A 576,716-nucleotide genomic window follows, 5' to 3' on the forward strand; every position below is an offset into this window, starting at 1 on the left:
AAAGACACACACCGCAAAAAGTTTTTATTTTCCCATAAGGATCAAATTTCATTAAAACAACACTTTACCAGCAGGTCATACTTGCGTCCAATATCTCGTTTGTCATGGGGGACATGAATAAAATGTTCCTGAATGAAAAGTGAAAGTGCCAAACTGCTGTTAAAGTTGACAAATTAAAAGTGAAACACTTAAAATTACATAAAACTCCAGATTCGAACACAAATGTGGATAGTGTGGTGACGCAATGATATTAATCAAACTATGTGCTATAACATGTAAAACGGGATCATGTAAGGAACATTCAAAAAGTAACTCATGTAAACACCTTAATCATATTATTGTCTTATTCAGATTAAGGCAAATCATTCCATTACTGACGTCCATGTAAACATAGTCATTGTTAATTAGCAATGTGCCAATTTATGCAATAATTGAATAATATTAATGATATTCTCAAGACAAAACAAAAGTATTGTGCCATGTAAGCTTGGTTGCAGATGTTTATGACATCTTTACACTAGCCTATGTTAGTTTGCCTGTCTGCTGGTTTAGAGGAATTTGAGCCCTTTTCAACTGATCAATCTGGGAGACTAGTAAGTTATCCAGCTGGATCAACTGAAGATCATCTTAAAGCCCTGTTTGCACAAACAAAATGATTTAACTCTAAAATTTGATCTAATTTCAATGTTTTTTTTTAAACAGATAAATATAAAAATGCAACTTTAACTTCTTCATTGCAGACAGGCCATCTCTGAGCCCCTGTCAAGCTGGTTAGGCTCATATCAGCACCAATTTGAGATTGAGAGAGATCATTCTGAATGGCTGTTCAGTTTAGTGAATTGAGTCGATGCGTAGAATTCAAAAAAAGTGATGAAAGCTTACTATACTGTCAGGACAGCTGTTCAAACGTTACTTCATTTTACTTGAGCATTGCAATAAGCGAATAAATTCATAACAACATGAGCTATATAGAATGAAGAAAGCGATAGATAGGAGATAGTGTATGTGTGTGAATAAGTGTGTATGCATGTTTCCCAGTGATGGTTGCAGCTGGAAGGGCATCCACTTTGTAAAACATATGCTGGCTGATTAATGAAAAGAAAATGAATGAATGAATTTAAATTTACCTATATAGAAAGTTATCCATACATGTAGTTTCAGACTGAACAGGCTAGTTTGCTCAGCTGTTTTCTTTACATTGCAGATTTTTGCTTAAAATCTGGCATAAAGAGACAACACAGACGACTTGTCGTCTTTTTACCACTCGTTTTGTTTGCTTGCAAAACTGCATTAACTTCAAGGTGCACTGTATCAAAATGTGCTCATGTCTTTGATTAAGTTTTGTTCCTGACATTATTCTAAGCAATTGGAAAATTGTGATAACCAATGGACAAAAGATCAACCTGGTGGTTACAACGCCTGTTGTGTGTAAAAGTTGTGTGTAAACGCAGCTGCAACAGAACGGGAGCCAGAATGGCCAGTTTTTCAAATGATTATCACACTAAATTTTCTCACTAAACATTCAGCTTGTTGTGAACAGGCTTTAATCAAGCTAAGATCAGCAAACCAAGGCTGTTTAAAGAAAGATTTTATCTGGTTTAAATTTTATCTGTTTTTTTGAAGTATTAATTAAATTATTAACAAATTTAGAGATAATGATAAAAGTCTATGGCAATTATTGATTTGTTAACATTAAAATGTATCAAGATGATCAATTTGGAAAATATATATAGATATATACACCATTTATTAATGTATGTTTATGTAATTTATAAACTTAACTACATGATTTAAGCCAATACCATTGTTTCAATACCATTGTTTACTGTTTGTTTATGTGTATTCGAAATATTTTATAATTTATAATGTCCAATTATACATTCCAAAGTCTGTAAATATATGTAGACTTTAACATGATTGACCTGGATTAATAAATGCTGTAAAACGTCGTTAATTTATGAATGCAAATGCATTGACTAATGTCAACAAACTGTACTTGAATAATCGTGCCACATATTTCTGAGAAAACGGAAAGTCTTTCCTCTGTAGCTTTACAGCATCTCCATTCAGAGACAGGCTGAACTTGATCCAGCACTGGCATTAACACTGAATCCTCTGGTCCTCAACTGTCACAACAAGCTACTGCAGTGGGGTTTGATTTACTGCTGCATGGACAGAGCCTAAATTTAACGTCCTATTTCAGGGAGTGAAACACTATTCCTAATTGCAGCATGAAAACATCAGCTCGCAATTTCAGGTCGACGGTCAAACTGGTGTGAATGCGGCACAGATGAATGCATAGAACGGGAGGCCCTTCGTTTTTCTAGCCCTTCTGAGAGGACTCATGAAGAATATTTAACTTAAAGATGCCCACCATGTATCAGTATTTGTATAATCCAAGAGCCTTGTGTGCATATATATATGAATGTGTTTAAAGGTGTAACTTAATATAGTATCAGAGATTAGAAGTGATACCTAATGGATCACATGATTGACTGTAGCCATCAGGCAGATGTGCCTGATATAGATCAACATGCAGTGATCATCAGATGCTTTCTCAGTGTGCAAAGGTCTGTGTTGGAACTGTATATAATTTCACCAATGCAGAATGTTTTAAAGTTCAGGTTTGGGCTTTAGAAACCGAGCTCTTAACGGGGTCGGCAGGTTAATGTTCCCTTTAAAGAACCGCAGAAGCTACGCCAGTGTCCTGAAGAAAAAAATAATGCTAATCTCTCCACATGACCACAGAACAAACGTTCACCTCCAGTCGCTCCGTTTATCATAGAAGTTACTGGTGGATTTGGCTAATAGAGCCCCATTGTTTCTGTGGTCGTTGGACAGATGGTTTATCCTGCGTGACGGTCTGGCGGTTTGGTTACGAGTGCATGTTTACAAATCTACTTTTCATTTTACAGTTTAGAATGATTTTAAACAGTCATGTATATATAGATATTGTTTATATTTTCTCTAAAGTTTAACCACCGCATGCCTGTTGAAACAAAGAAGACAAAGACGCCTGCCTGAAGAGAGAGAGACCACGCTGATTGTTGCAACCTCATTAGTTTCACATGATTATATTTTTGGGACTCTTTCCAAGCCCCTCGTATCTATATCTATCCACTGTACTTTTCCTTGACCATTTAGTAGCATGTTCATTGTGGATGTTCTGTTTTGTATTTTGTAGACGGAGGTTTTGATGCTGATCAAACTGAGGAATGTCACCTACGGGGAAATGTCATTTCTAAATGGTCCTTCTGTGTCATTTCTGTGAATAACTGATAGCCTTAACTTACCAATACAAAATAGCGTTTTGCCTGGAGCAAAGACTTTTGCAATACATGTCACTGAAAATAATCCACCGAACAAAATGAGAGGTTAACATCTGTTTTGCTGTGTTGCAATAACTCATTTTTGTTGTGTCATCACACTGGCCTACTTGCTCTCAGCTTTCAGAGTGAGGAGAGGTGGCAGAGCAAAGACCTGCACCTCACAAATGAGCTCCATAATGTCTCTGACACCACATATGTCTTCGTTTTTGGACTGGCTGACTTTTATCTGTTATTTTTAGCTGTTCGAAAACTGTGATTGCTCAATCTGCCCATCAATGTCTCTTTTCTCACTATAATGATCGGATTTTATCTGTCAAAACCGTGCTGCCTCTTGCAGGGTTGTGCTCTATTCAGAATTGAACTGACAATGCCCTTACATTTATTTGTATTAGTAGAAATTAATTTAAGGTAGCAAACTAGATTCTGAATTGCACTTAGTATTTGTGCTGAGCTGTCATTATTCGGTGCATTCCTTTTGCTGTCATTCTGTTTGACGTGATCAGAAGTCAAGTTAAATGGAGAAACATTCTGTTCAGTGCCAGCTCATGGGTTGAACACGAGTGAATGGATGGAGACCTTCTCTATTCGTTCATTTTCCTTCGCTTTAGTCCCTTTATTCATAAGGGGTCAAAATGCAGCGGAACGAACCGCCAAAGTATCCAGCATATGTTTTACACAGTGGATGCCCTTCCAGCTGCAACCCAGTACTGGGAAACAACCACACACTTTCACATTCACACACACACACTACTGACAATTTAGCTTACCCAATTCACCTACTGTGTAGCACATGTCTTAGGACTGAGCGCCCAGTGGAAACCTGCAGGAACATGGGGAGAACATGCAAACTCCACAGAGAAATGCCAACTGACCCAGTCTGGGCTCGAAAGACTGACGTTCTTGCTGTGAGGCGACAGTGCTAACCACTGAGCCACTGTGTGTCTATTGTATGATATTATATTCTGACTTATGAGTTGGAAAGTATTTGATGGACTGATTATATTCTATTCTATTAATCATAACTTAAAATGGAGTAGGTTGGTCAATTATATTCTGCTCTACTAAGTCAATACTTAAAAGATAACAGATGGACGGAAGGATGAATTCTATCCTGTTCTATTAACTCATGACTTTAAAAGGAGCAAATGATTGGATGGATGAATTCTGTTCTGTTTCAGCTCATAAACTGAATGAAAGCAGGATGAACTGAAACTATTCTATTCTCTATTCTATTCTATTATGTCAGGGGTCACCAATCTCGGTCCTGGAGGGCCGGTGTCCCTGCAGGGTTTAGCTCCAACTTGCCTCAACACACCTGCCTGGATGTTTCAAGTATACCTAGTAAGACCTTGATTAGCTTGTTCAGGTGTGTTTGATTAGGGTTGGAGCTAAAATCTGCAGGACACCGGCCCTCCAGGAACAAGTTTGGTGACCACTGTATTATGGGCTTGATATTAACTTTTTTGATAACCAACCATTGTGGCTAGTATTTTTCCAATGTTACTAGCCACTCACCATTTTTACAAGCAACAATTTTATCATTAGGAAAATATATTTTGTATGCATAAATTTAACTTTGGCTCGCTAAAATTACTTGATTTAAATTTTGTGTTATGTCCACATGCCTCCTCATTAATCTACTTTTTTTGTGTGTGTCGTGACCTTGCTCAATGAGCATGTGCAAATGGGTTGTGGGGTCACATTGCGATTAGTTTTATTTCACATGAATTTTCAAGGCTCAACCCTAAGGATTAACCATTTTTTTTCTCTGGCCACATCAAACTAATTATTTCCATGCCACAAATTTTAAATAATGTGTCAAACAGGCAAAATATAACGACACTGCCTCAGTGAGCGAGGATTGCCTGTGTCTCACCGTTCGCCTAATCATCTTCTCATTCGGTATTCACCTGTCTTTTTTTGCTCATGTGAACACTTATCAGTCGGGCTGCTTCTTAAATCTAAGATCACATTTGCACTCATACTGACAAATGGTCTTAAACTAAAATTCTAATCTTTAGTGACAAAGCAGCACTGGCAATTTAAACATTATTTTCCATCAGCCAAAGTAGCTACTGGGGGTGTCTATAACACACCACAGGTGAAATCTTCCTGCATTTGGCAATTCGGCGGGTGTAATATCAAGCCCAGATTCTGTTACTCATAATAACTTAAAAAATAAGTAGGGGGATAAATTATATTCTGTTCGTTAGTCAGGACTTTAACAAGAACGAATGAATGGATGAATTCTGTTTTGTTCTTTTTCAGCTCATAAATTGAATGAAAGCAGGTGTATGGATGGATTCATTCTATTTTGCTCTATTCTGTTTAAAGGTGTAAAGGTCAAAAATAAATAGATTTTTCCTCTTGTTGATATTTATATCGATATCGTTATATTTATAATACTGCATTCATTACAATACAAATCCATGAAGAAGATTCTAACTTAATATAGTCAAGTCTTCAGTTCTGAATTTTGCTCAACCCTGGAATCTTGAGACCAAATCAAAAAAGGTTTTGAAGAACAGTAAACCAGAATCCAGGACTCAAATTTGATGTAAACTTATGGTGTTGGCATCACTATGCCCTTTAACTTTGAGACACAAACAGATGCTTTCTCTCTCTGCTCATCCTACGTGTCTCTTAGAGACCGTATGGCTTATCTCAGTGTAGCTCTATTCTTAGCTGGGACAGATGAACAGTATTGAGTGGCACTGATGCAGTAGAGCCCATATCAACCCTGAATGTGATGTTCTACATGTGCGTTAACTCACTGTCTTATTCCTGCCTTAGGGTTAGTGTGGTTTGTAGCAGTCCATATGTGTGGTAGGCAACAAGGTTCAAGGACAGGAGTCCTGCTGACTGAGATGGGGTTAAAGGGTGATTTCTTTTGCCCTTGAAAGACCCACTTAGACTCTGTTACTCTGTTTCTTGTAAGCTGTTGGCTGCCATGTTAATGGACACAAGAGTTTTATTGAATAAACTGAGAGACTGAAGCTCTGTGTCTGGTGTTGTTCTTTGGGTGACTCGACTGGGTTGCCTTTTTACATCCGCAAAGGTGCCCGACACAATCCTCTACTTAACTTGATTGAATTTTAGTTCACACAATAAATCACAGATTTCAGTGTCCTTGCACTGATGATATGAGGTACTCAGGAGAAAATACTGTAAGCTTTTAGTGCTGTATTTAAGTTTTACACAGTTCAGTCCTCATGTCAACGTACACTCTCGGGAAAAATGGTACAATGTTGTACCAAAGAAGGTACAAACCTTTGTCAATGAGCAGTACCTTTTTATGGAAGAGAATTGTACCTTAAGACAAAGAAATAAACCTGCACCATGCATTTTGTACTTTTATAGACATGATTTGTACCATGGGAAACCAAAATGTACCTTTGGTTTTTAAAACCAAAAGAACATCTCAAAAGTGAGAAGACACTTAGTACCTTAACAGTATCAAATGTGTTCCTTCAAAAACTATTTAAAGGCATTTTGCTTTATCTAAAATGGGGGGAAAAATTCTGTAGATTTAAAACATCAAATACATTTTAAGTAATGTTTTTAAAAAATTTTTTTTTTGTTTAAATGCAAATTTTCCCTTGACAATAAAGAATAAAAAATACTTTAACATAAAACAAAAGACCTATTTTTTGCTAAACATTTTGTTAAATACATTATTCCATTTGAATTTACTTAATTTTAAATAAAAAATATAAAAATATAAATAGAATTATGCAAAAGTATTGTAAATAGATATGCACAATGTTTGATTAGTTTTACAATGGTAAATGTCAATAGTACAATAGTAAATTGTCTGCATGAATACTTTGTATTTGCATTTTTTTTGCTCATGTGCGTAGTGGAAAGCAAATGCCAAAAGGTGCGGATATCAATAATGAAAATGTATTTATCAGAAAATGCGTCCCAAACATTTATTAATGTATTAAATGTTTAGTTTAAAATAACTATAGTATATGTTTTACCAGTTGTTCTGTATTATAGAACTTAATAATTAATGTTTATGAGTTTCTTTAAACATATATGCTTTTAAATTATGATTCATGTTTTAATATGGAAATTATTCATAAAATCCCTTTGCCTTTCCAGTAATGTTTATTTTCATAGATATTGTAATAAAGGAGTTGTCCAACACTTATGTACCTTTTTCATGAGAATAATTGTAACCTTCATTTCAACCATAAAAGGTACAGAGCAGTATCATAAGAGGTTTTGTCTAAAAGGTACAACTTTTACAAAGGTACAAAACTGTTTCTTAAGGAACATTATTTGTACCAACTTGTACAACTTGTATTTTTTTTTTTTTTTTTTGAGAGTGTGTGCCACAGCATTTCAGACCCTACATGCTGAAGAAACAATCTGTACTCGTGCTGTACTGTGCTTTTGAGGACTTAAGACCTTTATTTGTACAACAGCTTGATATTATGGCAACACCGCCCACAAAAGTTATAGCCAAGTTATTCCCATTTAAGTGCTTATAGGTGCTTTGGTTCAAGGAATATCATTGATCATGCATTCATCTTTTACATTTCAGGAAAAATTCATATTGTCATGTTCTTCATTTTATTGAATGCTGTGTTTTTGGCACTTATCACTCAATTTCCTTCAGCTTATTTCCTGTTTATCAGGGGTCGCCTTTCTAGCGTTTGTTTTACACAGCAGAAGCCCTTCTATTAGTTCTCTATCACTAAGAGTACAACCCTCAGTCACTGCTGGGAAACACCCACATGCTCTCCCATTCACACACATAGATCCTGTTTCAATTCACATATATGTATTTGGACTGTGGGGGAAACCAGAGTACCCAGAGGAAATCCATGCGAATATGGAGAGAACATGCAAACTCCACATGGAAAGGCCTCCTGGCCCAGTCGGGTCTCGAACCAGGGTCCTTCTTGCTGTGAAGCCAAGATATTTAGAAGAAAGCTGGAAACGGTACCAATCGATGTGGACAAATGTACATCAATGGTTACCAATGTTTTGTTTTTTTAAAATATTTTATCTTGTGCTCAAAAGGAAGGAAACGCCTAAAGAGTTAGAACAACTTGATGGAGAGTAAATATTGAATCTTCATTTTGGGGGGATCTATCCCTTTAAATGACACCACTGTCTGTGTCGCATCAAAGTTCCTACTTTTATTGCAAATGAAATCAAGTAAATGGACTTAGTAAACAACTGAAGACATTTTTGGCTTTCCCAAAGAGTCTATTAGTCAATAAACCTTTTAATTGTCGTTTTATTTAATTAAAAATCCAAATTTGTATTACCAAATAAATAAATAATAAATAAAATGTACATAGTTTTAGTTTAGATCCCAATTCATGGTTATAAAAAACAAATAATGAACACTGCTAGCTTAATAAACTACTAATTAACTATCTATTAATAGTTAGTAGAAGTTGGATTTAGCTTTTGGTTAGGATTATGGATGCATAGTAAGATCATACTTTAATAACTATAACTATTTAGCCTGTAGTTAATAGCATGAATTGATTGTGACTTAAACTAAAATGTGCAATTAACATTAGTGATTCGAATACACTCTTCACATTCTAGACCAGTCGCCACTTTTACAATGTAAACAGAATGTCTTGTACGTGACCAAACATATACACACTTTCGGTGTATTTACAGTATCAAACACTGTATTTACTGTATCGTTGTATTTACTGTATGCCCTGTGAGGCTGCATGATGGTTTGTTTTCATCAAGCAGCCCAGTGGCCTCTGTGCTTGTAAATACAGCCCTGGTAGATGAAAAATGCAGATGACACAACAAGAAGCTGTGAGCTGGGGCAAAGCCTACGCGTCTTGGGTGTGCAGAGATAATGAGGCAGGAATTATCTCTCCATGAACTATTAATAGTCATCAAGTCCCATCATGTCTCTCTTTGGGAGAGCTCCAGTGGCCTGAAGCTGCGTTATCCTTCATTCCACTTTATTAACAGTCTGTGTTGAGCAGAGTTTTCAGAGCACGTTCATTTACTCAACACAAATGCCAGTCCAGGTTTAAAAGTTTCGATATTTTCATTGTGCTCTTGCGGATACAGGTGTCGGGATCAGATTTGCTGCTGTGTTCGTCACTCCTCATTTATCTCTATTGTCATGTGCAGAACATCTCCTTCCATGGATTAGCCCACATTGCAGCGAGAGGCAGGCTGCCAGGACTGTCACACTGACCCAGTCATGGGCACAAATAAGCCCTGCTGATGAGCGTATCACAGTGAGTGATCACTGCAATATCTGTCCCTAAAAAACACAGCATATCAAACACTGAGGTGTTCTTCTGGGCCACTGAAGCCCGTGTCACCACCACCACTCTTGATTTAGGAATCAGAACGGAAATACAATATGCTCTTGGCCGCCCCCAAATCACCTCCCACCACATTAGTGGAAGGTGCTATAAAAAGGAGACCCTGACATCTTGGCGGAGCTGAAAAGCCCAGCTTCGGTAGCGTCAAGCAGGAGAAACAATGACACCAGTTACTGCATACTGCACATCTCTTTCCTGCTATCATTGTCCTCCTGTGCAAGTGGGCTCTGCTCGAAAGCCACAAGGATTTTGAAGATTATCCCTCCTCACACTTGACGCAGGATTTCTCTCCCTCTCTTTTTCACAGAAACCGCTTTGTTAAATATAGTTTCTAGGACATTTGGCCTTGACCAAAATAATGCATAGTAAATCCCTTGCGCATCACAAGATTGCACAGTTCATTGTGATGCCGCTGTTGCAGATCATGAAGATCACAGTAATATACTGTACTCCATAGTGTGTAAGAAGAATGTGGTTAAAATGATTTCAAAAGATTTCTGTATTTTTTTTAAATAGCATAAATAATAATAATAATTATTATTATTATTATTATTTTTTTATTATTATTATTGTTATTATTAATAACAACAAAACCACAAATTCAATATTATATATTCTGCAGCAGTTGGGGTTGTAGTAACAATAGTAATGTAGAAATAATTATAGTTTTATTTTTCATTTGGCTTTTTATTCAAACGTAAATCTTAAAATTATTATTATTATTATTATTATTATTATTGTTATTATTATTATATTCTTCAATACACCAGCTTTTTCTTTCAAAATTATGTTTATTTAATATCCATTCATTCATCAAACTCCACACAGAAATGCCAACTGACCCAGTCGAGGCTCGAACTAGTGACCTTCTTGCTGTGAAGCGACAGCACTTTTATTATTATTATTATTATTATTATTATTATTATTATTATTATTGTTATTGGTATTATTATTATTATTATTATTATTATTATTATTATTATTATTAATTGTATTATTATTATTATTATATTCTATAATATAACATATGTTGCTTTCATTATTTAATTATTTATTTATTAATATTAAAATTTTATATTATACCATATTTTGCTTTCATCGTTATTTTTATTTGTTTATTTTTATGATTATGATTATTGTTCTTCTTATTATTATATTTTATAATACACCATATTTTGCATTAATTATTATTATTATTATTATTATTATTATTATTATATTCTACAAAATATTCTTCCATATTTTGTTTTCATTATTATTATTATTATTATTATTATCATTATTATTATTATTACTATTATTTTAAAAGTATTGTATATTTAACTCTTACTATCAACATACATTTCTTGTTCTTTTTAATGTGCTATCTTTAGAACTTGTCGTATTAGTTTACATCATTTTGTTTGAACATAGTTCACCGTTGTTTAAGTCAAGTTTAAACATAAAGCACCTAAAATGCATTTTACTGAATTGTCTTTCTTGAGTTTTGTTGACGACTGCACTTTCCTTGTCTCTGGCCCTTTAAGAGCCTTTTGAAACGTGAGGGGAAAAAATCTCGAAACTGAATGAAACTCAGCCATTCATAAAAATAGGACAGGCTGGGCTTCGATTGGTCGCTGGGCCCCTCATTTATATTCCAAGTCATTCTCGCACCCTATTGGTTTAGAAATATAAAAGACGTGCGCTGGGAGCCAATGGACGTCCAGAGAGAAAAGCTTTTCGAGCCCAAGGGAAAACCGAGCAGTCCATTTACTAAACCTCATTCAAGTTTTGAGTGTCGGAGAGAGCGCATCTATTGATCGCTGCAAGCGGACTGCATCCTTTTGGGATTACGATCTGAAACCGGGATTTTTAGTTCATTGCGAGAGTCACGTCATCTTTAAGGTACGTGAAGTGAATTCCTCACATAATTACACGGCGTTTGCTGAAATCTCTGCGTGAAAGCGGTTGTTTTTTCTCGCACACGCGCAAGTTTATCGTGGGCTTGTAACTGCAAATAGAGCTGTCTCGCCTTGGGGGAAAAGCGAACGCCATTTTCTCCGAGACAGTGAGAGGGCTTACACTCTTTGGCAACCATTTTATTCCGTGAAGTTTATTCTGTCGTGTTTTGCTATCGTTGCATTCGCGCACTAACCTGACATTTATAGGTGAGGTCGGTGCAGCCCGAACACTGTGTGGTTTTGTGAATGGAGGTCTCGCTTTTCCCCCTCACGGATCGAGTTTCACTTCATTGAGAAAAACAAGAGGCCGTTAGGGGGCTCTGAGAGGGAGGAGGTCCTCACTCCTGCTCAATTTTATATTTACATTAAGTATTTAGTTTAATGGGAGATTTATTCCAATATTTTTTCCAGGGATGGTCGATGTAGAGAAGTCTGTTTCGAAAGCAAATGACAAGAAGAGGGTTTAAAATAACCGTTTTAATGTGATTTACGTTGTTGGTCTTATAACTAGCCTTACATTTTCCAAGCTTTTTTCCATTTTTGTTTTGGACAAAAAAACTGGAGAAAGAAAAAAGTACGAACTAGTAAAATTACATTATTTATCAGAACGTGCGAATGTCTGAATATAAAACCAAAGACTATAGAAAACTGAAAGCCTTAAAAAGACTTTGATAAAACCTTACCTCGGTCGCTCTGTGTGCCTGTCTGTTTGCAAACTGCTTATAAATGAGCGACAAGCTAATGAAGTTTTCCGTGTTTATCTCATGCTGGCAGATTTGTTTTTTATTGTTTTATAGCCTACTTTATAAAATAAGTATTACATTTGTATGTTCAGTTTTCTTTCTCAACTGTGGTGCAATTTGTGATGAAAGATGCAATTTCCATTATAGGTATTCGACCTCACGCGTTATGTGTACGTTATGGTTTGGCATATGGTTGGCATAATATAAACTTACAAATAAGACTACATGCAATAATTGTGTATATATATATTCTAAAATAGTTGTTATTCTGGTGAAGTTGTGTCTTCTCCGTCGCCAAGTTTGCAGTTGATCCTGTAAGTTAGTACCCACACTGCAAAAAAAACAAAAAAACAAAACAAAAATTAAATAAAAAAAAAAAATCTAAAATTTCTTAAATCAAGAAGAGTTTCTATAAGCAAACATATTGTCTTGTTTTAGGAAATAATATGCCAAAATTCAGTGAGTTGTTCCTTAAATCAAGCAAAAAATTATGCCAATCTGCCAATGGGGTAAGCAAAAAAAATCTTATGTCAAAAGGAAAAACAAGATTATTAAGCTTACCCCATTGGCAGATCATTTTGCTTGTTTTAAGGAAAAACTCACTTAATATTGACGTTATTTCTGAAAATAAGAAATTAAGTTTTGTTTACCTGGAAAATGCTTCTTGATATAAAATTGTTTTGATATTTGGACTAGAAAGAAGACAAAAAAATATAACTAAGAAAAGCATTTTTGGCAGAGCAGTCTTCCTCAGAGCTTAATCTTTGGCCAGCAATTACATTTTCTGTGTTTGTTAGTTGTATTACTGTAATATTTATTAGTATAACATGAAATGTATTCTTCCATAGGCACTCGTTTATCTTAATATGCTCATTTTTAGTTAATCACAGGCACAGATGGCTGACTTTGCTTATGTAAATTTTACATTCATCTCTACTGTGAATAACATTACGCGGCGCTCTTGCTCTCTTTATCTCTCTCTCTCTCTCTCTCTCTCTCTCTCTCTCTCTCTCTCTCTCTCTCTCTCTTTCTGTGTGTGTCTGTTTTTACACATACGGTCTGTCAGGCGGGATGTTGTGATGGGTAACAGAGAGAGAAGAGGGAGGATGAATAGACAGGATCAGATGGATCTGAGGGTTTTGTCAGACTGTACGCAGGGTTTGGTTTTTTGATGTGGGACACACTTGACTGTCCAGTAGATGCTTTGCCTGATTCATCTCTCTTTTCTTTTTAGAGAGAACAGAAGACCCAAAGAGGACGTTACAGCTATCGCTTTTAAGCGAAGATCCTATTCTGGGAGCCTCTTTGAAGACCCAGGTGACATGGACGGATTTTATGACCAGCAAGTTCCATTTATGGTCCCACCTAATGTAAGTATATTTCTTCATTTGCATGAATCTAGCATTTCTAAAGGAGGTTTATTTGTCAGCTTTAAAACTGGGTGACACTAACCAACGTGTTTTTCCATAGCAGAAGTCATTGCAAGTGGAGGAACCATATAACAGACCAGTTAATGACAGAAAGAGAAAGTTAGTGGAGACTGAACTTGCTCAGGATACAGAGGGTAAATTCAGCCTAATGAATGTGACTAATGGATGTTTAACAGATGGATCTGATTATTGTGATGCATTAACAGTGAGAGAGTGTGCTCAAATTAGCTTGATTTATGCTGTGATTGTTGAAGGTTGCCTTTCATTGATCAAATTCTTGGATCACAGTGGCTTTTCTTGCACTCAAACAGTCTTGTCTTTGCCTGTCATCTGCAGAACTTTTCCAGGACCTCAGCCAGCTGCAGGAGATCTGGATTGCAGAAGGTTTGTGGCATACTTTGGTTCCATGCATGTAATTTTTGCTTTGTCATGCAGCTGGCATTAATATTCCAAGCTCATGTATGCATGTGAAACATATAATTCCTAAGTGATGCACTTCATCCCAGCTGCTGTTTATTTTTCATGACCGGAGCCATTTCATTTAGTTTGTTGCACCAGCCTTGCGGCAGAGTCCAAAAAGTTGGCACTAAGATGGCTGTTCTTTTTTAGACGAAGGAAAAATACAGAAATAAATGTTCTCTGACAAATTGACATTGATCTGCAGATTGTTTATCAGCGGGGAGCATTGTTTGCAACCCTTTCATGCTCTCCAATCTCTCTCCACAGCTCAGGTGCCCGATGACGAACAGTTTGTCCCAGATTTCCAGTCGGAGAGCTGTGAGTACCTCAAGATGTATTATTTATTCTCCTTGGCAGTGTACTTTGGATGCAGTCCAGAGAAGGCAAGGGAAAACGGCAGAGGCTGAGCTCTTGGAGCTATTTATTATTCATCTCTTGCTCAAATTTAAAGCCAAAGTTTCGTGGGAAACAAAAGAGATCTTAGACTATGGGTGGTGTCAAGTGTTATTTGTTGACTTGATTGGCTGAAGATGCCAATGAGTTAGCTTAATTGCCTTGATAAAATAAAGCCTATTAGACATTTAAGTAACTCCTTTTTAAGCATAACACCCTTCACGTGACCCAATAGTGCTTTTATATATTAAGACTTTTAGTATATGTTCTTTTCACTCTTTCCTCTCAGCGAGACCCCTGCAACTACCCATTTTTTTTTTCACTGAAATCAGCGGATTGGTATCAGCATCACATGATCCAAGCTCATAATCAGATTTCACACATTCGTGCACTCTGTTCAGCCTCTGGAATTGACCGGATTCCAGCAGGAAGAGTCAGAGGAAAAGGCTTCCCCTCATGGCCTACCTAAACCCACTGAATCCACAGCTACTGAAATGCATTTCATTGAGGGTTTCTCAGTTCAAATGCACCTAATTTGTTCGAGCCTGGCCGCAGAAGTTAAAGCCAAGGGAAATACTTGAGGAACCCTCTGCAGAGCATTTTATGTTATTTCCCCCCCATTTTTGTCTCTGAAGTTTGTTTTTGTTTTCGTCTGATGCTGAGGCTGAAAGACAGGGTGTGTACCAGGGCATGCATTTTTTTGTCCAGTTTTGCATGTCAGCATGGCAATACTGAAAAGCAGAAGAATGTTATAAAGCTTTGCGACATGCTGTTTATAAAACAAGCCATGAGCCATGAGTTTCCTCATGTGCAAGCATTTTTTTAACATAGTCTATTCAGCATTGACTGGTCATCTGGATGGCACATTGCACCGCATGCCCTTCTATATTTTCTTAGTACTGGATTGACTGTTCCCTCCTCTCCAGCAAGAACCACAAAGGACACAAAGCTGTAAATATGCTTATTTTTATTCACGTATAAATGGAGCACAGCACATATGGTCTTCTTTGGGTGACTTAACCCTGTAACTGTGGCGTTTGATTGTTGACCCGCCTACCAAGTGTCTTTTAAAGCCCAATAGGGTCTGGGTGATTTATCTAGCTCGACTCGTGTGGATTCGGTTGCGTTGGCCATTATGTGGCGCCGGATATGAGAGCTTGATGCAGAGATCCAGGGGCTAATGGTTACAGTGCGGGGAGGAAAATCATTCCCAATCATTGAATTACGACCACACTGATTCATGAGTATTGACTCGGCTATGATGGAAATCTGAGGGGAGCGCTTTGATTGCATGTGTTGTTCAGCTCCATGATACTGATGGGCAGAACGAAAGGCTTTTATGCTTCGCAGTCGATTGTCATTACCCATGAAATATGGCAGTTTAATGGTGGAGAAAAATCTCCTTCTGAAGCATTTCACTGCACTTCTGTTGATGTGTTCGATTGGATGCTCTGCTTTTCCAAAGATGGGTTGCGGCTGTAAGGGCATCCGCTGCGTAAAAACTTGCTGGATAAGTTGGTGGTTCATTCCGCTGTGGCCACCCCGGATTAATAAAGGGACTAAGCCGACAAGAAAATGAATGAATGAATGGATGCTCTGCTTCATTAGAAACATCTTTTGCATTGTTTTTCTTTTTCTTTCACAGTGATGTTTCATGGCCCACCCCTGGCCAAGATCAAACGGGAACTGAGTCCCTCCAAAGAGCTCTCCCCCTGTAGCCAGGATAGAAGTCCCATGCCGTATGGAGAGAAGTGCCTTTACAGCTACAGGTACTCCCTAATGTATATTCATCCATCTCAGAAGTTAATCAAGATCTCGTTGTACAGCAAGATGACAATTTGTTCTCATTTACTTTCAATGCAGTGCCTATGAACGGAAGCCCAGCACTGGGTTCAAGCCATTGACTCCTCCCTCGACGCCCGTCTCCCCATGTGTCCCCAGCAATGCCCTGGCGACGCGTCCCCTGCACGAACAGACTCCACCACCTGTGTCCAACACAGCACTGGGGCAGCGTCTCCTTCATGGACAGCCTACAATGACCAAGAGCACACCCAACCAGACGTGTGTCCCTCACCACAGCCAGAGCCCACCCTTTGTAGTGCCCTGTCCACCCCTGAACCGTGAAACTCACTTCAGTAACGAACCTAGGTTAGTCTATACATATTTTACCTTAGTGTGAACTTAAGTGTTTGAATGTATTTATACCTCATTGAAATATCTTACAGTATAAAACCAAAGTATTTCTTTTTTTATATATATACATAGCATATGTGTACTGTTGAATGCACTACCTTTTAAGTAGGCTCCGTTTGATGGCCTGCATGCACATGCACCAAAGACGAATTTCTGTTTGTTCTTCTTCTCTTCAAAAGTTATGAGTTAGTAACTTGCAAAATAGAGTTGTAGTGGGTTTTATTACTGAAGTTGAACAGGGCTGCTCACAGTCAGTAACTGGATGGGAGACCACATGGAAAAACTAGATTGCTAGGTCAACCTGTGCTCTGTGTCCTAACACCCCAGTACGTTGATGGGGACTTTATACTGCTTAGTGAGCGCCATCTTTCGGATGAGACGTTAAACCAAAGTCCCGGTCTGTGGCCGTTTAAAATCCCAGGATGTCCAAATTCGCCCACCGGCCTCTGTCCAATATGACCACCTAACCATCCCCATATCATAATTAGCTTTTCACTCTGTCTCCTCTCCACCAATCAGCTGGTCTATAGTGTGCGGTCTGGCACAATATTTCTGCCTTCGCGTCATCCAGATGGATACTGCAAACTGGTGGTGGATGAGGAGATTCACCCGAAAAATGAGTAAATTTGAGTGTAAATTTGAGTGTCCAGAAAATCGCTATATAAATGTAAGGTAGTAGTGGTGGTGTAGGTGTAGGTCCCTCACATGTTAATGTGGTTGTCTCTTGTTTTTTTGCTGTCTTCAGTAGTTGTTGGTTTTCTTTTCACCTGTTAATCAACAGCCTAATTCAAATTTGACACATGGTGAACAAACGAAGGAGTCCAAATTCAAAGCACATACACATACTATTATAAATGCAGTAACAAAACTAATGCAAAACTAAAAACATTGTGTCAAAGTATACTTTATATTATGAAGAATAAAACTGTCTAAAATATGTGAATACCTTTTTTTATATGAATTGTATTTTAAGATTATTATGTGTTCAATATTTATTTTAATTGATTATAGTATGTTTGGGATTTGTACATTGATTTTTTTGAACGAATGAATATAATTTGAAATATGTAGACACAAATAAATTGACTTGAGGGACTATATTATTATAATTATTATTATTAATAGACTCTATTAAAACAGATTAGCTAGTGTCCAGAGGAATGATCTAGAGAATGTATGGCACAAAAACATTTTAACAAATACAATTTCATCATTTACAACCAGCAAAGTTGTTTAGAAGTGTTATTGCTATGCTACCACTTTATTTCTTCTGCTTCACATGATTAAAACATCGATATATTTCCATCCACTTTGCTTATGAGGTCTCTGATTAATAAGCAACTGGATTGAATTCAATTTCACAATGTGATACTCCAAATAAGTAGCTAATTTTACAATACTCTTATTATTAATATCTTACAGGTTTCAGCGGCAACTTTCAGAGCCTTGCCTTCCATTCCCACCTTCTGATGCCCAGGGAAGACCCAGCTTTATGCCACAGGTCGCCTGCACTTCACCAAGAGATGGAAGACCACCGTACCATCGCCAAATGTCTGAGCCCCTGGTTCCTGTACCTCCTCAGGGCTTCAAACAGGAGCTCCTCGACCCCCGCTATGTTGAGCAGGGTGTTCCCAACATGGGCCCATCCCAGGCTGCCTTCCACCCGATGGCCATCAAGCAAGAGCCACGGGACTTCTGCTTCGACTCTGGTAAGTACTGTCTCGTTTCTTACAAATGGTTGTTGGCTGACAACGATCCAGCTGGGCTTTTTGAGAGCCGTCTGGATGAGGGTATGGAATGTGTTTTGTGTGCTTGCATGGGCCTGTGACTTTTAGCGTTATTTGGTGAGGTGTATTTGAACAGAAGAATGAACACATACACACCTTTGCGTGCAAAGCAAAGACCTTCTGAAAAAGATGTGCTTCTCATACCTAGACATTCCATGAGTGCAGCAGCAATATTAATAAACAGAGCTGTCAGTTAAACTTGGTCATTTAGTGTGATTAGCTCTTCTTGATTTGTCCATAAGTGATTTATATAATACAAGATATGTCATATTTTTGAATTCTATCGATTGTAGTATTATTTCGGTAAATAAAGATGTGAAATTAATTAAATATTTTTAACAATAATACATTTTTAATAATATTGATTGACAATGTTTACATTTTTTAAAGTATAAAAAGAAATAAAATGTAAATGCATATTGTATCAATTTTGTATCTTTTTCTTTTTTTATACTTGGTTTTTATTATTTATTAAAAATTTGTAATTTTTTTTAGGAACATATAATCAGTGTGACCAAAAACAAACAAAACATAATGCATATATACATGCATATAGACTTCTACACAAAAACCTCCATTCTGCCCATGTATATCCATATACATGCATCTGAAAATACTAAATTAACCTCATCAAAAAAATAAATAAATAAAATAACTACAAAATATAAAAAAGGTTGCATATTCTTGCAATGATGCATATTCTCTAGAATTATGTCAATATTCATTTATAGACAATTATATTGTCGTTGTGGAGAAAGCCAGCCATTTACTTCATTTCTTGTCAAAGATCTCTAATTGTAATCGAAGTGCATTTAATTTTTTTTTTTTATTTCCTCAACTTCTAATTTTGAACTGGATAGCATTTCTTAACTTCTAATGTCGCTAGTTGACACACTGAAAGCATTTTTTTTCCAACACATGCCATAATTCCTAAACTATCAACCTCAACCAAGTGGATGATATGTCGGTTTATGGTAAGAGTACCGGAATTAATACATATACTATGAAAAATCTAAAAATATGAAGTGTTAGACCAATTTATTTAATAACATAGCCAAAATAAAGCATTTTTTATTACTAAATCATCTTTATTTATTTTTTTTCGTACAATACAATGTAGTAATGCAACAGGATTGTTGTTGTTGTTGTTGTTGTTGTTTTTTATTATTTTTTGAATATTTATTTATTTATTTTGTGTGTTTGCAAACCATTTTTTTAAACGGTCATTCTTTAAATTACTTTAACAGTGATCATTCAAAATAGCCAAAATATGGTCAACCATTTGGTAGAGCAGTCAGTTAAAGGGTTAATATAAATTATATAGCATCTCGGATTAAACGAATTTTATTTAAACTAATTTGTAAGTAAACTCTAAATATGGATTTTTTTTTTGGATGTTCCCATACCACTTGTCCAAAAATCTTTAAAGAAATCATTTGTTTAATGAGAAGTCTTTAAATTTCATTTATTATGGTGACATGATCATTACCATAGTTGGTACTAAGAGTATTGCATCAAATATATTATATTTATTCTGCTTCACTTTATTATTGAATTAACATGTCAAAAATCTAGATACAAGTAAATAAACATATTTTATTAACTGACAGACATATTAATACAAAGACATAATAAAAGTGAGAGTGCATCATTTGAAGTAGTTAGTTCTCAATACTGAAGTGCATTTTAAGAGATTCCATAGGCACAAGATAAGCATGTTCATCTTCAATCCAAAACCCCTCTACCTAGCCAGTGGTCAATACATCCAGTCTTGTACACTCCTCCCGTATCATCCTGTGTTTGCAGGTTATGATGTAATAACAAATCCTCTTACCATCCGTCTTCTAAACGTATACGTCACGCATTACATTAGCATGTGGGTGGCTGATCTTTTCATCCGTACTGCAGCCCGACAGATGATGCGTCTGATGCAATCAATGAGGATCAAAAAACTCAAAGTAAGAGAGGAAAGAGACGCCGGAGCACCAGGACGAGCACAAGGACAGATAAAACTTGATTGTTATGGTCCAATATCTCGACACGCAGGCTAATCCTATTTGGTGACTCAGTGGGCTCAATGCTAATGCTGCATGTTCCTTCGGAGGGCTGATATGAGCTTAGCCAGTGCTGCCAGATGTGTGCGGCTGGACATTCGTGATCCAGCTGTTCAGTCAGAGTCACTGTTGTAGAGCTTCCTCAAAACCTCCTGTTCTACAAGCACACGGCCATCATTGCATCTCTTTATACATTAGAAACATAATTCACCCATAAAATTGTCATTTACTCAGCCTCCACTTATTCTAAACCTGTTTGAGTGAACACATGAGGAGAAAGTTTGTTAGTTTTGGTAACCAAATAATTGATTTTAACCATTGACCTCCATGTTATTTTTTTCTTACTGCGGAAGTCATTAATTAACGAAAGAAAGTCAGCACACTGCCACTATTGCGCACAATAAACAGTTTGAGATTAAAATAGTGAGTGTTTTACATGGACATCAATAATACGATTTTAATACGAATAAGACAATACTCTGATTAAGAGTCTACCATGTAAACAATAATTTTTATTTATTTATTTTAATTAATTTAATCCAATTAGGGTCATATTTGAACTAAACAGAAATGTAATTAAGACATGGAGTATGCCAATTTTAGTCGCATTATTTAAGTGCAGTACAGACATGCAAACACCACAATCAAACTACCATCATGTAGGATTTTCACTGCATTTTGCGACAGGATAGTCCATACACACAGCTATTTGACACTATTCTCTGCACCTACCAATTCAGTGATGACAACAGATGCCTACACTGTGACTTTAGATTTTTTTTCCCAGACATCGTGCGGTATCAAATTCCATTAATACAACGCTTTTCCAGCAGTTTATACTCTCATCAAAAATTTTGTTTGTCTCCGGGACCATGAATGAACTGTTCCTGAATGAAAGTGAAAGTGGAGGAAATGTGGATAGCGTGGTGGTGTTAATGGAATTATGTGCTAGAACATGTGAAACGGGATCATGATAGGAACATATGTAAACACCTTAATCATAATATTGTGATTCAGATAAGGCAAATAATTCGATTACTGACATCCATGTAAATGTAGTCATTGATTCAACATACACGCTCCTCATCAAGTCAGACAAGAAATCAGCAACATTTTCAATCAACACACCTGAAACCAATAGCTACTTTAATTAGTCAGTTAACCAATAGATTCAGAAATCTATATATACAGGAAAAATGACAGTAGCTACTATCAATATGTGGACATTAATGTTTTCTGACAACACTTCAACTTTCAAATATCTGAAATGTTACTGTTTTCGTTAGTCAACCTTAATTTTATTTCATTATGTTGATTTTATTTATGTAAATGAACATCTACTGTTTATAATATTCTATTAATATACAATGATTTTAAGATGAGCCAAGATTAATAAATGCTTTACACTTGGGTTGTTAATGGGCTATATGCACAGCTAGGGATATTCAGCCAATGATGAACTTTTGGTGAAAGGTTTGCGACTATCTTCAGTTTCATAGGGTTCCTTTTACAGCATGGATGTTGTAAAGTCATTCAAATATAATCAGTTTAATAGACTTCAGCGTGGATTTGGCTGTTAAAGCATAAAAAGAGAGGAAAGAGCGTCAATAGCAGCAGGCTAGCTCAACTCTGTTGAAAATACTGCAGTAAAATTAATATCTATATTTTAGAAAGATGGCATATAGAAATATATGCAAATATAGAATTGAATGCAGTACTTCTTGTTTGATCTGATACCCACTTTATATACCCACAGCCAGGCAGTAAAGATTGCTGTTTTTTTTGTAAAAAGAAATTACATCTTAAATGCACCTATTTTGACTGATAATTCACTGGAAGCCCTGGGAATGGCTAACTAAATTTAAAAGTCTGTGTGCATATACCTCTTTGATATTAACTAAAGTGGTTAATGAGAACTACCAGACCTTTAGTGTAATGGGCTTCCCTTATAATTCTGCTCAGGATTTTCTGTTTTCATTCAAATTTGTCATTTTATACATGAACGTTTTTAGCTTTTATATTATTTTATTTGTCTTTTCAGTTAACATTTATTTTATGCAAAGAAAGATTGTAGTACTTTTAGTTAATAATAAAGACAACATGTGGTCTTAAAAATACCATTAACAGCCTTCTAAAGGTTAACCTAATTTTATCCTGCTGAAAAATCCAGCTTAAACCAGCCTGTTGACCTGTTGATGTCCAGCTAAAGCCAGCTTGAACAGCCTGGTTTAAGCTGGACATAGCTGGTTTTGGCTGGGCTCCCAGCCTGGCTAGGCTGGTCAAGCTGGTTTTAGCTGGGCATCTCCCAGTCTGACCAGCTAAGACCAGGCTGGAAATGGCTTGAAACCAGCCTGGAAATGACCAAAACTAATGTAGTAGTAAGTAATGACCAGCCTGGTCGACCAGCTAAAACCAGCCAACCAGCCTTGGCTGGTTTAAGCAGTTTTTTCAGTAGGGTATTATTGTCATTTATCATAGGTAGTTTCTCCTTTTAACGCATCTGTTTGTCTTCTTGTTTTGCAGAAGTGCCTAAATGTCAGTCTTCATTTGGGAGAGCAGCAAGCTTCTACCAAAACCATGAGAGTAAGTGACATCTCCACTGAAGCACACACAGATCCAGCTTGCCGAAATCATCTAATAACCGGTGTGTTTGTTTCCTCCTTCTGCCTATAGACTTCTCATTTGACAGAGAACAGCAGTTGTATTTTGATGACACCTGTGTGGTTCCAGAGAGACTTGAAGGTAAGATCTCACACCGTGTCATGTATAGATTTAAATCAACGTCCAGTCTTTGAAGCGAGGGCTAGTATGGTGGTGTGGAATGAACATGGCGTCCACATCGGCCACATTTGTGTTTGGTTTTCTCCTCTGCTTGCTCGCACCACTCTGGCAAACTCTAATCCTCATAATTCTTGGTTTTGACAGGGAAGGTAAAGCAAGAACCCTCTGTGTATCGTGAAGGTCCACCATATCAGCGGCGCGGATCTCTCCAGCTGTGGCAGTTTCTGGTGACGCTATTGGATGATCCTTCCAACGGCCATTTCATTGCCTGGACTGGACGTGGAATGGAGTTCAAACTTATTGAGCCAGAGGAGGTCAGTTATTTCTACTCGACTTGTTAATTTTATTGAGTTGCTAGGTTTCTGTTGATGTTGCATTAATTGCGATAGAGTGCACAACAAGTGGTAAAGTAAATGTATTTAAATTAAAAACTTCTAAAATGCACAGAAAAAAATAAACATCTTTGCCACAAGTATGAATCCTAGCTAAGAAATTAAAGCACAAGTTTTGATATTGTTTCTGTGTTGACATTTTCTCTCTCTGTTATACACCCAGATCTTCTGGTTTATTTACCCACTTATTGACAAAGCTATAAATACCACACACACAAATTTCTTTTAGAATTACTTTTGGCTAGGAAATTATGCATGCATTGAAAAGATAATCACTAATGACAAATAACAAAAATGATCCAATATCCAAGGGGATATAAGGAGACAAACAAAGGCTCTTGGCAAAAAAAAGTGTAGACTGTTTTTGGTTATTATTATTATTATTATTATTATTATTATTATACTTATTATATACTATATTATTATACTTAATAAATCTGGTCACATCATCAACCATACCTGGAAGAGTGCAATGATTTTTATTTGATTGACAGTGCTTCCCACAGATTGGAAATATACCATTTACCCACATCACATAAATAGTTAACTATATGGGGCAAACAAAACATAATTTCATTTTTAACAATAATTTAATTTATTATGACACAATTTTACAGTGTTTCGTTTTAATGGGTTAGAATAGAAAAGAAATCCACTGTTTCTCTTACTTGTATGCAATTCAGGAGCCATGTGCACCCACTCTAAAATCTGCTTCTCTCTTTCAAGTTCAAAGCATACTTGAATGCCAAAGCATTTTAGAAATGTATAAAATATGTAATATATTAACATAAAACTAATGGAATATACAGCAAACGAGAAATAAATGACAGAGAAGAGAATAAAAATGTATCTCTAAAAATTATAACAATTACAAGATTAAGACGTGTATATTATTTAAGTAAGGCAAAAGCTTTGATTAACTATTACTAATGGTGTACATATATTTTGCAGCCAGTTTAGACCATTTTGTCATTTCATTCTCTGAGTTTATTTTTCCCCAAATTTCTGTTAAACAAAGAGAAGATATTTTTAACATACTTCTAAACATAATAGTTTTAATAAGTAATTTCTAATACCTGTTTTATTTTATCTTTGCCATGATTACAGTAAATTAATATTTTACTAGATTATTTTCAAGACACTTCTTTACAGCTTTACAGTAAAGTGACATTTAAAGGCTTAAAGTAATTAGGGTAACTTGGCAGGTTAGGGTAATTAGGCAAGATATCGATAATAATGGTTTGTTCTGTAGACTATCAAAAAAAAAAGTGTATATATATATATATCTTAAAAGGGCAAATAATTTAGTCCTTTAAAATGGTGTTTAAAAAATTAAGAACTGCTTTTATTCTAGCCGAAGTAAAACAAATAAGACTTTCGCCAGAAGAAAAAATATTATCAGACATACTGTGCACATTTCCTTGCTCTGTTAAACATCATTTGGGAAATATTATAAAAAAATAAAAAAAATCTAAGTAATTTTTAAAAAATGCATAACGACAGCTTTAGAAAACGAAAGCAAAAAGCGAATCCCGGACATTTTAGGAGCTTTAAAAACCCCGGCCGGGCAAATTTAAGTCCCAAAAAATGCGCATCTCTGTGGGTCTCTGCAGAGCACCTGAGATTACCTGAATGGACAGTTTACCTGCACCCAGAACGAAACGAGTAAACAAGAGAAGATTTTCCACTACTTGATCGATAGCAGATGAGTGGTTCTATTGGGCAGATAAAAAAAAACTAAAAGGGTAAAAGGATGGCGATAATAATAGTAAAAAAAAGTGTCACTAAATATACTTGGGTGCCTGTTAATATATCTTTAAAGTAAAGTCTATGTGTGAGAAGCATCACACAAAAACAGCAAGTAATGCTTTAAATGAAACACTTTTTTTAAAGGTTGAAATAGTATTTTCTTATAAAAACATGTTTTGTTTTATTTATTTATTTATTACTTTTTTTCAATTGTGGTGGAATTTATACATTTGAGAAAAAAAATAAGAAAAAACAGATTTTTATGTATTCCTGTCCAATCTATTTTAATGGTCAAACTGTAATTTACAAAAATAAAACAGTACAGTACTGACTTAATATGTACTGAAAACCCCAATAATAGTGCAAACTGTAAAATTAAAAAAACACAGGCATAATAAAAATGTTATTTATACGATAACTTTATTGTATAAGAATTTAAAAATAACAATACAATACAATTACCACCTAGAATTGTCTGATTTGCTGTCATCTTCAGACATAAGACATCTGCCACAGTCCCCTTGTTTAATCTGACATCATTCGTCAATGTTTCCAGATCTAAACATACTATCAGATGCAAAAAAACAAACAACAATCAGTGCCAGTGCCGACAATGTGATGTAATACTATCTTTTGTAACCTTTACCATAATCCCAGATGGTCAAATTCATCCTTTATAAATGTTGCTTTGCCATAATATGTTGAGAGCGTAACAGAAAAGTAGAGGCTTGACTTGGCAAGCGGATATGTCAGCAAACACTTTGTCATCGTATTATTAGCAGCTTCTTTAAAAAGCCCTTTATTACATTAACCATGTATAGAGCATTCATTAAAATACTCCTCAGAAAAACCCTGGAGTGTTTCTGAGAGACTTTTAAACTCATGCGACTTGAAATAAAATTAATCTGTTAATAAAGAATTAAAAACAGCCACGGTGGCTCCCTACACATGTAATTCTTTATTCCGAAATATTTTTGGGTATACTAAGCAATGTCAATTATCTTGTGTGTTATCAGGTGGCTCGACGCTGGGGCATCCAGAAGAACAGACCCGCCATGAACTACGACAAGCTGAGTCGCTCACTGCGCTACTACTATGAGAAGGGAATCATGCAGAAGGTAAAGGCAGGTTCACCTTTTCCTGTACTTCGCACTCCACTCACAACGACCGTAGTTGCTCAAACTTTCCTTCAATCCTCTAAAAATCTCTCTCGTTCCTTTTCAGGTTGCCGGCGAGAGGTACGTCTACAAATTTGTGTGCGATCCTGAAGCGCTCTTCTCCATGGCCTTCCCAGACAACCAGAGGCCCAATCTCAAAGCAGACCCTGACGGCCTGCCCACTGTGGATGATGACACACTTCCATTGGCACATTATGACGACGGGTCCTCGTATTTAGTTGACGGTGGCGAGCAGTGTGTTTCTGGGATGCCTTTCCCTGATGGTTACGTGTACTGAACTCGAACACATCTGTCCCATTGCCTCGACTCCTTTTGAACTGTTGCCCACTTCCAGATTAACCCTCCCAATCATGAAAGAAGAACGAGGAGAAATCTGCGCCACCTTTTCTATGACGAGAAAGGTGTCAAGGAGGTGAGGAAAGCAGGTTTTCCATGCTTTAAACTTCCTTGTGGCAAACAGTCGCTGCCGCAGAGAAGAAGAGGTTGAGCTGGAGCCCACTGCTGCCGAAAGACTGACAGATCTCACTGCGAGAATTGTAGCAATTCTGTTTTTGACAATCTGCTTTTTTTAAAAAAAACAAAAAATGAAAGAAATTGGGAACAAATTATTAAGAGACATACTTAGAGGAAAACGAAAAACCCTTACATGCAGCACTATTTAATAGTTGCCTTTTTTTGGTCCGAATTAATTTTGTTTTTACCTCCAAACCATGTAGACAAGAAGTCAAAAAGGGCTTTATTTTGCAAGGAGAAAAACAAAATGACCCATTTATTTCTTAAGAAAGCTGGCTTTTATACGACACTTTTTGTTGAACTAAACATGGACGGCTTTAATTATGCTGAGGAATACAAACGTTCTTTTTGTATTGTTGGTTTTTGTTTGGAATCCTTTGTCAAGTGTTAGGTTTATATTATTATTATTATAAATATTATTATTATTTGTTTGTTTTCATGCTGGTTAACCCAGGGTTTGCTGACCACGTGAAATGAAAGGCACTCTTAAGTATATTTAGTCAACTTCACGGGACTGTTAACCCATTCGAAATGTCTTTCTGTATGCCTGTTGCTATTTAACTTCACTCCCCGAAGCCAAATTTATTTCATATTAGATTTTTTTTTTTTCACTTGACAACATTCAAAAGGGATGCACTAGTCAGAATTCCTCCATGCTACAGTGGAAGGTCAAACAACATTAGCATTTCACTTTCTTATTTTTCTTCTCCATCATTCTATATTTGAATGCACCAGGAAAGCAGGAGAATCAGGGCCTTGCATGCAATAAGGTACAAGAAAACAAGAATTTTCCTGGTCAGCTAATCATTGCCAATCTCCAGCTGACGAGCGACCACTGCTTCCTTTTGCATGACGTGTTCAATGATCAGCTGTCCACTTACATATCGCTTTATGCTGGACAAAGAAGAAATTGTGGAGTTCTCTGCATTTGTATTCTCTCTTTTTCTCTGTATTTTTGTTTTGAAAGATGAACATATATTTTTGCAAAGTCTGCATTTCTTTGGTTTTCTTGTATAAGCTGTATAGTTCTGCCTGTAACAGATACTCTGTTTATGTTTTCAATGGATCCCTGTGTTGCAGTGGCTGCACATCAGCGGTGACCCGGACACCCTTTTTCTGGTGGGTTCGAGAGCAGTGCCTTTTAAATGAGAGGTGCAGCTTCTAAAATAACCGTTTTCTCATGGAGAGAGGGCTCGTCTCAGCATCCACCACTGAAGGGTTGTCTGCACTTGTACAGGCTTAACCTTGTCCCCCTCACAATGTGTACCTTACACTGCTGAGTTTATAATCTGTACTGGGTACAATAAACTGTCCATTCTGCTTCACTTTCACTCCTGTCTTCTGAATTTTCTTCTCACATTTCACAGTTTCAAAGTCGCATGTTTGGTTTGGTTCAGTTAAGATTACTGAGACATTACAGCAACAGTTTTCCAGTACCATGAGTTTAAGCATGCAAAAATGAAAGGGTTTGCATATGGGCCATAGAAGAAAATGTAAGTGTCCTTAATGTTTCTAATAAGTGGTATTGTAGTAGTTGTTGTTTTTTCACCATTTTGAAGCGAAGGACATTTCTATAAAAATGAAACGCTTGTTTTAATCTGTACATATTAAAAGTAATGCTACTAAACTTTATTATATTTTAAAACAATCCAAATATATTGATAAAACCTTTTAAAGTATAATATATGAAGTATAATGGTTTAACATAAAAAAATGAATTTCAAGAGTTCACACTTAGATATGCTTAGCATTATAGCAGGTTTGGCATGCTGTCCCGGGAGAGAACCCTGAGCTCGGAGATATTTGAGCCCAGGGCTCCCGCCCGGTCAATAAGCATATCAGAGGGTCTGAGATCAGGAAGGTCTCGATATTTCCCCCTTTTAGAAGAGGGAAAGAAAGGAGGAGATGGGGTGGAAGGGGGGATTCTTCCAAAATGAAGATAGGGGAAAAAGTTAGGGAGTGATCCATTTATAGTAGGCTAGGATCACTCTGATTGGATTATTACTGATTACAAATGAGTGGCCAGCTGTGCTCAATCATATCACGTGCTCCTCTCGAAATTAGTTTATGAAACTTCACTAGTATTTTGGGGCTGCACTGAGATGTTTAAATAATAATAATTTAATATATCACTAAATTAGTGTCAGAGTAACACATATGTGTATATGTATGTAAGTAAGTGTAAATATGAGAGCAATATCCCATGAGTAGCAGTGCCATATGGTTGCGATATGAGGTGTGCGTTGAGTCGAGGCTGAAGGCTGAGTGCCTTGGTGCCCCTACCAGTGCTGATATACAGCCATATTGCACTGCTACTCATGTGATACTGTGTTTAAACAACAGATCGACGGCATAATTGGGTGTATAAAAATATCAAACATGAAGAGTCTCAAAACCTTTTTGTATTGGGAACCACTTTCTTCCGCCACTCATTCACTTCTGCTGCTGACATCAGAACAGCAGAAACGATTGCCAGTTCACATCACTTTAGAGCTAGTGTTTGAATGATTCTCTAGATTAATGTCTAAAGTGAAGACAAAACAGCTAATTATTTTATCATATTTTATAATTATAGGGCTAAATGGCGTGAAATGCCATCAACCTATTGAGATTTCCAGTCTTTCTCTGTTGCAATCAGGATATCACAATAATTAACCCTGAAAAAATAAATAAATAAATAATTCAATAGCAGTTTGTGGTATAAATACAGCACTACAAATTACAAAAAAAAAGAGAGAGATCAACTTAGAATGACACTCACCTGCTTTATAATGATTTGATCAGCTGAAGTTTGAAACTGACATTGAGAAATCGCTCAGTTTTTCTTCCTCTGAGGACTTATGCGGTCTCTGTCGTCATCTTGTGGTGGAACGTCAACCGTCACTTTCTTTGGTCTGCTCAGGCTGATGGCGGCACAATCCTTATAAATAAGCTGCATAATTGCAGCATCTACTGCATAATCTAAACAACTACATTCTTGACTAAAAAAAAAGTCTCAAAAGTTGTTGTTCAACAGCTGCAATATTTGTCAAACTGTAGAGTGTTCTCTGCTTGTCGCTGTATGAGCGTGTAATCAAAGTCTCTTTAAGGCAAGTCATTTCCCTCGGCAGCCATCTTTAAAACGCCTCTTGTGCAGTATGCTCAGGCATTCTGTTTGAATGGAGAAACATAAAATTCTCCAAAACTACATGCCAAGCTGGCGGTTTCATTTCATATTACAAATAACCAATAAAATTAAACAACAGTTGTGTCTTTAGTTTCATTTCTAAATGTTGTATCACAAAATCTGTAGAATCTCACGTTAGGTCCGATCCCCTCACCTGGAGAATTGTCGGAGAATTGTCATTCTATGGCTTCATTTGCCATATTGACAGTTCCGCTTTTCCCCATTCAAAAGTATACGAGTGATATGTCTTGTGTATTTTATAGTCTTTGGCGTAATACACAAGGGTGAAGAGGCTGTACTAGTGCTGTTATATTTATTGCGCGGCATCAGCCAATCAGATTTAAGAACTAGACGGAACTGTTGTTTAAATATTCCTGCTAATAAAAAATCCAGCTTAAACCAGCCTAGGATGGTTGGCTGGTCAACCTGGTTTTAGAAAGGTTTTTGCTATTTACAGGCTGGTTTCCAGCCATTTTCTGGTAGTTGGTCAGGCTGGCAGATGACCAACTAAATCCAGCTTGACCAGCCTAGCCAGACTGGGACCCCAGCCAAACCCAGCTGTGTCCAGCTAAAACCAGGCTGGTCAAATTGGTTTTAGCTGGTCATTTTCCATAACAGAGCAAGAAAATGTTCACAGTACGTCTGATAATATTTTTTCTTCTGAAGAAAGTCTTATTTGTTTTATTTCGGCTAGGTCAATATTATTAGCCCCTTTAAGCTATTTTTTTCGATAGTCTACAGAACAAACCAATAATTTGGCTAATTACCCTTACCTGCCTAGTTAAGCCTTTAAGCTGTATTGAAGGGTCTTGAAAATATCTAGTCAAATATTATTAACTGTCATCATGGCAAAAATAAAATAAACAAGTTATTAGAAATCAGTTATAAAATGTTTAAAAATGTGTTGGAAAAATCTCTGTTAAACAGAAATTGGGAAAAAAATAAACAGGGGGACTAATAATTCTGACTTCAACTGTATGTGTGTGTAGACTCAATCCTTCTATTTTATATTAATATATTATACTGTTCATATGTGAGAAATACAAAGCCTGTTTTAGATAATGACTGGCAATCGCTTTCTAGCACTGGAACTGAAACTGTATTCCGTATCGATCGGCCTCTATTCAGTTAAAGGCCTTCTGCTGTCCCAGGGGCTGAGCTGCCCTTTCACCAGGCCTTTAGATGCTGTGCTAATGTGTGTCTGCTCATACGCTCATGCTGTAAGCCTCCCATCTATGATTATTTAATAACTCGGCAAGGATGGCAGAGCAGCATGTGTGATATTATATTGTGCACTTATTATTCGACTAAACCATTTATGAACCGCATACTGTTTGAACAACTCATATCAACCATTTTCCATTATGCTTGGTGTGAATTGTAAGAGCAATTTCTCATAATTAAAGTGAGCCAAAAATGAAAATTCTGTCATCATTTACACACCTTTGACTTGTTTCAAAGGTGTGTGTGTATATATATATATATATATATATATATATATATATATATATATATATATATATATATATATATATATATATATATATATATACAAATATATATATTTATATATATAATATATGTTACAAATAATAGTATTAGTATAGTACAAATCATATTTAATAATAAGTTCAAGTAAAATTAACAATTTATAATGCTTTAGTTTATACTGAAAATTGTAGTCATAACTTTCTGTGAAGTAGATTAGTATGACTAAACACAACTGATTAGTATGACTAAACACAACTATAACCTCTATTAGGATTTTTTTAACATGAAAAAAATACATGTAAAAGGAAAGTTGAAGGCAATGTATCACGTCAATATGTTTTTATTAATATTTTATTTAGTACTTTAATTATAATTAATAAAGAAGGCACTAATAACCATCACGTAAAAATTTGTACAACAATTTACAAAACAGATGAACAACACAGCAAAAAGAAAAGGCTCATTTTTGCACTAATTTATGTTTTGTTTTTGCACACTACATTTTTGCACTTTTATTGCACAACACACACTTGTTTTGTACATAGTGATACTTTTTGGCCCAACACAACTTTTTTACATTTTTGGACCCTTAAAATTGTGTTGTGCATGCACCTTTTTTCGGCTGCATTTTATAGATGCACTTTATTGCACAATATTTTTTGTGTCCCATTTTTTGTACGACACTGCTGTTGTTGTTATTTATTTATTTTTTTTGCTTGTTTTTTGTTTTTGCAAAACTTTTTTTTGGCCAAAACACTTTTTCATTTTTGTATCATTAAATTTTTTGGTGGCAAAAAAATGTGGTGCATGCGCTTTTTTGCACATTTCTTCCACAGCAGGTGGAGACCTGGGGCCTCATGTACGAAGACTTGCGTGGAAATCTTACTAAAACATTGCGTACGCACAAAGCTGTAAATGTGCGTACGCAGGAAAAAATTCAGATGTATGAAACACTGCGTATGCCGAATCTCACGCATATTCTTTTGTACATCCGAATGAACGTAAAACTGAGCGCAACATGCACGAGCACAAAACCCCTCCCTGCCTCCTCCCCCGTATGAATATGCTAATGACTATGCTAATGGCAAAACCTAACGAAAAAGCAAAGGCAAAAGCAAGCAAAAAGAGAAACTTTGAACAGAATGTGAAATGGAGGTGCTGCTTTCGGAGGTAGACCGGAGAAAAGCGGTGTTATTTGCAAGTTTGTTCTCCGGAATTAACAACAAAAGAAAAAAAATAGAGTGGGAGAGTTTAGCTGATGCGGTTAACACAGTTGGGTCTGAACATCGCACTGAGTGCATTTAAAAATAGAAATAGTGTGGTTTATATCTGTATAATGTTGCAGTACCCTTAGCAGTCTCAGTGGCGCACCTCGTAAAACGCACGTGATCATGTATTGGCACGTTCGAGCATAAACTATTTGCACATTTATTGAATGGGAATGCTTCTGATTCACGCATGCAAATTCATCTTCAGATAGTGTCTTTATAGCAATGTGCGTGCAGTAGATCGCTCAGATTACACTGGGAAAACAGGCGACTGCTGCACATTGTGCTTTAATGTTTAGCTGGTCAACTGTATGGTATGGAAACCTTACATACCTACTAGATGAACCCGTCTCATACAGCTGCCATTGCAAGGCTCAGACATTTTGTAGAGAGGAATTTAACACAACTGCCTCTAGGAGTCGCCAATGGAAATAAAACAGACACGCACAAAAAATGTGCGTACGCCAGCCAGAAAGCTGCCGTGAAGCTGCGCACATTCCCACGTTCAGTTCATTGTTAGTAAATCCAAACGTGATCGATTCTGAGCGTGAAACCTGGCGTACACAAAGTTTTTGTGCGTACGCAGCGTTGATACACGAGGCCCCAGAAATGGTGGTTTTAGGTCCCCACATAGGCTTCTCTGTCTTTTTCTTTTCAACACTTTTATTGACCTTCTGTCTTCTTTTATTCTGTTATTTTATTCTTTTATAAAGGTATTGAGTTTTAAATATTTAGCATTTAAAAACATTTATTCATTTTCTTGTCAGCTTAGTCCCTTTATAAATCCGGGGTCGCCACAGCAGAATGAACCGCCAACTTATCCAGCAAGTTCTTACGCAGCGAATGCCCTTCCAGCCACAACCCATCTCTGAGAAACATTCACACACACACTACAGACAATTTAGCATACCTAATTCACCTGTACCGCATGTCTTTGGACTGTGGGGGAAACCGGAGAACCCGGAGGAAACCCACGCGAAGACAGGGAGAACATGCAAACTCCACACAGAAACGCCAACTGAGCCGAGGTTCGAACCAGCGACCCAACGACCTTCTTGCTGTGAGGCGACAGCACTACCTACAGCGCCACTGCCTCGCCCCTAAAAACATTTACTTCTGTAAAATAGCATTTTTGACCTCAGATTTACAGTTTTAGCCTACTGTAATCAACAAAAATGTAAAAGGTGAACTACATCAACGCTTTACAGTGGGTTTTCTGATTGTATGCCATTCTTCTATAAAGCTATTGAGGTTAAAAAAATAATATATAACATTTGAGGACAGTCGGTAATATGTAAAACAACATTTTTGATCTTGGATTTATAGTTTACTGTAATAAGCATCAAAAATGTAAAAGGTGTTCATTATATTTGAGAACTACTTGGAACACTTACAGTTGTTTTGTGACTGTAAGTCATTGACCTATAAAGCTATTGAGCTTTAAAACACGATATTTAGCATTTGGTTAAAAAAAATATTCTTATTTAAATTCATTCATTCATTCATTTTCTTTTCGGCTTAATCCCTTTATTAATCTGGGATTGCCACAGCGGAATAAATCGCCAACTTATCCAGCACATGTTTTACACAACGGATGTGCTTCCAGCTGCAACCCATCTCTGGAAAACATTCATACACACTCATTCACACACATGCAATACGGACAATTTAGCCTCCCCAATTCACCTGTACCGCATGTCTTTGAACTGTTGGGGAAGCCTGAGCACCTGGAGGAAACCCACGCGAACGCAGGGAGAACATGCAAACTCCACACAGAAACACCAACTGACCCAGCCGAGGCTCGAACCAGCGACCTTCTTGCTGTGAGGTGACAGCACTACCTACTACGCCACTATGTCGCCTTTCTTATTTACAGTTTATTGTAATAGTATAAAAAATGTAAAAGGTGTGCATTATAGTTAAGGCTTATATTTGTTACTGTAAGTTATTATCCTCAATAGCTATTAAAATGAGAAAAGTGTTTACATCCTGTGTAACTTTAGAGACGGTCCCTAAATATGCCAATATCAAATGTCAAACCATAAACATGCAGTCGACACAACCGCTTTGTTTCTATAGCCAACTTCAAACTATAGGCTATCTGACTGATGCCATAGAGCAGAACACTGTAAGCAATTAATGCATTCATGTGAAGAAGTTAATGGTTCCATCAACATATATTTTGCACTGTGGTCTGCTAATGACTGTTTTAGTGAAGTATTGATTTCACTTAGCAAACCAACAGCTAATGCCTACCATTTGCTATAGGCTACGTCTTTTAAGGAGCAAGACAGAGCTAAATGTGATGTGATCTAACTCACTGTTTATTTTGCCTGGTAAGCAGCTGAGACACAGGCACAAATGAAATTAAGTGTGATTACAACACATGCTTCAATTTTCGAACTTCACCTCTGAGACGGGCACTTCCTGTCAGGACTTCATTTAGAGATTGAGCTTTTCAACCAAACATTGATCTTTTATTTATTTTATTTCACCAATTAATTTTACCTTAAAATTATTTAATTAACTTGAATGTACTGTAAGCATCAAAACATACACACAAAGGTGTTTTTCTTCAACTATGACAGTTTTACTTACACAAAATGGTTATAATATAATGTATTTTTACTTGTCTGTAAAATCAGTGCAACATCATTCATCATCATGGTTTGTGTTCTCTCTAGTGGCCAGATGAGAAACTGCATTCATAAGATTACAGGTCATGTATTGTATTAGTTATATCACATATTATAGTGATACTCGATTAAAAAACTGAAGAGCTGCAAGATAAATCAATTACTGAAAGTAAATGAATTTAGGTTTCAACAAAGGTGGTTTTATTGTTTTAACATTTTCAATCCTTTAAATGCCATGAACCCCTAATGATCAATGACAGTTGAAGACAAAATTATTAAATTGCATCTTTATATATATATATATATATATATATATATATATATATATATATATATATATATATGAAGATTTTTTTAAACATAATATTTTTAATGTCTCTTTTTTAATATTTAATATATTTTTAATTATTTTATCTTTGCTATGATGACAGTAAATAATATTTGACTAGTTATTTTTCAAGACTCTTCTATACAGCTTAAAGTGTCATTTACAGGCTTAATCAAGTTAATTAGGTTAACTAGGCAGGTTAGGGTAATTAAGCAAGGTATTGTATAATGATGGTTTGTTCTGTAAACTCGAAAAAGTTTAATAATTCTTATTTCAACTATATATATATATATATATATATATATATATATATATATATATATATATATATATATATATATATATATATATATATATATATATATATATATATATATCAGCTCTTTTTAGTACTGTATTTATTTATTTACACAATTGTTCTTAAAGAACCGTTTGATAACGCAATACATCATTACGTAAAAAGAATCATTGAATCGCTTTGACCGGTTCTTTCAAACTATTCGAGGAAAAAACGAATCGTGTTATCGCGGAGACGAGTCATCATCACTAAACAGGTCTGAACTAATTAAAAAAAACTTTTTTGACTTCTCACAGAAGCTTAAAATTACCTAATCATAATTATTCGGCTAATAATGACACAAATAACTGTTTATTTATTACTCTCCTGGCGTCCGGTGTCTAATCGATAAGTGAGTGGTGAGAAAATCCAGCAGCTGCAGCTGCGCTCTGATCATTAGAGAGTGCTTCACCTGAGGCGGAAAAACATGTGCCCGACGAACCTCTGTCGGTGCTTTGTTGTTGATAATAACCGGTGACCTTTTCTTAATTTTGATCATTTAGTGTTTCAGAAAATGTGGTACCCTCCAGCTGCCGTTGTTCCTTTCTTCGAGTCACATTCAGTCACATATGAGGATCGCAGTGCCATCGCCAAATGGCACTTCCTTCCCTTTGACCAGCGTGCAGTGAACGAGATGACCGGTGAGTTACACATCGATCCCAAAGCAAAACAGTTCACTGATTCAACAGGTTCGAGTTGTCCATGTGCATTGTAGCCTTTAAAGACATTTCTTGATTTTCTTTTTCTTTTTTTGGCAGACTAGGCGATATCTGTATATCTTTAATGTTTTAATTTAGTTTACATAATGCAAAATGCAAAAATCCTAGAAGGCCAAGCAGATTTTTTACAATTTTCTATTTAAGAATGAATCATCAGATATTATATTTTGAAGAAAAGTGCTCGCGCTACTCAAATTTCTCAGTAATGTTACACACAAACTAATATCCATTCAGCAATGCTCACATGTAAAGTAACGTTATAACGTGTATACAAGTGTTTATTTGCCTCAAAGCCTCGCCGAAAAATGGAAGTCAGACAACGCATATGAGTCATCATGACCAGCAAGGGTTATTAAAGGCGGGCACGCGCATAAATTCCGTAAGACAAAAACGGTCAATTACGCTTAATACTGCATACAAATATTTGGTATTAGACTGTAGTGTTTGTTGTAACCATAAATGCGCACATTTCAGTTAGAAAGTTTGATCAAGATTTTATTATTTTTCTAGTTCTTTACTCTCAGTAGGTGTAATGGATCAGATGTCTCGCACATAAACGTAAAACAGCTTACATTCGCGCTAATATATTTAGTAAGTATTTTTGTAGTCTTTGATATTAGTTTGGGCAAAGTCTTTGGGGGCGTAGAGAGCACGCGGCCTTATGTGCGCATGCGCGCCGCGGTTACGTGCACAACGGACAACACGATAGAAAAGAATCTGTGAAAAAAAACTCGAAGATGATCTAGAAAATTCACGTATTATTTTTTACACTCGTAAGTGTAATTTAACAGAAATTAATCGAGGGTTTGTCTTCATTGTTGTCACACGTGTGGTTAGTTGTCAATATATGATCTTTTTCACTCAGTGTTGCTGAATTTCTTGCACATCTCTCAAGGCTTTCACAATGAAACCCTGTATACCGATGTTAGGAGGAGGTGTATGTTGATGAGGTAAGCATTAAGCACCCGCTACACCGAGTGTTCTCACATTTTATCCGATTATGCTACCAACACTGTATTTGAATAGTTCTGAGGTTGGGATTGGGGTAGGTTAGGTAGATATTGCATATTTTAAATCACATCACTTCACAATAATATATACGCTGTTAAGTTACATTTTGAATGGGAGGTATGAAAATCTGGCAGACAAGATCATTCAATTAGATTAGAATAAATAATTCAGTTGAATGCTGTTTTAACTTTGAACCACTACATTTTGAGTACCATGTTGTTCTGAGGGAGGCAATTGTACATATTACAGGTCACTGTTTGAACTTGTCTTCGCCAATAATTATCTGGAGCTCACAAACCCAAAGTTGCTTGGATGGTTCTTATACTTAACAGCAGAGGACAGGACCTTAATACAAAGTAGGGGCATATAAATTATACATTTCTAATTATTTAAAATATGTGGGTAAAATGAGAGCAATAAAGAAAAATGTTTTCACCTGCACAGACGAAGGAGGGCTTCTGTCTTTTTTAAAGAAACATCCAGAACTTGGAGTAACCAGACAGTATGTTTATGTAAAAGGTGAGTTCAGTTGGTAAAATATTATAAAGACTAAGATATTCAATTTATCTGGTTAACTGTTTGCTTAAATATTATTATTATTATTATTTTTTTAATTTAGCAAAACCCAAAGGAAACTACGTTCCCCCTCCTACAACTATGGCATCAAACGAGTAAGTCGACTCCAGAACTACTATAGTTTTGGTTCAGTTTGTTTTATATGCATTTTAATACACTTTTGTATCCTTCTATTGTCACTCATAGTTGTTTATCAAGCTCGCATTCAGATCTGCTTAGTAGAAAAGATCTGGTTAATATTTATTACTTGTAACACTTTACAATGCATGTAATTAGCAATGTTAATTACATTAGTTAACATAAACTACTTCTAAGTAAATGCTTCTAAACGATTTATTAACCTTTATTAGTGATCGTTTTAACATTTACTAATACTTTAATAACAAAAAGCTGTATCATGTATTTATCGTTGTTTATGGTTGTTAATCTAGGTATTAATATAGTAAAACTTTTAGGGCGTAACCAATCAATTCCATATATATAAGCAATTCCCTGCAAATGTCTACCTTGCCATAAAAATTTGTTTCTGCATATTTGTGTAGGCTTGTATTTTACAGTACTTCAGAAATACTCAAAAATCTCCCTGTCCAATGTTTCTAAACAATAATATTTTATTTACCAAAGTCAAACAAGGTGCAATTTCACATCCATAATAGAGAGGTGTCACATCCATAACAAAGCTTTCTCCTTATAAATGTAAAGTAAAATAAAATCAATAATTTTTGCTCTATAATGAGCCGACTCCTATCCTTTTGATTAACATTGTTTCTTTTGGGTTGTGCAGTTTAATTCACAGAATTTCTACAAAGTATGTTGTATACTGTAAACTCGCTGACTTTTTTTCGTCACATCCATAACGCATGTTTATTTTCCTCATATAAAATCTTAAAAATGTTTATGGATTGAATTTATTTATTTTTTTTCTGATCCCATAACTCTGTGATTGGTAGTTTTGGAAATTGTAAACAAATGTTTCAATACAACGTTAACATACTTTTTGCGTGAATTTTATGTTTTGAGATTTTACTGCAAATAACACATCCATAACAGCAGAGTTTCTCAAATATAATATTAGGGATGTCCCGATCCGATATTGATATCGGAAATTCATCCGATATCAGTCCAAAAAATTATATCGGACTGCGTTAAAAATCTCCGATATAAGCAGTCTGATACTCTTTAAACTCCGTTACAGCTATTCTATCCAGCAGCGTCCAGAGCCAGCGTGCAAAGCCCACGTGATCACAACACTGCTTGCTAGCAAACAAAGTCTCTAAGATTTAACATGCTCTTCACACTAAGTTATGGTGTATTACGATAGAAATCTATTGTGACGGTAGCACACGCTGACGCTACAACAACGGCACATCTCTAACGTTACTGGTTTATTTACTTCACGTCAAGCAATCTTTACATTGTTTTGCATAAGGCCGCTAAGCAACATAAGGCACCGAATGGCGACGTAGCACACATCGTGCGAGCCTCAATTCAGTCCTGGCATATCGTGGTTCATCCAGTGTGATACCTAATTCATCACCAGCGCTGCCCACACATAAGACTTTACCTCAGCGGCCCGGTTCTGTGTGCATGAGAAAAGTCTCCGGCACAGACTCGCGGGCTCTGCTGCTGCAGCAGACCCACAGAGACGCGTTGGACACCTGCTCTGACTTTAGCTTTGAGAAGAGCGCGAGGACACGCGGGAAAAAAGCCTACAATACATTATCTTTTTCCCGGACATGTCCTCTATTTGGGACTTAAAAATGGCATTCAGCCAAGATTTCTAAATCGCCGAACATGTCCCGGATTCTGCTTTCTTTAGCTGTGTTTCTACATTATTTTATACGCAAACTTTCAATCTCAATCTCTCAGCAGCACCAAGATTAGAGAGGGAGCAGATTTGACCTGTCAGTGGTGCACATGGATAGTAGGAGTGAAATAGTGGATTTATTATTCTTTATTTCATTTTTTTTTACTTGAACACTCTGAAAGGAACAGTGTCATGTAAAATGCTAAACATTTTTGTTGTTTTCATTGTCTGTTAAATTAGAATAAGAAATCATTCTGTTGCTGATGGCCATTACAGTTTAAAAGAAAGAATGGTATTACTTTTGGGGCAGAAGGAAAATTTTATTAGAGACATTTCCATGTTTAACTCTTCTTTAAAAAGCCCAGAAAGATAAAGTGCTCTGATAAACAGTGTCAGCTTTGCACATCAGTTTGCTGTTATTTACATTGTCTAATTTTCCCATGTGGGCAGTAGGGTGGAATCTGTGCAAATATGCAAATATAATGAATTTTGATAAATAAAATTATTCTTAAAAGTCACATTATTTCAAGTGCTGTGGAGAAAAGGTGTGTTTCAATCCAGCCTCTGCAAGTATTTTTATGTTAAATATAATATGTGCAATATATAGCCTATTATTATAAAGTTAATGTTTGGGAACATTGATACAGCCATAATCTTCTTATGATACAAACACAGATGAAATAGCTCTGATCATGTAAATGTTTGTACTAACCATACTGCAAATTTTTATCAACTTAACAATAAATTATTTCTGCTGCCCAGTGTGAAACATATTTTTCAGCTCAACTGGATCAAAAATTCATCAAAAAGCTGTGTGTGAAATTGAAATTTTGGACACTGAACCTTTAGCAGTTGTTCAATTAACAGTATTTTTTCTAATGTTCCTGCTCTCAGCTGTTTCTACTCTTTGATGATGGTAAAAAATTAACAACTGAAGTGACCTTTAATTAGCATTTTGCACTTTAAAATTTTATTTTTGTTTATTCAATTAAGATATTTTTCAGGGTCTTAATATTTATTCTTTAATTCTTTTTATATATTCTTATGTAAAAGTTCACATTTATGCAACCAATAGTTAATAAACTGGTTGTTTTTTCCATACTTACTACTGTTGCTGACTTGTTCTCAGTTTGATCTAGCCGTTCATACATTAGACTCAACAAAATAGGTAAAAATAAAGTATTCATAATTTGTGCTGATATCGGATTTATATCGGTATCGTATCGGACTGATGGCTGCAATATCGGTATCGTATCGGAAGTTATAATGTTGTATTGTGACATCCCTATATAATATATGTCGACTAACATTTGACAGAGCGGGTTGCCACCTTATAGTTTTTATAGAGGCTTAGTCAATTTTATTAGTCGCTTGGACACATTTATTTATTTATTTTATTTTATTAAATGCAGAGGATATAATGAAATAAATTAAGCTGTATTGACGGACAGGTCATTAACGAATGTGGAAACACTACATTGTTTTTTTTACGCTGGCCTATCATTCCTTTTTGAACTATTGTCAGATGTAATTTTTATTTATAAAAGGTTATAATACAACTGAATATTTAAAGATTATTGCACCATGGGGACAGCGTGGCCTGGTCCTCATTACAAAACTTGTTAACACTCCATAGAAAATTGGTTAAATTGTTGTTTTTTTTTATTTTATTTTTTATGATTCTTAAAGACATTCACACAGAGAGAGAGATGTTTATATCTATTTAAGTTCCAGGTACCCAACATTTTATGGTTCATCTGGGTGTCAAAACTGTGGGACTAGTTGTCCATTTGGTACCAAGAAGTGCACCCGTTGTGGTGTTCACATTGTGATTTCACAGGACAAAATCAGTGTGTCAGGTAAGACGACATGACTTTAATTAATTCTCAAGCTGCTGCAGTACTGATTATTACTTTCTTGTTCAGAGAATGAAAAACAACTTCAGCTGCTCCCAAACAGCCTAAAAGAAGAGCTAAATGTTTTCCAAACTTCCCAAAGTAATGTTGAAATGCAAAATATCCATTTAGGTTGCACGCAAAGCACCCTAAACACTAGGAGCAAACAGAGAAGCCCTGAAGCGCATCCTCATTTCTACAGTAAAGGAATGTGTTCTCATGCCCAGTGCCTCTCTCAGCTGTGGCAGGAAGTAGAAAGCAGGGAAGATGCCAAACATTTTAAGGACACATCAGCCCAAGCGAGCTTCTGCCTCGATATGGAGCTTGATGTGCAGAGTCAGGTTCAGAGAAATGACAACACCCAAAATAACCAAAATCAATCATATAATCCCACTGAAGAAAATGACCACAATGTGGACCAGGAAACCATGCCAGAATACTACAGTTTTAGTAGCATCAGCTTAGACCACACTGCATGGAGCAATGGCAGCCAGAGTGCAGAGACAGGGTTCAATGATTCAATCACTGCTACCAAAGGCAGTACAGAACTCTCAGATGAACTATCAGAGGCTGCCAACAGCACTGCTGCAAACTCTACCGATTGTTTCTCTTGTGTCAGCAATTCATTTGAGCTGGCTGAAGAGTCAGGAGACTGTCTTGACTCAAGATATGAGCAACAGATAAACAAGAGCAATGTGGGTTCCTCACCAAAATCCAAATCTAGCGCTTCTGTCTATGTGGACCAAATGATAGATGCCTGTGGTGATTTCAGAGCTTTTTTTACATCTACTTGTGCAACAAAGACTGATCAGACCTTCCAGGTGAAAAATGTCGCTACTGACACAGACTTGCCTGCTGTCAGCCATGAAAAAGATACTCAGACCATGCGAATGACCACATCTGATAAGAACACCATTACTGAAGTTTATATGTCAGACTTGGATGTCCTCACTGAGGTAACATATTTTATGTATTACCTTGATTAGATAGTTGGACGTGTGGCCGTTTCAAATGAGCCATGTATAATGTCCTGGTCTTTTACTTATAGGAATTTATAAAGCTAAAAGAGACTGAGAAGGGGTTGAAACAGATGAAGAGCATGAATGCAAGGTAGGTGAAAGTTTTAGCTCAAATAGAGTTGAAAAATTGAGTTCAGAACCTAAAGTCAGGCTGACGTCAATGTCCAACCCAAATATCAAAATCTAATCATGTTACATCTTGACGTTGCATGGACCTTACCACTATGACATGTATCAGACATTGTATTTTGGTCGCTTTCCTACACAACCTAAAACCAACCAGCATCCTAGACATTGCATTTTGGTCACCTGACATCATGACCTAAATCTAACCTAATATTAACATCTTTTAATGTTGTGTGTCTGCTGGGCTTGCTCGGGTAATAACTCCAAATATATGGGTTCCCTGCATTAATAAACATTTTATTCAGTGTTGTATATATGCAAGGAATCAAAATTAACCATATGATTTTGTTAGCTGACATTGCTAGTTTTGTGATGAGCAATTCATTTGTGCACGCCGCTAAGAAAAAAATAGTTTGCCCTTCAAATCTTTATTTAGAATCTGAAAATGCACTTCCTGTTTGTTTTCAGTCGAATTATTAGATTATGTATATCTTTGGTATTGGGCATGGCTAACCTATTTAATCAAATGATAAGGAGGTGGTGTCCGTAAGGTTGTAATAACTCTCTCCAAACACTTTCCCCAATCTTTCTGAATGAACTGACTACATTACTACATACATTTAGCTCGCAGTAGAACAGGTGTGGCTAACCCTGTTCCTGGAGAGCCACCTTCCTGTAGATTTCAGTTGCTACCCATGTCAAGCATGCCTGAACCAATTAATTAGGACCTGAACACCACATGATAATTACAGGCAGGTGTGTTTGATATGGGTTGCAACTGAAATCTGCAGGAAGGTAGATCTCCAGGAACAGGGTTAGCCACCCCTGCAGTAGAAAGAAAAAGTCACGCCCACTACTTTGTCATTTGATATTTAGTTTTTCTAGGAACTGCGTCACAATACAAAAAAATAATAGTCACAGCTTCCGGTTCATCTGGACTTAAACTTTAATCTTGAATTTTGTTATTGTCAGTGTTAAGAACACTGTTAATACAGAATCATTCTTACATACAGCTAACTTACATTGACTTTTTATTCTGTGTTCTGTTTTTCAGTGTGATTTGTATTTTTCTAAACTAATGTAGCAATCTATAGTGTTACTATTATAACTTAAAATTATATATCAATTTACATAGAGATATTGCTGCATAGATATTCTACTTGTATCCAAGGTTCAGAGATAATTTAAAAAGTAAAAATGTTTTCTAGGAGACAACCCTAATTCAACTACTTGTTGGTTTTTATTCCTGTTGGTGACCACTGCAGGAGATTGTGTGGCTGTGACTGTGCCCAGCGAGTAAGAAAAGCAGAGCTAAATCTTCTTGCTCTTCAGTTTGTCATGTGCCAACAGCACTGCTGGAGACGCTACTTCACCTCCCCACTTGGTGAAAGTGCTTATCAGGGGTGAGAAAGTAGCATTTGGTTTAAGGAAAGATTTGTATTATGACAATCTTATCTTTTGAGGTTTTGTTCATTCCTTAGTACCGAGGCACTGCCAGACAGCATAGCAGAAACTCTTAAAACACTACAGAAGGATTACCATGAGATGAGACAACAGATTCTGGCTGGTACTCCTCTGGATGATCTTGCGCCCCTATCAGTAAACTCTGAGAAGATATCTACAGGGACAAATTACAGCCCATCATCGGTATTACAGAATTCACATTGTTGTAAATTTTGAGATTTTGTTATATTTGTGATATAAACAATAATAACAAACTAAACAAATTGGTAATAAGGTCTCATTTCAGGTTCTTGCGGCCCATTTAGACTGTGCAGGAAGGTAGGTGGCCATTATAAGTCTAGAATATCCTGAAAAGTAACGCCATTTACAGAAGTTGTACTTTTTTGATTGATTTTCCTGTAATGAGTTGGGAGAACACTGTTGCCACATTGCACTTTACAGCCAGGACACTGATAGGCCAGAGTAATAATACATATTTAGTTAATTTCTTGCTTTTCAATAAAAAAACATCTAGAAATATCAGCAAAAAGGCGAAAGGTACTGCTTAAAAGGTCTATGTGTGCTGTGTGTCTTTCATGCATGCATGGTGGGTAGAAGGTATACTCTATTCCGCACTGTATTTCAGCCAATATTTTAGAAATAAAAATTGATTGAATGTGTTCTAATAATATTTCTTATAATAATAAATGCTTTTTCATTAAATAATCCTGATGTTCACTATCAGCAAAAATGTTAATTGTTAATTGTTAAATGTTTTTAACCATTTTATTATACTTGTATAACTGATCCATAACTTTAAAAATGATTTTCCCGTTACTCTTTCACCATGCCTCCATTCACATATAAGCATGTAAGAGGCTTTATGTTCCATGTATTAATTTTACGTGCATCAAACAGCTAAATTCATTGTACATTGCAGTTTGCTTTCCCAAATGTATTTATTAAAATAATTAAGAATTCTGTCATTCTTCATAGTACCATTGCGAGTGACCACAAAGTGGATGAAGAACATACAGCGATGAAGGTGCCTCCCAGTGAAGTTTGTCAGGACATTGAAACTGCTCCGGTAGTTTATTCACATACTAATATGAATTGTATTATTGTCATTAAGGGTTGTACCCGAGTCTGTTACATTTAGAATAGTCAGAATTTGTTCTCCATGAATAGGATGAAGCAAAAAATGAATGCAGCAAAAGAGATAAAGCCCTATTCATCCTGCCAAAGCAGACAAGAATTTCTACTGAACCAAAGACTGGTATGAATCTCAGATTGAAGAAAAGGAAATAAACCAAATGTGTTTTGCAGTGCTTTACTTCCATACTATGGTATAGTAGGTGCCAACAAGGATTTGAATGGCAGCGAAGCTTGGTTTGATGCAGAGGAGGAACTTGGGTTTCCAAATCAAGATGGAAACATGGAGAAACCGAATAAAATGAGAGAAACTATGAGGCACAAAATGGAGACAAAAGGTGTAGTAGGTTAACTGAAACTTAAGATCGCCAGTGAATTGCTGATATTTCACAGTCTGTACTTCTGTAATGAGAAAAAGTATCATTGCTGTTGGCTGATTGGTTTAATTGACTAACAAATATTTATTTATTTTTTACAGGGACGGATGAGGATGTGTCAAAGCAAAGCTCCCTCTTGTGCATCACTTGCTTGCCAGGCAATATCACCGAGGTAGGGTCTCAACTTGTGTAAACTTTTCAAATAAGTGAAAGCCTCTAGGAGGCAGCAGACACCACTAAATGAAATGTTTTCTGCAGCATGAAGTACTACTTTGGTTTGAGAAGTACAATCCAACAAATGTCTGCATCTCGGCTTTCAGCAACAATACAAGGTAAGCATTTTCATACAAAAAAACTGCTTATCTCAAACAAGCTCAAAACCTGATTTCAAAGTTTTAATATATTAATCAACACCCCCAGGTTAGGTTGTCTGATATGGGTTTTCAGTGAACATTCTAATCTCACTAAATCTTAACTATAATGGGAAGCCTTTTGAGCAGACAGAACGGTTTTCTTTTTTTTTCAGCTAAAAGATTTTTGCATTTCTTGCCAGACTAGTCTGATTACCCATCTTGTCTAATCCCACTGAACCTGTACAACAACAATCAAGAGTTTAAAGCTCCACACCTACTGAAATAGTTCAAGTTATATTAAAGAGTATCATAAACCATGTTTCTGATCAGTGTTTACTTAGTTTTCAATTATTAATATATATCATAGTAATGTTGAATGTTGTTATACAAGCATTATTATTATCATTAACGAACTGAACTTGTCTGTGCACATGTAGGGCAGCTATTGTTTATCTCAAGAGCTATATTGATGCCAAAGCAGCAGTTGAAGATCTAAATGGACGTTCCCTTCAAGGTCATGCTGTCCAGGTGGTGCATCTCTCTGGGACTGTTTCAGCTGATCTTAAACCAAGTGATCTGTCCCACAGCGCCTCAGAAAGCCATAAAGAAGACACTGCAGGGGATGAACTGAGAACAAAAAATTTAACCTACGGTTCATCACATGGAGTAAGTATGAAGTGGAAGGCAGATGTATTTACATTTACTTTAAATATTATTTAACAATCTGATTCAAATATCCATTTATGTGTGTTTAATATACGTTCCATTTAAAACGTTTGTGTTGAAGAAGGATTAGAGTCAATGTAGATAAAACAAAGTTGCCTTTTTGAATAGCTTTTTGTTAAATTAAGTCGAGTGAATGCAATACTGCTTTGTGCATCTGTTATCGTACACTTCATAAAATAAACACACACACACATATAGGGGAAAAGGGTAAATAGTGCAGGTGCCTTGTTCTTATGGCATGTGGATAAATGTTCTCCATGGTTGGTGGCTGTGCAGTCTTGGTATGGTGGTTCTGGTGCAACACCCTTCTAGTTGCTCAAGTCTAATCGGAAGAGAGTATATTCTCCTTATAGAATATTCTCTCCCTCAGACAAGGCAGTAATGACTACTGACGACATTGATTTGGCTCTATAGAGATGACTTTGGAGTGTAGGTCGCCACATTCTACATCAATAGCATCAACCTAGAAATATCCTTTTATAAGAGAGATGTTAAGGTTGAGAGGAGGCAAGGGGGTAGAGTTTTTGACAGACCTACCTGTCCATACAACATCCTTAAAAAGGCTGTGTGTATTACCATGGGCGAAAAATTGTAACTACATGTCGCAATAATGCATATTGCAAGCTCTGTGATTGGTCGGCTTGGTACCCATGACGAGCGTGGGTGGTGCTGAGAGCCTTGAGACTGATGAAGCAAGTGTTTAATAGTAACGAGTCCTGTGAAATTTTGACATGGAAACTTTTGTTTTGTGCTGGTGGTGGGCCAGGGTGGCCTTCTTTTGGGTGTCGACTTTAGACTGCTGTGGCCTGATCAGCCCATGCCCCCTGGCTGATATCCCAGGTACTTTGCATGTGTTAGCCCTAGGTGACACTGCCTGGGGTTAGCTGTGACTACAGCTTGATGTAACTACAGGAACACCCTCCGCAGGCAGTTAAGATGTTCCTCCCAACACCCCGTGTGGATCATCATGTCATCAAGGTAAGCAGCAGTGTAAGTTTAAGTTATGGGAAGTACGTCCATCATTTGTTGGAAGGTTGCTGGAGCTCCATGCAGAACGAAAGGAAGGACTTAGTAGTGCCAGTTGCTGCCCAGTGTGGTGAATACAGTTTTTTTAGCACCAGGAATGATGGGAACTTGCCAGTATCCTTTTGGTTAAGTCTTGTGTGGAAATTAAACGGCACTATTAGGTTGATCCAGGAGCTCATCCCGCATTGGGTACCCCTCAAAGCTGGATGTTTCATTTAGCTTTCTGAAGTGTAACGAGGGGCCAAAAAGCATGCATGGCTGGTGATGTGAGTTTTAATGACTGTCACCTGTGTGCGCCACCTGTCTCAAGTAGTAGTGGAAGATGGCAGAGAACCAGTCCTGGACCGTTTTGGTTTGCTTTCAGTTTGGCTGTAGTCTCTGTGAGGAGCTCCGTCTTCTGTCTGGGTGTCAGCTGCGCAACCAAGTTAACAATGAGGCAAAAAAAAGGATAAGTAGAGCAGGTGCTCTGTTCTTCTGGCAAGTGAATAAACATTCTCCCTGGGTAAGTGGATGTGCAGTCTTGGGGGTGTCATGGTTCTGGTGCAACACCAATCTATCAGATCAAGTGGATAAGAGAGAGTGTTAGCATGCATAGTAAAGGGAAGCTTGAAGCTCACTTTAGTTTTTATGTCCTCTGCTTTATTCTGTCTCTCTCTGACAAGCCACAGCTGGCGGTGGTCTGCATTGATGAGTTATTTGCAGCTAACGGACTAATGGTTAGAGATTAGAACTTGTGATTGGAAGGTTGCAGGTTTGAGTCCTTGCACAGACCGGGGTTGTTAGTAGGAATGAATAACAAGCACTCCTAACACCTTTAATACTTCTGATTAGGTGATTCCCTTAAGCAAGGCATCACTGCTGCAGCAATGGCACAAATTCTGAGTGTATATATAAAATCTAATTAATTGAGGTGTTTACATAAACTTTTTGAATCTGATTGAGCCAGCAATCCAATTGCACACATATTAGGCACATCTAAAAATAACCACTGGGTGCATTGGAGAAAGGAAACCTCCAGTGAGTAATGTTAATCAGTGATGGGTCGTTCTCGAACGATTTGTTCATTCACACATGTGCACATTTGTGCAGGTGTGGTAGAAATTAGTTTTTCAAGTCTTCTATCGGTTTGAGTCATTGGTTCATCACGTGAAAGACACGTCAATCGTGATCAATTCTAGCCTGAACCAGATTTCATCTGTTTTGAGTAATCACTTTATATGCTGTCACGTGATGAACAAACTACTCAAAAGATGAACTATTCATGGGTCCTTTCTTTAGTTAAGAATATATGAGACTGTCAATGTGATGTGATCTAACAACTTAAATTTGAAGACATGTCACGAAGGTGAGCTGAGCTAATTATAGACAAAAGACCAGGGGCCTCGTGTATCAACGCTGCGTACGCACAAAAACTTTGTGTACGCCAGGTTTCACGCTCAGAATCGCTCACGTTTGGATTTACTAACAATGAACTGAATGTGGGAATGTGCGCAGCTTCACGGCAGCTTTATGGCTGGCGTACGCACATTTTTTGTGCGTGTCTGTTTTATTTCCATTGGCGACTCCTAGAGGCAGTTGTGTTAAATTGCTCTCTACAAAGTGTCTGAGCCTTGCAATGGCAGCTGTATGAGACGGGTTCATCTAGCAGGTATATAAGGTTTCCATACCATACAGTTGACCAGCCAAACATTAAAGCACAATTTGCAGCGGTCGCCTGTTTTCCCAATGTAATCTGAGCGATCTACCGCACGCACATTGCTATAAAGACACTATCTGAAGATGAATTTGCATGCGTGAAACAGAACCATTTCCATTCAATAAATGTGCAAATAAAATATGATGCACAAACTTATTAATGATTCCTACTTGTCTTTCTCGTGATAAATAGTTGGCAATCTGATATGTAGCGGCGGAAAAAAGAAAGAGTTCATCTGATGCTGGATTCGAACCGAGTTCATGCTCGAACGTGTCAAAACATGTTGACATGCATTTTACGTGCTACGCCACTGACACTGTTAAGGGTACTGCAACATTTTACAGCTATAAATCACACTATTTCTTTCTTTAATTCACTCAGTGCGATGTTCAGACCCAACTGTGTTAACCGCATCAGCTAAACTCTCCCACTCTATTTTTTTCTTTTGTTGTTAATTCCGGAGAACAAACTTGCAAATAACACCGTGTTTCTCCGGTCTACCTCCGATAGCAGCACCTCCAATTCACATTCTGTTCAAAGTTTCTCTTTTTGCTTGCTTTTGCCATTGCTTTTTCGTTGGGTTTTGCCAAAGTAGAGTCATTGGCATATTCATACGGGGGAGGAGGCAGGGAGAGGTTTTGTACTCGTGCATGTTGCGCTCAGTTGCACGTTCATTCAGATGTACAAAAGAATATTTACATATCATACATCTGATTTTTTTTCTGCGTACGCACATTTACATCTTTGTGTGTACGCAATGTTTTAGTATGATTTCCACGCAAGTCTTCGTACATGAGGCCCCTGGTTAGCAATTATTGATTGTGTTTTCTCTTTCTTACAGCATTCTTGTTATGTTATGTTATGTGCTTGTTTGTAGTGTGATCAATGTTTAGGCTTGTTGTAGATGTTTTTAGAAGCTACTCTTAACATTTTATTGAACAAAATGACTCAAAGATTTGTTCTGTAAAATGATCTGAACTCTCCATCACTAATGTTAATAGCAGTTTATTTTCTAATACACTATGTATTTGACAAGTCAAACCCTGTCTGAGCCAAATGACTAATCCAAGCAGAGCAGGTTCATGTAAAGAAAAGTCTCTTTAAATTGCTCATTTGAGACTGAGATAATGGACATGATTTTTGACTTCGGGTTTATGTAGATTTGTTGTGCAATATCCTGCCTAAAATTCATGTTTATACGGTTATAAACACTTTGTTTTGTTTGGTGCCACAGCCAGTAACTTGTCAAATGTGACATTTGTGCTTGTTCAATTTTAACACTGATAAATAAATTTTCTCTTTTTTATTTTATTTTATTTATTTTTTTATTTTACATTTTTAATTTTTATATTCCAAAGCCTTAATGTCATGTGTATGTTTTAAATCAGGGGCCGCGCTGCAGTCTGGAAAGGTTGACCAACGTGTGCAACTCGCCCACAGCCTCTGGAACATGTGTGCCACAGCACTACGCCACCATGGGAAGCTTCGACACAATCATGGCCCGGCTGTCAGAGCGCCACCCAAACGTTGCCCGGCAGAGGATCGTAGATGCCCTGCTGGAATTGCGGGCCAAGCATCAGGGCTTCCTCAGTGGTCTTCCGTTGAGATCTATTGTAGATATGACCTCTGAGCTTCTCACACAGACCTCCAGTTCCGCTCGTGTTTGAGTTTGTGGTATTTTAAGCAAGTTAAAGGGATAGTTCACCCAAAAATTTACATTTTGTTTTTAATTGTTTCTAAATTGAGGTATTTTGAAGAATTCTGGAAACCAGTAGCCAATGATTGGGTAGGAAAAATATTATGGAAGTTGATGGCTACTGGTTTCCAACATTCTTCCTTTGTTTGTTCCTTTGGCCTTGTAAATAGTTCCCTCGCCAGTTATATTTTTGCAGGTAACTTTAGTGCTACGTTCAACCATTTCGTTGTAGTTCTTGTTCATGACACTTCCTTCACAGAGTGAACTCTGACCTTAGGCAATGTTGGAATTAATGAGAAAGTTGTTACATTTATTTCAGATTTCCAACTTTGATATAACAGCATTTTTGAGTTACCCTTGTGTTTCCTAAATAAAACTGTTTTCTTGTGCTTTCTGTAGAGGAGGGAACTGCTTTTTTTATCATTGTAGTCCGCTCAGGTAAAACCAGAATGGGCTTCTTGATAACGGCACAGCTCTGTAAAACAGGTGGTGATGTAATCAGTGAAGGTCACATGACTGATGAATCCATCCCCACGAACATCAAGTCAGATCTTAAAGTACTAAAGTTTTAATATTCTACTGACTTGTCGAAAATATTTATACAATACTTGAAATTAAATTACAAAACATTAAAATTAACTATTTTTTTAATATGATATTCAGTTTGTGTGTATATATGTGCTTAATATTAAACTACTCTGACCCAAACTGAACTTTAACACTGAAAACTGAACTAACACTTTAAATTTACTGTAATCTTCCATGTGAAGCTGCTTTGACACAAACTACATTGTAAAAGCGCCATAGAAATAAAGGTAAGTAAATATGAAATTAAAGCTGAATTGGTTTTTCTGCTACAGAACTGTGTTGGTTAGTAGGGCCAACTATAAAAAGTGTAAAAGTTCACTCTAATCTTTCCTCATTTGAGGTTCATATAGAGGACAATTTAAATAAACTTTGAATTCACAGAATTTTAATTTCTCTGTATTTTAACACAGCATAATGCTAGTTTCTTTTTTGTGTTTGATATGTCAGGGAACAGAAACATTAACGTTCATGGTTTTCTTTGTGGAGTGAAATATATCTATCCATATATATATATATATATATATATATATATATATATATATATATATATATATATATATATATATATATATATATATATGTGTGTGTGTATATAAAAAATGAAATTTTCACAGAATGTCTGATATTTTTTTTTCAGGAGAAAGTCTTGTTCGTTTCATTTCGTCTAGAATAAAAGCAGTTTTTAATTATAAAACACATTTTAAGGTCAATAAAATTAGCCCCTTTAAGCTATGTTTTTTTTTTTCGATAGTCTACAGAATAAACCATCATTATACAATAACTTGCCTAATTACCTTAATCTGCTTAAGTAACCTAATGAGGTTATTTAAGGCTTTAAATGTCTCTTTAAGCTGTATAGAAAGGTCTTGAAAAATATTAAGTCAAATATTATTTACGGTCATGGCAAATTTAAATAGAACGGTTATTAGAAATGAGTTATTAAAACTATGGTTAAAAGTGTTGAAAAATCTCTCCGTTACTATAAATTGGCGGGAAAAACAAGGGGGCTAATTCTGACTTTAAATGTATGTGTGTGTATATATAGATATATAGAGAGAGCAAGCAGAACATTCAGAGATGACTTTAGGAAAATTGTGAATTACATTTAAAGTAATAAAACAAAAATAGAAAGCAAGATAAAACTACAGGGCCCACGAAAAAGAAATAGACTTATTTGTGGACTATTATTTCCCACCTTGCAAAGAGAAGCCCCGCCCTTCGTCTTATTGTTCTTTTGGATTGGTGAAGATATTTAAATGACCTGTTAACTGTTCAATCGGAGCATGTTTGAAAATCGAGAAGCCCCTGTCTGCAGCTCGCAGATCTGGGCGGGGATGAATGTGGGGCGGGGCTGCACATTCAGCCACGCCCATCTGTAATTTCATTGGTTAGTGGAAACGTAATAGCGTGAATGCCCACTACGTAGTGTCAGTAAACAGGAAATGCATGTACAATTTCTTAAATATTATTTTTATTGTTAATAAACACAGAAATGCACAAAAGTGGACATTCTTGCTGAGCGTTTTATATGTTAATTATGTTAACAGTTATGTGAATTTCATAATGGTATTTTTCCTGCTAAAAAATATTACAAAAGACTCAAAAGACTCTTTTCACAATGGTGTCACTTCAGAAACGCAGTGATTTTAGTTCTGATATTTTAATGGTTTATTATTTTGCTTCAAAATGCAAATGCATATTGCATATTTACAACAAATAAAGATGGAGAGAGAAAAAATAAATAAATAAATAAAAATGCAGTGTTTTTAGTTCAGTTTAATTTTTTCCCTTTGAATGGAAGAGTTCTCTGGAAAATTTACAATTGAAAATATTAAAATTATACTTTGATTTAAGTCTATTAAAAATATTGGGCATGTGTCCAATTGTTTTTCTTTCAATACTGCACTGCTTTGAGTTTTATTAAGAGCAGGAATAAGCTATTATTTATTAAGGGAAGTATACGTTTGTAACCTTTTTACTTATTAAATCAGATTATTTCATCATATAATGGATTTATTTTTACTTTGATGCTGCTATGAATATACATGTATATGATCTGTTATATGTAAATGTTCCAGCATGAGTAAAATTTTATATTAATTTTTTTCATATTACATGGTGTGTCATCTATGAATGCAATCAATTTCATTATTTATTATTTACTAATCCATTAAAGTTTTGTTCAGTTACTCCATTTGAATGAAGATAGTGCTCTGCTGCCACCTACTGGGTGGTTTTGATATCTGTTCTACAATTTAATTAATAAGTTACAAATAATTTCATAATCTAATATTACTGATTTAAAATGCAGTCTTCTTGGTTTTATTTTTGTATTATTTGTAAATGCAGGGTAAATACTTTAATACCACTTTCTAACAACCCTTCTGTGTCCATTTCTGCACTGTAGATCTTTAAAAATATTTTTTATAATGATTTTGTTTGGTTATTAAGAGTCACATACAACATTGTTATTCTATTTCATTTAATTAGAATATTAAATACACTTAATATTATATTAATAGTGTGGCACAAACGGCCAGTTTTATTTATTACTTATCTATCAGGACACAAATTAATGAAAATAAATTTGACATTAATAAGTGCAGCACTCGTGTAAACTTCAGATTTTTTTTATTTGACCAATCCTGAGAAATAAATACCAACTTTATCTTCAGTAAAACACCAACACAAAGCAATACAGTCAGTTGAAAGTCCCTCTTTCTCGGTTCGAGTAAAAATCTGGCAGATCTGTGTTTTTTAGATGTCAGATGTCTCACCTACAGAACATCTGTGTATGCACATGCACACGTACAAAAGGAAGACTGACAATTTATAGAAAAAAATAATAATAATTTAAGATACAGCAGTTTGTGATTAATATCTTTAATAAACATAAAAACAATTATATATTTTTTACAGGGAAATTCCACTACAGCATTAGTAACAATCTGCAGTAAAAAGTGCTTGGCATATTCTGTACTCTTTATCATGTGTACACACACACACACACACAGCCTGCTTCTTGAATTTTGGATTACTGACAATGGCTCGGCGAGGCAGTGGCGCAGTAGGTAGTGCTGCCACCTCACAGCAAGAAAGTTGCTGGGTCGCTGATTCGAACCTCGGCTCAGTTGGCGTTTCTGTGTGGAGTTTGCATGTTCTCCCTGCCTTCGCCTGGGTTTGCTCCGGGTGCTCCGGTTTCCCCCACAGTCCAAAGACATGCGGTAAAGGTGAATTGGGTAGGCTAAATTGTCTGTAGTGTATGAGTGTGTGTGTGTGTGGATGTTCCCCAAAGATGGGTTGCGGCTGGAAGGGCATCCGCTGCGTAAAAACCTGCTGGATAAGTTGGCAGTCCATTCCGCTGTTGTGACTCTGGATTAATAAAGGGACAAAACCGACAAGAAAATGAATGAATGAATGAATGACAATTGCTCAGAAGGTCCTGGATGTCAGTGAGAGTTGCAGAAATGTCCCATCACCATCCTGTGTGACAACTCTCAGTAGGATACACTACAGGATCTCAGGCGGCATCTGTACAAAATAACCAACAATCATCAACATGTCGCTTAACATACAGTATATTAAAGTTAAACTCAAAGAATTAAATTTGTTTATACTAGGCATGCCCCTCCTCACATTCCCCTTTGCATAAGTTTCATGCATGGGTTATAAAGTAAAAAAAAAAAAAAAAGAGAGAACATGAAGTGTAAATAAATATATAAAAAATTATTAAATGCACAAATCTATTAAAACAAAAGAGAGAAAGAACTGAGGTAAAATAAAATAAAACAGAGAATATGCTCCACAGGAATCATAGTGATGACTATATATATCAATGCCAATGATCTGCAAACAGAATGTAGTATAGATCAGTAAGTTAAGAATCAAGTTTTATATTGTACATATTTAGCATTAACATTACCAGAGTATATCAATTAGAGAACATGCCACAAAGAAAAATATATTTTGTTATCTTTGATATTAATAAACTTCATGTGATGAACTGTTTTGCTCAAAACTCTTTAAAGTTTACATTATTCTTCTAAGTGAATAAAACCACCAACTGTACGATCAACCTGGAAAACGCCAACCCTAACACAGAAAACATTTTTTTTTAGGCTTTAAAACTTCATATCTCCTTAAAGGCCTTTAATTAAATAAATGACACATAATACGTGAGGTGTACTGCACTATAATTTGACCATTTACATGACAGAAGATGTGTACTTACCATGCAGAGATGAAAACCGGAATCGAAAGCATACATTACATCAACGTCTGTTTCCATGAACCAATGAAAGACTTGTGGGCGGAGTGACATGTTCAGTCTCGCCCCATATTCAGCCCCGCCCCGATCTGCGGGCTGCAGACGGGTGTACTTGTGAAAATCCCCATGCTAGCCAATCCCGATGCAACGGGCGGGGTTTGTTGGAAATCTGATTGGGGAAAAAAATAAACGTCCTGTCTTGTCTCCAATGGGCGGAGTTTAAAGTAATGTGAGGGACGCTGGCAGGACACTCGACTATTGAACTTCCAAGCTGAAAACAACCGGAGGAACGAGGAAAACAGCCTGTTCAATAAGTTTGAAATGTTCGTGCAACTGAAGATTTAAAACCCAGTATGAATGCTGGGCAAGTTGCATTACAGCAGTGGACCTCGGACAGAGAGCGACAGTAACTTCGAGTGTGTGGATTATTGTTACAGGATCACTCGGATTTCACTCATGTGTTTACAGTGCAGATTCGCGCACTGGACACTCACTTCAGTCATGTATGTGCCGCTGTGATTTGGGAAGGATGGACAAAGAGAAGATCTCGGTTACCCGCTGTGTAAAAATCATATATCTATAATAACTTAGTTTTATACTATTGTACAAAAGGAAAACTACGTTTGGCGCTGAACTGTGTTTGGACTTCGCAGGGAAGGATGTGGAAACTTTGCTCATCTACACGCCACCCGGCTCTTCTAGTTTGTATAGTGTTAGAAATATTTATTCACAGCGTCAAAGGTAAGCGCTGTGTTTGGTGAAAGAGTAATGTCTGACTTTTTACTTCTGCAAGACCTGCCTGATATTGTTTAATATAGGTAACAATGTATGTTATGTTTTATGTTATGTGTATCGTTACTATAAAATGCAAGAAGTGGGCATTAATGATACTATGGTGAAGTTTGAAGTTAGGTCAGTGTTGTGGTGTGTAATAGTAAATGCTTTCCCTTCTTATTTCTCCATTATTAGTGGAATGATTGGTCACTTTTAGTTTAAGTAATGTCGCCCTTGTATTTTTGTCCTGCTTCTTTCGTCTATAGATAAACTCTGTCATATGAATACATGTGCAAACTGAATACACGTACTTTCTGTTTTCTAGGTCTTAATGTTTGTATGAGCGGCAGCGCCACGTCTTGTGAAGAGTGTCTCCTCATTCACCCGAGCTGCGCCTGGTGCGCGCAAGAGGTACGCGCGTGCCACATTCCTGACAGACACTGTGATTGACAGTTGATGGGCCTTACTGCCTGCCTTTGCACTACACAACTTGACTTGTGCACTTTTCGTTTTTCCACACAAGTGTTTAAGTGTGTGTGAAGACTGCAAGTCTGTGTAGAACTTTGACTGAAGTGGCACAATTAAAATATCAGATTTGTAAATAAATAAATGTTCTCCTCTAGAGACACATTTGTGGAGTTTACACATAGTTATAGTCTATTTTTCTGTTCAGCAGACACACTGAATGAGACAATTGTAGTTAAGCTATAAAAAGCAGTTGTAGTAATTTAACCGGTTTTCTTGACATCTCATGGTTTCAGGGTTTGTGAGTTCTTCAGCTTTGAAGCTTAATAGTTTTGTGTGTCCTCAAATAGCCACTCTGAGGTGTTATTTGGGTTCATGTGAAATTTGTGTTAATATTAAAGGCACTGAGATTTGCCACTTTTTGTACTTGGCATAGTCTTGAACATTTACATCCTGTGTCAAACATTTATACGCTATTAAGTACCTGAAGGCTACAAGTGTTGGCATTGGGAAAGCATGGCTTTGTCTCAAAACTCACTGAGACTCCAATATAGTGCTGCAGGGATGATTTCAAAACCTGATATACTGATTCACAGCTGGTTACTGCGAGATGGATTGATGTCAGTCCTGCAGCACTACTTACAGGCACACTGCTATGTTTTTTGACGGATATAAAATGTGAAGGTGAAAAAAAATAAATACTGTTTCAGCCCTTTTTCTTGTCAGGGCCTTTGAAATAAGTCTTACTTTCATCTTGTACCAATATAGAGCTTGTAATCTAGTTGTAGTCATCAAGTTTAACAGGCAGAAATGCTATTGTTTTATTTATTAATTTAATACACCCGAATAATCTGATGCTTCAGACAAGGGTGCATAATTTCTGTGCATTTGTAGCTTTGCTCATTCATTAAATGCTTTCTTGCATTGTTTAACCTGGTCATATTTTTTCTTGTCCTGATTCAGGACTTTGGACAGGCCAGAACACTTACCTCAAGATGTGACTTTAGCCAGAACTTGCAGAAGAGGGGATGCGATGCACCATTTATAGAGAACCCGAGGAGTGGCAGCTCTGTGCTCCAGAGCAAACCCTTGAGCTACAAAGGGTCAGGAGTGACCCAGTATGATGTCATCCAGATATACCCACAGAAGATCTCTCTCAGCTTAAGGCCTGGTATGCATTTACAGATTGATTTGGAGAAGAAAAACTCAATTTAGTCTGTTTGTAAATACATTAAACTTGCTTATAAAGACCACACTTCCTGCCCTCAGGTGACCAGGCGTCTTTTGAAGTCCAAGTGCGCCCTGTGGAAGACTATCCTGTTGATTTGTACTACCTCATGGACCTCTCGCTATCCATGAAGGACGATCTGGACACGATCCGCAACCTGGGCACCAAGCTGGCTGAAGAAATGAGGAAGCTCACGAGTAACTTTCGTCTTGGGTTTGGTTCCTTTGTGGACAAGAACATCTCACCCTTCTCCTACACTGCATCCAAGTACCAGGACAACCCATGCAATGGGTAAGAGTCCCATTTATACTATATATTAAGAAACGCTTTCATCATTCTCAACTATCACAAGTGGATGATACTAAATAAATACAGCTGTAAACCTGGTCTAAAGGTTTTTGCGACCACGTCCAGAGGTTTCATAGTATACAGACTCGTGGTCAAACAAACTTTCAAATACAAACATGGGAAGCCTCAAGATACTAATTAGAAATGTTAATTGTTTAGACTCTCTACTGTTGATCAGATCACCGGCATTAACATGTGCTTGTTAATGCCAGGTGGAAACATGCTCTGACAGACCTGCGACGTCCTGTAAAGTCTTTGGAATGACTTGACACTTCAATACAAATGCTAAATATCTCTTACATCTTTTGGCTTTTAATACCCTTTGTTATGCAATGGCAGGAACACAGCTAGTGAGAACAGACTTGCTACTTTCTCATCTAGGGGAAGTGAATGTGTCTTAATTTCTTCCCCTTGAGTTACTAAAATAGCCCTGCTTGAGTGTATCTTTTTCTTGAGGGAAACTGCATCACTGGAAATATATAAGCACTTGGCATGTCCCAATTATGGACTTGTTGTCTAATGTGTCAAAATAAATAGGCAAACGTAACCTTAAAAATGTAGTCCTGCTAATCACTGCTGGATGACATTCTGCTCAATGCACTATATTGTTTCTGTCTGTTTTGGAAAGTGTGGCAGTGCAGATTGAGGTTGAAACGTCAGCTCATGCCCAACAGATGCTATTACTGCATGTAGCCCAAAGCCCATCATGCATCAGTGACCATGTAGGTTATGCTCTTAGTCCTCTCAAATGCTCACTGTAACGCAACAGAAATCAGAAGGACAAATCACAGATAATTTCCCATGTTCTGCCATCACTAATCTTTCTTGCACTCAAAATATAAATTTGCTATGAGCAATATTTCATTTAATTTGAACATAATGCTTCAAATGTTGTTTATATAATCAGAGGTCACCACAGCGGAGTAAACCACTAACTTATGCAGCAAATGTTTTATGCAGCAGATGCCCTTCCAGCTGCAACCCAGCACTGGGAATATACTATTTATTTATTTATTTATTTATTTATTTATTTATTTATTTTTACTTTTTTGTATATGTGTATATATATATATATATATATATATATATATATATATATATATATATATATATATATATATATATATATATATATATATATATAATTATTATTATGTTTTTTTTTGTAGGAATTGTAAAATAATTGAATAATTTTATTTGGGTATATTTTCAATTATAAAAAAATAATCAAGTGTAATGAAGCTTTAAATATTTTTTTACCCCATACCTTAGATTATGTTCTGTTTTGTACTCTTTTTTTTTTTTTTTTTTTTTTCCACTGAGCAAAAAAATTACTACCGTTATACATTTTTTTATAGAAGAGAGCTACTATAATGTTATTCAGTGTAATAAGTGTATACACCAAAAAATCTTGTCAGAACAAGAGTCGTGATTATGTATTAGAAGTAGTTTTTAAAATCACAGTGCAGTTTCAAAAGTCTGATTAACTCTCATTTGAAGAATTCATACTTTGCATTATTTTTCATTTAGTAAACATTTAGTATGATAACTTTTTTATTTGATACATATTTTGGTGTGTGCTTACTAAAATATTTTGACTTAATTTTTTCATAATAATGGCTTTTTATTGGTGTATTGCCATATTAGTTTACCATTTTTACATTGTATTAACACAACAGCTATTTGAGACATCAGGCATTTTACTTGAACCTAATATGCTTTCTTTTTACTGTAAAAAGAATTAATTAATTAAATTTAAATTGATGTGGATGTCAAAACAGGATGCCCATGTTAATAATTTGACCTATGTATATAATATAAACTGACTTATCAATGACTACGTTTACATGGACCCCAATAATCAAATGATTTGCCTAAATCTGAATAAGACAATAATAGGATTTAGGTGTTTACATGAGTTGCTTTTTGATGTTCCTTTTAGGATCCCGTTTTACATGTTACAGCTCATAATTAGATTAACATTGCGTCACCACGATATCCACATTTCCATGTTTCATGTAATTTCAGGTGTTTCACTTTTAATTTGTCTACTTTAACTGCGGTTTGGGAGTCTTACTTTTATTCAGGAACATTTCATGCATGCCCCAATTACAAACAAGATATTGGATGCAAGTATGAACTGCTGGCAGAGTGTTGTTTTAATGGAATTTGATACTGCATGCTGAATGGGAAAAACCTCTGCATTTTGCGATACAGATGTCTGTAGTTCTTCACTGACTCGGTAGGTGCAGAGAATAGTGTCAAACAGCCGTGTGTATAGACCAGTGTTTCTCAACCACGTTTCTGGAGGCCCACCAACACTGCATGTTTTGGATGTCTCCTTAGTCTGTCACACCTATTACAGGTCTTTCAGTCTCTGCTAATAAGCTGATAATCTGAATCAAGTGTGTTTGGTTAAGGACACACAGAAAATGTGCAGAGCTGGTGGGCCTCCATGAATGTGGTTGAGAAACACTGGTATAGGCTATCCTGTCACAAAATGCGGAGAAAATCTTACACAATTGTAATAGTTTAAGATGTTTGCATGTCTGTACTGCACTTCAATAATGTGATTAAATTCGGCATACTCCATGTCTTAATTAGATTTCTTTTTAGTTTGATTATGACCTTAGTCGGAATAAATTATTTAAAAACGCTGTTTACATGGTAGACTTTTAATCAGAATTGTCTTAATCATATTAAAATTGGATTAAGGGTGTCCATGTAAATGTTCTAAATGAGATATTAAATTGATTATTTAATGCATTTCATTAAGTCCATTTCAACCTGCTTTTATCTGTATACAGTATATACATGCTAACAGTGTAGTATTGATCTGTTATACATCAGTGTTGTGATATGAGGGAACATTTTCATTATTGCTTTATTTAAGCTTCTGGTGTTTATGATTCCTCTTTTCCTGCAGATATAAATTGTTCCCAAACTGCGTCCCAACATTTGGCTTTCGTCACCTCTTGTCTCTTACGGACAAGGTTGATCGTTTCAATGAAGAAGTGCAGAAGCAGATGGTTTCGAGAAACAGGGACGCGCCAGAGGGAGGGTTTGATGCCATTCTTCAGGCTGCAGTTTGCAGGGTAAGCAATCAGTCAAAACTGGTCATTTTGCTGCTTCATCACTAAACATCTTTCACTCCTTCAGCTCCCTACAGTGAAGTGCAAAAAGAGAGTGTCTTGTGGAACATCAGATATCCTTTTATGTGCTGCGCTGTGTGATTTTTCTCTGAAGGGATACAGGTGTCTGAGTCTTAAAAGAGACATGCATTGAATGACATTGGCTGTTAAAATATTTGCTTTAGCTTGAAAGGCACAATCACAGCATGCATGAGAAGAGGAGATTGTGTGGTTTATACTCAATGAGAGAGGAGAGTCTTGCCTGTTTATTCACTATGCAGTACATGTTTGCAAGATGTGTTAATATGTGTTTTATCCCTTTGACTGCCTGCTTTACCAAATGGTTGTTGGTATTTTGACTGTTTAAAGAATGACTGTTTTAAATAATGGTTTAAACACAGCATTGTTTGTTAACAAAAAATCCAACAAACATAATCCTGTTGCACTTGATTTTGGTTTTATATATATATATATATATATATATATATATATATATATATATATATATGTATGTATGTATGTATGTATGTATGTATGTATGTATGTATGTATGTATGTATGTATGTATGTATGTATGTATGTATGTATGTATGTATGTATGTATGTATGTATGTATGTATGTATGTATGTATGTATGTATGTATGTATGTATGTATGTATGTGTGTATGTATGTATGTGTGTGTATATATATATATATATATATATATATATATATATATATATATATATATATATATATATATAAATAAATAAATAAATAAAACTAGGCATGTTAAATAAGAATCTAAAATATATTTATGACATACTTCAAAAAACATAATTTGGTGTTCAAAAAAGTTTTATTTTGATTGTGTTTTTAGATAAATTGGTCTAACACTTCATATTTGTGTTGCGTGTGTTATCTAGCGACATTAGAAGTTAAATGCGATCCAAAAATGGTGGGGCAGTTGAAGGGTTATTATACAAAGGTCTGGTAAGATCTTTCAAATTTCAAATAAATGTATTTTAAGGATTATTATTTTCCAGAATATGGCAATCGGTCAAAATAGCAAATGTTTTAATGTGTTGAAATTGAACATTAAAAACACATGTGACAAAATATTGTTTTTACCTCATCTAAATGAATATAAGCAAGTCTGAAACATGGCACCTTTTTTGCTATTTTGACAAATTGGCAGTTTATTCTCTGGATGAGTATAAAAAATAAACTTCCATTCATACACGTGCAAATGCTGCAGACAAGGGGCCTCATGTACAAAGACTTGCATTGAATTAATACTAAAATATTGCATAAGGACAAAGCTGTAAATGTGCGTACACAGTAAAAAAATCTGATTTATGAAACGCACATATTCTCCCTGCCTCATTCCCTGTATAAATATGGTAATGACTCCACTTTGGCAAAACCAAACGAAAAGCAATGGCAAAAGTAAGCAAAAAGAGAAACTTCACAGAAAGAATTGGAGGTGCTCCTATCGGAGGTAGACCGGAGAAAAATTGTGTTATTTGCAAGTTTGTCCTCCGGAATTAACAACAAAAGAGTTTAACTGACGCAGTTAACGCAGTGTGGTCTGAACATCGCACTGTGAGTGAATAAAAAAAAAAGATCCAATGTAAAGCTGCAGGTTAAGAGGAGAACAGCGGCACACCGTCAAAGTGTGGACCGAATAGGCGGGTTAACAGAGGTTGCTGAACTAACACCTTTTGAGGAGAGAGTTGCCTCAATTGTGGGCGACACTTTACTGTCAGGAGTCATATCCGTGTCTATGGGAGACGCAGATGTGTTAGAGGAACACTTTGTTAGGGCGGTATAGCAGCACCCTTCTGCTCTTATCAAGGCAGCGCCACTGATCAGCTGCCCAATCGCCCTCTCTACAACTGACTGAGTGCCTGCCACCTTGGAGCCTCATGCCAACCATGGGGTTTGTGAGGATGAATTAATCATGAGTTGACCAAGGCCACCTTGCTACAATATTTGTTAAGCGCATTTGAGCATCATGTATTATTTGCACATTTATTGAATGGCAATGTTTCTAATTCATTTATGCAAATTCATCCTCAGATGGCGCCTTTATAGCAATGTGCGTGCAGTCAATTGCTCCGATTACATTGGGAAAACTGGCGATCGCTGCAAATTGCGCTTAAATGTTTGGCTGGTCAACAGTATGGTATGGAAACCTTATATACCTGCTAGACATTCGGATGATCCCGTCCCATACAGCTGCCATTGCACTGCTCAAAGATACTTTGTAGTGTGCAATTTAACATCATTGCCTCTAGGAGTCCCCAATGGAAATAAAACAAACACACACAAGCAATGTATGTATGCCAGACATGAAGTTGGCGTGGACCAGCGCACATTCTCACTTTAATTTCATCGTTAGTAACTCCAAACGTAAGTGTGAAATCTGGCATACGCAAAGATTTTGTGCGTACGCAGCGTTAATACATGAGGCCCCAGAAAAGCAAGCTTGTGCGACACGTTTCGCAGCTCGCTGCATTGCAACTGCTGCACAAGTTCAAGCTTGGTGAACTCTGACCTGCAAAATCGCATTACATGACTGTGTGAGAACAATCAAAGATCAAAACATGACCTCTCAGTACAGAGCTTAAAAAAATATGGACCAATCGCTCGCTTTTTTTAAATTGTCTAATCATTAGTTTAATCCCGCACCTTTTTGCAGCGCCATTTATACAAAATTTCGCAAACTCAAAATCTAGTGTCACTGAAGCATAACATTTTGTGACTTGAGGAAGAATTTAAGGCCTTTGAAATGGATTTATATCTACATAACTTATTTAATCCATCGACTATAATAAAGCCTTGTTAGATGCCAATATTTAACAAAACAAACAGCAACAACAACTACAAATTTAAGAATCAGACATTATAATTGTGATGTTTTATTTTTTCAGCTATATGTACAGTTTCACCAGTTGCCCTGAAAGCTCTTTTTGGAATTCATTTAGATTGATTGGGATTATTTAGCACACTCAATAAAATGACATTTGCTGCTTATTCAAACTACTTATTTAAAATGAGCTGAAAAAACACAATTCTTGAGAGATTTTATATATTTTTTTGACAACTTAATTGCTTAAATCCAGTTAAGTTTCTGAAAAAAAAAATCATTTTAATAAGTTGAAGGAACTCAATTCCTTCATCTTGTCCCAACTCAAATTCATTGTGTGGAACCAAGCATTTTTTAGTGTAATAGAGTGAATCATTCATGAAATATAATAAACAAATTACAAGCATTATTAAACTTTCACAGTATGTCTGATAACATTTTTTCTTCTGGAGAAAGTCTTATTTTTTTTTGTTTCGGCTAGAATAAAAGCAGTTTTTAATTTTTAAACACTATTTTAAGGTCAATTAATAGCCCCTTTAAGCTATATATTTTGAAGATAGTCTACAGAGCAAAACATTGTTATACAATAACTTGCCTAAATACCCTAACCTGCCTATTTAACCTAATTAACCCAGTTAAGCCTTTAAATGTCTCTTTAAGCAGTATAAAAGTGTCTTGAAAAATATCTGGTCAAATATTATCCACTGTAATCATAGCAAAGATGAAATAAGTTATTAGAAATGAGTATTATGTTTAGAAATGTGTAAAAAAATCTTCTCTAATAATTAATTAGAGGCTTATAATTTAGGTGGTTTAATAATTCTGACTCAGCTGTAGGTTAATACATTAGAGCAAAGACCAACATGCAGTGAACAGTATTTTAAGGGGAGTCGAATTGAAAGTGAATTTTCAAATGTAAAACAAACTGTATAGTCTTCATTGTATATATAATTTGATCAAATTAATCTTTAAAAGGAAAGTTACAAACAGTGCAATCTTCGTCCTTCAATACTAAAACTCTTACAAACACATGGAGATGATGAACTTTCACTCCATTATGGTTAAACACTGCAGTGACTCCACAACTCTCATTTTGTTCTGAATTGTGGTTCCTGTTCAACTGTAAATCCAACTCAGCATTGCACACCCCACCAGTTGACTATTGTTGATGCACAAATTGCAATAACAGTGCTGAAAAGATATATTGTGCAGCCCTAACAAACCAAAAATGAAAAACGCTAGGTGTGACATGATGTAGACTGCATGATGTAGGATGTAGACTATGAATCATAGTTTATCTCACTGTGGCAGGAGAAGATTGGCTGGAGGAAGGAGGCCTATCATCTGCTGGTGTTTGCCACTGATGACGTCCCTCACTTGGCTTTGGATGGTAAACTCGGTGGACTGGTGCATCCTCATGACGGCCAGTGTCACCTGAATGACAAGAATGAGTACAGTGCTTCAACCAAGATGGTAAGTCTTTTATACCATAAAACTTTAACATCTTATTAGAACTGACTGTAAACTGAACCATGTTGACGTGAAGAATACATGTTTTTATTTTAAACTTTGCTTTGTCAAATAACTGCAGATTTTTTATTGCAGACATGCTGCCTAATTTCTTGTTCTTTAGCTATAATTGCTTGAGGTTAACCATAGATATTTACATTAGATGTTGCCTATGCTATTGTTGTCTATTGGAAAGAACGCGTCAATATAGCTGCCATTTTAGTACAGGGTATTCGTTATTAATACAGGAGCAACTCGTTTTTGAATAAATCCCCGTTATGACCGACTCATACACTTAGTCGACAATAATACAAGTGTCTGGCACCGCAACATCTTGTCATATTTCATTCACATTCTTTGCTGTTTTTATTCAACAAAACTAGTATACACCTAGTATTCAGTGCGAGTTGGTGATGTAGTGACTATTTTCATCAATAACGTTACTTTTTGAGTACAAAAGTTCGAAACATACAAAAACTTAAAGGGCCACGAAACCCCCTCGTTTCAGCAGGGTGTTTTCACACCTCTACTTTGGAAAAAGTCAGAGAAGTGGGCGTGTCCAGCTCTGTTTAGGGGGGAGTGTCAGAGGAACTAAAGTGGGAGGGTGTGGGAGTGTCTATTTGGGCACGCGCGAGTTTCAGAGTCAAAATCAGGGGTGATAGCGTTCCGGCACCACGCCGGATTTCCGGCGTACTGTGGCTGCGGGGGGAAAAAAAATCAGGTTCACGGATATTGATCTGTCATTTCTCTAGATTCACAGAATTCACTCACTGCTGAAAGCGCGGGATTGGTTTTTATTAAGTGCCATTTTGTGTGCTCGTGAATCATCTTTTGAGTGTAGACGCCATGTAAATAAAAGATTAATTGTGTAATTTAGAGAGCTTTATAAATTATAACGGATCTTTGTGAGATCTCTATGACCTAAGATTAGTGACGCTTTTTAGTGATAATAAGAGGAGCGTGCTTTGCACTTTCCAGGCTATAATCCATTCAGAATTTGTATGAAACTTTCGTTTTCGGCACATATACGCTGATATGTTTTGGGAATGACATCTGCATATTTACGCTGGGTTTATTCTCGAAATAACGGTGAAGCAATAGACGGGACAAAAATATATTTCCTCCTTCTCCTTAAACAACTTATGTTTCAGCTGTGAAATAGTTCAGTTTTGTATGTAGCCTAATGGCAAAGTGTTTATATTTAGTTTCGTTTTTATTCAGCTTATTTAGAAAAACGTTTGGAGCATTTTTTATTCGTTAAAAATAAGTTTATTATTATTTTTTTTAACGAACATCGCCCAGCGGAAGACCATCATTGTCTGTTTGATCAGTTTGCCTTCTCAGATCATCACGACTTGCCTAAAATAAAAGATAAAACAGTTCAAGTATAAAACAATGGTAGCTTAAACGTTAAAGAATGTGTGCTATTAGGCGCATAGTTTGCTTATAAAAAGCTTGCAGGACATCGAGGCGCCAGAGCAATCACTTGCATTTTTTCAGTGGGAGCAATTTAAAGTTATCCGTCATTTTTGCTCACAAAGTACGAGTAATAGGCTACATCAAAAAAACGTTACAGCGTTTTTATAAAATAAAGAAAACCAAAGTTATGCGCTTTCTGTCGTCTGGTTTTTGAACAGGAGCGCTCAACAAAATGAAGCAAAATGTATATGCCTCACAGACATAATAAATATATTTATAGAAAGCTTTAAATTTGTTACTTAACGAAATAAAACAAATCGAAAACAAGAAAACTCCTTCATGTAATCCGTAAAGATGAATTTCTCTCTAAAGGCGAGTCCAACAGGAGATTGCCAGTCAGGATCTTTGCGACACTGACTCAGAATAAGTTTATTAATAAATAATTAAGATATGTCCTTGCTCTTTCCTCGACACATTCATTGTTATTTGTTTTTGCCGGTGCTTGGGGCGAGTTTTAGCTTATTGTGTGCGCTTAAACGCGGATTCACAGTAGCAGTTTTAACATGGAGAGACACTAGTTTTAACATGTACAGATGACACTGTCGTACGTACAGATAACCCTATCGCGCCTAAAGCGAGCAAGCCAAGGCCAGTGGCGTTTCCACTGTCACTTCCGGGGCCTAATCGGGCCAAAGCGGGGCTTTCTTGGGGCCAGCGGCCGGCTTTTTTCGGCCCGCCGAATACCTTGGGCCAAAGAGGGCCAGCCGAGGCGGGCACAGTTTTCCGATCGCACACGAGTACATGCGCCAAACACATAAACAAACAAATAAATAAGAGAAAGAAAACATCTGGAACAAATTATAGGCTGGGGTCTTTTTTGCATATGATCGCCCTTATGTTTCTCTTTTAAATGTAAGGTTGTTGCATAAAATGATAGTTTTAATAAGTCACTTTTCTTTGCTGCATCTCTTTGATGTTTCAATAACTAATCTTTACACCATATTAAAGACACAGCAGACAGTAAAGGATTTCAAGAGGTTTTGTCAAGTTTAATAAGTGTTTTTGCGCGTTTAGATGCCTGTGTATGTGTGTGAGACCGAGGAAAAAAGCGCTCCATTCATAGCTCTGTTGATGCCGCGAGCGGCTTTTTACTTTTCTTTTTATTGTTTTAATTTATTTTGGAGATAATACACTATATGAATACAACAGAAAGACATTAAACTTTACAATTTTCATGTCCGCTTTTGTAGGCTCAAAACAATAGTGTCATATCTAGATAAAATAGCCTAAGCTATATTTAAATAATTTAAACAATTATCAGATAGGCTTATAATAAAATCACATTAAATAAATAAACCAATATAAAACTAACAAAAGCTATAGCTATAACAATTAGGTACTATATCAAACTGTTTCAAATTTATATTAAACTTTCATTTTTCAAAAGCCTATTTGAAAAAAGGATTTTCTAAATAAATAAATAAACACCGGAAAATGTTTTAAATATTATTTATAAAGTATTTGGATACGATGATATTAATCAAATCATGCAAACAGAGCATTTTCGGGGTGAGTGAACGCAGAAAATAGGCGACCTTTTTTTCTGTCTTCAGCTGCGCAGCACTTTTTTGACGGGGAAAACTGCAAGTTCAAACTGTGTTCTGTGTCCTTAAACAAGTGTGTATGTTTTTATATAATGTGGTAAAATTAAAAAAGAAAATTTAAAATACATAAAGAGCTTTATTAGTGCATTGCTGCTGAGCGCAACGAAATATAGGCAATATTTTATTACGTGCTGCTCTTATGTGCTGAAACACTGAACACTTTCCTTTACTTAAGATATAATAAGCAACATCTTTAAATAAAGGGAATCACCTATTAAGTGTCGTGTCGTAAAGCCTATAGGGAAAAATAATCATGTTTCAGTTCTCTCTGGAGCATTTGGGATGAATGTTGGACAGCGTCTGTCTAGAGGATGTTATAAAATACATTTTATATCGAGTTATTAACGGAGAATTTTATATATGTGGTGTTATATTATGGATGTGTGCGCTCCCTGCGCTCCGGGTCCCTCCGTTGGTGGCAAGCACTGGATTTCGATGCCAGTGGGTCGGCGAGTAAATGAATATGATGAATGAAAACACACAGGCATGTGCGTATAGACATGCGTTGTACTGCTGTACAGTAATGTGTCATTTGTTTGTTTTGGTTGTCCTAATTTTAATAGTTTCGTGATGATGTGATGGTGTGCTTTATCTGCATGATTCTCGCTGAAGTGGGCGGTTTGAGTGACGTTCGATTCGGGGGATGTTCTGGGGGCGGGGTTTGCTGACGCGCTGCCAGCTACTAGCCCCACAGTGGAAACGCGACATGATTTCGGCCTCACTGCTCAACCTCCCAGGCGATTGGCCCGGCCTGGCCCGATATAAGCCCTGGCTCGCACTGGCCTGATAGTGGAAATGCGGCTAGTAGTGACACTTCCGGTGGCACGTCCGGTTTTCCACTGTCATGTGTCACTCGCTAGTGGCATGTGTAGTGACCTGTGTCACTCAGAGTGTCGCGCTGCATGTCACTGCAGTGACATCGACACCCGGCGAAGCTTATGACATTAATTAACACGAGCAAAACCATATTTAGTCATTACGCGACTTTTAACCTAATTTATCGCGTCGCAAGTTAGTTTATTTGCTGAACTACTCCACGATGTTTTAATTTAAACGCATTTATTTTATGTATTCTTAGTCATACTTCCGTACGCAATATAGTCATTTGACAGTACATGTCAGTCAAATTTATTGTGGCATGCTTATGTATGGGAGGGGTTACACTTATCTGTTGTACTGTATATTATTGCATCCTGGCAGTTCCTTTGTTCCCTACAATATGGACTTCTCTATGTTTTTAATTAATTCATTTATTTTATTATTTAACTTATTTTCATTTTAAGGTATTTTAAATAATATCCTTTAAAAAGTTATAATAAGATGCATGTTGAAAACTCATAACATATATGCATGTAAGATAACAGGTGTCATTTGCCTAATGATTTTTAAATATTAAAGCAAAGAGACTTATAAGATTAATGTGCTTATAACGTGCTTATACTGACACCTACTGGCACATGTCACAAGATCACTGACACTGGCATGTGTCACTGACATTACTGGCATGTAGCTGCAGTGACAGCAACACAGCATAATGATACTTATAAACAAATCATTAGTTTATAATTAATTTATCACCACAACAAATTTGACTGACATGTACTGTCAAATGACTATATTAAGTACGGAAGTATGACTACGAATACATAAAATAAATGCGTTTAAATTAAAACATCAGCAAGGAAAAAAAGTTCAGGCTCAGGAATTTTTTCCACTATCAGCCCTGCAAAATACTCACACACAGGAGAAAGTGATAGTGTTTAACCTACATGGACATCTGTAGTCGAATTATTTGCCAAATTATTAAATGTTGAACTTTAACTGCAGTTTGGCTCTTTCATTCAGGGAATTCATTCATGCCCCTCGCGACAAATGAGATATTTGATTCGAGGAACTGCTGTAAGCGTGTATTTTTCATGCAATGTTTGATTCCGCACGGCGAATGAGAGAAAAAACTCCCGAAAACCCCGAAAACTTAGATGCACACGGCAGGTAGTGTCAGAAAGCCGGTCTTAAAATTATTATTCCGGTCACAAAATGCGGTAAAAACCCTACACGAGGTTAAAGTTTGGTTGTAGTGCTAACATGTTTACACTCGGTGCTATAGTTAACTTAGTTCGATTCGAACAAACTGAATAAACAAAGAGCACTGGTCGCTCACTTACCAAATCTGTAAAGACAGGACAATCACCAGCAACTAGAGCCGCATCTTTATTAAGAGAAGACTACAAGCGTATCCGGATCTCAGCGTTTGCAGATGAGAACAGCTCTCAGGTAAACAATAATCTTCCTTAAACACCTAAGTTATTGTTGTCGAGCGTCGCGTACACTGTAATCCACACGTGATCCAGATGAGCTCTCACAGAGAGAAAATGAAAACAAAACTTAACGGCAGCAAACTATAAAAGCAACACTTCACGCTTGTTTTGCCAATAAAATGTGGCGTCTCTGCCGTCTACACTCTGACAGTAATGAATATTAATGAAGTTGCACAATAGAGCGTGCTGATTGGTTTGAACCAAGCCTTACTCATGCATTAATGCATCACACTGTAAAACGTAATAAGACACACTCTGGCACAGACGTCCGGTCTGCACGCTGGAATACAACGCTATTATGTCATGACCGTGACGCAGCTTCAAAAATTCGTTTCAAACCGGAAGTACGCAAAAACAACCAATTTACACTTTTTAGTGAAATATAGGTGTCCTAATAGTGTTTTTAGCAGTGTGGGACACATATGCAACTGTCAACAGCTCAAAAAATGTGTTTTGGTGTTTCGTGACCCTTTAAAAAACGAAATCTTACCTATGAAATGTTCTCCCTTTGTGCTTTGTTTTCTTGTTTGCTTGTTACTACACCTGTACACAGCTCAAAAGTCCAGCATCTTCAGGTTGGCTTTAGTCTTGACTAGTGCGGTTGAATGACATTTGTCCTGGAAGGACTGTACAAATGTGACGGTTCTATTGACGCATGCTCTGGGTCCGTATGCGATATCTAGTGTATATATCTATGGAGGTTAACATAGAATGATTGCCTGAACCCAAGCAAGTTTGTGTTTGCTGTGCAGTTAAGAAACATTCAAAGACATTTGCAGATAATTCTGTTTTAATGGGAAGCTTTTGCGCACTTATTGTTTCCTCCTTTTACCATATGATACCTCTCGGATATTTCATAACTCTTTTGGCTTTGAACTGGATAAAATGTTTTTTTATTTTTGTCAAAGTGCAAGAACAGATGTGGGCCTCGTCTCAGTAAGTTTGGGTTTCCTCCAGAACAGCTGAGCGTTTCGAGACAGAAATCACTCAGCCAGAAGGAAAACAAAACAAAAACAGTGTGCTCCTTCTACTGCTAACTGTGGTTTAGAATTTACGTATCCTTCATGTTTTTTAAGAAAAAGATCCTCAAATGTTCTTAAAGGGATGATTCACCCAAAAATGAAAATTTACCTACAATTTACTCTCTTTTTTTATTATTTCTGTTGAACACAAAAGACATTTTGAAACATTTTAGAAACCTGTAACCATTGACTTCTATAATAGGAAAAACAAATAATATGAAAGTCAATGATTACAGGTTTCTAACAACTTTCAAAATATCTTATTTTGTCTTCAACAGAGAGAAAAAAAATCTAAATGGTTTGGGAAAAGTAAAGGATGACTAAATGATGACATAAATTTTGAGTTTTGGCTGAACTGTGCCTTTAATGCATCAATGATCGTTTATTAAAGACAGAGTTTCTCATTCATGTTAGTAGCAGAGGATGCTTGTAGCTGTTTACACAGGAAATGGGTGGAAAGGATAACGGAAACAGTGGATGGGAATCAGAAGAGCGATGACTTCCTTTTGCAAACTTGTGCTACAGGGACTGAATAATTACATGAATGTATCTTACTAATATATGAGCATGTTGTGTTTTTATTTCTCCACAGGACTATCCTTCTCTGGCACTGCTTGGAGAAAAACTGGCTGAAAACAATATTTTCCTGATCTTCGCTGTTATAAAAAGACACTACGTTCTTTACAAGGTACCTATCAATCATCATCACCTATTCTGATTGATGTTGAGCTGTTTTGCCATTTAGCAGACGATTTTGTCAAAAGCAACTTAAGGCTGATTTATACTTGTGTGTCAAGTGGTCTACGTGATTGATAGCACCTGCCCTGTGTGTAGTCCTGCATTTATACATCTGCGTGCTGTTTGTGTTGTTCTGCAATAATTCTTCTGAAACACTAGCTGGCTGGTTTTTACATTCCTCTGTGTCGTGTTTCTTTGCGGGTGTTTTGTTTTTTCTGAACGCTACCTTAAAGGTTCAGGACACCCTGGAGAACTTTTTTTTTTATATTACCAGATTTGTGTGTGTTGAGCATAAGTTAAGACAATTTTAGCACCTGTCAGCTTTAATTGTGGGGGAAACTGGATAATTTTGAGCTTTTGTCAGCTAATTTCAGCTTCCGGGTTTAAAAGGATTTTTGGGGCGGGATCAAAATCGGCGACGTAGCGCAGTACTGCAAGTGAAATGATGATGCATCGGTTTCTCATTATTATTCATTATTAAAAAGCTTGCGCTATTTGTTGTTGCGATGTGTAGTTACACTTTTTTGAGAGGTGTGCAGCCACAACAAGTGCTATGCAACCGCGCAAAGGCTGTGCTGGAGCACACTTGTTCACTTGACGCAGAAGTACAAATCAGTTGAGTTTCAGTGATTCTACAACAAAAGGCAACACACACAAGAAGTAGTATTTTTACAAGTGAACGGTTAGTACCGAGAATTAAATGCTAGGGGAAGGGGGGGGGGGGGGGGTTATTTATTTATTTTAATAAAGAAAACACTTTCTACAGGTGGTTTGTCAAACCCACTCACCTGTGTAAAGCACACTTAATTGCAAAATGTTTTGTTATTATTATTATTATTATTATTATTGTATTTAGTGTTCTCAAAGTCTTTTTAATCCTAGAACCTCACTGCGTTGATCCCTGGGACTACAGTGGAAATTTTGGACCAGGACTCCAAAAACATCATTCAACTAATTGTGAATGCCTACAATGTAAGTTTTTTTTTTTTTTTTTTTTCATGACATTTTGTTCGGTTGTTGCATTTTTATAGCACGCTGTTCGAAACACAGGTGCACATAAAAGAAAACAGGCCTTTGCTGACCCCCAAAGTGACCTCTTCATGCTTATGTGCCTTGTAAAGTGTGCACCTTGAAGTTCAAGGTTTAAGCTGTGATGTATAGTGACAGGGCATTATAAACGCACTGTTCATTTTCAGGCTATGTGGTCAACACACCTTATGGTCATGCAATCGTTTGATCAACACATTACAGCTCAGTATTACGTAACTATAACTGCTTGTGTTTTCCATAGAGATTGACTTTAGTTTAATTGGCAACCAAATGGTTTGCCACTATTTCTGTAGCTAATAAATGACTGATTAATTGAATTCAGAACAGATAAGTTTGAATATGGAAAGTTTTCACTCTGGGATCATATGATTACATAAGATAAGGTATTTCCTGTTTTTGTTATTGCAGAACATTTGATGGGCTTGTCCAAGTGTTTGCTTATGCTCAGTAGGCTTTGTAGTCTGGTATTTCTGGCTTTTGTAGCTGTATTGGAGAAGCACTGCTGTGGTCCGGCAAACGGCCTCCAATGGAAAGATGTTCTTTAGCTTGAAACGGCATAAAAATAATAATTCCTTAAGCACTGTATTGTACATAATCTACGGTTAAGTAAATAAAGCATAATTATAAAATCAAGCTTAAGTTATTTACCACTGTTCTTTCAGAAGTTTAGCGTGATTTTTAAAATTGATTTATTATTTAATGTAATTTTTATTTTATTCATTGTTTTATTTGTTCATTTATTGTTTGTTTATTTATTTATTTTTTTTGTTTTATTTTGTATTTGTTTATTAAATTTTAACTTATATATATATATATATATATATATATATATATATATATATATATATATATATATATATATATATATTTTTTTTTTTTTTTATTGTTTTAATTATTTTTTAATTTGTTTTATTTATTTATTAATTTACTTGCTTTTTTTTTTTTTTTTTAAATGTGATAACATTGACCAACAGTTCCAGTAAATGAATTTGAACTTTTAGCAATTGCTAATACCATATCATAGTTTCTGCAAAATATATTAGTAATATATTAATATATAGTAATATTAATGTTTAATATTAATATATATTAGAAAAGTTTCTTTAAAAATCATACTAATATGCTCTTTAAGGATCAATTGACTCTAAAAGACTGGAGTAATTGTGCTGGAAATTCAACTTTGCGAACACGAGCAAATAGAATGTGAAATAATTGTAATTTTAAAATTTTAATTATATTTCACAATTTTACTGTGTTTATCAAGTAAATACAGTCTTGGGAAGACTTGAATACTTTTTTAAAAGTGTAAAATAATCTTACTGACCCTAAACTCTTGAACTGTGGAATTATTCCTTACTGGACATCTGCCTTGAGGTCTTGCAAACACAATTAACTGTCACGGGAAATGGCATCATAAGACGTCTCTGTTAAAAAAAGAATCAGGATTTCCAGAAAGATTTTGAAGAATAATTAAATAATCAGTTTAAAACATAACTAGAGACAAGCATAACAAAATATCAAGCTAGTTTTTTTTTAATGTCCTAGTTACTCACTTGACTCAGTTTACACCAGTATATGCCAAAATGCTGAAGGCTATGATTACTGTCAGGGAAATATTCTATTTTGGTGTTATTTTCAGTACAGTCCGAGAATATGTTTGAATGTTTGTGGTTTTACTTGGAACACCTCCATTAACTTTTAAAACTGTTTTAGTGAATGTTAGATGCTTTGTGTTTGATTTTGGTTTTATTTTGCTTTTGTGTAGAACATAAGGTCAAAAGTTGAGCTGAGCGTGTGGGATCATCCTGAAGATCTCAGTCTGGCCTTCTCCGCTACCTGTCAAGATGGACAGCCCCTGACCGGTCTCCGCAAGTGCGCCGACCTCAAAATTGGTGACACTGTTAGTACTTTACACTTTACTACACAATGTGTCTTTTCAAATGGGTTAAAAGGGAGCAAAGCTGATCCTGTCTCTCAGTCTGCAACCTGAGTGTTTGATGTGTTGTCTGGCAAGAAGCTGGACTCTTATTTATACTTCTTGGATTGAACACAGTGAGCTGTAGCTAGATGCTTTATACTGCTAAAAGGAACTGGTAAATCTATAAGAAAGCAAGTCAGCGCCTCTATCTCCTCCGCAAATTGAGAAGTTTTAATGTTAGTACACAGACTTTAAACTTGGCATATAGATCACTTATAGAGAGTGTTCTCACATATAATATTGTTTCATGGTTTGGTAACACAACACTTAAACAGAAAAAGAAATTAGCGCAAATTATCAATCAGGCAAATAAGATAACTGGTCACAAACAGCATTCATTGCAGATTTTATTTGACTCTTTTATGGAAAAATAGAGCAGTTGTGATTTTTAAAGATAATAAACATCCCCTTCACTCAGCATTTGAATTGCTACCATCAGGACGCAGGTTTAGAATTCCTAAAGCACGAAGAAATGCCTATAAAAAGTCATTAATCCCAATGGCAGTTGTTGTCCTAAACAAAAGTTGTTGCCCCAGATCAATGTTTGTAGTGAATGAGGTGGTTACCAAGTATGATTTGCAGTATTGTGCATGGGGCTAATTTGGTTTTTAAACTTTTTACTTATGTTGTTGTGTTGATAAGTGTTATTGTGTCGTTGTTGTATGTTTGTAATTGTTGTCCTAAATCCAGTGTTGAAGAAAAATTTCCTTTCTGTGTCAAGCAGAGCGGACAATAAAGTTTAAACAAACATAAATGCCATAGACTTAAAGGGATAGTTCACCCAAAAAATAAAGGGTCAGTAAATTGAGGGTTAGTAAATGTTGAGTAAATCTTTTGGTGAACGATCTAGAAAAGTGCCATATAGGTTTAAAAACACATATTACTGTTTACAGATCACATTTTTACAAATTATAGAAAAACAATGAAACTTTCTACCACTCATTTGTCCTTGTTGACCTGTATGTACTGCCCTGGAAGTGAAAGCAACCTATTTTCTTTCAACTTCTCTTAGGAAGTGAAAGAGAGTGACAGGGAAATGCTGCAAAACACTGTAATTGGAAAGAATATGAGATGTTTATTTCAGAGCGTGACTTTGTTTATTTATTTTTTTGGTTTGTTTGTTTTTTCATTGTAACTCAGTGCATTTGGTAATTGCTGCAATCATAAATTTGGTTTTATTATTACCAGAGGATCTAGAGCTCTATCATACAGTGCAATAAAGCGCAAGTCGTGCATGGTGTTTCAGAATAGCGTAAGAGTAATTTTCACATTTTGCGCAATGTTGTGGACTCATTGGTGTTCCGGTCTAAAAAGGAGGTGTGTTAAGGTGCATTGTTTTCTCATTGCTATTTTGAAGAACTGAAATAGACTGTGCCATTGACCAACCAATAGCTGGACTAAACTGCTTTGGGTCAAAACCTGTCAAATTTTTTAGACGTTTGCGTCACTAAATGGGGCATAAGAATAGGACGTGAGTTTTGGACATTTCTCTGATCACGCTTATTATTGTTAATTTATTCGTTTATTGGAAACATTGTGACTAGATCGTCAAAAATAGAGCCCCTAATGTTAAAGACAGAAATACCTTTTTAGAACCAAAGTCATCACTGACATTATTATTATATACATTTCTAATATTCTCATCACACACATTCTGAGTCAGGCCATTCATAATTGACATTAGTAATGTAGTCATTTATGTGTTTGCAAACGTTGCTGCAATACTGACGCACATTTTTAGGTATATAGTTTGGCCTGTGTGTTTAGATAATGTACCATTTGCTCTGATAACATTCAGGATTTGAATAAAATGTTTTTTTTTCAACTCTCAGGCTATTATGCTTTGCAGCCACTCACTCCCTGTTTAGAGTGAAATAGATGAAATGGCCCTCTCGAATGGATTTGGGAGCTAAAAATATTGCAGTAACATAAGCCGCATTTACACTGCACTGTTCAAGTGACTCAATTCCAAAAATTATTATTATTATTATTTTCTCCCATGAGGCACAGATCGGATATGGTCCATGTACGTGTAAGCAGGAACAAATCACATGAAATCCGATTTACTCAAATAAGATTCAGGCCTTGTTCATATGTGGAAATCTATCCGATATGAATTGGATCTGTGTTTTCGTGTCTGCAGTGTAAGCGGATAGATCGGATTTTCACCTGTTAATGCAAGTCGCGCTTCATTAAAAACCATAGCGAATGACGCCAAGTCTGACACTTTCATTTCAGTACAGACTTCAGCAGAGTCCCAAACTTTAAATATCACACACGAGGACTTAAATAGCTTTTATATTGTCAAATAGCACAGGTGTTTAAGTATGACGAGAGCGCAATGTCCGCCACATAACCAATATAAACTAATATAAAACTAGTCACGTGCGTAAATCACGCCATGGACATTAAGTTAACATGCATAACGCCCCATACACACTGGGTTTCAGCGTCAACGCTTGACTGAAGGCATGTCTGAAGTTGGAGCTGATACCATCGACAGATCAGTCAATGAAATTCAGTCAGCAACAGGCCACTGTCTGGCTGGTGTATTTGCATACAGCGATCTAATTGGCTGACGCTTACGTCGGCGCTTGAAAAGTTGAGCTAGTCCCAACTTCTGCAGCGAGCAACGCCTCTGAAGCGGCGCCGTTGGATCCACAATGCAATTCGGCAATGCCTGACGTCAACCATCAAAGTGAATGAGAAGTGTTGACACTGACACCCTGTGTGAACGGGGCGTAAAGGTTTAAAAAGGCCTAAATATCAAAAGAAGATGGACAAATGATAACCTTTTTGTCAAAAACTATAGTAAAACTGCTTGTCAAAAGCTGTGAACAGATTACATACAGGAATAGAGAAAAGAGCACTCTTTAATTATCAGCTGGTAGTCAGCGCTCTTTTTTTTTTTGTGTTTATTTATTTATTTCCCTGGTCATTGTGGCTTTGCCGTTTGCTGTGTAAATGCAGACAATCGGATACGAGTCACTTTTAAAAGATGATGTAAGCAGGTCATCAAAAAATCAGATACAATCACAAAATTGGAATTGACCATCAAAATCTGCAGTGTAAATGCAGCCATAAAGTGCAGATCACAGATTTTTAGCAGCAAGCACTCAATTTGCATCCAAGAGCGCTTGTATCACTAATGGTTACTTTTTAAAAAAAAGCTTTTGGTTTTTGGATTTTGTGGATTGTTGGAACTCTTTTACATTCTTAATTAGGCGAACATTGTAAAGCGTCTATAGGATTACTTGGTACATGTCACCATGCAGTGATCTGACCCCTGAGGATTCAACCAGAGCTCTTCAGTCTCTTTATTCTGCCTAACTGAATGTAGAGAAGGATCGTGACTGAGAGTGGAGGGGTGCAACTGAATACCCACAATGAATGGAGCAACCCAATTTTCTTTGGGCCAATCCAATAGGCCCAGGGTCTTTTTGTGTCCCAGCCATGAGGGAAATTTGCCACTGTGCCCAACTGCCAATCATTCCTTTAGAATGGAGGGCACAACCCAAACAGAATCCCATGCGTCACTCACGGTCCTCTGCCGAACCCTCGGAGGAGTTGGCGTTGCATTTCAATGTGCTCACACAATAGCAGAGGGTTCTTTCTGGGTGAGGAGCTGTGGAAAAACACAGGCCTTGGATAGAGAGGTACTAGCCCAGATTCTAAAGTTAAGCTAAGATTCCTTTCACAGACGCAGATTGAAGCCCCTAGAGACTACTAAAATGTCCCATACATAACACATTGATCTAATCCTATATTACGCTGGCTGGTCTCCCAGGAAACTGAGGACACTTTTAGATAGGACGTTTACTTTTGGATAGACTTTGTTTGCCAATAGATTTTTAAAGCTTTGCTCACTGCTGTTCAAATGTAATGCTTTTTTGAATAGCCAGGATCAGTGATGGTAAAATGATTGACATGCTAATATATTTCATGTTTTTAAATAATAATAATCAAATTAATTGTTATTATTATTAGCAATTAATATTTATTATTAATATTTATAATTTAATAGTGTATTCTGTTTATATTTTTATTGTAATTGGTATGGATATTTTAGTTTGTTTGTTTTATATTTTTTATATTTTTTTGTTAGTAGTAATACTAATTTAGTATAGTAGTGCAGCAGTAGTTACTGTAGTAGTAGCAGTAACAATAGTAGTAGTAGTAGTAACAATAGTAGTAGTAGTAGTAACAACAGTAGTAGCAGTAACAGTAGTAGTAACAGCAGTATAAGTAGTTATAGTAGTAGTAACAACAGCAGCAGTAGTAACAATAACAGTAGTAGTAGTAGTAACACCAGTTGTAGCAGTACCAGTAACGGTAGCAGTAACAGTAGTAGTAACAACAGTATAAGAAGTAATAGTTGTAACAACACTAGTAGTAGTAACCGTGCCCAGTCAGTACCTAGATGGGAGACCACATGGGAAAGCTAGGTTGCTGCTGGAAGTGGTGTTAGTTAAGCCAGCAGGGGGCGCCCAACCTGCGGTCTGTGTCGGTCCTTATACCCCAGTATAGTGACGTGGACTCTATACTGCTCAGTGAGCGCCATCTTTTGGATGAGACGTTAAAGCGAGGTCCTGACTCTTTGTGGTCGTTAAAAATCCCAGGATGTCCTACGAAAAAGAGTAGGGGTTTAACCCCGGCATCCTGGCCAAATCTCCCCACTGGCCTTTGTCCAACATGACCTTCTAACCATCCCCATATCATAATTGGCTGCATCACTCTGTCTCCTCTCTACCAATCCACTGGTGTGTGGTGTGCAGTCTGGCACAAAATGGCTCCCGTCGCTTCATCCAGGTGGATGCTGCACACTGGTGGTGGATAAGGATATTCCCCCCTATGTGTAAAGAGCTTTGAGTGCCCGGAAAAGCGCTATATAAATGTAACGAATTATTATTATTATTATCATTATTATTATCATTATTATTATTAGTAGTAGTAGTAGTAGTAACAAGAGTAATAGTAGTAGTAGTAGTAATAACAGTATAAGTGGCAGTAGTAATAGTAGTAGTAGTAACAATAGTAGTAGTAGTAGTAACAACAGTAGTAGTAGTAGTAGTAGTAGTAGTAGTAGTAGTAGTAGTAGTAGTAATAGTAACATTAGTAGTAGTAACAACAGTAGTAGTAGTAGTAACCGTAGTAGTGGTAGTAGTAGTAACAGTAGTAGCAGTAACAATGTAAGTAATAATAGTAGTAGTAACAACAGTAATAGTAGTAACAAAAGTAGTAGTAGTTTTAGTAGTAACAACAGTGGTAACAGTAGAAGTAGTAGTAGTAACAGTAATATTAACTGTGAAAACAAGCTACTTTTTTTCTGACTGATGCTTTAGCTTGTCACTATTTATTTAGGAACTCTGCTGCTCTCAAAGACAACTTCTTGCCAGTGAATGCCCATCTTTATGTAATGTTCACTCAACCTTTTCTTCTGACCAAATACACAGACTTCATCCAACTATTGCAGTACCCTCGTGATCCACATATCTCCGTAATCTAATTCTGCCACTCGTTGCTTCATTCAGGACATACTACTTTCTTTACTCAATTTTGACCCCTTACTTTCCTGCTTTTTTTGATGTCTATTTCAGCATGAACTTTATAGCAGCATGTTAACACGTAGGTAATCAAAAGTTGATATGTTTACACAAATAATTGTATACATTCGAAAGATAAAGTTGGTAAGATTTTCTTTCTGCTATTTTTGTAAGGAATGAACGTTTTTGCTTGTATTTCAATTGACCAAACATAACATTTAAGAATCTTATAATCTATTTTTATCTCCAATATATGATTAGAACAAAGTTCATCATGGATACAGAAAAAAAAATCATGATTTCACGATAAGTTACTAAATAAATAAAAAATAAATGAAAATCCTTCAAATCTATTTAAAAACGCGTGTGTATAATTCTTACAGTTACAGACCTCCAACTTGTTTTTTTTTTTATAACTTGTACACTTGCTTTGAATGAATCCAGCTAATAAATAATAGTAAATCTTGTAAAAATAACAACAACAGCAAAGCTGTATTCTGTTCATAAGTTAATCAAAATTATATCAGCATTTCACCTTCCAGTACTTCATAAGAACATTTTTCCATATAAATTATTTAATCCAAAAATGTAGACTGGTACAGAAATAGACATTTTGAATATTTGATGAATGATCTTGCTTGCCTTCCCTTTGCATCAAATCTGCCCTCCGTTCCTATTTTAACCTGGACATGTTTCCTCTTTAAGCTGTTACTTTGCTTTAAAGACAGACCAGCACTATCAAAGCACCAACTTCTTCATTAAAACAACTTTACTGACAGCTTTAGCCCTTTATTCTGACATGTGAGCCTCTGCTTTTCCTCCATCAGTATGACCCTCGGTGGCCCAGCGTTCGGCTCTCAGCTTTGAGCTCTCAGGTCTGGATAGGGCTCACTGATCTGAAACACTACATCAAAGTGTTCGGACTCGGCGTGTTGAGCATGTCTTCTCCCCTGGGCCGTTCCAAATCAAAGGCCAGCCAGACTACATGCTTTAGATGGTGTCAGGTTTTCTGCCCCTGAGGATCCACACATGAAGTTTGCTCACTTTTGGGAAAGATTCGATAAAGAAGTCTTAAAGGCATTTTTTTGCACTGCGTGTTGCATAACTCAAGTGCTATTTGATAAAACTCAAAGAACGGCCCAACTGCATCTACATTTGAAAAAAAATATTTTCATCTTACTAGAAATCGATTGATGTAGATCAAACATAGGCTGGTAAGGCCTAGATGACGACTGTAATGTTTAGATTTCCTTCCTCTGGGTGGAGTCTGTTTTTCTTCTGTCTGCTCTGATGGTGGGTGATTAATCTGTCAAGAATGATCTACATCAGTAAAGCCTCTGTTTGTCATCAGCAGTAAGGTCATACATGGCACTGGGGGAACTGTTTTGGCATTTTTTAAAAGTCCTGCTACACTGTAAAAAAAATTTAAGACAAATTAAGTACAAAAAACATTTAGTTGGGTTAGCATAACATTATTAGTTTTAGAGGTGAACTACTCTAACATTTTTTCTTAAGTTGTGCCAACTGAATATTTTTGCCTGTAGAACTGAAAAGCCTAAAGTTGAGTAAACAAACAAAAAAAAAATCTGTTTCCTTTCATTTTTTCTCATGAACTCAACTTTTGAAAACATCCGTTACACTGACCTAAAATAGCTGAAGTTACGTTAACAAAAAAAGTCAAAATCCTTTTGTTTTTTTTTTACTTAATTTTTGAAAACATCGATTAAACTGATGTAAAATGTCTGAAGTTGAGTGAACAAAAAAACTGTTTTGGAAATTGGTACTAAGAAATAATACATTATCAGAACAACAAACAGTTCACTTGAAAAATAAAAACGGAAACAAATGTTAAAACATTTATTAGACACACTTAGAAACAGGACAGGGGCAAAGCAACATTAACGGTAAACAAGATAAGAAACAAACATTGCAGGACAAACAGGAAAAAATGCTTTGTAATGCTTCACAGAAAAAAAACAAGACTCAGCAATGAGTGTGTGTAAATAAGGGGTCTTTATATTCCTAGTAATCAGTCCGTCATGTGCTTCCAGCTCTGTGTGTAATCAGCAAATGGTTTCTCTATTTGAAGTATAGTTTGATATCATATTATATTATTTGAGCATTTGATTTGTCATTTGGGTAGTTGTTTTGAAAGTTACATTTATTATTTGAACTTTTTAGGCAAATTATTTTAATATTTAAAACAGATGAATACAAATTGTCAGTGTTTGTTTTTGTAGATGGAAGTAGTTGAATATGAGATGAAAATGTTTGTTTTTGTAGAGCGAAATAGGTAAATATCAGATGAAAATTCACATTAAAACTATTTCTGCAGCAGTGACCCCCTCCCAACAAAAACAAAAAAAAAAGATATATTACAAATTAATAATAATTTCAAATTAAGTTAGCATTATTGCAGTACTATATTGTTGTTGCTAATAATAATGACATTAATGTTATTATTGGTGTTACTTTTATTTTTGTAGTTGTTGCTTGGGTTAGAAATACTGCAACCTTTATTTGAGATTAACTCTACTTAAAGTAACAAGTTGGCAGAAGAAAAGTTTTGCTCTCAAAACTAATATTTTTAGGTTAAGGTTTAGGATTTAGGTCAAGTAAACATGTTAAATGTAGTTGCACAGACATTTTTACTGATTTTTGTCAAACCAACAAAAAAAAACAAGTAATTTCAACTTTTTTCAAGTTGGATTTTTTACAGCGTAGTTTTAAACCATTTTTTTATTTAAGTGCATGTGGTTCACACAAGCTTAGGACATTTTCATGTTTCATTCCAAACACTTGAGTAATGCCACATGAAGGTTTTTAAATGGGACTACAGTGGATGTCAGAAACATTAATATCTTCATGACTAGCTCAATGCACAGGACATTACTAATGTCTCATTTTGCTCTGGTGTGATCTTGATCTGCTATTCTTCCGGTCTTTTCCACAGGTCACTGACTCTACTGGTGTTTTGTTTAGTCATAACTGTGTTACCAAGGATTTTTCTACAGATTTTTAGTCCAGTTTAGATCAGGATTCTTGGCTGGCCATTTCATTTTTTTCAGCTTCAAGTTAATGCTTTTACGATTTTGCTGTCCACACAACATTCTTCTCAGCAAAAATTAGTCTAGCCTTTTGGTTCCTATTTCTGTTGAGAAGTTTGGTCCTTGCAAGCCTTTCAGTGCAAATACTCTTGCGTGTCAAGACACTGTATGCTGCGACAAACTTTTACATTTTTTCATCTACTGTTGAACCAAGTGGCCATTTAGATTCTCTGCATTTTCTTGTTTTTTTCTGCATATGCCTTTTGTGGATGACTAGCCTTTTTGGGTGGCAATGTTTTACATTTGGAACAACTGACCTTTCTTGCTGTGGCTGAAAGAATTATCCTTCTGGCTATCATCTAGACAACATGCAGTCTGAAAAATTCAGTCACTTTCGAATGGCTTACTCTAATGCAAAGGCTATCAGTTAAAAAGGGTATGCTAGTTAAGGAATTTACCGCAATGTGCAAGACAACTAGAATGTATTTGAAAGTGCTCTTTAATATTAATCAGCCTTTTCAATTATTATTTTAAAAAAATCTCATTTAAGTCTTGTGCACTTGCTATAAACTGCTTTCTTACTCCTATTTCGATATCTTTAAATCTGACTTGGCAATGACTTTGAAAATTAGGAATATGTATGCTGTTCTCCAATATTGATCTTCCCTCCATAGTCTTTAAAGAAAATGAGTAGTCTCATGTCCTTCTTGCAGGTCTCCTTCAATGTAACTGTAGACGCTCGAGGATGTCCTCCGAAAGGCACCAGGAAGAGTTTCACCATCAGGCCTGTTGGTTTTAAAGACCGTCTAGAGGTTTCTGTGGATTACCGCTGTGATTGCCGCTGCACGTATCACACAAAGCCGAACAGCAGCCGCTGCAACTCTGCTGGCACTTACAACTGTGGGTTGTGCCGGTGTGAGCCTGGGTATCTGGGAGCCCGCTGCGAGTGCCAGGAGGGTGAGGTGGACCACCAGCACCTCAGTGCCTGTCGAGAAGCAGAGGGCAAGCAGGTGTGCAGTGGTCGTGGAGAATGCAGCTGTAACCAGTGCCTGTGCTATGAGTCAGAGTTTGGCAAGATCTACGGCACCTTCTGCGAATGTGACGACTTCTCCTGTGCCCGACACAAGGGCATACTCTGCTCAGGTAAGATAAAATAATTCACTGGATGTCAAAAGGAATTTCAAAGGGTAAACTTTTGCATTCCAGTTCCACCCTGCTTTTTATTGTAAACAGACTGTGGATGTTAACGGTCCGTCTCCTAGTTCTAGTCTATGTCTCAAGGTATTCAGCTTATTTTGTATGCCCATGGGCCTCTTTAGGATGCAAGACTTGTGCCTGGTGCATTTTTGATCAGCTCTTGCCAGCGACCAGTTGGCTGGCACCCCATCTCTCCCTCTCCACTGGATGCATCTCTTCCATGTCACAGTGAAAGCTTTGTAGCAAACTGCATTTGTTTATCCATGCAAACAATGGCTGGTCTATGAGTAATAAAGCCCTGTGTTTCCTTTAGTCAGCAGGACCTGTGGGCCCAGCACAAAATGGACATTTGTTGAACCTCAATGACAATATGATTGGTAGAATCGAGAATTTGTCCCGTTCCTGTTATCTCAACCATGGGCAGCTCTTCCTGTCCTCAGTAATGAGTCCTTAATGAATCTGAGCGATTGTGCTTCTTCACACCACTTTGCCATGGTGAGTTAACTGGGACAATTCTTGTAAACTCACCAATAATGGCTGTGGGAAAAGGCAACTGTTGATGAGATTTCTCTGTAGGTCTTGCTCACTTGTTAAATGCCTCATAAACCTGTTTTATGGCGTTTTGATACACTGGTTAGAGCAGCTTGTTTTACAGATTTGGAGTAGCGAAACATTTGAGATGGAAAATAAATGAGGTACTCCTGGATTCCCATAGCTATCGTCTGTCAGGAGAACTCTGAAGCCTCTCTAATGGCCTGTTTCCACTAAGTGATACAGTAGGTACAGTTCACTTTTATGGCCGTTTTCACTGTCAAAAGGTACCTAAAAGCGAAGACCTTGTCGTACCACTTTTTGGGTACCCTTTCGAAAGAGTACCTAGCACAACAAAAGGGTACCAACAGGCGGAGACAGACACACAGCTGAATGCTATTGGTTTACAGGGATGCATAACTAGTATGTGTACAAGCCAGGAGAATGAAAACTTTCGTTCTGCCCAATCAGAATTGTGCAACCGAACTACTCCGACAATAAGAAATAAAGAATAAAAAAACAAACAGGAAAGCGCTGACAAGTGGGATTATGGTGTCTGCCGTTTCAGAAGTATTAATATACAAATTAATGTCAAAGAAAAACAGCATTTGTAATATGGGAATATTTTGGTTTCAGAGACACTGAACAAAACCAGGTAATTTTTAAGAGCTGTCACACAATTATTGCCACAGCTTGCAGATTATTGAGCTGGAGCTTGACAACAAAATTAAATTGCAATCGCAATATCTGTCAAAAAAAATCACGATTACATATTTTTCCGAAATCGCATGGCCCTATTTGAAATATATGTGCAATTTTTATCACATACAAAAAATGGATGCTTGCTGAGGTGTGGAAACTTTTTGTTTCATTTAACAGTAAAATCTCTCTCTTTCTATGAGCATATTTACTTTGTGTTGTGAATATCTGTGATAAAAGGAGGTGTGTATTGTAAGCATCAACCGGTTAAAAGGTCAAAAGGAAGCTGTGCTGAATAAGGTAAACATTTCCCTCTGTGCCAGAGTTTCCTTCTGTGTCACTTTATTACTGGGTCACTGGGTTTGGTGAGCGTGTCATGACTCCTGATGTCTGATTGGCTGTCGGCTCAGTCCTTTACAGCAGACAAGAATAAGCTTTTTTTTTCTGAAGATGAAGCTTTGTACCCCCCTTTGTAGACACATTCCATATATAGCTGTATGTAATAGTGGTTGCTTCAGACTGTATTTAAAGAAACCATTAAAGCCATTTAAGTGTAAACATGGCTTTAAAATGACCATATGCACTCTTATTATCAGGCTAAGCAGTACTCCCTTGTTCATACACCTGGAGTCAACAAAGTGCTGTTGATAAGATTGCAGCTGCTCATTTATTTGCACATCATACTCTACTCCTTGTTGATACAAAAACAGCGTTAGTAGCTAAATAAAGCTCAAATAATTCTCTAAAGTCCCCTCACAGCATTTTCCCCTATTTATGAGAAATTTGAAGTCCTTCCAAGCGTAATGTAATGTCAGCTAGTCATCATGGCAAGAATAATATTTCAGTGGGTGCTCAGAACCTACTTTTTAGGAACATTTGTTAAAGGAATTTGTTTTTCAGCAAAATATTCTCATTGATCAGTCAACATTCTCAGTCAGGTTTCCTAGAAACTTTTTAAAACTATTTTCAAATCAGTTTTCGAATAGACAGCACATAGTTTCTGTACGCATGTAAATAGTTTAATGTGTCAGGAGTAATGATCAAATTTTATATATGCCAATTCCATAATGGGATCTCTTTCTGTGTTTGCTGAATTGCTATTATTTTGTGACTACTATTATTGACTATAGTAATATAACAGTCTTCACAGATTGATTATGTTCTGCAGTTTTAGCTTAACCGCTGTTGACAGATCTGAAATCTTTTGCTCCTGTTTTGAAGTGGTTGTCCACTATGATATCATATTTTAAACTTTAGTTGATGTGTAAAGTAGCTGTGTGAACACAACATCTCTGAATGTAATGCTCTTAAAGTTCAATGCAAAGAGAGGCATTGGCTTTTTCAGAGTTAGCTTAGCAAAGCCTACAGCGAACAAAGCTTGGGGACTAGAAAAAAATGCATCCTAGTCAGTTAGATCACAAATGCTTTTAGATTATGTGTATTCACCCCGCGCATCGAAGGAGTGTGGCCAGAGGCACTGACTGTAATGTTATAGCAGACAAAGCTAAAATGCCGTCCAAATGCTGCTATTTCCACAGAAATAGTTCAGTTTTTGTATTTGGGCTTCCGAATGGCATGACACAAGGAGTGAAGTGCTTATAATTTAATTTTAATTACGTTCCAGAAAATTATAAAAATATATATAGCTCTAGCATTTGACAAAGGACAGCTTCCAGATTCTTTTCCAGTTCAGTGCTGGATTCGGCTAAAAATTCCTCAAAGAAGGAGCAGCTCCAACCATAATAAAAGAAGCTGTAGATTGTATTTTTATTTGTAAAATTGATCTATTACATGCGTAGTGTTTACCGTTAATGGTACATAGTAGTAAGGACATAAACAAGTATGTAAAAGGAAAATGCTGTTTGGCTCGTTAACAATTTAGCTACAAATTCATATTTATCCATCAAACCACTGTAAACACTCACAGTCTTCACCAGCACTGCAGTGTCTCTCTATGTGGCCGCTTTCCCTGCATTCTACATCTCAAATAACAAACTATGTCTAATTCAGCCTCACACTGAAAAGACTGCTATACTGACTGACAGTATTTACACAGCGGAGGCACAGTGCGTGCTAGTGACTGAATATGACACTTCCTTGTGACATGGAGCCGATCCGAGATACACAGCACATTATGTTAGCTTACCAATCAGAGGCTCTTAAGGGTGGGCTTTTCAGAGGAACTTGGAAATAGTTATGCTGATACTGTAAACACTAATTCTCATGCACAACATTGTGTTCGCTAAGAAAAAATAAAAAGTTGAACGTTCTAAAATATATGATCATTTAAATGATGTGCGTGCTGTTTCAGTTTTACTGCGCGCTTGCATTCATGTTATGGCTGCCGTAACTCTGAGAGAAAAAAAAACATACATGCAAATCAAACTTCCCACCCGGCTCCCAAACGATCACTCTGTGCAACAAACTGAACGTTATTTACAACTTCATTACCTGTTATCCAAAGCCTATGCAGGTTCTGTTCACAAAGATAGACATGGTAGGCACGCGCATGTGTCCTCTCTGAGGCAAGCAAACAGATCAGATCATGTGTGATTTTGCGGCTACGAATACATCATTACATTAGGACAGAAATTATATTTTTGGGTGAATTAGACCTTCTAAATACAATATGTAACACTCTTGACACCATTTGGCGGTGTTCACGTTGCTGAGCAAGGTATATAAAACAATGTGAAGACTTGTGTGCCCACCTCTCTTGATTTTGAAAATATAATTGGCTGAATCATAGAAAAGCTGAATTAAGATCGCGATCTTTTTTCGAATAATCCTGCAGTCCTACTCTGGACCACCCCTATAAGGCTGTTTCACACAGCGGTGTCTTGTTGCCATGTCCAATTATTTTAACCAGTTTCGACTTGCCTTTGAACAGTTTGGTCTATAAATCAGTCAGTTTTGTGAAGTGATAAAAGTGGACAGGTGTGGATACCAATATGGTGGTCTTAATTTCCATATTCCGCTTTTGAAAATTTACTTTAGCAAATTAATTATTTTATTTGCCCCCTTTTTTTTTAACTTGAAGTCAAGACTGTGGTTCTTGCACTGCTAAAAAACTGCATACACAATGCTTTTAAATTAGTAGATAAATCTGATGTTGAATGCGGTTGTCACTTGAGTGAATTCCTGAACAATGTGTGTACAGGACAGCATGTATCGCTAAAAGATAAACTAACAGCAATATTTAACTGCAGTCAACAAAATAGTAGTCTATTTAGTCTTGTGTTTTGCTTGATCTGTTCATTGTTTTTGTAAATCATGTCAGATGTGATCAGCTCGGCCTTGCTGTCGTCCTGATATCAGCAGAAGAGCACCTACGCACCAGCAGCGCTGCACAGATAAAACTGCTGTGTGTTCTGTCACATTTGACCGAATCTGTCGTAATGAAAGACTTTTGAATCTGCTGAACTTAAGTGTGACTGTTATTTTTATTTTTGAGTTCATGTCTGTCAAAAGTTTACCATTTTAAGACCTATTAACATACATGTGTTTTGAATCTCTGAACAATAGTTTTCTGGGTGTTTAGAAGTGTCAGCATGACCATATGTTAAAACTATTGAGCTGTTTTTGATAGTGCCTCTAGAAAATGTGTTTTGTAGTGTTGCTCTATACATCTGCTGCTGATTTAAATTGCTTAATAACATAGCCAGAAATAGTGACTGAGGCCTATGTGTACCCTTCTTTTCTTTTCTTTAAATCCTCAACCTTGCTGCAGACTGGCAATTAACATTATAAAGGCTATTATGTTTGTGTTTGTTTGTGGCTTTAGAAAGACAATTGCAAGTAATCGGAATGGAAGGAATTTAGATGTTTGAGTTTTGAATCAAATCCAAGAATCCTGTTTGTGTTTCGACAAATGTATTAGGCATCACAACTGCCTTCAACTTTGAGAAATGTTTGAAATGTTTTTTGAGCATATTAGAGTTATTTCTATGTGGTGGAATGACACTGAGTACTGCAGTGAATTAAACTCTGCAATCAAAGCAATAAATAAATCACAAAATGTGTATGTGAAGTTTTAGCTCAAAATTTACAAATTAGATCATTTGTTATACCCTGCTGAATATGTCAATTTTAAGGTGAGAAAAAGTTGTAGCTGTCAGCGACAGACACAGACAGTGACCCAGACATGAATGAAGCAGAGATCTAGGCTGTTTCTCGATTCCAAGAATGCTGTGAATGGACTTGTGTTCTAGCAGAGAGCGGTTTTGACAAGTTACCTTGGAAGAATGAACTTGGGAGACTGCGAGAAGAAAGAACGCGTCCTGTGAGAAATGAGATCCTGTTTTCTTCCTGATGGTCACATGACCTTCACGCATTTTTAAATGGCTATTATTTAAACATTACAGCATTCATACAACAATTAATTGTTTGTCCCCTTTTCGCAATATATACTATGCATAAACATTACAAATATATGTTGCACAATACAAATACGACTAATTTGAATACGAATTTCAGCAAACAAACACCCTTAAGGCTCCTACACACCGGGAGGCTTTTCGTTTGCGTTTGTCATCAGCGTTTTACGAGACGATTTTCCGCATTCAAACCAAAGTGGTTTTCATTGGCTTCAAGCAGAGGAGTATGCAAAATCACTCCTTGACGTTAGATGGCGCTACACAACTTTAAGCGTCTGACACCAGCTTGTAACACAGAAGAAGAGGAAGAGAGGAAGTTCTCACGCTTGTTGTTAAAGTTACCGGCATAGCATACATAAAGTATAGCATAAAGTTACAAGCATAGATGGTTCAAGTAGCAGCTCCAGCTCTAGCGATGAAGAAATGATTATTGTTCACAGAGCAATAAGCAGCTCCACGTTCATATCTGGGGATCTTCAATGTGCACTCGCATTGACAGTTTTGCGCTTGAGGGCCTCCAAGTGCTGTTTACTGTAACTTCAGCAGCTCCGTGCACGTGAACAAAAGTGCCAACCTGATTGAGGGAGAAGGTTTTAACGTGGCACGTCAAATAAAAAAAAACAAGCATGAGGCGATTATTATTATTTTTTTATTATTTTTATTTATTTATTTTTTATGACGCTTTTACGCCTGGCGTTTTGTGCGTTGGTGTGCACAATCACATTGACACCCTTTATATAGTCACGAGGTGTTAAATGTTGACTGGAAACGCGAGCTAAAAACGTCTCTGTGTGCATGGGCCTTTAATGCATTTAGGTCTTTTTAAAGATGGTGATGTTTGCTTTTAATGTGTTATTTAGGGAAACTCCTGAGATAAATAAGTTATATCTCTGAACTTTAATAATAAATCTATATAAAATGCTGTGCTTCCCACCTCCTTTATTGATTTGCAATGACTTCTGGGACCGCTCAAGCAAGTTTTGCACTGAAGTCTCCATCAACACATCCTCAATATCAAGAACACATCTGGGAACTTTCATGCGTCCTCCGTTCTTGCAGTCTTGTGTTTTGGAACTGAACTTTGGTGGTTGACGAGGACGCAAAATAGCAGAAGAATGCATATTGAGAACCAGCAAGTTTCTACGTAGGGTTGGGCGACATTGCAAAAACAATTATCACAATATAATTTTCATATCATTTGATATTTATAAATATTGAATATTTTTTTAACAATCTATTTAGGAATATTAGGGTTTTTTTTATTTAACAACAAAATAATTTATATATAATTAAAATAATTAATAATTTACCAACATTACTAAGGCAAATAGTTTTAATAGTCAAAAACAAAAATATTATAGTTTAAAACAAAAATATATTTGCTAGAAAAAAATGGTTTAAATAGTCAAAAACAAAAATATTACAGTCAGAAATATATATAATTACTAGGGCAAATAGTTTTAATAAACAAAAACATATTTACTAGGGTAAATAGTTTTAAAAGACAAAAACAAAAATATTGATATTTTGTCAATATCGATAAATTTTGTTATTGATATTGACGATGGTGTTCGGTCAATAAATATCGATACTGATTTTATTGCCCAATCCTATTTCTACTTCAAAAATACCAAAGTAAAACTGAACCTGTAAGTTTCAGAATGGTTATTTGATGTTACTGTGAAGTTTAATCAACCTTCCTGCAACTATGAATGAGCCGCACAAAAATACTGTTACAATGTTTGCTGTGTGCACACACATACACATGTGCAGTTGCACTGACACTATGTAATTCATAATCGCTCCAATCACTGCTTAGTGTTTTTACTATATTTTCTTTATAACAAACATGCACTGTTTTAAAATCCTTCTGGAGGTGCAGCTGATCACAGATAGTTAAAACAGATTTTTCAATACCATCTTGCAAATGCTGTCTTGTTTGCATGATAACATGCTCCTGGCAATCAATATGGTGGGTGGGAAAGACTGAACTGCCATTTCACCGTATGGTTGGCCTCAAAATGTTTGGGATTTGGGTTCTTATTTAACGTTTAGAATGTTTTTTTTTTTTTAAGGGTTTGAGGTATTTATGCCTCTCTAATATGGCTGTGTGTCCACATCATACTACATACATTTGTCAAAACAGCTTCCAAAAGTTGATTTTGCGTGAAGGGGGCTCCTTAACTAAAGAATGTATAGACAAGAAGTGAAATGTAAACAAACTTGCTAGTGCTCGTCTTTAGCAAAGAAAAACATCTGCATATGTTTGCCTACACGCATTTGACATCAATCTGTATACACTTGAGCTCATAATAACATCTCAGGATGGATATTTGTTATTGTTTTTTTTAACGTACACATTTACAGCCCATCTAATAAATATATAGGACATCTAGCTTTTTTTTTTTTTTTTTTTTTTTTTGATCATTTCAGATGTAAGCTTGAATCTGTTAGCATTAACATGAGTTAGATCTTGAAGTGGTGTTTCATTGGTTTCCATTTTAGCTGTGATATTGTATGTTAAATACCAAATATATGCTGTAATTCGGACATAATATGGTTCCATTTAACGTTTGGCTAGCAGGACGACTTCCACCAACACATCTTTTTAACTGTACAGACCATTGACGTGTGTTTGAGCTTCTTTTTCCACACCCATGCATCCTCTCTTAGCCCAGTAAATGACATCAGCACCTGGCAACACACTGACCTCAGATGCAAACAAACAGAAAAGGCCTTCACCATCATACTGTCTACATAAATGCAGGACAGTCTAACATTTGTTGGCTACCATGAGGTGATTAGATCTGTTTTTGCTTGTGGTTTAGGAAGGTTTATTTGGTCAATTTGAGTTTTGTTACAATTTATAAGAGTGATGTAGTCATTTGTTGTGGTCTATTGATTTGTAAAGAGAGCACACTTGCATGCAGAAGCACTCTTTAAAATTCATGTCTGAATGGATAAGCGCTCGAGTAGTTTGAGTATCTCTCATGGGTAATTTAGTTCAAGTGTTCCTACTGTGACATTCAAAAGTTAAAGGCATCACCTACAACTGGAAATTCTGTCATTTGCTCAACCTTCAATTTTCACAAACTTGTTGGAGTTTCTTTCTTGTGTTGAACACAAAATAAAATATTTTGAAAAATGTTGGAAACCTGCAAACATTTACTGTAGTATTTGTCTTTGCTACTATGGAAGTCAGTGCTTTCAGGTTTCTACATTTGTTTTTATTTTGTGTTTAACAGAAAAAGGAAACCAGTATTGTGCCGAAATCTGTGACCTGTCAAAAACTGTGACCAGGGGGCGCTGTTCAGTAAAATTGAAATCAAGCAAATAGTGTCGAGCGGTGCTGTATGATGCTTTAAATCCTGGGATTTAGAAAACAGGGGTCCGTTCTTCGTACGTGGATTACTCAGCTGGATTTAGATATTGACGATTTGACACAATCCAGGATCGTTTCGTTCTTCAAAGCTGGTCCGAGAGTTGTTGTCAAAGCAACAGATCTGCTAGCTCAAACCTGATCGGGAGCAGGTTCAATTCATATAAACGGGATTAGATCGGCTCAGTTCAAGCAAAGATAATACAGAAAGTATGTATCGAATTCTGATATTTTCTTACAGTAGTAGTTATATACACTTGGGAAAAGAGTAAATATTTTTAAACTATATATATAAATTTATAGTTATTAATAAAATAAATAAAGTTATACATATTAATTAAACTTATGCAATCTGCAACCTCAAAATGAAAGTACAAAGACTGATATAAAGACTGATAAACTTACTGATATTAACTTTTTAGATCGCTTTAGTACAAATTGTGTAAAATAAACATGCACAATATGTGACTTTTTTTAAAGCAATAATATTATGCAGTCATAAACATGTTTTGATAGTTAATATGCCAGTGATTTGATGCTTCACAAAAGTTGCAGACACCTTTACCAATATCAAAATGCTTTTGTAAACAACCAGTTATTCTTTACACTGATAAAAAAATCGGCTACTATAATAAAGAAAATCTTTTCTAAATGTAGAACTAAATACATTGATATGCATTGAAATACATGATGAATACTCTTGACACATGAAAGTGTACAGCCTGCTGCTTACAACAAATGTTGAAGGTTCAGTTTCACGTGTTTTCCAAATGCAATCCCAAAGTCAGCCAGAAGTTGATGTTAAGCGATGTCAGCCATAGCTGAGCCTTCCTAGGCTCTTATGTGTTTTTTGTTATCTGGCCTACATACTACAAAAGGAGCTGTGAACCAGAAGGAAATTCCCGCCTATTCTGAACGTATGGCAATACATATATGGTAATAATCTGGTCCATATCTGTTCAGCCATGCCATACCTCAGCCACATGTGCCAGCTATCACCCACATTTGGCCCAAATGTTCTTGCTATCTGGGTATTGCGTGTCATATTTAACAAACGGTTTACTTCGAATTTGATGTAATTTTGCTCGCATGGATAATTGAATATTAATCAGACGATGTCATTACGCAGCTGTGCCATCAGCCAATCGTTGCATTGCTGATCATGATTTCGAGCATCGATAGATCTTTCCTTCTCAACACACGCAGCGATCTCAGATCAGTTTATCCAGACATTCTAATCTGATTCGCGAACTTGTTTGAAGAACCAAATTAGCGAGAGATCAGTTATCAAGATTAAAAGATCCAGGATCTGCCAAATCATCTTAGATCATTTAGGCGAGGTACGAAGAACGGACCCCAGGTTCAATTCAGAACTTTACTGTAGTAGTGATATTTTGTTGTTGTTGACTAGTAAAACTAAGCATTAGTTATGAAATTGATTCGAAAAAAAACTATATAATTTGTTCATTACAAATGTTAATTACTGAGTTCAAATTACATGTCATACAAGAAAAATTTCTAGCCATAGAAGTGTGTTATCTCTGTATTAACATAATTATAATGTTTAATAAATTGACTCATTTTGTGTCAGACCTATTTCTGTTTTATAAAACATTGATGACAATATATTTTTTTACACAAGGATGTCAATAAATTAGAATGTCATTGAAAAAGTGATTCATTTTACTAATTAAATTCAAAAGGTGAAACTCGTACATTATATAGATTTATTACACACATTTATATATTTCAAGTGTCTATTTTAATATATGAATTATATTGAAATAGTGAAATTAGTCAAATTTAACATTGTAATTTGGCATATACAGTAGAATATTTAGGTGGCTATGAATGTTACCTCAGATTCTGTGAAGCCGATCTGCAGTGTCATATGTCAGTAGTTTGAATCTGGAATGCATAAACTTTCATAAGGAATCCTAGGAGTCAAGGAGACAACAACAGCGGCATAATAATTTTTTTATTTCTTCTCTACAAGAATTTGGATTACCAAAATGTCACGACTACATTAAAATCTTCCATTAACCCGTTTTCTTAATCCCAGGATTAAAAACATCCTTTACAGTGTCTGCGCATTCATGGTCGCGTGCATGAGCGACAAGCACGTTCCCGAGTGCTAAATTTACTGAACATCATCTCCTCGTCATTCGTTTTCAACAAGTCACAGATTTCGGCACAACACGGATAAAGGTGTGGAACAACTTGTGGGAGAGAGAGTTTTTTTGGGTGAACTGTTTTTTTTTTGTTTTGTTTTTTCATTTTATTAATGACCAAAAGTTATTCATTTTGTTTTGTCTAAGGTTGTTGTTTTAGATTCATAATAATAGATTAGGGTCTAATCATTGCAGGGTTTGCATCAAATCAAGGTCAAAAAACCTTGTGATATCGCATCTTATCAGGTTTATTTATGAATGTAGTCTTTCTAAACGCCTCCTTTAGATTGACTCCGAAGCTAAATCGCCATCACCATGAGTTTCAGCTCTAGTGGCTTCATCGGCACTTTGTAAATACATTGAAATGTAAATGCATTGAAATGAACAGTGAGGGTGCTCAGTTTTACCATATCTGTTCACCATTCTTTGGACATTCTTTCAGAATTCACCATTCTTTGGACAGATTTGTTTGTGTAGTAGGGCTGCAACATCAATCAAAGGCGATTTTTCACATGCATTTTAGTTGTAAAGTTGTCTCTGCATTCAGCAGTAAATCACCATCTGGTTACAGATTGAACAGCATTCTCTATACAGAAAGTTCACTGACATGCTATATGCAAGTGATTTTAATCTACGCAATTCTGAAATTGATAATCATTCTGTTATTACTGCTATGACTATGTTGCTACTACATTTGCTACTTGCCTCATATCTTCGGTTTAGTGTCTAAAATAATTAATTCTGTCAGATGATTTTGCAGCTGCATGTTTTCTAGTCAAACAGAATCAATAGAAGCAAGTAAGTCCTCTGCTTTCTTTGATTGCCCGTGTCTCTTCTTTGTAGCATGTTTGCAGTTTCTACGGAAAAGCTCCTTCTGGCCTTCTTCAGAGATTTACTAGTGAATATAGAGCCATGCTTCCCTGATAAGATGTGCATGAGAAGCACAGCTTTTGCTAAATCACAATTTCTCAATTTCATCTTAATTAATCATGCAGCTTTATTGTTCAGAGCAGAAAAGAGCATCTTTACAGTATGCTGACTACACAAGCTGGTTCTGTTCTCCGCTAATAAAAGGGTTTTGGATTTCATTTTTGGACAGCCAGTAAAGACCATAGGCTAATTATTCAAATGTGTCATTTTTATTTTAGTTTCCATATGTTGAAGTTAATTTACTTCTCTTCATGCAGTTTATCAAACACTGGAGTTAGTTGGACTTTGACTCAATCCCCCAGATGTACTTTACTCTTTAAAAAGCATCCCTTAATGCACCAGCAAAATGAAAAGCTCAGCTGAGCAAACCAAGGCCGGATGGAAAGTGGATCCTCTTGGAGCCTCAGGACCTGAATTAGCATGCTAAATAAATACAGCGTGTCTCATGGTACATAGCTCACTATTGACACTTAACTATAACGCTTTAATTGCCAAACCTTTACACAAACCATTTCTAAAGTATAGAATGTCAAAAGCTGCTCATGACTATGCATTTAATTATAAAGAGTATTAGATATTTTAAAGTGTTTTTTTAGATATATAAAACAATGTCTTCTGGGGCATATCAGACGTTTAGACTTTAGACCTGTAAATCAGTCAAACAGGTTTTATGAATTGATGCAGTCTTTATGAATTCTTTCACAGCATGTTATAGCATGACCTGTACAGCAGTTCAGATTTGAGTGGCACTTACATGACGCTTTTGATGAAAGTATTAAAATACATTCCCTGAGGATGTGCTTTTAACCTGCTGCAAACCTCTTTTTACAGTCAGTTATGCGTTTAGTGGAGTCCAGAAGTCTGAGACTGTTACTATTAAATGGGAAAATCTTACTATATTCATATAAAGTAAAATTATGTAATGTTGTGTGCAATGTATGTAATATAAATTAGAGCTGAGATTCTCAACTGAAGGGCTGCAGCTCACTAGAGACCTCGATTAATAGTATGCAATATTATGAAATATTAAAGCTTAAAGCTGTAAAGCTGAGCTTTTATTTCAATTTTTATTTGAGTTTTTTATAATGAGCTGTAGGAAAATAAAGGAATAATAACAGTAGATGAAGTCTAAGAAAACAGTTTTAAATTGAGCCATTTCCTATGGAATTCCAGTATAACAGGAAATATGAGGCTTAATATCAGAGATGGGAAGTCTACTTAAGTAGATTTTTCTGGTATCTGTACTTTACTCCACAACCTTTTACTTTTACCCCTTACATTTTTACACAAATGTTTGTACCTTCTACTCCATACATTTTTAAATTAAGCTTGTTACTTTTGTTTTTATGTGTTTGGTGGTGGTGCAATCTATATTTTTTCTTGTCTTTTCGCAATTTAAGTGCCTTTTTGATTCAGTCAGTCCATTTTTGTCATTCTGCGCCTTCGTGCTGCAGTTCGTGGATTTTTTGATCAAAGTTATTATTCACCATATGTAGGCTAGTTTATAAAGATCACTATGAGAAAGTCAAGGATGACATTGCAGATGAGACAGAGGGAGACTGCTAATTTTAAATGACTGATGCTGCCATGTTTACAAGGTAATAAGACACATTTTGCTCGATTAGATCACAGGTTAACAAGAGTGACATGTTCCAGTTCAAAAATCTGCAATTCAATATATTCAATACAAAAATATTCAAATCTAAAATTAAAAAAAATTCTGTATATTTTAGTCATAATTTTGTGTAAAATGTAGGACATTACTTATAAAGATATGCAGGACTAATTATTTTTGCAGTGTATGATTGTTGTTGTTTTTGATCTAACAGCCGCAGGTTGAACACTGTGGGTGTTCGACTCGGCCGACTTTTTAAGCAAAGCTGGTGCCTTATTGCAGGGTGTGATGCAGCTTGCCTACTTTCATAAAATAGGATGCGAGGTCTAGTTATCTACCTATTCTCACTCACTATCCTTCAGCTTAGTCCCTGATTTATCAGTGGACGCCACAGTGGAATGAATAACCAATTATTTCAGCATGCTTTACGCAGCGGATGCCCTTCCACACACAACCCAGTAGTGGAAAACACCATACACTCTCGCATTCACAAATGGCCAGTTTACTTTATCTATTCACCTTACTGCATGTCTTTGGACTGTTGGGGAAACTGGATAGTTACCTTCCTAGTAAAACTAAAACATGTAGTAGTAATGGGTACTTTTTACTTAAGTACACTTTTGAGGCTGTACTTCTGTACTTTTACTTGAGTACAAAGGTGTAGTCAGTACTTTTGTCATTTTAAACATGAGTTTCTGTACTTCTACTTGATCAAAGGATTTGTGTACTTTTGCCATCTCTGTTTACCATGAGAATTGATCTGAGATAGAGTGGAGCCCCAAAATAATAAAAATGTTGAGGACTGCTGAGTAATATAGAAAATATATTCAAAATGTATGTTATGCAATATTTCTATCTTTATTATATACCGCTTTATTAATTTTAAGATTAGTGACTCGTCAGTCTTTTTTCCAGATTTAGGAGTGTCATGTTTATGTTCTGAATTTCATCAGTTTGCTTAAAAAACCAAACACCCTACATTTTTGTATTGCTAGTTTTTTTCAGATGTTTAGACCTCTGTTCCTGGGATGATGGTGGTGGTGGTGGTGTTCTTGATTTATTTTCTTTTCAGCTTAGTCCCTTTATATTATTATTATTATTATTATTATTATTATTATTATTATCATCATCTTGTACACTTAAATGATATAGTGCTGAAGTTTCTCCTCTAGGACTGGCAAAACACCCAAACTTGTTCATCTTTGTCTTGTTTAGATGATTTAAAACGTTGCCACATTTTGGACTGAGTCTGGACATCGTATTGTAAAAGAATTAATGATTTTTCCATGTGAGTTGCTATTTGTGGAAAGTGGACTAGTCTATCGTTGTAGTGCAACACACAGTAGCGAGACATACTTATGTTTTAACATTAGTCCATGAAATTGTGAGACATTTTACAGCATTGTAATATTTATTAAATGTTGGTATGAAAGGGTAAGATTAGTGATGAGTCAAAGTCTTTCTTTAATGTAGACACAAACAGTGCTTCAGCGAATTGTCGCTTTAGGCTGACTTTAGAACTTTTTGTTTTTGCTTGTTTCTTTGGTTTAAGGAACTTTAAGATTGAGATATGCTGTTGTTTGGCTCTTTGCCCATGTGCTTCCCACACATATGCTGTAGAGCAGCAGAAACATGCTGTAGTTCATTAAATGGTAATTAGTGCAAAACCTTACAACACACCAAACCAGCTGTGAAGCTTGCACAGAAACACATACTCTTGTTCCTAAGCAGAAACTATTTAAGCCTTGTTCACAGCTGTATCAGAATGCGTCAATCTGATCACAGAATAATGGAGATAATGAGAATAAGCATTAATAAGCAGGGGCGGACACAACCATTAAGCGAGGAAAGCAGCCACTTAGGGCCCCAAAGAAACAGAGGGCTCCAACCAATGCCAAGAAGCCTATATTAATAATCATGTAGCTCTAATAATTTTTCTATCATATGTTGTAAAATCTGAAAAATAAATAAAATAAGATTTTAACATTATTACTTCTTTTCTAAACTGGGTACTTTCATGAATAGTGCAACATTCCTTCCCTTACTGCACATGTAAATAATAAAATCTGATCACAAATCACAGTTATGGCTAATTAACTGTTCATGGTTTGTGAGCTTGTTTTTTTTTTTTTCATTTGTAAATTTATTGTAATTATTTTTCATTGGTGGAAAGAGTACTGAAAAATCATACTTAAGTACCATTACTTGCTTAAAAATGTTGTGCAAACAGAGTGAAAGTATCTGTTGTCAATATTACTCAAAGTAAAAAGTGCAAAAAGTAGACCTTTCAAAAGTACTTGAGTAGGGAGTAGTGAGTGTTATGCTGTAAAAAGCTGATGCATTCACATGTAATTTGTGGTTGTGTGTAAATGTAACATTCTGTAGTGAAGTTAGGTATTGCCCAGCAGGACAACAAGATGTTAAAATAAGGTTAGATTTAGGTTGTGATGTCAAGTGACCAAAATTCAATGTTTAGCCAGCGTCTAAGGCAGTGGTGCTCAACCCTGTTCCTGGAGATCGACCTTCCTAAATAGTTCAGCTCCAACCCTAATCAAACACACCTGAATCAATTAATTAGGATCTGAACAGCACTTGATAATTACAGGCAGGTGTGTTTGATATGGGTTGCAACTGAAATCTTCAGGAAGATCTCCAGGAACAGGGTTGGTCACCCCTGGTCTAAGGACAATGTTATTTTGATCACCAATAACAACATCAAATGACATTAATATTTGGTTGATTTTAGGTTGTGTATAAAAGTGACCACAATCCAACGTCAAGCCAACATCTTAAACTATAGTCATATTGACATCAAATATTAACATTTATTCATCAGGTATGGCAATCAAAATCCAACGTCAATCCAACATCTTTAACCGACATTATATTGACATCAAATACTAACATTTATCCATTAGATAAGGCAACCAATATCCAACATCTGATAGACGTCATAGTGGTAAGGTCCACACAATGTCAAGCTGTAACATCATTAGACGTTGATATTTGGTTGATTTTAGGTTGGATGTTGGGCATTGACATCGGCCTGACATTGAGTTCTGACATCAACCCGATTTCCAAGCCTCAAATCACTAAGTTAGCCCCTGTTGATAAGAAAGTGTGTGTGGTGCATATATACAATGTTGAGCACACATGCTGTAGGATAATTTCTTCCACTTGTGATCTGATCAACCAAAATGCATCTTACAGAGATGGTTCGCCCAAAAGGGAAAATTTACTTCCCATTTACTCTCAATCATTTGGATTCAAACCTTTTACAAGTGTCTTTCTCCTATTGAAAACAAAAGAAGAGGTCCCACTTTTTATTAAGTGGCCATAGCTAATATGTACTTGCACTGAAATTACTCATTTGTTACAATGTACTGATTGTGTAAATGCTTGTTTTTGACATGGTAGCTCTGCTTGACAAATATCTGTACGTAGTTGCATTGTAATTAATGTAATTACTTTACATTTATAATTACACTGTTGACCCATCCCTTAAATCTTAACCATCCGTAAACCTAACCATACCACCAAACCTGTCCCTAACCCTACCCTCAGTAACACTAGATGCGTTCTGCAATACATTATGAGCACAGCAAGTGCATTGTATGTATTTTGTAAACGTAAGTACATGCAGTTAGGTCACTAATATAAAATGAGACTGAAGAGAATATTCTGGAGACAGCTTAAATCTGATAATCATTGTCTTCCATTGTCAAATACTATGGACGTTAATGATTACCAGTTCCCCAATTTAAGCAGAACACCTACATTTGTGTTTAACAGTCGAACTGTCCCTTTAAAATCCGGTGAAAAGAGGGCAGTAGTTTTACCACAGGCCTAAACTATAGTAATCTGGGCATGCTTTTAAAAACAATACTCATTACTTTGTGCATTGTTGTCCCAGTCGTACCTGTTTATTTAAAAGGCGTCAGAAGGCTGCGTAGCACATGAAAAACTGTATTTATCTTGTATGCCTGCTCTGTAATTGTTATTGTCTTTGGAGCATGAGATGTTACCCTCCAGTCACATGACACGGAACGTCTGACAACACTAATTACATTAAATAAAATTCCAGAGTTGTGATGTGCTCCTTCATTAAGTGGAGAAGCATGTGAGAGTCATTTCACCGTTATTTTCAACTTATAACTTTATTCTCTTTGGAATACAATAAGGCTTTCTGGTTACTACGGAATCTTGTAAAGGGAACAGACACCACATGTCAGGCATCTATAGACTTTGTTTTTGCTGCCAAAACTTTGTCACCACTCAAGAGGCATGACTGCATGAGGCAGCTTGCCGTGTCTTGGCATACATAATTTTCACTGCACATGTTTCTGTATTGACGAGTGAACTGTGCTTCTCGAGCACAGAGGCAAACAGAGGTCACATTATTCTTGTAAAGCAAAGGCAGACTACACATTGCTTTTGCGTGCTGTTAATAAAAAGAATGGCACACATAAGGATGGACATAAATTTTAGAAACGATTAGATTCAAAGAGCAGTTTACTTGTTTTTTGCCATAATGCTGTTATTCACACACACAAAAGAATATTGAGACAAAAGTTTTTCACACAGAGAGAATCTATAGCTTTGTTCACACTTAAATCAGCTAGGACTGACTGCTGTACTGTCACTTAATGTAAATATAACTCCCTCCCCTTTTTTACAACGGCCAATAATGTTTTGTTTTATCACAGCTCTGCCAGTGGTTGAACTCAAGTGCATCAGTTAAAAAGTAAATGAGAAGCATCTTGAAGGGGATGGAGCATGTCAGTTACTAGAGAGCATTTGATTGGATGGGATTTAATGAGAAATCAAAGTATGAGGTGACATGGATAAAAGAAGTGTTGATCCTATAAGACAGATGTGACAAACTACAAGCTTTACATCAAATCAAATCACTTTTATTGTCACATCATCAGCAGCACGTGTGCCATGATGAGCAAAAAGCTTAGGTGCTGGCTCCAGACAGTACAAAATACAGAGTGCGAATACAACGACAGTGCAAAATACGGACAGTGCAACATACAACAGCATAACCCCCCCCCCCCCCCCCCACCCACCCAAAAAAATTGACAGGGATATGTACAATCAATAGGTGTCCACATAGTTGTAGGCAATATTGTTCCTAGTATGGACTAAGTAAAGTGCAGTGCATGCTACATACTGATGGTGTGGTGTGCAGTGAGGGGTATGGAAGAGTCTGTGTGGGTTGTGTTAAGTGTTCATCAGCCTGATAGTCTGAGGGAAGAAGCTTTCCTTCAGCCGGCTAGTGTCTGACCGAATGCTGCGGAACCGTCTGCCTGAGAGTAACAGAGAGAAAAGTCTATGGCTTGGATGGCTGGAGTCGGTGATAATTCTTTTTGCTTTCCTCATGCACCGCCTGGTGTAAATTTCCTGGAGGGAGGGAAGCTCACCTCCTACTAAGTGCCAGCAGTTCACACAATCCTATGTAGGCCTTTGCGATTGCTGCTGGTGCTATTTCCATACCAGGTGGTGATACAGCCAGACAGGATGCTCTCCACAGTGCAGGTGTAGAATGAGCGGAGGATGTGGGGGCTCATTCCAAACCACCTGAGACGCCTGAGAAAGAAGAGGCGTTGCTGTGGCTTCCTCAGCACTGCGTCTGTGTGAGCAGTCCATGTCAAGTCCTCAGCGGTTGTGTACTCCAAGAAACTTGAAAGTGCTGACTCTCTCCACTGGTGTCCCGATAGGGGTGTGTTCTCTCCTCTCTCTCCTGGAATCCACCAACAGCTCCTTGATTTTGCTGATGTTGAGTGAGAGATGGTTTTACTCACACCACTGCGTCAGAGTGTGCACCTCCTCTCTGTAGGCCGTCTCATCATTATCTGTGATTAGGCCCACCACCGTTGTGTCATCAGCAAATTTAACGATGATGTTGGAGCTGTGCTTGGCTGTACAGTCATGTGTGTACAGGAGTGGGCTGAGAACACAGCCCTGTGGAACACCAGATTAGAGGATCAGTTTGGATGATGTAATGTTGTTCATTCTGACCACCTCGCAACTGCCTGACCGGAAGTCCAGGATCCAGTTGCACAGAGAGCTGTGTAGACCCAGATCCTGGAGCTTCACCACCAGCTTGGCAGGCACTATGGTGTTGAATGCTGAGCTGTAGTCCACAAACAGCATTCTCACATATGTGGTTTTGTTTTCCAGGTGAGTCAGACAAGTGTGCAAGGGGAAAGCAATTGCATCATCAGTGGAGCGGTTATTCCTGTATGCAAAGGGTCAGTGTGAAGGGGCTTTACAGAGCTTTTTAATCAGCTTCTCAAAGCACTTGCTGAAGATAAGTGTCAAAGCAACTGGACGCCAGTTGTTCAAGCATGTGGTTTTAGCTGATATCAGTGTTTGTATTAGTTTTGATCAGTTGTAATATCAGCTGTATCATGTTTATATCAGTTTTATACCCTTTAAGCACAGATTTTGTCACTGTTTTGGAGCACACTAGCTTATAGATATTTTAAAAACTGACAATACTGATACTATCATGTTATAAAAAGTATTTTAGTTTCATGGGACTTTTAAGATTTTATTTTTTTGATTTGTCTCAGAAACAAACCACTGTTGTCCAATGACTTGTCTAGTTAACCTAATTAAGCCTTTATTATGCACTTTTAGCTGATTACAAGTATATTTTTAAATAACTAGTTTAATATTATGTACTGTTATCATGGCAAAGACAAAATAATATAGTTACTAAAACCATTATGTTTTAAAATATTTTGAGTATCTACTCTCTGTGAAACGACGCTGGAGAAATATTTTGAAAAGAATGACATTTTCCCAGGAATTATATTTTAAACTTATTTATAAAATCGTAATGTTTAGCAGCACAACTGTTCACTCTTTATATATATAAAGTATATTCCTATATACTTATAGGAATTTTTGATAAATTTGCACAAAATAGAAAAACAAACAGTTGAAAAAAAAGCAATCAACAAAAAACAATTGTACAAACATCTTCCACAATAGTTTCCTTTTTGTGGCTTTAACAGCCCTAAAAGGAAAGATAAAGGAGTGCAAAATCCCACCTTCGTATTTAAAGCCACTAATAAAAGGCTATGTTTTTAACAAATGGAAGCAGAATGGGATCAGTGCTCACAAAATAAACTTTTTAAAATCCAGTCTTTTTTTTTTAACTCAAGACATAATGAGATTGTTTACAGAAGATGCCGTATTGGACACACAATACTCACACATGAACATTTGCTCAAAGGAGAAGAACCCCCAAAATGTCAATATTGCAGCAGAAACTAAACTGTTAAGCATATTCTTGTTTAGATTGTTTTAAAACTTTTACAAATCTTGTTTAAAACTTTAAATGAAATATTTTTAAATGTGAATCCTAAAATTTTGCAATTTTTACCAAAAGTATATTATCTTATATTATCAATATTATATTTATGTATTTTGATATTCTATATTTATTGCTGTTGATGACTTTTTTAAATTGTTAAAATATTTGTATAATTATAGAAAAGTGTTATTCATAAAATGTGGTAAACTTGATCTGTGACCTGGCAAAAAAATAAAAATTGCTGATATGGCGTTAAATTCAAAATTCTCTCTCTGTGGCTTTAACAGAAGAGACTCGTGGCTAACAGCCAGCAACCATCAAAGTCCTCAAGCGTCACACAAATACACAGCAAGTGTACATATAGGGTGCACCGACAACACAAATACACTAATCACAAATAAATGAATAAAAATGTACAAAGGAAAATGCCACAATAGTTCAGTGTTAGACCTTATTTAGCATAAGCGATACTTTTTTTTTTTAGAGAAACGTTAAAATGTGCTTGCAAACCACAAACTTTTGAAACAGTTGTGTGCATTTGGCATAGTAATGACCTAGATGAGGGAACTGAAAACTTGCAATTTGGCACACGAGTGGTGGAATGATTTCTGTTTTGTTTGGTTAAACACACTTTATCAGATCAGTGCTTGATCTCAGGTCTGTGAAACCTGAATGACTCCTGTTAAAGAGCTCTGCTTGCATTGGCCGGTTTCCCAGCAATAGGATCAACTATGGCTGTGTTTGACCTTGGTACCCTTGTGTTGTGGCCAGATGTGTAATGTTTTGTCTTTGTGCTTCAAGTCACATATTCTAGATCTGCTGTTATCAGAAAACATGGGTCACTATGAATCTTTTGGCTTCTAAATTTTCGTTTTTCATTTGCAAAAGCTCATATCAGCTTCATGAATGCATTTTCAACTACCTCCTGGAGGATCCCGGTAAGCTTAAAAAGCTTGCTAATACATTTACACATTTTTTTATTTATTTTTTACATTTGTTTACAAAACTTTATTTTATTTATTTTTTTTTTTTGTCCAAACTTTTTTTGGATTTTATTTTAAACAAACTTTATTTTATTTTTGAAATTTACACAACATTATTATTTTTTTAATTAGGAATTTTTCTCCAAACACTTTATTCATAAAATTTCAGCCAAACATTTTGTTTTATTTTATTTTTATGTTTTTTTTTCTTTTTTTTTATAAAAAAAAAATAGTTTTAGTTTTTTTTTTATTTATTTTTTTTATTAATATTTGATCTATTGTTTATTTATTTTGTGTTTTATTTTGTTATTTTAGTATTTTTTTTATTTTAATTTAAAAATTTTCACCAAACAATTTTATTTATTTATTTATTTATTATTGTTGTTGTTATTATTATTATTATTTGTACTATTTTTCTGCAAACATTTTATTTTATTTATTTATTTATTTTGGAATTCTTCACCAAACAATATTTTTATTATTTTACTATATTTTATATGTTTTATTTTATTTATTTATTTTATTTTTTTCACCAAACCTATAGATTTTAAATAACTAAAACTGATTTGTTCAGTTTATGGCTTGTTTCACAGGGAAGAATGCATGACCTCTCTTGTTGTTGTGTGGCATGTTTTTGTGAGTGGTTGAATGCAGACTGCTGATGATGTGTGTTATGGTGGCCAGTTTGTTGTTGGATAAGCATTTCTGCAAACGTCCTGCTCTCACATACAGTTCCAGACAGGGAAGTGAGATACTGCTGGAGCAGAAGTGTGTCCTCCCAATGTTCTGCACTGGGTGGGTCCTGAACGTGGCAGAGGTTGAACATCTGAGCTCTCCAGCACTCCAGTGATTACAGGCCTTTCTGACTGTTTTTTTTATATATTTTTTTTAATCTATTTTAAACTCCTACCACAAGAAGGACCAACAAACCATGGCCATATATATACGGTCTAGCCCAAAATTATTTATATCCCTGACAAATTCTGACTTAAAATTACTTTTATTGAACATGCAAGTTTTTATCAACATGTATTGACATATTAAGCATTATTAGATTGATATTTTGGTTTATGTGAGTTTGTTGAGGTCTATTCTTGTGGTAGTTTTTTTTATAATATCAGTGTAGTATTATAGATTATTTGACTTAAAGGTGCAGTAGGTGTAAATTTTGTTTGGCTGAACACAAAGGAAGATATTTGGAAGATTGTATGTACCAAACAGATCTCAGGACTCTTGAGGGAAATCTATACAGAACTGGAATGTTTTCTTGGATTTTTTTGGGTGAACTATCCTCTATTTAAGTACAACTGAACGTCTTGAGAGTCAGCTTCATACTGACCCCATAAGCTAACTGTATCTCCCTCTGGTGTTGGCATTGCAGATGCATCAGGGTTCAGAAAGTTCAGTGACTCTCCATTATAGTCTTAATGACACATGAGAAAAGCTCAAGCATGTCATTACGAAAGGATTACTGAAAGGACTGTAATAAGACTCATCTGTAGTGTGATAAAAAGGATTCCTCAATATGAAGAAGAATGTTTCTTCAGCAGTAGAATCTGCACTTCCTGAGGGACTCCCGAGGCTAAAAGGGTCTTTAAAACAGGAAGGCCAGACTGGGGTCAGTAAATCAGTCAGTTCAGTACAGTGATGGTCAAATCTGGTTTTAGCAGGTTAAAAGCATTTAGTGGTGAAATAAATTAGCAATTTAGGAAATAAAAAAATTATTACAGTTGAACAATTTTACATTTTCCTATATTTAAAACTTAAAATAAGTCTAAGCTATAATAAAATCCTCTCTTTTACCTGTTTTGGAAAATTAGTTTTTTTATTGTTTGATTGTTGTGTGTTAATTTACAATAATGAATAACTTTTAAATTATTCTTTAATGCCTGTTTAGTTTTTGGTATTGTTTTTATTTCGAGTTTCAGAACATTTGTTGGGCTTTATTTTAGTGGTTATTTACTGATGGCATTTCACATTTAGATGTTTTGATACTTCATCTTACTTCCGTAACTAATCAACTTACTTATTTCTGTAAATTGCTTTAAAGTTTGTTCTTCATCTTTAATTTTTTTTATTTCAACTTTAAAATTTTTACAAGCAACTAATATTTGAGATTCAAATTTGATTGAGAACCACAGTGATAAAATGTTTATTAAAAAACTAAAACAAACAGACATTCAAGTATGCAGACAGGAAATATTTACACTGGTCATTTCCTGCCTTTAAAAAAAACTCTGCTTTTTTGCAGTTGTTAACTTCAGTCTGGAGAATCTATAATCAACACTGTTTTATAATTCATTCATTAAAAATGATGAACAATGACAACCCTACATATTCCCTTTAACGTCTAAATAAATTAAACCAAATTCATATTTTAGAATATTATGACAGAAAAAAAAAACATTTTCATCAGCAGAAAAAGGCAATGGCCTTCACTAAGACTTCACAGCAGTGGAGCTCAAGTTTACACCATTCAAACACTGTAATTTACAAGCACAACCTCTGTGTTGACTGTGAAACTTTGCACCCTTAAATAAAGCTGATACTTGAGGTCGACAGTAATTGACATATTTTAGTGCTTGCGTGGCTTTGGACTCACTCATGTGTGAATTTGTCGAGTCTGAATGTGGCTGTGGTTGAAATGGGCCGAGGCTCATTCCCAGAGGCTTTCAAACACGGATCTGCCTTTCTGGCATGGCAACAGCACGTTGATTCGGTGACCTAAATAAAAGATTGAAGCAGGATTGCATTGTTTCTCTAGAATTTGTGTGGTTGGATGATGGTTTGATGGTCTAGAAGGTGAGCCATTGCCGGCAAAACAACAGTTTTTATTCATGTGCACATTTTTTATTTTGGGCTCTTCATGAAGGTTGTAAAGAAGAAGCACATGTAAAGACAATATCCAAAATGCACTTTTTTTCTCCCAAGTTATCTCCACTTACCCAGCTTTTACATACAGTACAGCAGATTTTACAACTGTATAAGTTTTAATTAAGGGATGTGTTCATGCATAATATGAGCTGATTATATACAACATTTTATTCTATACAATTGTTTGTTTGTTTGTTTGTTTGTTTGTTTGTTTGTTTGTTTGTTTGTTTGTTTGTTTGTTTGTTTGTTTTTCTGGCTGCAGTATTTTTTATAAATTATGAAGTAATGAGGAACCCTAAAATCCACCCAGTAAAAACTAGTGATTAGAATAACAGTGCTATTAGTAAACGGCGTTACTATCTGCGATATTTTTTTCAGTAGCGAGTAATGAAATAAATGACTGTTTTCCCCATTACAATGCCGTTGCCATTACTGACAATAAAAAATGTGTCACTATAATATAACTGAGATTGTGACAATTGGCTTAGATAGAGCACATTTTCATCATTCGCTAATCGTACTCACACTCAAAACAATGGCAAATGCAACAGGTTCAAAGGTAGCTTTTGCAAACTGTAAATATAAGCACTACTTTTTCCTAGTTGAGGTGAAAGGCAAGAATGTTTATGTATCATGCCCAGGAAGAAAGAGTTTCTTTGCATCGATGAAGAGTAATTCTAATCTAGTGAAGCCCCTCACGTCGTAACACCCTGCCACAAAGTTAGTAAGAACACATGTGAGAACATAAGCTCTCTTACCAAAGGAGGAGACAAAGCCAAAAATCAACTAAAACTTGATTTTTCTCCACTGCAAACACTTATTACTCAGACAGAATTAAACAAAATTATATCTAAGTATATAGTTGAAGACATGCTGCCTTTTTATATTTATTTTATAGTCATTTGACAAATTAGATTTTTTTAAGTAAGGCAATAGTTACTTTCCCTGGTAACTTTTCCCTGGTTACTTAACCTGGCAACTCTTTACTATTTGTGAGAGGAAATACTCTTTTAAAGAAATGTGCCAAGCACTGGTGAAATCCATTTAATCTCATTTGTCAAAGTTAAATAAATAAATAATTTAGCTAAGAATTTTGAACCATCTAGATTTTTATGCTTGAAATGTATGCAAATTAGCAACACGAAATATGGTTGTTGTTTTTTTTATTTAAATATATAACACCCAACGGTGTTATATAATTTGCTTATAATGTTTTTATTATTATTATTATTATTATTATTGTGTTTTGAAAACTTTAGCTCATCCATGAGAATGATTTCTACAGTAGTCTCATAGGATATAATGAAAATTACAACTTTGATTTCACACTCATAACATCATCATCAAAATATGCCCTTTGTTGACGATGGGTGTGTTCTCTAGTAGAGAAAATGACATGCATGCCTTTATCAGGGTGTCTGCGGGGTCTAAAAATGTCTTAAATTTGAAAAACTACATTTTAGGCCTTAAAGTCTTAAATTTACTGAAATATTGTCTTGTAGGTCTTATCGTTTTAAACGGGCCTTAATTTTCCTTTTCACATATTGCTATCCAATCTGACCAACACCTATTCAATAAATAAATAATAAAACTTTTTTGTTTAAGAATGTAGTTTTTAACTAATTAGAATTAACAAAATTTTTATTTATTTGTTTGTTTATTGTTGTATTATTAAATGTATTAAATTATTAAAAAAAAAAAAAAGTTTGATAGGGCAAATAAACATCTTTTCCAACTGGGCCTTTTAAAAAACTCTTCACCATTTAGTCCTGTACGAGTCTAAAATTTCATTAAATGAAATGAAATTTTATTTCATTATAAATTTTATTTCATTTTAAAATTTCATTAAATGAAATTTTATTTCATTTCAGCCGTTAATGGTCTTAATGTCCTGAGTCTTAAATTTAACTTTAGACAGTAATTATGCCTCGTGCATATTTAAACAGCATTTTTTAAACGTCTAAAACAGAAAGTGTTTGCAACTGCTAATGTAAACTGGGCAATATGATGCTAACTACTGGTTAATTTTTTCACTAGTAGTGTCTTGCCTTAAATCTGAAGACGCCGAGTGAGGGTTGAGTGTCTGTGGATGCTGTTGTTTTAGAGGAGCAGTACAGTAACACACACTTTTTAAAAGAGGATTAAGAAAACAGGTGTGGAGAGCAGGACTCGACTTGTCTTTGTTCATACCAGATCCGTTCAGAGGATCATTCATTCACTGAAGGTGTTCAACGCTTACTATTTCAAACAATAAACCCTTAGGCGTGGTGCGTAAAACTGAACTCTCTGGACATTTCTGTTTCCTTATTGTGCACTTATAAAACTAACAGAGTAATTGGGTGTATTAAATAAAAATAACAGATTTATTAAAGGTCTTTATTAGTGAAAAAAAATAATACTAAACGTCTTCATTTTTTTTTTTGGAAGTTTCTTGTATTTTTCAGCTGTTTGTGGTGTCTGTCAGTGGTTACTCATTCCTGGATTGTATTAGTTCTGCACCACAATGAAAACTTGATAGTGTGGGAGCTGACCAACATGTCTTCAATAGACAGTTTTAGTGGCTGTTTCTCTGTTTGTGTGTAGAAAGCGTCCCTCATTATGCATGTGCTTATCACAACATCAAATCTGATCATCCTTGAAAGTGTCAGGTAACTGTTTCTATTCCTATGAGATTGGGTTTCATAAAATGGCACCTGCCTCTGCAGTTCATGCTTCTTGTAGGTAGCAGGTAAGAATAAAGATTTCTTTATAGAGATACTAATAACAGTGTTGAAAACAGCTGCACTGCTTTACATTTAATGAAATCATTGAGGTTTTTGTTTTTCAATAGGTTTATGTTATAGTTTGGTTAAAAACCAGTTTGTTGTTGCTGTTGCTGTTGTTATGGAAAAATAATTCACTTAACTTTTTAAATCAAAATATATTTACCCCAATATTAATATTCCAAAGTCTAAATTGTTATTTTTTCATGGTAAAAAATAAATAAGTACAAATTTTGAAGAAAGGGCGAAATGGTGGCTCAGTGGTTAGAACTGTTCCCTCACAGCAAGGAGTTAGCTGGTTCAAGCCTCGGCTGGGTCAGTGGGCGTTTCTGTGTAGAGTTTGCATGTCCTCCCCGCATTGGCATGAGTTTTCTCCGGGTGCTTTGGTTTCCCCCACAGTCCAAAGACATGGGGTACAGGTGAATTGGGAATTGTCTCCCAAATTAAGTAAAAGAATTTCCCAGAATTCATCTTTTGCATATGAATAGAACATATGAATATGAATATAACAGTATGTGAAGTGTATGCATTTTATGTTTATATGTACTGTATATTGTGTAGGTTTATTTATGCATGAACAACGTGTTCATGTAAATGCATATGTAAGGGCTATTGTGTGTGTGATTTTGTATGCATATATGCTTGTACATGTATGCTTTTTTCGGAGTATATATTTGTTGTTTATTTTGCTTTGTTTGTCTGTACATTCTTTTTTTTATTAGGTTTATTTTAAAATGCTTATTTGTTGTTCAAGCGCTTTGAGTTGCATGTATGCAGGAAAAGTGCTATACAAAAAAAAATTATTACAAAATTTAATGTAGAAATGTCTCTTGACTGTCAATTTTCTCACAGCTGTTTTGTCATGAAACCGTGTCTTGTTAAACAGCATTTTTACATATTCACTAGTGCATCCTAATATCTGCTTTCAGTGGTTTCATTCATGCAGTGAGTGTTAGTTTGTTACATTTGCTTTAGCACAGACAGAGTTGGAGTGATGGAGGCACACGCCAAGAATCCTCAGTGCTGGAATGAGGAGATCTGCATGTAATCAGTGCACTGGAATGTGGACAGAGAGACTTCAGAGAATGTGGGAGATGCAGACAGCGGCCATCTTTGTGCTGCGACAGAGAAATGCTTTTGTTTCCATCATTGTCAGCAAACTCTCTCCCTCACTGTTTGTGTGTACAGTGTTGAAGTCTTTGTGTTTATAACTTCATGTCCACGTCAGCGAGTTAACCACATTTGTCGGTCCAAAATATTTGCACACACCAGTCATTTGACGAATAAGAGTTTACAGTGTCCTGATTAAAGAGTGTGTTCTGTTGCTGTTTTCCAGGTCATGGAGAATGCCACTGTGGTGAGTGTAAATGCCATGCCGGTTATATTGGAGACAACTGTAATTGCTCGACGGAAACGGCTTCCTGTGTGTCGGATGATGGCAAGATCTGTAGCGGCCGGGGCAGCTGTGTGTGCGGACGCTGCCAGTGCACTGAACCAGGGGCATTTGGGGACACATGTGAAAAATGTCCCACCTGTCCAGATGCATGTGGAACAAAGAGGTATGAGGCTAGGGATTCTCAATCTAACTTTGTTACAGTGAACTTCTATATAATGTTGTCAAAAGTTGATTATTATTGACATTATTGCAAAAAAAGAACTCTCATTCTTGAACTAGTTTGCCCTTGTGTTCCTGGAACTATGGCACCTATTTTACCCATTTTACAAGAGTGTATCTGTAAAGTTTCAGCTCAAAATACCATCAGATAATTTATAATATAGTGTAGAATCTTCTAATTTTGTTGCCCTAGTACATTTAAGCTGTTTTTGTAGCCTGTGCCTTTAAATCCAAATGAGCTGCTTTTCCCCGCCCATCATTCCCACGTGCATGTCTGCTTCTCCTGCGTTACGTCAGATAAACAGCAGTCAGTGATAGAGACATACTCAGATGAAGCTGAAATACGGCTCATTAGTCACAAATAGCAAGTAAGTTTAATTGATGTATTTGTGGTGGAGTTTATTCAAGCCTTTCTGAAATGATGAGTCCCACACAAATGCCATTTGCAGTAACACGCATATAAATGAACGTTTACTGACTTTATTAAAAACGTTATCCTCTATATCACAAACATGCTTTTAAAAAATGTTTTAAACTTGTAAAATTAATTATTGAGATGCAGACCTCAGAGAGATGTAACATGTTCTGTGGACATTAGTGACGTGCGGTAAGGTTTGTGGCTGGTGAAGCACGACTCTTTTAGGGTTATATTTACAAATATATATTATGCACTCAATATATTTGCCAACTACCGATTGTGTTTCATAAATCATTTCAGCATTCTTTCTATACACATGACGGGTACATATTGGTCCAAGGAATTAAATACGCCTCCCAAAAACACCAAGGTGGACACAACAGACAGCCTATAACAAGCGACACAGCATCAAAGCGGTTGCACTCTCTCGCTCACAAACATACATGCACACAAGTGCACACACACATACACACACAGGATCTGCACACTTGTCTTACCTTTACTTGTAAATGAAGTCTTTAAATGACTTGAATTACTTTAAAATGATCGAGTTATCTTCTGTCCTGTCCATTGAAGCAAGCCCTTTAGCTCCGGCACTGGTCATCCATTATTTATTTACGTTTTCATTAAAAGTCCAAAAAATTTTTGAGCTGAGATATTAACGTTACATCCACAATATTTGCAGTCAGTTAGAGCAAAACATAATATAACAGACTCCCATTGACCTTTACTTTACTAAATAGAAGAAGAGCAACCACTGAACAAGAATAGCCATGAGAGCTCACTTGCACCCCCTTCAGTGCAGCAGAACAACTGCCTGCCTCACCCATGTCTTTTCAGTCCAGCTTTATGTCAGATCCAAACAATAAATAAGTGCTCGGCATACAAGTGCCTTTCCTAACCACACTTCCCTGGTGGACATGAGTTTACATGTTATTATAGAAACATGGTGTGTGTCAATTAAGTCAGTGGGTGGGGAAAATCGCACTCCTACATCACGTTGCGGTGGGCTTCTGAATCCTCCACCCCACCCCCCTCCTCAGTCGTTAGTTCGCGCATCCTCTACAGTGATTTGTTCTGTAGCAAATAGAAAAAAATATTAAGGGGGCTAATAATATTGACCTTTAGTGTTTGTGTGTGTTTGTGTGCGTGTGTGTTTGTGTGCGTGTGCGTGTGTGTTTGTGTGCGTGTGTGTTTGTGTGTGTGCGTGTGCGTGTGCGTGTGCGTGTGCGTGTGTGTGTGTGTGTCTGTGTCTGTGTGTGTGTGTCTGTGTGTAAATAATTAAATATATCTTTCTCCATAAGAAAAATATAACATGAAATACTGTACAAACATCATTGCTCCATTAAACATCACTTGGGAAATATTTGAAAAAGAATCAAATTTCACAGGAGGGTTAATTCCTTCAACTGTAAATAGATGGCTAGAATGTATATAATAAAATGAATCTGTACCAGTAATATAAGTTAAATTGAAAAGTGCTCCTAACTCTCTCTGCGCTTCATAAATAATCAATGCTTACTCCATTTATGAGGTGCTGAGCATAATCTTTAAACACACTAGATACTAGAATCTAACTTGACAGATTTTGGCCCAAGGCCCATATTAACATGCATAGTGTTTAAATAGTTATACTTGTAGTTTACAATGTTTGATAGCTGCATGATTTTGATATTTTCAATATTTTTATATGTTTTTTTTTCTGAATCTTTCTTCACAGGGAATGCATCGAGTGTCGTCTTTTTAACACAGGAAGACTGGCTGATAATCAGACCTGTCAGCGCATGTGCAAGGACGAAATCACCACAGTGGAAACCCTCAGTTAGTACACACTCGCAAACATTTCACACACTCGCAAACACTTTACTCACTCAGTGATGGCTTAAGAAAATATGGTAACACTTTATTTTGATGGTCCATTTGAGTATTAGTAGAGTGTCTGCCTAATATCTGTTGATGCTGCTCCTTCAACAGACATTTAACTAACTATAAGAAACTTTGCAAACACTTGACAACTTACACTAACCCCAACCTAAATGTCTACTTATAATCTATTGAGAATTAGTTAGCATGTAGATGCAACATAACCTAAAGTCAACAAACGGACCATCAAAATAAAGTGTGACCGAAAATATAAATGTTCATATGTCAAAATAATGCAAACTATTAAAATTAGTATTTAATTCATTGGGTCCTTTTCCACTTTTAATTGACAATTCAATAAATACTGCACTTCAAACAGATAAACCATAAGACAGGGTTCCACACAATTCACTCATGTTGTCCTAACACAGATTGATTAAGTTAACCTAATTTATGTGGAATTAACATTTTTAAAAAAATTAATTCGTCAAAAATGTACCTAGTTTGAACAAGCAGCAAAAATATTTTTGATTATAGTTCAACCAAAATCAAAAATGTCCTGTTTATTTACTCGCCCTGATGTAGCTGACTTTTTTTTTTATTCATTAAAACATAAAGGAAGATTTTGAGCTTAAATCTTGGTCTTTGCATATTGATAACAGGGATTATACGGGTGCTGGAAAATCGCTGATAATGCTTGAATTTGAATGTAGAATTTTCAATGTTTGAAAAGTGACCAGCTTTTATTTGAAGTGATTTATTGCACTGAAGATTAAATGAGTGGAGTTTGCTGTATTTTGAGTGCTGGCTTAAAAGCAAAAGATACAGTATAGGCTAAATAAATATGCTAGGTTTAAACACCCAAGTGGATGAATGAAGGAAAGATTCAATGACAAAGACAGAGACCTGGTGCCCCCTGCAGGCGGTTTTTGTTTCAATTTAATGTATAAGTGAAAAAAGTAGTATGATGTAATATTTCGATATTCTACATTCTATATTCATTTATTGTAAATCTCTGTTCATAGCTAATACAACCTGTATATAAATGTTCATATACATCCATCTGTAAATATCACCATAGATTTTCTATAAAGCAAAACAAAAAGAATACTCTTAGTTCTTGACTGTACATAGGGGTTAAACCCTTGGTACACACAAGAAATGTAACATTTAGCAGCTTTATTAACTTCCACAGTCTTAAATTAACCATCACAAGCCGTGCGCAGTGGGTAGCACGTTCGCCTCACAGCAAGTAGGTCGCTGGTTCGAGCTCTGACTGGGTTAGTTGGCATTTCTTTGTGGAGTTTGCATGTTCTCCCCGTTTTCCTGTGGGTTTTCTCTGAGTGCTCTGGTTTCCCCCACAAGTCCAATGACATGCGGTATAGGTGAATTGGGTAGGCTAAATTGGCCATAGTGTATGAGTGTGAATGAGTGTGTAAAGATGTGTCCCCGTGGTGGGTTGCAGCTGGACGGGCATCCGCTGCGTAAAACATGTGCTGGATAAGATGGTGGTTCATTCCAAGTGTCTGTATTGACTTTGATTACAATTTAAACTAAACATCTTCTTTCTTTATTGTACAATTTTTACGTTTGAGATTTTGATGTGAAACTCCAAAAATGTAAAATAAAGTAGCTAAGGTTATCTTGTCACTTCACATTGTAAAAGGTGATTAGTTACTTTACCCTAAAGTGCGTTAGCCCATTGTCTTAAAAGCGACGAGTTAATTTTATTAAATGTTGTTGTTTTTTAAATAAATATGCACAGTTTATTTACTTATTGGGTCTACTCACTTTTTTAAGTCAGCTAATCACTTTTGAAATTGTAAGTTAGAAAAAAAAAAAGTCAACTAATCTTTTTTTAGCGCATGGGGTGCATCTTTTTCAGCTTTGAAGAATGGTTTTTAAAGGTGTAATCCATTTGAAAAAAAAAACAAATAAACTTTTAGAATATATACTAAAACTGAAAACATATGTTTTAGATTCTAATAATGTTTTACTCTTTTTACTAGCAAGATGAACAAGATTCTTTCAGACATAAGTATAAGCATATGATCCGATATATAGTGTAATAGCGGGTAATGAGTTTGGAAAATGACACAACTACCATAACTTTTTACTAACATAAATCTTCTTTGACATCAATCAGAGCAAAAACTTGAAAAGCAGCAGTAATCATGAAGTAGCAGGGTTTCTGTTTTCCCTCTCATCAGGACACGCTGCTGCTGCTGGAGCCACAGTTTGTGCTTCCAGGTCATGAATGTGTTGCACACAGCAGGGTGAAGCACAGTTTGTGGTGAATCGTAGCCAGCTCTGTTTATGTTATTATCTGGAGAATGTGGCTCTGGACGTCCCAGCAGCACTGGCTGTACACTGTCCCACTGTGAAAGACCGTGTTTACTGCTCTCTCTCTCTTTTTCTCTCTCTCTCACAGCAGTGCTTTTAATACAAACCACTAATATGAAAAATGGATATCGAAAAAAAATAGCACATAAATGAATAAAATGTTGATTTTTGGAATTTAATTTATATTTAGTTGTATTATATTTATAATTCAGAAGTTTTTTAAGAGCTTGGAAGCTATTAATAATGTTGATGAAAGCTTTTTGAGAGTTTTATTGCAGGAGACATTTTTTACATGCGTCTAGGAATGCATGAATGAATGTTTACTGTTGTGCAGTATGATGCTGGACTCCATCTCCGAGACTCTGCAGTGAAACATTCAGGATGCTTGTGAACTCTTTAAGGCCTTTCCATGTCACCGTTAATTGTAAAAGAAGGCTTCACAACATTTCTCTGCTTTTTCAGTCAGCTGACGTCCTTAATGGAGTCCACATGTGCATACCGGAAACGTCCAGCTCTTTTAGAGAAAGAGGCTCCAGAGTTAAATGACTGTGAGGAAGGGAGAGACATCCTAGTCTGTAGGGGATTTTAATTATGATAACATTTAAACGTTCTTCATTAATCTGGGTCCTTGTTAAAGAATGCAAGCTCTGGTCCAAAAATAATTCCAGCGTTATAAGATTATGCTCTTGGCTCTCGACCCTGTGTTTCTTTCTCACTTTGTGGCCTCAGTTTGAACATCTGTTTTATTGAACTCTTTTTATTCTTCCTCTTCTATCTGTTTCAGAAACTGACGATCCCAACGCTGTTCAGTGTGTGTATAAGACTGAGAATGACTGCGTGATGAAGTTTACATACTCTGAACATGCCAATGGACAATCAGTCCTCACCGCTCTTAAAGAGCCAGGTCAGTGTTTAGCACTTCATAGCACTACTTCTGAAATAACTGCATTTACAATCACTGTTGAAAAGACTCTTCACCCAAAAAATGAAAAAGCTGTCATTTATTTGCTCATCCCTCATTGCTCCGAACCTGTCTGAGTTTCTGTCTTCCGTTGAACACAGAAATAAAAGAAAAAGATTTTTTTAAAGAATGTTAAAATCCTTTAGTTTAGTTGACTTGCATGCTATTTGTTTACCTACCGTAGATGGCACTGGGGTCCGTTCTTCGTACCTTGCTTTAATGATCTAAGAGGATTTGGCAGATTCTGGAACTTTTAATCTTGATAACTGATCTCTGGTTAATTTGGTTTTTCAAAGAAGTTTGCGAATCAGATTAAAATGTTTGGATGAACTGATCTGAGATCTCTGTCTAAAAGACAGATCTATCACTCCCCAAAATCACGATCAGCAATGCAACGTAATGACATAATCTGATTAAAATTAAAATGTTATGCAATAACTTTCCATATTTATTGTGAGCTGCAGGCTTTACTCTTTCATATGTCAAGAGTTTTTAGCAATTCATTTATTTTATTTATTTATTTAGTTTTACATTCTAGATCCAATTTTCTTTAGTAACCTAGGACTATTTTAGATTCTTAATCAGCCTAAGGAATTTAAAATAAATTTTGCATCAAAAAAGCATTTTGAAATTGGTAAAGGCGTCACTTTTGTGAAGCATCAAATCACTGGCATTAGTCAAAACGTGCATGACTGCATTACTTATTATTCCTTAAAAAAAAAAAAAAAAAAAAAGTTAAATATTGTTTATGTCTATAATCTTCCAGAAATTGTACTAAGGCTGGACTGGTACTTTAAATAGTATGCATTTGTATAAAAAAAATCCATATTAATAAATGTTCTTTTTTATCCCCTTTATATAAAGTTTTATTTTTATATACTTTAAACTTATATGTATATAACCATCAATAAATAAATAAATAAATATATATATATATATATATATATATATATATATATATATATATATATAATTTATTTTTTTTTACTTTTCCCCAAGTGTATATAATCTATAGATTACTACTGTAAGAAAATATCAGCATTTAGTACATACTTTCAGTGTTACCTTTGCTTGAAATGTCCTGATCTAATCATCTTTATATGAAGCTCCCGAGCAGGTTTGAGCTACCAGAACTGTTGCTATGACAAGAACTCTCAGATGACGTTTGAAGAGCGAAACAATCCTGGATCATGTCAAATCGTCTATAACCAAATCCAGCTAATTAAGTAGTCCACGTACGAAGAATGGACCCTTTTTTGTGTTCAACAGCAAAATGAAATTTGTAAATATTTGGAATTACTTGAGGAGGAATGCATATTTTGGTGAACTGTATTTTTGAGAATATACCATATTTGAGAAGTGATTGTGGTGCACCATTGTGTTGAATAATTTCCACTCAAGTATCATGTCAAATAATGGGGTTATGCATTTATGTAATGTGTGTGTGTGTTTACAGAATGTGCCGTCGCACCAAATGCTATGACCGTGCTGCTGGCTGTGGTTGGCAGTATCTTGTTGATGGGCATCGTGCTACTGGCTCTCTGGAAACTGGTCATCACTGTTCATGACCGCAGGGAGTTTGCACGCTTTCAAAGTGCACGTTCACGAGCGCGATATGAGATGGTGAGAGCACTGAGATTGATTGAGGTCATAGAAGTCTGATATTTGTGACACTGTAAAATATATTTAGATTACTTGCTTACTGTTCACAATGTGCATGTTTTGTCATAAATCAAAGCTCTAGTATCACTAAGAATATTCGTTGTGCATCCAAAGAGTTTAGATGCACAAACCTCAAATTCCATCTGGAGTTTTTTTTTTTTTTTTTTTTTTTTTTTTATCAGCATCCTACTTTTATATTGAGGTATTTCCTGTTATATGCAATGAAAATAGTGTATTATTTACCATAAAATTAATATTCTTGAACCTAGATTTGAGAGAATAAAAGAAAGGCTCATTTTAGAAGACAATTTCAGGTGACACTTAGAGGTTTTTGCATCTGAACTCTACATTTATTTGGTTATATTTAAGTTGTAGTTAGAGCTTGGTGATTTATCGAAATGAAATCACAAACATGGTTGAGCAAAGCTGCTATTGTCATCCACATCTTGTCAGTGAAGCACAGTTCTGTGATTAGTAGTAAATCTCCTCCGAAGACCAGAGGGGGACTCTTGTGCAGAAACACTTACCAAGAGGAAACCTAGGAAATCCCCATAGTGTTGCATTATAAACAGAAGATTGAACTGCTTTGATTGATTCTACGTGACTAATATTCACATGACTATTGAACATTATAATTATTAAAAATGTTATTATACATACAAGAATAGCACAACTTTAAATATCTGTATTTAATCAAACAAATATGATGGAGCCTTGGGTAATTAATTATTGTGAAGAGTACTTCAAGTTTTTTTTTTCAATAGAAAACAAGTTTATAGTTGTTCAACATGACCCCCTCCAGACACTCGAGTAACATCAACCCGATACTTGAACTCGTTACACACTCTCTGTAGCATCTCGGGCCTAACAGTTTGGAAAGCAGAAGTTATTTCTTCATTTAGTTGAGCAACCAAATGAAACGTCAGAGCTTCCAAAAATCGACACTCACATTCGCACACATACACTACAACCAGTTTTGTTTACCCAATTCACTTATAGCACATGTCTTTGGACTGTGGAGGAAAGCCACGCAAACGTGGGGAGAACATGCAAACTCCACACAGAAATGCTAACTTGAACCAGCAACCTTCTTGCTGTGAGGCACCAGTGCTAACCATGGGTGTTGCTAGGCCTAAAATTTTTGTGATTGGCTTATAAACTGTACACTAAATTATCCCCTCAGTCCTCTTTAAATCTGATATGAAAACAGCGGCAGAATTTGGCTCCTCCCCATATTTAGTTTTCCATTTATTCAGCAAACCACAGCTGTGCAGAGCGAGAGAAGGTGTGTGTTCATCGATAACTTGTTATAATATCTGCTTATTTGCTTTAGATATACTTGTATCATTTATACCAATCACAGAGGAGCAATCGGGTTTCCAATCTACTGTCTCCTCAGTGCTCACCTTCTCCAGCGAAAATGTAACTCTTAACAAACATTTTGCTATTTTTATTTCAAAATGAACTATGAATATAAAACACATCACAGTGTATGTGGCATTAACTAGTCTATACAATACAGTCATGCACAGACAAGATTGAACACAGTGACAGAACCACTTAGTGAATGTACTCATTTTAACTGTCAGGGTCACTGACAGAGATACAATAGACACATCATGTGTTGTCTTATATTAAAAAATATGTTTATTATTTATTATTATGATTCAGATTGTTAAATGTGTTAATTAGCCTCTAGGCCTGAAACAATATTTATATTTATGCCATTTAATTAGAAAAGGGCAGTTTTGTTTATTTAATACATGGAAACATTTAATTAAATAATTATTTAATACACTGTACTACAGTAAACAGTCGTGTTGAGCCTATTTGGCTCATTCAGAACTCAAATTGCTATGACTGTCTATACAATCGAGTTCTAGTTTAGCATGCAACCTTACCATATTAGTCAAATATTTTTAAATGCTTTACTGTTAAAGTATTACTTATATGTGTAATATTAGGCCACTATGCTGCCTAGAACAGACTTTACTGACAAAATCTTCATGAAATGTTCCTTTGATTAATCACACGGCTCTAGTTTTAGCTTAGCTTATTAATAGAAAGATGTTTTAAAGGGGCTTTGCAAAAAGTGATTTGTACTCGCCAAGCACAAAATTGATCACACATGTAGTAAAATGTGTAATTATGCAGTTTTATTACAAGTTTATAGTATCTGTTTCCATTTTGTTGTATTGTAAAACACAATTTTTTACAGAATTTTCGTATTACTCCTGTGTTAAGTGTTACTTGATCCTTCAGATATCAGTTTAAAAATGTGTATTTGGTTCTCAAGAAACATCTTGTTGTTATTATTAATGTTAAACAGTTGAACTGCTTACTGTATATTTGAAACTAATACAAAGTTAAAAAGAACAGCAATTATTTGAAATGGGAATGTCACAATTGTCTTGATTTGTTCCATTTAAAGGGCACCTATGATGAAAATCATCTTTTGTAAGCTGTTTGGACAGAACTGTATAGTGTATAGGTATAGTGTGTCCACTGTCGTATTGGAGTGATAGAAACACAATAAGTCTTTTTTTTTTATTTCCCGAGGTTAAAATAATATAAAAATCTCTTTGATTTTAGGGGATTACAGTAGTATTTCTCTTAAACGTTATGTGAGATCTGCTTACTTCATGTCTGTCACTGTGCTGTTTATCTAACACAGCCAAAGCAGAGATTAAGGCACACTCTTACAGGCACGTGGGAACGCTGGGCGGAAAGAACTAGCATTAAAGGCACAGGCAACAAAACCAGCTACATTGTGTTCAGAGCTGTTAATTCTAATATTCTGAAAGGTATAATAAATAATCTGATGAGTGTTTTGAGCTGAGACTTTACAGACACGTTCTGGATACATAAAAGACTTATCTTAAATCTTGAAAAGGGTTGATCATCCTGCCTGAATAAAAGTATTAGTTTCTTTTAGGTAGTGAATCTGTGATCTAATTTAATAAATTTAAACTGTTGGCAAGTTATTAAAAATGTAAATAGCTTAAACTGGCGGCTTTATGCAGTCACAAGGACAAAAAAACAACTAGGCTTTAATTAAATCCATGAGGCCTTTTGGAAAGCGTCAGTCAGCTGGGAGTGTGGATCATTCATGATGATCATTCCAATCCTGTGGTTCAAAGACTGTTTGCCTTTCCCTTCTAACCATGTGCATTTCAATGAACCCCACTGACCTATTTACTCCCCACACTCTCTCTTTCTCTCCTCCTGTCTTCCTCCCAGGCATCTAATCCAGTTTATAAGCGGTCCGTACCAATGGAGACGGATTTCGATATGCATGGTATCAAGTCACTGAACGGAGGAGTCCACTGATTAAACACCATTTGGACTGAGGGACATGGCAGGACCTGTCCGGTGCACATCTGCACTACAGTGGAGCACAGAGATGGGATGGATTTTATGGTCTGATGCAATGAAAACTTTTTGGTGGATTAGTGGTTCATGAGGATTGGAGATAACAGTAATGAAAGTCAATTTATGAGCGGCATTTGGACACATGCTGAATTTGAGAAAAGGATTTTAAGGGCTTGCCCGCTTGACTTCGTGAGCGATGGACATTGACCCACTATGGACCGCTTGCTTGAATATAATTCGTCATTGTCTTCATTTCTAACCGTACCTCCCACACATTATGATGGATTTTGCAGTGCATTCTTTTATAGGCAAAAAGACAAGTGTATATTTTTTAACATTGTGCCTTTCCAAGCCGTGACACTTTTTATGGGAATTAAATATATTTACATGTGACATTGTACAGTAGACATAATAGAAAACAAACAAATGCAAACTTTACATCAGCTCTTTAATGAAGAGAAGGGTACTAACATGACCAGAGCAATAACGGTCTTAACTCTTTTTTGCACGTTGTTTATTAGGTTGAGGTTTATAAAGTAAAAAAGTCACTCTACAATGAAAGATTTTGTGTGTGTGTGTGTTTGTGTGTGTGTGTGTTTGTGTGTGTGTTTGTGTGTGTGTGTGTGTGTGTGTGTGTGTGTGTGTGTGTGTGTGTGTTTGTGTTTGTGTTTGTGTTTGTGTTTGTGTTTGTGTGTGTGTGTGTGTGTGTGTGTGTGTGTGTGTGTGTGTGTGTGTGTGTGTGTGTGTGTGTGTGTGTGTGTGTGTGTGTGTGACAACAGTACATTGTGATGCAATAACTCTGCCTGCTGATAATTCAAGCATGTCTTATTTGTGTTTGGAACAATAACATCCAGACCCATCCCATCAAGAGCTAGATGTCAGACTGACCCTGTTTTTAAAGGTTAAGTAAAGTAAGTCCAGTTTGCATCTACTTTAAACATTTACATTTTTTTTAATGTTTAAATTCATTGGAATGAAAGTAAATGCCAAGTCTATAGACATGTTTTTTTTAAAGGTGCTGTATGTAAGTTTTTGACTCTTCTAAAACATAAAAACAACATAATATGTTTGCAGATATTTAAGAAACATGCCAAGTGAACATACTTGTTTATCTGAAAAACAATGATGGAGTCAGATATTTTGCTTTGAAAATGTGTTTTCCGTGCCAGAACGCTGTCTTTGTTTTGGTTATTTTCACCCACCCGATGCCAGTTTAACTAATTATATTTCAGCACCCTGGGTCGTCTGGGCAGAAAACCGCGTATTTCATTCTTTCATTCAGAAAGGCTCTGAAAGCATTCGTCCGTGACCGAAATGTGACCTCCGGTGGACAGTAGCAGACTGAAATGAGATGCAGATTCAGAGTTCCACATAAGGTTATTGATTAGCAAATAATATAAATAATTTGGACATAACTATTAGATGAGCAGGTTACTTTGTAATCATGTGTCCTAACAACACGCTTCTTGACGAGATATGCAGTGATGAGCAATTTGGCTGTTTGGGTTTGTTTTAGGGTTAGGTTAGCTGTTTGCACCAGAAGAAACACGACAGAAGTTTAAATACAGCAATTCAGAAGCACAGGATATGCACTCACTCACGAAATGGTAAGGTTTATAATCTATTTAATACATATTAAACCTCTTTAAAATTATTAAATGTAGATGCTGAATCACTCGTGTGTTTAGGTCTAAAGTTCAGTTTCAAACGGTTTATTTTACTTATAAGATTTGAAGTGAACTATCTGCTGCTGCTTTCAGTAGTATGACAATCAATATCATGTAAAATGGCATTCAAACTTGCATCACAAGCATTTAACACTAAATAAAGCACATGAGGTTTACCAGAGGGGATCATTGTCAGTTTTCTTTTGTTCACCTGTGACAAATAGAGGCTGTTTCTAATATATCAATTCAAGGTGTTGGTTAGGACAAAAACTCCTTTCAATATGGAAAATTTTGCAGATGCTGTTGCTTTTATTTAGAACAATGTTTAAATCACTTTCTCCTGTCCTCAATCTAGCAACCTGTCCTTGTGTTAGTTTTGATCCAAGAGTGCAATGCCTAGTTTAACCACTGGGTGTCAAACTTACATACTGCACCTTTAAGTGAAGTTTCACAAACTAATTTCGAGAGGAACACGGGATATGATTGATCGCCGCTGGTCTCCCATACATAATCATTAGTAAGCCAATCGGATTAATCCAAACTCACTATAAATAGCCTGTCTAGTATTACTCCCTTATCTTCACTTTATGAAGAATTCCCCATCCATTACATGCTCATCAACCAGGTGGGAGCCCTGGGTTCAATTATCTCTGGGTTTTCTGCCGGGATAGCATGCTGAACCTGTCAATGTTATCAAGCAATATCTAAGTGCGAACTTTTAAAATGTTATTAATGGGAAACTAAAAAAGCTGCATGTGTATTTCTGGAGAACAATTTGAGAAGTTGTGCTTTGGCACTTTTTTGTTGTGCTGCATGAGTGTGGTTTGTGACATCAGTGTACATATTAGTTGTGTCCAGAATTGCATTCATACTCTTGGGCACTATTTAAAAGGGCAGCCAGTTGTAGTTGTGTCTGTAACCATACTGGACGTTATTTTATCTAAAATTAGCTCCCCCAAAAATTCCATTCCAATCCCCTGAAACCCTCGATCCTCTTCAGAACACAAATTAAGATCATTTTTATGAAATCCGAGAGCTCCCTCATTCTTCATATACACTTCCTGACAAAGTCTTGTTGTCAATCCCAGAGCACCAAATAATAACTTGACTTTTTGTTGATCATTTGGAAAAGTGGCAAAAGGTCGATTTTTCTGATGAATCATCTGTTGAACTGCATCCCAATCATCACAAATACAGCAGAAGACCCAAGATTCTCATAGAAATCAGTCAAGTTTGGTAAAGGAAAAGCCATGGTTTGGGGTTACAGTCAGTATAGTGGCGTGTGAGAGATCTGCAGAGTGGATGGCAACATCAACGTTCTGAGGTATCAAAGCGTTTGTGCTGCCAATTACCATTACAAACCACAGGAGAGGGCAAATTCTTAAACAGGATAGTGCTCCTTCTCACACTTCAGCCTCCACATCAAAGTTCCTGAAATCAAAGAAGGTCAAGGTGCTCCAGGATTGGCCAGCCCAGTCACCAGACATGCACATCATTGAGCATGTCTGGGGTAAGATGGAGGAGGCGTTGAAAATGAATCCAAAAAATCTTGATGAACTCTGGGAGTCCTGCAAGAACACTTTCTTTGTCATTCCAGATGACTTTATTAATAAGTTATTTGAGTCGTAGAGATGTATGGATGCAGTCGTCCAAGTTTATTGATGTCATACACAATAATAATTCATTTCCACTGCACCATTACTTAATATTCTATACTGTCCATCATTTATTTTAAGTGACAAGACTTTTATCTAACCAAAGTCAGACCTTACTGTCTCGCCTTGGTTCCTTTTATGGACTTTGAACGTCTCTGGACTGCTGCTGTCTATAGAGGATGAGGGGGCTCTCTGATTTCATCTAAAACATTTTCATTTGTGTTCCAGAGAAGATTGGAGGTCTTGGGGTATTGGAATGACGTAAGAGTGAGAAATCAATAACATAACTTAAATTTTTGATGGAACTAACCCTTTAATGTATACACAATCACAGAATGCATCTTAATAGACATATATATTCAATGGCTCCATCCATTCAGAGGGTTGTTCTAAATGAACTCTCATATCTGACCAGATAATGTCTCCTACAGCTGAATCAGCCATCTCTTTTCAAGACCATTAGTCCAACTGCAGAGTAAGACCAGAGGTATGATTTCCTTGTTATTTATCTGTTTGATTAACATGGATACATGTTATTTCTATGACAGATTTGATGCTGAAAAGCCACAAGAAACAAATGTAGCAGTGATGTCTGTCTTTTGTGTTTACATGGTAAAAAACTGGAAAATCAGCACAATGGGAGGAGAAAATGTGTTCTGTGTTTAAACTAGAGTCACACAGTATGTTTACAAAATATGTGGGGATTTATTCTCTTTTCTTCCAAGTCAAGATTGTCCTTTTTAGACCTTTAGACGGTTGTGGAGAAAAAGGAAGTAGCATTCATTCAGAAAGCAATAGTCAAAACTACCATAAGTTGCAATAAGTAATACAACTGACAGTTTCAAAGTCAGATTTTGCAGAACTAGTTGACATGCAACGTGTTTAATCCCCAAATATTCAATTACACCTTGCATCATGTGTATTTGGACAGATAGATAAAGACTGGCCCAGTTATGCCAACTTTCACACATGCTTACAGTATTATGGACTTTTAGTCTGATGCTAACAAAACATGTCAGCACAGCAGGGAGTGACACAACCAGCTTTCTATAAGCTGACAGGAAAATCTGACTTAATGCTGAAACGATGTGACAGCCTTGATCTGAGCGCCTAGAGAGAGCCAGGGGTTTCATAGGCTAAAGTTTGCTTAGTTTATTTCTTAGACTTGTTTTTTTTTCTGTGACTATGGATAAAAAATGGGCAGCTTGTTCTGAGTTTCAGAGGGGTCTATGGGGTGTTTATTTTCAGCAGTTGGAGAGACTGGGAGTGTAAATCAGCCAGTGTGTGTGTGTTTTTGTGACATGTTAAAGGCCTCAGGTCTAGTTGCAGAGAACAGCTGTGTTTGCTATGAGGAGACTGAACATGCCTTTTGAACTTGGAAACCTGTTTTAGTGCCGCTTTACTGTGAAAACCACATGAAACTGTGCCCACAAAACACCTTAAGCTTAAAAATGCATAAAGTTAATTAAGAAATAAAAATTTTGGATCAAATGGAGGTTGTAGCTGATCAGTACAAACAATCTGTCTTTTATTTCCTCACTTTTATTTAATTCTGTTAAATTAATTTGAAGACAAAAATCACTTATTTTACATCTTAGATATCCAGTATAGATACAGGCCCGTAGCCAGCCTATTAAAAGGGACCTGTTTGCAGTTATTCAAGGTTCAAATACTGCGTTTTAGTGACATTTTAAACACTAATTTTTGCTAGATTGGCTTTAGTTGGATGGTAATCATTTTAACACTTTTTGATGCAACAAAACTATTTCCTACATTTTTGTCAAAGTGCTTATCATACTATTTTTAGTTAACAAAAAATATATTTACAAAAGTGTATTTAAATTTTAAATAAAAAAGTTATTACAGTTATATATAATGTAATAAGATTAGTATTTTAGAAATATAAAAAAAATACTTATTTTTAAATGCTAATGTATCATCCTCCATCATAAAAACATAAAAACATACAACTAAAAAAATGGGAATCTGTTAAAACTCATTTTATATAGGCAAAAAACAAACTGGCCAGCTCATTTCCTTAGTCAGGATTTCTCCATTTAAATACTAAAAGCCTTCTTTTATTGGTTATATTATTGGTTATTCTTCTTAAAACCTTCTTCAATTTGGATATTTTAACAATTTATGATTGCATACTGTCAAAAATAGGACAAATGAGCTCATATGGGGTCAAATTCTGGACTCTGTCAGAAGAGGGGTGGGTCTAAGATATCTATTTTCTATCTTAGATATAGATATGGTAACCTGTTGCCACTGACTTTCTCAATGATAGCATGACATGGTAACTATTACCACATTTTAACATTCTTTAAAATATCTTCTTTTGAAACTAAACCAGTAAAGGTTTGCAACTGCTTTTAACTTTTATGTCTTAACCAGTTTTATCAATGTTCTAACTGCTTTTAGTCCTCTTATATTATTAAAATAAATCGGATAATGGGAAATTACAGTACTATACTTCATATAAATTATTTTTTTCTTTCTAATTTTCTTTCACTTTTAGATGAACAGAATTCCATCTCCAAAGTGTGTTAGATATGGAGAATAGAGACTATAAATTTATATTAGCGTAAAATAATATATTTGTGGCAACATGGTGGCTCATGGTCGCCTCACAGGAAAAAAAGTTGCTGGTTCAAATGAAATAGGCGAATAATTAAGTTTCCTCGTGAGTCTTTCATAAATATGACTTAAATTTTATGCATGTCATTAAGTGTCATTCACTCAGTTGTCATTTTAAATGCAAAGGTGATTATTTTAAATGTCTTTATGACAACTTGACATCATAACCTGTCTTTGTCATGACAACATAGCTTGTTATAAATCTGTCATAAACATGATTAACTGTGTCATTAATCTCTGTCTTGACCTCAACTACAGTGGTACAAATTAAATTTGTCATTAAATATTAATGATGCTGTTATAAAATTATTTGACAGTATTGACATGTTTAATGAGAAATCATAATGACAAATTCAATTTGTTACACTGAAAATAAGTGATACGAAAAGTATTCATGACAATAATAATGCCTCATGACAAAATGTTTATGACAGACTTATGACAAGTTATGTTATCCTAATGTCAAGTTGTCACAACAAAGACGGGGAACAATTTATTTGTTTATGTCTAGACTGAGTGAATAACACTCCATGGCAGATGTCATAAGCATGCATAAAATCTTATTCATAATCATGATGTGCATTGTTTATAAAGACATCACGACAATCTTATGAACTTTTTCAAGAAAAGTGTTTTCCAAATTTGATGCATCTTAATGTTCTTTCTGATGTTGACAGTAGTCCTGTTTGGAGTGGACTTGTTGTGTTCTTTGCAGATCCTTTTTTAATACTCAACACTTAAAAAGCAACATTTTACAGTAAAGGAAGCTGAAAGTGTACATAAAAAAATAACAAGAGCTCTTTTACAATTTGCAAATTCCCAAGTCCATCTGTTTATTTGAGGAACATGAAGAAGAAATAAAGAGAGAGGCATTGCATGACTGGGCAGCAGATCAGCAGACCTCCAGACACATCTGTTGCTGTTGGGCTCATAAAGGCTGTGAATTTACATCTAACACACAGACCTACTTCTCCCTCCTGTGATCAGATGTGTGTCCACTGCTCGCATGACTTCATTTCTGTCTGAACACTCTGGCTGTTGATACTGGCTCAAAGCTCTGGAGAAAAGCAGCATTTTGCTCAGCAAACTATGGAGATGTGTGATTTATGAGCAAACCACAGGCTGACATCCCAACAGGGAGGAACTGCTGGAGCTCCTGACACATTTTTGCATCTCTACATGTACCCAAAGTCTCAGCTGTAAATGTCAGCTATTGCTGTGTTGTGTGGCAAGATAGCATGGAAATGGTGGCAGTGTGACCACATGGCGGTCACAGTTTAATTGGAGAAAGATTTTAGTTTAAAATGGTCCTTCTGCAGGATTTTGACTGGACTGATACAGTAAACCTGGTAAATCTACTCTCACCTTGGATTCATTTCGACACAGGATTGAAAAAATTTTTCTTCCTTAGTAAAACAAAGACCCTAATTATTTTTCAATTATATTAATGTCAGAAAATATACAAAAATATTATGCATTCAGTAATTTTCCTTTGACTTAGTGCCTTTATTCATCAGAGGTCGCCACAGCGAAATGAACAGCCAACTTATCCAGCACCTGGAAGAAACCCACGTCAACACAAAGCGAACATGCAAACTCCACACAGAAATGCCAACTGACCCAGCTGGGACTCGAACCAGTAACCTTCTTGCTGTGAGGTAGCACTGTTAACCACTGAGCCACCGTGTCAACCATTTCTATTTCAAAACATCTTAAAATATTCATTTAAAATTCTGAGTTGTTTTTAACCAGTCTGATCTCACGAGGAAACGTAAGTATTTTACGTTTTGTGGCTAATTTGTACGAATTAGATTATACGAATTAGCCACTAAATCAAAAATTTACAAATTGGCGTGAGATTGAGTTGTTTTAACCCAAATTTGATAATGGGTTGTATTAAAATTAATTTTCATAAGTCCATAATTTTACCCAAAATTAGCATTTGTATAGTCTAATTTATTCATGTAATGGCAAAGCTTTTCAGTATCTTTACTACAATCTCTGTTTGTACATGGCCTTTCATAAATAATTTCTGATGAAACCTTAATTATAAATTATGAAAACAGTTGTCCTGATTAATATTCTTGTAAAACTATTCTTTTTAATATCATTCTTAAATCAATAAAAAGTTACAAAATATATTTACATTTCTATATTAAATAATGTACGTTACCATTTATTAATAGTGTATATAAACGTGACTCTGTATTCAACATCTTTACAGTATCAAACACTCTTTTGGCAAAGATGTGGTAAAGCATTTCAATATTCGGTGTACTCTTTCTTTAATATCTCCTATTCCATGTGCCTGATGTACCCCCTGCTATTCAAAACATTGGTTTTCGATTATAGAGACTAAAGGGGATTTTGGATATTTGACAACAGGAACCTGAAATCATTTCAGTTATTAAAACAGGGATTTGACTGACCAAAAATGACTTTTTCTAGTTTTTGCAACTACAACATTTTCTGGAATCGTCCCTTAATAAGGATGACAAAATACGTCTTGATCATTCTGACATGGAAAAACAATTGTATTCTTCATTTTCTCTCAAAAGGAAGATATTTCTTTTTTTACTCAGTGTTATCTAATGTGGGGTGTTCTTCTCTTACTTCCTTGAAAGTTGGGAGAAAGACTGTGGAACAAATTTTAGTAAAGAAGAACGGCATTCGGTCTGTTCTTGCATAATGTCACAATATCAAACCATAAGCAAAAGTTTTTTTTTTTTTTTTACAGAACTTATTTAACACCAATTTGTCTCAATAAGATAATTACTAATGTTTTTGAATGTTGTTTTAAGTCCAAATCCAATGTTGGTACTGTGAGATGCATGTATTCTGGGACTGTGACATGATTGAGACATACTGGAAAGAAATTCACAAATTAGTTCGGAAGATTATTAGTACACCTTTTGCCTTATCTCCAGTTATTTATCTTCTGACTTGTAAAACTACTCTACATCTTAGTCATGGATGAACTGGAATCTGTTGTACGTATCCAGCAGGAAAGTCTATTCTTCTGTTGTAGTCCTCTCCTAACATTCCTTCGGTCAATGTGTGAATAAATCAGATTGCCATTTTCTTACCCTTGGACAAACTGACTCATGACTTGCGTCAAAGATCTGACGATTTCTGGCATATCTGGAATTCTGTATGGGAGTTTTTGGAGAATGTATCTTGAAAGACTATTTTAATTAAATTGAATTACAATTTATTTAAATGTATTTATTTGTTGTTATTTTTTGAAATACTAGCCGATGGACAATTGTATAATAGATGGCTATATTATTTAATAGGATGAGATGAGGCACCTATACCACCGTTCTGTCATTGTAAATCTTTAAATAAATGTTAAAAAATATATAATAAAAATAACATTATGTTGTAACTACTCTATTACTTTATGTAATACATATATCTGAATAAAATGACTATACCTTACTGACCCTGAAATTCTGAACTGTTATCTAGCTGATGTAGACGTATCAAATGTGTCTTCTTTGTCCTTCATTTTCAGGGAGACTTGATAACTGCCGGTGCTGATCCTTACTGGAATGTAAGGTATGTCCTGCAGCACAGTTAGCCAGACTTCATTATTCTGCTCTTACTCACATAATGAGTCTGTGTCTCTCACTGACTGAACATCTGTGGTCATTCACTGGTACATGCAGCTCTGTTTGACTCAGTCTAATAAAACGCCACAGCCAGTGTCCTTATGTTTCCACTATATGCCTGTTGACACTAATAGTGAAGTCGAGCCCATGCTGACCCTCACATATGCCTTTCTGTGGCCTTCTGAGACAAAATAGCTGCAGTGAAGGCTCACCACTGAGTAAGGATTCATATTTGTAATGCAAATGTTTTTGTTAACTACACTGAAATAAATGGGTCATTGCTATGTTTGCAAACAATTTATATAAGCTGAGTTTAAACTAATTAAGTTGCACATTACTAAATTGAATTTGTTTGTTTAAAACCTTAAAGCAAATTTAGTAAATCCACTCAATCATTTTTCAGTGTACTCACTTTAACCACATTCTGGAACATTAGAGTATATGGATGGTTTACATTGGTAGCACATGTGTTCATCCTGTGGACATGCAGAAGTTTTTGTCTTTGTTAAAGTGTCTGATTTTAAGACCAATTGTCCCTTCAAATCATAATTTTTATTTCTAAAAGCTTCTGTAAACATGTATATTCAATTCAGATTAAGTTTATTTCTATAGCGCTTTTACAATGTAGATTGTGTCAAAGACGCTTAGAATAGAAATTCTAGTAAAATTCAGATTTCAGAGTTCAGTTCATTTCAGTGTGGTTTAAATTTCATTGCTGAATGTTCAAATATTGAAGAGCAAATCCATCGATGTGCAGCTTTATATAATACAGGTTAAAATATTTAACTATCTAAATTTGATGAAATAAAGCAGATACATGCAGGTTTAAATCACCAACTTAACAAAAAACGTTATAATTTAAATGTGTGTTTGCTTGTTAACTTTTATTATATTGTATACAGAATTTATTATAATTAAAATCTAGAATTGTATTTGTTAACCTTAATTAATACACAGACCAGTGACCCGATTTATTCATTTATGAAATCAAATTAAACATGTTGATCTGGTGTTATTTTTTAAGTAAATGAAGAAATGTGCGCTAAAATGTTCTGTCTTATAGCTCCATCTATTGGAGGAAGAATCACAGTGCACGTGCACAGACATCCACTGTAATTCTGTTGATTTTAGTGTCAAGCTATACGGTTCATTTTAAACAAGCCAATTAGAAACATAGATTAAATTAGTAGTAATCTAAATAACATTTAAAGTCCCCTGAAGACATGTTAGCAATTGGATTAAAATGTTATTGGTACTTGATGTTGTTTTAAGCTTATTTAAATCAGTAGAGTTGATGAATGGGTGAGTCATGAATCAGTAGTGTGTGTGTGTATGAGCGAGAGAATGTGGGTACGTGTGTCGATGTGGTTTTGCTGTCGACTTGTGCAGGATGTTACTCATGGAATTATCTTGAATGAGCTCTATTCCAGACATTAAGTCAGGTTTTTTTTTTCTCCAAGTCATGGAATATTAGGGTTTTCCGTCTGTCCAGAGTATCCAGAGAAAACCCACACCAACACGGAAAGAACATGCAAACTCCACACAGAAATGCCAACTGACCCAGCAGAGGCTCTAACCAGCAACCTTCTTGCTGTGCTGTGAGGCGATTGTGTTTCCCACTGCGCTACTGCCCCTGTATATATATTTATTTATTCATTTTCAGCCGCTTTTTCAGAGAGAACCTCAGACTTCCCTCTCCCCTCCAGCTCTTCCGGGGGAATCCCGAGGCGTTACCCGGCCAGCTGAGAGACATGGTCCCTCCAGCGTGTCCTGTGTCTTCCCTGAGCTCTCCTCTGAGTGGGACATACCTGGATTATCTTCCTAGGCATCCAGGAGGCATCTGAAACAGGTGCCCGTTTCACCTCAGCTGACTTCTCTCGATGTGGAGGAGCAGAGGATCTACTCCAAACTCCTCCAAGGTGACAGAGCTCCTCACCCTGTCTATAAGGGGGTGTCCTGCTGCCACCCTGCGAAGGAAACTCATTTTGTCCGCTTGTATCCAAGATCTTGTCCTTTCAGTCATGACCAAGTTTATGACCATAGGTGAGAGAAGGAATGATTGACTGGCAAATCAAGAGCTTTGCCTTTCGGCTCAGCTCCTTTACCACAACAGACTGGTACATTTCGCATGACTGCTGCTGCTGCACCAATCCGCCTGTCAATCTCACGTTCCATCCTTCCCTCACTCGTGAACAAAACCCCAAGATACTTGAATTCCTCCACCTGGGGAAAGGACTTTCCTCCAACCTGGAGATATATATAATGTGAGCAATATCACATGAGTAGCAGTGCGATATGGCTGTATATTGGCCCTGATGGGAGGGGTGCGTTAGCTTCGTATTAAAATACACTGGGTTTTTCTCCACATGAAATGCTTTCAATCTACTGCAATCAGCATATGACAATAATTAACCCCGAAAAAGTCAAAGCAAAGCAAACACTATCAGATTAATGTTGTGTTTGCGAATTAGGAAAATCACTAAACACATGCAGGCATTTCTTCTTTCTTTCATTTTACTGAGCTTGGCTGCAATAACGAAAACAGATGCATTAGAAACAGATGGTCAACCAAAAAGTAATTTAGATACAAAGAGTGGCCAACACAAAATACACTCTTGATATGCGAGTCCCTTCTCACATTAAATACACTACAATTACTATAAATACAGCACTACAACATACAAAAGAGAGAAAGAGAGAGAGAGAGAGATCGACTTCGAAGATCACTCACCAATTTTATAATGTTTTGATCAGCTGTAGTTTGAAAATATGCCGACCTTTTCTCTTCTAAGGGCTTTTTATGCAGTCTCTGTTGCCATCTTGACATACACACACACACACACACACACACGTTTATGTATATAAAATGGGGCCAATCTTTAAGATAAACCATCAACTCTTTCTTGATTCTAAGATTTTTCTGAGGTCAGAAATGTAACACAAGCTGTTTAAATTTGACACGTCAAAACAAAAGTTCAGGGTTGCATGCATTTGTAAACAATTCCCCCTGTAGGCAGCAGCAGTGAAGATAATCACTTCTGTTTGCTTTTTAGACACAACACAATACTTGCATCCAGTCTACAAGTTACCAAGAGTGAGTCAATGCTAGTGGGTGGATCCTATGCTCTGGAGGTGTTGTATATGCAAATGAAGCACCCTTGTGATGTCACATTACAAGGAAGGTGTTTTAAGCCCTGAAACTTTGAGGATTATTTAATGGAATAAAGACCTCTCATATGCAGGGTTGCCAAGTTTGCAGTTTTCACACAGTTTTGGGGCTTCTTAACCTCATACCACAAGTTTATTTTTTATTTGTTTCATGAAAGTTTAACATATTGCATCAGTTCTATTTAAATGGTTACATTAAAGTGTTTTACTCTAACAAGTTAGTTTAAAAAATGTTCTAGGATGGTGTTTTTCTTTGTTAACAAATGCATCATATGCATGGAAATACTTTTCAACCTCTGGTAAACCTCTGGTAAAATGTAAATGTGACTAATTTTACAAGCTTCTTTTTACAGCATCGATATTAATTGAATCAAAATATAGTTCGTTATATAGACCCAAGCATTCATTTAGTTGTTGAAGAACTGGAGCATTAGATAAAAGTCTGTTTAAAATCTGCCTGAACTGGAAGTTGTTGAGACTTTTATTTCAGCATGTTGATGTATTTACAAAATTAAAATAAATATTGAGTAGGGTCATGGCTTTGCACATCCTCACCTCTTAGCAGTCTAATAGTAGGAGGGTTATGGTTGTCAAATCTGGCCCTAAAGTTTCATTAGATTCTTTTATTTTTGACGACACAAACCTTTTTGTTGACCAAACTCTTCTCAGTTCTATGTCAAACAAAGATATTTGCTTAGTAATTAATAGTTCTCAGATGTCTTTATATGCTTGCATAGGTTTTTGGAATAGTATATTTGGGGACATAGATTGGCAACAGTTTTTACTTTTTCAGAAATATTATTTTTATCTAATAATTTATCCCGGGTTTCCTCCGGGTGCTCCGGTTTCCCCCACAGTCCAAAGACGTGCGGTACAGGTGAATTGGGTTGGCTAAATTGTCTGTAGTGTATATGTGTGAATGAGTGTGTGGATGTTTCCTAGAGATGGGTTGCGGCTTGAAGGGCATCCGCTGCGTAAAAAGGTGCTGGATAAATTGGCGGTTCATTCCGCTGTGGCGACCCCAGATTAATAAAGGGACTAAGCCGAAGAGAAAATGAATGAATGAATGATTGACGAAACACTAGATCATTTATTTTGGCAGTGCACTTACTGTAAAGTGTTTTGGGTTGACTTTTCTAATAAAGAATTCTTCTTTCCAAACTTTTGTATTTCCCCAAAAATGATATTCTCTGAATGTCCTTGTCATTGTCAATTTATTATTAATTTATTGCTTTTTCTGGCTACATTTTACATCTATAAATGTACTTTTTAAAAAAAACACTCTTACTTTTTTATTTTCAGAAAAGATTTTGATTTATGTGTAAGCTCCTTAAAGGACTCTAAAAATTATATTGCACTCTTTCTTGGTGTAAATCATTTAAACTTTTTTAATTTGCTGGAATTTTATTTATGCAACTTTTTTGTCTCTTTGTTCATATTGTATCTTTGTAAATATTCTTTCTTGCATAATAACACAAAAATGATTGTGGTTAAGATTATTGCAGCAGAAACAACTTTTATTTTTTCAGTGGATTAACTTAAACAGATTCATTATTCAACTAATGTGCGCTAGCAAAATAAAATGATATTTTGTTTTCATGCAGACTTCAAACAAGCACTGTGAGGAACACAAGCTGAATCCATAGACAATACTATGGTAAAATAATTCTTCATATTTTAAATACATGGCGTAGAACAAATGAAATTTAATGCAGTACTGCTTGTCTAATGTGTGACACCTTATATTGTGGCTCAATCAGGATTGTAAATCGTTGATTTTGAACAACCCAGATCTGAAATGCAGCTTGTTTATAAAGGCATTTGAGTTCACCAGAAGTGCCCAGGTCGGCTTACTTAATATTAAAGGTCCCCATGCAGAAGCAGGACTCTAAATGATTGCTGCTAAATAAAAGGCAATTTAATTATATACTGAAGAAATTAAGTCGACTACAACTTAATTAAGAAAATATGGAAGGTTTTATTTTATATCTTAAAAATATCTGTCATTTTAAATTCATTTGACAATATGGAGTTTATTCTGCATTTGCCTTCCCACATTACATTTTTAACTGGACAGCACTTGTTACTTACATCATGACAGCTGGGTGCTCAATCTTAAAACAGAATATTTATATTAACTATCAAACTGTGTATAGTCGTGTTAAATATGTAATTTATGAACTGGCATGGCATATTTTGAGTCTTGGTATTATTGTGATAATGAGGCCATTGGACTAGTTTCATTGTGAAATCCTGGCAACCATGCTAATATGTGAAAAGATGATAGTAATATTTTAAAGACATCCAGCTCATCCTCTATTCTGTGATACAGTTAATGTTTTTTTTTTTTTTTACTTCCTGTACACTTTTAGGAGAGAGTTATGAGTGGCTATACTAAAACCCAGCCCTGTAAACTGTTATTCTGGAAGTAATTAATTTGGGCACAATGTATTATAATTAAAATAGTAAATGATCTAATTAAGTAATCCATTATTACGTCACAAAGCATAGCGTGTAAGCCAATATTAATATAATAAATACATTACCTCATCAATGAAACAGATAAATGTGAGGAGTTCCTATTTAAACTTTTCTTTGGCAGTTTTCATGAAGTGTGCTCAGTCTTGAGGGTGTGTTGTAGGTTCATACCGGTCTAAAGTGCCTGCATTAAAGCACACAGTGAGCTGGGCAGTGTTAGAGAATGGCACAAAATTATGAGAGGGAGGAATGGAAATAACGGTTTTAAATTTATGCAGCAGACCGCTCTGTGAAAGAGAACGCGTGACTCAACAGCTCTTAAATCTAAGTCAGACACAATCCACAAGTGTTATTTTGATGAAGCCTGGTAGCAATTAGTCTTGACAGTCTTTATATGTTGCCAAAAATAAATTCTATTAAAAAAGGAACAGTTGCGTAATGATTTTAATGAGAGCTCAGATTATTGAGTTTCTGTCCAGTTTTGTGTTTAGGGTGCAATTTCAAAAAATATGTAAATCTAGAAAAAAATATATATTAAGAGACTGCTTACAAATTCTCATATTTGAATTATTTTAGTTATAGGTTTCTGTAAAATGTGAATTTTTGTTTAATTATAAAGCATTACTTCAGATTTCAATTTTGAGACTTTTTCCATTAAATGTGCCAGAAAAACAAAACAGGCAATAATAATAATAATAATAATAATAATTAATGACAACAACATTAATAATAATTTGCTGTGATTGAAAACAAGAGTTATTCCACCAAACAATGATTTCTCCATTCCTCTGAAGTTAAAACATTGATGTGTTGTAATAAATGTCTGAAAATATATTACTTCATCTTTATCAATTAAAATAGTTTTATACTTGTTTTATGCTACATTTTTAAATAAGTATTTAAATGCAACTTTAATCCTAATCATTTAATCCTTCTTTAGATTTTTTAAAATGTTCTTTAAACTATAGTTTTACCTGCTCTTTTATTAGGGATTAAACATGTTTTTTTCTATGGCTTCTAGGGGGGAAAAAGTATTGGAACATTTTCTTAAAGTGTTCTGTAAACTGTGAAGAGACTTTTAAGGTGCATATAGGAATCAAACAATTCACCCTAACATTCTATAACTTATGGCCTTATTTCTTCTCTGAAACATAAAAGAACTTGTCTTTTCCACAGTGTTTTTCCCCTCAATAAAAGGCAATTGACCCCAAAACAACAACCCCATTACCAACCACTAATCTTCAAGAATATCTTGTTTTCTGTTCGACTGAAGAAAGTCATTCAGATTTAGAATGACTGGGAGGTAAGTAAATCAGAGCAGAACTTACATTTTAAGTGAACTGCCCCTTTCAAGAAAATCCCAATGACTTAAAGCAATATTCCTCTACATTAATTCATTTATATAGTAAATTGTACTGCTTTTTGCTGTATAATACATCACCGCGGTCTTTCCCGATCCAGCCCGTACTATCGTCATCATTTACTGAAATCCCACGTCAGACCCCACATAACGCAGCCTAGGAAGGGGGGAACCATTTAAACTTGTGTTTCGCCTGATGTTCACAGTTGAGTGCGTGACAGCTGCGCAAACATCTGTATGAGCCACTGCGGACTGAGAGCCATGCGCGCGCTAACAGCCGTGTTTGGCGTTTTAATCGTTCTAAAGGAGACTGAAGCTTGGGGTTACAAGAATGGGATACTGCACAACTCCATCTGGCTGGGTATTTCCTTCAGTTCTTTTCGTTTTTACTTGTGATTTCAAGTAGGCTACTGTGTTTAGTAGAACAGTAGTCTACTATTTTTTATTTGGATTTCGGGATTTGTCTAGTTTAGGTATTTTGTTTGTTTTGTACCGCAAACTACCGTTCAATTGGCTACTATTTTGCCGCGTGTGTGTGTTTCGTACATGTCGCGTTGGCCCCAGGGGCATGTTAAAAGTTCTGTGAAGGCTGTCAGTGCAGGCAGTCTGAAGATACCTTGTAAACAGAGGGAAATTACTTCATTTTGTCACGGTGTATTACAACTTAACGTCAAGGCACCTCACAACACTTTAAGGATTGTCCCAGAAACTCATGGTCATTTCAGGATAAACTCATGGTGATATCAGGAACGGTATAAACACACGATGGACTATTTATTGTTGGTTAGCTGTAACGTTAGCATTTGGTTTATACCATGTTAAATAAATAGTGTGCGAAATAAAGGTTTATAATTCCCTCAAGCTGAAATTAACTTTTTCAAACTGAACTTAGGTTAGCTAGTGTGGGTTCTAAATCAGGCCTTTTGTAAATGCTTTATTAAAATCATAAACTGAAACCTTCAGATTAGCTAACAAATATTTGGACAACCAATGTCCTTCAGATACTTCTTAAAATAGAATGAACCAGTGATGCCATGAAAGTGCGATATTGGTCTATTGTTGTTTTAGTGAAAAATATAGGGGAGAGCGGGGCACAAAGTAACACTTTTTGGTTTTGGTCAAATAATGAACTAAGTAATGGGGTTAGACAAACCATATTTTTTACCAACAACACACAAGCCTTTCCTACAAATGAGCACTGAAATTATGGTTTCTGTGCAGTATTGCCAAAAGTGCCAGGAGTAAAATTGTTTCTATCTACCCCACCTGCGGGGCAAGTTGTAACATACAGGGGGTTAGTTGTAACATGCATTTAAAGGCTGATTTCACACAATTAATTTAAATTCAGTTTACTTTAAATAATAGCTATATTTCCTCAGTACTTGGCTCATTTCCTTTTTATTCTACAAAGCACAGTATTTTTATTTATTTATTGGAAAAAACATTTGAATTTATTTGCATTATTGTCCATTTATCTATTATTATGGATAAATGCATACAACACATTTGTTTGCATTATTAACAATTAAAAAAATTCTATTATAACAATATTTTCTATTAAAAAATATTTTTATTTAAGAAGTTCTCAACATTACACTCAAAAATCAAAAAATGTTTTGTGGGTTTAATTGGTGTCCAACTAAATTTGTGGCTTAATTGTAACACCCTGTTACTAACCCCCGCTGTGTGGTGTTTTCACTGTGTGTACATCTTTCAAAATGGTTTCACTTTTTAGCCTAGAAGAAGGTGATCACAACAATATAAGATTTTATGTTCATACGTTCACAGATTTCTTTTAAATAAAAAAAATATTGAGTATAATAAAAAATACTTTTATGCTGCAAAAATGGTTTCTCCTGTGTTTCTCATCCAAATTTCGCCGACAATTTTCATTAATTGGCAGGAAGACATCTGCTGACACTGGTGAAAACTTGGAAGCATGCCATGGTTAACCCTGAGCAAATACCTTAAAACTCTGTTACATTTAACCCTGCGTTACGTTGTGCCCTGCGCTGCCCTACTTCAAACAACCATTTTGTCATTGTGAAGAACAGTTTAATAATCTAAAGAACATTTTCTAATATAAGAACCTTTTGTGGGATGAAAAGTTTCCATGAAGATTGACGATTCTTCATGGAAATATTTTAAGAGTGTATAAGTTGTTTATTTTTCTTCCACTTGAATACAAATTGATAATACAAAAAAAAAAAACTACTATAGTTATTAACAGTTTCTTTAGGTCTGGAAAAACTAAAATACTGTTGTCAATATGGTTTGTGTGGCAAAAGTGTGGTTAATGTGTGGTTTCTATTTTTTTCACACCAATTTGTGCAAGTTGCATACACTGGTTTATAATAATAAATAAATAAAATACTGTGCTATTTCAATACAATTTGTGGTAAAATGTAAAAAATCCAATGACTGGGTTAATATTTTTTATTAAATTAATTAGTCCAAATTGAATCCAAGATTGGGTTTGTCTATATTTTACCCAATTTGAGTTGAATTAACCCAGAAAAAGTTACATTTTTTTCTTTCAAGAGTAGCCATAACTTTTGAATCAGTAACAAAAAGGTTGACTACTCTAATTTGAATCTAAAAAGCAAGACAGACCATTACCCATTGGCTAACTACTAATTAGTTAAACATGTAGGCAATGTTTATTTAACTGGCCCCGGTTTTCCTATTTGTCCATATCATGTTCTTTTTATATCTGACTTTTAGATTGTATATTTAATTTAGCTTCACTTACTAATACATTTACACATTACAAATATATCCTGTACACTTATAAAGTAATTGTTCTTTTCTGGCCACTCAATGGTTCCTAAAAGTTTTTTGTTTTTTGTAAAAAACAAGGTTCTTCTATGGCTTTGTTGAAAATTCCTTTAATGGTATAAAATAACTTTTCTATAGATTATTAACTTTACATAGATTATTTGTATATTTAGATGTACATATACTAAATTAGAAGACAATAAAATTACTGTAACAGATTTATTTTCCCTGAAAGTCACTATATATTTCCCACATTGTGTACAGTTTTATTTGTTTACTTTTAGTGGAACAGTGACTTGACCACTGCACATATGAAAGCACTTACAGTACATAAGCTACAGTATTAACTTCAAATGACTCTCCGACTTACTTCCCCCCCAAAAAAGATGTTTAGAGCTCACTAATGATTGCAGTGTTCTGAGAACATTGATGTTTAAAGCCAGCAGAGTAAAAGTATTGGCTCATAAGTAATTTGGTATGGAATCCAACTTCTTCAAGGTTATGCATGCATGTATGCCTAAAAACAACTGCAAAACAGCATGATGTTCTGTGAGCAGCAGACAGAGCCCAAAACGAAGTCTGCATCTGGTTTACTAATCTTACAACAGCAACTGGATGTACATAATGTTTGTCCCTCATGTATTCAGGATGTCTTGCACATTAAAGGAACACTCCGCATTTTTTATGTCACTTAGAGTAAAACATTGAAGCCAGCTTAGTTTTAGCTAAGCATATCAGACTAATTAGACCATTAACATTTGGCTAAAATAATCAATAAAGAGTTGTGATAATTTTCCTATTTCAAGCTTGAGTTGGTTGTAGTTACAAGACCAACAGATAATTAAAATAACTATTTTTTGGGTTATAATATGGCTATGAACTATACTCTCTTTCTGGTGAAGTAATCAAGGGACTTTGCTGCTGTACCATGGCTGGAGCAGGCACAATTATATTACTTCGGTCTTAGTAGATAGTGTAAGTACAGAAGTTTAATACTTTAAATAGGAAAAAATCAAAAGACTTATTTAAAACTATTAAATGAGATGCTAATGGTCTAATCCGATTCAATTGTTTATGCTAAGCTAAGCTTAAAGTGCCCCGCCAAACTCAGAAATCAGCTGAATGGATTTAAAAATATGTAATTTTAACGATTTAACTTTAGGTGATTTATAAAATAAGCCTAATTCCCAAAAAAAGTGAGTGTTCCTTTAAAACACTGGGCAGTTTCTAAAACATGCATTCTGTTTTTAGTCTGACGCAATTTAAGTAGACAAGTAGAATCACTGATCTGAGACACTGAACAGAGCCAGATAACTCCACTTGGGTCCTTGAAGCTGATAATGTTGCCAAATGAGAAGTATGTTCTCTCTCCTTACAGAGCAAGCAGCTGGAGTTTACCACCGCGAATCTCGCAAGGGAAGATATCAGCTGACATACAAGGAAGCCAAGGCCGTGTGCAATTTTGAGGGGGGCACTCTTGCTACGTTTGATCAACTGGAAGCTGCTCGCCAAATTGGTTTGTATCGCACTTACAAATCACACTTAGATCAGATGCCAAAAGAAACAGCAATGCAGGGTCTGGCCTACAGCAATGGCGTTGATGTCCTGTTACTGGGATTGCAGTGAATAGGCTTTATTGTCTAACAGTAACCAATCAGAAACTCTTTTAGGCCACATCTGAATCCGTCAGCAAGTAGAGTGATAACATTCTCATAGATAGGCTAGATTAAATATTTGCACACATCATATAAACATGGATTTAAACTCTTCGCATGCCACCCAGTGTTATGTTTGAACTGTAAAAGTCATTGTCATGTGCTGACTGAGAAGCAACACCTGTTTTCTAGTAAAATGACTCCATTTTTTTGCTGCAAGAGTAAATTTGATCCAGACGTGAGCTCGGATCTGTAATGACAACATTTAGTGGTTTGTACTGGCCTATGGCACTCTATGCAGGAGGTCTGCTTTGCTTTTTATCTCTCATTTGCTGTCTGTAAATAGTACTCATGGTTCCTCAGAGCACAAGAGCCTTTTATTCTTCATACCCCTAAAACAACCGATATCCGTCGTCAGTTATTAGTTTTGTCACGGAGAACATTTGTATTCAGTCTAAACAGAAACCAAAATGTGCAGATGCTGTTATAAGAGCTTTGAACTTTTTTTCTGAAAGGAATTAATTAACCAAATGAAATTAACCAAATGGTGGAGTAGCACAAAAGAGTGTCCTGAGTTTGAATCCCTGCCCGAGGACATTTCCCTACCCCCTTTTCTCACTAATACTTTGCCAACTAGCGAAGTAATGTTTAAATAGTTTTATGTTACATTGTAGAAAATGCAGTGTTCTACACAATTCCTTCATGTTGTCCCAACACGAGTTAGGTTAACTTACTCATTTTTATTTTCCAAATTTAAGTGAATTGAAAATTAAACAATTAATTTGTCCTCTAAAAATTGTAAGAATTGTGTTGTTTCAACTAGTTTTAACTAGGTAGTTTGAACTACCAGCCATATTTTGAGTGTATCTTTAATTTTTTTTTTTAAGATTAAGATTAAAGGGCACCTATTTTACCACTTTTATTAGATGTAAGATAAGCCTATTGTGTCTCCAGAATGTGTCTGTAAAGTTTCAGCTCAAAATACCCATCAGAATATTTATTATAACCTCCAGAATCTGCCCATTTTAGTGTCTAAGTGCAGTTTAGCTGTTTTTGTATAGCCTGTGTCTTTAAATACAAATGAGCTGCTGCTCCCCACCCACCATTCCCACGTGTGTGTCTGCTTCTCATGCTACGCTAGATAAACAGCAGTCAGTAGGGATGTAACGGTATCAGAATTTCACGGTTCGGTAATACCTCGGTATGAATGTCACGGTACGGTATTTATTGAATCATTTACAGGAAAAAACAAAACTTATGAAAATACTCCAAAAAAGTGCCAAAAGTGTCAATGAAATACAAATTAGTCATCTCTCTGTAAGCTTTGAAACAGGAACTTCAATTTAAATAACAAAAACATATTAAACCATGTAAAAAAATTAAGTTTCAATTTAGTATTGTTGAAAACTCATCACATTCAACATTTAATCACTCACTCACTTAGATAGAGATGGGTTTAAAGGAAATTATCATATAAATATAATCTGGTAAAAGCTGGTATCTCTGGGTATTTACAATGTCCCCTGCAACAGAAAAAAACCCTCTCATTTGGGACTGAGGTTTCTGGGACAAGAGAGATATGACTTGGCCCAGGTTGACAGCAGTGGGTAACGTTGTGCATTGTCTTTCCCCCACTTGAGAGGACAAACCATGAGTGAGATAGAGGTCTCATGTCTGCATCAATCTGAACAGTGTGCTGACAACACCGCTATTCAGTACGCGCGCGACAACACAGCTGATAAGAACTCGCGCGACAACATCGCTATTCAGTACGCGCGCGACAACACAGCTGATAAGAACTCGCGCGACAACACCGCTATTCAGTACGCGCGCGACAACACAGCTGATAAGAACTCGCGCGACAACACCGCTATTCAGTACGCGCGCGGCGACAACACAGCTGATAAGAACTCGCGCGACAACACTGCTATTCAGTATGCGCGCGGCGACAACACCCGCTTTAGAGTTTTCCAGCTCTTTTTCATCCCCGCTTCTAGCAGCACACTCCATTTCCGCATTACTGGATCTGTAGCGACAACAGACCGCAAGGGATGATGGTCAAGCATTGGCTGATGGGAATTGTAGTTTTCGCTACCTCCCGTTCGCTTCATTCGCCTGAGCAAATTTTCTCAGAAGACCTATAGTTTTACCGAGTCATGCCACTACGGTAATATCGAAAAAAATTAATATTGCGGTATGACGGTATTTACAATACCGTTACATCCCTAGCAGTCAGTGATAGAAACAGACACGAATGAAGCTGAAATACAGCTCATTAGTCAAAAATTCCAAGCAAGTTTATTTCATGCATTTGTGGTAGCGTTTATTCAATCCCTTCTGAAATGATGAGTCTCACACAAATGACTCAGTCAGGAAATAAAAAAAAAGACTTGTTGGCTTTCTATCACTCCAATATGACAGTGGACACACTATACCTACACACAGTTATGTCCAAACAGCTAACAGATGATTTGAATTGTAGGTGCCCTTTAAGATGGGTTAAAGATTGCTATATATTACTTTTAAAAGTAACTTTACTCAACACTGTTTTGTACTGTTCATCTCTAAAATCTCTTAAATAGATGCATTTAGATAAACTGGTGTTCATTTAGAAGATAAAGTAGACTTTTTTTGCACAATGTGAAAGCAACTGTCATTCTCCCAAAGGGTTCCATGTGTGTGCAGCCGGATGGCTTGATAAAGGACGTGTGGGCTATCCTATTGTTAAAGCTGGCTCCAACTGTGGTTTCGGGAAGGTTGGGATCATTGATTACGGATACCGGCTAAACAAAAGTGAGCGATGGGATGTCTACTGCTACAACCCTGTGGGTGAGTTTGAGAAATGGCTGACTGGCAAATCTGTGGGGAGATCTATAGTGACCAGATAGTTGTTTTGACATAGAAAAGTTAGACAAATTAGGTTTGTAGGCATTAGCTTGAAAGTAAGATATAAATCTCCACGAGGTAAAGATGATTAATTGATATCATAATTCAGGCTTTCATTGGTCTCCAAACTAAGGGTGGGATAGGATGTGCTCTGGAAAAATACTACCATGACTAAATGTTTTTGGGAAAGTGTGATGGCTGTTTCATGACATGCCAGATGGACAGAAATACAATGAGCCTTAGCAGCAAATGACAGTATACTCCTTTGAACATTTCAATAGACATAGTGTTGTCAAAAAATATATAGTTTCTTGTAATATTCTTGCTTGTTTTCTCTGGCTGTTATTTCCTTGTGTGAATTTGGAAGAGTCTAATGCAAAATGGTTCACTGTGAATAATTTAAACAAAGCCTGTGAAGGTTTTACAAGGTGTGGTAATACTTTACCAGAGACCCAGCTGAGTTTGTGACTGGCACTGTTCCCCTGATTTGTAATGAGCCAGTGAAAGAGATTCTCTCCATGGAGAACTTGAGTCAGCAGTGATCTCAAAGAGCATCAAAGAGTAAATCCTGACCAAAGAGACGCACAAATCCCTTTGATAGATGTTGGATGTTTAAATAACAGACATGTTTTACAAAGTAAACTCTTAATCTAGATTAATCTAAACATGATTATCATCTAATCTGATGAAACTGTTTATAAATCAACACGCACAACTAAGAGAAATGTTTGGTTTGAGTTTTTCTGATAGTTCATTGCAACATAATGCAACCAGGAAAAATAATTTATTCTCTGGGTACGTTATCACCCAGTCACTACCTCATTCAGGGCAGGGTTCAGTGTGTGTTTGTCACTAAACACCCACTTAAACCACAGTCAGTGTTTGGATTTGTCATGGTCTGCTTTAGCATAACACATGATGCATTGCATGCATTTATACTTATTCATGCATATTAGTTTTTCTGGTCTAGTTGTGACTCAAACTAATGAAAATAAATGACCCCTTCATTCATTACATGGGAAAAAAATGCTACAAAAATGATCTAGGTTTTAATTTTCACATAAAATGATTTTGCTTACCCCATTGGCAGATTATTTAGCTTGTTTTAGGGGAAAACTTACTTAATTTTGGAATATTGTTTCTTAAAATAATTTTATTAATTTATTATATTATTTTACTTGTTTGTCTAGTAAAGTTTTTTTGACTAAAGAATTTTTAGATATTTAGATATTTGGAGTGTATGTTGAACAGTTTCTATACATTATGTTTCTAAATGTTTATGTTAATTTACAGCTAAAGAGTGTGGAGGAGTGCACACAGATCCGGAGAAGGTGTTAGTTTCTCCTGGTTATCCAGACGAGTACCAGGATGAGCAGATTTGCTACTGGCACATTCGTGTTCGCTTCGGCCATCGAATCCGCCTGCACTTTCTAGACTTTGACATTGAGGAGGACACCGATTGTCTCAGCGATCACCTGGAGATCTACGACAGCTATGATGATGTTTCAGGCTTTGTTGGAAGGTAAACAACAGCTCTTACTGTTTTTATAAGCATTGGTAAAAACATTAGTAAACAATCTTAGGATTTAAGTGCTGACAGTTTACAGTTCAGAAATGATTTTAAAACATCTGAAAAATAATGATAATTATGTGTCAATTCTGTTTAGATACTGTGGTGATCAACTTCCAGATGACTTCATAAGTACAGGTATGCATTTATAGTCATTGTTTTTTTAAATATTTTTTTATTTTAAAACACTTGAGTTTAAAATTATTTAATAAAAGTGCCTTAGAATCAAAATCTGGTTATACCTAGACATAGCTGAATGACAAGAGTTCAGTACATGGAAATGACATAACGTGAGCACCTCCTGAAGTGGTCTGAGTGATCGGCTTTATATCCATTTTGCATGCATTTTGGAGGGAATTTTAGGGTGTACCAGACTATGTGCCTGAGTGCATTTGGATCACGCCTGGGTGCAGTTCATTTGGCCAGCCCTTGCTTGGTTGAAAGAGGTGTGCCAGAGTGTGGTTTGCTTGAGCTTTGGCGCGATATGCTTGTAGTGTTTCGCATGGATTTATTAATCATTCTTACTTTTCAATGAACGCAAACTACTTATAGTTGATTAAATATGCCAACTACCTGCTGCACCTTTAGAAAACCTTCTAATACAGAGGTGGGCAAACTACAGCCCGCGGGCCAAATGCAGTCTGCTGAACACTTTCGTTTGGCCTGCAAGGAAGTTTTTAAAATGCTGTAATGGTTTGGGTTCAGAATTAGTAAAATTAATGACGCAAAACAAGTGAGCACCATGTGATGGCAGTAATGCACATGGTACAGTTAGTGCAACCAGTAGAATTAGAACACTTTCGGATATTAAAATGCACTCGACCGTTAATGACTGAAAATGAGTCAGGCAAAAAAATAAAAAACTCACTCTGAATTTCATGTTTAAGGAAGAATGGACAACAAATTACTTCTTCACCAATATCGGACAGAAAGCGGTAGGTCTAATATGCCAAGAAAGTATTGCTGTTTTTTTTTTGTTTACAAGAAAAAAAGGACCACGGTGTGTTTTTTTTTATTTATTTTTTTATGTTGTTAGGCAACGACTAAATCAGCTTGGTATTTTGCGAGAGTGTTGCTGTTGATATTAATATAACTTTATTTTCAGGCTCATTGTTCACATTAACATATTCATAATAAACATGACTTGGAATAACAAAGATTAAGTTTCTTCTTCTGTTTTATCTCATAGTTTTATAATAATTGATATGAGCATATAAATACAAGCTCAAATGAGATTGTTGTGAATTTGACTATAATAATTGCTGGTTAAATGTGTTAATTTTCGTCATTTAATATATTTTAATCAAAGATTTATCAAAGATTTGTGGTTTCATCAAGTTTTATGATGATTGATCTGTATATTCTAAAAGCTGTGCAAATTAGATTATTGTAAATTTGACTGAATAATAAACTTTTATTTTTAAATGTGTTAATATGAGATTTTTTTTTCTATCAGACAATATCTTTTCTATTCTCCCCTGTAAAAATTATTACATTCCTATTATTATTTATAAGGGATTATTTTATTGATTTATGATGATTGATAAGTAAATATAAGTATAGACAACCGTGCCTAGTGTGAATACACTCTAACCTGCCCTTTTCAGAAAAAAAAATAAAATGATGTGACTAGGTGTAAACGGCCCCTATATGTTCAAAACCACTTCTGAGAAATAGTTTAACTTATAAGACACATACCAACTATGTAGATATCAGAGAACAATTTAACATTGAATCATTGCACTCTATTGCACCTTTAAATGTGCCATATACTGCATTGATTCAATATGTTAAATTGTTCTCTGATATCTACATAGTTAGTATGTCTTAGGTTAGTTAAAGCAAAACTTAAGAAAGGATTTAATATGCTCATTTATTACTTCATAAAAATGTCCCTTGACTCAGAAGTCCCATATTGACCATATATGGAATGGTCATGAAGAGAGCTCAGGGCACTCTCTGTCTCCCTCTCTCTCACTAACACACACAGTCTCTTACAACGCACACCCATCATGACTTACTCTCAAATAAACACGTGAAAATAAAAATACTATATTTGTCTATAAGATATTTTTACACACAAGTAGATGCCTTGTTAAAACTTTTTAACTTAAGTGGTGGAGGTTTATTTTACTTGGATTGAGTGAGTGAGCTATCTAATATAAACCCTTCAGAGAAACCTATTTTGCTCCTGAGTTGTATTGTGGGAAATTATGGACTAAATTATAATTAAACTCAACAAAAGAGACTGACAGAGATGTATTGTGCTATATTTTGATGCTGTAATGTAAATGAAACCACAAACAGGAAGTACCATCAACATCAGCATAAACAGATGATGTTAAAAAGTGTCCTGATGTTCTTTTACTTCTGAAAAATGACAGAAACGGCTGAGTCAGATGACATTATTATTAAACATGCATTTTATACTAAGTGAACACTTATACTCAGTAGTCTTTGTTTGTGTATTCATTAAAAACATATTTGGCAAATTACACAATAAACACAATAAATTAACAAAAAATACAGGTAAACATATCTTATGCTTCTTGGGGTGGAGCTGAATAAATTGATATTCCGTATATGCCACATAGCAATGCAAAGAAAACCTTCATTCTGGTGCAGCTGTATTTTTGCTGCCTCTACCATTTTACAAAGTCCCAAGTAAGTTAATGCTACGGTGGCAGAGAGATCTTTAAAGGTTCAGGACACCCTGGAGAACTTTTTTTGTATATTAACAGATTTGTGTGTGTTGAGCATCAGTTAAGACAATGTTAGCACCTGTCAGCTTTAATTGTGGGGAAAACTGGATAATTTTGAGCTTTAGTCAGCTAATTTCAGCTTCCGGGTTTAAAATGATTTTTGGGGGGGGATCAAAATCGGCGACATAGCGCAGTACTGCAAGTGCAATGATGACGCGTTGGTTTCTCATTATTATAATATTATTATAATATTCGTTTCTTTGCATTTTAACTTTGTAAACTATAAACTCATGCGTCTCCTCACGGTTTGTCTCATTTTGTGAGCTAGCTTCGTTCGCTCACGTTCTCCCCTGTTGGCTACGCCCACTCCTGCCCGATGCTTGCGTAGCTCCACGCCCATTAATCATGCATATTTTTTAAAAAATTCTGAAGTAGACTTTAACCGAAAGAGGGGGGTGTCATGGCCCTTTAATGCACTGCAATTTAAGAAAGCACATGCAATTACACAAAACACCAGCAAATAAAGAAACTATATTCATCAATTTGACAGCACATGTGTTGCAAATTGGTCACAAAACAAGCAACTGAAGAAACGAGTTGCAAATCGGTCACAACACAAACAACTGAAGAAACGCTTAGCAAATTGGTCACAACACTTGCAAAGTAACACAACGCAAATGTTTCGAAGGGACCCAAAACCATGACGGACCCTGCTGAGATATGGATGTGTTGTTTATTTATGTCGTGTAATCAGGATATTAAAATAACCAAAAAACAACTCACCTTTCAAAGACCACCAATCACTTCACTGAGCAACAGTCATAGCATAATAATAATACATCCATTGTTTTGGGTCCCCTAGAAACATTTCTGTTGTGTTATGTGCATATTTGCAAGTGTTGTGAGCAATTTGCTGAGCGTTTCTTCAGTTGTTTGTGTTGTGACCAATTTGCTGCTCGTTTCCTTAGTTGTTTGTGTCAAAATTTGCAACACATGTGCTGTCAAATTGATGGAGATAGTTTCTTTATTTGCTGGTGTTTTTTGTAATTGCATGTGCTTTCTTAAATTGCAGCGTGTTAGGCTCTCTCGGCCAGTGTATAATGCAGCCTGGGGAAAAATACTAATGATCCTGTGTGCAACAGTTGTGGCTACTGAACTGATGATGACTTGGCTGTTTGTCAAGTCCTGATGACATAGAATGTGACCTAAAATAGCTACATGAAAATGCTAAGGGCAAGCCTTGTGAGCAACGCAACAGTCTGTATTGTGTTCTGATAGGCTTGGTTTTACACTTGTGGAATTTACATGAGATTTACATCACGATATGAACATTTCCATATACTAATCTATTGTTATTCGACTATGCCTAGGTACATATAGATTTTCTTTATAGGGCACTTTTAAGCCATCCTTTAGAGTGTCTTTCTTGTTGGCAAGTGCTATTTTTTCACTAGCGCCACCCAGACACTATAGTGTGAGTAAAGACACTGACCTGAGTTTGGATCCTATTCTACTTTTTCCCATTATTTATCAGCTTTAAAATGTATTTATTTCATTCATTAATTTGTCTTTTTAGCTTAGTCCCTTTATTAATCTGGGGTCACCACAGCGGAATGAACCGCCTTATTTATTTCAAATAAAAAAACTTAAAAAAATAAATATAAATGTTATGTAAATTCCTTTGGGATCCATGCTTCAGATTTTTAAAAAGTCTGGTCAAAATTAATTTGAAGGTAATCCAAAAATAGTCAGAATGTTATTATTATTATTATTATTGAATAAGTACAATTCATAAGTAATTTACCCAGCTCTGTCTGATGGGTGGGCGAGGCAGTGGCGCAGTAGGTAGTGCTGTCGTCTCACAGCAAGAAGGTCGCTGGGTTGCTGGTTCGAACCTCGGCTCAGTTGGTGTTTCTGTGTGGAGTTTTCATGTTCTCCCTGCCTTCGCCCACAGTCCAAGGTTTCCCCCACAGTCCAAAGACATGCGGTACAGGTGAATTGGGTAGGCTAAATTATCCATCGTGTATGAGTGTGTGAATGTGTGTGTTTCCCAGAGATGGGTTGCGGCTGGAAGGGCATAAGTTGGCGGTTCATTCCGCTGTGGCGACCTCAGATTTATAAAGGGACTAAGCCGACAAGAAAATGAATGAATGAATGAATGTCTGATGGGTGTTTGTGGCCTATAGCTGAAATTTGCTGTTGTGTCAACACATTAACATGTTTGCTTGCAGGCTTTTATGAACCCTGAAGTATAATAAAATACAATTGTAAGCATAAAGTTGAATGCATATAATCAGTGGTGTAAAGTAACAATTGCAAATACTCAAATTAATGTAATTGAGTAAGTTTTCTTAGGAATTGTAATTAACAAAGTGTACTTTTACATTCCTTTGAGTACATTTTTAGTGCTGTATCGGTAGTTTTACTCCACTATTTTCCTTCAATCTGCAGTCACTATTTAAAAAACCTGTCTATGGAGATTGGCTAAAGTAGAAAAATCAGTCATGTGATTCCTGTCCAATCAAATCGCACAAAATTGAATCATACTAAACAACCTCAAGACATGGATGTTTCATAAATGCTGCTAACCATTTAGAAGCATCAAAAGTTTCCAAGAAGATGTCCAAAATCTTTAATGACAAAATGACCCAGAGACTATTTTAATGGCATGTCACTGATGAGAAGATGGCAGATGTTTACTGTATGGCGACTGAAATGGCCTTAAACAATAACTAAATGCACTACAGAACGTTAAGTTTTTACACACATGCACACATTGAACGCATCACACTCTCCCAGCATAATACTCACTACCCTTGAGTACTTTTAAAAGGTCTACTTTTTACGCCTACTTTAAGTAATATATACAACAAATACTTTTACTCTTTGTGTTCTACATTTTTGGGTAAGTAATCAAACTTTTACTTGAGTATGATTTTTCAGTACTCTTTCCACCACTGCATGTAATTTATATGTTTAAAACCATATAATCGTGGCTCCCTTCCTGAACCTTCATGGACACCTTCGCTGATCTGCATGTTCAGGGTGGATAAGTGCAGACTGTTTTACAATATATTACAAAACACTGAGGTCCAAATAGTATCTACCATTATTTTCAATAGCATACTATTTACATTACCTTGATTTTACTAGTGTAAATAGTGAATAAGTTGTTTTATGTGACAAACAGAGGCGACATTATGGCACAGTGGGTAGCGCTGTCGCCTCACAGCAAGAAGGTCGCTGGTTTGAACCCCGGCTGGGTCATTTGGCATTTCTGTTTGGAATTTGGATGATCTCCCCATGTTGGCGTGGGTGCTCAAGTTTCCCCCACAGTCCAAAGACATGCTATAGATGAATTGAATAAGCTAAATTGGCCATAATGTATTTGTGGGTGTGAATGCAAGAGTGTATGGGTGTTTCCCCAGTGCTGGGTTGTGGCTGGAAAGGCATCCATCGCGTAAAACACATGCTGAATAAGTTAGCGGTTCATTCCGGTGAGGCAACCCCTGATTAATTATAGGACTAAGCCGAAAAGAAAATAAATGAATGTGACAAGCACTCTATAAGTATTTAAATTGTGCTAGGGCATTAAGGATCCACAAATAATCAATTCTATTTTAGTACAACTGGTTATAGTATTACCTTGTGTGTTTGTGTATTTTGTCTTAGGAAACGTCATGACTCTGAAGTTTCTCTCTGATTCTTCGGTGACAGCTGGAGGCTTTAAGCTGCAGTACATCTCTGTGAACTCCTCACAGCTCTTTGACCTTCTTGCTGACTCCTTCTCTTGACCACTGCATTTTTAATACAACAAACCCTCAGCTTTTTTTAACAACTGTCTATTTTATATTTTTACTTAAATCACTGGTGCAATATTGAAGCAATAAATAATCACAGATTTAACATGGGCCTGTGAACATTTCTCAAACACACTTACAATATTTTATTTAATTTGTCCAATAATAGTGTTTGACAGTGTGTTTAAAACAGTATGTTGCAGTGTTTTAATGTGAACACCATTTAATAAAAATCTATAAGTTACAATCTTTTAGTTATATATATTATTCTCTTGGAAATATAACTTGCTTATAATGCTTAGAATTACAGTTATATACATCTGTTTAAATTAAGACAAAACTGATTGTTTTAAAAACATTGTATTAAAGCGAAAGTTTGCGTAAAAGTGAAGTCTGTGATCATTTACTGTCATGTTGTTTCAAACCTGTATGGTGCATTTTTTTTCCATGTAAAATGCATATTTTCAGAAACGCCTCATTGTATTTAAGTATATATAATAAAAAAGGAAAATCCAAAAGGGAATTTCACAGCAATGCTAAAAACCACTTTGAGTTTCCCACAGAAGCTTTCAGAAAGCATTTCTGAAAAGACTTTCACCCAAAAATTAAATAACAATTTTCACAATTTACTCACTCTCAATTGGTTTTAAACCTTTATTAGATCATAAAATAAATATTTTGACGAGAGCTAACTATCGGTAACATTTGACATGTTGAAGTAAGAAAAACAAATACTATGCAAGTCAATGGTTACAGGTTTCCATCTTTCTTCAGAATATGCTTTTTAATGTCCAATGGAAGAACAGAAGAAAGAAAGTCAAACAGGTTTGTAACAAGTAACGGGTGAGTAAACAATGACAGAATGTTCTGTTTTATCCTTATAACAACCCCTTTATAAGTGTGAAAGACATTTGAATTATTCAAAAGATGTTATTATACCATAAATAAACTTTTTTTCATTGGAAAGGTTCTATGAATTAGAAGCATCAGTGGCAATGGAGAACATTATAAAGAGTGGTTTACACCTAATGCTTACAAACATCTGTTGTAATTGATGTATCTAATGTCTAAGGTTTATCTAAGGTTTTTTAATTGTTTACCAAAAAGCAAATGCTATGCATTAAAACAAAAACTACTCAGATTTTTATGAATGGTTCATATTTTGAAGAAATGAAAAATAAATAAACAAACAAAGCTGATGATGCAACATTACTGTGGACATTCTTATTCGTAGTTACTCAGCAATGCATAAGAAAATGTTTTCTTGAAATATACAAATTAGCTAAATTAAATGTAATCAATCAAATAGCCTGTTTTTACATAAAAAAATCAATTTTAAAGTATCTGTAGCACTCTTGTGGGTCTCTTGATGACACGACGTGAGGCAAATATTTGCAAATGCTAGGTCCGAATTTTACTTATGATAAACAACTGACCAATATTCCCTAGTTTGATGGAATTTTCATTCAACTAGTGGCAAAGTATAAATAATTTATAAAAGGGAGGAGCTGACGTGGGGTTGAAGGTGACGTTTTTAACGCGTCATGTTTGGCGCCAGCATTTTCGCGGGGAGTGAGGAGTGGACAGACGCAGCGTAGTCGAGAACATTTAGCAGCACTTTACGCTATAAACTCCTCCGATTCCTCTGATATAGTTTGAGTTTTGATGAAATCGCCTTCAGAGCCTGTCAGCGAGTCCTCAGTCGCGAGGTGAGACGTGTTGAGCAGTGGCGTGCTCAGGGGGTTGGGTGGGTAACATGATGAGGGTAACTAGCTCGCTAACTCTGCAGTCTTTGTAGGCGAAGTTCCTGTTGGATTAGACTGATTACGGCAAAAATATACTCGATGTTTATACGTTTTTTAGTAAACTTCACATTTTGATCTCCCTGTTCGCTGCAGGCGAGGAGCACGACGCACAACGCACATGATAACGCAATAGCTTTTAAGTACAGACGATAATCTGCCATTAAATTTGCATATAAGGCTTTAAAGACGGACCGAGGTACGTCCTTTTGTTAAAAACTGTATATCAAAAAGTGAATACGTGATGATGTTTTTGTCACGGAGGTTTAATAATAACGGATCGCATGTTGTTGTTAGCATATCGTGCACCTGGCTAGCTAAACATCCCATGCATGATGTGTGTGTGTGTGGTTTTGTTTGCCCAGATGTTTTATAAACTAATGAATAAACAAATTAACATCATGGTTTTGTTTTGTATACATTATTGATGTTTGTGTATCGACAGAAAACGATGCACTGAATGTTTTACAAACTTACTGCCATTTTACTATGAATTGTAGTTTTTTTTTCTTCTTGCACATGCTGGTTATTCATTAAATGTCATTTTGTTCTGCTGGTCCAGAATTGGAATACTTGATGCACAACTTAAGTATGGTGGAATTCATTTAAATGTCCCACATGTCCTAGGGGTCTTTTTGTTCTAAATATATTGTTTAAAGGTCAGAGGTCAAGAATTTCAAGTTTTGCTCTGCTCCAACTGCACAACTCAAATAAAACCGTTATATTTTATTGCATTGTTGTGTCTTGTAGTTGATTTTGTGTTTATTACTTTGGTATGTTTTCAGGTTGTGAGGATGATGGCGGCAGTGCCTTTATCCAGTACCAGCCTCCTTCCTCTTCTGGAGTGTTTGGAAGATGAATCAGCTGGGCTTTCAGCGCAGACGGATGCCTACATCACCATTGCAAAGTAAGTGTCCGCCTTCGAGTCCATGTATTTATCCAGTAGGGGTTTAGTGAAATGTGTGAATGTCATCTTCATGTTGTTAGTTCTTTTAGATGTGTAGGTGATGGTTTTTTTTGTCCACACCAAATGTGAAATTGAGAATAAGAAGCTGATTAAAGTGTTAGTTCACCCCCAAAAAAGGTTTTAGCTTGAAGCAAAGTAAGATTTCAACCTGAAAGATGTCTTGCTTTCAAATGAAAATTGATTACATATGAATGTCATCCACATGATTTAATCTTCGTTTCTATAGCGCTTTTACAATGTAGAAGCAATTCTACATTGTAAAATGAAACAATTTTCATAGTTGAAGTTCAGTTTAGTGTGGTTAAGTCCAAACACTGAAGAGCGAATCCAACTATGAGCAGTTCCACAAGTCCCAACATTGAGCAGGGCAAATGTATTGAACCAGCAGTGGTTTTCCCTCTTGTTACTGTACTAAAGCACATTTATCCACCTATATTATGTTTTTTTATTTGGTATCTTTTATCTCGCTACATTCCAAAGAATAATGTCTGTAATAACTGTACTCCACTACTATTCACACAAAGAACACGTCATTCCTTATTTTGAAGGCAAAATCATAACCTGTGTCTCACTCATGGACAGATTCTTTTCAGTTACCCTATTAATTTAGAACTTTGCTAATTGCACAAACCATTTTAGCGAAAAATTTGAATTTTTTTATACTATTTTGCCTGTTTGTTTACATGAAAACATAATTTTTGGCATTGGAAATGAAACCATTGATGTGCTGTTTCAACCGCATAAAAACGAAAGTCTCTCTAAACAATGACCTTATCCACATGCATAGTATTTGTTTAGGGGAGTGTAGATTTAAAGGAAGTGCAAATAAACATGCACCACCCAATTGTTGCGTTGTGACAGTACTCTGGTGTTGTTACTCAAATAATTCTTAATGCTTACTTGCAAAGTGAGATTTTACTTCAAATTAAAACCTAAAGCAAACACACATCTTCTGCACGTTGTAAATTATACTTGGGCATGACTGCTGAGCCACAGACAATGTGTCGTCACTTCCCTCCAGGCACTGTTTACTAACAACGTGGCAGAGCTAAATACTTGTTTGTGGATGTGTAAATGCTGATCATTTGGAGAATGTTGCTTTTTTTCAAGATTCAAGGGTTTTTGACTGATCACATGTCTGTTTAAGATATCTGTGCTTTTAACTAAGGTATTTAATTTATGTAATTGTCTGCAGCTGTATAGAACCCTGTTTAATAGGGTTAAAATAGATGCTCAACTAGGCATGAGACGCTAACCGTTTCAATGTATACCGCAGTTTGAAAATGGTTTTAAAACATCCAAAATTTTCTGCTGCTATACCGTTACTATGGTATATGTAAGGTTTTATTTTTCCATTTTTCTTAAACTTTTTTTGGACAACTCGGCAGAAAACATCTCCAAAGATGCTGATTTAGGGTGCTTTCACACCTACACTTTTGTTTCGGAACGTATCTCGTTTGCCCAGTTAGCGCGGTTTGATTGGCATATGTGAACAGGGTAATCGCGCTCTGTTCCGCGCCAAAGTAATCGCTCCGAGATTGCTTGAATGAGGTGGTCTCGGCTCGATTGAAACGAACCCTGGAGCGGTTCGATTGCAGTGAGAAAGCGATCCGATCCGAGCGCGGTTATATCACAGTGTTTTATGGATATGTGTAATAGGCTTACGGCTATATAAAGAGAGAATTATGAGAAGGGCGGGAAGTTTCGCGAGTCTCCGGATGCCTGCAAACGAGTGATGATCTCCCGGTAATCTCGCGTCTCCCTACCGGTCCTCAAGTAGGCATTGTCGCGCACCCTTCTCACCCCTCCCCACCGCGTCTCTCCTCAGACACGTTGCGTGCGCGCACCCTGTCAATCACCACCAAACCACCACCTCTCCTGACAGCTTACAGCGGGACGCTGCAAAATAAACCCTGACACTAGGCTTGGGCGGTATCCAAATTTTGATACCGTCAAACCGCCTCCATATTTTACCCCGGTATCCGGTATTACCGGCGTAACAAAAAAAATTATGACGTAAGGGTCAGACAGCATCACCTAACTGTTGGCTTAAGCCTAAACCATTCAGAAACTGAATACATTCTATGCGACCTTAGGCTCGCGGTCAGAGAGAGAGAGAGAGAGAGAGAGAGAGAGAGAGAGAGAGAGAGAGAGAGAGAGAGAGAGAGAGAGAGAGAGACGCATAGCACCTCTCTCTCTCTCTCTCTCTCTTTTACACATGCACACACACACACATCTCTCCCGCGATTTATTCAGAAATTTACTCCCACACCATAAGAAATCTGGCCGGCTCCCGCGGGAATGCAGAGCTGTAATCGGGCAATAAAAATTATACCCGATAGGTCCCGAGTCCGACAGGTACATTTTGATTGACAGCTTTATACAGCGCGAACCCGTTCACAGCCCAACATTAAAATGTGCTCATGCACACAGCTCTAATGCATTTTTTTCAAGAATGAGTCATTTATATGTTTTAACATCATTTATTCGTAACAAGCGTAGACTATAGGCCACTTGAAAGTTGGAACAAAGAAATAAAATAAGTCCTACAGCTGCAACATCGTAACATCTCAGCACTCTATAGGTCTAGGTACATGCACTTAGCCTTTAAATTAGCCTACACACCAATGAAAAGAAATCTTGCTTAACAAATCAAATTAAAATAAACTCTAAATGATGACGGGTATTTTGGCAATAACGAAATTAAGATAAAGGCTGTGCAAGTTGTTTCTCCACTTCTCTTCACAATCTGGCATTAAGGCGGCGGTGAAGCTGAATAATAAAAGAATAATGCCACCATTAGCCTGTATACTCTGTCTACATTATGATTATATGGTTTAATTAATATTTATTTATAATTTAAAAAACCCTTTACGCACCAAGATTAGGCTACGTGTGTTTGTGGAGGAACATTATGAAATCCACTGCCTTTAGCGCAGTCTCTCACTCATGGTGCGTCCAGCAGCTGAACACCCTTTCCTGCGGCTACAGGTCGAGATGCAGAGTTCTGATCCGGCTGAAGTTTTTGGTAGGATTGTTTGTTCATCTTCTACCAGTCAGGAACATGCATATAATATTCCATGACAGCAGTTTCACTTTAGCGAATGGCCTCTTCTTTTTACCTGTCAGCTTGCGGTTTAGGGCTCTACCGTAATACGCAGTGTATGAGCGACCGCGAAATACCTGCGGCTGGAATAACCGCTCCCTCTGAGCTAGTGACTGGCTTGACCGCCGTCAAAATTCGCTTTTTTACTACTTCATCATCATTTGTTTCACCTTTGCAGGTATGGATTTTAATGCAGGGATTTGGATTTTTTCGGGTCTCGCCGGGTTCGGGCAAAGATCTTTAGCTCTAATGCAGACCTCTCGTTCATATTAACCACATCTCCCTTCTGTTCAGTCGAAACTCCCAAACTGCAGGACACTTTGAAGCGCGACTCGTCACGTCTCCTCTCCCCCTCCCTCTCCCCCTCTCTCCCTCTCCCTCCCTCTCCCTCTTCCTCTCCCTCTCTCCTCCACACTGTCCCGTGATGACAATCACACATACGTTTTTGTAGGCATTAAATAAAGGATATTTAATATTGACGGTATAACGGTATTGAAACTGACACCGTTGCTATTTTTAGATCCCGCGGTATACCATAATACCGTAATATCGCCCAAGCCTACCTGACACTCTGACCAATTTGAGGAGAGTTTACTTGCACTTTACTTGTTTTAGCTCTTTTGGTCCAATTAGAAACTTTGCAGTGTGAAAGCGAACCGCTCCAAGAGCAAAGAGCAACAATGTAACATTTGTAATCTCTGTTTCGGAACAACTGAATCAATTCACAGGTGTGAAAGCACCCTAAAATTGCAATAAAATCTGTGTTTTTGAAACTAATGAAGACAGTAGAAGTCAATGATTGTAGTTATTTTTTTACTCAGACATTTAAAAAATATATATTTTAGAGCAGTAATCGCAATACTGTAAAACTGAAACCTTGATATTTTTATCCAGGCTTATCATACAGTCAGAATCTTATACTGGCTCATGCCTATGCTCAACCCGATGATGTACTTTAAACTACATTTTTTCAGTGTCATGCAAAAATACTGTTAAGTTTCAGCTTTTACATTTATTGTGTAACTTTGCTTTTTTTCCAGCCGACTTAATGGAGAAGAAGGACGCCAGTTTCTGCCTGTGGTTGTTAAGCATTTTGCACGTCTTAGTAAAGTGCTTTTGGTAAGTTTGTCATATCTATAAGTAAAAAAAAAACTTCACTGAAGTCAATTGTATACGAATAAATGACTTTTCGTCTAAGACCAATCAATTATTTCAGATAACTTGGTCTATCCCTGCAGTTGAATATATTTATTGTCTTTTAGGTTCACATCTCCAGTGAGAATGAGGAGCTGTGTCAGGCTGCACTGCAGGCTTTGGGATTCTGTGTCTTCCACTCACACATAGTTTCAGTCATACCAGGTATAGTAATATATCATCATTTTTAATATAATATGCTTTTTGGTAATGTCCTTAATTAACATCTCCCTTCAAATATATTCTTTCTTTGCTGCAGCAAATATTTCAGAGAATATATTGTCTACGCTCTGCAATGTTGTGGTAAAGTCCAAAGAGAAGTTTACGTGCACTCGGGCATTGTGGGTCATTTCAAAACAGAATTTCCCTCCAGAGGTGGCATCCAAAATGGTTTGTTTGCTTAGTCTGCCGGGCATTCATTTAATCATTTTTCTTTGCTTCAATTATTTTGTTAGTGATTTTTTTTATTTAATATGCATGTTTGTATTACAGGCCCCAGAGATTCTCAAGAGCCTAGAAGCGATGCAGACCAGAGAGGTGCAGTCCATCCTCATTGACCACGAGTCACTCAATGTCATCATAAGGTTTGCTACAGTTTAAAAAGTTTCCGCCATAATGCATTGATCATCATACTAGATGTACTTGGTAATAAGGTGTTGATCCTCAGGTTACTGGAGCAGGCCCCTGTTCCGATGGCTGTTGGTGCTGTTTGCTGGGCTAAACTTGTTATTCCTCTGGTGGTTCATTCGGCCAATAAAGTGCGTCTGCGAGCGGCAGCTGCCCTGGAGCTCGGCATGCCTCTTCTTCTGGAGAAACAGCAGGAAGTGGCAGCCATTGTTGAGCCAATGATGTCTTCTGTAAGTGATTATAATTGACGATAAGTTCTATGTTGTGCAATGTAAAGTATAAATAACCATCTTACTGCATTACTGCTATGAATCCTGTAGGTGCTCATCCCTGAAATGCAGAAGCTCTTTGCGTCTAAGAACGAGACAAACATGTTGAAACTCTGGCCTTTGTTTGTAAGACTTCTGGGCAAGGTAAGATGCTCAGTCAACATATGCTGCTTTTGAAGGCCCTGTTTTCACCTGGTATTAACATGTTTTTAGTAATCTAATTACAAGCAGTCAGTGTAGATTCATTTCTGTTTTTATTTTTGTAATTTGTAGGGGTCATCGAATTACAGTTGAAAAACTAAGCCCGTTTTATGCAGCTTAAGAGTTGTAAATCAACCAAATTAAACCTAATTGTAACCTGTGTGTTTTGGTACAGTGCAAGTATGAAAACCTTGTGAGCTTTATCATAAGACATCTAGTAACAATCATGTTAGGCGAGTAGGTGGTCTTTCAAGGTGTACATTGAACACAATTGACCACATGAGTTGTTGACACTATGAAAGCAAACTGATCTAATGAATTTACAACTACCCCTGGAAGTGGTTGAAAGGGAACTTTTTGCCTACATTGTGTTATCCACTTGTGATTGGATTGAAAACATCAAATTCCTGGTGTGAATTTTAGAAGTGTTTCTTATTTCCTCAGGTGTGTATCTTATGATTGTCAGTGTGAAGTAGTAAAAATTTGTCTTTTGTTTTAGTTACTCCACAAAGGCGGTGCTTTCATTAACTCCTTGCTGTATCTAGAGGAGCTGGGTTTCCGCAACTCTTCTCCTAATATTAAGAAGATTGCTTTCATAGCTTGGAAGAGCCTCATTGACAATTTTGCCCTTAATCCAGGCAAGTTTATATTTATATATTGTTTTCTTTTTCTGAGTAAATACCTGTGGAATATTTGGAAATTATAAAAGATTATTTTGAAAACTCCTGTGCTCAAGTTTAAGTTGTGTCGTTTTTTTTTTAAGCAGATATCCTGTGCAGTAGCAAGCGTCTGAAGCTCCTCATGCAGCCGCTCAGCTCCATCCAAGTCAGGACTGAAGCTCTTCTGCTTACCAAGCTGGAGGTCTGGTGGTATCTTGCTGTCAAGCTCGGACCCAACCTGTCTGCTAACTTTGAACAGGTAACATTTACTGAATTTGGACATTAAATTCTGAAAATTTATTATTTAGTTTTTTGCAGACAGTTGTAAGCATTTCATGGCTTTAGTTCTGCTGGTTACTAAGAGCAGTGCACATCTGTCCTTATTCTTTTATCCCATCACTTTTCTTTGAAGGTTGGCGTGCCTCTATTGCACAGCACACTTCCTTCTGATTCTCCACTTCAGAGCCCGACTACACCTGCTCGAACCTCTAACCCAAGCAACGGCACACCTAACACCCCTAAGTCAGGTATAGTTCATTTCCACTACCCATCTAAGTGATAAAAATGGAATAGAAATTAATTTCATCATATATTTGTAGTAGTTAACGCTGTTGCCATGGAAATAAAAGCACATCATCGTTTAAACTTGATGTTGAAATTTTTTTTTTCTGTCTAAACACATGTACGCATCTTTTTGTTCACAATCTTGGCATGTATTTTTTGCCCTCTCTGTTTCCTTCAGCTAATATGCATTTTATGTGCTCCGTTCACAAATGATCAGCTGAGATGCATTATTCCAGCTGGTGTTGACATGCTCTTAAATGTATATCTTGTGGCTCGTCTTTTTGCCACATAATTTTTTGGAAGTGGTTACTACTGGGTATCCACGGGGTCTTAAAATCTTAATGTCTTAAATTTCAAAAACTATTTTAGATCCTTAAAGTCTCTAATTCACAGAAATATATGGTTGTAGGTCTCAAATAATTTTAAATGGGTCTTCATTCTCGTATGTCCAGTTAAACCTACCTTATCGATCTGACACCCAATCATGAATTATACATCTAAAGAGTTTTATTGCAAAGAGACACTTAGAGATTACTATTAGACATTTTTACTGCACATTCTGCTAATAAAATTCCCTAATCAGGGAAAGGAAACTAAAGCAACATACTTCTATGACTTCTGCATAACCTGGACTGATGTGGTCTACTAGCTGTACTGTATGTGATCATGCTTCATCTTGCTATTCTCCAGGCATTCCCTCCTGCAGCACGCCGAGCACGACTCCTCGCATGAATCTGAACAGCAGCATGCAGGCGCCTCAGTCCTATCGTTCCATTCAGCTCCTGGGACTAGAGATGCTCCTGCACTGGCTTGTGGGTCCAGAGGTCACAGTCACAGCTGCTCGAGAAAACCTTCAGCTCAGCCTGGGTAAGCATACACTGCAGTATATGAGCTTTGAGAATTAATGGTGTTTATGAACTTTGAGAAGTGGATCCAATGTCAATATACATAATATGAATTTAATTATTAGATTAATGAACCTGTAAATGCTTCACAACTTTCAGTTATTTTTTTTTAATTTCCATTTTGTTTTTTTAGAGCCCCTGACGCACCCGCTTTTTACCAGCCCTTCCACCTTCAGCAGACATGCTTCTACCCTCATATCTGCCAGCAAAGAAGGCATCATTACTGTAGGGAAGCATGCTCCAGGTATTTGGTGTAATTTCATCAGCATGATGTCAGATTGAATTTATCTTCTCATCAATAATGTATGCAAAAGTCTCTTAGTATTTAGACCATCAGCATGCTAATTTTGCCCTTGTTCACATCACCTGATGTTTTTTTCTACAGAAGCACTTCTTAATCTTATTTGGAGCAACCTGATCATTTCTGTCAGTGCAGCAATTGAAGCTGGTAGGTGATTGTTTAGTATTATACGTTATTTGCATAGATGTGTTGTGAAACACTGGCGTGTAGTAATAGTTTTCCTTTCAATCATTTCAATAGGAAATAAAAAGGAGCGACAGGGTTCAGAGGTCCTCACACTTTTCCTGCAGGCATTGCAGTCCATTTTGTCATCAGACGCTCTGCCTCCTGAACGTGCACTGGTAAGATAACATCAAGTGGTCCAACCGTTTTCTCAGAGATTAAAAAGCTGACAAAACATTGCTGTCACTCTGATACAAGTTTTATTTATGTAGAATTGCAGTGTTTGGGTGTTCTGTGTTGGTCTGAGATAATTAGTCTAACAAAATGTGTATATTCCATACAAGGTATGAAGCTGATCGGTCACTTCACGTGACTTGCAGCATTCATTTGACTGGGTGCGTCTGGAAGGCACAAGCCGTGCACCTCCATTTGAAATAACAAACTTGCGCAAATTCTAGAAAAGATTGGATATGTAAAAGGCCCCTAAAAGGCTGCTGTCAATTGTGATCTCCAGCAGTTTATCTTCTTGCACAGACATGGTCAAATCACCTGATTTGTTGACACATGGGTTGTGGATCTGTTCCTTGGCAGATTAAGGGTCCTTTTCCCCTTAGCAAAAAAAGTTTTCCAAAGATGTCTGTTTCTTACCCATTTCGTTGCTTGTAGGATAAATATGGGCGCTCAAGTGACCGAGATGCAAGCAAGAGAATATGGTCATTTTTCAAAAAACAAAAAACAAAAAAAAAGATCGTTAAGACTAAGATAATAAATAAAACAGAAATAATTATTTCTTGTGCAGCCTGGTACCAATTGATCAGCGAACCGATACCAGTCCACAGCCTGGTGGTTGAGGACTACTGGTCTAAATGTTCTAGAATGAATTCTTCAGGATCATGTGACACTGCTGATAAAGCATTGAGGAAAATATATATTTTAAAAAGGAAAATATACATTAGAAAACTACATACAAACTAGATTTTATTCTGTCACATTATTCTTTAGAATACGTTTCAGACCATTTAGACCAGGGATCACCAAACTTGTTCTTGAAGGCCTATTCTCTATTCATCTATCTGTAATGATGATATGATTTTGTTGTAATATGTTTTTGCAGTACATTATTACCACTGTCTGCATTCTTTAGTGATTAAGTCGGTCACACCACATTAAAAGCACAGTGCTACGCCCATGACAATTCATGCCATCTCTTTGTACAGGGATTTAAATGGCACCCTCAAGCCAATTGCACTGTCACCTCTTTAAAATACTAAAGTATAATTCAGCAGATTATTATATTATTCTGCTTAAAGAGAATTGTTAGATTTGTTGAGATTTTTAATTGTTAGAGTTTATTAATCAAACTATTTTTCTCTCTAATTTAAATACTAGTTTTTTGGTTTAGCTCTGCTGTCTGTGCACATTGTCATTGCTCAAACACTGTTCATTGCAGCTTCTGTTGGAAGCCACTGTAAAGGGAATACCTCAGAAGGTGCTTGGTTCTGCAGCTTATCAAGTGGCAAACATGGACGTGTTAAACGTAAGTATCTTTTGTCATTTTATCTCCATTTAAATTCATGCTCGTATTTTGAATGTACAAATAAATCCCACATCCTTTCCAGGGTACTCCTGCACTTTTCCTAATACTGCTGTTCTATAAAAGTAACCAGCTCTCATCATTTCTTGAAGACGAAAGGTGAGTATAAACAGTAAATGTACAGTGTTCAGCATACATAAGTACACCTCTCACAAATCTATCTTTTAAATTTATATTTTTAATAGGAAGCTGTACAATATTATATTTGTGCATGTACATTATATTAGTCAGTACTGAAGCCAAATCTGGAGCTTATCTAACAAAATAACTTACCAGTACACCCAAATTTATGTTAGAGAAAAATATTAAGTACAGAAAAAAAAAAGTTTTAATTATTTTTTTTGCAATATTTTTGCTTGAATTTAATTGTATTATCTTTTAATTTTTTAAATATGTTTAGTGACATTATTTTAATACATCTATTTTGTTTAAATGCACCAAAATACATTGCCTCACTATTTGGTAAATATGAATAATTTTGACTGCTTAAATGTGCCATTTGTTTCTGTTATCTGTCAGATTTTTTTCAAGCTTGGAGACCCTTGTAAGCTGTGGGTTTTGTGGACCCACATCGCCCTTGGCATTTGGAGAGGCGGTTTTAGGAGCAGTTAATGGGAGTGTGGAGACTGTTAAAAACAAGAAGCAGCTCTGGAGAATGTGGAGTATGGTTGTAAGTCCTCTGACGGACACAATTACTCAGGTACTGACCTCCAATCATCTGTGCTGTAGAATGAATGTATTTAACCTTGTACTTGACATACTCAGTGATGAGTCATTGTCCAAAACAGACCAATGAAGTCAACCAAGGCGATGCTCTGGAGCATAACTTCAGTGCCATTTACAGTGCGTTGATGTTCCCCGTCATCCACCTGCTGCCTTATTCAGCCTTACCACAGGTCAGAGAGTGTCCTTATTTTCTCATAATTGGTTCTTTCTTCACTTATTTAAATTAATGCTTCTCTTTTTAGACCACTCAGAAGGCCATGATCAGCACATGGTCCAGGCTTTACAAGGCTTTTGCCCGTTGCTCAGCTTTGGTTGCCACAGCAGAGGAGAATACATGCTGTGAAGAGTTGTGTGTCAAGATCTCTGCCTCTCTTGACCGTGAAGCTCTAAAAGTACTTATGATTATTATTTATTATTTAGAATGTTACTTCAGTTATACACCTATTAGGACTGTTGAGTGTTATGTAATTTCTGCTCCTCTTGGTTTTGTTGTAGAGTCTGTCTATGCTAGATGCAATAGCACACATCTTGCTCATCATCGTTGAGAGTATGGACTTTTCTCCATATACCCCTCAGTTCCAGCAGAAGATGAAATGTAAGGCTTTGGCTTCAGATTTCAGTTTTATAACACTATCTTGTGACTTTTTTTATTATTATTATTATTCTTTTTTTAATTAATTGTCTCAAATTTCCTCTGAAGCTCCTCGTACACCCATGAGTTGGGTACGCAAGAGAAGCAGAGCCCTCGGGAATCTCTCAACCTTCCACACTCTTCTGATACAGACTCTAGAGGCTTTTCTCACTGCAGACCATTCAGAAGAATCTGCAGAGCCTTTAAATGGAATTGGCTCTGCCTTGGTGTCAATCTTGACCTCTCTTTTCACTAATATTACCCTTCCCTCATTCTTACAAGAGGTGCTCTCCAGCCTCACCAAACCACTTGCACGTCTTTATGAGCAGTTCTCCTGGTGAGTGCACTTTTCTCATTTCATTCACAGAAAATAATGTTTCTTTTGTAACAATGTTTCTTAATTCATTTTTAAGTTGTGATGACCCATCAAAGCTCAGTCCAGAACTAGGGCACAAGGTAAATTTTGTCTAAGGTGTAGTCTTTTATTTCGAGGGAAAATTAGATTTTTATAATAATATATTTTTTATTTTCTAGCTGGAGAAACTGGCCGCAGACTTGCTAGGCTGCCTTCAGACACATTTGACTCTCCATGATGATGAATTCCTCACTGTGTTGTCGCCCTTGCTTTGTGTACTTTTTTTGCACAAGAGCAAACAGGTTTGCTCTGTGGTCACTCAATTCTGGAATGCCACTTTTGGAAATGCGCTCACCTTGAGTTACCCAGAACCTCTGAAGTAAGCTTTCATTTTATTGTTAAGCCACCTTTTCACTGCACACGATAAGTGAATGACTGGAAGTCATTTATTTTTAATAGAGTGTAGTGCGGGAGCTGCGTGGAGTTCCAGTCATGTCCGTATGCGGCTTCGTTAAAATATTTGAACTCCTGCAACTAGACTATATGCGACCAGACGACCAGATGTGACGTATTCCAGTGTTGTCCAATCGGGTCTGTGTACGTAAGATGAGAAATAGTAGTTTATTTCTTAAATCAGAAATAAGTCTATATTAAAAAACATTTTTATTCTTAAAGGAGTTATAAAATGTTTTTTGTATGTCTTCACATTCCCTCCAAAAACTTTTGCGGTCGGAGTTTCTAGTATTCCAGACCCCCTAATTTTTCACAAGCTTTTTTTTTTTTTTTTTTTTTTTTGTGTTTTAAAAAATAAGACCGTGATAATTCCCAAAAGTTTGTAGACAATTTTGCGTATTTTAAATTTTTTTTTATTTTTATTTACCATATTAGGTAGCCTTCTATGTTAGGTGTGCAATCTGAAAAAATGACACAAATCATAAAAATGAAGTCAAATGACGCAGTCAAATGAAGGTTGTGTAACTCTTAGACCGCATTTACACTGCACGGTTCAAGTGAGTCCATTCCGATTTGTTTCTCCCATGAGGCAAAGATCGGCTATAGCCCATGTACGTGTAAAGCCTGATTTATACTTCTGCGTCAGGTGACCGGCGTAACCCACGGCGCATGCAATGCGCGTGGCTGTGCATTTATACTTCTGCGCGCTGTCTCTGTCGGTCTGCATTAACACTTCCGAAACGCTAGTTTCATATGCCGTTTCATACTTCCGTAGCATACGCCGGCGTTTGACGCAGAAGTATAAATCAGCCTTAAGCAGGAACAAATTACATGCATTCCGATTTACTCAAATCAGATTCAGACCTTGTTCGTATGTGGTAATTTATCCAATATGAATCGGATCTGTGCCGTCGTGTCTGAAGTTTAAGCAGGTAGATCAGATTTTCACCTGTTATTGCGAGTCGCGCGTCATTTAAAAAACAATAGCAAATGACGCCAGGTCTGACACTTTCTTTTCAGAACAGACTTCAACAGAGTTATACAAGTAAACTTGTATAAAACTAGTACATGCATCACGTGCATAAATCACGCCATGGACATTACATTAAGATGCCTAAAGGTTTTAAAAAAGCCTAAATATCAAAAGAAGATAGGAAAAATAAGAATCTTTCTGTCAACTATATATCTTATCTGTCAACTTCCGAGCATCTGTCATCAAGGAGCTATCACACTCAGGACATGCATTAGGGCTTCCCCTTCCGTAATGCACCTAAAATACGGATTGCTGTAAACATTTTCTCTCGTTAACTGCAGGGAAAGATTTAAACGAAAACATTTAACGATTTTTAGCAGATCATAATACCAGCCATAAATGTAAAGCACAAATAATGTCCTTCAATTCGGTCACATCCAAGCGGCCGTCATCCTTGAACCAACCTCCATCATTATAAGCTCCTGGCTGTTCTGTCTGTTCCACTGCTCCGTTTAATGTTTGCTCAGTTTATTTTGTAGTCTGAAGCCCGTCAAGTGCACAAAATTTGAGCCACAAGATGTCTAATCGCATCTTTGTATTGACTTCACATGTAAGTCACTCGTGCTTCATCTGCATTTGCTTACTGCACAGGCTGCAAAACAATTCCCCCGCTCTCATGTAATGTAAGGATTGTGAGAGCGCCGGTGGGATGTCATTTTTCGAGAGACTCAAATGCATCATGTGCACTGCGTATGCAACGTCTAGAAGTTATGCAAGACAATTAATTGCAAGCTGAAATAAATGAACATGATTATGATTTGGAATTAGATTTTTTTTATTTTTTGCGTTAGATTTGGTGATCACGAAATTGCAAAAAAAAAACAAACTAGGGGGTTTGGTATTCATTCATTCTACCATGGTGCACAACAAAATTGAAAATTGTGCGACTGCCACAAGGAGGCATATTCCAACAGTCGTGTCCGAATGTCGGGTGCAGTGGAAAAGCATCTTTAGACAAACATGTATAACTTGAAGCCTATGCACATTTTCTGATGTTTTTTTTTTCTCCACAGGTGTGTTTTAAATCAGGCTAAGCAGAAGACTCCACTGATTTTACCTGGTTTTGAAGTTGTTGATGTACCAGATGATTACAGTGGAACATATATGGTATGCCAATAGTGCAAATGTTTGCCCCTAAAATGATACAACCTTCACTATTTACTTTAAATATGCTAAAGTAATGTTATGTTCTTTCATTAGAGTGAGAGTTCTCAGCTGGAGCCTCAGATTAGCGGGGTAAAAGTGACCTCTGTGGGAAAGAGGGACTCTCTTTTGGCAAGAGCAGAAGAGCTAACAGGAAAAAGTTCTGTAACCACATCAAAACCAGTGTCTGTAAGTAAGACTGTATGGTCGACATGGATCCAAACTTAAGTTTTTACTTGATTAGTAGCTATGCCCCTCAATACAACAAATCACACCTGTTGCTTCTCTTAGGTAAAGCTGGACTTTGGCTCCCCCAAGCCCTTAAGACGAGAAGCTCTTGAGGAGGAAGCATCTGAAGATTTTGTTTTTATTCCACCTGAGATGAAAGAGAGAGTCCTGACTGAGCATCAGAAGGAAGTGAAAAGGACTAAACGGTAAGTTTGCTTTAGTCAAATTGCAATTATTTTCATGACACAGCAGCCATTTACAAAGTCAGAATTTTGTTTGCATTTCTGGATTTTATTTTTGGTTTCCTTAAGGGTTGACATTCCTGCCCTGTACAATAATCTTGATGCCTCCATGGACACCACAGTCTTTTCACAGTATACTCAGAGTCAGGAGGAGTCAATGTATGTATTATTATATAATTGCTCAGCTTTCTTATAGTAATGCAGTGTGTAAAACTAAATCTAAATATATTAACAATCTGTTTGTTTAGGGACACATTGCCTAAAGGTGAGAAGGATCATCCTGTGGAAGCGGCTAGTGTTCAACTGAGGGTAAATTTAAACTTTTTGCATTGATATTTTAGTTATGTGGTGAATATATGCATGCATCTTTTCAATTGTGTGTATAAATATGCTTGTATGTCATTCTCCCCAAAAAAGGAGGTTGCCTCAAATGAAGTACCAACCACAGATGTTAAAGTCCAAAAAGTCACCAGTTCTGATATAGAAACTCCAGATAAAGCTACGCCGAATAAAGATCAAACTTTGGAGATGGATCAATCACCATCTACTGGTGTCTCAGTTGATGTGAGTGGGCTTGAGAAAAGCGCATTGGAGGGGACAAGTCCTAATATTTCAAGTTCATCTGATGTGGTATCTGGCACACCTCCTAAACCTAACAGCAGGCGTCAGTCATTTATAACCTTAGAAAAATATGCTGAAGGGAAATCGACAAGTCCTGCAAGTCCTGCATTTACAGGTACGCTCACCCGGAGATCAAGAAGACTGGAGGCTTCACAGGCATCAACATCAAATCAAAATGATTCTCAACCTCAGATTAAAAAAGTGGATTCTCAGGAATCTCAAAAGATGAGCAGCATTGACATGTCCATTCAAAATGAGCATGCTAGCATGGAAGTAAAAGATGAGAAGTCAGTGGGAGCTAATCCATGTGAAGGTACAGATGAGGAAGATGTTGTTCCAGATACCCAAACCCAAGTATCTGGTGACACATTGGGTATTAAAAGCAGTCCTGTGTCTAAAGCCCATGCGGAGGCACAGGGGACTCCTGAAAAAAATTCACAGAGTCCTAATGATTCTCTAGCTAGTCAAGAACCAAGAAGGTCTGGCAGAAGGCGAAGTAAACCTGTTCGTCCAGGGCAAGATGCAGAGGAAATAAAAAGTAAATCTCAAGAACAAGCCAGTCAACCTGCAGACTCTGCGATAATAAACTCACAAAAGCCCCTTCTTGCTTCACCTAGTAGTACTTTGACTGGAAGAAGGAAAAAAAAGGTTGAGACCAATAAAATGGAAGACCAGCTGAACAATGAAGAAATGAAAGGAGATCTCAGCCAAAGCGATTCACAGATTTCCGCTGCTGACCCTCCACAGACAGTAGGTGTGCATGCCAATAAAGACTTAAGCCAGACTGAGTTATCTCCGAAGAGTTCTCCTGTAACCCAGTCAAATAGCCAAAGCAAAGAGAGACTGCCAGCTCTCTGCGAGTCTGAGAGTATGTCGTTAGGTAGACAGGAGACAAAAACACAACTTGAAGAATCCACAGAAAAGGAGACAAATAATGACTCTCAAAACGCTTCATCTGCAGCGAGACCGAAGCATATACAGTCTACCACGTCTGACTCCGAGTCGGATAGCCAGCAAATTGTCCGTAAACGAAGATCGAGGAGATCTGAAACTAAGTTACTGGAGATATCTGGTGTGCCGATCAAAGAAGACTTGAATCAGACAGACTCCCAAACTCCAACAGGAGTGAAGGGAAGAGCTATGAGGAGGAGAACCGTAGAAGGTGCAGAGTCTAGTAAAGATTCCACATCAGCGGTAAATACAGAGGAGTTAAGTGCAGGCAAGGAGTCATCACAAGAGCTTGGTAGATACAGAACTCGACGTTCTAGGGGTTTGTTGTCTCCTGAGAGTATGGAGTCTGAAAACTCTGATAGCCGAGAAGATGGGGCAAGGCCTAAAAAGAGGCTGCGAAAACCACCATCAACAGAGGTGTTACCTGTTGCTTCAGAACCCAAAGTTATTGAGATGGTACCAGAAAAGGACGATGTTCAGTCAGAGGTTTTAATGGAGACGTCAAAGGATGAGGCAGATCCTGAAAATATCTCGAATACTTCAGTCAGTGAAACCAAAGAACTTGAGCAAAAGAATAAAGAGGAAGTCCCTGCCCCTTGTGATGCACCACATGAACAGATTATCACGGAAAAAGCAGCATCAAACAACAAAATTGACACTGACTTAACTGATACAGACGAAAAAGAAACCGTCAAGGCAGAGGGTGAAGAAGCTAATGAATCTTCGCAAACTGGATCAGAAGATTTTAAAAAGACAGATGTTTTGCATAAATGCCCACATACAAAGGGACGGGGCCGTGCACGTAGACGATCTAAAAACTGCAACTGCTTTTCCAACAACCGTGATGTGTTTTCACAGGACAGTGACTTCCAAGAATCACAAGATCTAAAAAATGAACAGGTTCCACTTGCTGCCAACATCTTGAACTCTCAACCTGATCAGTCAAGCCCATCAACTGCATCAGAAGAAAACAAAAGCTCAGCAATTGAAGAAGTCCCTGTTGCGGATGTTCCATCACTTTCAGCCTTATCAGCTGATCTCCCATCTGAGGTTTCACCTTCTGAAAGTCCCATTACAAAACTTGGGGTAATTGTTTCTCAGCTACCAGAAGTGGAGAAAGAAGCACAGCCTGGATCATCCAAACCAATGAAGGATTCGAGCAAGGAGCTTGTAGAAGAAGTGAATCGATTAAGTTCTGGATCCACAGGTGGTCAAAAGCACAAAGGAGAAAATAGATTAGAAAACACTTCAGTAAGCCAAGAACCTGTCCAGAGTTCAACACCTCAAGACACGTCTCCAAGTCAAGGTCGTCCAGTGGACGATGCACCAATATGCCAGGAGCAGTTAGAGTCTTCTCATGTCCAGCAGGAAGATGCAGTTAACCCAGCAGTGATGGAAAGAGAAGACCTTGCTGTGTCAGAGCAGAGACAAGAGAAGGCTGTGTTGTCTGAAGAGTTAGATGGAAAAGGTTTGCTTGACAAGGAAACTACTCTTGTTGAAAAGGAAGAAGAGATGCAGGTTAATAACCAGGATCTTCCTGTGGATGTCCAAGAAGAGTTACCTGTAGTGTCCCAGAGTAGCACATCTGAAGCCTGCTTGGATTCTCCACCCAAGCCAAAACTGTTAAGCGCACTCAGTGGTGAACTAGAGCCTGGCCAGAGTCCAACTAGAAGTCGGTCTCGAGTCTGGTCACCATCTGCTTCTCCGTCTACCAGTATTCTGAAGAAGGGTCAGAAGAGAGCATGTGAAGAGGAGACTCCATCCCCCATTCCCAAGGTAATGACAGCATAAGTTACCATGCATCCATTAATGCATATGTTATTTTACAGCTTAATTTACTTTTGCATAAGTATTTTGACTATATATTTTACATTTTTGTTGTGTGCAGTCACGTCGAGTGTCTTTTGCAACTCCAATTTACCAGCAAGAACTGGCTGATGACATTGATCGTCGTAGTCCGGTTATTCGCACAAGTTCACCTAGGTCAAAAGTCTTGAGTGGACAGTCAAAGGTAAATTGAGCTTTGAAATTGTTACGTCCGGATCTAAGTGTTTTCTGTTATTAAATATCTTCTTTTGTTGCAGTATATCACTACACCAACAAAAGGTGGCTATACAAGTCTGAGTCCACGTAACCTCCGTAGCCCTGGATCCAAAAGCTCTAAAAAATGTCTGGTGAGTACTTTTTTTTTTAGTCATAGATTTGAGACATGAAGACAATGCAGAAAATGTTAAAGTGAATAGTTAAATATTATCCAGTTGCTTTATTTAATCTGTATCTCCAAATGGAAATGGCATTCAGATGTTCCTCTGTATTGCAGATTTCAGAGATGAGCCAGGAGCCACGTCCTATTCCTAAAGATTGTGTTTATCCAGCACTTGTTGGCTGCTCTACTCCAGTAGAAGCTGTTCTGCCACAGATTTCCTCCAACATGTGGTGAGCCAGTTTCACTCCTGTTTCCCCTTTAGTACAGCTAGCTTCAGTCTAGAGGTCTCCATTGGAGCCACGGTACCTGACCAGATTTCTTGTGCGCAGGAATGAATTTCAGAATAAAACGCAATAGAGGGTGGTAACTCTAGTGTAATTTAAACGGCAGTCTAACAATATAGTGCTCTCTCTCTCTCGAGAGGGAGCATCTGCTGAAGTAGTAGTAGTAGTAGAAGTAGTAGTTGTGTGTGTGAATTAGAGAGTGCGCACATCCACCTTGGTGCTGTGACGCTTGTTATAGATTGTCTGGACTTTTTTTGGGAGGCATATTCAATATCTGTACATTTTCCATTCTTCCTTGGCCCAATATGTACCTGCTACGTGTATAGAAACGCTGCTGATATGATATTTGAAACGCAATTCAGTAGTTGGCAAATATATTGAGTGGATTAAGTCCCGCGCTGAGCTCTGCTTCAGTCTGTAATGGTTTTCTGTTCTCATTATTAGATTTCATAGTTGAGCAGGGATTTTTTAAATTATTATTGTTTCACATTTGTGATTAAGAGTGCTACTAATCGCCATATGGTTATTCCTTTGTTCAGGCCGCGTGGCTTCGGCCAGCTTGTTCGAGCCAGGAACATTAAGACAGTAGGAGATCTGAGTGCTCTTACCCCTAATGAAATCAAGTCTCTTCCTATTCGCTCACCTAAGCTGTCCAATGTGAGGAAAGCACTTAAAACATATCATGAACAACAGGTAATGTGCCAGTCTTCTTAACATTGACTTATATTGTGGAAGATCGTTCTCACACCTCACATTTGGTCATGCAGAGAAAAGGACGTTCGGATGACCTGAAGAGTTTTGACGAAATGGAGAAAATGACGTCTGAACCTGAAGAGATGGAGCTTCCTCAAAACCAAGATGAGGAGCAAACATCAGGACCAGAGGCTCAAACAGCAGAATCAGAGACTCAAGGTATTTCTTCCTTTTCTGTCATGTTCATTGTTGGCGATGGGTTCAGATGTGAGTGACTTGCTGAGTAATTTCTTCTTTTTATTAAAATTAAAACTTTTTTCAGAAGACAAAGCCTCAGAAGTGGAAGTAAATTCAGAAGTGGTGACTGAAGAGAACCAATCTCATGATTTGCTCTCAGATATTGTAGCTCTTGGTGAACGCTTTACGCCTGAGGAACTCAGTCAGCATTCAGCCAGTCAGTTGGGTCTGATGCATGAACATCTGAGTGGAATGATGAGGAGCATTGTGACCAATCTGCAGTCCCGCTTGCTCAGTAATCTGGACGATAGCTTGCCATGAAGACAAGAGACTGTTTTCCTGACAAGAATTACCTTTTAACTTGAAGATTAACTGTGGACTGCTCATTCCTCAAGTTTTAGCTTGAATTTTAGGATAGGTTAATTTCTAATTATGGTCTCTGAGAATAGACTTGAATGGCCAAAAGCCATTTCCATTACTACGTAAGTGTCTGTATTTTATGGAGTGATTTTTAAGGTTGTAAAATTGTGCTGAGATGCCAAGGAAGCATTTTTTTGTTTTTTTAAATAAAGTTATAGTATTAATACAACCTCTCTTTGCTCTACTTTTACCATTGTAGTGCTTTTGTTTTAATTGCTTGGAATAGAAAAACTGCATATCATTTGTGATTTAACTGCATGTACACACATATAAATAACAAAGGATACTTTTAACAATCATTTTAATAATTTATTTTTCTGGATCAAATCTATCCAATGCACTTTTTGGAAAAACAAACAAACACAAACTGCTGTTGTGAAAACGTTGTGGCAATTTATAAAAACCTCCAAAAACAGTGCTGTAGCAAATATTTTGTGTATTTGCATAGTATCTTGTAATTACAAGGTTCTTTGTTTAAAATTGAAAAACATTATGATTTACTCTTAGGTCTAGAAATAATAGTAAATTATTCAGTGGCCGAGAAAGCTTAACATGCTACACTTTAAGAAAACATACATTTACAAAAAACACCAGCAAATGAAGAAAATATCTTCATTCGTTTGACAGCGCATGTGCTGCAAATCCTCAACGCATACACATTAAAAATGCACTGCATTTCTCCACAATGCAAACTAATTATGAAAGTGACTGCATTTAACTACATGACACAACGGAAGTGTTTCAAAGGAATCCGTAAAACGGACGCTGCTGCAAAAAGTTTATTATGCTGTGATTTTTATTTTAACCTCTTGATTGCCTTGTCTTATGCATTTCATTAGCCTAAATAGCTGGGTTGTCCTATTTTAACGTCCCCTTGAAACGTTTCTGTTGTGTTTCATTCTATTTGCAAGTGTTGTGAGAAAATGCTTGTTTTCTTAGTTTGTTTGTGTTTAAATGCAGTGGGTTTTATTTTTTCCATGTTGAGGATTTGCAGCATGTGTGCATTCATTGATGGATCTTTTCCTAATTTGCTGGTGTTTTTTGTAGTTGCATGTGTTTTCTTAAACTGCATGTTAAGCTCTTTCGGTCATCGTAATAAGAATTTCCTAATTTAAGACTAAAGCTTTATAGATGCAGGCATCTGTTTTCATTCTGTTCCTGGTTTAGATAAAATAAATTTGCTTAAACCCAAAAACTAAGAATGGAGATCCAAGAAATCAATACAAATCGTTTTCGTTATGGTGTTTTTATTTGGCTTTGTACAGCCTAGCAAATATTTTGTGAAAACTTGAGCAACAAAAAAAAAAAAAAAAAAAGCAGTTTTGCTAAAAAAAAAAAAAAAAAAGTTGAGAAATTTCCCGTTTTAATTCTATACTTTTATATTTTTTTGATTTGAGGAAAAAAAAACTAAATTTAGCAGGTTTTGTTTAAAAGTTGAGAAACGAACACGTTAAGAATATTTGTTTGATATATATTTGAAAACTTTGTTTAGAGAAGTTGAGAACATTTAGTTAAAAAAAAAATAGAGAACTGAGTTGAGAAAGGAAACCTTTAAAAAAAAAAAAAAAAAAGCCTCAAGTAAAGTTTTGAAATTTTTTAAATTCTCGTTTTTAATATTAAGTTGAGAAAAAAGTTATTTTTAAAATACAAATGTTTTACATCTTATATAAATAGGAAAAAGATAGGAGTCTAAGTTTTAAATTAAAAACTGTAGCCCATTGTCATTTATTAGGCAAATAACAAACAATAAAAAAATGTGAATAAAAAAATAAATATAATAATAATAATGTAGAGCTTCACAATGTTTCTAGCCTCTCTTGTAAAAAAAAATTAAAAAATGAACATTTGAAAATTCATGGATTATAACAATAGCCAAAATTGTTTTCAAATCAGTTTCAATATGGTCCACCTTTAGTGCGTCACACCTTTTTATTGCTCACTTTTTGTTTTGGGTTTAAGGTTCAAGATTTAGAATAAAAGCTACTTGTAAAAAAAAAAAAAATATATATATATATATATATATATATATATATATATATATATATATATATATATATATATATATATATATATATATATATATATATTTATTTTATATATATATATATATATATATATATATATATATATATATATATATATATATATATATATATATATATATATATTTATTTATTTAAAAACAATACAGTAGCAAAAGATGAACCCCTCAGAATGTAAAATGCAAATATTTGTTAGCATTGGCCAAAAAAAAAATTGTTCTGGATCATTATGAGTTTTAAAGATTAGAAACTCACAATTTTCCATCACAATGGAAAAAGCCATTACAATTATTTAAAGTCATTTTTTTATGCATCTGCAGTCTTCATAAACAAGCTAATTAAATAAACTCAAAATAATCTTCCTTGTTAATTTATTTGACATGAAAGTTAGAAATGTATATTTCAATACAAAATTACGAGTACATCAAGGCACATTTTTGCTCCTGTAAACTTTTACAGATGCAGTTGAAGTCAATTCTTTTTTCCTCACATTCATTTAAAATAATGTTTCCCAAGTGATCTTTAACAAACCAAGGAAATCTTCACAGTATTTCTGACAAAACAAAAAAGTTGTATTATAATAAGTCTCATTTCTTATAGTGTATTTCTTGAATAAAAACTTTTTAATAAAAAAAAGAAAATTTTTAAGGTCAGAATTATTTGCTTCCCTAAAATATTTTACTGTGTGTTTTTTGATAGTCTACACAACAAATCAGTTCTACAATAACTTGACTAATTATTCCAACTTTCCTAGTTAACATTGCCTAGATGTCTTTGAATGACACTATTCTCAATACGACTCTTAAAAATAAGACTAGAAGAAATACGACATTATATTCATTTATTCATTTTCTTGTCGCCTTAGTCCCTTTATTAATCCGGGGTCGCCACAGCGGAATGAACCGCCAACTTATCCAGCAAGTTTTTTTACGCAGCGGATGCCCTTCCAGCCACAACCCATCTGGGAAACACACACACACACACACACACACACACACACACACACACACACACACACACACACACACACACACACACACACACACACACACACACACACACACACACACATCCTCTGTTGGCTGACGCTTTGCTGTGACCAGAAAATTGGAAAAAGGCTGACAGAATTTTCATTTGTGGGTGAACTTACCCTTTTAAGATACTAAAGAAACTTCTATCCTCTTGTTGCTGAGCAATCATTGAAGATAACATGCTCCGAATCCATGACAAGACACAGGTCTACTGCAGAAGCGTGGTGTGCTTTATTAGCTAGTGATTCAAGGTACACATCTTCCCTTAACCCAACACCTACAGAATCCAAGAAACAAAACACACATGCAAATAATGGCCAGCCTTCAGCAAGGGAGGGAGGAGGCTTGTTTTTCAATGAATACGTTTTTCTCTTTAGAGGAACTGATGGCCTGTCCTCAATGTTTTCCTCAGGATGTTTTTTTTCTTCATTTTCACACGGCAACTTTAGTGCCTCAGTTCGGTTTTTATAAAACGCTGAGTTTCAGGTTTTCCTTTCACATATAAAGTGAACCATGAGCCCATCTGTCATTGTGCAGAAGTTTCAAAGCTAAAACTTTCAGAATGGCCTTTGTTGAATGTAGTGTGATTGCAATATACAAAAATAATGGGCTCAAGTCACTTAACGGTTAGAATAGAACAAAAAAAGATAAATACAATTGTCTGTGACTTAAATAGGTGTGTATATATATATAGTTAATCAGTTTCTCGTGCCACAACCACAATAGAGCTTGTGACACGGGCACAAACGCAATTCCATAACAGTAACAAGGACAAACAATAGAGTGACTACGTCTAACATTATAAGGCTTTGCTTCCTGTCAGTGGATATGACACAGGAAGTGTCAGGAGATGTATTTAGATGGCTTCCACATAGTTGGCAGGCAGCATGCCGGTCTTCCCGGTACGTTGCACAGTGCCGTACATCCAACCCTCGTCGATGGACTGAACGTTCACGATGACATCACCGTCCTTGAAGGACACCTCGTCACTGTCTGCAGCGGCGTAGTCATACATGGCACGCACAGTTTTCTGTTCAGGACAAAGAGAGGAGTGTTAAACCAAATCCATCATAGAGTTTAGTATCTGCCACTGAAAAAGTCAACCGTCTCTCGCTCTTACTCCAGTGGTTGATGGATGTGAGGGGACAGAAGAAACTGTGGTCTGTTGTGTTGCCACTGAGGAAGATCTCTGCTGAACCTCAATGGTCTTGGTCTGTGTGTATCCTGTATGAGAGAACAACAGGGGTTTCACTGCATTAGTGTACTTTCAATCAAATCAGAACTAGCGTTTTCAAAATGAAGCCTTTTCCCTACAAATATTTTCCATCTGTCATTAGAATTAGGGTCATCAGCCTCTTAAATCCTTAAAAGTTTTTAATATTTGGATGTATATACATTTAGAAAGCTATAGTTTGTATTATATCATCTTTGCATCAAATTAAACACACACACACACACACAAACTAGTCACAGCTTATGCAAGGTGTTTCTAATGCTGGCTCTATGAGCGGAACATATTTATATGTTGTTCTCTCCTGGCTGCTATCAATTTTGTTTTCTTTTTCTAAAAGTTTCTCTCTCTCTCTTTTTTTTTTTTTGGTATTTGAGCAAATTGGAATGCAATGTGTACAGTATGTGGTTCTAATTGTACCCAATTATGGTGACTTCCACTGCTGAGAGTCCATATAGTGATGGCAGACAAGATTAAGGGCTCTGTTTTAACGGCCTAGGCGCAAAGTCCAAAGCGCAGGGTGCAAAAGCATTAAGGGCGCGTCCGAATCCGAATCTACTTTTGCTATTTTAAGGATGGAAAAATTCGATCTGCGCCACAGCGCACGGTCTAACAGGGTTGAGCTTATTTTCTCAATGAGTTATGGGTAGGGACAGACGGAATCTGCAAACATTTTTTGCTATTTCTGTGCAGAATTGTGTTAAAAATCTGCTGATTTATGCAGAATTATTTTGGGATTATCATAAATAAAAACTTGTATTTATATGAAATTGGAAGCAATACCTTTTTAACTTTTATTTAATGTTTACAATGCAAATTCAATTAGATCCACTTTATTTGGTAAACAAATCAAATCTCTCATATAATATATTTACTAAAAGACAGAAAATATTACTGTACAAACTATATTGTAAATAAATCATATGAATATCTTCATATGTCAAAAATCTGCGGAATTCTGCGTGCAGATTCCATGAGGGCCTATGGGTATGTTTCGAGAATAAACCACTCAAGAGTCTCATCTCCCATTCCTCTTAAAAGTCAGTTGCATCATGCCATAGCGGATTTGCTATTCACATGGCGGACTTTGTAAGTGGAAAAACTGAACGCTTCACTAGCAAGAAAACAGTTAAACAGAGCATCTACAGCACAAGAATGAGCCTCCTCGTTCTTAACTTCCACTTTCACTCTTGTTAATAGGGAAAGGTGTTGTATGCACAGACATCCATTATCCTACATAATTAATTTTGTTTGTTAAGCACAAAGATTGGTTAAAAACTATTTCTAATGCTCATAATGGTGGAAAACTGGAAAATTAGAGTTGCGCTGGTCTGAAAATAGCAACACATCATAGAAACACGTCTTGCGGCTTATTGCGCTGGGTGTATGATAGGGGCCTAACAGTGTTAAATTTCAAACTGAAGCCTCAGTATTGACTACAGAACAAAATGTTACAGTACTACACAGTCAGAGATTTGAGACATTGAAGAGAGGCTTTTATAAGCTTTCTTCAGAGTTCAGTACATTGACATTCGTAAGGAAATAGTTGATCAATTTATGAATTGACTACATGTACAAACATTTGGAGTGAGCTACAGTACAAGCAGGATCAACAACAAAATAAACGGTTAATTATATAAAATAAATCACAGAGCAAACTTGGTTGGCTGTTGTCTAACCCAAAGGCAATCCAATAATTCAAGATCAGATTTAACAATAATACATATTTTAATCCAAGCTTTTATAGTCATTTTCTTCAGTTTTAAGTTTCTTCAAATTATTTTTATCTAATTATAGGTCCAGTATGTAATTTTTTACCACTGGAAAGGGCAAATTCCCAAAAACAAGCCAAGCTGTGTTTTATTGAAATCTCTGAGTGCTGTCATCTTCATTACATCCTATGGGATTTCAGCAGAAATCATGTTAATGGATGAGCTAAACTATTGAAAAAGTATTATCCTGGTTATATGAAGCAGAAAGCTGTTGAAGTGAAATAAAGTAAGGCCACGCAAAAGCAGCAGATATTTTATTATGCCACAGTCTACAGCTTCTGATTCTGAGCTTGTTTATCATACTAAATGCATTTTCGGGTTCTATTAAAATGCTACTCGGAGCAGTCCAGTTAAAATGATAACATATTCAAGCCACTCTGGTGTTTCCCTAGTTTCTATAAAACCAAACTGGAAATCAAAGATGTATGATGTCATTATCAGGACCACTCATTACACCCTTCATCTCACTATAAAATAGCTAATTTCTCTGGATTTTAATATTCTTTGCAACTTTTGAGAATAATGTAAGTACACAAGTCAGCAAAATATAGAACGGTTCTAGTGGTTTTTGAAGATTCTAATGATTTTTATTTAGTCATTTTTACATATAGTACCTTTCCTTTATAATTAGACGAATGGCCAGAAAAAAAACAGCCAAATTGGCAGGTTAGTAAAAACGAAATTTAAATGAGTAAATAGATATCTGTCATTCCAGTGGAAGATCAGTATAGGATCAAAAGTATAAATTCAGATATTTTTTAATGGAACATGGAAGAATGGTTAAAATATACACACAATAACATGGGTGACTTGTATTTTTACTTCCTAAACCTCCAAATCTCATAAAAATCAAGCCGTTAACACATGTACCGTGTAAAGCGGAGATGGCAAAGCCATTGCTGTAGCGGTCCACGTTCTCAGACACCTCTGACTTCTCATCACCCACACCACTCATTGCACTGGTGGAGCGCGAGTGCTCCTTGCTGCGGCGCTGGGCTTGAACTGAACAACGGGACAAACATGTTAAAATGATCTCCTTATTGAGAGATGCCTTCTGCTGAGGAAGTGTTTGTAGTGTATCAATCTAGCAGACGTTAAACAGATATCTGAATGCAGAATGTTGCAGTAACCCAATTAAACTCAAGCAGTGCAGACAGATGATTACCAAGACCTTACACAGCTGTTGTGTGAGTTGTGAGCCTACCTGACATCATGTGAAGACTTCTGGACTGGATGTTGTCCTCGGCAGGGTCATAGTCAAAGACAGAGCCAGGGTTTGTGCGCCACACACGCAAGTCTTTGAGAAAAAACGAAACAGTTTTAGTGAATGTTATCGTTCATAACTCATTATCATTTGTGTATGATTCTTAACACATCTTATAGGTAAAGGCATCATTTTTGTGCATACAGAACAGGGGTGTCCAAACCTGCAGATTTTAGCTCTAAACCTAATTACATACATCTCCAGACTCACGAGAGACTAGAGTGCTGGAGCTCTTTGAAGCTAAAGTCTGTTGGACATACTGTAAGAGCAGGATTGGAAAGCCCTGGTTTAGAGTGTATAATTTGTGTGAGCTGACCAGTGATGGTCTCCTGATCGTGCTCCTCGGCACGTTTCCTCTCCATCTCCACCACACGTCTCTGGATGCCACGGTAGTTGATATCACTGAAGTCCTGGGTGTTCCTCTTCACACGCTCAGTTACTGGGTCAGAGATGGTGGGGGTGAAGCTGCCCTTACTCTTCTCAAAGTCCTGGTGGTATTTGACCTGACAGAAGCAACAATGCAAAGCATGAAACAAAAAAACCTACTGTTGCAAAAGATTTTTTTTGGAAGATGCTACCGACTTCAGTACTGAGACATATTTCCAACTCAAAAGGAAATTGTATTGAGGGCAGGATTTTAATGTTGCATGTTTCATTGTTTTTTCTTACTCTCAGCAAAATAATAGATAGAAGAGAGGGATGTTCATTCATTCATTTCTTTCCTTTCGGTTTAGTCCCTTTATTCAGAACCGCCAACTTACCCAGCATATGTTTTACAAAGCGGATGCCCTTCCAGCTGCAACCGACTACAGGAAAACACCCATTCACACTCATTCACACACATCCACTACGGCCAATTTAGTTTATTCAATTCACCTAAAGCGCATGTCTTTAGACTGTGGGGGAAGCCAAGCCAACACGGGGAGAACATGCAAACTCCACACAGAAATGCCAACTGACCCAGCTGAGACTCGAACCAGCGACCTTCTTGCTTTGAGGTGACAGTGCTAACCACAGAGCCACCATGTCGAGCATGTTCTTTTATTTCCCTGTTAATTAATATGTCTAAATTAAGGAATGTAAAGCAAAATAATTTAACTTAGCCCTTTAATAAAGTCTTGGGTTTTCCATTAATAGTTAGTCTGCAATGACGTTCATCCATGTTTAACTCATAAATGCCACTTTAACATGCCTTGAATGCCAATGATCTTTTGTTGTTTAGTGCATTTTGATCAGTTTTACAGCAAATTGTGCACTGCTTTCCAGTTTTTCCAATCGTGCACAGCATACATTCTTAAAGAAGCTGTCACTGAACTCAAATAGGTTTTTTACTTCATTTAGATATGGCATATCTGTAAACTTTTTTCGAATTAAAGAGCCCCTATAATGGGTTTTTAAAAAATGACCTTCCATGCAGTGTGTAACACACACAGCTCTAATTGAAGTGAAATATCCAGCTTAAATCTGAATCATGTTAACTGTTGATACCAACTATTATTCATCTATAAAAGAGTCGACTCAGTGGTTCGAATAAATCGCCACTATACAAAATCTTTAGCTGTGACGGCATAACATTGATACTGAACTCAAGCTCTGCCCATTTGTTGTGCATGCAGACCCGAGAAAAATAAAACCCCCGGCCCTGCCCACAAACCCTGTAGAAAGAAAAAGAAAGAAGACAAACACTGTAGCTGATCCCGGTTGAATCATGTCACGAAGACAATGTGCTCTGAAGTGTGAGGGAAAGTTAGTGTTACTTTCCCTACCTAAAGATGAGGCTGGGAAGAGTCAGTGGTTGAGGTTTATTTTTGCAAAAATACCTCAGCATTATAGCCCCAGCCTTGAGCCGTGTTCCAATCATTTTTCTGATGAGTGCTTCAGCAATCTACATGCTTACAACGAGGGATTCGTCGGCCGTTTGTTAAAGGAAGGACCAGAAAAGGCTATTGATTTACGGGACTTTGTCAGAGCTTGACCGAAATTTTACAGTACACAGTTCATGAATCAGTTCCTTCCTCCATTTCACAAGTGTAATTAACTTAAGTGCGATCAAAATAGTTGCCTCCAAGTTTTCTATGGATAACAAATTATGTATTTAATTGTGTTTTGTTACTAGTTATCGCTCCATGTGGCATGTTTAACTGCATCACTTTAATGGGCTCACACATACACTCTGTAGATATGCCGTGGTCGGCATTTCTCTGTCTTACGCTGAATGCAGTCCAACCAAATAACAGCAGCATGAGCAGCACAGATTAGCATCATGCTAAGAATGGGTTTGGGAACAAATTAATCGCTGAACAAATCATATGGATGTCGTTGGGATAATTAGGTAAAAATAAATGCATATTATCAGACAATGAAAGTGTTTTTGACCTTGCATGTATATCAGCCTGTTGTTGTAGACCCCCAAAACCTTTCATAATGCATAATAGGGGCTTTTTTATATTTTATAAGCTCTGTACTTTGTATAAAACACTGGATTGCTGACTCCTGACAATACTGCTATATTTGCGATCTCAACATTCATCTCCCAAACATTGTTTTAAAGTAACAGAGTTGAAAAGTCAATTAACTGAAACATTCTCAGAAATTTCTTCTTACTCCAGAAATGATACGCTGGGTTTCTTTGACGCGTCTCATCTCGGGGGTGTCCAGCACAAAGGCGGCCTTTCCTTGCACCTGCTTACGGAAGCTGTCAGAGTACAAAACCTGGACAAACACAACACAGCACATACAAAAATTAGAAACCATTTCACCCTGGATTATGATTATGACCCTGTGGAAGACACACCAAGAGATCAGGACACACACAAAGAAGATGAATATGACATCAGCATAGTCCTGGGTGTTATTATGATTTCAGACAGATGAATTAGACGCATCTTCAGAGGACTGGATTAAGAGTAGGTGGATCCTGTGATGAAGGTTTAAAGTAATGATGATCAGTTAAAGCATTATATTCAGCATATAGAAGAATACAGTTAATATTATTAGCCTCCTAAATGAAATGAAGGTATTAGCACGGTTATGTGCACATACGGCTCAAACAAAGACACACAAATGTCCTATAACTGAGTATACCGAGCTAATGTGCAATTGGTTCCGTTTGACCCGCTCCATCTCTGGAGTGAACACCACAGGCGTTCCCTTGGCCGACAGATCCTTATACAACACCTAGAGTAGAGAAGAACAGTGCCCCCAGAGGACAGTCAGACACAAGACACCAAGACAGACGCAAGAGTCTTTAAAGAGCACAATTACAACAAACGGCACACGCAAGACACACTGATCCTACATTTCCCACATTTAACAAGAGGATCCTGACTGGGAAGGGGGAAACAACCAATATGGGATATTCTGGTGTCATGTTGGATTAGGAACAATGTTTAGCATATTGAATAATTCCATTTGTCTGAGTTCACAGCAGAAAGGGCAACTGACTAGGGTGGATATGATGTGGTCAATTACATTAGATGAAAATGAGGTTTAGGCTTCATTTGTTTTGCATCAATGATGGGATTGTAAGACTGGAAGTGTAACTGGAAGCGTTAATGGGGAACAGAGCCACTCTCAAGTAAACCCTGCATGTAGAGCTTCCACTACCGAGCTGATGTGCTTCTGATTCTCTTTGACCCGCTTCATCTCAGGGAGGTCCGGCATAGCTGTGCCTTGACCCAGCGAATCCCTGTATTTTATCTATACCCAAGGATTGATTTCGACAAATTCAGTGAACAACACATACATGAACCATGGAGTGACAAAACAAACATTTACAAAGATTACATACACTACAATACTAGCTTCGTTCCAAACCCTAGTGGCCTACATAGACAACTGTCTTTTAAGACTGCAATCCCACCTAAAAAAAAATACTATAGTACTTTATAACAAATACTGTAGTGTTTTTGAGCCAAGCTATAGTACTTTCAAAAAATCTGCTGTGGTAATACTATTGTTGCTACAGTATGGTAACAAAACAATTAAAGTGATATATATAAACGACCCAATACTGTAGTTTTCAAAAACTATAGTGTATATTTTACCAAAATACTATACTACAATATTGGAATGTACTTTAATACAATATTACAGTATTTATTATAGTTCATCAACTCATTACATTTTATAATACAGCATCCTAAATCATTACCAAGGAGTTGTAAATAATATAATATATACAGCATAATACACTTTACTCTAGCGTGGTTCAAAAGCTTTGTAGTATTTATTATAAATTACTATAGTATCTTTTCATGCAGATTAGTTGTGTATTTTCTAAGTGGCAAAGTGCTAGGTAAGTTGTGTATTTCTTAATATGTCTATAGGCAAAAGTGCACATATATATGTACTATATATGTTTGTAAAAGTATACAATTATATATTTACAATCTGCAAATAGTTACGATTCAGTAGCAGGGCTATGCTGTTGTTAAATGGTGCCTTCGTAGGCAGGTTACTAGGGTTTGGAGTAAAGCATATTTATTGAAAAAACCAAGCAACCAACCAAACAAACAAACAAATAAACAGTAAAGTTGTTGATGAACAGTACAAATTAAGACTAGAGAACTAGTTATGGTTTGGCACTTAATTATTACATGGAAAACCTATTTGCCTACAGCTAAATGTTAAGTATTAAAAAAGGGAAGACAAGATTTTGTCACATGAGCTACTCGAGAGTTACTCTCTATTGTTATAAATGATGGATTTGTTCTTGGGATCACTAGAGGGACTAGTAAACATATGGCTCAAGGTTTTTTTTAGATGATGGGGAGATGAAGAACAGGGGATATTTTATGGGTGGGATAAAGACTGACGCCCCAGTGTACCGTGCTAATATTTTGCTGATTTCGTTTAACTCTCTCCATCTCTGGGGTTTCTGAAATAGCCGTTCCTCCTCCCAAATCTTCTTTGTAATGAATCTTCAAACACACAGAGGCAATAGGGCAAAAAAGAAAGGTAAAAACTAATTTAGATTTTAATTAATGTGAATGATCTTTTAATATTAGTATGCAAAAACAAAATAGTTTTATATACAATTATGAAATCATAATTTACATGAACACAAAAGTGTTGAAAACATAAAATGTCAAAAAAAATAACATGGATTTCTACAAAAAAAGTGTGGTAATTTGGTTATTCATATGAAGTGGTATAAAGAGTAGCATTCAAATGTCTGAGATAAGATGAATTATTCTATCTTTGTTCCATTCAATGGGGTATATGCACACAGACATTTAATTTCCGTCAGCCAGTCCTTGCACTTCCGGTGAATTGTCATCCTATACAAAATCGATGTGTTTAAGATCTGATTTCTTTAGAAAAAGCAGCAATCTTCACTGCCTGACAAAAACAACAAAAAGCACTGCATTAAATTATATTTTTCCACGCCATCTCTTTAAAATATGGAAATTAATTTTACCCCAGTATTTTCAATAGTTTTTGTGCTAGCCTGCGGCTAATGACGGCGCCTCTGTTTAAACAATCTTTCATCTCTTTTTATGATTTAACAACCAAATGGATGAGTAAGTCTATTTAATCTATTATATTTAAATTACATCAATGCTGTAAAAGGACCCTTATGAAATTCAAAATAGTCACATTAAGCTTTCATCTGGAGTTTATCATTGGCTAATGGCTCACTAGCTGTGCAAATAGCCCATAGCTAGGAAAGGATTAAATTGATCCAATACTGCAAAAAAGATAGTATGATAAAAACAAAATTATATTTCAAATAAAAGCCCTCTTTTTAAAATTCTCAAGGATTTAATTATTTATTTATATAAATTCCAGAAGGATTACGTGACACTGGAATTTAAGTACTGTAATGGCTGCTGAAACTGTATTTATTACCACAGGAATAAATTACATTCAGATAAAAATATTTAAAATGACTGAAAACTTAAAAACTAAACTAAAACCTAATTTAAAAAAAAAACTTTTGAACAGTAGTGTAGGGGAAAAAAACAATAATAAAATTAGAGGAGGGGAACATTTTGGTTTTTAAGGGTTGTTTATCCTAACAACAACAACAAAAAAAAGATGAAAAAGAAAAATGAGATTCGAAAGAATGATGAGGATTGGGAGTATAATTTGATTAAAGCAAAAAAATTTCCTCAAAAGAGAAAAACAAAAACACTACCAAGCTGATGTTCTTCTGGGTTTCCCGAACCCGCTTCACCTCAGGAAGGTCAGGTATAGAAATGCCTTGACTTAATGAATCCTTGTATTTAATCTAATACACATTTCAGGTCCATGATGAGCATGAAATAGTTGACAAGATCAAGTCAGTGATAAAGTCAGAACATCAACACATTTATGCAAAAAATGGGAAGAAAAGGGAAAAAAGAGAAAAAGATAGACAACAAACGCAACACTAGTCTTTAGTCAGTGTTTGAAAAAGATTAAGTACATATATGGACCATGGTATTATATGTTATTAAAAAATGATGAGTGTTGGTGACTATTTATTTCAAATTATTTATATTAGATGGTCTAAATTAAAATGAATGTTGGCATTTGACATAAATTTCCAAGGATGCTGAGGTCATTTGGATTAAATCAGTAATTAAGAGGCGTTATGTCATTTTTGGGGGGCAATTCAACAGGGTGGATGATGGGGTCACAGAAGTGTACCGTGCTAATAGCCTCCTGATTGCGTTTAACCCTCTCCATCTCTGGGGTTTCAGATATGGCTGTCCCTTGCCCCAGCTCCTCTTTGTACTGGATCTTCAGGATTGTACAAGCATAAGGAGGCATTAACATTTGTTTTGTATCTCTCAGGGTAGGTTTTAAATTGGTTTTGTCTGGGGAGGTTTTAAAATGTGCCCTCACAACATTTGACAAAAGATGGACGAACACAGAAAACAAAAAAACGTTCAAACACACATCAACGAAGACAGAAACAAACCTGCAACATGAGTAAAGCCAGGCTTACACTACAGGAATTTTTGGCTTATTTTTCTTTGATTTACCTCTTATAATCTGAGAAATATCTTGTCCAGGATCTCCATCAGATTGGCATGTTTAGTATGAATTATCTGGTGCTGCTTCCCAATTCACCTATGACAGAGGTGTCCAAACTCAATCCTGGAGGGCCGGTGTCCTGGAGAGTTTAGCTCCAACCCTAATAAAACACACCTGGAGCAACTAATCAAGCATGTTGAAGCAAGTTGGAGCTAAACTCTGCAAGACACCGGCCCTCCAGGAAAGAGTTTGGACTACGTTCTATATAGTAAGTACTTTTTGAGAAGAAAAATTAAATACTTTTGAGTGTCTAACAAGACTATCCAAGCTTTGGGAAATACTTCCTTATTAACAGACTATTATGTTGCTTATTTACAAGCCCTGTCAAACATCATCCACATTTCTTTTTTAATTACCTAGCTTATTGGATATTTAAGCAGCAGGTTCATCTAAAATTTGTATATCTTTCATGCTGAAAAAATCTCCTCAGGCCTAACTTGATAAAGGTTCACATAGATATTGCAGATAAAACATGGAAATTCTGATTAAAATATTTTGCATATTAGATATTAATAATCATTCAACCATCTTTACCAAAGCCTCTCTACTTTATGGTTTCTCTCACACATCCGCCATGTTTGTAGTTGTTTACTCTTTTTACCCGTTTGCAATTCTAATTCAATTCACATCCATCCAAAATGCATGTGTCGTGGTTAATATTAGTCATTAGAGTACAGACAGTTCTACACTTCGAATTTCTATCGGAAATAGTAGACCATCCAAGAGCCTGTGGCATACACTTTTCAACATAAAGTAATATGGTTAATTTTATTTTTAATACTATCAAGTACAAATAATTATACAGTTGAAGTCAGAATTATTACCCCCCCCCCCCCCTATTTATTTTTCCCCAATTTCTGTTTAACAGAGAAGATTTTTTTAACACATCACTAAACATAATAGTTTTAATAACTCGTTTCTAATAACTGATTTATTTTATCTTTGCCATGATGACAGTAAATCATATTTGACTAGATATTTTTCAAGACACTTCTATACAGCTTAAAGTGACATTTAAAGGCTTAACTAGGTTAATTAGGTTAACTAGGCAGATTAGGGTAATTAGGCAAGTTATTGCATAATGATGGTTTGTTCTGTAGACTATTGAAAAAATTATATAGCTTAAAGGGGCTAATAATACTGATTCAAAACTGCTTTTATTCCAGCCAAAATAAAACAAATAAGACTTTCTCCAGAAGAAAAAATATTATCAGATATATGTGAAAATTTCCTTGCTCTGCTAAACATCATTTGGAAAACATTTAAAATAGAAACAAAATTCAAAGGGGGGCTAATAATTCTGACTTCAACTGTATATTGTATATTCAAATTAGTATACAGCATGAATGTTTACAAATCAAATTTTTAACCTCATATTAAGCATGTTTGATGTTTAGCATTTTAAATAGAAGAAGGCTCTTAGTGTTAGAGCATTTGAAGTACTCCCTCTGGTCCGACGATCATAATATCTTGTAATGTTTGATGCACCAGAAATTTCAGGTTTTCTCGCTTGGGAAGGAAAAGTGATTTAATATCAAGTTGGAATTTAAAAACTCCTGTAACATGAACCCAGCTTAGAATATAACGTAAATATTAATCTTTTCAAATGGTTAGAGCTACTGTTTAGGATGGAGAAAGATCAAGAAGAGCATCAAATTGAATGATTACCGTTAGTGGCTTTGCTAGTTTATGACTACAAGTTAATGACTACATTAGATTCAGGTCTTCTAGAAGATCTAAATTAATATTATATAAAAAGAGCTGAAAGTCAAGAAATGTTAACTTAAAATGTTAACTTGTGGTTGCAGCTGAGAAAAAAGAAAAAGGTTTTGTAAAGCAAGAAGTGTGAACAGAAAAAGGACTTGTTGTTAGAAGGCAGAAAAAAAAAAAAAAACTCATTAGGCAGTAGGTACCGAGCTGAAATTCTTTGTATTTTCTTTAACACGAAGCATTTCAGGGGTGTTCTGTACTGCTGAAACTTTGCCCTTACTCTTTTTAAGGTCAATCTGGTACTGAAGCTAAAAAGAAAAGAGCACAATAGCAGTCAAAAAATGACACAAAAATTCAACAAGAGAAAACAGTGCAACCAAAAATGTAAAAAAATATATTCAAGAGACTTTCAAACATACATCTAACTAGCATATAACAAAAACATAAGAACTGTGGAATCCGCCAACTCTTTTATATCTGTCTTTTTTATTTCCTATATAACATGAACACATGAAAGACAAGGACAACAAAGGCTACGGATACCACATTTAGGCTAAGATGAATAAAACAGGAACATAATATGGATGGAACACATATTATGGCCTTCCTCAAAAGCTGTGGAGAAACACTTACAGTGCTGAAGTTCTTCTGGTTCTCACGCACTCTTTGCATTTCTGGGGTGTCCAGGACAGGCACATAGTGAGACATGGTCTTCTCAGCCTCCTCCTTGTATTTTTTCTGTTAGGTTAAATGCAAAGTCGACAATACTTTAAGCTCGATAATCAGCCCAAACCATGTGAAAAACAAGTGAAATTAATGTGCACTTTTCATATAGAGTGTTCAGCGTATGAAGACTTCAGATGCAAAAGTGCCATCTGCAATTTCCATCATAAATTTCCATTTTTTTCAGCCTCCTTTGTTTTTGCTGAGATATTTCACTTTAAAGACCAGGAAAAGAACTTATTTTTTGCCATAAAAGTGATATTATAGAACATTCACACAGGAGCCTGATAAAAATGCTTATTTTAGAAGAGAATTTCAGACGGCAATTAGAGGTTTTTGCATCTGAACTCTCCATATATAAGTACACCTCTCACAAATCTATCTTTTAAAATTCATATTTTTAATAGGAAGCTATACAATATGATATTTGTGCATATACATTAGATTAGTCAGTACAGAAGCCAAATCTGGAGCATGTCTAACAAAATAACATGATAACAGTACAAAAACTAGTACAGCCAAATTTATATTTTATAGAAAAATATTAAATACAGATTAAAAAAAAGCAATTTTTTTTTTTTACATTTTAGTTGAAATTTTGTAGGTTGTAATTTGTTTGATTGTATTCTCTTTCAATATCTAAATATGTTTGGTGACTAAAATATTATTTTAATAAATATATCTGTTTAATAAATATGTTTAATAAATCATTTCTCACTGAGAAATGGATAAAAATATTAATTTTCAAAATGGGGTGTATGCAATTATGCTGAATACTGTACCTCAATTAAATATTTAAAACAAATTAAATATAATAAAGTATATTTAAATACATTTAAGACTTAAATTGTCCTTAAAGAGAGTTCACTTTCATGACAATATCTTAACACCCTTAAGTACTGTTTTTAGGTGTATTTTGTAATAATGTCAAACTAAATATTTCCCTTAGAGCAAGGATTCTCAACTGGTGGGCTGCAGACCACCAGTGGGCCTCAGCAAAACTGCAGGTGGGCAGCGAGACAGCTTAAAATGAACTCTCATTATTATACTATATTTTTTTGATCTCATCATTTATATCAAAATGATTGAAGTAATGCACATTCTCCTGTTCTCTGATTAATTACTTCAAGCTCGGTGCAAAAATAGCCTCATGATCGTGTCTGCAACTAGAACACTGTAAGTTACATTCATTTAAATGGCCATTTCAAACAAACATTTTACAGAAAATGTCAGACAGGTGGGTCTTCAAAAATTCATCGGAGAAATAAGTTGGCCCCAAAGTGAAAAAGGTTGAGAACTCCTGTCTTAGAGGATAGTTAACCCACCATTCACTCTCCCTTATGTGGTTCCAGCACCTTATTTTTCCACTGAACACTAAATAAGACATTTTGAAAAATGGTAGCTATTGGCATATATAGTAAGAAAAATACCTTGGAACTTGGTAGTCAATGACTACCAGTTTCTAGCTTTTTTTTAAAAACATTTTCTGTTCATCAGAGGAAAATAACTCAAATATTTTTATAACAAGTCGAAAATCTGTATATGAAGACAGATTTTAATATTTGGGCAAACTATCCATTGAATAATACATTTAACATCATGTTTTAAAGGGGTGGTCAAGAGTATAATTTTAAGGCTTGGTTATCTTTATAAGATGCAAATCAATGTGTGTTCATGCTTTATTTGTAGAAAATCACAATTTTCTTATATATATCTTACTTTAATTATATACAGCTACTCTGCTAATATGAAAACGACTGTCATATTTCCTAGTTCATTCAAAAGGCCTGCCCTCAATATGCTCTGATTGGTCAGCTAACATAATGTGCTGTGATTAGCGGATCGTCTCCACGTCATCAGTAAAGCGTTATGTCCAGTCACTAGCACGCGCTTTGATTCTGCTGTGTAAATAGTGGTAATCAGAGTAGCTGTTAGCAGTATCTTGTTTGAGCCTTAATCAGACAGAAAATGAAAAGGATGAACCTCATGCCTGCTCTCTAAAATATAATCTGACAAATGTCAGTAACGAGTGAAAATAGGGTGTGGCTCCTTCAAGAGAGAATCGCCATTTTATGTATGTGTGTGTGAACAGTCTGTAGACGCATGTAACATGAGAACCGCGTGTGTGCAGGACCGATGTTTATTTTTCGAATTAAGTTATTTTTCTGTAATATACTGTGACGCTGTTGACAGGAGAATAAAGAGCAAGATGTGGGATGCGACCTATGTAAGCTTTGATTGATTTTTCTGCTGCAACACGAGTTAGGTGAGCTATCCTGTATTTATCATTATCTGAGATGTAGAATGCATGAAAAGTGGACGTATAGAGAGACACTGCAGTGCTGGTGAAGATTGTGGGTTTACAGCGGTTTGACTGATAAATATGAATTTGTAGCTAAATTTTTAGCGGTGCCAAACAGCATTCCCCAACAAATAGAAATACTTACAGCTTGTGGCTCATAATCCACAGCTTCTGCTTTTTGGAACTGCTCTTTTGAGGAGTTTTTAGCCAATTTCAGCACGAAACTGAGAGAGATTCTAGAAGCTCTCCTTTGTCAAATGCTAGCTATATATTTTTTATAATTCTCTGGAAAATAACTAAAATTAAATTGTAAGCACTACTCTCTTCATGTTGTGTCTTTTGGCAGCCAAAATACAGAAACAGAACAAGCTCTGTGGAAATAGCATTGTTTGGACGGCATTTTAGCTTTATCTGCTATAACATTACAGCACCTCTGGCCACGCCCCTTCGCTGCACAGGGTACATGGGCATAGTAAATGCATGTAACCTAAAGCCCTTGTGATCTCAATAGCCCGGAAATATTTTTTTGTAGTACCCAAAGGTCCTTTGCATTGAAATATGAGCATATTACATCCAGAGATGTTGTTTATGTTCACACAGCTACATTACACACCAATTAAAGTTTAAAATATTATATCGGAGTGGACCCCCCTTTAATAAAGTTCATAAACCTTAGTTTAGTAGTTGCGGAAAATGGTGCTAGCTGACCTTTGGAAATGAACCATTGTGTGTTTTTGTTTTATATTCTTTAATTAGATTTGAAACTTTTATGTCTACATTACATAGCGTAGCAAGTAAACAAGTAAAAATAGCCTTTTTCAAAAAAGCGACTGTCATACCTGGCTCACGATATTCCTGATCTGCTGAGCGTGGAGGATGTCAGGGGTGTCAATGACTGTGGTGTATGTGGCTCTGTCATGTTCAGCATTCTGCTTGTATTTAGCCTAAAAAGAAATGAAACAGTAATCAATGTATTATTGATGTATCGCCTTTGAAACACTGCCAGTTTGAAGAGAATCTTTGTGTACCTGACTGAGGATTTCTGTGGCGTTCCTTGCCCTCAAGAAGTCTGGAGTGTCAGTAGCCAAAGCCAACATGCCTTTTCCCTTGATCTCTTGCTCCAAAGCTTTCTTGTACTCTCTCTGCAGAAAGTGGTCAGACATTGTCATACAGATGTGATAATTTCCATATGCTGTTTGTCCGTGAACTATACATAAAAACCAAGAAAACCTTGGTAAAAATGTACTTGAACGGGGAGTTCATAAATCAGTAATGACAGCTTTATACATGACAGGTCATGAATACGAAGGAGATATTATGTATGCATATGAACAACTGCCATTAAGTGTCATTTGCTTAATTTTGTTATTTTGAATGCAAAGATGATAGTAGATGTTAACATCCAAAGATGCGAATTGGAGTTTTCATTTCTTATTAAATTGGCACCAAATATCAAAAAGAAAAATGGAATTTGCAGCAATAGAAGAATGTCCAATGTGGGCCCTTTTTCATACTAATTTACTTGCACCTCAAAACACAATGAAAATGCAGTGTCTTTTGGAGGGCCGCTCTATTTGGAGTGGAGTGGCTAAGGATTTTGCCTAAAGGATTTTTAAAAATGTTTCAGTTATTTTACAATATGGTAGATCTGCTGGTTTGTCCATTAATGGCATCCTATCCTGCCCATTTTTGTTATCAAATCTGTTAAATCAAATTCACATGACTTTTTGATGCACATGCAGGAATTAATTTGGTTGTTTTCTTTTACACATTATCTAGACATGTATACATATTACCAAGACAAAACATGTCAGTTTCTTTGTCATGCCAACTTGACATTACCAAGACAACATAACTTGTCATAAATACGTCATAAACATGATTGACATATTTGTGTCATAAATAATTTCTGACTACTTTTTTTTCAATGGAACAAACTAAAAATGTCATAAAAATTTCTCATGTGCTAGTAATCTGTCATATAATTTAATAACAGTGTCATTAATATTTTTCTTGACCTCAACTACAGTGGCCCAAAATTAATTTTTCATGTTTTTTTTTTTATTTCCTCCTACATACGGCCAGATAACAGACCATTTCCAATGTCGTAAAAAAAGAATTGAATGATACAAAAAGTGGTCAGAAAATATTCATGACAAAATTATGACAATAATGTTTATGACAGATTTATGACAAGCTAATTTAGTAATGTCAAGTTGTCATGACAAAGACACTGACATCTTATGATGTATTTCTTTGTTAAGTTGTCATCTCAAAAAATAGACCCTTTTCACATTTCCGGGTTTCTCAGTAGCGGAAGGCATCATAGTTGGGTAAACTTAGAGCGCAGTGAATAGGAGAGTACAAAAATATTTTTTTACAATCCTATTTGCTAAAATAATAAAAGAAAAACTCTACAATGGTGTTATTAAGACTTTTAGAAAAATAAAAGAAATAGTATGAGACTGATGACAATAATAACATAAAAATTTACTCTCAGCCCCATAGACACTGCATTAGAAACATTTCGCATAAGCAGCAATTTGTTTTTTTGTAATTTGACATAAAGATGATAAAATACATTCATAAATGCATATAAATGTTGGTACATTTAAAAAAACTAAATATTAAAAACTGTCAAGGATTTAAGATTATGATGACCGTTAAACTCGTCATTACAGTCTTGTCAAAAGGGTCCATGTCATCTTCATATGTGTCATTCAGTTCAATTCTTGTTTATTTTTATAGCACTTTTACAATTTAGATTGTGTCATAGCAACTTAACATAGGCGTTCTTGTACAATCATGTAAATATAATCATGTCATGACTATAAAGGTGTCATGACAGTCTTATAAACACTCCTTGAAGTAAAGTGTTACCCAGAGCTCCTGATGGCTACAAACTCAATAAAAGCAGTAGATTAGAAGATATTAGCTGTGAAGAAAAGAATAAGGGAGACCACTTACAACTTAAAGGAAAAATGACATTTAGTGGGAGTCTCAGTGGGTTGAGCTGATTTGCTTTACCAAACCTGGTTAGATGGCGCATCATAGGGAGGTCCATTAGCTTGATTAGTTTTCTCATTAGCAGGAGGAAAACTGACTACTTTCTGCTTGATTAGTGTGTTGAGGAAGTGGCGTTAGAAAAATCAGATGAGCTTAAGCCGTCCTACCTCACATAGGATCTGAGTAGCATTCTTTGCTCTCAGTAATTCAGGAGTTTCCTCCAGCACTGTAAGCCCTTTACCCTTCACCCCTTCCTCTAGATCCCTTCTGTACTCTTTCTACAGGGCGGAGAAGAACAGAAAAACTGCAGACACAAAGCGCACACAGACACAGACGCAGTACTGGAGGAGTACTGTCTGCAATCAGTATCAGTTCAACATCAACATGCATTTGCTCTGGGTTTACGAAACAGAATCATTGCATTGTTGTTAATAGTAGTAAGTAACTAAATATGATTTACTTAGAGCAAATGTACTGCTGAGTTTGAAAAGCAACCTGATAAAGACGTATACATAATTATCAAAAAACACAGGCAAGAATTTTGACAAAAATATTGTCTGAGACACTTTTACAAGTACATTCTTTATGTAGCAGCAATCATGTGACATTAAAGCCAAACCAAGATCTTAAGAGGTTAGATAAAATGACATAATAATAAATCAAATAAAATAAATAAATGTAAAATTGAAAATGTAAAAAAAAAAAGCTAAATGAAAATGGTAATGGTAATAGTAAATAAATGGTAAAGAAAGAAAAGAATGGTAATGCCTTAATATTAAATAAAGAAAATCAAATCAAATAAAAATAATGATCATGCTAATGGGTAAAGAAAAAATTAAATGTACTCAAGAGCAAAGAGGAAAACAACAAAATAATAAAATAATAAAGTGTTATTTTAGATACATGCTCAGTACATTTAAGTACAATGGAAAAACAGAAAAAAAAACATGAGAATTCACCAAAGAAGACCTTAACAACAAGGTTCCCACACCTTTTGATCAGTGAATTATGATCGAATATCTGGTCATTCATTACAATTTTTGAAATCATTACTAATTATTTTGAAGAGAGGGCCCAATGTTTTATGTATATGGTTGTCAAGTGTGACCAAAGCAGCTTCCAGGTCCAAGCCAAGCCCGTAGCCAGCCTGGTGAAAGGGGTGGTTCTTTTTTTTTAAAAAGTGTAGCAGTTGCGGTAATATGCCTCATTTAGAATCATATTTAATTATGAGATCAAAATACAGCATTTTACTGACATAGTATGCACTATTTTAGCTTAAATGAATTGTCAGATGGTCATCATAACCAAAAAAGCACAAAGTGGATAACAACAATAGCCAAAATGGTATTCAAATTCATTTTAATATGGGCCGTTTTGGCGCTTCACACCTTTTTATGGGTGATTTTTTGTTTCAGGAATAAGGTCCAAGGTTTGGAATAAAAGTTACTTGTTACATATTTTCTTTTTGTATGTTTTGTTGCACAGCTAGATGTTGTAGCTTTGTAGCTTGAAGTCACACCAAAACGACATCCAACAGAGGATTTCACTTGGTCTTAAAACTTTTTTTGACGGGATATTTTCACTATGATGGCATGGCAGACAAAATAGGACAAATGAGCTCATGTTGGCCTATGGGACAAATTCTGGACTTTTGCCAGTGAGGGGTGGATCTTTCGAACCACCTAAACCCCCCCTGGCTACAGGCCTGTAAGCACTATATCAAATTAAATGGGGGCATTCAACAAACTAGTAATAATAATGGTTTACAAAGCGATGTAATACTTTCGATAATCACAATCGCAATATATATAACCATGCTTAATATCCGATGGCCGATAAAATATGTGTCTCTGAGGCAGCAAGTCTAGATTTATGTAGAGTTATGTACATCATGATTTTATACAAAATTCACTTTATTGTGTGTTGTGACTAAAAAGTGGTCAAAAACAAATATTTTCTCAATTCAAATTAGTAGCGGTTTGGACCCGGAAACAGTATTTCAAACATCACGACTTAACAAGCGACTTAACTTATTCACTATATTAAAAAAATCATATTTTTTTAACTTTTCATTTTATTTGGCTCAAAATTCGAGCTTCTGGAAGCCTGGAAATGGCGGACTAAAATTAAATTCCCTAATATTTCCAGGCAGTGCCAGTGACTGTGGGAACCTTGTTAAAACCAGCACCAACATAAAACACGCGCACACACACACAGAGATGTTGGAAGGGGAAGGGAATTACTGAGAGAGTATTACAACGAGAGGATGGTTCATGCATACTAACCATAACCTACTCAGGTGTAACCGGAAACTTCACTCATGTAAGAATTATCATGTGTATGTGGTCTTAGTATTATTACCAGGATGAAAGAAAGAATATAAAGAGCTTCATGTTACCTCGCTAACAATTTTGGTGGCGTGTCTGACATGCATCATGGCAGGGGTGACCTCCAACCCAGAGAGGTTCTTTCCTTTCATTGTCATCTCAAAGTCCTTCTTATACTCTTTCTATCCACCGCAAAGATAGAAGAGTGAGACATGGATGAAGCTTCAGGACCGCAGGTTTTGTAAACCATCACACTGGTTCCCCACTCGAAGAGTGTGACATTTTCACATCTTTCATAATGTACTGAGTATCTTGATGTTCACATAAACTGCTTTCAACCATCAGTAAAACAATCAAAGCAGGCTTTAAGCACCTGAGACAAATACACTACATGCCTACCATATTTCCATGGGTCCTGGTTGGAACTTGATGAAGTCCAGTTACTTACCAGTATTACAATATTTATGTCCATATAAAAGCAGACTGTCTCTGACTGGGTTACAAAGACTAACTGAGCAATATAAATTTGCATTTGCTTTGCACTGAGCTGTGGTAACATGTATTTACCTGACTCTGCAGATGCTGAGCCTCTTTAGCAGTCACATATGTTGGAGTCTCAAAGTCCAGCATGGCTTTGCCTCTTTCTTTCTCATATTTCTCCTTATACTTCACCTGCGGTCAGACAAAGCCCAGTGGTAAAGCACATACCAATAAAACAAATGCTGAGAAAAAGAAATTGAATCTGAGTTTGTTCTGTGCTTTATACAGTATGTAGAATAATAACACAAACACTGACAGTCCATGAAGACAGCTTGCTATAAACTACAATGTGTGGGAAGTTTATTAAAAACACAATGGATGTTTATGGTGTTTTTTTACAATATAATATGTCTTTGGTTTTAATGATGAAGTGACGCATTTTTACAGCTTTGCTTTAACGGAATGTACAAATGAGTCCCTATAAAGCAGTTTTACAAGACAAACTAACCCAAACTAATAAAATGTAAATGATAAATCTATTTTAGCTGTGTAAGACTGACAAGGCTGAAAATAAAACAAACAGGTCCAGACTTCTTTTGACATCCCTGCTGAAAAATCCAGCTTAAACCAGCCTAGGATGGTTGGCTGGTTTTAGCTGGTCAACCAGCCTGGCTTTAGAGGGGTTTTGGCCACTTCCAGGCTGGTTTCCAGCCATTTCAGCCTGGTCTTAGCTGGTCAGGCTGGAAAGTGACCAGCTAAAACCATATAAAACCAGCTTGACCATCCATGGTTTTGGCTGGCTAGACTGGTCAAGCTGGTCATCTCCCAGCCTGACCAGCTAAAACCAGGCTGGAAATGGCTGAAAGTGGCCAAAGCCCCTCTAAAACCAGCCTTGTCAACCAGCCAAAACCAGCCAGCCATCCTAGGCTAGTTTAAGCGGGATTTTTCAGCAGGGATCAGCTGCAGAAAGCACCAGAACTGTTTGTGACTTACGTGACTCTGCAGCTCTGAGGCTTCTTTGTGGTGAAGCTGCTCAGGTGTGTCGGGTATCATATGGTAGTGACCCCTACTCGCCTCAAACTTCTTCTTGTACTGGTACTAAAGAGGAATGGCCAATAAAGTAGCTCAATAAAATCAAACTGAAATCAAGTGCTTCTTGTCTCCCACAGAAAAAAAGGTCAAAATGACCAAAAAAAAAAAAAAAATGAGCGAAGAAAATAGGAACCCCGCTCAAAAAAGACAAAAAAGAAAAAATTTGAAAAAACATAACACTGCTGGACATAAACACTGGAATCAGAGGGCTTTAGCTTCATATAACCATGACATCATATTATAGTAAACATTCTAATAAAAAAACTACAAGCTTTCAAACTTCCTCCACTAAATCTGGCACAGACCTGTCTTACTTTTATTTTACTCCTCTCTGCCTTTAAATTTGCCTAAAATCTTCCCCAAATTGCCCACAGAGTTAAACTAGCAGCTACCCCTTTAACCTGTTCCGACTTTGCATGTGTTCACACTTTAGGTTCAGTTAAAGCAAATCAAGTATTATTTCAAACTATGTCTAAACTCGACTTTCGACAACAGATTTATCATCACGATCGTCAATCTGTTTGTACTGACTGGCAAGTGCACGCCTCCGCTAACGGTTTTCAAACAGAAAACAACCGGAAGCAAGCTTCTAGAACCTAGAGAAAAATGACCGAGATGGAGAAATGGGGAAAAGAGGAAAGCCAAGAAACAGCGAAATGAAACATAATGAACTGACCTGTTCAATAGGTACTTTAAGTCAGTTTCTGGAGTCTTGTGTTCATTAGCTTAACTACAATGCTAGCAAGTGTTAGCATATTCACAGCAAACAAAAATTCATAAAAGGCTATCGCAACAGGTGTTAAAACGATTTTGACGTTTTTATTGTGCTCACATTCTAAAATCGGTATTTTAGAACTTCAAAAATAAAGCTTGCAGCTCATTTGTGAGGTTTACTTTTTTTCTTCCGTTTACATTAGGATGGTCAGCTGGCGCCAAATTTGGAGAGTTGGTTACAGATTCAGCTGAAGCTGAGTTAACAGGTAGGTGAAGTTAATTAAATATGTTTCGTTATATTGTAGATATACTTTTATTATTAGTTTTATTATTATTATTAATTATTGGGTATTTAAGTCATTTTACAACAAAAATTTGTTTATTCTGCTAAAAAAACAGTATATGCTGGTAAAGTACAGTATGTTTTAATGCTGGTTTCAATGCTGCCAGCATTGAGACCAGCAAAACCAGCAACGAAACCAGCATTATAACCAGCAAGACTAGTATACCAGCATCAACACATCCCTAACCACCATGTGCTGTTTTTTTTCAGCAGGGTAACCTTGTCACTGCATTTATAAACAATTATGGGAGTTGGGAGAAGTAAATGACACATTTGGACTTCTTATAAATTAGGACTGCTTTCCTTTTAAGAGGTTTGTATTGGTCTTTATGTCATGAATAATCTACATGTAATAATAGAAATTCAGGAAAGAATAAAAAGCATTGTTTATAATTGCAAGATTTGTTTTGGGTGTTTGGAATGGCTTGGACGAGTATGAGATTAGCTGGCCTAAAACTGTGTGCCAGTCATTTGTGCCCTACTGCTACCTACATGATTGCATGCTACTTATAAATGAGTGCATTTAGGCCAGCACACAGGATTATTTTGGATGCTGTTTAAGTTCTGCCACAAAATATACATTCCATCACAACATAAATCTTGGACCAAATAAAGAACAAGAAATAAACCAAAGTGTGAACACAGCTTTAACAGCATTTACCTCTCTGACACGAACCCTTTTAACCTCCCCAATAAGCCAGACAGGCATAGCAACTGTAAAACTACCCCACCTACCAACCACTCTTAACCGTTCAGAAAAAATGATATTAACAGTAAGTTTTCTACATACTACATATCATAACATTTTTTTCAAATATGCCCCTTGCCTCTTTAAAATGACAAAGAACCCTACCATACAAAACTTTCTTCTAGGTTACCTATAACCTTTTTAAACACACTTCAAAAGGATTAGATAAAGGTGTGTCAATCCAGCATTCAAGGTTTGCACACATTACAATGGAAATGAAAAATGTAAAGCATATGAGAAAAATGAATAAAAATGCATTCGGGGAAAAGGGTTTAAAAAGATTCATCAGGAAATGCTTAAAAAAACATGGAAAAAATGAGAAGTTAGAGTGCATTTGGAGCAGCACTAGGAGTGTTATTAAAGAAGAAGAAGAATAGTACCAGGGTCAAACAAGAGCAAAAATGATGGTAGTTAAAATCTAATGCTAGTAGTAGTACTTTTAGAATCGGAAGATGAGGGTCACTACCACATGATAGCCTAGAATGAGTAAATAGTTTAAAGATGGTAGCTTTCTTTAAAGGATGATGGATAGATCTTGTTATGTGAAAATGTGATGTTACACTGTTATAGTGTGTAAGATGTTGATGTGAAAGGAAGTGATTAAAGGAAATGTTGTGTTGATGAAAGAAAATAAAGCTGCTTAAAATAATCTTACATCACTGGCCAGCTTGCTAGTGCTCAGGTTGTGTTGCATGGACAGAGATTCTGCCATGTCTGTAACAGGCTTGTGAATCTTCTTCAGGTCACCTTTGTATTTCACCTACATAATATATATAAAAAAAAACACAACATTTGTCATTATTTGTGATGGGTAATATTTATAAATAGACAAAAAATGTTTTAGTCTTAAAAGCACCTCGCTTGCAAGTGTATTAGCATCCTTCAGAGTCTGATATATCTTGCTGTTCTTCAAGTCATACTGTGGTCTCTTTCCTTTCATTTCCTTGTCAAACTTCTCCTTGTACTTTACCTTTTGAGAGAGGATATTGACATTGTTAGCTGCTGTTAGTGATATATTATCAAAGTCGTATGAGCCAAAATACTTGCAAAAAGCACAGAAACATCTATCATTTTCCTTCATGCAATAACCAGAGAATAGAAAAGTACACTGGAAAGAGTCTTACAACAGGGCCTAATACAGTATGAATCAGATGATATTCAGATTGTACTAGTCCCAAAAAGGAGGATCAAAACAAAGTTCAGAGCATTCAAACACACCACAACAACATACAGTTTACAATTTGTTGAATTAAAGCTGAAGTGTGTGAAAACATCACCAAACCACTGGACTCCAAATATATGGAACAAAATAAAGATGAAATTATATTAACTAATGATAAAACTGTCATTTAGGTGAACTGTCCATTTAAAATGTGTTATGTAAAGAAAAACAACACACTTCAGTTTTAATTGGAAGGAAGGTGGTAAAAAGGATGAATCCTTTCCCAGAGATTCTGAAAAAAAAGCTCCAGATCTGTGAAGGAATCACATTTACGATATCAAGCAAAGAAAGCTTCTGAGGAGTGTGTTGATGAAATCATTGCTTTAAATTTTGTATGGACTAAAATTGTGTACTAAATTATATTACTAAAAATACTGCAGTCATGTCAAGTGGGTTTTTGGTAAAAAATTATAGCAGAGACTTGAATAATTTAGTAACTAGTGTTTGCAAGTGAATCTACACACTCCTCAATACAACAAGCAGCAGACTGGACACCAGCTTTTTAAACCAGAGATACAGGTCATTCATATGCCTGAAACACCTTGTTGCATGCTGGAAAAAACATTCTGAAATTGATTGATTGAAAAATTCTGCTAATATTTTTTTTAACAGTGATGGCCTATGAGCTTATGCTTGGCAACAAGGCAAAAGCTTTGATGACAAACACAAAAATAGACAAAATCAGCAACAAAAGGACACAAAAGACCAATTGGGTGGTAATAGAAAAACTGAGAGGGCAACAACATTGAAAAGCAACAAAAATATTTCAATGTCTGCAGAACCCAAAAAGTCTTTAAATCTCATCAAACTAAGTGCCACTGGAGTACAACAACTAGATCAGTCATAGATCAAAAGAGAACAGAGACACTAGACAGACAGAAAAGTTGCAAATGTCCACCCCAGGGGCCAGGGACCCTTCTTACATCACTAGTCAGGGCACTCATTTTCTTAATATGCCGCATCTGAGGAGTGTCAAAGGAGGCAGCACCATGGAGGGATGGTTTTTCCTCCACCTAAAAAGCGCAGTGAAATGGCAGGGTAACATCAATGAGATGGGACAGAACAGAGAAAAATGAATTCATGAATTAACAGATGGAAAGATTAAATGGAAAGGAGAAAGAAGGAAGATGAGAAACAGGAATAAATACAGGGTGGAAAAGGGAGCAGAGAGCAGATGGGGGTGATACAGATTATAAAAGACACTCAGGGCTCACAAAGACAATGACAATGGTATTAATGCTGATGGGCATGAGAAGCACTGCTGAGGCGTGTCAATCTACAACAGTTATCAATGAGTACTAATGCATAATGATCACATGCAGCTGTCGCAATGAAGGTATAAGGAAATACAAATCCAGTGTCTTCAAACTAAACCCTTGTTGCTCGTTGTGGATAAATAGAATGAAAGTCTATGAACCGCATCTGAAGTTGCTAATGGTATTACCTGACTGGTCAGTTTGGACACCTCAGTGGCCAGGGCGATGTCAGGACGGCCGAGCAGTGTTCCACCACGGCTGGCCTCCTGACGAGCCTTATCACGGTATCCAATCTACAAGACAAGTTTTTACAGCAATTATTAATTGCAGTTACAGACATACACTTTTTAGCAGACTCATTCAAATACATTTTAGATTTAGATTCAGCAATGCATGAATACTACTGAATAATCAAATCAACATTATGTGCAGGATGCCAACTTATGTAATGTCTGAAACATCTAGTTTTTAAACCTCTATTTCAGACATTAAAAGGGATTTTTTGGTTTTAGTAAAAAAAATTAGGGAATTTGGTTTGCCACTTTAAATTGTTCTTTCCATATAATAAAATGTGAATTTTCTATACCACATATTATCATGCTGTTTTGACAACTTTTTATGATTAGTATTTTTAATTTTCTAAATCTGAGGTAAATTGCCTTTTGATGTTCTCATAGTGGCCAATAAAGTCATGTAAAATGGTATTTAAGCTAAAATTATTTTAATATTGTTATTATTTTTAAGGGCAACGCAGTGGCGCAGTGGGTAGCATGTTTGCCTCACAGCAAGAAGGTCACTAATTCGAGCCTCGACTGGGTCAGTTGGCATTTCTGTGTGGAGTTTGCATGTTCTCCCCGTGTTCGTTTGGGTTTTCTCCTGGTGCTCCGGTTTTCCCCACAAGTCAAAAGATGTGGTATAGGTGAATTGGGTATGCTAAAATTGACTGTAATGTGTGTGTGTGTGTGAATGAGTGTGTATGGATGTTTCCTAGAGATGGGTTGCAGCTGGAAGGGCTTATAAGATATATGCTGGATAAGTCGGTGGTTCATTCTGCTGTGGCGACCGAAAAGAAAATGAATGAATGAATTTTATTTTTACCTTATCACTTGTAATAATATGTTTAATAGGCCAAGGGCTGTGCTTCTCAACCTGTATTGTAGAATTATTGAAGCATAAACAACTTGTTTTGGTGGGGTTTTTCTCACAACATCTTTTACATTTTCTGTTAGATAGAGTAGATCAGTGGTTCCCAACCTTTTTTTGCCTGAGACCTTCTTTTCCCCCGGAAAGTATTGTAAGGCCCCCCTCAACATTTAATGATATTAGCGCTCATGTAAGTTTGCAGTAATGGTGACCAAAAATTTTGACTTTAAACAAATGGTATGTTTATTACTAAATCTAGATATGTTTATGCACAAATAATAGCCTAATGTAAAATATAAAAGCAAAACATCAGAAAGCCATTTGTAACTAAACAATGTAAGCCTTTGGCCTTTAAGTTGGCCATATATTAGTTGCCTATAAATTGCCAATTATATAAAGTTTTTTTGTCAGTAGCTGTGACATCTCTCATCTCATTTTTTTTGTGTCAATTTATTTGCCTTGTGCTAAAAAAAAATACCCTGGGCTTGTTATGGTATTAGGGATGAGTCATCTCCAAATGTCTTAGTAATTTGGCCTCATGCATTCGTTTGTAAGAACTTTGGCACAAATAATGCACTGTGGCTGGGTCAGGGACTCTTTGCTTTCAAAAAATAGAATAAAACCATATTTCAGTTAACTATCTTGATATTTCCAGCATTTTGTGTTTTTAGCGTTGTGACCCGAAATGTTTAGAGCTTGCTTACCTGCATCCAGTAGGCTTTGGTCATTAGTTATTAGCTGCTGAAGGTGGAGGACGAATTACACATACACATTGACTTTTTAGTCAGCCAGGGAATAAAAAGAACTAAGGTAACATGATTGTTCTTCAAATTGTCCACTGCTAAGTAAATTTAAAAAATTACGTGACCCCCCCACAGAGCTCGCTGTTGGGAACCGCAGGAGTAGATGATCTATTGTGGCTGTTTAAATGTATTTACCTCTAGAAGCTCAACACATTGGATTAACACTCAACTTAATAATAGAAGCCTTTGAGCGTTCAATATATGTCAATGATAGTCTTCAGTAGTTAAGATTGGGTGAGTAAATGATCGCAGAATTGTCATAGTTGGTGATAAGCTCTCTCTTTATTGTGGCCCTCACCTCACTGACAAGCTTAGCAGCTTGGGTGGCTTTCCTGATGTCTGGACGGTCAGCAACTGAGGTGTATGTCAGCTTGGCTTTAGCTTCTTGCTTATAGGCAATCTACACAAGGAGAGATGTGGGATATAAAATGATCTCTTTCTGTGAATATTTTTTGAGGCTGATACTTGTTAGTTCCTTACGTTGCTTTGGTTCTTGGCCACTTCCATGGCATGTTGCACTTCAGGAGGTGCAATCATTTGGTTGTAATTAGACTTGCCTTTCTCCTTCTCAAACTTCTCTTTGTACAGTTTCTGTGGAAGGATTATGTGTGTATATAATTGCCAATTACAAGAAATTAGTTTTTTTAACAGGGGGGTAAAAATCGAATATTGCGACTTACTGCGCTTGTGATTTTGGCAACCTCTTTGCTGTGAGCAGTTTCACGAGTTTCAGCAAGTGTGGTGAAGCCACCTGACTGGAGATCCTTTTTGCTGGCCTCTTTATATTTGGACTGTGGAAAAAGCAAAATGTTACTTTTAATATGTCCAAAATGATCAAATATTGAATTACAGAATTAAAATGTGCCATACCTCAGACACAAGATTGGCCACTGATTTAGCGTGAAGGATTTGGGGAGTGTCATGGACAACCATGTACTGACCCTTAGCCTTCTCATACTTCTCTTTGTATTTCACCTGAAAAAAAATGTGACTTTGTTAGTTTATCTATCCATATATGTCGATTCTTAAGTGTCTCATATGAAAAATAGCACTCACATCACTGGCTAGCTCAGCATTCTTCTTAGCCAGAAGGGTATATTTATCATCAGTGACAGACATCACGCAACCCTTCAGCATTTCCTTATCATACTTGTACTCAACCTGTGGATTACACACACAGACAATTCAGTTAATTAATCTGGAATTATTCTCTCTGTGAAAAAAGATGAACCTTTGGTTGAATATGGAGGTGTACGAACATCACTCTGCTGGAAGCTGTTCTTTGCGGCATGGACAAAATCAGGTCTGTCCACTGTCCAGATCCACTTGTTCTTTGTAGCCTCATACTTCTTCTTGTAATCAAGCTGCAGGGAGACGAAACAGAAATAATAAGAATACAGCTTGTGATTCAGTTTCACAGATGTTCAATGCAGATGCAGACTCACATTGCTAATGTTCTTGTAGGCCTCTTTAGCGGCACGGATTTCATGAGCATCAGGTGCCATGTTGATCTGAGCTTTGTTTCTTTCATACACTTCCTTGTATTTCAGCTGTAAATAAAGAAGATTAAAATGAAACATACTGAGATGTAAAGAATTAGATTTTGGTTCCAGTTTGCGAACATAAATCTAGAAGGACTTACATTGCTGGTGATCTCCTTGACCTTCTTCATGTGCTGGCTCATGGGAGTGTCATGTCCAAGTGTATAACCTCTTGCTTTGGTCTTGTTGTATTCCATCTTATAGATGATCTAAAGAAGGTAACACATCGTTAACACATTCACATTTGGTGAGTGGAGGATTTCTTAATGATACAGCCATATGCTGATGGTACTTACATCGCTGATCTGCTTGCTGCGCTTGGCGACTTGATATTCAGGGGTGTCCAGAACTGCAGTGTATTTTGACTTGGCACGTTCATACTGCTCTTTGTACTTCCACTATAGGAGGTCATGGACAAGAAATGATTGTCAGAGACTCATTTTAGAGACCACATTTCAAATTCAATGAAGCTTATCTTTTAAATTTGCTCATTGGGAAGTTATGGCTGATCTTATATTAAAGGAAACTATAGTCTATAATAAGAAGCATATTGGTTTACTTAGTAGTAGGCCCACATAGAATCTAGGCATGCAGAAATCTGCAGAGTTTTAGCCCATTACTGAGTCTATTTGTTTACTTGTGTAAATGTGTGTAAATTTATGTTTATTCAGTTTTTAAATTAATTTCAGTAATAATATTGACTAATATAAAAGTGTTCAATTGATTTATTTACAACAAATAAAGTAATAATTTCTGTAATTTAATAGATATATTATTTGATAGACTTGCTTTGTTTACCATATAAGTGAATCTAGATGGATATGCATTGTAACTATTACATAAAAGTTAAAACGCTACTACTTTTTATTTAATATATTAAACTTTTAGTTACAACACTCCTAAAATAATTCAACATAATCTGAGGATTTTTTGCAAAAATCTCAGCAGACATAACAAAAAATGTCTGCAGATTCTGTCTGGGCCTACTTATTTGTTTTTATAAATTACATACCTATACATAGAAATATACTCTATTACATCTTCCTTACTATCAATAAGCATACTTAGCAGTTAAGAGTTTAAGTGAAAGCTCTTATTTTTCATTTACAGTAATATATTTACATTTATAAGGAAAACCAAGCTAGAAACTTTGACATTAAAGTTGAATAATAACTGTCAGTTATTAAAGAAAGTTTTATTAGTAACAGATATAAAGTAAACTTTGAGCATGCAAATAATGGCTTACAAAAAGCATATCTAAAATCTACAAAACTTCATTCACACACATGCAACAGAAAACATGCAATATGCAATCGCTAAAAATAAAGATGTAGGTGGAAATCAGGTTCAGGCAAAAGTATGGAGAAAGACAGACAAGTTAAAACTTTTTATTCTTACCAGATGACATCTTTGTCTCTTCAGGTAACTTTTCAATATGCCATTTAATCTCCAAATACATTTTATTTTATTAGTTCTTTTGTTTTTAAAATATATACTAAACATTGGGGTATTTATTGAACCAAACTAGTTTTTTAATGAAATTATTTAAACCTGTTTGATGTATAACTGTTTCTGTATAAAGTAAAAAGTGATTAACTTAAAGAGAGGGGGCCGAGATAATTGTCTCTTGTGTGTGTGTGTGGAAACCTGGCATTGGGGATTGAGCGTTGGGCTAATGACCCACCTCGTAAAAATGAGATATTACGAAACACCAACAAGGTGCGGCTAAATATCAACTACAATATAAATCTGGCATTTATAAAAACACCCTTATCTTCAGTTAAATGAGTAAAATTTGTCTAGCATCTTCTGTATGCTATCATGATAATCAGGATAGATCCAGCCTTCTGTATATATGGGCAATGAAGCGCTGCTTTAGCTGAATTTCCCATGTTTCTTTTAGCAAATCCATTGGATTTATGAATGAACGGTGATCAGTGGATCAGTGGCTCAGTAGGGGATGGTGAAAAAAATCCAAATTGGTTATAGTTTATTAATGGCTGCATTTGATCAGTACAGGTGGAGTTAGAGGTGCATTGATGAAGAAATGGGATTTCTAGAGGGTTTCGTGGACTACCAGTGGGCAGATGGTTACCTTACTCCACATGCCAGAGTTGTACATGGCAACGAGAATGTCGGGACGGAGCAGCTCATTGCAGCCACCCTTGAGTAACTCCTTGGCCTTGCATTTATATTTTCCCTGTCCATTGAGGAAACACACAGATGCACAAATCATGCCACAAATAAAAGACAGAGACAGAAAGTGGATACTGAAGTCCAAGAAGAGTTGTTCTGTTCCAAACTGTGTACTCCAGATATCTGATTTCCCAAGAGTAACCCTATTTTAAGCTCATACAGTAGTCGCTTGAAAACCAATCATGTTTCTGTTTGTCAATATGGTGAAAATAATAAAAAAATCTGTGGGAGAATGTTTGACTTTCATTACCAAAATTTAACTGAGCAACTGTGAATATCACTCAAACTACCGCACTTTCAGACAAAGCATTATCTGGAGCACAGAGATTTGGAAGTAGCGGTGCACACTCAAAAAATTATTTTTTTGAATGTCACTTAAAGGGAAACCTAAATCAGTGGAGAGAAAGTGACACAATCAAGTGACGTTGTAGCCATGCGACATAGTCATCCAGTGGACTGAAGATGACCTCATGCTCAGGCCCCTGTGGCAGGCGACGGACCCGTAGAGGCAGCTGCAGCTGGTAGCTTTACCTGACTCATCTTGCTGTTCTCCTTAGCCAAGACGTTTCTAGGGTCATCTACAACTATGGTGTACTTATCCTTAGACTTCTCATAGCTGGCACGGTAGGACCTCTGCTCAGAATTTCAAAATTGGAGTTAAAGACAACTGCCTCGAGAGCAGTGAAAACAAACACTTATTTAGGAGGAGAAAATAAGGCATGGTGGGTAAATACATTGAAATCTTAGACATGGTAAAGACATGGATAAAACAATTCCTAAAATATAAATGAGACCGTCATCAGAAAGAGATTAGATAATGGTTTACCTTTCAATTTGTATCCATTATTAAAGCAGTGGAAGAAATTCAGGTTATGCAAGGACAGTTTTCATATTTTATTGCATATCTGTAATGATTTACTTGCTTCTGGATTTCTCTAATTTTATTTATGTATTATACCAGAGTATTAAGATATAAAGTTATACTACTATTGACTTACGTCATTGATCAGAAGTGAAGCGTTCTTGGCAGCCTCAAAGAATGGTGTGTCACATGTGTACTTGAAGTTGGCTCTGTTTTTCTCAAATGATGCTTTGTAGAGTCTCTGTCAAAAACACAATTAAACAGCAGCAAATAAGTATGATAAAGCTTTGTTATTTGCATCATACTGCATCATTGATGATACGTTGACTCAACCATAATTACTATTGTTTATGTTCATTATACATTGCAAGTAAAAAAAGCAATGTTTAAAATCTAATGTGTGTCTGTAATAGTCAAATGGTTGTTGCGTTTTACTTCGCTGTAGAGGTTCTTGTTTTGTTCAGCCCGGACCAACTCAGGTGTGTCCCACACATAGCAACCAATACCCTTGATCCAGTCCAGGTCCTCTTTGTACTTGATCTAAATTGAATAAGAACATGAGAGAGGGTTTAAAAACCACATACGCTTCTGTCAATAATGCTGAAAGCAGATGACGTAAAAAATAAAAAAATAGGAAGGTTTAGATACTCACGTCACTGATGCAGTCCCTCACAATCCTGCTGTGGAAGAACTCAGGGCGGTCAGGAATGGACTTCCAGGTGCCCAGTGTGCTGATGTACTTCTCCCTGTATTTGACCTGTATTTGAAAGAAGAGAGTGAGTGGTAGGATTCCTCAATATATTGAATGAATGTTCAATACAAATAAAAAGTATTATAGTTAACTAACCTCACTGATGTCATCTCTGACCCTCTTGGCACAGAGAATATCAAGGGCATCCTTATCAGCGTGAGAGTGTCCCTTAGCCAGCTCGAATGTTTCCTTGTAGCGCAGCTAAATAGAATGGATGTATACTTGTTAGGAATGAAGACTGACATTGGCCAATAATGGAATAAATGAACCATCAGACTTACATCACTGGCATTGAGGTAGGCTTTCTTGGAACGAATCAGGATCGGTGTGTCATGGATGGGAGTATACTTGTGCTTCATCTTCTCATACTGTTCCTTGTACTTTTTCTAGAGACAGTAGAAAAGATAAATAGGTTTGTTAGCATGCATAAATACATGTTACAGAGTGATTATAAAGTGTCTTTGTGTTGTGAAAAACAAAACGTACCTCACTATACACAACTTTCATGGAACGGGCATGATCCAAGATGGGAGTGTGAGATTCTGGGGTGAAGAAGGCCCTCTCCTTGGATGCCAGATCAACGTATTGGTACTGTGAAAAGATAGTGAAGTGAGTAGTTAAATAATTGTGAAAAATCCACTGTGACATGCTATTTTGCTTATTTTGTGACTATAACATTAACGTACATTACATCATTGGCAGTAAGATATATGAGCAATATCCCACTTGTAGCAGTGCGTTATGGCTGTATATCGGCACTGGTGGAAGGTGTGCGTTGGCACGAGGCTGCAGGCCGATTGCCTTAGTGCCCCCACCAGTGCTGATATACAGCCATATTGCACTGCTACGAGTGTGACATTGCGTTTATACAACAGTTTGACGGCATAATTGTGTATATAAAAGCAAAATCAAACATAGAGAGTCTCAAAAACCCTTTTGTATGAGGAACTACTTTCTTCCGGATCTTTGGAATTGATTAGTCAATTAGAAATTACTGCAACCCAAATCATTTAATTTTGAATTATTACACATTATAACAAAGCAATAATTTGATTTTGAACTAAAAGGGTTTTACCTTGTTGGTCAGACTCTGTGCCCACTTGGCTCTCTTGATTTCCAGACCATCCACGGTGGTGGTGCATTTTTGCTTTTCCTTGTTGCCCTCAGCTCTGTACACCACCTGTGCATAAAAACAGATAAAGAGACATTAAAAAATAACCACTAGCTTCCAGACAAGATATATTAAGCCTGATGCTGATGTAAAAATTACTTACATTACTCATGTGAGTCTTGAGTTCAGTCACTCGCTTGTACTCTGGTGTGTCCAGGACTACGCTGTAGTTGGAAAAGTTCTTCTTGGCGTCAGTCTCATATGATTTCTTTGAAATAGATAAAACAATTATTAGTACCAAAAAATCCTCAAAATGAACCGGTGTAAATAAAATGTAGCATGTATGATTAATAAAATTGTAATTACTTTGAACTTGGTGATCTCACGGATGCGAACCATCTCAGGAGAGTCAACCATGAAGCAGCCAATGCCCCTCAGCCAATGCAGATCCTCTTTATATTTCAGCTGCAAACGATAATAACATGGTTAATATACCTACAAACACTAACGTAATAAATGCTACATGTGCATAGTTTATATTGTGTTATGTATTTAAGTAAATTGGGTGCATTTTAAGGTTGGGTCGATCAACGATGCTATCGTCCATCGCCAATGGCGGAAAGACATCACAATTCTGAGCCAGCATCGAGATCCTCCCTCACGTTCCCGTTGCAGTAGCAACCCACTACTTTAGAATGAAAACGAGCCACTCCCACATTGGCGTTTTATCTACTATTTCTGAACATCTCTCCATCCATACTATACTGCTAAAAATGCACATCATGTGACCACACACAAACACACTCACATACACACTCTGGCATGTGCACGTCTGAGCTCCAGGCAGTCAGTATGGGGTGCTTTAAGCACAAAACCCCAGAGAGCAGAGCACGTCGGACAGTTTATAAAGGATGCACCGCTGGATTGCATCTCACTATATTCGATTAATCGTGTGATATTTAATTAATCTTGTGATATTTAATAAATCTTGTCTCTAACAACTCTTCGGTCTTTTAAATCTATCAGGTAATGTGTCACAGCGTCAGTACACTGCTTCAATCTTTTGCTTTCACGCTTGTATTTTGTAATATTAGTGAAAACCTCAGATACTGTTGGTTAATTCCTGTTGGTAGTGCACCTTTTTTTACCAAGTTTGTTGACGCCATTATAACGACACAGATCACTCTGCCTATTTGTGCCAGAGTTTCGTGGAAAAAGTGATTGACTGCTGGTTATTTGTGTGTAATGGTAGGCTACAAATAATTAATTAGTTATGAATTAATTATTCATAAATAATTAACGGTTGCCTACAATGATGATGCCATCGTCCAGCGCAATGTTTCACATTAAACATCATACAATGCCAAATTGGTCGAAATCGTCCAACCCTAGTACATTGACCTACATCACTGTTGATCTCATTGACGTGGAAGCAGTGCATCAGCTCTGGGGTGATGGGCATGGGCAGAAGAGTTCCTCTGGTGTTGTAGTACTTCTCCTTATAGCACAGCTGAAGAGGAAAATGAACAAATATTAGAGCAAATGTAACTACTTCTAGTGGTATGACATGCAAGGCAGAAGCCGTAGTTTACAATAAGGACATACTTACATCACTGATTGCATGTTGAGTGGCCTTAACCTGTCTGATTTCAGGTGTGTCATACTCAGAGTGGATCTTGTCCTTTTCTTTCTCATACTTTTCACGATAAAGTCGCTATGAGAAAATGCAACCTTGTTAACATCCATGTATGTGGTAAAGTTGAAATTATTAAGGCTCTCTTAAGATATGGCACTTACTTCATTGGTGACCTTATTTGCCTTCCTGATGGTGACAAAGTTAACACCTTCTGGATCAAGTTTGTAGCTTCTCGCTTTCATCAGATCATAGGCTTCTCTGTACTTCATCTGCAGAGATTGTAACATTATATGCGATGCATTCATTACATTTAAAGTCTCTTTTTAAAACTGAGAAAATATGTGTTGTCATACATTGCTGGTGACGATGCTGTTGGCCTTGGCTTGTTTGTTGAGTGGAGTGTCGTAAGGCAGAGAGTATCCAGTGGGCATAAATGACTTATTGGCCTCTTTGTAGAAGTTCTGAATGGAATAAAGAAAAGATGTGATATGATGTACAAATCAATGGAGACTTCTGTACACATTCAAAAGTTTTGGTAAGAGGTATCATACGTCGCTTTGGATGTAGTTGGCTTGACGGGCCCTTTCAGTTTCGATGGTCACAGCAGGAGCTGTGTTTTTACCCAAAACGTTTGTGGCATAGTCATGACGGTAGTTGAGCTGCAGATAAAACGTATAGGAGTCAGAAAATCCAGCTTCAACCAAAATTAAGTAAAGGAATTATAGTGTTAGCTGATGGATGTTTTTGAGGTGTTACCTCACTCAAGTTCTTAGCGCTCTGTTTGCATGTTTCATAGACTGGCGTGTCCATCACAACAGTGTACTGCTTAAAGTGCTCGATTCCTTTAGCTCTGTACAAGTTCTGAAAAAGAAAATCACCAGGGTGAAGACAGCATGTGAGAAGATAGAGGAAGAATAAACTTACAGAAAATGACATGAAACTACACCTACGTCACTCTGCAGTTTCATCGCTTGCTTGACACGAAGAATCTCAGGAGTGTCCCAAGCATAGCAGCCAGCTCCCTTCAGCCAGTTGAGGTCATCTTTGTAGAAAATCTGAAATTAGATGCAATGTGAGGGTTACAGCAACAAAGAGACCACATTCCAGTTAGCACTCTGACTTGACTTTGCTATAACTTTCATGTCACTTACGTCGCTCAGTTGCTCATTGACTTTGCGGGCATGTACGTACACCTGCATGTCAGGCAGGCAGATCCATTGGTGTAGGTATTTTCGGTAGTCAACACCACTGACAGTCTTCTGAGTATTGCGTGCAGATACGATGTCAAGCATGTCGGGAGGTACATTGATTTTTGCTTTGGTCTTCTCATAGTTTTCTTTGTACAGGCGCTAAGAGACAAAAGATTACGACAAGGTTTAAAAGTTTGACATTCAGTAAGTAATAAACTCACAGCTTAGCTGATACTTTACTCACATCCAGGACAAGCTTTCCAGACTTCACACATCTTGCAGTTTGGGGGTCGTCCTCAAGACACTTAGGCAGGCTATACAGGGTCTTGAACTTCTCATAATCTTCCTTGTATTTAACCTACAGAAGCCAAAGGAGAACTCTAGTATGTCAAGAACAATCAGATTCCACTCAGATTCAGTATTTTTTTTCTTTGGAAGGACTGGAGTAGGTATTAGAAAAGTGACTCACGTTGCTCAGGATGACCTTCTGTTGTTTAGCATGGGCTAAGGCATGGGAATCGTGAGGGATTGAGTAGCTCTTGGCCTTGATCTTGTTCCAGGCAGCAGAGTATGCTTTCTGAATGTTCATAAAAAATATCTTAAAAACTGTGACGGCAAAATAAACCAGGAACTTTAAGCATTTTTAGCTTTTGTAGCAGGCTTACAGTGCTGTAGACCTCCTTCAGGTTGTAGCATCTTGCATAGTCATACGTGTCCAGGATTGTGGTGTACATGTGCTTCTCCTTGTGATACGCCTCTCTGTAGTTCAACTGAGCATCAATGGAATACAAAATTGTCAAAGGGTTTAAACTTTAAAGTAATGTGCTCTCGATAATACTCAAGGATTTTGTATTCAAGCACAAACCTCGCTGGCCCATGTGTGGCCCAGGATGGCAGTCACATACACAGGAGTGTCTGTCACAATGGAGTAGTTGTTCCATTCCTTCTTGCCTTCTGCTTTGTATTTAATCTGTGAAAAAGCAAAAAATTAACCTTCAAACAGATGGAAACTTATTGAATTTTCAGTGTAAACTACTAGATGGCTTGAAAGATACTACTCACGTCACTCTGTAGCTCATATGACTTCTTGGCACGTACAATCTCAGGAGTATCCCAGGCGTAACAACCAACACCCTTCATCCAGTTCAGGTCCTCTTTGTAAAATATCTGTAATGGAGAAATTCGTTAAATATAGGCATTCTACAGGCCTGGCAATCAGAATAACTGTAATAGTAACCTACATCACTCAAGATCTCATTGGCCTTGCGTGCTCGGATGGCATCATTCTGTTCAGGGTGGCATGTCCACTGGTGCAGGTGTGTACGGTAAAGCACATCACTCAGGATTTCCTGGCACTTCTTGGCAACCACGTGGCTGATCATATCAGCAGGAATGTGGAGCTTAGTTTTGGTTTCATTGTAGGCTTTGCGGTATTCTCTCTGTTAGATAAATTAAAAGAAGTCTTGTTGATAGGGTTTTAAAATATATTGAGTGGTTATCAGTGTAAAGCACCTACAAAAACAACTCACCAGATTCTTCAGCTTCTCAACATGGTTAGAGTGAACCAACAGAGGGAAGTCAACCAGAGTTGAAGCCAAGTAGTGGCCTTTGGCTTTCTCATGAGCATCATGGTACTTATGCTGCAGTGTTTCAAAACAAGACGCAATCAAAAATCATTTACATAAAAAAGGATGTATGAAATATATGTGGCAATGCGCTGATCCCAGTCATGTGACAATACATGTCTATTTTATAAAATATGAATTGTTTTATCATTCATACTCACATCACTGACTATGTCTCTGTTCCTTTTGGCTATTTGCACAGGCATGTATTCATGGTTTAGCTGGTAACCAGTGGCTTTGCTCTCATCCCAGCTGACTTTGTATAATTTCTAGAAAAACAAAACATCCTGCTTGTAATCCACCATATATTTTAAATGGCAACATATACAAGTAAATCAGGAATGGATATTTTTACCTCACTGATCATCTTTGCGAATTCTCTAGAATGAGCCAGTTGTGGGGTATCTTCTGATCCAATGTAGTGGCCTTTTTCCAGGTTAAAGGATTCTTTGTACTTCAGCTAAATGACAGCAGAAACAAGCTTAATCCTCAGTACTTGACATTACCAGTACCTAATCATCAGTACAAATCAGTACCCCCATGAAGATCATAAACTCAAAATGTGAGCCACTTACATCGCTGAGGTTGAAGGCATTAACCTTTGCAAGGACAATCTCTGGGCGATCCACAATATGAGTATATTTGCTAAAGTTGTCCTTTGCATCTTTTTTGTAATGTCTCTGTGCAGGGACAAAAGAAACATAAACTGTTGTAAGACATTGTTCATGCTATAAGTGCAAATTTGACAAAAAAAAAAAAAAAAACCACTGTTGAAACTTACATCATTGATAATCTCTTGGGCTTTTCGGACTTTGACATGCTCCACAGAATCAGCAGCAACCCATCCACAACCACGCAACCATTCCATATCTGCTTTGTAGATGTTCTGGAGGTAGAACGTTATATTATATTATATTATATTATATTATATTATATTATATTATATTATATTATATTATATTATATTATATTATATTATATATTTTTTATAAAATCAAATGTATTATGAAGCAAATAAAACTTACATCACTGCACAAGTCATACACTTTACGGGCCTGAATGACATCATTCTGATCAGGCAAGCATGTCCACTGGTGCAGTCGAGTTCTGTATTTATCGTCATTGACTTGGATCTGGCACTTCTTTGCATGTTCAAAGGCCACCATGTCTACTGGGAGATTAAACTTGGTCTTGGACTTGTTGAAGTCTTTCTTGTAGAGAGCATCGCTAGCAATCTTAGCTGAATTCAAGGCCAGCATGAGCAGAGGATCATCCTGGACGCTGAGGGCTCCAATGTGATGACCAACTTGCTTACGATAACCAGTCTTGTACTTGTACTGAAAAAAAGTCCATTTTATTTGTGTTGATAACATTAAGGTGAGCTGGAATTAGGTTTACTTTTATTTATTTACTTACATCACTCTGTACTTTACTGTTATGGATGCATTGTTTAATCGGGACTGCATCTCCGGGCATGAAGTATGATGTGGCTTTGGATTTGTTCCAGTTTTTGGTGTAAAAATGCTATAGGTAATGATAAAATAACATTTTAGTTAGTTCTTAAATTTGAGCCGTTATTACAGATAGGGTTTTGGATTTTCTAAATGAACAAATCCTTTACCGGGTGATACATTTTGGCCACTTCCCTTGCTGTAGCCATTACTGGGGAATCTGTCAGGGTGTATTTAGTCTTGTCATTGTGCCAGGCCTCACGGTACTTAGCCTGAGAAGACAAAACAAAAAAACAATATGATTTTTTGAACTAATCATACTGCAGTATTTTCTTTTTTTGTAACTAGAAGGAAAAATCTTTATTGCTTTCATATTTTTCTATACATTTTCAAAAAACACTTTCATTTTTTTATTTATTTATTTATTTTCATATTATTTTTTCTTTTTCTTTTTATATTTATTTTTTTAATAGTTTTCATTCTTTTAAATGTGACCTTTGTATTTTTTCCTGCACTTATTACTTTAGATGATACTTAAAAATCTTAGAAGTGCTATCCAAAAAATAACCTTCATTCATTCATTCATTCATTCATTCACAAAAGGCATGACTTAAAAAATTGCTTAGGAAGTGCAGTTATATAATTTATGGAAACTAGAAAAGCAAATAACATATACTGTAATATTATTAATTGAAAGCTATTTTTACTTGGTAATTACATAAAAAATGTGTGTTTCTATCTATTATTTTTTATTTTCCTTCCACGTTTGGATGGCTGGATATGGCTTACCTCATTGAGTACATCAGCTGCATTTTTGGAGCGCACAAAGTCAATTCTTTCAATGGGTGTTGTATATTTCTGCTCATCCAGCTTAACACGGTAGCCTCTCTGAAAAAAAAATCAGTAATTGTTTTTAGACATCTGTAGGGGATAAAATCTGAAGAAAACCAAGAGGAACTGATTGGTTGAAATGGCCTAAGCACATAGTGTCAAGGACTTACCTCAGCCAAAACCTTTTGTGCATTCCTCACTTTGACAACTTCAACAGACTCATGGGGAATCCATCCGCATCCTCTGAGCCACTCCAGGTCAGCCTTGTACACAGCCTAAACATCAAAACAATCAAATGAAATATTGTACAAACCTTATTTTATCGATTTTCTTCAAACACTATTAAAGCTTAACTTACATCGCTACGCAGATCATAGACTTTTCTGGCCTGGACGACGTCATTGGAGTCAGGCAAGCAGGTCCAGTTGTGCAGGTAGGTCCTGTAGTTGGCATCATTGACCTGGATTTGACATTTCTTGGCCAGTTCAAGAGACAGAAGGTCCACTGGGAGGTTGAACTTGGTCTTGGACTTGTTGAAGTCTTTCTTGTAGAGAGCATCACTAGCAATCTTAGCTGAGTTCAAGGCCAGCATGATCAGAGGATCGTCCCTGACACTAAGGGCTCCAATATGATGACCAACTTGCTTACGGTAACCAGTCTTGTACTTGTACTGCATAAGAAAAATGATCAGTTCTAAGTATCCACATTGATATTACTCAAAAAATATATATAAATAAATAAAACAAAGTGAAACATTCAAAATAAAAAAAAAAATAAAAAAGAGAGAAAACCTTACATCACTGGCTATATCTCTGGAGGCTTTAGCTTTGATCACAGAGATGGCATCCTCTTTGATGTGGTAGGCCTTTGCCTTCGTAGAATCCCAGTTTTTGGTATACATTTTCTATAAAGGGATAGATAAGGCAAAAACTCGATACACAATATTTTAATAGCATGCTAAGCTCATAAAACAAACATTAATTTTAGTCTACTTACATTGCTGACAGCAATGGCATTAGCTCTGGACAACTCGATGGCAGGGGTATTTGGCATGATGTGCACAGATGTCTTATCTTTGTCCCATGCTTCTCTGTATTTCCTCTGTGAACAAGATAATAATTCAAAAGATAAAATATAAACAAGGTTTGTTTATCACATTGGAATGCAAAAACAAAAACTGTAAAGCATAGATTTAGCACAATTTATAACTACATGTATTGACTATAGCTTTCAATTATATTACTTTCAAATGGGATAATTCACCATTTCAATTAAACTTGTGTGTGTGTGTGTGTGTGTGTGTGTGTGTGTGTGTGTGTGTATCTCACTCACTTGCAATTGACTTTTAGCTGTAAAAACAGCTCATTATGATGCATTATTCAAACTTCTATTTTCTTATTTATGTTTATTACTCCTACTCATTTCCGCCTATAGGCAAATTATTCAGAAGTTTAATTCCAAATTGCAAATAATTTTAATAAGAGCAGCATTCTTAAAACAAAGTGTAACTATAGTTAAACATGAACATTTGAGCAAGGTACTGATGAAAAGAAAAGCCAATAATCTTACATCACTGAGGATATCAGCATTTTGCTTTGCTAGGACGATGACAGGCAGGTCCACAGCACTGGTGAACTTGACGGTGCTTGGATGCTGACGGTAGAGTTTCTCATTGAGAATATTCTGAGCATTCTTGGCTTTCACTACATCAATAGATCCATGTGGCATCCAGCCACATCCACGGATCCACTCAAGGTCAGCTTTGTAAACAGCCTAGGTTGAAAGTTTACAACAAAGGGATTAATGCAACAATATGACTTATAACCAAATAGCACAGAAGGGTCTTTCATAATGTGCCTAAAAAACACTTTTATAGTCATAACCAAGCACTGTGGTTTAACAGGATTAACAATTTCAGGCCCAAGTGTGAAATAGCATATACGTACATCACTGCGCAGGTCATAGACTTTTCTGGCCTGGACGACGTCATTGGAATCGGGCAAGCAGGTCCAGTTGTGCAGGTAGGTCCTGTAGTTGGCATCATTGACTTGGATCTGGCATTTCTTGGCCAACTCAAGAGACAGCAGGTCTGCTGGGAGGTTATACTTGGTCTTGGATTTGTTGAAGTCTTTCTTGTACAGAAGATCACTTGCAATTTTGCCTGAGTTTAAGGCCAGCATGATCAAGGGATCATCCTTGATGCTGAGGGCTCCAATGTGGTGTCCTTGCTGCTTCCTGTATCCGGCTTTGTACTTGTACTGCAAAGTAATAATACATGTAAGAAATTGAGCACAATAATTGAATGCTGTGTGTTTAATGTATTAGAAAAAGTTCCACATCTGCACTTACATCACTAATGATGTCTCTGGAGGCCTTGGCAGATTTCACAGAGACTGCATCTTTGGGCAGGAAGTAGCCCTTCTTAAGACTTTCCTCGTAGTCTTGACGGTAATATTTCTGCAGTAACATGAAAAAAACATACAGTTTTATCAGGATTTGAAACATAAAATTGTGTACATTTATTCAAGATTTATTGGTTACTACAAAGCAGTGCTGCTGCACTTACAATGCTTGTGTTGAGTTTATTCTGTTTTCCAAGGATGATCTCAGGGGTGTCTGGCATGACATGAATATTGATTTTTTCCTTGTTCCAGGCTTCAACATATGCATTCTGTAATGACATAAAAAGGAATACAAAACTTTAGACACATTCATCTGTGGTCTACGAAATTCCAGCCATCAACAGTGATTTCAAATAGCAGGCTTTTACACAGTTTATAAAAAATATCTACCTTATCCATAGTCTTGGCATTGGCTTGGGCAAGAGCATAAGGAATGCCATCTGTCTTGCATGTAAACTTAAACTTGCTTGGATGCTGTCTGTACTTTCTTTCATTTAGAATCTCACCAGCCTTTTTAGCTTTTTCTACGTCCACTGAGCCTATTGGTACCCATCCAGTACCTCTGATCCATTCCATATCAGCCTTGTACACAGCCTTATTGCAAGAAACACGAAAGAAAATTAGAAAACTAAAAGTTCTAGTGGTATTGATTATTATTAACAAACAATTCTAGAAACTCACATCACTCTGGAGATCATAGACTTTTCTGGCCTGAACGACGTCATTGGAATCAGGTAGGCAAGTCCAGTTGTGCAGGTAGGTCCTGTAATTGGCATCATTAACCTGGATCTGACACTTCTTTGCCAACTCAAGAGACAGAAGGTCCACTGGGAGGTGGAACTTGGTCTTGGACTTGTTGAAGTCTTTCTTGTAGAGAGCATCACTAGCAATCTTAGCTGAGTTCATGGCCAGCACTATCAGAGGATCATCTTTGACACTGAGGGCTCCAATATGATGACCAACTTGCTTACGATAACCAGTCTTGTATTTGTACTAGAAAGGAAGGATAACAGCAGTATTAAAGAAAGCTAAAATTTACATTAACATGACAGTACAATACAATAGTAAATGCATGATTCAGCTTTTAATAAAAGCAACATTCAAGTCAGAATAAACTCACATCACTAATAATGTCTCTGGATGCTTTAGCAGCTCTGATGGCGACAGCATCAGTTTTTATGTCATAGCCTTTCCTGAAGATTTCTTCAACTCCTTGTCTGTATAGTTTCTGTAAGCAGAATTTTATTTGGTATTTTGTTTTCTGAAGTTAAAGGACTAATTTGGAAATCAAACAGAATGCATGATTGTGAGACTAAACCAAATGAAGAAAGTGTAGAAAGAGACATTATTTCAATGTAATACTTACCCTACTATTGGTGATTGCATTAGCACTTGAGAGCACAATTTCTGGCGTATCAGGAGGGATATGAATCTTGATCTTGTCAGCCTCCCATGCTGAATGGTACTGACGCTAAAATGAAATCATATGTTGTCAGTGAAAAATTCAATACTGTGTCAGACAGCTGCTACAGGGGAAATTTAGAATACTTCTCATAAGAAATCAAAAACAACATAAAGAGAATCCTATATAAATATCAATGTTATCAATCAATGTTGTCAAATTTCAAATATGTATTTATTTCACTGACCTGATTCATAATTTGAGCATTTGCCTTTGCAAGGACCATAGGCATGGACTGCATATCTTGTTTAAATGAAAATGTTGATGGTTTCTGTTTATAGAGTCGATCGCTAAGGATTTCAGCTGCTTTCTTTGCTTTCAGGACATCAAGAGAACCTATGGGGACCCATCCTACACCGGTCATAAACTCCATATCTGCTTTGTACACAGCCTGGTGAAGATAAAACATAGCTTTGCAAAATGATTCAGTTCATATTTAATTTAAAGTAACACAGTAATTGACTGATCATTTAGTTTGACAAACGTACATCGCTACGCAGATCATAGACTTTTCTGGCCTGGACGACGTCATTGGAGTCGGGAAGGCAGGTCCAGTTGTGCAGGTAGGTCCTGTAGTTGGCATCATTGACCTGGATTTGACACTTCTTTGCCAGCTCAAGAGACAGCAGGTCCACTGGGAGGTGGTACTTGGTCTTAGACTTGTTGAAGTCTTTCTTGTAGAGAGCATCACTAGCAATCTTAGCTGAGTTCAAGGCCAGCATGATCAGAGGGTCATCCTTGACACTGAGGGCTCCAATGTGATGACCAACTTGCTTACGATAACCAGTCTTGTACTTGTACTACAATTGTAAAATATAAAATAAATGAATAAAATAAAACAAGTTTTAATGAGTAATTGTGCACAGTAAAGTGTGTTTGGGATGAGTACTCACATCACTTATGATATCTCTGGATGCCTTAGCTGCTTTGATAGCAATGGCATCACCACGCAAATCGTAGCCCTTCTTCTTAGATTCTTCATTGGCAAGTTTATATCTTTTCTAAAATTGGAAAATATTTCATAACAGATTTAAAATGTTTTCTGCCACAAATAAACATGCGACTACTTCAGACATTCACTGTTCTTACCTCACTGTAATTTGCGTTGTTCTGTTTTGCTAGTAGAACTTCCATACAGTCAGGCATAACGTGGATTTTGGTTTTGTCCTTGTCCCAGGCTTCAGTGTAAAGTTTCTATAAGCGTTAAATGAAATTAGATTTCGGACAAATAACCCCTGGTAGGAGTGCTTGTGTTGGAAAACTCACTAAGGATAATTACCTTATTAACAGTAGTAGCATTATTTTTAGCTAAAACCAGTGGCATGTCTTCAGTCGTAAGGGTAAACTTGAAGTTGCTCGGGTGCTGACGGTACTTTCTTTCATTCAGTGCTTCTCCAGCCTTTTTCGCTTTTTCAACATCAACTGAACCAATGGGAACCCATCCGATTCCTTGAAGCCATTTCAGATCAGCCTTGTACACCGCCTAAGTCACATGTGAAAATATTGTGCATTGACATGACTGTAAAAAGAAAAAAAATAGTCAAGAGGATTTTTATTTAGACATACATCACTCTGGAGTTCGTAGACGTGTCTGGCATGGACGACATCATTTGAGTCGGGCAGGCAAGTCCAGTTGTGCAGGTAGGTCCTGTAGTTGGCATCATTGACCTGGATCTGACACTTCTTTGCCAGCTCAAGAGACAGCAGGTCCGCTGGGAGGTTGAACTTGGTCTTAGACTTGTTGAAGTCTTTCTTGTAGAGGGCATCACTAGCAATCTTAGCTGAGTTCAAGGCCAGCATGAGCAGAGGATCATCCTGGATGCTGCGAGCTCCAATGTGATGACCAACTTGCTTACGATAACCAGTCTTGTACTTGTACTACATTTAAATTATTAAAAGACAATAAAAATAAATTAATCTTTAAGAGAATGTTCTGAACCATGAAATACGTCTATGGATAAAGAACAAACAAAGAAAGCACTCACATCACTGACGATATCTCTAGAGGCTTTAGCTGCTTTTATAGAAATAGCATCCCCACGCATATCATAGCCTTTCTTTTTGGACTCTTCATTGGCAAGCTTATATTGTTTCTGGAAATCAAAATTCAAAGAAGTTATAGAAGTACTGCTTAAAAGTTGACAATATTATTTAAGAAAGTCAAAAACAAATATACATAAATCTAAAAAAGATACAAAAATACAAATGCTTACAAATAGATATAAAATAAACTTGTCATTTTCAATGTAAATCTTAAATCAAATGACTCACCACACTGTAGTTAGTTTTGTTCTGTTTAGCAAGCAATATCTCCATTGTATCTGGCATGACATGGATCTTTGTCTTATCCTTTTCCCAAGCTTCCACATAGCTTTTCTATGGTGCAAAGTAAAATAAAAAGAATACATTTTCAAAGTATCTATACACATTGCAATGAAAAGAAAGAAACATTTAGTGTTCAAAGCAGGCTACCTTGTTCATGATGCTTGCATTGGCTTTTGCCAAGACCATTGGCATATCCGCAGTTGTGCAAGTAAACTTGAAGTTGCTCGGGTGCTGACGGTACTTCCTTTCACTCTGTGCTTCTCCTGCCTTTTTCACTTTCTCAACGTCAATTGAACCAATGGGTACCCATCCCAGACCTTGAAGCCATTTCAGATCAGCCTTGTACACCGCCTGAGACAAACAAAGCACAAGCATGTCCATTACATAGTGTAATGATGTGCGTGTATCAATTGAAATATCAAGAAATCACTTTTCAAATTTTGAATGTAACATACTTACATCACTCTGGAGGTCATAGACTTTTCTGGCCTGAACCACATCATTGGAGTCAGGTAGGCAGGTCCAGTTATGCAGGTAGGTCCTGTAGTGGGCATCGTTGACCTGGACCTGGCATTTCTTAGCCAACTCAAATGCCAGCATGTCTACTGGAAGTTTGAACTTGGTCTTGGACTTGTTGAAGTCTTTCTTGTAAAGGGCATCGCTAGCAATCTTAGCTGAGTTCAAGGCCAGCATGAGCAGAGGATCATCCTGGATGCTAAGAGCTCCAATGTGGTGACCAACTTGCTTACGATAACCAGTCTTGTACTTGTACTGTTCAAAAGAAATAGTGATCAAAAAACAAAGTTATTTTTTCAATGTGTAAATTTTGTGTTAATTTTCATACTGTATAACTTAAAAGACTCACATCACTGGCGATGTCCCTGGAGGCCTTGGCAGCTTTGATGGAGATGGCATCATTTCGCATGTCATAGCCCTTCTTTTTAGCTTCCTCATTTGCAAGCTTGTATGATTTCTTAGAAAACATTTGAAAAAGGTTAATTTATTGAAACAACAATTCATTATTTATTAATCATTAACATAAATGATGCATCATCAAGAGTGCAATGTTAAGTTAGGGTGCTTTCACATCTGTAGTTCACTTCATTTGGTCTGGACCGGCAATAAATTATACATTGTTGCATTTTCAGCCATCTTTGGGTCGTTTTCACACCGCGCTGCTGGCTTTGGTCCGAACCATTTGAAAATATCCAAAATGTACTCATCTGACAAAATCCACATCTCTCATTGGCCAGATGTTGTTGAACACAGTTCCTAAATTGCTTTTCGATTGGTCAGAAAACACATGCAGGGAAATGCCAATGAATTCCCGCAAGTAAACAAACCAGCAGACACAAAATGTCACTTTTTACTATAAAGGTATGACTGCGCTTACTGATTGTATCCCTGCTTTAGACAAACTATACATTTTGAGAATGAAGCGCGGCTGCAGCTGGAAAACAATGTTTTAATGCATCGCACGTCACTTCAGGAGGAGGTGTGACTTAATTTAGCTAAACTGCGACATGGTCATCTTGCGGAAATATTACCAACGATACATCAGGTAATGTTTCTCTCTCTCTGCGGCTCTCTCTCTCTCCCTGTTTATAAAGTGCTGTAAACAAATATTTTTCCTCCATATCCCATAATGCACAGCGCATCAGCCTACAGCTGCTGGATTAGTCCAAAAGGCACAGTACTTTTTATGGTTGGGTCTGTTTTAGTTCAGATCATATTCTCACCACAAACAAACCACTCCAGGATTCGTTGGAAAGCGTACTGAGACCACCTCTTCAAGTAGGTCTTAGTACACCGTTTGGTGCACACTAGAGTACGATTGCTGCATTTACACCTGCCCATACTAACCACAACAAGAGGGAAAACGAACTCTAGTATGATTCAACCAAACTAAATAAGGCAGGTGCGAAAGCACCCTTATACTTACCAAACTGTAGTTGACCCTGTTTTGTTTTGCTAGTACAATGTCCATTGCATCTGGCATAACATGGATCTTTGTCTTGTCTTTGTTCCAGGCACTAGCATATTGTTGCTGTCAAAGAAACAAAGAAAATTGCTAAAATAATTTTACTTCCACAAATTAACTCTCTCACATACCAAATAAATTAACTGAATTCGAAAAGTGCATATCATGTGTTATATCAGTCCTGCATTTACCTTGTTCATAACATCATTGTTGGCTTTAGCTAAGACCATTGGCATGTCTTGAGTTGTCAAAGTGAACTTGAAGTTGCTTGGGTGCTGACGGTACTTCGCTTCACTTAGGATTTCGCCAGCCTTTTTCACTTTCTCAACATCAATTGAACCAATAGGAACCCATCCAAGACCTTGAAGCCATTTTAGATCAGCTTTGTACACCGCCTAAAAGCAGACATTATGTTTAAAGAAAACATTCATGCAGCTCTTTATCTTTTTATCAACATGAAGGAGACAATCGGATCCATGCAGTTCCTCTTTTTCTTGAATTGTCAACTTTACATACTGGCAACCAACTAAAATAAAAATGGAAAGTCAATTTGATGTATGTATTAATATTGCTCAACCGAAGCTGGATATTACATACATCACTCTGGAGGTCATAGATTTGTCTGGCCTGGACGACGTCATTGGAATCAGGCAAGCAGGTCCAGTTGTGGAGGTAAGTCCTGTAATTAGCATCATTGACCTGGATCTGACATTTCTTTGCCAGTTCAAGAGACAGAAGGTCCACCGGGAGGTGGAACTTGGTCTTAGACTTGTTGAAGTCTTTCTTGTACAGAGCATCACTAGCAATCTTAGCTGAGTTCAAGGCCAGCATGAGGAGAGGATCATCCTGGATGCTGCGAGCTCCAATGTGGTGACCAACTTGCTTACGATAACCAGTCTTGTACTTGTACTTTAAGGAAAGAAAATATGATCAGCGTAACAACTTATAGTGTGTCATATAAAGTATAGCCATATCTTTTTGTTGTACTTACATCACTTGCAATGTCTCTGGAGGCTTTGGCAGCAAGGATTGAAATGGCATCATTGCGCATATCATAACCCTTCTTCTTGGCCAGTTCATAGGCGAGTTTATATTGTTTCTGATGTACAAATGATACAAAATATATAAACAAACTGGAATATCAAAACACAATGTATTATTTGTTTTTATCCTCATATAAAATCTAAATTTTCAGCTAATTATATATAAACAGTCAATTTTTAAAAAAATATAAATTAATATAATAAAATAAAATAATAAAAATATTCAGATAATCAAGTGAGTACTTAAATATGAAATACTGACCTCACTATAGTTGACTTTGTTTTGCTTTGCAAGAATCACATCCATTGCATCTGGCATAATGTGAACCTTTGTTTTATCGCTGTTCCAAGCTTCAACATATTTTGACTATAAATAGAGAGAGAATTATACATGAAAATGTATGTCACAGATAACATTTTAGATATATTTCATATGTCTGGATATGAAATATGCACCTGACCTTATTCATGATATCATTATTGGCTTTGGCCAAGACCATTGGCATGTCTTCAGTTGTGCATTTGAATTTGAATTTGCTTGGGTGTTGGCGATACTTTGCTTCACTCAGGATTTCTCCAGCTTTTTTTACTTTCTCAACATCAACAGAACCAATGGGAACCCATCCGAGGCCTTGAAGCCATTTCAGATCAGCCTTGTATACCGCCTAAGGGCACACATGTGAAAACATGCTTAGAAATATTGTTATGATGACGCTTCAATATATTTATTCATGTATAAAACTGCAGTAATTTTGACCTACATTACTCTGGATGTCGTAGACTTGTCTAGCCTGGACAACATCATTGGAGTCAGGCAGGCAGGTCCAGTTGTGCAGGTAGGTTCTGTAGTGGGCATCGTTGACCTGGACCTGGCATTTCTTAGCCAACTCAAATGACAACATGTCAACTGGGAGGTGGAACTTGGTCTTGGACTTGTTGAAGTCTTTCTTGTAGAGAGCATCACTAGCAATTTTAGCTGAGTTCAAAGCCAGCATGAGCAGAGGATCATCCTGGACACTGCGAGCTCCAATGTGGTGACCGACTTGCTTACGATACCCAGCTTTGTACTTGTACTGCGATAAGTTCATTAAAACATTAATCACTTTCACAGTACCCAGTAATTATTTGCAGGATTATAATAAGGTTAAAAAACTTACATTACTGGCAATGGCACATGAAGCTTTAGCAGCTTGAATTGAGATAGCGTCAGCACGTAGATCGTATCCCTTCTTCTTTGCTTGTTCATTGGCAAGTTTGTATAGTTTCTAAAGAAGATAGTGAGAGGATTATTTACATAGTGTGAAAACAGTCATGCAATCGGTCAACAGTTGTGTATCTGATGGCATCACCAACCTCACTGTAAATAACTTTATTTTGACGAGCAAGAGCCACGTCCATTGCATCTGGCATAATGTGGATTGTGGTTTTGTCCTTTTCCCATGCAGAAATGTACTTTTGCTGAAGGAAAAACAAAGCCAGTTTTAAAATCTTCAAAAACATACTGAGACAAACAAAAAAGACCAAGAAAATAAAAACCAAAACACAGTGTAAAGTCAAATGATTTAGATTTTCACCTTGTTATTAATATCATTGTTGGCTGCAGCAAGAACCAGGTCCATAGACCCCATGTCTTTGGTGAACTTGAAGTTACTGGGGTGTGTGCGGTACTGTTTTTCGCTGCCTATCCGGCTAGCAATCTTTGCTTTCTCCACATCCAGAGATCCAATGGGAATCCATCCAATTCCTTTGATGTAATTGTTGTATTCGGATTTGTAGAGATTCTGCAAAAAGAGGCAGAATGTCATCACATTCACCATAAAATGAAACAACGGCTTTCAATCAAAGACATTAAAACATGGAAAATGTTTAAAATACAACGACACAATCCTTCCTTACATCACTTGCAATTGCTTGCATGTTGCGGGCTAGCTGCAGGTTCATGGCATCAGGCAGAACTTTAGAACGATTGATGATATTCCTATATCCAGCAAAAGTCTGAGCAGCTGTAGCCTGCTTAGCATGGACAACGCTCAGCATGTCCACAGGAGAGTGGTATTTCAGCTTGGACTTGTGGTAGTCCTTTGTGTAGTTCCTATCACTCTGTATCTTTGCCACATGCATGTAGTGCACCAGCAAGGGGTCATCCTGGATGCTACGGAAGCCAATATGGTGTCCTCTTGATTTAACATACTCCTTTTTGTACTTGTACTGTAATTAGAAGTATTTGTAAAAGTCAGAAAGGTTAATATCAGGTTGTTGTTAGTGGCAGTAACCTATATTTTATAAAGAAGCAACTCACATCACTGGCAATGTTTGTGGAGGCCCTAGCTGCAATGATCGATACAGCATCTGCCTTGAGGTCATAACCTTTCTTCTTCAGAGCTTCCATTCCTGCTTTGTAGGCTTTCTGTAGTCAAACATGATAACAGCACAGGTTATACAAGTTCTGAACAAACATAATAAAAGAGAAGACGATGATAAAGTCAATAATTGTCAATAAAGAGTTACGTTGATAATAGTAATTGATATTATCTGAGCTGTTAGTTTGTTTATGATTGGCAAAGATGGCACATTTGAAATGCCAAACATCACTGGTTTGAATTGTGTTTTAGTGATTCTCCGTGGTTAAAATCATAGAGTTTTTCCTCAGTTGAACCCAGGGACTAAAACACCTGTGGCAACAGTGCAAAAGTAGCCCAGTTCTGTGAGGTAACTACAAAGATGGTTAAATACTAGGGATGCTCCGATCAGGAATTTTGCAACCAACACCAAGTGCCAATTCTATGTCATGGTGATCGGCCAATACTGAGTATTGATTCTAATGCTTCAAGCTTTATAATGCATTAAGCACATTTTCCTCTAAGTATGAACCTTAAGAGAAGATCTTGCCCTACCTAAGAGAATAAATATAAGATGATGCACATAATATCTTAATACATGCAAAGCCTTTCAAATATATTACTCCTCTATTGACAGCAGATCACTCAATGAGTGAAAAGGGGATTTGTACTAGTGATATCTTTACTGCTCTATTAATGTAACCTAAGAGTCATAAAATGTAATTATCAGCCAATATCAATCCTAGCATCCATATAAAATACCCAAGAAGTGTATTGTTTTGTGTACTCTAATATTCTTAATATGATATGCAATTTATCGGTACACCTGTAAGTGATAAAAAAAAAACTATGATACTTTTCTGTTCAAAAAATGAAACACTGCTGTTACGTCTTGTTTTGAGAAACAATGACTATGTTTATAAGTAGACAAATAATGGGACTTTTTTCCCAATACCCAGAGTTTATTAAGAGGCAGAGAACCTGGGAATATTCTGCATAAAGTTATTCAACAAGTGTTTTGGATGTACACACTTACCTCACTTATGTTGTATGCATTAGCCTTTGCAAGAAGGATTTCAGGGTTATCAGGCATGATATGGACCTTTATCTTGTCCTTGTTCCAAGCATCTGTGTATGCTTGCTGTAATCGGATATAATGAAAATATGAGTAACTAATTAGATCAAACAATCAATAAAAAAGTCACCAATTAGCTTAGCGAAATTATGGATCATTATCAAATTAAGCAATTACAAAAGGGTAAACTACCTTGTCCATGATCTTATTGTTGGCAGTAGCCAATGCGAGGTCCATGGAGTCCATGAGTTTCTGGAACTTAAAGTTGGAGGGGTGAGTGCGGTAGTTGTGCTCACTCTGGATCTTTCCTCCAATCTTTGCGGTCTCTACAGCCAGTGAGCCAATGGGCACCCATCCCATACCCTTCATGGTGCTGTTGTACTCACTCTTGTACTCAACCTAAAAATAAATTTCAGTTAGAAAACGTAGAGTGACTGCTAAAAAATTGCTAAATAAAATTTTGACTCACATCACTGGAGGTGAGGTTCATGGAGCGAGCTAACACCAGGTTCATGGCATCAGGCAGCAGGTTGTAATGATGGAACTGCTGCTTGTATCCTGCATTTGTCTGAACCTTTGAGGCCATTTTGGCCTGTACAACACTCAGCATGTCCACAGGGGTGTGGTATTTCAGCTTGGACTTGTGGTAATCTTTCTTGTAGTTCCTCTCGCTCTGCATCTTTGCCACCTGCATGTAGTGCACCAGCAAGGGATCGTCCTGGATGCTACGGAAGCCGACGTGGTGGCCTTTGGCTTTCTCATATGCCAACTTATACTTGTACTATAATGGCAGAAAAATTAATTTATCAGTAAAGATCAGCATATCACAACAACACATCAAGGATTTTGCAAACATGTAGTATAGACTTCTAAGGGGTCAATAGCTGATAGGATACTTACATTACTAGCAATATTTCTGCCAGCTTTGGCAGCCAAAATTGAAATAGCATCTGGTTTGAGATCATAGCCTTTTTTATTCATTTCCTCGAGACCAGCTTTGTAGAGTTTCTGAAAATGATCAGAAAGGCAAATGAAATATATTGCACTAGCCTTTTATTAGAAACATGGATTATTAATTAATATTTTTTAGAAATAAATACAAGTGTCAGTATAGGAATCATACCTGGCTCATGTTTAATGCGTTGGCCTTGGCCAGGATAATTTCAGGGTTGTCAGGCATCACATGAATCTTGAGCTTGTCTTTTTCCCATGCAGCATGATAGGATTTCTTCAAACAAAAGCATATGGACATTTCATAATTAAATGACCATTTATTTCCACATGTGAAACCAGTGAAAATACAACGAATCCAGACTTGCCTTGTCCATGATCTTATTGTTGGCAGTAGCCAATGCGAGATCCATAGAGTCCATGAGTTTGTGGAACTTGAAGTTGGAAGGGTGAGTGCGGTAGTTGTGCTCACTCTGGATCTTTCCTCCAATCTTTGCAGTCTCTACAGCCAGGGAGCCAATGGGCACCCATCCCATACCCTTCATGGTGCTGTTGTACTCACTCTTGTACTCATACTGGGAGAAAATAAACATAAGTTTTGTTGATTCTTTGAAAAATTAATTTAACACTAATGAGGAATCAACAAATCATAATCTACTCATTGAATTTTGAATGCATGAATCTTAGAAATGATGGACTCACATCACTGGAGGTGATGTTCATAGAGCGAGCTAACGTCAGGTTCATGGCATCAGGCAGCAGGTTGTAATGATGGAACTGCTGCTTGTATCCTGCATTTGTCTGGACCTTTGAGGCGATTTTGGCCTGTACAACACTCAGCATGTCCACAGGGGTGTGGTATTTGAGCTTGGACTTGTGGTAATCTTTCTTGTAGTTCCTCTCGCTCTGCATCTTTGCCACCTGCATGTAGTGCACCAGCAAGGGATCGTCCTGGATGCTACGGAAGCCAACGTGGTGGCCTCTGGTTTTCTCATATGCTTTTTTGTATTGATACTGTGATTAAAGAACAATAAATTGTAATCAAATAAATTCATTACATTTCATTTGGATCTTATTAACAGTTCTTTCAGTATTTGAATGCTATATACATTATGCACTTACATTGCTGGCAATGTGCCTTCCTTGTTTAGCAGCAAGAATGGGAATAGCATCAGCTTTCATGTCATAACCCTTGGCAATGTCCGCAATCCACTGAGCCTTGTAGTGTGACTGTAAAAAAAGAAGCCTTTCTCTTAATATCTACATAATTTTAGTAATTAATTTGTAATAATAAATAGCAAAGAAATCAAATGTAAAAGCATTTAACTAAATAAAATTCAATAAATGAATCTTGACATGAAAAAATAACTATAAAAATATAAAATTGGTAAATTATCACTATAATTAGACCGTATATTTCGAAAAGGTGTTTCTGCAATAACAAACCTGTTTAATGCTTTTTATAAAGATATAATCTTACCATTAACATGAACTGGCAGTGAACTATAATGTTCATAAATTAATTTAGATATTGGTGAAAAAATACTGCATAAATAAAAAAGACAGTCTCTGATATCTCAAGATGCCAAATGTGAACATCACTAGAACCAAACTGAAAAGTGTTTCTCTTTTATTTCATTAGGAATTTATTTGCTAGATATAGATTCATTCAGTTAGAGTAATTGCACTCACCTCACTCATAGTCTGGGCATTATATTTGGCCTGCAGGAACTGTGGGGCGTCAGGTGGCAAATTATAGGTGTGCATAAATTTTTCTCCTGAGGCTTTATAAGCAGCCTAAAATGAAACAAAAACAAACAAGAACTCGTAAGTCAGCTGAACATTATTTCCTTGTTCTGGGGTGCATTTCCGAAAACCAGGGTTAGCCAACTAAGGTCGCAAGTTCTGTCGTTAAAAACATAGTTCGTTGATTTGGTGTTTGCCAAATCCATCGTTCCTATGAACATTCGCAAACTGCATCGCAAACTTGTATGCTTGCAACTACACCTCTGGAGCTGTAGTTAGAAACATAGTTTGTGGCTGTATTCTATTCCCAGTTATCCCCCCTATGCCCTATTCCATATAGCATCAAAGTCATCTCTCTTAGATGTAATTTGCTTTCAAATTATTGTTTACATTTCAGTTTTAGCGATCTTCATGTTTACAATTGTGCTCCCTTCGCAGTGCACTTTGAAAACATTGATGTCATTTTGAACACAGCCGTGGCTCATGGCGAAAGCTATAGGTGACCTATTATTTAAAAGCGGAATTTAAGTTAAGTCTCCAAAGCTTGTGAAAACAAAAAACATAGCATACATTAATGCTTTTAATTTATAGTAGGTTATTTATTAAGTATCTGTACTGTATATAACATGAGCCTGTTGGTTAGAAGATTTCTGCAGTATTTTACATGTGTCAAATTGTAAAAGCACTCTTTTAAAAAAAATAAAAAATAAAAAAACAATGTCCTAAATAATAGTAATCATCATCATTATTATTATTATTATTAAAGTAGGATTTTTTATTTCCTAATAATTAATAAATATTAAATGTCATTTCTTAATAAATGGCCTCATTATTTATTTATTTATTTATTTATACGATTTATATATGATATTAGAATACATGTTATATTTTACAATAGAATGTGTAGTGTTCTCAATAATATTTGTAAAGGAAACACATAGGTCCTATATGTGCCATTTACATATATTTCGAATAATATGGAAAGCTAGTGCATGTTTTTACCAAAACTAATATTGGATTATTTTTAAATGCTTGTTTGTGTAAAAAATATAATTTGCAAAAAGAAATTATGGGGTTATTCTCTAAAGAAGTTGTTACCACCCCATTTAGAGCATCTTTATGGGCGTTTTACATTATAACTAACGAGGTTCAAACGGCAGATCTGCAACAGAGACACTACGGGTTTTCAGGAAACACTCTTCACTACATTGTTCTTTTCCCAAACGATGCTTCGTACTATGACAGTTCATCCGCCAGTTACGTCGTTGGAAATGCACCCCTGGCTGTCATTTGTAAATGTTTACTAAACGTTTCTTACTTTTTTCTACTTACTTACTAAAATGTTTACTTACTTTATTTTGCAGTTTTGTGTTGCTCATGGCCAAAACCATATTCATCTGGTCTGTTAGACTGGTAAATTTCAGTGTACTAGGGTGAACTCTGTATGACTTCTCGTCCAGGGCTTTTGCAGCAGTCTTGGCCTTCTCAACGTCGATAGACCCAATGGGAACCCAGCCAGCTCCTTTGAAGATGTTGTTGAAATCTGATTTGTACAAATTCTGAGGGTATAAAAAGAGACCTGTTAATCTTTTTGTAATTATTCCAGGCTCATAATTAAAGCATCAGTTGCACTTACATCACTCTGGATCTCCATCATGTTGCGAGACAGCTGAATGTGCATGGCATCTGGAAGGAGGACATAGTTGTGATGGTGCTGCTTGTATCCTGTATTTGTCTGGACCTTTGAGGCGTTTTTGGCCTGTAAAACGCTCAGCATGTCCACAGGGGTGTGGTATTTAAGCTTGGCCTTGTGGTAATCTTTTGTGTAGTTCCTCTCGCTCTGCATCTTTGCCACATTCATGTAGTGCACCAGTAAGGGGTCATCCTGAAGGCTACGGAAGCCAACGTGGTGGCCTCTGGCCTTCTGATATGCAAGCTTATACTTGTACTTTAAAAAACACAATTCAATACATAAGTCAACAATGTAATAAGATCAATAATTAATATTATTAAATATACTTTAAAATAATATATGGTCACTTACATCACTGGCAATATCCCTAGAGGATTTAGCAGCAAGGATAGGAATGGCATCATGCTTCATTTGATGTCCTTTCAAAAGATTCTGCTTGTGTGCATAGGTATAATATGTCTGTGGAAACAAAACATAATGGTTTTAGTTGAACTAGATGCTAATTAGCGACTCTGTGCATATATTATACTTTATGCGACACTGTGTTGGAGAGTAGCTAGCAAAAAGAAGTTCAGCTACTAACTTAGCTACATTTTCAGTAGCTTAAAAGTAACTCCACTCCATTTATGGAACAATTTAGCTTTTCCAGTAGCTAGCTACTTTTTCCAACTAGTAGGATAGCTTGATACATTGGTTTAAAGCGGCACATTGTTGTCTTAAAAAAATAACATACTACAATAGTGTACATTATTACAGTAATCTAATAAATAAAATGGTTTTGCATATATTTAATTTGTAAATAATCATTTCTACAACAAGTTACAACAGAAATTCAATCCATAAAATATTCTAACAGTTGCCAGTTAGAATGTTGTGCGAGGGCTTCAGAAATTTTTAAACTATGTGTAATAAAACTTTAAGCCATGGCATTATAATTGTTTTCCATTGTTGTCACTAACAAATATTTTACTTAAAATTAATGTTTATTCGTGATTTTGTAATAGTATAACTACCTACTTTTGGAAGTAACTTAGTGTAGCTATCTACTTTTTAAAAGAAGCTTAGCTTGACAGTAGCTTAGCCTGATGAGTAGTTTGTAGCTCATCAAGATTCAAGATGGAGTTTCAGACTAGCTTCCCCAAGACTGCATTTTTACCTTGCTGACATTGACAGCATTATACTTGGCTTGCAGGAGCTCTGGTGCATCAGCAGGGAGATGGTAAGTGTGCATGAACTTCTCACCACTGGCTTTGTACAGTCTCTGCAAAACAAAATAGGCATGATTCAGTAAGAATCTGATCATGTGTTTAACATTCTTTACATCTACTAATTATTGATTGAAATAATAAAATGGTAGCATGCATTTGTCCCTTACATCACTCAGCTGCTGTGCATTCAGTTTTGCTTGTTCCATGACCGGGGTGTCAAAAACACTGGTGAACTTGATAGTGTCTGGGTGCTGCCTGTATTTCTTCTCATTAAGAGCTGCAGCAGCGACCTTCGCTCTTTCCACATCCAGAGAACCAATCGGGATCCAGCCTGTGCCCTTTACATAATTGTCATAATCCTGTTTATACTGGACCTGTTGGAATTAGACAATAGATTTCAGTTTCAAACAACTGCAGAAAAATAAACTCTCACATATTGTACATATTGCTTAAAAAAAAAAAATGAAAGCATGATGTTTCCTTTCAAAACATTCAATATATTAGCAGGGTTCAACGCCAAGGCTTTTTTCTCACTGGGCCAACCAAAAAAAAAAAGTTAATAGCTATTCCTTAGCCACACATTTTAAATAATGTGTTAAAAAATAACGTTAGGAAAAGTAGAATTTAAATATATGAAAAAATGTACAGTATAATGAACACAATTCAAAGTGTTATTTTATTATTGTTAAATTATTTTTTTTTTTAAAAGGTGGCTGATTTTGCCAAACCGACGCTGAACTGTGCAAAACATCACTTAATTTTTCTGCCATGTTGTACCTACGTAAATGTCTCCTTCTAAGACTTTAGAAACATGTATGCTTTTAGCCTCATAATTAGATGTTGCTGCCATGTTGCCGTGTCTTTGCTGTACTGGTTGTTACCAGGTTTTGGAAGAAAATAACTATGTGCTCACAACATCCAATCAGGAGTGCGTTTCTGAAAACTATGGTTAGCCAACTAAGGTTGCAAGTTCGTTACAAACATAGTTTGTTGATTTGGTATTTCCAAAATCCATCATTCCAACAAACATTTGCAAACTGCGTCGCAAACTTGTACGTTTCCAACAACACCTCTAGAGCTGTAGTTGGAAGCATAGTTCCTGGCTGTGTTCTATTCCTAGTTATTCCCCCTATGCCCTATTCCTTTCGATGTCCAACATTTAAACTTTAAATGATTAAAGAAAAATCATAAAAGTAATCTCTCTTACACGTAATTTGCTTTCAAAGTATTTTTACAGTTGAGTTTTAGCAATCTTTATATTCTTCAGACGATTGTGCTCCCTTCAAAATGCACTTTGAAAAAATGTAAGCCATTTTAAATGCAGCTCTGGCTAAGGTGACCTATTATTTAAAAGCAGAATTTACATTACATTTCGAAAGCTTGTGAAAACAAAAATATATAGTAAAGATTAATGCTTTTAATTTACAGTTTTAATAAATGAAAAATAATTACTATTATTATTAAATTGGATTTACCTACTGTAAATTACATAATAACAAAGTAATTACATAACATTACATAAGTAATTACATAAAGTAATTTACCTACTGTAAATTACAACCATTAGCCTAACAATTTAAATGGTTTATTTATGAGATAATAATAATATTCTCCATTCACAATAATATTTGTAAAGGAAACATAGGCCCTATATGTGACGTTTACATGTGTTTCAATTAATCTGGAAAGCGAGTGCATGTTTTTACCAAAACTAATATTGAATTTTTTTTAAATGCGTGTGTGTGTGTAAAACAATATAAATTGAACAAAGAAATTATGGATTTCTTCTCTGAAGAAGTTGTTACTCAACCCAGTTTAGATCATCATGAACGTTTTACGTTATAACTGACGTGGTTCAAACGATAGATCTGCGACAAAGCAGCTACGGATTTGGGAAACACTTGTCACTACATCTTTCTTTTCCCAAACGATGCATCGAACTATGGTAGTTTAGCCGCGAGTTATGTCGTTGTTTGGGAAACACACCCCTTATAAGAGAAACTGAAAAAAGAAATATGGTGCTTACAACCATATTATCACAGAGAAGGTTGCATTTAAAGACTTAACAGCACAAATTGTTACTCAATTCTAAGACTGTAGTATTTGCACGCAATTGACAAATAGTCGCAGACAAACACAACTTTAGTGACAAGGCAGCACAGGCCCGATCAGGACAGTAACAATTCTGTCTACTGTCCCAAACCTTTCGCACACTGGCCCTGGGCCATCAGGCAGTCCTTATTGTTGAACTTGAGCCCTGTAATAATTGTTAAAAATATACATTCTGACACTTCTGATCCATTTATGAATATATATTCTTTCAAAAACTCTTACTAATCCCAAAGAAAATGGTGCTATTGATTGTTGTAAACCTGGATCAGAGAGTTACATAAACAGCTGAGCCTACATGCTTATGAAATCTGAATTCATGTTTCTTACATCACTGGAGGTGACGTTCATGGAGCGAGCTAACGCCAGGTTCATGGCATCAGGCAGCAGGCTGTAATGATGGATTTGCTGCTTGTATCCTGTAAATGTCTGGACCTTAGATGCATTTTTGGCATGTATAACACTCAGCATGTCCACAGGGGTGTGGTATTTCAGCTTGGCCTTGTGGTAGTCCTTCTTGTATAGTTTATCACTCTGTATCTTTGCCACCTGCATGTAGTGCACCAGCAAGGGATCATCCTGGATGCTACGGAAGCCAACATGGTGGCCTCTGTCCTTCATATATTGTTTCTTATACTGAACCTGAAAGACACAAAGTACATTTAATATCATTCTAATCTGCACTCATTTTACAATTATCAGTCATCTCTTTGGACTTTGAAGGGTCTCTTACATCACTAACGGCATGTCTGGCTGCCTTTGCAGCTTTTACAGCGATGGCATCGGGCTTCAGGTCGTACCCCTTTGCAATAGTCTTCAACCATTCCAGCTTATAGTATTTCTAAAAACCAGAGGTACAACAGATATGCAGAGTCATCAACTTTGAAAAAGTAATAAAAAAAAACAACAACACTTCAGAGCACTTCCACTCACATCACTTATGTTGTAGGCATTACATCTGGCCTGAAGGAGATGTGGAGCATCAGGAGGCATGGAGTATTTCTGAAGTACTGCATCAAGACCTTTCTTATAATGCAGCTGTAATGGGGGGAGTTGTCAAACATCAGATGAATGCACTTATTAATAGCAACATTGAACATTTAGAGTTTTTGCTTACATCACTTCTTATGATCTGGTTGTGTTTAGCCTGCAGCTGGAGAGGGTGGTCATCTATAGCAGTAAAAGGTACGGTGTCTGGGTGCTGCCTGTATTTTTTCTAGGAGAACAAATGCAGTTGGTTGATAACTGTAAAATATTTTCTAAAGTTTGAGCGTTATTTGTTTGTTTTTTGGTTAAAACTGAACTGAAATGTCATACCTCACTTAGGATCTGTCCAGCTTTCTTGCATTTCTCAACTTCCAAGGAGCCGTAAGGCACCCAAGGTGATCCTTTGACATAGTTATTGTAGTCTAACTTGTATTCATTCTGTAGTTACAAACAAACACCACATAATATCATAAAAAAGTTATGTAAGAAATGTAGTCAACTTTTGCTATATTAACTATAGTTTTATGCAACAAAATGTGTTATTATATAGATATATTAAACACAGTGTCAAATTAAAATAAGTATTTGTGTTTTTTTACTCTGTCTTTTAGAATAGAGTGCAACAGTTAGTGGTGGAAAAAGTACTGATTAATTTTAGTCTAGTGCAGTCGTTCCCAAACTTTTCAGCCCGAGATTCCCAAAATAACAATGCCAGTGACTCATGACCCCAAATATCCTCTGAGGTGGTTATAAATATAGAAACCTTGCATGCACAGCATCCACACACCTATAGGCCCAGGTCTATTCTTTTTTTAATGTATGTAAGTGCTGTAAATCCACTAGAAAGTTAAACCTGGTGCCACAAAATCAATCTGCTGCATCTGGCACTATTGGGATCACAATCCAATCGATAAAAACTCTAACTATAAACTACTATTTTTATCTTCAGGAGGTTATAGATAAAATATTGTAATTCTAATGGTTTAATAAAATTAATTAGATTTAATTAATTAATTAATTAGATAACCCCCACTTTGGTAACCACTGGTCTAATAAAAGAAATACAACTTGCCCCAAAAATGTAGTGCAAGCACAATAAATGTATCTGTCGTAAATACTACTCAAAGTATGAGTAAAAAGTAGCCTCTTTAATAGGACTTGAGTAGTGAGTATTGTACTCTGAAAATTACTCCACTTTATACCCTGCAAATTAAAAATGTAGCTTACAGCAGTGCCATTTTTAAGGGTGTTTCGAAGTATAAATTGAATAACTTTTCATTCATTGACTACAAATTTAAAATGTGAGATTAATGTAACGTATGAAAGCGTAACATTAATATATACACCTAAAAGACGACAGCAAAAGCCCACATGCAGAGCGAAATCATTGTAACTAAAAAAGTGGGGGGGGGGATTTGATTTGAAAGAAAAATCAGGTTATGGACTTATAACATATAAAACAGTGACTGCAAGTTGACGGAAAATAAAAGTACTTTAAAATATTTGTAATTTGTTACTTTACACCACTGGCAACAGTCAGATTCCAGAAGTAAAATGAATGAAAAGAAAAGAAATATGTCAGTATGTGAGAAAAGAATGCACTTGTCAGCACTACATTCACGAATTTGTGCCCAAGTTAGTGTATCTGTGTGACCTGCAGTCATGCTTACATCACTCTGGATCATATTGGACTTCTTCGCTTGATCCAGAGCTACGCTGTCGTAAGGCAGGAGGTAACGGTTTATAATTTTCTTATAGCCAGTCATGCTGGCAATGGCCTGAGATTTTTTAGCAAGAGTCACTAGCATCATGTCCAGCGGAGCGTGGTACTTGGTCTTCATCTTCTCATAGTCTTTCTTGTACTCACGCTGTTAAAATATTCAAGAATAAAACAAGGGATTGATATTACATGAAAAGCATCAGGATTACGAAAGCGTTTTAACAGTGGCTAGCTGAACCGTACCTCGCTTTGGATCTTAGCAACATGAACTGAGTGCATAATTTTGGGGTCATCTTTGATACTGAGGGCCCCGACCATCTGTCCTCTGTTCTTCTCATATTCCTTCTTGTATTTCACCTAAAATTAAAGATGAGTGTCACAATCTCTTGAAATATTTCATATAATGTATTATTATTGTTGTGTTGTATGCTGTCAGGGAAACAACCCAAGCATACTTACATCACTAGCGATGTTAGTGTGAGCGCGGGCTGCACGGATCGAAATTGCATCTCCTTTCACCTCAAACTTCTTGGCTTTTGTTTTTTCCCAGTCATACTTGTAACACGTCTGTGGACATACAACAAAGGACCGTTATGCTGGATTGAACAAGGCAAGTGTATTACGGACAGATTCACTACTTTTCTTGCTATGGATTCAGTATGTTTGATCAATTAAAAGGCAGCCTGAACTTACATCACTAAGGTTATACGCATTAACTCTTGATTGAATGAAAAAAGGGTAATCAGGAGGGAGGTAACACTTAAACTTCTCCTTCTCATACTTTTCCTTGTAGTTGAGCTGTAAAAGAAGAGAAAACAGGGTCAGTGTTAATACATTCTATCATAATTGTAAAATTCTAATGACCTTAATACTTAATCTAACATTACATATCGTATATAAATATTGGTCAAAGACAAGACATCTCATTTTAAGTTCACGTTAAATTACAAAGGTCAAGTTAAATGTCTGCTTGAATGTTTCAAATAGCCTTAATGAAACCAAAGTTATATGGGTGAAGTTATGTCCCATTATCATTTATTATTAAATACATCTATGATTAAATAAAGAAACACACAGACTAAATGTTTTTAAAACACGTTTTTAAACATAATAATTGTAATAACTAATTCCTATAAGCTAATTTCATTTGTCTTTGCCATGCTAACAGTAAATAATATTATAGTTTTATGACTTTATACTAAAGTGCGATTTAAAGGCTTAATTATGTTAACTGGGTTGATTAGGCAAGTTAGTTGGACAATAGCATTTTGTTTTGTTGCCGATGGAGAATTTTTTGAAGCGATTTAATAATATTGACCTTAGCCATTTTAAAAATAAAAATAATAATAATAATAGTAATTCTAAACCAACTAATAGAAATAGGATTTTCTCTAGAGGAACAAAAAATTGGACATACTGTATAAAAATTGCTCCATTTCACAATACTTTTAAATTTTAGAAAAATAATTCAAATTTAATAGGAGGGTTAATAAATATGTCTTTTACTGTATATATTCTGACCTCTACTGATTAAGTTATCTAAAAGAATTAGCGGCGATAGTAAATTTATTATATTTTTTAAAAAATCGTTGTAGCAGACAGTAAAAACTGGAAATATTTCAAACGACAGTTAATTCGTATTTTTTTGCAGTATAGGGTGATCATTAAGTACTTTAATATGTCATCAAATGATTTCTGTTATAAATATTCTAAATATTAATATAGTACAAACATTGTTATACTAAATGACACTTTTGCGATTGTCTTTTCTAAACCAGTATAAACATTTATGACATACATTATTATTTTGATTATAGACATGTTCAGCACAATCTCACAGCAAATTGTTGCTTTTTGATTTAGTGGCTATTTAGAATGAATTCATACAATCTGATTTGTACAATTTAGTATGATTTGCTTATCCCCAATGACGTTTATGTTTAGGAGCAGGGTTGGGTGCCATGCCTCCTTTTTAAAATCATACATTTTCGTACAACTGAACTCATATGAATTCATACAAATTAGCTTCAGAACTGACAAAACGTAAAATACTTACACTAAAATAAGCTTCTCCTGTTCACCAAGGCTGCATTTATTTAATCAAAATTACAGTAAAAATTGTGAAATGTTATTGAACTATTAAATAACTTTTCAAAAGAAGTTTATAATTTTATTTAATCATATATTCCAGTAATTTTAAAGATTAATTTTCAGCTTACTCTAGTCTTCAGAGTTACTTTATCTTTCAGAAATCACTCTGATATTATTAGAATAATAATAATTATTGTTATTAATGGTAATAGTAATAAAAGCAATAATGTCTGGAGTAATAATTTCATTTGAAACTACATACAATAAGAAAGCAGTTATTTAAATTACAAAAAAAATATTTAACAGTTCAACTATTTTTTATTTATTTTATTATTATTATTATTTTTTTTACATTTAATAAAAAAAACCTTTATGAACAGAATCATTTTCTTAAAAAAAAAAAAAAAAACAGTAGTGTATGCTTCCTTATGAGACCAGGCTGGACATGTTAAGTATTAAGTAAAGGGACAGTTCACCAAAAGAATGTCATTTACTCATCTCCAATTGTTCCAAACCTGTCTGAATGTCTTTCTTCTTTTAAACACAAGGTCAGATACTTTAAAGAAGGATTGAAAAAAACTGCCATTGATTTTCATAGTACATATATATTTATTTATTTTATTTTCTTACTGTGGATGTCAATGGCTGCTTTTTCATAACATTGCTAAGAATATCTTGTTTTGCGTTCAACAGAAGTAAGAAATTCATGCATATTTAGAACCACTGGAGTATGAGTAAATGGTGATGTAATGTCCATTTTTCTTTATTAGCAGTGTAAGTGCAAGTTAAGTAATTCTAAACATGTATTACGTAAAGTAAGTTCTTATTATTATTTTGGTACATATTACTGGCCACATATCCCTAGTGCTTTATGGTTGCTGTGTTCAGTTAAGCAGGACGAGTTTGATGAACACCACTAGATGGCTCTTGGGTCTCAAAGGGTCTGATTTTATTTGTTCATTAGGCTTTGAATGCCTGTGACATTCTCTCGAAATAGCACAAACAAACAACTCTAATAATATGTCTGGGGATTCACACTATTGTCAGCTGCATCAGCATGACAACTGTGCTCTAAAAATGAATGAGGAGATTTTTCTAGGGCAGCTTTGTGCCGTGATAGTATCCAAAAAACACACTTTTCATACAGTCACAATAAAGAAGTTATTGTACGTACATCGCTTAGCTGTTTGGCGTTGATGGCAGCTTGCACTTGAACAGGTGAGTCTGTCACCTGTGTGAACTTCACTTTGTCTGGATGCTGACGATAAACTTTCTACAAGAAAAATACACAAATAGAAACATCACCTGGAGTCAGATTCTGTAACCGCCGTTATAATGTGTGCGTATGTACTTACATCTTGACATTTCTGAAGTTTCTTATTGGCTTCATACTCAGGCGTAACAGTTTGAGGGAAGTAACATCTCGCCTTTATGTCCTCATAATCAGCTTTGTAGTTTTGCTGTTGCAGGAGAAAGCAAACATGTTTGAATACACAAATACATTCTTTGGGATCAAGAAGATAAAGTTATGCGCAAGTAAATACTGGAAACCTACTTCATTCTTCATTTCTTCCATCCTGTGGCAGTGAACGGTGAATATGTCTTCATAGCTACCGATATAATGACCCTTCACCTCATTTTCATACTTTTGTTTGTAACGTGTCTGTGGGAAAACCATGGCATAAACTTGTTAAGTGAGGAAATATATAATGTTTATGTTTATGAAAAGGTGTAATATTTACTCACGTCACTGAACTTCTTCAATACACTATCCATCCTGAACTTGGGAGTGTCGCAGTAGTTGATGCTGAATCCCCTTGATTTCTCATAATTGGCTTTATATACTTTCTATAAAAGCAAAAGAGAAGCATGTTAGAAATGAGTCAAACTGTATGCTTATTTCCAGACAAATGTGGTTTAAATAATATAATATAATATAATATAATATAATATAATATAATATAATATAATATAATATAATATAATATAATATAATATAATATAATATAATATAATATAATATAATAATTTAAATGCTTCATAATTTAAATTCTGACATCTCAAAGGGAAAAAATGTAATTGTTCCTCACTGTTCACCCTCAAGTGGTTCCAGATTGTTGAGTTTTTTTTCTGTGAAACCAGTAGTACTGTGTTGGAAACCAGTAGTAACAAATGACAAATACTTCAATTGCTGTAATTGAGTAGTTTTTCTGAGGAATTGTAACTTGCTACATAGTTTTAAAAATGTGTACTTTCACCTTCCCTTGAGTACATTTTTAGTAATGTATCTGTACTTATACTCCATTATTTTTCCTTAAACAATCATTAAATGGAAGGAAGGGTCGAATGAAGGAAGGACCATACAAGGAAAGGAAAGAAGAACTGATCGAAGGAAGGACCGAACTAATGAAGGAAGGAAGTAAGGACCAAATGAATGAAGGAAGGATTCAAGGAAGGACTGAACAAATTAAGGAAGGAAAGAATGAACGAATGAATAAATGAATGAATGAACAAAATACCTAATGAAGGAAGAAACAAAATATAAAAGAATGAATGGGCGAAAGAATGAAGGACCAAATGAATAAAGGAGGGATTTAAGGAATGACTGAACTAAAGAAGGAAGGAAGAAATGAATGAAAGGAGAAATGAAGGAAGGACCAAATGAATGAAGGAAGGATTCAAAGAAAGACTGAACTAAGGAAGAAAGGAAGGAACGAATGAAAGGAGGAATGAAGAAAGCCAAATGAATAAAGGATGGATTAAAGGATGGACTGATCTAAGGAAGAAAGGAACGAACGAATGGAAGGAGGAATGAAGAAAGGACCAAATGAATGAAGGAAAGATTCAAAGAAGGACAGAACTAAGGAAGAAAGGAACAAACAAATCAACAAACAAAAATATGTATGAATGAATGAAAGATTGAATGAATGAAGGGAGGTACCGAAGGAAGGAAGTACCAAATGAATAAAGGAAGGATTCAAAAAAGGACTGAACTATGGAAGGAAGTAACAAACTAACTAACTAAAATATGAATAAACTAACTATTAACGAACGAATATAGGAAGATCACTAAATGCACTACAGAATGTTACGTTTACACATCCCTGCACAAACCGCATGTAAACGCATCAACTTTTTACAGTGTAATACCCACTACTCTTGAGTACTTTTAAAAAGTCTTTTTACTTAAACTTTGAGTAATATTTACAACAGGTAGTTTTACTTTACTTGCACTACATTTGGGGGCAAGTAATGGTACTTTTACTTGAGTATGATTTTTTGAGTACTCTTTCCACTACTGGTAGCCACTGATTTTCATTGAATGAAAAAAGAAAACCCAAGGAAGGCTATGGATACCCTTTTCCGTGATTTTCTAAATATTTTCTTTGGGGTTTAACAGAAAAAAACTCAAAGGTTTGAAGGTTTGACTACTTGAGTAAATAGTGAGTACATTTTCAATTTCCCATTTAAAGATCATTTAATCATGGTTGTATAAATCTGTGGCAATAGTAATCCTAAAGGTCAATGTTGCTAATAGCTAATGTTAACACAAATATTTTATAAAGCTGTTCTCTGTTTTTATTTACTAATTTACACAATAACACAAATCAATAAAAACCAACTTTAGTTTTGAAGTAGAGGGGTTGAATATGTGCAACTCTTTAAATAAGCAGTTTCTGGATCTGGATTAACATACATCACTCAAGATGGTGCCTGCGTATCTCAGCTGTCTGAGAAGGGGGTTCTCTGTCGCAGGAAGAACGTTGTAATCACACACTGCTTTTGTCTTCTCATAGTTCTTCTTATACTGGACCTGAGGAAGTAGAAAAATGCATATATTGAGTGACTTAAGATCTTTAGATGGACCCATTGGCTTGGAGATTTTGAAGGACTTTTTAAAGGTGTTGTCACTCTTTATTCACAGGTGTAGTTTTGACCAAAAAAATGTAGACCAAATATTGAGAAAACAAAACAAATTCTGGTGCATATTTTGTGACAGCGCGTCATAAATGTCAAAAACGATGTGTGCTTGGCTCACTGTATGCATGTGATCCATTTTCCTTAAAAAGGGAATCATATACAACAAATGTACACTGAAAAAAATGATTAGAAAATGATTCGAAAAGTTAAGTTGTTGTAAACTTTATTTGGGCTGAATTTAAACCAACAAATTAAGTTGAATATTACTAAATTTAATTTGTTTGTTTAAATTCAACACATAAATAGTTTGAATTGTTTAGTGTATTTTTTTTTACAGTAAACTGAATCCATTAGTAATTTAAAACAATGCAAAGCACTCACATGTCTCAAAACTGCTAACTGAGTAGACGTTTTCCGCCATCTTTTGCTTTAGCTTTAACTTCAAACCAGATACATTCGACATGTCTACAACTGATCTGTATGTATTTTCATCATATTATTGATTTTAAAAAGTGAATGAGAACTTCAGTGAAATATCGCAAAAACAGAATTGACAAGAAATATGAACATTTCTGAGTGTATATCTTGTTGCCTGTTCCTGACTGGTTTATGTGTTTGCTGGTTTGTTTGTTTTGGACTCTCTTATTGAAACATGATTGTTTGCCTGCTATCGGATCACCCCTGACATTGATGTTTACTCCTGTTATGAATTTTGCTTGCCTGACCATTCTGAATAAACACTGCATTTGGATCATCATCTCTGTTGTCACGCTCTAGTCTGTAACCGTATACAAAATTTTGCACCAATCATTGAGAATGTTTACATTGACACCAATAATCCATTTTATTATGATTAAGACAATTCTCTGATTAAGAGTCTACCATGTAAACAGCCATTTTTGATTAATTTAATCCAAATAAGGTCATAATCGAACTAAACAGAAATGGAATTAAGACTTGGAGTATGCCGATTTTAGTCACATTATTGAAGTGCAGTACAGACATGTAAAAACCCCATTTAAACGATTTTTGTCATGTAGGATTTTCATCACATTTGATCAGATAAAGGCAAATAATTTGATTACTGACGTCCATGTAAACGAAGTCAGTGAAAGAAGATTACTGACAGACCCATTTTTCGAAATTCGGGTTACATGTTTGGTTTTCGACGAAGTTTAAATGTAGCATTCACTCTGTCACACACAAGTGCAGTATCTAAAAAGGTGTCTCTATTTGATCATCATCCCTGGACTATGTTATATCTACTGGGCATAAATACACTTGTGATCTAATGTTGTTTGTTTTTCCATGTCCTCTATGATGATGTAGCCAATGAGAAATTAGTAAGCAGGGATCAGCGGAGAGCACCACATCGGTCAGGTCAATCTCTGAATTGACTCATGATCTGTTTAAAGTATCTTCACAGGAAGGTTGTTTCCATACAGTGACAAGATCTGAAAAAGTTTGTCTATCAGTATGTAATATCTTATTTTAGTTCGTGGTCACTGAACGAATAAGAAAATCTAAATCTGAAAATAAATAATCATTGAAATTAGCGAAAAAGTGAACTTTCATCTTGATAACTTTAAATAAACATGTAAAAAAACACACATTTACACACTTTAAATAATAAATCTGTAACAAAAAAAGAAAGAAAAAGCAAAAAGAAACTGGTGAAAAAGCAAAAACATAGAAATTTGCATGGTATAAATAAATGTTAATTAACAGGTTCCGTATTTTGTGATTAACTGGTCTTTTTCATTTATTTACTATTATGAGTCACATTATGGGACCTTGATATCTGCTCTGTTAACTTTTGATGTTAAAAAATTCAACTGTCAAGTTTAACATTAAATATTGACATTTTAGTACATTCTTTAGTACTAGCAGTTTATTACCAACACCATTTTACAACACCATTTACAACAACAACCCATACAATATATCACTTCAAACTTTTAAAAATGTGGATAAAAGTCCCTTTTTCAACTTCAAACACAGCCGGATAAAAGATCTAGATCCCATTATTCAACTTTTAATTTATTTATCACATACTGTTAAAATCTGAATTATTCTCCCCCCCTGTTTATTTCCCCCCAATTCTGTTTAACAGGGAGAAAATTCTCTCAACATATTTCTAATCATAATAGTTTTAATAACTCATTTCTAATAACTGATTTATTTAGTCTTTGCCATAATGACAGTGAATAATATTTGACTAGATATTTTTTCAAGACACTTCTATACAGCTTAAAGTGACATTTAAAGGCTTAACTAGGTTAACTAGGCAGGTTAGGGTAATTAGGCAAGTTATTGTATAATGATAGTTTATTCTGTAGACTCTTGCAAAAATATAGAGCTTAAAGGGGCCAATAATTTTGTCCTTAAAATGTTTTTAAAAAAATTAAAAACTGCTTTTATTCTAGTCAGAATAAAACAAATAAGACTTTCTCCAGAAGAAAAAAAATGGTCAGATATATTGTGAAAATTTCCTTGCTCTGTTAAACATCTTTTGGGAAATATTTAAAAAAGAAAAAAAATCAAAGGGGGCTAATAATTCAGATTTCAACTACTTCCTATTAATTTTAAATCACAATATTTCTTTGTGCTGAGATGTGAATAAAAATAGTAACACATCAGTTCATTTCCAGGTTTAAATGAAAGAAATTAGTAACTTTGTAAAAGTAAATTAGAAAGAATTAAGTAAGTTATTGTAAATAAACTCTGAAAACTCACCGAACTTGCAGCTTCACGAGCCTTTTTGTTGGAAGCGTATGTTGGTGTGTCTGTTTGCATGAAATAAATTTGGTCTTTTATATCTTCAAACTCAGCCGTATATTTTTTCTGGAGGGAAAAAAAAAGTGTGATAAAGAATTTTGTACAATTTCTATCAGAAGATTTGTTTAAATATTTGACTTACATCACTGATGTTGTCCATAACCATTCGAGCAACAGCAACATCAAAGTAAGGGGTTTCACACCATTTGCCCTTCACGTTCTTATTGTAATCCTCATGATATTTAAGCTGTGAAGAATTGAAGAGTTTTTCATTATCTTTTCACATATTTAATTCTTTATTTACAACTGCAGGAACAGAAGAAATTTACATCACATTAAAGTCCTAATGTTTACGTTATAAAATAGAAAACATAATAAGTGTATAAACCAAAATATTACTTGTTTGATGGATCAGATATTATGATAATAATACATTATTAAATAAATCTTACATTACTACGATTGGCAAAGTTTTTCTTGGCCAGCTCCACCTCCGGAGGATCAGCCAGTGAAGTGTACTTTGCCTTGCGCTCATCGTGACCTTTCTTGTAGACAATCTATGAAGTTGAAGCGTGACAGTTTTTGAGACAATGTGAGAATAAGTAAAACTTGCTAAAAGTTTAAAACTGAGAAAAAAATTTATAAAAAAAAATATATTTAATATTTAATTATTTTGATATTTAATTTAATAATATTTTAAAACAAAACAAATTAAAATACATAAATAATACAATAAAAAAACGAATAAAACTTTAAACATTTATTTAAAAAATTACATTAAATAAATAAATAAATATTTTAAAATATAAATAAACAAATGAATTTAAATAAAGGACATAAGCTGTGTTTTGTTTCACCATTTAATTTAATATCTTATTTTACAACTTCGCTTACATCACTGAGGTCTTTTTGGGCTTTGGCAACCCTGCGCAGCTCTGGGCTGTCACTGTACGGATAGTACATGGTCTTCTCCTCATCCCACACCTCTGTATACAGTTTCTGATAGGAATATTCAATCATCATAAAGGTTGAATCAGTAAATAACAGTAAATAATCAGTGTTAATATCACTTTATTGATTATCTACTACTAAGAAAGGAATTGGAGATCTACCTTGCTGTAATTTGCTGCATTCTTCACAGCAAGAACAAGCTCAGGGGCGTCAGGAGGGAGCAGGTACTTATCCTTAGTCTCATCCCATTTCTGCCTGTACAGAACCTGGAGAAGATATACACTGTTAGCATTGAAAAACACAACAGACAAAAGACAAGAATCCACAGACAATCGGCAGGGTCTTTTCTTTTTAGCTCGCAATATTGAGAACAGACCATTTTAAATAAAAATAATGTAATTCTATATTAAGCAGTACCATAAATTAAATTCAATAAATTCTGCATACATTGCATAATGAATTCGTTGTACATTGAATCACTCACTTGATTCTTTTTTTCATAGAGCAATTTATCTGGCAAAGCATCATAAAAATGTCTCCTGAGCAGTATGCCATCACGGCAGTTTAAACTATGCTTTGATGCTTCAATGCTATTATTAATTTTGACTATTATTATTCTGTTTCCAAAACAGCATGCCAACACTTACTTTGCTGATGAGGTCCGAGACGCGCTTGACATGGGCAACTTCACGAGCCTCACCATCATACAGACTGGTGGTTTTGGCCTTCAGTCCCTCCATACGGTATTTCACCTGGGTTACCAATACGTTTATTAAGCGTATAATAATGTGTTCAAAATTTACACCATCAACTAGAAATATCTAAATATCTGATTTTTTGGACTTCTTTAAAACTAGTTTTTCATTAAAAATGCATAAGTTAAAATTGGACATAAGAACATGAAGATCGTGCATCTGACAGTTTGAAAAGCTTTTCTCCCCCAATAGTACAGTTCATACCTCACTTAGCTGCTCCTGGGCCTTTTTGATGCGAATCATCTCAGGTGTGTCAGCCGAAATGAGGTAGGGCTGCCCCTTTGATTTTTCATATTCCTCCCTGTATTTGTTCTAGAAAAAACAAACATGCATATTTAACTTGCAAGTCAAGAAAACATTAAGCGTTCAGTAAATATTTCCTATTGTTATTAATGTTAAATACCATTCTGCTTTTAGCAGAAATAGTAAAGTCAAACGAACTGTATTTGTTTATTTTACAATGTTTCAGTTTTTACTTTTGCTTTGAATTAATTTGATGTAAGCTTTGCCTTCTGTATTCAACTATTTGTTAAAGGTTAAAAAAAAGTCAAACTATGGTGGAATGAAATTTGTGTGGCTAGACTCCACAAAAATTGCTAAGATCATCACATCTTTACCAAAATTTACCATACACAACATTACCCCTTGTGCTTTTTTATCTCACAAAAAAACCAAAAAACTTCATTGGTATGATTCATAAGCCTTTTGAAAAAGTAGTGACATCCCTTCTCTTTATCATACTCATGCCATTATACACTGTAAAACCCAAAAAGTTAAGGAAACTCAAACTGTTTGAGGAAACGATGGCTACAAACCACTTGAGTAAAAAAAAAAAAAACAATCAATATGAGTACTGTGAACTTACTCCATTTAAGTTGAAGTAATGAGTTATTTAATTATCTCATTAATTATCTCATTAACACTGATTTCAAAACTCATTTTAAATGAGTAGAACTAACTTTCAGTACATTTTGAGTTAACTACCCTTTTTTCATTTGGTAAAGTTCACTGTTGAGTTTTACAGTGTACAAATCTATCCTTATGTCACACAAAAAAAGCAAGTGTGCTCACACACACAAGTGCGATGACTTTCCATGTAGTGACTTTCATGGTCTAAATGATTTTTAAACTGTACAAACTGTATTTTATCCCTCAACCCTAACCCCCGCCCAAAAACAACTTTCATAAAAAACCTGTACATGAAATAATCATTACTAGTATCACTATACTTCCAATTTGGATTTGGCACTTGGTTCCAATAATATAGGGTACACCAGGAACACACATAAGCACAAAATTTTAGCATTTCTTCTTTTTTTTTTTTACTAGTTCCCTATCTAGATGTCTTATAAGTCTGCCATTGTGTATTGCTTTGATTGTTAGTTCTTTGATGAATCACTTTCTTCCTCTTTTGAAAAGCAGGATACATCGTACAAGGAAGAAATGGTAGCTAGTAATGGTAGCCACAAACAATCTGTGGCATGGAAAGTAGTTGTTGTGGAGCACACACTACTTGTATCATCAAGTTCTGTATCTCTATCGAGTATTGACTGACTTGTTGTAGGAGAAGAAATCTTCTCACACCACAGTGGCCATCAGTCAGTATGTGAACATTTCAACCTGACGATCAAAGACTTTCAGCCTAGGATTATATAAACCTTACACTAATTGCTAATTGAAAAAAAAATCACAGGTTTTTCAAGATTCATCTCAGAAGAGCAGATCGTGGCCTGAAATATTTGCTGTTGGCTTTGAAGATTCTCACCTAAAAGCAGAGTCTAGAATTAGGATCAAAGCATCTGCATAAATGTAACCCCCCACTAACTGTCTACTAACTCCCCTACCTACTAATGAACTAACTAACATGGAAAACTATCTGTGGTACAGTGCATCCGGAAAGTATTCATAGCGTTTCGCTTTTTCCAGATTTGTTATGTTAAAGCCTTATGCCAAAATGGATTAAATTCATTAATTACCTCAACATTCTACACACAATACCCCATGTAAAAATCACATCTACATCAGGATTCACAGCCTTTGCTCAGTACATTGTTGATGCACATTTGGCAGCAATTACAGCCTCAAGTCTTCTATATATGATGCCAAAAGCTTGGCACACCTGTCCTTGGGAATTTTTGCCCATTCCTCTTTGCAGTACCTCTCAAGCTCTATCAGGTTGGATGGGAAGCGACGGTGTACAGACATTTTCAGATCTCTCCAAAGATGTTTAATAGGATTTAGGTCTGGGCTCTGGCTGGGCCACTAAGAGCACTCACCAAGTTGTTGTGAATCCACTCCATTGATATTTTCAACCCAAGCTCATTCTGAAAACGTAGTCCCGCTGACGTTTCTGGAGACAGCGGAATACGTCCCGGGGGGTACGTACGGCTGCGTTTATTTTTTTCAAGCGAACGCTGCGGGGCGGTGTGACACTGTTCCCTTTCGCGCTTGCCTTACCTCCTTGTGGAGGGCTTCCCCACTGCAACCCGTTTGTCCACTCAGCTCACCGTGTACGTCGGCAGGCTCGAGATGCAGAGAGGAGTTGACCACGGCGACTGGTTTCGAGTCCAGGGAAGGGCGGTTCCAGCAATCAGGTAAGACAAAAACAGAATCCCAAAAATTAAGTGAACGAGTTTCGTAACAGGGTGAGAACGCGCTGAAATCCGAAAACGCCGTAGAAAAAAAAAAAGAAATCAGGGCTTTTATTTTTTTGGACGGCTTTTGTAAACTGTTGCTCTTGTTTAAGGAAGCGAGCGGGTGGGCGGGTCGATCGGTAAAATTGGTTGGGTTCAGGGAAGGAGGAGGGCGGGTCAGCCGATTGGCCGGTCGTGCAGTCAATCATCCGGTCAGTCGGACAGTGGCCTCTGTTGGGTTCACGCGAGAACAGCACGGGCGCGAACCGCACTCGCGAGAGGTGTCTGAGGTGCGAAAAAGCGCACAACAGCGGCCTCTCCCGTATTCGCGAAAACAAAAACTGCAACCGTACGTACCCGCTGGGACATATTCCGCGGTCTCCAGAAGCATCCGCGGGACTACGTTTCCACAATGAGCCTGGGTTGGATATTTTGGCGGTGTACTGTGGGTCATTGTCCTGCTGGAAGATGAACAGTCACCCCAGTCTGAGGTTGAGAGCACTCTGAAGCAGGTTTTCATTCAGGATGTCTCTGTGCATTGCTGCATTTATCTTTCCCTCTATCCTGACTAGTCTTCCAGTTCCTTCTGCTGAATAACATCCCCACAGCATCATGCAGCCATCACCATGCTTTACTGTAGGGATGGTATTAGCCTGGTGATGAGCGGTGCCTGGTTTTTTCCAAACATAACGCCTGGAATTATCTCTAAAATTTTATTTTAGTCTCATCAGAGCAGAGAATTTAGTTTCTTATGGTCTGAGAGTCCTTCAGATGCCTTTTGGCAAATTCCAGGTGGGGGATGGCTTCCGTCTGGGCACTCTACCACACAGGCCTGATTGGTGAATTGCTGCACAGATGGTTGTCCATCTGTAAGGTTCTCCTCTCTCCAAAGCAGAACGCTGAAGCTCAGACTCTGTGACCATCAAGTTATTGATCACCTCCCTGACTAAGGTCCTTTTCTCATGATCAATTGGCTTAGATGGCCAGCCAGCTCTGGGAAGAGTCCTGGTGGTTACAAACATCTTCCACTTTTCAAATCATGTCCAATCAACAGAATTTACCACAGGTGAACTCCAATTAATCTGCTGAAACATCTCAAGAATGATCAGTGGAAACACAATGCACCTGAGCTCAATTTAGAGCTTCACAGCAAACGCTGTCAATATTTATATACATGTGATTTTTCAGGTTTTTTATTTGCAATACATTTGCAACAATTAAAAAAAACTATTTATTTCACTTTGTCATTTTAGGGCATTGTGTGTAGAATTTGGAAGAAATAAATGAATTTAATCAATTTTGGAATAAGGCTGTAACATAAAAAAGATGGAAAAAGTGAAGCGCTTTGAATTCCTTTCAGATGCACTGTATATATTTCACATTATGTTTTAAATAATTTCTGTTGTTTTATTTACTTTTACTCTGTTAAATCATTAACAGTGGTGGTCGAGTTACATTCCATAAAATAAGAACAAAAACGTAAGTCTAGAAATTAAAAATATATATAAACCATAGTTATTTGCTTACATGGCTGTACTGGTCCAGCATCTTCTGGCTGTGTGCCAGGTAAGGAGTCATGAACTTGGAGGTGTCCACCTTCACTTTCTTCCTGACTGAGCACCTAGGAAGACCACCAGGTCCAGGCTTAGGAAAATAACAATTAACAATTAACACAAATGCACATAGTGTCATTAATGAGAAACGTCTCTAACAGCATATTCAAAGAAATATTGTTGCAGTTTAGGAAACCTTATATCATATTTTATATAACGGTACCAAAAAAAAATCTTAAATATTACTATACAAGCAAGCATGCAACACGATTTGTTCTAATCTAATTTTCTCCAACAATGCTACACTATAAGTTGTTTTAACTCAATTTTGGGTCAAATATGTACAAACACAGCAGTTTATTTAATAAATAATTGAAGAATTTACTTTACAGTTGGGGTTGCCCATATTTGACCAAAACAGACAACAGACTGCTCTTAAGCATTTTAAGAGCAGTATTTCTCAACCATGTTCCTGGAGGCCCACCAGCTCTGCACATTTTCTATGTCTCCTTAAGCAAACACACCTGATTCGGATCATGAGCTCATTAGCAGGGACTGAAAGACCTGTAATGGGTGTGATAGACAAAGGAGACATCCAAAACATGCAGTGTTGGTGCTCCTCCAGGAACGTGGCTGGGAAACACTGTTTTAGAGTGTACATTGATTTAAACAAACAAAAAAAGAAACTGGATAATAAATATGAAGATAAATATTGTGTTTATTTGCATATTTGCTTTAAATATTACAGCACTTACCTTGCATGTCTTCTGCCAACAAAATGTGTTTGCCATGCAAATTAGAATTTCTCTTTTTATGACAACAACAGATCAGCATATTAGTATTGGCTTGATCAAGTTGTAAAACTATTAGTCAAACAAAATGCATTAAGCGTTAGTTAAAACTACATACTACTACACATTTAGACAGACATACAATGATGTAAACATTAAATGAACTCGCATCTAGAAAGCTTTTTACCACACCCTCACTCTCATTACTAACGCTGTGGCATTTGCATGGCTAGATTTCATGGGGGCTATTTTTCATGATTGTGTTGCTCTTAGAACTTGACAGAACTTAATTTGGACATATCAATCCATCTTCACCTACTCATGAATTGTTAAACAAGGACGTTTGTTTAATAATCCACACTTTAAGCGATCCCATAAGGCTCGATCTAACTAATCAAATCTAAACTGGTATGAAGGAATGGAATAGCCCCCATGGCATGTGGAATGACTCAGATCCGCTTCACCGGAGGAGATCATTTACCTCAACACCATGAGACACTGAGGTGGTCGTGGTGGTGATTGTTGGACCCTCCTCATAGTAGTACTATAGATATAGGGGGGAAAAACTCTGGGCTTTCAAAAAGACGATTACAGACTTTAGGAAAACAATTGAGGGAACAGGGAAGGGTTTTATTTTTCCAGCTCTGGTTGTAGTAAGTGCAAAAAATAATCACATTATGACCAAAATAACATTTGCTTGTAGATGGCTCCTCTTTAAGTCACTGTTCTATCAGTTATTAGGTTTACATAATTGTGAAATTATCTAATAGCCAGTCTTGAATTAGTGCTGGGTTCTTGACAATTTCTTCACAAACACAAATTAAGTTAACTTATTTATTTATTTATTTTTTTACAAATTTAAGTGAATTGATCAAAAAACAATTAAGTTATTCCAAACAACATAGGAATTGTGTTGCTTCAACTTATTTTGAATAAGTAACTTGAACAAGCAGCAAAACACGTTTTTCACTCCATTAGAAGAGCTAATTCTTTATTGCATTCACTTTTTAGGTTATTAAGGTTATTTTTAATGTCATGATATATTGGTCATTGGATATATAACGGGTCTCTAAAGAATACCAACCACACAGTAAAAAGTGACTTTACCTTAAAAAGGGTAATTTAAAGTGACAAGTTGTCTTTACTTAAAAGAAGTGAGTAAAAAGTTGACTATTTTTTGGGATTATGACCTTAGTTAATTCACTTCATAATTTTAAAGCAATGGCTTTAGTCACTTTAAAAAAAAAAGTCAATCAAACACTTTTAAAATACTTTACTTAACTTTTAAAAGTAAACTAAACTGTAATAAAAGTGTAATAACTAATAACTACCATACAATTTTAAAATGATCTACCAAAGGCATGGTGACATATGCATGCTGACATATGGTGCAGTAGCACTTCAGGACATCCTGAGTTCAAATCTCGGCTTGAGGACATTTCCTGTTTCTACCCCTTCTCTCTCTCCCACTTTGCTTCCTGTCTGAAATACTGTCCTATCCACTTAATAAAGGACAAAAATAAATCTTTAAAAGAGAAAAATCATTAAAATACCAAAACAATCTTACTGGACATATAATCACTATTTAATGATATAAAGTGACATATAGAAGGATATTTAAGGGCAGCAGCCATCGAATGCTAATTAATTATCATTTGAATTGTGCAATAATCCTTCAAAACAGGTTGATCAACAAGTTTTCAATCATTTCAAATACAAAAAATATAGTACGATCACTTACTATTATATATATTTTAATAACTACTTGTCACAGCCATATCACCCTGCAACCCAAGACCGGTTACTCATTGAAGCTAAGCAAGGCTGAGCCTGGTCAGTACCTGGATAAGAGACCATATGGGAAAATTTAGTTGTTGGAAATGGTGTTAGTGAGGCCAGCAGGGGGCGCTTAGCCTGCAGTCTGTGTGAGTCCTGATGCCCCAGTATAGTGAAGGAGACACCATACTGTCAGTGAGCACTGTCTTTTAAATGAGAGGTTAAACAGAGAATCTCCCTCCTTGTGGTCTTTAAAAATCCCATAGCACTTCTCGTAAAGAGTAGGGGTGTAACCCCAGTGTCCTGGCCAAATTTCCTCCATCAGCCCCTACCATCCTGACGTCCCTATCATCCCCATCTACCAAGTTGGCTCTATCACTGTCTATGCCCTTTACCTATAGCTGGTGTTTAGTGAGCGCACTGGCGCCGTTGTCCTGTGGCTGCCGTCGCATCATCTAAGAAGTGGATGCTGCACACTGGTGGTGGTATGGAGAGACCCCCTCATGATTGTGAAGCGCTTTGAGTGTATGGCCATACACAATAAATGCACTATATAAATACACACATTACATTACATGTGAAATTAAGTGTGCTGTCAGTTTTACATACATCAGTTATGCTAAATCAAATTTCCATCAACATTTTGACATTTTATTAAAGTTATTTGAAACTTTAGAGTAAACACTTTTCTTTCATCTAATGTTATCTTTATGTATATAAAATCACTTTAATTTGACATAGAAACCACAAACATGTTGTTGGTCATTAAATCTTACTTACTACATTGTGCTTCAGTATTAAAATTTCTTATTTTCATCTGCCATTACACTGGTGAATATCTCAGTAGTTTATGGAATACAAATATCATCATAGGCTGTTTTCCCAGCCGGGCTCAGACTGACAGAGGCTTATGACAGGCTGTGCTAAGAACATTTTAGTGCCCCAATGACCTCACCACTATTATTATTTGCAGCTTATGTTATTGTCATGGTAGTAAATAGAAACAGCGGGTCAGGGAACAAATTCCAACACAAACACTCAAATATAAAATATCTGAATGCAGTGTAGCACATTAAGCCACACATGTGACTACCAAACTTTTTGGAGAATGCACTGGACCATACCAAATATCAAGGCAAAACGCTCTCAAACAGAACCATCTTGAGGGCCTAAGATTTCGAATATAAGGACCAACTAAGAAACCAGAGCAGGAAAAATACTTAACAGCTAGATTCTTTAATTGGATCAGGAGAAAGCAGAATACACTGAGTTTTATTACCATGGGCTTTAGATACATTTAACTTATCAATCAAGATGTGGGACATGGAAAGTGGTGAACATCTAACGTAATATAATGTACAGTAAAATCTCTTTCCCTCTTCTACACTTACAGGTGTTTTTTTTCCATAGTTCCTGCCCCCCCAAAGCATTTTAACAGCATGACGTTAACAGCACAAGTAGTGTAATTTACAGCACAGCTCGTCTCATTTGCCTCTCTGCGAGTCAGCCATAGATGTCCACTGCTATATTTGTAGCTCATGAAAGAACAACTCAGCCAAAGCTGAAGGCCACTTTTCCATTAATGGGGAGTATATATATTAATAAAATCTCAGAAATGTAGATCATTTTGAGATTTATTTTCTATAATTGCTACATTTAACACTTAAAAAATTATTCAAATATATAATAATTTAGTCACCAATATGTTTGGTGACTAAAATATTATTGTAATAATTATATCTGTTTAATAAATCTGTTTCGTTTTAAATGCACCAAAAAACATTGCCCATATATTTACTGAGAAATGTATACAAATATTTTCTAATTAGGGTGTGCTCAATTATGCTGAGCACTTTATATTGTGACCCTGGACCACAAAATTAGTCATAAGGTATGAAATTAAATGAAATCACCTGAAAGCTGAATAAAACTGATATATGGTTTGTTAGGGTATGACAATATTTAGCAAACGTACGATTATTAAAAAATCTGGAATATGTTTTTTTTATTTATTTATCGACATATTGAGAAAATTACCTTTAAAGCTTTCTAAATGTTTTGCAATGCACATAACTAATACAAAATTTAGTTTATATATATATATATATATATATATATACATAGTAGGAAATCTTTTGACCTATAAAATGGCAAACCTATACTTCTGTAACTTGAAAACAGATTTGTGCTTCAGGGTCATCTGAAAAACCAACAATAAATTACAGAACAAAATGTAACTCTCTGCTTTTTCCAGATCCAATGAAGGAGGCCCTCTTAATAATGCTGATGCCTGTCACATATCCTATTCTAAGTGTGGATGAAAGTAGTAGTGAAATCAGAGCGTATCAAGTATACACTACCGCTCAAATGTTTGGGGTCAGTTTTTTTTTTTTTTTTGCAAATTGTTCAATGTACTCATTTATTAAATGTAAAAAATGGTTAAATTGTTAAATATTTAAATAATAAAGAGAGAATAAATAATAATAAATATTTAAATAACTGCTTTCTTATTGTATGTAGTTTCAAATGAAATTATTACTACAGTCATTATTGCTTTTATTACTATTACCAATAATATTAATAATTAATATTAGAGTGATTTCTGAAGGATCATGTGACTCTGAAGACTGGAATAGCGAAGCTGAAAATTCATAATTAAAACCACTGGAATAAATGATAAAAATAAAATGATAAACTACTTTTAAACAGTTATTTTATAGTGCAATTATTATTACATTTCACAATTTTACAATTTGTACTGTATTTTTGATTAAATAAATGCAGCCTTGGTAAGCAGGAGAAGCTCATTTTAAAACATTTAAAAATCTTACTGACCCCAAACTTTTGACCGGTAGTGTTTATTCCAGAATATTGCATTGAGATTTCCGTCTTCTCAAAGTACATTATATCAAATCTCCATTTCCTGGATATGTTACAGGGGAACCCAAATAATTCACATAATTTGTTTGCTTAAAATGAACATAAGTATATGGAATAGTTTGGGGAGACCCCTATAAGATATCTGCAACAGAAATGAACATGAAAGTATACAAAGTCTACTTTAACTCTATTTCTCTAGGAAATACTGAATTAAAGTTGGACCTTCTGCTTTCACTCTTCCATTGAACACTCAGACAGACACAATTATCATTCACACAGATAGCATTTCAGTCAATAACATGACAAAAACACAATGATGTAAACAAAACATGCTGGAAGCTTCAAAAGGAGCTTGAAAACTCCCTCTAAAAATGGTATATTTGATTTAAAATAACATTTTCCCACTCATAATGAAGCTTGCAGCCAAATTAGCAGCTCTGAACAGAACATAATCCCACTGTTAGTATAAAAATTAGAGTATTATATCTAACAATGGTTATTTCCATTCAGGTTTGATCAGGAAAACATCACATTAGCATGTTCGTAATACAATCTTATCATCAGGTTATGACAAACTGCTGCAGGGGTCATTAAAAAGCGGTCAAGATGACTTGCCGCATAGGCTAAATGAGATTTCATTAAAGTATTAAATGAGTTGTGTGCACTGAAAAGACCACACTGATGCATTCATTACTGGGAATGTAACACATATTAAATGGAATTTACTGCACTGGAGCCTCCAAGGAAGAGGTCATTTGAAATGGGATCCAATGCTAATCATATATACGACATGGCAGCTCATACTGAACTGCTGACGCTGGAAGTATACCAGATCACTATTCATAGGGTTCACCAGTATACCTATAGGGCTGAGATCTATGGGGCGTTAATGTGAAAAGCCTATATAAGCTACTGAAGGGGCAGAGCAAATAATGTAGCGCAGTGTTCCTCGATGAACGAGGGGATAAACTAAAAAACCAATACAAGTTGGATCGATCTTACCTCCTCCACAACATCATCATCATACTCTTCTTCCGATGCCATCTTCAAACAGATTCAGTCACTCTACACAGGCAAATTAAAGACTGTCAGATATCCGCAGAGCTACTAACAGCGTTAAGCTAATTAATGCCAATGAGACATAAACAAATGATTGAATAGACTGATAAAGTAAGCTTAAAGGGATAGTTCACCCAAATATGAGCATTCTGTCATACATTACTCACCTATTTGAGTTTATGCTGAACACAAAATCGGTTATTTTGAAAAATGTTGGTTACTTTTTTTAAACATCTTCTTTTGTGTTTAACAGAATAAAGAAACTCATAAAAGTATGGAACCACTTGAGCATGTGTAAATAATGAGAAATTTTTGGGTGGGCTACTTTTTGACTGACTCTCAATGACAGACTTCAATTTCAGCAGGACTTGAAGGACACGCTACATTCGAAACTGACAGAAATGATCTGAAGACGCAACAGACATGCAAACGTACCTTTACTGTAGAACGTTACAGTTGAATTTCAGCAACCCTACAGTAAAGAAGGTGCTCGCTTTCCATCCACTCGTGTCCCAATCTGCTATTCCACTGTTTAATGTATTCCTGCAAACCTAAACAAAGACAAAAGCGTGTCAGTTTTCTTCTGAATGAGCTGACACTTCAGTGTGGTCGGATCACTGAAAGCTAAATCTATATTTTAAGCTGAAATCTCTTTCTGCAGGCCTTGATAGGTGAGAGGGTTTGACACCTAAGACCCCCCGAAACGCTGCGCCTCCTGGCTGAAGGCTCGCGACAGCTGCTCTGAACCGCTCCAGCTATTTGTCATGTAAGCCAATGCTGCAGGCTGATTGGCTGGCTTTGTTTAGCTAGAGGAGCTCCAATGCCTTCTGAGGCTGCAGGTTAAATTTAGGTCTGACCACTAACTCCCCTTTTTTAGGGCCGACTCCCAGGAAAATGACATCAAATAATGCTTTTCTACTCATTTTCATTAAAGAGGTTGAGGGGGATCTGAATGGGGTGTTAAGAAATTCCTGCGCATGTGGTGAATTGCTTCAATCTTCAACAGTTCTTTTTTTTTAAGTCCATGAATAAGGTCCAGCATCGAGTAAATGGTTTGTTCCTGCAACGGTGGCCATTAAAGTCAGATGATTCGTTTCAGGCTGTGGACCAGCATCGCCCTCAGCATCACTTCCTCTACCAACAGGCTGTAGAAGATGGTCAATCCAACAAAGCAGGCCATGCAAAGAGTGCTGGAGAGTAAATCTGCTGTGAAGTTTGAAGTTTGTTTTTCCCTTTGCTTACCGGTGATTTTAAAGATAAAACGTTTTCCAAGCTGCCAGAGCCTCCCCAACTCTTCCCTCCTGAGAAACGCTGGGCAAAAGCTCACAGCTGCAACGGCACTCTGGTTATCATGTGCTCCTATCGACCAATCGGAGGGCAGCTTTCTCCGGTTTCAAAAGCTAAATATACATTAGCGACACTTCAGAAAAGTGCACCTGTTCAGCACATCATCAGCAATACAACTATGAGGAAGAAGAAAGAAAACACTGGAAAATACCTGCTTTCTGGCAATCGGGATGCTGCATTCAGCAAGATGTTCTGTGGAGGTCTACAGGGAGGCGTAAAGCCTCTGGTGCAAAATTGGGCCTTCTTTGTGGAGAAGCTTCTTCTTGAGGTCACTGGTTTACGTCCAAGTGTATACATGGAACCCCGAGGCTAAAATCAGGTCAAGGCAAGAGGGAAGCACTCTTGAAAATAAAGGTGCCAGCATAAACCCCAAAAGTGTTTTCAACCATCTAAAGAAATTTGTTCTACTACGAGGAACTAAAGGATGATGATGGTTCTTCATGAAACCATTGATTCCAGTTCATTCATTCATTTTCTTTTCGGCTTAGTCCCTTTAATAATCTGGGGTCGCCACAGCGGAATTAACCACTAACTTATTCAGCATACTTTTTATCCAGCGAAAGCCCTTCCAGCTGCAGCCCAACACTGGGAAACACCCATACACATTCATTCACACTCAAACACATTGGACAATTTAGCCTACCTAATTCACCTGTACCGCATGTCTTTGGAATGTGGGGGAAACTTTTTTTAATTTTTTGGAGTATTAAAAAATGGACAACTGACACTTAAAATCAATCACTCTTTCTGATATCTTTCCCTGTGCTTTTAAATATTAGTCTTCTTGTTTGGAACTCAAACCCCTTAGTAGGGTGTACTGGAATATTTCAGGACTGGGAGAACATTTATTTGTCAAAATGAGGGCAAGAACTCTGAAATAAACACTAGTGTTGAAGTTAATGACTGTGGTTATTTACTACCATCTGATGTTCAGTGGTTGAGATAATGAGAACAGTATATCATTCAATTCACTTTTACAGTTTCTTGAAAAATATTCTGTTTAGTGTCTATTTTACATATAACATAGCTCTATCCAACATAAACACTTACATACTGTACATCCGTTTTTTTTTTCCTGTTTTTTTTTACACATGTATTTTCTTGGTTTTGACTTCTTTTCTAGCACAATTCGGTAATTACTTTGTTTTAATTTGTAAAGCACAGTGGCTCAGTGGTTAGCACTGTCACTTCACAGCAAGAAGTTTGCTTGTTCTAGTCCCACCTGGGTCAGTTGGCATTTCTGTGTTGAGTTTGCATATTTTCTCCGTGTTTGGCTTGTGTTTCCTCTGAGTGCTCTAGTTTCCCCCACAGTCCAATGACATGCGCTAAAGGTGAATTGTATAAAACTACTGACTGGTTTCTTGAACATGACAATGTGCTCACTGTAGTCAAATGACCTCCACAGTCACCCGATCTCAATCCAATAAAGCACCTCTGAGATGTGGTGGAACAGGAGATTTGCATCATGGATGTGCAGCCGACAAATCTGCAGCAACTGTGTGATGCTATCATGTCAATATGGCCCAACATTTTTTAGGGATATATTTCCAGTACCTTGTTGAATCTATGCTACAAAGGCTTAAGGCAGTTTTGAAGGCAAAGGGATTGCAATCCGGTACTAGTAAGGTGTACCTAATCAAGTGACTGGTGAGTATGTGTGTATATATATATATATATATATATATATATATATATATATATATATATATATATATATACACACACACACACACACACACATATACATAAACACACAACGGTTTTTTTTGCACTGCACAATTCCCTGGTTACTCACAGCAATGTTGGTTGGGCTTTTTGGAGTGTTTTATTTTCTGAACATGCTACAAAACAGTGACATATCTTCTAGTCAGGGATAGGACAACCAAAACCCACAACCATGGAACATCTACATTAGATCAAAGATGTTTCCATAAGGCGATATAACCATAATATCAAATAGCAACATACAATTTGTTAATGTAGCTAGGACAGCTAGAGAAGTGCTGTGCAGGTGAACCTCCCTCCTCTGACCTCTAAAGGTGCTCTATAGCGACAGACACTAGAGGCCATGGCCTTTAGTCTTCTTGTTAGAGGAACCAACTCCCATGCGGACAGTCGCCGGTTTGATCCCAGCTCGGAGCGTGCTGGCTGCTGTAGTACTGGCCGGTTTACATTGGTGCCGTGACCTGGATGGGAGTGAGGTTTAGGGTGTGACGCCCCATTCACACTGGGCTTCAGCGTCAACACTTGACTGAAGGTGTATCTGAAGTTGGGGTTGATGCGATCGTTATATCAGCATCAGCCAATGAAATTCAGTCAGCAATAGGACACTGTCTAGCTGATGTATTTGCATACAGTGATCTGAAAAGTTGAGCTAGTCCCAACTTCTGCAGCAAACAACGCCTCTGAAGCGACGCCGATGGTTCCACAATGCAGTTCGGCAATGCCTGACGTCACCCGTTCAAAGTGAATGGAAAACGTTGACGCTGACACCCCGTGTGAATGGGGTTTAAGTGTAATGGAGGCCAGCTAGTAAGTGCTGTGCAGGTATACCTCACTCCTCTGACCTCTAAAAGTGCACTAGCGACAGACACAAGAGGCCTTGATCTTTAGCCTCCTTGTTAGAGCAACCAACTCCCATGCGGAAGATCGCCGGTTCAATTCCAGCTCGGAGCGGGTTGCGTGCTGTAGGACCGGTGGGGTTACATTAACTCCTATGTCAATATATCACTTTATAGACTGTATAAGCACAGTGATTACATTAGTCAAAGATAGATCACAAATACATTGAAAATGTTATTTGTGTCAGATGATTAACCTTTAGCTAACATGACACACTACTTCCAAGAAATAGATTTATTTTAAAAGCCATGTTTTAATCCTCCAAATAATCATTCTAGCATTTTAGAAAGTTCCACAATATTATGCTCAGAGTGGACAGACAGCTGCTCACCCTTCTGTGCTAGCCGGTGTCTAATCTAGTCTAATTCTGAGTCTGTTACAGTATTAAAACTATTTGGGGACACTCAGAAATACTGCAGACACTATTTTTAAAGCATCCTGAATGGCGGTGAGGGGGTATAATGAGGTTCAGGCACAGTGGCCATTTTTCATGCTGCCCATTAAATCCCTGTGTCTCAGAGTCAGGAACGGTTTGAACAATGCACTGCTCTGATGCACCTCCAGACACACTAAATGCAGTAGTACAACAATGCTGTCTTTAATGTACTTTACATCAGTTATAAATAAAAGCCCTGCAGTACTCCATGTCTCCATGGCGGGGCAGCATGACTGACATGAGTGACAGAGACAGCTGCGACTCTTTCCCACCATCTTCTCTAGTTAATTAATCTTTGCAAGAGCAAACTAACACTGAGGAGATCTGTGAACTTCTTTAAATACATTGAACTATAAAAATCACACATTTGAACTGTCTTACTTATTAATAAAATAAATATAATATAATGTAATGTAATATATATCAGCATGTGCATTATGGGGTTGGCAGCTAAGACAAGGTTCACTATGTATGAAGTTAACTTACAAAAAAAAAAACTGACAAAAAATAACTAAAATATAACTAATGAAAATAGACTGCCATTAAAAAAACTATATAGAAATCACAAGAACAAAAAACCCTACAATATAAAATATAGAAAAAATATTAATATGAAGTAATTATATGTTTCCTTTACATAAGTCATTCAATAAAGATGACATAAGGAGATAGCAATAACATCTAGATTTATTTCCATGCATTTGCTGTAATAATGCTTCTGTATGTATAGTCTTAACTTGCAAATGAGTAACAGATTTAAACAATCTAGCTAGATGGATATAGAAGTCGATGGCTGTCCTTCTGTATGTCACAAGTTTTAAGATGTATGAATCTAATTAATTTCCAGCTTGCTAGAGAGTTAATAGGTTAGTTCACCCAAAATGATTTACTCAACTTTATGTCATTCAAAACTCCTCAGACCTTTATTCGTTGTCAGGACAAATTAAATTTTGGAGAGCTCCGTCATCCTCCATATTTACCAATGGTCCCGTCTCATTCGAAGTCCATAAAAATCATTTTAAAAATTCAAAGCAGATTATTCGCCTTCAGTGGTTCAGAAATTTTTTAAGCAATAAAAATACTTTTGTTTGCGCATAAAACTCACTATCCTTCTGCTTAATCCCTGATCCACAGCAGAATGAACCGCCAATTACTCTGGCATGTTTTATGAGGCGGATGCCCTTCCAACTGCGGTTGAACCCAGCACTGAGGAACACCCATACACTCTCTCATTCACACACACATTCATTCTGCACATGTAACAAAAATGTATTCAGCTGCTTCCCCTCAGCATCAGTATAGGGTGCATTCACAAGCACTGTGTGCTTGGTCGCGCTGCTGACATATTACCTCAGGCTCAGATGCCCCTGTGCTTTGTTAACAGAAAATCCCACCAGGGGCATCCGTGGTGTACAACAATGCACAGACCTCTCGTAAATGTTCACCCTATACTGACTTTGAGGAGAAAAAACGACTGTTCTCATAGCTTCATAATTTTCCAATTGAACCACTGAGGTCAATTGGTCTGTTTTGAGGATGTTTTGGTACCTTTTTGGACTGAATAAGTCAGGAACATTGCTGTCTCTGGACGATGAGAAGACTTTCAGATTAAATCTAAAATATCTTCATTTGTGTTCTGGAGATGAAAAAAAAAAGTTCATTGCATGAACATATAATGGTGGAAAAAGCAGGCATTATTATTTATCAACAATATACAGTTGAAGTCAGAATTATTAGCCCCCCTGTTTATTTTTCCCTAGTTTTTGTTTAAATGAGTTTTTTTCAACACATTTCTAAACATAAGTTTTAATACCTCATTTTTAATATTTTTTTCTTTGCCATGATGACAAATAATATTTGACTAGATACTTTTCAAGACACTTCTATGCAGCTTAAAGTGACATCTATATATTTATGAATTCCAATAAAGAGTCCTAATTATTTTCTATGTGTATTTTAGAGTGTTCAGGAGTCCTGAAATTGTTGAAGATTCTTCAGGAGACATCGCACTAGAAGGTCATATTAGAATCTGAAAAAACAATACTGTGCTCATGCTCTCTTCTTCAATAGTGACATAAGACTAAGCGTCATAAAGTTTAGTCACTGGTGAAAGTTTGGTGGTCTGAACAGCTGAGAATGGGTATTAAAACACCTTGGATGACTCCTAGTTTATATAAAACATCACCTTTCACTCTGGATAACGCCAGTTCTAAACACTGCAGTAAGCAGACACTGAAGCTGCGCAACAGAAAACCTGTTTACCCTGACTCATGAAATTGAACTTAAAACATAAACTCTCTAGCCACTTTGACCATTGAAGACGAGAATTATTAGTCATCATGGGATTTTTCTTTTTTCAACTATTTCCCAAGTGCTGTTTAACAGAGAAGATAATTATTCCTTTCTTTTGTTTTTGGCAAAATGACAGCACATACTAACTAATAATTTTGCAAGATAATTAAATATTCAGTTTAAGGAGCAATTTAAAAGCTAGACTAGGGTAATTAGGCAAGTCACTGGACAACAGTGGTTTGTTCTGTAGCCAATAAAAAATAAACAATTTCTAAAGGGGGCTAGTAATATTGACCTTAGCAGGCTTTATTTGTAATTTCAACCCAGCTAAAAGAAGTAAGGCTCTCTCAGAGCCTAAATAAAAACACAGTCAAGTCTGAAATCCTTTATACCATTGGCAAATTCTGACTTGAAGATTTTCTTCAAATGTAAATAAGAGCTAAGAAACATTTTTCCATTGCAATGCCTCTTGTACATTGGACTATTAACTTTTGGGAGAATCCTATGTCATTTCCAGTCAAAAAAAAGTAAATTTAAGTCAGAATTTTCCAGGGGTATGAATAATTTTGAGCTTGACTGTATGTAACAGAAAAAGCATGGGAGAAAAAACATTACATAGCGAATAGTTGCAGAAGAATTACAATTTGACATGAGGGCTCATCATTTTGCCTTCAGTTGTAGGTATACTGTAGATGAGTTTGGTGCTGATCTCCTGGGATATTTGTGCACAACCAAGTCTATGATTTAAGAGAGAATGGCCTGTAAAAATAAATAATTCATCAATTCTGCAGAATTTTAATGGCAGAAGTTAGATGAGAATGGCTGTAAGCTGATGGGAAAGCAGCAGTATCACAAATAATCACTTGTTAATACAGAGGTCAGGTTAATACAGAAGAGCGTCATGTCCAACCTTAAAGCAGGTGAGCTGCAGCAGAAGAAGTAGAGCAGGCCGATGACACTCCTGTCAGCTGAAAACAGGACCTCTTCACACTAGATTTTCACATTGACATTAAAATCTCTAGTTCAAACACATTATGAACAGCAGCTACGCCAATTCTTTTCTTTGATCTCAATTTCCACCTAAAAATGTCCATCCCGGGGCTTCTAGAGATTATGCAGCAACACTTGATCAGATCCAAGACCAGTAAAGAGTTGATGCTAACCATCGAGGACTTTGAGGAAAAAACAGACTTAATACACAAATACACTTCATTGAGCATCTACACATAGACATCTCCTATATGCTGTTTTACTGCAAGTTATGTTCATTTTAACAGATAAAGTTATTAGTAATTCGTCACCAAAGTGATTAGTAATTAATTGTAATGCAATAATGTAGACCTTGTGTAAAGCTGCCCTGAACAATAATTATTGTGAAAAGAGCTATACAAATAATCTTGAATTGAACAAAAGGGCATCAAAGGTGAAGTGCGCATAAATGAAGTGGTCGTTGAGTATTAGCAGCTAGACAGTCTGCAAAAACATTGTGCTGCTGCATTTTAGAAGTTCTTTTGTTTTACAATCGACAGCAACACCAGGTAAATTCAACATAGCTTTCTAGATTATTAAGCACTGAAGTTCTACATGAGATCAGTAGAAAAGATGAGTGTCTAAGACTGTTTCACTGTGGTGAAATCCAGCACAACTCCATGTTAACAATTTATAGCTAAAACAAAAAGAAAAGAAAAAACACTGTAGTAATGCGTTAAAAAAAAGATTTATCCTGAATCCAAAAAAAGCATGTTCTGTGTGTACTTGCTATATATATTTTATCAATTGGAAGAGCTTATAAATGTGCAAAAGAATTGAAACAGCTCATAAAGAAAGGAAGATCTGCAAGCAGACGTCTCGGACAGCTAAAGTAATTGAGAACATCACAGAGAATTAAGTAAGCAAGCATGCTTGGGAATGCTTATGGTTATACCTGGTGACATCATGTCCTGTTGGTCATGTGAACATTTTCTTTCGTGAGTCAGGTCATAAACACTCTTTTCTGCTTGTTTGTTTTGTATCTTTAGGTTTAGTCTTAAAATGACAATGTGACTGAAATGCAAAACACAAACAAATGTTTTATTTTCTGGTCTGATCCCCTGAATACAGGATTTTTCCACCAGGGATCGATCCATCTATCCATCCATCTATCCATCCATCCATCCACACACGCCGCACGCACACACACACAACGCCAACTGACCCAGCCGAGACTTAAACCTTCTTGCTAAGAGCATGCTACCCGCTGTGCCACCATGCAGCTTGCTGAAGTCCATATCATATCATAATACTGCATAGCGTTTATATACCCTGAAGCAGTTATTCCAGTAAAAATATATTTATTTTGTTTGTTTTTCTTCTTTCAGTTTAATAAAGCATAGTAATAAAAATGCTTTTAACAATTAAAAAAAAAAAGCGGCCCCTTAAAACCATGTGCCACCCCATATAGCAGAAATGCTGTTGAGCACTGCTAAATGCTTTAACATTGACTATTCCAACACCGGTTCATTGGAAATACTTTTGTCAGTCGACATTTTTGTGAAACTGCAAAAACAACAACAACAAAAAAACCAAACTTGTTTGAAGATAGGTTTAGGAAAAATAAATGCTACGAGTCAGTATGAACTTTTGTTCCTTTTGACACTAATAATATTAACAGGGACATATTATAGATGAATAAAAGAGTATTTTTCGTGCATAACACTAAATAAATACCATAAAACTATTTTAAAATATGTATGATTTGTAATGGAGTATGTTTGCCTCACCTATCTGTTTCCACGAGGACAATCTTTCTGCACCGGGCAGTTTGCTCACTCTTTTTACAGTGTTGTACTTTTGACACAGAGTACTCTGGTTCATGAAGCAAGGTTCCACAAGAGATAAAAGCATGTAAAATTTGTGGTCGCAGTGCAATTTTCTTTTTTGAAACCACTATTGTTGGGTTTAGGGAAAAGGTTTAGGTCAGTGTTTTGCTCATCTAGATGATCTGTATGACAAGACCCGCCTTCTCGAGACCTGTACAAAAATGACATGTATCGAAAACATACCACAAAACATACCCTCAGTAAAGTATTTAAAAATTTCAGTTAACATAAACAGCACCCTCTAGAGGATATGTCATCTGAAACGTGCAACGAAATGCACCCTTAGGAATGTATTTTACATTTCTCAAAAATGTAGGCTGAGGTACGCATTTCTAATCAGCCTGGGATGAAAAATTCAGACAGTGACTAGCAATGGTGGATTTAGGCATGGAAGATTTAGGCAATTGCCCAGGGCAGCATCTAGCTGGGGGTGACACAGGAAGACAATACAAAAAAAAAAAGTGCCCCAGTAAAAACTTCAAGATACGATTTACTTTATGCAAGTGTATTAATTTAGAGTGGTAATCCCAGAATAAAAACGTTAGGGACATGTTTTGGCATGTGTTTGCGCATATTTGTTATTCTTTATGAGCAACCAAACAATGCTGGTGAAAGCAAGACGCATCTGGGCAAAAAAACATTCCTGCGCCTCACACACACACACACTCTCGGTGTGGATCCCAGTTGTTTACATGCACGCTGATAAAATACTCGGCACTCATGCTCTGTTCAACTGGAGTACCAGCCTTTTAAACAGAGGTGTCGGCAGCGAGTTTTGTACAGACAAAACTAAACTTCATATAATATGATGATTATCTTATTTTGACTAGGACTAAGCATGGCTATGAAGCAGAAAAGATGGATAAAGAGTGAGGGAGGTAGGACTTAAAGGCTGATTTATACTTCTGCGTCAAGCGCACGTGTATGCTATGGCGTGGCCTATGTGTAGCCTTCGCTGTGGTTGTCGGTGACGCGCACACCGACGCGCAAAAAATGTAACTACACGTCACAACAACGCATAGCACAAGCTCTGTGATTGGCTGGCTTGGTAGTGCTGATGAGTGTGGGCGGGACTGAGAGCTGCGCGAGCTTGATGGAGTGATTGTTTCCAAGTGCAGAGTTCAGTGAAGGAGCTCTGGATGGAAAGTTTTGTTTTGTGTTAACCTCATGGTTATAGTTATTGCACGTCTGCCAATTCCTGCCTCAAAATGAGCGAGTTTGAACCACTTGTTCATTAAGGAAGCGTTCAGAAAAAACAAAACACCAGTGAAGAAACTAGACACAGAGGAGCATTAACACCTCACTGCCAACTAGCGCTGAAGTATGCACAATAGATGCACAGCTATGTGCGTTGCATGTACTGTGGGTCATGCGGATCACTTGACGCAGAAGTATAAACCAGGCCTAATAATTAATAAGTTCTCAGCCCTGAGCTGGGTCTAAGACAACAGATAACTTTATAAAACATGTTTTTGTATTCTATAAAATTGTCATAATTAATATTCATGCAAATGATTTCTTAGGTGATCTTAGCACATCACTCCAGTTGTGTCTTTCCATTGTCTTCCAGTTACATCTAGGTCTAATTACTGTAGTTATTTTAGAATAATTACATGTCTTCCAATAGGAGTAATAAAAAAACGCAGGGTCACCCTTATTTCTCGGGGGATGAGGGTGTAAACGGGGTGGTTCGCCCAGGGTCCCATTTAAACTAGAACTGCCACTGGTGACAAGTCAAGTCAACCCGCGAAGGCTAATGAGAAAATCTGTAGAGAAGTAAAGTGTGAAGCGTCTGTCATGACAGATAAAAACACTTTATTTTGTTGTATATTACATGAGTGCAGTCTCCGCTTGCATGGTACCGTGCCACCTCAGTCAGAGTCTGCTGCAGGCACAGGGTTAATGAAAATACTGGACTGTTCACACTGGACAACAGCGCCATTTCAGGGAGCCGGAAAGCTGCGAGGCCAGTCAAGGCAGAGTCAAGCACAGAGAAAGAAAGTCCTCTTAGTCCAATGTCTGTGCGCCCCCTGCTATGGCCACTCGTGCAGAAAAACACTGGATTGATGCTGTCTGCGAGTCCCAACTTACTTTAGCGAGTTAGTTGCAGATTGTTTGTTCACAGTTCTCAATAATCGGAAATAAATTAAACGCTGTGGTGAGTCCCCTTCACAGTGAGCGTCCGCCGGCCTCCGCAGAGAGAGCACACTGAGGTCAGAGGTCATCTGACCCGCAGCCGTGACATCATCCATTCTAGACCCTGGCAGAGCCTGCAGGCAGAAAAGACACATTTAACAATGCTCCTTTTTTTCCTTTCTGTAAATCAAACAAAGGAAGCTTTCTGTCGGTCATTCAGGATAAGGCCTCTGAACCTAATGACCTTGGACATGAATTGTGGTGCATTCCTATCGTCTTTCAGTAAATGTTAATGACCTCTCACACTTTTTATTGTGAAATACACAGAAAATATTGAATGTTCCTGTATTTCTGTGCTGAATGGGGTTGGAGAAAAGTTGCTTCTGTAAACTACACAGAGAGCAGTAATGCCAGCCAAAAAGCGGTCCAAAACTTGCCCAAACGCACAAAAAAAGACCAAATATTAGATTAATATTTTATTTATTTTCATCTATTTAAATAGAAATTAACCTAGTTACTTTAACTGTCATAAGTTTAACCATACAGCAACCAACACCAGCCGTCACAGAACCATAACATTAATGGATCACATCAAAACACTACCTTCCCGCACGCACAAAGATAGATAAAAGTGTCATGATAAATCACTGTGTGTTTAAAGCCTCATTGACACCACAAGCGACTGTTTGTTTCAACTTGAGAGTGAGTGACCTCCATTTACGTGAGTGACAGCGACCGTTGGTGACCAGGTAGGTATGTCTCAGCTTGCTCAGAGGCCGGTTGTATTGTCTGTGCTGTAGACCTACACACCCCTTTGTTTGAAGCAGGTCACCACCCAGTGTCAGGCAGCTACAAAGTCACTGTTAGTGTGAATGAGGAATAACTGCAGGGGCTACATGATGCGCATGCACTGAGGGGAGTCAGATTTGTCCAGGGAGTTAGATTCTGATGCAACTTTCCTTCACCCATGCACTGATCAATACTAAATGAATGGAGTAGGAGCACACAGTTATGTTTTGTTAAATAAAATGGATATCAAATTCAAAACCACCCAATCTGGCAACACTGATAGAGAGACGTATTACTCGTACATTACTATAGTACTACACTAAACTAATAATACAATTAACAACATGCAGTGCCCAAAACATTTAGTTAAACAATGTATTTTAGATACAATAATCAAAAATCAAAATCATTTAAAAATAAATAAATATTAATGTTCACTATTTAACTAATTGAATTATTAAATATTAAATGTACATTTTCCACATAAGCAGGCACTCTGCTGCTGTTTGATCTGAGGCATCTATACATACGGATGTAATGATTGACCTGACTCACGATTTGATACAATTCATGACACTAATCTCACGATTCATGATATAACAAAAATTTTTGAAACAAATTTAAGGTTTTTTTTATTTGATTTTTTTTCTTAAATGCAGCACACATTAATATAAAGAAACTAAAACTGTGATTGTGCTGGAACTGGAAATATCAGCATTTCTGTATTTTTAGGCATAAGCTGAGGTCTTTGCACATTTACAATGTCCCCTACTGATGAACAAAGTCTTTCACTGGAGACCGAGATGGCTGGTGTGGGGAGGTAAGCCTTTCCTAAAGCAGAGAGCAGTGTGTACAGAGGTGGTCAATAGGCCCTCTGATCCAGGCGACTGGCCACTGGCATGAAACACTGATTATGAAATGACTAATTATATAGTAGGATTGAGACAGGAGTTGAACGTAATTATGAAGGTAAATAATTAATATTACTTGTGTAATTAACTAGTATAAATATCAGTGTGATACACTTACAAAGAGATAATCTTGAACATTTTTATATATTCAATAATAATAAGCAAATTATTTAAATATGCATGAACTAATTTAAAAAGGAGAGGCTAAAAATAATCTAATACCTGCTTCTGTAAAAACAGATTCCTCTTTCAGTCTGAAAAACATCTTCACACTTTCGCTATGAAAACACGGATGCACCATGTGATCTCTGTAGCATTCGTCGGAGCAAGCAAGCGGTTTGGCTTATTAATACTTTTTTTTCATATAGACTTCAGTGACTAGTTTTTCCACTGTGCTGATGGTTTTGATTGTTGTTTGGTTTCTGATGTGCTGATTATTCTGTTAGTGTAAATAGTGTAAGTTTTGTTAGTTTTAAGTATTTGCACACAGTTTGTGTTTTGTCTGGCGCACCTCACCGCTGTCATTCTAGTCTGCCGCTCCACCTCTTGCTTGCAGCTGATGTGCAGGTAAAGCGAGTTATAAACACAGCGCCCCCTTGGTTTAAACATGCATGACGATTCGTTCTACCAGTTTGAACAGTCACATATTTGAATAAATTTTCAACTGGCTCATGGTGAATTATAACATCCCTATCTATACAGTAATATGCCATGTCTCATCACAATTAAAACTGTCATTTTAATATCACTTCATTTGAACTTTATTCATTTAAAATTGTACCTTTTCTCCTCCCTTTCTACTCCTTGTGCCCTAATCATGTAAAAAACTAAATCTAAAGCAAAAACAATGTCATATTTTTGACATTTATTACAAGTTATTTTGAGACATTAACGAATGAGGGACAGGAGTCGCTGCGCTCCTCATGGAACACTTACTACACCAACACAGAGGTAGATGTCCTGAGATATGATTTATTTTCTTATTGCTACTTATAATTGTCTACTTAAAACTAATAAAGATGTGAGAATTCAGCTTAGTCATGTAACTGGAAACACAAGATCTTGTCTATATTTGTCAGCAACATTCAGATATATGATGACTCATCATTTCTATCAAGCAACATGACTAGAACTGCAGACATGTACACAATCTGTGAAGCATTATATCATGTCGATTGTCATAAAATATAATTGGACCTTTACATGCATGTGTTTATTTCATAAGCTTACCCTTCTCCGGTGAGGGCACAGCATGCCTGAATGTGCCACTGATGGTCTTTGACAGAAGTCAGCTGAAGACTCTGAGAAATCTCAGCTACAGTCAAACAGCCCTTCACGTCTTGCTTGTTAGCGAATATCAACAAACCAGCTTTTTTCAGATCCTAATAATAAGAAATAAGGAAGTGAAATCAAATGTTGTCTGAGCAGACAAGAAAAAAAAAACATACTAATGCCTTTGACATATACTGGCCTCGTGAGCTAACATCCTGTAGAGCTCCTCTCTGGTCACGGAGATCCTCTCTCGGTCAGTGCTGTCCACCACCACGATCACAAACTGCACACAAGAGACACATGTTAAGGAGACATTCCCTTCACCCTTTCAGAGAGATCTCAGGACATCTACCTCTGTGTTGGTGTAGTAAGTGTTCCATGAGGAGCGCAGCGACTCCTGTCCTCCAATGTCCCACATGAGGAAGTGTGTATTGTTCACCACAATCTCTTCCACATTGCTGCCTATGGTGGGTGAAGTGTGGACCACCTCATTCATAGAGCTGGAGATATGAGAGAGAGAGAGATTGTTGAATTTATTGCCATCAGCTTCTCTGGCTAGTTCAATTTCAAAACCAAATCAAATTTACAACATTTCATCACTTTTCTCTAATAATTTATATACATATATAACAATAAAAAAACATCAACAGCAATGATTATTACACAAGATAAAAATCTAAAACAGTTAATAAAGGTTTGGAGATGACAAACAGTGACTTGTCAGAGCCAGCTACTATGGCTGTTTTAATGGCAAGAAATGTATAGTGAAGTTGAATTATATATATATATTTTTTTTTTCATTTATTAGGGATTCTCCGATCAGGATTTTTTATGAGCTAATACAGAGTACAGATTACTTATCATGGTGATCAGCCAATACAGAGTACCAATTGAGATGCTTCAAGCTTTATATAACTTTAACACTGCATAAAGCACATTTTTCCTTTAACTATGATACTTGAGTGGAGATCTCTACTTTCCTAAGAGAATAAATGAAGGATGTGGCATACAATCCCTTAAACACATCTCTTATAACCATTTAGCGTGGACACGTCATGGTTAGAAGCTGCTTTACAGAAAATAATAGATTAAACAGATAAAATTTTGGTAAGGGAAATGACTGACAATAGAATTTGGAAAGATTGCAAATGACGGAAGAATAATTCAATATATCTCAATGTAAAAAAAGTTTGGAGCGCACATTTAATGCGCAAGAAGTTAAAATGGATCTTCCTTTGCTTGTAAACCTGAAAACAGACACTTTCAATCGGTTCATGTGATCGGCCAGATTACCGATCAATTCATAAAATGTGATTGTTGGCCGATACCGATCTCCAGCCAATCAATTGGAGCATGCCTACTATTTATTTTTGCTAAAAACTCTAAAACTGTATTTGGTTTAACAGTGTGAAAAGTGAATAGAAGAAATGCTCACAGCACAATCTAATAGAACACGCTTCATAGACAAAGTACTTTTGCAAAAAGAACATGAGGGACTGGGCGATTTGGCCTAATGAAAACCACGATTAACTAATCATTGTTATTCAATTATTACGATTATTTAATTTAATTTTTTGCCTTCATAGTTCACTGACAGGTTTTTTACGGTAAATACGCTCACATAGTACAATTGAGGGATTTTTTGAATGAAGGACGAGTTACTTGATTTTAAAATAATTGATTGAAACGCACACTATCTACTGTTAATGATTATTTATTGAACATCAATATTGAACAACTGAAATTAAACTAAAATAAAAATTTGCCTAAAACCAAGTCACTTTTTTTATAAAAAAAAGTGAAAATAAATAAGCAGTGTATTTGTGAGCTCGCAAAAATTGTGTGTACTAACAGAGGAAATCAGAGTTTAAGCAAAGACATTTGCACGCTCGTATTACATGCATCGTTTTTAACTTGTAATACTTCACTCACGACATTTTTCAATCAAATAACACCATAGAGATCAGATGTGGCTACAAAGTGCTGAACATTGTTCAGTTCAACGGGGTCACGTGACTCAGTAGGGAAAGTAAGCAACAAAAAAAAAAATTTGACCTGGAAAAATTTGATCGATTATAGGTTCTGAATGTCAATTTCGATTACTTTTCGATTGATCGCCCAGCCCTACCTAGTACTAAAAACTTGTGTGTCATCATGGAGTGACCAACTCTACAGTGGGTATAAACGGTCTGGTTCCACAAGTTGAAAAATTTATGGAGGTGTCTTTTTCTGGCATTGGCATTATTTTCATTGCGTTTTCTCCTTTTGTGCATATCCCATTCTCTTTGCTGTTTGCTATTAACATATAGACAATTAACTGATATTAAGTGCAAAGGAGGTACATGACATATTTTCAGGTTTGTCAACAGCTATGTTTCCATCCAACAAATGCTAATTAACTTTATGCACAAAAATGCAATATCACATAAAAGACGTCTGAATAAAGCAACGTTTCCATCCGAGTCAAAAAGCACAAAACTGGCACCAACTTCCTGTTTTACACTTTGAATTTTCATTGTTTTTTGATGTCCAAAAGGTTTCAAATATTAAGAAAAAATATTATGATAGCTGGTATAACATCAAGCTGTGATTAAATCACTTCTTGTTACAAATATAAAATAATTTTAAAAATAAGCAGGAAATGTTCATGGGCCAATGACATCACCACATTGAAATGGTCAATACAGTATACTATATGTATTACATGTACTCATTTGCTATATTTTATTATACTGAGATTAAGAATGGACTAGCTGCAATACTTACAACTGATAAAGTATGGTGGTCTTTCCTGCATTGTCCAGCCCAACAATAATGACCTTGTGTTCTGGGGGAAAACAGGAAAACAATTCAATGTTTCAGTAAACACTTCACATCATATCAAACAATGCAGTCAACCACCTTTCATTTTGACAGTGGTTAAATAAATAGAACACATACGCGTGTATATACCAGTATTTAAATGCATCATCATACCAATGCGTAATTTTATACAGTAACTCAAGCATAAAGGGGACTGTCAAGCCCTTCTTACAAAAGGAAGAACTGAAATCTGCCAATCCCACGCAGTAAAAAGCAATAAGTTTCAAACTTGCCTTAAGCTGGAGGTAGAAGAAACTAATCCAGTTCCTGTCCTTAAAACAACTTTTTTTTTTTTACTTCCCACATTAATCACAAACAATGCTGTAAGAGATTATGCACCAAAGGTTACCAAAAGAGCATGTCTGACAAAGAACTGACATTAAGAAGACTCATTTTGGTCAAATGCACCCATTTACATGAACAATTTTGTTAATGTAGGCCAGGTGAAATGATCCACAGCTGACTTGGAATGGACTAAATAAAAGAAACAGAAATGGACTATATAGACTTTAACATCATGATAATTAAGTCATGCAACACATTCAAAAACCACTCTTACATTGAAAGCAACTGCATGAGAAGAATGACTCTGGATAGGGCTGTTTGCATCTGCAAAAACTTCAAAGGAATCAGAGAGTAGATGACGTGGTGACACCTATGGGTGTGTAAAGGTGGCCAAATAGTTCCCACAAAAGAACACAATGCTTAGTTGCAAGAGGATTTTGCATAGGCTACTATAATTTATCATGCATGACAATGAACAACAAGCATATTGTAGAGCTAATGCAAATATCTCAATGGAATTGAACTGACTGCTACATGCAAAAATAGTCAGCATTTCTTTTTTTTCTTTTTTTTTTGCATCCCAGATGCCAAAATGGACCCAATAAAGACAGGTTTTATACAAATCACATTATGGGCTCTTTTGGACGGTACTTTTTAAAAACACTTTACTTTGTTGTAATAAACGAAATTCTAATTTGTCTATAACCAGCATTCACAAATAATAATATGAAACATTTAAAATCTGGCTAAGACTCATATTTGCTAAAAATGACAAGACAAAAACATTAGTTAATCATTCACTTGTTTAACATGATAACTCAGTAATATAAATAGTAGGATATAAGTAGTAATATTTATTCTAAGGTCATAAATGAAAAGACGTCCTTAAAATGATTAATGTGCGAAACGAATCAGAGAATGCAGAATAAATGAGAGAAAAGACTACTTCTTTTCTCTTGAACAGAATGAAGAAAAAGCTGTAACTAGAACACACTGCAGTGAGTCAGTACCTGCATGAGGTATTCAAGTACATTCAGACACACCCATTCATGTGTTGGAGAATGACTCACAAGTATGCACACTAGCTAGACCACTGTCCTTGCTTAGCTTGAGGTAGAGACAGATCACTAAACATCAATATGTACAATGTCTTGTCCAATATTTAGCTATTTCATTAGAGAATTATATATATATATATATATATATATATATATATATATATATATATATATATATATATATATATATATATATATATATAATCTTCCCAGCAAAACAAAACTTTGGCCCCATTCAAATGCATGTCAGGAACACTTGTTCACACTTATGTCAACATGCTATTGTGTTCGAATTTGTCAAGATGTACAATGTGACAACACAAAAACGTAATGTCTGTAGACATCACTTTTTCATGAGAACTCAATGCAACACAAGTACTTGAAGGTATTGTGGGCAGGGTGATTTAGGCAAAATATGGTATTGCAGTATCTTAATTAGTCTTTTAAACATTCCTTCATTCATTTTCTTGTCGGCTTAGTCCCTTTATTAATCTGGGGTCACCACAGCGGAATGAACCGCCAACTTATACAGCAGGTTTTTACGCAGTGGATGCCCTTCCAGCCGCAACCCATCTCTGGGAAACAACCACACACACATTCACACACACTACGGACAATTTAGCCAACCCAATTCACCTGTACCGCATGTCTTTGGACTGTGGGGGAAACCGCAGGCAGGGAGAACATGCAAACTTCACACAGAAACACCAACTGAGCCGAGGTTCGAACCAGCGACCCTCTTGCTGTGAGGCTACAGCACTACCTACTGTGCCACTGCCTCGCCCCGTCTTTTTAACAGATAATGCAATTTTTTTTGCCATATTATATGCATACTCATACCAAATTCAATTACATTTCTGAGATTTCAATTCTTATAAAAAGGTTAAAAAAAGTTTTTAAAAAGGGTATAAAAAAAGGTAAAACATTTTTATGAAACCTTTATTATATGATATTAGTTGCCATAAACAGACAGAAAAATGTGAATGCTTTAACATGCAACACTTGTCGGATGTTTAATGAGCACAATGTTAAGAACACAGTATAGCCAAATATCTAACCTTTAGAGCAGTAATTTATTATTCTATTTTTCTGAACGCTAACAAAGACAATCACATAATAAACTGTATGCTTTGATGAACTCATTTGAGCACCTACAGCAAGTATTTAATTCGTAACATTAAATAACTGATTCAAAAATGCAGAAATTTACATTTAAATTTAGCAGGCTTGCAATTGAAGAGGTATTCAGTGACTCAACAAAAAGATGCAATAAACACAAGTTATACATATATATACAGGCCACACACGATAAATGCGCTATATATACACAACAAATGACATTACAATTATACAAAGTAACTTGTCTGTGCTAATAGAATTTAGAAATGGATTTGCTATTGAATTTGCATACGCTTTACAAAAGAGCAAAAAAAGTAAGTTAATGGAAACCATGTGGATGGTGTAATAATCAACATGTTTTCACGTGCACGTTGTTTTGGTGCTTTTTCACACACTTCCCATACACATTAGTTCAGTAGGCAGAGAGCAGGGGTCCGTTCTTCGTACCTCGCTTAAATGATCTAAGATGATTTGGCAGATGCTGGATCTTTTAATCTTGATAACTGACCTCTCTCTAATTTGGTTCTTCAAACAAGTTCGCGAATCAGATTAGAATGTCTGGATGAACTGATCTGAGATCGCTGCGTGTGTTGTGAAGGACAGATCTGTCGATCCTCGAAATCATGATCAGCAATGCCATGATTGGCTGACGGCACAGCAGCGTAATGACATCATCTGATTAATATTCAATTATCCATGCAAGCAAAATTACATCAAATTAGCAGTAAACCGTTTGTTAAATATGACATGCAAAAACTTTCCACATTTGTTGTGAACTGCAGGCTTTACACTTGTGTCAAGAGTATTCATCATGTATTTCAATGCATATCAATGTATTTAGTTCTACATTTAGAAAAGATTTTCTTTATTATAGTAGCCGGTTTATTAATCACTTTATGGAATAACTGGATGTTTACAAAAGCATTTTGATTTTGTGAAAGGCGTCTGCAACTTTTGTAAAGCATCAAATCACTGGCATATTAACTGCCAAAACATGTTTACAACTGTATTAATGTATTATTTATTGTTTCAAAAGTCACATATTCTGCATTTCTATTATCATACACAATTTGTACTAAAGCGATCTAAAAAGTTCATATCAATAAGTTTTCTCTTTGCACCACCAGGTGGCAGTCTTTGTACTTTTATTTCGGGGGTGCAGATTGCATAAGTTTTATTAATATATATAACTTTATTTATTTTATTAATAACTATAACTTTATATATATATATATATATATAGTTAAAATATATTTACTATTTTCCCAAGTGTATACAACTACTGTAAGAAAATATCAGAATTCGGTACATACTTTCTCTATTATCTTTGCATGCACTGAGCCGATCTAATCCTGTTTATATGATTTGAACCTGCTTCCGATCAGGTTTGAGCTAGCAGAACTGTTGCTATGAAAACAACTCTCGGATCAGCTTTGAAAAACGAAACGATCCTGGATCATGTCAAATCGTCAATATCCAAATCCAGCTAACTGAGTAATCCACGTACGAAGAACGGACCCCAGGTGGTGTTTTGTAGCTGTAGAGTGTTTATACTATAAAAGCCACCCAATATTATGAGTTTATGAAAGTTGACAAGAGTGGAACATTTTAAACCCAGTTTAAAACTGTATTTAGCAAAATGCACTCATGATTGGATTGGCAAAAAAAATCATCTTGATGTGGCAGGTGTAAACACGACCTTTAAAGCTGATGACACTCAAGAGTCTGAGGTTGATGTAATCATGTCAGCCAGCATTTAAAAAGCGTCCAAAGGTTAAGTATTGTAAAGATGTGTTTTAGTAGAACTTCAAAACATTTTTTTTCAATTCCCTGTCTTCACAAGAAAAATATATATGCTAAGTACTCTCATGTATTAAAAAATGTGGCAAAATGGGACACACATGGGGTGTATCAAATTCATATGCAGCAGTGTTAACTTGCAGATATAAAGAGGCGGTTGAAGTCACATGATTCCTGATCTCTCTTTGAGCTCATAAAGACATCGGGAGGTCTCAACAATACACTTATATCCAAGCACTTTCTAAATGTCTTACATTTAATAAAGAAAAGTTGCTAGGCATAAAACATAAACATATTTTTGTTGAGTTTTCTTCACTTGTTGAATGTACAATTATATACATTCACATACAGTAGAGTAAAATAAGCTTTTACTGTTTTGCAAAAACAATGCAATACCATAGGTATGTGTATTGTCTGACCATTCTGGTTATGCTGAAAAAATAAATCGGCATTTAAAACCAGCCTGGCAACTTCAGCTTGACATTAGGAAGATTTGTAGAAGTTACAGCATCAGTTTTTTCATACCTCTGAATTTTATTTTTATTTTTTTTGCAAAGAACAAACAAATACATGACTAATTAATGTGATAATGCACCACAAAGTTGACAATTAAAACAGACAAAGCTAGCTGATTTGGATGACATCTTCAGTTTCAACTTTAAAGAAATCTTATTTTCAAAGTTTGGATGTTTCATACATGGCGAGAGTTTCATAACCTGCACAACAAAGAACATTAAACTCAGGAATAAAAAAGCAAGAAAATCAAAGGCATACAAAGCATGCACGGAGCAAGGATTTCAGTTCTAATCATTCAGCCTGTGTGTGATTATATCTTATCATGTCTACCTTTTCCACAAATCGTTTTGAAAGAATGTATTCACTTTTTGTGTGCCAGTAATGCAGTGTGATGAAATCAACAACAAAAATGTGGATTTAGGCTGAAAGACTAACATTGATTTTTCTTTGAATGCTTGGAGTGAATTTTCTTCAGCAAGGCTGCATCAAGAAAGTGGCAGTAAATATGTTTGTAATGTTTCAAAAGATATTATTTTTATATCATGGATCAAATAAATTCTTCTTGATTTGCGGATGCACACATGTTTATGTTGGAAAACAAAAATAAAATGAAGATACAAGAGTGTGTCAGGGAACCCCAAAAGGTTTATAGATTGTTTATTAGATTTTTTGAAGATACACTTCCACTGCAGAATCATCTCAATCGACCTAACATTATAAATTCTTTACAAATAGAAATATTTAAGTCATCTGGTGAAACTGTATTCAAATCGTAAAATAAAATAAAAAATTTATATATATCGCAATGCTAGATTTTTTAGCGCCAACATCCAAGCATGTTACAGACCTGAACAGTGCATTGGCTTTACTTTAAATCCAAAGAAAAGAAAGATCTCCAAAGATGCCTTTTCGAGTTGTAACGAAATCTGGGTTTTTGAAACTAATGAAGACAGAAGTAGTCAATGATTTGTTTTAATTATTTATACTGACATCTTTACTGTTCCACAGTACTTTATATGTTTCTCAAAATAAAATAGATTGTGTTCAGTTGTGTTACCCCAACCTTTAAAAAGAACTTATTTTAGAGCTGTCACCACAATAGCGTGAAACTAGGGATGCTTGTTAATTTTCCTAACCGATAACCGCTGCTGGTTAACCTATTATTAACGGTTAACCGGCCAGATTAATAATAAAAAAAAATTAACTGCCATTCTATTTTTGACATCTTAACTTTTACTACTAGAGCATTTAATAGTTTTATTTTTTACATATTAGTAATGCATTAATTTGCAAATTATGTTTTATCATTAATCTAGCTAAAAAAAGAAAGCCTCAATTTAGTGCGGAGTTATTATTATGAAAAAAAAAAAAAAAACGAGTAAATCTATGGTTTTGTTTAATTCATTGAGTATGCTATTTTAAAAATGAACCTTTTATAAGAACTATTAATAACTGTAATTTTCCAAATGGAAAAAATCATGCCTTGTTGGTTGTACACTATATCATCAAAACTTTGCATTTATGAGTACCGCAGAGAACGCTGATGGAGAGAAAACCTCGACACTCCTGCTTGTGAACGGCTTGTTTGCAAAGCATTGATTGGACATTTCAGAAAGTTTGCGGATTCTATCTCCACTTGTGTGAAGAGACCAGGGTGTTTATGATGCAGATTCAGGACAGAGGCAATCACCATCAGCGCTTGGCATCATCTTGTCTGTGTCAAACTGTGACCAAAAAAATACTTTTCGGTCCTTTCATTCTGCTTCTCTGCCAAATACATCTGTAGTTGCACGTGTTACCGCCCGGCAAGCTAACAAATATACAGTATGTTGCACATTTATGCAGCAAAACTTAAAAAATAAAAAATAAACAATTATATTTCTAACCATTTAACTGATTACATTAATCAAAACGTTAAACCATGATATTTTTATCCATGGCTATCATACCGTCAGAATCTTACCGGCCCATGCCTAGTCTATTCATTGGGAATCCTGAAAAAATAACACAATTTTTACCAAAATACTACACACAGATAATACTAAAGAATGATTCTTGAGCAACAAATTAACATAAGAAACATTTCCGAAATGTAACACAGAATACTGGAGTAATGGCTGCTGACAATTCAGCTCTGCCTGTACTGGAATATATTTAAAATATATTAAACTAGACAAAAACTATTTTAATTAGTAAATATTTCACTATAACAGTTTTAATCAAATAAATTGAGTTGTTAAGTATTCGAGTCTTTTAAAGAAAGAAAAAAAACTGCTGACCCCAAACCTTTAAACAACATTGTAATCAGCTATTTTTAAGAATTGAACTAGTACTAAAGACTATTACTATAAACCAAAAATAGATAAAAGAGATGTGTCTGACTGCACACAACACTCTCCAACGCTCACATTACCAAGCTCAAGCCCAGCACAATGATCTGTTCAGATAATGAGTAAGGTGAGAACGGAGAGAAATGTTCCACTGGGTTATGTTGCAGATTGCACACGCTCAGTACGTCACACGCTGATGTGCAAGTCCTTCAAACAAGAATATGCTTTATGGACATCCCGCAGCATTTATAATAAATGAGAGACCACTGGCTATCACATGGATGTGTGTAACGAGTAATGCTGACACAAATTCCACCGCTTTGAGGATTACACCAGAGTCAGAGATGCACAGTGCTGTAAAATGCCCAGCCTGCACAACCACAGGGCAAAGAGGCACAAATGATCTGCCTTAAAAAAGCAAAGAGTGCTGCAATGGCTGTTTCGCTTTTCAATTCAGACCTACTGAAGCTAAAGCAGGTTAATCTATTCTCAATGCTGATAACTGGCTATCCCTGTTTAGATGAGCTGTGGTTTATCAATGACAAAGTATATAATATCAAAGATAGTATAGGAGAATAAAATAAATATATTAAAAGAAAGAAAAAATCTTCCACTGAAATCCAAATGAAAACAATAAGTTGTTTTCTAGGCAAGGGCCGGTATAAGATTCATGAGGTATTATAAACTGAACCTTCACAAACAAAATCTGGGGACACAGATTTATTTTTCATCTTATGAAAAGGGGCATAATATAGCAGGCAAAATAAGTATTGAACACATCACCGTTTTTTCTCAGAAAACATGTTTCTAAAAGTGCAGCTGACTTGGAATTTTCACCAGATGTCAGTAGCTTACCAAAGTAATCCGTATATACAAATAAAACAAAACTAGATTGTTTAGAAAATAAGTTGTGTGCAATTCAATGAAAAGATACAGGGGGAAACATTGAACACATGAAGAAAAGTAGATGTAAAGGTGCATGGAAAGCCCAGACAAAACCTTAACTTTTCCAAACCGTAATATACCTTGAAAAGGACTATCATCCCATGAGGCTATGGTAAATTATAATTATATGCAGTAATGGTGAATTATAAATAGATTTTCACTTTTAATTAAATGCTATTTCTGCACTGTGCTTTAAAAGATATCTGTTCTCACTTCTTTGTTCTGATCAATTAATGTATTTTCGCTTTTAAAGCAAATATATGTTTAGGGTTCTTGTATTGATAAATGACAAAAACACTCAGAAGAAGTACATTTTAAGTTGTTTTGTGGAACAGTAAAGTGAAAACTACACAATTGATAGTGCCAAGAACCAAAACTTCATGATGCCACAGACGAACATCTTCATTCTCAAAAACCTTTCTTTAAATAAACTTTTTTAAATACAAGAATTCTTTAATAAAAAATCTTTTTTACACTGTTAAAAACCCTTGTGAGGAATAAAAAGCTTCCATGATGGATGTCAAGTGTTGTTTATGGGAAACATTAAATAACCTTTATTTTTAGGAGTGTATAGTTACTAAATTTTACATCGGAACTATACAAGCGTCCCACAGGACTCGACATGTAACTTACTGTAAGCTAAATGAGGGAAAAATAACGACATCAGAGCTCCATCCTCCATAAACAGAGACCGAGTCTCACAGCAGCAGACGAATGCTGTCAGTCGCAGTTTAACTAATACATTTTCGAAATCTTTGAAATATAATGCCAGGCAATATTTCCCTCTGACACATGTATATATGAAACATGTTTGTAATCACTAAAGTCGTGCATAATACGCGCGAGCATCGCTGTTTTAAAGCGAAACTACAGTAGCAGGTTAGCAGACACTTGTTAGCTAACTAATATATCCACATATAGGACATAACCAAATTGTGTTTTAAAATATTCTATCTCACGTACCTTGGTGGTTGAAAAGCCTCCATAACTTAGTGAAAATGATTCCCATCGCTGATGTCCGGCCTCGGGCAACACCACCCAGCAGCAGGGACTGAAAATCTATCTGCTAGCCAGCTAAGCTAACGATCCGCTTCAGTGCGAAACAGTGCTCTCCGTAACAGTTATTCACTCCTTTAACATCCTCCTGCGGATGGTGTCCATGTCTCGTGAGGATGGGGTTTGTGAATACTGCATCATTTCAGCGCTGTCATGTCTGCAGGAGACTGAAATGAGGGCGTTCATTGGGCTCTGCGGCAGAGTCGAGTCGAGCTTCTGTCTGCGTGCCACTGTGGCCTCTGCCGCAAACACTCACTGAGCTCAATCAAAGCGGCGAAGACACAACAGCCACGCAACACACACCGGAAGTCTCTCTGGTCGTGTCTCAAACACAGGTCTCAAATCCTACCTAGACTGCGTGGTAGTTCTGCGCCTGAACAGCGTTTAAATTGTTCGCCAGTTGTTGAGATGTTTAAAAATGTCGTCTAGCTAGGGAGCTAGGTGTGTGTCTTGAGTAACAGCCACGCACTCTCACTGACAGCGTCGTCGACTGATACTAGAGATAGTATTTCTGACCAAACATGTCTAGTAGGGGTTTTCAAGCCGGACTCTTTGGAAATGTTTTGGAGAAAATAATTAAATTGTAAATCACACACACACAAAATAATAATACAAAATAAATAAATAAATGACTAAAAGCAACCAAGAAGCAAGCACATAAAACAGAATTAAACTATTAAATTTTTCATCCATTAATTTTTCCTTCAGCTTAGTCCTTTTATTCGCCACAGCAGAATGAACCACCTACTTAAATTAACAATAAATAAATTCTTTTTTTTTTTGTAAATAGCGCCTTTCTAGACACATATAACGAAATTAAGCTATTAAATTATTCATCCATTCATTTTCCTTCAGCTTAGTCCTTTTATTCACCACAGCAGAATGAACCACATACTTAAATAAACAATAAATAAATTCTTTTTTTTTTTTTTTGTAAATAGCGCCTTTCTAGACACCCAAGTTCGCCTGTTTTCAACATTCTTCAAAATATCTCCTTTTGTGTTCAACAGAAAAACTCAAACTGCTCTGGAACAAGTCAAGAGTGATTAAATATGGCAGGATAGTATTTTTTGGTGGGTGTACATTAACAATTCCATTAACTCCACTTTCTTTAAAGGATAGTTCGCCCAAACATTTACTCACCGTTTACTCTCCCTCAAGAGTTTCCAAACCTTTATAAGCTTCTTTTTTTCTGTTGAGCACACAAGAACATAATTTAAAGAAAAATAAAAACAGGTAACAATTGACATTCTTTGTAGGAATAACAAAAAACATGGAAGTCAATGGTTACCATTTCCCAGCATTCTTCAAAATATCTTCTTTTTGGCTTAACAGGAAAAAAAAAGAAGCTTATAACGGTTTGGAAAATCTTGAAGGAAAGTAGTGCGTAATTGATAGGGTGAATATCCCTTTAGGAAAGCGGTGTTAATGGAATTGTTCATTTTGAGCAGTTTAAGTTTTTCTGTTGAACATAAAAAGGGATATTTTGAAGACTGTTGAAAACCGGTAAATATTGACATCCATAGTGGGAAATTCAAACATGATGGAAGTCTATGGTTCCTGGTTTCCAACATTCTTCAGCATATAAAAAGATCTGAATCAAGTCAAGTTAAAGTAAATGTGATTAAATAATGACAGAATTTTCATCTTGGGGTAAACTATGCCAAAATGAATCAAAGTAGTATAGAAAAGGTGAAGTGTTAGTAAATGACTTTTCAAAGTCTTCAGTTTTGAATGAACTATCAGTGTAACTGTTTGATAGGTCTAACAAATGTTGTTACGTGATATAGCTTAATTTCAAATACTATAATAATTATTTAGTAAAAGTGGCAAGTTTTTAATTTCATACATCTTACATGCAATTGTATATGCCAACGGACAGTTGAAGTCAGAATTATTAACCCTCTAAATTATTTGGCCCGTTTATTTTTTTCCACAATTTCTGTTTAACAGAGAAATTTTTTTTTTCAATACATTTCTAAACATAATAGTTTTAATAACTCATCTATAATATTTGAAAAAAAATTGGCATTTTTCTTCCAGCAACTGTGATAGATTATGAAATTTTAAAAGTTTCTTCACAGTAGCTGTGACATCCCTCATCTAATTTTGGGTGTATGTCAGTTCTTTCACCTTGCACTCAAAAAATGCTCTGGGCTTGTCACTGTATTGAGAATGAGTCGTCTGCAAATGTCTCATTAATTTTGATGGCCTCATGCATTGCTTAGCAAAAACTTTGGCACAGATAATGTACTGTGGCTGGGTCACGCACTCTTTGCTTTAAGAAAATGAAATAAAACCATAGTTCTGGTAACTATCTTGGTGTTTCATGTTTCCACTGCAACTCGAAATGTTTGGGGCTTCCTCACCTGGGTCCACTATGCTTCGATCATTACTTCTTCACTTGTGTCCAGTGTGCTTGGTACGTCAGCGTTTAGCTCTCTGCAACTCTCACATGGTTGCCCACTGAAGCTAGCTTAGCAGGGCTGCACCCAGTCAGTACCTGGATGGTAGACCACATGGGAAAGCTAGGCTGTTGACGGAAGTGGTGTTAGTGATACCAGCAGGGGGCGCTCAACCTGTGGTCTGTGGGCGTTCTTATGCCGCAGTATAGAGAGGGGGACTACCTTATTCTCCGCCGACGAGTGGGCGCTGCCATTTGAATCTTTTTGGCTCGAGACTTCCGGTCTCATTCACTTCCATTCATTTTTTGACGTTAAAAACTGCTCGTTACGCTGCTTGATGTTGCAATTTGATATTTTTTATATTATATAATCTACTTGGTCTGTATAGTCATGCAAACATTTGTTTGTAGAGCAAGCAGTTTGACCATTTTCTGCCGTTTATTATTCCTAGTCATTTCTCCCATAGGCGACTGAATCGAAGTTCTAAGACAATCGCGATAACAGGCGCACTTTCGCACTTTAGAATAAGGTCAATAGACGAATTACCAACCTACGTCACATGGGTCCCCGGTTGCAAAAAAAATACTGGCTGCAAAAGCAAACATGTCATGTTGTGCGGTAGGATGACAAATTTCCAAAAATAGAAAACTTAACTTTTATCATACACCACACTGCTTTAATGCCAACTGCAAACGTCTTTGGCTAAAAGGGAGCTGAATGAAGTGACAAACTAATTAGAAATGCTCGATGTTGCAGTTCTCACGTTATATCAGGTAAGTTCATGCTATGCTGAATCATACACATTACTGGTTTTTAATTGCAGCTTTTGGTACAAATGGTGAATTAAACTGCCAACACTGAAATGCTAAGAATGAAATGTGAAAGTGTAACTTATTAAGGTAAACTTGGTTTTGTATTCACACATTCATTCAGTGACAACTTGTGACACACTCCCTATATTGTTTACCACGGCACTTTGAATATTCGGTCTAAAATAACCTGCAAGTGTGACTTGACAACAACATTATCACTGTTTATTTAACTGTGAACAATGTTGTACTTTGATAGTCATTGGCTGCTAATATGATTTTGCTGTTTAGAGTTTGCAAATAATTCTTTTATAAAATTATATTATTAAGAAATCCTTGGTTAGCACTTAAAGTTTTGTAATCGTGGAGTATCATTTCTTGCACATGACCACACAGAACAACATTGTTGGCATCCAAAGACTTGTAGGCCTTTAACTTCTCTCTCTGGAGCTTCAATGAGATTGTATATTTCAGGCTGGATGCTTGTTAATTTCGTCTTATCCAATACTGGGAGAGTGCTATTGCAATTGGACCTGTCAGATGAACGCCACTCACTTTAACGTTAATTTTGCCGAATCACTGTGCTTATCACTGGGTGACGAGCTGTTATAATACTCTGAAAGCATTATGTAAATAATATATGTATATAACATGTAATCAATCTTATTTCTAAAACAACAACAAACTGTACCAAATCGTATGTCATTGCAACTGGATTATGGATTTCTGACTAACAGACCTCAGAATGTTAGATCAGGTCACATCTGCTCCACCACCGTCACACTCAACACTGGTGTACCACAGGGCTGTGTGCTGAGCCCCTTCCTCTACTCCCTTTTTACCGTTGACTGTAGGCCTGTTAATAGATCTAACACCATCATCAAATTTGCAGATGACACCACAGTGATTGGTCTAATCAGCAACAATGATGAGACGGCCTACAGGGAGGAGATACAGCATCTGGCCACTTGGTGCACCGACAATAGTCTGCTCCTTAACACCAACAAGACCAAGGAGCTCATTGTGGACTTCAGAAAGGGACGAACAGGCTCACATGATCCCATCCACATCAATGGGATGGCCGTTGAGCCTGTCTCATCCTTTAAGTTCCTGGGGACCCACATCTCAAAGGACCTTTCCTGGACCACCAACACCTCCAGCCTGATCAAGAAGGCTCACCAGCGCCTATTCTTCTTAAGGCAACTGAAGAAGAACCAGCTTTCATCAGCCGTCTTGGTGAACTTCTACCGCTGCACAATAGAGAGCATCCTGACAAACTGTGTCACAGTCTGGTATGGAAGCTGCTCTGTTGCTGAGCGTAAGGCACTTCAGCGGGTGGTGAAAACTGCCCAACGCATCACAGGGACCACACTGCCAGCCATAGAGGACATCCAGAAGAAACACTGTTTGCGCCGAGCACGCAGTATTCTGAAGGACACCTTTCACCTTTCACAGACAGTTTTCTCTCCTGCCCTCCGGCAGGCGCTTCAGGCTCCCCCTGACAAAAACCAGCAGACTGAGGAACAGCTTTTTCCCCAGAGCTGTCTCCCTCCTGAACTCTGCCCCCCACTGACTCTTTTGCCCCCCACTGACTCTTTTGCCCCCCAAATACACCCCCCACTCTCCTCTAACTTAAACTCCTCGCAATAACTGCACTGTTTAACATTTGCACATTTAAAATTTGCACATTCACTGCACCACATTGAACTGTTTACTTATTGAACTGTACATACCCACTGCATATGGGCATTTGTAATTATGTACACACCCACCATACATATACACTTGTAATCATGCTTATTTATCTGCATACTACTGATTATTAATAGCAACCTGTACATATATTCATATATTGTTACATATACACTTGTAATCATGTTTATCTATCCCTGTACATATATTCATATATTGTAACATATACACTTGTAATCATGTTTATCTATCCCTGTACATATATTCATATATTGTAACATATACACTTGTAATCATGTTTATCTATCCCTGTACATATATTCATATATTGTAACATATACACTTGTAATCATGTTTATTTATCTGCACACTACTGATTATTGATAGCAACCTGCACATATATTCATATATTGTAAATCTGTTCATAGCTTATCCAACCTGTATATAATTTTGATAGTACATCCATCTGTAAATATCACCATAGTTTTTCTATAACTGCACTTTATAACTTATTCTTGTATCCTGCACTTGCTGCTATTGCACTGCTGGTTAGACCTAAACTGCATTTCGTTGCATTGTACTTGTACATGTGTAATGACAATAAAGTTGAATCTAATCTAATCTAATTCCCTTGCTGTAAATGCTAGAGGTCCTGGATTTTTTTCTGCCACCTCCCTGCGCGCGCATCCTGAATGTTTACAAACATGGTGATTTATCTATACTGCTCAGTAAGTGCCGTCTTTTGGATGAGATGTTGAACCAAGATCATAACTCTCTGTGGTTGTTAAAAAAACCAGGATGTCCTTCAAAAAAATAAAAAAGTGGGGGTTTAACCACGGCATCCTGACCCACAGGCCTCTGTCTATCATGGCCTCCTAACCATCCCCATATCATAATTGGCTTCATCACTCTGTCTCTTCTCCACCAATCAGCTGGTGTGTGGTGTTCAGTCTGGCACAATACGGCTGCCCTCGCATCATATAATTATAATTATTATTACTATTAGCTGCTGAAGGCGAATCAGTGAGACTCTGTCTTTTTTAGTCCATTATTTGGTCAATCAGGGGATCAAATTAACTAAGGCAACATGATCGTTCTCCTAATTGTCCACTGCTAAAAAAAAAAATATGTAAAAATATGACCCCGCCCCCTGTTAGAAACCGCTGATCTAACTGTCTACAATCTAAAAAATACAAATATTTTGTTTTCTGCTTATTTACTGTTGTAAATTACATCATAAGTCCTTGATCTATGCTCTTTCGACTTTTTATGTTGAAAATTTATCTCTACAGTTTAACAAAGTGACTTTAAATGGCATTTTAGTAGCTTAAAATAATAAGAAATAATATAGACAGAATTAATTCTGTAAAATAACAGAAAATGTACTGGCAGGTTTTTGTGTAATATACAACCCCAACTATAAATCACTTTAAACTGTTAAAACAATTAATTAAAGTAACTTTTTAAGGATCATAATGTGCATATTCAACAGCATAAATAAACTGCTAAAAATAATAAAAACATGAATCACAAAATACAGAAAAATGCTAATTTACAGATATTTTTACAGTGTATGGTATTTATGCCCATTTTGGAATATTGCATTTTAAAAAGATCTTAATGGAAACACCAAAATGTTTTATAAATTAAAAATGAGTATAAACTTTGTTTCTGATAATAATAAATGTGCATTATATACACAGGAAACAGATTTATTTAATAAATTTCAGCATGCACACCAAAAAAGTGATTAGATTTTGTTTTACCAGAGCATGTGACCACAAAAAAGGCACAATGGGGCGGCATGGACAAACCAGCGCACTCACCACCACATTGTAAAACATCTGAAATGTTGGTTTGGTCATTTTTAAAATCCCTCAGCCAAAGTCTGTCATGAAAGTGGTTTGGTGTTTGGTATGTACATATCTTATATCCTGCACTTACTGCTGTTGCACTCCTGGTTATAGACCTATAACTGCATTGTGTTGCCTTGTACCTGTACATGTGTAATAACAAAGTTGAGTCTAATTTTAAATATTATTACGTCTCAGAAGTGTAATTTGCACCCTCAAAGAGTGGTCTTACATCCCAAACCCACCTAGCATTCAATGCATTTCATCTTCATCTTCTGAGGCTTTTATTATAAGACTTTTACGTCTTTATTATAACAACAAAGCAAAATTCTGCCATTTTATTTTCAGTTTAAAGTAAATGTGTTCTGTAGAATATGTATTTAAATGTACTTTTTTCTGTGATGCAAAGCTGAATTTTCTTCATTGTCACATGATCACACTTAATTTTTGTAAATGTATTTACTGTAAAATTTACTGTCTTTTACTTTAGGACAGTTATGCAGTATGTTCCTGCATTTTAATTTCATGGATTATTTTAAAGCATTGTGAAAATGACTGTAGATTTTACAGTAAAGAAAAACAATACTGGAAATACACATATAGCAGATAAATATCAGTATTCTTGCTGATTTGCAGTAAATTACTGTTTAACTGCTGTGAGAGAGCATTGTCCATCCAGTTTTTTATTTATTTATTTTATTTTCAATTATTATTTTGATTCAAACTCTCCTCATTCTCCTTCTCTTGCTTCTCCTCCTCATCATCCTTCTAATTATCTTGCTGTTTCTTTTCTTTGTTCTCTTTCTCTTCCTTTTCTCCGTCTCTGTCACTTCCTCCTTCCTCTCCTCCACCTCTCCGTCTTCTTTTATCACCATCTCCTCATTCTTCTTCTTTTTCTCTTCATTTTCTTTCATTCTCTCCTCGTTCATCTTCATCTCCTCATTCTTCTCCTCCTTCTCTTCATTTTCTTTCATTCTGTCCTCGTTCATCTTCACCATCTCCTCATTCTTCTCCTCCACGTCATCATTTTCTGTTTTCATCTCCTCTTTTATCACCATCTCCCCATTCTTCTCCTTTTTCTCTTCATTTTCTTTCATACTCTCCTCGTTCATCTTCATCTCCTCATTCTTCTCCTCCTTCTCTTCATTTTCTGTCAACCTCTCCTCTTTCATCTTTATCTCCTTCTCCTCTTTCATCCTATTCCTCCTCCTCCTCTTCCTCTTTTTGATCTTGTCCTCCTCTGTGTTCTTCTCATCATTCATTCTTATCTCCTCCTCCTCCTCTCTTTTGACGTACTCTACGTTGAGTGTCAAGTCATTTGTCTCATCCACCTAATAAACAAAACCAAACTAAGTCAATTCTCATGTTATGGTGTCATAAAATTCCTCTCAAAATCCTGAAACAGATTCTTGACATATTAGTGAAAGCATCAGGAGAACACGAATTAAAACCGTTGCTCATCTTTATATACTCACCTTTAGGTCGTCCATCACACAGCTCACTTCATGAATGATGTCCGGAACAACCTCCAGACTCTCATCAGACTGGGATTGGCACAGAAAGTCATCTGCTAATAGAGAAATGACTGCAGTTAGTCAATTTTACACTCAAGGCGATGTTAAACTTTGGGTAAAGGGAAATTAATACAAATTATTTATACATAAAAAACTATTTTATATACAAATTATTATATATACAAATTATTTATAACATTATAAACTGATATAGCAACAAATAAATATGATGATTTACCATCAGACCCTTCAGAGTCAATGAGCTGCTCCTCAGCCTGACGAAAGCAGGACATGCCAAAGAGTTTTGTGGTAGCTTTGAAGAAATTTGCTACCTTACTCTTTTTAGTTTTCACTTCCTCCTCCTCATCTATTAAGAGAAATGAATGCAGATAACACATTTTAAAATTAAATTAAAATACAATTTGTAGAACATTCACATTACCAAAGTTTCACAACAAATTAAACTAAAAGAAAAACGCAAATGATTACCGTAGCTAAGCTTTTGTTACCACAAATTCAAAATCTGCTTACACAATTGGTCAATGCACCAAAAACTTTAAAATGATGTTCATATTACATATCTAAAACGTTTTAAATGTTTGTTAAGCAAATTAATGTTTGTAATATTCTATACACTTTTTACTTGTTCAAACTAATTAAAGTAAGCTGAAACAACACAATTCTTGAGATTTCATTGGGACAACTCAATTAAGGCCGGTTTAAGGTCTGTTAATTAGGAGTCTGCCTGCCGAACCTTGACGGAAAAGGCACTCAATAACCTATAATCAGTGAAACTCCTGAATACGAAGATTCATATCACTTTATAAATATGACTTACAATCACTGCCTCTTTCAGGCGCTTGCTTGAACTGCGTCTGTTTTTGGCACCGGAAGATTTTGATTTTCCTGGCAGCCTTTAGGAGGGAAGTTTAAAGAGGGAGGGGGGTTTAAGAGGGAAGTTTAAAGCGCCGTCTTTGGTTTGGCTTCTCCATCACAGTCAAATCGTTGATACTGAATCCATCCGCCATCATTCAACAATGTGTTCACTTTAACAAAATCAGAGATCGTTCTTGTTAACCAACTGCAAACCAACAAAGTTAATTGCGTTTGTGCTGCAGGTTCACCGGTGACGTTTATTGGAGAGATTCTAAACGATCTACGCGTCACGAGATTCAGCGTGTTCGAAAGGTTAATTTGCGTGTGTTTACTTTTGAATTAAATGGAGCAAGCACAAATGCAAATCACATAAAAACAATCTTGGCTCAATAAATCTAAATAGTGATATACGACATAAGTTGTTTTAAATAGAATTTCCAAGTTAAATTTATTCGAATTATATACAATTGAAGACAAATTCAATTACAAATACAATTTGAAGCCCTCCAATGAAATTTTCATTCTTTTGCAACTATTACCAACAAAGCAAGGACATTTTTCACAGTATTTCCTTTTTCTATTTTTTCCTCCGGAAAAAAAGTCGTATTTATTTATTTAGTTAATACTGACAGCGTTAAAATTTGGACTTTATTGAAGAAGAATGAAGTTTGAGTTTAGTGATGCTGTTTCATTTTTTTCAAAATACAATGTGTGAACTTATCTGGTACTTTTTGGAAGATAGCTTTATTTATTTATTTGTTTGTTAGTTAATGTATTTGCAAACATTGAATTTATTACAGTATTTATTAGTCTTTGTTAACGCTAGTTAATGAAAATAAAGTTTCACTGTTAATTCATGTTAACTCTAACTACTAATAACCATTTAATTTTAATAATGCTTTAATAAAAAATAATAATAATAATAAAACCGACCAGATCTCTTGGTAATTGTCATGCAGGCAAACATTTGCTCTTTGCACACTGAAGCATTAACAGCCATAAAACAAATGAAAACAAATAATAGGCTAAAACAATAAGTATTGACCAAACAGGTATAAACACACATCACGAATATAAAATAACATGATAAAAAAATTGTTAAAGGAAAGCCATGCTTAAAAAGATGGGTCTTTAGACGAAATTTAAATGCGTCAAGACTATCACTGCTCCTTAGATCCAAGGGAAGTTCCATAGCCGAGTTCCATGGCCGAGAAGCCACAGAGCGAAAAGATCTGTCTCCCATTGTGCTTAATCGAGTGCGAGGTGGTACCAGGAAGAAGGACTTAACCAGCATATGTTTTACACAGCGGATGCTCTTTCAGCTGCAACCCAGTACTGAAAAACGCTTATATACTCTCATTCACATACACATACTATGGCCAGTTTAGTTTATTCAATTCACCTACTCCACACAGAATTGCCAACTGACCCAGCTGAGGCTTGAACCAGCGACTGTCATGCTGTGAGGCAAGTGCTAACCACAGAGACACTATGTCGCCAACAATTTAATCATACAGTAAATTAAAAATAAGTAATATAAAAAGATTAAAATAAGGGTCAAATAAATAATTAAAAAAAAACAAATAAAAAATAATTGAAATGAAAATAATAATAAAAAAACGTTTAATAATCAATAATTCAATAATCAAAATCAATAATTAAATATATGAATAAATATACTATACTGGAATTCTGGAATGTTACTGTGTAACTAAATAAAATTGAAATACTTTCCAAGTACTATCTCCATTACAGTAACCTAGGTATTTATAAAAGAAAAAAATATATAATAAATAAAAAATAAACACTGCATTTATGAAATGCTTTCCACAGGCGAGTGTGCATACCTAATCACCTCTTTTCTCAATAAAAATTGCTCCCCCGTATGTTGCTGTAAGGGTATCCGCTGCGCAGGGGCGTAGCAACCGGGGAGGACGGGGGGATACATCCCCCTCACTTTTAGAGACAGTCAGACCATTTAGAAACAGGTGATTAATAATTTTGAACATAAACTCTTGGATCTCATGGGCACTTTTAAAATGTCAGGTACGCTCCTGCGGCTGCATAAAACATATGGTGTAGAAGTTGGCGGTTCATTCCTCTGTGGGGACCCCTGCTGAATATAAAGGGACTAAGCCAAAAAGAAAATGAAAGAATGAATAAATAAAAATAAAAAAATCAAATATCAACTCTAAGTGACATTTACTGTGGGATCTCTAGTACAAACATTTGACTCAGAGTCATAACGTTCCCTTATATATCCACTAAATCCAGGAAAACAAAGATTCCAAGTGCTTTCTTTTTAAATCCTCTTTATAGACTACGTTTATTTAGTCCAAAAGTCCCAAGGTGGAGTTTATGTGGAAACAATCATTCATAAACAGCACAGACTGAACATTTATGGAATTTTCAGTAGATGGCGTCGTGTTAACCAACCTGCCAGAAGAGAAACGATATTTACGTCATCACTGCGCGTCAAGCTGAAGAAGGACAGATGTGGATGTGCACGCTGATGACTCCAGTTATTATACCTGCAGGCTGTTTGCATCGAGAGCACAATTAATAAGCAGTCTCGGTTTACAGTGTTTGCATCATCCGTAGATTGGACATTGGGATTAGCTCGACACGGCAAACAGCACAAGCTAACAGCGTTTGAAGATGTCTGTAACGGAGATGTTTAGTTATATTCAGGGCTTTCTGAGTGCCGATCAAGATATTCGAGAGGTAAACAACCGCACTTGCATGTAAAACCGCGTTTTTTGCAGTTTTAGATAGATTTTAAGAGACGTGAAATATATATAGGAATATACTGCTTTATTAGTTGTCATGCTATCAGTGGATGTTTATGATTTATAAATAAGACATGATGAAGTGTAACAGATGTCTTGACAGAAAGTTCATATAATCTCTTTTTTTAATGTGAGCTTCTTTTTAAATCTATATTTCTCTGTTAATTAGGACATAAGAAAGGTTGTCCAAGGTCTGGAGCAAACAGCCAGAGAGATCCTTACTGTCCTTCAAAGTGTCCATCAGCCAACTGGCTTCAAAGACAGTAAGACGAGTTAAAAGCCTGTTTGTCAGTGTTGTGAGCTTCATAATGTATTTTACATTGTGTTTACTGTTCGTCTTCTAGTTCCAAGCAAGTGTCTGAAGGCCAGAGAGCTGTTCTGCACTGTCAGGAATCACACCGGAGAGCTGAAAACCAAGTTCCCTGTGGAGCAGTACTATCGGTTAGTTCACTTCACTTCAAGTTTGTTTGGATTGCATTTTTTAAGGGAAATTCTAAAATGCTTAATTTGGCTTAATGTACAGTGGCTAAACACTGATGAGAGAAACACTTGTTTCTGTCAAACTTTACTTAAAACGTACTACTGTAAAAGTAATCAGTCCTAATTCCATAAATAAAGTGAACATTATCAGGATAAGCATTTTCTTCCCCATTAAAGTCCATTATATGGATGAAGCTTAACATGGTTGGACATATATTAACTTCAGGCTGAGAAAAATACATTTTCATCCATATTTACTTGAAATTAGTATTAGCTCTGATTCCACATCTAAAGCTAACAATATTGGGCTCTATTTTAACGATCCAGACACAGTCTAAGTCTAAAGAGCAGGGCAAAAAAGCATTCAGGGCGTGTCCGAATCCACTTTTGCTATTTTTAAGGACAGAAAAGTACAGTTTGCGGCGCATGGTCCAACAGGGTTGTGCTTATTCTCTTAATGAGTTATGGGTGTGTCTTGAGCATAACGTGTATTAAATTAATCCAACCTCATCTGTTATTCCCTTTAAGAGTCAGTTGTGTCGAAGCATGGCGCATTTGCTATTTACATGGCAGACTTTGTTAGAGTAAAAATGGAATGCTTCACTAGCCAGAAAACAGTAAAACAGACCATCTGCAGTGCAAGGAAAAAGAACGAGCCTCCTCCATTCAGCCTCTGTATTTTCTCTTACTTTACTTTTACTCTTTACTCCTTTACTTTCACGGATAAGGAAACATTGTTGTACGCACTGCACTGAAGACATCCATTAGCCTACATATTTAAATTCTTTGTTAACTTGTGACACACTCCCTATATTGTTTACCACGGCAGTTTGAAAATTCGGTCTGAAATAACCTGCAAGTGTGACTTGAAAACAACATTAACACTGTTTATTTGACCGTGGACAATGTTGTACTTTCATAGTCATTAGCTGCTTATATGATTTCGCTATTTAGAATTTGCAAATAATTCTTTTATAAAATTATATTAATAAGGAGAAAGTCTGAATGTGCGAATATAAAACCAACTTTACCTCTTATGTATCACATTCCCTGCCGTACAGGTGTAGTCCGCTGTCAGAATGCATATGTTCTGCGTGCTGATGATTATACAGGCCTTGTATAGTCCCGTCTTATTTCCTTGTCTTTGGCTGAGCAGAATCTCAGTTTTTAGCCCTACATAGTGTCGAATCTGGTAATCATGGAACATTATGTCTTGCACATGACCACACAGAACAACATTGCTGGCATCCAAAGACTTGTAGGCCTTTAACTTCTCTCTTGTATAATCACTTGGAGCTTCAATGAAATTGTGTAATTCTGGCTGGATGCTTGATTGTTTCGTCTTATCAAATATTCATTGGGAGGGTGCTATCGCAAATGGACCTGTCAGATGAACGCCGCATACTTTAACATTATTTTTGCCAAATCACTGTACTTATCACTGGGTGACAAGCTGTTATAATATGCTGAAAGCATTATGTAAATAATATATATAATATGTAATCAATATATTTTATTTTTAAGACAAAAACAAACTCTGTAACACCTTCTCGTACTGTAAATGCTAGCGCTCCCGGGGTTTTTCCACAGACCTTCCTGCGCGCGCATCCTGAATAAAAAAAATTGTTTATATAAACATGGTTAACCTGCTGTTATGCAGCATAAAGTGTGCTTCCAAACCTTAATAATAAAAGTAGTGTTTACTTCTTACATGATGATGCCCAGTGACTGAACAATTGTTTGTCTTTATATGTATATCAAAGACTCGCATGTCCACCTTTCCCTAGGTATCATGAACTCTGGAGATTTGTTCTTCAGCGACTCGCCTTCCTTGCAGCGTTTGTGGTTTACCTAGAAAGCGAGGCATTGGTCACACGCGAGGAAGTCGCAAAAATACTTGCCAGTATGTAACCTTCAAGTGTTTAAAAATATCTTGGTATACTAGGTGGATGTAGGTTACTTATTATTATTCACCATTTTTGCAGTTGAAGTTGACAGAGAAAAAGGGTTTCATTTGGATGTGGAAGACTATCTCGCTGGAGTTCTTATTCTGGCAAGTGAGCTGGTGAGTTTTATTAATTGATTATTATTATTGTTATAATTATTATGTAGACTGTATACACAAATATCTAGCAGTAGTAATACATTTGTTACTATTTTAAACATTAAAGTTGACATTTAGTTTGCACTGATGTGGATTTGCTGTTGTTTTCCCTTAAAGTTTTTGTTGTAATGAGCAACATCAGCTGTTCTGTTGATGAGCATAATTACACGTATTATTATGTGACATCATATCCACACATGCATGATTTGATGTACTATCCACTGCTAAGGTTTAAATGCAAATGAGTTAAACATTTTACTACACAGCTATCCTGACCAAAAGAACATTGTTGTAATGTTTATTGAAATTGTGCAAAAATGTAAATGAATAATAATATAAGTTAAATTCATCTTTAACATTATGTTGTGCTTTTTGTTTTGTGGGGAGGTAGATTGGGAGATAGTGGTACAAAAGCACCACCTAAATGACTTGGTTGTTCTATAGGCTGGTGTGTATTTTAACATAGTCCAAATAATGTATTGAGAATAACAATTATTTCAGACTTCTTTTTTATTAGGTTATTTCTACATGGAACATTAATTACATCATTCATTTGATAATTTGATAATTATCTTTCCATGTTGTTACTCGGGCCCCGATTACACTAATACGTTTAATTTTAAAACGCATAAGTTTTGCTGCGGTTACTCAATCCGTCCACACTACGCTGAAGCTTTCGAGTGCCGAAAACGGATTGTTTTAAAAACGCTTAAGAAGCCGTTTTCATTCTTAAATGCTTCTGCTCCGTCTCAGTGTGGACGGGGTAAAACTGAGACATCTGAAAACAAACTCCAGAGGACACTTCGGGTGAATCTTCAAAGGGAACAATGTACTTTATAACCTCATTCACATCATCCTGGCTAAAATGAAAACAGATAGCAGAAATGTTGAGCAGTGGTGCTGCATATACAAGCGTCATCTTCACTGTATGCATATTTATTACAAAATGGAGCCTATAACAATTGCCTCCTTTCATTTTCATTGAAAATTTGAAACATACCCTCTCTTTTGCTGAATATCAGTGTTAATAAACAATAATGAACATTCTAAAAGTATAACGTACAATAAGTTTATACATTATAGGAAATAAAGGCAAGCAATCGGTCAATATACAGAATGTACTTGGTTACATTAACTATTAACTTATCTCTACGCTCAGCCAAAATACCTGAGAACAAATAATAGATTCAAAAGACCGAAGTCGGGGAATATGTTGTTAAATATAGACAACAAAATAAATTAAATGTCACGTTTAACAAATATAGTGAGATTGGATCCATTGGTAGATCTTTGATGTACAATCTGACGAGCACAGCTCTCATCTGGGTAGATATGCTGCAGCGCATGCCAGAGTATTTGTGTGGGGTCACGTGATGTGCCTTTTCAGTGGTTTGTGTAGACGGAGAGTTCAGAAACGCTGGGTGAAACGCTCGTTTGGACGTGGATTGTTTTCATTCTAAAACGCAGTTTTAAAACTAAAGCCTGATTTATACTTCTGCGTCAGGTGACCGGCGTAACCCACGGCGCAGGCAACGCGCGTGGCTGTGCATTTATACTTCTGCGCGCTGTCTCTGTCGGTCTGCATTAACACTTCCGAAACGCTAGTGGGCAGTGAGGTGTTAATGTTCCTCTGTGTCGAGTTTCTTCTCTGCTTTTTTGCTTTTCCTGAACACTTCCGGGATGTACAAGTGGCTCAAACTCGCTCATTTTGAGGCAGGAACCGGCGGACGTGCAACAACTTTAACTATGAGGTAAACACAAAACAAAACTTTCCATCCGGAGCTCCTTCATGGGACTCCACACTTGTAAACAATCGCTCGCGCCATTCGCGCGGCTCTCGGTCCCGCCCAGACTCGTCAGCGCTACCAAGCCGACCAATCACAGAGCTTACGCTACACGTCGTTGCGACGTGTAGTTACATTTTTTGAGAGGTGCACGTCAGTGACGGCGATGGCCACGGCGAAGGGCTAGGCGTCAGCGCCGTAGCATACGCCGACGTTTGACGCAGAAGTATAAATCAGCCTTAAAACGTACTAGTGTAAACGGGCCAAGCAATACCCCAAATAAACACGTTCCTCCTTCAACAGTCTATAACTTCCCATTGCAAAAACTAAATAAGTAAATAAAAAATATATATATAAATAACTGGATAAAAAATGTGTTCATACATTAATTCTCAACCTAATAATCAAGTTAGCCAGTAGATAATCTAAAAAGGGACGCCAGACTTTGTCAAAGGTCATTAAAGAACCAGTAAGTGATGGTCAAATTGTTTCCACTTTAAAAAGACGAGACATCTAGCTAGTAAAGTAGTAAAAGCTAAAGGCTTTCGAACCATTTAGAACAACAATTTCACGGGAAGCAGCCAGCATTTGCGGCTACAATAACATTAATTTCTAGCAACATTTTCAAAAATAAGTAGTTTTATTCCCTGGACACTAGATGGCGCTGCCTTCAAACTTTACATTTGTAACATTTTAAACATTTTAACATTTTAAAGGCATGTCGTCAGTCGTGTCTGCTCTATCTTGTACTAATACAGCAATTGAAATAAGATTATTGCCTTCTTTCACCCAAGAAATTAGTTGAAATATTTACAATTAGATTTTAAAAGTGTAGATAGATGATCTCCTTACCTGTAGATGGTGTCTTCTACTTTTTCTAATGACAAAACATGCCATGTTTTAGTGATGTGAGAAAAGACCCTTAAAGCTTTGAATCAGTTATGAAATAAGCCACTGTTTTCAAGAACTTGCAATAGCACGCTGCAAACATGCATTAAAATATCATTCACAAACCAGTTTCAAAAAATTAATTGACATTATAAACTATTGAATGCAATTAACATATATTAATACATATTAAATGAGTAGTATCCCCCCCCCCTCCCCCCCTCCCCCCCCCCCACAAACACACACACACACATACATCTTGTTGGTGTTCAATTGAAGAAAGAAAATCAAACAGGTTTTGAACAAGTGGAAGGAAAGTTAATGATGACGGAACTGTACATTTTTGGGGGGTGAGCCGTCCCTTTAAGTGTTTATCATTTGTTTTCTTTTATCAGCTTGTTTTGTTTGTTTTATAGAGGGCTTTGCTAAAATAAGACTAGGATCAAAAGGTTACTTTGGCTGATGATGAACCATTAAAATTGCAAAACTGTTATGATGATGTAGGCTTTGTTTACTGAATATTTCTGTTGTACACTTCAAATCACTGCTTTGAAACAAGTGATTCTCAAAGGATTCAAATCCAGAAGCAATGTTTTTTTAGTAGTCACTTTTCATTTGATCAAACTGTGGCCAAGATACAGCATGTTATACCATTACAACAACTGTTTCGTAAATGTAAGCAGTGAAAAGGAAAAATAGCAGGTTAAATGAAATCTGTCAGATAATTCTATAGAAAAACAACATGTGGAATGCAAAAACGTGTTCTGTGAATGACCCCTTGAGGACGCAGCCACCTGTTGTGCTGGAGTGTCAACTAGATACAGTTAGATTCTTTACAACATTTAATGTGTAGTATAGAGAATAAAAATATGATGTTATAGTGCAGTTCATTCTGGGAATTTGGGACACGACAGCCTGATTGATCTCTACAGCTTCTAAATACACACTGATTTGCAATAAATTAAACGCTCACACCAAAAATAACGAAGGAAATCATGTATGGACATGATTTTTTTATGGCAGCTCATTGATACCCTGTCGCTTACAGATGCGCTCTCATTGATTTGATTCCTCCATCTCTAGTTCGCCTTTAGCACTGGAGACTGACTATAGAATGCACATTTTCAGCTTCTCAGACACACAAAGCGCGTTTGCGAGAGGCTTTTCAAAAAGTGACTATAAAACATTCTGCTTTTATTGTAGTGATTGCCTTAGTTTACATTGTGTGCTCTTGAGCATGTCAAATCAAAGTTTATTTCTGGAGCATGCTCTTAATTACAACCTTTGAACAACCAAGGTGCTGTACAGTAGCAGTAGCAAATAAAAACAGCAGCACATTACAATAAAAACAACAATGTAAAGCAATAGTAACAACAGTAAAAGTTTCCAAGAAAGAGTCAATTTAGTGTAGCCTGGAACCGCCATTAAGGAATATTAAATGTACTTAAAAAAAGAAGAGTCTTTAACATCGATTTATAAATAGATAGAGTGGCTGCTATTCGGATTTTTAATGGTAACTTATTCCATAGTTTCAGACCCACAACTGCGAAGGCTCTATCGCCCGTGCATTTGAGATGAGATCAGGGTGTTTGCAATAGATAGCAGTCAGAATTTGATCTAAGCAATTGGGTTTGTTCCTTAGTAGTGATCAAATCCGAAAGATACGGTGGCGCTAGGTTATACAAAGTTTTATAAACAGAGTAAAATTTTATAGTCTATTCAGAAATGAACTGGCAACCAATGTTGTGATTGCAATATTGGTGTGATATGGTCATATTTGTGGCTATTTGTGAGCAAATAGGTGGCCGCATTTTGAAGTTTAGAAATAGAAGTTGAAGGTAGATCAATATATAAAGCATTACAGTAATCTAATCGTATGGAAATAAAAGCTGAAGGCTTTCACTTTGGTTAGTCATCGTAGATGATAAAATCTTAAACTTACTATTTTACTTATTTGTTTGTCAAGTTTTAGAGTACTGCCTAGTAGAAACCCAAGGTTTTTAACTTCAGAGGTGAGATAACCGTTTAATACACCGAGATCGGTAGGTGGTTTGCTAGAATGCTGTGGAGGACCAAATGACTTTGGTCTTATCTTCATTCAAAAGCAAAAAGTTATCAGTGAGCCAGAGTTTGATTTCACGAAGACAATCTTCTAATCTCTTGAGGGTTAAGCTATCATTTTTTGGATGGGTATATAAAGCTGTGTATCATCTGCATAGCAGTGATACATAATTCCAAAATTTCTCATTATAGAAAAAACAAAAACATGGCGTAATGCTACTCATTATGACGTAGGTTTCCATTCTCTATTAACGCTGCATTAATATTTAATAGTACGCTTTGATATAAAAACCTTTCAATGCATATTGCTCATTTTCCACTCTTAATCTGATTCCTTGTAAAAATAAACATAGTTTAGCACCATTATTTTAAGTAATGGAACATTTTCGGGGTTTTATCGTGAATTTTGTCCAACCTTCTTGAACTAAATCGTCTACAAAGTGAGCTCAACATACCTGTCCTGTTCTGTTTCCTTGGTTTAGTCCAGGCTGGCAGTGAACAGTGTGACCGCAGGGGATTATGGGCGTCCGCTTAGGATCTCAAACTTCATCAATGAACTGGACTCTGGCTTTCGCTTGCTCAACCTGAAAAACGACCCCCTCCGCAAACGCTACGACGGCCTCAAGTACGACGTGAAAAAGATCGAGGAGGTGGTGTACGATCTCTCCATCCGAGGCCTCGCCAAGGAGCAGGAGGCAGGAGAAGAGAAGTAGAGTTGTTGTGGGAATGCAGGAGGCCCTGGCTGCGATTCGCCACATCTGAAGAAGAGTGCTTGAACCTGATGGCGGGCAGGTGGACAGTTGAAGAAGGGGAGGGAACGGAGGTCCTCAGACGGTGTCTTTTAAACCACCTGCTTACCTTGACAGAGAACAGGTTTCAATGGGAAGATGTTTTCTTTCTCACTTCTGTTGAGAGATGCTTTTGTACAGGTGCGTTCTGTTTGCCTGTTCTGTTTGATTGGATGTTTTTATACTCTTATTGATATTTTTGTCTCAGCCACGTGTATTTCAAACCATTTTATAGTCAAGCAACATGAAGAAATTTGGGAAATGTTGGGGGAAACAGAGGTTCTGTGCTTGTTTTGTTCATTTCAGTCTAGAAGGACATCAAGATGTTTGATGTTGACTTGCACAAGCATTACATTGGACATTTTTTCTGTTTATTAATTAAATTGGGTTTTCGAAACACTTTTTTTTGTCACTTTTTGATAACTTTTTTTTTAAATTTACGTCAAAATTACATTTGTGGTTTGAAGTGAACAAGAAACATGCCAAAATGTTAAGCTTTATACAGTAAAAATATCTGCACTCTGTAAGTCGTAAATTTTCCTTGACTGGTGGTTCGCTGTTTGTCTCATATGCACAATTCCATGTATTTCGCTGTTGAATGGACGGTTTATACAAAATAAAAGTTCTGTTGTAAATTTTTCATCTTCAGGTTATTCTGAAATTTTTATTGTCCACTTTTGTTTTTGATCCCATTGGCTTAATTTGTTCCCCCCTACAAAACAGTGGACATCTATTTTAAAATGATGTCTGTCTTTAGTGATTTACTGAGGGAAGCTTTGGAACAACACTAGGATGAGAAAATTATGACCGAACGTTCATTCCTTACTGTACATTACTGATCAGTTGTGTATCACTTTGACTTCACTATTTGCTTCTTTTTGTTCTGCTCTGATGTTGTTCTGGACGTTGCATGCTGAACTTGTTAAAGTATTTCATTATGAGAAAGAGCTTTGGAAAAAATAACACAAACAATATAAGCAAAAGTTTCAAAGAGCAAACTGACCGTGCATTTGTTTTGGTATGTAAAGCTTTATGGAAACTTTTCCATTCCTCCCTTCTTTATTTGTGTTCTGTCAGTGCATTGCCTTTTTATTGCAGATCTTGTCTCTTTTGTATGTGCATGTTTCATCTGATCTTCAGTGATGTTGGGGGGCTTTTACTTTTATTTTCTTAGTATTTGTAAGCAATAATGCTTTGTTTCTCCCCAAAGAAAGACTTCTGTCTGACAGTATTTGCATTTGAAATGCCTGTTCATGTGGTGATTCAACATTTGACTTTGCTTTTCAATAGGAAATCATGTTTTTCTTGTTCAGTAGTGTTATATAATAAAGATTATCGTTGCAAACGATGTTCTCAGAAAACACAGAGAGAGATGGATACTTGTCTTTTTTTTATTATTGTTCACAATATTTTACACAACAAAATTATATTAAATTAGGATTTTTAAGATTGGAAAAAAGGTATTTAACAGCTTGATTGGTCTCAGTTCAAACTCTCTGGCAGCTTTAACTCTTTCTGTCGTGTAATGTGGAAGCTATGATTTTTCTAACAGTATCAATGCCATTGGAAAACAAACGGTAAGTATACATGTTGCAACTTAGATGTAATCATTTCTACCCATTCATAGACGGAGAAAGACTAAAATGGTGGTGTGAATGTGGCTGATTGCTATTGCTGAAGTCAACTGTGGTTCGTTTTTTCTTAAAGCTCAAACAATCTTTAAAACGGAGTACAGTAAAGCTTTGTAAACTGCAGAACATCGTTCTCGCTGATGCTTTAGGACCTTCGTATTAAAGTGCATCAAACAAAAACAGCTAAGGTAACATCGAGCGAGTTGTAATAAAGCACAGCTTCGAATATCAGTGGGGAATCGCTTGGAATACAATAGCAGCAAAAAAAAAGAATATCTTTCTCGTTTACGGCCTGATCTGTGGGTACAAGTAGAGGGGAAACTTGAACTAATTTGTACTCATTCATTATCAAATAAACAAAGGCACATATTTTCTTCCCCTCAAAGATTACAAGAGAAGCAACATCCCAATTATTAGCTACAAGATTTGGGGAGGAAATGGTTAATTGGATTGATTCTAATTCTGGGTCGGGTTTCAGCACAACCATGAATGTGGCATTAGATTGGTGCTACATCGTCGTCAATGAAGAAAAAAAATGTTCTGTTACATCGCTGCTCACAAGAACAGCGGTACCTCCAAACAAAAACCGCTGCTACATACAATGAAGATTATTGCTGTTTTATAAACCAGCACAGTGATCCAAAAATGAGAACTGCTCCTGGATGGCAGTGGGAATCAATGCTAATGGAAGAAAGAGAGAGAAAGAGGAAGTTACAATGGTCCGAAAACAAACAGCTTCACCCATTCTTCACATCGAACACAGCTTTCCACTCATGTGCATACTAAAAAGTCCACCAATCCTCCCTCATGCTCACCATTTCACACCTGAAAGCGTTTCTTCTCAGTAGCAAACTGGTTTTACAATCAGTAAGTGCAGCAGTGAGGCATCTAACAAGGCCTTCGTTTTGGTATGCCAAAGGGCATTACTTTTTGCTTGACAGTGAATTTGTCCTTGTCCCGAATGTCTTTTTTTTTCTCTCCACTCATACAAAGTGCCACCTTAATATTAAGTCACTTTTAAACCACAGTAAAACCTTGCGATTTAAAAGTCCATTGGTGGAGAACATCTATTGGATCTGGTTTTCCCACACAAATACTGTTCGCTCAACAAAATATCGATTTGTTTGTTTTTTTCTTCATTATTATAACTCATTTTTACATCAGAGTTTGTGCCCGAGGGCTCAGTCTCAGGACCGGCTCTGAGAGGTGTTAATCATGATATTAGGAAGAGCGTTGCGTCGTTTTCTCCAGGATCCTAGATCACAAACGTATCTCTTAACCTGTCGAAACCACTGCTGAGTGCGTGGTTTGTCAGAGGCACGGAAAACGAAGGCCTCGCGTCGGATGTCCAGCACTTCAAAGGTATCTTCACAGTCTGGGTCCACGGACACCACGCAGTTAGCCAGACGGATGGGTTCCCGTAACACAGTGAACTTGCCACTGCTTTTGTCCTTGATGAGCACCAGCACGCCGTCCTGCACCGCCTCCGAAGACTCCAAACTCCCGTCAGGAACTGCGTCTGTAGCACGGAGAGTGCGAACCATAAGTAAGCTTTGAACGTTCTGGAATTTGAGGGATTTGCTTCCCTTCTTCAGCCACTGTCCATCGGCGGGCTGTGCTAGCTGGAGCGGCCCCTCCATGATGAAGCGGGTGCTTTCTCGGGCCCAGCCCACCATCTTCATCGACAGCTCCCTCATCTCGATGTTGATGACCTCTCGGTTCTTACGGCTGTCGCGTCGGAAGGAGCGCAAGGACCACGTGGCAGTCCCTTCTTGTTTGGTCTTCATGTTGATGTGCTCCAGATGGGACTCCACACGGCTCTTAGCTTCTTTCAAGCGAGGGTAATCTGGGTGACATTCGTTGGTGGCCTTGCTGATGCGGCTTAGCAGCAGTGGGTATTTGGTCACGCGCTGAAGCGGCGCCATGAGGAAGGAGCGCAGGTTCATGCGTCTGAGTGCGGTGTTGTCATTCTGGGAGACATCGAGAAATATTCTGAGGGGAGAAAAGGCAGAAACAATCGTGAGATTTAAGAGTCTTTAGTAACACAATATATGCTATGACATACTGTCTTATTACCTGCCTATTATTAAGATAAGAACTGTTCATTAGTAGTTAATAAGTATGATCTTAAACAGCATCTCAAATCCTACACAAAACCTACTCTACGAACTATTAATAAACAGCTAATTAATAGTGTATTAAGCTGGTTGTGTTGGTTATTAGTTTATAATCCTGTGAATTGTGACCTAAACTAAAGTGTTACTGTTTCAATCAGCAAGGATCCATAACATTTGAGACGAGCTGGACAGCAGAAGCAGTGGGTAAGGTTGATAAAGGTAAATATAACTTGTGAAAATGGTGGTGCAATGAAAATACAGGGCCAGTAAAAATATTAGTTTTTCTCAGTCGCTTTGGTGCGTTTCTCACAACACCTGTGCATGTCTGCACAACAGTTGGTGCATTTCTCAAAACAATTAGTACAAACTGCAAAACCTAACTGACCTAGCACATGCTCAAAATGGATAGTTCATTCCTCAAAAGCAAGTATTGATGTCAATCAAAGAGTCAGTATCATCAAAATGAAAAGTCCTCACACCATTGTTTATGAACAAGGTCATGTTTTCATTACGTCAGTTTACTCTGGACATTTTTTTAATGCAAAAAAAGTCAGATTTTGAAACAGATTTGAACAGATTAAAACTTCGTGAAAATGCTCAAGATAGTAATATATAGTATTAGCACAGCCAATTGAAAACTACAGTAAAGTTATACATCACTACATTTAGTGAGTGTATCTAGTACAAGACACTGAATATGTATGTTTCACATTTTTTCTGCATTTGCTCTTTACAATTTGAATTTTTTCACAGCATTGTGCAGAAGAATAAATAAACCCTTATTTACAACAAACATAAACTTTCTTTGGGTTGCACTGTGCACAACTGTAAACAATATTGCAGAACATATTGGAACTGAACCAACATACATACACAGGTCTGTAAATCATTCACGAACCTGTTTAATTTAGAAGACATTTTCAGTAAAATAAAGATTTAAACTTTTTTTTTTTAATAAAATTAGCTTGCAAGATTTTGACAACTTGTTCAACATTTTTGTATCTAATGACTCAAGTAATGAAATGAGGACTATTAGTTTTATATGTAATGACTATTCAGCATTTACAAGTTTAGTTCATTTTGACTGACATGACATAAGCAGATGATAATGTTATAAATAGCAGAGAGTTGTATGAAAGCAATTGATGCATGTCTGAAAGCATTTGCAATTTGCCGAAAGGAATGAAAAACTGCTACTAGGATGCGCAAAAATGACTCATTGTTTTGAGAAATGCATGACCTGTTGTGCAAATGTAAATAGTGTTGTGAGAAATGCACCAAAGCGACTGAGAAAAACTGTAACTACTAGCCTGACAAGTTTTTTTTATTATCATTATTTATTTTATTTTATTATAACTGGAGTATAATTTCCTAATGTGTACCTAAGCAGCTCCTTTTCCTTCTCCAGAGTGTTGAGCATGTTGACAGATGTGGACTGCTGCAAGCAGTAAGTCTGAAATGCTGGAAGCATGTTGACAAACTCCAGGAAGATTTCTCCAATACACACAGCCTGCAGGTCCTCATCACCCTGTATGGAGATAGTCACGGTTTCATTTAGGTAATACATTTGTAGAATTTTCCAATTTTAAGCATTTTTTGAAGCTAAATTTGTCCTTAGTGTATGTGTGTATGCCCTGGTCCTCCAGGTTGGGGGTTGAGCATTAAGCATAACATAAAAATGAGATGTTACGACAACATGGTGTGGCTAAATATCAACTTTGATATAAACGGCCTTGGGAGTAAGTAAATAAGCATTTTTTTGAAGATTTATTTTTTGGCATTTGTTAGGATAAGAGTATTTAGACAGGAAGCACATTTGAAGAGAGAAAGAGGTAGATGGCATCAAGGAAAGGTCAGCCAGCTGGGACTTTAACTTAGGATGCACAAAGCACAATAGCTCTATATGTCGGCAACCTGCTCACAAGGCTGTAAGTGATAATAATGTTACGCATTTATAGTAATTTAAGCATTTTATGCCATTAAATCTAGAATAATTTGACAAAAACTACAACATTCTGAACACACACAAGTTACGACATAATCGTTGACTACAATAGGTACTCAAGGACTGCAGCTGCATCTTGAATCAGTGGAAGATGCTCATCTGATACAGGTTTCTTAATAAATAACATGAATGACTGTATATGTTCACATTTTAACTAGAGGAGTGATGCACTATGGGATGACAAGTAGACAAGCAGAGGGGTCAATGGAGAGAGCCTAGTGGTGAAGCACACTGACACATAGCGCTGCTACAGGGATCTGAGTTTGATTTCCATCTTTCCTGCTATCTCTCTAGTGCTGTATCAACTAAACGTTTTGGAGTGAAGCTCTGGGAAATGTTCCAGTGGGAAAACCTAGGTCTGACATTTGTGCGAATCTTTGTTTGTGCTACTTTCTGAAACACTGTTGTTGACCTCTTCATGGCAATGGTGTTCCTCATGGATGTGTCCTCTTACAGTGGAAAAAGCTCCCTGCCACAATGCTCACATTGTTCAGAAATGGTTTAACGAACATGACGGTTTTCAAACTTCATAACTGCTCCATCAACAGTGCTTCCACCTTAAAAACCTACAAAAAAGCTTGCAAAATTTGCTATAAACGCTTTGTTGCCAGTCTCCACAGGACACTTTCAAGGGTCCAGACATTTGTGGGTCTGCACTCTTTTAGAAGCACACCTTGTAAATATTATTATTGTTTTGTAGTATCTTTGTAAATTTATTAGGATGATTCCCAAAAATTCAGCAGAATTCTTTCAGTTCTGGAGCTTACAGAAACGCAAACTAAAGACAAGTTTACACTGCACTGCCAGACAGTGACCAGCATAGACAGCTATTAGATTACATTAGGCCACTTCTCAGATATTCCACCACTTGGAAAAAAAAGTTGATCTAACATGAAGGGTTGGCAAAAATATGTGCCAAGCTGCCAACCACTGCAAACAGATTCCTTTAGAAGAAATGCACCGACATTGAGCCATTGATCTGCATCTAACACTTCTATTATCTTAATGCTAAAATTACCAAACATTGGCCTGGTGAATTTGACTATCATACAGTACATCTGGAAAGTATTCATAGCGCTTCACTTTTTCCTCATTTTTTATGTTACAGCCTTTTTCCAAAATAGATTAACTAATTTATTTTCTCAAACATCTACACACAATACCCCATAATGACAATGTGAAAAAAGTTTTTGAAATTGCTGCAATTTTTTTGCAAAAAAAAAAAATTTTGAAATGTCACGTACATAAATACTCACAGCGTTTGCTGTGAAGCTCTAAATTGAGCTCAGGTACATTCTGTTTCCGCTGGTCATTCTTTAGATGTTTCAGCAGCTTAATTGGAGTTCACCTGTGGTAAATTCAGTTGATTGGAACTGATTTGAAAAGGCATACACCTGTCTATATAAGCTCCCAGGGTTGACAGTGCATGTCAAAGCACAAACAAAGCATGAAAACAAAGGAATTGTCTGTAGACCTCCAATACAGGATTGTGTAGAGGGACAAGGCTGGGGAAGATTACAGAAAACTTTCTACTGCTCTGAAAGTTCCAATGAGCACAGTGGCCTCCATCATCCGTAAGTGGAAGATGTTTGGAACCACCAGGACTCTTCCTAGAGCTGGCCGGCCATCTAAGCTGAATGATTGGGGAGAAGGGCCCTAGTTAGGGAGCTTATCAATAACTCGAAGGTCACTTTGTAAGAGCTCCAGCATTCTTTTGTGGAGGCAGGAGAACCTTACAGAAGAACAACCATCTGGGCAGCAATCCACCAATCAGGCCTGTATGGTAGAGGGGCCAGATGGAAGCCACTCTCCGCCTGTAATTTGCCAAAAAGCATCTGCAGGAGGGAAAGATGAATGCAGCAATGTACAGAGACATCCTGAATGAAAACCTGTTTCAGAGAGTTCTTGATTTCCGACTGGGGTAACGAGTGGTTTCATAACAACTTGGTAAATGTCCTTGAGTGGCCCAGCCAGAGCCCAGACCTAAATCTTATTGAACATCTCTGGAGAGATCTGAAAATGGCTGTACACCGTCGCTTTCCATCCAACCTAATAGAGCATGAGAGGCACTGCAAAGAGGAATGGTCAAATATTCCCAAAGACAGGTGTGCCAAGCTTGTGGCATCATATTCTAAAAGACTTGAGGCTGTAAATGCTGCCAAAGGTGCATCAACAAAGTATTGAGGAAAGGCTGTGAATACTTATGTACATCTGATTTTTCAGGTTTTTTATTTGTAATAAATTTGACACTATTTTAGAAACTCTTTTTTTCACATTGTCATTATGGGCTATTGTGTGTAGATGTTTGAGGAAATAAATGAATTTAATCCATTTTGGATTAAAGCTATAACATAAAAAATGTGGAAAAATGTGTGCTATAAATATTTTCCGGATGCACTGTAAGTGCATCTCACCTGATCAAATGCCTGATCGATGCTGTCCTGCAGATGTTCTGTGAACTTTTCATTGACATCGATGAGCTCTTGAACATTGCTGAAGACCACGGCCAGCTGTTCTGCAGTCAGCAACCCTGCGCTCTGCATGGGACAGTAAAACTCCTCCTTGATGATTCGCAGATCTTCCCCATAGCTGGACTCGGTGTTGAGAAACTCCAGGATGGCTTCTTTGCGCTCTGTGCGTAGCTTTGAGCAGCGTTCACACATGCCCTCTCCATGAGCACCCTCTTTGTGTCCGCAGTCGGGACAGGGCTGCTGAACGTCCCAGGTCCTGAGGGACGGCAGGGGTCTCCTCCAGCTCCGAGCCAATCCATGGCCGATGCCGCTGTCCACCCGTTCTACCTCAGCTCCAGCGCTGTGACGGGCCCGACGGGGCTCTTCCTCATCCTCGCGCTCATCGCTCCAGCCCACCACACCGCTGTCTGCACTCAGGCTGCTGACTGTACTCCAGCGGTGCTGTGCGGAGCGTCTCACACCCAAACCCCTGCTTCTCTCCTCACCTCTGGGCTCTGAGCGACCCCGAGCTGTACCTGCTGCTGGAGACACACAACAAACAGCGAAAGATCAGCTCACACAGTTCCATCACAACAGTTACAAGAACCATTTCGGTCTAATCATAACGAGTGATCTTTTTTTTAATAAGAATGCCAGCTGAAAACATAGAGCAGAAAAACATTATAAAATATACACTACCAGTTAAAAGTTTGGGGTCAGTAGGTTTTAAAATAAGCTTCAAGCAAGGAAATAAGCACACCAAGGCTGATTTATTTCATCAAAAATACAGTACAAAGTGTAACATTGTGAAATGCTATTACACTATAAAATAACTGTTCAAAAGTAGTTTTTCTTTTAATTTATTCAGTTATCCCAGTAATTTTAAAGATGAATTTTCAGCTTCATTACTCCAGTGTTCAGTCACATGATTCTTCAGAAATTATTCTAATATTAATTGTTATTGTTGTTATTACAGTTATTAATGGTAATAGTAATAAAAGCAATAATGACTGGACTAATAATTTAATTTGAAACTACAGAGGATAAGTAATAAATAAATATTTAATAAATAAGTATTTAACAATTTAACATCTTTTTTAACATTTAATAAATGCTGTCTTGATGAACAGAATAATTTTATTCAAACAAAAAACATGAAAAAAAACTGACCCCAAACTGTTGAACGCTAGTGTAAGTGTATATTTTATATCTAAATATAAAAAACATTTTCCCAAATATATGCCTGTGTTTATTTATATTTATATAATAAATGTACACAGTAAACATGCTTAAATTATGTGAATATAAATAAACACAGGAATATATTTGGGTAAATGTTTTTTTATTTATTTATTTATTTATTTTTTACAATTTTTGCCCACCACTTATTATACTACAAACAATTTAACTATGTGTGTGAATAGCATTAAACAGATTTTCTTTAAAATAAAAACACATATCATTTAAACTAAATGTGTGAGAAATGGTGGAGATAGATGATGAAAACTGCCGTTATAATAAAAGACAGGCTGTTTGCCAGATAATTTTCATGTTACAATAACTGATGAGTGGCAGCTACAATTAATAAAATAAAAAAATATATATATACATAAAAAAAATAAATAAATAACAATTGCTCACAATTTATGATCTTGGATCTACCTCTGGGATAGATAAATATTTTTCGTAATAATCACTATTTCTATTAAGTGCCACATAATGATCTGAATCTAAAAACTGACTGAAACAATTAAATAACTAATATTTGTTGATACACTCAAATATTTTTTTGTGGTTTGTTCAAACTATTTATTTAGAGTTAACTGAAATAACACTATTTTTGAGATTTTGGGGGACAGCTTAATCGTTTTTTTTAATCCCCTTAAATTTCTTAAGTTAAGAAAGTTTCTTTTGGGACAACATGAATGAATTGTGTGGAACCCTGAATTTATTACAGTGTACTAATAGAATGAACCTTTTAAAGCTGCTCGTAATTTGTTACACGAGTTTCTAAGACCTATATCAGTGGTTCATAAACTTTTTTCGCCAAGTACCACCTCAGAAAAAAATTGTCTTTCCAAGAACCACAATAATGAGCAGTATTAAAATACAGTAGCTTAGTAGTAGCCCAGTAAGGCAGCTACAGTTCTGCACAGTTCAAAAACATGGCAGATTAATTCCTATTATTAAGAATATTTATTATTGTGAGCCACTTTAAACATAAATAGTCTGATCGCTAACACTGTTCTGTGCTTATATGAAAAAAAATTAAAAACGTCAACTTTTACATTAAAATGTGCTTAAGGTAAAAAGAAAAGTGTTGTACTTAAATGTAAAGTATAGTAGCCAAACTAATCAATACCTGGTTTAAATACCTGTTGTATATGATTTGATAACGTGAAAAACTGCCTGAAATTAAATGTCAAGGGCAAAATATTTTTGTGCCATTAAAATTAACTAGTGAGCAAAAAGTTTTATCAAAGATGTATCAAATGTGATACAAAATAAATATGGAAAAAAAGTATATGACAAAAATTTGTTTGCTTGCTAGACAGTTTAATAAACATCTCAGTTCCGGAAAATGTGAATTTTCTGCCTATTTTTTTGACATGTCAGGTCTTACAGGGTTAAAATATTCTACGCATTAAAGAGTTGTCTAAAAGTCTAAAACAAATATGCACACTGAATCCAGCTGCCATGATGCAGAAAAATAAGAGCAGTCTCCAGGGTAGAGGTTATGCATGTGACGGCACTATAAATGCCACCCACGGCCAAGTATTATTAATAACGGAGGCATAATCACAACTAAAGTGATACCCTTGGGTTACAGACAAGCCTAAAATGTTTTCAATGAAATAATCTCAGTGCAAACTAGGACATGAGTTGAGTTGTACCAGTGTCTCTGTCTCTGCGGTGAATGTGCAAGCGTGCGGCGGCGGCGATCTTCATCTCCAGCTGCTTCCGCTTGGTGGCATCTGCAGGCATGGGGTCGCTGTAGTGGGGCCGCAGACGACACTCACGCTGGGCCTTAACAGACTCCGCCAGCTCATAGGCCGCGTCTGAGCTGGAGCGTCTGCAGCCCGGCCCTGAAACCTGCCAACGGGATGGAGATCTGTTAGACGGCTGTACACATGGCAGAACGCTGCTCTCAGATATGCATGTGACAGTGTAAAACCTCAGTGAAGGCAGATCTGATCTCTAAGCACAAATGAGAATTGAAGACACCACTAACAGCTTCAGACATCGATCACTGAATTCCACAATGTCCAGAGGGTGTAACATTACCGATGCCTTTTAATATGTTGAACTGGTAAGTGGACAGTTCATAGCTATAAGTTTACTAGCCACTTAGCATTTTCACAAGCCACAATTTTGTTGTTGGGAAAATATATTTTATATGCATAAATTTGACTTTGACATGTTAAAATGACTTGATTTAGATTTTATGTCCACAATCCTCCTCATTTGTTTCACTTTTTTTGTGTATGAGCTTGCTCAATAAGCATGAGCAAATGGGTTGTGATTACATACTGTCGCATTGCAATTAGTTTTTATTTCACATGACTTTTTAGGGCTAATTTATCCAAATTTATCTCTGACCAAACAAAAATAAATCATTATTTCTTAGCCACAACTTTTTAAATAATGTGTAAAAACAATTATAGCTGTATATATGCTCTTTTATTCAACAAAACTTTTCTTTAAAAAAAAAAAGAAATAAAAAATGATTATCATGTATCTAAAATATGCACAGTAATCTGTGCTGGCTAAAAGTCTCAGCTCACCAGTTAACTACAAATAAATGGGGAGTTAATCTTCTAATAAAGCAATGTTATTGTAAAAATTGATAATTAAAGTTAGAGCAAAAGTGGCAATCGCTGCTGCTTACATAAGGACTTTAAAACAAATTGTATCTCGTGTATGCAGCAGGACTGTGGGTGCACGATCCTCACTCTTTGTCCATTCTATTTAAGTTGCGTTTCCTCTAAGAACTGTTGCTTCACACAAGTAAACAGGAGCGTGCAAACTTTTTGTCAGTCAAACTGCTTCTCAATTCTAATATCAGACTTGTACAAATTTTGGGCTATCTTTATTGTCGAACCATGCTTTTAATTATGAAATTATTTTCAACCAGCCAAAGTGGCTGGAGTGTCTGTCTAACCCGCTACAGCTGAAATCTACCACATTTGGCGGAGTTAATGTCAAGCCCTAAATAGCAGTATAACTATATATTATACTGCTGTCTATAACTACATTTTATACTTAGGTTTCAATTGACCTGAGTTTTATGAGACTTACTCACTTCACGTCCTGTCATTTCTCTCTATACTATGTCTAGAAAATAAATCAAAAACACATTTATGTTCAAGCCTGGACTCTAGAAAATAGCTAATTTAAATTTTTTGTCTGTCTCAGTTATCCTAACATTGAGGTACATCTCACAATGACACAACAGAAGAGTCAAACTTTAAATAGGAAAATTATCTTATCTCTTAAAACAATTTAAAAATGATTTTTGATTGAATTAATTTTTAATTTTTTTATTTTTGGTGAGATGCTAATGGTCTAATCCAGTTCAATAATCTATGCTAAATAGTCAAAGCTATAAGTGCTCCCATCGGATCGGATTCAAAAATGGTAAAACTCAACTGTTTTAATCTAGAAGAGTTATAGGGGAATGAAGTGAATGAAAATATAGTTGAAGTCAGAATTATTAGCCTCACTAAATTTTTTTCTTTTTTTTAAATATTTCCTAGATGTTTAACAGAGCAAGGAAATTTTCACAGTATGTCTGATAAAAAATTTTCTTCTGGAGAAAGTCTTATTTGTTTTTTTTGTGTGTTTTTTTGACAAAATTAAAAGCAGTTTTTAATTTTTTAAACACAATTTTAAGGACAAAATGATTACCCCATTTAAGCTAAGTTCACAGAAAAAACATTGTTATAAAATAACTTGCCTAATTACCCTAACCTGCCTAATTAACCTAGTTAAGACTTTAAATGTCACTTTGAGCTGTATAGAAGTGCCTTGAAAAATATCTAGTCAAATATTATTTACTTTCATCATGGCAAAGATAAAAGAAATCAGTTATTAGAAATGAGTTGTTAAAACTATTATGTTTAGAAATGTGTTGGAAAAAAATTATCTTCGTTAAACAGAAATTGGGGAAAAAATAAACAGGGGGCTAATAATACTGACTTCAACTGTGTGTGTGTGTGTGTGTGTGTGTGTGTGTGTGTGTGTGTGTGTGTGTGTGTGTGTGTGTGTGTGTGTGTGTATATATATATATATATATATATATATATATATATATATATATATATATATATATATATATATATATATATATATATATATACTATACATCTAAAAACTTTGGCTCTTCATTATACTTATGAAGGTCTTATCTTTTAAACCAGCTTTAATATTTTTTAATGTGTTTTAAATCATTTTAATTCTTTATTGTTTTTATTTATTATACCTGTTTAGTGATTATTTTATGATTCTTTTATTTCTTTTTTCTTTTATTTGCTTATTGTTACCTTTAAACCATGACAGTCTGGAGTGTGGGCAGCCTGTTGCACAAGACTTCAAGGTGATGTCAGGAGCCACAGCAATTCATTTAATATTCAACCAATAATCTAAATCAATAAAAGTCTTCTTTGACATTCTATTGGAGAAAAACAACTTGTATCTTGAATAAGTGAAAATTAACAAAATATTTTTATTTTTTGGGTATAGTTTTACTTTAATTTCTGACTGAATTATCCATTTAAAAGATTTATTCTATTACCTAGTCTTAGTCCAGATGATATTTCATCAAAAAAGAGAACAATTTACAATATATAAACTTTTTTATACTTTTTATAAAATAAAATAAAAATTTGGGTAAACTATAGAAAGAATTGCCACACACTCTGACACAACTGGAAATGTTCATCAAGATCATATTGTTTTGATTAAACATTATCCTCGGCTGTTTTTTTCAATACTAAACACTTTTGTCACCCAAAGTTAAAATCAAGTCAGTCATTTCATTTCCCAGTATAAAATCCTGTTTCCCTTCAATCATACAGTGGAAGTCAAACGGATTGGTCAGCACTTGTTATGTGGACTAAAGCTGTTCACACTGACTGAATCTGCTTCAACTAACAGAACTGATAACCTTTTACACCTCTGCAACCATAGAACGCAAATCCAAAATGACATGTCGTCTCATTCAGTACATTGCGTGATTCAGTTCCATCTGATCCAGACATCAACGACGTAAAAAAAGCCCTCAAAAGATCTCCCGACAGCATTATGTTCTCATGTTATCAATGTACGAGACACAAGACACCACGGCTTCAGGTGACGTACAGAATTATTAATAAGGCAGCAGTTCTCTTAATTAAAACCCCTGTAACAGAGAGACAGAAGAAGCATCCTCCTGCACCAATGAATCACATCAACACTGCGCAGCCTTCCTCAAGAAAAAAAACACACACACACACACACATGCAGTTGTATGGGTATGAATGAATGTGCTGCAATGAAATCTGGCTGGCATCTCAAGCAGCAGCAGCAGCAGGAGCCGGACACACAGAAAGAAACAGAAATCATTTACCACCATGAAACCTGGCTCTAATCCTCCCTGCGTGTGGCTCTCTGCTGCATTTCTGCGGTCGCCTCTACCTCGCAGATTCCCCTGCAACCTCATGCATGACACAGACGCCGGCGTCCATATTCAGAGAGAGCATCGCTTACGCATTCTGTGTCCGCTTTCCCCCGCCGTCCCGTGGGCTCGGTGCAAGCCTCCTCTCCGCAGGCCTGCGTCGTCATGGCAACGCAGGCAGATTGATGGCAGGGCTGGGTGATGCCGGTGACATCATCGGGCTCGCGCGACAGTCGGACGGGCGTCTCGGCTGCAATCTCTGCACTGCAGCTGGAGCAGCGAGGGAGAGAAAGCACAAAAGACAGCAGAATGGAGGTGTTAGATTATTGGGATTGTAATTCCTGATTCACCATTCCTGCGTTGTGTGGCGTTTTGGTCAACCCCCACATCCCTTAGAGAGGAGCAGTCGTGGCCCCGGAGCAAAGGGGTTCATGGAGGACGGCAATTAGACGCATCAATTCACATTAACACCTGAACTCTCTCGCCAAAGGGGCTCAGAATGAGAATAAGCAGAATCAATCTTTTAGATTCTTTTGTGTGTGTGTGTGTGTGTGTGTGAGGTTAGAAAGAGAGATTATTTATCCATGAATGACCCCACACACTGCAGACGATGAACAAGTAACAGCACATAATGGACAAATTACACATTGACAGCACAAATAACAGCACATAAAGTAAAACTGTAGGATAAGATTTGATTTCAGAGAATATTGAGTGTTTGTTATAAGTGTTTTTTTTTAATAATTCTTAAAATATTTGATAAATAATTAGATAACTGCAAGAGTAGGCATAGGACGATAACCCATTTCAAGGTTTATCGCGGTTTGCAAAAGTCAAGGTTTTGAAAACGGCCAGAATTTTCAAAAATGTTTTTTGCGACTATTTTATGTAGTTTTTTACGGAAACAGTATCTCCAGCAAAAAAAGGACCCACTACATCAAAAGCGACTGTTTCAAAATATTTGAAATGTTTCTTAAAATAAAATATAATGTGTTCAATGGGGGAAAAGTGTTTTTTTCCCCTTGATTTTTTCAAGGTTATCATACGGTCACAATGTTATATCGGCCCGTGCCTATGCAAGAGTAATAAATTTTAGGTTTTTAAGAAAATATACAACTTCATTAGCTAGCGGGGTGAAAAAATTATATTTAATAAATGAATAGTTTTATTAATACAAATAGACATTTATAAAATTAAATGAATATTTAAAAAAAAAAAAAAAAATATATATATATATATATATATATATATATATATATATATATATATATATATATATATATATATATATATATATATATATATATACAGTTGAAGTCAGAATTATTAGCCCCCTTTCGATTTTTTTCTTCTTTTTTAAATATTTCCCAAATGGTTTTTAACAGTATGGAAACTTTCACAGAAAATCTTCAAATGGAAATTTTCACAGTATGTCTGATAATATTTTTTCTTCTGAAGAAAGTCTTATTTTTGTATTTCTTCTAGAATAAAAGCAGTTTTTAATAATAATAATAATAAAAAAAACATTTTTGGGACAAAATTATTAGCCCCTTTAAGCTAATTTTTTTCAATAGTCTACAGAACAAACCATCATTATACAATAACTTGCCTAATTACCCTAACATGCCTATACCTTATTAACCTAGTTAAGCCATTAAATGTCACTTTAAGCTGTATAAAAGTGTTCTGAAAAATATCAAGTAAATTATTATTCACTGTCATCATGGGAAAGATAAAATAAATCGTTTATTAGAAATAAGTTTTAAACTATTATGATTAGAAATGTGCAAAAATAATCTTCCCTCCATTAAACAGAAATTGGGGAAAAAATAAACAGGGGGATAATAATTCAGGGGAGCTAATAATTCTGACTTCAACTGTATATATATATATATATATATATATATATATATATATATATAGTTAATTATGCCATCATATTTAAATAATAGACTATTGTTCAGCTTAATTACATATGAGACATTTTAGTGAGTGTCTTCTGTAAATTATAAAATTTAATAAGAGAAAAAAAAAAACAACAACACTTTTAACATGTAGAAGCTTGAAAATCCCTTTTAATCTTTGAGCATAATAAATGCTGTCAAAGAATGCTGAATGCTGTGTTCAGTTTTGACACCTATTAAAGGTATTAAACAGCTGTTTGCTCAAGCCATTGTTCTCATACAGCCATCACTCTCATTTAAAAACAGGTGTTTTGATTGATTTGTTATAAGCCCTTAATTGCTTCTTCCACAATGCTTCAATCTCCTCTGATGCCTCACTACCTCAATATCTGATAATGCTGCGCTGATCGCTGTCATACATTTGCATAGCCGCCATCTGAGAATAATGCTGACAGCACAACCTTGAAGCTCTGAAGCATTCAAAAGAAAACACAAAGACAAAAAAGCCTTGACATCTCACTAGGAGAAGACGAATCACAAAACGCAGATGTTAAAAGCTGCCGTGCGACTGATGTCGGCTTTTTCATCCCAACAATAAAATGTGAGAGAGTTCATCCACAAACCTGTAGCCGTGGATTGACAGTAATTAATATTCCACTCTGAAAACGGCAATAAAAGCAATGTCTTTCACACATGAATGAAACTGTCATTACTGCACTGCAGATTTATTACCCGTCATCTCAACAGTGTCGTGTGAAGCCATTAATTGGATTTTTCCTCTAAATTATGCTATAATTTATATAAAAAATGATTCCAGTGTACTATCGGACGTTGATAAAGGCGCTACTTATTAGGTTTAAAAGTACAGTGCACATCCAATCAATCAAATAAATGACGTCACTGTACCACGTTCACATGTTTGAAGCTTTGCCAACAAAATGTAAGCCTGGAGCATGGTAAAGCTCAAAACGGTGCTCAACAATCTGCTACGGTTTCCAGCTTGAACAACCTATTTACTAGAAATGGTGTGTGCAACAAGATTTGGGATACGTTTTTTTATTGTTTGGTGCATGTGTCAAAAATGTGGATATAAAACATGCGATATTAGAGGACATTTCACCCTAAACTGAAAGTTTTGGCATGATTTACTCATCATTCACTCTACAAAAACCCTGTTTGAGTTTCTTTTTTCTGTTAAACACAGAAGATAATATTTTTTTAAACTATGAAAACCTGTAACCACTGACTTCTGTAGTATTTTAGATTTTTCTACAATGGATGTCAGTGGTTACAGGTTTCTAACATTTTTCAAAATATCTTCTTCTGTGTTTAACAAAAAAAGAAACTCATAAATGTAAATAAATGTAAATAGTAAGTAAATTTATCATTTTTGGGTAAACTATCCTTTTAAAGAGACAGCTCACATAATAAATACATTTATTTAGGCAAAAATAAATTAAATAATATGAACACGAATACATCTACAACTTGTTTAGATTTTAGTCTGTCTAAATATAATGTAGTAATTGCAATGTTGCTTCATCCATATCTTTTTCTTATAAGGGTGCCTCAGACAATCATTCATGTAACAATAAACAGATATCATTTATATATTTTTCTATTGTATCATGGAGTAACTCTTTCATGAACTTTTCTCTGATTATTTAATGGTAAATATAAGCCAATACTTAAAATAAAAATAAAAATTGTGCTCATATAGATCATAACACTGTCTTGGATGTAATCAGATGTGGATTAACAGTGGATTATCCATTACAAGCTGCCATAGTTTACCGCACCACCGTTTTCCATTGAAAAAAATAGTTTGCAACGTTTTATCTGGATGCTAGCCCTGTTATCTAAAGATTTTTGAGGTAACACTTTGCATTAAGGTTCCATTGGTCAATGTATTTAGCATGAACAAAATATTTAAAAACTATTAATTTTATATAGTTTTTAATATTTAATTCATGAAAATAAATTTGTTTATTGTTAGTTCTTGCTAACTTACAGTGCATTTAATAATGTTGTCATGCACAACTTCGGATGTTATCAATGCATTAGTAAATGTTGAACTATGATTAATAAATGCTAATAAAGAATTAGTTAATTATTCATTCATTCATTTATTTTCCTTCGGCTTAGTCCCTTTATTTATCAGGGGTCACCACAGCGGTATGAACAGCCAATTATTCCAGCATATGTTTTACGCAGCGAATGCCATTCCAGCCACAACCCAGCACTGGGAAACACACATACACCCTCGCATTCACACACATACACTACTGCCAATTTAGTTCATCCAATTCACCTACTGTAAATCTTTGGACTGTGGGGGAAACCGGAGCAGCCAGAGGAAACCCACAAGAACAGGAGGAGAACATGAAAACTCCATACAGAAATGCCAACTGACCCAGCTGAGGCTAGAACCTTGCTGTGAAGCAACAGTGCTAACCACTGAGCCACCGTGTCGCCAATAAGTTACTTTATTAAAGTAAAATAAGTAAAATTAATAAAGTATTGCTCATTCTTAGTATGTGTTAGAAAATACATGGACCCTAATGTAAACTGTGACTCTTTTTGCTTTTGGCACTGTCTGGGATGAAATGTTGCATTTTCAATGCATTTCAAAGTGTGATTATTTTTGGTCTCTGAAGTAAAATAAACTTAAATGGACTGAAAGAAAATCTAAATAAAAATGGCAAATATATGATGCCTGCATTAACAGTCAAAATAATGAAAAAAACATTAAATGAAAACTACAAAGATGTCCATAAGGATGAAAGGATTTAAGTAACACTTTAAAAATAATAATAGGCTTATTTTACAAGTCACCTACAGTTAAACAGTTGAGTTTCACCTGGGAGAAGCACTTTTAGCTTAGCTTAGCATAAATCATTGAATCTGATTAGACCATTAGCATCACTTTCAATTTTCTTATTTAAATCTTGAATTTGCATTGTTTTGTGTTAGTACACAATGTAACTATAGAAGATTCAAGGTTTAAATTTGAAAACTATCTAAACCCTTTGGTCATTTTTAGCGAGATGCTAAAGGTCTAACTTTAGAAGAGTTGTAAAATAAGCCTATTTTCAAAGAAAAGTGGAGTGTTCCTTTAAATAAGAGCATTGGCTTGTTCATCTTTTCTGTCAAGCAGAAAACAAGTACAAATACCTATATAAAAGTCTCATAAAAGGGCTGGAAGCCCCAGGCTGCTCTGGACTAAATGAATACCCACACTTGAGGCACTGCTACAGCTGGGATATTGGAGGTTATATTTAGACTGTTCACAGCCTGGATTGAACTCCTGCCCTGGAGGGACGTAACATTAGAGAGAGGCTCTGTTATGTCGAAAAACCTCTCAACAATTAATCTCTATATTACATCTGAAACAAAAGCGGCTAAAGGAAAATCTATACAGATTTATGCATGCATGCTAAATTCGAAGAGACTGTCAGGGCTAGAGGTATGTGCTGTTACGATAATCAAAATTCCAGTCAGGTTCGCATATTTTACGCTTGTGTCAGATTCTGTGTGTTGAAACGTGATGTTGGTGGACAGGTGTGAACCAGACAGCGAACCACAGCACATCAAATCCATGGAAGAATGTGTATAATACACTTACTGCTTGTGTAAATCAGTTGGGAATTTATGGAGTTTGTTGCTATAGCATCCAGTCCCGTCCCTTTGGTTGCTGCTACTGCAAAAACTCCCCCCCCCCCCCCCCCCCCCAGTAATAGGGGCACAGGATTTGCAAGCATTAAATCAATATAAGTGTAATCAATGAAAGTGTAATGTAGCTGCATACATTTTTCCATACACTTTCAAACATTTCTTTTGACAACAGGATGCAATTGTACCATAATTTAAAGAAGACACACTTATTCAGTGTGTACACTCACCAGCCACTTTATAAGGTACACCTTATAAGTACCGGGTTGGACCCCCTTTTGCCTTCAGAACTGCGTTAGTCCTTCGTGGCATAGATTTTGGTCCATGATAGCATCACACAGTTGTTGTCAAGAAAATATCCCTCACACCATTACACTATCACCATCAGCCTAAATCATTAATACACGGCAGAATGGATCCATGCTTTCATTTTGTTGATGCCAAATTCTGACCCTAACATCCTAATGTCAGAAATGCAGAAATGGCGACTCATCAGACCAGGCAACAATTTTCCAATCTTCTATTGTCCAATTTTGGTGAGCCTGTGCCAATTGTAGCCTCAGTTTCCTGTTCTTAGCTGACAAGAGTGGCACCCGGTGTGGTCTTCTGCTGCTGTAGCCCATCCTCCTCAAAGTTGGACATGTTGTGTGTTCAGAGATTCCCTTCTGCAGACTCGGTTGTAACGAGTGGTTATTTGAGTTACTGTTGCCTTTCTATCAGCTGGAACCAGTCTAGCCATTCTCCTCTGACCTCAGGCATCAACAAGGCAGTTGCACCCACAGAACTGCCGCTCACTGGATATTTTCTTTTTCAGACCATTCTCTGTAAGCCCTAGAGATGGTTGTGCGTGAAAATCTCAGTAGATCAGCAGTTTTTGAAATACTTAGACCAGCCCATTTGGCACCAACAACCATGCCACAGTCAAAGTCACTTTAATCACCTTTCTACCCCATTCTGATGCTCAGTTTAAACTACAGCAGATCGTCTTGACCATGTCTTCTTGCCTAAATGCATTGAGTTGCTGCCATGTGATTGGCTGATTAGATTGCATTAACGGGCAGTTGGACAGGTGTACCTAATAAAGTGGCCAATGAGTGTACAGTATATTCACCAATTATCAGTCAGGCATTTTAGAACAACAATATTGTAATGACCAAAAAATGTAATTTTTTATGTAAAGTTTATCTAATTAATTTTATGTGTTCCTTCTACAAGAATAGTAAAAATAATAATGTAAAATATAATAACATTTTGCATGAGCACTTATTTATTCAGAAAAGAATCTAACTATATCTGTTAATCTAAATGTATTTAGGATTCTCTCTTTGTATATAATATAGTTTAAAAGTTTAATAACAACGCAAACATCAAAATGGATATGGATAAACTTATCCACACAACTATATTTTATAAAAACACAATTTTATGTCTTAACTCAAAAAATAAAACTATATTTCATTTTGAATTATTTTAACTAGCTTATTAATTTTTTTTCCTGCTGAGTTGTCGTTTTGTACTGGAAATACACTGATTAGACAGGACATTTAATATAGTTTTTAATAGCCAGGTTTTTACATTCCTAATGCAGCCAAACCTGCTAATCACCTCAGAATATGCCCATATATGCAAATATCACATCTGCTACTGTGTCTGGAATAAATGAAGACATTGAGAAACACATCAATAATGATACATTCACTCTGTTTCTGTGTATACAAGCTGCACAGAGTTGCTAGATAAATCAATACTAACACAAATACTGATGCAAACGCTGTTGTGGGATTCATTTTCACAGTTAACAAGCGAAACTGATGACCACGAGATACACTGCTCCAGCTGATGTCCATTTTTACCCAGCATGCTGTTTTGTTATTTAACTCTAAATGAAAGGGATTCGCCATGTTTGAGATTTTTTTAATTCATTTTGTTATGGTCAGTTTTGGATATACAGTGCTCAGCATATATAAGAACACCCCTCACAAATCTTTTAAATCCATATTTTAATAGGAAGCTGTACAATATTATATTTGTGCATATACATTAGATTAGTCAGTACTGAAGCCAAATCTGGCTAACAAAATAACTTACAATAAGGGTCCAAAAACTAGTACACCCAAATGTATATGCTATAGAAGAATATTAAATACAAGTTTAAAAAAAGAGGAAAAATCAAGAGAAAAAAAAATGTAAAACTTAGTGGAAACTTTGTAGGTTGTAATTTTTTGCTTGAATTTAATTGTATTATCTTTCAATTTCTAAATATGTTTGGTGACTAAAATATTATTTTAATAAATATATCTGTTTAATAAATCTGTTTTGTTTAAATGCACCAAAATACATTGCCTATATTCACTGAGAAATGGATCAAAATATTCATTTTCAAAATGAGGTGTACTCAATCATGTTGAGCGCTGTAAATGAGTAAACCCCTTTTGAAAATTAATATTTTCATGCATTTTACAGTGAATAAAGATAATAAATTTTGGTGCATTTAAACAAAACAGTTTAATTAAACAGTCATATTAATTAGGGGGGTCATGGTGGTGCAGTGGGTAGCACGGTCACCTCACAACAAGAAGGTCGCTGGTTCAAGCTCTGGATGAGTAAGTTGGTATTAGAGTTTGCATGTTCTCCCCGTGTTCGTGTGGGTTTCCTCCGGGTGCTCCGGTTTCCCCCATAGTCCATACAGGTTAATTGAACAAGCTAAATTGTCCGTAGTGTTTTTGTGTGAATGCAAGAGGGTATGGGTGTTTTCTCGGGTTAGGTTGTGACTGGAAGGGCATCCGCTGCATAAAACATATGCTGGATAAGTTGGTGGTTTATTCTGCTGTGGCGGCCCTTGATTAATAAAGGGACTAAGCCGAAAAGAAAATAAATGAATGAATGACATTAATTAATATAAGAGTGTGGACACCTAACATCTTTAGGAACAGAAAGATAATACATTTATATTCAAATGAGGTGTTGCAAAAAAAAATTTAAATAAAACTTAAAATTTCTACAACATTTATTTTTTGGTTCTATTGATTTTTCCTCTTTATTAAAAATTGCTAAAATATTTTTCCACTAACATATTAATTGGGGTTTTCGCATTTTTACACTGTGACAGTTTTTGCTTTGGATCTGACTAAACTACTGTATAAACAAATATCTTATTGTTTCCTATAAAAAGTATTAATTTAATAAGAGAGATCTATAAAGGGTGTACTCATTTATGCTGGACACTGTATTTTGTAATAGCCAATTTTGATGTTAGTTTAGACCCCTAAACCCTTCCCCTTACCCATACCCCTCATTATGCACGTTCATGTGAAGGGGAACGGCAAGATAGCCCTTGAAATGGAGATTTGCCAGGACCACACTCGAAACAAAGGGGTATGAAAATTTCCCAGAATACACAAGCTACAATGGCAGCATGGCTGCACCCGGAAGTAAGGCGATCCACAAATTAGTATTTTTGTCAATATTAATTTCTTTTTTTTTATAACAAACAAGCACATGTATTCATATATTCATAACCGCATTCATGTTTTACCTTCATGCTTTAAAAAAACTGCTAAAATAAAAAACTCCAAACTTTGCTATCTACTGTATAATCCCTAACAATAACTCCTGTGTATTAGTCCCACAACATATTTTCACATATGGCACTCAAATCCCCTGTCAGAAAAGTCTTGTGGCTAATGACAAATCTTCAATGTAAACTTTCGTAAATATTGTGACCTGTGGCAAATCTTCAGTCTTCTTTCTGGTGACATTTGCCGGAATCCTCTTAAATCTGGTTTAAAATTGGCCATGAGCTCACGTTCAGATCTGTCTCAGTTTATCTAACAATGATACAATGTATATTATTTGTTTTTTTGATAATCTGTTTCACTCTGATGTTCACAACAATATGATTGAAATGATCTGTCACTATTTTAACTGTAAGTGCTAGGCAAATGTACATCACTCACAAATGTTCCGGTATAAACACAACAGCTCCTTCATCCACTCACCTTTTTTTAATAAGGTCCAGGGCAGATCCTAGAAAGCCATCCCTCATTTTGTAAATTTTGGCTCCATAGCTGGAGAGGTCTGTGCCATCAAGAAGGATTGCTTGGCAGCAGCTGGATGGGACATCACCGCTCTCCCTGCGGGGCGGGAAAGGAAGAACAGCTACATCTGTGGCCCCAGGGCCTGCTGGGCCCTTTGTCTCTTCCTCTTTTCCTGCAGCGGCTTGAGGATGTAATGGAGAGCGGGCTACTGGCCCTGTGCAGATGGGTCCTCCTGGGACCACTGTGGTGGAAATGAGCTCAGACATCTCCCCTCCACTGGGTCCACCAGCCGAATCCAGAGTGGTTCTGACGTTATTGGCAGTCCTTTCTGGATTCTGTGTGTCCTCACTTGGCCTGTCGCAACTCTCCATTTCTGAGGAGCTGTGGTTCTTACTGCTCTCCCTTTGCCTCATCCTCTTAAACTCCTCAAATGTGGGTATGTGCAGGCGGCCCATCGGAGGTCTTTTCCTCTCTGGGGTTGACTGAGCAGAGTTAGTGCAGATAAGTTCTGCAGTTTGAGCTTTACTCAGGGCACTAGACTCCTGTCTGCAGGTCAGTGCCAGGTTAGGGGTGCTCCTTTGCCTGCGTAGCTGAAGTCGTCGCATCGCTTCTTGTTTGATCTCCTCGGGACTTGTGATGCGACGGGCACTCAACTCTCGCTGTCCATTTTTTTGTAAGAACGCCAGCCCTGGCTGAACTGCTACATCCTGATGCATTAGAGACGGTGCATTTCCGAGCACAGGCTGAGGGCGCACAGGTTTAATGGGCTCCGCTACGCGTGTGCTCTGGAGTCTCAGCTTATCCCGAAGACCCTTTCGGGCATTTCCATTCATGCCCCAGTCCTCAACCGCAGGTAAAAGCCATTGCGGGAAGAGTGGTATATCCTTCTTCAACACCCCTCGGCGCCCGTAGATTGCCATGCCATCAGGGGACGGCATTAAACCATAGACCTGCTGTTCCTGAGAAGCACCATCGTACCAGTGACTCCGTGAAGTGCAATGCAGAATAAACTCACTGTCCACAGTCCTGTACGGATAAGCATTTGGATCAGAAACGGCAGCCCAGTGCAGGTTCTCCAGGCTGCGGTACAGCCGGGTACCACCGGTGTTAATGCAGCCCTGTGGAAAACGCAGTGTACTGTAGCCAGACTGACCGGCAGGCTGTTTAAGGGGATGCATGCTGCTGGTGGAGCAGTAGAGCCCCAGATTGCTGAGCAGGCCATTGTTGTTATTGCAGTGTCCAGGTGTTACGCCCTGGGCAGGGAAGGAGGGCACCCCGTGATGAGGGAAAGCAGACAGTGGGGAGCTGAGGACGGACAGGTCCATGGACAAGTCCATGCTACAGCCTGCAGGTGACCCTGCTGGGGAGTAATCACATTGTGGGGCTTTCACATCCGGCATGGCCACAGACAGAGCTGCCATATTCCAGAAAGGAGCACCGGGATCACAGCCCTGCAGATAAGCACAGACAAGGAATTGGCATCATGTTCACTATATCAGTAAACTCACAAACACATGGTGGTTAAAATGTTTCATTCTAATAGTAAGTTTAAAGGGCACCTATGATGAAAATCGTCTTTTGGAAGCTGTTTGGACAGAACTGTGTGTAGCTATAGTGTGTCCACACTCATATAGGGGTCATAGAAACACAATAAGTCTCTTTTTTTAAATTTCCTGACATTAAAATAGAATCCATATCCCTCTCATTTTCTCCCTTCTCAGGTAGGAGTGCGGTTTCCCCGCCCACCGATTTGATTGACGGCAGCGTATTAACACGTCTCCATAGTGACACCTATGATCATATCAACAAGACAGGATGTGCGCATAGCAACTGGGATTAAAAGATCTCTTCAGCTCCCTGTGATCATCAATCATCATCAAATGTAATCAAGAATGAGTTTTACACATTTAAAACATTTTTAAAACAGTGGATGTTTGTAATGAAATTACAGAGATTTTAGCGTCTTTATTAACTCAGTCGCATATCAGTACAATTATAAAAGAAGATGCTTTAATCCCAGTTTGTGGCACGTGGGAACGGTGGACAGGGAAAACTAGCATTGAAGACACAGGCAACAAAACCAGCCACACGGTGTTCAGAGTAGACAACTCCAATATTCTGAAAGGTATAATAAATTATGTGATGGGTGTTTTGAGCTGAAATTTAACATATGCATTCTGGAGAAATCTTGAAAAAGGGGTAACATACAGTAGGTGCCCTTTAAAAGATAACATTTTTATTGATATTTTATTATCTTTTTATTTTTCTCACAGAATAAATGGGCTTATAATTCAGTTTTTAAAACTGTGCTACTTCTTCATTAACACATTGGGTAAAAACTTGAATATTCAAACATGTTAGGAATACACTCTGCTGATAATTCCTCATACGTGAGCAATTGAGGGTTTTAAACCCCAGATATGATCTTAAATTACCTAAGGTTAGAAAATTAATCATGAGGATTTGCCATTAAAGATTACAGAAGGTAATCCAAAAAATGCAAAACGACTTTCTTAAAGTAATGGCTTGCATGTGAAAAAAATCAGTTACTCACTTTACCTTGCAATGACCCTACAAATAGCTCCCTAATGCTGTGCCCTTCAAGGGTGCAAAAATGCAGTTTGCTATACATTTCTCACATATTTACAATAAGACTGGCTATTGTATATTCCTCATGATGAAGAACTAGTTGAATATCATATGCAGTTGAAGTCAGAATTATTAAACCCCCTGAATTATTAGCTCCCCTGTTTATTTTTCCCTCAATTTCTGTTTAACAGAGAGCAGACTTTTTCAACACATTTCTAAACATAATAGTTTTAATAACTCGTTTCTAATAACTGATTTATTTTATCTTTGCTATGATGACAGTAAATAATATTTGACTAGATATTTTTCAAGACACTTTTATACAGCTTAAAGTGACATTTAAAGTCTTAACTAGGTTAAGTAGGTTAACTAGGCAGGTTAGGGTAATTAGGCAAGTTATTGTATAATGATGGTTTGTTCTGTAAACTATCAAAAGTATTTAGCTTAAAGAGGCTAATAATTTTGACCTTAAAATGATGTATAAAAAATTAAAACTGCTTTTATTCTAGCCGAAATAAAACAAATAAGACTTTTTCCAGAAGAAAAAATCTTATCAGACATACTGTGAAAATTTCCTTACTCTGTTAAACATCATTTAGGAAATATTTAAAAAAAAAAAGCTCAAAGGGGGGCTAATAATTCTGACTTCAACTGTAACTCACACCAAATAATCCTACCAAATACAACATTACTGTAACAGGGGACATGTAATTGTCTTAGAGGTTTAATAACCACTGATATTAATAATGTGACTTCTATAATCGAATTCATTTTCTAAAAATGGCTCATTAATTTTTTTTTAGGAAGCAAATGTTGAGGGCAGTCATGTCTGGGATTAAAGGCATAAAACTGAGAGGAAGGAAAATGAGAAGGGACAGTAATGAAGAGAGCCACAACACTCGCCTGGGGCTCTTATTCCGTTAATCAGATGAGAACCACGGATTAGCAAGGAGAGCGCTTCGCTTTCAGTAATTAGTACAAATTGCCTTGCTTTGGGCCATATTAATATCCACCCGTAATCTTAAACAGAAATCAGGGTCAAGCCAAAAGTTACAAAAGGGCATGTCGCAATCATTCTGGGCAAGGGAGCAAATCCATCTAGATGAATATTCATCATCTTCACATTGGCTGTCAGACAACAACAATAGCATTGCAATTAGATTAAAAAAGCCAGTAATTTAAGCGACAAAATCTGGGGGAAGCCCAGCATGTTCAGGTGTTCAATTTACGTTTGGCACAATTTAATTAAAACTGAGCTATTGAAACCCCTCTGGTATTATCAGGCTAATTTCAACGCTCCATTTGGGAGATAAGAAGAGCAAAAAAAAACCTTTTTGTCTTTCTGTGAATTGTACAGTGGAGCGCTCGGGAGGAGTGAGTAGACTCACTGTCTCAATAGCGCTGCCAGTGTTTTCTTTCGATTGCGCCTGAAAACTGCTGACGTGTGAATAAACAGTCAATTAGCATAAGGAGCTTGTTTAATGAGCATGTGGCTCAGGATCAGCTCACGCCGGGCCCACTATGTCCTCTCTGTGTGTGACAGACAGACAGACAGGCAGATGCTCCATTTCCTATTTAAGCAGAATTATCAATAACAGACAGGTCCTCCCTGAGACACAATCTCTACACCAAGACAAACACACGTAAGTCTAAAACATGTGATAACTGCCATTAATGACAAACTAATCAGGCTGCCTGATTTATTGTGTATTACCTATGTTTCCATCCACCTATTACTATGTTCGTTTTGGATTAATTTTAATGGAAACGCTAAGATATTAACCATGATGAAACTACATTTACCTAAACAATTGCAGAATGCGCATCACAAAAAATCATGTGATTTTGATTCAACAGATCATGTGATAACAAAAATAAATGAAATAGGACGGAAATACAAACAAACCAGTGGACAAAATACATTGTTAAAGATCTGAAATGTCATTTTGGTCATTCTAAAATCCCTCAGCCAAAGTCTGGTATCAAAGTGGTTCAGTATTATTACCTACTAGAGCAGGGGTGGCCAACCCTGTTCCTGGAGAGCCACCTTCCTACAGATTTCAGTTGCAACCCATATCAAACACACCTGCCTATAATTATCACGTGGTGTTCAGGTCCTAATTAATTGGTTCAGGTGTGTTTGATATGGGTTGCAACTGAAATCTGCTGGAAGGTGGCTCTCCAGGAACAGGGTTGGCCATCCCTATACTAGAGTCTAGAACTTGAACAGTTATTGAGAACTGCCCGTTGTGTTTTATCTTCATCTTTTGAGGCGCAAGTAATTTATTGTATAAAAAATAGTCTTACTGCAGAAAAACACATTTTTCTTTTTGTTATTTGACACCAGTTTATCAGGAAGTAGCAATTTTGATTGTCTTGATTGGTTGGAAACTGTGCTTTATTTACAAATGTCGTATGCAATATTCAGTTGTGTGCACAAGTTTAAATCGCACCTTTGGATGGAAATAAAGCATTTGTGTGTACTGTATCCAGGTTTGTAGCCAGGGGGGGTTCAGGTGATTTAAAGATCAATCCCTCACTGGCAAATGTTCAGAATTTGTCCCATACATGAGCTTATTCGTCCTATTTTGACTGCTATGCCATCATGGTGAAAATAACCCAACGAAAAAAGGCTTTAAGACCAAGCAGCTTCGGTGTGACTTCTTTTAATCAGTTTTGGGCAATACTAACCAAGTCCGAGTCCAACATCCAGCTGTGCAAGAACACGTACAATCTGACATAAGAGAAGTCATCTTTCACTACTGTATTGTTTTTAAATGGGTAAAATATTGTACAAGTAACTTTTATTGTAAATCTTTGACCTTTCTCTTGAAGCAATAAATGACCAATAAAAAGGTATAAAGCACCAAAAGCGACCCATAATAAATAGAATAATGAATTCTATTTTGGCTAAGGTAGTCAATAAGTGTGGTTATGATGAGCATCCAACAAGCTAATTCAGAATAGCTCTAAAAATGTCACTAAAACGCAGTATTTGAATTTCAGAATTCAATTGAAAATGAGGTGTATAATTGCAAAAAGGTCTACTTTTTGAGAAAAAAGAACCACCCCTTTCACCAGGCTGGCTTCGAGTCTGGTATCTATATGACCTTACATGTATTTGCAGATATGTGCTGTCTGAATGTTAGAGAAGAGTATTGCTCTGTGTTAGCCTTTGTTGGTTCAGTCAGAAAAAACTTACCCCATTGTAATCAGCTCTGTGTGAACCTTTCCCCTGCTTGCTTTAGGCTCTCATTCACGGGCTCCGAGCCAACAGATTCTCTTTTGGTTTGGGTTAAAGGTAGACAGACAATCCTCAGCTCCAGACTGCTGAGACCTCAAGCACCGAGAGCTACAAAAGAAGAGAAAAAATATCAATACAGGCATCCAAAAATATCACAGATCGATTTCAGTATATAGTGAACAAAGGAGACTGCGGTATTTCTAAAGATCGTATAAGCCTGTTTTCTCTGAGAGAAAGCATTAGCATGAATTTTGTCAAGTATGAACCAGTTAAGAGTTAAGTAGTCAAATGCTCAAAATAAACAAAGTCATCATTGTGGATTTTCCTTAAATAAAAACAAATTGATTTCTCTGGCAAATCTTGTGATCAGCTGCTTTGCTTTCTAAGAAAGTTCTGGCGAACAAGTGTTTTCTATTCATTTTCTCATAACAAACTTTAGTACATTAATGAACTAATAAATAATAATACAATAATAGAAATTTTTTTTACAGAAAACCAACTGTCATTGTTGAAAATCTTAGAGACATATGCACTTCAACATCCAATGATTCAAAGCTTCAAGACACCCTGGAGTACTTCTTTTGAGATTGTATCACATTTGTGTGTGTTGAGCATCGCTTAAGAAAACGTTAACACCCATCAGCTTTAATTGTGGGGAAAACTGGATCATTTTGAACTTTTTTCAGCTAATTTTATCTAGCGGGTTTAAAATAATTTTTGGAGCGGGATCAAAATCAGTGACGTAGCGCGAATCTGCTAGTGGAGTGATGACGCATCAGTTTCTTATTTTTATTCATAGCAGAGTTTTGTTATCATATGAGAAGACCCTGCTTCTTAATTATTCATCAGAAACCGTGCTTTCCAAAGGTTAAACAGACCTATCATATGCATGTCCGCGCACGGCACTGGTCATATGTGTTTGTTTTCATGATCCACGGGATTTGTTGCATGTTTTTCCCTGTGATGCTGTCAGGGCCGATACAGCAAAGCTGTTGGTTTGAAGCAAGCATTTTTGTCGGTAGAGAATGGCAGACTTTGTCTTTTATCAGTTGAGATTGTTACCATTCAGACACAACGCCTATATCCAACCCAGGCTCATTCTAAAAACGTAGTCCCGTGGACGTTTCTGGAGACCGCGAAATACGTCCCGGGAGGTACGTAAGGCTGCATTTCATTTTTTTTTAGCGAACGCTAAGAGGCGGTATGATGCTGTTCTCTTTCGCGAAATTCCAGAAATCAGACGAGGGCTTTTCTTTTTCTAGACGGCTTTTTTAAATTGTTGCTCGGGTTTAGGGAAGTGAGCGGGCGGGCGGGTCAATCGGTTAATTTGGTTGGGTTTAGGGAAGGAGGAGGGTGGGTCAGCCGATTGGCCGGTCGCGCAGTCAATCATTCAGTCAGTCAGACAGCGGCCTCTGGTGGGTTCTCGCAAGAACAGCGCGGGCGCGAACGGCACTCGCGAAAGACATTTGAGATACAAAAAAGCGCACAAAGCGGCCTCTCGTGGATTCGCGAAAACAAAAACTGCAGAAATACGTACCTCCCGGGACGTATTTCGCGGTCTCCAGAAACGTCTATGAGACTATGTTTTCAGAATGAGCCTGGATTGCCTATATCCAGGCTGTGTTCACCTATTCTTAAAATTCTCTGGATTACCGGCAGGGCTGATGGTTGGAACAGACAAGAGACCTGCTGCACTGCTATCCACTGTTTCTGCGTTCAGACCCGGGGATTAAGAAGGAGAGAAATCCTCCTCATTTATAGTGTTTATATAAACATGATTATCTTTATGATGATAAAACAGATTGTGGTTATGTGTATATAAAATTGTGAATAACAAATGTAGCAGGGCATTAAATTATTGTTTATTTCTTTGCATTTTAAGTTTGTAAACTATAAAATCATGGGTCTTTCTCATTTTTAAAAAAAATACTGAGGTAGACTTGAACCAAAAGAGGGGGGTTTTCATGGCCCTTTAAATCTCTGAAATTCAAGGCATGTTGCTGAATTGGGATTTAGAGTTTTATGTCCTCTCACCTCAATATCGGCCAGAGACCTTCTGGAATTACCCCAGGTTGTGATAGCGGCATGTCAGTGATTGCGGTTTCAATGATTCCTCATTACTGAGGCGTACACTGCCCGACCTCCACCAGAATGGAGTTTGGCTTCAGTCAATAAACACATTCAGTTGCACTTCCACTCCATCTTACTAATCACATGCGCTCTTGGTGTTTGACGAATTTCTCTCAGTATGTGTCCAGCTGCTCGAATGTTTCAAAGTAACGAAACTTTAAGGACTTATGTAGGACATCAGTAAGCTAAATTGAGGCAAGAAAACTTGTACTGGCAGTACATGAGTGCATAGACGTTGCACTTGCACTCTTTAGTCAGACTCATGAACATATGGCAGTTATGACTGGATATTTTAATGAATCATTCAAAATGACTCATAGAAGCTGAATCATTCAGAAGACATTCCGAATAACATACTGTGTACAAAGTACACCTGTTTTTAAGATGCATATTAATTGACTGATTCACAAGTAAATGAGGGAGACATTTCTTTCCATGCTATTTTAATTTGTCTCTTTGTTCAACACTTTCATGTTTTTGTTTTTTTGAGAGAAGGGTCTATAAGCCAGTATTTGGATGGGCTTTAATCTGATCTTTTTATCTAATAATGTATAATAAGTAGTGGTGGGCCATTATCTGCATTAACGTGCTGCATTAACACAAGACTCTTGTCGGGCAATAAAAAATATATCGCCGTTACTCTATTCTCAAAGTTGGGTTGGGAGCTGGGTCTATTCAAGCTATCAGCAGGATGCCCTTCTGGATCTTTCACTTACTTCGAAGACACAACTGACTACAATCACATGGACATCTGTAATAGTAATTAGCCTTGATAGACCATAATAAAATTAAGGTGTTTATGTGAAATGCTTTCATTTAAGAGTTTCCTGTAAGTTTGGGTGACTTTAACTGCAGTTCGGCAGGTTTACATTCACTCATGAACATTTTATTCATGCCCCTGTGACAAACTGGGGTATTAGACGCAAATAAGCAATAAGGACTGGTGAGAGTGTTATGGAAATTAATAATGCACGCAAAATGGAGAGAAAAAACTTTCACTGCATTTCATGGTGTGTGTGTGTGTTTGTCTTTGTGTGTGTTTGTGTGTGTGTGTGTGCGCGTAAGTGTATGGCTTTTTACTGACAGCCGCGTGTGTGGATCTTGTCGGAAAATATGCCAAAAAGTTCTACATGACGGTAACATAACTTTTGATTGCGGTGTTTACTTCAATAATACCACTAATATATGCATACTCCATGTCTTGATTCCATTTCTGTTTAGTTCAATTATGACTTTATTCAGTTTAAGATAATCAAAAATCGCTGTTTCGAGCTTATGTAGGCCTACAGTTTAAAATTCATGTTTAACTGAATAAACAGTTAGTAAACACAAGTACATCTTATTGAACATCATTTATTTCCTTCACCAATTATTGTAGTAGAATGGTTTCTCAAGCAGTTTGAGAAACAGGATGAGCCCTGGTCTAATGCGCCACTTGGCTTGAGAAACCCATTCTCAAAGACTTACTTAATTTTTGGGTAGCACGCATATTCTGAATGCCTTCGGCAGAATTCATATAATCTAGATTAAAACATTTATCTATGCCCACCTATAATTATAAGCTAGATTTACTATATAGGAATAAGAAAGGAGGCAACAAACAGGGTTCGCTCTATAGGCCCAATATCAAAATCCCTGTCAAAATCCCCAGCTAAAAAGCAGAATTTCCATAACATCAAATGAACAGAAAATATAATGTTAAAAAAATAACAATATCAAAATGATTTTAGCTTTTAGAAATTAATCAAATGGAACTGAAAAATAACCTGTACCTACACTCAAAAAAGTCAACCAGCCACTTGGTCGATTTGCAAAATACTAACAGGTCTTATGGAAAAGAAAAGTTTAGTTCTGCTAAATGACTCATTCTAGTTGTTTTAAACTAAATGAAGAAATAATCAAATGAATTAGATGACAACTTGTTAATTGAATGAGATTTAAGCTCTTCAAATAAACAACTCTCTCTCCGGGGAGTTACTGTGAGCCTCCATCCTAGTAGGTGGCAGTATGCACTTATAAGCTGGTTTGCATACCTACCAATAAAACCACATAAGGAGTCACTGCGTGCGCATGCTTAGCTAAACAGACTGAACCTTTGAATTTTTGCCAATGTGGTGTTCCACATATATATGGACAACTTGTTCTTGGCACAAATAACTTTGAGACAAAAACAAAAATGCACTTGGAGTTCCTTTTACATGTTGATGATTTAGTTTTTGCTCAGTTCTGTTCAAGCTACTGTGGCATGAATACTGGTGCATGAGCTTGAACAAGACTGATGTAGAGATTGAATGAAGAAGATGCACAATTGTAGCTGGACAAAAGCTCACCAAGCCAGTGGTTATGACGCAGTTCCTTTAAATGGGGTGCTTGAGCAAGTAAGCTCAGAGTGGAACAATCAATGAGGCTCAGTACATCTTTTTTTGTAATTGGTATTTTATTAAATACCATTGTTTTCTTCTGTGTTACTATTTTACAGCTTGCTTTACAAAATGCTCTTGGTATAATTTTTATGTTTATTTGTGTTAATGTATAAATGTTAGTTTTTTTGCTTCACCCCATGGTTTAACTTAACTGCCAAAAAGACACTTTAAGACATATGGTGAGGATGTAGTGCAATATAGTTATATTGGTAATTTGGTGAAATCACAGTGAGCTTGCTGCAAGTTAAGAACTTTAATGATGCCAACTAAGACAAATTAGTTAAATCCACTGCGTAAACACGCTGGATAAGTTGGCGGTTCATTGTGCTGTGTCGACCCTAGATTAATAAAGGGATTAAGTTGAAAAAAAAAGAATGAATATTATTTTCATATAACACATTCAAAGCAGTTCAATTTTATTTGATTTGTTTAGATGCACAATGGTTGCTACAATTAAATCATCTTGATTCAATAAATAACTTTTTTAATGTTTATAACAAAAGTTATAAAAACAGCTTTATCAAAACTACATTTTGATAAATGAAAAATACTTTTTAAAGTGACTAAAAAGCCCTGATATTCTGTGACTAGGACAAAACAAACAGAAAAATGCCCTCACTTTTAATGTCTGGAATAGACCTTTTAAAATTTCACTTTATTCCAGAAATTCCATGCCCCCTGCAAACCCTGAACAAAATAGCTGCAAAACTGCACTGAAATCTGTGAGCTTATGTTAAACACAGGACTGGAAGGACAAAAAAAGGAGCTTTTTTTAAAACAATTTTCCTCTTCAAAACAAGCTTACCATTTCAGATGGCAAAGTTTTAAATCCTGTCAGGATAGCGTGCTTCAACAACGTGTCCCGTAATGTTTAAGAATTAGGTCAGTTGGCATAGATGAGGCAGTCTTTTGTGGCTGTTTGAATGCATTTGAACACGAGCCTTTACACACAAAAAAACAATCCAAACAAATGCATTTTTGACATCTACTGTAAAGTATTCAGATCCCATTTCCACCTTTATTTTATTTGGGGTTGACAAAAATCCATCTTAATATCAGGTGTAATTACACTGCACTTCAGTACCTTATTATCCCCTTATTTTAGCACCATCACTTTCTTGGGTCATATGAGAGAAAAAAAGTTATAAAGTAAAAGAGAAAGGACTGTATCCACAGCTCTGCAGGTGCTGTTTACACTACACTACACCTGCAAGTGTGGATTATGTGTCTGCTGTACAGTAGTGAGGCTGCACTCTGATCTAAGAAAGCTGCTCCATGGGGAATCAGAGGCTAAAAGGCCACATATTGATTGCATGTGCAGGTTTGTGTGATAGCACAGCAGGGGTATTTCTAGGTTTAGAGAGGTGGAAAAACAAGAATCTTAGAGATTCGCAGCGTGCTGCAAAAGACTGACCATATGAGATTGAACGATTTCGTCTGAGGTCACAATGGCCAAAGCAGATTCTAACCACTAGATTTGGGTTTCCATGAGGTCATACGAGTATTATGGTTGCAAAAATAAAATAAAGAAACAGCACAGAATAAAGGTTGATTTTAGTTAAAACGAGGATGGTAAACGTGAGCAACCAGGGCTAAACCAAAAGCCAATCTTGGATTAGCACCTGTTTCCCAATTTGCCTAATCCATGTGATCCTGCAGAAAGCCGATATACGGGAAAGCTAAGGAAACCTCCACCAGTTATTGATCATTGGCTGTTATCTCCTGTATCTTGCATGTAAGTGAACTAAAAGGCTATCCTCTTTGCTCACTTGCTCCTGGTTTATATTACAAATCCTAAACACCAATGAACTTTCAATAAATGATTTGGGAGAGTAAATTTTATCAAGACTATTATAGTTAGTATATCTTTTAACATCCAAAACAGTGTAAAATGCATCAGGAAATTTGTGAAACAAATAGAATATACTTAAAATATACCCCAAATCATAAATCACACACTCAATTATGTGGCATTGTTACAGTAATTAATTCACTCATTTATTCATTCATTCATTTTCTTTTCGGCTTAGTCCCCTTTGATTAATCTGGGGTTGCCACAGTGAAATGAACCGCCAACTTATCCAGCATATGCAGCGGATGCACTTCCAGCCACAACCCATCACTGGGAAACTAATTTATTTATTTTCCATTTACACAGACTACTATTATATAATATTATTAAAATATTGATCATTTTTATGACTTTAATAGAATAAAGTAAATATAAACATTTTACTCAAATCCATACTTAAGAAATCCATTAACCGTCTAAATGTTTAAATCCATCAAATGTTTAAAGAGTATATTTTCATAAAGGGTGTATAGCATTTATAATGTCTGAGACTTAGAGGATTTTAAATGTGGATCTGCACAAAACACTTGCACATGAGAATGCACAAATGAACGATGCAATCTCCTACAGTGAATTAGGCTCCTAGAAAACCTGACTTAGGCCTATCAGTTTATTTGTTGTGTTTAATTGGTGAAGCTTTTATCACATTATACGGTATTATCATGATATTGCCTTACAATTTTTTTTTAACTTTAACATAATATTATTATCATAAAGTAAAACAGATAACACCTAACAATAAAGTCCTGTAAGTAAATGTTAGTTAAATAATTAAAAGGGTGAGAAAAGGCCAGATGTACTATAGGTTAATATTACTTAAAAGAATGTAACATAATTTTATTAGATATTACTTCCATTTAATAAAAGCATAACAACTATGATTCTAAAGCATTATAAGGCATTAACTTAGAGTTTAACACCACCTCAGATTAATAAAAGCTTTTGTAGTTTTCATCATGAGTTTAGTTTAATGAACTAATGTTAAATATTGGAGCCTTATGATAACATACAATAGCCCTGTGAATAGTTACTGAAGTTTCAATCAATAATTCAGCATGTTGGAGGCTAGATTATCCTGTAAATGTGCATGTTTGAACTATTAAACTAACCAACTAGGTCATCAAGCATTTTGGCACTGTTATGAACACCATTATGAATCCACAAAGTGACTATTCTTAAAAAGCAGTCCAAAAGTAAAACAAATCTATTTTAAAGTGCTCCTGATTTGAATATTGTGCATGTTCATTATCACGCTAAACAGAATAATTGAATTTGAGCATATGTCTAGCCTGAATACAGTCTCAAAGCACTTCTTGAGCATCAGTGTCTGAGGCAAGTTTAGTAGAAGTGAAGTTGAGGTAGTTACAGTACGAGCGCGTGCGGTATAATCATATGCAGACCTGACGAGCTTCTCTATTACCTGTCAGTAGAGCAGCGCTCCGCACTCATTCTGACAACAGCAGCCGAGACAGAGCTGGGTTACGCTCTTCAAAGTAAGACGAGACGCCATCAAAACATGTTAGACTGAGGCTCAGGAGAGACTCAGATACCAGCATAGCCTGCTTAATTAGAATTCAACAGTGCCACGAGTTCACTCAACTCAACATTGCATGAAACAAAGTGTTGCATACAGCGATCACATGCATTAGAGCTGTGCAAAAAGATATACCATATGAATAATTTAAAAAGTCTATTGTTTCATATTATTGTTTATATTGTGGTCATGTAATTTGTATTTATTTGGTGCAATTATCGTGTATGGCCCTACGCCCAATGCGCTTCATAATCATAAGGGCGACTCTCTCCACACCACCACCAATCATGAGGGGGATCTCTCCACACCACCGCCATTAACATGAACCCAATATTACACTCTTTTACAGGGATGCAAACAGAAACATGAAAAGTTGCAGTCTTTGAGGTACAATATTTACATTTTCGATTTTATTTACCTTTATGTTGTAATCATTTGTTTTTGAAAAGTGTTTTATACTTCATTCATATTTATTTTATACTTCTGCATTCTTAATACAAGATTTGCCCTGAATAAAGTGAAACATTCTCTCAGTTAAACAGAAATTAGGGGAAAAATAAACAGGGGGGCTAATAATTCAGGGGGGCTAATAAATCTGACTTCAACTGTGCTTACAGTATATCTATACACATTAAATTAATTGAAATATGATTAGATATGAATGAGTAGTTCCCAGAGATGGGTTGCGGCTGGAAGGGCATCCGCTGTGTAAAAATGTGCTGGATAAGTTGGCGGTTCATTCCGCTGTGGCGACCCCGGATTAATAAAATGACTAAGCCGACAAGAAAATGAATGAATAAATGAATGAGTAGTCAGGTACATAATTAAAAATATAAAACAAACAGTCCATTACATGTGGTTGATATCTAAAGTTGAAGTCAGAGCTATTTGCTCCCCTTTGATTTTTTTCTAATTTAAAATATTTCCTAAATGATGTTTAACAGAGCAAGGAAATGTTCACAGTATGTCTGATAATATTTTTTCTTCTGGAGAAAGTCTTATTTGTTTTATTTCGGCTAGAATAAAAGCTTTTAATTTTTTATTATTATTTCTAAAAACCATTTTAAAGTCAATATTATTAGCCCCTTCAAGCTATATATATTTTCGAAAGCCTACAGAACAAACTATTGTTACTTTACCTATTCACCCTAACCTGCCTAGTTAACCTAATTAACCTAGTTAAGCCTTTAAATGTCACTTTAAGCTGTATAGAAGTGTCTTGAAAAATATCTAGAAAAATATGATTAACTGTCATCATGGCAAAGACAAAATAAATCAGTTATTAGAAATGAGTTATTAAAACTATTATGTTTAGAAATGTGTTGAAAAAAATCTCTCTGTTAAACAGAAGTTAGGGGAAAAATAAACAGGGGGGCAAATAAATCTGACTTCAACTGTGCTTACAGTATATCTATACACATTAAATCAATTGACTAAATTTACAGAAAAGGTACTATACTGTGATATACATCATGATCAGGATATGAGATTTCAGTCATATTCCCCGGCCCTAACATGCATGATGCTATTCAAGGTGAACAGAGGTTGTATTATTCTATTTATAAAAAAAATAAAAAAACCTTGACAGATAAACTACAGGGTGTGTCTTTTCCTGTAGCTCAAGATTGTTTAGTGAATATTTTATGCCTGTGCAGTGTTAACTGAGCTGTTGAATAATGCATAAGCTAGATTAGGTGAGAGAAGTATGGTTTGCGCGCAAGTTTTTCCATAAACACATTATTCTACATACATCTATTCTTAGACTAGAAGCCCTTTGATAAAAGCGACTGCATGCAGCGCTAGAAATTGGCACAAAGCTGTGCTGAAGTTACTGCTATCACTAATTGGTGCACGCGCGGATGTCACTGTCTTGCTGTAAATCCTTATATATCTGACCCTTGTCTCAAATAACTAACACAGATCATGTTATTCTGGCCAGCAAGAACACACGAGCTTGCATTTCCACATCAATACGGCGATGGATCAATGTCTGCCGGTCGTCTTGTTGGTGGATGTGTTTAATTGATGACCAGGCTGCCGCTTGCAATATCATTAGTGCATGATTTGACCCTGAAAATTGGTGTATGATAGGAATTATATTAATTGCAGCACCACTCTATCCTGATTCATCAATAAATCCTTCTCGCATGCTTCAATGCTGATTATGAGGGCAGACAGTATAGATCTCCTCCCTCTAATAAGACAGAACGTTGCTTACATAATGCATAGCGAGACACAGATAATAATCTTTTCTATGAAATGAATATGTACTGAAGTCCTTTGTGATGTAACCCATGTCGTTAGCTGATTTCTGCCTTGAGAAGCAGAGGGAAATGAAGCAGGATGATAACTGCTGATGAATCAATGCGTCACAGCTCCCCACAAGGATGTTTTGCTTCAGGAATTAAAGGGATAGTTTGGCCAAAAACAGAACATTTTATTAACTCTCACATTTTTGTGAACATGTTTGTATGGAGACCTGGAAGGGATGTGATGGTGGGGGGAAAATTGGTGGAAAAAAAAAAAACTGGTTGGGAAAAACAAAATGTATGGAAAACAACTGAATGATAGGAAAGTATATATGTTATTTCGTTCCATCACAAAAAAAGTATTTCTCCCATATATTTAATCTTGAAAGCACATTGAAATTAATATAAAAATGTCTTTATTCACTTTCTTTCCATTAAAGATGTGTGTCAATCATCGGCCTTCATATGCAACCTCTGAATCAACTAATGCATGTATAAGGGTTGACTGACGGACTTCTAATGTCGTTTAAAGTGACGCCAGTGTGATCAAGTGAAGAGCAGCAAATGAATCTCTCGTTTTCTTTGATAACAGAGGTTTTACTGTAAAAATGCACAAATCTATAATAAAAGTATTACATTATTTTAGTAACTGTTTGTGCTCATTTAAGAGAAAATTAGCAGTGTTTAAAATAAAACACGCAGGATGGATATGTTTACATATTATTAAGTGTATTTGTCTGTTTAAACACACACCCGAATACCAAAGTGTCCTGCGCTTTAGCTCCTCTTTAAGTTGAGTGTACAGAAGCTGATCTTGGATCAGTTTATCGTACAGAGCGCATCCGTCAGTCAGCGCTTATACGTGCATTTACTGATTCAGAGGTTGCATATGATGGGTGATGAACAACGCACATCTTAAATGGATAGAAAGTGAATGCAGACATTTTTATATTAATTTCAATGTGCTTTCAAGATTAAAAAATATGGGAGAAAAATGGGGAAATAGTGTACTTAAAGATAGGATGATAGTGGGATAGAATGGTAAAATATGGGAAAATCCCGGCAAAAACAGGAGGTTTGACATGTATGAAGTGAACATGAAGTGTTTGTGGAACAACAGTTTTGTGAGGGAACACAAACACACAAAAAAAAAAAAAATATATATATATATATATATATATATATATATATATATATATATATATATATATATATATATATATATATATACAGTATATACACACACACACAGTTGAAGTCAGAAATATTAGCCCCCCCTGAACTATTAGACTCGCTGTTTTTTTCCCCTCTATTTCTGTTTAACGTAGAGAAGATTTTTTTCAACACATTTCTAAACATAAAAGTTTTAATAACTCATTTCTAATAATAGATTTATTTTATTTTTGCCATGATAACAGTAAATAATATTTTACTAGATATTTTTCAAGACACTTCTATACAGCTTAAAGTGACATTTAAAGGCTTCACTAGGTTCATTAGGTTAACTAGGCAGGTTAGGGTGATTAGGCAAGTTATTGTATAATGATGATTAGTTCTGTAGACAGTCGGGGAAAAAATAGCTTAATGGGGCTAATAATTTTGTCCTTAAAATGGTGTTTTAAAATTAATAACTGCTTTTATTCTAGCCGGAATAAAACAAATAAGACTTTCGTCAGAAGAAAAAGTATTATTACTGTGAAAAATTCCTTGCTCTGTTAAACATAATTTGGGAAATATTTAAAAAAGAAAATTCAAAGGGGGGCTAAAAATTCTGACTTCAACTGTATATATATGCAGAAAATATGCCATGTCAAGGCATCTCTGGTGCAGTTTTCAATCATCGTCAATGTAGTGCAAAGTAAGGCTCACGAATAGGGTTCATCGTCCAATTTGACGAGAGATCAAATTTGGCTGCAAAGTGCTGAACATTTTTCAGTTCAGCAGCTACATTTTTACAACATGCCTCGTGTATATATATATATATATATATATATATATATATATATATATATATATATATATATATATTTATATATTTATACATTTAGTATTTCCCCACCATCAGTCAAGTCCCTTCCAGTTAGGGCTGTGCAATTAATCGAAAAGTAATAGAAATCGACATTCAGAACTTATAATCAATCAAATTTTTCCAAGTCGATTTTTTTCACTTACTTTCCTTACTGCGTGTGCAGTCACATGACCCCATTCATGTACGAGGCATGTTGTAAAAATGTAGCTGCTGAACTGAAAAATGTTCAGCACTTTGCAGCCAAATCTGATCTCTGGTCAAATAGGTCGATGAACCCTATTGGTGAGCCTTACTTTGCACTACATTGACGATAATTGAAAACTGCACCAGAGATGCCTTGACATGGCATATTTTCTGTTACATTAAAAAGTGTGTTCAATGTTGATGTTCATTTAAAAATAGTAGATAGTGTGTGTTTACTTCAATTATTTTTAAATCAAGTAATGCAGCCTTCATTTAAAAATCTCTTACGTGTACTGTGCGCGCATATTTACTGTATAAAACCTGTCAGTGAACTATGAGGGCAAAAAAATAAATGAAATAATTGTTTAGTAATCGTAATCAAGTAAAAATTTATCTCAATTAATTGAGATTAAGATTTTAGGCCAAAATGCCCAGCCCTACTTCTGGGTCTCCGAACGTTTGAGTTTCTTCTGTTAAACACAGAAAGATATGTTGAAGAATGTTGGAAAAAAAGCAGCCCTTTAATTTTATAATATTTTTGTCAAAAATGTTTTGTCAACTATTGAAGTCAATGCTTGCTTGTTTTACAAACACTCTTCAGATCTTGTTTTATGTTCATCAGAAATAAGTTCATGAAAGTTAAGAACCACTTGAGTGTGTGTAAATGATGATGATGATGATGGATTTTTGTCTTGTTTCTAGTACAAACATCCAAAGATTCTTTTTTTTTTCTTTAAAAAATCAACACATTTTTAAATCAAGAAGCACTTTCTAGACTAAAACTACTGTCTTGTTTTCAGAATTACAAGTTTTTCCTTAAACAAGCAAAATAACCTGCCAATGGGGTAAATAATCTTATTTCAAAGCAAGAAACTAGATTATTTAAATTATTTTTGACATACTATTTCTGAAAACAAAACCATGTTTTTCTTGTCTAGCAAATGCTTCTTACTTCTTGATATTTTGGCTAAAAACAAGACAAAACTCAAAGATAGAAAAGCATTGTTGCAGTGTTTTTTTGTCAGATTTTTAAAAGCAGCATATAAAATAATCACCAGATGCCATCACTGCACTCTAGCACCCCATTAATTCCTTTTTGCCTTCCTTGATCAAAAATATGAAAATAATAACAAAAAGCATGAGAATCAAAGCTTCATGATGATTAGTAGAACAACAAAACTCAACATTACTCATCCGAGAACTGTCATAAAAGCGGTTATATTTCTAGGAGTGTAAATAATGTGTTTGTTTTGAAAAGCCGATAGAGTCATTTGTTGTCATTCGTTCAGAGCAGGCTTCTCCATCTTCATTATCCCTAAGTGTGGCTCTGTTTGTGTTTTCATCCGATAATGAAACCAGCAGCTCTGGCAACAGTAACAACAACAAAAAAAAGCAGCCCACGTACCTGCCGACTTCACACTTATCAACCTCTAGAGTGTAAGAGAGGATACTATAGTTTGGTGTGAAATACTGTGAAGGTAACAAGAGAAAAGAGTGCCAAGGACAGAGCGGGATGAGAGAGGACAGGACAGGACAGGAGAGAGTGATTGATAGGTGAGAGCAGGAAGCCTGATAAAAGGGTTAGGTGTGGAGAGATGGAGAAACACGAGAGATGAGAGAGAGAGATAAAGTAGATCCCAGGAGCTGAGCTGATAGCTTGTAATAAAGCAGGACTGCTGTAAGATGCAGATGAGCCTGTGGCAGAGAGAGACAGAGCCAGAGCCTAGAGACAATAGTGATATCATGGAATCGCTGATAACTCTCATTTCTGTGTGGATTGGAGCAAAGCACTAACAAGCACAGACTTCAGCTTAAGGCAACAAACCACAATTATTTGCTGAAAAATTTCTACCCTTTTCACTTTACTTTTGCGAGGGAAATGCAAATAATATTCATTCATTTTCCTTCGGCTTAGTCTCTTTATTCATCAGGGGTCGCCACAGCGAATGAACCGTCAACTTATCCAGCATATGTTTTACATAGCGGATGCCCTTCCAGCTGCAACCCAATACTGGGAAACATCCATACACTCTCACATTCACACAAATACACTACGGACAATTTATGTACAGCACACATACACTAGCCATAGCCATATCACCCAGCAGACCAATTACTGACTGAAGCTAAGCAGGGCTGAGCCTGGTCAGTACCTCTATGGACCATATGGGAAAACTAGGTTGCTGTTGGAAGTGATGTTAGTGAGGCCAGCCAGGGGGCACTGTGTGAGTCCTAATGCCACAAGGAGACACCACACTGTCAGTGAGTGCCAACTTTCGGATGAGATGAGTGAGATGAGTCGGATGAGTCAGAACCGAGGTCCTGACTGTGTTAAAAAATTCTATGGGACTTTTTGTAAAGTGCGGGGGTGCAACCCCAGTGTCCTGGCCAAATACCCACTATTGGTCCTCCCAATCATCTCCATCCACTGAACTGGCTATGTTACTGTCTCTCCACTCCACATACTATATATCTGGTGTGTGGTGAGCGCACAGGCGCTGTTGTTCTGTGGCCGCCATCGCATCATCCAAGAGGATGCTGCACACTGGTGATGGTGTGGAGAGACCCCCTCTCATGATTGTGAAGTGCTTTGGTTGTATGAACATCCCCTTAAATACACTATATAAATACACATTACATTACATTTAACTTATGAGAAAAATAATAATAAGGAGAAACATACCATGTGTTAAAGCTTTGTGGCATTAACGTTTCACTGATTACCAAAGCAACTTAATGAGAAAATGTACATTTGACTTTTTAAATTAAACTTTTTTTTTTTCAAATTTACATTTTTATACTGGTTTCAAAGATTTGAGATGTTTCAAAAGAAGATTTTATATTTTATAAAATGAGCAATAATGTGAAATATTACAAATTTCAAATAGCGGTTTTCTGTTTTAATCTATATGAAATGATAAATCATTCCTGCGATGTTAATCACCCGTTTTAATAGTCACATTGTCAATATTTTTTTAGCGTACTCAAAATATACTTTATAACTATATTCAATTACAGCATTCAGCATAAATAAAGGTAATGTGTTTATACAATATATACAAAACAGATTTATTAAACAGATATTATTTTTAAAATAAATCTATTAAATTTCAGATTTATTAATAATAGTAATAGTTTAGTCAACAAACATTTTTAGTAATAGAAAGAGAATACATTTAAAGGGCACCTAGGTTTTTTTTTTTCAGATTTAATATAAGTCTTTTTTGTCTCTAGAATGTGTATGTAAAGTTTTAGCTCAAATATTATAAACTTAATATAAATATAATATAAACTTACTCTTAATCACATTTGAGGATGATTGCTGATCCTAGCGAACTGAACAGACCTTTTATTCCCGGTTGCTTTGCGTATGTTTGGTCTTGTTGACATATACACGTGACTATCGGGACATGTTAATGAGCGCAGCTGTCAATCAATTCGGTGGGCGGGGGGACCGCACTCCTACGTAAAGTTGCGGTCGATCATATGCCTGTCCAAACAGCTTGAAAAGTAAACTTTTCACCATAGGTGCCCTTTAAAATCATAACAATACATTACAAACAATAAATTACAAACAATAAATTACAAACTACAATTTTTGTTATGATAATATTTTTGTTTGCTTTTTTAAATTTTTATGTCATATTTTTCCCCGACATATAAATTTGGGTTTCTAGTCTTTTGACTGTTATCGCAAGTTATTTTGATTTGGGTTCAGTACTGACTAATCTAGTGCACAAATATAATGTTGTGACGCAACATATAGAAAATATTAATTTAAATGGGAGATTTATGAGGGGTGTACTCATATATTCTGAGCACTGTATTTAGTTACAATCTGATTTTGAATAAGTTTTTTTTTTTTAATAAGTATTTGCTGACAAATTACTATGAACCTGAACAGTGCGTTTCAGACTGACACCTACAGCAAACATTTAAATAAAGATGGAAATTCCTTTTTTAAATTACTGAAATGTCCATATCTATCCACATCGCCCATTCCTAATTGTGAAAATAATGATTTCTAATTTAATGAATGATTACACTTTTTCCATAATTGAACAGGTATTACTATCACTTTTAGATTTTAACAAATCTTTGCTAAAAAAAAAAAAAAAGTAAAAACCTTATCACCCTCTAGAATACTACGGTGGATCAGCCATCATTTTAGTCTTGATAAATATAACATAAAGAACTCTTTTTTTGAAAAAGCAGCAGAAAATTATGATTAGTAAGGCATCCTCTGATCTCCACAACACTACCATTCACTTCTCAGTCGGTGCAGTTATCTATACTACATCATGTGCTGTGGCATTAAATAGATGATCACACTTGTCTTTCAGTACTGCAGGACTGCTGGATGTCCTCAGGAGCTGCCTGTGGCTGTCATATTTCAACAGCTCCATATGAGCCTTAATAAGCATCCGTTGGGAGAACATCATAAGACCCACACAGCCCCGTCTTGAGGGGCCTCCCACACACACATCAGCTCTTTGTTGTTCTTTGTGAATGAAGACGGGATCAAAGCAGCGGATCTCTACGTGAAGGTGCCCCGAACTCCGTCAGAAGCACTTGGCCGGTAATGGGCTTTCATCGGGGGGTGATGAGGTGAGAGACAGGGGGGGAGAAAGGGGGATTAGGAAGCAGGAACAGGAGCGGGACGGCAATTGATCAGCTGTCATATCCGCTTACTGTAGGCTGCAGCAGTTTTCACAGGAAAATGTCCCATCCAACTGGGCAAGACGAACATCATCTCCATTTCAAAGTGGACCATTTGAATGAATGCAGCAACAGGATACAGTTCAGAAATTTGACAAAAGCCTCCATTTGGAAAACACAATAATGATGGAAAAAATGTTACTCGATGAATTAAATATAAATGTAGACCTGTTACCATGCTTTTGTTTGATTCAACCAGTAATAAATGCTGCTTTACTGCCGTTCTCTGATGGTATTCAGTTTAATTATTCCAAACATTCATCACGCATGAACAATAGTAGTTCAATGCCAATGCCCCACATACTTTTCAACATAGCTGTCTCCTCCTGCTGATAACAAAACCTAACCAGTTCACATACCAGACCTTTTATTTCTCCAAAAACCCATGCTCAGCATTCTGCACTGATATGAATGCGGCTCCAGCCTCAAGCCAGTGCAATTTAGCCAGTCTGAGGCAAATACGAAGGTTATCCCACTACTTAGTATGACTAATTAATATTTATGGAACAGTACGCACTTTTGTGCATATAAATGTTTTCCATATTCTTCATCTCAGAAATTAAATCAGACATCATGTTCCTGGTCGAACGAGAAAAGTGAGCCAATAAAACAACCCAGACTATATAGATATTGTACACACTGCAAAAGAATATGCTGCTTAAACTCCCAGACCCCCCCTAAAAACATGCACTAAAGTCAGTAGAATGCAATTTTAAGTACTAGTTTGTTATATTTAGTTTATCTGGCAGACTAAGTACATCCCATGAGCATCATATCAATATATGTCGATAAGGTTTAGTGCCAGTCACAAATTACAAGCTCATTGGTGATTTATGTAAAGAAAATTATGTCAAAATGTTTTTGTTTTTATTAGTAAATCCCCACATGTCCAGCTTTGTCCCACAAAATCACAAGCGCTGTCCTGCCACTAAACAGTCACCACATGGTCAGCACAACTTATAAAATTTTCACGAATTAATAACTTTTCAGGAAAGTTTGCTCTGCTAATTGGTTTTGAGGTATTGAAAGAAGTCATTTTAGACTACTTTCTTTCTAAATTATGCCACACCAGATCATCTTTCATCTGATGTACATTGTACATTTTTTACTGATCAATTTTCCCATAACATAAAGAACAAGGTTTAGCACGACGTCCAAGATGTTCTCAGGCTTCACTTTCATGAAAAGCAGATTCAAGGACTTTCTAAGGACTATTAAAGCACCATTAATTTTAAATCAAGCATCTTTGTAATTCATACCTCAGCATATGTAGTGCCATGAAAGTCCTTACTGTACTTAAAATTTCACTTACACTGAATATTTACACTAAAAATTTAATTTTCAAAAACGTTTGAGCATTTTAAAAAGTCAAGTTTAAAGAACTTTAATAAATTTGGTTGAACTCAACACAGATAATAGTCAAATACAGTTTCTTAAATAGAGGTAAAATGTCAGTGTTACTGCACAAGATTTAAATTTACGATACACACTTTATTTTGATGGTCTTTTGTTAAATTTTGGTTTCACAGAATCATATTCTCATTAGATTATATGTAGACTCAGTTTGGGATTGGGGTTAGTGTAAATTGACATATACTTGCAAAGTTGCTTACAGTATAGTCAGTTAAATGTCTGCTGAAGGAGCCAAATCAGCAGATATTAAGGAGACAGTCAACTAATACTCAAATAGACCATCAAAATAAAGTGTTACAGAATTTCTCAGTTTTTTCATTTCTGTTTTTGACAATTGACTACAATTTCAATTTTAAATTCAAAACAAATTTAAATTTAAATTGAATTCAAGCACATTCAAAGAAATGTTTGTTTTTAAGTACTTTTCAGGCCTTGAATCCATATGTCTGAAGTTCAAGTACAAGAAGCTTGTCCCATTATTGACAGTGGATGGTTATCAAACTCCAAAAAAAGCCCCCAAAAAAGTTTTCCATATGAACCCATAGTTTACCATAGTCTTCCAAAAGCACGTTATAGCTTGTGAGAAAGATATCTTACTTTTATTCCATTATGTACTAAAAATATACTTCACAGGACAGATCTACACCATTTGAATGAATAAAAAAAGGATTATAATTTATTTATTATTTATATAGTTATTGCAGCATTTGTGCTCCTCCTTTTTTTATTCATACAAATGGTGTAGATCTGTCCTGTGAAGTATATTTTTTAGCACATAATGGAATCAGAATTTCCCAGGTTTCAAAGGATATGATGGCAGATTTCATGTCTACCCAGGAGTCACCATTTATTTAGAAAGCCAAATCTCCAGAGCATCAGATAGCCCACCCAATCTTACAGAAGGTGTCGTTATCCCCTGATGAATACCATGCAAACCTGCAAGTGTCACTTCAATTTATTTTCCAATTTCCTGTCCGCCGAGATCCCCTCTCTCTTTCTATCTCGCTTTCTATGAAATATTGAGGAATGAACTAGCCTGTTTTCAGCCAGACACTGAGGTGATCGTCTTTTGCATCCTGGCTCAAGTTCTGCCCACACAACAACACAATAAATCAATGAAGCATTTCATTAGGGCAGACGGCTACATCTCCAGCAGGAGCGGTGCTCTGTGTATTGTTGAGGTGCACGGTGGTGGAGCGGGTCAGGCTGAAAACTCCAATGCTGGTGTTGTCACAACGAAACAGCCTGACCCTTTACTCCCATCGTCACGACAGCACGTCAAGGGGTCAGTGAGGCATGACAACCCGCACAACACAGGGATCGAATGACAGAGAGCAGACTATAAATGAATTCAGCGCTTCTCTATCTCTCAGTGTGTTTGCGTGTGTGTGTCTCCTGAGGTCTATCCTGCGCTTCAGATCTGTCCAGTGCCATCAGCAAAAGTATGCAAATCATATTCTCACTGCTCCACTGTTCGGCAAGTCTGATCTGCATATTCCAAACTCTAAAACCATGAGGACTCTCACAAGCAACAAAAAGCAGCATTTGTACATTGAAAGATTCATTTAAAAAATACTAAAACATCCCAGCATTTGATCATCAGCACAAAACACATGTTCAATCATTCCAATGCAATCCATCCCATTCAACAAGCAGACAATAAGAGGTTTTTAATCCCAAATGTGCACCAGCCAGAAGCTAAACATCTCAATTTAGACTCTCATACCTGTCTGTGCTGCAGAAACAACAGGTACGGGACGAGCAGGCAGAGCATGTGAGCAGAATGAGCGTCTCCTCCGCTGTGATGTGATAGCAGCATGTGAGCAGCTTTAGCTCTCTCAGCTATTGTTAGAGCCTTGAGCTGCGCACTGAGCATGCTCCAAACACAGCTCCACTCACCGTCGCCATGGACACCACTCAAGCACAGATAGACCTCCCTGATAGACTCTCTCTCCCCCCACCTGTCCGTCCCCTCAAGGGGTTTTTCCTTGTTTTTGTGTCTGTCGTCCTGTGAACTGAAGCACAGTTTCCCAAAGCAAAACCGATGTGCAACGTTCACTTGTGAAAGTTCACGCGACATCATCATTTTGTAAGTCATGAGTTAATTACCAAGAAAATTAGGTTTAATACATGTTGTGCTGGGGTGAGGGAAACAACTGTTTATGCAAACATGATTTGACCTTTAACAGTGCAGTCTGCCTGAATGAATGAGTGTCATCATATTGAAGGAATGTTCCGACTACAGACTATTGATTTACCAAGGTCAACAAGTCAATCTCGATTTTTAAAAATGTATGTATTTTTAACAAATAAATATGTTATAATAGTTGATTTAAAAAGTTTACAAGCACTTTTAGCAAATTTTTTTTAATTAATAAACTAAAAACTATTAACCTGCTGTGCTTTTACTGAATAGGCACTGTGCTGCATCTGACAGATTATTATAACACATAATTTAAAACATTTTTATCTGTTTTTTTTTTCATTTTTATTATTTGTTTTTATTTTTCTTATACTTTATCTATTTTTCTTATCTATTTTATTCTTGTTTATGTAAAGCACTTTGAATTGCCACTGTGTATGAAATGCGCTATATAAATAAACTTCCCTTGCCTTGCCTAAATACCAAGAAAAAAGGTATAAAACTTCAAATAAATAAATGACAGAATTCCAAAGCACGGGCACTACTCTGTCCTGGAACGCCATGCTGGATTGCGTGGCATTCCTCAGTATCCCCGTGAGAGAGCTTTCAGAGCATATTGGCTGTGCTGTGTAATTACAGTATGCTGCATGGGCTGCAGTGACCAGGCCATATGGACAGAGCTAATCCTCCACATCAGCACACACTCCTCCATACAGTCATCAGCATGCTAAACAGACATCAGCCGTCAGTCTGCTGTAATCCACACACTGGATCTCTACAGCTCAAAGCAAGGGATTTCCTTTTTGTGTGATCAATTGGGATCAAGTTCTGCAGCCAATGCATTATCAGCATTTGATACTGAGCTCCCAGATTTACTATCAGCTTCTTACATTACATTTTTACTGTACATTAGCCAAAGTGGCACTTTTATCAGAGACTAACGACTTATTTAGCATTTTATTGTGTCATTTATCTTTATAAGTTATTCATCTTAATATGTAGCTGTATTCGGGACTTTAATAGCTAACCGCATGCGGTTGTGGTGGAAGGGGGGCTTGACATAAAAATCCAGGTCCCTGCAGTTCAGTTGGGTTGGTTTAATGCACTACACTACAGCCAGTAAATGCTTCATCCATTAGCTTGAATGTCTCTCCAGAGGGCCGGTATTTTTTATATAGTCTATTTATGAGCAGTGGCACACGGTGCAAATACAATATGGCAAATATTATCCGATTAATAGTAAAACCCACATGGCTTCAATTAGAAACATATACACCAAAAGTAATACAATAAAAAAAAACATCCACTTTTGTAGTATGATGGTATTCTTGAATGTACCATGAACTACACTCACCGGCCACTTTATTAGGTACACCTTACTTGAGTGGTTATTTAAGTTACCGTTGCCTTTCTTTCAGCTGGAACCAGTCTGGCCATTCTCCTCTGACCTCTGGCATCAGCAAGGCATTTGCACCCACAGAACTGCCGCTCACTGGATTTGTTTTTATGAACATTCTCTGTAAACCCTAGAAATGGTTGTGCATGAAAATCTCAGTAGATCAGCACTTTCTGAAATACTCAGACCAAACCATCTGGCACCAACAACTATGCCACATTTACCAGGGACAACAACCAGTCCCTTAAATCATCTTTTCCCCATTCCGACGCTCAGTTTGAACTGCAGCCATCTTGACCATGGGCTACGTCCGAAACTGCATACTTCCATACTATATCGTATGCTAAAATCAGTATGCGAGCTGCGTAGTATGTCCGAATTCATAGAATTGGAAAAAATCAGTATGCAAGAAGTTCCCGGATGACTTCCGGCGAGATTCTGAAGTGCACATCCCATGCATGCTGCGCTTTCCCATGATGGCTTGCGAGAGAATTCATGAATGGGTGTGAAGCGACGCAACTGACACAGGTAGGTCACGTGACCATAACAAAATGGCGGATGTAGTATGTCCGAATTCCATTCATACTTTTCACATTCATACTGTATAGAATATAGTTTTCCAACGGCCGAGTAGAACGTTTCAATTCAAAATGCAGTACCTACTGAGTAGTAGGTGGTTTCGGATGCAGCCCATGTTTACATGGCTAAATGCATTGAGTTGCTGCCATGTGATTGGCTGATTAGAGATCTGCGTTAAAAAACAGTTGAACAAGTGTACCTAATAAAGTTGAACAGCAATTACATAGGTGTACCTAATAAAGAGGCTAGGGAGTGTTTAGTTCATATTTTTATTTATAGGCAGTTTCTTAATATTTTGTATTTTACCAAAGTTCCATTGTATTATTTAGTGGTTAATATTCTGCAATGAAACAGTAAACAGCAATATTCTGTGAATATTCAGTTTGAATTATTAAAATTTACTTAAACACTACAATTTTTGGAATTAATCGTGTGACCCATTTGTTTTGTTAAGCTACACTGGCAACAATTTCTTTTAGAATCTACAGTAACTTACTAGTAGCAGTTCACCAGTAACTTACTGTAAATTAATTACAGCAAAAACACTGTATTTACATTTACAGTCCCATTTATCTTGCTCTATTTACAGTCCTTTTCACAATGCAACTCTAAAATATAGAAACATACTGCATAACTGTCCTACAGTATAATTCAGTTCATATTATAGTTAAATACTGTGTAAATTATAAAAATTGTTTAACCTAATATTTAAACTAAACCTAAATAATATTTACATAGCTTCAAAACTAAAGATTTATTGGTGATTTTGCAAAATAACAAAATGTAATTAACATTCAATATTTCTTATAACAGATGTCTAGGTATGGAACAAAAGAAACAGCAGGATCAGACTACATAATATTTTTATTTGTAACAAAAATCACTGTGTCAATTTATGTGATTATAACTTGTATATAGAAGACAATAAGGGCCAAAGTCTTTGAATGAAATGTAAGACATTTCGTTGTGTCGGCAAGCACAGTTTGTCAATGCATCAGCAAACAGAACCAGCCAATGAAATTGCTCCATTTGAAACTATATTTGTCTCTGTGACACAATGGTTCATTACGATATAACTATATTACAAATGTCAGACTTCATGTTTATTCATACTGGCATGGATTTATACGCAAACACCAGATATTATATTACCATGCATAAAAATTGCTGTAAAGCATTACAAGATGTGCGCTGTCCAGTATGATGCATCGTATAAGATGAACTGACTGAATATCAAGCTAATATGCCGGTATGAAACAATAAATATTCTCATAACATGCTACAATTCAAGTTTTAGATGAGCCTCTTTACCAATGCTACAACAATGCGTTAATATATCAATTCCATGACCTTCCAAACTTCACAGTGCCCTTCATTTAGCTAATAGTTTTACTACAAGTCAAGTTAACCCACTGGACATTAAATTGCCTTCATTAGAAAAAAGCATAAATTTAGAGCCAATGAATTACACATTTTTAAACTGACAATGGTACAGAATGGATCCAGGTTTTTAATACAGAGCGTTTGTTGCAGTGTCTGGGCCAGTGGAAGCATTAAAGAGATTGATGGACCTCTGGGCTTGGAGCTGGTGGCCATGACACTCAAGATGCAGAGCGTCCACTGAGCAGCGGCCGTCACCCTGCCCAAAGACTCGCCATTCCTAATTTATGAGGGCTCTGCCAGACCTCAATAATTCATTCAGCCAGCTCCACACAGTGATCACTGGAGCACGCACCGCCTTTCACACAAGACCAAAAAAAAAATGTAATAAATAAATTCTCTTTCAGACTAGGTTTGCCTCTCCATTGTGAGATTCTTTTTTTGGCAACAGATGGACTATATTTGGTCCTGCACATGAATCAGCATATGACGCACAAATAGAAAAAGATGAGAAAGCTGATGCGGCATTCATTAAACTATCAAACCCACTGAACATTATATATAAAAATAAGCAATATGCAATGTTGTTTGTATCTGCGATAGCAATAATTCTTAAGATATTACATAAGCATGTTATTTATACCTATTACATAAAATGCTATTATTGTTAGATATGTTTTTAAATCATTTATTTACTGAATGATGTTAAAATAAAAAGGTAAAAGACATTCATTCATTCATTTTCTTTTTCGGCTTAGTCCCTTTATTAAGCGTCGCCACAGCGGAATGAACCACCAACTTATCCACCATATGTTTTACACAGGGGATGCCCTTCCAGTTGCAACCCATCACTGGGAAACACCCATACACTTTCATTATCCAATTCAATTATACCTCCTCAAAGCCTGACTGCATTAAAATCATATTAACTGACTTTTGCAGCATGGGATGTGATTGTTATTTGTATTATCAAGTGTTTATTTTATATTATTAAGTACTTTATTCATGTTTTAAAAGCGTGAAACAGAATTTGTGCTGTTCAATGCATGAGCTAGGGATGTCTTCACCAACGTCAAGAGCCAATCTATATGCCCTTGTAATTAATTCTAATTTAGACCAAAAAATAAATAAAAAAAAACTGTTGGATGAGTGAAAATGGATATATGGATGAGTGAAAACTTCAGCAGATATTCTGACTCTGATTGTCTGTTTATTTTGAACTCGGCTTTGGGCCACTCCAGCCAATATCAGAACAGCAATTACTGTGGAGGTGGGGGAGAAACATAGTAAGGCCCCATCTGATTGGTCAAATTTATATGAACAATTAATTCATTTAATAAATCTAATTTATCACACATCCGCAATAAGTTTATTATATATAATATTATCAACAATAATCTATTATCGATGATAATCTTGCAATATATTGGATAATATATACACTATACATATATTTGCAATGACATATTGTATATTTTTAGTTAAAAGCTCTACAAAATTTGTTTAAATTATTTTATAACACGACGACCCAGTGGCGCAGTAGGTAGTGCTGTCGTCTCACAGCAAGAAGGTCGCTGGGTTGCTGGGTTGAGCCTTTGCGTTTCTGTGTGGAGTTTGCATGTTCTCCCTGCTTTCTCGTGGGTTTCCTCCGGGTGCTCCGGTTTCCCCCACAGTCCAAAGACATGCAGTACAGGTGAATTGGGTGTTAAATTATCCGTGTTGTATGAGTGTCTGTGTGTGTGTGTGAATAAGTGTGTGTGGATATTTCCCAGAGATGGGTTGTGGCTGGAAAGGCATCCGCTGCGTAAAAACGTGCCAGATAAGTTGGCGGTTCATTCCGCTGTGGCGACCCCAGATTAAGGAACTAAGCCGAAAAGAAAATGAATGAATAAATCAATGTTTTATAACACAGTGATCTCACTAAGAATCAGAGCTATTTAACTGCACAGCAATCAATTTTTATTAACTGAACATTGAAAAATAATAATTTATATATTTATTATATATTCCGATGAAATCATAATTATTAGCCCCTATTTGAATTTTAATATTCTTTTTTTTTATATTTCCCAAATGATGTTTAACAGAGCAAGGAAATTTGCACAGTATGTCTGATAATATTTTTCTTCTGAAGGAAGTCTTATTTGTTTTATTTTAGCTAAAAATAAAAGTAGTATTAGGTTTATTAAAAAACATTTTAAGGTCAACATTATTAGCCCCTTTGAGCTATTTTTTTCTCAATAATCCACAGAGAAAACTATTATGTTCAGAAATGTGTTGAAAAAATCTGCTCTCTGTTAAACAGAAATTGGGAAAAAATAAAAAGAAGGGTTAATAATTCTGACTTCAACTGTATTTTGGCTACATGACATGGATTTCTCGTTTTAATTTAGTTTATGTTTAAAATAACATTGATATAGTCCTGTTGAAAAACAAAAACACACACTAAGACTGCTACAAGATTGTAATTAAAATAAAAAATAAAAGTAATTCAGACTATTAATAAAAATGGTTTTATGGCTTTGGTATAATAAACTATGATAACCCTGAGAAGAATGCATTTAAGGACACAACGCTTGTTAAAGATGACCCTAAAAAGTAGGCCTGGCGTACTCAAAGTGAGTATCTGTGTAGGATGTCATTAAAAATGTATTAGTTTAGCTCAAGGGCTCTATATCTGGCACCATTATGGGATGTAATATTGGTGGTGCAGTGTGATCGGATGATGGACAATCAATTGCACCGTGAAAAAAAAAAACGACTCGGCAAACACACTGACACAAATACAGAGTAAGGGCATCTCAGTCTAACACACTGACACACTGATGCAGCATCTCCAGCTAACTCGGTTCAACAAAGAAACCGTATAGAACACGCATATAGAATGTATCAGATGTAGGTCAGTGCTCAGCTATGCAGCTCCTGTACATTGCTCATATAGATGTATCCCATACTGAAGTTGCATTACTTTTTGCCAGCATTCTGGAGTCTGGGAAATAGCATGGGAACTGTCCCAGATTCCTCAGACGAGTCACGACTGGGGACTGCAAACGTGTACAATGGGGATGTATTGTCATTAATGCATGCACCCACGTCAACATGGTATTGACTCAGCTACAATATTCAGTGAAGCTGCTGTATACCAGTGCTATAATGGTTCAATGAGTGAATGGAAAGTTTAGTTAGACCATTATTAGGGCAGACTGTCTAATGTCAATGTTTACTTTATATAACCATATGCAACCCACATTCTCACAGTCAGGATTGGATATTTCTTTTAGATCTCTGATGCCCAGCATATTGACAAAGTCCAATCACTACTAAATTCCTGTGCGGTAATCCTGGTGCCTTATAATGCCACTATAATCTCAAATCTCTAACTTTAGTTATTAAACTTTGCTGTGTAAGTTGACTCAAACAACAATTATGCAGCTTGATTTGGAGCTGCAACATTTCTTATTAGACTTTTCATAATAAATAATTAGTGATGGGCAAAAAATAAGTGTGATCAATCACATCCAAAATAAAGGTTTGATTTGTCATAAAGCACTATATTTTTCTATATTACTATCCTCAAACTGATATCAGGAAATCAGTCAAGCAAACACAGACAATGTGATTTTTATTAAAGGGATAGTTTACCCAAAAATGAAAATCACCTCATCAGTTACCTCACAAGGTATCAATATTACAATCCATAGTATTTAAAAATCTGAGTTTTTTCTTCTTTGTAATACAATAGAAGATATTTTGAAGAATGTTGGATGCTGGAACCCAACAATTTATATATGTAGAAAAAACAGTTACATGAAAGTCAATGAGTGCCAGCAAACAGCATTCTTCGAAACTTATTTTGTGTTTAACAGAACAACAAAAAAACTCGAATAGGTTTTTAACAAGCACCAGCAATAGTAGATTTAGTAGTTCTACACAAATAAACTTTTAATGTTTTAATGTTTTAATAATACAGTCATGCCTGAAACTATTCATACAAAATTATTCATTCAAATTTTGAGCTTGACTGACTGGATATTTATCTTGATTTCATGAATGTCTCATGAATGTTTTATATCTCATGTTACGATGTGTGACATTTTCATCTGCCCTCTTCCTTAGGGTGAAAGAATCAAGATGTTTGGTTGAAATGTAATGATTTCTAAAAAAAAATGGTTAGAATTACTTTTCATTAAAAACGGATGCGTTTATCCTCAGGAAGTGGAAGTGGCCCATCTTTGGTCATATTTTTTTTCATTAATGGATTTAATTGAATGAATAGTGTTTTCATTCAACTTTATGTAAAGTAGAGGGAAGACCTGAACTCTTTATTGGCAGCGGTATTTACACAACAAAAAGAGTTCTAACAAGCCCTTTCGTTGATAATCAAGCGCCGGCACTATTATGATGCAGAATATTGAATACATTTGATGCTGAACGCTATGCAGATGAGGCCTGGCAATGTGGCCAGTTCATAGTTTTTTTTATTCCACCAACCTTGATGTAGACAGAATATAAAACTACACAATTAATGCATTACTCATCCCTTGATAGCCTTTAGTTCATCAAATTAAATAGGAAAGAACAGAGTTTAATCAAGACATTCAGGTGATTGTGGTCACCGCAGACTGAATGACAATAAATGACAGAGTTGTCTCCAAACAGAAACTCCTTTGATTGGTAAACAGAAAAGTTTTACATAAGAGCTACTGGGAATTGGGATGACTTCATTAAACTGTATTTTTGTATAAAGGAGCTGAAATACTCTGCATAAGAGCAACGTAAGGAGAATATAAATGAAAGCTGCTGCTACAGTTTCCTAAATTTGCTCATTCACATGAGCAGATAATCATGAGTATTACAGACTTTCCTTTGGGAATCATCAGTATCAATGAGCATGATGCCGACATCTGCTGATTCAGCAGCACTCCAGGGTAACCAATACTTAAATGATATTTTATTTCAGGCCAGAGATCACAAATCAGCAGAAAATAATGTTTGTATAAACAATGTATGTATAAAAATGTACACCTGACCTGATAATGACTTCCATCGGGCAACAGAAGCAGGAATATGACACACCTGGGCTCTTATTTATTCACTCACAGGTGAATATTATGGGATGTAATGAGCAGTATGTTTGCTGGCTCTGTGAACAAGTCCATATTTAAAAAAATAAATACTATTTTGCGTACATATTTTTCCTATTTTCTATTCTAAACTAAAATCTTGATAAATTGTGCATTTTGCAAATGATCATTGATCTTTCCATATAACAGTTGACGCATGCTCCTTTCTTATTTTGAACTTGTCGTTTTTTATATTTAAAAAAAGCTTATCCAAGTTCGCAGTTTTCTGACTGTACATTATCTTCTTTTTCAGTATGGAAGAAGACATTAACATCAGTTATATATATTCTGAAGAGAACAGTTGTGCAGACAGCTAAACAAGATAACCCAAAGATGCCCAAACTAGGGCCCACGGGCCAAAATTGGCCCATGGTAACCTTTGATTTGGCCCACTAAATCTGAAAAGAAAGGAAGAATGATGTGGATGGTTTTGAGACTGTCAACCCAAATTTAAAGTAACTCTTTGTTTATTTGTTTGATTGGTAAAAGCTAACTGAATTTAAATGTTTCAATTAAATGGTGTAAATTAAATCAGATTGTGCTTAAATGTACATACTGTCACCTGACAATGCAAAGACTTTGGTGAGCAAATCAAGACAATGGCAGATTCTGCTTGACTTGCGTATTTAGCATTGAACTCCACTGTGTTATAAATGTGATTGCTTATTTTTCTTGCAGTAAAATTTAAAAAGGTAATATTAATGTTTTTTGTTTTTATTTTGAAATATTATTAAATAAATTAGGAAATGGATAAAAAATTAGGAAATTGATAAAAAATCAAAAGCAAATAAAGCCTATTACAACTATTCTTACATAGTGCAAAATTCCACATAATTTTGCCTAAAGGCCATTCCGAATCTTGTATTATAACATGGTTTTAATCAAATTAAATGAAACAGCTTTTTAACAACCTAACACAATCTGGTTCTTCTTACTGAAAAGGTGACCTAGTCTATGTTAAGAAAAAAAACAATACAAACACACACCAAAAGAGCCCTTTATCACAGCGCCACACAATCAGACGTGTAGTAGCAGTGCAGTAAGCTGCTCAAAAACAATACACCAAATGTTGGAACATCTTTATATTTTGTTTCCTTCATTTAAAGTAAACTTGACTCATATGACTTATCATTCCATGTCCCAATGTGAGCCTCAGATGAAAAATGAATGATGCCATGCCATTATTAACATCATCATCTTCGTCATCATCAAGTTATGAAAAATTATTCCTAATCAACTCCATCAACATACCATGATCATGTCATGTGGTATTCTAGTTTGACATTTCTAATTATATTGTGTCTCTTGCGATAAAGAAACATCAAGGGCAAGGCCAGACTGATATGATGTTGTTATTTCAGCTGTGGCAGACGTTCCAGAGGAGATCCACACCGGACTTTAGGCAAAACAAACAGTAGCTATACAGCCTCATTTGCATATTAGTCAAGTTCAATTAGGGAACATGAGTTTGTTTAAATAAAACTCTCAAAGTGGATCACATACTATATGTAATCTAGAGGAGATATGCAAATAAGCCCTGACTGACTCATCCTGAGCTCATCTGTCCTTCAGCTCTCCTGCCATGCTTTCTCTGCTAGTGACCATGATGGCGAGGTCAAACAATGTGGGTTTTTTTTACACTACAACTCTGATTGTTATAGTATTAAACAATAAGGGGTCATTCTTTGTCTCAAATTTCTGAAGTGTTCTATTTATACTGATTAAATCCAAAATCTTAAGTATCTTGGAAGATACTGGGTTTTGTGTAAAAATGACAATATTCAACTTGATATTTGAAACCTAATTTTAAGGGTAAATGGACTTTATATTACCACATCATGGCAGCATCATGTTATTCTAACATATAAATTGGTAGATATTGGTTTAGTCAGTTGAACATATCAGTTTTTGTTGCATTATATGCCAATAGTGAGAGCACAAAAAAGGGAAAAACACCTTTTTTCTCAATTTTGCATGTTGGTGACTCAAAAACTTACATAAACTATATCTTTAGATTTTGGGTTTAACTAACTCTGCAAACAAGCTATAGGGCCTATACGGTTTATCTCCAAAAATACATGTTAAATCAAATGTGAGTCATGTATGTTTTGAGTAATACATGTTTTCATAGAGCTATAATACACATTTTTCCTTTTAACCACTGAACTGTCACCCCACATTTTGAATTCACACTAGAAATAATAGCTGATGTGTGCATTTCATAGATAATTTGTCAAGAGAAGGTTTAGATTTTTGCAAACTATACTGAAAAACATACCACCTGATGAACAGCTAAAGAACCTTTAAAGGGCACCTACGATGAAAATCAACTTTTGTAAGATGTTTGGACAGCACTGTCTGTAGGTAAAGTGTGTCCACAGTCATATTGGACAAGTCTCTTTTTCAACATTTCCTGATGTTAAAATAGGACCCCAGTTATTTTGGGGCCCACCGTAACGTGTCGTAGGAGTGCGGTTTTCTCCGAAGTTTCCATAACAACACATATACACATGTCCACAGAACTTTTTTTGCAAATAAACTGGGATTAAAATATTTGTTACAACTCTGTGATTTTTTAAGTTTAAATGTTTTTAAAACAGAGCATGATTGTAATAAAGAGTAAAATCATTATATAATTCTTAACCGCTATAATCACCACAGCCAGATGGTGTCAGTAAACGCGCATATACAGTATTTGTGTGTGTGCGTACAGCCAACGGCATTTGTGTGAGACTCATCATTTCAGAAAGGCTTGAATCAACTCCACCACAGATAAATGAAATAAACTTACTTGTTGTTTTTGACTAATGAGCTGTATTGCAGCTTCATCTGAGTTTCTGTCTCTTTCACTGACCGCTGTTTATCTGACGTAACTCATGATGAGAAATAGACGTGCATGTGGAAACAGTGGGTAGGGAGGAGCAGCTCATTTGGACTTAAAGCCACAGGCTACAAAAACAGCTACAACATATTCAGAAACCAAAATGACTCAGGATTCAGAGCAGATTTAGAAGGCTATAATACATTATCTGATGGTATTTCAAGCTGAAACTTTACAGACCCATTCTGTAAACACAAAAGGCTGATCTTACGTCTTGTAAATGAGGTGAAATAGGTGCCCATTAAAACACTTTTTTACAGTATGTGTCCTTAAAATGTACTTACAATGTTCTTACCTTAGAAAGCCCTCATTATATATTGAAACTTTCTGGGCTGAGGTTAGCCAGGGGTGTAGATTTAAAGCCAGCATCATGTTTTCTACTAAATTAAGTACATCGTATTAACATTCATTCATTCATTTTCTTGTCGGCGTAGTCCCTTTATTAATCCGGGTCGCCACAGCGGAATGAACCACCAACTTATCCAGCAAGATTTTTACACACCGGATGCCCTTCCAGCATCCACTGGAATATCCCATATCTGGGAAACATCCACACACATTCACACAACACACACTCATACACTACGGACAATTTAGTCTACCCAATTGACCTGTACCGCATGTCTTTGGACTGTGGGGGAAACCGGAGCACCTGGAGGAAACCCATGCAAAGGCAGGGAGAACATGCAAATTCCCCACAGAAACGCCAACTGAGCCAAGGTTCGAACCAGCGACCTTCTTGCTGTGAGGCGACAGCACTACCTACTGCGCCACTGCCTCGCCGTATTTACATTTAAATTAAATTTTACATTTAATTGTAAAAGTACAAATGCATTCTGCGTTTTTTGTAAGATTCTTAGCAAACTGTTCATTGGGATAAAAATGTCATATGTGGTTACAATACTGCATTACACATCACACTTACAAACGGTCATGAAGAAACAATAAGTCCAATTTGTTCAGCTGAAATTTCAAGTGGTGCACAGCTCGCTGCTGAAAAACCTGAACCATAGAGATCAAGAACCAAACCCCAGCACCCCACCTCACTCATCTTGGTTTTTGATTTTAGTTTTAGATTTATTCAAATATTTCATTTCATTTGAGGTGTTCCTGTAAAGAAAGTTCTGTAAACTTTCTCTTCCAGAACAGCTGGTAGCTTTCATTAAAATTAAAGACAACTTTATTAGTCCAGTAAGCAACAGAAGAGAGAACAGCAATCCTGTAATGACTCCCCTGACGGCCATTACTTAGATAATGCAGTCGGTGTGGACAGGAGCCCTGAACTCAGCCAATCATTTAATGGAGAACAATAATCATCTGTCCACCACTGCTGACTAAACTAAAGTCTTGTGTGTATCACCAGCCCAGGGACACCGCAAACATACACTTACAGAAGAAACAAAAAAGACCACTGGTAAAAACAAAAAGTCTAATAAAAAACATTTTTTAATTCTTTTCTAATTACTGAACACCTTTCTAATCATTTCCTTTCTTTGCAAATTATGAATTTCACAAGGCTACATCTATGATTTCTGAAGCTGGTAAATAAATATGTAAGAGCTGTAAAATAAATCATAATAAATGTCATGTGTGACCTATAATTTGTGCAGAAATGGAAATGTTTTCATTGATTCTACATCATTACTTGATTCATGGTCACACACTTTTTTCAAATGCAATTATATATAAAGCTACAAGCATTTACAGATGGAATCTAAAACTCAGCATCAGATCAGCATAAAATACAGAATCTCTAATCTAATCTAATGACAAGTAGTGTCAGACTTCATTTTCACCCCATCATATTAGATCTCAAAGGATGTTTTTCTTTGTTTTACAGACAGTCACCCAGCAACCTGCTAATTCCCTACATCACATGCTCCCGCTGAACCAATCTCCATCTCTATTGAGGTTTTCAGAAACAGTGGACTTCATGGAAATAGTTTTACGTTTAAGATGAATGACACTGAAGATAACCTAGTATACGGTATTCCGTGAACATTAAACTGAAAATAACAAATACTTAAGCTGACAGAAAGCTGGTTAACCCTCGCTCAAAATATGAAGTGAACGGGACAATTCATTTATTTAGCCTCCGCTTCGTTAATGAACGTGTCACTTTTACAACCGACTCATTAATATAAAGATACAGGAGAAATGACAGTGTAGTGTATGATCATACTTACATTAGATATTTGTTTTAGTAGAGTTGACATGTCGACGGTCTCTCTCCTCCACACACGCGCTGCTCGTAAATGAATCGGCGACCTCTAGATAGCAGAAGACCCCATATAACGTTACTCTCTCTGCGTCAATGCAAACAAACTGCACGATTTTATTAAAGAAACAAAACATATTTGGGGGAAAAGAGAAAACGATTCCAACACAGCAAGGCATATAATCTATTAATATAATTTAATATTTTATGAGGAATTATGATTTTATTGTCTGTGCTAATGAAATTACCCGTTTGGAACATACCTTAAAATATTTATTTTAGACCCAAACTACGTTTCAACATGTCATTTTTATTTTTTCTTAACTGACAAGACTTTTTTACTTGTCATCGTTAACTGCACAAATACAAATAAGCATTCTTAGGGAACACTAGAGGGCACCAGTGCAGTCGTGTAAACGCGTGTAAGGGAAAAGATGGGCACTTCCGTCAAACGTTACGTCAGCGTCGACTGATTGTCTTCTAAACCAATTACAGACAAGAAGTGAACGAAATGAGGCGTGACCAAGTGCAGTAACACAGCCAATCCCAACGTAGCAAGCGTGAGCAACGGGTCCAGAAGTGAGGCGTCTATTTCTGCCTTAGATGGTATCAAACCAAGCAGAAAGTTGAAAATCGCTAATATATGGTTGAAAATTTGGATTAGAATGAATGGAACAGCATATTCAAACTTTGACAGTCAAGAACACGTCCTCAAACTAGGCGAAACTTTTGAGAAACAACCTAAAAGTGCATTCCACACGGTACGATGTAAGTTGCATCTTTTATATTGCTAGCGGTATTTCAAAATGATCATATAAACACGATAATGTGAGTCATATTTTGAAAAAGAAAACGAGGTGTTTTTTAAGTTAACACCGAAACCATATATTGTTTTCAAAGAAAACGCACAGGCATATCAGGAGGCAGCTATGTGCTTTTCCACCTTGCTGGCTTAAACTCGGCTTTGTATGTTGTTTGGGGATCATTTAAAAAAGCATCCTGTCTTTGTGCTCACAACGAAAACTATTATAAATAAACAGCCTTTTTTGTTAGTCGAAAACTTGTCGTTTTAATGAAATTTTGAGAGCCATTTAATTCATGAAGAATAATGATCTTTCATGGGAAACACGCGCCCTCTGTAGGTTCTGCAATGATACTACGATGTTTGTTTTACTGTGTACTGTACGTGTCAGTAATAATAGCACACCTGAATATCAAGAAATATGTTCTTCCTGGACACAGATGATTTCAAACCAGCCTCCATAGACACTACATGTGAGGGGGAGCTGGAAGTGGGAAAAGGAGAGCAAGTTACAATCACATTACCGAACTTGGAAGTAGGTTTCATAACCTTACATTCTGAAGTGTACGTAAAATGAATGATTCTTGAGTCTTTTTCTCTCCAATCAACCCTTTCAGGGATCCACAGCACCAGTTACTGTATTTAAAGGCTCTAAAAGGCCTTATATGAAGGAGTGTATTCTGATTGTTAACCATGACACAGGAGAGTATCGTCTGGAGAAACTCAGCAACAACATTGCGGTCAAGAAGACCAGGTAAAAACACTTTTGAGTTTCAAGTCATATAAATATGATGCTTCCTTCTAATCCTTTGAATTGTATGTGAAGTAAATAAATTGTCAAATTCTCTTTTCTGTCCAGGGCTGAGGGAAGCAGTAAGATTCAGTCACGGCTGGAGCAACAAACCAGCAGACTCAGCCAGCAGATGAAGACGGGTAGCGGAAGCAAGGCTCCATCCAGCACCAAGAGCTCTCCTCCCAAAGAAAAGATGTCTCCATCATCTCCTATGGATGATATTGAGCGAGGTAACATGTCTGGTCCAAATTAAAAAAAAAAAAAAAAGATTCCTGCAACAAATCATCAGTTTCACATCCATAACTGATCCACATATTATATTGATTCATGGTATCTTCCGTCCATTCCATATCTGTTTTTAAACCGTTTGAAAAAAAGGGAAAACTTTTGGCTCTTTTTTTTTTTTTTTTTTTTTTTTGGGGTTTATTGTAGGAAAATGGATACTACTTTTAAATTCATTATACACATGTAGGCGATGTTGAAACGCCCTTTTTCATCTGACGAATGAAATCTGAGCTCATCACGTTGTCTTCAAAACAATAGTCCTATATATATATATATATATATATATATATATATATATATATATATTTAAAATAAGAGGAAATAAAAATGTAAAAAAAACTAATGGTATCTTTTGTTATAGCCCTAGGGCCCAATGTGTTCTTGTTCTGGTCCTGCTAACAATTATTTAAAAAACTAGACAATAAAAAAACACAAAGTAAACAATAATATTTATTATAAGCCTACTACTATTATTATTATTATTATTATTATTATTATTATTTAGGCCTACAGTAGCTCTGAAACAATAATGCAAACTAGGTTATGCTCAGAAAAGGCTATCTTTACTCGGCATCAGGCGCACAGCAGCAAGACGTTTTGCTACGAACTATTGCCTTCTTTTAATGACATGTGTAACTATACTGCTAATTTATGTTTTTATTTAACTTATGCATACGCAATGAATGTAAGCCTGCTAACTGATTAAATACTAGGATATTTAAACTTAGTTTATATATAAAATAAATAATAATGATAAAAAGCCTGGGTGCAGATCCTCAGAGGACTATTATTTTGAGGGCGACGTCATGAGCTTAGACTTGGTTAGCCAATCAGAGGAAAAAGGGCTTTCAGCACTGCTTACATGTGTTTAATGAATTTTAAAGTCATTGATCCGTTTTCCTCCCCTAAAATAAAAAATGAAAATCCAGCCAAAATGTAGGTTTTTGTGAGCAAAAGAAAAACCAAAAAACATCCGTTTTCCGTTTTTTTTTTTTTTTTTTTTTGGAAACGGATATGGAATGATTGGAAGAAACCCTGATTATACTGCAAGCCTGTGGTCTCAAATGACTGTGATTTAGTTATTCTAAAAGAAATCTAATGCAAATTGTGGAGATATAAACATAATACAATGAAATGACAGTTAAAGTGTTTCCTCATTTAACAATAATTATGATGGTTGTGATCGATTTAGTGTAATAGTCCTGGATTATTAAATCTTTTTCAATTTTGTCCCTCAAAACCATCTGAACCTAGTAAGTACAGTTCTTAATGTTGCTGTAGAGGTATTACAAGGTTATAACACAACTTTATATTTTTTCCTGGTCTTGAAATATTGAAGGAGACAACCATAAAAAAAAAAAATTAATAAATCATAAAAGTGCATTTTTTATACTCATTTTCTCTAAAAAAAAAAAAAAAAAAAAAAAAAAAAGTTTGATGGATGGATGAATAGATAGATGATGAATGGATGGATGGATGGATGGTTGAATAGATAGATGATGAATGGATGTAGATAGATGAATGGATGGATGGATGGATGGATGGATGGATGATTTAAAGTGGGGAAAAGTTTCCAAAAGTGGGGGTCGGACCCCCTGGAGGGTCGCAGGACAATGAAGGGGACGCTTGATGATTTCCAAAAGTCAAATAAATTTAAATAAACTTTTAGAATTACCATATTTTACACGTAAGCCATCAGCCTTTAAATTATTTTTTAATAGGACTGGTGTGTTTATTTTAGATTAACAACATGGCAATAGTGTCAGCTGCAGCAGATGATTTTATAGCACCAGGTTAAACTTTCTGACATCTTTCTGACAATCAAACACATTAAAAATAAATACAGGCCACAACTGAACAGGGGTCACGAGTCACTGGCATTGTTATTTTAGGGGTCACGGGCAGAAAAGTTTGGGAAACCCTGGTGTAAATGAGTTGTTCAGGGAAAACTCCTTGTTATGATGTGTTTGTGCAGAGCTCATGGCCGAGGCGCGTGTCATGGATCAGATGAGCAGCGGCGACAGCTCATCAGATTCCCACAGTTCCTCCTCATCCAGCAGCGGCGACAGCTCCAGCAGCAGTGACTCCGAGGATGAGGGTCGTCCTCCACAAAATCCACCCCCAGCTCCTCCTCAGAGCTCATCTGCCCTCAGCATATCTCAAAGCCGCGTGGAGGAGAGTGGCGGCGATTTCATGAACACACTCAGTGAGTTTCAGAACCTACCAGGTATTATTTCTGCATGATCACTGTTCTTTTTTGTTTGTCTAATATGCTGATATTTGATCCGTTGCAGAAAATGATCTCCAGTTGAGTGAGTCTGGAAGTGAAAGCGATGATGACTGACCGCAAACATACCTAATGCTGAAATAGGGTTTACAGGAAGCACAGTGTCCGTTCACTAGCTAAAAACTTCACATGATACCTGAATCCAGATCCCTAGTAACTTTTCAGTTATGAAACATTTTCTTTCCCCCAGTTTCTTAGTAGTACTTGCATCGGCACAAGTCATTAGACATAAAGCTGGGGGGTGAGTTTGCTGTATTAGTAAATTAAGAAGACGTATTTATTTTGTTGAGAATGCTACTTAGGTTATAGTTTTATAGGAAAGTCCTATAGTTGCTTTCTCAGAGGTTATAGAAATGTATCTGTTTTTGAGATAACTTGAGTTTAGTAAGACCACCGTGGTCATCTTCAATATATGAACAGTTCAGATGTAAAAACCTCTTGAGTGCCATCTGAACTTTCCACAAAAAATGAGCATTGTTCTCAGTCTCCTTTGTTTATGTTGAGTTATTTCAGTTTATAGACCATGAAAAAACTTATTTGCCATAAAAGTGAAATTACTGAACCTAAACACAGGATCCTGATGAAAATACTTATTTTAGAAGTAAATTTCAGACGGCTTACATACATATATTTCAGGTTCAACATACTCAAGCACAAGTGTGTGCAGAATAATAAAAGTAGTCTTAATGAGCACCAATACAAGAAGGTGTCAAACTTAATTTTATTTTCACATTACCCAACCTGCAATACTTGAATCTGTCTCTCTTATGATTCAGAGACATTTGTTCATAACAAACTGTGCCTTGTAAATAAGGTGTTTTACTATCCATCCCATCCCATTCTCTTGGTTTGAAGTTACCTTTTTTTTAATTCCTGCATTGTTAGAATTTAATCTATATTTAGAGGTAAAAGCCTACATGTTGTGTATGTCTTACTGTCTGCCTCTGGAAGGCCAAAACGCAACAATCTCACTCTTAAATTATGTCTTCATCCAGCCCTTCTTGAGCACTAATGGCAAATTATGAAGTGCCATTGTGTGCATTATAGCAGGGTTGACTGATAGTTCTGTCAGAGGTGTTTGATCATTCAAATTGTGTGTAGATCAATAAAGATTTGTTTTGCGACATGCATTTGTTGAAGATTTATGATTTGCAAATTCTCATTACATCTTCCTGTAGTGGCATGATTAAACCGCGTTGAATCATTGTGAAATGGCAATCATTAGTTAATTAAAGGTTTCAACATAGATCTGGTTCAGAAATTTTGCAATCACTTCTGCGTTATTTATGTCTGATTAGAGCAGGGGTGCCCAAATATTTCTTATGACGGGACAAAAAACAAACTTGATTGAGGGCTGTGGACTAAAGGTAAATACACTGCACTGTAAAAAAAAAAAAAAAAAAGGCAGGTTCCACGCAATTTACTCAGGTTGTCCCAACACGATTACGTGGATTAAACATAAAACAATTAAGTTGTCCCCCGAAAAAATAGCAAAAATTGTGTTATATACGCTATTTTACATAAGTAACAATGTTTATTACATTGTAAACAATGTTTATTTCACTTGTTGACATGGGTCATTTCTTAATTTATTTCATATTATTCAAATAAATGGTCACACTTTACAATAAGGTTTATTAGTTAATGTTAAGTAATGCATTTACTAACATGAACAAACAATGAACAATACATTTACTACAGTATTTATTCACGTTAATAAATGTTAGTTAATGAAAATACAGTTGTTCATTGTTAGTTCATGTTAACTCATGGTGCATTAACTAATGTTAACAAGCATGGACTTGAATGTTAATAATGCATTAGTAAATGTTCAATTATGATTAATAAATGCTGTACAAGTGTTGTTCATGATTAGTTCATGTTAGTAAATGCATTAACTAATGAACCTTATTGTAAAGTGTTACTAAATAAATAGATTTTACCATATTTTATATTGAACTTATTACAATAAAAACATTATTTTAACACAATGGAGATCAAAGCCAGATACACTAGTATCCATTTAAAAAAAAAAAAACACTGATGGCTAGACCAGCTGCACCTCTGCTGGTGTCTTCTGCATTGTCTTCTATCCATCAGTGACAGTGTAATTTTTTTAAAAAGATTTATTTATAACATTTATTCATTCATTTTCCCAGTACTGGGAAACATCAATACACAATCATTCACAGTATTTATTTATTTGTTTGTTTTTTGTAGCTCAGCAATAAGGCTAACTTCCCACTAAAAAAATCTCTTGTAAGATGGGATGGCAGGCCAAATAAAAGTTACCAAGGGCCAACTTTGGTCAGCAGGCCCAAGTTTGGGCATCTCTGGATTAGAGCCTAATAGATTTTATACATTTATTTAAACTCTACAATTAAATATGTCCAAAGTGTCCCCACAACTGCAATAAGGCTATACCAGTATTTGTTGTGCTTGAGGAGACTTTTATGTTTTGGTCGATGAGGAAAACAGCTTCTAAATCAAAGTAGTGTATGTAAAAATGTGAGTTTTATTTGAGAGTTGAGTTTAGGGGTGGGCTTGGGGTAAGTGAACACGATGTACAGTACAGTTTGACAGTCATCATGGGAGATCATAGGGTCCCTATAAAATAGCTATTAAGTTAAGGTTTGGAATTGGAAACCTGGTTCAAAATAATATTACAATGGTCATACAGACTGTAAATACCCGTAAATCACAGTACATTACAATAAAACAACGCGATTTTCTTCCATTGCTGCTTACGAATCTACAAGAGCAAGGGTCGTGTTCTGTCAGAAGCCGTGGTTACTGAAGAGGCGTGTAAACACCGGCGGCTTTCACGGAATCTCAACACAGCAGTATTTGCTCACGGTAACAATCGAGTTTACTCAAGTTCATCTGCACAGTACGTGTGTGAGAGTCGCTTTTTGTACAGACTGCCATTACTGCTGTAGCAAGACTGATCAACACAGTGTGCTGGACTACGAGATCAGATATGTTTTCCAACTCATTGCTGAGGACTGGACTATTTTTATGTAAGCAAGACTGCAGTGGAATAAAATGCCTGACATCGATGTTTCTCAATGCTCGGACGACCAGTACACTAATAGGTGGAGATAAACAGAAAACCATGGACGACTTGGATGGTCCCAGCTTTCTGACATCTTTATACTGGCTGTTTGGAAAAGGGTATTTTCAAACGACTCATCAGATGCAGGTACAGGTTTATAAAGCTCGTTGTAAAGGTTCGTTGTCGTACTGACACATTGTTGCATATCAATAACATTTAAATGGCTTAATTGTTTCTAAATAACATAAATTCGCGGTTTGCATCTTTCAAAGAGACTGTCACTGCCAAAATATGACAGTTCCCTGTCTGAAAACGTCTACAGTCCTTGAAAACACATGCAGTCATTATTACTTTATATAATATAATTTAACTTAATAACATAACTTAATGTGTTTAACAAGTTAACTGACAGAATTGTTTCACCCTACATTTTGAGGTAACAGTTGAAAATTATAGGTGATATTGGCATACAAGCTGATATCATAAAGGTAGAGGCTCCAGTGTGGTTTTCTTTAATGTGTGTGTGTGTGTGTGTGTGTGTGTGTGTGTGTGTGTGTGTGTGTGATTTACCTGTTTTTATTCATTCTCCTATTACAGGCTATTAATATATTTGTTAATATCAAACACACGGCAGACAACAGAACATATAAGCCAAATGTATCCTTTCGATTTTCAGATGCTTTCAATAATATGTGTTTAATGAAAGGTTTTAGTTAATAAAATTAATAATAATAATAGTGTAATAAGCTTTGCAATATGAGATGGAGTTATTAACTTGCTAAAGTGTGTATCTTCACTTAATTTGCTGTTTTTATGTTTGGTCTTGTACAGTTACACTCACAAACTGAATCTTTTTTTAAGATAGAGCACAGCAAAATCTATGGGCCGCTTTGGAAGTCCAAATATGGGCCATTGGTTATTGTAAATGTGGCCAGTGCAGACCTCATAGAGCAAGTTCTGCGGCAGGAGGGTCGTCATCCCATCCGTACAGATATGCCACACTGGAGAGGCTACCGGAAACTCCGTAATCACGCCTATGGACCCCTCACAGAGTAAGTGGGACTACTACTATTAACACAAACATTGTTTCAGGATCACAGTGCAGCACCAAACTACATATAAGCACATTTTAAACCTTTATAGTTTGCCCACCAAATTTACACCAATTGATGGAAACGTTATTGTACCTGACAAAACTTTAATCAGTTTTTCACCACATATCAAAAATAAGCTTGGCCAATAATGATTATCACAATTATTTTAACATCTCGTAACATCACTCATAATATCTAGAGTGCCATGAAAACAAATATGTTTTACCTTTGATATTTAATATTTTAATCAAGATTTAAAGGTAAGGACCATTACACTGAAACATAATGTTACAGTTTGGAGCATTACTTCACTTATAATTGACTTTTTTGTTTATCACTAAAGCAGACACTTTACTTGCATTTAATATGCTTTCTATTTGATATTGGATGCAAACACTCATTTCATCACAAGTTTCATTGCAACATTATGTGCTTTCAGTCATTCTACAAAATGTACATAAACACTATTGCAGTTAAAGCCACAAACTTTGTGCACATGTCTGAACGTGTATCAAATCGCTAGCAGCATGTAACTGATAGATAATCTTAAGTACATTATAAAAACTTGACTGAGGACTGAACATGTTATGTATATTGATCAGCAAATACAAACACTATTTAAGAATGTCAATCTTAGGACACAAACACATTTCCTTGGGAGTAAATATAGAATTGCAATAAAACTGCAGTGAACCCAAACGAATTCCAAAATATAAAACTGTTTGAGTGTTCAGAGGCCAGGGCCACATGGTGGCTCAGTGGTTAGCAAGAAGGTTGCTGGTTTGAGTTGGCATTTCTGTGTGGAGTTTGGTGTTCACATGGATTTGCTCTTGGAGCTCCGGTTTCCTCCACAGACTAAAGACATGTGCTATAGGTGAATTGAATAAACTAAAAGAGCTGTAACGTATGAGTGTGTATAGATGTTTTTCCCAATACTGGGTTGCAGCTGGAAGGGCATCCACTGTGTAAAACATATGTTGGATAAGTTGACGCTTCAATCTGCTGTGGCAACCCCTGATAAATAAAGGGACTAAGCCAAAGGAAAATTAATGAATGAATGTTCAGAGGCCAACTACAACCACAGATCAGCCATACCTTATAATTAATGATTATGTAAATATAAAATCCCAAAATGCCTTTATATCCTGCACTCATAAAAAATAAAGTGGATCTTTATTAGTGTTGAAGAACCTCTATTAAGAACATGTAACATGTATCTATGGAAACTTTTCATGCAACAAAAGTTTCTGTGGATTATGAAAATGGTAAACATTTAATATTTATACAACAGTTCTGTCTGGTTCTCGAATCTGATTGGCTGATAGCCGTGCGATATTCTGCAATATCAGAACTCTTACAGCCTCTTTACCCTTTGTGTATTACTCCGCCCACATACAGCCAGCAAAAAGCAGACCCTACAGATCTAAAGTTTAAAAGATGCACGCTTAACTGTTTAACTGTCAGCTTATGATTTGAATATGTAAAAATTGTAGTTCCTCATACAAAATAGTTTTTGAGACTCTCTATGTTTGATTTTGTTTTTATATACACAATTATGCCGTCAAACTGTTGTATAAACGCAATATCACACGAGTAGCAGTGCGGTATGGCTGTATATCAGCACTGGTGGGGGCACTAAGGCACTCGGCACTACAGCCATATCGCACTGCTACTCGTGTGATATTGCTCATATATATATATATATATATATGGTAGACAAAATATACAAAAACAAATAATTTGTTCAAGGCACTTGAAAAGTAGGTGAAAAAGCCTTTATTAACATGGCTAAGAAACAGACTCATGCGCTGCACCTTCACATTTCGGCAAACATGTCTTCATCAGGGTGATGAAGTGCCTCGAGTGTCTTGGACTAATGATTTTTTGTAAATCTTTATTAATCCCTTATTCAAAGAGCATTGCCACATGATTACCCCTGTTTTGATTCTGTATTCTGGATGTCTCTGAAAACCCCTTTGTAGAAAAGTTTTTTAAGAGTGCAGCCAAGGGTGTGAAAGTGATGTATTTTTGTTGTGTTTCAGAATGGGTCCAGAGTGGCAGCGCATCAGAAGCATATTGAATCCTCGAATGCTGAAACCGAAACATGTGTCCAACTACACCAATGCTATTAATGGTGTAGTGAGCGACTTTATTGAGAAGATGGCTAAGCTAAAGACAACCAAAGGCAATGATGTTATGGTGTATGACGTGGCTGGAGAGCTGTACAAGTTTGCCTTCGAAGGTATAACATAATGGGTCATTTCAAGCTCTAGATAACTGAACCTGAGATTCCCATTAACAGAGTTTAATGAATTTTTGATTTAAGTGAATCGAGAGAGCATATAAGGTCATTGTCATATTTTAGATAATGAAGGCACTATGTTTTACCAATTTGTCAGCTAGATGTCTTTGTAAGGAAGTTCAAATGTAATTTAAGATATATAAAATAGACAAAATATGGTATATACAGTTGAAGTCAGTATTATTAGCCCCCCGTTTATTTTTTCCCCCATTTTCTGTTTAACGGAGAGATTTTTCAACAAATTTCTAAACATAATAGTTTTAATAACTCATTTCTAATAACTGATTTATTTTATCTTTGCCATGATGGCAGTAAATAATATTTGACTAGATATTTTTCAAGGCATTTCTATACATCTTAAATTGACATTTAAAGGCTTAACTAGGTTAATTATGTTAACTAGGTAGGTTAGGGTAATTAGTCAAGTTATTGTATAATGATGATTTGTTCTGTAGACGCAGAACAAATATAGCTTAAAGGTGGTAATTATGATGGCCTTAAAATGTATTTTTTTAAAAATGAAAACTGCTTTTATTCTTGCCAAAATAAAACAAATAAGACTTTCTCCAGAAGAAAAAAATATTATCAGACATACTCTGAAAAATTCCTTGCTCCGTTAAACAAAATTTGGGAAATATTTAAAAAAGAAAGAAAAATTTAAAGAGAGGGTAATAATTCTGACTTCAGCTGTTTGTAATATCCTTGCTTAGGGTGATTATCTTGCTTTTTTAATATATAGTATAACATTTATTTTTAAGTTTAACAAGTGTGTTAGTGCTAAAATTTCCTCATTTATCTGAAATATAACGATCCAAATATGATTGCTACAAACTGTGGTTCAAGTGAATCAAGTGAGTACAAAGGGCTAGTGTCGTATTTTAGATAACACATGCATCTGGTTATCCTCTACAAAGCATCGGCCTTGACAAGTTCATAGATTGTATCTAACTTTATGTCATAGTTCAATGTCAAAAGAAAACCTGTAAAGTATTCTATATACATCCTGAATATATAGATTCAATCAAATGCTAGTATTGCCTCAAATATATATTCACCTTAGAATTATAAGGTTCTATCTGACATTTTTGACAAAATTGAGTTATTGACATATTCTTATTAAATGACAATCATCATCATGATGACATAAACTTATTTACATTATTGGATAAGTTGTTAACATTTTAAGTATTTTAATTTAAAAAAACAAATGTTACACACATACTGTTAGCTATATGGAATGCAAAAACCTTATAACTCAATATCTCAAAATCATTCATTCATATATATATGAAGAGTTCAGATGCAAAACCTCTAAATGCCATCTGAAATTTTCAGCGTCAGCCTTCTATATTTATGTTCAGTTATTTTACTTTAAAGTCAATGAAAAGAACTATAATTAGAATTTTTTTTATATATATATATATATATATATATATATATATATATATATATATATATATATATATATATATATATATATATATATATATATATATATATATATATATATATATATATATACTGTGTGTGTGTGTGTATATATATATATATATATATATATATATATATATATATATATATATATATATATATATATATATTAGGGGTGTCAAAATTAATTGTTTCTTCGGTATCGGTTCAGTAATAATCATAACCGGTTATTATGTACTGATGTCATTTACCTCCTATGCGCTCTGTCGCGAGGGTGGTGAGCGCGAGTATTTACAACACTCAGCCAACTCAGGGCCGGTCCGTGGCATAGGCACCATAGGCAAATGCTAAGGGCGCTATATATCCAGGGGGGTGCCAGAAAGAAGCGCGGTTCAGTTGGTTTTGTTTTCGATATTCCTGACACACATTCAGTTATAGATGGCAATAAATAAAAAAAAAACCTCTTACCCTAAAAAGATCTAAAGTGTGTTTTCTTCAAAAAGACAAAGCTGATTATGTTTCACATCTGTCTTTCTTTTTTAGCTCGCTCGCTCGACATTACGAGCACTGCTCCGCTTAAGCCCTCATTTGTGTTTGGCCGGGAGAGTTCGCTCTGAGAGGAGCTCTCAGTAAGGGACCGTTGAAAAAGTGCTTTTTTTTTTTTTGTTTTTCTGCTCCGCTCAGCGTGAGCTCTCCCTGTTGCGAAGGCTTAAGTGTGTGTGTGTGTGTGTGTTTCTTTTGTGCTGTCTATGTTTGTGTATGTGTTTGAATGAGAGACAGTGTGGTGCTGTTTATACAGACAGCTTGTTATAGCCTCCCACCTAAAATATAACAATATATATACATACACACACACATATACATACATATATATTTACCATATTGTAAATCACACTGCACATTTAATTTATTTTTTCCCTTTTCTTTATAAGGAATATCCTCAGTGTTGTTTGAAACTCGAATGGGGTGTCTGAATGACGAGATTCCCGAAGAAACGCAGAAGTTTATCTTCTCTGTGGGGGAAATGTTTCGTCTTTCTCCCATTGTGATCCTTTTTCCTAAATTTCTCTGGCCCTATATGCCTTTTTGGAAGCATTTTGTGGCTGTTTGGGACCATTTGTTCAAAGTTGGTGAGTCTTTTTTATTACTGTCATGAATAAAATATAATAATAAATGACTACTTTTATAACTATTATTATTAAAAATATTTGTATATCCACTGGTTTGAAACGTTTAGGCTTAATAAGATTTTAATTACACTCTTATATAGCAAGGATTTCTAATACTAATGTCTAATCAGTATAATACTGATCATATATTAATTTGATCTATTTATAAATATAAGATATTTGAAATGTCAAAGAAGATTTCAAGTAAATTTTAGACATTTTTATATAAACTTTATTTTCTATGTGTTTTTTTACAGAATTTTGAAAAAAATATAAATAACAATTTTATATATATTCCTCAAAAATATTAAGCAGCACAACTGATTCCAACATTGGGAATAATAAGACATCTTTACCGAGCAGCAAATCATGTGACACTGAAGACTAGAGTAATGATACTAAAACCTTAAAGGTATAAATTATCTAAAAATATTAAAATAGAATAATAAAAAAATATAAATTAAAATTTTAGCACACACATATAAACAGCAAATTTGTTATCATACTTCTCAATAATAAAGTTTTCATTGTCATTTTAATAAAACAAATGCAGCCATTGTGGGCATAAAATATTTTTTTTTCCAAAACACCATGCTTAAATATGCTGTTTTTCACACAGCGGATGAACTGGTGCAACAGAAGATGACCGAGATTCAGGAAAAGGTGAAAACTGGTAGTCCAGTGGAGGGCGAGTATCTCACACACCTGCTGATTAGTGAACAGATGTCCTTCACGGAGGTTTTGGGAAGCATTACTGAGCTTCTGCTGGCTGGTGTCGACACTGTAAGTATCTTCACTCTTTACAAAGGCGAAGCATTGATAATGTTTTTATTGTGTTTACAGAAACGGCATAAAGGATGACACCATTTGTAGCATTTGATATTAAACTAACATAAATAAATAAGTGTATCTGAGCTTTAGCGTTTTTTATGTCCACAATGTAGACTTCAAACACTATTTCTTGGGCTCTGTATCATTTGGCACGAGAGCCGGAGATTCAGCAGAAGCTGCATGAGGAGGTGGTCAGCGTCTGTCCGGGTGACAAGACGCCCAGCAGTGATGACATTACCAGGATGCCACTGTTGAAGGCCATCGTTAGAGAGACACTTCGGTAAAGCATATACATATCTCTACATTACACCTTTAGAAACGTATTAGGTATACAGCCTTGCATCCTCAATGAAAAGAGCTGATGAACAAAGCAAACACTATTGTCTATTTTAATGATGCTGAGTTTAAAAGTGTCTAAAAAATGTCACTTACAAAAGGGATTTTTATAGCACAATAAATGCTAGGAAATTGAAAAACAGTCCAGTATAACGTACCTAGGTCAAAAACATGTTGTTGTAAATGATATATTATAGAAAAGAATACATTATCAGAAAATGGGTAAAACCTGGATGAAGGTGAGTGGTGAAGTATAAAAATTTGAAAAGACAATTAATTAGTATTTTAGTATTTTCATTAAATGATTCTTGTTCTAAATATGCCAGACCAAATGTTTTGTTATTTAAAACATTATTACACTAAATTAGGCATGGGACGATTACCGTTTTCAAGGTATACTGCGGTTTGGAAAAGTCAAGGTTTTTAAATCTGCCAAAATGTTCTGCTATATCGTTCCTACGGTATGTGCAAAATTTTTTATGAAGGTTTTGTTTTTGTATTTTAGGACAACAGTGTCTCCAGCAGAAAAGAAATTCAAAGACGCTGCTTTAAATTGTGAAGAAATCTATGTTTTTAAAAGTAATGAAGAAGTCAATGATATGTTTTAATTAAATAGCCTGACATGTTAACTGTTCCAAAATATAAAAAAAAAAATACAATATATTGTGTTCAAAAGTTTTAGTTTTTTACTCAGACATTTAAAAATATATATTTTAGAGCAGTCATTACCATACCATTAAAACAGCGAACAGTTTTATCCAAGATTATCATATCCTCATAATCGTATACTGGTCCATGCCTAATAGCTTATTAGTTGTTGTCATCATGGTACAAAATGCATAATACTCATCATTGTTAAATAGTAAAATTAAGCTCTAAAATGCTTTAAAATCCAGGTCTGGGATCTGGGGAGGTCAGTCCAGCCTATCTCTGAAACCTAGGGCTCTGGCTTGTGCTGGCTGTGGAAAATCAAAATTGGCTGAGATTGGGAATAAAAATGTAGTAATGTGCATCAACTTGTGTACTAAGAGCCATGGAAATTTGTATTTAAAAAATAAGAAGAAAGAAATCCATGTTTGTCAGCTTTTATGCTTATATTAAAATAAAAATCAGTTTAATGGCAAAAAGAGGTGTTTAAAATGTATCCTTTAATTTACAATCTGCAAAAGCATGGGGAAATATGTTTGCACGCTTCATTTAATCTTAAAAAAAACTTTACAAACGTATATTTTGCAGTTTTTTTAATGTAGTCACTTTCTGAATGTAGTCAAAAAGCCAGAGAAGCAGTAAACATTTGGATTGTGTTTCATTTTTAAACCTTGAAATCAAAATAAAGCCTAAAATTATATTAAACAATATTATACATGATGAAAATCAGCTAAAATTTGAACAAACAGTTATAATCAAGATCAGAGAGCATCATTATAGCAGACCTTCAGCTCATTATGGGTTAACATGAGACTTCAAATAAATGGTTGTATCAAATTTCAACATTAATATATGATCTGTGGGGGTGCAGTAGCAGAAAATACATATGTTGTGTTAAAAAGTGTTGTAAATTAACTCTCCAGACGTTGTCCTCAGATTATATCCAGTAGTTCCTGGAAATGCTCGTGTTGTTGCAGAAAATGAAATAGTGGTTGGTGATCACCTCTTCCCTAAAAACGTAAGCTGAACTGCAAACTGACAAAGCATAACATGGATTAAACATTACAGCCATAAATGAGTCTGCTCCGTGTTTTCCAGACTCTGTTCCACCTCTGCCACTTTGCGGTGTCCTACGATGAGACGGTGTTCCCCGATCCTTTTGCCTTCCTCCCACAGCGCTGGATCCGAGAGCAGAAACAGTTAAGCCAGCATCCCTTTGGGTCCGTGCCGTTTGGTTTCGGCATCCGTGCTTGTCTGGGCCGCAGAGTGGCTGAACTGGAGATGTACCTTCTCTTGTCCCGGGTAAACAACACTCATAACTGTCATAGTTTCATAGTTTCAATAGTTTCATAACTGCTCACTTTATGCGTTTGCTCTGATTGAATAGCTTGAATAGAACGAATGGCCATAAAAATAAACTCTGATCTTCAATTCCCCTTTAGAATGCACATCAATTATTGATAGTTTTCCATCAGTTTTAATTTCATCAATGAAATTAAGAGCCAAAAATGTTCGCTTACTACCTTTTTTTCTAAGACTAAAGTAAAGACGGGAAGACGTGGATACTATTAGATGCTTGCATCAGCAATTGATGAAAAAGGAAGAGACTAAAAAGATAAAAACTAACCAACATAAATTATTCATTTGTGCTGTTCACTTATTAGACGAGCAGTTCAGAGCGTGTGCATTCATAGATTTCAGTCACTGGCATAACAGACCAGTCAAGTTTCTGTTCATTTCAAGCCACAGACAAGAAACATTTTTCATCTTTATTTTTGTTGACTAAATAAACACTAATTTCCACTAACCTTAAAATGGCAGCTACTGTTTTCTCTATTTTTGGGATTGCAAGGGGAAATTGAAAAACAAACAACAACAAAAAACTTGCTGCGATGGGGAGGCGGCGTTTTATGTACTATATTTTCACAGCTGGCAATACTAAGGTTTTTTTTTTTTTATGAACTTGCTAGAAAACACTCCATTAATCCTTTTTTACTTTATTGATTCGGTTCAATTCAATGTTTTGTTGCATCACGGTGCATTGACGATGATTTAAACCAGGGGTGCTCAACCCTGTTTCTGGAGATCTACCTTCCAGTAGATTTCAGTTGCTACCCATTTCAAACACACCTGCCTGTAATTATCAAGTGCTGTTCAGGTCCTAATTTATTGGTTCAGGTGTGTTTGATCAGGGTGAGAGCTGTGTTTTGCAGGAATGTAGATCTCCAGGAACAGGATTGAGCAGCCCTGATTTAAACAATTGATATTTTACTTAGCAACCCAATAATTGTTGTATTAAAATGTATCATTTATTAATATACAGTTGAGGTCAGAATTATTTAAACCCTGAATTATTAGTCCCCCTGTTTATTTCTTACCCCAATTTCTGTTTAACGGAAAGCAGATTTTTTTAACACATTCCTAAACACAACAGTTTTAATAACTCATTTCTAATAACTGATTTATTTTATCTTTGCCATGATGACAGTAAATAATATTTTACTAGATATTTTTCAAGGCACTTCTATACAGCTTCCAAGGCTTAACTAGGTTAATTAGGTTAACTAGGCAGTTTAGGGTAATTAGGCAAGTTATTGTACAACAATGATTTGTTCTGTAGACTATCAAAAAAAGGGGCTAATAATTTTGACCTTACATGGTTTTTTAAAAAATTAAAAAACTGTGACAATTTCCTTGCTCTGTTAAACATCATTTGGAAAATATTCATAAAAGAAAAAATAATTAAAAGGGAGCTAATAATTCTGACTTCAACTGTATGTGTTTAATTACATTAACGTTGTGCTATAGCACCGACTTTGCACATTTGATTTGATTTTGAGCACTGCTTGAGTGCAAGTAACAACAGTTATGAGTCAGATGTCATTGGTGATTTCATTCATTCATTTTCTTGTCGGCTTAGTCCCTTTATTAATCTGGGGTTGCCACCGCAGAATGAACCGCCAACTTATCCAGCACGTTTTTACACAGCGGATGCCCTTCCAGCTGCAACCCATTTCTGGGAAACATCCACACACACACACACACACTACGGACAATTTATCCTACCTAATTCACCTGTACCGCATGTCTTTGGACTGTGGGGGAAACCAAAGCACCCGGAAACCCAGGCAAATGCAGGAAGAACATGCAAACTCCACACAAAACGCCAACTGAGCCGAGGTTCGAACCAGCGACCCAGCGACCTTCTTGCTGTGAGGTGACAGCACTACCTACTGTGCCACTGCGTCGCCCGTCAGTGGTGATTTCAAATATGAAATTTATTGTAAGCTTGGTGAGCTTTTTCTGAAGAATTTGATGCTGCTCCGTTGAAAGAAACATGACAGTCTGTTCTTGGATAAATGAAAGATTTGTCTTAGAGGTGTTTCAAAGATGAACACAGTGTTCTCGTACTGTTCTCATGACGAAATTGTCTCCTGCCATTCATTAAAAACAAAGCACACATTGTACTTTGTGGTCCCATATAGATGATTGAAACTAATGGCAAGTCTTTGATTACAAATAGATAGAAGAAGGGCACATTCAAATCTGAGTTAAGAATCTGACTGACATCTGAAGTGAACTAAATTTTTCCGCCCCTCGGTGTCAGTAAATCATTGTCTTGACCCAGATCAGCTCATCATATTAGTGTGTTAGTTTTGGATCTTTGACAAATCTGCAGTCCTTCACCTTTAGCCCAGACTTCTCTGCTGTTACAAAGATAATTTGCTTGTCAATTAGTAACCAAGATTAATGTTATAACAAATGTCATAAAAACGTTTAAATGTTGGTGATCAGTGTTTTTAGATCAGAATTAGTTTTGCCAAGCCACCAGCATTTTTTTGTTGATCATGAAGCTACTTCTTTTTTTTTTATTGACTTCATAAATTTAATTTTATACTGACTTTTAAATTGATCTTTTTTTAATTTACTACATAAGTTCATTCCACTTTACTTAACATAGTAAATTGAAAGAATATACTGTAAGGTTTACATATGAAAGGGATAGTTCACTAAAAATTTACATTCACTCACTATTTACTCTCCCTCAAGTGGTCACAAACCCTTAAGGGTATCTTTTTTCCTGTTTATATGTCTAAAAAATTGTTTTGAAGAGTGTTAGAAACCATTAACACTGACTTCCATAGTATGAAAAGAAAATACTATGAAAGTCAATGGTTACCGGTTTTCAACATGTTTCCGAACAATTTTATTTTGTAGAGGATGAATAAATGCTTGAATTTTCAGTATTGCATGAATTAGGATTTTAAATAGCAGCCTTAAATATTTTTTTTTATTTAAATGTAAAGAGTTTTACTGAAAAGTGTACAGAATAATACAAAGTTGAAAATAAAGTGCAATTTTGGGGTCGTGGAACATGCAAAATACACAATACAAACATGAACTGTTACTGTTAAATATAGGTAATGATCTACTGATTAAAAGAATGACTGTGAGACCTGCCTGCATATCATTCCCAGCTTGTACCAGTTAACATCATTTATTAATTTATTTGGTAAAAACTGAAAACCCAAACCATTCAGTGAGTGCTGAAGTCTATTTGAATGCAGATGAATTTAAGAAATGAAAGCTAAATCCCTGTATGTTTAAAAAAAGAAACTTAAAAGTTGTTTCACACAAACAGAAGTGTTTAGCTTGATCACAAATCTGCTATTAATTTTGAACTAGAATTCTTCAAACCATAGGTTAATACTTAGTGTGAGTTATCAAACAATGACAGAGCAGAATTACATTGTGTCTCAGAGCAACACCTGATTTTTTTCTTCCCGATTCTGGTTTTCTCCTAAACATTTTACCCAAAGATTCAATAATCTAGTTTTATATTAATGCACATCTACAGGGTGGGCCATTTATATGGATACACCTTAAAAAACCTATTGGGAATTTCACAAGAAAAACAATGGTGTGCTTGGTTTTAAACGTAACGTTATTAGTTATTTACAATAAGCCCCCTCACATATACTAATGTGCCACAAACAGGACGTTAATATCACCAACCATTCCCATTTTATTAAGTTTTATCCATACAAATGGCCCACTCTGTATTTATTCATGAACCAAACCTAAACCAGCATACTCAGCAAAAAGTCATTATTGTTTCATTATTGATAATTAATAATAATAGTAATAAGATGACATTGTTCGTCAATATTGCATACCACTAACTTTCTTTTTTTAATTTGCAGTTAATCAAACGCTATGAAGTGCGTCCAGACCCTTCAGGAAAGACTGTGAAGCCGATCACACGAACTCTGCTGGTTCCTGCAACATCGATTGACCTGCAGTTTATTGACAGATAAAAAGAGTAAGAAGCATCTGTCAAAGCAAATGCGTCTGTATCAGTAACTGTGCACTTCTTTAATCTTCTACTTTATGTTTTTAGCCCTGTGAACACGTAGCACTTACACAAATACATGGCCTTGCTGTTGCCTTTTTTAGGTATTTTTTATTTATAACAAACAGACTTATTTTACCACCAGAAATACTTATGAACTAAAGATGTACAATTATTGTTAAAGGGACAGTTCACCCTCACCCCCCACCCACAAAAAAAATTTCATGGTTTACTCATCACTTAAGCCTAGTTCCCGCTACATAACTTCAAACATTAGCAGATTGCTGTTTGCTGTGCCGTTCAGACTGCATGACTGCATTTGGGCTCAATCCTGATCATTTTTACCTTGCAGATTTTCACCCCATCATAGCCCGATCGTCGACGATCTGTAGTGTGAACTAGATATTACTTGCTCTAAACCTTTGGAAGTTTAATTTTTCTGTTGGAGCACAAAAGAAGATATTTAGAAGAATGTAGGAAACCTGTAACCATTGACTTCCATCGTTTTTGTTTTTCCTACTATGGAAGTCAATGGTGACAGGTTTTCAGCTTTCATCAAAGTATCCTATTTTATGTTCTACAAAAGAAACTCAAAGGTTTACAACCACTTGTAAATAGTAAGTACATTTTTATTTTTGGGTGAACTGTCCCTTTAAGTACACTGTGAAAAAGAAGTTGACTTCAGCTTCAGGACATTTTTGAGTTTACTTAAATTGAGTCAAGTGCAGTATTTAGGTTGAAAGTTGAGTCAGCTCTGCAGCAAGTTACTGTTTGACTTGAGTCAACTTTTTTACAGTGCATTAGGGCTTTTAAGTTCTTTTACAAATAATATCAGTTTATTTTCTTGTATATGCAGATACATTTTTGTAATTTTATGTATTTTTTTAGAGCTTGCATTACTAATTTCTGATGATAACAAGTGTCCTTGCAAGTAAGAATAATTCTCATATCAACTGAACACATTTCATAGCTCTCGCTTAAGCTTCAATGTAATAAAACTCCACTGATGCCCTCAAGTGGGTGAGAATTGTCAGTGCAATGAATAAGAGTCTGGCTTTTTCACATACTTGTCGGTTTTCTTTTTTACATGTTTATCAGCAGCCAATACAATAACTGGTTTAGACTTAAGCAGTGCATGTCTAAAAAGGACATTCATTTAATGGCATAAAAATATAGAATGAATGTGTTTTTTCAATCCAATCCAAAATGTTGCTTTCCTCCTTCATTGAAACATTTGATTTTGTAAATGATTTGCCTTTTGACTCTTTAATCTGCACTCCATCTGGATATGTTTGAGGGTTCATTTTAATATTTTTCTTTAAAAAGTGGACAATTTCAGCAGACGTAATTTATATATACAGTAGTACTTTCTTTTTGCCAAAGTTGCTTGTGTTTCCAGTTACATCCAGCAGATGGTAGTGTTTAAGCGTTAGAAATAGCACATAACTACAGTATTAGTGTATAACTCCTCTGGTGTAGTTTATATTTAAATAACTATGCCATACAAAAAATACTATTTTTTTAGACACTGGCCTATTTTGCAGTTGAAAATTTTAGATGAAAAATTTTTATCTGAAATTTTCTTCTGAAATGAGCATTTATTTTCTTACTCCTGTATTGGTTTAAATTTTTGTTAAATTTTATGGCAAATAATAGGTTCTTTTTGGTCCACTTTAAAATCAAATAACTGAACATAAACATAAGAGATTGAGAAAAATGCTCATTCAAAAAAAAAAAAAAATCAGATGGCACTTACAGGCTTTTGCATCTGAACATGTCAACTATTACTACTTTTTTAAACTTGTATTTTGTTATAACTAATCACTGTAAGATTACAGCCAAATAGTAATGGTTAAATCAAAATCTTATTAGCAAAATAAATAAAAGTAAAACAACATTTGACACTGAATAGTATCTAGAGAATAAATAGCTACAGAATAAATATAACTAATCAATAAGCACTATTAATTTAATTACTATTATTAAAGTATCGATAATCAATAAGTGCTAGTTTCTAATGAAAGAGTGTATTACTATCTAGGTAATAGGTAGCGTAGGTGAGTGTCTAGTTAATAAGCACTGGTATCCAATAAATGTCTTTTAGAATCGAATGATGAACAAATGCCCTGTAATAAATTCAAAGTATATCTATTTAATTTGAGTTGCCTTAACTTATTGGGTTTTACAGTGAACTACCAAATGAATAGTTTGGTCAATAAATAGAAAAGATAGTAGTTTGTAGTATCCAAATACTTGCAGCATAAAAATACTATTTTAAATAAATGTTAAAACGGCTTGCCATAAGTGTGTAGAAATGACATTTTATTATATATTGAAAGCACATGCTCTTGAGTCTCCTGCTTTTTTTTAAACAATCTCTCACAAACACACACACACACACACACACACACACACACACATAGCATAGGCATAATAAATCAGTCAATTTCTCTTTGTCCTGCTATTTATCTCTAATTACTGTCTTAGTTTGCATGTTAATGATTCAAGTCTTCTTTATTCAGCTTTAAATGGCATTTTGAGATTAGTAATTGGGACTATGAATGAAATGTGTAAGAAACTATAACAACCAGTTGCATTTTCTGGACAAAACCTCCTGAGTTTCTTGAAACAAAACATTTGAAGACTGTTGGCCACATCAAATCAGTGAATAACTGCCAACTCAAATGTTTTAAAACACTGTTTTAAAATCCTTGAGAATGCTCAAATTTTAATCTACGATTTTCAAGATTTTAAAAGTGCTTATATTTTGGATGAAGTGCTTGAAACTGCTTTAGAAAATGGGATTGAAGATGCAATTTAATAATCTATCTTACGAATTATTATGATATTAATTATTATTTTTAACTATTTATATAAAATAAAATAAAGCTTTTCGCTGTTGCATAAAATGAAATGTGCCTGTAGCTGTGATCTGTCATTTTCTTAACCTCTTCTCTTTATTAAGCAGAGGGAGAAAACAAACTCCACTGAGATGAGCTATTCAACAATGAGCAATGCAGGGAATTAAAATAAATGTAAATTTACCATGAAAGATGAAATTTAACATTTAAGTAAATTATATTTAAGAGAGAAGAGAGTAAATGTCAGTAATTCAACTTACTGGCTTACCTTGTTTACGTGTACAAACTTGCCATTAAATATTTTTTCTTAGAGTACTATACTATACAACACTATACTATACTACTCTATACTATACTATACTATACTAACAATACTATAATAACAAAAAGCATCTGATATAATGTGATAAAGCATGAATATGTATGTAAACATGTAAATTGACCTTTTTTTGTCTGAACATTTGTTTGAAAAATTGAAAAGTGACTTGGAAATAGCCCTGTAAGTAAGTAAGAACCATTTAAAAATCCTCAATCTTAGAGGATTTTACAATAAGTGGTGTGTTTGCATACAATGACATGAGTTTTCGACAGTTATGCTTCGTTTATTGCCTCATATTAATCCCTCACAAAGAAAAAACAACCAACAATGTATATCTGTGACATTAATTGAGAGCATTTTTGTTTTTGGTGCAGGACAGGTCTGAGGTTAGCAAGTTAATCCGAGTTAATTACGTCCACAAACTGGGTTACGCTGCAAAATCCCCAGGACCATCATCTTTGGAGGCTTTCTACAAAGTACACAGTAACACACAGAGGTTTTCCCTGCTTTAGGTTTTCAAAGATGGCTAAAAAAATGCTCTGAGGTGCTTTTAAATAGACTGCTTCATCATTATTAATACATGTCGCTGACTCAGTTCAGTACGTATCGAGAATACTAGCAAAGTGCAAAATATCTCCCTTCGGTTCATCGCCCATTAATTCCCCGGTGGACTTTTAGAAAGAATCCTGATATTAGAAGAAATGCATGCAGATGGGATGGCTTTTGAAATCACATGACTGTGCAGGTTTTGGCCTTGGTCTTGTGTAGATGCGAGTCCAGCTCTGGCCTGCTGGATACACGCGAGGTCCTCTTGGTGGCTCTGCTGGACTTGATGCGCTTCACGCTCTTGTTATTTTTACTGACGCAGGCCAGTGTGGCTATGTGAAAAATGTCTCTCACGCTGTTCTCGGACTGCTGTGCCGAGCACTCGATGTAAGGGGCCGAGATCAGCTTGGCCATGTTTGAACCCTACGAGACACACGGAGCCAAAAATTGACTTAATGTTGTTAGCTAATGGACTGGTGCATACTTGATTTCCTGTCATCTAATTCAGGGCTCATCGCTGCATGTTAGGAAAATATGCATTTAAAAATATTGTTTATTTTTAAAAGGAATGTCTAATGCACAAACATATCTGTGTGTCTGCATCAGTATTAGAATTTGAATTTAAATACATAAAATACATGGATATAGTATTACATGTTATTGTAGCTTCTGCCAGACAGAACTTGGACAGAATTCAGTAAAACAAATCAATAATAATAATCTGCAGAATGATTTTGAGAGTATAGAAGCTGAAAACATAACGTTTATTTAAAGTTTTAATGTAAATCCATTTAGAACCACTTCTTTGTTAAACTAAGCTACAACTTTCTCATATAATACATCAACTAAATATTATTTTACAAATTGTATTGTACAGAAATCATCTAAACATTAGCATTTTATGCAATAATAATACTGAAATAAAGTGTAAAAACTAAGTAAATATATATGACTCACATTTAAATAAGACTTGATGGGTTCTAAAATCTGCAGATTTGTGTGGGCACAGATTCTGTGTGAGTCTACCTATAGTAAAAAAAATGCCTTCATCTTATAATAGTTTTTACAACTGTAAGTGGATTGAACAGAAAACAAGTTAGCTGTCTCCCAAAAATCTCAAGAATTGTGTTGTTTTAGCTGATTTTAAGTATAGTTTTTTTTTTTTTTTTTAAATCTGCAACAAAAGCCTATTTAACTAATATTGAATCTGTTTTATTCCCTGTTACAATTACATTAATATTTCATGGAAAAAACCCACCTGGTCGTATGATGAAGGAATGTCATTGGACAGCTGTACAAATGTTGCCAGGTCTGCACGCAGGTCTGACTTGCATCCAACCAAAAGGATTTTGGTATTAGGACAGAACTCTTCAATTTCTCCCTTCCACTAATGGATTAAAAAAACAAGAAACAAAATAATATTTAACTATATTTTATTACAATAATTAATGTGTTTTCACAGTATATACACCGCTGTTGAGATGTTTTATAACAGTAAGATAATCTTTCATCAGTGTAATACGGTATTACACATTCCTTTCCACAATGTTTATATGGCATTCACACCATGTTTGTTATCTCAACATTATGCAAAATCTCTGATTTTATGGTCATTGTGATGATTCCATGATAATATCCCATTTCTTTTAGACTGGTTTTATAAGACTAAGTTAGTCCGTTTTTTTAATATTTTAAATATTTCTTAGTAATGGTTGCAGTTTGGTTTATTTAAGTTAGTAATTTGAATCCAAAAAATATGAATACGCTAGTTTGTCAAACTATTTCCAAAGACATTTTATGCAACCGACCTCTCAATTATTAAAGGAATAACTCAACACAAAATAGTTAAATACCCTTGCTTTTCTTAATAGTTAGTGTAATTTATTCTAACATTGCTATTTTATCAAAATGACAACATAAAGAGAATTTCTACCTTGATGATAAGGGTTAAATTGTCTGTATGCATTACAAATGGCATATTATTTCAGCATAGGCTACTTTTTTAATACTGAAATGAAGGAGGCGGGAAAATGACAAACTTTTAATAAGTTTTAATGAAAAAACAAACAAACAAACAGACAGCAGTTGAAAGTAAAAGTAAAACATAATATGTCCAGTCCTCTCTCGTTTAGTACTGGCGTCTCTCCTCCTATTAGCTTCCAGGGCTCCTCTCCGTGAGACCCGAGGCAGGTGATGCGTCCAGGTGTCTCTGATTATCTCACTCACTCATGCCACCCGCCTCATACACCATCACAGCTCTCAGCCCCGCCTCACTCGCCACACATACATTTTCAGAATTTTTTTTTTGTTGTTGTGCATTGAAATGCATATCGGTGATGTTTTTATCAGGTATTAATCAATATCATTCAATTTAATTTCACAAAGAGGCTAAAAGCATTAACCTATTTTGAATTAGCACAAGTAATTAGCAACAATAGCAGGCTCTGTGGTTGCCTGTGAACTAATACATTTTCAATAGTAACATTTTAATTTTGTATCCTGATTTTTATCATTACATTACCCCTAACATAAAAGATTCATTTACACTCAATTCCAGTGGAGGCTGCCAGTGATTTAGAGTCTTATTAAATCAAAAACTTAAGTATTGACATTTTTAGAGGTATCAATTTCCAAAATTCACAGTGTTTATATCCACATGTCTTAGCATTTAGACTTTCAAAAACAATACTTTTACGGCAAAGAAAAATCTTAGCCCTCCTGTTTGCCTTCAGGGCCAGAAGCTCTTATTCATCTAAATATCATACAATTTAACAACAAACATTGTAAAATTCATTCTAAAACCTCAACAGAAGCGTCATATGTAAATATTATATATGGCAAAACTTATTCTAGTATCAGTCTAAAAATCAGTCTAATGTGAACTATGACTATTCCAGTAGTTGTAGAATTAAAGCTAGTTTTAGTGTTCAAATTATTCATTTAGACAAAGCTGTGATTTTATGACTCCCAAAAAGATTTATTTAATGTTCTATTAAAGAAAAAAAAAGCAACTGACATCTTGGGTGGCCTGAGGGTGCGCAAATTAACAGCAGCATTACATTTTTGGCTGAACTTTCTCTTAAAAAGTATTTAGTATTTTGTGTCATCCCTTCTTAGTCACCCTATACAGTAGGTGACAGTAGGCATTTGTGCTCACCAATGGTGTTCTCTATTCTACCTAAAATCCCCTTCTGTCATCATTGGCACAGATCGCCTCTCTCACAGAGATGCAGTCAGTGGGCGCACCAATAGAAAAATGCCCAAAAAGGGATGGCTACTGCTCTCTCAGAGCTTCTCATCCCCTAATGACATCAGAGGTTAGAAGGCATCCTGTGGCACAAAGGCTCTGTGATTCTGAGGCCCAACCAAAACAAGCTCTTATTGGTTGTCATTCTCTCCCTCTTGAGATAATCAAAGGATCAAAGTCGTCCTACACATTGGCTCTCTCATTCACTGGACTCTTCTCTCAGATGTCTGCACTTTTGTTCTCAGTGTCACAAAGACGGGGCTTGTGAGATTAGACCAAACACAATTCAGGAGAGCTATGACATTATAAACAGCATCGATAAACAAATCGAACATCTTGAAGATCAGCTTACCTTCCTTAGCACATTCTCCAGAGTCTCTGGTCGACCAATATCAAAACAGATGAGAACAGCATCAGCATCCGGGTAAGAAAGAGGCCGCACATTGTCATAATATGGAGAGCCTGCGAAAAAGAAATAGAGAAAACCTTTTATTAACAAATAAATTATTACTGGACTGAATATTTAAAACGGATGAGCAGACGTGGCCATTTGTAAATTTAATGTGTCTGGCTTCCGATGGCATCCACTTTCAGATATTTCTAGCTGTACAAAACCACTTAATATGCTGCTTGCAATATTATGGTTCCCATCCCATATTGTTTTAGCCCTTTATTGGACGAAGAACCATATATGGAAACTTCATTGACATTTATTACAATATAAAGTCAGAAAGAATTTAAGGTCTTGTAATAACCCCCCAGTGACACTCTGAGGTTTTTCCCAATGAGCACTTTAGCTTTTGTTCTAGAGAAGGCTAAAATATCAACATATAAGCATATTGGCTATAGAGCAACGATTAACCGATTTCACTATTAACCGAGGTTTAATTTGTCACGTTAATTAATCGTAAAGGCTTCTCAACGCCGTGTTTCTGCATGGAACAAAACTGCTGCAACTCAATGTTACGCTAACTGTGCACTAGTTTAAATTTCTGAGCTTGTAGCTGAGGAGGTTTTTAACTAAGTGTGGAGTTTGCATGTTCTCCCTGCCTTCGCGTGGGTTTCCTCCGGGTGCTGCGGTTTCCCCCACAGTCCGAAGACATGCGGTACAGGTGAATTGGGTAAGCTAAATTGTCCGTAGTGTATGAGTGTGTGTGTGAATGTGTGTGTGGATGTTTCCCAAAGATGGGTTGCGGCTGGAAGGGCATTCGCTGCGTAAAAACTTGCTGGATAAGTTGGCAGTTCATTCCGCTGTGGCGACCCCGTATTAATAAAGGGACTAAGCCGACAAGAAAACGAATGAAGTTCGTTATTTCCAATAAAGGCATGTGGTTTGCGTGCATATCAGTGCCTTTCAGACAGAGGTTCAGCAGTCTTTGACTATATTTGTTCTATTTAAAAGGGAAATACTTAACTAATATGAACTATTTATTTATTTGTTTTTGTTCTGTCATTATTTTCAGTGTAAAATTATTACTAATGTTTAAATGCCAAAAGCATTTTTCACTTATTTTTAAGTCCAAAGATAAATGGATTATATTATTTGTTTTTTATTGTTATTTTGTGTTGTTTTAATTTGTTACTGAGCAGCGATACACAACTCTTTAAAATATAAGTAGTTTTCATGTGATTTTCTAAACTAGTGGTATTTTGAAATGAATAAATGCATAATAATTGTGATAACCGTGATTGTTCCTCAGACTATAATTAAAATCTCTAATCGTTGCATCCCTAATTGGCAAGCGCAAGCAGTTTTACCTTGTGAAGTATCACACTTTTACAGAAAACCTCAGGAAGAACAAGTGTCGTTTAACAGTAAAAGGCAAGTTAATCCACTTTAAATAATGTAAAGAATAAAAGTGTATCCATTTATTTACTTAGAGTATCACTGTTAGTAAGATCTTCAGGCCATTCTGAACCTGTTTGACTGACACTGTTTCTGTTTTCTATGAGGTCTTTTTGTGCAAGTCACTGTCCCTCTTTACATAGAAAGACAGCACATGTACCCATGATTCAAGCCCACTAAATTAGGTTACAGTGCTATTCTGGGAGGTGAGTGTTGAATCTGCTCTAGAAAGTTTGTAGGGCTTGAAATGAGTTCAAACCTTAGATCATTAGCCATCATTACTAAAATATTTAAAGCTTTCATTTTAAAATGTCTGTCCATTCCGAGATGAAGATGGAGAGCAGCTGCATGGGTTGCTCACAAAAAGAAAGATGAGGAAGCAGAAAAAATATTTGCTATGAAAAATCGTGCCACAATCACATACTACCACATACTGTATCTGTGGTTTATTTTGAGACTAGTATTACCTAACATTAACAACAATCATCTGAGTCATTCTAGAAGTGTGGGAGACAACCATGAATCTGCTGCGAGAACATCATAGGCAAATCTGTGAGAATGTATAAAGTACACTGCTCCAGTTTACTGTACACTCTTTACAAATAAAGCTTAGAATAAGTTAGAATCAAACAAGGATTTACAATTTAATACTTTGAGTTATTCTGACATGAAAAGCTTATTAAAGCATAAAACTGAACTGAAAAATGTACTTCAGATTCAAAAAAACTTGACTGAAATCTCAGTATTTTATTTATTTTAAACATTAAGAAGTAAAAAACACAAGGTAGGTTTAATAATGTATCTGCTGGAGAACATTCATGACTGCCATGAAACAAAAACAAAAAATGATGATCAATGAACTGAGGGGACCATGGGACTTAAATAATAGAGGGGTAATCAGAATGGAAACGTGTTCAAACTAATTAACACAACTAGGCACAACTAGAACATAGAAAACAAACCACAATAAAAATAAAAGTAATCAACTCTTTATATATATATATATATATATATATATATATATATATATATATATATATATATATATATATATATATAAATAAATATATAATTGATTACCTAAAGAATCTTGCAGTAAAAAGTTCCCCAAACAACCAGAATTTAAAGAACATGAAAAGTAAGAGACATTTTTAAACTGTTAAGAACTTTTTGGGGAAAAGAAAGGTTTTTAGACGGTCAAAGATTTTTTATTTTATTTTATTTATTTTTTTGATGCCAATAAAGAACCTATTAAAAAAATTCACAACTATAACTTTCAGATTCGTGCTTCTTCACTTTTTGTCAGCCACATAATCACTGCATTCATTTCTGAATTTCCTCATAAGTGATGAATGATATCAGTGGTCCTCACCCACTCCCTACAGTCCACTAGAATAGGGAGGAGGTTCAAGTGGATATGACCATTACAATAAGGCTATAATCTCTAAAATTGCATTACAGATTTTTCAGTAACTAATAAAACACATATGTATGTGAGTGGAGCTCCATGTACCAGATTGTTTTTATCTAATTTAATGTCCGCAGAGAATAATTCTTCTTCTTACCTGAAGTATCCCAAAGACTAAGCTCCACTCTCAATGTGTCCACCTCAAAACTGGCCGTGTAGTTCTCAAACACTGTAGGAACATAGTTCTGTGACAGAAAGATCAAGTTTAACTAAACACTGTTTACGAAACACACACACAACAACAACAACAACAATAAAAGCTGAATTAACGTTCATAATTGTGACATTTTCTTCCACAAACCTCTGGAAAGGAATCTTTGGCAAAGACATTTAACAAAGACGTCTTCCCACACTGAGTGTCTCCGACCACAACTATTTTACATTTGAGATCGTGATGGTGATCCATCATGAACTAACTGAAACTCATCTTCATTCACAGTCGCTGAACATCAACCGGCTGACCTCGAGTCTCCAGTCTGTCCATAAGAATGAGAGAAATAGTCCAGTAGTTATGTTCAGAGCGCTTTAAGTTGTGCTCAGTGCTCCTTGCTTGAGATGAAAATGGTTTAAGAGTAAAGCTGAAGCTCTACTGATCGTGCTCTCTGTGAAGGCATCTTCTGTGCGCTGCACTGAGAAATAAACCTCTTCGACTGGAGTCTGTGAAACATCCACATACTTGAGTGATGAGCGCAGCGCGAGCCCGCGCCGCCCCTCATCAGCTCACATTCCAGTGCGCGAGTGCGCGCCGCGCGTTCCACATAGACAAACGCTGCTGAAGAAACCAAAACCAGCATTTTCTGCAGAGCTGTGTCAATAGTAGTCTAGAAGAACACAGCTGTTGTAACGTTAGTGATACCACAGAGCTGTGATGTGGCCTGCTAACCAGTTAAACTGCCTGTAAATTTAGTTCCCCTTCGGGGGGAACTTCAGCACTATAAGTGGATTTGATTTGTAAAATCCACGCATTGGGAGGATTCGGATCAGAAGCCGCTTGTCTGGAGAGTATTGAACGGGCCAATGAATGAAATTAATTGGCAGCGTAAGCTTGCGCAGGTGTGCGACATCTGCAATTATCTCAGCATATAAGCACACCTGAAGCCAGCAGACGCCATCCTTTTCGCTTCAGATCCTTTCTGAGTGAGTCGATGAGGGTTCCTCTTGCTGATCAGCACTTCAGAGCGAACGAGTGTGTCTCCCGGTCCAGAGTGGGTCTTCGCGGTGGCAGACGGTCGAGCTGGGTTACTCCCTTGCCTGCGGTTCTTTGGGTCCGGTCCTCCAGAGCGGTGCGTATAGTTGCAACTTTCCTAAAAGAGCAACACAGTCGTGCAGCACGTCCTTTTCAGGATGGCGCTCCGACTGTGCGTTTCTGGATGCGGGGGTTTCCTGGCTCCGGATGATGGACACGATCACTGCATTGCATGTTTGGGGGTCCAGCATGTTAATGCGGTGCTCGCGGGCGGTTCATGTCGTCATTGCGATGCCATGACCGTTGCACAGCTAAGATCGCGGCTAACTTTCGCAAGAGAGCGAGCCACCCCAGTTGCCTCCTGTTCTAAAAAAGCAGCGGGCGCTCGGGCAGATCTGAGGGTCCGGGCTCGCGGACCTCTCGCTCCTCACGGCGCTCCATCCAAGCTTCGGGTGGTGAGAGTGATCCGTCTAACCAGATGGTAGCTCTCACACTCGCTGACACCGGAGATCAGATGTCCTCCGCGGCATCGGAGGGTGGGCTTTCACTGTCCGACGAAGATCCGGACCCGCTCGCCCCCTCCGGGCAGGTGAGCGCTGTCAAATCGGATCCTGAAGCGGACATGTTAGCCGTGCTTTCCCGGGCTGCTTCGGCCGTGGGGTTGGAGATGGTTTATCCCCCAGCTCCGCGGCCGGACCGACTAGATGGGTGCTACGTAGAGGACCAGAAAGCGAAGCCTTCGAAGCCTCTCGTCCCCTTCTTCCCGGAAGTGCACAGTAGGCTCACGCAGTCTTGGAGGGCACCTTTCTCTGCCTGTGCTGCGAGTGCCTCCGCCCTCACCGCCCTTGACGGCGGAGCTGCCAGGGGGTATGAGGCGATCCCGTCAGTGGAGCGCGCTATCGCGGTCAATCTTTGTCCGCGCGGCGCCTCTACGTGGCGGGGTTTGCCCCGCCTCCCGTCCAAAGCCTGTAGGTTGTCTGCCTCCCTCGGAGCCAGAGCTTAAAAGGCTGCGGGCCAGGCTGCTTCTGCTTTGCACGCGATGGCCACCTACCAGCGCTACCAAGCGCAGGCGCTGGCCGAGCTGCACGAGGGCGGGTCCAACCCAAGCTTATTACATGAGCTGCGCACCGCGACCGACTATGCTCTTCGGACTACTAAGTCCGCCGCGTGTGCGCTGGGGAGGACGATGTCCACACTTGTGGTTCAGGAACGCCACCTCTGGCTAAACCTGGCCGATATGCGCGACGTTGACAAAGTTCGCTTTCTTGACTCGCCCATATCCCAGGCTGGCCTGTTCGGCGACACCGTCGGTGAATTCACCCAGGAATTCAAGGCGGTGAAAGAGCAGTCGGATGCGATGGGCAATGTCATCTATCGGCGTGGCCGTAAGCCCGCTCCGCCCGCCGAGCCATCCACCTCCGCTGTTCCTCGCCGAGGGCGCCCGCCAACGAGCGTTCACCTCGAAAGCAGGCAGCCCCTCCTGCCCAGGGCGCCGTTAAGTCCGGTAAACGGACCGCGAAGCGTCCCTGAGACAGGCCATCCGGAGAAGAGGAAACTTGCTCTTTCCCCGCTGGAGGGCGGGGCCCCGATAACAACGGTACTTTTCAGTGCCACCAAAACATCAGTAAAAGAGCACTTTTTTCCCTTCCCCGGATGTGACTGCACGAGTTCTGCCAGTCCGGGACGCGCTGCCTTCCGGCTCGCAGACTCTACGTGCTTCGCCAGTGGCTCACGAGCGCTGGGGGGACGGTCTCCCTTCCCTCAGCCCTCCAGCCCCCTCTCCGGAGTCAGGGTGCGGAGCCAGAGCGAATCGCTCTCCTCCAGCTCTTCCACAGGACCCTCGTGTTTCCCGGATCAGCACACCCACTCCGCGCTGCCCCACCGCTGGTACGTCAGCGATTGTAGCGATGACTCCATTAGCGAGGGCTCTGCCTGCCTGGTTAGCGCGGGCCAGCCCCTCGCGGTGGCTCATACGCACAATCAGACTCGGTTACGCGATTCAGTTCGCGAAACGGCCCCCCAAGTTTACGGGCGTGTATTCCTCCAGGGTCAACCCCCTGTCCGCCCCTGTCTTGCGAGAGGAGATTGCTGCCCTCCTGGCGAAGGGTGCAATCGAGCCGGTTCCTCCAGCCGAGATGGAGAGTGGGTTTTACAGCCCATACTTCATCGTACCCAAAAAGAGCGGTGGGTCACGGCCAATCCTAGATCTGCGCGTTTTGAACCGCTGTCTGCACAGGCTGCCGTTCAGAATGCTCACGCAGAGGCGCATTCTCCAATGCGTTCGTCCTCGGGATTGGTTTGCAGCCATAGACCTGAAGGACGCGTATTTCCATGTCTCCATTCTTCCACGCCACCGCCAATTTCTGCGGTTTGCGTTCGAGGGTCGAGCGTGGCAGTACAAGGTCCTCCCCTTCGGGCTCTCTCTGTCTCCGCGGGTCTTCACCAAACTCGCGGAGGGTGCCCTAGCGCCCCTTCGGCTCGCGGGCATTCGCATACTCAATTATCTCGACGACTGGCTGATTTTAGCCCACTCGCGGGAGCAATTGATTATGCACAGGGACAAGGTGCTTCGGCATCTCCGCCTACTGGGGCTTCAGGTCAACCGAGAAAAGAGCAAACTCGCCCCCGTGCAGAGGATTTCTTTTCTCGGGATGGAGCTGGACTCAATCACCATGGTAGCGCACCTCTCCGAGGAACGCGCTCGCCTGTTGCTGAACTGTCTGAGGGAGCTCGACAGCAAACTAGTGGTCCCACTGAAGTTCTTTCAGAGGCTCCTGGGGCATATGGCATCCGCAGCCGCCGTCACGCTGCTCGGGTTGCTCCATATGAGACCACTTCAGCACTGGCTTCACGATCGGGTCCCCAGACGCGCATGGCACGCGGGCACACACCGGGTCTCGGTTACTGCGCTGTGTCGCCGCGCCCTCAGCCCTTGGAACGACCCCTCGTTCCTACAGGCCGGTGTGCCTCTAGGACAGGCGTCCAGCCATGTTGTTGTTTCAACAGACGCTTCCAACACGGGTTGGGGGGGCCGTGTGTCGCGGGCATGCGGCTGCGGGCCTCTGGAAGGGTGCCCAGCTGCATTGGCATATCAATCGCCTAGAGCTGTTGGCAGTGTTCCTCGCTCTCCACCGCTTTTTACCGGTGCTGGAGCGGCAACACGTGCTGGTCAGGACGGACAGTATGGCGGCGGCGGCGTATATCAACCGCATGGGGGGTATGCGCTCTCGCCGCATGTCTCAGCTCGCCCGCCGTCTGCTCCTCTGGAGTCACCCGCGGCTGAAATCGCTGCGCGCCATTCACGTCCCAGGCACGCTCAATCGTGCAGCCGATGCGCTCTCACGACAGCTGTTACATCCTGGAGAATGGAGACTCCACCCCGAGTCTGTTCAGCTGATATGGGCGCGATGCGGGGAGGCCCAGATCGATCTGTTTGCTTCCCCCGAGAACGCTCACTGCCAGTTGTTTTTTTCCCTGACCGAGGGCTCTCTCGGCACGGATGCACTGGCCCACAGCTGGCCTCGGGGCATGCGCAAGTATGCGTTTCCCCCAGTGAGCCTGCTCGCGCAGTTTCTGTGCAAGGTCAGGGAGGACGAGGAACAGGTTCTGCTAGTTGCGCCCCTTTGGCCCAACCGGACCTGGATATCAGAGCTCTCACTCCTCGCGATGGCCCTCCCCTGGCGGATCCCTTTGAGAGAGGACCTACTCTCTCAGGGACAGGGCACCATCTGGCACCCTCGCCCCGATCTTTGGAACCTCCACGTGTGGTCCCTAGACGCGAGGAAGACTTAGGTAACCTACCGACTGCGGTGGTTAATACCATCACTCAGGCTAGAGCCCCCTCCACGAGGCGCGCCTACGCCCTGAAGTGGAGTCTATTCACTGAATGGTGCGTCTCTCGCAGAGAAGACCCCCGAAATTGCCAGATTAGTGTTGTGCTCTCTTTCCTTCAAGAGAAGTTGGACAGCAGGCTGTCGCCCTCCACTCTCAAGGTTTACGTGGCCGCCATCTCCGCTTATCATAGCGCGGTAGCTGGCGGCACCGTGGGAAAGCATAACCTGGTCATCCAGTTCCTTAGGGGTGCTAGGCGAATTAATCCATCTCGCCCCCCTCTCATGCCCTCTTGGGATCTCGCCCTCGTTCTCACGAGTCTGCGATCTGATCCCTTTGAGCCACTCGAATCAGTATCTCTAAGATTTCTGTCCCTGAAGACAGCTCTGCTGGTTGCGTTGGCCTCCATCAAGAGGGTCGGGGACCTGGAGGCATTTTCGGTCAGTGACTCGTGCCTGGAATTCGGGCCGGATTACTCTCACGTCATCCTGAGACCCCGCCCCGGTTATGTGCCCAAGGTTCCTACCACCCCCTTTAGAGATCAGGTAGTGAACCTGCAAGCGCTGCCCCCGGAGGAGGCAGACCCAGCCCTTTCTTTACTTTGTCCAGTTCGCGCTCTGCGCATTTATGTGGACCGTACTCAGAATTTTAGATCATCTGAGCAGCTCTTTGTCTGTTATGGCGGTCGGCAGCAGGGAAGTGCCGTATCAAAACAAAGATTATCCCACTGGATTGTGGATGCCATTTCACTCGCTTATTCGAGTCGAGGTCAGCCGTGTCCCCCGGGAGTTCGTGCACACTCCACTCGGAGCGTTGCATCCTCTTGGGCGCGTGCACGCGGCGCCTCTCTAACAGACATCTGTAGAGCTGCGGGCTGGGCGACACCCAACACATTTGCAAGGTTTTACAATCTGCGAGTGGAGCCGGTTTCCTCAAGGGTATTAGGTAACCCTTTGGTGATTGAGGAGACAACTCGGTAGGGTGTTGAAACACGCTTGCTGCGCCATTCTCCCTAACACGGAGGTACGTGCGCCTTTTTTATCTGTCAGTAAAGTTCCCCGTCAGGTGAGCCCTGCAGATTCCTCCGTGGCCCCCAGCACTGACTCAGCGGAGGAGTCACTTGCTGGCCCACTACGTTGTAGGTCTGCCTGCTGGTCAGCCCGCGTTTTGGGTATAGGTGCCTGCTATGCGTGATCCCCACTAGGCGATCCCATATGCTTATTCCGCCACGGTTAAGTCCCCCCCCTGGGCGGACCCGTGTCTTCCCTCTCCGCTAACCACTCTTTTGCTATGCGTACTCCCCCTTTTTAGGGCTAGTCCATATGTAAATTCTGCCATCTATCCCCCCCTTGGGTAACGGATGGCCTCCGCAGCGTCCTCCCTATCGGGATTGCACGCTTCCCAACGTACTGTCGTATTTCCTAGAATTATCTAGATGCTCACGACTTCCCAAAAAATATATCTAAATCCGTAAAACTTCTGTTGAAGTAGGATAAATTAGGGCCAGGGACACGTTGGAGGACCGCGCCCCCCATGATGTGGGTGCGTCACGCTTGCTTGACTATCTCCTCATCGGGGGTGTTGGTAAGGTGCAGTCATTATGGCGCTTTCAATGGGCTCCCAATGCGTGGATTTTACAAATCAAATCCACTTATAGTGCTGAAGTTCCCCCCGAAGGGGAACGTTCGAGGTTACTAAAGTAACCCTTCGTTCCCCGAGGAGGGGAACGGAAGCACTATACTCCGTCGCCATAATGACTGTCCCTTAGCTGTTTGAAAGTCTCTTCAGCTTAAAAGGATGGCGTCTGCTGGCTTCAGGTGTGCTTATATGCTGAGATAATTGCAGATGTCGCACACCTGTGCAAGCTTACGCTGCCAATTAATTTCATTCATTGGCCCGTTCAATACTCTCCAGACAAGCGGCTTCTGATCCGAATCCTCCCAATGCGTGGATTTTACAAATCAAATCCACTTATAGTGCTTCCGTTCCCCTCCTCGGGGAACGAAGGGTTACTTTAGTAACCTCGAACGTTTTCTTTAGTAAAATTATTTACGTTGTAACTATACTTTTTGTGACTTATCGTTTTTTACTGTTCCGTTAAAAAAGACAGTTCCCTTCAATACGAAAAGTACCTCATAATATATTAATCCAACATGTGTGACTTTTCCTTAATAGAACATTGAAGAATATTTTTTTAATGTTTTAGTTTGGTGATTCGGAAAATGCAAGTCAATAATTGACACCTGGAATGAAAACACACCTGAGATAGGAGAATGAGGAATGTTGAAGAAGTTTACACTTTTAAGTGTACTATGCTGTTTTGGTAAACAAGTCATAAATTAAATATCTCAAAACTCTCAGCACATCTTTAATCTAGTTAGCAATAATTGGATTATTGTCTCTAATTCTTCGCTGTTTAAGCACAGCTATGAACTATCCTTCCAGAAGTCCTTCTTAAAGGTTGTGTTGTTTGTTCCATGGAGCACTCACCACGAGGTCAATATACAAGATATTTTAAGAGAAAACAGCCATGGAGTGACTTTCCAACCTTATAGAGAGGCCAAGCTTTTGATGAAATGCGAGAAGAATGCCTTGTGGTTGGCTTGTCCTCTTTTCCTTAACAGTTTCGCAATAATGTTGGCTCCACATGCCTGAGTCCTAACACAAAAATCACATGAATCCAGTGTTTTGTCTTTTGGCTCTGTTTATGACGTAAAACATTTTCTTGATAAGCAGGAATAATGAAATCATATTTCCTTAGAACTGAAGCATTTTGCACATAATCACACATTGTGAAAACATTTGAATTATAAAAATGAGTAAATTTATTCTGTCACACCCCCAAAAATCGTATCTTTTAAACGTTAAAATATTTTTATATGCCGAAATAAAGAGTGAACACCCTTCTGTTTCTCTGCGTCAGCAGCAGTTTGAGATCAGCCCAGAGCAGGAATGTTCTCCGGTTGGAGGATAGCCAGAGCGAGAAGATCCATGACTGAAGGAAGACCACATCCTCACAGTCAACCAGCAAGAACTGTCTCCTTCCTGATCATTCTCAGATCAGCCTGGAGACTTGTGAAATGCTTTTTAACAATACTGATCACACATGGAAGCACTTAAGAATTGCTTGTTTTTCAAATTCAGCCTGTGATTTTACTCAAATTCTTGTCTAATATGATTTTGTCTACAGACAGCAAACTCACAGTATTATTTAAGTGCTGATATGTCCCCCCAAATCAGCTCAGATTGCACTGCACCAGGTCTGCATCCAGACCCCTCTAGACATTCTGTTAGCTGTAAGTAACCTCATGCACATGTTGCCATTGTCATGGGAGAATAAATGCTAAAATAGCCATGGCAATTAAAGGAGTAAATGCTAAAAAAAAAAAAACCATCAGCAACATTCTTCAAAATATCCTCTTCTGTGTTCTACAGAATAAGATACACAACAGATTCAGAACTAGCCCTATAAATGCAGCTCTGATTGTTTTATACCATAACAGAACTGCTAGCATGTGAGCAAGTGATCTTCTAGGAGTATCAGTACTCGTCTCTGTCATCATCACTGTCTACATGTTTGTGTCATTTCCTCTTGTGTCCCTATAAAATCCCCATTGGCCACAGCTGGGGTATAACTTTATGCTGACAGAGCAGAAATACCACATGCGCTTTATACAGAGCTGCAGAACTTAAGAAGTAGTGCTCGCTCACTGTGGGTGGAAACATATGGATCTGATAACAGCATTTTTTGACAAAGTTATTCGCAACCCCTGCTGGACCACCAGAATATAGAATAACAAACTGAGCGAGTCTGTGGAATGTGAAAGTTAAACATCAGACTTGGGCCTCTTCTGTTTCAGGACGGCTACTCTCACCTGATGAAAGAGCTCTGATTTTTGAGCCGGTGAGAAAGGAGAAACTCTAAGATAGAGGCAATTTGCCAGAAATCTTCTGTTCCCACCATGAAGACATGAAACAAGTTAAAATAACTAGTGCACTAAGGAGGTGTATATTTAGATTGTGGCCTTTTCATGAGAGCATACGAATTATTGAAAGTTTGTGGCAAACCCAGGGTCATCATGTATGTTTTTTTAGTATGCTGTCCCAGATTTGTGCTCCAGGCAAGAGCAACATGACCAGAGAAATAAACATAACTACTTACAACACTAAACATTTGCAAAATGTAGTACATTTGTTTTTGTGGTGCAGTTTTAAGGGGACTCAGATTAAGATTATGTATTACATGTTAAATTAAATCCCCATTTTTTTATTGCATTTTTTACATATTTTGTTATTTTAAAATCCATACTTTAATTTGGTACTGGTTTTGTGAACACACAAACAAAATAGACACGATTTGATAAGGCTTATTGATCCTAAAAAATCACACATGCTGTTTGTGGTCACAACCTACTGCGCCACTGCTTCGCCCGTAATTAATTGTTTTATTTGGAATTTTCAATTTCAGATTTATGCTTAAAAACATAAATTAATTCACTACTGCATAAATATAAGGTAGTTATGTGAACACACAAACAAAATATACACGATTTGATAAGGCTTATTGATCATAAAAAAATACACATGCTGTTTGTGGTCAAAAGTTTTTGCAAACAGATAAAAAATTAATTTTACTTAGTGGATGTGCTTGTTTTACAACCAAACAATAAAGGAGAACAACAATTTCTGCGGTTGTCAACATCAACTTTAAATCTTTCTGTTTAAATTTAATGTTTTAGTCACTGCATTTATTCAGGTTTCATCATGTTATAGAAAGATTGAATCATGTTATTGAAAGATTTATATAAAACATAGTATATTTGTGCATTATTTATAAACAATATTTTTAAATTTCTTAATTTTGTCACGGGCGACAGGGTGGTTCAGTGGGTAGTGTTGTCACCTCAAAGCAAGGTCGCTGGTTTGAGTCCTGGCTGGGTCAGTTGGTGTTTCTGTGTGGAGTTTGCACATTCTCTTTGTGTTTGCGTGGGTTTCCTCCAGGTGCTCCGGTTTCCGAGTGTGTGAATAAGTGTGTATGGATATTTCCCAGTACTGGGCTGCAGCTGGAATGCATCTGCTGTGTAAAACATATGCTCAGTTGGGGGTTCATTCCACTGTTGCAACCCCTGATGAATAAAGGTACTAAGCTGAAGGATAATGAATGAACTAATTAATGAATTTTGTCTTCATAATTTGTTTTACAACAGCAATATGCTAAATGTTCAACATTTGTTTTGGAAATGTTAACTTTTAGTAATTAACTGTTCCTTTCATTTTCTTGTCGGCTTAGTCCCTTTATTAATCCGGGGTCGCCAAAGCAGATTGAACTGCCAACTTATCCAGCAAGTTTTTTACGCAGCGGATGCCCTTCCAGCCGCAACCCATCTCTGGAAAACATCCACACACACACACTCATACACTACAGACGATTTAGCCTACCCAATTCACATGGACCGCATGTCTTTGGACTGTGGGGGAAACCGGAGCACCCGTAGGAAACCCACTCGAACGCAGGGAGAACATGCAAACTTCACACAGAAATGCCAACTGAGCCGAGGCTCGAACCATGTGACCCAGTGACCTTCTTGCTGTGAGGCGACAGCACAACCTGCGCCACTGCTTCGCCCGTAATTAATTTTTTTATGCTTAAAAACATAAATTAATTCACTACTGCACAAATATAAGATAGTCTAATCAAACTAAAATAATATATATAGTAAAACAGTATAGAGGTCTGCATTCACAACTAGATTTCTTGCAATGCGGAAATGAAGTTCCGAATAAAACGGTAACTCTGGTTTAATCTGAATAATAGCAGGCGGTCTAACAATATAGCGTTTTTTAAGAGATAGAGAAAGAGAGTGCGCATCTGCCGTGGTGCTGTGTGTTGCTTGTTGTGGCCTGTCAGGACTTTGTAGCATACAGCTGTTTTTGGGAGGCATATTTAATCGCTATTTCTTCCTTTTCCCAATATGTACCTGCTATGTGTATAGAAATAATTATGATATGATATATGAAACCCAATTGGTAGTTGGCAAACTTATTGAGTGGATGTGTTTGAAAATCTGACTTCAAAAGAGTCAGTGCCCCACCAGCCACAAACGCGGTACTCAAGTCTCATCACAAAACTGACATTTAGCCTACAATTCTTGCGCAACCTATACTTTTATCTGTATCTTTCTCTTTTGATAGTGCCCACTTTAAATTTGCTCTGCACAGTTTAGCTTTAACCCTAATTAATTACATCTGAACCTACAGAAACCTACAGGTAAGTGTATTGAAGCAGGGTTAGAACTAAACTGTGCAGGGCTCTCCTGGAACTGAGTTTGACATCCCTGCAGTACAAGATGATTGTTTTTGTAATTCAACTTTATACTATATATTTTAAAATGTAAAGATAAGGCAAAAAAAAGGGCCAAAAACATTTAGCTTTGTAGCATTTCATGTTTTTGTAAAACAAGTTGATTAATTAAACAACTAACATAATGTGAAAGGATGCAGAGTAGCAATCCAAGCAAAATAGGTGATTTGTCTCTAAACAATTCAAATCATCAAGCTGCAAGTATTATGTGCTTCTGGTTTGCAGAGAAATATCACACCCATCATACATTTGAAGAACAAGTTTTATCAACTAAAATCACAGCACCAGTATCTTCTTCATGCTCTAGTAAATGGCTTGTGCTTCTGGCTAGTTGTACATGCATGTTGTAGTGCACAGAAAGACCACTCTAAACAAAGTATGAGCAAATGCAGCATGTGGAGGCTTGTTGAACTCAGGATGTTTTGTCTTTGAAATCCTCGAGATGAACAATATTTCATTATTTATGCCTACTGCACCATGTCTCCTTTACTACTTTATATCTGTTAAACTCTGGATTGCTGGCTGTCTGAAAAATGGAAGTATTTATATCAGTTTAACTGATGTTTGTCTTGTTACCAAACAGGTTATTTTGTACATTCTAATCCTCTTTGTTTGCCATACATTCTAATACATTTTAAACTTTTAATTTTCTTTACAGAATGGTTATTATTTATATAATATATATTTGATGTACAGTTGAAGTCAGACTTATTAGCCCCCCTGAATTACTAGACCCCGTTTTTTCTCCCCCAATTTCTGTTTAACAGAGAGCAGATTTTTTTCAACACATTTCTGAACATAATAGTTTTAATAACTCATTTATAAAAACTGATTTATTTTATCTTTGTCATGATGACAGTAAATAATATATTACCAGATATTTTTCAAGACACTTCTATACAGCTTAAAGTGACATTTAAAGGCTTAACTAGGTTAATAAGGTAAACTTGGCAGGTTAAGGTAATTAGGCAAGGTATTGAATAACAATGGTTTGTTCTGTAAAAAAAATGGCTGATAATTTTGACCCCGAAATGGTTCATAATATATTTAAAACCGCTTTTATTTTAGCTAAAATAAAACAGATAAGACTTTCTCCAGAAGAAAAAAATATCAGACATACTGTAAAAACTTCCTTGCTTTGTTAAACATCATTTGGGAAATATAAAAAAAAAAAATGAAAGGGGGTTTAATAATTCTGACTTCAACTGTATATGTGATATATATCACTGGATTACTGATACACAAGGAACTTTTTTACATGAAATCTTTGCATTTGGTGAGCTAATAAAATATTAAAACTCAAATTAATACTTTGTGTTTGATTATCTGTCTCTGGTTAGGAACTGCTTTCTTGGTGGAGCTTTAGTACAATCATTTCTCAAATATTAAAAAAAACAACAACAAAAAAAAAAACAATGACCAACAAAACTTTTAATTTTTATTTTAGATTATTATCATAACATATATATATATATATATATATATATATATATATATATATATATATATATATATATATATATATATATATATATATATATATATATATAATGTTAATGACATAACATAATATGTCATTAACATATCCGATTTAAAGGTTTTCAAAGCAACATTAGATTAGACCAATCAGTTCAAGTTAGATGATTAAAATAAAACTACAAAACATATAGACATGCATGAACAAAAATAAATAAATTAATTAAAGTTACTTTAAAATTTAGGGATTTCTACTTTTGACTGGTTCATTTCTAATGAATGGTAGCTGTCAGCCTGCTCCCTGCAACTCTCACATTGTCGTCCACTGAAGCTAAGCAGGGCTGCGCCTGGTCAGTACCTGAATGGGATGAAGACCTCATGGGAAAGCTGGATTGCTGCCGGAAGTGGTGTTAGTGAGACCAGCAGGGGGCAGTCAACCTGCTATCTGTGTGGGCCCTAACACCCCAGTGTATTGACGCGGACTCTATGAAAGAGTGCTGTCTTTCAGACGAGATGTTAAACCAAGGTCATTAAAAATCACAGGATGTCTTTCGAAAAAGAGGTTTAACCCCGGTATCCTGGCCAAATGTGCACACTGGCTTAAGTGGCCTCTGTCCAACATGACCATACCCATATCATAATAGGCTATATCACTGTCTCACAGCTGGTGTATGTTGTGCGATCTGGTGCAATATGGCTGCTATTGTGTTATCCAGGTGGATGCTGCACACTGGTGATGGATGAGGAGATTCCTCTAAAAAAAATGTGTAAAGCACTTTGAGTGTCCAGAAAAAACGTTATATTTAAATGTAGGAATTCTCATTAAATTAGGATGATTGACAACAACATATTGAAAGTCAACAACTTCAAACCAAGACTAGACTAGAGTATGTGAGAGTTTAACAATACCTTTTCCCTTTTATGAATAACTAATTTTCAAGATTTGTTCCTTCCTGAATAGAATAATTTGGAAAAACATTGAATGTCTTTTGCATGTTTGAAAACTGATTACATACAACAGATTTGCTTCACAATAAGGTTTCAGAACTATGTTCGTGTTCATTTATAGATGTATTCTCAGTATACACATTAGACATTGGAAAACGTCATCTTAGGACTTCTTGTGTTTTTAAGGAAATAAGGCAGCCAAGTGGCCAAGTGCCACTAAAAGAACATTGAGGAAAAACCTGAAGCTACTTTGTAATTCCATTACACCTCATTGGAGAGAGTGCTGCGCTGTGGTTTTCAACTGTGCCTTTTGTTGAGAAGAAACCCTTTGGCTTTGATACAGCTTTTAGATGTTGAGTTGCCACATGCTCATTGACAGAACTGACATACGGTGCCTGGTAATGCAATTCAGTGCTTCAGGGTGACCTGGAATGTCCTTAGATTTTTAGAAGAGCAGTGCAAGCCATAATGGGCCACAACAAAAGCCTCCTGTTCTTTACAGAAATATGCTTTTTGCTGTTGCTGTTTTTAGTATTTTCACAACTGACCCATAACACACGATTAAAAGACCAAAAGAAGAGAACAAAAACTGAATATTGTAAGCCAGAACAGAAACTGTACAAATGCAATGTGATAAAATAGTTATTTTCATTAGTAGTTTCTGAGGTAGACATGGGAGACATAAGTTTTGAACTATTTAGCAGATAAGGGAGACACAGTGGTGCAGTAGGTAGTGCTGTTGTCTCACAGCTGGGTCAGTTGGTATTTCTGTGTGGAGTTTGCAAATTCTCCGTGTTCCCAATTGCGTTATTGGTCAATTGGGTAGGCTTAATTGCTCGTAATGTATGTGTGTGAATGAATGTGTAAGGTTGTTTCCCAGTGATGGGTTGCATCTGGAAGGGTATCCGCTGCATAAAACATATGCTGGATAAGTTGGCGGTTCATTCTACTGTGGCGACCCCAGATTAATAAAGGGACTAAGCTGAAAATGAATGAATATTTAGCAGATTGTTCACTATTGAAAGATGCTTTAAGAATGTCATGATGTTTTTGTCTTTTAGTTATAAACTATTTAGTGCAACTTACATTTGAAAATACAACAGTGGAGGATGAAATAAGGTTTTCTGGTTGTCGTTTAATGAAAGCATGCTGTACTGCCGAGAATTCACATTTTTTCAAGTACTCCCAAGCTGGCTTAAGCAGAATAAAGGAACAAATGCCAAGACGTTTTAATAGACCATATAAATCACATTTTCTGGCTCAGAAGCATTGGAAAAATCTATATAAATTTGTTTGGTTTTTAAATGTCAAGTTTTCTTCTTAGCTGAAAGTAAAGAGGTCTGTGGACAGCAGACTGAAAGAGCATTTTATTTATGAATGTGAATTACAATGCAATACTTTTCAAATTCAAAAAACAAACACTAATGCTTTATAAGTAACAATTATAAAAGTATTGGACCAGTCAAGGATTCTTAATGAAAGACTTAATAAAGAGAAATCTTTAATCTTTTGGGAAAATTTATCACACACTGTAAAACCCAACAGTCAAATGCATCTAATGAAATAAGTGTTGTTAACTCAAAATTTACTGGGAATTAATTCTACTCTTTTGAAAAGAGTTTTGAACTCAGTGATGCTGTGTGAAGCTGTTGATACTGTTTGTGGAGCTGTTTAAGGATCCTCTGAAAAGATTTTTAAAGGTTGAACACGTTTTATTTCTTTTAATAATGCGACTGAGGTCGCTGTAGTTTTGAGTTTTTCTTCTGTTTAATTGCTGGTGTACATTTTTAATGCTCAATCGAGACTTACCACTTCATTACTTCAAATTAAATGGAGTAAGTTCACAGTATAGTCATATAGATAAGTTTTTGAACTCAAATGGTTTTTAGCAGTCGGTTTCCTTAAATGATTTGAGTTGCCTTAACCTATTAGGTTTTAAAGTACTCAATTAGTTTTGAGTTCTCTTCATTTATTGGGTTTTACTGTGCTCAAATTGCTTAGTTTACTCAGATAGATTAAGTTCACAGTACTCATTAGGATTATTATTTTGTTTTACTTAGTTTGTTGCAATCAGTTTTCTTAAATGGTTGAGCGTTGGGTTTTACAGTGTAACACAGATCTGTGACTTCATGTCCTTGATGGCAACGAGCTGTTTATTTTCTTACTGAAAAGTAACAATAAAGCATTACATTTGACATAAGTGGAGATAAAAATAGCTAAAATATGTTTTATGTATAGCCTAAACCTATAAATATCTAAGAAAGAAAGAAAGAAAGAAAGAAAGAAAGATAAATAAAGTATAATTTTAAAATAAAAGAGTATGAAAGAAACCAGCAAAGAAAGCATACTATTTTTAATCACCCTTCTATATTAAAATATATTAAATATTGTTTATGGTTGGACAGTGGGAATAACTATTTATATCTGTGGAAATTTCTGATAAATGTTCTACCAGAACACAAGTCTGAGCCTGAAGGAAAAAAAAAAATAAAAAACACACACACATTTTCTGTGTTCTGCTGACATCTGGTGGAGCTGCAGGACATTTCACGGAGGTTTTTGTGTTTGTCCTTTACTCGCCGCCGTTGTTACGTAATCAGAAGGTTAAACAAGACTAGCTTGAAGTAAGCTAACAGCTAACATACACACTACAAAATTCAGGTAAGAACAGTTTAATCAAACTTATACGTCGTTATTGCGTATCCACAAATAAATCGCCAAACAAAATAAAAAAAAATATGTATCATCGTTACAGTAGTAACTTACTATTAACGTTAGAGGTGTAAGTTACCTCTTCGACTTGCTTTAGCCAATGGGCTATTGAGACATGCGTAAAGAGAAACATTGTTTACATACTCATGTTTATTCTGTTTTATTTTTGGAATCGTTTTAAATCCGAAAGCTTTAGTCGTGTATAGTCGTAAATTGTTTTCTTTTTTGTCTATTGCCGTTTTAGGACCTTAATGCTTGTAAACTAACTTAAACACAACAGACAGAGGTTACTTTACCCTGTGTTCTTACACACAGTTAGTTATTATAACAGAATAGCGATTATTATATAATTAAAATTGAAAAGAGGAAATGTTACTACCGAGAATGATTGTTGCAGATTTGTTTTTCACTCGGCAGTTTTTTGGGGTTATGAAATGGTGGAAACATAAGTCTCATTTATATTTTGTCCATGTTTTTGTCAGATGCCTAATAGATTATTAGAGTGTGTTGTGTGTGAACTATTTAAAAAAGAAAAATGACAACTGCTTACAATATTTAAAATAATAATAATAATAATCAACTGTTTACAACAAAGGTTTATTAGTGCGCAAAAGTAAGAAATGGCTAAAATGTTTTACTTAATTATTTTAATATATCTGAAGATGCATTTGACCTCACATACAAAAAATATATGCTATTGCCCCCATTAAATGAAATGGTTACATCTTTAGATTTTAATGTGTTATTAAGCAGTAGTAAATTAACATCAACTTAGATTGACAAATGCTTAACAAGTAGTTTTCATCATCAGTTTAGTTTAATTAACTATGTTAACAAATAAAGCCTTATTGTAAAGTATTACCAAACAAAGTGCCTTGAAAAAAAAACTAAACCTTTTTGATCCACACCCCTGGCTTGTCACAGTCCAGATTAGCTAAAGTTTCAATATGTTTCAAAGTAAATACAACACTCTGAATATTTTAAAAGACATTCTGAAAGGTTAAATTATGATTACATTATTTTACAGTATTTTGAAGTGCCCATGATAATAGCAATAAATCAGAAATGTTCATTATCATTGTGTTATTGAACATCAGCTTGTCTATGCAACTCTATACATTTTTTTCTACCTACAGGTGAACCGTAAACAAGAGAAGCCCAACAGGATGGCCAGTGTAAGTGAATGTAAATCTCACATCTATTATAATTGCTTTGTCTTGAGTCCTATGTGAAAATATATTCTCGCTTACATGTGATAGTGTTTGCAATTGCTGTTGTACCTCTATAAAATAAAAGATGAAATCTACAGGTAAAGATGTGTAAGTGTTTGCTGTGTTTTGTCAGGTGCTCTGCAGCAGAGCTCGACTGGTGACGTACCTACCAGGGCTTCATGTTCTAGTTCATCGTGTTGTTGGAGCAAGAAGTTTCTCTGGGGCGTCAGGATCAGATGAGCCACACCTGAACACCTCAACTCCTGACATTGGTAAATGACTGTTTCCCTGTAGAATATCAAAGCCACTGTTATCTGGCGTAAAAGAGGTCATGGTAAAACATTTACAAATTAGCTTAATTAAAAAAGGCATGCAGGTCATTATTCACACATGTATTTCTAGTTGATGATGTGTAGAAAGAGTGTTTTTATTTTATATTTTTAATGATCTCGGTTATTTTCAGCACCAAGGACTGTGTGGCCGGATGAGAGCATGGGCCCATTTGGACCTCAGGATAAACGTTTCCAGTTGCCGGGTAATGTGGGTTTTGACTGTCATTTGGAGAGTCCAGTGGAGCAGAGAACCACTTCGGTCCATAGTGTGATGCCAGATGTGCTCACTGCTCAGTCCAACAACCAGAGACATGACTTCATCCTGGCCCAGTTCATCAATGAGCTTCATGTAGGATACTTTCAGAAACTACTAATTTTCTAGTCAGTCAATACATTTTCTTAATCAATAACTAAATTAGTTATAATTATGGAGTTATTAATTGTTATTATTATTTATTTAGATATTTGATTGTTATTATTAATATATATTTTTTAAAATGATCACTTTGACATTTAATATGGATAATTAATTGTAATTACTATAATAAGTTAATGGGAACATTTGTAACAAAGACACCGTAAATGAATTATAGTTTAGCTAATATTCAAATGATGTTTTTGTTTTTGAAATAAGTTACTTTATCTCACTCAAGCTACTTTTAATTAATCAAAGTTTATATATATATATAATATTATTTATTTATTTGTTTTTAGGAGGATGATAAAACGTCTACAGCACAGAACATGGATAAAGCAGAGCAGTTTTTTGATCATTCCAGTGTGGAGTGTGCCATTCAGTCTTGTCCTGAATTGTTAAAGAGAGGTATGCTGTTTTATTAAGAGTATTTCAGACCGCTAGAAAGCACTTTTAATGTTGTTTGACTTGTTGAAATGTTGTAATGTAAAATCCCACCACAAGAGGGTAGCACTTACATGTGTATTTTATGCACTAAATAATGTGCTCTGCTTGAGAATGTAACAATTAGTATTTTAATTTTTTTTTTGCTCTAGTTGATGTTTATTTATGAATGCGTGGCCTGTTCATTTAATTCAGATTTTGAGTCCATGTTCCCTGAGGCTCCCTCAACTGGCATGATGGTGGTCACTGTGACACAGAGGACGCAGAACGACATGACTGCCTGGACTGAGCAAGTGGACCAGGAGAGAGAAGAACTGCTGGCTAAAGTGAGTTCACAGACAAATTTATTTCTGTCATTGAAATTAAATTTTTGTTATTGGCTTAACTTCATTCTTTAGGGTCACGTGATCCTTCAGAATTTTCACTTCAATATTTACTACTATTATTATTTACAACTATTATTTACTACTATGATTATTTACCAAAAGTGTTTACAACAAAACAATATTTCATTAACACTATCAAATATTAACAAATAAATCTTTAACAAAATCAATATTATTAGTTTTTTGTGATGGCTCTATTTAAAAAATAATACAGCTTAAGCTGTTTTCCTTTAACTGTAATCTTGTTATCTTATGCTTAAACTGTAATATACCACCAAATGTTTTGGGGAAATTTGAGATATAAAAAATCTGTTATATTTTATCCTGCAAAAACACATTCAGTTCATGAGGTAAGAGTACATACATTTATAATATTTCAAACTATTTGTCATAGTTTTATCTAAAAGTAATCGAAATCGACATTTGGAACCAATAATCAATCTATTTTTTTAGGTCGATTTTTTATTTATTTATTTATTTTTTCAATTACATTTTAATTAATTAGTGACTGGAATCTGTGCCAGAGATGCATTGAGAAGGCAAATGTTTGCCTTCAATTACATTAAAATAGTTATTTAAATTAAAACATTTGTTTACAGAAGATCCAAGAAATGCACTGTTTAAAGTGTTATTTACAGGATATGCATGACAGTATGAATACTTCTTATTTTCTACTTTTAATATTGAAAATAATTAATTTTGTTTTAGGCCAAATCTCCCAGCCATATGACAAACAATACTGTTCTTTTGCACTTTATATTCAGCAAAGATCCTGATTAAAAAAAACATTTTTCTTAAAAGATATTTAGTAACACTATTTCAACATTGATTATAATAATGAAATGTTAAGAAATCAGCATATTGGTATAATTAGTGACATTGAAACCTGTAGTAAAGTTGCTGAAAAAAATCCAGCTTTGTCATCATATAAACACATGACTTTTTTATTAATAAGAAAAAATAATAAAATAGAAAACTTTTTATTATATATATGTAGCTTTTATTTACATACTATGCCTAACTGAAGTTGCTTCATATCAATTACTGTTCATTACTATTCATGTTTAGCTCCTCCCTGTGACTTTGTTTTGTCCTTTAGTGCAATAATGTGGCGGCAGTAGGGTAAATGTCCTCCAGAATGTGTATGAGAGAGAACGCTCTGTGTTATTAACTGTCTGCAAAGTCACTGTTGAACTGGCATGAGGCCCTGCTGTAGGAATGCTGCAGGGACTGTATTCTTCTCATTCTGATGTTTGTTTGTAAGTCGCTGCATTCAAAGGAGACAATTGTTACCGTGCATGTGCCAAAAATGACGCAAGCTTACCTGAATGGAGGCTCTACGTTTATAGCCATTCATTAGAGATGAATGAATGACGAGGCCTGATCATTTGTGTTGTGTTCAGTTTATTGAAGGTGCAAAGGAGATTTGCCACGCTCTCCGAAATGAAGGATTCTGGGCCGATTTTATAGACCCATCATCTGGACTTGCAGTAAGTCATACATAAACATAATGTGAAGATGAAAATTAGAGAACAAGCTACACTTTCCTACATTTTGAAAGTCACTGATTAGTCATATTTAAACATTTTCAAGCATATTTTATGATCCATTTTCTGAAGCATGGTATAATAAATGAATCTACTTAAATTAGGTCACAATTCACAGTATTAACTAACAATTAACACTACTAGCTTAATAAACTACTAATTAGCTGTTTATTAATAGTTAGTAAGGTAGAAGTTGGGTTTAGGTTTTGGATAAGATTAGGGATGCAGAATAAGAACATACTTTATAAGTAGTGGTGTAACAGATCACAAATCTCACAGTTCGATCACATTATGGTTTTTAGTCATGGATTGGAGCATATTTCAGATCAGCCAAAAAGGGGAGAAGACATATGTAATTTGCTTTCCATTTATTACAGCACTGCAAGAAACTTTTGGTTTTAACAAACAAAACTTATAACCTGTAATTTTATTAAAAATAAAGAAATAATTAGCTGAATATTTCTTTATTTTTCAGTACTCAGTACTATTATTCAGTTCTGTGAAAAGTTCACTGTTACTACTATTGTTGCTGATAACTCTAAATATATAAACCCAACATTATAATTTGTACAACCAATTTTTATTTTTAGTCTCATTTTAAAAAAATGATTCAGTTATTCACTCATAAAACTTCATGTTTCATTGCTAGATGTGTCATTCTTGAAGAAATATGAAATGCCATATTTCATATTCATTTAACTTATTGGTTGAATAATGTAATTTCTGCCTACAACTTTCATTTTTGAGGGTCGTTAAATGCATTTGGCTGGGATTTTAATCTTTACCATAAACACCTGTGGTTATATCTAAAATATAAACTTTAATATTCCAGTACTTCTGTGTTATTTGATTGTAACTTCATAACTAACTCAAAGGACTTAAAAAATAACTCACTTGATTTTTGCGTTTTTGGAACACAGATTTGAATGCAGTGATTCGAAGGATTAATAATAAACATATGGAAGTCACCGTTGTTTATAAATTATGTTGCGTGGGTGTTGAGATCTTGATCGTTTAATGGTTAAACGTGCAGCTCACACTAAATGCATTAATGTAGGCTAAACAAGTAGTGACAGAAAACACCTTTAATGAAACTTACCACATCCCGAATAACCTACCACAACTTCTTTATATTTTACAGGAAAGCCTAAATGCTTTCATACATGTGATTTGATTTACACGAAAGGCGATTTTTTTGTGATCGTTACAAATTTAGGATCTATCAGTAAAAAAAATTTATTAATCCGCAGCTCACGTGTGTTCCAGACTGTGGGTTGTGATCCGACCGTGATCCATTACACCTCTATTTATAAGTACTAATAAACAGTTGTCTTATTAGTAGGCAGGTAATAAGCCAGTAGTTAATAGCATGAATTGTGACCTAAACTAAAGTGTAACCCAAACTTAAATAAATAAAATAATTAAATAAAATTGTATTTCTTAAACACAGTCATATACAGTACAGTATGCAATGAAATGCTTAAAAAAACAAAAAAGTAATATCGATACTATTAATAAAAATCTAAATTTAGATTTTCACGGTATATCAAACTTTTAGTTAACTTTGCGGTTTAGAAGTTGACCCTTAACATTTCTCAATCTTTCTGCCCTTAGTACTTCGGCTCATACACAAACAACACGCTCTTTGAAACCGATGACCGGTATCGACATTTAGGCTTTCAGATTGAGGACCTGGGGTGTTGTAAAGTGATTCGGCATGTGATGTGGGGGACACACGCTTTTGTAGGTACTCTTTTCACCTCGGCTCCACCCAACAGCCAGATCATGAAGAAGCTACAAGGGGACCTGAGTTAAAGATGCTGGCTCATCATGGGAACACTATGAAATATCAAACCAAACCTCACCTTTGAGCTGACTAGCACAATCAATAACACTTACAGCTCACAAATACACCTAATGATGCTGTCTAATGAACATTGCAGGTAATGAGTATTTATTTTTGTAAAATAAAAAGCACTTGGGGGACTTTATTGTAGGTGTGTGTGCTAAAGAGGGAGGATCATTGTGTTATTTGTCCAGCAGCTCTCTCTGTTGCCTTTCCTGTTCCACAGACCTCAAAAGAATTGAAATGTGTGACATATTGCTGTATATAAAAATCCAAATTTGGTGAATGTGAATTGGTTGTTGATAGTGGTTGTTTGTCCATTAACACAAGTGAAATAGAGCTGTGATTGAGTTTAATTTAGTGTTGTAAGCTTTCTTCATTGCTTCATGATGGGCACAATAAATAATTAAAGAGAGTATTATTGGCTGTAGTGTTAGTTTGTTGCTTGTGTGAACAGTTGGAGCATGTTAATTTTAAGAAATTGATACTAATTAAATGTAATACTTTTTATTTGAATCTATTGATTTACAAATGAAAACAATGAAATTAATCAAAAGCAACAAAATATGAACAGTGTGTAGATATAACTATTCGCAGTTAGTCTAGTGCACTGCACACATTTCAGTTTTCAGCATCATTAGTCTTTAATGATCCTTTAGATTCTTTTTTATAAAGCTGGCTCGGTGCGCAATACAGTTTTTAATTAATATTATAATTTTGTTTAATCAATGTTAAAAATAATTGCGCTGCATAATATTGTTCTGTCATTAGCACCATTTATTTAAAACATAATTTCCAATATAATAAGAAGCATACACTACTTGACAAAGTCTTGTCAACTATCCCAGTTTTAAAAACAGCAAGTTGATCATTCTAGTTGATCATTTGGTATAAGAAGTGGCTTTATATGAAATGCAAAGGCCTCTAGATTAAACTTGTTTTACCAAAATAAAATATGATCATGTCTTGATTTTTAATAATTTAATTAGAGCAGTAAGGTCTGATTTTGCTTAGACAAAAGTCTTGTCACTTAACAGAAATAGTGTAGTATAGAATATAAAGTGCAGTGTAAAAAGAAATAATACTGTGTATGACTCTCATGAGCTTGGAGGAGCTTATCAAGATTCTTTGGATTCATCTTCAATGCCTCCTCCATTTTAACCTAGACATGCTTAATAATGTTCATTTCTGGTGACTGGGCTTGCCAATATTGGAGCTCCTTGACCTTCTTTGCTTTCAGGAACTTTGATGTGGAGGCTGAAGTATGAGAAGGAGCGCTATGCTGCTAAAGAATTTGCCCTCTTTTGTGGTTTGTAATGTAATGGGCAGCACAAATGTCTTCATACCTCAGGCTGTTGATGTTCCCATCCAGTTTGTAGATCTCTTGCATGCCCCCATACTTAATGTAATCCTAAACCATGATTTTTCCTTCACCAAACTTGACTGATTTCTGTGAGAATCTTGGGTCCATGTGGGTTTCAGTATGTCTTCTGCAGTATTTGTGATGATTGGGATGCAGTTCAACAGATGATTCATCAGAAAAAAATCGACCTTCTGCCACTTTTCCAAATGATCGACTACAAGTCAAGTTAAATTTTTGTTGCTCTCACAAATGGGATTGACAACAAGACTTTTGTCAGGTAGTGTATTATGTCTTTATATTTAAAGCTTTCAGAATAAAATAAAAGAAACTTCACAAAATTAAATTGGCCACAAACTGCATGTACTAATAACTATATATTTAAATCTTATTCGTGGTATATTTGTATTACATTTGTTCATAAAATATATTTCTGAGCAATTCACCTGTCTGTATTTTTGCGTTTCATGCTTCTAAATGAAGTGACCAAAGCAGGCAGCTGCTGAGATCTCGAGGGTGTCATTAGAATTCACTCAGAAGCCCAGCAGATGGACTGTAATCATTCTTCTTTAAACTCAGACACTCCCATTATTTAGACAGATCATCGCTCTCTATTAGCGCATGTCTGACAGTGAAATATGATTTTTGTCATATTAATCAGATCCCTTACAGCTGATCTGTTCTTGATAAAGTCACATGAATTTAGTTTTTAACAAATATTACATAAGTACATGGCTCGGTGGTTAGCGTTGTCGCCTCACAGCAAGACTTTTGGTCAGTACCGGCTGGACCAGGAAGCATTTCTTCGTGGAATTTGCATGTCCCCCAGGTTCGCGTCGGTTTCCTCCGCCCAAAGACATTCAGTTTAGGTAAACTGGGTAAACTAAGTGAATAGGAGAGTGTAAGGGTGTTTCCCAGCACTGGGTTGCGGGCTGCTGGAAGGTCATCCACCACATGAAACGTATGCCAGAGTAATTAGACTTTGGCGGAGAGTGTTCGCTGTGTGAGTGATAGTGTGTGAGTGAGTGATTCATCAGTACTTTAATATGCTTATTATGTTGTATATCAGTTTTATTTCTACAAATTTTCATCCATTTTGTGGTATTTGTCAATGAGCTGTGTTTGCTATATTTCATGGTATCGTTGGCTTTCATTTTGAAATATAGCCTAGTTAGCATTTGATTTGTATAAAATGCATTTTATAGACCTGCATAGAACATAGAGCAAACAGTTTGATAGCAAGCAAGTGCATTGAATTACATCAATGGTTAGTTTAGGTCACCAGCATCATGATACCATTCATTCAAATGGGTTACATATAGAAATCTTGTTTTTTATTTTATTTTGTTTAACATTTTTTAACATATTGGCATAAAAAAAAATCCTTACATAAAGAAAATAAATGAAGAAGCTGTCAAAATGTGGTAAAATGAAAGTGTGCGGCAGATCAAAGTCAGGCTGTGTTGATGCTGAAGCGTGTTTTAGAGACAGCAATCATCACCTCATACATGTCTGATTGACATGGCCATAAATTAGATGTAATTGTGCTGGCGAACCTGGCTCCATTCCTTTGTTCATTGGAAAGTTTACTCTTAACTGTTTCACCGAAATCAAACTGTCAAATTGAATAACTCATCAACCATGATTATAATGTCAACTGGTCCTGTTATCACCCCGAAGGAACAGTGTTTGTGAGGAGGCGTCCGTTTCCATGTCTCAACTTCACAGGTTGTTTCAGGACTGCAGAGCATTGTGTTTCATGTTTGTATAATTGAACAGATAAGTGCTGACCTGTTGACCAAGAAAATATATTTCATCTTTATTCTCTAGACCAACAGTGATGTTATCTCCAATCTGTCTCATAACATTTCCTTTGTTGTGACTGAATGTTTGAGAACAATTCTCTTAACTGATAGCCTTCGAATGTAATTATTCTTCAGATAATGGTTGCAATATTTTGTACAAGATATTTAATATATTTTGATTCAAATTTATAAATTATTAATTTATTAATTTATTCATTCAATAATTTTCTTTTCAGCGTAGTCCCTTTATTAATCCGGGGTCGCCACAGCGGAATGAACCGCCAACTTATCCAGCATGTTTCTATGCAGCGGATGCCCTACCAGCCGCAACCCATCTCTGGGATATTATTAATTTATTAATTCTTATTTTTTAGGCACAGTATAGTATTAATTGTCCAGTAAATAATAGTGTTCTTGTGACAGAAAAACATTAAATGTATATGTATACATTTACCCATTGAGCATGGTGTCAACGCCACAGCCTACCTGGGTATTGCTGCTGACCATGTCCATCCCTTTATGATCACAGTGTATTTAGTATCCACAGTGTCAAGACTGGTATCTTGAACATGACAATGAGTTCACTGTACTCTAATGGCCTCCACAGTCCCCAGAACTCAATCCAATAGAGCATCTTTGGGAAGTGGTGGAACGGGAGATTCACATCATAGATGTGCAGCTGACAAATCTGTAGCAACTGTGTGAGGGTATAATGTCCTTGTTCGATCTGCCATAAAGATTAAGGCATTTCTGAAAGCAAAAGAGGGTCCAACCTGGTACTAGTAAGGTGTGCCTAATAAAGTGGCCGGTGATTGTATATGATTGTTTTATTTGCAAGTCTAATTTTTCTTACTATTTTTTCTGTTTGTGTAACTCTAAGATTTATTTTTGGTTTTTATTTGATTTATTTTGTGAATATGCCTATTTTTTGTAAATCCCTTTAAATTTATTATTGGATCAAAATACATTTGTTTGGAGTTTTATGCAACCGTTCTATCTCCATATAAAGCTATCGGAATCATTTAAATCACAGGACAAGTGAGAGTCATGCATTTTTAATTGGGGTTAGATATCTAGGTCAGGCTGCCATCTTGTTGCTTTTCATGAGAAATGAATTATTCAAACATAACCCCCCACTTCCCGACCCCACGTCCTCCAAGATTTATTTATTTATTTAGCTTTTGAGTCCTGTTAAATATGGAAGATAAATACTATTTTTTAATGTTCCAATTTATGAATAACATAAGTATGATTTCCTGGAATTTCCAACCAAATCATTTAAATTATTAAGCATATTTTCTTTTTTGCATAAAGCTACACTGAAACCGAAATGGCAAGAGTGGAGTAAACACTTCCAAACTGACTCAAGGCAAAGACGTCAGACACAGGAGAATTAATGAGTGTATATCCGCAGAAATGAGCAGCGGTGTGATCTGGGTGGAGAAACACTTCTGTCTCCTGTTAGTAAAGTGACAGTCAACGGCAGGTCTGAAAGCAGAGGAAAACCTGGTGTCAGAGGTCTGGGCAGACAATGGAACTTTCCCACTCGCTTTTCTGCCAACACTTTCCTGTTTTTAGAAAGAAGATAAGATTTACACTGGCTTGAACCAAACCGTCACTGTTGGCGTGCCCTGGGAAAACAATGGAAGGTGTTTTACAGGGTTAAATCATAGTATCTGGCTGTGCTCATTATCTGCATAGTATCTGGCTGTGCTCATTTACTTTAAAGCTGATTTAAAGGGATAGTTCACATAAAACTCATTTACTCACCCCTTACTTCTTCCTATTTGAACTTCTTTCTTCTTTTGAACGCATAAAAAAAAATATGTTTTGAAGAAAGTTGCAAACCGGTAACCATTGACTTCCATGATATTTGATTTTTCCGACTATGGAAGTCTATGGTTACTGGTTTTCATCTTTCTTTAAAGCAACTTCTTTTATATTCAACAGAAGAAAGTCAAACTGGTTTATAAAAACTTGAGGGTGAGTAAATAGTCATTTTGATTGAAATATGCTTTAAAATACACTTCATCAAAGACTTGTTTTAAACTTCAGATGTGATCCCTTAATGTCAGGACCAAAAGCTGAAAGTTTGTGTATTCAAACTCAAAGTGAGCATGAACTGAATGGCAGGTATGTGGCCTGTGTACTTGTCCATTCAGCTCTCTGCATTCTGACTCTTAATCCTTTTAGGGATTTCTCTGCTGGAATTTCATTGAAGTAGACTTTAATGTATTAGAAAAGTCAGATTGTGTTTGAAATAATCCGGATATATTTGAAAAACATGGTTTCTTTTTTTAAACCCTGTCTACATTACTGTTTCAAATGTTTTCCAAAACTTTCTCATCTGCACTGAAATGCCATACTGTGATGTATACTGTATATACAGTTGAGCACAAAATGATTAGCCCCTCTGTGAAGTATTAATTCATCTACAAAAATTACAAAGCAAAACATTCAGATTCCAAACACTCTGGCAGGTCAGTTAACAAAGTGACAAGTGTACAAGGTTTACATACATTTTTACCGGTTTAGGTTTCTGACATTTACCATTTTAAAACTCAAGCATGAACAAAACATCTCCATCCCCATACTTTCATGCTCCCTATAATGGCAGAAATTTGCAAGTATTTTTGTTTTCCTTTTTGTTCACAAGTGTTTTTGGTTTTCTTTTTTGGAGTGCCTCTAACAGCAGTTCTCTGATATATCTATACTATATACTATTATTTTATTTAACTCTCTACAAAACAAACCACTTCTGTTCAATGACTTGCTTAATTAACTGATTTTTTTTTGTAATTTCAATATTCGGTAACAAAATTCTGAAATGTACTCAATTTCAATCCACAGCCATATCACCCTGCAGCCCAAGACTAGTTACTCACTGAAGCTAAGCAGGGCTGAGCCTGGTCAGTAACTGGATGGGAGGCCACATGGGAAAAACTAGGTTGCTGTTGGAAGTGATGTTAGTGAGGCCAGCAGGGTGCACTCGACCTGCCCTCTGTGAGAGTCCTAATGCCCCAGTATAGTAAAGGCGACGCCATATAATGAGTGAGCACCGTCTTTTGGATGAGGCGTTTAACTGAGGTCATTAAAAATCCCGTGGCACTTCTTGTAGAGAGTAGGGGTGTAAGTTGTAACCCCCGTGTCCTGGCCAAAATCGCCTTCATTGGCCTCCCAGTCATCCCCATCAACCAAATTGGCTGCATCACTGTCTCTCCAGTCCAATAGCTAGTGTGTGGTGATCGCAATGGAGCCGTTATCCTGTGGCTGCCGTGGATGCTGCAGACTGGTGAAGGTGTGGAGAGACCCTCTCCTCTCATGATTGTGAAGTGCTTTGGGTGTATGTCCATACATGATAAATGTGCTATATAAATACACTTTACATTACAATACTATTTATATTTTTAGGTTTGTTTTTATTTTATTTTTCTCTGTACCACTTACATTTCTGTCCAAATTCACATTTTTGTTTAAATTTCAGACTATTTTTAGGACTCATCATTCATGTTTTGGTGTATCCTGAGTTTTTGTTCCCCCAGGGTCTGTAATCATTGTGTAATTCAGTCATCACAGCACTAAATCTGTGATCCTGCACTTCTCTCTGTCCAGTCCTTAGTCAAGTCTTCCCATCACACCGCAGCAGATTTCCAGTCTGTCCTGCGAGATTTTCCCTCTGTCTCCTCTTCCTCTGAAGACTTCACACTTACATCACTGTCTGCTGTGTCTCCACCCTGTCCTGAAAACTGATTACAAAGCAGTTCCATTTTGCCCAAACCTGGGTAAACTGATCTTTCGTTTCACATTTCATACTGCTCATAATTTACCTGACATTCGCACTGTACATGCTCAAACCCTGGCTTAATCTTCTTGTTGGCACGTTTGTGGTCAGTGGCATTGAGTTCTGATGAGTTGGTTGGTTTAGCTAAATGAAAGTTGAATCATTTCCTTCATGATTAACATACTGTACCGACTCACTCTGACAAACAACACTGCAGTAGTTTGTGGAACTGCTTAATGCTGAATTTAACTTGAACTTTTTGAACTTTGCATTGTGATTAATTGATTTTGCTATTGTACCTGTTTATCTTTGTTAGGCAGCTTAGTTCTAAAAAAAAGACTATAAATTAAAGGGGGTAGATTGGATTAATGGCACATTCAGCTTGTTTACATTAAAAAGAGTTTCAAGGCAATTTTCATGTGTGTTTTGTCAGTTTTATGAAATCTCTAGTACATGTTTTCAGATGTAGCAGAGTTTACTACACTTAGTTTTCATTCAGTGATTTAATCATTTTCTTTTAGGCTAGTGCCTTTATTAATCAGGAGTCGGAATTAACCGCTAACTTATCTAGCATATATTTTACACAGTGGATGCCCTTCCAGCTGCAACTCAGCACTGGGAAAAAACCCATACACACATTCAAACACATACATTCATTTTCTTTTCGGTTAGTCCCTTTGTTAATCTGGGGTCACCACAGCGGAATGAACCGCCAACTTATCCAGCATATGTTTTATGCAGCTGATGCCCTTTCAGCTGCAACCTATCACTAGGAAACATCCATGCACACTCATTCACACACATACACTATGGCCACTTTAGTTTCAAGACTTAGATATGCTTAGCAGGTTTGGCATGCTCTCCAGGGAGAGAATCCTGAGCTCATAGATAATTGAGCCCAGGGCTCCCGCCTGGTCAATGAGCATATAAGGGGGTCCGAGATCAGGTAGGTCTCGAAAGCTTCCCCTGGTAAAAGGATTGAAAAGGACAAGATAGGGTGGAAATTATAAACTAAATTGTCTGTAGTGTATACAGTATGTGTGAATGAGAGTGTATGGATGTTCCCCAGTGATGGAAGGGCATCTGTTGCTTAAAACATATGCTGTTATAAATAAGATTTTTTTTTTTCTGTAATAAGTTTATTATCAAATGTAAAAATACAGTATTAGTAAATATATAGCAATGTTGTAGTTATTTTTAAACATTATTAAATAAATAAGGAAATTAGCAATGGAAACTATATTTACCTTCGGCCCACAAGCCTCAATCAAGTTTGTTTTTTTGGCCCTTCTTGGTAAAGTGAAAACAACTGTCTTCATATCTTGTGCAGTATTAAGTCTGTATTTTCATGTGTGGCTCAGTGATGCTCAATGCAGACGATTGTCACTTTCCCACAGTAAAGAAGGCCTGCGTTTGTTTCCATTGCTTCTCAATCTCTCCCAAAGCTCCGTAGCAGAGTAATTAAAATCTCAGCATGGCTGTACTGAACAGGATATGCTGCCATGCCTTCCAACAATGAGGCTCATTCTTTGGACTTCAGGCCAGGTACCTGAAACCCGGCCTGCAACAGCTCCTGATCATTAAAAACATGTTACTGCTCATCTGGAAAGTCAGCTCAGCTCTAGAGAGGAAATTTGACTTTGTATCGGCAGCGAATGAGCCGAGAAACTGGATTTCTAAAGCATGAAGCTCAAGGGAGCTTTTGTGTTGACTTGACAATTTTCTTTTTCGGATCTTGTCAACTCATTTACTCATATGAAGCCAACTCAGTGCGTTGAAGATTAGACAATGGCTCATGTCACAATGGTAGATTGTTATTAAATGCCTCTATAACAGAAAAGAGTTGACTTCATTTTCAACCTGCAGCCTAGTTGTGAAGTGAGAAGTGACCAGAGGGACGCTGGGTGTTCACCTTTGACCTCTGCCACTGGGCTCATAATGACAACTGTGTTTCCTTTTTTCCTGCTGAATTTCAAAGAGCAACTACACCATAGTAAATCTGAAGAGCTGTAAAATAAGACCTGAATGTGTCCAATCTCAAATGTGTTTAGATTGTTCTTGTAACGTGGACATTTAGTAAATGTGTTTGATATCTTTATGATTTAAAGGGCACCTATGGTGAAAAATCTACTTTTCAAGCTGTTTGGACAAACATATGTGTATATATAGTGTATAGACCATCATATTGGGGTGATATAATCACACCCAGTCCTTTTTTTTTTAATTTAACAACATAAAAACGTTGGACCAATTAGAGCGGTTTTCAGACCTACCGCAACTTTACGTAGGAGTGCGGTCCCCCGCCCACCGAATTGATTGACAGCTGCGCGCATTAACATGTTCCGGTAGTCGCGTGTATATGTCAACAAGACCAGGCAGACATACGCAAAGCAACCGGGAATAAAAGGTCTGTTCTGTTCACTAGGATCAGCAATCATCATCAAATGTGATTAAGAGTAAGTTTCACATGTTTAAAGTGTTTTAAAACAGAGCACGTGTGTAATTAATTACAGCGATTTACTTCAGCTTTACTTCATCAGCATAGCCGCGTGTCAGAACAATTATAAAAGAAGACGCTTCAATCTCGGTTTGTGGAAGTTAAATCAGGTTTATTTTGTACATTAGCATAACAGATATCCACACAGCACTGGAGGTTGGCCTGTATCCTGTCACATTTGAGTGCAAAAACAGTGCTAAGCACGCTCTGTCTGTCTGTCTGTGTGCGTGTGTGTGTGTCAGCTGCGGTGTGCGAGTGTATCTCTGTTAGTGTGTGCACGCGTGAACTTTGTAACGATATTGTGTGTGACTCAATGCAACTTCACAATACTGATTAGTAAAGATTAGTTCTTACTGTAGTATTTCTCACAAACGCTACGTGAGACCTTCTTCCTCTAAGTCTGTCTGTTGTCTGACGCAGCCGAGGGAGGAGATTAAAGCACGCGGGAAAGCACGTAGAAACAGTAGGCGGGCAGAACTCGCCTTAAAGGTGCAGTACAACAAAACCAACCCCTGCTGGAAATCAGTATAAAACAGCATCTTGTAAAAGGTATAATGAAAAATCTGATGGGTGTTTTGAGCTGAAACTTTATATACACATTCTAGAGACACAAAAGGCTTATATTAAATCTGAAAAAAGGGGTAACCTAGGTGCCCTTTAAAAAGTATTTAAAACTTTTTACACATCTTTAAATGCAGCGGATGTTTTTCAGATTAAATAACTTAGAGATGCATGTGTGTTAGGCTGGAGGATTGTCTCAAAACAATCTGGACTTATTTTTTTGTGTACACTGTAAAAAATGCTGGGTTCCACACAATTCCTTCATGTGCTCCCAACACAAATCAATTGGCTCTTAAGAGTTTACACTTCACTGATGATTGATTGTGTTTGGCATGGCGACGCAGTCAGTTGGCATTTCTGTGAGGAGTTTGCATGTTCTCCCTGCATTCATGTGGGTTTCCTCCAGGTGCTCTGGTTTCCCCCACAGTCCAAAGACATGTGGTACAGGTGAATTGGGTAGGCTAAATTGTCCCTAGTGTATGAGTGTGAATGAGTGTGTGTGGATGTTTCCCAGAGATGAGTTGCGGCTGGAAGGGCATTCACTGCATAAAACGTGCTGGATAAGTTGGCGTTTTTTTCCGCTGTGGCGACCTCGGATTAATAAAGGGACTAAGCCGAAAAAAGAAAATGAATGAATGTGTTTGGCATGCTGTTCCGGGAGAGACCCTGAGCTCATAAGATCCTCAAGCTCAGGGCTCCCTCTCATTTGTAGGGCAGGAGGGGAGTTTGAGCTTAGGTAGATTTCGAGAACTCCCCTGCTTATTAATGGCTAATGACAAATTAGGGATTGCTATCAAGAGTTATACTGTTGACTAAGGGCTCACCATTAGTGCCAATTTGGTTTGGTCAGTTCACTTATATCGCATGTCTTTGGACGGTGGGAGGAAAACGTGGAACCCTGGGGAAACCCACGTGAGCACGTGGAGAATGTAAACTCTGCACAGAAACGTCGACTGGCCTGGTAAAGAATAGAACCAGAGACATTCTAGCTGTGAGGCAACAGTCCTGTGAGGTCTTTGGCTTACAGAACAACTTATGACTGGTTGATAAAGGATCAGGTAATTTTCTGAAACTATGATGTATTGGGAAATGACAGTAGCTTACAGAAGCAAAGCTACACAATATTGCAAAACTGATAAAATATAAATGGGGTGTTAGAAGTAGGGGTGCTGGGGCTGCTATAGCACCCTGACTTGTATGATTTTGTATGACTACAACCAAAATCATTATGTACGGTAAGGATTTTAATTTGTATTTCAGGCATATACTAAAAAGCAGACACATATAGTGTTTGTTTTTCTCTCCATATTATTAATAATCGGTGTCAAGTAAGCTCAGTTATTGCATGACATAGTGTACATTACAAGTATGAGGTCAGGCTTATGACTATTCTGCGCATACAAATTTTCTTTCAATTAGTTTTAACTTAACATTAACATTTAACTGACCCAAATAGCAAAATGATATAAAATAACACTCCCCCACATATTTAGCTATTATAGCTACTACATCATTAGTATAAGACTGCAGATGGTAATTGGACTAGTTTTACACCATAATGCTGATGCATTTCTTTAGTCATTCAGCAATACTACACCGCTGGGCTGCCATGCCACCTTATCTAGGAAAAGGAGGGAAGAGTAGGGGGGGAAGAAGGGATTCTTCAAGATGAAAATAACTGAGGTAAGAAACTGGATATTCATGACTTAGAAATCATCTGATTGGTGAATGATTTGTTAGCAAATGAGGGACCGGCTGTGGTCAATCATAAGCATGTGATTATCTCTAAATTAGTTTATAAAGAAACTTCACTTGGATTGAACAAATTAGATTGAACAAGTGGATTGAACATTATACAATTAAGTCCTAAAAACAAATTTTTAATAAGTAGTTTGAACAAGCAGCAACCATTATTTTTTGATTGTAGCAAAAACAACGTCCTCTAGTTTTTCGTTGTTTCTGGGCTAAATTGTATTTACTTTTTCTGGAAAGCAAAACACAAGTATGGTTAAGGATTTATTTATTTATTTATTTATTCAATTGTACACCTGAATCTCCTGATTTGTTTAGCCCTGTTAGTGGTTATGAATCCAAAATGAATGACCACAGGCTTGAAAGTCAAAAGGGAAATACATAGGCCAAATTTAGAAGGTTTTATCTTTGCCTCTTTAAGTGGAAAAAACAACAGTGTGTATATCAGGGTTGAGTGGAAAATGAAACAAAACAGAAATATCTGAGCAGCCTCATTTGACGAGAACATTCACAAGCTTATTTGATTTTCATGTTGTGTTGAGCTTAGCAAAAATCACTTATTAAAACACTTCTTTTTTTAGTATAACATTTTTATTATCAGTAAACAAAACACGCTCTGATTTTCAGTTCAGTACATTACGACACATATGAGAGACCACAGAAGTGTTACAGGTGTACTCCAAAGGTGTGATTTTAAAAAGATTTCCAAAAGTATGTACATGAGAATATACAGGGATATTACAAAAGAACGTGTAGAAAAAATATCTACATTTATTATAAGCCTTGGCACACGATGGCATGCAGCATCCACAGTTTTGTAAGTATAAAAAAATTCATGCAACCCTATTACAAACTGAATTTCTTTGTCATGGGTAAAATGACAGTAAAAACAGATGAAAGACTTATTATGTTATCAATCTGAGCTGAGGAGAACTGACTTTACATCAGCACATTCAGAGACATTAAAGGGATTTGCTCTTTTCAGCTCAGGCTGTCCAAGTTGCAGGTGACATATTTTTCTTCAGTAGTATAGTAGAGGAAGATTTTTAGCTTAACCCTACTGTTGTCTCAGAATTCTGGATTGATGTTTTCGCGATTGTTTTAGAACTTCCAATTCAGTTGCCTATGGAAGAAATGATTAAGAACAATAAACCACAGCAAACAGTCAAACTACTCGCTATACAAACAAGTGTTTGCTTGACTATACAGACAAAGCAGAATAATATTATTCTGAAATTGCCAGTTTGTAACATCAAGCAGCACAATGAGCTGTTTTTAACATCTAAACATGAATGGAAGTGAATGAGACCGGAATGAAATTCAAATGGCTGTGCTCAAATGCCGAAAAATACAGTAAATACACATTGGGGTCAAAAATGCTAATGCTAATGACAACATTTTATTTTAATCCTCAAATCTATTTTGCATTAAAAATAAATAACAAACTCTTTGTGCGTCTAGGTTTCCCCCATCAGTGTGCAGTGTTTAGCATGTAATCTATGGAGACGGAGAGAGTGTAACATGCTGCAATTTAAGAAAACACATGCAATTACAAAAAACACCAGCAAATTAAGAAAAGATTATACACATACTGCAAATCCTCACAGTGCAAACACATTTTTGAAAAGTGCACTGCATTTTCACACAACACAAAAACATTGGAACACAATGAAAATGTTTCAAGGGGACCCAAAAACGTGACGGACACAGCTGTGCCATATGGCTGCGTCCAAAACTGCATACTTCCATTTTATACAGTGCACTAAAATCAGTATGGGAGCCGAGTAGTATGTCCGAATTCATAGAATTCGAAAATCAGTATGCGAGAAGTACCCTGATGACCTACTACTTCCGGCGAGATATTGAAGTGCGCATCCCATGCGCGCTGCGCCAGCCCATGATACCCCGCAAGAGAATTCATGAATGGAAGTGAAGCGACGCAACTGATGCAGGTAGGACATGTGACCATGACAAATGGCGGATGTAATAAGTCCGAATTCCATTCATACTGCTCCCATTCATACAGTATAGAACGTACATTTCCAACGGCCGAGTAGTACATTTCAATTCAAATGCAGTACCTACTGAGTACTAGGCAGTTTCGGATACAGCCTATTGCTCAGTGAAGGTGTCACATTTTAGGGTCCTCCTTAAAACATTTCTGTTGTGTTGTAAAAAAGGTAGCGTGTTTTTGGTTGATTGGTTGTGTTGTGAGAAAATGTGTTTTTTTAAAAATGTGTTTGCGCTGTGAGGATTTGCAGCACGTGTGTTGTCAAATGGATGAAGATCTTTTCTTAATTTGTTGCCGTTTTTTGTAATTGCATGTGTTTTGTTAAATTGCAGCACGTTACGCTCTCTCGGCCACCGTAGTAGTCAATGTTTAATCAGTGGTTGTTTTTAACTACAGCATATAAACTAAAGCTAAAGGTACCTGCATAAGTGTAAAAAGTTTTAAGCAAAGAGAGTATTCATAAAAGTTAAAGCAGCAGATTCTTATTGTGTGTGTGCGTGTGTTTGTGGGAGGGAATGTGGTGTTTTAAAGTGTGCATGTGTGTGCTAGTAGTTTTTGTGGTGTTAAAACGATTTTATAGCAGTTGAGTCAAATTTGACTTGGACAACTCTGTTTATCCTTTATGAAAATATCAAAACAGAAAATTATTAGTTTTTTTTATTTGCGTAATTTTAGAAAGAAAAATCACCAAATTTCAAGATGAATAAACTGTATAGGTTTTTTATCTGCTATTAAAAGAGAGGACATTTTTGACCCATAAGTGAAGAGGAGGGTTAAACCATGATCTTTGCTCTTTCATAAAATGGAGGTCAATAGCGACCAGAATTTTGAGAATAAAAGACACATCCAGCCAAAACAAAATGAATACTTGTGGCTCCTGATGACAGTGAGGTTGTGTGAAGTGAAACAATTGTTCTGCGTTCTGTTTGTGCATGAAATTGAACATTACCAACAAATTGTATTGTCAATTGTCATTATAATTAATCTACAGATGATAGCTATTGGCAGATTTTACCAAAAGATCAAAACTTCAGTTTAAAAATCATCTTTTATTTTCTACCGAAGAAAAAAGCCACCTAATGTACATCTTAGATGGCCTGATGAACAGCACATTCTGGGTGAACTATCCCTTTAAACTTCTACTCAGGTTAAAGGAGATTTGTACGGAACTAAACTGGCACTAACTGGTCCACAGTCACCTGAGTAAATGTTTCGAGCCCTTTAGCGATCACCATTCCCTTCAGACTGTACTGAAGTGAACAAACCAATGTGAACGTTACAATACTTTTCACAACTCGACAAAAGACAGGAGAAACAGGAAACAGCTTCATTTACAGCCGGGCAGACTGCCTAAAATAATCATACAGCCTGGAAGAAATAACACTGTCACTGCAGACTCAACACTTTTTAGCTGATTGCACAGTCAGCCAGGAATCCAGATTAGGAAATATTACATTACACAACAATACACTGACAAATGTGTAGGAACATACATATATTTTTAATAATAACAAAGCCCTTCGCTGCAGGCTATATATATATATATATGGACGTTTAATGCGGGTCACTACGACTGTACACAAGTGCTTCACGAATACATTATGACACAAATACACAGTGCAAAACCTAAAACAGAACGGTCTTTTTATAGGAGGAAGCTCTTTCTCTATTGCGGGATGAGTAACATGCTGAACTTGTTTCCGAGGTGTCAAGCCCTTTTCCGTGATGACAATGAGAGGGTGGAAAATTCACCTAAAATTATACCCAACAACACGCGCAGCTTCCTACAAAAATGGATGATAAAAAAATAAATATATCTATACAAATGTATAAAACAAGTCACATTAATTCAAGACAACAACAACAACAAACAAAAAATGTGCAGGATTGTGTCAGTTTTAACATAAATATCCCCTTATTCTCTTAGAGTCCACTCAGTTTGAGGGAAAATGTCTATTTTTTTTTTCATTAGTATAGAATTCATAATAAGAGTCCAACGACTAACACTTCATTTTGAGGAAGGTGAAGCCCACAGCTGACTGGCACATGTTTCCTAAAGGTTTCTTCCTCTCTCAGTTAATACTGTGGAGCATCAGGCTGGTGATGGAGACGGAAAGCAGCAGCAGTGGGAGAGTCTGTGTGGATTGTGCGCTCCTGTTAATGGGTGATGTGGTGGAAAAGATGGCATCAGTTTCGTTTCGTGGGAGAGGCAGGTTACAGATGTTCCCCTCACAACAGGCTGTACAAACCTGCACACACAAAACCACACAGTAAACTGAGTGACAAAAAGATTGTGTGCAAGGAAATGTAACTAATGGACACTTCCTAATGTAATGTTGAAGGTTAGGGATAGGGTTGCACAATATATCAATATCTGCAATAGCCATAGCGCAAGATCTGCATTGTTGAGTCCGAATTGTAGTTGACCAGGAGCCATAGAACATAATTTGATTTGTAGAGTCACTGCTAAGTTTAACCATAATAGAGTGAAGGTTTTTCATTTGCATGCGTTTTTAAGGCGTTTGATTGAGTATTTCAAGAGTGTTTGGGCACAAAAATGTATGATGTTTGAAGGTGTAACAAAGACTATTTGTACTTATTTATTTATACAATTTATGCCAAAAAATTGTGCACATTTTTGTCTTGTTTCTAGCCTAAATATCTATATTTCAAAATGAAAATAAGATTCTTTTAATAACCCCACTGGCAGATAATTTAACATGTTTTAAGGAAAAACTCCTGGGGCCTCATGTATCAACGCTGCGTACGCACAAAAACTTTGCGTACGCCAGGTTTCACGCTCAGAATCGCTCACGTTTGGATTTACTAACAATGAACTGAACGTGGGAATGTGCGCACCTTCACGGCAGCTTTCTGGCAGGCGTACGCACATTTTTTGTGCGTGTCTGTTTTATTTCCATTGGCGACTCCTAGAGGCAGTTGTGTTAAATTCTTCTCTACAAAGTGTCTGATCCTTGCAATGGCAGCTGTATGAGACGGGTTCATATAGTAGGTATGTAAGATTTCCATACCATACAGTTGACCAGCTAAACATTAAAGCACAATTTGCAGCGGTCGCCTGTTTTCCCAATGTAATCTGAGCTATCTACTGCACGCACATTGCTATAAAGACACTATCTGAAGATAAATTTGCATGCGTGAATCAGAAACATTTCCATTCAATAAATGTGCAAATAAAATATGATGCACAAACTTATTAATGATTCCTACTTGTCTTTCTCGTGATAAATAGTGGGCAAAATCTGATATGTAGCGGGAAAAAAAGAAGAAAGAATTCATCAGACGCTGGATTCGAACCGAGTTTGTGCTCGAACGTGTCAGTATATGATCATATGCTTCTTATGAGGTGCGCCACTGAGACTGCTAAGGGTACTGCAACAGTTTACAGATATAAACCACACTATTTCTTTTGTAAATGCACTCAGTGCGATGTTCAGACCCAACTGTGTTAACCGTATCAGCTAAACTCTCCCACTCTATTTTTTTCTTTTGTTGTTAATTCCGGAGAACAAACTTGCAAATAACACCGCTTTTCTCCGTTCTACCTCCGAAAGCAGCACCTCCAATTCACATTCTGTTCAAAGTTTCTCTTTTTGTTTGATTTTGCCGTTGCTTTTTCGTTGGGTTTTTCCATTAGCATAGTCATTAGCATATTCATACGGGGGAGGAGGCAGGGAGGGGTTTTGCGCTCGTGCATGTTGCGCTCAGTTTCACGTTCATTCGGATGTACAAAAGAATATGCGTGAGATTCGGCGTACGCAGTGTTTCATACATCTGAAATTTTTTCTGCGTACGCACATTTACAGCTTTGTGCGTACGCAATGTTTTAGTAAGATTTCCACGCAAGTCTTCGTACATGAGGCCCCTGAAATTTTTTCTGCGTACGCACATTTACAGCTTTGTGCGTACGCAATGTTTTAGTAAGATTTCCACGCAAGTCTTCGTACATGAGGCCCCTGATTGTCTAATTTCTTCTGAAGGTGAAAACAATACAATATTTTTTACTTGATTTACACAAAATTTGGACTAGAAAGGAGACAAAGTATGAAATACACATATATTTTTTGTATTTCGATTACTTAATTTCTGTACCTGAATACTGTAGACTCCCCAGAAAACTGATAAATAGAGCTCTTCAAAATATCTTGTGAAACTGCATTATCAAAAATAAAATATCGCAATATCAGATTTTTCCAATATCGTGCAGCCCAAGTTAGGGACACTATATTGATCATAAGGAACTAGTGCTGAGTAAAGCCATTGTGATGTAGCCTAAAAAATATATATAATAAAAAAAAAAATCACACTGGACAGACAGACTACATCTCACAGGCAGCTAGTGTGTCTTTGGTGCTGATTTAACATAGAGAATCAGCTGAAAATAAGCTAACGAAGTCCGACTAGAGCAGACAGTCCAGAACACATTGAAAAAACTAAAATAACACTGCTCAATGGTTAAATTTTTAAGTATATGAAAAAATAGTCAGAGAGCGAAATACTAATAAAAACTCATGATGTGGGGAAAAAATAAATAATATGCTGTGGCCATAAATAATTTATTTAAAACCAGGACTTTTTAATTTGTTTCCACACTTTAACACAAAAAAAGCACACATTGAGAAAAAAAAAAAAAAAAAAACAAGGAAATATTCCATGGGTTAAAAATACTGAGAGAATCACTTTTAATTAAATTAAGATCTTATCAATACACATTGCTAATCAAAAGTTTAGTTTTAATATACACTCACTGGCCACTTTATTAGGTACAACTCTCCAACTGCTTGGTAACACAAATTTCTAATTAGCCAATCACATGGCAGCCACTCAATGCATTTAGGCATGTAGACATGGTCAAGACAATCTGCTGCAGTTCAAACTGAGCATCAGAATGGGCAAGAAAGGTGATTTAAGTGACTTTGAACATGGCATGGTTGTTGTTGCCAGATGGGATGGTCTAATAGTAGGGTCAGAATTTGGCGTCAACAACATGAAAGCATGGATCGATCCTGCCTTGTGTTAATGTTAATATTTTCTTAGCACACTGTGGGCCCATTAGTACCAGTTGAGCATCGTGTGAAAGCCACAGCCTGAGAATTGTTGCTGACCATGTCCATCCCTTTATGACCACAGTGTACCCATCTTCTGATGGCTACTTCCAGCAGGATAACGCAATGTCAAAAAGCAGGAATAATCTCAGACTGGTTTTTTGAACATGACAATGAGTTCACTGTACTCAAATGGTCTTCACAGTCAGCAGATCTCAATCCAATAGAACACCTTTGAGATGTGGTGTGATGGGAGATTCACATCATGGATGTGCAGCCGACAAATCTGCAGCAACCACATGATGCTATCATGTCAATATGGACCAAAATCTCTGGGGAATATTTCCAGTACCTTGCTAAATCTGTGCCACCAAGGATTAATGCAGTTCTGAAGGCAAAAGTGGGTCCAACCCGGTACTAGTAAGGTGTACCTAACAAAGTGGCCGGTGAGTGTTTTTAAAGCAGAAAATGTACAAAATGTCTTGATAGAACATATACTTTACTTAATATTCTGATGAATAAAAAAATCTATAATTTAGACTCATGCAATGATATTTAGCTATTATAAAAATGTACCTGTGCAATTTAAGACTGATTTTGTAGTTTAGAGTCATAGTTAATAAACTGTAGGAACAAATTCCTAACTCAGATTCTTATTTTGTGGCCAAGATATTTCTTTCTTCCAAACGTATTGTGTGGTTCCAAATGAAGCATTTTCTCTTTTTGTACATCAAAACTCATCTAAACATTTTAACATCATTTAAAAACCACACTCCTCATGTACAGTTGAAGTCAGAAATATTAGCCCCTGTTTATTGTTTCCCCGATTTCTGTTTAACAGAGAGAAGATTTTTTCCAACACATTTCTGCACATAATAGTTTTAATAACTCGTTTCTAATAACTGATTTATTTTATCTTTGCCATGATGACAGTAAATAATATTTGACTAGATATTTATCAAGACACTTCTATACAGTTTTAAGTGACATTTAAAGGCTTAACTAGGGTAATAAGGTTAACTAAGCAGGTTGGGGTGATTAGGCAAGTTATTGTTTAATGATGGTTTGTTCTGTAGACTATCGAAAAAAAAAACAGCTTAAAGAGGCTAATAATTTTGATCTTAAAATGGTTTTTAAAAAACTGCTTTTAGTCTAGATAAAATAACACAAATAAAGCTTTCTCCAGACAAAAAAAATATTATTAGACATTCTGTGAAAATTTCCTTGCTCTGTTAAACCTCATTTTGGAAATATTTAAAAAAAGAAAAAAAAATCTAAGGGGGGCTAATAATTCTGACTCTAAGTGTAAGTCAAAAAAGTGAAATAGCAAAGAAATGTGATTATCTAGTGAATGTAAAGAAAACAATAAAAACAACAAACCCATTTACACCTACGTTTTAAACACTCTAGCTGTCCCCCCTAGCAGAACAGTGCTAAATATAAAGCAAAGAATGCATTAAATATATGCAAAGATAATCAAATCATACTTCAATATTGAAATATATGCAAGGCAGAAGACCAATCACAACAAAGTAGGCAAATATTATGATAATTAAACTGCTTTTGGGCGTTCTTCACACCTGGTATTTTATACGATGCATTTTTAAACTAGTTCCACCTGTATTTAGAGTCATCCACTTGTGACTGCAATGACAAAACAAACAACCGTCTTAATTAAACAAGATTGGCTGTATTTTAAAAAGTCTAATAGCCTTTTTAGCATTAGACCAAAATGTCAGTAATAAAACACATCAGCTTTTGCTAGTTACCAAAATGAAGATTACAAACTTATGTGTTTAACCTCAGAACGAACCTTCAGCTTCTAAATTTCTCCTTTTAGTGTAGCTTTGTCATCTTTACAGCAGGTTTATCTGAGGATCTGGCCTCCTCACATCTGCCCTGCCCTCTGCATAACTCCCTGTCCTGTGCTGGAGGTCAAAGGTAAAACACAGAGAGTCGAGGCGGTGACCAGGCGCACCTTTCAGCAAGGATTTACTCAGAGAAGGATTACTGAGAGAGCACAGCATAACTCACAACTTTATCTCATCTTCAGTCAAATGATTTTGAGAGGATGCGTGGATTAACTAAAGAGCAGAGTTTAGTGTCGCTGACTGAGCCAGATCCTTTAAGCAGCAGGACAGATCACAAATGTTTACAGAGCACTCAAAATGTTTTCTTTAAGATCACTTAAAGCAGGCTTTGATAAATGCGAGAGGATTTCTGTAGGCAGAGTGAAACATAAGTTGCTTTATGTTTGTAACGGGGTATTATTGAATTGTGCTCACCCTGTTTCCTTCATGGTCAATGTCAGAGCAGCCTGTTTGGAGACAGTCCTCCAGCGGCACACAACGCTTCGTCACTGACACCGTGTTTCCATCCCAGCTCATCTTATGATGCGTATAGCAATATCTGCTTTCTAGAAGATAAATATAAATATATAAAAACACATAGTGATAAAGTGATAGATTGATAAAGACTATTATAATACTTTCAGAATAGACCTATAATTCATGATCTTAAAGCAAAAAAATATCCCTGTAAGACTTTTGTTTTATTAATATTGATTGGTTAAAGGAATAATCACCCAAACATTTAAAACCTGGTGATCATTTACTCACCTTTCACTTGTTTCAAACCAGTTTGAGCTTCTGGTCACACTTTATTTCTATTTTATGGTCTTTTTTGTTGAATTAAGTTGCATTGCATCCACATACCAACTCTAGATTATAGATTGGGGTTGTGGTTAGTGTAAGCTTGTACTTATAGTCAGTTAAATGTCTGTTGAAGGAGCCTTACCAACAGATATTAAGCAGACAGTCTACTAATACTCAAATGGACCATCAAAATAAAGTGTTACTGAGTTCTTTTATCTGTTGAACCCAAAGGAAGATGTTCTGAAGAATGTTCCTCATTGATTTTTTTGGTTCTACTATAGATTTCAATGGCTGCTTTTTCCCAACAATCTTCAGAATATCTTGTTTTGTGTTCAACCAAAAAAAAAGAAATCCATATAAGGATTCTAGGTGTGAGTAAATATATTAAGGACATTTTCATTTTAGGCTGAAATATCCCTAAATAAGTAATACCACAAAAGCAAGAGTGCTGTTTTTCTGAATATCAGTAAATGTAATATTGACTTTATACAACAGTACAATGAACTAGAAATTAATAATGAGTTACAATGCCAACGAAACATTTTTAATTACAAATTTGGATTTTATAGTGGGATTATGTGGTTTACTTTGAAGCTGCCTAAATACAGTTTTTGAATCATCAAAAATATTTTGTTCCTGAATAAATCTTTTATTGAACAGTCAAAATTCCACTGATCAAACCATTAGGAAAGACACTTGCTTAGTTTCCACATGATTTAGCCATTTTGAACAAACTATTTGAATGAATGATTCAGTGAATCACTCTTTACGGCAGGGGCAATGCTTAAAGCTCAAACTGCAAAATAATATTTAAAAAGAACAGTCCACCCAAAAATTAAACTTCTGTCGTTTACTCATCCTCCACTCATTCCAAACCTGTTTGAGTTCCTTTCTTCTGTAAAGTAATATAAACTTAAGCAGTGTTTCTCAACCATGTTCCTGGAGGACCACCAACACTGCATGTTTTGGATGTCTTCTTTGTCCATAACACCCATTGCAGGTCTTTCACCCAGCAGACACAAAACATCATAAGATGTTAATATTAGCTAAGATTTAGGTTGTTACGTCAGGTGACCAAAATTCAATGTCTAGCCAGCGTCTAAGGATGTTATTTTGATAACGTCAAGAGACGCTGATATTTGGTTGATTTTAGCTCATGTTGGAAAGTGACCAAAATCCAACGTCCAGCTAACATCCTTAACCAAAGTCATATTGACATCAAATACTGACATTTATTTGTCAGGTATGGCAATCAAAATCCAACGCCTGAAAAACGTCATAGTGGTTACATCCACACAACTTCAAGTTGTAACATCATTAGACATTGATATTTGGTTAATTTTAGGTTGGATGTTGGACATTGACGTCGGCTTGATGTTGGGTTCTGACGTCCACCTGATTTTAATTTCCAAACAAAATGTAACGACCCCCAACGTTGGGGTACAACATCAATCTGACGTCTTGTTGACATACTGTGCCTGAATCAGATGTGTTTGTTTAAGAAGACAATCCTCCAGGATAGTGGTTGAGAAACACTGAACTAAAGAATGTTGGGGGGATAAAACAACTATTGATTTTTATGGAAGTTTTTGTTCCTACTGAGAATGTCAATGGCTGATTTTCCCCAACATTTTGCTGAATATCCACTGAAGTGTGCGTAAACGAGAAAAGTTGAATTCTTTTTAGTTTAAATCTATAGCAGATTTGAGTTTTTAATCAGTCATTGCAGAACATTAAACATTTCTGAATAGTGCTACAATATCAAAATGTTGCACAATGCGTCAGATCTGTGTGAAAACACAGAATGTAACCATATTTGAGCATTCCAGGAGATGTGCACATTCCCTGCAAAAGTGCAGATGATGTGCAGCAGCATGTGTTTTACTGCAGGAATGAGTGTCTGTAAGGTTACAGTCATTAACACACAGCTGTAAATCAGAACCAACACAGCATCAGCCTCCTTATATGGGAGCCTAGTCATGCCAAAAACATGCACCAAATACATGTGTGAAGCAACTCATGTAGAGCGAGATCTGGAAAATGCTGATCCTGCATCTTATTCATGAAATGCACTTAATGCATATTGTGCCTTACTCATAATTTTGTTTGTCACTAAATGTCAAAAAACACTACTTGTTTAAAAAGGAACACACCGTGATAGAGAGAAAAAATTAAATAAATAATAATAAAAATTAATAAAAGAATTCTGTAATATTCATTAATTAATTAATTAATTAATTCATTCATTCATTTTCTTTTCGGCTTAATCCCTTTATTAATCTGGGGTCACCACAGCAGAATGAACTGCAAACCTCTCCGGCATATGTTTTACGCAGCGGATGCCCTTCCAGCTGCAACCCAGTACTGGGAAACACATTCATTCAAACACACATATTACTATGTCTTTGGACTTGTAGGGGAAACCGGAGCACCCGGAGGAAACCCACGTGAACACGGGGAGAACTTGCAAACTCCACAAAGAAATGTCAACTGACCCAGCCAAGGCTCGAACCAGCGACTTTCTTGCTGTGAGGTGGTTTTGCTACCCACTGCACCACCGTGACGCCAAACTCTGTAATAACTCTGTAATAATAATAATAAAGAGTGAATGTTGATGTTAGTACCTCGTGGACAGTAGAGATCTGGAGCCCAGCGGTTGCATTCATAGTTGTCAGGTGCGTCTTCACAGGTAAAACATTTAAATCCTCCTGGATATGGAGTTGCTGAAAAAAAAAACAAAGAATAATTAATGTAAACACAATGAGATCATTATTTAATGACCGCAAAACTGGTAATTACTATGTGGTACAACAGGGTGTGAGTACTGGGTTGTTACGACTAGAGTTGAGCATTGCATGTGTCTTTTTTCTTTGTCCCGCCTTCTTTTTTTTCTTATCCTATAGGCTCCCGTGTTAATGTGGTCAAGGTTCTGATTGGTTCTGATTCGTGGAGAGCTATGAAAAGGAAACTTCCGGAGTTCGAGGAGCTAATTTTTGGTGTGATGGTTGCTGGGATTGGAGCGCTCCAGGATTTCCCTACCCCTCCATCCGACTCCAGGATTTCCCTACCCCTCCATCCGACGATCAAACTTAATTTTTGACCAAATGTCCACATATGCTTGCAACATTTAGAGAGTTTGAGCTTGTATGGGGTGGCCTGCCTATTTATTTTAATTACTTTTCACTAGGGCTTGGCAATTTGGCCTAAAATAAAAATCTCGATTAATTGAAAGTTTTAACTCGATTACGATTAATGAACAATTATTTTATTTGTTTATTTTATGTTTTTGTCTTCATAGTTCACTAAGAGGTTTTGTACAGTAAATATGCTCACATATTGCAAGTGAGAGACTTCTGAATGAAGGGTGCATTACTTGACTTTAAAATAATTGAAGGACTCGCACACTATCTATCAAACTATAATTATTTATTGAGCATCAATGTTGAACAACTGAAATTAAAACACACATTGTCTAAAACCAACAGTCACTTTTTTTCTTATAAAAAAGTGAAAATAAATAACTTGCACTTTTGGAAACAAAATAAATTATTTTCAATGTTTTTCATATTATAAGTATAAAATAAGCAGCATCTAAAATAAAAAAATAACTAAAAAAATTTAAATAAAATAGTAAAATAACTCTTGTTTATCCTGTAAATAATATTTTAAACTGCATTTCTTGCATCTTTTGTAAACAAATATTTTAATGTAAATAGTAATTTTATTGTAATAGAAAATATGCCACCTCAAGGCACCTCTGGTGCAGTTTCCAATCATCGTCAATGTAGTGCAAACGTGGAATGTGTAGTTACATTTTTAAGAGGTGCACGGGTATGCGACGGCGCGAAGCCTGCGTCGGACCATACCTAAGCTTTGACACAGAAGTATAAATCAGACTTAACAGAGCGGAGTCACGTGAACTCCACACACAGTAGGGAAAGTAATTGAAAATGTTTGAAAATTGAAATTGAAATATTTAATCGATTATAGGCTCTGAATGTCGATTTAGATTACTCTTCGATTAATCGCCCAGCCCTACTTTTGACTTTGCTTATCTTAAGGCAGGAAGGTAAGCTTCCTGTATTTTTCTTTAAAGATTTACAGGTTATTTATTTTATTTACTTAGCAGATTCTTTTGTTTGTTATTTTGGCCACCCAGAAGAGATGCTCGTTTGAATTTCTACTTTTAGCTACAATAAATCTATTTAATTACTCTCAACTAAGAGTCCGCGTATGCTTGTCGACTGGAGGGGGATCTTTTACATATGTTTTATTTGTTTGTTTGTTTCCTTTGGGAAATCCACCACCCACAATCTTCCTTTATTATGCCCATGTTGTTTTTCCTATAGACTTGGTAATATGTGTAAATATATCATTGAGAGTGTAAAATGAGCAACAAATCTCTTTGCTCGCGTGGTGATTTCCTCTGTTCATGTGCAAAACTCCATGGGCTCTCAAATATACGCTGCTCAAGTGCGAATTGTCTGCTTTCGCTCAGTGAAATGATGCTGACTCACAATTTGTGCCCTTTGTTCTCCAGAGATACTCCTGGTTAGCAAATATTTTATTGTTTTTAAAGTGTCTTATGCTCTACATTTAAAATACATTGACATTTATCAGCCTACATTTCAGTCATATTTTTAAAATAAGCATTACAGTTTAAGTGTAATAATATTACAAACAATATATTATAATAGTATAAAATTATTTGGCTCAATTGTATTTTGTTTTGTGCTGACCCCAAAGGATTTAATGAAAGTGTACAGTTTATCAGTGCCATCATACTTTACCTTTATATTTTTATTTGTCATATTTTTCTTCAATTATTGTCATATGCATTGATCACAGTTATTCTGAGCCTGTTATAAACATAGTTTAGAAGATTTTTTATTTTTTTTGTATGCTTGTGTCATGCAACCGTTTATTTTGCTTTGACAAGCTCTGATGATTTAATCCCCAAAAACACACTCATTTGAAAAACGCAAGTAAAAAATATTGGTTCAAGAGAATCAAGAGAATACTGATACAGCATTATTGCAAAAACAAATGCAACAATTAAAAATATGAAGCAAGTTACCTAATGTTTTTTTTTTATTATTTATACAGTGTTTACAAATGAGATGAAATGGCAGAGATTCTTACATTTTTAAATAAATGACACTCAGAGAATGGGTTTACAAATGATCTAATTAATACAAACACCTGCCAAAAACACTGAGACCATCAAATCTAGTGTTCTTCAACCAGTATAGTTAATTCTTACACATTAAAGTCCTTGGAAAACAGTTTGCTTTTTCTGCAGATCCTCGATAAGATTAAAGAAAGCACATGAAACAGAATTCTGTGTTTACATTATTAAGAGAAAAACCTTTTGTTGACCTCATGCAGCAAATTTTTCAAGAATCCGATCAAGTGACCATTTTAAACAAGCCATTCATTCATCCATCCATCCAGACAGTCTCGATGTGTTATTACTCCTGAGCTCTCGAAATAGCTCTGTATATACAATAGAGCTTTAAAGTTCATTTGTAGTCTACAGTCTCTACTGCTAAATCTCCCAAATTCCTGTGACTCTTATGAAAACAAAATAATTAATACAGACACAACTTACATGCTTAAAGAGGTGAGAGAAACATTTTTCTGTAGTGGCATATTTTTTGACCTTTGGATGTCAATACTATCATAACATTATTTTATAGTCATGCCTTGTCTGTTTAATTCTTTAAAGTCAAAGAAGGAGAAAACTAAATATTTAACAAACCCAATGTTAACATGCAGCTTTTTAAAACTAGCCACTTTTTGATTGTCACCGTGTTTTGTTGTACATGCAAACACACTCGTTGTAAAGTAGCACTAACCACACTTAAGTAGGTGGAGTGTGTTTTGTTTTCTAAATGATCTCCTGGGGTTTTAAATCCACACTTGCCATCTGGAGAGCAGGAACCAAAATGAACTCCATAATGATAATAAATCCTCTGCATCAATACGCAACAGCTGGATATCAGCAGGTCAGGGAAATGGTGCCGGTACACAAACTACTTTAAGATCTCACAAGAGCAGGTTTGTTTTAACCTCACACACACACATACTCAATCCCCACTGGGCCACTGAGCAGATACGGATGTCTCCAGCTGTACAGAGGAGAGCGACACACAGCTAAAGGGATTTTGGGAGGTCCTACTCACTGCGATGAAAGAGTTTGGGATTTTACAGATTAATTCTCACAACAGATCTGCAACCAGCCTCTAGTCTTTTTAATTATGACCAAAATTTACTTGAACATTAGCTCATGTTGTTACAATAATGCCCCAAGACCGTTGTTCATCTTCTAAACACAAATTAAAATATTCTAGATGAAATCTGAGAGATTCTCCATCCTCCATATAGACAGCAGCAGCCATGAGACTGTCAAAGTCCTGAAAGGAACCAAAACATTCTCAAAACGCTCCCCAAAAACTGTTAAAATGATGTTTATGTCATTAATTACAAGCGATTCAATACTTGAATGTTTCCTTGCTTATCTGAAGTGGGAGAGAAGACAAAGGTGAACAAAAACATATTTACAAGTTGTTGTTTTTTTCCACACAAAAGAATTCTTGGAGCTTTGTACAATTACAGTTGAACACAGAAGTCCTGTTTCGACAATGATTTTGGTCCAGAGTTTTTGGACTCTGAACATTTCACAAAAAAAGCTTTCAGATTTCATCTAAAATATCTTAATTTGTGTTGTGAAGATGAATAAATGTCTCAGAGGATTAGCACAACATGACTGAGAAATTAATAACAAATTACATTTCTGGTGGAGAACAAATTCTTTAAACTTGAATATATATACATATAAAAGAGTGATAGCCTGCATGATCTTGGCTCTTCAAGTGACAGTAGTCACTGACTTGGAATTTTTGAATCAGCACCACAAACACCACAGTGTGTTCTACTAAAGTAAAAATAAATATTAAATCATGATTAAATTAAATTATTTAATAGTCTATTCCCTCTTAGCTTGCCATAAGTGAGGGTGTGAAAATAGACAGTCTCATTTCTTTCACTTAAAACTTCCTAAAATATTTTGTATAAAATTTACAATACTCAGCATTATGGAGTACAGCCCACTGTGAAAATGAATATTTTTATCCATTTCTCAGTGATATAGGCAATGTATTTTGGTGCCTTTAAACAAAATAGATTTATTAAACAGATATAATTATTAAAATAATATTTTTGTCACCGAACATATTTAGACATTGAAAGATAATACAATTAAACTCAAGCCCAAAAAATTACAACCTACAAAGTTTCAACTAAATTTCTCAACTTTTTGTGACTTTATTTTTCCTCTTCTTTTAATTTAATATTTTTCTATAACATATAAATTTGCCTGTACTAGTTTTTGGACCGTTATTGTAAGTTATTTTGCTAGATAAGCTCCATATTTGGCTTCAGTACTGACTAATGCAATGTATATGCACATATATAATATTGTATAGCTTCCTATTAAAAATATGATTTTAAAAGAGGGGGTTTACTTGCATATGCTGAGCTCTGAATGTTTTTGTGTAAAAGTTGTATTCACATTCCACTGCCATACACTCTGAACAATTGATTTCACATCAGTGGCCTCAATGTGCAGTCCACGAGTGTTGAATAAAGGTCTTCATACTACCTCATACAATCACTGCTACACAACCCCTGAACAACACCATATCCATATCCAATCTAGAACACCACATTATTACAGAAATAAATCTGCACCGAATACCCTGAAGATCCAGCAGCTTTACAAAGCCTTTAAGAAGAGTGATTTCTTTTTTTTTTTTAAATTTGACATAAATTAATTTATATAACTACTAACTCATTCATTCATTCATTCATTTTCTATTTGGCTTAGTCTCTTTATAAATCTGTAATTTGATGACAGCAAAATGAATTGCCAACTTATCTAGCATATGTTTTATGCAGCGGATGCCCTTCAAGCTGCAACACATAACTGGAAAACACCAATACACTCTCATTCACATACATACACTATGGACAGTTAGCTCAACCAATTCACCTATAGTGCATGTCTTTGGACTTGCGGGGGAAACCAGAGCACCTGGAGGAAACCCACACCAACACGGGGAGAACATGCAAACTCCACACAGGAATGCCAACTGACCAAGCTGAGGTTCGAACCAGCAACCTTCTTGCTGTGAGGAAATAGTGCTACTCCCTGCACCACCAAACTACTTTAACTTCAACATGTAAATCCGGAGAAAATTTTCAAGTGGTCTTTTCATTTTAACCATAGCTGTATTATACATTCTTGGAATGTTGTTTTACACAATTAAACATAACAAAATAGGTTGGGATCAACAAAAGTAATCGATTAACAAACTGAGAGTTCACTTACTGGTCTGTTTTTAAAGTCTTATAAGTAGGCCCACATGAAAATCTTGGTGTGCAAAAATCTAGGATTTGCGCAGATTTTTAGCCCATCAATGAGTCTATGTATTTACTTGTGTAAATGTTTTTAAATGTATATTTATTCAGTTTTTAAATTAATTTCAGTAAAATTATTGACTAATATGACAATATTCATATGATTTATTTACAATACAGTTTGTAAAGTAATTTTTGTCTTTTAATAGATATATTATAAAAGAGAGACTTGCTTTGTTTACTCAGTGTTTCGAATTGAATTTGCATTGTAAACATTAAACAAATGTAAAACCAAGCAGCAACCTCCCGCTCTCCCTCATGAATCAAATAAGGAAGTAACTGAAACTGCAATTTAACGAAATTCTACTAGTCCTGGCTGCATAATTGAGCACATTTCTATTAAGCCCACTGTTAAAATGGCCAACTTTACAGCAGAAAAAAGGTGTTTTCAGGTCACTAAAAGATGTCACGCTTCTTTTGCATTCTTCAGAAACCTATGGGTGACATCACAGATATTATGTCCACAACTTTTACAGTCTATGGGTGAAATGGTATTATTTTTTATTTCATATATTATGTTTTTAGTTACGATACTTGCAAAATCGCTCTGTATAAATCTGCAGATATTTTACAAAATTCTATGCAGAAATAGCAAAAAATGTCTGCAGATTCTGTCTGGCCTTAAGTTCATTAATTCATTCATTCATTTTCTTTTTGGCTCAGTCCTTTTATTAATCTGGGGTCGCCACAACGAAATTAACCACCAACTTATCCAGCATATGTTTTACACAGTGGATGCCCTTCCAGCTGCAACCCATCACTGGGAAATACTTATAAGTTATCTTTTAAAAATAATATTTATTTCCAAAACCCAACTTGTACTCTATAATAAATAAAGCGACATTACTGACTAATCAGCATCAAGCATCAGAATGGTCCTTCTGAAGGATCTTCAGTAGCCATAACTGAAAACTTATACAACACTTTTGTTCCTCCCTTAACAAAACCAAACAAACATGAATTACATTCATATCATCTTCAAGACTTTGGCAGAAAGAAAGACTTACTTGAAGGATGGAGGAAAATGATGTCTTTTTCGGTGAAGTCGCGTGATTGAACGGCTTTGATCCAGCCGGTAATGGCGGTCAGCATCAGACCCCAGGCCATGAGAGGCCAGGGCTCCATAATGGAGGAAAACTCACATGAGCAGATCCGGATCCAGCACGACTCCTGTCACACAAAACAAGCACTTATTAAGACAATACGCTCACGCTAAACAACAGAACTCTTAAATCCCAAATAAACTAAGCCTAACCAGGGATCTGCTGAAGACAGAAAGGAAACACCACAGGATTACAGCCGCTCAAAAGCAGTGTTATCCCTCTCCAAAACACCGGACACAAAGACACATGCTTGTTATTCCAGCAAGTGCTTCATTATATCAATGACAATGTCAGAGTCTGCCAATGTCCTGACCCTCGACAACACTGACCCTCTTAGTCGCTTGCTTTGCTTTTTGGCAGCGGAACAAACACTCATCTGTTGTTTTCAATTATTGCATGCCTTGCTCACAATAAAGCATCTATGATAAACACTACTAAATAGGTAGTCATAAATATATCCATTCCATTAAATAGTATCATAGACTATAACTTTTGCGTGCGTCATGTGGCATATTTTTAAAAGATTGCATTATAATGGCCATTAGGGAAAAAAAGTACTTAGGCCAGTTTTATTTATAAGCAAACAATATTAAGATAACATAATAGTTTACCATGCGCAATTTATTTTGAATTAAATAGAGTAACAATGGTTGTAAAATGAGACGGATGCGTGCTGCTTTTTGATACGATTCATGTTCAACAAAAAAATCCCTCTGGAAGACTGAAATAAGCCTGGAGAAAAGCACATGGCTTAAACACAGAGCTCTGAGGTTTACATTACTGAAACGAAAGCTGGGCCAGATTACACATTTTTCTGAAGTGCTTGACTAAACCGCTTTGTGTGCTTTCTTCAGCGAGTCAAATGGCGAGCCAGACAGAAATCAATCCATTCATTTTGGTGAATCAATTTCTCTAACTTTGTTTACGACTTCAAATGTAATTCCCCGTTACAAAAAGCTGACTCATAAACTCCAGAAGAGAGAGAGATATTCAGTTTAAGAAAGTACTCTAGACACTACATTGAACCTGCGGTAAAACATTCAACTACAAAGTGCCTGTTTAAAGATTTGCTTCATTTGCAGCATATCAGATTAAAACGCCAACCTTAAGACTTATGAGAATTACTAAAGGCAATAAGCAGTTCAAAAGTTGAGGCAAGTTTTGATTAACAGTTGCAGAAATTCAATGTTTCTGCCAGATTTTTTAAATTATTTTTTTTTACATCAGTTTATCCATTGACCAATCAGAACAAGGATATTCCTAAATCACGTTTCTTCAGATATCTACAGGTAAGAAGCCTGATGAAAAGGTATATTTAGCACACTTTCAGCTCCCGCAAGCAGATGGATTGAGGAGATGTTTGACTTAACTGTATATGAGGGTGGTCTGATATCAAAAGTGTACAGTCTGATTCAAAGAGCAGCCGCACCATCTTTAGATTTTTTTAAACCGTGGGAAGATGACTTAGGAAATATAATCCCAGAGACAATCTGGCAATCAACAAATAAGCAAATTCACTCAACATCTATCTGTGTCAAACACTGTCTATTACAATTTAAGATAATTCGTAGGCCTCATTTTTCTAAAAGGAAATTGTCAAGAATATGCGCAGAAATTGATCTAGGTGCCACATAGATGAGGCCACCTTGGGCCAAATCCCCTTAACCAAACACATTTAGCATACAATTTATTCATTCATTTTCCTTTGGCTTAATCCCTTATTTATCAGGGGTCACCACAGCGGAATGAACTGCTAACTATTTCAGCATGTTTTGCTCAACAGATGCCCTTCCAGCCATAACCCATAACTGGGAAACACCCATACACTTTCACATTCACACACTCATACACTACGGCCAATTTTGTTTACCCAATTCACTTAAAGCGCATGTCCTTGGACTGTGGGGGAAACTGGAGCACCAGGAGGAAACTCACGCAAACACGGGAAGAACTCCACACACAGTGGGAAGATGATTTAGGAAATATAATTCCAGAAAGTCTGGCAATCAACAAATAAGCAAATTCACTCAACATCTATCTGCGTCAAACACTGTCTATTACAATTTAAGATAACTCATAGGCCTCATTTTTCTAAAAGGAAATCGTCAAGAATATTCCCAGAATTTGATCCAACATGTTCTACAGTAGGTGCCACCAGGGCCGGAGTGGGACACCTTTTCAGCTCTGGAGTTTCAAGCCTCAGACCGGCCCACCTCAGTTCACGACAGACTATATTAAAATAAGCAAATAAATAAATATTTCCATATCAGTTTCTAATGACACTATCACGTCTTTTTTTTTTTTTTTTTTTGAGAAAACAGCTGCTTTAGAACTTCAAATGTTCAACAATCCTAACAGTATTATATGTCTTATCAATAAAAATGAAAACACTAAACAGAACAATTATTGTTATTATTATTATTACTAATATAATAATAACATTTAACTTTATCATGAGATAAAACTGAATGTTTTTACTATAGTAATACAATACATCATGCCAAATTACAACATTCAACCCTAAAATAATTACATTAACATAACATGTCAGTGAAATATTATTACTTCTGTGTAATAACAGTCACCCTAAAATGCATAGCAACATAATTGTATCTATTATTATTATGATTATTATTAACACTTAATGTTATCATGAAATAGTTAACATTAAGTATTAAGTAACATTAAGTTAACATTAAGTATGTTCGCAAGTAAATAAATACTTATTATATTATTCAATTATTTCACCTTATTTTGGTAATTACAAATTTTTCTTACAATAAAGTGTAACCATAATTGTTCAATAACAGTTTATTCCAGTGTTTTCTCAATTTAACACACATTTTTCTCTTAAACAATTCAAATTAGTCACAACTTAGTGCAATCAATGTTCAGTATTTTAACAAAATTGATTAGCGTTCAAATGGCAAAAATAATGGCAGTAAACTGCTGAAATGTTTGGAGAACGTTGAGCTCTTGACCTCTCAGACAGTGGACTGCACAGCGCAGCCATGATCCATAGCATCAGGTTTCCTCAAAGTGATCCTTTTCTCCACTCGAGGTCTGAGGCGGCATTGAAAAGCAGCACAGAAGCAGATATCAGCTTTCGTTTTTAGCTGCACATCAGGCCCACAAGCTGCTCACTGACTGGGAATGTCAACAAACAATTTAAGTATGTTTTGACACACCTTTGATTAATGTGGTGACCTCAATAATAAGTTAAGTGTGAAAGTAATGAATTGGATTTACCCCTGGGCTCTCAGCATTATATAAGTAAGAGTGAATCAGCAGAAATGTGTTTCATGTTGATGTTAAACACCTACAGGAAGAACAGGGCAGCATGATGAATCCTTTAAATCAAACAACAAGGTGTCATGATAAATAAAAAGTCATTCAGATAATGACAAAAATTTGTGCAATCATAGTTTCAACAAAAGAATGTGGATTAAAGGGAGAGTTATAAAGAATTTAAGAAAATATTTCTGCACTTGTGTTCCAGAGGATAAAAGTTGAACTTATTTTTCCCCAATGACCATAATTAAACTGAGATGTGCTGTGTGTGTTTGCTGGTGTCTTTATTGGTCTATGCTTATTATGGATGGATCATTAAATGTGGCTTTAACTGCCAGAAAAATGTGATATTCTTTGTGAGAAATTCACTGAATCATTCATTTGAACGATTCATTCAAAATGGCTGTTTCATTTAGAAATTAAGCAAATGACAGTCATTACGAATCAAATACTGAATCATTAGTTCAACTCATTATTGAAAAACAGATTCATTTAGGAAAGAGATGCAGCAATGCTCTGCTCTATTGTCTGTCACTATTTTGCAGCTATAAAAACAATCAACTACAACAACTAAAAATGAATATATAGTTTTTAAAATGTATTATTAAATTCAGGGTTAGGGGTTAGAAACAACATTCACTTGAACTAAAATCAATATCACATGTGTGATTATTTATGCCCAATCTCTTTAATTCAGGAAAACAGCACTCTTACTTGTGTATTTTACCCTAACCCTAATTTATTTTAAATAATATGTTATAAATATCTCCTAACCCTAAAATAAATAATATCTTATTAAAAGAACTCCTAATGTCTGCTTGCTACATCGTACTTACGTCTAGACAATTTTAAAGGGCATAAACAATAACAATGGTCCTAACATATTTTTAATTTCCATAGCTTCCAAGAATCCAAAAAGGTCCACATACTGACAAATAATGTTATGACAGTTGTTTTAATGTTAAGTCATGATTAAATTGCTTCTTGTTATAGTTATGGAATAGTTTGACAACAAGCAGGGAATGTCCATGGGCCAATAACATCGCCATACTGAAATGGCCTATAAAAACAAAACTCCTAGCCCTAACCGAGTCCTATGTTCTAAAAATAACGAAAAAAAACCCATCACCATAACTGCATCATATTTTATATAAAAGAAAAACTCCCAACCCTTACCTAACAGTAACTTAACTTGTTATTGTAACTTATCTTGTTACAGTATTTAAATTTACAGCTACATTGTAACAAAAATATAGAAAAAAAATAACAACCCAAAATTGTATTTTATGATGAACTGTTACACTGAAATGCCAAATAAACAAAAGCATATGCAAGGCTGTTTATTACATAAGTATCTTGCTGATGAACATCATTATTAACTGAGACCTGCAAGTGAAATGAGTTGCAAACTAATCTGAAGCACTGATAACATCAGCCCTGCATGAGAGCAGGACATGAAGACGGAATGAGTTAAGAGAAAGCCTTGACTAACAAAAAGACATCCTATTGATAAGAAAACATGGATTCAGTTTCAACACACATGCAGGTGTCCTCAGACCAGAGACTCTTCTTCAGCTTTATCTCTTATCGAGGAGTCTAATGTCTCAAATCATCAACCCAGCAGCTGCACAGGAGACACGTCTGACTGAATGAGGGATAAGAGATACTAAGAGATCTTATTCTTAAATACACAGCCATTTAACCGTTTTTTTTTTTTCAATTTAATTCAATTCATCTTTATTTCTATTGTGCTTTTACAATTTAGTTTGTGTCAAAGCAGCTTCACATAGATTATAGTGACAGTGTCAGTTCAGTTTTTAGAGTTGAAGTTCAGTTTGGTTCAGTTCAGTGTGGTTTAATTTTCACTGCTGAGAGTCCAAACACTGAAGAGCAAATCCCTCAATGCACAGCTCTACAAGTCCTGAACCATGCAAGACAGTGGCGACAGTGACAAGGAGAAAACCTTGAGAGAAACCAGGTTCAGTTGGGCACGGCCATTTCTCCTATGGTCAAACATCTTGTGCAGAGCTGCAGTCTAGGCGCCGGATGAGAGCAGCAACAACAGCAAGATTACTTTTAGTTTAAAGCTTTATTAATCTCTTTAGGGGCTCAGCACAGTGGGTAGCACTGTCACCTGACAGCAAGAGGGTCGCTGGTTCAAGCCTTGGCTGGGTCAGGTGGCATTTCTGTATGGAGTTTGCATGTTCTCCCCGTGTTGGTGTGGGTTTCCTCCGGGTGCTCCGGCTTCCTCCACAAGTCCAAAGACATGCACTATAGGGGAACTGGGTAAGCTAAATTGTCCGTAGTGTATGTGTGTGAATGTGAAAATGTATGGGTGTTTCCCAGTGATGGGTTACAGCTGGAAAGGCACCCGCTGAATAATCACCTTGGGGCAATTCTGACATGGTGGTGCTTAACATATAACAAGAATGATACACTTAATAGAATAAACACTAACACTTAACATCAAGTTCACAAACAAAAACTGAAAAGAAAAAAAAAAAACAAATTAAAAATTAAAAAATAATTTATAAAAAATAATAATAATGAATAATAATTAATCCACCGATTAACTACACTTATTATGAAACGGAATATCTTCAGGCACAAAAGTAAATTCATAACGATTTGTGGAACATCTTATTGTCCGTAGATGTCGCCCAAGGGTCATCCACTCAAAATATTTGTTGAATGGGTGTCAGCTATCTCATATTATTTTATGTGCCATCCTCAACCCCTGCTGTTTTTAAATAGGATGCTAAAATTAAGATGAGTCTTTTTAATTTTTTTATTTTTAAATATGTAAAAATGCTCTAAATCTATGGAAGGGATTAAACGTATAATGATTAAATGATTTTTAAAAGCTGTCATTTTGAACTTTATGAATCAAAACGTCACTAAAAATGTCACTAGCATTAATATGAGATGGGGGAAATACATTGCGCACTATGGCTGCCACAGTGAAAGAAGTCCCGCTTTCAGGCCTAGAATAGCCAATCATCAATCTTAATAGCTCGGCAGTTCTTTGGGGGAGGGGTCTCTGGACAATTCCTTTCATTTCGCGACTGCCAGTTGTCTGGGCTGTATTTGACTGAAGAAATCATTTTGCATTTCAAATCTGTTTCAACATTGACACAGAAATGAATTACTTTTCAAAATATATTATGATAAAACCAGATATTTTACAGTTAGAATATTGCAGTGTTACTAAATTTCTAGGCTTCAAATTTTTGCAGTGCACATGAAGGACATTTTAATAATAATTACAATAATTACATTTTAAGTGTTGACATTATAATCACAATAATGACGACTCATGCCAGTGAAATATTTAATTGAATACTTCTCAGTTTCTAAACAAGGCGCATGATAATTAATCTGACATTCAAAGGCAAACTTCCAGACCGATCAGGAAGTGCCTGAGGTTGAACTTCAGTGCCCTGATCTCCTGTAAAGCTGTGCCAGGCCTCTGCCATGAGCAAAAGCTGTCATCAAAGCCTACACGTCTGCAGACTCGCTCTGGAAAATGGAAACTGCGGTTGTCGGTTTGTTTGAGTAGACTCTTCTGTTGTTTGGAGAGTGTTGAAGAGGATCACGCTGCATTAAACAGAACTGGTGAGCAAACACTCCAGCAAAACATGAACCTGCTTCAAGAGCAAAGCCACCTTTTGCACTTGCTTAATTGTATGTCTCCCTTTATGGCGGTTCCTGACTCTTTTAATGCACACGTTATTGAAGCAAGTTACCACAGAGGTATGAGTATGTCTGTGTATGCCACCACTTGAACATTTAAAGGTGCTATAGGGTGTCATAGAGTCTAGGCTAAATGATAATTATAATCATAAAAAGTTTTTACACATGCAGGAATGAATATCGACCTCAGCATAAATAAATGAGTTTTTGAACTTTATTAGCTTCTTTTCACTCCAAAAAGAAATAGGATAGGATAGGATAAACTTTATTTGTCCCCCAGAGGAAATTTGTCTTGGGCTAAAAAGGTGCTACAACATTGGTCTCAACAAACAGTATAAATAAATAAAACAAAACAATTAAGAACAAACAGTTAAGAACATACATTGTGTTAAGAATAAGACCATATATAAGTATAAATATATAAAACACAGAACCCAGTCAAGAGCTAACGTACTACAGAAGCAGTGTTATTGGTAGAATTCAACAGTTTTATCGAGGTAGGAACAAACGAAAGCTTCAGTCTATTAGTTTTACACATTGGCATTCTCAGTCTTTTTCCTGATGGTAAAAGCTGATATTCACTGAAAAGGGGTGATGAATCCGTGCTAATACATACTGCTCTTCTCAAAGCCGCCTGTTCATATAGAGTAGTAATGACATGAAGAGCTATGCTGTCACAACCAGCGATCGCTTCCCAGAGGATCGCTGGTTCTCACATGAACTCTCAGAACTACATTTCCGCATTCCCCAGGACTACACATTCATACATGCACTGCTCCCAAACACGCACGCCTGCTCACTCATGTATCCTGATTGCAAGCACCAGCTGAACCTTGTTCAGAGACTGATTTGATTCCATTCTTTAGCCACTCTCTCACGCTACCAGTTTGCAGAGTCTTGTTTTCCTTGAGTTACATTACAACGCGTTTCCCTGTCTTGTTTCTCCGTGTCTCGATCCCAGCCTTGTACCTTTGTTGTACTGTTTTTAAATACAGTTAAAGAGACTTCATGCCTCTTTGGGGTGGCGCTGAATAAATGTATAATTTATAGTAGGCTTGAACGATGAATTGCAAGCAATTGTAGTGCACATTTGTCTATAAAGCCAGCTCTGTAATCAGCGGTGAATCTCCAGCACGTGTGTTAAGTTGGAGCAGAGTTTACTAGTCAAAGCCAAACCATGGCAAATATCATCATGCAATAGTCAAATTGTGAGTAATCATTCTGCAATACTGACAGCTGTTCACAGCTTCCCTGTAAAATACAGCCCTTTAAAGTAAATTTTGCCATTGTTTAACCTGACAGCATGAACAAATACCACATATAATGATATTTTACTAAAAACTTATTTCAAAGCTTTTAAATGAATTCCTTCAGTGAAATTATGTAGCTTCTTACACAGAATAAACCACACAACATGTTTCATAATAAATTGTAAATGTACTGCATCAGTGCATACTTTAATATAAGGAAAATTATAATGTGGTTGTTCTGTGAAACTTGCGCATTTAAGAAATAAAGCACTCTGGCCTTGGGAGAAAATGTATTATTAATCATGTTGCTGTACTTTCCTCACATGATGTGCAAGACAATCGCAGCTTTTGGTAAATCGTAAATGCAATTTTATGTTGAAATATCGGTCAGGCCTAATCTACTGTATATAGCTTGGATTTTGCTTCCGGGTCCAAGCGATCTATCAATATGGGAGACTCTTCAAACGGTAATAATGAAAGTTTACAAAGCGATGTAATATTTTTTTAAAAATCACAATCGCAATATATACAGTTGAAGTCAAAATTATCAACCCCGATGAATTATTGCCAGGTTTTTTTTTTTTTGTTTGCCCCAATTTCTGTTTAATGGAGAGAAGATTTTTTCAACACATTTCTAAACATATTAGTTTTAATAACTCATTTCTAATAACTGATTTATTTTACCTTTGCCATGATGATAGTAAATAATATTTGACTAGATATTTTTCAAGACACTTCTATACAGCTTAAAGTGACATTTAAAGGCTTAACTAGGTTAATTAGGTTAACTAGGCAGATTATGGTAATAAGGCAAGCTATTGTATAAAGATGGTTTGTTCTGTAGACGACTGAAAAATATATAGCTTAAGGAGGCTAATAATTTTGACCTTAAAATGTTTTCTAAAAAATTAAAAACTGCTTTTATTCTAGCTGAAATGAAAAAAAATAAGACTTTTTCCAGAAGGCAAAATATTATCAGACAACCTGTGAAAAACATCCTTGCTATGCTAAACATCAATTGGGAAGTGTTTAAAAAAGAAAAAAAAAAAATCAAAGGGGGCTAATAATTTTGACTTCAACTGTACATCGTGGTGATTTTGGAAAAGATTTAAATTTTTGGGCTGTGGACATATCGTGTTGAGTTAGTTTTAGAAATTAATAAAGCATCCAAGTTTATTTATTTTATATTTTCAACTGTATATCAATGCCTAATATCCGATGACCAGAAAGTGATTAATGTTTTATAAATTGATAGAATGTTGGTATTTGTGATGCAGCAAAACTGTTGTGTACACTATGATTTTATAGAAAATTCACTTTAATGTGTGATATGACTAAAAAGTGGTCATAAGCAAATATTTTCTCAGGACCCAAAAACATTATTCCGTAAGTCATAACTTATCAAGCGGATAAACTTTGATGAGATTAGTTACTTCATACCTGACTGCATTACCTGAGAGCTTTATAATGCTGATTTTGTTTTAAAAATAGTCCCCCATAAGGGGAAATTCCTCGTTGTTGTAAACTTATTATGAAACATTGTGGCTAATAAAAAGTGGCCTGTGGCGTTTATAATAAAATAAGTAATTAAAAATGCTTACAATTATGTTATTACAATATATTGGTTACAAAAGTTATTATGCTTACTGCAACTGCAACAGTTTGATCAAAATTAATCATAACTAAATAAAATAAACAATACACAAAACTTTCAAAATGTTTGCTCTGTCCTGAGAAATATATAGCTACATATTTTTGCACTGTATTTATTTTAAATAAAATGTAATTAAACACAGAGAGGTAGTATTGTGCATAAGTGTGCATCATGCAAAATTTCAGACAGTTCAGAGTAGTACAAACTAGAACGTGGAAGGATTAATAGGTTAAAGCTCAGAGAATTTTTTAGCATTGTAAAGTTAAGTGCTTATGGAAGAGGTGAATCGTGTCTTGTGAATATTGTGATGGATTTAGTGTTCCAGATGAATTGTTCAACAACCAAAGGACAGTGAAAAAAATGTACTGGAAAGTGATTTTATGCTGCTCTGTGATGATACGTATCATTCACTTATCAACCTCAGGCTTCTGAAGAGATCATTTGGATTGGACAGCTTAAACTGTACAGTTTAAAGTGCTTAGATTTATATTGTTTGACTGAAAACAAAAGCTGCACACGCAGCTTTAGTCATTTGACTGCAAGTGTTATGCAGCTTTTAAAAACTCAAAAAGTGGAGTTTATAGCACCTGTGATGATCCCCCAAGCAAGAAGGACTCCGAAATTTAAACTTCCTCTCAGTACAGCATGATACACGCAGTCATGTCATGTCATTACTGCAGGTCATGGCTAAATCAGACCCAGCGGGTTGGAAGAGGCCTTGGGGGAGGCTGGAGGCTCCAGCGGGTCAAGAGCCTGGAGCTGCGCCTGAGCCGCTGCCAGGTGAGTAAGACTAACTCAGGTCAGAAACATGATCTTCTGGGTTGTGAATCAGCCTGTGAATGGCAGTCGCTCCCATTAATGGAGGGAAAGAAATGCAAATCCTCTCTAGTGACTTCCAAAACTTGCTGGACCAGATTTAGCACAGGTTTGATAAATGAAAGAGGGAGAAGAGCGGCAGTGAAGGCACAAGCTGTGGCTGTGTGTTTTGCAGTCACCTACAAACAGGCGAATGACAGCATTTCATCTCAGAATACAACATTATACTTGAAACTGCACAATACAAAAGGTTTATTAAAAGAGGACAGTAGAAAAATGCCCTTCTATGCCATGACTGGACAACTGATAAAAATAATAATTATAGTTTAACTGCATATATAAATCCTTAAAAAAACACAGCAAAAATAGACAGAAAAAAATAGAAAATTGTTCATTTTCCTTCAACTTAGTCTTTATTTCAGAGGTCCCCACAGCAGAATGAACCACCAACTACTCCAGCATACGTTTTACGCATCAGATTCTCATCCAGCTGCAACCCAGTACTTGGAAACACACATTGATTTACACACACACACTCAAACACTACGGGCAATTGTTGTTTACCCAATTCACCTATAGGACATGTCTTTGGATTGTGGAGGAAAACGGATCACCCGGAGGAAACCCCCATGAAAATGGGGAGTAGTTCCACACAGAAATTATTTTTTTTGTTTTTGGTACAAAATTGATGTTACAAAATGAGAGTTTTCTGGACTCAGGAGCACCCGTGTCTGTTTGACGTTTCATACAGAAAGTAATTAGTTTATTATGAACTTAAGTTGAGGAGAAATGGCTAATTCCCTTTAGACCCAGGTGAGCAAATATGTACATTTTTTACCCCATTAAAGGCTTCTTTCTCATTATGTAGTTAATAACAAAAGATTTACTACGTGTTTTTGGCTGTGAGACGTAGTTTGGATGAAGTTGTCGGCGATTCTTTCTATTGTAAAGTAATGCAATGTGAAAGTCCCTGTCGCCGATCCATCTTGTAGTGTAAACAAAGCAGCGACGAAACGCAAGCCCAGATAGTCATGCAGTGTGAAAACATCTGTGAAACGACTACTCTAAAAATCATGCAGTCTGAACTCGGCATTAGAGTGTTTTCGTTTGGGTCCAACACAACTGCCCCTGTGGCTCAGTGGTACAAACACCAGTCTCTACGCCAGAGACCCGAGTTTAAGACCCGACCATGACATGGCCATTTCACTTTACTTCAGGACACATTAATGCCGCTCTATAAGTCTATTGGAGACATTTAGAAATATTCCTAGAAAATCTAATAAATGTTGCAGACATACTCGTTACACAAATCGCACTTCAGCAGAGTTTTTTTGAGCGCACAAGAAAATCTGCACTTGAGCAGCGTATATTTGAGGGGGTGTGAAAGAAGTTTTGTGCACAAACAGAGGAAATCAGCACGCAAGCAGAGATTTGCATGCTCGTATTACATAAATGTGATGTCGACAGGTAATACTGCACTCACAACATTTGTTATTGAAATAACGCAGTAGATAATTGGTAGATCTGTGTAAAAGGTCTGCCACCACAGCTGAAAAAATCCAAGAGGAAAGTCTTATGCCTTACCCAGTATATAAAAATACATTTAGATTTTTACTTTAATCATTAATATGACAAGACTTTCAGCCAGCACAGCAAACTGTTTCTGAAGACAATCACCTCCTGTACCTTTAACCATTTAATGAATCTTTATTCATGTTAACAAAAAACAAACATTTGTAAGACTCAATTTTAAAGATCATATGTATATTTACGTTAATATTTGATGCAATGTGTGGTGATAAATATTTGTTAAAGATTTGCTGTTTATAAATGTTTTTTCCAGTATGATTTTTAGTGAATTCTAAATATAGTGCCTTTATGGATGGTCACATTTTCCCCAAAGACATTTCATATAAAAGTATACAAAGGTCACACACACACACACACACACACACACACACACACGCACGCACACACACACACACACACACACACACACACACACACACACACACACACACACACACACACACACACACACACACACACACACACACACACACACACACACACACTCACCCAAAACCCAAATGTACAAGACTGTGTACTTAAAAGTACAGTTCACACAAAAATGAAAATCACCACATTTTCTCTTCCTCATGAGGTTTTAAAATTTTATGAGTTTCTTCTGTTGAACACAAAATAATTTTCACAAAAATATTTATAAATATGTTGGTTGCTGAGACCCACTGACTTCAAAAGTAGGTAGCAATTACTATGGAAGTCAATGAGTTCCAGCTACAGTACCAGCATTGTTGACATTTTCTGGGCTGCACCCTGAGCAATGAAATTTTTTAAATAAATTCAGCTATTAAAGAAATTTTTTAGGATGAGTTGAATTAATGTGAACAAATAATTTCAACAAAAACACATAAAATTGATTAACAACCTCAGGGCTCACAATAAGTCTTTTCAACCTGACTACTGCACTCTTTTGAATCCAATTATGGCCAGTTTGACCTGTAACATGAAAATCCTATCCAGAATTTGAACATATTATGAAGGTTAGGGAAGTTCAATGCAGTCTCAACAGAGCTGTTGTCACGAGCCAAATGGCATCCAGCAATGCCTGTGCCCTGCTGTGACCCGGCCAAAAGCAAGAGAATCACGACGGATCAGAATCACAGACCAGCTAATTGAAATCCTACATGCACACACTCACTAATCCGGGACTATCCGTTTGAAGTGGTCCGGTTCAACAGTATAATTTTAATCCCCTTTCAGACTCTTGATGCAATCAAAGATCCAAGGAATCAGTCATGTAGCTCAGAATAACACAATGGAAAAGCAGCCTCAAATAACTCAGATAATCAAGAAAACAAGACTCTGATAAAAATATCAATGATGGAACAAAAAATTATGTAGCGCGTATGCTATATGCATACGGTTTTTATTTATCGGGGCGACTCTTGAATATATCTATGTTAAGATGAGCAAGCTTTTAATATTTAAATTCATATATTTTTTATTTTGTTTAGGGGGAAAATGTTTCTCTGTATTTATGATATATAATTTTTAATGATTTGCAATGTGTTTGGATAACTACAGATGACTATATATTCAATTTACAATAAAATAGCAAAAAATTACATGTTTCAGAAATCCCTCACTCACTTCATTCAGCTTAATCCCTGATAAATCAGGGGTCGTCACAGTGGATGGTGTATGCAGCCCTTAGCCAGCTTAGTTAAACCCACGCAAACAAATGGAGAACATGCAAACTCCACACAGAAATGCCTCCTGGCCCAGCCGGGACTCAAACCAGCAACCGTCTTGCTGTGAGGCAACAGTGCTAACTACTCAGTCACCATGCCACCATGCCACTTTGATTCAGACATGTTCATATTCATTTTTAAACAACAAAATAACAATATTTTAACTTTAGAAGTGTTAAGAAAACAATATTTGGTGAAATAGCCCAGATTTTTAATCACAACAAATTAAAGATTCATGTAAAGTGTGATGTAAAAAACGATGTAATTTGTTATATGAAATATCAGAATATTATAAAAGCTATGCTTTACAGTAACCCTTAAATAGAGTCTTTTACCATGGCATCATCAGTATAGGTACATACAGTATATGACTGACAAAATTTATGGCTGACAAGATCATTGTAAGGAATGTTTGTTCATGTGATGAACAGCCTATTATAATCTGATCTCACTCTTTCCTCAGGCTTTCCTAAGGGGTCGTCACAGCGAAATGAACCGCCAATTACTCTGGAATATGTTTTACCTACAGATGCCCTTCCTGCCACAACCCTGCACTGAGAGTAGAACCCTTAGTGATGGGAAACACCCACACACTTACATTCATACACTATGATTTAGTTTATCCACCTAAAGCGCATGTCTTTGGACTTTGGAGGAAACCAGAGCACCTGAAGGAAACCCACACAGACACAGGGAAGTGAACCAGCAACCTTCTTGCTGTGAGGCAACTGTGCTAACCATTTAGCCACTGTGTCACCCATAATCTATGATCTATCGCCAATAATCTTTTTTTTTCTTTGTGATGTGTTGTCTTTACAAGGTCTGTTTTGCTGAGATTGAGCTAGGGCTGGGCCGATGAACAATATCATATCGAATCACAATAACATTTATGTCAATAACGATGATAAGCTCTGGACATTTTTATTTGATATTCATCCCAAGAGCCACCAGAAATATGCAACAACATGAATCTAAATATGTGTTGATATTAGACATTCAACGAATCTTTGGTTGCCGAAGATTATTGGCTGAAAATAGGTCATACTGCGTCACTCAGTATTGTTACTCAGTTTCCGCCTTAGGTCATGGTTATGATACTCTTTTAAAAGTGGAAGCATTAACAACTTATATTGACTTAAAATACAGTTGAAATCAGAATTATTAGCCGCCCTTTGAATTATTTACTTTTTTAAATATTTCCCAAATGAACAGAGCAAAGAAATTTCCACAGTATGTCTGATAATATTTAGGCCTCTATTTTGACGGTCCATGCGCAGAGCGCAAAACGCAGGGCGCAAACGCTTTCAGGGCTTGTCAGAACGCATTTTTGCTAATTTACGGACGGGAAAATCCGCTTTGCGCCGCGGCGCATGGTCTAAAAGGGTTGAGTTTATTTTCTTAATGAGTTATAGGTGTGTTTTGAGAATAAACCAATTAGAGTCTCATCTCCCATTCCCTTTAAGAGCCAGCAGCTTCGCGCCAAGAGCGCATTCGCTATTTACAGGATGTAAAGTAAGTCTAAGTGGAAAAACTGAGCATTTCACTAGCAAACAGTTCACAGTTGTTTTAAAAGAAAACTGTTAAACAGAGCATCTACTGCGTGAGAATGAGAGATAATGGATCACTTTCACTTTCGCTCTTGGATAGGGAAACCTTTACGCACAGACATAAATTAGTCTTTAAATAATTAATTGCGTTTGTTAAGCGCAAATATTCGTTTCAAAACTATTTCTAAATTCAGTTCTAATTTCCAGCAAACTAATAAATGAACAATATTAACGAAGTGTGTTCAAAAACCTGAGTTATATCCTAAAACACATGCTTTGCCCCAAACGGTCTAAAACATGACAGGTGGGCAAATCTAAGCTTGTTTTTAATAAAACAAATATAAATATGGATATAATAAATAATACTGCTAATAATAATAACATTATACAAAAGCAAATTGTTATGAATGAACTGAAAAAGCCTCCCGAGATGAAGAAGACATAAAAGCAGTAATTTTTCATATTTATGTAGGCTAGAAAATAATATGTTTTGTAATATTTTAATCCTTTATATTTATATCCTATATCTATTCTTATTATATCCTATATATATCCTTAATATTTAATTTTTTTTATATGTAAAGATATTTGCCTATTGCTCTCTTGTGTGTATTAAGCCATGTGTAAGCGAGGCGCAACTCTGTGCCAGAGTTTAGACCGGGTTTGTTTTGGTCTAATGAAAAATCTATTTTAGCTTCTCAAAATAGCGACGCGCCAGCAGTGCGCCTCAGAACGACTTCCTTTTTGGACCAGAACGCATATGGGCGTACATCCGAGCGCAAATGCATTTGCTATTTAAACAGCGTAGCGCAACACCTCAAAACGACTCTTGCGCCAAGCTGAAACTACCAAACAAGTATTGCGCCGCGCCTTGCGCCCCATTGCGCCGGGTGTATAATAGGGCCCTTATTCTTCTGGAGAAGGTCTTATTTGTTTTATTTGGGCTAAAAAAAAGGCAGTTTTGAATTTTTTAAACACCATTTTGTCAAAATTATTAGCCCCATTAAGCATTTTTTTTTTTGATTGTTTACAGAACAAACCATCATTATACAATAATTTGCCTAATTACCCTAACCTGCTTTTTTAACCTAATTAACCTAGTTAAGCCTTTAAATGTCATGTTAAGCTTTATAAAAGTGTCTTGAAAAATATCTAATGAAGCATTATTTACTGTCATCATGTTAAAGATAAAATAAATCAGTTATTAGAAACGAGTTATTAAAACTATTATGATTAGAAATGTGTTGAAAAAATCTTCTGTTAGAAATTGGGCGAAAAAATAAACAGGGGGGCTAATAATTCAGCGGTGCTAATAATTCAGGGAGTTTAATAATTCTGACTTCAACTGTATATATTGTTATCGTTCAATATAGAAAGTAGTTATAAAGATTGCATTTTTGCCATATCACCCAGCTCTAGCTTGAGCTGAACATACAGTAAGAACATCTGCATCTCCTCTCTCACTCATGTTCGTCCTGAAACTGAGGAAAAGTCTTTTCTCTCTCTGAAGACAGAATAATGTCTTGGTGTGGGGGGGATCAGACCAAAAGGGAATAAAATATTTTTGTGGCAGCTGTAGAAAACCAAGCGGGAGGGGAAAAGGGTAAGTTTGATTCCCTTGAACTTTGGGCCAGCAAAACCATAAGAGGGTAAGAAGGCAAATGGGGTTAAATGGGAATGTTCATGAAAGGATTTGCTGCATCTTTTGTCTTCTGAGCTCAGATGGTAAAACCTCAGATTCTACCAACAAGACATTCACAGTCTCACTGAGTTCAGTCAGGTGGGGTAACACACTACCCTCACTATCTGAACTGGGGGTTTTGTGCATGTTTACATGTAAACAACTGCAGTTCAGACATATTTGAAGATCACCTGACACTGGAGGAGCTCAATTCACTCAAAAGAAAAAAAAAAACATCCTTAGTAACATTAATTACAAACATAAGACCACTAAGCTCTGGCAGAAACTGAGGTGGTTGAAGTTGCATAAATAAAACATACATGGTCCTGCCAAATATTCAATAAAAAATATAGCCAATGTTTTTACACAACAGCCAACCTGTGGACAGCATCCAAGCCATAATGAAAAAAAACCTAGTGATTTAATTTTATTTTGTAAACATGACAAATTTGAGACAGCAGTTCATCAGAAAACATGGCATGAAAAACCTCTATCATTAGGCAACAGTGTGGGGCTTTTAAGCATTGAATGTGGGACGACAGGACTGTGTTTAAAAGAATTGTCAATAAAGACATTTGCGTCAATCTTAATGTCAGCCTCAGGCGGCACAGACCACCCAAAAGTGTAAACTATGACATCTGTTCAAACCTGGTATAAGGATGCAAATCATGTGATTTGGTTGATCACATCACAAGAAGACAAGGGAAACACTATCAAGTTTAAATGTGGTCAACTTTTGAGCTTATTCTAGATTTCTTTAAGGGCGAGGCTGCGAAGGTACGTGCTACATGTGTTATTTTCAAAACTTTTGATCAAATAATTTGAATAAGATGGTGCGGTTTATATACGGACTAGGGCTGGGGAGTAAATCAGGTTTGTACAATATGTTAAAAAAAAAAGAGTTTAAATTATTACTGTAAATTAATTGGTATTATACAAAACCATTTACATATACAGTAGTTCAAAAAATAGTTATGGACACAGAGGACGCTGCTGTGGGGAAACCGTTTAATCCAATTTGTCCGATGACAGGTCATGCTTTATATTATAGTCTTTATTATATAATAGTATTAATAATATGCATAGTTTTGAAGATGCTCTGATAGATACTGTACATGTGCTGCTGACAAGATACACTAAAAAACCATAAGGTACTTTAATTGAGCACAATTTACGGTCTCACTTTATATTAAGTGGCCTTAACTAATATGTAGTTATATGTAAACCTGTCCATAACCCAACCCCTATCCCAACTCAATAGCACCACAAGTGTTCTCAAATACATTATGAACACAGTAAGTACATTGTATTTATTTTTTGATGCAACTACATTGTAGTTAAGGACACTTAATATAAAGTGGGACCCAATTTACTACTGTTGAGCCAATTAATTGTAGTCACTTAATTTAGACAATACACACACACACACGCACACACGCACGCACCCACCCACGCACCCACGCACCCACGCACGCACGCACACACACACTCACACACACACACACACACACACACACACACACACACACACACACACACACGCACACACACACACACACACACAGCTCTGCATAATTGAGTACACCCATTTTGAAAATGAATATTTTGATCCATTTCTCGGTGAATATAGGCATTGTACTGTATTTGGTTGCATTTAAACAAAACAGATTTGTTAAACAGACATATTTATTCAAATTATATTTTAGTCACCAAACATATTTAAAAATTGAAAGATAAAACAATTAAATTCATGCAAAATATCGCAAAAGTAAAAATTTCAATCTACAAAATTTCAACAAAATGTTTCCATTTTTTTTGCTTTTCTTGATTTTTCCTCTTTTTTAAATTTGTATTTAATATTTTTCTATAACATATATATTTGGGTGTACTAGTTTTTGGAGCGTTATTGTAAGTTATTTTGCTAGATAAGCTCCAGATTAGGCTTCAGTACTGACTAATTTAATGTATATGCACAAATATAATATTGTACAGCTTCCTATTAAAAATATGAACATAAAAGAGGGATTTGTGAGGGGTGTACTTAAATATGAGCACTTAACATATAATGACACCGGAACCATACCTGCATTAATACAGATATGCAAGGAAAATAATATGTAAAGTGGTAACTTTTTTCTCTGAGCTGATAGCTGCAAAAGAGCTCAGAGGGTTTGCATAATCAGGCACAGAAGGAGAGCAGTGTGCAGTCTTTCTTATTTTTTCAAATGGCAAATTTTAATGGCTGTCTAGCTAGTGTGCTTCAATTACATTACCCATAATATTTCAAATTCAGGTCAATAGGTGGAGAGTAGGTGTAAAGAAGTCCTTTAATGACTGTTTGAATGCATTTGATCACATAAAAGGGTATACTATGAAAGAAATCCAGTCAAATGCGTTCTTCCAAAATGGCCTTTGAAATATTTCAGAGCATCACACACGTGCACACACAGACACACACACACAAACACACACACAATCTCAAGAAAAAAAGAGCAGGTTAAAAGGCACAGGATACACTTGCAGGATATGCTCTGTGCATTATCCAGAAGAATCCAGTCAGGAATTCTCATGGAGTAAAAGGAAAAAAAAACTTCAAAGGAAATGAAAAAGCTCTGGAGGCCTGCTGAGATACAGAATCTGCTGCTGATGCTGAGGAGAGACACACATAAAGTGCAAGACAACACTAAGATTGACTGCAAACATATGCGGTTCAAAGTAGAATGGCTAAAATAGCAGTCCAGACACGTGGATGTAATGGCCTTACCTTTTTTTTAAATCTTCTAATCTAGAATATGGCAATCATTTTAACACGTGAAGGGAAAAACAAGCACTCTCTCAGAAATACCTTATGGCATATACAGTGTTTTTATTGTAAAATAATTTCTTTCTATGTGTAGTTCAACATTTTATTTTAGTCGAAAGTCTTAGTCTTTTAGTCTAAAAGATTACATTTGCTTGAAATAAATTAAATATCATTATGAAGCCCTTAGTAATCTAAAAAGAAACAGAAAGCCTTTAATGGGCCGGTATAAGATTCTGAGGGTATGATTGTCTTGGATAAAAGTATCACGGTTTTACGATTTCATGGTGTTGTGATTACTACTTTAAAATAGGGTTTTCCCCATTGAACACAATATATTTTAGTTTAGGAAACATTTAAAATATTTTGCCTTTTGTTATTTTAAACATAACAATCTAAACAATTGAAATCAATCACTGACTATCTTCATTAGTCAAAAACACAGATTTATTAACAACTTGAAAAGGAGTCTTTAGGTATCTTTTTTTTTTATTATTTGGATTGAAGTAAAGCCACTGCACTCGTCAGGTCTATAGCATGCAAGTGACTTGTTTTACAAACAATGTCTGAAATTGTGGGCAGACCAGCAGCATTTGATTTGGAGGCTCATTTTGCTGTAGGCAAGGCAAGGCAAGGCACAATTTTAAACAACCGTAGTTGATCCAAAGTGCTTTACAATAAAATACACTAGACCATAAAACTAAAAAAAAAAAAAAAAACTGGTATTAAAAATACAAAGAAATATATTTAAAAGTAATACTAAAATACAAATAAAAAAAAATAGATATTGTAGATATTGTTGCCCTAAATACCTAATGAAATGGTCATAAAACACATTAAAAAAACAAAACAACTTACGAATACCTTAGGAATGTAAATTATATAACGTTCCTAAGGTACATAAACTTAGACGTAAAACATAAACGTAAAAGAAAATGTTTGTGGTTTTAAAACCTTGACTTTTCCAAACCGTGGTATACCTTGAAATTGATTACTGTCCCATGCCTTTAAATCCAAAAAAAAAAGTTTAATGCTTAAAATAATAAAGACAATTCTAATATTATCCAGATTTTTTCAAATATAACATTCACATTTTTTAATATGTTTTATGGTTAATGAAATAACCCTCACCAAGGCTACACTTACTGGATTAAACATTAAACTATAGAACCTTATATACATAAAAAGCTCTAAATAAATACTAAAAATAATATGTGAAAATAACACTTTGTTTTGTGGATTTCATCACAAAAAATATTAGCTAACATGAACTAACAATGGAAAATACAGGGTTTATTAATTAAATAAAAAAGTAATACTTTACTAGACTCCAGAGATATATTATTAACATTAGTTAATTCACTGTGATCAAACCCAAAATCATTTTTACTAACATTAATAAAATAAATAAATTTATCAGCAAACATATAATGCACATTGTTTATTCATTCATTTTCAGCTTGGTCCCTTTATTAATCCAGGGTCACCACATCAAAATGAACCACCAACTTATCCAGCATATGTTTTATGCAGCGGATGCCCTTCCAGCTGCAACCCAGTACTGGAAAACACCTATACACACCCATTCACTCACATACACTACGGACAATTTAGTTTCCCCAATACCCCTAGAGTGCAGGTCTTTGGACTTGTGGGGGAAACCAGAGTACCTGGAGGAAACCCACACAAACATGGGGGAAACATGCAAACTCCACACAGAAATGCCAACTGACCCAGCTGAGGCTTAAACCAGTGACCTTCTCGCTGTGAGGCGATCTTGCTACTCACAGGGCCACCATAACGCCTTATTGCATATTGTTAATTAACAAAATTTAAACAACAGAACTTTATTGTGAAGTATTATCAATAACTATTTTAGTGTTAAAATCATTATTAAAGTTTTTTAATCAGGATTTATCATCTTCAATAACACAAAGTCCTTCAGAGATCTTCTTGATGTAAACAGCATCATTAACTCATCAATATTCAAAATGGTCACTTTTGATCAATTTAATGTGTCTTTGCAGGGAAATCAATAAATAAATGAAATGTTGGCATATCTCATAACCAGATAATGAACTACATAGTGACCAAAGTGAATAAACCTCATTCAAATCCTCTGCAACAATGCATATGAACACACGACATATAAATCTTCATACACCAACAAAAGACGGCAGCAGCTTCACTACAGGGTGCAAAAGGGCCCCAGTAAGACAAATCGGATACATCTGTTCAGCAAAGCATTCAAATGTGGAGCAAAAGTAGCTAATTAGCATCAAAATCTCCCAAAAGCTTCTTAACCCCAAACAGTTTTACAGGCCAATCCGATCAAAAGCTTCTCTACAACAACTCACGAATAAACAAAAATAAATATGCTATACAGCTACAAGACCTCCAAATGAAAGAATAATCTAATGGAGTTAATATGCAAAAATAAGAGTAGCGTTAACAGCGCTGGAAGCCTCAGGCGGACTAGCATTAACCCAGTGACAGTGATCTTTGCCTGGTCACTCATGCGCTTAACGCTAAACAAACTTTGCTAAATAATTCAAAAAGAGCATAAGTAATGCACAGCGTTGAGGGATTCCCTCGTACGCTCCGCTGCGCAGAGTTTGTTCCGTGCTCAGGCCAGAGAGAAGTGTCATTATCTGAAGACCATCAGCCTTTGTCGAGTTCCTGGTCCTGCTGTGGGGAAACAAAGGGGTGAGATGAAGCCATCGCTTCGTCTTCTGCCTCAGCGTCTCCATTGAGCGGCACACTGGGTAATGTAGAGTCTGATCAGCACATGGAGCGCTGAACCCCCTCCCCCATCACCATCAGCAGACCCAGAACGGTCACGCAAGCCTAGAACCATGAGGCTGTTTATTATACACGTTTATTATACGAAAACCATTATCAGCATTGGGGATATTTCAATAAAAAGGATCCTAACTCCAGAACGACTGTAAGCAAATAATATTAGCAAATGTGCAATAGAGTGATTTTTTTTTATCCAATTAATTGCAAGATATCAGTTTATTAATAACAAATTAATCCCTTTTGACACCAATTTGGTTGAGAAATTTCACCATCCTCCCCCAAAAATGCATAGAGGTTAAAAAATTGGCTTTAGGAAAAAGAAACAACAGCCATTCTACCTTTAAACTTTATTTGTCTTTATTTCTTTTTCTGTCATTTCTCTTGTCAGATAAAAACGTATGTGGTCCACATCACTATATCACTTTATAATAAATTTCCTATTCTACCTTTGGTATATTAAAAAGTAGGGCTGCACAATTATCGTTTCAGCATCGATATCGCAATGTGATCATGCACAATAGTCACATTGTGAGTACATGCTATGTTAAGTTTGTATTATAATTTATAATTTTAAAAGTGTTTTTGAAGCCTGTGATTGTATAATGATTTTAAAAGCATTCAGGTATAAGAACTTGTACTATTTGTGACCTTAGGTTAACTATGATTAGTTTTATTGAATTATTTATATTTATTTCATTCAGTTTCTATACTTGAATACTCTTAGACTCTGGAAATGACGAAGCACTTTATTTCAACTGTATCTTTTTTTAGATTGTATTTATAGAATATGGGTGAAAAAATGTACAAAAGCACGCACATCCCTTTTAACTCGGCGCTCAGACAAACAGCAAATGTGCAAAATCAATATTCAAAAAGGCGGCAACACCAAAGCACCGAAAATGCCAATTTTTTTAATTAAAAGGGCTAATACAAGGCGTGTAATGTTTCAAGCTCACTGACTGATGAAGAGCCAAGTGCTCGAAACGTTACATGCCTTGTATAGGTTACAGCCTTTTTAATGTAATAAATTGCCAATTTTGAAGCTTTGGTGTTTGCCGCCTTTTTGAATATATAGATTGTTATGTATGGAAATACTCACAACATGTGAAAATGCAGAAATGCACTGCAAATAGCACAGATCCTAATTAAAATGTGTCGGAGGACCCCAAATATTTTATAGATTGTTTATTAGATTTTATTGAGATGCACTCTCACTACAGAATCATCCCAATCAAACATTAGAAACTCTTTCCAAATAAAGATATTAATTCATCTGGTGAAATTGTATTTATATCGCAATATATATCGCAAAATAAAAAATATCGAAATGTTAGTTTTTTTTTTCAAAATCGTGCAGCCCTTAATTAAAAATAACACTTTATAATTGCCATCGCTTTCAAATGTTTTTTTTTTTTTACATAAAAATAACTTCTGTTCTATTTTCTCATGTTTTATTTCCCTTTTTTCTTAAAAACCCCTAACTATAAAATCTATATATTTACACTAACTAGGATTGTCGTATTGTTTCATATGCTTATTCTATCGTTGCTTTGCTTATTTCTGTTGTTCATTTGTAAGTCGCTGTGGATAAAATCATCAGGCAAATAATTATGAATTATTATTATTATGAAATCCATTATAAATTTGGATGCATTATTATTAGTTAAGGCAATATGTTCACAGCCCAAATATTTAAACCTCCTCCAAATGACCAAGATGTACAGTTGAAGTCAGAATTATTTTTTTTATATTTCCCAAATGATGTTTAACAAAGCAAGGAAATTTTCACAGTATGTCTGATAATATCTTTTCTTCTGGAGAATTGTTTATTTGAATTGCTTATTTGTTTTTATTTTGGCTAGAATAAAACTGTTTAAAAAAAAGTTTCTATTTATTTATTTATTTTTAAACATTTTAAGATCAAAATTATTGGCCCCTTTAAGCAATTTTTTTTACGATAGTCGACTGCACAAACCACCGTAATACAATAACTTGCCTGATTACCCAGACTTGTTAACCTAATTAACCTAGTTAAGCCTTTAAATGACACTTTAAGCTGTATAGAAGTGTCTTGAAAAATATCTAGTCAAATATTATTTACTGTCATCATGGCAAAGATAAAATAAATCAGTTATTAGAAATCAGGTTTTACAACTATTATGTTCAGAAATGTGTTGAAAAAATCTCTCCGTTAAACAGAAATTGGGGGAACAAATAATCCGGAGGCTAATAATTCAGGGGCGCTAATAATTCTGACCTCAACTGTACATGAAACCATGAATCCATATAACACCAGTACAAGTAGCGTAATCCATCAATATAAACGAAAACACATCAGATAAAACTCTTCCAGTCTGCATTCCAGCGTCCGAAAACAACCCTCATACGTCAGTAATAGCGGCCCATATAAGTCTAATGCTTCCATGCCCCTGTCATTAAAAGATCTCAAATAACACCTTTCAGTTTCTTGTCTGGCCCATCTGGAGAAACACCTGTCCCGGCTCTAACATGTCATCCCAGAGGTGTTCAACTGCCTTTCGGGGTCAGAGGATCTGTAAATATGTGGGTTTTCCTGTTACATGTTTCTATAAGGGAAAGTCTTCTTCACTCAAGCAAAGAGGAATCCACAAATCAGGTCAAGCTAATCCATCAAGTGTTAATAGGACGTCAGATTCCTCTATCAGTCATCAAAGAACAGGTATTAGCAGAGCCCAACAGTGAAGATGGATCAATTTGACAATGAGAGACACGGATTAGACAATTAGTAAGGATAATGGTCGACCAAAAACATGCGAGGACTTCACATGCAAGTTTCAATATATATATATATTTTTTTTACAAAAACCTTAGCAGTTTTGCAATGCACGTTTAATAATCACACGGCTTTGTGTTGCAAAGTTGGAAGATGTATTTCTTTGAAAGTTGTTTTGAAATTAAAAAGTGCCATACACATGAATGTAAATTGAATATTAAAAGAAAATATATTATATTACTGAACAATTTTAGCATCATAATCAATCAAACAATGTTTAAATAAGAAAATCATTGTTTATAATCACATATTTATCTACATATATGTTAAAATTTATTCATATATGAATTTCAACTTTTTCAATTAAAATTATTTTATATTATATTATATTATATTATATTATATTATATTATATTATATTATATTATATTATATTATATTATATTATATTATATTATATTATTTATTCATTCATTCATTTTCCTTTGACTTAGTCCCTTTATTCATCAGCAGTCAGCACAGCGGAATAAACCCCCAACTTATCAAGCATAAGTTTTACACAGCGCATGCCCTTTTAGCTGCAACCCATTACTGGGAAACACCCATACACTCTCAATTGCACACACATACAATACTACCAATTTAGTTCATCCAATTCATCTATAGCGCATGTCTTTGGACTATGGGGGAAACCCAAGCAAAATCTCCCCGAACATGCAAACTCCTTTGAAGAATTGCCAAGTGCCCCTACCGGGACTCGAACCAGCGACCAGGCGACAGCGCTAACCTGATTTATATTATATTATTTCAAACGGATTTCAAGCTCTCAAAATACACAGCTAAAATGCATAAAACATTAGTTGAGACTGATGTCGTGTAAACATACCTAAAAATAATACCAAAAAATTATTAATATAACAATTCAAATTCAATTCTATCCTAAAAAATATCAACTTTAAATATCTGCTTTAATATGCAAACTGCATCTACAATCTTTATATTTATCTCTTACTTTAACTAAGCTTTATTGCTTTGTATTATAAAAAACAATCAATAATACAAATCTCTCCAGTTTATAAGTACAGAAAATAACATATAAGCCCTAAAGTTGCTCTGCCTTCACCCAGATAAAGTGAACCCAGGAGAAGTAATGGACAGTAAATCTTATGCGTGGGCTCCGGGATTTGAAAAAACGAAGACAAATGCATTTTTCACGCTGGCAAAGACCTTTTCATCTCTTCAACATTTTTTTCCTCCAATTCATTGTTCTGACTGTGTCCCTTCAACCAAGACTGCAGAATCAGACCGTCTACAGATGGGCTTTAGACACACATCACTGTATAATGCCATTCTTCACATGCATGTTTGCAGGAGACAATGCATTTCCTTTGCCACTGACTAGACCAGACCACAGGCTTTAGTTTATTCGACATTGCCTTATAAATGTGTTACGCATTTGAACCAGAATTGACAACACTTTACAATAATGTTATATGTATGTTGAAATAATGCAGTTGTTACATGAACTAAGAAGGAGTTATATTTCACATAATATTATGTATATTACATACATAATTAATTAATCTTTTTTATGGTTAATGTTTACAGTTGAAGTCAGAACTATTAGCCTCCCTGAATTATTAGCCTCCTTGTTTATTTTCCCCCAATTTCTGTTTAACGGAGAGATTTTCTCAACACATTTCTAAACATAATAGTTTTAAGAAATCAATTCTACTAACTGATTTATTTTATCTTTACCATGATGACAGTAAATAATATTTTACTACATATTTTTCAAGACACTTCTACAGCTTAAAGTGGCATTAAAAGGCTTAACTAGGCAGGATAGGGTAATTAGGCAAGTTATTGTATAACAATGGTTTGTTCTGTAATAGACAATCAAAAATATATATAGACTAAAGGGGCTAATAATTTTGACCTTAAAATGGTTTTAAAAAAAGTACAAACTGCTTTTATTCAAGCCGAAATAAAACAAATGTAATGCATATTCAACTGTATATGGGTCAAAGAAATGTGTGTCTGTGTCAAATTAAATGAACAAAGAAAGCATATTAAATGCAAGTACAGCGTTCATATAACATTTGTAAAAATTATACAAAATATGGGTAAAATTATGTTCTATGGTCATTCAGACATATTTATTTAAAATAAAACAACAAACTAATTCTGACCTGTGTTTATTAATCACAACAAAACAGTCTATTTTTAAAACAATTAAAACATTTTATCTAACAAATGGGTAAAAGTTTGAGGTTTTAAGGATGTGCAAAGTATATGGATTAAATAAAAAACTGTTGTGGCTGCACATTTATCCTTCTTTTAATATATCATCAAACGGTTCTTGCTCTGAATAATATACCTGACAAAAGATTGCTAAACTGAATAACATTTTATTGGATGTCTTCTGTAAATCAACGTCAAAAAGTGTAAAAAAAAGAAACAGGACATATTCTAAAGATTGAAAAATGAACTGACTGCACTTTTAATGTTTTTTTGACCCACATACATATTTAATATTCATATTATATATATTACTTTAAGCTTTATGCATTATCATCTAATAATGAATATTAGTAAATCTAGTGTTGCATGATATTGGAAAAAACGGACACTGCAATATTTTGTTTTTGCAATATATACTGCATTGTGAATACTACTGATAAAAAATATTTATTTATTTATTTATTTATTTATTTATTTATTTATTTATTTATTTATTTACTTACTTACTTACTTACTTACTTACTTACTTACTTACTTACTTACTTACTTACTTACTTATTTATACAGGTACAATGTACAACATGCAATCTATAGTCCCTGGGCAGGAAGTTGTAACAAATTTAGCAATAAAAAATAATACATTATACACTTACAATACAATAAATGCAATACATCATTATCAATAAAATGAAATTAAATCAGTGGCTGCATATTTGATTTTGTTTAAGCCAAATTTTAAGAACTGTTTTAAAATGAGTATCAGTATATAATTTTACATTGAATGGGATGAATTTGTAGCGGAGTGCACCTGCATAAAACATACAAAATATAATAAAGAAATTAAGGCACAGATGAAAACAACAGAACAAAGATAAAAATGAAATAAACAATGCTTAATGGTTTTTGATGGAGTTTAACAGTAATCAAGTACAGAGATTCAATAATTAAATGTAAAATAACAGTCTTTATCGTATAAATAATTACAAAATTAATCTTTAATTAATTTTGATGTCGCAAACTTGATCATTTCTAGTGCACAAATGGTTTAAATTCAGTTTAATCACTTACAGTTAAAGACCTGTTAGTTAAGAGTTTATCATTGCAATGACTCCACAAATCACATCTGAACCACGTTTTTTTGTTAACTATAATTCTAATTTTTATTTTTTTATCAGATACTGCGATGTGACTATTGCAGATTTGCACATTGCGATATCGATGCTAAAATGATATATCGTACAACTTTAAGAAGATCTATTCACTTTGCACTGTGTGCAATAGGACCATCAATTGCTGCGTTGTCATTTGGGCTTTCCGGCTCAGTGGAAATGTTTTCTCCTGTCTGATATCAAAAGAAGCTCATTTCCCAAGAAAGAACTTCCTCTCGCTGCATGTTAAGTAAGTGTGAATATTTCGCACTGTTCCTTCTCCTTACGTCCTTGGCTGCCTGTGTTGAGTCTGTACTCACACAACCCCTACACAGAATACAGATAAAACGCACTACAGACATTTTGCACTGAAAACAACAATGAAAAAATGCACACTGTGAAAATGAGCTGGTCATTTGTCATCTCCACCACACTCCAGGTGCATTACAGCTAAATGATATTAAGCATCGCCTGTAAAAAAAAAAAAATAAGGGAAAAAACATAAAAATAAATAAGAAGGAGAGACTCACATTCAACATTATCGATTGTGAGCCCCCAAAAACATTAAATGTTCTATTTTAATAAACAAGGATCGGTGACCTACATATTGCATATCCAATAAAATGCAGACAACAACTGAAAGGAACCAATGTATATGTGCAGACTGAATTAACCACTCCTACTGTACAAGCATGGTGAACACAAAGCAGCATGCAGACGCAAACAGCATCTAATCATATCAAATTCAAAAAGAATGCCCTGTTTCTGAAAAGAAAGTGCGTCTGCTGCTGGATATTTTAATATCGAATATTGCAGATCCATTATCCATTGTTGTGCAGGCATGCATACAAATGGATGTATAACTGCTTTAGTTTGCTGATTAGTTTCATATAATGCAACACAAATGTGACAACATTCCTTGCACAGAATCAGTTTGGGCAGCCAGGGAGGGTCACTCCTGACCTTTTATGAATGCAATGAATGACAGGTTGCAACTACTTTTTGACAGAATGTCAAAATACACCCATTTACCCAGCATGGAAGATAACATTTGTCCAGGACTGTTGAAAACATGCACCAATTTGTTTTTGCAGAAAGATGCATTTCAATGCCTTTGTATGTTTGATTTGCATCTATTAAAGTAAAACATCAGCAGTTATTTGAAAGGAAGATCTTTGAAAATTGCATCTATCATTTGCACACCTTACTAATTTAGCCTTGTTATAATAGCATATGTACATTGTTTGCGATACAGCAAATTACACTGCAATGCGTTTGATGAAAAACTAAAATTTTAGATGTGATATATTTCAATATGCCGCGGAAGCCTGAACTCAACTGTAAAAATAATTAAACAAATGAAAAAGAAATAAAATACAGTCATGCATTCAATATTTGGGCAATTGTAATACGCTGATTATGTATTTTATACTTCACTGTAATTATACATATATATATATATATATATATATATATATATATATATATATATATATAAGTTTCTGTATAATACAATACAAGTATACAAACTTTTGTCACTGTAAAAGGTACCAATAATAACACAGAAGGATAATAATACTACACAAGGCCACATAATAATTTACAGCTCAAGAAAATGTCTCTTCAGCATCAGTAATAATACATATATGTAGCCTACAGTGTCTCCCAGAATAATAAGACACAGGGGTATTATAAAATAATGCAAACAAACAAGAAACACAAAAGCTTTCATGTATAACTATATGAAGACACTAGCATAAATGAAATATAAAGAAAAGTAAAATAAAATTATAGTCAAGCTAAAAAATTACTAATTTCATACATTCTATGTATAATCATATAAAACAATATTACTTTCTCAGATTGCATAGGCTTCATTTTACTAATAATAGTTTACAATACAAATATTTTAAATAAAATACAATATTTTGGTAATAATTTTGATATCAGATTTTAGTATTCTAGGGGGATTTACAGTTTAACTGTTTTTTTAATAGAATTTTCCAGTCTCATCTGTTTAAAGTTCTAAAATGTTAGAATGCTTTATGGATATATAGGGTAGTTCGTGTGCTCGTCCCAGTCTAATTAATTATAATGTAAGCGTACTAGATTTAACGCAACGCTGTCAAACAATCTGCCGCTGTTGTTTACTCATGTTTATCATCATTCTACTCTGAGCTGTATAGGATGGATGCAGTTGAATAAAACACCTTTGCCACAGAAACAATTAAATGCACTCTTCTAGAGATGAAAACAAGAGATTTGTAGAGATTTTGCAGGGTGTGCTCTTGTCATGCATTAAGCCAACCGCAGCAGGTCAAATAAAAGGATTGCAGCTACTTACCGAAAATGATTCAAACGCCTGTAGTCAAACTTTTATCACGGCAAATTTATCCTTGAGAGGAAAGACAGAAAGAGAGTCGTGTATATCAGTAGTGTCCTTTCAGTTGTCTGTACTCCTGACACGTCCGAGCTCAATCTCTGTGAACTCAAAGGTTCCTAAAAGGCGGATGAGACGCTCGGCTGCGCCTATCAGAGGTCGAGAGGAGGCGCGTCCCGGTGGATACACACACATACACACACACCCGCGAGCCCACACACACACTGTACTTTTTATGTGTTTTATTCACAAACCTGTAGCCTTAGCTTAGATAACAGGTTCTGCAGATCTATTATAAACTCACTATGTCACGAATCTTTTTATACCTTTTCTACTTTAAGGGAAATCTACATTTAATCTGTGAGAAGTACTTTGAGTCAGCGGTTCGGTTTTAAAAAGGTGTTTTGTTCATAACAAGCGCAGGAATAAACTGAGGACACACGGTGAGTATAAACGTTTAACGCATTTATGACTGACAAAACCACAATCTTTTTCAAACCACAAAGGTTTCTGTTGGCCCTCTGCTGGTGAAGAAATCACCGTAAGTGTCTTTGAAATGTCAAATAAACACTTCCTCACAGAGAACCGCAACTAAATAGCTTAATTGTTGACAAAAAAAAACAGACTCTAACATTCACACTTACTTTCGATTAATAGCTACTAGACCTAATACAAAAGTCACTGCATCACAGTCTGAGTACAAAGTACCCAAACATTAGCCTCAGACACAGTTCACCCAAAAATTTTATTTGCTGTTACTCATAGGTCATATTTTTTTGTAGAAACAATGGATTTTAAGCTAAAACCATTAAAACAAACTTAATAAGCTCATCATGTTGCATGACGCATACATTTCTTTGGACAGACAAACTGCTTTGCTTGTTAAGACACCATTGGAAAAAAAAAAAAAGGTATTCATTTTGTTACACCTCTATGTTTTTTTTACTGCCACTGGTAGTCACTGGCTTCCCTATATATAATTCTCCAAGCCAAGGACTGCAAAGTATGCAGCGATTACACTTTTAAAGGAAATTTTGTAGTGGTCTAACAACAACAACAACAACAACAACAACAACAACAAAATTTGAATTCCTATGGTGATAGATAATTTGTGTGAAAATAAGAAAAGGAAGTGGGCGATGCAGTGGCACAGTAGTGCTGTTGCCTCACAGCAAGAAGGTTGCTGGTTCGAGCCTCGGCTGGGTCAGTTGGCGTTTCTGTGTGGAGTTTGCATGTTCTCCCTGCATTTGCGTGGGTTTCCTGTGGGTGCTCCGGTTTCCCCCACAGTCCAAAGACATGCAGTACAGGTGAAATGGGTAGGCTAAATTGTCTGTAGTGTATGAGTGTAAATGAATGTGTATGGATGTTTCCCAGAGAAGGGTTGCAGCTGAAAGGGCATCTGCTGCGTAAAACATATGCTGGATAAGCTGGCGGTTCATTCCGCTGTGGTGACCCCAGATTAAAAAAAGGACTAAGCCAAAAAGAAAATGAATGAATTAATGAATGAGAAAGGAAATGCTAAAGTCTTAAAATGTGTGACACTTCTCAATGGCTATATACAGTTAAAGTCAGAATTATTAGCCCCCCTTTGAATTTTATTTCCCAAATGATGTTTAACAGAGCAAGGAAATTTTCACAGTATGTTCAATAATATTTTTTTCTTCTGGAGAAAGTCTTATTTGTTTTATTTCGGCTTAAGCAAAAGCAGTTTTTAATAATAATAAAACAAAAAATTATTTAATAATAAAAAAAAAAACATTTTAAGGTCAAAATTATTAGTTGCTTTAAATATTTTTTCGATAGACTACAGAACAAACCATCATTATACATAACTTGCCTAATTACCTTAACCTGCCAAGTTACCCTAATTAACCCAGTTAAGCTTTTAAATGTCACTTTAAGCTGTATAGAAGTGTCTTGAAAAATATCTAGTAAAATATTATTTACTGTCATCATGGCAAAGATAAAATAAATCAGTTATTAGAAATTAGTTATTACAACTATTATGATTAGAAATGTGTTGAAACAATCTTCTCTCCGTTAAACAGAAATTGGGGGATAAATAAACAGGGAGCTAAAATTCTGACTTCAACTGTAAATCTGCAACATTTTTAAACCACTAAATATAAGATCAAATTCCATCAAAATCAACAAAATACACACAACGGTTTCCCGGATAAGCAGCACACCAAACAAGGCAGAAAATGCTTTGATGTTTTGTTGCTATTTAGTGTTTTGAGAGAAACAAAAATCAAGGCTGTTTACCCCTGAGGTGAAAGTACCCTAAATCTAGGAAGATAACAGATCTGTGAAACGATTTACATTTGCGTCAACAATTTATCAATGCTTCAAAGTAAAATGCAGATCAGACATACTTGCTTAACACTTTTAGTTAGCACTGACAAGATCAGATCTGAAGCACCTTGAGATGTTGTCTTTTTGTGCATCCAATTTGGTGTCTCCTGGGCAACGTAAAACTACAAGTTAACATTATTTGCGAGGACGAGTTAAAAGCTAAGCGGGGGGTGACCCATAAACCCAGGAGCACCAGAGACCCCCCTGTCACTGCTGTGCCTTTGAGCAAGACCCCAGCTATAGCTCCTGTCTCTGTAATTAATGCGCAGTGAATCACTCTGATTAAAAGCATCGACCTCACACATTACTATATCATGTATGCTCGCAATAAATATGCCAAGCTTAGCGTGTTATTAACTAATTGTGTGCTAAACCTCCAAGTAGTATACCCACTGATGTCATGAATGGGTTGTAAAATGCCCCATACCACAAAAATTCTAAATGTTTCCCCAAGGCAACTTAAAGTCAGAGAGCCTGACGAAATGTGACATGAGCAGGAGGAATGAACACGTGTGGCATGCAGAAGGTAATAAAAGAGTGAAATATGATGGTGACACTTTTAAATTCATTCATTCATTTTCTTTTTGGCTTAGTCCCTTTATTAATCAGGGATCGCCACAGTGGAATGAACCACCAACTTATCCAGCAAATGTTTTACGCAGCGGATGCCCTTACAGCCGTAACCCAACACTGGGAAACACTCATACACTGTTGTATTTATACATATACACTACGTCCAATTTTGCTTGTTCAATTCATCTGTACCACATTTCTTTAGATGTGGAGGAAACTGGAGCTCATAGAGGAAACCCAAGCAAATACGGAGAGAACATGCAAACTCCACACAGAAACGCCAGCTGACCCAGCTGAGACACGAACCAGCGACCTGCTTGCTGTGAAGCGATCGTGCTACCCACTGCGCCACCGTGACGCACACACTTTTAAATGACAGTTTTAAAGCAAATTATTTACAAAATCTGAAAATCTAAATAAACATATGCAATGTTTACAATATTTATTTTAATAATAATAAAAGTTTAAACCATTAAACAATGATAAACATGTTATACTGGAAGGAGGAAAATTCAAAACCTGTGTAAGGTGGCCCTATGCATTATTGATTTACTGTGCTTTTGTTATATTGAATGAATCAATTTAAAAGCAGAAACACTTTACACTCTCCAAGCACATCAGTGCAATATCTTTAGAGGATTTCATTGTGCTGAATGATATTTATGCAGCAGCTGTAATCCATTTATGGCTCTTTAACCACTTTTTGAGCACAGACCTGAAAATTAAATTTCCTGCTTCAGCAGCTGTAAATCTTGTTTTTTTTGTTTTTGTTTTTTTTAAGCACAGACTTATGTTTGGTCTCTTTCTAAAGAAGAAACATGGCATATTAATTGAAAAGGTAATTTTTCAAAAATAAATAGAAGTTATAACCTTTTGTTATGAAAAAGAAAATGCAACAATACTATTACATTTTTCCCAAAATGTTTTACCCAAGCCCTGTGAGAAAGCCAAAGCCATGCATTTGAAGATTTCACTTCACTTGACAAAAAAAATAAAAAAATTGCTTAAAGTTACATTTAAACAATAACAGGTTAATTAGTTTAACTAGGCAGGTTAGGGTAATAGGGTAATAAGTTATTGTGTACTGATGGTTTGTTCTATAGACTGTCAAAGTATAGTTAGCTTAAAGGGGCTAATATATATATATATATATATATATATATATATATATATATATATATATATATATATATATATATATATATTTTAGCCCCTTTAAGCTGGGGGTATATGTGTATATATCCCATCTGGTCTATGAACATGTAGAGCGGTTCAAGATCAGGTAATTCTCGAGAGCTCCCCTTGGTAAAGGAGGAAAAGGGGGAGATAGGGTGGATGGTGGGATTCTTCAAAAAACCAAAACAAGGGAGTAATACTAGACAGTCTATTTATTGTGAGTTTGGAATAATCCCACTGGCTTACTAATAATTACAGATGAGAGACCAGCCGAGATCACATGCTCCTTTCCAAATTAGTTTGTGAAACTTTCTGTTTGGTGTGTTCACACACAGATTTTAGTCTAGATGGGACAACCTGATCTCACAAGGAAATGTAAATACATTGTAAAAAAAATCCGGCTGGGGTGCCGAAAAAAAATTGTAAAACAACGTCCATTAAATTACAGAAATTTACTGTAAAATAACAGATGTTAAAGGACAGAAATTTACTGAAAATTTAATTTAATGCTTGCTATTTTACGATAAATTTCTGTGACTTAGCGGCCATTAAATGGTAAAATAACATATTTTTGGGAGGTTAATTTCTCAATAAAAAATAAATAAATCAAAAAATAAATATATTAGCTACAACAATAATGAAAATATAATTATGATAAGTAATGTTTTTGGTAAGTTTTGGTGTATACTATACCTATATTTTTGCTGGACTTTTAAAATTTTTTGTTTAAACTGTAAGTACCAAAACTTTTCCCAACTTTTTTATCATGCTAATAAAGTAAAACATAAAAAAACATAGGTTTTTGCGTGACAAAGAATAAAGCAAGAGGGTTAAAAAGAAGTGAATGCTTAAAATACCACTTTATGCCTTCCATTTAAAACACAGATATTTAAATATATACTTAAAGATCTGGCAACTTCCTCTGTAAAAGCTCTGAGCCCTAAAAACATTAACTTAAGTGTAAATAAATCCATCGTAGCTACTTAAAAGCCTGTGTCTAAAGATCAACTTCAAAGCAAGGAGCCTTTGCACAGGATGAGAGTTTGATTTGTGGTGAGTGGATTGAGGGAACCTCTGCCGTTTTAGGGAAGTGCAGAGAGATTGATGGCAGGAGCAGTTCATCAAGAGAGATCAGCCATGTAAATGCAGTGTTTTTTTGTGCTTTACTTACTATACAGACCTCATCTCGTTTTAACCAAAGTGTTCAACAATATATCTATATAAATATGAATAAACAGACAGCTAAATTTAGGACAGATAGCTTAGATACTCAGATATTCAGAGATTGTTTTTTTCTCTTCCCTCAGACTTCAACAAAAGTATAAAATGCACATGTATTCACTGTCTGACAGGCTGAGATAGTGTCCACTCAGCATGCCAGATATCATTTGAAGAGCCTGACGGGATGAAGAAAAGAGCATCAGCACCATGTACAAATTTTGTGCATGACTAGATTCCACTTGAAGTTTAAATCTAAAATCAGCCGTTCAGCCATAATTACAACCTCCTCCTGCGGGCTCAGATTTCATGTAATGGAGGTGCAGAGTCTCGTTGGTATGCAGAGCCACGAGATAAGGATAATTTTACTACAGGTTGAAATGAACAGTGAATAGCAGAGAAAGACGAGTTCACAAAGACACACTGGAGAAAACAAGTGAATGTAAAATTGTATATAGTTCAGGCTCAATTATTTAAATGCTTTTAGCATAATAAAGTTTTGGGGAAAAAAAGATTTTTTAAAAAGTTTTACAAAAGTGGTGCTCAGATGGTACATTTGCACAATATTGTTTTTTAATGAGTTTAAATAAAGCAGGCTAATGTGAATGCACTCAGATGTTTGTCGAAGCTGAATATTCATTTCAATTTCTTTTTTTTCGGCTTAGTCCCATTATTAATTGTGGGTCGCCATATTATAATGAATTGCCAACTTATACAGCACATGTTTCATGCAGTGGATGCCCTTTCTGCTGCGACCCATCACTGGGAAACATCCATACACACTTAATCACTTGCATACACTACGAACAATTTAGCTTACCCAATTCACCTGTATTGCATGTCTTTGGACTTTGTGGGAAACCAGAGCACCCGAAGGAAACCCACGCGAACACGGGGAGAACGTGCAAACTCCCCACAGAAATGCCAAATGACCCAGCCGAGGCTCAAACCAGCAACCTTCTTGCTGTAAGGCGATCTTGCCCCCCACTGTGCCACTACTATGACGCCCTAAGCTGTATATTAAAGGTATTAATGTTTTTCACAGACTGATGGTTTTGCCTCCTGATGGACACGACAAGGCAGGGTAGATTCCTTGGATTTACTAATATTTTTTATGTTACTTGTAGGTGGTTGTAAATGTATTTAGGCTGAATTTAAACAAAAAAATAAGTTGAACATTACTAAATTTAATTTGTTTAAAATTAGCCCAGGTGAAGCGGTGGCGCAGTAGGTAGCACATTCGCTTCACAGCAAGAAGGTCGCTGGTTCAAGCCTCGGCTGGGTCAGTTGGCATTTCTGGGTCAGTTTCTCATTTCATTGCATTTTCTCCTCGTGTTGGCGTGGGTTTCCTCCGGGTGCTCTGGCTTCCCCCACAAGTCCAAAGACATGTGGTATAGGTGAATTGGGCATGCTTGAAATTGACCGTAATGTATGAGTGTCTGTGAGTGAGTATAGATGTTTCCCAGTGATGGGTTGTGGCTGAAAGGGCACTGTTTAAAACATATGCTGAATAAGTTGGTGATTCATTCCTCTGTGGTGGCCCCAGATTAATAAAGGGACTAAGCCAAAAAGAAAATGAATGAATGAATGATTGAAATTCAGCCCATATAAATTGTTTGCAACGATTTTGCAGAAATATTTTTTATTCAGTTTATCGCTAAGCAATTGGCAGTCTAGTTTATTTGGTGTTCCAAACATCGCTTTTCATTGGGTTTACATCTGGGGGAGTCTGCCCGATTCAGCATGTAGAAAAGGTGTCAGCTGGCAGTGAAAAAGGGCCTTTTGATTGGCTCTTCAGCTACAAAACTGAGAACAAAAACTCAAGGGAAGAAGCTAAATAAACGATGCAAATCATGAGAAGTGACAAAGAACAGGCAGTGATTTTAATCAGTTTTTATCTAACATATTTGAACAAGCGAAAATTACTGTGGAAAGATTCAAAAACACTACTTTAAAGCACTAGTTCTAGTTTCCCTTTGTAGAATGAGAGTACAGATACTGTCACCGGTAGAAATCGAAAGATAAATCCTCTCACGCAGGCTCAGTATGTACATTCTAGTTGCAGTTGACTGTTTCAAGAGTTTGCACTTAGATATTGTTTGATAATATTAGCAGGTTTGGCATGCTGTTCAGGGAGAGAACCCTGAGCTCGGAGATAATCAAGTTCAGGGCTCCCATCTGGTCTAACATGTAGAGGGCTTCGAGATCAGGTAGTTCTGGAGAGCTCCCCCTGGTAAAGGAGGAAAAGGGGGAGATAGGGTGGATGGGGGGATTCTTCAAAAAACGAAGATAAAGGAATAATACTACACTGTAAAAAGTGCTACACTCACAAAGTTGGTTCTATCTACTTTAAATAATTGCAATCTAGTTAATTTTATTTGTTTTATACCAAAAAAATAAAATTTGCTTCCTCTTTACTTAAAATATATCAGTTTTTATATAACGGTATATTTTGAATAAAACTAATGCAATTTATTTGAGTAGATTTTTTTACGTGGTTATTGTGTAGAATAAATGTTATAAAAGTGAGTTGACACAGACAATTTATTAGAGCAGCTGTCGATGTGGGCAGGTGTTCATAAAACGTGATTTTAATAGTTTGGCGTGACTCCTTTTTCATTGCCCGGGATTTAGCAGGCAGACGCAGCTTCTGCAATGGTCGACATTAACTGCTCCCAGCAGCGGATCTGATTAACACGGTAAGTTGCAAATGTAGCCGAATGATAATTGTAAAGTCATGCAAAACTGCTGTCTTCGCTAGGCAGGTGAGGTTTTAGCTTTGTAAATTGTACTGTAGCCTTAGGTATGTTAACAGTTAGACTGCTCTCACATGGAAAGCTAAGTTGGCTAACGCTAACCAACGCTAGTTTATGCTAACGATTAAAAGTGATATTATTGAGAAAAATAGTGAAAGTAGTTTTAAAACAAATAGTAGGTATAACTAACGTTACAGAACCGATTAACAAGGTCACTGGTGGGCGGTCGGGCTGTGGGGGTTCAGTTTGTTAGCGCTAACTTAGCTAAAGTTAGCTCACCTAAGTTATAGCAGCACATTAAGGATGGATATTAAATGCAGAAATGTATGCAACAGTTAAGTAGTTTGTGTTTAACGTAAGAGAAAGTACAACTTAAAGTTTGTGTTTTAGAGATTTATTCCATAAGTTTTTTTTAATGCTGCATAGTGAATAAATTACAGATTTACAATTTATTTTAACTTAAATTACATTTACTGATGTTTACAGAACCATTTAAACTGTATGCACCTCATTCTAAAATGCATGTTCTTGGTCTTTAGATACCAAAGTGATTTTGTTACCTGTGGATCTTCAAACTTCACATCCAGGTAAGAAAAACATTAGATACAATTACAGCTATAATTATTTGCAGGTAAGTAAAACATTGGTAAAATTGCAAACAATAGTGGGCTCCATAGAATTAACCTACATTTGATATCTGAAGATTTTTTTTATGTGTGCAACAGTAAAAACAGTAAAAAAAAAAATATCCTAATGCAGTTTCTTATTATCTGTCAGTCTTTCAATAAAGCTAACTGATAACACTAAATCACTGAACTGTCATTTGCCAGTCACATTAAATTTATAGAAAAAGTCAATTAAATGTAGCTTTAGCAAAAAATTAATGTAAACCTTAATGTAATTTGTAAAATGGCAATGTATTTATTTATTTATTTATTTAATAGAATTTGTATTATGACGTGCAAAGTTTGGTGCAAAATGAAGATGACGATTAAATTATAGAATTTGTATTCTATAATTTTCATATAGCCATTTTCAAACAGTTTTAATATCTAAATTGCATGCACATTCTTATGCTTTATAAGTTGCCAAACTTACTAAAGGTAACTTACTAAGGTAATTTTTAACTGATAAACTAAGGTGTTTCATCCATGCATCATTCTCACTGCACTTTTGTAACTTCACTTGTAGTTATTTCCTATTCAGTATTTAGCTATTTAATGTTGTTTGGTATCAACCACCTAAACTCCTGTTTCTTTTTGTCTCTACCAATAGAGTTGTGAGGAATCCGAGGTGCATGCAGCTGCCCACAAGAAAAATTTGCCATCAGCCCAACACAGTTTGGATTATCATAGGACTGTCAGAGGTTTGCCAAACCTGTCAAATGCATGATGGCTCCTGTTTGGACTTACCGATGTCCTCGACAAGTATCCATCAAAACTGTATACATTTGAGATATATCAGAGACTCTTTGTGGGGCTGGACATTATGCATCCTAAATCTTCATCAAAATATGCAAATCTCCTCACTGAGTTGCCTTAGATGATTTCTCAATAGGATCTGGTATTATTAATGTTTTTATTTATGTATTGTGTACGTGTAGCCACATTAATGGCCTATTTTGTAGTCACTATTAAAAGGAACATTGATTGATATTGAATACATGTTATGGTCTTTAATCCATCTTCCCATTCTTATTTAATTGTTATTGACAGGAAAGTCTGTTTATCTGTTTTTCCTAGTGTATATTGTGCTTACAATATAGAAACGAAGATTTATTTTCTAAGGTTACAGCCAGAAGTTAATTGAATTAATTTTAAATCAAATATGCATGGTTAATTTTATTTAGATAATTAAGTTCATAATACTTAATTAAAATAAGTACAGTCACTATATAGCAATGTATAAGTAAGTTAAGTTTAACAAAAAAAGTAAGTTTATCTGATTTGAGTAATTTTAGAAATATTAGTTGGCTCAACTTAATTTTATTGCATTTGTTTTAAGCAATGTTTTAGTGTTTAAAATACTTAAAAAAGGCTGGAAGTTGAATCAACCTAAAACGTCCGATGCAACCACTTGCCTCACTTTTTATAAGTTAGATCTAGGTAACATTTTTTACAGTGTAGACAGGCTATTTATTGTGAGTTTGGAATAATCCCATTGGCTTACTAATAATTACAAATGAGAGACCAGCCGAGATCACATGCTCCTCTCCAAATTAGTTTGTGAAACTTTCTGTTTGGTGTGTTCACACATAGATTTTTAGTCTAGATGGGACAACCTGATCTCACAAGGAAATTTAAATACATTGTAAAAAAAATGTGTCTAGGGTGCCGAAAAAAAAAAAAACTGTAAAATATCGGCTGTTAAATTACAAACATTTGCCGTAAAATAACAGACGATAAATAACAGAAAATTTACCTGAAACTTAAATTTAAGGAAATTTCTGTAATTTAACATCCGTTATTTTAAGGTAAAATGTCTGTAATTTAATGGCCGTTATTTTACTGTGTATTTTACATTTTGTCAGTTCAGTGGCTTATTCATAAAAATTTGTACGAGTTCAGTGGTACAAAAATGTACAATTTTAAACCCTACCCCACCCCCTAAACCCAACCATCCCCAACCCACCCCACTCAAATGCATATGAATTAGCCACTAAATCAAAAAGTTACAAATTGCCCTGAGATTGTGTTGGATGGGACCAGACACACCAACAGGATGCAACAACAAAGTTCATTATCACTGTTAATTCTTTCATTCCATTGATATGTCAAACGTAAGGCCTCAATATCATCCGGATTTATAGGCATTCATTTTGCTGTATATGTATTTTTGACTCTCAAAGTGCCAAAGTAGCCATTGACCTGCATTACATAAATCACCATGGAACACAGTTTCAGCTAAAAATATTCCTTTAAAGAAAAAGGTATCGTCTTGAATGCCCCAAGGGTAAATACATTTTCATTTTTTAGGTTTTACTTTCCCTTTAATGTGAGGCTCTGCTCTAGGGGAAAGATTTTGAGACTGTATTATGTTAATACTTTCTTTATAAGACCACATAAATAGGTCTAGGTCTTCTGCGTTCCTGAAGCCTGTCTGAAAATAGAGCTGCTGTAAACACAGAGTTGAAGCGAACAAACAGATCAAACTGTCATTGTCATTTCTGCCTCAGGCTGTACAGCTGCAAACCCACACCAGCACTCAGTACAGCCTGGCACACTCACGCATGTTTTTAAGAAAACACTGAAATCAGTTGTTGAGATGATTTGTGTTGAGGTTTCTCAAATGATCCCGATTCAGGATTTATTCTGTCTGCAAACCTACTTCCTGCTATCAAGTACTAAATCCCTCAACATTTTCTCTTGTGCCAAGTCAAAACTGTGTTGATGAGTTGACAGTCATTACTATTATTCATCACAGCCATGTTATGCTCTCCACTTCCAGAGGGAATAACACACCTGTTATGTCCTCTTACCTGTCACCAGGCATCTAGTTGAGTTGGTTGGCATGCGAGAGACTCATAATCATCTCAGACTGAGTGAACTGGTTCGCTTTGAGGATGTTTTCTACAGGGACGGTGGTGAATGCAGGACTGCCTCTGGCGTGATTCAATCATTCACGCTGGTCTCTTCAAGGAGCTCCGACCTTTTCCTCTACATGTCAATCATTTCCACATAATGCCCATCTGCAAAAGAGGATTTACAGATGAAATGCTGGTAGCAATTCTGCATTCTTGCTACTAACATCTTACGCCAGCTCTTTTCCCCTCTGCTTTCATCTACAGTCATGTCTAAGACATTTGCTTTAGGTGTTTTTTGCTGTACTGTACTCATATATACTAGTACATTACATTGAACTTTCATTTAGAGGGATAGTTCATGCAAACAATGGCAGTTCATTTACTCATCGTCTTGTCCATCCAAAAGTCTTTCGTATATATATAGTACAAAAAATGAAGTCAGTTTTAAAATTCTACCATTTTTGTCTAATCTGTAATCAATGCTTTCAAGCTCTACAAAATGCTGAGTTGTTTTAACCCAATGTTGTGTCATGCATAAACCCAACCATTGGGTTGAAGAGTGTTATTTAAATTTAAATAAAAAAACGAACCCAATATTGGGTTTATGCAAAAAAGTACAGTATAAAGACATAAAAAAGTAATCTAATTTAATTTAAGCCATTCAAAAGACATGGCTGCCTTCTTCACATATACAATGTCAAACTTATACAACTTACAATGTCAAACAGAAACTCAATCCTGTGTGAATATGGTTTCACTTTGCAATTTTGTGTGAACTAACCCTTTGAAATATATCAATGAGGATTTATGACTATGAAAAGTGTATAAATCACCTATCAAAGCATATGCATTTCAGGTGCTTATCCATAGTATTGCTTAGTGTCCACAATACACAATCTGAATCCAAACTCTATTCTTGGTTCCTAAACGTTTGCCGAGAACAGGTCAACAGGGGCCAAGTATGTACTTTCCATCAGCCTCAAGTTATTTCTTCTTCATGTTGAAAGGTTTGCTGGCAACGCAGGGGGTGTAAGATCTCAGCAAGTCTTCAAACTTCACAGAAACTGCTTTTCACATGTGCTTAAAGATCACAGAGCGAGATCCACCTGTCCTCTCCCGTCAGCTGCACGTCAGCTTTATGCCAGAGCTTTGAGTCTCTACTTTAAGACTAGTCAAACGTTTTTGCACAATCAATTCTTTTTTTTTCGTTTTACATTATGCACAAAGTGAATTGAATCAACTTGAGTAAGTGACTAACAACATTGTCGACATTAGCCTGGGCCATATTTACTTATGTTTGGAATGAAAATAAAGGATAAAGTACAATGCATTTAATGGATTGTAGTATTGTTAAACAACATGTTTTCTGTTGAGCTAAGCTGTCTTTCTGACAGAAAAAATATACAGCATGTGGCATTATAATTAGCTACAGTTTATCAAACCCTCAGCCTCATTTACAGCAGCATTGAATACTCAACCCCTGAACTGAATTTAAAAAATGACACTATATAAAATATATTTAACAGCAGCAGATATCCTACAAGTGGTAAATGCTTTACTTGTTAAGCCCTGTTTTTAAGCTGTTAAGCCAATTTGTTTTAAAATAATTTTTGTTTATTAACTGAAAGTCTATAATCAACATATTCACTTTAAAAATAGTGGGCTGTTTTAGCGCAATGTTGTGTAAAATATGGACAAATCTAACCTTTGATTTAAAGAGTGTAATTTTATTTTAACTGAGAAAAAAAGAACAACATTTCAGGTTTAAACAAAACCTGAACACATTCAAATGGAAGTAAAATTTGTTTCTGGGCGCATTATAAGTGCAGAAAAAGCCTGCATAAAAGCAATGAATTATATTAAATACAAGCAAATTAACAATGCACCTTACTTGACCTCAGTGCTGAATGTGTCTATTATACAATACTTAAGACTATGGAGATTTCTGGGACTGTGCTCAACATGGTTCAAATTTTACCATAAGTTGAAGTCAACATCCATTTCACATGGAGTCCCACAAGACTCTATTCATGGATCACTGTTGATTAATCTGTAATATGCTTCCCCGAGCCAAATAATCATAAAGAGGCAAATCAGCTTATTATGATCTCAAAAATATCTGATCTCGAAAATATATTCTGATGTCAAGACTTGAAGACACTTGTTCATGCCTTGCTTTCACTGTAATGGACTCACTGGTCTTCCCAACTGTAACCTATACAGCATGCCCTGCCAGAATTCTGACCAGAAAATCAGAGCACATCACAATTGTCCTCAGATGGTTGCAATGGCATCCTGCAGCTGTTAGAATACTCTTTACAGTTTCATAAGTTTCCCCCATAGTTCAAAGTCATGCGCTACAGGTGAATCGAATAAGCTAATTGGCCATAGTGTATGTGTGTGATTGAGAGTGTATGGGTTATTACCCAGTGATGGGTTGTGGCTGGGAGGGCTGCGTGAAACATAGGCTGGAGAAGTTGGTGGTTTTTTCCGCTGTGGCAACCCTTGATTGATAAATGAATTAATAAAATGAATGAATGAATAAACATGAGACTGGTTTTGTGGTCCAGGGTCACATGTGCACTACATAGATGACATGCAGGTCATTAAATTCAGTTCAGTCTGAATTAGCAAGTGAGTTCCCTCAAAACAGAGTGGGTTTCCTTTTACCTACTGCCACCCGCAGCTGGAATAGACCATAAATGAATAAACATCTGTGCGGATTCACTGTTCTCTCAGTAGCCATTTAACATCATTTTACTGAGATGATGTCTTGCATTCACAAACAATAAAGGCCACTGCTTTACAATCCATCAGAATTATTTTCCCACCATTGTATTTTTATCCCCTGTTGACTAAGCGCCATCAAGAGCACAGAGCTCCGAGGTCTGGTTCATTCAGGTTTGAGAGGTCAGATCCTTACGGAGAAGAAAATCTCTCTGGAAACACTGCCGTCTGCCAATTAGTGCAGTGACTCTAGCCCTGCGGAGGAATGTTAAGCCTCGCTGGATGTCACTGAGCACATACACAAGCCCACAAAACAGCCGAGACCTATTCACATTACAGGACAGGACAGATCCAGAGATCAAATGCGGACAGAGTTGTGATGTTGGGATTATCACAAGAGCTTCGTCCCAAAGAGAGCATTTGTGGTGTGTCAAGAGTGCTTGCAGTATAGAGGGATTTTACATCATATTGTTCACTTTTCTCATCATTTTTATAGCAGTGTGTAATATGTGATTGGCAAAATTAGCTTAAAAAACAGACTTCAAACAGATTTCAAGAAGACATTCATCAGTTATCAGTAACAGCCATCAACACACTTTCCCAGTTAATTGATTAGTTTAAGAATGGCATGACTTTGTTTGCATTTTAGGTTTTCTAAAATGTTGTTTAAAGATAAAAATGAGGATTTTTTTAAAATAAAAATGTACTAATTTATAGATATTTTAACTTTTTTTGGCTTAAAAAAAACAAAACAGAGCATTTTTATTGTAAAAGTTCTGTGCTATTGATAGCTTTCGTTTCTTTTGCCGAAGATCATGACCAGCGCATCCAATCACGAGTCACTTCCTTCACAAGCAGAACACAGTTATCGAAGACGCCTGTGAGGAGACACCATCCATCACCAGACTTCAATGAAGCACAAATTGACATGGCGCCACCATTAAAAACAAGAGCAGGAATGAAGGTTGTCCATTGTTTGAGAGTAGTAAATGCCACTCGGGAAATGAAGGTTGTTTTTGTGCTACTCCTATAACTTAAAAGTCACTCTTATGACCCAATGCATCAATAGATAATCCAATAATTGATTAATTTAATCATGTCAATTTTCTTTTAAATTAATAGGCACAACGGGGGCTTTCCAGTAAGGCCTAAATGACTTCTCTTCAAATTTACAGTGAGTCAGTGACATTATACTGAAGGGAATATACAGGGTAAAAACATTGAAATCCATTATTTCATTTTTATTAAAAATGCTACAGCAGTGCTATTTATTATATAGTACAGAAGCCACTGTAGATTTTATTAGATATAATTAATTCAAATTTGTATTTTATTTTTGGAAAATGTGCAATTATGACAAATTGATTAATAACTCTAGACATACAGCTAAATTCAGAATTATTATTTTTCGTTTTTAAATATTTCCCAAATGATGTTTAACAGAGCAAGGAAATTTTCACAGTATGTCTGATAATATTTTTTTCTTCTTATTTGTTTTTTTTTAGCTAGGATAAAAGCAGTTTTTAATTTTTTAAACACAATTTAAAGGACAAATTTATTTGCTCCTTTAAGCATTTTTTTTAATAGTCTACAGAACAAACCATCATTATACAAAAACTGTCTAATGACCCTTACCTGCCTATAACCTAATTAACCTAGTTAGGCCTTTAAATATTACTTTAAGCTGTATAGAAGTGTCTTGAAAAATATCTAGTAAAAAATAATTTACTGTCATCATGGAAAATATAAATCAGTTATTGGAAATTAGTTATTAAAACTATTATGATTAAAAATGTGTTGAAAAAATCTCTCCGTTAAACAAAATTGGGGGAAAAAATTAATAGGGGCTAATAATTCAGGGGCTAAATTAATTCTTACTTCAACTGTGTTAATAAGATGCAAAGCAATGTGTGATCATGTTTCACTTGAAGGAAATCTTGAAACATGAAAACGACTGATATATTTCCTAGTTCCTCTGAAAGGCCCGCCCTCAAGTGACTCTGATTGGTCATCGTCATAATGTGCTGCGAATTGGCTCCACGTCACGCCCATACAAGCACGTGCGTTTTGTGTAAACAGTCAGTCAACAAGTGTCTGCAACGAGTGAAAATGGGATGCGGCTCCTTTAAGAGAATGTTTGTGTGCCGTTGTGTGTGTGTGGGTGTTTATACTATGAACTATCTGTAACACGAGAAGCGCATGTGCGCGGGGTCGATGTTTATTTTTATGTTTCTCTCATACTCAGATTAAGTTATTTTCTGTGGTGACACAGGTGACAGAATAAAGCACAATATGTGGGATGAGACCTGTGTGAGCCTTGATTGATTTTTTTTTTTTTTTGCTGCTACACTCCAGATAGGAGAGCATTACTGTATTTTTTTTAACTCAATGCGTGACAGGATGTCTTTCACACATATCCGGAATATGCCTGTGTAAGTAACATGAATCGTTCACATATCTTTTGCGACTTCATTGTCTGAGATGTAAAACGCATGGAAAAGCTGCCGATAGAGAAACTGCCGTCGCACACAGAGAGACGCACGTGCTGTGCGTGTATGTGTGTTTACAGAAGTTTGACTGATAAATATGGATTTGTAGCTAAATCGTTGGCGGTGGCGAACATCATTTCCTGTTGTTTACATCTTTGTTACAACATACCGTTAAGGCTAGACACTGGACATTTCATGATCAATTTTAAAAAATAAAAACACTTACAGGTCGTGGCTCAGAGTTCACAGCGTCTCCTTGTAGTTGCTCCATCTTTGAGGAGATTTTAGCCAAATCCAGCCCTGAACTGGGAGAGATTCTGGAAGCTGCGTTTTGTCAAATCATGCTTGCTGTGTATTTTATAGTTCTTTGGAACATAATTAATATTGAACTGTAAGCACTTCCGTGTTTGGGTCGTGTCATTTAGAAGCCCAAATACAGAAACAGAGAAGCTCTGTGGAAACAGCAGGATGGCATTTCTCCCTCTGCTGTGACGTTACAACGCCTCTGGCCACGGCCCTTAGCTGCGCAGTGTGGATGCGCAGTAAACGAACCTTTGTGATCTCACAGGGGGCGGAAGTATTTTTTGTAGTCCCCGAAATTTGTTCATTGTAGACTTTGCTAACCTAACTCTGTAAAAATCAAGGTCTCCATTTGCATTAAACTTTGAGCATTTTACATTCAGAGATGCTGTTTATGTTTACACAGCTATATTACACATCAACTAAAGTTTAAATTATGAAATTGTAGTGGACCACCCCTTTAACAACAAAAAGAAATATATCAAATGTGAGGATAGATACATGATTAAACTAGACGTAGAAATAACATTTTCTACAGCTTATATAAAAAGTAAAAAATAAGAAAGGGAGAGAGATATAGAAATAATAATAATAAAATGAATGATTGATGTACAATAGTATTAGTGATACTAATCATATACATTAATATTATTTGAAAAATGTTCTGAGTTTCCGGTTTTATTTGTATGTGTACTTATTTTTTCAATAACATATTTTATTTTAAGTAATTAAATTCCTATTTATTTTTTATTTAATGCCATAATAAAATTAATTTGAGTAAATCCTAAAAATATTTCAGAAACTACTGAATTTTGTAATTTATACTTTTTTGGTTTTGTTAATAACAACAGCAAATGTCATAATCCATCAAATTCATAAAACCTGATGATATGTTACTCAGTTTGGTTTGGAAAGTTATAATATGGCACCTGCGGGGGAAACTGAAAAAATATGTAAAGGTGTGCTGCGCATATGCCTAATGTTATGTTGTTATTGCTTAATAATTTGACAAATTTAACATTAATTATTAACAATTTAAATATTGTTTTTTCAAGCTATAAAATTTCAAAGTTTAGTATGATTCAACTGTAAATTTTGAACAGATTTATAATGCTAATCGTTGCATTCTACCGTATTATAACTTGCTTTTTACCCTTTCGTGAGGTCTTTAGGTCTGCTAGCCTGCCCACTGTAATGCACGTGGATGAGCTTTGCACAGACTGGGCTCTGAATACTAAAGACACAGGCGGTGCGGATGAGCACAGTGCCGCTGATACTGTTTTCCTCAATGGGAGACAAATGACTCTTCAAAGCCTGAAAGTGACAGACTCCAACTCCACGCCTAATAAAACCAGAACAAAGACAGCAAGCAGCCAGAGCAAACAGCACACACGACGCTCACACACGCACAGGATGGTTTTCGTGTTTTATGGGGACTTCCCATAGACGAGAGGATTTTTTTTTTTTTTCTGGTCAGGCTGAATATTGTGCCTATTTACTCAAGAGGACCACAAAATGTCCCCACAAGGTCAAAAATTATTGGTATTAATTTTGTGAATATAAAATTAGGCTAGTGAATATGAGGATTAGGCACCACATGCCCGCACTCACACACATACAAACACAAGAAAGACTGACACACACACTTTAACTTCATGAGTAACAGAACCCAAATCTCATTTCCTCTGCAGTGGTTTTGGAGGAAGAGCCATATGTCATGTTTGGTCTGGAAAAGAAAAAGCCTCATTATTCCAGACAGCAGTGATTATTAATGGTCCTCAGCTTTGTGTCCCACACCGAGATCCTCTTGGGAATGTTTTTATTGTTCTCGCAGCTCCGCCAGGGGGGAGCTGCTCTTTTGTACTGCTCGAGGTTCAGCTTCCTGCTCCAAACTCTCAACCTGAGCATCTCGTGTGAAAAGACAGAGCTGTTCTCAGATCAGCAGGGAAGGAATTTTAAAAACACAGCCCCGCTGCTTATACAAAAAGCACAGCGGTGTGCTATGGAGAAAGAGATGAGGAACCGTTTACGCACTTAATCAAGCCGAAGAAAGTAAACAAGATGATTTATCATAACTCACTTCATCATGAGAAGCAGCTAGATAAAGATAAATGATTGGTGTCCAGCTCTTCCATTTCATTAGTTGCGGTGACTTCTACAGTATTAATAATATCCTGTTTCTTTTTATTTTAAAGAACAGTATAATTTTCGCCACTAGAGGGCACGCATTCACAACAAACAAAGGCATAGTTATAATGCAGTGACTGATGGTGAAATCATAAGAATTGTGGTCTTCATTACATCCTATATGGGACTCCTGCAGCAATCATTTTTCTGGATAAGCTTAAGGGTGCTTTCACATCTGTAGTTTGCTTTATTTGGTCCGGACCAGGGGTAATAAATGATACATTGTTGCATTTTCTGTCGTCTTTGGGTCGTTTTTAAACCACAATAATTGCTTTGGTCCGAACCAGTTGAAAAGAACCAAAGTGCACTCATCTGACAAAGTCCACATCTCTCAATGGCCAGACGTTGTTGAACATAGTTCCTAAACTGCTTTGTGATTGGTCAGAATTCACATGCGGGAAAATGCCAACGATCCATCAGGTAATGTTTCTCTGTCTCTCTCTCTCTCTCTGTTGATAAAGCGCTGTCAACAAATGATTTTCTGTCATATCTCATAATGTACATCGCATCAGCCTACAGCAGCTGGATTAGTCCAAAAGGTGCAGTACTTTTTGCAGTTGGGTCTGTTTTAGTTCGGATCATATTCTCAACACAAACAAACCCCTCCAGGGTTCGTTTGAAAGCGTACCGACTCCACTCTTCAAGCAGGTCTCGGTACGCTTTTTTGGTCCGCTTTTGGTGCACACTCTAGTACGATTGCTGTATTCACACCTGCCCAAACGAACCACACCAAGAGGGAAAACGAACTCTAGTACAATTTAACCGAACTAAATAAGGCCGGTGTAAAAGCACCCTAAGTATTCACAACTTCTTATCATGGTAATATGAAGTAGAGTACGGCCGAAAGCTGTCGAAGCAAACTCTTGAAGAATTACTGAGACGAGCTGAGACTGAGACTATCACTGAGACTAGCATAAAAACAGCCTGCAAGCAGCAGAGCTTTAATTATACCACAGTCCACAACTTCAAGTTCTTCTGGCCATGATCAGATGAAGAAGAAGCTGACCTGTTTTATCATGCTAAATATATTTTAGGTTTCTTTTATAATGCTGCTGCTCTGTGCATTACTGTAAGCGTCTATGATATTTGCCTGTTTTCTACAAAACCAAACTGTAAATAGAGTGTGTGTAACTTCAATAGTATTACTACACAGTCCATGTAGATCCATAAAACTTTTTATTTCACATCTCTTTGAAACAGTTGTGATAATGCAACATACTGTAAGTCAGCAACATATATACATTAACACTGTTCTAGTATTTTTGTTTCATTAAAAAATAACTTATTGTGGCTTTAATATACACTGATTTTAGAGTCATTTAATTTTTTTTTGTAAACAAATAAAATTAGCAATTTTAAGGACAAAATATAATTGTGATTTTCTTTACATTTTAAAAGTGGCTAAACAGTGGCTTATTTTTTTCTTTCATATTGAGGTCTAAATCTGAGTGAATCTCATGATAATAATATTAAAATATAATGTAACGTTAATGTTTTACCGGCAGCTCTCTGCAACTCACACAAGGGTTGTGGTCGCCCACTGAAGCTAAACAGGGCTGATCCCGGTCAGTATCTGAAAATCTAGGTTGCTCCTGGAAGTAGTGTTAGTGAGATCAACTAAAAAAAACAATTGAGTGAGATTAACTAAGATAGAGTCCTAAAGCCACAGTATTGACGGGGACTCTATACTGCTTAGTGAGTGCCACCTTTCACAAGAGAGGTTAGACCGAGGTCCTGACTCTGTGGTCATTAAAAATCCCAGAATATCCTTTGAAAAAAAAAAAAAAAAAAAAAAGAGTAGTGGTTTAACTCCTGGCCAAATTTGCCCACTGGCCTCTTTCCATCATGGCCTCTTAACTATCCCGATATTATAATTGGCTTCATATTACTTCAATATGGCTGTCGTTGCGTCATCCAGGTGGATGCTGCACACTAGTGGTGGATGAGGAGATTCCCCCTTAAAAGGTGTAAAGCGCTTTGAGTGTCCAGCAAACAATAATTTAAGAAATTATGTCCGATTGATGTTGATTTGCCAAAAATGATCTTGCTGTTAATGGTAAAACAATGCTGGAATTTAAGCAAACTAAATGACTGAAGAAATATGCCATTTGTCACCAGAGCGTCTGTCATTTCACCTTTATTTAGGGGATACTTACACAACAAATTCAAAAACTAAAGAGCTCTTACCCTCCAGTTACATGAAAATGGCATTTTGGGGCAAGTGGTGCTCGCTGCAGAGCCATTTGAGGAGAGCTGAGCTCCAGCAAGGGGGAGCTTAAGCTTGAGCTCCACCTTTTTTGCACTTCTTCTACGAGTGATGTCACTGGGGGTAGGGTTAGGGGTGGGGTTGGTGTACGCATTAAAACAGCTTACAGGAGGAGGAGCGACAGCTCATGCTCCCCCTTGCTGGAGCTCAGCTCTCCTCAAATGGCTCTGCAGCGAGCACCCTCTCTTTTGGGGGCCTAAAAAGTGTTTTCTGCAAGTTAAAGATGATTTAGATATCAATATCATCTTTGCGTAAGTGACAGAAATGCATTTTGTGGAAAACATGGCATCATGCATGTATGTATTAAATGTTCAGTCTCTAGGCATGACAACAAAACAGCAGTGGCAAGATTATTGTGGATTGTGTCTTCAGATGAGCCTATTATTACAGTAAGATCAATAACATGCTTTTAGAAAAAACACAGGGTCCATTTTCATTTCATGCTTGCTTGACTTTGAAGAAGAAATAATAGTAATAGGACACGTTACAGTTTAAGTAATTTTTCAAATTTATTAAATAACACTGCTTTATTTTTTTCTTATAAAAAAGTGTTTGCAGAAGTAAAAACAAAATAACCTCAAAATATGCTTAATTTATTAATTAGTGCTTTGCGTGAGGCAGATTCATGTTCTCAAAGCACTGACATTTATGCAGCAATCCAGACTTCTTTCAAAGACATTCACACTGTTTAGCCAACTAGAACAACCTATCCCGCGTCCTCTCATTGATGCGCTTGGCCTGTGTGACAGAATCTGGGAGCAAAGCCACAGGACGTCCCACACAGACACTTCCAATGCTCAGCGTAAGCCTCAATTTGCTCAATACAAATCCACTGAGGCAGCACAAGTGAAATCCACTGCTTCTGCTGCTAAATGCTATGACTGTTTTTCTGTCCTATTTAGCTCCACATTAGTAAGCAGTAAGCTGTGGCAGATTTCCATTGACAGACCTTTGTGACACGGCTTACTCCCGTAAAAGCAGTTTCTCCACCACTGGAGTTACAGTTTTGCTGGTTAGGACAATACACTGCAAAAAAAGATGAATGACACACCTTCACTTTCTTTCACTGTCGAAAATGAAAGGTAAAATATCCCAATTTGGCCACTGTCATCTTTTGAATTTGGATCCAGAGTCTGCATATAAAATATTTGAATAGTTTTTATTATATACCCGAGTCCAACTGTTTTTGGAGGATTTTAAAAAGTGTCAAATTGGACTGAAGCGCAAGGTATACTCCATTTGTTGTTTTTTTTTACTTGACACATGAGCACTAAAATATTCAAACTAGTACATTTGCCCCTTTCACACAGTGATACCGGTAAATATCCGGAAAATTTCCGGAAAGACTTTACCGGTATATTCAAAAAAGCGCTTTTCACACAGACGAGGACGTTACGGAATTTTCCGGAAAAGAGCATTCACACATCCATTCCAAAATACCGGTAAATTCTGACATCATTCACCACAAATGAGCTTTAAACGGCTGCGCTTGTGTTTGTAAACATTTGACTAAATTACAAACTCTGTGGATGATCAATATTGTGAACAACTTTCGCAGGATCACTTTCGCATGTCGAAATGTTCATAATATGTGCGTGTGCAGGCGCTCACAGGCTGTTTCACAGGCACACGCAAAGCTTGAAGGTAAACAAACAACGGCTTATTATAAGCATCTCATCGATGATTATTTACACAGTTGTCATTAAGAAGAACATATAAACGTGACCTGACTAACTTCTAGCAGCTAAATGTGTCTGGAAAAATATTCAAAGGCTTTTATTCTCACAAACCGCGCGGACGTAAATGCGTCTGACTGTTGTGATTGGCTAAAGCAGACGTCACACGTCAGCACGTTCTAGATATGCACGCGCTTATTACGGCAATCTTCCATCTGCATTCACACAGAGCAGCATTCCGGCAAATTGCCGGTAATGTTACAACTTCTCTTTCCGGAAAATAGCCAGAACGAATTTACCGGTATTTTCAAAAAGGACCTGTTCACACATACAACCTTTCTGGAAAATTGCCGGCAATTTTCCGGAAAGGTTGTATGTGTGAAAGGGGCTATTGTCTGTGCTTTTTCTGGCAAAAAGAGCAATTAAAAGTGTCTCTGAGCCTGATTCAGCATCAATATATAATATAACATACAAAATAAGTAGGGCAAAAACAATTCCAAGGGCACGTCTGAGCTAAGGGCGACATGGTGGCTAAAGCCTAGTTTATACTTCTGCGTCGAGTGATCGGCATCACCCACAGAGCATGCCTTGCGCGCAGTCGTGCATTCATACTTCCGCGTGCTGTTTGTGTTGCTCTGCATTAACACTTCTGAAACACTAGCTGGCAGTAGGTTTTTATGTGTTGAGTTTCTTTGCTGGTGTTTCGTTTTTTCTAAATGCTACCTTAAAGTACAAGTGGCTCATTTTGAGGCAGGAACTGGTGGATGTGCAACAAGTTTAATCCTAAGGTAAACACAAAACAAAACTTTCCACCTGGAGCTCCTTCATGGGACTCGACACTTGTAAACACTCGCTCCAATGTGTTCGCATGGCTCTCGTCCCGCCAACACTTGTCATCGCTACCAAGCCGACCAATCTATGCTTCGCAGTGACGTGTAGTTACATTTTTGAGAGGTGCGCTTCAGCCACGGCGAGGGCTATGCGATCACACGTAGGAGCATACGTGTGTGCGCTCGACACAGATGTATAAATCAGCCTTTTGTGGCTATCACGACTGCCTCACAGCAAGTAGAATCAGTCTCTGCTTGTACAGTGATATTTTTGTGACACTGATTTCGATGATGAAACCTAAGCATAAAAAAGTATACTTTGAAATAGGATAAATCAGCCTGGGCGCACTCAAAATACTGTCAAACTCACTGTTCACTACTTTATAAACAGTAAACACGATTGTTTTGGCCATCATATTACAGATCCAGATCCACTAGAGATGACCTTCTTCTAATGGCGCCATATGGAGCCACTGCCTTGATGTGATTTCCCTGCAACTCCATTTGATTAGTAACTGTTCAGTCATCGTTGAGCCCATAATTAAGGCGGTGGATTTCAAATAACATTCTGACCCCACATTCGGTCCTGCAGCATCCTGCTGATGGATAGCATTCTCCAGCACGATATTGCTGTGGCCTTGAAGAATCATCCATCTGTAACAATATTCCAGTGTGGATGACATCTCCTTTGTCTGTTTATCAGCAGCGAGCAGTTTCAGGATCAGAGTGGCATGAGTCCAGACAGAGCGGGAATCAGCAGGATCACTGAATGCCAGCTCCTGAAAGTGGCTGATGCAGAACTGTGGGCTCGTCTCTGAGCAAACACTGCATTGCTGTGATTGGTTGGCAGCTCTACGTTACAAACCATTCCCTCGCAGCAAGATACACACTCCTGCAAGACAAAATCACATTTTATTTAGCTTTTTTCCTCTGTTAAGGTTAAGTTGGTTAGATGTGTTCTGAAGAATGGCTGCTGGTATAAGATGGTTTTTAGCTTGTCATGAGTTGGATTAATCTGGTATTTAGCTGGTTCTTATAGCAAGTCCACATTGGGTGATTTAAAAAATCTGCGATCCCACTGTTTTCACACTGCAAGTGTCTTAGGGTAGTAATCAGTTGCTGAAGTGCTCACGTTGTGTGATAGATCAGCCTCAGAATGATACACACAGCATGACTTTACATTAGGAAGGATCGCATGCATGCAAGCAGTGATAAGTAATGTAAGGAGTTCTTGCACAAGACTGGGTAGGATTAAATAGGTACCTAGTTGTGGTAGAGCTCAAACAAAACATCAAAAAGACAAACTTTTCTCCATTTCTTGGGTGCAAAAAGAACAGTTAATGAGACTTTCTTAGAAACTGAACCTGTTTCTTGATATTGTTTCTTGATCACTCCTCACTCAGAACTCTTTTCACTTAGCAGGATTTTGAACTGCCAAAAGTTCATCATATTTAGCATATCAAATATTTCTTGGGCGTCAGTGACAGGTTGGTGATTCTCGCTGAACATGTCTTAAACAATTGCTGAATAGTTTACCAATTTCAAGCATTTGTCAGACAGCTTGAACTCCTAGTTGATCATGTGTTGGTCCTATGCAAATAACTCAGGACTAGCACATGTCCAGCTTAAACCAGTTAAGAACCACTTTAAACCTGCTCAAGATTAGCATCAAAACAGACCTAACCCGCATATGGTGGTTTATTAAACATGGTTTACTAAGACCCTGTTTACACACTGGTGTTAAGATGTGTTTTTGATTATTTGTTTATAAGTGGACAATGCTAAATACACATGTGTAGATGGAAATTAAAACAAATTTCAGTTGTCTACTTTTGACCACTTTTGAAATCTGATCAAGTTACTTTCATAGTATAAACTGTTATGTGGTCAAATGCATTCCAATAGATGCAAAAAAATAAAAAATAAATAAATTAATTAAATAACACAACATCTAGACTCATATCCTCATTCTTCACCATATCACGACATGAAAATAACCTCACAGCTTTTGGTGTAATTTTCCAAATACCTAAGCAGAAACAAAACTTGCTGCTTGCTAGGGCTGTGCGATTTGGGGAAAATATCTAATTGGAATTTTTTAACAGATATTGTGATTTCAATTTGATTTGAGATTTAATTTTGTAGTCAATTTAGGTGCTGGTTGTTGTATTTCCTAATGCTGGCAACATTCCTGCGACAGCTCTTACAAATGACCTGTTTTTGTTCGATGTCTGTGACTTTGAAACCAAAATATTCCCATATTACTGATATGCAGTTTTTCTTTGATATAAATTAGTCTATTAATGCTTCTGAACGAGTCTATTAATGCTTCTTTTTTTTGTTTGTTTGTTTTTTATTTTAATGTGGGCGTTCCGCATTGTTCAGTCGTGCAATTCTGATTGGGCAGAACGTAAGTGTGCTTACTCATGTGGCTTGTAAGACTGTCATACACAGACGTCAGTCGTGCATTTGCTCTGAAAGGGGAAAATTAAATAACACATATATATTTCATATCGCAGCCTCTTGCGATTAGCTAATCGCAACGTTTCAAATTGCGAATGCATTTCAATTTCAATTTCTCTACTTGCTTGCAGTTCATATGTAAATTGCGTCAGCTAATTTTACAATATTAGACAAAAGAACAGGTAAAAGCACATACATTCACAATTTATAGATCCACCACCTCAAAGAAATTAGCAAAAGTGGACACAATTGACATTAAAACAGGTTTAAGCGATCCCATATCTACTTGTGACTCAATTGAGCAAGATACAGCTTAATGGCAAGTGTAACAAGGCCTAAAAGTAGAGCAGTGGATACTAACATGGTGCGTATTTTTGTGATGTCTACAGCCTGCTAATCTGCATTCATCACGAACAGCACATCTTTTGGTAACAAACTTTGTTTTCCCGTGATGGTTGAAGTGATGTATAGTCATACAGTACTGGGTATCTATAAACAAAGGACAGGAAATGTATTACTTCACAACGTGCCTGAACAATTCAGCTCAAAAATATGATAAATTAACAAGAGATAACTGAAGGTCTGAGAGTGGCAGGTTTGTGTTTAGGAAACTCACTCTGAGGACACCACACATCTTCTGCCCAGCGGTTACAGCTGTAGTTGTCTGAGGCCTGTTCACATGTGAAGCACTTGAAACTTTTAGGGTATGGAGTGGCTATACAGACATAAACAATGAGTTAGAGTTATAAAGTCACTGGAAAATTATAATAACATTAATAATAATAATAATGTTATAAAATAATAGATCACTGGTTGACACTAACCATTCAAATATTTTAACAGTTTTATTTCCATTTAGAAATCTATATCTTTACTCACACTAAAACCTACTTTCAAAAGACCTTTCAGTTGCCAAAAGGATCATTTTGAGAATGTGGAAAACTGAGTGTGTACCCAAATTTGGTATGTGGGGTAGAGATCTTGTAAAAATGCTTGCTTTGGAGAGATTAAGATATATCAATAATGACAAATTGAAGATATTTGATAAAACCTGGTGACAGATATTAGAACACCTTAATGCATTGGAGGAAATGCAAGCATAATCAATGACCCCTGTCAATTATATGGTAATTAAGGATAGAGTGTAATTGATTTTCACTATTCATAATCTATAATGTTTTTAATAATGTGCCCAAACTATTATTTGACAATAAAACTATAGTCAGGATAATGCATTTTTTTCTGGTAATATAAGAACAATGTTACTTTAGAATTAGTTGTATTTATGCATTACCTGACGGGTAAATTATATTTTGCTTCTATGTGCATTTGTCCCACTGTGTTCTTTCATAGGTTAGTGCTTTTAGGTATTGTATTTTATATGTATTATTGTTGTATTGTATAGTTTTTTTATTCTTTATTTTGTTGTAGTTTTATAAAATGCAAAAAGCACATAAATAAATTTAAAAAAAGAAAGACCTTCCATATAAAGGTGTCGAACGGCACAGGTTGGAAGATATATGTATATATAGAGATATATACGTGTGTGTGTGTGTGTGTGTGTTTGAAGTCAGAATTATTAGCCCTCCTTTGAACTTATTTTGCTTTTTAAATATTTCCCAAATGATGTTTAACAGAGCAAGGAAATTTTCACAGTATGTCGGATAATATTTTTTTCTTCTATATATATATATATATATATATATATATATATATATATATATATATATATATATATATATATATATATATATATATATATATGAATCAAATTTCCACATGAGTTTTTTTAAAGAGTGCCTATTGCTTACCAAGACCATATTGATTTGATCAGAAATAGAGTGAAAACATAAATAGTATTACAACAGTAAAAAAAATTGACATCAGTTTTGTATTGGAATACATTTTAAATGCTTTTTATTCAAAGCAGGGTTTTCAGCATCATTAATTGTTACAGCATAATTTCAGTGTCACGTAATCCTTCAGAAATCAGATTAACTTGCTGATTTGGTGCTCACTTATTAATGTTGAAAACATTTTTCTGAAAATTATGACAATTTATCAGGCTATTTGGAACTATTTGAAATGCCTTTTCATTTAAAGCATCTCCACTGACCCCAAATTTGTGATTAATAGTGTACATTCAAATAAAATGACTCATTTGACTGAAATAAACACACCCACCTTCTATAGCTGGCCTGAGATTGTAGAAATCAATGTTCTCACTTGTTACCAAATTAACAAGAAGCAGGACAAGAACAGAGACAAAGTTTGAGACTGCCATGTTTGAGACGCTGTTAGTGACACCTAAAATAAAAAAAGATCAAAGACACAGTAAAGCTTCAGAAAATGTGTGTACATATTGTTATACACTCAGAGGGTGACTGCCACAAACAGGCACATGACTAATTGCTGATATGAAATCATTTTGTAAACGGTCTTTGATTTCAAAAGACCTCAATGTATTGACGGAGGTATTAATGTTTTTTCTTTCTCGAAGTGTTGATTATAGTCATTGATCTCCATTTCACGCATCACCAAGGAACGCAGTTTTAGCTAAAAATCCTCTCAAATGTTCAACCTATATTTAGGATGACTTTGTAATTAAAATATCTTTGGGGTCAACTGTTATTTTATTAGATTAATAACAAATGCTCTAAAAATAGAACATAACTGTATGCAATGGGCAATTTGTAAAGGCTCATAATCTAAAGTATAGAGTAAGCACTACAATTTATGAATTTGAATCTAAATTGCATTCATGTCATGCATTATTCAATTTACTGATTGCACTGGGGACAGTAATACGTCTATTTGCATAAAGTCCTCTGGAACTCAAGTTAAAAGCATCTCATTTTTGCATAAAGCCATATAACTGATGACAAGGGACTAAAGCCTTCATATACGCCTTCCCGATGTCCACAAATCGGAAAGGTCTACACCTGCCTGTGGCATTTTAAGAAGCAGTAAGGCACGCTGACCTCAAGGTTAATCATTAAGGCTGAACACATTAACATGCTCTAGTGCTTGTTTCTATCAGTGTTCAGTTACGCAGCATTGACAATCTCTGTGTGTGTAGAAACATTAGACTGCTGTGTTCACAAGTCATTTATTAGCTGAGTTCGACAGGTACTGGTTACATGTAGATGATCATTCATTTGTTTGTTTGTTCGAATTTAAATGTAGAAAGCACATGAGCAAATAGGTCAGCTCATTCTTCTTAAGAAAATTGCTGCATCAAAAAATTTAACTATTGTTTGAAACTGGGCGACGGAGTGGTGCAGTAGGTAGTGCTGTCGCCTCACAGCAAGAAGGTCGCTGGTTTGAGCCTCGGCTGGGTCAGTTGCCGTTTCTGTGTGGAGTTTGCATGTTCTCCCTGCATGCACATGGGTTTCATCCAGGTGCTCCGGGTTCCTCCACAGTCCAAAGACGTGTGGTTCAGATGAATTGGTTAAGCTAAATTGTCTGTAGTGTATGAGTGTGAATGAGTGTGTATGGATGTTTCCCAGAGATGGGTTGCACCTGGAAGGGCATCCGCTGCGTAGAACATGTGCTGGAAAAGTTGGCGGTTCATTCCGCTGTGGCGACCCCTGATTAATAAAGAGACTAAGCCGAAAAGACAATGAATGAATGAATGTTGAAATGTTGAAACAGTTGAAATTAAACAACAGTCAATATAGTATGAATGTGTGTAGTCAGTATAAAATTCTAATAGAGGTATTTGTTAAGGTAGAAAAAGTGGCACTGACCTAAAAAAAAAGTTTTAGTGAGGAACTTAACATTTAATAATCTCAGTCATCAAACATTTGTTTTGGATTTACCTATTTTAGACATTACTTTAAAATGCGGTTTATAAGAGACGACACTCATATATTTCGATGGCTTCCACGAACAGTGATTCACTGCCACAGAGAATCAACGATGTCAAGGGTGTAATTTGACTGGTTATCAAGGAACACATGAAACAAGTTGGCATAACACTTGAGCTGTGCCTCATTCCAGAGGCTGCATCCTCCGATGGATTTCGACTTCCAAACTGAGTCCTTAGAAGTCAACACAGGCTGAACCGAGCTTTTTAAAATAAGACAATATAGCCTGGGCAGCACGGTGGTGCAGTGGTTAGTGCTGTCGCCTCACAGCAAGTAGGTCGCTAATTCGAGCCTCGGTTATTTTATCACACTCCTACTCTTTTTAAAGAACATCCTGGAATTTTTAGTGACCATAGAGGTTTAATATCAGGTAGCAGATAGGTTTAGGTATTGGGTAGGATTGGGGATGTAGAATAAGATCATGCAGAATGTGTACTTCAAAAGTACAAATAAACAACCAATAACATAAGGTATTAAGCCACTAGTTCACTCAAAAATGAACACTTTGTAACCCACCCTCATGCTGTTCGAATCGCCTAAAACCTTTTTTCATCTTCAAAATGCAAATGAAGATATTTCGGATGAAATCCGTGAGCTCTCTCATCCACATACAGCAACAGTCTAAAGACATTTGAAGTCTAGAAAAGCAACCAAAAACATTGTAAAAAATAATGTGATCTCAGCAGTTTAACTGTAATCATATAAAGCTCCAACACTTATGCCTAGTTCAGACTGCGTAATTTTAGCCCCGATTTTGGCTCGCCGACAGGTTTTGAGAAATCGCCGACAAATGTCTGAAATCACAGGCAAATCACTGCTCGTGCACGTGAGTGACAATCACACAGTATGAACGATCAAGGATGCGATCTGAGAGAATCGCAGATTAGTCGCCGATGCCTGCGAGATATCTGGCATGCTAAATATCTGGAGCTGTCGGCGATTCAAATCATGCGGTGTGAATTGAGTTTTGACTGAAAATAACATCAGCGATCGCCTACAGCCAATGAGAGAGCAGCTTTCACTTGTGTGTGCGTGTGTGTACCTGCTGCAGGCCAGCGGGGGGCTGGGGGAGAAGTTAAAAGTGTTCTTTTTCGGTTTATTTGGACCCACGAAATGGAGGAAAAACTAGTGGAGGTTTGACAGGACTCAGGAGCAACCGTGTCTGTTTGACGTTTCATACAGAAAGAAATTAGTTCATTATCAACGTTGAGGAGAAATGGCTAATTCCCTTTAAACCCAGGTGAGCAAACATGTACATGTTCTACCGCATTAAAGGCTTCTTTCTCATTATGTAGTTAATAACAAAAGATATACTACATGTTATTGGCTGTGAGACGTAGTTTGGACGAAGTTGTCGGCGATTCTCCCATTAGTAAAGTCATGCAATGTGAATGTCCATGTCGCCGAACCATCTTGCAGTGTAAACAAAGCTGCGACGAAACGCTAGCCCAGATAGTCATGCAGTGTGAAAACCTCTGTGACACGACTAGTTTGAAAATCATGCAGTCTGAACTCGGCATTATTTGTGCCCCAAATGTTGTTTACCAACAGTATAGTTTGTGCATCTAATTAGAGTGTGCATTTTACTCCAGGCATTAAGACGATTGCTGTGTTCTAGGAGCTTCAAATGATTGCAGTTGAACACTGAAGTCACATTGAAGGTCTCAACAATGTTTTTTTTCCTTTTCAAGACTGAACGTCTCTAGACCATTGCTGTCTATAGAGGATGAGGGAGCTCTCAGATTTAATCTAAAACATCTTCATTTACATTCTAAAAATGAACAAAGATCTTGGGGGATTTTAACAACATGAGGTTGAGTAATCAAAAATTGTTTTTTAAATTAAATGCAAATGCAATATAATTACAGCCAATCTCTGGCTGAGTCGCTTCACTTTAATGAGGCCTCAGTGTTTATCTGGGAGCCCTTTTTACTTACATCTGAGTACTTTTTGTAGGCTGTTTTATGAGTATTATAAATTTAGATTTAATACTCGGTTCATATATTATGTTTTGAGTAGTTTATTGCAAACTTTTTAAAACGGAAGTAGGAATAGTCAGATGCAAGGCTATCTTAGAATAGCAGCTATTTGCATGCCACTGCTCCCTGAATAAACATGATCCTGGATTCTGAATCAGTAAAACTAATTTTAAACAGAATCACAAGTTTGGAACATAAATAAGTTTCCGTTTCATTTTTTACTTTATCAAGCTCTCAAGATCGGAAATCCACAGGCTCTACTACATCTCAAGACAGCATATGTTTTTAAAGCAAACAGATGAGTGTCATTAATCTTGTGGCCGTGACATTTACTCCTGAGGGTCTCTAACTAAGTAAAGAGAGATCACACATATATAATGACTGACAGCACAACAGCAATCAGCTTCACTGACCCAAAGGTTAAAACACATACTGGGGCCTGCAGTCAGAAGCCTTACAGCTCCTAACATACGTGATCCGAGGTCACAGACCAGCCAGCAGACACAGAGAGCCTTAAAAGCAGTTCATTAAAAGTGAAGAGCGTAAAATGCTCATTTGCATGCATATTTCAAGTTGTCACATTTATGCTGAACATAAACCCAAATTAATACACACTCACTTTTGCATATTCTGAAAGCAGCTGGTCTTCAAGATCAAAACCAGTCTAGTCTGACGTTTAAATGCATTGTTAAATCCAGTACATGTCTTTGGGTGGAATTAATGTGATGTAAATAAGCTGAAGAGGCCAGTGCTGTTTGACTGGTCTGAGAACTTCAGAGGCCTGTTGACTGCTTCAGTGATCTGCAAAAAGCAAGACTTTTTACACAACTATTCCTAAAAGAACATCTGTGAAAGTCAAACAGCTACTTATCTGAGCCCTAAAAGTCATCCAGTTATCTAATTCACTTGAATAAGGATCTAAAACGTTAAATCTAAAACAATATGAAGTAAAAACCATACACAAACAGTTAGACAAAACATGAATGAACTTAAAAGTCAATGTATACTAAAATAACTTACCTTTTTATGTAAAAGCTAGACGGTTTAACACAGCAGACAAATTCCCTGAGAGAATATGCAATGATTCCTGTCTTGACTTGGACTATCAAAGGAAAGAGAAAACACAAAGTCACTTCCATTTCAGCTCTCTCTCTCTCTCATTACAGAAAAAGAAATCAGCGACCCCAACCTCCTGACAACCCCCGCTTCTGATTGGACAGCAGGTGCATTGTGCGGGTGGAGCTTCTATCTATTGTGTGAAGCCAACAGTGTGGTGTCAAGCCAGTCTAGCCCATGTAATTAGCATTCACACAAACGCACTTAGCACACACAGCCACAGAGCCTCAACAAAGAGCGTGACACTCTGCTAGATTGTCTTCAGCCCTCTGCATGATTGAATGCTGCATTGATTTTTGCTAAAGCTGTAGGGATCAATATCAGAAGCCTACTAATGATATGAAGAGCTTGATGGTCTTTGGAAGTGGAACAGTCAATTGCCTTATTGTTTATTCATGAAAATCTTTCATGGTTGACAAACTGAACATAAAGCATATTATTTATTTTATAAAATTAAAACTATATACTCATAATATGCTATATGCATATAATATGCTACTATTCAAAAGATTTGGCTTTGTAAAATACATTTGTGCTGTTAAAGAACTCTCTAATGTTTACTAAGGGTCTGTTTACTTTCAATTTTAAATAAGAGTTTTCTATTTTTAATGTATTTTAAAGTCCTGATTTCTTCTGTCATGGCAAAGTAAGTTTTTTTGCATCACAATCCTTTAAAAATCATTATAATTTGCTCATTTTACACTTTAAGAAACATTTCATATTCTTATTATCAATCTGTATGAATATTATACACTCATTGGCCACTTTATTAGGTACATTGTCCAGCTGCTTGTTAACGCAATTTTCTAATCAGCAACACGTATAACCTTGAGGCGGATGGGCTACAGGAGCACACTGGGTGCCACTCCTGTTAGCTAAGAACAGGGACTGAGGCTACAATTGGCACAGGCTCACCAAAATTGGACAATAGAACATTGGAGAAATGTTGCCTGGTCTGATAAGTTGATTTCTGCTGCGACATTTAAATGGTGGGGTCAGAATTTGGCGTCAACAACATGAAAGCATGGATCCATCCTTCCTTGTATCAACGGTTCAGGCTGGTGTGGTGGTGTATTGGTGCGGGGGATATTTTCTTGGCACATTTTGGGCCCATTAGTACCAATTAAGCAACGTGTCAATGTCACAACCTTCCTGAGTATTGTTGCTGGCCATGTCCATCCCTTCATGACCACAGTGTACCCATCTTCCGATGACAACTTCCAGCAGGAAAACACATCATGTCATAAAGTGCGAATCATCTCAGACTGGTTTCTTGAACATGAGAATGAGTTCACTGTACTCAAATGACCTCCACATTCACCAGATCTCAATCCAATAGAGCACCTATGGGATGTGGTCGAATGGGAGATTCGCATCAAGGATGTGCAGCTGACAAACCTGTAGCAACTGTGTGATGCTATCATGTCTATATGGACTCAAATCTCTTGAGGAATATTTGCAGTACCTAGTTCAATCAACGCCATGAAGGATTAAGGCAGTTCTGAAGACAAAAAAGGGGTCCAACCCAGTACTTGTAATGTGTACCTAATAAAGTGGCCAGTGAGTGTATATATCAATATATTTAGTGGAAACTGATACTTTCTACACTGTTCTTTAAAATAACATTATGTAAAAAAAACCAAACTGCTTTTATTTAAAAATACAGCTTTTTTTGACACAATGTTTTACTATTTTTATTCGTATAAGTTTTTATCCGTTAAAAACATTTGAACAGTACTGTATTATAAACCACTGACTCAATAATTAATACGCAAAATAATTTAGGCAGTATTTACAGGCAGTATTTTATTCGCCATGTACTTATAAAAAGAAGCAAATAAACATTTTTTCAAACCATTGAACCTTTATGACATTTTTTTATGGCAGGACATTTGGATCTTTATACTCAGAATGAAAAACAAATTGAATTTATCCTTTATGTAATTTAGTTAGAGTGATTTAATTAGAAACATTTTTAACACAAGCGAATCTCCAATGTGACCTATAACTGTTAGCAGAAGCAATAGTACACTGCATGTGGTATTTATCAATGGAGAGCTGCCATTGAGAGGTGAGATAAACAACCAGTGAAGTGAAGAAAAACCTGCTGACAGACAAATCACATCTAAATCACAGTAACAGCAGATACAGGAGGCACAACTCACTCTCTAATGCTCAACGAGCAACAAAAGAAAATGCTACGGCTAATGAATTCATACACTCTTCTTTACTTTGTATTAAATATAATATGGCTTTCCGCCAGGCCTCATAAAACGCACATGGGATATCAGTGAAATATGATACAGTATTGCTCATGTGATATCTTGAGTTCTAGCTGTCCCTCACGGCTGTCACCATAAATATACAGCTGTGAAATCTTCAAGTCTTGTGTAAATATCGCACCGTTTTAGTTTTAGTGCATCCTTTGAGCTTTTATACAAGCCTGATGTGCTGACAGGGCTAGAATTACAGGAATGTTCCCAGACTAACCAGAGCTTTTAACAATCCCTCAAATTAATGTTGGATCATCCCTTTGAATATCCAAATAAAATCTCAAATACATTCCTGAAAGTTTCATGACTGCCTTTTGGCAATAAGAGTTTGCTATTTCTTTCAAAGGAAGGTTTTACTCTTTATATATCTATTTATTTCATGTGGTTAGAAAAATAAAGAGAAAAAGTACTTTAAACACATTTTGGTGGAGAATGCAAACTAGCCAGTGTGTCGCCTCCAGGGAAACTGTCTTCCACAGCTACTATTTCAAAACAATGAGGCTCAACAGGATTTGAAAGGAACGAATCAGGTACAAATTGTCATGACTTCAGGGTTCAATTAGTTTTCAAACTAGTTAATGCATTCATTTTCAAAACACATTAAAAGTGCATTGCCCCCCTTTTTTATAGACAATTTGCTTTGAAAAGGGATGCATATTGTTTTCATTTGCTGAATAAGACTCGATATACAAAAAGTAAAATTACATGTACCAGTGTCTGATGATAATTCATTTTCACAAAGAAACAGAATTCATAGCTAGAAATTAAAAAAAAAAAAAAAAAAAAATCTGTTTATGATCTTCCAAAAAATGGCAGTAAATAGCGTCCAGATACAAGTAAAAGTAGAGGTTGACCGAACGATGATGGATTTTGCTGATACTAATAGTTAGGTTGGACCGCACTTGCAGAAAACTGATTAAAATGAATACTGGGGAAAAAATAAAGATAAAAATGTGCTAAATTAAGATAAATTAAACCCTGCAGGCACAGGATGTTAACATGACGTCATATTGACATTGTACTTCAACGAATTCCAACATCGTGGGGACATTGGAATTTATTTTGAAATGAAAATCGGGTGGACATTAGAACCAAACATCTAACCTAAAATCAACCAAATATCATCGTCTAATCATTTTACACCTTGAAATTGTGTAGACCTAACCACTATGATATCTATCAGACTTTGGATTTTTGTCACTTTCCAACAAAACCTAAAATCAACCAAATATTAATGTCATTTGAAGTCGTTATCAGACGTCAAAATAATGTTGTGCTGAGACATTGGCTAGACATTGAATTTTGGTCACCTGATGTCATGAACTAAATCTAACCTAATATTGTTTTATGATGTTGAGTGCCTGCTGGGAAGGCTTGCATTGATAAGAAATGCAAACATGGAGAAGAAATGCCAATAGAAATAGAAATGCTAATTTATTTAGAATGAAATGATTCTAAATAAAATACCTAGTTGTCACGCAAAAAAATAAATGTAGAAATAAAATACAATGAAACAGCAATATTTCGATAAATAAAATGATCAAAATATAATTAATCGTATCAAATTAATAGTGTCAAGGAATTATCAATTTATTTTTTAGGTAAATATATCCAGTTGTTATTGTCAGTTAATTTCAGTAATGTTGATTAATTAAATCTGAAAAAATGCCACATAGTTTCAACAGCGCAGAGTTATGCACAAAGACTAATTCTCAATGTGAGGATTTAACTTTTTTTTTTTCATTTTAATGATTAGAGATGACTTTTTCTAGTGGAAGTACTCTTTTTTTTATTCTCCAGAAAAAGTGCTAAAAAAGTGGCTTATAGTAACGTAATTATGTTTCATACTTTGCTTTTAAGGTCAATGTAAAAGGCAGACTGAGATCATAATCAAAATGTGCAGTTTTACTTAATATTTACTTCAATACCAAAAAAAACCCTCTACATTCAGGAATAGGGTACTGCTCAGTCAGCCCTTTTTTACTGGAAGAATTTGTTGACAGATTTACAACTTTGTTTTGAAACCAGAAGATCATCTTTTGACAGAAAAACAGAAAATGCGATGTGCTTTTCTACAAGTGATGACGGTCCGCCCTTTCTAAGAGCCGCAGGGCTTTTCTGATGGCCTGAGGGCCAGGAGATCCATTCCATTATATTATACAGCCATCTATTTTACTTCATTGAGGTTACAGTTGAAAAAAAGAGGAATGCAAAGAAATTTGCCCTTGGGGAGAAAAAGAGGCCGAAAGTACACATGATGTCAGATGAAATCTAATCTGAAAGACCAATCTTTAGATGTACTGTACCAACTCAGAAATCATTTAGTAGCTTTTTTGTCCTATGAACGGCATGATTTAATGCTCTCCTCGTGAATGGGATACTAAGTCTAGCAATTTAAAATCAATTTGTCGTAAAATGAAGGGTAAAAAGAAAACATTCCCACATTTGGGAGCACCTGTAAGACCCAGATCCTCACCGTCCAAGTGAAAAACACTTAAACCCACATGTCATGCCTATTGAAATATGTCACCAGTAAGAGCTTAGAATGAGTTCCAAAATAAATACACTTTAAAGACCTGACCGCCTTCCTTCCAGGACACTTTCATCAAATGAAAGCTTTCAGGAATCAAATTTCTCTTGCTATATGGGTAGCCATATTTATCAGACCTTACACAATAACGCTGGCAGACTTTCAAATGCGCCACACTCGAGTGTGTGCATATTTACCAAGCTCATGAATCACCACAGCTTAGCAACACTGATCCAACAATACAAACAATCAAATGTTCCAGTTACCTGAGATTTCCTCTTGAGGTCCCGAAGAGGGTAAAACACTTCCTCTCTTAACCAGTTTTCTTCTTGATAAAAAGGCTGATAAAAAGGAAAACAGTGCTGAGTATCCACATAAATAAAGCCCATCCAAACTGCTTACTGAGCAAGCATCTTCATTTCCTCTCTGAAAAGAAGGACTGCTGGAATTTTCCTACTCAGTCTCACCACATTTATCTGTCCTTTGTCTTGCATTTTTCACTGACTAGATAGGTATGTGAGCCCACCTTCACAGGAAGACAGGCCGCCATAAAAGCACCAGGTCAAGGATATAAACTCAGGGGGGCTTTGTGTGACTGCTTTTATTGCTCATTTATGATTGGTGGCTTTCCCGCTCATTTATCAATGTTGACCAAGTCAGCACACAGTCATGTAGGTTGTAAAACACAAAGACCCTGAGGACAATACACAACTGTATCTAAAAAAAGGAGCTTGCAGATAAAACTACTTTTGATAAAACTTTAAAGTAATGAAATATTTCAATGTAAAAACTTTGAATTGTAAAAATGTTATTATAATTGGTGGTTCATTCCGCTGTGACAAGCCCTATAAAGCAGGAACTAAAGTACAATGATTTAAAATATTTAAAGGTAAAAATAGCTTCAGCTCTTTAGCACCATAAAAAACAAACCAAAGCACACAAAAAGTCAAAGTAAAAAAACAAACAGCAAAAATCTATTAAAAGCAAAATAAAAAACAACAAAAAACTTAAACAGACAAACAAACACAAATCAGTAAGTAGTCAACAAATCAAACTACACCATTTAAAAAGACAAAAAAGCAAACAACAAAATCAAACCAAAGCACAAAGAAAATTAAACTAAGTCAAGGTAAAAAACAAGCAGCAAATATCTAAAATAAAGAAACAAAATAAAGAAACAAAACAAACCAAACAACAACAACAACAACAACAAAACTTAGACAAACAAACACAAATCAATAAATAGCCAACAAATCAAACCACACCATTAAAACAAAACAAGCAAACAACAAAATCAATCCAAAGCAAACAAAACAAAACAAAAAACAAAAAAAAGCTCATAACTAACAAATATTGAACTAGACAATCACACACATTAGGGCTGCACAACATTGGTAAAATCTGATATTGTGATATTTGAATTTTCTACAATAAATATTGTGATAAGGGATGGCTTTATAAGATGGTTTGAATATCACTATTTTGTTTTCTATGGAGTCTATAACAGTATTCAGGTACAGAAATTAAACAATCACAATGCAAAAAAAAAAATTCTTTTCTTACTTCGCTTTGTCTCGTTTTTAGTCCAAATATCAAAAAATTCTTAGATAATAATAATAATAATAATAATAATAATAATAATAATAATAATGATAATCAAATTATAATAATACATTTTATTTAAAGGCGCCATTCTAGCAACTCAAGGACACCGTACAATCAACAAGAGCAATAAAACAACGAGAGAAATAATAAAATATACACAACAATAGTGCAGATAAAATTTAGTATTAAAAGTCATCTTAAATAAGTGGGTTTTGAGTTTGAGTTGAGTTTAGATCAAGTAAAAATATTGTCTTCTTTTCAATTTTTCTTTAATCTTTTCCTTAAAACAAACAAAACTTTGTCAGTGGGCCAAGTAAAATAATCTTGTTTTTGCTTTGAAAGGTAGATATTTGAGCTAAAAACAAGTTTTTGTTGTTGTTGCATAAATCATATAAATTCAGCAAAATTCTTCTGTTCAACTATAATTCAGACTCAACATAGCATATCTAGACTATTGTGGATCCACACATTGCAATATTAATGCTGAAATTATATATTGTGCAGCCCTAACACACATACAAGCACAAATTATCAAATAAATAAAGAAACTACTAAACTGAGAAGAGAAGAAAGAAATTGAGATCTTGAAAATGCAGTTTTTTTTAAGGCGTCTCTTTGAAAACCTTTGCCAAACTCTATGCAGTTACAAATTTATTGCAGGCCTGTTTATTCACAGAAAAAACTGTTCCAACTCTGTTTTCCAGACTGTTTATATGCTTGGGATTCATGCAAAGCACATAACTGTTTTCCATATCCTTCCACAATAGTATGCTGCATCATTTGAGATCTATACTGAATGAATGTTGATAGAAGAATATGTTAGACTGTGTCTTGTTCTGTGTTTAGTTTTATTTGTTGCACGGGCGTGCAGTAACTAAACAAGGAGACGGACAGTGAGTACCAACAACTTCCAGCTTTAATCCACAACATGTTGCCGTATTACAGGTTAACCATCACTAGTAAACTCCTCTAGTCGTAAATTAGTGTCGCAAATATTCAATGCTTATGTGAATATTACAGACTGTAAAACTGTTTTTAAGGTATATCGCAGTTTGGAAAAGTTTTAAAATCGGCTAAATGTTCTGCTATACCATTCCTAAGGTATAGGTAAGATTATTTTATTTAAGTTTTTTTTTTTTTTTTAGGACAACAGTATTTCTAGTAGAAAAGATATCAAAAGATGCCATTTTAAATTGTAAAGAAATCTGTGTTTTTAAAACAAATGAAGACAGCAGAAGTCAATGATTCATTTGGATTATTTAGCCTGACATGTTTACTCGTTTACTCAGGTTATCTGCGAGGTCTTAAAATGTCTTAAATTTTAAAAACTAAATTTTAGCCCTTAAAGTCTTAAATCCACTGAAATATTGTGTTCTTGAATCACTTTAAACGGGTCTTAATTTTCCATGTAAAGCTATACCCAATTGGGTCAACACCCATCCAATCACCAACATATTTCAATAAAAGTTAAAAAACATTTATTTATTAACTCCGTTTACTTATTAATACAGTATAATTATCTTCCTTACAATAACATTTGGTTTTTAATGTTTTTTAAAGGTTTTAACTTGGCCATTAAAAAATCTTTAAGGTTTAGCCTCGTGTTAGTCAGAAATTTCATTCATTATGGTCTTAAAAAGTCTTAAATTTGACTTAAGGAAACCTGTAGAAACCCCGTTACAGCAGTAATCATGATACTGTGAAACTGATATTTTTATGCAAGGTCATCGTACCGTCAGAATCTTCTACCCATGCCTAACTAATGTATACAATTAACTGCCTGAAAATAAATAAGGTGCATGAATAAATAATTCCCCAGTGTCGAATTCGCATATCATTCATTGCTGTAAATCAGTGAAATTTAAAAAAAAGCAGGGACGTGCTTCACGACAGAATGAGTTTTCAGGGAAGGATGCACGCTTTTTAAAAGGTTAAATATGTTCCGTCTGCAAATCTATTACTGCCTCGCATAATCTTTTCCATCCACAGATAAACATCAGACTGGCATTTGTTCATTGTTATATAAAACTGCCATGTAAAGATTCCATTATATCCTTCAGGCTATGTCATGTGGATAACGGAGGTGACGTACAGTAATAAATTCAGTATAATGCCTTTCTGTTACTCGATCAGGTCTAGTCGTGCCTAAGTGAGATTTGTGTGGAAAATCCCTTAGGTGTGTATTTTGTGTAGGTTCATGGTGAGTTAGGATAGAAAAAGCAGCTGACAGTGGATCATTTTCAACTAATCTGAGAACAGTACGGAAGCCCTAGACTAGCAGTCACACATTTGGAGAATATTTGCCATGGTTTTAGGTTTCATTTTTAAGGTTAGCTTCTGTTCATGCATATGTCTTGAAATTGAACATTTGACTTAAGGCATAAAATGAATGAATGAATGAATGAATGAATATACAGTTTAGTCAGTTGTTCAGTGAGGCTATCAAAGTTGTTTAATCTGACTTTAAACAACCTGTTACATGTTTTCAGCTAAATTTAAAGCAGAAAATGTAGAAAAAAATGCCAAAATACTGTTTTAGACAATCGTTGAATTAAAAATTATAAATTTCCAGCTTTTTAATTAGAAAGGCAAATTTATTTATTCAGCACACTTCATGTACAGTGGTTATTAAAATGCAAAAATTATAAACATTTACAGAAAACAGAATACGTAAAAGCAATGAGCCATTTTTAAAAGTTTGCTTAAATATACAGTATAGAAACTACAATAAAGCAACAAGAAGTGAATATTATAGAACTCACTTTTAAGAAGTGAATATAATAACCTAACCAAAAGTATGATACATTGACAACATTATAATTTGACACCTAGTTCAGACCAACTGTTCAGTTTCCTTAAGAAATAATCAAATCATTGTGATTAACAAATCTATAAATATTACATTACATTTGTAGATGAAATATAAATATTATTTACAAGTAATAATATAAATATGATTTTATTTAATCATTTATTTAATATTTTCATTTATTATTTTTATTTGTATGCCTTTTTAACTACACTCACCGGCCACTTTATTAGGTACACCTTACTAGTACTGGGTTGAACCTTCCTTTTGCCTTAATTCTTCATGGCAAAGAATTAACAAGGTACTGGAATTTTTTTTTTTTTGAGATTTTGGTCCATATAGACATGATATTATCAGCAGTTGCTGCAGATTTGTCAGCTGCACATCCATGATACGAATCTCCCGTTCCACCACTTCCCAATGGTGCTCTATTGGATTGATTCTGGTGACTGTGGAGGCCATTTGAGTAGAGTGAACTCATTGTCATGTTCAAGAAACCAGTCTGAGATTATTCCCTCTTTTTGACATGGTGCATTATCCTGCTGGAAGTTTGCCATCAGAAGATGGGTACACTGTGGTCATAAAGGGATGGACATGGTCAGCAACAATACTCAGGTAGGCTGTGGCTTTCACACGATGCTCAATTGGTACTAATGGGCCCAAAGTGTGCCAAGAAAATATCCCCCACACCATTACAAAACTACCACCAGCCTGAACGACAGATACAAGGCAGGATGGATCCATGTTTTCATGTTATTGACGACAAATTCTGACCCCACCATCCGAATGTTGCAGCAGAAATCGAGGTTCATCAGACCAGGCAACATTTTTCCAAGCTTCTATTGTTCAATTTAGGTGGGACTTTGCGAATTGTAGCCTCAGTTTCCTGTTCTTAGTTGACAAAAGTGGCACCCCGTGTGGTTTTCTGCTGTTGTAGCCCATCCACCTCAAGGTTCAATGTGTTCAGAGATGCTCTTCTGCATACCCTGGTTGTAACGAGTGGCTATTTGACTTACTGCTGCCTTTCTATTAGCTGGAACCAGTCTGGCTTTCTCCTCCGACCTCTTGCATCAACAAGGCATTTCCGCCCACAGAACTGCTGCTTACTGGATATTTTCTCTTTGTCGTACCATTCTCTGTAAAACCTAGAGATGGTTTTGCATGAAAATCCCAGTACATCAGCAGTTTCTGAAATGCTCAGATCAGCTTTGCCATGTTCAAAGTCACTTAAATCACTTTTCTTCTCCATTCTGATGCTCGGTTTGAACAGCAGCAGATTGTCTTCAGTGGCATAGCGGACAGGCCCGCAGGGCACGCACCGCGGGGGGGCCCCGCGTGATTAGGGGGCCCCGCGTCGTCGTGATTTTCAATAATTAAAAATCCACCGGCGAACGCAATAATCAAACTCTTGGGAACAACTGTGGTCGGAACCAAAGTTAACACGTCTGTGTTCTCTGAACACCTCTCAAGCGGTGGACTACTTAAATCTGATTGCTTGCCGCCAATGTTGCCATCTTAGCGACTTTGTCACTAGATTTAGCGACTTTTCAGACCCCCTTAGCGACAAATCTAGCGACTTTTTTTTGTGTTATTGGAGATTTTTTTAGACTGTCATTTGTCCATACTGTACCATCCCTACTCTTCTCAACGAGCTGCGTGTGATGCCGCCGGCCCCTCCCCCGCCTTACAGCACTGACAGGCGGCCCAGTCAGTCCGCGTACAGCAGCCTCTCCCACCTGCAGCCCGAGAGCAGATCACCCCTCTGCGTACCGACGACAAATGATTTAGCACAGGCAGTGTGAAGGTATTCCCCTTGTACAGTCAAACCAATGTACTTCTACTTTATTTTAACAACTTAATTGGACCGTTTATTCTTGTCTTGTTCACAATCACAGATATTAGTGACAGTTTCTGAACTTGTCTGAGTTTATTACATATGAGAGATTACTGCACATTCACTACATATCTATAATGACATACTGTATTCAAACAGCAATACATTTAGTTAAATAAACATGCTTATATAAAGTGTAGTGCAATTATAAATGCCCCTTTATTAACCATAGGCTGTTAAACAGAAACGGTAGAACGTGATGACGTCAGTGATATGCAAATTGACGTATGACGTATTACTCCCCCCCCTTCATCTGGGGGCCCCGTCAGCGATCCCTGCAGGGGGGCCTCTGCATTTTGCGCTACGCCACTGATTGTCTTGGCCATGTTTACATGCCTAAATGCATTAAGTTGCTTTCATGTGGTTAGCCGATGAGAAATTAGCGTTAACGAGCAGTTGGACAGGTGTACCTAATAAAGTGAGTATATTTTACCTTATATTTTCTGTATTTTTTATACTATTACGCTGATTTTATTGTGTATTTCCGTACAGCACTTTGGCTCACTTCTGTGTTTATTAAAGTGCTCTATAATTAAATTATGCCTTTACTATTAAAAATTACACGTAAACAATACTAACTAATATGTTAATGTATACATAAAACTCTATATGACCCAGATCTGACCTGATAGCTTTTGAAATAGAAAATTTACTTTAACAAAGCAAATTTTATTGAAATGTATAATAGTCTGACTCTGAAATAATATATATTTTTGGTTGGTCGTGTAAATTACTGTAGTAAGTCATTTAGTAGTAGTAATTAATGATCTGCCGGTACTTTTTGGGGGGTATTTTATGGATTTATTTCTTAGTCTGTTGAATTTAGCATCACATGATCTCTTAGAAGCCATTATTATCTGCTGAAAATATCATTTATTAAGATTACCTATGCTGAAAAAACTTAAGTTTGCCAACAGCACTGAAAAGTGAAAAGAGTTTTAGTGACGGAACCCACATATCTCTTCAACAGCAACTTTAAGGGCTCAAAAACACCCTGGTAAAATTACACATCTCATCTTTCACTTCAGATTTCTTTGTGGATCCTTGCCCATGTATTGATTACTTTTTGGCACTCGATACCTAAAAGCAGCTTAGGTAGACTTTAGAAAATTCCATGAACCTTTATTTGGTGTCTTGAATTGTTCTAGTTGACCTAGTCCATCCAACTAGTTGAAATGACTTCTGTGGAGGTGGGTCTTTCTGAAAGCTCATTCTCAAACGCCCATCCTGAGCAGACACATAAATTGATCTTCAGTCCCAAAGGGTTTTTAGCTTTACTTCCACAATTAGCACACTTACTTAACCTAATCCTCTTTGTCCCATATGAGACATAATAATAATTAGCAAAAAACCACAATTTTAATCGTCACTCTGAGATCATTTTAATACAATGTCATTATGAGTGGTGCATAACAAGCATGTATGTAGCTTATCTGTGCATGCTAACAGACGCAGTATCCCTTCCCAAGGTTCATATGTTGAGAAAGGAGCCCTTGAGTGTCAGCCTCTCTCATTACATGGGGGTGAGAGACCAGGGTCTGTTTAATTGGCCAACTGATTACAGCGCATACGCTCCTTGCCTCCCCCCGTCCTGCCGCAGACTCTCTGAAGCCTTCCTGTTCTCTGGCCTGCAGGTTCACAGAGATCAGAGCCCCGCAACAACGGCTGCCTTTGTGTGCTTCACTGGTCTGGGAAATGGAGATGAGTTTGTCCATTTGCCTCTGAGGCCACAGCGAGGGCTGCTTGAGGCCCGGGGAGAAACCTGGGCTCAGATATCACTAACGGCAGGTGAAGCATATGGCTCTAAACGGATATCCAACAGGACCAGATCTGGAAAAATCCAGCTTTCGCATCATGGCCATAGATCTGTGATGTTTAGCAAATGATCTGACGGCACTGAAGCCAAGAGCATTCTTAAAGTTGATAAACTAATTTAACTCACAATTGACTTGAACCACCTGGTATTAAAACACTGACAGCTGTGATGCACTACTGTTTCCATCTGGTGAAATGCTTTTAAATGTATCTAGTGAATACTTGGGTTTGGTTTTTGTCTGTAAATGCCTTTGCATTTAAGGATTACTCAGTGTGATAGGAGTAATTTAAAGCCATGTTACAAGGGAACAGGAAATCAAGTGAATGAAAAAAATGTGGATAACAACTTTAAATATGATAGGGGTTTAAGTGTAATGTAGCGAAGTAAAAACAGTTTGTTTTTTATGGTCTTTTGTCACAACATGTAATAACATGTTATGTTGGGTCAGCAGGCAGAGACTAAGTGTGTATACTTATATGCTTTTTCAACACATTAAACCACATGAGCGTTTATAGCAGGGATCTGAAGATGCTGGAGAAACTGGTTATTGCCAAACTTGATTTCGCTACACACGTCCATACATTAATCAACTATTAAAAAATGTTGTGCCTTTTCTCTTAAAAATACATTAATAACAAGTGTAAACTGGCAAAAACGCCAAGAGTTTTTATGACCAAAGCACAGAGGTAAAAATAATTATTGTATTGAATATTATACTGACAAAAATCTGATAAATAGTAATAAGCAATTCAAGAGTTCACACTTAGGTGATGATTGGTAATAAGCTAGTTTGGCATGCTGTCCCGGGAGAGAGCCCCGAGCTCATGAGAGCCTCGAGCCCGGGGCTCCCTCCCGTTGCAGGGTGAGAGGGGAGTCTGAGCTTGGGTAGATCTCAAGACCCCCCCCTCCTGCTGCGTGCGCATTGCTAAGGTGATGCGTTGCTGACAGAACTGAATCGAATTTGGTGCTAATTTGGTTTAGTCAATTTACTTATGTGTCATGTTATTGGGAGTGTGGGAGGAAACCGGAGGATCCGGGTAAAACCCACGCAGGCACGGGGAGAACATGAACTCCACACGAAAATGCTGACCGTTTAGGTAGATGCCCGAACCAGAGGCATTTTGCTGTAAGGCCGCAGTGCTAGCCACTGGGCCACCGTGCAGCCCTGTAGACAAAAGATGAGGCGACGGGGTGGAAGGGGGGATTCTTCAAGACGAAGATGACTAAAGGTAAGGTGTTTGGTTATTTATACTTGGTCAGGAATAGTCTGATTGGTGGTTCGTACATTAGCTTGACTCGGGGCCAGCCGTGTCAATCATAAGCACGTGATCCTCTCGAAATTAGTTTATGTATAAACTTCACTTAAAATAATAATTACAACCTATGGATTAAAGGTCAACTAGGTGGTTATGATGCCTGTTAAAAGGTTAAGCACATACAATGAAAAAAAACATACAAAAAAAAAAGGTAAATAATAATGTGACTGTGAGGCAGTAATAGATTTGCAGACTGAACATATTTAACCTTTTAAAACTACAACGGTACCATCTGTATCACACAAAATGAAAAAGAAAACAACCAATTTGCTGGAAAAAGAACTTGGTCTGTAACTTACAATAAAGCGTCTTCTTGGATATATTCCTAAATGGGTACCAAATTTTCTTAAACTGGTAAGATAAATCTCTAGAAAATCTAATTTTTTCCAACTGTAGGAAGAAGAGGATATTACGGATCCATTGTGTTGGAGTTGGAAGTTTCTGATCCTTATACCAAAGCAATATTAGTAGTCTAGCCAGGAACACAATAAACGCTATGCAAGCAGATTTTATCTTTGTAAGATTATATGACATAGGAAAAATCCCAAAAATGCCAATTAGTGGGCAACAGGATATAGATATACCCCCCAAAAAGATTTAGTTTTAAAAATAGAGTCCGAAAAGCAGTTAAGCTTTAAGCAAGACCAAAACTTATGAGCATGAGTGGCTGGGGTGGAATTACTGCGATTACAAGCAGGATCTATTTGAAAGTGCTTTGAGAGCTTTAGGTTTGTCAAATGAACAAGATGTATAAATTTGCACTGCAATAGTTCATGTCTTGCACTTCTCAAATCTAACTGATTCCCAATCCTCATCTGAAACTGTAATTCCCAGATCTTCTTCCCACACAGCTGTGATTTGGGAAAGGAATGTATCAATTGGGGGCGTCATGGTGGTGCAGTGGGTAGCACGATCGCCTCACAGCAAAGTTCGCTGGTTTGAACCCCTGCTGGGTCAGTTAGCAGTTCTGTGTGGTGTTTGCATGTTCTCCCCGTGTTCGCGTGGGTTTCTTCTGGGTGCTCCGGTTTCCCCCAGTCCAAAGAAATGCGCTATAAGGCGAATTGAATAAGCTAAATTGGCCATTTAGTGTATGTGTGTGAATGCAAAAGTGTATGGGAGTTTTCTAGATTTGGGTTGTGGCTGGAAGGGCATCCGCTGCGTAAAGCATTTGCTGGTTAAGTGGTTCATTCCGCTGTGCCAACCCCTGATTAATAAAGGGACTATGCCGAAAAGAAAATGAACGAAAGTCAATTGGTGACAACATTTTATTGTAATAGATGATATAATTCCTTTCATGGTATTAACTTTTTTCATCCTCATTTTTTCTGGAAATTTACCCATCCAATTGCTCACCACAGTGAATAGTGTTACTTGATTGTGCCAATGCTGATGGATTACATGACAGTGAACAATATCACACATGAAAACCTTTCTGCAGTCCAGACATTAAGAATCCCTGGTTTACAGTATGAAACCAGTCAGGAAGACAAGCTGAAAACATTTAGAGCATGTTTACAACTGTATTTAGCATTGTACACATGTGATCTGACTGATACCTAAAGATCATCATATTTAGTATATACAGGGCATAATATTGGAGTTATGACAGACACTAAAAACTTAAAGAGCTTTATAAACTAGCAATCTGTTGTTACAATAGGCACCTTGAGATCCAGTGACTAGTGCTCATGCCCAGTATAGAGCTCTCTGATACAAACTACAAATGTCTTGGTGATTTAAACTACTTTTAGCCAGATGAAGAAACACTGACATTCTCAACAATCCTGATGCAGAAAACAGAACAATTACAGAGACAACAAAAACACTGAAATAAACTGACACAAGAAACAATTTAGTAACTTTTCACCATGGGAAAGTGGTTATGCATGCTTTTGCCTGTGGTTTTATGAATGGTTCATTTTAATCCTAAATCAATCTGTCGCAATATTTCAATTTTACCATTTAACAGATGTTACTCTTTTTTTTTTGGTATTTCTAAAAGATAAAAAATATCAAGTTAATGGAGTATATGCACAGACTTTTAATTTTCAGCCAGCCAGCCAGCCTCAGGGCTTTCAGTGAACTGTTTTTCTATCACAAAATCGCCACGTTTAAGGTCTGATTTCTTTAAAAATCAGTGATCTTCACTGCCTGACTGATATATACGATATGAAAGGGGGTCTCAGACCGAATAAGAAGCACTGAATTAAATTCCAATTATCCTCGCCACGTCTTTAAAATATGACAGTTTATTTTATCCCAGAATTTTCAATGGAGTTTCTGCACTTTCGTGCTGGTACTGAAAGCGCTAGTGCTTGCACACCCTTTCATCACATTTTACACTTGAACAACTAAATGAATCCTTAAGTCTATTTAACTGAATGTATTTTAATGATATTACAACGTCGATAAAAGGAACCTTATTGTTACGTGTGGTGTTCACTCCTGCCCGTAATTTTTACTTTCAATTGATCTTGTTTGTCTTTTTCCTTTATACTTTCATTTTGATATTTGTTTGGAGTGGGGAGTCCCAACCTGCTTTAGGTTTGTTTGGTTCTTATTTATAACTTTGTTGGGCTCCCTATCTCTTGTTATTTTGGATTGTTTGCTGATTATGTTATGTTAATAAATAAATTAGTTGGTGCACTTTGGCCCTTATTTATTTATGTTACGATGTCATAAGATCTTAAGTCGTATTTAAGTAAGGGCTGTACCATATTGAAAAAAGCAACATTAAGCTTTCAATAGAAGTTTATCATTCACTGTAATGCAGGGTTCCACACAATTAATTTATGTTGTCCCAACACAAATCGATTAAGTTAACTTAACACTTTTAACAAATTTATGTGGATTGAATATAAAAAAATTAAGGGTCCCACTTTATATTACGTGTCCTTAACTAATATGTACTTACACAGAAATTAATAATTTGTTACAATGTATTTATTGTGTAAAAACATGTTACTGTGTACTTATGCTTGATTAAATACCTGTATGTAATTACATCTGTAATTAACTTCTGTAATTGCAATAGTAAACACACTGCTGACCATACCTTACACCTCAACACACCCTTAAACCTACCCATACCACCAAACCTGTCCCTAACCCAACCTCTATGCCACCTCAAAAGCACCACAAGTGTTCTCAAATACATTATGAACACAGTAAGTACGATGTATTTATTTTTTGATGCAAGTTCATAGTAGTTAAGGACACTTAATATAAAGTGGGACCAAATTAAGTTGTCACAATGAAATCTCAAGAATTATGTTGTTTCAGCTCAGTTTAGTTAAGTAGTTTGAATGAGCAAAACATTTTTTTTGAGTGTTGGCTGAAAAACTCTAGATGTGCATATACCCCATTTGTAGGCTAAACTTGGGCTTTTGTTTGCTAAATTGTAATAGCTTCTTCTTTTAATAGTTTGATGATTAAACCATAATTAACTGTCAGGTTTCTGAGCAAAAAATATCCACCTTTAAACTTCCAAAAAATGGCCAAAAACATAGACCAATGTGAAGCTACTGAAATTGCGACAACACCACCTGACCACAGAGAAGATGGCATCAACTGACAGCCTAAAAAAGAAAACCAAAGTAAGCTAGTCTGCTTGCTTTACAATGTGATGGGCTCCTTATCTACACAAATCCCAACAAAAGAAGTGATACACACAGCGGGAAACGCAGTAAGCCAAGCCTTCACACAACAGTAGGTTTGAAACTCACAAAGAGAATAGACTGTAAACAAACCTTGCCAGCAAAAGGGTGTAACATGTATAGCCTTAGTGTCTTTCAAAATACATAGTTGCAGAGTTGCAGGTACATGCATCTGATTATCATGAATGGATAATTGTTAGCAGTGAATAGCAGAAACGGTATGTGCCAAAATAACTTTGGGGATTTGCAGAGAAACAGATAAGCCCCAAAGGGCGTAACACTTTACTTTCCTAAAATGCTTTTGTAATCACTAAGATATGAATTAATGTATGTCTTTATGCATAAAGACTACTCTACCCTTTCTGCAAACACAGTGCCTTTTTTTCTCTCTTCATAAGTCTTAACAGAAGCATTAATTGGATGTAGATGAGTAATTCACTGGTCTGAATAATTTGAGTTTGTCAAAAGCTACTCATTACTCTTCCAGAAGGTCTCTATTTATGTTTAATTAACTGGTCAGAGACACACTGCGATCAGAAGCGCAGGCCTAAGCGCCGATTACTCTGGTCGCTGCTTTCGATGCAGCGGATTTGTGGGTGTGCAGATCTAATCTCCTGAGATGATGAGAGATTGGCTTCTTTTCCAAAGTGCTCTCGTCAGGTTAAGATTAAAAAGAGCCTTTAGCTGTCTCACCTGGGACTGTGGCCAAGGTAAGTGAATAGAGATGCCTGGACATTTATTCTGTGTGAGAGAGTCTCCCTGCAGTCTCCGGATCAGATGCGGATTACAGTGCTCTTATTGAAGAAAGCAATGAGATGGAATGCGGTCTCTGCTAAGTGCTATAATACTGCAGAGGTCATGCGCAGTTTAGGAGAAGAATGAGAAAGAGTTGGAAATCAAGCAGCTGAATGTGAGCCGCAGATCCAGACTGTTTGTTTAACCAGATCCTGTTATGAATAAGATTCTGTGCTACAAAGTACAGCATTCCTCACTTAGTGACTTGAGTCAGTAAATCTGTAATTATTTTTAGATGGATTTAAATGAAAATATGGGAAAATTATTGTAGAGACTTCGTGAAAAAACAATAATTAAAAAAAATATTACAGAACACAACTTACGTGTTACTTATGCATCCAGATAGACCAGCATAAATCCTGTAAAACTGTTATAGAATGTGATGGTAATGAATTGGTTTTTGAAAGTACATTTTATAATCCAAAATCAAACAAATTATACTTAGGGATAGCTTAAGTAATATGTTGGTGCTCTTTAGGGTCAGAATTAAAAAAAAAAAAATCAGTTCAAGGTACTCAAATTGAACTGATTTTTGCTGTTTACATTTTATAATGGTATTAAAATCATAATTTATGCTTTTTAAACTGTCATTGCAGCTACAATATTCCTAAAATATTTTTTTTATACCTGTATTACATTACATTACACTGTAAAAAGCTATTAGTTAATTCAGGTTCAAGAAAAGCACATTATAAATAAAATGCATAAAGATGGGAATAGACATAGATGGCAAACCCATTGCCATAAATGCGACAAGCTAACTTTGCAACTTGGAACTGTTAAGTTGACTTTAGGTTATTTCTTAATTATGCACATTGTTTATTCGTTTAAAGTGAAGTCTACTCATGGCTTTAAAATCGTCACGTAAGATAAAATATAAAAAATTTAAATGATAAATAAAAATATTGGTAACACTTTATTTTGATGGTCCATTTAAATGTTAGTAGACTGTCTGCTTAATATCTTTTGATACCGACATTTAACAATACTTCAACAAACATTCAACTAACTATAAGAAATATGTCAACTTACACTAACCCCAACCTAACAGTCTACTAATGAGCATTAGTTGGCATGTAAATGCAACGTACTGTAACTTAAATTCAACAAACGGGCCATCAAAATAAAGTGTGACCAATATATATATATATATTTTTTTTTTTTTTTTTTTTGCGTTATTTAGGGTTTCTGCAGGCTTCACCAAGTTACATTTGAGACTTTTTAAGACCATTATGAATGAAATTTCAGACTCATACAGAGCTAAATGCTAAAGGGTTTCAAATGGCCTAGATGAAAAAATATTTTTATTTGCTCTTTCAAAAAAACACTATAATTTTAATAGCTTTTCTGTCATTATTAGCTAGGCTGTGTATTTTGTTGCAGTGGAAGTCTCCTCAACCCCATATCATAAAAAAGTCAATGGATTAAAGTTGCCTTATTTTTTTATTAAATTAGAAAAAATTAAATATAGTCTTTGAGGTTCTAATATTTGGTTACCATTCTTGGAGCATGCCAAATCTCTGAAGCAGTTACTGTTGAATCAATGGTTGCCCATCTTTCACTTTTAGTTTGTACCTTCCAGATGATTACTAGTGCTGATATAGCACTAGCATACAACTCTTCTTGACATAAAACCACAAGTTTGAAGAACGTGCCAACCCCCAGCCAATTCAGCTTAATATATTTTCCCTTTTATCTCTCTTTTAATTTTTCTTTTCTTTTTTCTTTTCTTATCACTATTTATTTTAACTAATACACCATGCTGTCAACCTCAACTTTCGGTACTGATCTGTTTATATGCTTTATTTGTAAACTGAATGCACATCATATATTGTTTATGCACATCATATTCTGTTTGTTGCACTATATGAGGATTATAATGTGGTTTATTCTTATTTCTTTAATCAATTTTGTACTGTTATATATATATTTTTTATTTTTCTATTTTCTCAGTTACTTTTGTTTGTTAACTGTCATAAAAATCTGATAAATAAATCAGATTTGTGAATCATTAATAAAAACACTATAATTTAATACATTTAATAAAACAATAAGAATTTAATAATAATACATATATTTTAGATATTTTCTAGCAAAATATTTAAAATATTGTGTCAAAACAAGCAAGCTCTAGTTGTAAGCATACACTTTTTTTCATTATTAAATTAAAAATGTTTTAAAAACAATAATAAACTAAATGTATGCACAACAGTCTGTCCAGGTCAGTGTCCTCAGCAGTAAATACATGTTGAACTTTTAAACAAATGCTATTGTAAGAAAAATAGCTACATTTTTAAATTAAAAGTTTAAAAGATGGATTGTTGGTGATTGGATGGGTGTCGGCCAGATTGGGCAGCATCATGAACAAGGAAAATGAAGACCTTTTAAAAAAAAAAGATTTAAGACCTACAACACAATATTTCAGTAAATGTAAGACAATTTAAGACGTTTTAACACCCATCAGATACCCTGGTTATATGAAAAAAAAATACATTTTTATTTCTACTTGGTTTAAAAATAATTCCCCCACAATCTGAGGATGTATACCTGCCCTAGGGGATACCTGATCCTTTTCTTTATTACAAAGACGCTAATATATTTTTTGAAAAACCAAAGTAAATAATGAACAAATGCGCCTCAAAAAGAGAACCTATTCTTCACCTATATAAAGAAGAATTCTAGAAACTCTAATGCTTCCTCTCATGTTTTAGGACATAAAAGAGCATGTGTCTCTCATCGATGACCCTGGAGACCTATATTGTCTTCATGATCTTGTGGGCAGCAGGTGACCCTCCCCTGTCATTCTACTTGGTGACACTGTGATAGTTTTGAAACACAGAGCCTCGGGTCAGGCTTATCTCCATGCTTGACCATCAGCACTGGGGCTGTGGGGCCATTCATCGAATTTAGGATTTAAACAAAAATTTGGGCTTTAAGTGATTTTTAAAAGAGTGATTAATATTCTATTTCTAACCCCCAGCAAACAATTTTGTGTTTAATAGACGTCTAAAAGACATCTAAACGTAGACAGCTTGGCTAAAACTTGGCTAAACGTTCAAGAATAGGCCAAAACTAGACTAGTCGTCAAATAGACAGATTAGACAGACGCTATATGTGTACTCATTTATTTCTGTTTATTTGATTATTATTTTTCATAGATGTCTATTAGATTTTCACTGACAGCCCAAATTTAACCTTGTTTAAGCAAAAACGACTATGTTTAGATGTCTATTAGACATCTATTAGACATATTTTTAAAACAAACAATGCTTGCTGGGACCTTAAAGGGATGTACACTTGCTTCTCCTTAAATCCCCACACTTCTGTGTCCATCAAAGAATTCTGACACAGCTACAAACGAATTCATAATGCAATTTTCATGTGCATTAAAAAAAAAGCAGGTTCTAGTAAAAGTCTAGCACATGCTTTTAGATGAAGCAGAATTTACAACACAGAATAATAGTAAGCAAACAGGCGATGGAAGATCATGTTTTATATAGAAATCATTTTAATCAGCCAATAAGGAAATCAAGATAACCGTTGTGTGATAATGACAGCTGTTTGCGTTGCTTCTCTGTGAGCTCACTTCATAACTTCGGTTCAGTGTTTAAAATAAATCCTAAATATAAAAAGTAGAAATAGAGTATTTTGCAGGGTGTCTTCATGTTTGGAGTTTCAGCATTAGACCACCCTTTGGCTTCGGATAACATTTACCACTGAACACAAACTGAGGTTCAATGACAAGATCTCTGTATGATAAACCTCATTTGCAATTTCAATTAAATTAATTGCCTGATCCTAGTTTATATACCTTTAAAGAGGTTTGTGGTACTGACTAAGATATATATTTAATATATACAGTTGTGGGGTGTTACGGTGACGCAGTGGGTAGCACGATCACCTCACAGCAAGAAGGTCGCTGGTTCGAGCCTCAGCTGGGTCAGTTGGCATTTCTGTGTGGAGTTTGCATGTTCTCCCTTTGTTCGCATGAGTTTCCTCCTGCTCTGGTTTTACCTACAGTCCAAAGACATGCGCTGTAGGTGTACTGGGTAAGCTAAATTGTCCATAGTGTATAAGTGTGAATGAGTGTATGGGTGTTTCCCAGTGATGAGTTGCGGCTGAAAGGGCATTCGCTACATAAAATAAATACTGGATAAGTCAGCAGTTCATTCCACTGTGGCGACCCCTGATTAATAAAGGGACTAAGCCAAATAGAAAATGAATGAATGAATATACAGATGTGCTGATTTTATGCTGGTAAAATATTTTCATGGGCAAATAAATATTTAGTCAATTGCCAGAAGGTGGCACATCTATTATTAAATCCAAAAAAGCACACTTTTCTGCTATATAGTATGTGAAAACACTAAAACACTGACACAAGAGAAGAAGCTGTTGAGTTGAGTCATTATTTTTGTTTCATGTGTGCACAAAAGTAAGCTTAATAATATTATTTTATTTACTGTATTTTTTAAATATGTTTGTTTGTACTTTGAATAGGTCGGGACTGTTTTTGTCTATGGAGGATCAGAAAGTTCTCAGAACAACATGAGGGCAAGTAATTAATAACATCATTTTTATTTTTTGGGGGTAAAGAATCTTTTAACATACACCGAAGGCATTTTGTTAAACAAACATGGATTAAAATAACAAACGCTGGTCTGGCAGAAGTTCAAGTGAAATTTGATCGCAGTGGTAATTATTTAACACTTTGAACATGTGAAATTTACAATTAAATACAACCAATTTTGGATGAGTTTCAGACCAATCATTCAGGATTTGCTAAATCTGTCTCTGAGTGCCAAATCCCATCTAAAAATCAAACAGTGTGAACCTGGCTAAAGTTCAGCATTTTTTTAAAAATTGTTTTCAGTCAAAGCAAGTGCATTTAAATGCTGGCTAAAAAAACGTCTGGTTGGACAAACAGAACTAGTATGGATGTAATCACAGAGCAGAAGAGAAAGAATCTACTTCGACCAAATGGCTTTTTTACACCTGAATTTCTTGGTCTAAACATGCCCACTGTGAGCCTGTCAGGGTAGTCGTTAAAAGAAAATCTGGGGCAAAAATACAAGTCAGAACCTTTCTATGAACTGAAACAGCATTTTTACATCATTTCCCGAGTTCAACATGACATAACTAGAGTCGTGAGATATAAGCCAAGAGCGTGCACGTTAAAGTTTGATGAAGGCCCAATTGTGAGCTCTGAGCTCCCTCTCAAGTCAACTGAGCTGATACTTGTGACTCACACTAATGATAGACTGCAGGGAAATAGCTGAGCTCTTAGCTATGGCAAGCACCACTTCAGGGAGTAAAATAACCCTGTGTTTAAAGGACATCCAAACAACTGTTAAGCACAAAGATCTCCACACGTCACCCTTAATGCAACAAACCCACTCGAAATGTGAAATAAACATGTGCATCCACAACCAGGTGATAAATCCTTCTTTGATCATGAAGGGTTAGCAAGTTGAAGTTACCTTTGGTATGCAAGCTTGAAAAGAACACGTTGAGAACAATGCTGGTTAGGTCAGTCGACAACAGCTGCCATCATGAAGTCCTCGTGCCATCTGTCTCATTTCATCTGTCCACAGCAACAACAACGCTCCCTCTGATTCAAATAGGGCCAATAAACAGGCCTCTTACTCTCTGTGCAAGCGATAAAAACATAATTGGTGAATTATGCAGTCACTCTTAAAATTCCACAGTAATTGCACAGGTTTGAATCGGGACCAAAACAGCCGAGTCATGCGGCTTTGATCTAAACAGTTTTATGCAAAACATCCTGGCCGAAGTACTTCTGCCTATCAATTAGAGACAATGACCAGCCTGTGTTATTTTTGCAAGGAGATGGCTTGGCTTCTTTTACAATTACTTAGAAACAGCCTCTGTAAATTATAATTAGGCTTATGAACATCATGAATTAAAATTGTCATTTATTAACTTTAATAAACTAAAAAAAAACAGTTCATACACTGATGCACAAAACTGTTGTTGTTGTTTTATGTTAAATGTGAGAACCTATTTTAAATTTGCATATTAAAGTAGTTTTTGGGGGATGAAACTAAATGATAGTATCATCATCATCATCATCATAATTATTATTAGTGTTAATGAGTGCTATCAAATGATTAGTCTTGATTAATCGTGTCCAAAATTTAAGTTCATATTTAAAAAACATATTTGCCCCAAGTATATTTTTGTGTTCATAAATATGTGTAAAAATATTTCTATTTCTTTGATTTTATGTACAGTATGTGCGCTCACACATACATTATTTAAATACAAAACTTTTATCTTGGATGTGATTAATTGTTTGACAGCATTTGTAATAATGATAATGAAATTGAAAAAAAAAAACCTTGAGAATATTTTGACAATTTTATATTATTAAATAGAATTAGTAAGAATGAGGCATTTGATCATAAATTTAATCAACACCTACAATGTAAGAAACCCCCCGTAATTTAAAAAAACGTAAAATAACAGCCATTAAATTAGAAATGAGAAAATTAGAAATTTACCGTAAAATAAGAATATTAAATTACAGAAAGTTTCTTAAATTTAGATTTCTGGTAAATTTCTGTAATATAATATTTATTATTTTATGGTATATTTCTGTAATTTAACAGCTGTTATTTTACTTTTTTTTTCCAACACCCCAGCCACCGGAAATAAACTACAATTACGGATTTTTTTTTTTTTTACAGTGTAGAAAAAAAACACATCACACAAAAACAGTGCAACTCAAAAACAAAATACCTGTAAGCTAACAATATCTTTATATTTAAAACAAAAATTAAAGATATGAAAACGATAAGTATTAAGTTGAACTGACATCTATTCCAGTACAGTTATTGGTAGGGCCAGACGGAATCTGCGGACGTTTTTTGCCATTTCTGCAGAGCATTTTGGTAAAAAATCTGTGGATTTCTGCTGAACTATTTTGGGAGTATCATAGCTAAAACCTTAATATGTGAAATAAAAAAAAAATAAAAAAAACTTTTATTTAATGTTTAAAATGCAAATGCAATTAGATTCACTTTATTTGGTAAACAAAGCAAGTCTCTCATTGAATATCTCTAGACATTTCTCATTACATTTTCACAATAGTCAATAAAATTACTGTAATTAATTTAAAAACTGAATAAATATAGATAGACACACATTTACTTAAGTAAATATAAAGAATTAAGCATGGGCTAAAAATCTACGGAATTCTGCTTGCGCAGATTCCGTGTGGGCCTAGTTTATTGGTAACTAAAACTATTAAAAATACATTGCATAGGACTGCACGATATTGGAAAAATCTGATTGTGTTATTTTTTTTTTTTTTCTACAATAATTATTGTGATATGAATACAGTTTCTCAAGATAGTTTGAATAGCACTATTTTATGTGGATCTAACAGTGTTCAGGTACAGAAATTGATTAATTACAATGCAAAAAAAGCTTTTATTACTTTGCTTTGTCTCATTTCTAGTCAAAATATCTAAAAATGTTTTGATCAAGAAAAAATATCATTTGGTTTCACCTTCAGAAGAAATGTCAAAACAAGCTAAATTATCTGCCAATGGAGTAATCAAAATTATCTTATTTTCACTTTGAAATGTAGATATTTGGGCTAGAAACAAGACAAAAATGTAAGACAAACCTTTTTCTTTTTTTTCATTCATTAATTATTTGCATTAATCATTTAGAAATAATTTAATACCAATTAATCTTTGTTATAACCCCAAACACCCTACTTTTTTGTGCCCAAATGTTCAAAACTCTATTGTAATGCTCAGTCAAAGGCCGTCAAAACATGCAAATGATTAACCTTCACTCTATTATGGTTAAACTTAGTAGTGACTCTCCTGATCAACTATAATTCAGACTCAACATTGCAGATCTTGCGATGTGCTTGTTTTAGATATACATTCTGATATCCATGCTGTAATTATATACTGTACAGCCTTAATTTCATTGTTCCAAAAATATTAGGAAACCCTAAAATAATATCGATTCAAGGCATAAGGAAGCCTTATATTGCTTTTTAGCACTTCTTTTCTGTTTATTACACACACAGACGCACACACATGCACACACACCATATTACACGCAGTGTGTAAGACTAATCAAGGCATGTCATATGTTGACTGTTCTGATGCAAGTCATTCTGGATAAAGGCATCTGCCAAATGCTAAACAATTAAATGTAAAATTTGTTTTCCTACATACAAAAAGTGAGCCTTAAACATTCTGCAAATACCATAATCCAAATTACACGCAGAGTTTCTCCGAAGCATAATTAACATGAATCCTTCAGTCTTTGTGTTCAGCGAAGCGCACCGCACACACCAAGCTTTGAATGACAGGCCGTGACCAGCTCATCTCTATCTCATGGACTCTGCAACACACTGATAATGAGTGTCTGCCTCTCGATTGCACAGATACATGGCAGCTGACAGCCGAATCTGATCCTCGGGTTCGACAGAGCTTTCACTGACAGACTAATGGAAGCTTAATGGTAGCCAGAGGAGGAGCTTGGGTGATATCTGGAGGAGCTGAGGGCCACATCAAAGAGAACAATCCTGACTGTGATCTGCCAGTGTCCTCCAGTTCTACATGAGAGCAGAGATGAGTGACGGCCGAGGGGCTCTGAGTCTACTTCATTGCACAGCCAATGAAATTACACATGGAGGAAGATATGCAGAGGACAACATGTGGAAAGACTGAAGGCCACCACAGCTTCTGATCAACACAGTGTTATGCAGGGATATAATCAGCAGGTGCACTGTAAGATTACTTAAAACATTTCCAAAAAACTTATTGGCTCAAAACACAGCCGAGTAAACTAACTTTTAATAATTGGTTGAACATTTTTTGTTTTGCTACTACAGGTGTCACGTATTCAAGGGATAGTTTACTCAAAAATAAAAATTCTGTCATAATTTACTCACCCTTTACTTGTTCTAAACTGGTTTGAGTTTTTTCTTCTGTTGAACAGAATAGAAGAAATTTTTTAAGAAAAAAAAATTATGTAAACCATTAGCCATTGAGTATTCCCTACTATGGGTGTCAATTGTTTTCGCTTGTCAGCATTCTTTAAAATATCTTCTTTAAAGTTCAACAGAAGCAAGAAACTCAATGATTTGAATCTACTTCAATGTGAGTAAATAATAAGTAAATTTCTGGGTGTATCCTTTTAACATTCAATTTTCACAGATCTAGTCCCCACTCTCTTCGTGACACTGTTAATAATAATTAAATTAAAACACTTAGTTTGCTTACTGTACATTCTGATGCAAAGCATGAACTAGAAATCTGCTTCTACTCTAAGTTCAACATTACACCATAAAACTTTGAGTTTACACAACTTGTTTCTATTACACCAGGGACGGTTTTAGAGATTTTTTGGGCCCTAAGCAATTTCAGCCATGGGGCCCAAAAGTTCTAAAATGCACCTTTTATACTATATATTTTATTATTATTATTTAGCTGTTTTTTTATGTCATTTGATCTTTTCTACATGTTTTTCTCCATTTTATCTTAATGGAAAATAATAACATGTAAAGCACCTTGTAAAAATTTTCAACCATTTGTTTTCTTAAGACGAATTCACGACTGAAATAATAAATTAATAATTTAATTTTTAAAATAAATCTTTACTGACTGCTGGACTGGTCCATGATTAAAGGTGGGGGACCCTCACCATACAAAATATGATAGAAAACAATGTTATATATAATTTATAGGTATCATTTGTACTACTAAGTATTTGTTTGGGGGTCCTCAGATTTCCTGAGGCCCAAGTGGCCACATGCCTTGCTTATTGGTCAAATCCGCCCCTTAATAAGTACAATGAAAAATAATTCACTTTATTTATATGTCCGTGCACTTTTGCAGCTGTTATTTTAGAAACTATATGGAGTCACATTAAATCACATCAAGACATTTGCTTTATATTAAATATATTACAGATATTTTTAACTGAGGCTGTTGTATGAATGACTGCACAGCAGCTGTGTAACCATTACAATTATACACCAACTGCTTGCAAAACAGGTGCTTCTTTACCATATTTAAAAGTCAGACACGAGAGAAAACAGCGTTTGCTACATATGTGGTAAAATTAAATGGAGCATAAAAAATATATAAGACAAAATATATAAATACAAAAGGACACACACTAGCAACTATGTAGGATAAATGACAGGTAACCTACTGAACCTTTTTTCACGGCGATGATAGCAACACAAGTTGTCCATTAGTGATCATAAGATCTCATTCAATAACATCCCAGATCCTGGTCTATAATTGGTCGTCGTGAGTTTTGTTCACGGATTTATTCTGACATCTTGCATTTGTAAAACAGAAACATTGGCTACTTACCACTAAACAAAACTTCATCAAGTGAAGACCATGCACAGCTCTTTGCAAAAAAAAGTCATTCCCAACCACCATCTACCGGAACCTCTTTACTGTCCGCAGATGAGCGTAATGTTTCCCTCTCACCGCGGTCACAAACAATTGGTCGACTGGGAACCGACGTCAGAATTCCAGCTCTTCATTTGAGTCAAATCTGTCAAATGAATCGATTGAACTGGTTCACAAAACTGACTGGCTAACTGATCAATCTTTTCTCAAGTCTGACTCACTCGGAATGACTTTTAAAGCTCAACTGAAAGATATTCACTTATCATTTTCTCACCCTCCTCAAACATTTATGGGTTTCTTCAGATATTTTGAAGTGTTGGAAACCAAACCCCTACAGTACGGGATCGAACTGTTCAAAAGATTCGATTCTTCCCCAATGAGTCAAACAAATCTTCTTGGTCATAAAAGTACAAGAAATTCTTCAGCTTACCTCCCACCGTACACGAAGCATGTTCCACACTTTAGACCATCGTTTATAAGACAATTACTGCATGTGATTGCTATCAATTATTAATATACAACGTTTTATAATATAATTTTATAGGCCTTTATGCCTATTTTAAAGTAAAAAGTTTGTTTGCCAAGAAGAAAATAACAAATTTCAAGCAAGATGCATTTAGTAAACTTTTATTTATTCCACATCAATATCTGATGAATGAGCATCACACTCTGTAGCTGAAAACCTGTTCTTGTACATGTGTGCTTTAAACATGTTGTCTGGGAACAAACATTAAACCTTTTCATAACTATGTTGTGGCACGTCTTTCACCTGATGCAACTGAATCATTTGAAGTTCTCTGATATCTCATTTATAGATGCTTCATACACGGCTGAGGTAAAGTTCAAAGCACATTTCAGAAACACTTATGAACAAGAACCTGAAGACACACATGATTTAAAGAGGTCTCTGTGCAGAACAGTATCTCACCATCAATGAGCTGTACATGGAAAATAAACATACAAGGACAGATACAGACAGTTTTGTGGTTTGAGCACTTCACATAAAAAAGCTTTTAAAGAGTAGAAATAGGACAATTCATTTGACAGAGAAAATTGTCTAATGAAGATGGATTTCTGTGAATATTCATGTTTGATTCATCAGTTCACAACACCTACTGATTTATGGAGTTGGTCAGTTTTCATCATATTAACATGTTCATAGTGTGATGATGTTACAAGTAAAGTTTAGCAGAGACAATCAACACTGTACAGTTAGAAGGCAAGAATTTTACACAATTAGTAAAAGATTGCAAATAGCTATGGCATGATAGCATGACTTACCTGATGAAACAATCAATTACATCTTTTCCCCTTAAAAAACTTGAAATACAAAACATAAATAATGTTAAAAGTCTACAAAAATAAGGAAATAATAATAATTATGCAATATCATTCAGCATATTTCGCAAATAAATAATCAGCTGTACACTGCAAAAAATTATTTACTCACTTAGATTTTTTTGTCCTGTTTATAGTCTAAACATCTAAACTTTCTTAAATCAAGAATATTTTTTTAGACAAGCTAAACATATTGTCTTGTTTTAAGAAATAATATGCCAATTTTAAGTGAGTTTTTCATTAAAACAAGCTAAAAAATCTGCATATGGGGTAAGCAAAATAGAATATTTAGCTTGTTTTAAGGAAAAACTCACTTAATATTGGCATATTATTTCTAAAAAACATGACAATATGTTTGCTTGCATAGAAAATGCTTTTTGATTTAAGAACTTTTAGATATTTGGATTAGAAAGAAGACAAAAAATCTAAGTAAGAAAAGCATTATTTGCAGTGTAGAATCTCTCCCATTGTCTTTCATAAATGTTTCTGATCTTATCATATGGTAAGCTGCATTGATTCTGACTTTGGCTTTCTTTAAATGATTGCATTTCATGTCCTTTAAAAACAAGTCAATTAAGCAACAAGAATACAAAATGACAACAAAAATCATCTTCAAATGATTCCTGATTTTACCACTTGTGTGACATGACAACTGATATTTTACAGTTGTTGTTTGCTTCAGAGCACCTTAAGGTATAAATTACGGTAAATAATATTTGAAAAGCACCCATATCTGTATAAAAATTGCATACACATGATGACCTGGCTCTAATGTGAAAAAGAAAATATATATGACAAAAAACAATAACTCAACTTCAATCCTTCACAAAGAATAAATAAATAAATAAATAAATAAATATATACATAAATAAATAACATAAAACTTGACATTCAGTAATTTAATTATTAGTTTCTATAAATCGTGATGAATTAAGCTTGAAGCAATGTGTGTGTTTTTAAATGACATTCCAGTCATGTCACTGCATGTTCTCAGTGGCCATTACGACTGAAAGAATTAGTGCCAATTAAAAGAACCACAGAAAATCCTAATGTTACTCCTGAGGGTGGAACAACTTCCAGGACTGCTTTCTGAAGGTTCTGGAAACTAACATGGCATCAGCGATGAAAGATGAGCTGAATTACTGTAATCATGATGTAAACACAGAAGAGATTTTCCAAATACAAAAGTAACTCGGGGCATAAAGAAGCCAAGAGGAGGAAGAAGAAGAGAGGGTAAAGTTGCAAAAGACAATGTCCTCTAGTCTTGATTCTGAGTCTGGGTTTGTTTTTTAATCGTTGATGAGTTCACAGATTTCACATCTCCATTCAGGACTGATGAATAAACCAAGGGAACAAGGGACTTCACTTAAACAGGCTGAATGGAGTGGAGGTCAACCTAAGGACAGGAAGTGAACTTGAAAAGTCTGTAAAAGATGATCGTAGTTTTTTTTCCCTTTCTCGTTAAATAGAAAAGACTGCATTGGGAAAAAATGTTTTCTTGTTGCCACACAGAGCTGGAATGGAAGGAATGTGCAGACTGGAATCATTTATGTCCCCTGTTGGAAATAGGAAAAGTTAGACATGCCATGTTAGGAGTTAAACTCTGCACTACAGACAAACCGCTTTTCTTTTCACCCAGAACATGGAGAAAGTTGTCAACAAATGTGACCTGCCCTGAAATAGATCCATAAACTTTGACAACATTTCAGCAAATGCCAGATGGCAAAAGACACTGTCCACAGTTCCCAAGCATTCGGGCACAGGTCTTTTGTAGCTATTATAACAGTATCACTTCATCTTTGTCAAACAGTTGGCACAGTAATGCTACACCACAACTTCTCAACTAAAGTCACTTGTGCTTCCCAGATGCATCACATGCTGCTGAAACCTAATTAACAGCATTTTTAGCACTCATTTCAACAGAATCACACCAGTTTGTTCCAACATCAAATTAAGAAGAAAAAATATGCATCTAAAGGATCATGCTTATTTTCATTTATTTTTTATTTGATTTTAAGATGGTTACACTATTGGGTTTAAAGGTGCCAGGAAGAACCAAAGTTAAGTACCAGTTTTTTTTGCCACAGAAGAACCTTAATTTTTTTTCTTCAATATTGTGAATAGTAGTTTCATAATCTAAAAACAGTTTTTTCACTATAAAGAACCTTTTGTGAAATGAAAAGGTGCCATGGATATAAAAATGCAATGTCCTTGATCCATTCATGGCAAAAAGAAACTTTATTTTGTACTGTTGTTTAGAAGAGTGGAGGTCTAATTTTTTTTAAATAATTTTAACTTAAACCCATAAGATTTCAATCCTCTTAAAAACACAATGGTGCTATTTTAATCAATTTTGAGAGATCCCTATATTTGTGATAAAAATCACCCAAACTCAGATTATATAACTCTTACTAAATCAATATGAATTAAGGGGTTAAATCCAATCAACTGAGGACTGATTGTTTGATTGATTGATTTATTTACTAACATTGTAAACATTGTATTCTGTAAAAGGGTGATGTATGTATTGAATGTATTAATATAGTGATATAGAAAATAGAAATATTTCAGTTTTGGTTGAAAGTTCTGTATTTTTGTTCCAAAGACAAACTGGCATTTTAAGGTTAAAAAAAAAGAATAAGATTTTTTTTTAAATTTACACCTTTTTTGTGTAATATTTTATGTATGAATGATTTATCTTTGCACATCTTTAGAATTATAAGGTTCTATCTGACATTTTTGTCAAAATTGAGTTATTGACATATTCCTATTAAGTGACAACTTATTTACATTATGGAATGTTTTTTATAAGTTGTTTACATTTTAAGACTTTTTATAAAAAAAACAAAAACAAATGTCACACACATACTGTTTGCTATGGAATGAAAAAACTTTGAAGCTCAATATCTCAAAATCATTCAAACGCAAATAGAACCTTATAATTCCAAGGTGACGCTTTGTTCTATTTTCCTATAATGGACAATATGGGAAATTTTTTATTTCTTTGTTTGTGAAAGCTGTATTTTTTTTTGCATTGTTGCCTTTACTTCGACAGGACAGTATGTAATGAAGTTGGTGAGAGTGTGGATGGCAGTGATCCTGTCAGATTGTGTCTTTGATAGTTCACACTGTGATTGTTACTGACGTGAACGAGCAGCTATTTGCCTGTGATTTCAGGGATTTGTCTGAGATTTCTAAAAACCGGGGCTAATATCATGCAGTCTGAACTCGGCATAAGAGTGCACGATTAAAAATTAGTCTAGAGCACCATCTACTGTTAAAAACTAAGCTCAAGAGTATATAGTGGTGCAAATCAATAGTCAAAGAATCAATCAACAAATCACAAAAAATCGATTTATCATCCCAGAAAGATAAATAAAGAAGAAAAGATCTCAACCCCACAATTCATTGCATTTCAAATACATTTTGTTTCTGCAGAACAAAATATGTGGATGTGCTGAAATGATCTTACGTGGTGTGTTTTTCACTTGCTCCTGTGATGGTACTGCAGCTGCTGCGGTTGGTGGTGTGGTTGGTGTTGGTAATGAGGGTGGTGTGGTTGGGGTGGTTGTTGGTGGTGATGTGGTTGGTGTTGGTGGTGTCGTCTGGGGCTTGGCGTGCCTCCTCTCACACTGTGACCCGGAGAAGCAGAAGCAACTGGGTGATGATGTCCAGCACGAATAGGCTTAGCTATAAGAAACAAAGCACAGATATATAAACAAAACATATTTTTAAACAATCTAAATACATTTATAAAACACTGAATATTATGCACTAAATTCAGGCACTGCAATGCATGAGATTATTCTATCATTGGATAACAGGAGATAAGATGGTTTAGTATGTAGCGCCCTCTACTGGATAAAAAGCGTATTGAAATCTGGAGAGGGAGCAGCTCTGACCGATCTGTGCAGTGTGGTTCCTCCTGGACTGATTCTTGGCTCTGATGACCTCTTTGATGCGATCCACCTCCTGCTGGTACTTCTTGCGGTCTCTCATGGCACTTTCTTTGGCTTCTCTTAAAGCAGACTCAAGGATCTTCACACGCTCAGCCGTCGCACGCAGGCGCTTCTCCAGTTTGGGCAGCTCACATCTTAGGTCTGCATTGTCATGTACCAGCTATGGATGAATGTATATTATATTATATTATATTATATTATATTATATTATATTATATTATATTATATTATTATTATTATTATATTATGTTATGTTATATTATATTATATTATATTATGTTATGTTATGTTATGTTATGTTATGTTATGTTATATTATATTATATTATATTATATTATATTATATTATATTATATTATATCAATGTATCAATAATTTGTTAGTGAAAAGTATAAAAAAAAAACTCAGAAACCTGCTTGTGGACTTTTGTGAGTTGTTCCAGGTTGTTTTCCAGGAAAATTATTTTCTGTTTTTGTGCCAGACTTCCACCTGATTCATCAGTGTCCAATTCAACACTCTACAAAACAGAAAAAAAAACTTTAAACTTCAAAGTTTAAAAACAGATTAAACTTCAAACTTTTCCACCATAAGTTAAACTGTATGTAGTTGAACTATTTTAAGGCAAGACACTAGAGTAAAAATACAACATAATTATTATAATTAGTAAAACAATAAAAGAATAGTCAAATAATAATTTCATATTTTAGCAATAAAATATTTTGTAAATCAGGAATATTTAACAAGTTATTCATTTTATATAAAAGAAACATCATGATATAGACAAAATTGAAATGAAAAAAAATAATTATAAATATATAATAAATAAATATAATTTAATAAAACAGCCTTTAATTATATTAAAATTTAAATGATAGAAATGTAGTAGATAAAATGTAATAATATGCATATTCAGGATATTGTCTAATTTTAAAGATAGCATTAAAACAATATTTAAGCATTGAAGAGATAGAAAGGATGAAAACCTGTAACCACTCACATCCACAGTAGGAAAAACTACTATGGAAATCAGTAGTTACAGGTTTCCAGCATTCGTCAAGACATCATCATCTTTTGTGTTCAACAGAATAAAGAAAATCAAACAGGTTTGTAACAAGTAAAGGGTGGGTAAACAATGACTTCTCTTTAAGGAAGCAAAATGGCCAAAATGGTGCCGGTGCCAAAAAAAAAAATAATAATCAAAAAAGTACATATAAAAAATAGAACAGCCGCTGTTTTGGATACTCACTCGGCCAATGCGATTATTGATATCTTGGATGAACAGTTTACGCAGGTCATGGAGAGTCTGGAGCTCTTTGGCCTTGTAGAAGAGAGAACTGAATGATCAGTTATCTAAAACTGACTTTCAATAAGAACAAAATCTATGCATAGCTATGAGATAAACTCTAGGTGAAGTAAAAATCATGTGCTGTGTAAAGTAATCTTGCTCACCACAGTCTCCTCCAGACCCTTCAGATCTTCTTTAGCTTGCTCCTTCTTCTCATTCAAAAAGCTGATTAAAACAACAATAATTATGCGATTAGAAAGGTTTTTAGGAGTTGCACATACTGTAGCTGCTTAAATTTAAAATCTATCTGTAAAGGGACAGCTCGCCCACCCTCAGATGCTTCCAAACCTTCCTCTTTTTCCTGCTGAACACAAAATGTTGGAAACCAGTAACTATTTACATAGTAGAATAAACAATTACTATGGAAGTCATTGGCTACTGGTTTACAACATTTTTCAAAACATCTTCTTTTGTGTTCAACAAAAGAAAGAAATTCTCAAGGTTTGAGGTGAAGGGTGAATAAATATCCATTTTTTGAATTAACTATACCTTTAATCTTCATTAGCAGATGATTTAGATAATGTTTTAATGAGCAGTGAACTCACAGAAGCTTCTGTAGCCTTTCGTCCTTCTTCTGGTCCTCCTGTTGGAGCTTCTCGTAGTCAGACATGAGCTTCTTCTGTTCAAGTTCAAGAGCCTGGTTCACACTGTCATCACATGGCAAAAAATACTGAATGCATCAAACCGTTTTAATGGGTCTTGGTTTATTTTGATTAAGGCCAGGCATGAGCAGATTTTCCCAAAAGTGAATGTTCAAAATTAATATTGTGTTTTAAACTAAAAAGCACTTACTCCTTTAGCTCATCTAGTATCCTCTGTTTCTCCTCGATCTCATCCCGCAGACGTGAAAGCTGCTTCTGATGAGTCTCTCTGTGGCTTTCCATCTGCTGCTCCAGGGCTTTCTATATGCAGACACACAGATTTATATATACTATTATTTATTTGAACATTTATCATGTATGTTATTACATTTAAAGTGTACATATGATGGTTTAAAGATCAAATTGCACAATAAATTGAGTTATTGATTCTGAATTGCCTGAAATGATTTGTCAATCCCCTGCATAGGTTTGTAACACATTAGTAAAATGCCAACTCTTCCAGCAAACAACATCTACTTTGACCCTTAAAGAATGTAGCTGCAAATGAGGCCCAGAAGAGTGTTTGTGTTGTCAAAATGTTGTGTAAAAAATTCAGATACGATAATGGCATGTACTTGCCCTGAAAGCATTTTTTGTGTTCAAAATAAGTCTTATAGATGTATAAATGTTAACTTAGTGGTTAAAAAAAAAGGTGAATATTGAGCTGTCGGTAAAAATCGCTTTGGGCTACTCTAAGGCATCTGTTATATTTTTACAGAGAGCCCAAATTTAGCCTTGTTTTAGCCAAGATGTGTATGTTTAGATGTCTATTTCTTATGGACATAGTAGCTTGAGGTTTCAGAGGCAGTGTTTGTGTTTTTCACCTTCATTTCTTCAGCATCCTGCATTCTGCTCATGTGTTCCTTCTCCTTATCCAGGACTGAAACCTCATGCATCCTTTCTGTAACAACCAAAATGATGGCAAAGATTTCTGAATATTTTTAAATCTACAGACATGGAAAAATTATATAACCAATTAAAAATGTTCAGTTCCTCTGGATTTAATGGATTTATTTGGTATGGGGTTGAGTAAAATATCTTTCTAATTTCAAATGATGGTATTGTCGATTAAAGCAATCTTTTTAAAAAAAATGTTTTTATTTGTTGTGATTGAAAATGAGGTTTATTCCTCCAAATATTGATTTCTTAACTCTTTTAAAGCTAAAACATTGGCATTTTGTTGTGTAAAAATGAATATAAAATGTCTGTAAACTTTTATGAAAGGCATTTTTGTTGCTATAAATGTAGATTATTTTCAATTGGTCTCCTAAGTTTATCCATAGCTGTGTTCAAACTTACTTTTAAGTGTGCTTGTTTTTCATTTTCACATTACCACATTTTTTTTGTGACAGATTTAGCAAGATTTTAAACCACAAAGACCTTCTGCATGGAGTTTAGCGAGTTCCTCTGTCAGTGAATCATGGCTTTCCTCCAGCTGTCTCTTCTTCTGTTCCATGTTCTGCATGTAGTCTGTGAGGGATTTGATCTTTGCTTGATGCTGGACACAGGAAGAAAAAAACATAAAACACAAAAAAACAATGTTTAGATTATTGTGCTTAAGAACTTATATTAATGGAATAGAACATTAAAAAACCTTTTTGTAAATGTAACAATCTTTAATCAGTTAATATAGGGGCAAAAATAAAAAGTGTATACAGGAAAACTAAAACAGATAATCTGCAAAAAAAATCTATATATCACTATTCTTAAAATGAGAAAAAAAGCTGTGAAAAAATGAAACTTACAAACCATTTAAAATAGAGCCGTTACATTTTTTCTTTCTTTTTAAAATCATCAGGAGATCAAAGAGAAGAATCGCCCATGTGTCTGGATACTGATCACTAGGGGGCGCAGTTGACTGCTTGTGTGTACCTGAGAAATCAGCATCTGACAGGACGCCAGCTCTTTCTCGTTGGCCTGCATTTTACGCATGGTGTCGCTCTGCGTGCTCTCTAGCTGTTTACTGCGGTTGACCAGAGACTTTACTTCTGACTTCATCTTACTGATGAAGAGCCGTGCCATAGTGAATTCCTCCTCCATTCCTCCATTCAGCTCTGACAACTGAATAAAGACAGAGAAACAGCAGGAACTCAGGTAAAAACCACTTCAATACATTTTAAATTACATCATTTAAATGAGCTCATGTAGGTTCCAGTTTAAAAGTATGCTGTGAGAAATTAATCATTTAAATCAATAATGCTAGTAATCAGGTGGTATGATGTTAAATTTATCAATGGTGAAGTAAACACATTTAAGTATTACAAAATTTATCAGTTTGAAACAAATGCTGTCATCTAACTTTCTATAAATAAAATAATTCTTATTTATTATCTCTCATACCTCATTGATATCACTTTTTTTTTTTTTTTTACCAAAAAAGCTGTTCCACCATCTTCAAATTATATAATGATAATCTAAGTACAGTACATTTATTATGTATTATACCTACTATATTATTATATGCTTATATACCAGTTAACATTAACATTATTTCTGAAGGATCATATGGCACAGAGGATTGGAGTAAAATTTTAAAATATTTTTTAACGATTATTAAATGTTTTAACAATTACGTAATAATTCAGTTTATATATATATATATATATATATATATATATATATATATATATATATATATATATATATATATATATATATATATATATATATATATATATATATATACACACACAGTTAAAGTCAGAATTATTAGCACCCCTTTGAATTTTGTTTAATAATGATGATGTTGTACAGAAATGATGTTAATAATGATGTTTAACAGAAAAAGGAAATTTTCACAGTATGTCTGGTAATATTTTTTCTTCTGGGGAAAGTCTTATTTGTTGTATTTCAGCTAGAATAAAAGCAGTTATAATTTTTTTTAAACACCATTTAAGACACAAAATTATTACCCCTTTTAAGCTATATTTTTTTCAATAGTCTACAGAACAAACCATTATACAATAACTTGCCTAATTACCCTATCCTGCTTAGTTAACCTAATTAACCTAGTTAAGCCTTTAAATGACACTTTAAGCTGTATAGAAGTGTCTTGAAAAAGATCTAGTAATATATTATTTTCTGTCATCATGGCAAAGATAAAATAATTCATTTATTTAAAATGAGTTATTAAAACTATTATGTTTAGAAATGTGTTGAAAAAATCTCTCCATTAAACAGAAATTGGGGAAACAAATAAACAGGGGGGCTAATAATTCAGGGGGACTAATAATTCTGACATCAACTGTACATACAACAGTTCTGTCTGGTTCTTAAATCTGATTGACTGATAGCTGTGAGATATTTAAGTAATATCAGCACCCGTACAGCCTCTTTACCCTTTGTGTATTACTCTGCCCACATCCAGTCAGCAACAAGCAAAGGACAGTCTACAGTTTGACAAATATTTCAGCTGTTGAACAACATCATAGATATATACATTAGATGTCGCCTACCCTGTTGTTGTCTATTGGAAGGTATGCGTCAATAGAGCCGCCGTTTTAGTACAGGGTAAGACTGGAGGACTGTGGCCATCTAGAGCCAGATAATTACACATATATACATATATCTATGATCGGGAGTTTTATCGGAGGTCAGTATGCTAAATTATTTTTATAAATTACGAAATTATATTTTACATCACTTTTCTACATTGATGGACAACTGATCGCACAGGCATTCCCGAAAAAAAGCTTATGTTTGTGTTTATGGAAATGTACTATCTACCCTTCCTGAAACACACCTCCTTTACTGCTTTCACTTCTCATACTGACGAGGGGAGCTATTCGTTTGTGAATGAATCTCCGTTTTGATAACTCCTTTACTAGCCGACAATAATACAAGTTTTTGGCAGCGCAGCATCTCATTTTCATATTTCTTTTGCATTGTTTGCTGATTTTATTCAACAAAACTAGCATAAGCAGAGTATTTAGTGTGAGTTGATGCTACTTTGCCTTATGGTGAATTCAGTAAGTGACTGTATTATCATCAGTAACGTTACCTGTGCAGCACAAAAGTTCATAACATACAAAAACGTAAAAAACTGAATCTTACCTATGTAATGTTCTGCCTCTGTGCTTTGTTTCCTTTGTTTGCTTGTTACTACACCCGTAGACAGCGCTAAAGTCCAGCATTTTCACGTAATAACACTGTCTTGACTAGTGCGGTTGAATGACACTTGTCCTGGGAGCACTGTACAAATATGGCGGCGCTATCGACACATGCTCAGGATCCCTTTGTGATATCTAGTGTATATATCTATGGAACAACATAATGTGCTTTTGAGCCTTTTTTTAGTCAAGAATGTACTTGTTTAGATTGCAACTATGCTGTTTATTTATAAGAATAGAGCCTATTTTAAAATATTTACAAATTCTAAGAGACAGCTCGTTGGCGGCCATAGTCTGCCATACTGAGTAGTAGACTAAAGGCGGTTGACGTTTTCATTTACAAGATGGCGACAGGACCGCATAATAACATATTATAGAATACACCTTAAAAGAGACTTTGATAACAAACCCTTAGAAGACTAAGGGTGCTTTCACACATGTAGTTCGCTTCATTTGGTCCGGACCAAGGGTAATAAATGATACAAATGCCGTCTTTGGGTTGTTTTCACACCACACTGCTGGCTTTAGTCCGAACCAGTTGAAACGAACTAAAATGCCCTCATCTGACAAAATCACATCTCTCATTGGCCAGATGTTGTTGAACATATTTCCTAAACTGCTTATTGATTGGTCAGAATTCACGTGCAGGAAAATGCCAGTGAACTCCCGGAGGTAAACAAAACCTTTTACTCTGGAGGGACGACTGCGCTGGCTGATTGTATCCTTGCTTTAGACAAACTATACATTACGAGAATGAAGCGCGGCCGCGGCTGGAAAACAGTGTTTAATGCATCGCTCGTCACTTCAGGAAGAGACGTGAATTAATTTAGCTAAACTGTGACATGGTCATCTTGCGGAAATATTACCAACGATCCATCAGGTAATGTTTTCCCCTCTCTCCCTCTCTGTTAGTAAAGCGCTGTCAACAAATATTTTTCCTCCATATCCCATAATGCACAGCACATAGGCCTACGGCAGCTGAATTGGTCCAAAATGCGCAGTACTTTTTGCGGTTGGACCTGTTTTAGTACGAATCATATTCTCACCACAAGCTAAACGCTCCAGGGTTCGTTTGAAAGCTTACCGAGACCACCTCTTCAAGCAGGTCTCGGTACGCTTATTTGGTCCGCTTTTGGTGCGCACTCGAGTACGATTGCTGCATTCTCACCTGCCCAAACGAACCATACCAAAAGGGGAAACGAACTCTAGTGCGATTCAATCGAACTAAATAAGGCAGGTGTGAAAGCACCCTAAAACAGCGTAACTACAGCTGATCAAATCATTATTAAACTGGTAAATGATATTTCAAGTAGATCTCTCTCTTTTGTATGTTGTAGTGCTGTATCTATAACATTACCATAAGTAATTGTAGCGCATTGAGTGTGAGATATGATACGCACATCAGGAATGTGTGTTGTGTTGGCAGAAAGAAAAATGTCCCCTTTAAGAGGACTTCTTCTGTGGTTGCTTTACCTTTTGAGATGTAAGCACACATGCATAGGAGCTCAGTTAAGTTCAGCGAGCTCTGAAGAGAAGTGTGTGATGGTCGCTCTACTGCTGTATCATTCTTTTATTTCAACAATGTAATATTTTATTTTGCGACATATTTGTATGTAGTCGACAGCACTTGGGAGAAATGCATAAAGGCCAATAGGAAGAGCGAAATAGTTTGTCTCCTTTTTTTTCAATCCTAAAAGTCTCCGGGTAAACGTTGTAGGGAGATATCTCTGTAGACTGATGGCATTGTCACATTCAGCCTTATAATCCTAAAATGTGAGCAAAATCATCTGTTTCGTCATCACATTAGACATTACACTATAGACAGTATTTTAATACTACCTCTAAAGTGACGTTGGTGAATTAGTAACGTCAGCTGCAGATGTGAATGAATGGCGGAAGAAAGTAGTTCCTAATAAACAAGGGTTTTTAGACTATCCATGTTTGATTATGTTTTTTTTATTTATACACACAATTATGCCGTGGAACTGTTGTATAAACGCAATATCACACTCGTAGCAGTGCGATTTGGCTGTAAATCAGCACTGGTGGGATGCTAAGGCACTTGGCCAGCAGCCTCGAACCAATGCACGCAATGAACCATATCGCACTGCTTCACATGTGATATTGCTCATATATATTATAAAAAAAAAATTATATTCTTAAAACGCTTTTAATTTGTTAATGTAAATAACGACATGTTCACATTGTATTGTATTTTATTTGTTTGTGTTATGAATATACTTTATTGTCATTAACACTAAGGTGCCATTTACTCTTCTAAACATAAGAAAACAGGTTTAAAGTAATTTACATGAAAACAGGCCTTTTAGTAGTGTAGTTTCAGTTTTTAAATGAGGTGTGTGTTTTTACCTTGTGGTCATTCAGGGCAATGACACTGCCAATCTCACAGAGGTCCCGGAGCAACAGACTGAGTATCTCAGCTGACCTCCTCCTGTGATGTTCACTGAGCTCCTTCAAGGATGATAGATCCCGCTCCACACCAGCCAGAGCGCTCTAGGGGACAATAACAAAACTAAACACATGCATCCTTCATACATACAAGCTTTCCTCATATTTATATTCCCTGCATCTGCTTACACTCTTCTGCACAAGCTCATCTGAGAGCTGGTTGTTTGTCTTGCTTTTCTCCTCCACCTCATGGCTCTTCTGGTCATAATTGACTGCCAGCTCCTCTAAGGCCTGGAGCACTTCTTTCACCTCCTCCTTTGCTGTTTCATTCTCACGCTGCAGACGGTTCAGATCTTCCTGGATCTTCTCATAGTCACGTCGCGTGGATGCCAGCAGCTGTATGGATGCAAGATGGAGACGTGAGATAACATATATAAATAGTTAGTAAGAAGATGGTAAAGAACTTTACTTTCAGGAATGTTTGGCCCTAACATCATTTGGGGGTAAAAACTTTGACTTTGTTTACAGCTTTTGCCAAAGCTCTGCACTACAGGTTACAAATAGTGTCAAGAATCTTGGACACAATGATCATTTCGCATCAAAAGCCACAGGTATTAGTTTACTTTGCCTGTTTGTGTTTTTTGAGTCTCAAAGTGTTATAAATCAGTTTTAATATTCTACTTGAGATAAAAATCACTAACATTTGGATGGCTTGTGGGTGAATAAATTCAAAGCAATTTATCATTTTTTGATTAACTTACCCTTTTAAATAAGGACTACGAAAATGAATGATATCAGTGAAATCAGTGAATCAGTGATATCAGAATAACTTTTAGCAAGATGAATTCTGCTGCTGAAGCTACAAGATCTGCCTATTGTTGCCTAAATCATGTTTACAATTTTGGGTGAGCAATCTGGTACACACAGTCCATCCCTGCCAGTGGAACCATGAACTAGTGATGGGAAGTTTGGATCATTTATACTGACTCGGACCTTTGAATCTTATTCAGCGAGGTGAACAAATCTTTTTTTGAGTCATTTCGTTCGATTTGCCTAAAATGTCACAAGTTGCTTTCAAACTCATCTACAACTACACCAAACGTTGATCACATTACAAACAAGTCCTAACTAGAATGTTATAAGAAAGAGAAAATAATCATTTATTGTTTACCTGGTCTTTTGACAATGATTATGTCAGCTCATTTCTTCAGGTCTTCAAATTTGAGTCATTCATTCACCTCACACAGACTATCTCATATAAGCTTAACCAAATGGACACAGTCTGAGCTGACAGCATGTAAAGAGAGACGACTCAAACCTAGGACTCGAGAAATTAACAAATTAAATCTTTTCCCGGCTCTAAATGCATATGATTGTCTTATGTCTTTCAAGTGATGAACGAAGGACTCAAACCCGATTGAAGACTTGAAACCTGCACAAATGTGCACATGCGCAAATGAATGAATCACTCCCTGAAAGGACTCATCATTCTTAACTCATACAAAAGATTCATTCAAAATGAACCAATCGTTGAAGAACAACCCATCACTACCATGAAAATATATAGAAATATGTTTTAATTATTCCCGAGGTTTCCATTATCCTGGACCAGGCCTTATCCTGAGCAGCTGCTGTGGTGGTCATGGAGGAGTGGAGAGCATGAGATTCCTGTAAGACCAAGACAAGTCCTTGCATTGATCCTGAAGGGCCAGCCTGTACACCAGCCGGTGACCTCTCCCACCTCCAGCTTCTCCACGATGGACGTCCAGGGTCCTCCAGCCTCCGGCGCCTAGATTGCAGCTCTGCACTAGACGTTTGGCCATAGGAGAAATGGTCGTGCCCAACTGAGCCTGGTTTCTCTCAAGGTTTTTTATTCTTCACTTTAGTCAATTGAAGTGTTTTCCTCGCTACTGTCGCCACTGGCTTGCTTGGTTAGGACTTGTGGAG

General features: G+C 36.2%; 17 protein-coding genes and 3 long non-coding RNA genes across 124 annotated transcripts in view; 12 read left to right on the top strand and 8 right to left on the bottom strand.

Annotated features, from left to right (window-relative positions):
* Nucleotides 1-1,612: 1,612 nt before the first annotated feature.
* On the top strand, nucleotides 1,613-6,325 carry LOC141376115 (uncharacterized). Of its 2 annotated transcripts, none has more exons than XR_012385320.1 (2): nucleotides 1,613-4,577; nucleotides 4,731-6,325. It is a non-coding gene; the product is annotated as an uncharacterized lncRNA (long non-coding RNA). The 2 variants fall into 2 exon arrangements; XR_012385321.1 differs by having other exon boundaries at nucleotides 2,299-4,570.
* A 5,033-nt stretch (nucleotides 6,326-11,358) lies between these two features.
* Nucleotides 11,359-28,601, top strand: etv5a (ETS variant transcription factor 5a). 14 transcript variants are annotated; one of them, XR_012384874.1, is made up of 14 exons: nucleotides 11,420-11,542; nucleotides 13,576-13,711; nucleotides 13,812-13,905; nucleotides 14,108-14,155; nucleotides 14,498-14,548; nucleotides 16,269-16,392; nucleotides 16,487-16,771; nucleotides 18,239-18,525; nucleotides 23,181-23,240; nucleotides 23,331-23,399; nucleotides 23,583-23,752; nucleotides 26,596-26,703; nucleotides 26,804-27,169; nucleotides 28,351-28,601. XR_012384874.1 is itself a non-coding variant. In NM_001126461.2 (13 exons), exons 2-13 carry the CDS (start codon nucleotides 13,664-13,666, stop codon nucleotides 27,032-27,034), a joined length of 1,575 nt encoding a protein of 524 aa, NP_001119933.1. In that variant the 5' UTR covers nucleotides 11,359-11,542; nucleotides 13,576-13,663; the 3' UTR covers nucleotides 27,035-28,601. The 14 variants fall into 14 exon arrangements, 8 of the variants coding, with proteins under 8 accessions (NP_001119933.1, NP_001315521.1, XP_021334288.1 ...); XR_012384876.1 differs by having other exon boundaries at nucleotides 26,596-26,697; XR_012384875.1 differs by having other exon boundaries at nucleotides 13,815-13,905.
* An 8,042-nt stretch (nucleotides 28,602-36,643) lies between these two features.
* On the top strand, nucleotides 36,644-52,516 carry rbm44 (RNA binding motif protein 44). Of its 51 annotated transcripts, none has more exons than XM_073912107.1 (19): nucleotides 36,644-36,855; nucleotides 37,000-37,137; nucleotides 38,081-38,165; nucleotides 38,476-38,582; nucleotides 38,671-38,745; nucleotides 38,846-38,897; nucleotides 42,338-42,468; nucleotides 42,535-43,460; nucleotides 43,553-43,614; nucleotides 44,915-45,052; nucleotides 45,131-45,296; nucleotides 45,400-45,431; nucleotides 46,089-46,179; nucleotides 46,281-46,368; nucleotides 46,445-46,582; nucleotides 46,723-46,793; nucleotides 46,880-46,953; nucleotides 47,412-47,640; nucleotides 51,811-52,516. In XM_073912107.1, exons 2-19 carry the CDS (start codon nucleotides 37,011-37,013, stop codon nucleotides 52,087-52,089), a joined length of 2,871 nt encoding a protein of 956 aa, XP_073768208.1. In that variant the 5' UTR covers nucleotides 36,644-36,855; nucleotides 37,000-37,010; the 3' UTR covers nucleotides 52,090-52,516. The 51 variants fall into 51 exon arrangements, with proteins under 51 accessions (XP_073768208.1, XP_073768202.1, XP_073768203.1 ...); XM_073912101.1 differs by having other exon boundaries at nucleotides 36,644-36,848; nucleotides 45,388-45,431; XM_073912102.1 differs by having other exon boundaries at nucleotides 36,644-36,848; nucleotides 45,388-45,431; nucleotides 46,448-46,582.
* A 4,674-nt stretch (nucleotides 52,517-57,190) lies between these two features.
* itgb5 (integrin, beta 5) lies at nucleotides 57,191-127,701 on the top strand. Its single transcript, NM_001082836.1, is given in 16 exon segments — nucleotides 57,191-57,535; nucleotides 57,627-57,714; nucleotides 58,073-58,158; nucleotides 59,176-59,383; nucleotides 59,482-59,731; nucleotides 62,715-62,883; nucleotides 67,084-67,245; nucleotides 74,297-74,392; nucleotides 75,325-75,414; nucleotides 77,258-77,392; nucleotides 86,774-87,203; nucleotides 116,244-116,466; nucleotides 118,661-118,761; nucleotides 121,931-122,050; nucleotides 123,564-123,730; nucleotides 127,010-127,701. Coding segments are annotated over 16 exon segments (2,472 nt in total). The 5' UTR covers nucleotides 57,191-57,478; the 3' UTR covers nucleotides 127,100-127,701.
* A 16,220-nt stretch (nucleotides 127,702-143,921) lies between these two features.
* On the top strand, nucleotides 143,922-159,500 carry tnfaip6 (tumor necrosis factor, alpha-induced protein 6). The gene is made up of 6 exons (NM_001040243.1): nucleotides 143,922-144,084; nucleotides 147,880-148,017; nucleotides 150,824-150,985; nucleotides 152,336-152,564; nucleotides 152,710-152,750; nucleotides 158,987-159,500. Exons 1-6 carry the CDS (start codon nucleotides 143,961-143,963, stop codon nucleotides 159,106-159,108), a joined length of 816 nt encoding a protein of 271 aa, NP_001035333.2. The 5' UTR covers nucleotides 143,922-143,960; the 3' UTR covers nucleotides 159,109-159,500.
* A 1,170-nt stretch (nucleotides 159,501-160,670) lies between these two features.
* rif1 (replication timing regulatory factor 1) lies at nucleotides 160,671-181,857 on the top strand. Of its 5 annotated transcripts, none has more exons than XM_068223443.1 (37): nucleotides 160,671-160,823; nucleotides 161,013-161,115; nucleotides 161,702-161,823; nucleotides 166,030-166,108; nucleotides 166,252-166,348; nucleotides 166,443-166,573; nucleotides 166,676-166,767; nucleotides 166,851-167,040; nucleotides 167,131-167,223; nucleotides 167,780-167,918; nucleotides 168,047-168,198; nucleotides 168,352-168,466; nucleotides 169,194-169,370; nucleotides 169,542-169,652; nucleotides 169,794-169,856; nucleotides 169,950-170,050; nucleotides 171,322-171,408; nucleotides 171,491-171,564; nucleotides 171,985-172,165; nucleotides 172,254-172,361; nucleotides 172,434-172,583; nucleotides 172,687-172,786; nucleotides 172,892-173,159; nucleotides 173,236-173,278; nucleotides 173,357-173,556; nucleotides 175,677-175,770; nucleotides 175,864-175,995; nucleotides 176,098-176,240; nucleotides 176,346-176,435; nucleotides 176,525-176,585; nucleotides 176,694-179,624; nucleotides 179,737-179,859; nucleotides 179,933-180,022; nucleotides 180,169-180,284; nucleotides 180,878-181,031; nucleotides 181,106-181,250; nucleotides 181,354-181,857. In XM_068223443.1, exons 3-37 carry the CDS (start codon nucleotides 161,711-161,713, stop codon nucleotides 181,587-181,589), a joined length of 7,179 nt encoding a protein of 2,392 aa, XP_068079544.1. In that variant the 5' UTR covers nucleotides 160,671-160,823; nucleotides 161,013-161,115; nucleotides 161,702-161,710; the 3' UTR covers nucleotides 181,590-181,857.
* Nucleotides 181,858-184,972: 3,115 nt separating this feature from the next.
* neb (nebulin) lies at nucleotides 184,973-272,671 on the bottom strand. Of its 2 annotated transcripts, XM_073912668.1 has the most exons (140): nucleotides 272,589-272,671; nucleotides 271,782-271,897; nucleotides 271,290-271,352; nucleotides 266,113-266,175; nucleotides 264,815-264,931; nucleotides 260,859-260,966; nucleotides 260,547-260,651; nucleotides 260,061-260,165; nucleotides 259,843-259,947; nucleotides 259,401-259,505; nucleotides 259,091-259,195; nucleotides 258,907-259,014; nucleotides 255,947-256,063; nucleotides 253,996-254,097; nucleotides 253,805-253,912; nucleotides 253,605-253,709; nucleotides 253,424-253,522; nucleotides 250,852-250,956; nucleotides 250,618-250,725; nucleotides 250,402-250,515; nucleotides 250,109-250,306; nucleotides 248,769-248,876; nucleotides 248,569-248,667; nucleotides 248,385-248,489; nucleotides 248,185-248,292; nucleotides 247,782-248,093; nucleotides 245,510-245,716; nucleotides 245,291-245,395; nucleotides 244,486-244,593; nucleotides 244,078-244,389; nucleotides 243,794-244,000; nucleotides 242,388-242,492; nucleotides 241,818-241,925; nucleotides 241,398-241,709; nucleotides 241,064-241,270; nucleotides 240,868-240,972; nucleotides 240,645-240,752; nucleotides 240,214-240,525; nucleotides 239,937-240,143; nucleotides 239,706-239,810; nucleotides 238,630-238,737; nucleotides 238,227-238,538; nucleotides 237,905-238,111; nucleotides 237,684-237,788; nucleotides 237,488-237,595; nucleotides 237,092-237,403; nucleotides 236,792-236,995; nucleotides 236,593-236,697; nucleotides 236,279-236,386; nucleotides 235,885-236,196; nucleotides 235,479-235,682; nucleotides 235,249-235,353; nucleotides 234,172-234,279; nucleotides 233,766-234,077; nucleotides 233,454-233,657; nucleotides 233,253-233,357; nucleotides 232,967-233,074; nucleotides 232,548-232,859; nucleotides 232,261-232,464; nucleotides 232,071-232,175; nucleotides 231,875-231,982; nucleotides 231,470-231,781; nucleotides 231,169-231,372; nucleotides 230,886-230,990; nucleotides 230,640-230,747; nucleotides 230,201-230,512; nucleotides 229,910-230,113; nucleotides 229,684-229,788; nucleotides 229,467-229,574; nucleotides 229,064-229,375; nucleotides 228,687-228,890; nucleotides 228,114-228,218; nucleotides 227,914-228,021; nucleotides 227,476-227,787; nucleotides 227,288-227,392; nucleotides 227,076-227,174; nucleotides 226,457-226,558; nucleotides 226,252-226,359; nucleotides 225,861-226,172; nucleotides 225,617-225,721; nucleotides 225,411-225,515; nucleotides 225,191-225,295; nucleotides 224,997-225,104; nucleotides 224,740-224,850; nucleotides 224,452-224,649; nucleotides 224,273-224,377; nucleotides 224,076-224,180; nucleotides 223,876-223,980; nucleotides 223,680-223,787; nucleotides 223,455-223,568; nucleotides 223,172-223,369; nucleotides 222,971-223,075; nucleotides 222,777-222,881; nucleotides 222,572-222,679; nucleotides 222,374-222,481; nucleotides 222,182-222,289; nucleotides 221,994-222,098; nucleotides 221,790-221,894; nucleotides 220,751-220,849; nucleotides 220,548-220,652; nucleotides 220,349-220,453; nucleotides 219,760-219,864; nucleotides 219,555-219,659; nucleotides 219,370-219,474; nucleotides 219,175-219,279; nucleotides 218,958-219,062; nucleotides 218,659-218,763; nucleotides 218,192-218,293; nucleotides 215,761-215,862; nucleotides 215,566-215,673; nucleotides 215,369-215,473; nucleotides 215,183-215,287; nucleotides 214,980-215,084; nucleotides 214,794-214,898; nucleotides 214,604-214,714; nucleotides 214,404-214,514; nucleotides 214,222-214,323; nucleotides 212,166-212,270; nucleotides 211,645-211,734; nucleotides 210,356-210,469; nucleotides 210,155-210,259; nucleotides 207,596-207,700; nucleotides 206,690-206,794; nucleotides 206,194-206,304; nucleotides 203,963-204,073; nucleotides 201,818-201,931; nucleotides 201,629-201,733; nucleotides 198,398-198,502; nucleotides 197,968-198,072; nucleotides 195,665-195,757; nucleotides 195,171-195,263; nucleotides 193,858-193,950; nucleotides 192,635-192,727; nucleotides 192,113-192,205; nucleotides 191,633-191,740; nucleotides 189,345-189,531; nucleotides 188,969-189,061; nucleotides 188,635-188,766; nucleotides 185,882-185,985; nucleotides 184,973-185,791 (listed from the first exon to the last, which is right to left on the bottom strand). In XM_073912668.1, exons 3-140 carry the CDS (start codon nucleotides 271,329-271,331, stop codon nucleotides 185,618-185,620), a joined length of 18,984 nt encoding a protein of 6,327 aa, XP_073768769.1. In that variant the 5' UTR covers nucleotides 271,332-271,352; nucleotides 271,782-271,897; nucleotides 272,589-272,671; the 3' UTR covers nucleotides 184,973-185,617. The 2 variants fall into 2 exon arrangements, with proteins under 2 accessions (XP_073768769.1, XP_009302950.1); XM_009304675.5 differs by lacking the exons at nucleotides 218,192-218,293; nucleotides 266,113-266,175 and adding an exon at nucleotides 217,560-217,664.
* On the top strand, nucleotides 208,052-261,105 carry LOC141376116 (uncharacterized). 3 transcript variants are annotated; one of them, XR_012385322.1, is made up of 3 exons: nucleotides 208,052-208,381; nucleotides 208,612-208,674; nucleotides 260,532-261,105. It is a non-coding gene; the product is annotated as an uncharacterized lncRNA (long non-coding RNA). The 3 variants fall into 3 exon arrangements; XR_012385323.1 differs by lacking the exon at nucleotides 260,532-261,105 and adding an exon at nucleotides 254,662-256,928 and having other exon boundaries at nucleotides 208,612-208,678; XR_012385324.1 differs by lacking the exon at nucleotides 260,532-261,105 and adding an exon at nucleotides 208,962-209,064.
* A 10,025-nt stretch (nucleotides 272,672-282,696) lies between the features above and the next one.
* On the bottom strand, nucleotides 282,697-298,241 carry arl5a (ADP-ribosylation factor-like 5A). Its single transcript, NM_001002339.1, is given in 6 exon segments — nucleotides 282,697-283,171; nucleotides 285,968-286,119; nucleotides 286,209-286,292; nucleotides 286,362-286,509; nucleotides 288,776-288,836; nucleotides 297,888-298,241. Coding segments are annotated over 6 exon segments (540 nt in total). The 5' UTR covers nucleotides 297,934-298,241; the 3' UTR covers nucleotides 282,697-283,122.
* A 5,202-nt stretch (nucleotides 298,242-303,443) lies between these two features.
* LOC141376117 (uncharacterized) lies at nucleotides 303,444-308,363 on the bottom strand. Of its 4 annotated transcripts, none has more exons than XM_073912673.1 (4): nucleotides 307,092-307,415; nucleotides 306,492-306,620; nucleotides 306,215-306,309; nucleotides 303,444-306,070 (listed from the first exon to the last, which is right to left on the bottom strand). In XM_073912673.1, the coding sequence occupies exons 2-4, from the start codon at nucleotides 306,544-306,546 to the stop codon at nucleotides 305,459-305,461; spliced, it is 762 nt and encodes a 253-aa protein (XP_073768774.1). In that variant the 5' UTR covers nucleotides 306,547-306,620; nucleotides 307,092-307,415; the 3' UTR covers nucleotides 303,444-305,458. The 4 variants fall into 4 exon arrangements, with proteins under 4 accessions (XP_073768774.1, XP_073768770.1, XP_073768775.1 ...); XM_073912674.1 differs by having other exon boundaries at nucleotides 303,816-306,070; nucleotides 306,215-306,306; nucleotides 307,092-308,363; XM_073912669.1 differs by lacking the exon at nucleotides 307,092-307,415 and having other exon boundaries at nucleotides 306,492-306,699.
* Nucleotides 308,364-309,588: 1,225 nt separating this feature from the next.
* tsn (translin) lies at nucleotides 309,589-319,388 on the top strand. 2 transcript variants are annotated; one of them, NM_001025452.1, is given in 6 exon segments: nucleotides 309,589-309,853; nucleotides 310,088-310,181; nucleotides 310,263-310,359; nucleotides 312,186-312,301; nucleotides 312,384-312,463; nucleotides 317,718-319,388. In NM_001025452.1, coding segments are annotated over 6 exon segments (684 nt in total). In that variant the 5' UTR covers nucleotides 309,589-309,787; the 3' UTR covers nucleotides 317,949-319,388.
* A 1,224-nt stretch (nucleotides 319,389-320,612) lies between these two features.
* On the bottom strand, nucleotides 320,613-382,614 carry arhgef49 (Rho guanine nucleotide exchange factor 49). 8 transcript variants are annotated; one of them, XM_073911943.1, is made up of 8 exons: nucleotides 382,548-382,614; nucleotides 348,286-348,435; nucleotides 342,456-343,945; nucleotides 332,974-333,151; nucleotides 329,121-329,319; nucleotides 326,191-326,765; nucleotides 323,154-323,299; nucleotides 320,613-321,646 (listed from the first exon to the last, which is right to left on the bottom strand). In XM_073911943.1, exons 3-8 carry the CDS (start codon nucleotides 343,913-343,915, stop codon nucleotides 320,842-320,844), a joined length of 3,363 nt encoding a protein of 1,120 aa, XP_073768044.1. In that variant the 5' UTR covers nucleotides 343,916-343,945; nucleotides 348,286-348,435; nucleotides 382,548-382,614; the 3' UTR covers nucleotides 320,613-320,841. The 8 variants fall into 8 exon arrangements, 7 of the variants coding, with proteins under 7 accessions (XP_073768044.1, XP_073768043.1, XP_009302904.1 ...); XM_073911942.1 differs by having other exon boundaries at nucleotides 326,191-326,768; XM_009304629.5 differs by lacking the exon at nucleotides 382,548-382,614 and adding an exon at nucleotides 368,586-368,680.
* A 525-nt stretch (nucleotides 382,615-383,139) lies between these two features.
* eaf2 (ELL associated factor 2) lies at nucleotides 383,140-387,873 on the top strand. Of its 2 annotated transcripts, none has more exon segments than NM_001002162.1 (6): nucleotides 383,140-383,347; nucleotides 383,822-383,916; nucleotides 383,999-384,135; nucleotides 384,241-384,404; nucleotides 386,435-386,665; nucleotides 386,754-387,873. In NM_001002162.1, coding segments are annotated over 6 exon segments (780 nt in total). In that variant the 5' UTR covers nucleotides 383,140-383,244; the 3' UTR covers nucleotides 386,804-387,873.
* A 1,417-nt stretch (nucleotides 387,874-389,290) lies between these two features.
* cyp27a3 (cytochrome P450 family 27 subfamily A member 3) lies at nucleotides 389,291-403,997 on the top strand. 2 transcript variants are annotated; one of them, XM_073912079.1, is made up of 9 exons: nucleotides 389,291-389,948; nucleotides 390,667-390,853; nucleotides 392,938-393,137; nucleotides 395,561-395,758; nucleotides 396,417-396,580; nucleotides 396,742-396,908; nucleotides 398,549-398,630; nucleotides 398,711-398,914; nucleotides 402,817-403,997. In XM_073912079.1, exons 2-9 carry the CDS (start codon nucleotides 390,795-390,797, stop codon nucleotides 402,928-402,930), a joined length of 1,188 nt encoding a protein of 395 aa, XP_073768180.1. In that variant the 5' UTR covers nucleotides 389,291-389,948; nucleotides 390,667-390,794; the 3' UTR covers nucleotides 402,931-403,997. The 2 variants fall into 2 exon arrangements, with proteins under 2 accessions (XP_073768180.1, NP_001116749.1); NM_001123277.1 differs by having other exon boundaries at nucleotides 389,540-389,948; nucleotides 390,663-390,853; nucleotides 402,817-403,377.
* A 2,415-nt stretch (nucleotides 403,998-406,412) lies between these two features.
* On the bottom strand, nucleotides 406,413-413,835 carry rnd3b (Rho family GTPase 3b). The gene is made up of 5 exons (NM_001002591.1): nucleotides 413,554-413,835; nucleotides 413,350-413,437; nucleotides 410,291-410,400; nucleotides 407,950-408,078; nucleotides 406,413-407,114 (listed from the first exon to the last, which is right to left on the bottom strand). The coding sequence occupies exons 1-5, from the start codon at nucleotides 413,656-413,658 to the stop codon at nucleotides 406,875-406,877; spliced, it is 672 nt and encodes a 223-aa protein (NP_001002591.1). The 5' UTR covers nucleotides 413,659-413,835; the 3' UTR covers nucleotides 406,413-406,874.
* A 15,793-nt stretch (nucleotides 413,836-429,628) lies between these two features.
* mmadhcb (metabolism of cobalamin associated Db) lies at nucleotides 429,629-436,365 on the top strand. Its single transcript, NM_205594.2, has 8 exons — nucleotides 429,629-429,715; nucleotides 430,903-430,941; nucleotides 431,111-431,249; nucleotides 431,441-431,658; nucleotides 432,024-432,132; nucleotides 432,364-432,494; nucleotides 433,958-434,044; nucleotides 435,716-436,365. The coding sequence occupies exons 2-8, from the start codon at nucleotides 430,933-430,935 to the stop codon at nucleotides 435,914-435,916; spliced, it is 894 nt and encodes a 297-aa protein (NP_991157.2). The 5' UTR covers nucleotides 429,629-429,715; nucleotides 430,903-430,932; the 3' UTR covers nucleotides 435,917-436,365.
* An 11,910-nt stretch (nucleotides 436,366-448,275) lies between these two features.
* On the bottom strand, nucleotides 448,276-498,469 carry lypd6 (LY6/PLAUR domain containing 6). Of its 6 annotated transcripts, none has more exons than XR_012384930.1 (6): nucleotides 498,316-498,447; nucleotides 466,923-467,085; nucleotides 460,059-460,157; nucleotides 456,815-457,196; nucleotides 456,594-456,708; nucleotides 450,744-451,963 (listed from the first exon to the last, which is right to left on the bottom strand). XR_012384930.1 is itself a non-coding variant. In XM_021478643.3 (5 exons), the coding sequence occupies exons 2-5, from the start codon at nucleotides 467,038-467,040 to the stop codon at nucleotides 451,787-451,789; spliced, it is 525 nt and encodes a 174-aa protein (XP_021334318.1). In that variant the 5' UTR covers nucleotides 467,041-467,085; nucleotides 467,171-468,056; the 3' UTR covers nucleotides 448,276-451,786.
* Nucleotides 498,470-506,274: 7,805 nt separating this feature from the next.
* On the top strand, nucleotides 506,275-508,089 carry LOC137496471 (uncharacterized). Its single transcript, XR_011016835.2, has 3 exons — nucleotides 506,275-506,372; nucleotides 506,969-507,016; nucleotides 507,705-508,089. It is a non-coding gene; the product is annotated as an uncharacterized lncRNA (long non-coding RNA).
* A 12,322-nt stretch (nucleotides 508,090-520,411) lies between these two features.
* On the bottom strand, nucleotides 520,412-561,015 carry lypd6b (LY6/PLAUR domain containing 6B). Of its 15 annotated transcripts, XR_012384976.1 has the most exons (10): nucleotides 560,925-561,015; nucleotides 556,029-556,197; nucleotides 531,759-531,840; nucleotides 531,358-531,539; nucleotides 528,413-528,496; nucleotides 527,075-527,197; nucleotides 525,507-525,605; nucleotides 525,252-525,379; nucleotides 522,070-523,319; nucleotides 520,412-521,932 (listed from the first exon to the last, which is right to left on the bottom strand). XR_012384976.1 is itself a non-coding variant. In XM_021478682.3 (8 exons), the coding sequence occupies exons 5-8, from the start codon at nucleotides 527,172-527,174 to the stop codon at nucleotides 523,149-523,151; spliced, it is 498 nt and encodes a 165-aa protein (XP_021334357.1). In that variant the 5' UTR covers nucleotides 527,175-527,197; nucleotides 531,358-531,539; nucleotides 531,759-531,840; nucleotides 556,029-556,197; nucleotides 560,925-561,015; the 3' UTR covers nucleotides 520,412-523,148. The 15 variants fall into 15 exon arrangements, 8 of the variants coding, with proteins under 8 accessions (XP_021334357.1, XP_068079488.1, XP_017213169.1 ...); XR_012384978.1 differs by lacking the exon at nucleotides 528,413-528,496; XR_012384979.1 differs by lacking the exons at nucleotides 528,413-528,496; nucleotides 531,358-531,539.
* Nucleotides 561,016-561,580: 565 nt separating this feature from the next.
* kif5c (kinesin family member 5C) overlaps nucleotides 561,581-576,716 on the bottom strand; it is a 35,881-nt gene continuing 20,745 nt past the window's right edge. Inside the window, exons 14-26 of one of the 2 annotated variants that reach the window (XM_005167574.5) lie at nucleotides 574,959-575,165; nucleotides 574,731-574,874; nucleotides 570,124-570,312; nucleotides 569,632-569,749; nucleotides 569,076-569,152; nucleotides 568,403-568,512; nucleotides 568,156-568,257; nucleotides 567,715-567,775; nucleotides 567,512-567,583; nucleotides 566,678-566,782; nucleotides 566,210-566,426; nucleotides 565,780-565,997; nucleotides 561,581-563,863 (exon numbers count right to left, since the gene is read on the bottom strand). In XM_005167574.5, the coding sequence (XP_005167631.1) occupies nucleotides 565,792-565,997; nucleotides 566,210-566,426; nucleotides 566,678-566,782; nucleotides 567,512-567,583; nucleotides 567,715-567,775; nucleotides 568,156-568,257; nucleotides 568,403-568,512; nucleotides 569,076-569,152; nucleotides 569,632-569,749; nucleotides 570,124-570,312; nucleotides 574,731-574,874; nucleotides 574,959-575,165 (1,608 nt within the window). In that variant the 3' untranslated portion in view covers nucleotides 561,581-563,863; nucleotides 565,780-565,791. Of the gene's footprint in view, nucleotides 563,864-565,779; nucleotides 565,998-566,209; nucleotides 566,427-566,677; nucleotides 566,783-567,511; nucleotides 567,584-567,714; nucleotides 567,776-568,155; nucleotides 568,258-568,402; nucleotides 568,513-569,075; nucleotides 569,153-569,631; nucleotides 569,750-570,123; nucleotides 570,313-574,730; nucleotides 574,875-574,958; nucleotides 575,166-576,716 lie in introns of those variants that run through there. The other variant, NM_001123275.1, reaches the window with a different exon arrangement.

This window comes from Danio rerio, chromosome 9 (genome assembly GCF_049306965.1).
Source record: "Danio rerio strain Tuebingen ecotype United States chromosome 9, GRCz12tu, whole genome shotgun sequence".
Taxonomy (NCBI): domain Eukaryota; kingdom Metazoa; phylum Chordata; class Actinopteri; order Cypriniformes; family Danionidae; genus Danio; species Danio rerio.

What these genes read in the sequence shown, in the direction of transcription:
- etv5a (NM_001126461.2), top strand. Translation starts at nt 13,664, where the DNA reads ATGGACGGATTTTATGACCAGCAAGTTCCATTTATGGTCCCACCTAAT. An exon ending in ACTTGCTCAGGATACAGAGG is followed by an intron (nt 13,906 to 14,107) that starts GTAAATTCAGCC and finishes TGTCATCTGCAG; the next exon opens with AACTTTTCCAGGACCTCAGC. An exon ending in CACTTCAGTAACGAACCTAG is followed by an intron (nt 16,772 to 18,238) that starts GTTAGTCTATAC and finishes AATATCTTACAG; the next exon opens with GTTTCAGCGGCAACTTTCAG.
- rbm44 (XM_073912101.1), top strand. An exon ending in GGACAAAATCAGTGTGTCAG is followed by an intron (nt 42,469 to 42,534) that starts GTAAGACGACAT and finishes TTTCTTGTTCAG; the next exon opens with AGAATGAAAAACAACTTCAG. An exon ending in GCACAAAATGGAGACAAAAG is followed by an intron (nt 46,583 to 46,722) that starts GTGTAGTAGGTT and finishes TATTTTTTACAG; the next exon opens with GGACGGATGAGGATGTGTCA.
- tnfaip6 (NM_001040243.1), top strand. Translation starts at nt 143,961, where the DNA reads ATGAGCCACTGCGGACTGAGAGCCATGCGCGCGCTAACAGCCGTGTTT. An exon ending in GGAAGCTGCTCGCCAAATTG is followed by an intron (nt 148,018 to 150,823) that starts GTTTGTATCGCA and finishes ATTCTCCCAAAG; the next exon opens with GGTTCCATGTGTGTGCAGCC. An exon ending in GTTTCAGGCTTTGTTGGAAG is followed by an intron (nt 152,565 to 152,709) that starts GTAAACAACAGC and finishes AATTCTGTTTAG; the next exon opens with ATACTGTGGTGATCAACTTC.
- rif1 (XM_068223443.1), top strand. Translation starts at nt 161,711, where the DNA reads ATGATGGCGGCAGTGCCTTTATCCAGTACCAGCCTCCTTCCTCTTCTG. An exon ending in ACCTAACACCCCTAAGTCAG is followed by an intron (nt 168,467 to 169,193) that starts GTATAGTTCATT and finishes GCTATTCTCCAG; the next exon opens with GCATTCCCTCCTGCAGCACG. An exon ending in CAGTGCAGCAATTGAAGCTG is followed by an intron (nt 169,857 to 169,949) that starts GTAGGTGATTGT and finishes TCATTTCAATAG; the next exon opens with GAAATAAAAAGGAGCGACAG.
- neb (XM_073912668.1), bottom strand. Translation starts at nt 271,331, where the DNA reads ATGGCATCGGAAGAAGAGTATGATGATGATGTTGTGGAGGAG. An exon ending in ACAGTAAAGTACAGAGTGAT is followed by an intron (nt 226,173 to 226,251) that starts GTAAGTAAATAA and finishes ACTTTTTTTCAG; the next exon opens with TACAAGTACAAGACTGGTTA. An exon ending in TGGCCAAGAACCAAAGCAAC is followed by an intron (nt 214,324 to 214,403) that starts GTAAGGAACTAA and finishes CTCCTTGTGTAG; the next exon opens with ATTGCCTATAAGCAAGAAGC.
- LOC141376117 (XM_073912669.1), bottom strand. Translation starts at nt 306,651, where the DNA reads ATGTGTTATCTGCATTCATTTCTCTTAATAGATGAGGAGGAGGAAGTG. An exon ending in TGACTCTGAAGGGTCTGATG is followed by an intron (nt 306,310 to 306,491) that starts GTAAATCATCAT and finishes TTTCTCTATTAG; the next exon opens with CAGATGACTTTCTGTGCCAA. An exon ending in GTGTGATGGACGACCTAAAG is followed by an intron (nt 306,071 to 306,214) that starts GTGAGTATATAA and finishes TTTGTTTATTAG; the next exon opens with GTGGATGAGACAAATGACTT.
- arhgef49 (XM_073911942.1), bottom strand. Translation starts at nt 343,915, where the DNA reads ATGGCAGCTCTGTCTGTGGCCATGCCGGATGTGAAAGCCCCACAATGT. An exon ending in CCGCAGAGACAGAGACACTG is followed by an intron (nt 326,769 to 329,120) that starts GTACAACTCAAC and finishes GTGTGTCTCCAG; the next exon opens with CAGCAGGTACAGCTCGGGGT. An exon ending in TCGATCAGGCATTTGATCAG is followed by an intron (nt 323,300 to 326,190) that starts GTGAGATGCACT and finishes ATCTCCATACAG; the next exon opens with GGTGATGAGGACCTGCAGGC.
- eaf2 (XM_073911798.1), top strand. Translation starts at nt 384,047, where the DNA reads ATGAAGGAGTGTATTCTGATTGTTAACCATGACACAGGAGAGTATCGT. An exon ending in TATGGATGATATTGAGCGAG is followed by an intron (nt 384,405 to 386,434) that starts GTAACATGTCTG and finishes GTGTTTGTGCAG; the next exon opens with AGCTCATGGCCGAGGCGCGT. An exon ending in CGATTTCATGAACACACTCA is followed by an intron (nt 386,666 to 386,753) that starts GTGAGTTTCAGA and finishes GATCCGTTGCAG; the next exon opens with AAAATGATCTCCAGTTGAGT.
- cyp27a3 (NM_001123277.1), top strand. Translation starts at nt 389,727, where the DNA reads ATGTTTTCCAACTCATTGCTGAGGACTGGACTATTTTTATGTAAGCAA. An exon ending in ATCGTTAGAGAGACACTTCG is followed by an intron (nt 396,909 to 398,548) that starts GTAAAGCATATA and finishes CGTTGTCCTCAG; the next exon opens with ATTATATCCAGTAGTTCCTG. An exon ending in TGTACCTTCTCTTGTCCCGG is followed by an intron (nt 398,915 to 402,816) that starts GTAAACAACACT and finishes TTTAATTTGCAG; the next exon opens with TTAATCAAACGCTATGAAGT.
- rnd3b (NM_001002591.1), bottom strand. Translation starts at nt 413,658, where the DNA reads ATGGATCACCATCACGATCTCAAATGTAAAATAGTTGTGGTCGGAGAC. An exon ending in TAGTCTTTGGGATACTTCAG is followed by an intron (nt 410,401 to 413,349) that starts GTAAGAAGAAGA and finishes TCTTTTTCGCAG; the next exon opens with GCTCTCCATATTATGACAAT. An exon ending in TGGAGAATGTGCTAAGGAAG is followed by an intron (nt 408,079 to 410,290) that starts GTAAGCTGATCT and finishes TTAATCCATTAG; the next exon opens with TGGAAGGGAGAAATTGAAGA.
- mmadhcb (NM_205594.2), top strand. An exon ending in AGTTCATCAATGAGCTTCAT is followed by an intron (nt 431,659 to 432,023) that starts GTAGGATACTTT and finishes ATTTGTTTTTAG; the next exon opens with GAGGATGATAAAACGTCTAC. An exon ending in ACCCATCATCTGGACTTGCA is followed by an intron (nt 434,045 to 435,715) that starts GTAAGTCATACA and finishes TTCTGCCCTTAG; the next exon opens with TACTTCGGCTCATACACAAA.
- lypd6 (XM_021478643.3), bottom strand. Translation starts at nt 467,040, where the DNA reads ATGGAGCCCTGGCCTCTCATGGCCTGGGGTCTGATGCTGACCGCCATT. An exon ending in CATTTTCCTCCATCCTTCAA is followed by an intron (nt 460,158 to 466,922) that starts GTAAGTCTTTCT and finishes TTTTTTTTTCAG; the next exon opens with CAACTCCATATCCAGGAGGA. An exon ending in AGATCTCTACTGTCCACGAG is followed by an intron (nt 457,197 to 460,058) that starts GTACTAACATCA and finishes TTTATCTTCTAG; the next exon opens with AAAGCAGATATTGCTATACG.
- lypd6b (XM_068223388.2), bottom strand. Translation starts at nt 528,464, where the DNA reads ATGAACCGCCAACTTTTCCAGCACATGTTCTACGCAGCGGATGCCCTT. An exon ending in TCTCAGGCCAGCTATAGAAG is followed by an intron (nt 525,606 to 527,074) that starts GTGGGTGTGTTT and finishes ATGTCTGTATAG; the next exon opens with CCACTCCATACCCTAAAAGT. An exon ending in ATCACAAAAATACGCACCAT is followed by an intron (nt 523,320 to 525,251) that starts GTTAGTATCCAC and finishes TTTGTCTTGCAG; the next exon opens with GAGTGTGTATCTTGCTGCGA.